We start from the raw sequence: 534,567 nt of genomic DNA, 5'->3' as shown, positions 1-534,567 counted from the left end.
CTCAGCCTTCATCGGAAAAAGAGAAACACACACCATGCATTCACACAAGCAAGCACATCTCATGCACACATGACCGCCAACTCCAACAGTTCCGGCCAGAATGCCATAAAATGTGAGTTTGTCATCAAGTTCAGAGACAAATCTGGTACATTAAACTCAGTTGTCACACTGCAAGCTTTTGTAAAAAAAAGCCAGTATTTTGGCTCCATTCGTTAACCATGTCCAGTCGATTTCATTTCTTCCCCTTATGAAGTTTCAGTGCCCCGTTGTAGAGCAACCAAAAACCAGAAGGGAACCATTGTTCAACATACAGTGTCTATCGCAAGAGCAAAGCACTTTGTGACTATGACGCACACTTACACCTTGAGGACTGTCACTACACAACTTCAACCAGAGTACACCAGTAGTTTTCAAACCATGAGGCTTCTTCAAAACCAACTCACTGGATGCTTTCATTCTGAAGGAACTTTTGACACTTTGTTTCTTTTCTTGGATCATTGTGAAGTCCCTGTCACAAGGTAGGAAACTAGTACCTGAACATAAAAACTTTTGATGTGTATCTGTAAAGTACTTGCAGTTGACCAGATTCACTCCTACAAAATGAAAAACAAACACAGTGACACAAGTGAATAAGACCTATCATACTTGCACTGTCCCCCCATGAACCATGGACCTTGCCGTTGGTGGGGAGGCTTGCGTGCCTCAGCGATACAGATGGCCGTACCGTAGGTGCAACCACAATGGAGGGGTATCTGTTGAGAGGCCAGACAAACATGTGGTTCCTGAAGAGGGGCAGCAGCCTTTTCAGTAGTTGCAGGGGCAACAGTCTGGATGATTGACTGATCTGGCCTTGTAACATTAACCAAAACAGCCTTGCTGTGCTGGTACTGCGAACGGCTGAAAGCAAGGGGAAACTACAGCCGTAATTTTTCCCGAGGACATGCAGCTTTACTGTATGATTAAATGATGATGGCGTCCTCTTGGGTAAAATATTCCGGAGTTAAAATAGTCCCCCATTCGGATCTCCGGGCGGGGACTACCCAAGAGGATGTCGTTATCAGGAGAAAGAAAACTGGCATTCTACGGATCGGAGCGTGGAATGTCAGATCCCTTAATCGGGCAGGTAGGTTAGAAAATTTAAAAAGGGAAATGGATAGGTTAAAGTTAGATATAGTGGGAATTAGTGAAGTTCGGTGGCAGGAGGAGCAAGACTTTTGGTCAGGTGAATACAGGGTTATAAATACAAAATCAAATAGGGGTAATGCAGGAGTAGGTTTAATAATGAATAAAAAATAGGAGTGCGGGTTAGCTACTACAAACAGCATAGTGAACACATTATTGTGGCCAAGATAGACACAAAGCCCATGCCTACTACAGTAGTACAAGTTTATATGCCAACTAGCTCTGCAGATGATGAAGAAATAGATGAAATGTATGACGAGATAAAAGAAATTATTCAGGTAGTGAAGGGAGACGAAAATTTAATAGTCATGGGTGACTGGAATTCGAGTGTAGGAAAAGGGAGAGAAGGAAACATAGTAGGTGAATATGGATTGGGGGGAAGAAATGAAAGAGGAAGCCGCCTTGTAGAATTTTGCACAGAGCATGACTTAATCATAGCTAACACTTGGTTCAAGAATCATGAAAGAAGGTTGTATACCTGGAAGAATCCTGGAGATACTAAAAGGCATCAGATAGATTACATAATGGTAAGACAGAGATTTAGGAACCAGGTTTTAAATTGTAAGACATTTCCAGGGGCAGATGTGGATTCTGACCACAATCTATTGATTATGAACTACAGATTGAAACTGAAGAAACTGCAAAAAGGCGGGAATTTAAGGAGATGGGACCTGGATAAACTGAAAGAACCAGAGGTGGTACAGAGTTTCAGGGAGAGCATAAAGGAACAATTGACAGGAATGGGGGAAAGAAATACAGTAGAAGAAGAATGGGTAGCTCTGAGGGATGAAGTAGTGAAGGCAGCAGAGGATCAAGTAGGTAAAAAGAAGAGGGCTAATAGAAATCCTTGGGTAACAGAAGGAATATTGAATTTAATTGATGAAAGGAGAAAATATAAAAATGCAGTAAATGAAGCAGGCAAAAAGGAATACAAACGTCTCAAAAATGAGATCGACAGGAAGTGCAAAATGGCTAAGCAGGGATGGCTAGACGACAAATGTAAGGATGTAGAGGCTTGTCTCACTAGGGGTAAGATAGATACTGCCTACAGGAAAATTAAAGAGACCTTTGGAGAGAAGAGAACCGCTTGTATGAATATCAAGAGCTCAGATGGCAACCCAGTTCTAAGCAAAGAAGGGAAGGCAGAAAGGTGGAAGGAGTATATAGAGGGTTTATACAAGGGCGATGTACTTGAGGACAATATTATGGAAATGGAAGAGGATGTAGATGAAGATGAAATGGGAGATAAGATACTGCGTGAAGAGTTTGACAGAGCATTGAAAGACCTGAGTCGAAACAAGGCCCTGGGAGTAGACAACATTCCATTAGAGCTACTGATGGCCTTGGGAGAGCCAGTCCTGACAAAACTCTACCATCTGGTGAGGAAGATGTATGAGACAGGCGAAATACCCTCAGACTTCAAGAAGAATATAATAATTCCAATCCCAAAGAAAGCAGGTGTTGACAGATGTGAAAATTACCGAACTATCAGTTTAATAAGTCACAGCTGCAAAATACCAACGCGAATTCTTTACAGACGAATGGAAAAACTGGTAGAAGTGGACCTCGGGGAAGATCAGTTTGGATTCCGTAGAAATGTTGGAACACGTGAGGCAATACTAACCTTACGACTTATCTTAGAAGAAAGATTAAGAAAAGGCAAACCTACGTTTCTAGCATTTGTAGACTTAGAGAAAGCTTTTGACAACGTTAACTGGAATACTCTCTTTCAAATTCTGAAGGTGGCAGGGGTAAAATACAGGGAGCGAAAGGCTATTTACAATTTGTACAGAAACCAGATGGCAGTTATAAGAGTTGAGGGGCATGAAATGGAAGCAGTGGTTGGGAAAGGAGTGAGACAGGGTTGTAGCCTCTCCCCGATGTTATTCAATCTGTATATTGAGCAAGCAGTAAAGGAAACAAAAGAAAAATTCGGAGTAGGTATTAAAATCCATGGAAAAGAAATAAAAACTTTGAGGTTCGCCGATGACATTGTAATTCTGTCAGAGACAGCAAAGGACTTGGAAGAGCAGTTGAACGGAATGGACAGTGTCTTGAAAGGAGGATATAAGATGAACATCAACAAAAGCAAAACGAGGATAATGGAATGTAGTCAAATTAAATCGGGTGATGCTGAGGGGATTAGATTAGGAAATGAGACACTTAAAGTAGTAAAGGAGTTTTGCTATTTAGGGAGTAAAATAACTGATGATGGTCGAAGTAGAGATGATATAAAATGTAGACTGGCAATGGCAAGGAAATCGTTTCTGAAGAAGAGAAATTTGTTAACATCGAGTATAGATTTAAGTGTCAGCAAGTCGTTTCTGAAAGTATTTGTATGGAGTGTAGCCATGTATGGAAGTGAAACATGGACGATAACCAGTTTGGACAAGAAGAGAATAGAAGCTTTCGAAATGTGGTGCTACAGAAGAATGCTGAAGATAAGGTGGGTAGATCACGTAACTAATGATGAGGTATTGAATAGGATTGGGGAGAAGAGAAGTTTGTGGCGCAACTTGACAAGAAGAAGGGATCGGTTGGTAGGACATGTTTTGAGGCATCAAGGGATCACAAATTTAGCATTGGAGGGCAGCGTGGAGGGTAAAAATCGTAGAGGGAGACCAAGAGATGAATACACTAAGCAGATTAAGAAGGATGTAGGTTGCAGTAGGTACTGGGAGATGAAGAAGCTTGCACAGGATAGAGTAGCATGGAGAGCTGCATGAAACCAGTCTCAGGACTGAAGACCACAACAACAACTTGCACTGTACACTATGAGAGGGTGGTGCATGCAATGAACAAATACGCAGCGCTGCATACACACCAGGAACCTCGTTATCGGCCGTGGATTGTTGCTAGCCGTGCAGCGGTTGGTCACTGCCAGAGCCAATGGCAGCCAGTTTGATGTGTCATACGGAGCTCCTTCGGTGTCTACAACATTGTTAGCATGCCGCGAAAGCGTGTACATGAACCATTTATGCAATTGGTGGAGTTTGAATGAGAGCATATGAGCGAGGGCATATAGTAAGAGGGAGGGCACATTGTGAGCCTACAGGAGGCCAAGTGGACATACAGCAGAATTGCGCAACATACGGGGGTGCGAGGTCTCCACAGTGCATCAGTGTTGTCACCAATCGTCAGTGGAAGGTGCACATGCCTGTCAATCTGGGTCTGGAGAGTGATGACACATAGATGCATGCCAAGACCGTCGCATCCTACAAAATGCCATTCTGGACCACACTGTGACTTCACAACTTAGGGACACTGTTGCTTCAGGGGTATCAGCAAGAACCATTCGCAACCATCTCCATGAATCAGGGCTAGGGTCTGTGTACCTTTAAAGCGTGTTCCTTTCATGCCGCAACTTCATTAACCCATCTCCAGTGGTGTCACGATAGGCGTTTATGGAACGAAGAATGGAGATGTGTTGTCTTCAGTGACGAGAGTCGTGTAGTGGTTAATAAAAAAAATGGGAGAAGAGAGACCGTGAAAAAAGGGAAAGAATGAAAGAAATGCAGATCGGACTTTGTATTACGGAAAAGCTATCGGACTTCGTTATTCGGAAAAGCTATTGTTGGGATGGTCCTTGTGGCGTTTTTGAGCAAAAGTTAAACAAATTTTCACTACAAAAGTTATTGAAAAGAAACAGAGAATAACAGAATGTAACTGACAGGGGGAAGTGGCGTAGACGAGAGATCATCCTTTACCAGATTAACTTATCTTCTTTCGGGCGGCGTCCACGTCTTCAAAAATCTCCTTCATTTCAGCGTGAAAAAATCTGCTCCGAAATCTTGTAATAGTCCAGGGAGCACTAATTTATACCAATTAAAATCATCTTGATACTGTATGCAATTTAATTCACTTTGCTACTTCCATCCACCGAATTTCTTAATAACTTCCACAATATCTACACATTACAATCAGATCAAGATTAGCCATCAAGTTTTTACGTCAGCATCCGATCACGCCTGCCTTAAGCTACCGCTGTCAAGAGACAAACAAAAAACGGATAGAAAACAAAAAAAGTGTTACCATTTTAGTATTTTCTCTGCCGTCGAGCGCTCATACCGCTGCGACGGGATATTTTTTATCTGAGGGAACGAGTGTAGCGCGGCGAAATTTAAAGCCCCGCTACATCGCCCCCTCGACTGTCACGCTAAAACATTTAGCGTGGCAGGCTAGCAAACAATAGAATAGATATACCTAAATGTCTATTATACATATTTTCCCAGGAAACGCCACGTGCATACTTAGAGGACTATCTTTGCCAATACTTGGTTTCTAAATCTATATACTACATACACTTGTTACAGTTTTGATCCTTTTTAGACAATATATATATGTTTACATAGTGTGTGTTTGAGCAAGCTGCTCACCAGAGCAGTTAATGTTGTGCGCTTCCAGCAATCGTTGGCTTCCCAATGCATCTCTGACAGCACGTAGTCTTTGCGCATGCGCAATAGCATCACTGAATTTCGCGTGCGGCAGTTTCAAAATCGCTGTGTTATGACAATCTTGCACAGTATTCACTTTCGCATAGTGTTCATTACAAGTTGTTATTCCAGCATAAATGGCGTGTTAAGTTCGGTGACACCATAAGATTGAGCGTGTGCGTGATCTGAAGCAACGTCCATGTCTTCTGTTACGACACAACACTCCAGGTCCTTGTGCGTTTTCATGACTATTGTCCCCGGGGCATATATGGTCGATGTAGTTTTTAGCCTCCACATCGCCTACGACAGGTGCTGAGTATATTGTCTCCAAGCATCTGAAGGCCGGCCAGGAACAACGGCGTCGATGTTCGCAAAGGTAGGTGTTTCACCACATTGTTTACACTTGCCAACAAACGTTCATTTGCAGTGTGAAAATCCTCATTATCGTCGAAGTAAATTGCAGTTTATATCGATTTACAAACAGTTATTTGGTTTATGCACCATCAGTTTCACAAATAACACAAAATTTGTCATTTATAACGTTCACAGTTTAACCAGTTTGCAACACCTTTTTTGCCATATTTACATTATAACAAAGTTCACTGTGTCCCAGCATGTTTACATAGTTAATTATGAAAGTTTACTTTTCGTGGTCACATTTCAAAATATGTTGACAATATGCAAAGTTTTAACACATATACAAATACATATAAATTTACAAGAATATGCATGTGAAATATTTACACTGAAAAAAATTATACTAAGTCCCATTGGCTTTCTTTTATTGGGGTATTAATTTTTTTTTTTTTTTTTTTTTTTTTAATTCAGGTTTGGGGATATCAGACTTAATATATAAAGCACGGGCTTTCCTTCATTTATTATTTCTTTCTTTCTTTTGATGCCTTATCTTGGCTAGTGGTTGACCAGGCTTGTAATGCCATCAATATTCATGTCTTTTTATTCATACCTGAAAGTTTACTGTCACACAATATATTCTTACATTCCATAAACAAACAATACCCAGCTGCAGTAGGTGGTAGGATAATGGAGAAAGAAAGAAAGATAGACTGGAAGAAACTATTCACTACCTAAAAACTGCCAAATCCTACAGCTAATACATAAAAAGAGTACACAATACGTTATAATGTTTGCATGACCTTCAAGGGGTGTGTGAAAGGGGGTGCTTACAATTTACCAAATCATGGGTAAATGTAAGTGTCCTTACGTCAAGTCTGTGTAGCGTAACATCATGACAGATTCTCTGTTTGTGTTGTGATTGTTCATATGACTTAGTGTATTATACCTTAACAAATCCTTGCATGAGTGAATCGCATATCTGCTCAGTACTTCCTCAATATCTCCACTTCTTGTGGATACCGTCCATACAAATGGAAAATGTATCTCAGAGATTGTCTCTCATAATGTGTATTATATGATAACATATCAAATTTCCTCTCATGAGTTCAACCATGAACTTTTTTCTACTTTAGTGAAGGTTAAACATCATGTATGTAGTATATATACGAGGGTTATTCCAAAAGTAAGGTCCGATTCGCCGTAACTATTGAAATTTGGCGCCAATGACAAAACACGCATGCGCGCCGACTCCCGGCAAGCCTTGCGCGTCAAACGCCGCCATTCGCTTTGTTACTGTTGCTGAGTGTAGTTCACAGTGTCACTTTACAATGTTTAAGACAATTGATCAGCCCGCCGATTGTGAAGTAAGGGCAGTGATACGGTTTTTGTCTGCAAGAAACAATTCAGCGGCGGAAATCCATCGGCAGATTACTGAAGTGTACGGTCCTAACATAATGAGCGACAGTAAAGTGCGCAAGTGGGTACGAGCTTTTAATGAAGGACGGGATAATGTGCACGATGAACCACGGTGTGGCCGACCATCAGTGATTTCAGACGATTTGGTCAATGCGGTTGACAAAAAAATTCGTGAAGATCGCCGATTCACTATTACAGACGTAGACATGCATTTTCCGAATGTGAGTAGAACAACTTTGTACAGAATTGTGTCTGAACATTTGAAGTTTCACAAATTGTGTGCCCGTTGGGTTCCCAGGCTGCTTACTGAGCCCCAACGAATGAAAAGAATGGCTTTTGCTCTTGATTTTTTGGAGCGATATCATAAGGAAGGTGACAGTCTTTTAGACAATGTTGTCACAGGGGATGAGACATGGGTTTCTCACATCACTCCAGAGTCTAAACGTCAGTCAATGCAATGGCGTCACACGTCATCGCCAGTCAAGGTCAAGGCAAAGCAGACAATCTCAACACGTAAGGTTATGGCGACTGTGTTCTGGGATAGACGTGGAGTATTGTTAGTCGACTTTATGGAGAGAGGAACAACGATTAATAAAGCCGACTACTGCGCTACCCTGACTAAACTTCGACGTGCAATCCAGAATAAGCGACGTGGTCTTTTGTCGTCTGGAATCTTGTTGTTGCATGACAATGCCAGACCCCACACTGCAAATGAAACGCAAGCTCTGATCAAGAAATTTGGATGGGAACAGATGGACCATCCTCCTTACAGTCCGGACCTGGCGCCAAGTGATTTCCACCTGTTCCGTTACTTAAAGGAGTTTCTCGGCGGCAAGCACTTCGACACAGATGATGAAGTGAAAGAAGCAGTTAAGGACTGGTTATCGTCACAGGCGGCCGATTTCTATAACATGGGCATTCAAAAGCTTGTTGAACGATGTGACAAATGTTTAAATAAGTATGGAAGTTATGTAGAAAAATAGATAAAGATGTAAGGAATGTAAATAAAACAATTGTTTTGAAAAAACATTTTAGTTTTGATTTTTTTTTTTATAACCGGACCTTACTTTTGGAATAACCCTCGTATATCATTTCTATCTATAAATCATAAATAAAGAACATATTATTATAATTGACAGTAAAATGTCTCTTTCTCACTGTCCGTTGCTCGACGTCGGCTGCACGGATGGTCACTGCTCCTTTGCACTTACCTTGCATAGTCTGAAAAGTCAAATGTCTTCAACGTAGATGTAATTTTGTCATTCTTCAACGTAGATGTAATTTTGTCATCTGTTCGCTTAAGTGGAGGTGTTGTACGAGTCGCAAAACGGACTTAATAACTCTCCTATCTTTTGCTTCCTCAGAGTTTTCTGTCATGTGTAAGAACTATATTTCAACTTAAGTTCCTTAAAATATCATTCTCCTGTCTGAACACGAACTATAAATGTTTTCTTCCAAACAATGGCTTAACAAAACTTAACGAAAGGTTACTAAGTTACACTTCTGAAATAAATTAAAGCTAATGTGTTTCCAAGTTATATTCTTATTACATTTCTTTCAACAGCTGTAATCACCATTATGTTCACTCTGCTTTTCTTGCATTCATTCATTTTCAAGGGCACTGTAAATAGATTCACTTTTAACGTCTTGTACTCACGTGTTCTAACTCATCACAAATGTTTTCTTTCAAACTGAAATTCTTGTATAATTTTACAGATGTAGACTGTTTACTCACTTCTCTATGTAGCACAATATTACCAAAACATTCTCACTCATTCCTTACTCACATATTCATCATAATATATATATATATATATATATATATATATATATATATATATATATATATATATATATATATATATATATATATATACATTAAACATATTCCTCATCAAACATTAATATATCACATACGTGGGGCCATTTGGCACGTCCTTTCTCATAAAACTCCAATAATATTTTCCTCAAATAATCTGTCTCCATCAACTACTTCACAGTAACTTACCTTCTTATATTAACTTAAATATTAACTCATTCATACTGATCATTCATTCTTACGTCCTCATTCATTCTGCTACATACCTATGTCATTACTGATCTCGGAAATACGGAAGCGTCCGATCCCGCCCGTCTGCTTTGACCCATGACGTCACAAATATGGCGGAAACAAAAACAAACACACACGCTTTCCACAAGAAGCCTAATGACACTAACGGGACAAGCGCGGGAAATGGGGTGTTTTGGGTGGGGGGCAAACTAAATATAAACAAATTTAGACGCCTTGTGTAGCTACAACGTGTAAGTGAAGACAGCCATGCATGAATACCCACCCACCTCCCCAGGGGTCGTAACCCCTGCAACCCATAGAATATAAAGATGCTTCAGTAGCTGATTAGTGTTTTTTGTCTTTAAAAAAAAATCTCACGGGATAGAACGAACAGATCAGAAAGATAAATATAATAAACTAAAACAGAAATTGGAGGAAACAGATAATTAAAATAAGTAATAAGTGTTTTTAAATTTTAAAAAAAATCTCACGAGATAGAACGAACAGATCAGAAAAGTAAATAAAATAAGATAAAACAGAACTGGAGACAGCCACACTCAAACCAAACTCCGCGCCGTCATGACGTCATATACGACAACACCCTTACGTCACGGGTCAAAGCCGACGACTGGGATCGGACGCTTCTGTCGACCCCTGATCCCAATAGCTATTATTTCCTCTCATTATAGTGCCTTGAAATAACTAACTAGTTGTTGATTCACCTTATAATTTACAATTAACAACAAAATATGTGACCTGCGTAGATCTCATTCCTATATGAATATACTTTCTCATTCAGTAAGTGTACTCACCTGAGTTTACATTCTCTTCATAATTATGTGTACAAGTGTAACTGCAGTATATAATTTCCATAAATTAACGTTTGTGTTCTTAGGCTGTATAACTTAATGTTCGTGTATTCAATACAAATATTTACGATCTCGTTTTCACAGCAGCTTGCTCATGTTCAAATTAGTTGTCATTATATTATGTTGTTTTAGTGCACAAAGGATTTCAAATGTCTGTGGGGATGCAGCCCCCTCGGCTTGTGAGATAACGGGTATTCTAGGGAGTAACAACCTGGGTGAGGTATGCTTGCTATTCTGAAAGGACCTGAATATAATAGCTGCCATTTTGTCGTCGTACCTGAGGAAACAAACCGTCTCAGCCGTTGCGCTCTTACAACACCTCACGACCGAAGCACGAGCGCTTAGCTCGGTCGTCGACTGTTTCCGTCGTCTGCTGTGTTTGGCCGGGTTCATTGACCAGCTCCACTATGTTTACATTCCGGCCGGTTGGCGCCCACGCGTCAGCTGATGGCGCGCCGCAATTGTTATTGCTACTTTGTGGTGGGGAGTGCATAACTGTATTGGGAAACGGCGGCGGTTTCCGTGGAGGGTTATGATTTGTCATGCGTGAATGTTGTGTGTTCCACATATTCTGTCGGTGATTGTTGGGATTGTTATTGTTTTGGTGGTAATTATGTCTGTTATATGTCATGTTCCTGTCAAAGTAGCCCGGGTTGTACCGGTTCTTCTCACGTCTCCTATTGCTGTTGTTGCTGTACTGTCTGTGATTTTCATTTTGCATGTAGTTACCATTTTGATATGGGTGATAATTATTGTTGTTATTATTATTCCACGAATTTCTGCGGTTGTTCCTACCGTCGTACACGTTTTCATTTGATATGTTTCGCGCGCAGGCATCGTATTGTGTCGCGGCGCGGACGGATGGTTCCACCAACCACCGTCACTACGGTTCCTTTGGGGTGGGTGCTGATTTTGTTTACTAATATGCGTAAAATTTGAATGGCGTGAATCGCCTCTGTAAACTACGTCCATTTAATCTAAGAAGTTTAAGAAAGTCTTAACGTCATTCTCCGGTACTCCTATTAATCTGTCTCGGTATGGAAAGGGTAAGTGGCTCTTTAAAGTGTCAATTATCGCTGGCAAGTCGGCTGGTTTGGACCAGTACAGTGTCCTGTCTAGGTACCTCTCAAAGTATTGTCTTAACGTCTCTTTTTTAGGGTCATAGGTCTCGGGGTTGCACACTTCTCTCCTTAGACTCTGTTGCTCATTCTCGGACCAGAATTCGTCCAAGAAGGCTTGTTCGAACTGTTCAAACGTAAGGCACCGCCGTTTCATAGCGGCACCCCACTTAGCTGCTCGTCCTCTCATGAGATTGGTGACGTATCTGATTTTATCGACTTCTGACCAACTACGTGGAAAAACACCGTCAAATTATCTAATAAACACAATAGGGTGGACTTTGTGCTTGTCCTCACTGGAAAATGTCTGGAAATGCCCATGTCTTACAAACGTGTCATCGGCCATGCCGGTTGGCATAACTGTATTGACGTAGTTTGTGTCACTTGCTACTCTAGGTGTCGTACCGTAATATTGCTCGTTTGGTGGAAAAGAAAGCTCCACATTGTAATTTTGATTGGAAATAGGTGATTTCACAGTAGGTGTTCTGTCTGTGTCATTAGCCATGGTTTTAGCTGTTTTGTCGTTTCCTAGCGATGCGTTTGCACCAATCGCCAAACACGGCACAACATTGTCTCGTAATTTTGTCACTTCGTCTTCTATGTGTTTTGTCTCGTCTTTAATATGTGTCTTTGTTTTTGAAAGTATGTCCTGTGTAATTGTTTCAAGTTTTTTGTCCAGATAGTCGTCACACAATTTACATTCATATACGATTCTTTCGGTCATGTTGGCGTCGTTGTTTAGTGACGTGAGGTCCGCTCTGTCTTCTAATTTTTCTATCTTTTCTTTGAGGTGGGTTTGTTCAAGAACTACCATTGTGACCTGTTGGGTAATATTTCCGACTTCTTCAGTTAGCTTTTCTTGGGTGGAGCTAGCTGAAGTGTGGGCCTGAGCTAACTCTTCCACACGGGTGTTCACTTCCTGCTGCACATTAACTATTTGAGTTAACTGATTCTCACATCGGTTGATATTGTTTTTTGTTTCATGTGTGAATGTAACCAAAGTTTCTTCCTGTTTAGTGACTCGGATGGACAAAGTCTCAAATCTCTGGCTGAGCTTTTGAGTGGTGTTATTTAATTCTGTCATCTGTTTTGTCGTCCGTTCAAAATTTTCAGTCATAGTACGGTTTAATACGTCAAATTTTTCGTCGCTTTTATCTAGCCTTTGTTTAAAGTCCTGACCAAGTGCGTCCAGTTTTGCGTCAATTTTCTGACTAACGTCTCGTTTCATGTCTGCAAATAACTCTAATAGTCGGTCCAGTTTGTCAGTTTCCTGTGTCCGATTTGTGTCACATTGCTGAATTTGTCTCATATTCGGTTCTGACATTGATGTTAACAATGGCGCTGACGGTCTAGTCTCGCGTCCATTACACATTTCGTCATTTAAAGTCGCCATCTGTGTATTATCACAAATGTTGCGAGTTTGAGGCAAAATCATTGCATTGATCTGTGAACTCGTCCATGGAGGGAAACGCGGACTTTCTTGTTGGTTGAAAGATGAATCTACTTCACTTAACTCATCTGCCGAAACTATCTCTACCTTACCGCGTTCCATTGTAATAGAATGTATAATCGTAAGTCAAAAAGGGAATAATATAAGTCTGATTAATAAAAATTTGACTCAAATTTAGGTTGAAATATTTTCTCGTCAGTGTAAATGACTGCTCTATTGCAAACAATGATTGAGAAAGCTGCAACAGGGCGGACAAAATTTTTCGTAACAAATGACTGTTTGGCGGTCAAATTCACGATCTTCATATGCTACAACAATACTATAATTACCACAAACTACAATAGAGATAGATAATTTTGGAAAAATCTAGACGAAAACTACAGGATGTGTGGAAAGGGAAAAATGGATTCTGCAGTTGGCTATTGAATGCTTGAATGAAACATAATTGTGCGACTTACCATTAAATTTTCTGTCTTGCAGCGGCTGGTCAAACACTTCTGCGTAAATCGTATTCGTGAAAATATGGATTTTCTTAATACATCTCCATCGGATAGTCACCAAAAGTCCTCAAAATAACAGTTTTGCATCAACATATGCCATGCAAAGAAAAACAGATTGAATTAGTTACAAAAATTCTTTACAATATTGTTGTATAATCATTTGCTTAGGTACAATAAAGTTGGTGTTTTCGTTACCCTTTAAACTTCAGGATTTTTGGTTATTCTCTGTTGGGAAAAAATACAAATTAAAGTTTCAAATTTGCTCAAAAACGACACATCCGAAAATTGCGTCCTGTCGCGGGAGCCAGTTGTAGTGTTTCAAAATCGTTAATGACCGTGAAAAAAGGGAAAGAAAGAAAGAAATGCAGATCGGACTTTGTATTACGGAAAAGCTATCGGACTTCGTTATTCGGAAAAGCTATTGTTGGGGTGGTCCTTGTGGCGTTTTTGCGCAAAAGTTAAACAAATTTTCACTACAAAAGTTATTGAAAAGAAACAGAGAATAACAGAATGTAACTGACAGGGGGAAGTGGCGTAGACGAGAGATCATCCTTTACCAGATTAACTTATCTTCTTTCGGGCGGCGTCCACGTCTTCAAAAATCTCCTTCATTTCAGCGTGAAAAAATCTGCTCCGAAATCTTGTAATAGTCCAGGGATCACTAATTTATACCAATTAAAATCATCTTGATACTGTATGCAATTTAATTCACTTTGCTACTTCCATCCACCGAATTTCTTAATAACTTCCACAATATCTACACATTACAATCAGATCAAGATTAGCCATCAAGTTTTTACGTCAGCATCCGATCACGCCTGCCTTAAGCTACCGCTGTCAAGAGACAAACAAAAAACGGATAAAAAACAAAAAAAGTGTTACCATTTTAGTATTTTCTCTGCCGTCGAGCGCTCATACCGCTGCGACGGGATATTTTTTATCTGAGGGAACGAGTGTAGCGCGGCGAAATTTAAAGCCCCGCTACAGTCGCTTCTGCCTTGGTGTCAGTGATGGTCGTACACGTGTCTGGCGTCATGCAGGTGAGTGCCAAAATCAGGAGTATATATGACAGAGGCTCAAAGGGCCAACGCCCAGCGTCACGATGTAGACAGCAATACCCCACACTGGCCGTACTCCTCTGGTGGTCATCAAGGGAACATTGAACAGTGCGTGGTACATTCAAACCATCATCCAACTCATCATGCTACCATTGTGCAAGGTGATTTGTTTTTCCAACAGGAAAATGCGTGTTCGCATGTATCCCGGCCACCCTCTGTACTCTTGAACATATATCTCAACTACCCTGACCAATGCAGTCTGTCTCCCATTCAGCATGTTTGGGACTGGATGAAATATCATCTTGCGTGGACTGCACGTCCAGCACGAACACTGGCCCAACAGAAGCACCAGGTGTAAATTGCATGGCAGGCCATTCTGTAAGACTACATTCAGCACCTTTACAATTGTCTACATGGGAGAATTTCAGCCTGCATTGCTACAAAAGAAGGGTATACACGGTACTAGCACTGACATTGTGTGCACTCTGTTGACTGTGAGTTACTCACATGCATATGGCTCTGTCTGTGTGATAGAGTGTTTTTTACATCCTAAAGAATGTGTCAATAAAATTTCCGCCTGCTGGGGTGATGAATTCGTGGTGTTCTTTTTCATTTTCCAGGAGAGTAGAAATAAAGCACTAAAACACTCCAGTTATTGTTCCGTTTGACACAGCCACCATCCAATGAGTTTGCATTCCATACCTTCTTCAAGTGTATTGTAATTGTTCATCACAAATTTAAAGAGACAGGAACTATCTCGGCTGAACTTCTCCTTTACTGTGATGTTTCCAGTACCAACGTCATGAGCCACAAAATTATACAGCAACAGCTGTCTGCAATAGAACGCTGTGGAATGTGTCAATGTACGACAAAGTAAAACCTGTTGTGGGTCAACACACATAACATGTGTATTGTTCCTTTTAGCCATTTCCATATTGTTTATCACTTTGTATGCTTGGTCTACTTTTGCATGATGCAACTGACTCAAGTTTGATATTGTGCAGTTCTGTTTTGTCTGAAGATGCAATCATTTTGTTAAACAACAAATTACACCATCTGCAAGTATCTGATCTAAGCCTTCTGAAACACGAATTACAATTGTTTGCTACGCACTTTGATAGTATGACTTGCTTATTGATTTATCAGGAAAGTTTTTGGTAAACTATTTGTACATTCTGCAGAGGTTGAGATCAGGGTATAGATATTCTTTTGACAATTTATTTCTGCTGTAAAGGCTCATCTGCGTTGGCAAACTCTAAATGTGTTCCTGAAACAGAGCCCTGTCCTCACTTGATATGGCATGTGGCGTATTGATATACTTTCCTCGGCCATCTGTAGGAGTTGTCATTTCACCTTTTAGTGTATGTTCAAGGGTCTGTATTCGTCTTTGGGTGATGCAGAATATGTCCAATGTTTTTGACACACTTCTTCTGACTGGACTTTGTGTTTGAAAGTAGCTTGTCTCCATGAAGTCTCGTCTGTCTTACCTTTCCTTCATTTGCATACATGATCCTGAATCATGTAAGCAGTCACTATTACTACCTAACCTTCAGTTGGATTATCAGTATTAGTACCTGTAATATTCCATTGGAATATCGTACTTCACATTCTCTTGATAATATAGCAGTGCTCAGGTTATGCATTGTATTTTTTCATCAGTGATAACTACATATCTGTAGTTAATTTTGTTCAAGTTTCGTATTTTTACTGTGGTGTTTTCAGAAGTTGTAGATAATTTACGTCATTAGAGCCACATACTGCAGAAGGCACATGTGCCACTGTACAGGACGTACACTGAAGCACCATAGAAACTGGTATAGCCATGCGTATTCAAATACAGAAATATGAAAACAGGCAGAATATGGTGCTATAGTCGGCAAAGCCTATATAAGACAGCAAGTGTCTGGCACAGATATAAGATCAGTTACTGCTGCTACAATGGCAGATTATCAAGATTTAAGTGAGTTTGAATGTGGTGTTATAGTTGGCACATGAGCGATGGGACACAGCATCTCTGAGGTAGCAATGAACTGGTGATTCTTCCATACGACCATTTCACGAATATACCGTGAATATCAGGAATCTGGTAAATCATCAAATCTCCTACATCGCTGCGGCTGGAGAAAGATCCTGTAAGAACAGTACCAACGGAAACTGAGGAGAATTGTTCAACATGACAGAAGTGCAACCCTTCTGCAAATTGTTGCAGATTTCAGGTCTCGACCATCAAGTGTCAGCGTTTGAACCATTCAATGGAACATCATTGATAAGGGCTTTCAGAGCCAAAGGCTCCCTTGTGTAGCCATGATTACTGCACAATACAAAGCCTTACACCTCACCTGGGCCCATCAACATCGACATTGGACTGTTGGTGACTGGAAACATGTCGCCTCGTTGGATGAGTCTCGTTTCAAATTGTATCGAGGGGATGGATGTGTACGGATATGGAGACAAGCTCATGAATCCATTGACCCTGCATGTCAGCAGGGGACCGTTCTAGCTGATGGAGGATCTGTAATGGCTGGGGGTGCGTGTACAGTTGGAGCGATATGGGACCCCTGATACGTCTAAATATGACTTTTGACAGGTGACACGTATGTAAGCATCCCGTCTGATCACCTGCATTTATTCATGTCCATTGTGCATTCCAACAGGCTGGGGCAATTCCAGCAGGACAGTGCAACACCCTACATGTCCAGAATTGCTACAGAGTGGCTCCAGGAATGCTCTTTTGAGTTTAAACACTTCCGCTGGCTTCCAGACTCCCCAGGTATGAACAGTATTGAGCTTATCTGCGGTGCCTTGCAACGTGCTATTGAGAAGAGATCTCCACCCCCTCATACTCTCACAGATTTATGGACCGCCTTGCAGGATTCATGGTGTCAATTCCCTTCCGCACTACTTCAAACATTAGTCGAGTCCCTGCCATGTCATGTTGCGGCACACTGCATGCTCTCGCGGGCCCTACACAATATTAGGCAGGTGGACCAGTTTCTTTGGCTCTTTTGTGTGTGTGCGCTACTCTATAGACTTATCCCTTTATACAAAACCCAAACAGCATTATTCTTCTCACCTGTGTTGTAGGCAGTTTTGTAGGAACTACATTACCTTTTTGTGGTTTGTATTCAAATCAAGCATCACAAAGTCTTTTCCCTTTAATATCCTGCCAATTACTGAAGTGAATTTTACTTTTCTATGCGTTATTTGTACATTTCAAACCACTTGCTGTAAGTGTCACCCTTCTATACGCCACCACCCTTGTAACATAGAGCATTGTTCACACAAGAAGTGTGAAAACTGCATTAATCTCCTCACTGTTTAATGCTGCCCTCAGACTGTAAACAGGTTAACTATTACAGCAGGTGATGCAGCCTGGCACATACAACATTATTCCATGTGATTCTACAAAATGTCAAAGTGTGCCATAAGCATTATTCATGTTCATGCTTCATTGTATGAAGTAATTTTGACTTCCAGCTTTCATTGATGCATCAGTTTATTTACTTCCTTTTTTTCACACAAAATGTTGAACACATGCACACTATACTTCACATTGTCGTTATACAACCTCTGTTTGCACAGCAACTCATGCCAAGGGGGAGCAAATACAGACATATAAAAAAAGAGAACAAACAGCTTCAAAAAGGAGGACAAATTCAAATTTAATAAATTAATTAATTAATAGACATAACAATCCTTAACCTTTATTGGTACTTCTCTGAAGATCCAATTTTCTGTAGAAGTTTGGGCTTGCTTAGCAGATAGTTGTAAAAAGAGACACAGGAAAGTTCTTTTAAATTATACTAGACCATCAACACACCTTTAACAGATTCAAGGGTCAACCTATTCCCATCTCCAGGCCACTGTGTAGTAATGAGCAAAAATACTCTTTTTGTATTTGCATCATGCCATGATGTACTGATAAAGTATTAGCGAATTTTAACATTTCTGAACGACAATCAGCGGACCAACTTTCACAAAAATACTTGCCCCATTTCTTTCTTTCTTTCTTCTTTTTCCACCACTACAAGTTAACCCATTAAATTAAGGATAATTACTATTCTTTTCAGAAATTGTGTAAAATTACAGAATTGGTCAAAATGTTTTACTTCTGTGATTCCAAAAGATTTACATTTTTCTTCAATGTCACTGTAGTTAACACCTTTTTAAGAAACATCTGATTGAAACAGAAAAAGTCATCAAACATACAGAGCCATCATTTTAAATATTCATGGCATGATTGATAAAGCAACCAGAAAAAGTTTAACTTATTTATCAAAGTCTTTTCTGTTACAATTTCCAGCTTCTGCTGAATGTTTAGGCAAATGAATTTTTCATTTAATTCGTCCTCAAACACTTTATGTACAGAATCCAAAATGTCAGTCACTTCAAGCACAGAGTTGTCCTTTTCTAGCTGTACAATATTTGAACTGAACACATATATCAATGAATGCAAATGCCATAAGTAGGTTTCACTTAATGTATTCTCAAAGAACTGAAATAAAACCTTTGGTGGCTTTCTTTCTGACAGAAAGTAATATTTCAGAGCAAGCTATATTCCCAGTACCGTTTCAGTGCCTGGGAAAATAGACAACCACCTAGTTTCCACATAAGCCAGGACTTGTTTGTAATTTACCTCGACAAATTCACACAAGGAGTGTAATTGTTCCATTCAAAAAGTGTAATTTTCACAATGACTCATGCCAAATCAACGGAAAGAGTGTCAGCACCATGCTGAATTGCATTATGCAAAATGTGAACGGGACATCTCACACTGATTAAATTCTTATTGTTCAAAGATGTCTTTTTAATCTGCTGTATGTATTCTTGCCTTCCTTATGATTTACACCTCCAAAGTTTGTGTTAGCACTATCAACGGTAAATGATACACACTTATTAGCAATAGGAAATGACGTAGTGTTTTTGTAATATTCTGTTCAACAGTCTCGGATGTTTCATTATGGGTAGATTTTAGGTCAATTGCTTTTGTTATTAAACCACCAAGATTGTAGTCAAAATACCGAAAAAGAATGGGGAACATTTTTATATTGCTGTGGTTACTTCCATCGGTTGTGACACCAAAACAGGATTCACCAGTCAAAGCTTCCATAGTTACTTTCAAGGCATGAGGACCAATTACATTGTCTCAGTGCTTTGAGGTTTTTCTGGCTGAGGAGATCTTTTTAGCAACATCTGAAGCAAATGACTTTATTAAATTTTAGCATTCAATCCATTGACCGAAGCTAAAATGTTTAACATTATGGAATGCTATTGCTCTTGCTCCAGCAAGAACTTGGTGACTTAAAGCAGAAGTAGATCACTGTTGCTGAAATAATGTGTGTGTCCTAGACATTGAACTGCAAGCCTGAAGATTTTTCTTACGCTTCTGAGTGGTAATATGATTCCAAAATGAAATGTGTGATGATCGAGATCTTGGCCACCAAGTACAAGAAATTTAAAATATTTCAGTGACACAGTGACATGCATTTTATTTTATAACATTAAATCATATTAAATGATGTTTATGTATTCTGTGCAGAACTGGAGAATTTTATCACCAGTTTTTCTCACAGAAGTAAATTGATTGACTAAGAAACCATGAAATAAAACTATGACAATAAAACAATCTGTTAAGCTGTTTCTTACATCTTTTGGCCACTAAGATGTAAGTTCGAGCTCCACATATTTTACATTCAGTTTCAAATTCATTTCTCCCATGCTTGAAGGCAGGATGTCTGTAAGAAAGAACATCTGAGAATGTACCCTTGTGTTTAGGCATTGCCAGATACTTTATAAAACTCACTTGATTACAATAAAGAGCAAATCGCACTCACACGTGAGTCCTGAGTACATGACATGAAACACATGTATAATGCCAAGCCAAGACAAGGTGGAACCAGAACTGAAAATGCGGAACGCACTTGCGGATCAATCGATGATCAGTTGTGGAAAATCAATAAAATTGATAATCCTGCTGCCATCTGTAGATAAGGTATTTGAGAAAAGCGCACTAGATCATGAATGACAGCCAATATAATTTTATTACGGTCAACTTTGTGAAAAAAGGAGGACAATGTAAAAATCCGCCCAGATGTGAACAAAGAGATAAAAAGGGGGACATAGCTGGATTTATCTGGACATCTGGTAACCTGTTCGTACCCGAAACTGTACACAGTCGATTCAGAGATATTACATACAGAAATTTGAGTTTAAAAAAATAATCTTTTTTGTTCTTGTGCCAGTAATTTGAAATTATAAAAATTAATTGTATAAAATAAAATAAGTAATTGAGACAGTTTAATTTTAAATTGTAATAAAAAAATTAAAAAAAAAACATTAATAATAGCTGAATTTGGGATATGACAGGGTAACATGCATAATTGTTATTTATAGAATATTTACTTAAATAGTAAATCAATAATGATTTGTCTGAATTTTATGTAGAAAAAAGATAAATCGAGCTTATTGATACCACACAACAACGTAGAATACGGAGACTGATACCCAATGAAACAAATTTCCATACCTTTATCATATTAGAACATCCAGTGTGGTTATGCACAATTTGTGGTGGTAGGAGGAAGGACAGGAAGAAGCGCTGTATAAGAGAAATATGTTAATAAATGTTACTATCAGTATATAGTGGGTGTCCACATTTACGTGGATTGCAACAAAAATAATAAGTATTTTAAAGTTAAAAAATGTGCCCTCCCCCTGCCCTTCACTTCTCAGAACAGGCATTTTATCACTAATATTTGTGCACCATGTGCAGCATGACATACATCTCGAATGTCATTTCCGTTTCCTCCAGCATGGTCATTCTTCTATTGGACTGACAGTGGTTAGCACACGGGACTCGCATTCAGGACAACACTGGTTCAAATCTGCGTCTGTGTAAACATGGTGCTTATTATCAGCTAATGGTGATGTAAACCACAGATATTGAAGTATTGGAATGAGACAATAAGAATTATTTTATTCATTTTTTTTTTCATGTTTTGATGTGTTCTCAAAATTATGTAGTTACAAATTCAAACTGAGATTAAATACTGGGTAATCAAAAAGTCAGTATAAATTTGAAAACTTAATAAACCATGGAATAATTTAGATAGAGAGGTACAAATTGACACACATGCTGGAAATGAAATGGGGTTTGGTGACGATCGTGTGCTCAGCCGCCACTTTCGTCATGCGTGGCCTCCCAGGTCCCCAGACCTCAGTCCGTGTGATTATTGGCTTTGGGGTTACCTGAAGTCGCAGGCGTATCGTGATCGACTGACATCTCTAGGGATGCTGAAAGACAACATCCGACGCCAATGCCTCACCATAACTCCGAACATGCTCTACAGTGCAGTTCACCGCATTATTCCTCGACTACAGCTATTGTTGAGGAATGATGGTGGACGTATTGAGCATTTCCTGTAAAGAACATCATCGTTGCTTTGTCTTACTTTGTTATGCTAATTATTGCTATTCTGATCAGATGAAGCGCCATCTGTCTTTTTTTTTCTTCTAATAAAACCCCATGTCTTTCCAAGCATGTGTGTCAACTTGTACCTCTCTATCTACATTATTCCATGATTTATTCAGTTTTCAAATGTATACAGACTTTTTGATCACCCGGTATATTGCAATTTGTGGATGATGAACTACATAGAAAAATTATATTATTTGTTTCTCAAGCTCGTAGATGCCTTTAGCTTGCAAAAAGTGAAACAGTTTCAGCATTGCGAATGTTGTTTGATTGGAGCATGCTTGAGAAGTTTCAGGTGATTTATATCAGTGAAGTAATAAAGAAACTGTTCAGTAAAACTTAGGTGTGCCCTCCATAGTAGAGAGATTTAGTTTTGTATGTGAGAGGCTGATTCTATGTCACTTACATAAGAGATGACTCCAATGGCTGTTAAACCTCGACTGCAGTTAATGCAGAGATACAAAAGTTCCACACTTTGAATATTTTTTCACTGCTTGGTGTTGAACTGTCAAAGTATGTGTCACTTGTAGATTTGGAAAAATTCTCGTGTAGGAGACCATTTTTTTACTTAATTTTCCATAGGAAATTTTTGAAATGATAGCAATTTTTAGACACTAAGGACTTTTTTTGAAAGTGTCAGTGAGATTTAAATATTCTGCAAGCCATTCTGAAGTTAGTTTGAAATGCACCTAAGATTAACTCCATTCCATTGATCCATAGTAGTCTTTCAGGACTAACTTACACAAAGGAAGACTGAAGACTCAGCAGAAAGTGTTAAATCACTTGAAAAATTAGGTTTAAGGATAGTGTTAGCAGCAGATGCATGCGCTGCAGGGTGTTATCCCACAGCAGCACAGTGCAGGCAGGCTTTTTGGCTGCTTGCTGGCCTGCCACACTGGCCCATCCCATGAGTCTGTGCAGTGCAACACACTGGGCTGGACCAGACAGGTTGATGTATCACAGCTCATGGGCTGCAACTAAGTCCAGGCCCAGGTTTGAACGTGCACTCCATATTAAGTCTACATTTGTATCTGCATTGCAGTGCTCCTCTCAGCTTTTAAGGTCATACAGTTTCTTGTAACATACACAAGTGTGTAGTCAAACCAAGAGTGTTGAGGTTTACTCAGTCACATGTACTTGGGCATTGGTGTACAGCAGATTTAATGAAAAATGTTCAGAAATGTACATTGATTATAGGCCTGACTAACATAAAATATTTCATTTATATCAGGGTGTTCCACCTGAAGAGCTCGGATCCAAGCTGAGTGCCCGGAAGCGAGAGATAGGCAAAAGGCTAATGTTTGTGCAGCCAGATCATAAATTACTTGACTGTATGCCTCGAGCAAGAAACCAAAGGCAGGGGTGTATAGAAGGCTTACACATGCAACAGAACAAGGTGGGAATGCACAGCAATAGAGCCATCAGAATGGTAGTGTTTGCTATCTGTGCATGAGCTGACAGGTGCTTGTGCCCTATGGGGCAGAGTTGGAACAGGCTGATCTACGTAAGTCTTATGCAGGAATGTAATCTTTCTTGTAAGCTCCCAGCGTGAAATCTATGTTAGTGAAAAAAATCTGGCGAAGTAATTGAGTGTAAGTAGAATGGCAGCCACTGGACAACTAAAATTGCATTCAGTCAAGACACTAGTAGCAAGAATGGCTGAAATCTAGCATGCCACCCTACAAAGGTTTAGAAATCAATGCTGCTGTAATTTCCACGAGAAAAGCATCTTATTTGGATATTTGCTGTCTAGCTTGGTTGTTGTAATTTAAAGTTTCATTGCATCCTCAAACGTTTACCATATTCTCTGATGCATCATCTACTGAAACCCAGTATCAAAATTTTCATCCTATGACATTGTTTCAATTTGTTCATTTAAAATAAGAACTAGTGATTAAATTTACAAGAAATAATGATCAAATGACAGCTGTAAAAATGAAAATGCTGAATTTTTTTCCAGCTGTACACACTACGGCTGACAAATTTCATAAACCTATTCAGCACTGATGATGTTGATGTGCTCTTAAGCTGGAAGTTGCTTATATTTCTATCAGTGGAATGTACCATACTTATTATTAGGGTAAGTAGTTAGAAAAAAGTAAAATGTCATGTGTAAATTTAAAATTCTCTTGTACATAGTGAAGCTAGTTCCTCCTCCTCCTTTTTGGCAAATTTTCTGATCACTGTGTTGTAAAACCTTAGTTAGTACCTGAGTTGCAACCGATCTTTTTCAGTTGACAATGGAACCATATTTGTAAGGTTTTAATGTGTGTGCACACACTTCGTACTTTTCAAGGCTGAAAAAGTTCTCTCTACTGAGGCGTTGGTCTTAGGAATGGACAAAATAAAATTTGAGTTTTCAATTTTACAGCATGCTGTTTTGGTGTTCATTTGATTTCATACACTTTTATGACATTTATCGTGCAATATCAGTAACCACTAGCCATGAGCTTAAACAGGAAAGCTGAAAACTGATTCGGTGAATGTAACGTAAGTTCAGGGGAAAACTGTTTATGGTGATCAAAATTGTGTGGATTGAAAAGTTCAAAAATAACAAGAAGTCCACGTTAATGAATCTGTCTCGTAACTGCCCCATCGCTGTGTCCAAAATAATACTGTAGACCGGCCATATAGAGAGAGGTGTGTGTGTGTTTTATGCAGCTCTGGAAAAACATTTGTCCGAAAACTAGCAATGTTCTCATTGTTGTGTGTGGTACCTTTCAAAATCTCCACTATTCGGTAAGTTGTTAGTTACACTCCTTGAATTATTTACTCTTTCCTGTGATATACCTATGCATCAACTATTTCATACAACATATAACACATAGCATACGTTGTTGATGTTTTCATACATGCTTGCAGTTTTGGGATGTCCTTCATGTGGAGCACCTTCAAGAGAAGTGCAGCCATATTTAAATTCTATTGTTCATTTCACAGTTGTTGAATATTAAACAACAGACAATGTTCAAGAACAGACACTATAAATATTGTAATCAACTTTTTTTATATGACTTTCTGATAGCAGTAAACCACCCAAAACAAAATCTCAATAACAGTACAGTTGTCCCATATATCCAGTTGAGTGAAACAAGTAAAAAGTGACTCTTTTAAGAATTCCTATATAGAAAACTATCCTGCTGATGAAGTTGTACAACATAGATCAATCACATTTTGACACATATGATCATACACCTACACAAGTTAGGTATGAACTGAATAATGAGATTGCTATGCTCATATGAAATCTTGACAGTCATTACAGTTATTACTAATGCTACAAACATTATACAGTTTGAAACTACTATACCAATGATACAATGTGAAAATACATTGCTATCTTATTGGATTAGAATTTGTATGAGGATGTATTTGTGCTAAATGGAGAAGAATTGTAAAATTAAAACTTCGACAATTTCTGAAGGGGCCAACCTCATTATATCTGTCCTTCCTGATTGTTCCTACATTATGAAAAATGCACCACATTGTAGAGCATCTCAAAGAACTTATTTATTTATCATCAATACATCTCTACATGTGAACCATTCGTAGCACGAAGAATATTGAGTCTATATTCAATTTCTTGCAAAGTTCTTTGTAAAATTTCCTCTATTATTGTTGCAATTGCATTAGTGATAAAATGTCACAATGTACGAATATCATCCACTTTGGTAACATACACGCGGTCCTTCCCGAATCCTCGCGTGAAGAAATCAAGCAGTGTATTGTTGGGTGAACATGGTGGCTAGGCAATAGGTCCTCTGCATCCAATCCAACAATTGGGAAATTTTGTATCCAGGAACTTGCAAACAGTCGTTGACCAATGTGGTGGAGCTCCATTTTGTTGAAAGATGATGTTGGGTTGCAAGCCTTGTATCTGAGGCTACACAAACTGATCCAATATGTCCAGACACACTGACGCATTCACTGTTTGTTCCGCAAAGAAGAACGGTCCAACAATCCTGTTGTGCATTATCCCGTACCAGACGTTTAGTTTAGGGCTATCACAAACATGTTCAATGACAACGTGTGGATTTTGTGAACCCCAAATCCGAACATTATGCCTATTAACCCATCCTGATAGATGAAACGTCGCCTCATCTGAGAATAAACATCTTTCCAGGAAGCTGGCATCCATATCAATACTCTGCAGGGTATCTGCAGCAAATTGTTGTCGGCATGGTTTGTTGTTTGGGGTCAGATGTGGCAGAATTTGCACTTTGTAAGCACACATACGAGGATGCTGGTGAACTACATGATGCAATGTTGATCGTTGTACATCAAGTTGTCTGGATGCTTGACAAATTAACCTACATGGATTTCTGAGAAACATTTGTCTGATGTCCTCCCCTGTCTCTTCTGAAACTCCGTAATGTGCACCACTAGAATGTTTCAGAACACTCCCTATTGCCAGAAACTTCCTATACCATTCCTTAATTGTTTTTACATCACGTGGATCACATTCATACACATGACAATTTCTTTGCACAGTAATTGGCGATTTTTTCTGCAAACCACACTACTGCTTGCACGCGCTGCTGTGGAGTCACTGTTTTCACGTTATGTGACCATGCTGCACTCCAATAATGATACTTGGCACTTCTGACACAGGAATATAAATTTTTTTGAAATGCTCTACAATGTGGCGCTTTTTTCATTGTCGCATCTACTGTGGTTTTTCTCTCCTGGGTCCTTGAAATCAGGGAGGTTTGAGTGGTACACCCTGCATTATTATAAGGCTAACAAATACTCATTTTACTAATTGTCAAACTTACTATACGAAATGAAAAATATCCACTTTAAAATAAAATACATTGATCTGCAAATGAAAATTAACACACTCATATGTATGAAAGATTCTCTGGAAGTTTTTCCCTCTTTAGCTCTCCCCCGCCCTTGCTAATTCCAGTGTGAACAAATGAAGGAAATATGAAACACTCTAAACTTAGATACAACTTTTATTACACTTGAGGAGAAATACCGTTATAATTATTGATCTATACTTTATGAGAGCAGCACTTAGATAAGTTCACTATGAGATGAAAATCATATGACAAGACCATACTTCAATAAGGTATAAAAGTTACAAACATTGAAAGTTATACACTGTTACTTATCTGATATGAAGTACCACCTTTGAAGAATATTTGAAGAACTAAACTTTTTACACTCAAATCTTTTCTGATGACAAAATAGTTATTATAATTTCAAATGTATGATTTTCCTGATGATGGCTTGTAAGTGGGAGGTATTAGCATCTCATCTACAAAAAATGGTTCAAATGGCTCTGAGCACTATGGGAGTTAACATCTGAGTCATTAGTCCCCTAAAACTTAGAACTACTTAAACCTAACTAATCTAAAGACATCACACACATTCAGGCAGGATTAAAACCTGCAACCGTAGCGGTCGCACGGTTCCAGACCGAAGTACCTACAACTGCTCGGTCACACCGGCCGGCATCTCATCTACAAACTAATTACATATCAAGATAGAACTTTAAACAGTGCATTGCTCATTTGTAACCCTATGAGCTTTCTGAAGTAGTGTTCTGTCTGGACTATTGCTGGTAGAGACAGTGTTTTTTCAGAGCAGAACAAAACATTTGAAGTGTGTCGAGAAGTGAAATGCATTCTGACGACTTGTTGAATAAGAGGTCCCATTGTGCTAATGATACTACCGAAAAGAGAAAGGACATGCAGGAAACAAATTTGTAAAATGAAGTAAGCTTTAATAATTTATATAATCTGCTTAGTTGATAGTACATACCAAGACATCAAAATTATTGTATAACATACCCCTCATCTGATAGATGCATACTACTGCTAACTCTCATATGAAGTGTCTCTCTCTCTCTCTCTCTCTCTCTCTCTCTCTCTCTCTCTCTCTCTGTGTGTGTGTGTGTGTGTGTGTGTGTGTGTGTGTGTGTGTGTGTGTGTGTGTGTGGGCGCGCGCGCGCGCATTATTTATGCGAAGCAGTACAAATACATGAGCATGCATTTTAACATTATAAATCCAATATATTGATATGATTAGAAGACCTAGAATGTAACTATGACAAAATATAATAAAAATGCAACAAAATATAGCCAGTATTTGAAAATATGTGTAATAAATGTAAACAAATGTTAAAACCAGTACTTAACAAAATTCCCACACAGAAACTTGATTGTAATTTTTGTTCAGCTAAGTGCAATGATGTAGGATTCATGTTAATATCAAAATAAAACATGTATTTAAAATGTTATTAAGATTTCTAAAGCAAACATTATTGTGGAAAGGTATTTCACGTAATTTGCTGACTATAATTGTAATATTTCAGCATGTCAATTATTCTGGAAAGATTGTAACAAATTGTAAATCTAAATTATGTAACTTATTTTAGTAAACCAATTAACTTTTAATTATAAACTTCAACATTACTGTTGAAAACAATGAATGCTTTCATATTTCAAGTGTTACAACATATAAGGACCAGTGTCAACAGCCATGATATGGCTAGTATTGCCTCAGATCTTGTAAGGTCAGTGATTAGGCATATTTGTGATGTGAATAAACAAGTTCTTAAGTACATTTCCATTTTGGCCACTTTATTTACTAGATTTGATTAAACTGATTAGTCGATCCTGATGTTAGGAAGAGCCCAAACTTCCTTTCATGTAGAGACACACTTCAATTATGAACTTCAAGAAACATTAACTTTGGTATCGAGTGCTAGAAGCCACAAAAGATGACTGTATTTTAAGCTGCACAAAATATTATATTGTATCACAGACTTTTTCCAAATTGAAGAATACACACACAAGGTTTGCTTATGTAAGAAAGCTCACTGAATTGCTGCTTATAGCAGGCTCAGGTTACTGAGTGTGTAGTGATACCTCGTCAATCCACACTGGGGCCAATTTAGAAGGTAGCTGGAAGTTCAGAGGCATTGTCTTCTTGGTGGCTTCTCCGTAGTCAGTGTTAAAGCATTGGTTATATCTGGTGTTATAGCTACCTGGGGTGCTGTATCCTTACTCTGTTTGCCTTGGCAGGTATAGGTGTGGGTGATAGGTACTGTTTAGCTGGGCATCACTTGTGTTGAAATTTCTACCCTGATGATAGGTTTTTTCATTAAGAGAACGTAGGAAGGGGCAAAAAATGGGCAGCTTTATTGCCTTATATTCTTTATCGAATATTGGGCAATCTCAACTCCAGACTACATGGCTCCCAGAGCAGTTGATGCATATTGCTGGAGATTGGCAGTAAGTGCCATATTCGCAAGTTGCCTTCCCACATTTCCTGCAAGTCGCTTAACATCTGACACTATGTTGTTAGGCCAAATTGCTAGAATTTTTATTACCTCACAGTGTTAGGTATGTAAAGTTCAACCTCCAAGTCTGCAGAACCCTGCCATGATGCACTCTGGTAGTCATGGCAAACTGAAGGTCATTATGAAACTGGCAGTCTCCTCTATCTCCCCATTATTACTACGCATTCTTTGTACCAACATTGACTACTCCCCGTGACAACCAAACTTGTTTCAATTCTGAGATATCCATGTTCATAATATCTCAGCGTGTGATCACACTCTCGCTGGAGTTAGAGCTGTGAATTTTAAAAACTATCCCTTATTCACTCAGTTGCTTAAGAGTTCCTTAAAAGCTCCATCTGCTTTGATTTGTTAGTTTCAACCAGCAAGCCCTTCCAAGCCTTTAATACAGAAAGGGGTCACATTTTCATAAATCCCTTCCTTCCTCACTAGAAACAGATTCGGATTTATGACCTCTTGAGCCCTGTTACTAAATACAATCAGATCATCAGGAGGATTAACCTCACTCAGTCTTTTGGAAGAGAAAGTGTGTGGACACTCCCAGGCAATACACCTATTGTGTTGGGGGTGATTTTGTATAATTTTTATGCTGTGGCATTCCTACAAGCAGCGAGGGATATGAAGGTCCATCCAGACAGAGCCCTGCTTGCCAGTCTTTTACAACTGAGTTGTAGCAGGTTCCCTAGAGGTTGCCTGATAATGACTACTGTGTCTCAACTGCCACTCATCTTATCACCACATAGCACATCTTGAGATTATTTTTAAAAACCACATAGGTTTGTATCATACTCTTGATACGAGTGGTTAAGCCACAATTCCCAAACCTCCTGACAAACAATGTTCCACCACTGCACTGCACGATGGTAGTTAAAGCATGCCCAGGGCATATGGTTACAGAGGACTGGCGGCACTCATCAGTCCCCATTTCAGGAAAACCGATATTGCCAAACTGGTAACGCGTATCCAGTAAATCAATAATGAGCTCCCCGAAGTGCCCGCATGCTACAGATGTGGCAAGTATTAGCAGGGGGGCTAGGTCAGAGAGAGGGAAATTGTAGCATACTTACCTAAGTTTCAAAACCTTATCCACATGAGCTGGTTAACACTGCTGCAGATTATATGAGAATTTCATGGAGTGTTTCCGTAAGTGTCACCCAACACTTTTAGATTTACTTTTCTAGTTACTGCTTGAAATTCAAATTTTACAAGATCTGGTATTCCTTTTCTTAAAGGAAATTACTAGGAAATCATGTCACTGGTAAATATGAACAGTACACTAAAGCATAATAAAATTACAAAAAATAATAATACACAAAGCATGTACAAAAACAGCACTTTATTTGAATAACAATTACAAAAATACATACACTCTCACAATATAATACACTTGCACTGTGAAACCAGGTACTCTGGCATGTTCAAAGCAAGTTTGTCTTGAAACTGCCATAAAAAACACTGCCTCAACTTCAAACAGCATAATTTTTTGTTCAATTTATAGACCAGCATTTACTATCAATCACAGACAAACTGCTTCCCAGGTAGAAAAGTTAGTATCACAGAATCTAATACACATTGTTTATTTTATAATGCACTTCTTACTTTTGATATACTATCTTTAGGTATTCAAATGCACACCGAGCTGCAGAAGATTTTGCCTTATTTTCAGATTTAGCGGATCCATAGCACACTATAGGGGGATCTTTACAGAGGTGGACCACACACTGGGCTAAAGCGTTGCTTGTACGATGCGGTAGAATTTCATATTTAACTTCAAAGTTCATTTTTGATGCGATTGACTGCACAAGCCATACATATTGTTTGTTACCTGTCGGTTTCAGAGAAAATTCTGGAAGTGGATAGCGTGAGCCTCTGTCAGACTCCTGCTGGAGCTGGTCTCTCTGGCAGTGCTCAAATCCTCCAAGATTCAAATTACTTCCCTGAAGATACGGTGCTTTATATTTGTTGGGTGTCCCATCCTGCAAACCTTTCTGATCCTCCTCCTTAACAACATTATATTGAAATGAATGTGCAATACCATAATCATATTCAGAGAGGGAATCATCATCTAGATGTAAATTTTTAAGCATTTTGATAGCTGCCTCTTCCCTTGCTTCATTCTGTGAATTACCATGCCCTGTTTCAACATAATCCAAGAATTCACAAACTGCAACAAAACCTTTTGGAGTTACTTTTCTTGAAACCAGAGAATATGATGGGGGCGGCAACTTATTGTGCTTGGATACTTCTTCCAGTTTGTTTACAGGACTGTCTGTCAGGGAGTGTGCACTTTGCTTTTTATTTTTCACAGAGTATGTGGAAGTTGAAGCAAGTGATCCTGCTTGTCTGTGACCTTTTGCAGTCATTGAAATGGAAAAATTATAAGGATCACTAAATGAAGGAAAAATCTCATCTGCAGCGTCATCACATGTGGAAACGGACATATTATCTGGGTCTGTAAGATAGCAACAAGTTCCGGACAGGATATCCATCACCTTTTTTGTCGCTTGAGCCTGCTGACAAGCCACATTTTCTTCGCCCTCAACTTCATCATCATTTTCATATTTGAAATGAGTATTTACTGGTGTATTTGAGCCACCAGTGCTGTCCTGGTAACGCCTCCAAGGCTCCATCGTAAGGCCAAAAGGATCTTTAATATCAGTATTCTGACACTGCAGATCTACTGCATGTTTATTATTCCTCCAACTTCTGCCCTGTAACAAAACATTTTATTTGTAGTACATAGTGCAGTTACTCCACTGTCTGATTTAAAATAATTTAAGTATAGTGGAACTTTTGTGCAACTGTTCATGAAATAAATACTTAAAATAACTGCAACAATCATCATCAGAGATGATAACTTTGACAGAATGTCTTTTTAAATGTGTTAGATTTACCCTCAATTTTAACAAGTATCTGTACGATATACATCTTTGCGTTCGAAACACTGCTGTTTTCTTTTTTTTTAATATAAATAAATATAAATGTGTTGTATTGCTTTATTATTATTATTATTATTTTGTTTATTATTAAAAATGAGTGTCATAAAAAGAGGTAGAAGTAGGTAACAGATTTGCTTGTGTTTACTTGGCTTCTTATCAGATTATACCTCCTTCAAAAGCAATAAGTGCTGGAGCTAAAACAGTTTCATTATTGTTCTACATGTTTCTTTCTTTCAGTTTTCATTCTGATATCATGCAAGACAGCTAGTACCATGCTGAAATTAAGTGATCCTTTATGCTGTAAACAAGAAAGACTTCTTTTTTACTGACAGTAAAATATTTCAGTGCAAAATATGTGTAGTTAGTGAACCAGAAAATACAACCAAATACAAAAACGCACTTTCGAAAGCCATTGGGAACAAGATTTCTTTGTTTCCAATGGCAGCTGCAACATTGAGTCGAAAAATCACAATTTGCGTTTGACTTGTGATGAAGCAATGAAAATCATTGAAGATGAATTTAAAAAAATCTGAATTTTAACTGACCAGTCACCTGAACCTACAGGTTGTTTTATTGTCAATGTCATTGGTAGACCATTAAATCCTTCAGAAAGTGAATCAAAAAGCACTCCTGCTTATTACAGTGTCTGGAGAAAAAAATCTTTGATGCTACTGTTGCACAGTTATTTGCAAATTCATTACAGTTGCTGTGGCTTGAAGAAATTCAAAACAACAATAGATTACTTTTCATCTTAGGCACTGCACCACATGCAAAATGGGGCTGCGAGAACTTCAACAGCACTATATCCAGATACTGTCTCACATGGCCTCCGAGTTTTTCATAGGGCTTCAAAAGAGAGAAGACTTGTTTCCGGATATCAACAAACTGATTTCCAATATTAAGGAGCTCATTGTGGAAGCCTCATTAAGTATTCAGGCATTTAAAGACATTGCAACAAATATACCTCAGCCCCCTCAGCCTGTTATAACTAGATGGGGGACATGGATTTCAGAAGTAGTTTACCATATTTCAAATTACCTGAGCATAACTAAGGCAGTCACCACTCTGGAGGATGAAGCATGTTCAAATGTAGCAGTAAAGAAATATTTTTAATATCTGGAAGTGAGAAATTACTTCACTTCCATGTGACAGAGTTTTTTTCTGTCATAAATGGTCTGCCAGCTTCAAGAAACAAGACATCATCCAATGAAGTCAGTGAAAATTGTGGATTATGCAGTGTAAATATTAGAGACTGTGCCAGGGAAATGGTGTCCTTTAGTTAGAGAAAAGTGTAGAACTATGTTTTCAAAAAATCCTGATCTTGATAACTAAGAACATTTCAAAAATTCAACGTGGTGACAAGTCTATTGCAGTAGAAATAGACGTTACAACAGTTCAGTGTTTCAGATTTGCTTCAATTATGTTGAGAGGTAAATTTCTCAGACGAAAAATTATTTGGTGGGAGACTCAACATTACTCCAGAAAATCTGAAAAATTATTTGGCTGTCAAGTACAACCAGTAAGCCGATGAGGCACTGTAATTTTTATTTTTCTGTCAAGTACAATTAGCATTTCGTTTGAAACTTCAACATTGCTTTAAAAATTTAATACAACTTGATGTCAACATAAATATGTTGATTGTATAATTGACTGAATAATGTTATCAAGTATATGAAAGGGCATAATGTAAGCTTTCACCTATTTCAGCTATTTATAGTGACTTTTGGCCTGCCTGTTTCAATGATTATAATGCTTGAACTTCCACACACTGGCCATTATGCTTCCAATTCCTTGAAAAAAATAGAGACTATTTCATTTATTAATTAAATATATGAATAATTCATGAAAGAAGTTAGCCAGTAAAATAAACAACTGAACCAAAAAAGTCATTGACAGGCATGCACACAAGACTGATGACTACGCTTTTGAACAGATGGACGTGGATGTGGGACACAGAGCTTGCAGCAATTGAGGCCAGCAGAATTACAAAGCACAGACCATCCACATCTGTGAAATTCAAAGAAGCTGGTGTTGAGGATGTTGGATCCAGATGGCATGGGCTAAGAAGCATCCACCCAGCACATCTTATTCTCCCAGCGGATGCAGGGCCAACTGTTAAAGCAGTCTTTTATACACCTGCTCTGCTGCAATTTCTGCGCAGTCTTTTTTATGTGGGCATGATCGCCAACTAGCTGTCCACCCTAATGAAGGGCCAATGCCAAACTGTGGCCAAGAACAGAATTGACCCACCAGTGCCATAACACACTGTTGAGTACAACAGCCTTGTTTTCAAAGGCTTCACAACTGGTACTTTATTCCGGATTCTACATAATATATCACCAAACTTAACATGTGTGTACGGCAAAAAACATTTCATTCAAGCACACATGAAACATATTTGTACATTGTGAAGCCTTAAGAAAAACTGTAATCTTTTCATCTGAAAAAAATTGTTTCTTCATTAGAAATGAATTTCTCTCTTTTGTGGCACTAGACACAAAATTACATGTAAGTACAGAATTATTCTGCAAAAAGTACATAATAAAACAGTTATGGGGAACCCGTGTAATTTTTTTTCTTTTCTTTTCTTTACTGTATGTAAAAATGTTTAGTTACAAGTATGTTTAAACCATAGATTTTTGATGGATGGATAACAATCTTTTAACAAGAGCTTGTGGAGAATATTAGCCACCTCATGTAGAAAATGTGCTTTGATGTGCTTCACAATTTCCATTGCTTTTACTGAAATATACTAACACAAAAGTGTTATCTTTGGTATACTAGCGTGGACCGTATTATGAGACCATTTTCTCAGATGAATTGCTATGGAAACCTAGATCCTAAAGGTAATTATATTAAAACTCGTGCATGTCCATGATATATTGTGTATTTTCATGCACCACAGCATGAGTTGCAATCTACATTTGGTCTTTACACAATTTTAACAGTAATTAAATTTCAATGTTGTAGGGAAGCAGCCTACTCACGCTGTAGTAAATTCACATCAGTTTCCATTGTGTGCCAGCCAGTCTGCTGTAACTAGCTCTGACGTCATAAATGTTGCGCAATACCTTAAAAATCAAGCAAATGACCTAAAACTTTTCTAGCATGTCAGACGTAATACTAAATTAATATGTGTTAAATATCAGTTCGATAACTTCAGCCATTTTCGAAATTTGGACGTTTTTCTAAAAAAATCATTGGCGCAACAGAAAAGAGCTAGAGACTTCAAAATTTATATTTAGATTCATCTTTCATAGTGATTTAATAAAAACAGTACTTTGGATTTCACAAATTAAGATTTTAGTGGAAATTCATGATTTTCTGGTTTTCATCTCAAAACTGAAGGAAGCAAGATAGCTTAAGTAGGCTAATAAATAAGGCTAGGATGTTTAGATTTAAATAGGTTGGAGGTCCGCTATGACTATGAAGATGTGAAAAGTTTCTTTTGAATACCTATAAAATTATAGCGATAGCGGATCTCAAAAGGGCCAGTTCAGAGCTCATCTACTGCTTGCAGTGTAATTAAATTAATTCTCTCGCCCAAAATATTTAACTTAGCCACGTCAAAAATTTTATTATCAATACTTACCTGCGTGCTGAATGCTCGTTTAAATTAAGAGCTTCATCGGCCATCAGCAAAAGAAGCTATAAATTATTATTTAACTTGAAGTGGTGCGTTACTAGCCCAGCGGCTAGTCGGGAGAGCCGATTTGATCAGGCGTTCCCTTAGCCGTCCGCACCACGGCTTTATATATAAGAACGCTGCGCGAGGAAGCAAGGCCCCAGTTCTCTCCAGATGCTGAATGACACGCCATCTGTGTCGGGAGTCGCGTCGCATCGGTATCACTGCTACAAACAGCCTCGGGTGCCGTATTAAGTTACTAGAGATACGCGGAACCATGAAAACATTTCAAGTGAAGTGTTAATTCTGGGATGATTTTCATTATCTAGCTTCAGTTCGCGTATTGTCGTATTTTCACGTGCCGTCGCGGGACAGACATTCTACCAAAAATTTAGCGTGGCGTTTGATGAAATATTTTCATCAAATTGTGGCGAGCATTCTTTTTAACATTTAATTCGGACATATATAGTTGCATCAGCGCATTAGACTCTGAACTGCTCTGTTAGTTAGGTTGTAGGGATACTTGTGTTTTTTATCAGTGAATTTCAGAATATACTCAACTATTTTGGAAAACCGTTTTTGATTAGAAATCCCGGACAATCTCCTAATTCCTCAGAGCTATAAGCTGCAGCTATAATGGTATTCTCAAATGAAGTGGGCACTAGGATCTCTAATTACTGGCTCCACGTTTTGTTAAATCACTTTCTGGGTGCTAAAAAGTAAATAGAGAGCCAGTGTTGAGAACGGCGAAAGACAGCATTAACAACATTCTAAAAGCCAGAAACTGATTCAACATGCACGCATTTATACAGCAATTTATTTTTACAAATTATTCGCCGCCCCACAATGTGTATCTACATGAATAAATGTATATTTGAGACTGTTTGGCAGTTATGATTGTCATGGATAACAATTTTGTAGGAAATCAGTGTTCGAGAGTTAATGGTACTGTACCATATATTGTGACTATCATATGGTTTTTGGGGATTGGCAGATGGGAAAAGTCAGTAAGGCAAGATGAGGTGTTTGTGGTTAGTGGCACCCCAAGGCAGAAATACCGGTAAGATGTCAATAAATTTGTTTGATGCGCTGTCTTGAGTGCTCTCCCTGGTGTCTGGGGGCAAGGGTTTAGGATAATAATACAAAAATGGTGATACTCCTAAATCTACATGAAACTTTTCTTTCGCACTATAATTACCATATTCTTAATACACGATGGATAAGTTGGTGTTACTCTTGTGAGTCACACTTAGACCATTTGTGGCTATCACATTCTTTAATAGCAAAGCAAATTTATCCTAAGCCCTTACATCTGTGTTGAAATCAGCACATATAACCATTACCTTATACAGTCTTTCTGTTTTTCATTTACGTAAAAATGTTTCAAATTTAGCTAGGAATGCAGAGCTAATATGGTACCCTAGGATGTGTTTTATGATGATTACTAACATGTTATATTCTAAATTCAATGCACCAACTTTCAAATGTGCGTTCTTCATTTGAATGGCTAAAATTCTGCCTGACATCACTGTTTATTGTGGAATACAGGATGAAAAGTTGGTAGCCAGTTTGTAACCTGTAAGTTTACTGAGAAGGTAAATATCTTCCATTTCAAGCCAATGTTCATTTAGTCATATTAACTTTACTGATTTTTTCATACTTTCTAATAGAATTTGCTTACGACAAAGTCTGCTGATCACTTCCTCAGACAGACCTCTGTTGTTCAAACATAATGAAATTACTACTGAGAAATTTATCAGGTACAGCATTTTTAAAACTAGTTTGATCACAAGGTAAAGGAACTTTAACTATATATTGGATCGGTAATATTCAACAAAATCTGGTTGTAATTTCTCTCTTTCACTAGTTTCCCCTGTTTATACTTGGTAACAGTCTCTTCCCAGCGGAGTGATTTAAGTGTTGTCCACACATTTGGAACTAGCTTTTCCATAATTATTGACATAAATAAGTCTTATAGTCTTATTTAAAATAGTTGGCACTTGACATTTAATGTCCAAAGTTGCAGTATTGGCACCTCAAGTACTGTTTACAGGCAGCCACCACAGCACATTGCTGTCAACGGCCTTAGAAAATCTCTGTAAAGCCTGTATCTCCCACAAAAAATCAAGTAAAAGATCTCAAATACATGTAATATAGATACCTATTGCATCTCTCTCTCAGCAAGTCAGAAATTTTTTCTTAATTTAAATTAGTGCAAGGACTACTTCAATTTTTTTTTTTTTAAACAGACTGAATTTTTCCTTTCATAAACAGCCTCAAACTTATCACATCATATGTCACAAACTACTGACTACTCAGCAATAATTTTTTTCTTCTTACCAAAATATCTGGCTCGGCAATGAATATTTTAAATTATCATACAGAGTTTTGTATCTGAAAGCGGTGATTTTATGCAATTGTGTCAATATTTAACTTGTAAAAGCTAAGTTGAATGTCTTATGCAAAGGAAAGTTGCTACGCATCATGGAGTGAAGATTGCTCTCAGTAGCATCTCTAAACCCATCAAGAATTTTTTCTTCATTTTAATTAGGGGATTGTGACAAAGCAAGCTTGGATCTTTTTACTTCCTCTCTTGTTTTGCCATCTGCCTCCTTAAATTCATTTTATTTTCATTTTTGCCTAATTACCAACATAAATAAGTATAATCTGCATTTCCATAAGAGAGAAAGGTTGGCCCTCAGTCTTTTAAGGAAAATATCACCATGTCTTAATTTTGTGCTTAGTTTTAAGTATGTAATTAATTTCATAATTTATTTTGACTATTCCAGTTAATACCTTTATTGTAGGGTGAAATCAGAAATTGTTTCGTGACTTAGATTTTATTGATGACTTATAAACAAATAAACATTTGGAAGAAGAACTACTACGGTTCTTCAAGTATTTATTTGGCTCTGTTCGAAAACATTAGCAAAGCCAGCCCTTAATTAATTCCAAAATAATTACCAGGTTTGTTAAAAGTGTTGTTTGTATAACTCTCTCTCTTAATTTCATTATTTAAACAAATACTTTGGCCTAGCCTTTGTGGTAGAAGAAACTATTAAACAGGAGGAATTTTTCGATGTATTCAGTTAATTGAACGAGTTACGTTTTAATTGTCCGCAGCTCGTGGTCTTGCGGTAGCGTTCTCGCTTCCCGCGCACAGGGTCCCGGGTTCGATTCCTGGTGGAGTCAGGAATTTTCTCTGCCTCGAGATGATTTGGTGTCATTATCATCATCGTCGTTCATCCCCATTACGGTCGGAGGAAGGCAATGGCAAACCACCTCTGCTAAGACCTTGTCTAGTACAGCGGTGCGGGTCTCCCGCATCGTCCCCTACGCTCTATCAAGGAGTATGGGACATCATCATCATCATCATCATCATCATCATCATGTTTTAATTGTAATTTCTGTAACTTAAACATCGAAAAATGCATAGTTTCAGTTCCTCTTATTGTGAGGATATATGAAAGATGGATTTTTGGTCCCTACTGTGTCAGTCCATGGATGATTTTCAGAGGGGAATTATGTACTGTTTCAAGTAACAACAGTGCATCACCTTAACAGTAGAATTAGTTTAACACAAATAGGCTGTGTGATAAAACAATGACAGTGTCTGTTTAGATTATTTTAGAAAGATTCACACGTACTGTATCCGCATTATTCTGCAAGAACTGTGAACTGTGTGGTTAGGTTTTTACTGCTCATAGATGTTCAATGACAAACTATACTGATGTTTGCCTGCAACCTATTAATGAGGCTTATCAACATTCACCAATAGTGAACTGGCCATATAACTGTAATATTGGGGGCTGTGAACAGTGAAAGTAAAGAACTGTGAAATGCAACTGTTCAACTGTTGGCTACATCATTTACAGTAGTCAGTGTTGAACTTTGAACCCCCATTTTTCAGGCAGTATAACAATGCACTATGTCGACACCAAGGACTATTAATGAAGAAATGAAGCAGGCGAACATCACAGGCGTTACACTGGGTATAGAAATAGGAGGAAATTTTGTATCCGGAAAAGTTTCCTTCTTATCACATGTCTTGAAAACTATTACACACATGAAATAATATCTTGGTGTCTACACAAAATGAAATACACTGAAGAGCCAAAGAAACTGGTACACCTGCATAACATCTAGTAGGGCTCCCGCAAGCATGCAGAAGTGCCACAACACGATGTGGCGTGGACTCAACTAATGTCTGAAGTAGTGCTGGAGGGAAGTGACACCATGAGTCCTGTAGGGCTGTCCATAAATCCGTAAGAGTACGAGGGGGTGCAGATCTCTCCTGAATGGCGTGTTGCTAGGCATCCCAGATAAGCTCAATAAAGTTCATGTCTGGGGAGTTTGGCGGCCAGTGAAAGTGTTTAAATGCAGAAGAGTGTTCCTGGAGCCACTCTGTAGCAATTCTGAACATGTTGGGTGTCACATTGTCCTGCTGGAATTGCCCAAGTCCATCAGAATGCACAATGGGCATGAACTGGTGCAGGCATAAGACAGGATGCTTACGTACATGGTATCTGTCAGTCGTATCTACATACATCAGGGGTCCCATATCAATCCAAATGCACGCACCCCTCATCATTCAGAGCCTCCACCAGCTCAAACAGTCCCCTGCTGGTGTGCAGGGTCCATCGATTCATGAAGTTGTCTCTATACCTGTACAGTCCATCTGCTCAATACGTTTGAAACGAGTCTTGTCTGAACAGGCAATATGTTTCCAGTCATCTACAGTCCAATTTTAGTGTTGAGGGCCCAAGTGAGGCGTAAAGCTTTGTGTCGTGCAGTCATCAAGAGTACACAAATGTGCCTCCTGTTTCGAAAGCTCATATCGATGATGTTTCATTGAATGGTTCACAAGCCGACACTTTTTGAGGCCCCAGCATTGAAATCTGCAGCTATTTGCGGAAGGGTTGCACTTCTATCATGTTGACTGATTCTCCTCAATCATTGTTGGTCCTGTTCTTGCAGGATCTTTTGCTGGACGCAGCGATGTCAGAGTGTTAATGTTTTACCGGATTCCTGACATTCACGGTACACTCTTGAAATGTTCATACGGGAAATTCCCCTCTTCACTGCTACCTTGGAGGTGCCGTGGCCCATCGCTCATGTGCCAACTCCCTTAAATCTTGATAACACACCATTGCAGCAGCAGTAACCAATCTAACAACTGAGCCAGACACTTGTTGTCTTATATCGGCATTGGCGACCACAGCACCATATTCACCTGTTTACATATATCTGTATTTGAATAAGCATGCCTACGCCAGTTTCTTTGGTGCTTCAGTGTATAATTAAAATGCAATCTAACTTACCATAAGGAAATGATGGGAGTTCATTGAACTGAATAAATGATCGAAATAAATTCACTAACTCAAGATTTTACGGAAGTAAGAGGTTCATTGAAGTACCTTATACACTAATCTGACAATGGGAAGACACCATGTAATTCAGAATCAGGATCAGTGGAACTATGTGTGTCGATGATTGTAATGACAGACATTATCTTGTCTGGATTTTCCATTGTTACGTATTATCAAGTCTTTAACACATTGTTGTAACAACCTTTATTATAACATACTTCCTGTGTCACTCATTTCACCTGATTCACTGCCTTTTGTCAGCTTTCTTGTGTCCCTTTTTCAATTGCCTCCTTCAAAAGGAGTTCTGCTTCAGTAAATGAATTTTGTTTATTTATTTTCTGTAGCAATATAATGTTTAACCTGAGTCCAAATCAGTTCTATTGTAATCAAATGGCAATGGTAGGGAGACAATCTGAGCATTTTATGTCTACATTTTGTTGCTATTTCACCCATAATGTCAACAGGGTTCTATGACTTTTACTGTGACAAGTTCTAACAATTCTGCTCTTGTAAATTGCTATCAAGCAGTATCTTATGTTTCTCTAGCCAGCAAACAATGTCTTTGTGGGCATCTAGTCTTGTACAACAGAATGATGTGGAGCATTATCTACATTAATTATGGGAGGATTTAGGTTTTGAAGCACATAATCTTCAAACCTTTTCACAGAAGCATTATTTTTTATCTATTCGTGGTAGTTGCATGTCTTGTTTGAACATAATACCAGCAGACAATAAGTTATGAAATCTTTTGAATTTTCAGCATGTGCTAAAATTATTCTTTTTCCTCTGTCAATCAGAGCTACCATACAACTGTTGATGGTATCATCTGTCCTCTCTTTTTTAACTGTGTCTTGCATTCCAGACAATATCACCAAACTTTATTCCTCCAATTTCCCTAAGAAAGCAGCATCACCAGGCTGCACTATCTTTGTGTTCCAGTAATAACTTGCAGCCAGAAATAGACTTATAACAGAAGCCTAACTTTGTCGTGACTCGTATCAAGGACAATTTATATCCTGAAACGGATGTTGCTAGAAAGGTAGCATGTAGGTTTTTGAGTGTCAGATGCTCCATCCTTGAACATCACATGTATATTTGACAATGCATCGCATCTTCCTGGAAAGACTATTTTGGTGACTCTCTTCTCGAGGTACCTCTTCTTCCCATGTGACACTAATTTAAATGACTCACCTGATTCTTCATTCGTGCATTTCTCCTTGCCGACTCTTGTCACTGATCATTCACTGTTTTATAGGGCAGCTGCAGTTCACTCCACCACTTCATCTAACAGAACAAGAGGTGCTTCTTTAACACCCCCCCCCCCCCCCCCTCTCAAAGTATTGCCTCAAACAATACATGAATTCACACAACTGACTGCCTATAATAATGTCATGTCCAGTACTTTCTAAAAGCCTCTTAGGAGTATGCAGCCTCCATTTGCCCCTATTTTGATTACTTTCATTAAACATCATAAGGCAACAAAGTCACCAAATCTCTCACTAAAATGGCTCAATGACGACTGGCTGGCACAATGTTTTAGGCAGCAAAGTGCAGTGGAAGTTGCAATGCAGTAGCTGACAGGGCTACACACTGATTGGTGTAGAGGTGGCGGGTGCTGTGCAACCTGCTACCTGTCAAGTTACAACCAGTTTAAATAAGACAATAAGTTTGTGCACTCCAAACAGAAATGTTTTAACTTTGATTTGTTAATCTAATTCACTATTCACACAGGACTGACCTCCAAATCAACACAGCCACTTTCAGTAGAATTGGCACATTCTTTTTCTATACTATTGATCACATTTCCAAACTGCATCCCACGCTTAACAACAATGGACACACTTTTCTCCTCTTTAGCAGATTTCGACACAAAGCTGTCTCCGAATATTTTCACTTTGTATATTTTGTGTTAGTTTTGAGAATTCATTTTTACATGTTATTTTTAACATGGTAGTGCTATCTTCTTCAATGTCAAACACAAACTTCTTACTGTTTACATTTTGGGTATGTACTAGCACTGATCTTCCATCTACAAAGAGCATTCAAAAAGTTTTGCACAGTCGTCTCTAACTTTTTATTTTTTGTAGGAGGAGAATGAAATTTTTTTTATGAACATACTTTGCATATTTAGCTATAAGTTGACGTATAAAAGTATTTTCTTTTATTTACAGGTGAACCATAATGGGCCGTGAAGTAGATGTCACATTGCAACAATGGTCGGTGATGGAGTTCCTCTTCAAGACCGGCAATGACTCTGCCACATTGATTCACAGGAAGTTGCTCCCTGTTTACGGGAAGGACACAGTGGATCGCAGCAGTATCGAGCGGTGGTTGCAGAGGTTTAAAGAAGGTGATTTCTCTCTACTGGACAAAGTCATTTTCATTGACTTTTTAGAAGCTGGCTCCACAATTAACCGGGACCGTTAATGTTTGTCATTGGACACGTCGGTGCCATCAAGACCCACAGTCCACAGCTTCAGGATCAGCTCATCAGACTACACCATGACAATTTCAAACCCCATACAGCCCTTATGACGCAGGAGAAAATGGGAAAATTGGTTGGAAAATAGTTCCTCATCCTCCCTCCAGTCCGGACTTGGCTCCATCTGATTTTTACCTCTTTGGTCATCTGAAGTCCCACCTGTGTGGTAAAACATTTCATAGTGAGCAAGACCTTATTTCCTGTGTCAAGCGATGGTGTAAAAGTAAATCCCCAAAATTTTACCAAACCGCATTTACATCATGAAAAGACGTGTCACAGCTGATGGAGGCAACATTGAATACGCTCAAGGTGTAGCTAAATGTTCCAAGTATGATCACAAAAAATTTCATTCTCCTCCTGCAAAAAAATAAAAATCAGAAACAACTGTGCAAAACGTTTTGAATGCCCTTTGTACAATACTTACACTTTTTTCTAAATTGATGTTTCCTATTTTTCCAGCTGGAGCTTCTTGTTTGGTTACATGTGAGCTAAATATTATGAAACACTTACCCATTAAATTTTTGAAGTATTTCTTTCTCCTAGAAGTTTTACAACATTTGCACTGGATTCCTTTCTTGACTTTTTCGTAATATAATTTACCATTATTACTAATCTAATCCATGCCATCTCGTAGATTGACTGTGTCTTTACAGACATAACAAATGCAATTGAGACTACATCAACCAATACATAGCATAATCCAAAAGTCACATTCCAAGGGAGTGGCTCTTATGGAAACAGTGTGTTGGCTTGCACACTCAAGTCAAGCGAGGGCAGCATAGTTTAGCATTTCTTCAAAATTTGGTCATTTCTCAAACGTATCACCCACAATGTTTCTTGAAACCAAGGACAAATTCTGTAAAAAGCTTCAACAGTATTTCATAATCACAAACACTACTTGAGCAGCAGAAAGTGATCTTTTAATACATTCTTTTTTTATATAAATCAATGAATTTTTTGTGTTCCTGTTTGAGTTTCATTAGCCTTTGAACTCTGAGTGATCCCTTGAAACGTGGGAATACTTCTCTTTAACTTATATTGAGTGTAGCTCTAAAAATATTAACAAGGAGAGGTCCCCAGCGATGCGATCGACTTTCTGAAATTATCTATATGGTGATGTAGGTTAAGATCCCAGTTATCGCACACTGCAGCCATTCATCCTGATGGGCCCTCATCTGCGAATAATTGAGGAAAAAAAATTCAAAATTTTGTGCGACTCAATAGCATTAAAAAAGTTGCTTTAGAAAGTATGGTTGTGTGGTATAATGAACAGAACAACAGCATCACATGCAGGATGTTACGTGTTGGTATCTTGTCAGGTGCACTGACTTTTTTTAAATTTTTAAATCTTTATCAAAATTACTCTGAGAATTATTTTTATTCAATTAATTAGTTTCAATGCATTTTTTATTTCTATTTCTTTGTCAACATTTTAATCATTGTATGAACTTTTTCAATGTTTCATTTTTCCTTCACATTTTTTTCCAACTGGAATTTTTGTTAATATGAATTTAATTATATTTATATGTTAAAATATTCAATTATTTGAAAATTCTGATCTATCAGTTAAAAAACAAAAGATGAAATAATCTATTTATATCTGTGCAGTGGTGTGAAAAATTTATTTTTATTACCAAATGTGCAATTTTTTCCATGGTAATCATCATACAATTATTTAAAATATAACAAATATCTACTGCACTATGGGCAAAAATAATTCAGATGAAAATGTAAATGAAAGATTGCTTTATAATTAAAACGAAACTCAAGTAAAATGAGAAATAGATATAATGAATACAATAATGTGGATGAAAATCGGGGTGATAAAACAAAAGAAATTAAATCTAAATTAATACATAATATTAATGAAAAACACATGACTAAAGATTTCAAGCAGATAAAGAATTGTAGGGAGAAAAATGAGAGCAAATCAAGTTAATATTATTATTAAAATTATATGACAAGGAATGGCATTAAAAATTACATTTAAGTTAGGGTGTCCATTTCATTTTCATTGAAAAAGGGGACATATAAATTAGAGAAAAACCTGGGATATTTGTTTGAAATTGTATCATAAAAGTCAGTACATGATACACCATTAAAGTGTGTTTTGACAATGAGCTAGGCCCTCACTCTTTCAATGTTAATTCTGTTTTTTTCATCTGACCACAAAGATTTCACTAACGAAAACACACGTTCCACAGTAGCATTTGACCCAGGAATTGCCAGACAAAACTCCACCAAATCAATCATATTATTCATGTTAATGTTTTTACTTTTGAAATAAGCAAATATTTTACACCATGTTGCACTAACACTTTCTTTCTCCTTTCATCAATTAAATTCAATATTTCTTCTGTTACCCAAGGATTTTTACTAGCCCTCGTCTTTTTACCTATTTGATCCTCTGCTGCCTTCACTACTTCATCCCTCAGAGCTACCCATTCTCCTTCTACTGTACTTCTTTCCCCCACTGCTGTCAGTTGTTCCCTTACGCTCTCCCTGAAACTCTGTACAACTTCTGGTTCTTTCAGTTTATCCAGGTCCCATCTCCCACCTTTTTGCAGTATCTTCAATTTTAATCTGCAGTTCATAACCAATAGATTGTCGTCAGAGTCCACATCTGCCCCTGGAAATGTCTTACAATTTAAAACCTGGTTCCTAAATCTCTGTCTTACCATTATATAGTCTATCTGATACTTTTTAGTATCACCACAATACTTTTAACAAAAACGCAGCAGTCCTGAATATCCTTCCACTGTACTCCTTTTCAGTATTAATCCAGTCAAACGCTTTAAAAGATTTGTGAAATGGTAAACATCATTCTTTAATATACTCAATGCAAGAGTCACAGAAGATGTCAGCATAAATATGAAATTGTTCTACAGTAATTTCACCCTCTTCTTCCAGCTTTCTTAGAGTCTCTTGTACAAAGGATGTGAGAAATCTTTCAGATTTTCTACATTATAATTTGCCCAATAATTTGTTTATTTCTTGATAAACTTCCACTATTGTGATTTCTTGTTTCTCAATACATTTAATTTTTGTGGAGAAATGTTTTGGCTGGCTCACAAGAAAATGTAGAAGAACAATAGACACAGGGTTATCAAAGAATCTGCAGGATAACACGACACTTATAAAGGTAAATGAAATATCATTTCAAAGCAGGAAATATCTCTACAATTCTTTCCAATGCTGGTAGCAGAGATAACCACCTTGTCTTTCTGTGCCCAAGTACAGTTTTGTATTCCGTTTCAGTTAACTTACAGAATGACTTCAGAGATTCAACCCTTACTGTGTATACGTGGAAATGCTGGTAGATTTTGTTTATAATTAATTGTGCATCACATGTGCTGGACAGCCAACACCTACTATATTTCACCGTGTTCTGTTGCATTCACAATGTCAGACCTTCCACCGTGAACAATATTTGATCTGCACAACGTACATTCTACAGTTTCTCCACTACCAGTGATAAAAGGAAACTCACTTTTTATATTGCTGTTAAAATTACACTTTCGTGTTGGCATAATGGAACAGTGATTGCACAGTGCAAAACAGTAACAGTGTGGTGACGAAAGCCAAAGAGCAAGTATCAGTGGTGTAGAGTATCTCTGGACCGAAAAGACGGATTAAGTGGATCGATTTAGAAGAGAAGAATCTTTGTTGTTATTCGTAACCTATAGTGCGTTTAAAATTACTTGCTATTTTTGACAGTTCGGTACATGTTTGGGGTATGCTGAAAGTCATCACATGCTTCCTAGCGTAAATAATTGCGCAGTTAATAGTAAGTCAAACAACCAGTAGCGTAAAATACTCTAGCCAAGTGGAATTATAAAAAAACGGGACATTTGAGCATCCTCAAAAACAACTTTCGGGACAGTAGGACATTTTGGTAAAAAACGGGACTGTCCGAGAAAAATGGGATGAATGGACACCCTAATTTAAGTCAATTAATCGAATAAAAATTCTGATAAAAGTAATTTCATTAAAGATTTGAAAATTAAAAAATACTTCTACTACTGCCAAGATTTGAGCCCACAACCTCCTCCATGTCAAGCTGTTATCCTATCCATCACACCACACAACCATACTAAGTGATGCAACTTTTTTAAGAGTATTGAGTGACACACACAATTCTGATTTTTTTTCATCAATTATTCACGTATGAGGACCCATCACGGTGAATGGCTGCAGTGTGCGATACCTGGGATCTTAACCTACCTTACTGTATAGATAAGTTTCAAGAAGTCTATCATGACATGCTTACAAATCTATAAAATCCAGACAAATCTGAAGACTATTTAGTGATACCCAATTATTATGTCATCAGCTATTCCAAATCTTATTCATCTGTTTTTCTTTGTCAAGAATATGCTTTCATTTTTATGAGTCACTCACTCTTACATTCCTCCCCATGGCCACTGGCTTGTCAAAGGCACCTTCCGTGAAGGGCAGGGGGGCTTGTTTTTCTGAGGGAGCTGGGGGCTACGCTGGCAGTAGGTAGCGACTGGCAGAGTCACTGAAGCCAGACTGGCTCCAGCAGTGGAGCCAGACAATGTGTCCCATACCACAGAGTAGGAGGATGCTCTATCTGTCATCAACTGCCCCTCACCCTAGAGGAGCTAGCCCAGAGATTTTGTTCACAGACTTCAACCTCTATATATGATGTGGCAAAATAAAATAAACTTTCTTTTGAAACATCCTGCATATGTACATTAGTGCAGTGTCTGTACAGTACAGATACTGCTAACGATTGATAGCTATAATAAATCACGAAATGTATTTGCGAACTGTGAATACAGTACCACAACAGGCTATACAATTTACTGGAAACATTGAAAACTTGTGCTGGACTGGGGCTCGAACATGGATTTTCTGCTTGGCATGAGCCTTAACCACTACAGTTATCCGAGCATGCTTCCAGGATCAACCCAAATTTCCTTACATCCCAGTGTCTGCCTCCCACAGTGCTAGTATCATTATGTGATCCATGTACAAGGCAGATTTATTTATTTCTTGTCAGACCAAACCCAGGGTTGGACCTTTGATTACCAGTGTTGAGTGATACCGATTTTTGTTTTATTATTATTTTGTATTTAATACTGCAAATAAATGCTCATACAATGTGGTTGGTTGATTTGTGGGATTAAAGGGACCCGACTGCGACGGTCATCGGTCCCTATCGCCAAATACTAAAAACACCCACAGAGAATAAAAACGATTAACAGAACAGATCACAGATGACACAGAACAAAAGAAACTTAGACAAAGACCAGACAAAACGAACTAAAATCATACAGAGTGTGACGGTGGTTGGCCGACCATAGAAATAAAAAAGGAAAAGCCAACCACTTAGAAACACATTAAAAATCAGTTTAAAATCTTAGGCCAAAGGCCACAATCAACACAAAACAATAAAATAAAACAGAAACACTCAGATTAAATGATAAAAACCCCCTGCCCGAATAAAACGTAATACGAAATCAGCCATAGCAGAGTCTTCTGTTAAAAAGGGCAGGGAGCGTGTCAGGCAGTGCGAACGACTGCCTGAGCACAGCTAAAAGTGGACAGTCCAATAAAATGTGGACCACTGTCAAAACGGAGCTGCAGCGACATAAAGGTGGGTCCCCACGTCGCAATAGGTGGCCGTGCGTCATCCACGTGTGCCCAATGCGCAACCGGCAGAGGACAACAGACTCCTTGCGAGAGACCCGCAAGGAGGAGCTCCACACACCGGTAGCCTCCTTGATGGCCCGAAGTTTGTTTCGTGAAGGCAGGGCGCGCCATTCAGTGTCCCAAAGGTCCAAAATTTTGCTGCGTAGAAACGCTCGCAAATCTGTCTCCGGGAGGCCAATGTCCAGAGATGGTGTACTGGTCGCCTCTTTCGCCAGGCGGTCAACATTCTCATTGCCGGGTATCCCAACATGGCCTGGGGTCCACACGAAGACCACAGAGCGGCCGCTACGCGCAAGAGTATGCAGGAACTCATGGATAGCCATCACCAGACGAGAATGAGGAAAACACTGGTCGAGAGCTCGTAAACCGCTCAGGGAATCGCTACAGATAACGAAGGACTCACCTGAGCAGGAGCGGATATACTCTAGGGCACGAAAGATGGCGACCAGCTCAGCAGTGTAAACGCTGCAGCCAGCCGGCAAGGAACGTTGTTCGGAATGTTCCCCTAGAGTTAGCGCATAACCGACACGACCAGCAACCATCGAGCCGTCAGTGTAAACAATGCCAGAGCCCTGATACGTTGCAAGGATTGAAAGAAAGCGGCGGCGGCGGAAGGCCTCTGTAGGAATTGAGTCCTTCGGGCCCTGTGCCAATTCGAGCCGAAGGCAAGGGCGAGGCACACACCACGGGGGTGTACGCAGAAGTGCCCGGAAAGGAGGTGGAACAGGAAAAAACCCAAGCCCGGAGAGAAGCTCTTTGACGCGTACGGCGATCGGAGAACCCGACCGGGGCCGACGTTCTGGCAGATGAACGACTGACTGCGGGAACAGGACACGATAATTTGGATGCCCGGGCAAGCTAAAAACATGGGCAGCATAAGCAGCCAGAAATCGTTGGCGTCGTAACCGCAGTGGCGGGACACCTGCCTCCACAAGTATGCTGTGCACAGGGCTGGTCCGGAAGGCACCAGTGGCAAGGCGTATCCCGCTGTGGAGGATTGGGTCCAGTACCCGCAACGCATATGGGGATGCTGAGCCATAAGTCAGGCTCCCATAATTCAGACGAGACTGGATTAACGCCTGGTAGAGGAGTAACAGGGTAGATCGGTCGGCGCCCCAGTGGGTGTGGCTCAAGCATCTCAGAGCATTTAGATGCTGCCAGCACGCCTGTTTAAGTTGCCGAATATGAGGCAGCCAAGTCAACCGGGCATCAAAAATGACACCCAAAAACCTGCGGGTCTCCGTCACAGCAAGAAGGTCGTTGTCAAGATAAAGCCGTGGCTCTGGATGGACCGTTCGGCGCTGGCAGAAATGCATAACGCGGGTCTTGGCAGCCGAAAACTGAAAACCATGCGCTACAGCCCAAGACTGCGGCTTACGGATTGTGCCCTGTAGCTGACGTTCAGCAGCTGCAACGCCAATAGAGCTGTAGTAAAGGCAGAAGTCGTCAGCATACAGGGAAGCAGAGACAGAATTGCCCACGGCCGCAGCAAGCCCGTTAATGGCTATTAAAAACAGGCAGACACTTAAAACACATCCCTGTGGCACACCATTCTCCTCGACGTGGGAGGAGCTATATGAGGCCGCGACTTGCATGCGGAAGGTACGATACGACAGAAAATTGCGGATAAAGATCGGCAGAGAGCCCCGAAGACCCCATCCATGAAGTGTAGAAAGGATGTGATGACGCCATGTTGTATCGTACGCCTTCCGCATGTCGAAAAAGACAGCAACCAGGTGCTGACGGCGGGCAAAGGCAGAACGGATGACCGACTCCAGGCTCACCAGATTGTCAGCGGCGGAGCGGCCTTTACGGAACCCAACCTGAGACGGAGCCAGAAGGCCCCGAGACTCCAGTACCCAATTCAAGCGCCGGCTCACCATCTGTTCGAGAAGCTTGCAAAGAACATTGGTGAGGCTAATGGGGCAGTAGCTGCCCACCTCCAAAGGGCTCTTGCCTGGTTTCAAAACGGGGATGACAATGCTTTCCCGCCATTGCGACGGAAACTCACCCTCGACCCAGAGACGGTTGTAAAGGTCGAGGAGGCGTCGCTTGCAGTCCACTGAAAGGTGTTTCAGCATCTGACAGTGGATACCATCTGGCCCAGGAGTGGTATCAGGGCAAGCGGCTAGGGCACTGCGAAATTCCCACTCACTGAATGGAACATTGTAAGATTCTGGATGGTGGGTGCGAAACGAAAGGCTCCGACGTTCCATCCGCTCTTTAATGGAGCGGAGGTCCAGTGGGTAATTCGCAGAAGCGAAACTCATAGCACAATGCTCTGCCAAGCAGTTTGCAATGACGCCGGAGTCTGTACAAACTGTTCCATTCAGTGAGAGTGCAGGGACGTTGACAGGGGTCCGATAGCCATAGAGACGTCGGATCTTGGCCCAGACCTGCGATGGAGACACATGGAGGCCAATGGCGGACACATACCGCTCCCAGCACTCCTGCTTGCTTTGGCAGATAAGGCGGCGGGCCCGCGCACGCAGCTGTTTGAAGGTGATGAGGTGTTCAATTCAGGAATGTCGATTGTGACGCTGGAGCGCCTGCCGGCAATCTTTAATCGCTGCAGCGATCTCAGGCGACCACCAAGGCACAGTACGCCGCCGAGGGGACCCAGAAGAACGGGGAATGGCAGATTCGGCGGCAGTAACGATGCCGGTGGTGACCGATTGAACCACCGCATCAATGTCATCACTAGAGAGAGGCTCAATAGCGGCAGTGGAGGAAAACAAGTCCCAGTCAGCCTTATTCATAGCCCACTTGCAAGGGCGCAGAGAAAACTGACGCTGTGGCAGTGACAGAAAGATCGGAAAGTGGTCACTACCACACAGGTCGTCATGCACTCTCCATTGGACAGACGGTAAGAGGCTAGGGCTGCAGATAGAAAGGTCGATGGTGGAGTACGTGCCATGCGCTACGCTAAAGTGTGTGGAGGAACCATCATTTAAAAGCGAAAGATCGAGCTGTGCTAATAAATGCTCAATGGTGGCGCCTCGACCTGTCGCCACTGACGCACCCCACAGAGGGTTATGGGCGTTGAAGTCGCCCAGTAACAAGAAAGGTGGCGGAATTGGGCTATCGAAGCAGCCAGGACATGCTGCACGACAGCACCATCCGGTGGAAGGTAAAGACTGCAGACGGTAACAGCCTGTGGCATCCACACCCGAACAGCGACAGCCTCTAAAGCTGTTTGTAGAGGTACAAACTCGCTGTGAAGAGAGTTAAGGACATATATGCAGACGCCACCAGACACCCTTTCATAAGCTGCCCGGTTCTTATAATAACCTCGATAGCCACGGTGGGCGGGGGTTCACATTGCTGGACACCAAGTTTGTGCAATGCAGAAGAAAGGGTGAAGGCTGATAAGTTGTCTGAGCTCAGCTAGATGGTGGAAGAAACCGCTGCAGTTCCACTGGAGGATGATATTGTCCATGGATGGGAATGGCGTGAAGGGACTGGGGAGGCAGATTACGCCTCCTGGGCCCCTGCTGCTACTGAGTCACCACCTGTACAACAGCCTTCCATTGCGTCCGAGGGACTGGCGAGATCCAGGTCCTCAGCGGACGCCAGAATCTCCACCTCATCTTTGGACGCAGAGTTAGAAGGTTGCAGTGGGACAGGTGCCACCGCAATGTCAGGATGTTTGGGAGCCTTTTTCTCGGACTGCTTTGCGCGCTGTGCCTTCGGTGGTTCTGGCTGGGAGGGCCTCACTGGGTCAGTCTCAGGGACTGAAGACGACCGTGACGCCTTACGACCAGCGACCGGTGGGTGTTTGAGATACTTGCGGGTGTCCGCCTTGGCACTGGGCAAAGCCTGGGATGGGAGGGCCCCAAGGGGCCCCCTCCGGGCGAGAGGAGCTGAAGAAGGCTCACGCTTCTCCGGCTGGGAAGGGGGAACAGATGTCCCCGATGGTTGGGGTGGTGTTGCTCCTGAAGTAGATGGAGCAGGAGCAACAGGGAGCGAAGTGCCCCCCACAACCAAGGGGGCCGGTGAATTCAGACAGAGCTGAGATCGAACTGTAGGCGATGACACGGTAGAGGTTCGAACCGGTGTTGCAGCAGCGGCATAGGTGGATGTCATGGGCACAGGATGTAGCCGCTCATATTTCCGCCTTGCCTCTGTGTAGGTCAGGTGGTCCAGGGTCTTATATTCCATTATCTTCCTTTCCTTCTGGAAGATTCGACAGTCCGGTGAGCAGGGGGAATGGTGTTCTCCGCAGTTTACACAGATGGGAGGCGGAGCACATGGAGTATTGGGATGCGAAGGACGTCCACAATCTCGACATGTGATGCCGGAAGTACAGCGAGATGACATGTGCCACTTCCAGTACTTAAAACACCGCATCGGAGGAGGGGAATATGGCTTCACATCACAACGGTAAACCATCACCTTAACCTTTTCGGGTAAGACATCACCCTCGAAGGCCAAGATGAAGGCACCGGTGGCTACCTGATTATCCCTCGGACCCCGATGGACGCGCCGGACGAAGTGAACACCTCGTCGTTCTAGGTTGGCACGTAGTTCATCGTCAGACTGCAGAAAAAGATCCCTGTGGAATATAATACCCTGGAACATGTTGAGACTCTTATGCGGCGTGATGCTAACTGAAACATCCCCCAACTTGTCACAATTGAGCAACATCCGTGACTGGGCAGAGGATGCTGTTTTGATGAGTACTGAACCAGAGCGCATTTTGGACAAGCCCTCCACCTCCCCGAACTTGTCCTCTAAACGCTCCACAAAAAACTGGGGCTTGGTCGACATAAACGATTCCCCATCAACTCGCATACACACGAGGTACCGGGGTGAATATTTTCCACTGCCTTCTTTAGCCAGACATTCTTCCCATGGAGTGGCCAGGGAGGGAAACTATCTCTGATCAAATTTCTTCCCGTTGAGGTTAGACCTCGATCGCTTAGAGACTGCTGGTGGAGGCCCACCAGCGAGAGATGATGTACCACGCTTCATTGCGGGTCATCCGCCCTGATGCCACCCATTCCGATCAGGGGCTCTCCCCACGGGCGCCACCCAGCCGCAGCAAAGACTACCTGGCAGGATGGCCTTTGCCGGGAGTCCCAATGCCCCAGAGGGATAGGCATCTACTCCTCAGCATGCATGGGGAGGTAGCAGCTCAGGCATCAGCAGTGCGATCCCTGTGTAGTCAGGGGGCTACCACCAAGAGTGTACATGACGACCCCACCACAACGGACTGGCTACCGTGCTGGATGTCGGGTGTCAAAATATCCATGTACATCATGAGGGCAAAGATGGAAGTGCACATTGGAGGGAATGTATGCTACCCATAACACACTGCAGTGGATGTGGCCGGAAGCTCGATGTAAGTCCAACTCCATGAAAAATCAGGTGCGCCAGATCTTAGGGCAAGATTGATTTAAGATGCACCACATAAGGTGTCCTTCCCCAAATGGTACGCACTAACGGAAAAATTTAGAAACGGAGTGGTCAAACCCCTTAGGGGACCAGCACATTAAAGGCCGAAACAGTTGAGACTCCTTTTAGTCGCCTCTTACGACAGGCAGGAATACCGCGGGACTATTCTAACCCCCGAACCCGCAGGGGGGGCTCATACAATGTGCCCCTTTGTTTAAGTTTTTGCATTGACTGAGAATCAAACCCTGGTGACTTTGCTGGCGAGCATTCTACTACAGAGTCACATGCCCATCGCAAAATCATTCTAGCTTCAGTGAATTAGACGCACTTCAAAAACTTTAAAGTCAATTTTCTCAAGAAAAAGCTTGATATTTCAAGTTCTGGACTTTACCTTCCATAAGTATTAAAAATTATAAAAACCCCACTGCTATGTTCTCTCCTTGCTACATATAGAATGAGAGGCAAAAACAAATGGTCTCTGTAGCAAACTGGTAACGACACAATAAATGTTTCTTTCACATGCAGCTAGAATCAAATTTTATTATCTTGAATTACTCCACTGATAGCAACGGCTAAATTTCTCAACAACGCAGCCACAAATACAACAAATTTTCGCTATTAATTATTTTTGGTTCACTGAAGACATAATAAAATTCACACCTTGCAAAAACTGCCAGTACACCGATAGATGCAGACTGTTTCAGTGTTTTTTGTCATTCACATTGCCACATAACCATGAATTATTTTGGTTCATATCAAAAACAAACCTCGCACGCATATGTTGATCGAAATATTGATACCAATTCTGCAGCCTCAGTATAGAAATGTGGAAACTTCGTACAATTCATGGACAGTTTTAATATAAGATAACGTTTATTTTAAATAGAGATTATGTTGCAGGTTGATCAGTTCCATCTGCAAACCAATAGTGGATCTTTCAAATGATGGGGCAGGAGTCTCAAAGACAGCTCAGCTCATAAACATAGGAAAGATAGGCAGTGCCCCGAAAGTGTTTTTTCTAAACTGTAATTCTTTCAACATTGTAATGAAATCTTCAAAATTCACATTTTCTTCAACACCAGAGAACTTAGGGAAATGGGCAGTGTTCCTTGTCAGATGTTGTCACTTCAACAATGATATTTTCTTTTTAAACGCTTTCAATTTTCCCATCAAATAATAAATAAGTTGCTTCTCAATTTCAATTTCTTACTGAGGTCATTCAAGATTGCAGTTATGTCACTAAAAATGTGAGGTTTGCAATCTAAACATGATCTTATGATTGCAATTCCTGCTTTCAATTCAACAATAGCGGGTCTTAAATTGAAAAATCATTCTAGGCACTTTCTTTGACTTAATCAATGATGTAATGCACAGCAATATATTTAACTTTCCATACTCTTCCTTCAATTCCACCAAAAATTGGTGAAATGGCAATGTAATAACCAATGCCGCTTCAGAAAATTTCCTGTTCCTACCACCTTTTTCATCATGTGCACCATGTCTGCAAATTTAGCACAATGTGTTTATTGATGCACACATAAATTACTCTCGTACAAATTGTCTGTTGATTGTTCACTACCAACTAAGTCTTTAAATTCTTCTTGGATGGTGTTGTAAGGTTCACAGGTAAATGGGTGAAGCTGCTACATAGCGAGCCTCTAAACTGACTCTTCACTTGGAGAATCGCGAACGCATTACAACAAGCATTCTGCACAAGACCTATGAGGCAGTTCAGGATAACAACAGTTTCTGGAGATCTAAAATGAATAATGAGATGAAACTCCTCACTCAAGGAGCTAACGCTGTAAGATAAAGAACAGGTAGGAGAACAGCCTGCTTGGTCATGTACTTAGGATCGATACTGGAAGAATAACTAAAAAGATTTTTGAAAGGAGGCCTACTGGAAGAAGACAGAAAGGAAAGCCATGAAAGCAGTGGATTGACAATATGTAAGAAGATATAAAATCTCTCAGAATCAGAGGACGGTGGAAAACTGTGCTGGAGGGGGGCAGACTGGAAGAAACTTGTTGAAGAGGCTAAGACCCATGCAGAGTTGTAATGCCATGAGAAGAAAAAAGAAAACCCATACTTATATTTTACCTTAAAATCCTTAACAGAGGCATAACAATGACAAAAAAAAAAAAACAATGTAAATTTTATTACTGCAAGTTTTATCATAAAAGTAGCTTCTCTTCTTCTTTACAAATACCAGGCTTAGAGTGTGGCTGTAGCACATTAAAGTGACACCTTCTGCATCTTATTGAAGGCTGAAATTCAACTCACCCTGCCTATGGATGAAACACCATATCCGGAGGCCATGCTTTTACCAATAATGACAGCAAATCTTTGAAAAGGATGTTCTTGTTGGATACCTCTTCAGGTTCTTGCAAAGATTTTCAACTGCTACATAGCTTCTAACTCTTCCAGCAACAGCTGAAAATTGGAAGAAAATGTCAAAAACTATACCACATTTTTGTAATACAATATCACATAGCAAAACAAAAATGACAGATTAGCTACTAGTGTTTTAAAAAATTTGTTTATTTTGAGCTGACTTTCCAGTAAGTGCTAGTAATAGGGTATTGAATGTATCTATTCAGACTAATTTTCAACTATACATCAACACGTTATTTCATTATTAAGATGTTTGTTTCCTTCTTCTTCTTCTTCTTCTTCTTCTTCTTCTTCCTGTCCTCAAACTGTACCTACTACTGCTCTTAGATACTTGCAATCATATCCAGCTTCTTGGGAAATGTACAATGCTCTCTTACTGGCACAAGGACAAATTGAAATCAACGAACTTTCATTTTCATTATGTTGGTATTTGCTGTGCAGTAAAATGTCAACCAGCACAATTGTTTTGCTTTACAGATTTTTAAGATAGTCATGTTTTACAAAATTAATTTTTGACAGTTTATTTCACCAGAAATTTATCTATAGTTAGACAACACACTGGGTTACTTTCAAAGAAAATGCTTATATCTACTATTATTTGCTTACTGCAAATAATACAAATGGCTTACATGAAAAGATAAACTGATTATATTTTTTAGGAATATAATTAACAGCAGAAAATTACAATTATGGTATAATTTGCCTTCCAGGGGTTGCTTTTGAATAAAAAAGTTCTGTCTCTTATAGCAGAGACATTAGGATTTTCAGAAAAACTGGATCATTTCTGCATTATACTATTTCATTAGCAGGATATACATTAAATTGACGCCACAACCAAATATTCACAAAACCCCAGCATTTCCTTAGTAACCAAGTGCTGGAGACACTGGCATATTTATCTTCAGTGATATATATCTTATTCTCCTTAACTCCATCATCTGATGTTAAATTTAGGTATAAGGAAGAAATTTCTAGAGGTTTCTTAGCTTTGCCTCTAATTAGTTATCCTTCTGGATACAAAACCATAGGCTCTCCTGCACCTAATACAAAATGACCCATATTATGTCTACCAAAATCTACATTTTTTCCCATCTACACCGTCACCCCTGGGGTAGAGCTTACTTGAGATTCATTACCATTGGATATGTTCTCATATATTCTATATGAAGCCTCTTAATCTACAGCCATTCTATTTACATTCCATCAATACATTTTTTGTAAATGTCAAACACTTTACCCATTCAGCAAGTGACACAAAGACTATCTGCATTTTTAACACTGGAATTGGTTTATTCTTCTTCACTTTTGATGGTTGTCCATACAATGTTCAAGCCTGTTTATTCAGGCTTTGTCTGTGACAGGAAAAGGTGCATAATTGCTAGAAACCTAAGACCTCTTGTCATAAACTGTTGTTCTGAACTCCTTGCCCTTATGTTAGCAAGATACCATCCTACCATAAAAATTTTGAAACTCTTGTTCATCCCTCCAAACTACCAGAATATTTTAAAAACTCTTTCACATCATTATTCAGTTTCTCTAGAGCAGCAAATGATGGATGATGCAATTTTCTCTGATTCCCTTGAGACTAAACAGACTCTGTAGTCTCTTCTGCTGCAACTGTTTTCAACAACAAGCAAGTTTTCTGAAATGTCACAGTAAGTTACAGTCTTGTGGAAAACTAAGCTGAAGAGGAGAGTTTCTGGAGAGGGTTCATTATATACATTTCTAAGGTTCTCTCTCATGATCTATGTCTTACCACCACATAAGAATTTTTTTGAAGTTTCTACTTGTCCATTTGCAATCTGCTTTTATCAATATAAAATTTATTGCATGTTTGAAAATAAGACAGACAGAATAAAATTTTAATTAAAATAATATCTGTACATCTACTTCTTAATGGGCTGCAATTTTCTCTCTGTTCAAAAGCCCCAAATATAGATCATCTCAATCTGAAGCTGTAGTTAACAGTTTAATAGTTTTAGAAATATTAGTTTAATACATTTAGGGCTACAGCTTTATTGGCATACCTGTACCTAGTATATAATACATATCATAGTGAGAAAGTATAGCTTAACATCATTGAATGTAAGTTAAAATATTTAGTTTTATGACAATATTGATAAATCTAGACACTTTTAGTTTTGTGGAATTTCAGTCATTTCACATATCTATTAGTTCAGTATAATTTAATCACATTATCATTTATTTTGATTGTGTAGGAGCTATGAACTAGCATAACTTCTGTTTCTGTGGCATTAAACAATTGCACTTAACACAAAATCTTGACCAATTAACATTCAGGAGGTATTTCAAAAACAAAATTATCTTGTATGAATAATTTTCATTTTCTTTCATAAGAAAAATAAACTACTTCAATGAAATTAAGGTTAAAAGATATGACACATTACAACTACACAACACAATTTTCACTTAATAAACAGAGTTTTTTGTCATTTCCTCTAAAAATTCATTTTAGAAGTCACTTTGTTGTTTTTATTTAAAGAATGAACTGAATAAGTTGACTGTCACCAGGGAACAACTCAGCAAATTGCAGCAGAAAGCAGGATCATCATCAGGAATGGCAGCATTATGTTGCATATCATTTCTGCAGATGAGTTTCTCACTACTGCTACTAAATAATAATAATAATAATAATAATAATAATAAAGCAACTGATCTTCAAATTCCAAGGTGATTTGGCAGTGACACAACAAAACATTGCAGTTTCTTGTGCTGCAGTCTTTAGTAGTAATATCAGATCTAGACCAGGAGACTGGATTACAGTCAAGCCTTCCAGACACATTGCAAATCAGACTGCTTCAGACTAGCTGTATGCAATACCTTTGATGCCATGGAGACAGAACAAAAGTATTCAGACATGTCAAGAACCATAGTAAGAAAAGTTTTAAGAATATCAAGAAAATGTTCTTGCTGGGTAATATTTAAGGGAGGGGAATGTCAACTGATTTAAAGCTCTTTTGACAGTGATTACCAGGTATTATTTTCAAGCCAAATGCACGGCTCAAAGATGTCACCTGCGATTAAAACTCTTTTGAGAAGGACTGCAGTAAAGAAGATCATGTAATAATAATAATAATAATAATAATAATAAGAAGAAGAAGAAGAACAATAATCCCCGTGGAGGCCCGGGAAAAGAATAGGCCTCCGGTATGTTCTGCCAGTCGTAAAAGGTGACGAAAAGAACAAACCCCTAATAGGGCTAACCCCCCTTTTAGTGTGATTAGTTGGTTCAGGACAGAACTAAAGAAGCCTCGGACAAGCGCCGTCATGGTCGGGGACGATGCTTGAACCCTATGCCCGCCCACAATGGTAACGACACTGCTAGCCAACTGGAAAATGATTTAAATCCAAATAGAGGTGTTTTGCAGGATATGCTTCCTGCAACCACCCTAGAAGGAAAACAAAGACAGAGGATGAGATGGTCAGATGAAGTTAATCGACACCTCATGTTCTGTTATTACCAAGCAACAAACCTAGGAACCAACACAACTGGATACAGATCACAAGTATACACAACATTTATTACCAGATACCCAGAATTAAAATTTTTAACAGAACAACGACTAGCTGATCAGATCCGTGTAATAATAAAAAATAACAGGATACCCCAGTCAGAATTAGAAAACATCAAACAACAAGTACAACAAATACTGGAACAAAATAATGTGCAATCAGAAGAAGAAGAAAATACAGTAATGGACTCAAACATCCCAGAGCAAACAGACAAAGAACAACACGCACCAATTAAAAAATCAGAGGAAAACGAAATCTTAAGACAGCCACCAGAACAAGCACAAATAGAACACGAAGTGACACACATTTTAGATATAGAAGAAAAATTTCAGCTAACATATATAGAATACAAAGACACAAATACAGACATTAGACCATTCTTGCATAGACCACCAAATAACCCACAAGTCGAAACAACAATAAAAACTATCAACACAATCATACACAACAAAATAAATGAAAACACAACTATGGAAGAGTTACAACTACTGGTTTATATAGGAGCACTCACTACACTAAATATACACACTAGGCAGAGATCAGAACCAACCAACACACAGAAGAAACCCACAAAACCAGCATGGCAACACAGGCTACAGATCAAAATAGAAAAACTGAGAAAAGACATCGGACAGCTAACACAATTTATAAGAAATGAAATCTCGGAAAAAAACGAAAAAGTTTAGGTAAAATCTCACAACAAGAAGTGACAGAGCAATTGGACGAAAAGAAGCAGAAATTACAAGCATTAGCCAAAAAAAGTGAAAATAGAAGGAAACAAAACCAAACATTCAACACAAACCAAAAGAAATTTTACCAGACAATAGATAACACACACATTAAAATAAACAATCCACCAAACATAACAGACATGGAACACTTCTGGAGCAACATATGGTCAAACCCCGTACAACAGAACAGGTATGCGCTGTGGATACAAGCAGAAACAGACTCATACAAGATGATACCACAAATGCCTGAAGTGATAATTTTGCAACATGAAGTCACCCAAGCAATTAATTCTACTCACAATTGGAAAGCCCCTGGAAATGATAAAATAGCAAATTTCTGGTTAAAGAAGTTCACCTCAACACATTCACATCTAACTAAATTATTTAACAGTTACATTGCAGACCCATACACATTCCTTGATACACTTACACACGGAATAACGTATCTGAAACCTAAAGATCAAGCAGACACAGCGCACCCAGCTAAATATCGCCCCATAACATGCCTACCAACAATCTACAAAATATTAACTTCAGTCATTACACGGAAATTAATGACACATACAACACAGAACAAAATTATAAATGAAGAACAAAAAGGCTGTTGCAAAGGAGCACGAGGATGTAAAGAGCAACTGATAATAGATGCAGAGGTGACATATGAAGCTAAAACTAAACAAAGGTCGCTACACTATGCATACATTGATTACCAAAAAGCTCTTGATAGTGTACCCCACTCATGGTTACTACAAATATTGGAAATATACAAAATAGATCCTAAATTGATACAGTTCCTAAACATAGTAATGAAAAATTGGAAAACCACACTTAATATCCAAACAAATTCAAATAATATCACATCACAGCCAATACAGATTAAGCATGGAATATACCAAGGAGATTCATTAAGTCCTTTCTGGTTCTGCCTTACTCTGAACCCACTATCCAACATGCTAAATAATACAAGTTATGGATATAATATTACTGAAACATACCCACACAAAATCACACATTTGCTATACATGGATGATCTAAAACTACTGGCAGCAACAAATCAACAACTCAACCAATTACTAAAGATAACAGAAGGATTCAGCAATGATATAAGTATGGCTTTTGGAACAGACAAATGTAAGAAAAATAGCATAGTCAAGGGAAAACACACTAAACAAGAAGATTACATATTGGATAACCACAGCGACTGCATAGAAGTGATGGAAAAAACGGATGCCTATAAATATCTAGGATACAGACAAAAAATAGGAATAGATAATACAAATATTAAAGAAGAACTAAAAGAAAAATATAGACAAAGACTAACAAAAATACTGAAAACAAAATTGACAGCAAGAAACAAGACAAAAGCTATAAATACTTATGCTATACCAATATTGACCTACTCATTTGGAGTAGTGAAATGGAGTAACACAGACCTAGAAGCACTCAATACACTTACACGATCACAATGCCACAAATATAGAATACATCACATACATTCAGCAACAGAAAGATTCACATTAAGCAGAAAGGAAGGAGGAAGGGGATTTATCGACATAAAAAACCTACATTATGGACAGGTAGACAATTTAAGAAAATTCTTTCTAGAACGAGCAGAAACTAGCAAAATACACAAGGCAATCACTCATATAAATACATCGGCTACACCACTGCAATTTCATAACCACTTCTACAACCCTTTAGATCACATAACATCAACAGATACGAAGAAAGTAAATTGGAAAAAGAAAACACTTCATGGCAAGCACCCGTATCATCTAACACAGCCACACATCGATCAAGACGCATCCAACACATGGCTAAGAAAAGGCAATATATACAGTGAGACAGAAGGATTCATGATTGCAATACAGGATCAAACAATAAACACCAGGTATTACAGCAAGCATATTATTAAAGATCCCAATACCACAATGGATAAATGCAGACTTTGTAAACAACAAATAGAAACAGTAGATCACATCACAAGCGGATGTACAATACTACCAAATACAGAATACCCCAGAAGACATGACAATGTCGCAAAAATAATACATCAACAGCTTGCCTTACAACATAAACTTTTAAAACAACACGTTCCTACATACAAGTATACACCACAAAATGTACTGGAGAATGATGAATACAAATTATACTGGAAGAGACCCATTATAACAGATAAAACAACGCCACATAACAAACCTGACATCATACTCACTAATAAAAAGAAGAAATTAACACAACTAATCGAAATATCCATACCCAATACAACAAATATACAAAAGAAAACAGGAGAAAAAATTGAAAAATACATCCAACTGGCTGAGGAAGTCAAAGACATGTGGCATCAGGATAAAGTTGACATCGTACCAATTATACTATCAACTACAGGAGTCATACCACACAATATCCACCAGTACATCAATGCAATACAGCTACATCCAACTACAGAAATCCGTAATTATTGATACATGTTCAATTACCCGAAAGTTCCTAAATGCAATATAACATATACCGTACAGTTAAAAGGAAGTCACGCTTGATCAAGGTCCGCGTCACTTTCCATTTTTGACCAGACATAATGTCTGAGAAAAGAAAGAAATAATAATAATAGGGGGGCAGGCAACAGTTTGGACCATAGCCTTAATTATACAACTGACAATGAAATATGGCACATAAATGAGTGTGCTGCTCACATTAGTGTAAATATTGTGTCATTCTTTGAGTGACGTGATAAACCCTAGACAAAGCTATCTGTGGAAAATGTTAATGCAGAGCTTTTCATACATGGGTGTGACTGATACATTGTTCCTCATTCTGTCACATCATACACAGCACACCTTGCATCTGAATACTTCTGGAACTTGGCCACTTGTGTGGCTGCAGTCCCAACAAAGCCAAAGGTATTAAACAAAACTTATTTAGAATCTTCAATCAAAATACAAAAGCCTAATACATAAAAAGATGAACTTTTCTTGCCACTTCAGGTAAATGAAAAGATAAAGGGAATTTCAGCAGACTTGTTCATACCACAACATAACACGAAAATCACTGAAATTCAAGAATGGAAAATCCAAGATGGAATGTAACAATATCATGAAAAGGATAGATCCTACTCCCCATATAGTGGAGATGCTGAGTTGCAGATAGGCAGAACAAAAAGACACTCACAGACTCATTCAGCTGCGAGAGACTGTGGTCATGCGTGTGCGAATTGCATTTTCATCATCTTGTGACAGTCTTTGTTGTGCCTATCTGCAACTCAGCTTCTCTGCTATATGGTGAGTAGCAACTACCCTTTTCATAATTTTGCTACTGAAACTGAAGACATTCATCACGGTCGATTCAAGCTAATACCCAACTGCAGAAAAAAAGAAGGAAAATAATGGGGAAAGTGGCTGTGTAAAAGCTGGAGTCAAGTCACCAACCCTTCAGATTAATGAATATTGTGTTGAACAGCTTTTTGATACCCACAGTAATTGATGAGGAAACACACTGGTCTGTAGTACTGACAGTTTACATACCACCAGCAGAAAGAATCAAAAGCTTCATAAAGCAGCCAGAAACAATTTTAATTTGGTTTCACAAATGTGACTGGAGTATCATTGTCTATGAAGATTTCAACACTGTTTTGTGATAAAGTACTGATTGAGCACACCTAGAGTAGTTATTGTCCACCTTTGGACTATTTTCCACAGAAAAATTCCCGGTGAGGATTGAAGTACATAATGTAACAGCAATGGACAATTTGTTTCTGGGCTCAAAAACCTGCAATGATTTTGCTGTTGAACTAACTGTGACTGCTTGTCTGATCATGGTGGTCAAATGTTTATAAAGTTTATTGACCAGTCACGTACAGATCATATAAAAATAAGTGTTATAGCACAGGATAATAAGCAATGATTCAGTCATCAGGTTCAGAGTGAAACTGCAAGCAGGGGAGTGGGGAAGAAATTCATAAAGAAGAAATTTTAACAGAAAATGTAGCTCTTTCTTAAGCATATATCTACATGACTCTGAACCTTGTTTTCCCACCAGACAAATAAGAGCAATATTGAACAAAATTCTATGTAATTCAGAGACCATGCGGTAGTCGAGGTTTTAAACTCTATTACCACGAGTACTGTCGAATCCTCCACTTTGTCACTAAAAAAAGTAAAACATGTAGTATAATCAAACAAACTCCAAGAATAAAGCAAGGGCTATCTGAAACATTACCAAAAACAAAAAACAAACGAGTCATTCAAACGAAACTTGGCCCCAGAAAATACATCTGACAGAAGCGGCGACTCAAATCACCAAGTTGAATTATTACTTTCTCTCAGTGACTACAAACACTGCACACAGTAATAAAGAACAGTTTGTATTTAATCACGCAGTCACTGCATGCACCACGAACAGACGGTTTTCAAAACACAACCGCTAAGGAGAAGCCATAAAGTCACTAAAAAGCAGTAACTCTGCTGGCTACGGTGGTGTTTCTAACAGAATATTAAAAATCTTGTGCTGCCTTGATAGGATTATCCCTAAACAATCTTTGTTCTGTTCGACGATCACGCAAGAGTGCCGTCAGACCCTGTGTTCACGCGAGCTGTCAAAGAAAACGCGCCGCCGCCCGCCGAAGGCGCTGGGTTTTTATGTTGTGTGTTTTTACAGCGTTCCCTTATGTTAACAGTTAAAGCAGAAGAAAGATTTTTTCTAGAGATTAGAGACAGTTCCTTTTTTACTTCAGGCTCTTCTATTGCTACAGCTTTTGGATTGCTATTCAAATATATTGTTACCTGTCATCAATTAAGTTACTCGATTACGTGAAACACCGGCATTTGTATTTGCACGATCTGGCTAAAGTAGAACACTCAATTGTATGTTCGGAGAGCAAGTAACTAGAAGCTCCGACATTGGTAACCCCGACCTGATTTAGTCTGCTCTACCACACAGTTTAACACGAAACTGGATAATTTATTTTTAATTCGTCCCTCTCAGTGTCATTAATGTACAATTTTTGCTGCAGTGGTTATCAGTTTCGAACTGACTCGCCCATTTCTCAAACCACACACCTAAAAGATGTGGTACAATAATGTTAACATACAGTATGGATATCTATATTAAAGGTAGTTGTATGCTTTAGGCATACCTTGTTATTAACCGTAATAACTAGCCATATAGTATGGTGCCAAAAGGCACGAGTAGCTTCTGTACAAAAAACTGAACAATTGGTAATAAATACTCTCACTGATATTAGCCCGTGTGTATACTGTTGAACCTGACTAACATACCCAAACTGCCAAATATTACTTTCAGTAGTCAACAGGGCACCCTGGTAGGTGTCGCCCTCGTAAATACGCGCATGCGCCTATTAGTTTTCTACGATGCTGCCGCACCCATCGCCATTTATTAATAACATTTTTAAAAAGTAAAATAACACCAATTTCCAGTGCAAAATAACGTAACATCCAAATGAAACATAAAAAATCCAGAAAGTGACAGCATACCGCGAACTCGTGTATACCGACCGCCCTGTATTTTTATTGCAGAGTAGAGTACCAAGAATTAATATTTTTTATACAGTGACTCACTGCTAAAATCTAAAATATGTTTTTTATCGTATGTTATGCACATATTGTCTAGAAATAAAATAAGGTGAATGGCATACAACAGTTAGATCGATTTCAAATTACATTATTAGTGTAGCATATGGTAACAAACCCACAGTTACGCAATAAATAAACATTACACAGTACCATATTGGGCATCATGTGACGTAATCATCATACATGGTGCGAAGGCCGCATTTTAATCCAAAACCTTATTTATACACTGATCGTACTTGCGTAAAATCATGGGTGAAAGTATGATGTAAAAATGCCGGTAATATATCTTTATGTAGGGCTACGTTACAGACGAGCTTGTTACAAATAATATGCGCCATCACGTGGCGCGCAATAACTATTTGCATACATTTCAAGTGTATCAAACGATTAAGAACCCACACAGTCTACGAGCGCTAATATCACAAGATATGCCTTTCGCTCTGAAAGGGAATAATAGTAAGTACTGCTGAAACAAACAGCACAGCACATATTAGCGACCAACGCATACTGTATCATACAATGCCTGGGTGGTGGAATCGAACCCTTTACCACCTTTCGTATCATGCGCTGAAAATTTTCTTCTTAAAACCAAATCTTCTGTTGCTTACAAGGTGTCATGAATAAAACATGAACGTGATATAAAAAATGTTGTGCATGTATATAAGCAATTATGCCAACAAATGTGTGTCACATTCCTAAATTTCAAAACAAAGTTATTGAATGTCAACTTATACAGACAGTACTTCTGACATGGCGCCACATATTACATCACCTTGAAATGCATCAGCCTTGTTATCCCTAGTATAACATAGTCTACTGTATAGTGGCCTTGTCCTGACACCCATCTCGGGTTGTGGACTCAAACTCACAACCTCTTTAAATTTATGGTGCTAGCTACTATACACCAATGCTGCGGAGACGAACGAAATAAAAATTATTATTATTATTATTATTATTATTATTATTATTATTATTATTATTATTATTATAAAAACATCGAATTTCCTCAGTACTGAACAGTTGCGGACCAACGATCCCGTGGTGGCATGCCTCGAATCAGCAAGAAGTAACTCAATTTACGAGTGAATCAAGATTTGTGAACTATGGCAGATATCTCAGACTCGACAGCACCGTCTGTTTCCAGACAGTTTTACGGGCCTGACCAACATCGACTCAAAGGAAGGCCTCGGCGCTTGTTGGTGACGTCACGTCAGCTAGGCACGGCGACCGCCAGGTCTGTTGCAGGCGGAAACGCCTGGGCGAGCTGATCACTATAAATCTCTTATTTTTGGACAAAATGTTTGGTATTGTTTAGGATTCTGCAGTTTTATTTAGATGAAAGATTTTCTTACTATCGTAAAGCTACAAATGAAGATCATAGTTCTGTATTACTGAATCCTTTCGAAACAAACGTAGATCAATATGAGAAGATGCTTTGTCCCATTGCAAGCTTCGGAAATTTTACATTCAAGTAACTATATTTACTTGATCCATTTCTTTATCGAAACTTACGCCAACCCCCTTACAACTCGTTTCTTTTATTTATTTTTTTATTTTCGTTTGACATCGTCACTGGAAATGTGAACTAATTTACATATGTATATGTCGAACTGTTGCCAGTCGTTAGATTACAGTCGTTTTCAACGAAAGGAATTCTAAACAGGAAACAAAATAGCGTCATACATCGAAAATACTGCTGAGCTTAAACTTTTTTAAACATGCACATTAGAAAAGATAAATATTCCCCTCTTGAAACTGAAAGGAGAAACTTTATAAGATAAGAAAATTTGATAAAACAAGTGTCTCTCTTTTGCCTGTTCTTCTGTCCCCAACACCCTCCCCCAACGTGTACAATCGCAAGATACTTCATTAACATTCAGTGCTCCTCACCCCACAGTCAACCAAGACACCTAAAGAAGAGCACCAATATGTTCACAGTTTCTTGTAAAAGCAACCCAGTACAAAAGTAACTTCCTCCGATTTACAAATAAGGTAAAGAAGCACGAATTCTGTTGCTGCTGGACCATGAAGTTGTTTTTGTATGTCAATCCTTAAAACATGTGGAAATTTAAATTCAGGAGTACATTATTTGTTAAGAAGTGTAATGAATTGCACAATTAATTGATTGCAGAAATCTCACAGACCTGGCGTTCGCCGTGCCTAGCTGATGTGACGTCACGAACAAGCGCCGAGGCCTTCCTTTGAGTCGGTGTTGGCCTGACAGCTTCAGGTTTCCGACGTAGTGCAGCTATGCACACGGCCAAGATTGTGCAAGAGGCCTGCGGCGACGGCGAGTACGCGGGCCTACATCAACACCGTACATCATGCAGGGTGTTTCAAAAATGACTGGTATATTTTAAACGGCAATAAAAACTAAACGAGCAGCGATAGAAATACACCGTTTGTTGCAATATGCTTGGGACAACAGTACATTTTCAGGCGGACAAACTTTCGAAATTACAGTAGTTACAATTTTCAACAACAGATGGCGCTGCAAGTGATGTGAAAGATATAGAAGACAACGCAGTCTGTGGGTGCGCCATTCTGTACGTCGTCTTTCTGCTGTAAGCGTGTGCTGTTCACAACGTGCGAGTGTGCTGTAGCCAACATGGTTTATTCCTTAGAACAGAGGATTTTTCTGGAGTTGGAATTCCACCGCCTAGAACACAGTGTTGTTGCAACAAGACGAAGTTTTCAACAGAGGTTTAATGTAACCAAAGGGCCGAAAAGCGATACAATAAAGGATCTGTTTGAAAAATTTCAACGGACTGGGAACGTGACGGATGAACGTGCTGGAAAGGTAGGGCGACCGCGTACGGCAACCACAGAGGGCAACGCGCAGCTAGTGCAGCAGGTGATCCAACAGCGGCCTCGGGTTTCCGTTCGCCGTGTTGCAGCTGCGGTCCAAATGACGCCAAAGTCCACGTATCGTCTCATGCGCCAGAGTTTACACCTCTATCCATACAAAATTCAAACGCGGCAACCCCTCAGCGCTGCTACCATTGCTGCACGAGAGACATTCGCTAATGATATAGTGCACAGGATTGATGACGGCGATATGCATGTGGGCAGCATTTGGTTTACTGTCGAAGCTTATTTTTACCTAGACGGCTTCGTCAATAAACAGAACTGGCGCATATGGGGAACCGAAAAGCCCCACGTTGCAGTCCCATCGTCCCTGCATCCCCAAAAAGTACTGGTCTGGGCCGCCATTTCTTCCAAAGGAATCATTGGCCCATTTTTCAGATCCGAAACGATTACTGCATCACGCTATCAGGACATTCTTCATGAATTTGTGGCGGTACAAACTGCCTTAGACGACACTGCGAACACCTCGTGGTTTATGCAAGATGGTGCCCGGCCACATCGCACGGCCGACGTCTTTAATTTCCTGAATGAATATTTCGATGATCGTGTGATTGCTTTGGGCTATCCGAAACATAGAGGAGGCGGCGTGGATTGGCCTCCCTATTCGCCAGACATGAACCCCTGTGACTTCTTTCTGTGGGGACACTTGAAAGACCAGGTGTACCGCCAGAATCCAGAAACAATTGAACAGCTGAAGCAGTACATCTCATCTGCATGTGAAGCCATTCCGCCAGACACGTTGTCAAAGGTTTCGGGTAATTTCATTCAGAGACTACGCCATATTATTGCTACGCATGGTGGATATGTGGAAAATATCGTACTATAGAGTTTCCCAGACCGCAGCGCCATCTGTTGTTGACAATTGTAACTACTGTAATTTCGAAAGTTTGTCTGCCTGAAAATGTACTGTTGTCCCAAGCATATTGCAACAAACGGTGTATTTCTATCGCTGCTCGTTTAGTTTTTATTGCCGTTTCAAATATACCGGTCATTTTTGAAATACCCTGTATTAAGACTATCGACGGCCCGCCTATCTCGAGTCGACCCAGACGTTTCGCTCCCAACCAAATAGCCATTTCGAAGGTAGAGTTTGATGCTAAGCTGAAGAAAGTGATTATGGTCCCTCTAGTAGCCCATTGTCTCTGTTACATCCCGAGTCAAGGAGGATGGTATATGGCGTCCATGCAGATATTCCGTTCACTTAACACACGAACAGTGCCAGACCGGTATTCAGTACCTTTGTTACACGATTATAATCACGCTGTATCCGGTGCAACCATGTTCAATGTATTTGATCGTGCTAAGGCGTTCACAAAAATTCCAGTGGTTGAGGAAGATATTCGAGGGCAGTTATCATCACTCCATTTGCATTGGTTGGAAGCCTTTTTATAACATTCAGCCTGAGGAATACTGCTGTGCAGTCATGGCAAAGATTTACCGCTTTGCCTACCTTGACGAATTTCTTGCTTTCTCATTCACCAATGAGCAACACAAATAGCATTTAATTTGAAGTTTTTAAGTGGTTAGAACAATATGCCGTGGTTCTCAACACCGCCAAGTACGTGTGTTTGGTCAGTCGCAGATCAACTTTGTAAGGACACCAGTTTCCATCTGCCGGCTTGCTACCATTACCGGAAGAGACCGAAGCCATCCTACTTATTGCTTGATGAAGCACTGCTAAAGAATTACGTTGCTTTCTGGATGGGCTAAACGTCTATCGTCGACATCTCCCAAGCTCGTCTTAGCTACAATAACAGTTAACTGCAGCATTCACTGGTCCGAAAATCAAGGGCAGCTCACCAATTCAGTGGAGCCTGAGCTCTTACGTCGAAGTGGCAAAACAAATTAGTAGTATGATGAGATTTCTGAACCAAAGAGCATCTCAGAGTCAAACTTAAAGTTCACAAACCTAGAATTCGATTTGGGGTTCCCGCAGTAAAAAAAATTCCAATTTGCCTATCTCAGAAAAAAAAAAAAAAAAAAAAAAAAACAGTTTTACATAAAAGAAAAATTAAATTTAAGTCAAAAGAAAAAAATCTAAAATTTTATTCGAAATTAATAACATGAACTGTTTTATCTTTATTTTGCTTTTTTACCTCGATAGATAAATTTACATTCAACAATTTTTTCTAATTTGTGTAATGATCGGGAGAGTAATTTTATATCTTTCATTCAAAAGTAATGTAACTATTTCTCCAAAATTCGCTGACAAAATTTCGGCTTTTGAAATAACATATGGTTTTAATTTCATAAAAACTTCTGAGCAATCTTTGTTGAATGTTGACCAGGGTCCTAGAAACGACGGAGACGCCCTATCCCCGCCACAGCTGCAGCAGTCCACACCATCACAACTACTACAGTCCACTTCACCCCTCCACCGCCCCACACCGAACCCAGGGTTATTGTGCAGTTCGGCCCCCGGTGAACCAGCCACCCCCCCCCCCCCCACCCCCACCCCCACCCACCCAGGGAATGTCTCACACCAGACGAGTGTAACCTCTATGTTTGCAAGTTGGAGTAATGGTGGTGAATGCGTACGTGGAGAACTACTTTGCGCAGCAATCGCCGACATAGTGTAGCTGAGGCGGAATAAGGGGAACCCGCCCACATTTGCCGAGGCAGATGGAAAACCGCCTAAAAACCATCCACAGGCTGGCCGGCTCACCGGACCTCGACCCAAGTCCGCCAGGCGGAATCGTGCCGGGGACCAGGCGCTCCTTACCGCTCCAGAAAGCCGTGCGTTAGACCGCTCGGCTAACTGGCTGGGCTCTGAGCAATCATTACTATAATTCTTAAGTTCAGCTAATAGATTTTCAGTGCTACCATTCGACACTTATTTATATAGAAAAAAATTTGAAAAATAAAAATTAAAAAAACGAATGTAAAAATTTAGAAAACGAAGAATGAAAAAAAAAAAAGTTCTCCAAATGCTTACCCTTGGAGGGCATTTTTTTAAGAACTCAAGTTTTCAGTTTAAAAATTTTCACCAAGTATCCTGTTGTGAATTAAAAGTCAATTTCTTTTTACTATACATAACATATGGAACTGCATCTTTCCGAATTTTTTCATTCAAACCAGCACACAATCAAATGTTTTTTGTGTAGTTACAACATTCAGTCTTCTACACAAATTAATTATAAAAAGAATAATTGTCAATAAAATTGAGTGCACCCATGTTAACATCACAATTCAATTGTGTGGCTGCCTCAAATTTTTTAAAAGTATCATAAGCTTTTAAGAAGTCATTTGGTGGGTCTAGATTCCATAATTCTTGTGGAAAAACTTCATTTCTTCAGTTTTCAACACATATATTTTGTAATTTAACATGGTCGAATAAATAAGAATCATTCACATGATTAATTTTTCGATTAGTTTGGAAAACAACAAAAATATGGAGAGGCATGTCAAATTCAGCAGAATTGTAATACTTAGTAATATCTAGTTCAAAATTTTGTTTTCCCTGTAAACCAGCAAATTCAATTGTTTGGAGTTCAAAGAAAGAAATAGGAATTTTTGGATTTTTAAGTCTTTCTTGTTCTAATTCGAGTGAATATTCTGCTTCATATCTAACAACAGGAACACGAATGTCCATGAATTCTACAACAATCTTTCCTTCTTTTGGAAATGTTGATACATCATCATTAAGCATCCCAACAAAGAACAGAATCTGCAGCACTTTAGGTCCAAGTACAAATTACAGTTAAATCACCCTCAAACATAATTTCTTTATAATCTTTGAAAAATCCACTGAATAATTCTAATGGATAAAGTACTTCATTTTTCTTATTAAGAATATATAAGTAATTCATTCAAAAGATAAGTTAGACGAATAACAGCTGATGAAGAAATAAATGGAAATTCAATTCTAGACAAAATATTGTTTCCTTTATTTATTGTGATAACATCAAACAGTTTTGCTACATAATTAACAAATAATGTTTTATTGGATTTTTCATCATTAAGTTGGATAATCTGTTCCATCAGTTCCAATAATACTGAAGTTCATATCTAACTGAACATGATTAGGATGAACCCAACCATAGCCAATATTAATATTAATTTCTGTATCCTTGTTAGGAAGATTCAAAATCCTTTTTGTCTTCACATTCACAAGAAACGAGTAATATTGATAAGTCTCGACTTTATTCATGATTTACGAGGGAAAAATTTTTTAATTCATTTTTAAAACAACAGTTATGCAAGCAACACTGAAGTCAATCAAATTATCATTTTCATCAGTAATAGTTATCTCTAGTATCGAAAAAATGGAATCTTTATATAATGATTTGGTGCATAAATTAATGATCAACCAAATTCAGAATTTAGCTTAAATGAAGCAATAATATTAGTTTCTCGATGAAAATGATCATTATGTTTTACAAACATTCCATCAGCCAAATTAAAATTTATGTTTATTAACACAAATGCAATAATTTTAAGAACATCTTTACGCAACAGTTTTTTTATTGGGCTCAATACTAATTGTTAAAGCCCAAAAATTGACTAGCACAATCTTCTGTATCCATGTATAACTTTTTATCACTTTCAGTAATGATCCTGCGTAAAATTTCATTTGCTGTAATGTGAATATTTGGATTTTTCAAATGAACAAATCATTCTAAATTTTTCAAACTGTATTGACCACAGGAATTTCTATCATTTTTCCATCAGAGTAAAGTTTATTATTTTTCAATGTGATGTTTGGGATTAAAAAAAACTGAGTAAAACCCAACTACTGACACAAATTTTAAATTTCTTATTGGAACAGTTAATTGTTTCTTCAGAGCAGAAGAATTATCACTCAATAGAAATAATCTACTCATTTATATTAGTAAAAATCATGTACATAAATGACAGATTGGGAGCCAAAAATAAGACTTCCAAAAAATAAATCAAAAAATAAACACACAACACTTTTACCAAATTCTATTCTATGTGCAATTATAGGACCAAGGGGTTGTGGAAAAGTTATCAACTCCAACATGATGGTTGGAGTGCTGACACTCAGATTATCTGCGAATGAAGTAATGCTGGCAACTGATGGATTATGTATGGGGATCGTACAACCTGTACCACATCGAAACAGCCTGAAGATGACGCAATGAAGGGTCAAAACTGGTAGGGACAAAATAAAACAAAATCTTAATTATGGCTGTAGGTGTTTTTATTTTTTTGTCAAGATTGTTAAATCAGTTCATGACAAACAAAAGAATGATGAAAAACTGGAAGAACAGAGAAGACAATTTGGTAATGGAAAAGAAAAACAAACAATTAAAAATTAAATTTTTTAGAGGCATTTTTATGACTGACGAATTACCCAATGAACCAAAACATTTAGAACGTGGAACAGTAAATTTAGATACATGTGATCATCCAGGTACTCATTGGATGTTGTTATAAAGCAAAAGATATAAAATTTGTTTTTGATTATTTGTTGGTAATACACCTAAACCACTAGATAACTATTTTGGAAAAAGTTATCTGTACTATAATACTGAGAGAATACAAAATTTTGATGAAGTAATATGTAGGTATTTATGTCTGTTTCAAAACTGTTATGGTGAATTACAAGTTTATGATATTTTGAAACTAATAAATGGACATTTTTGGAAATAAACTGCTGCCTAAGGGTGGATTAAACAATAACAAATTAAAGAACGGAGATCTAGAGAATAACAAAGGTAAAATTTATCACAAAATATATAGTTTAATTAAACAGTTTTATAAAGAATTATGCACCATTTTTAATGCAACTATAACTTCACTGATTTTAAAGACAGAAGATTAGTAAATATAAAAGATCCAGTAAATGGATATGATGCAATTAAAAACAGTAGATAGAACAAGCACATGTTACAAAACCAGAATACAGAAGTATCTTAACACAGTTCAGTAACGATGTCACTGCTACACAGTTTAATGAAAAAATTTGTCATTTCATCAAAATAACTATACTCCATCTTAAAAAAAAAAAAAATAAATAATTTACAAGCATGATAACAAACCTTGCATTTGCTTTGTATAGATGTAGCAGATTAAAATAGTGTACATGATAGACAAATAATTGAATTTACTTTCATGACGGGAGGCAAAAGAAAAGTACACAATTTTGAATATGATTTCAGAATTAAAAGAATTATCATCGTTGGTATGAATATAGAAAAAGATTTGAAATAATATGATTTTGATATCACAGTAAGGGTATCTGATAAGCTACATGAAGTAAATAGTAGTAATCAATCAATAATGGGCATAAATAAAATTTTTTAACTATAATATTAAAAGATTGTGTTAAAACTGTATCAAATTATGTGAAAATAATTTTATTTGATGAATTGAAATTATACGTTTTATTCTAAATAAATGGAGAATCATAATCACATTTATTGTTTGAAATGCAAAACGCTGACATACTTCGTCCTCTTAGATTGACTATGTAACATGGGAAACAAGGAACAGAAGGTTCAATTTGCAAAACGAAAAAGGGCAAATTCGTCTAAATGTTCGTAAACAAATTATAAATAAATTAAATAAGACAATGAGAAACAATTTTAAAAGAGAAAATGTAATTTCTTTTGGAATACCTGATCTCTGGCAAGCTGATTTAGTCGAAAGTTGATTTAGTTGAAAGTAATTTCGAAGATAAACCAAGGATATAAATATTGTCTGTTATCGATCTCTTTTCTAAATTTGCTTGGGCAACCCCAATTAAAGACAAAACAAGCACAAATGTAGTTGATATTTTCGAAAAAAATATTTATTGTTTCTAGAATGAAATTTTCACTCTACAGCGGAGTGTGCGCTGATATGAAACTTCCTGGCAGATTAAAACTGTGTGCTGGACCGAGACTCGAACTCGGGACCGTTGCCTTTCGCGGGCAAAGCCATGTTTCCACAATATCATTTCTTCCAGGAGTGCTAGTTCTGCAAAGTTCGCAGGAGAGCTTCTGTGAAGTTTGGAAGGTAGGAGATGAGGTACTGGCGGAATTAAAGCTGTGATGACGGGACGCGAGTCGTGCTTGGGTAGCTTAGTCGGTAGAGCACTTGCCCGCGAAAGGCAAAGGTCCCGAGTTTGAGTCTCGGTATGGCACACAGTTTTAATCTGCCAGGAAGTTTCAAAATATTTATTGCTCGATCACCCCAAAAAATTTACAAACAGATAATGGTAAATAATTCTAGAACAAAGATTTTAAAAAAATGATGAAAAATTTAACATTAATCATTATTCATCTTTTAGTGAATCAAAAGCATCTGTTGTTGAACGATTCAATAGAACATTGAAAGAAATTTGCTCTTCAAGGAGATAATAAATGGGTTGATTTAGTCTCTGAATTACGTGATGAATACAACAATACGAGACACTGAACTACAAAAATGGTTCCAAAAGACATAATTAAAATGCTGAAAAGATCTTATTGAAAATTGTTTATGTAACAAATTTGCTAGATGCTAAGCCCAAATTTAAAATTGGTGACAAAGTGAGAATAATTGAACGGAATGTTTGAGAAACGATATACTGCCAATTGGTCAACAGAAATTTTTGAACTCATGCTCTCCAATGTAATAACACACAAATTGAAAGATATTGAAGGAAATTTTTATGAACAAGAATTAATGAAAACAAGTTTTGCAAATGTTTATCTTGTTAAGAAAGTAATGAGAGAGAAAGTTTATGTTAAATGGTTGGGATTCAATAATTCACACAACAATTGGGTAAATAAAAAATAATTTTTTAATTCTATTACCTTTTTAATGTTATAAATGCAGAGTGCAAATAAACTGTGCAAACAAGAAAAATCCAGAAAGTAAATTAACAAAACGTAATTTGCCTTCACAATCAGGTTATAAGACTGTATAAGAAAGATTCAAAAAGAACATGTTCATATCTGGCATAATAAAACTTGTGAAAAACATGGAAAGGCAATTAAAAATGCTTCAAAGTATGTTCCTAAGTGTGATCATTCAAAAGACGAGAATTTAGCTTTAATTTATCAAAAACGAAAAGTAACAATATCAAAAAAGCTTAATGTTTTGTGAAAAATTTGTAAATATTATTTACAAACACATAACTAATTACCATACCATGGAAAAATATTAAAAACAAATTAATTTTTCCATTTTAATCTTCTGTACAGCTGTTCAATTCTTTTAAGAAATCATTTTCATCTTCTGTGCAACTGGTTAACTCTGAAGAAATCATTTACGACATCTTTAATTTTATTTTGGTTTAATTTATAATGTCCATATGGTAACGAATTAATTCCATCTTGTAATACAACTCGTTTATCACAGTCTGAACGTAATTTTATTGCCGTCAACAGTATACAGTTCATGTCTAAATGAGCTGATCAAATTCATTTTTCTGTATTGTTTTATTTTATCATCTAACCACTTTTTTTAATCGTCGAAAGTGATTTCATTCTTCACAACTGATTTCTTGAATCCTTTTGAGTTTCTCCTTTTCACAAACACTGTGAACATATATTTCTGATCTTTAACCCGCGTGTTCTAGCGTGATTTTTCCACTATTTTATCCTTTTTCCTAATACTTTCTTGTTTACTTGTGCAATTCCATAAATATTGTGTTTTGGATAATCACTTGTATCAAATTCGTCTAACGTTGTCTTCATATCTGTATAGAAGTCTTCAGTTCTTATATGATAAATGAAGGAATCACTATCCATATAAAACAAATCAATATTTTCTCCATATTCTGGTTACATAACATTATAATCCTACATTTTTATTTTCGAAATATCTAAAATGCTCATTCCAACTTAAATTGGTTTATCGAACAAGATTTTTATATCTTCATGTGAACTGCTATGAAATTTTCTTAGAATATTATGGTATGCTCATAATTTGATATTGAAACATGTTTTGTATGTTTTCCTGGATCTGTTATGATTATTGTATTGTATCTATTTCTTTTATTTTCCAATGTTTTTCCATAGACTGAATTCTTCATCAACTTGAACAAATCCTTTTCAAAATCGTTTGCTGCCTTTTTCTCATTTGTGTGTCAATATCAATGTATTTTTTTCAACCAGTCTGACTATTCAAATGACACGACTCTAAATTTTCTTAAATTTAAAGCAAGATTTAAATATTAAGATTTCTGTAGTAAAGCACATATTTCTGTGTGTCGTTCAGTGTTGTCAACAATTTATTTCCTCCTCCTGACGCCAAAAGTAAATCTTTATATAATCATGCAATTTTCTTGGACATTCCGGAATGACGTCGAAAATATGGCTGGAATTTTAAGTATTTTTTCTGCACTAAAACGTTTTGGTTCCATCCAACTGAAATCTTTAAATGGCAAAAATTGAGACATTGCTGAACTATACAAATTATCTGCATCCATGTGTGCAATACGGTATCAAGAAAATTTTTCATATATTTGTTTTCTTTTGCATGTCGGAATACTTTTAGAAATTCTACCTTGAATTCCTTTCTCTAGAAACAAGATCATGTCATAATCATGTAATAAATCTAGCCCAAATTTTGTCATTTTTAACATTGAATCCCGAGCCAATCCTGGAGGAACTGTGAAATACCACGATGGATCGCGTTTGTAGGATTTTATGGCTGCATATCTAAGATTTTCGAAGATGTCTGCTAAAATTAGAATGTCTGATTTGTTATACAGCGTGGTCCATTGATCGTGACCCAGCCAAATACATCACGAAATAGGCGTCAAATGAAAAAACTACAAAGAACGAAACATGGTTGACCCAATAGATGGCGCTGCCATAGGTCAAAGGGATATCAACTGCATTTTTTAAAACAGGAACCCCCATTTTTTTTAATGACATATTCCTGAAGTACGTAAAGAAATATGAATGTTTTAGTTGGACCACTTTTTTCGCTTTGTGAGAGATGGCGCTGTAATAGCCACAAACATATGGCTCACAATTTTAGACAAACAGTTGGTAACAGGTAGGCTAAAAATTAAAATACAGAACGTAAGAACGTTTGAACATTTTATTTCGGTTGTTCCAAAGTGATACATGTACCTTTGTGAACTTATCATTTCTGAGAACGCATGTTGTTACAGCGTGATTAACTGTGAATACCACATTAATGCAAAAAATGCTCAAAATGATGTCCATCAACCTCAATGCATTTGGCAATACGTGTAACGACATTCCTCTCAACAGCGAGTAGTTCGCTTTCCATAATGTTCGCACGTGCATTGACAACGCGCTAACGCGTGTTGTCAGGTGTTGCCTGTGGATCAAGATCACAAATATCCGTCAACTTTCCCCACAGAAAGAAATCCGGGGACGTCAGATCCGGTGAACATGCGGGCCATGGTATGGTGCTTCGATGACCAATCCACCTGTCATGAAATATACTATTCAATACCGCTTCGACTGCACGCGAGCTATGTGCCGGACATCCACCATGTTGGAAGTACATCACCATTCTGTCATGCAGTGAAACATCTTCTAGTAACATTGGTAAAATATTACGTAGGAAATCAGCACACATTGCACCATTTGGATTGCCACCGATAAAATGGGAGCCAATTATCCTTCCTCCCATAATGCCGCACCATACATTACCCCACCAAGGTCGCTGATGTTCCACTTGTCACAGCCATCGTAGATTTTCCATTGCCCGATTTATGTCACCGCTGTTGGTGAATGACGCTTCGTTGCTAAATAGAAAGCATGCAAAAAAATCTGTCATTGTCCCGTAATTTCTCTTGTGCCCACTGACAGAACTGTACATGACGTTCAAAGTCGTCGCCATGCAATTCCTGGTGCATAGAAATATGGTATGGGTGCAATCGGTGTTGATGTAGCATTCTCAACACCGACGTTTTTCAGATTCCCAATTCTCGCGCAATTTGTCTGCTACTGATATGCGAATTAGCCACGACAGCAGCTAAAACACCTACTTGAGCATCATCATTTGTTGCAGGTCGTGGTTGACATTTCACATGTGGCTGAACACTTCCTGTTTCCTTAAATAACGAAACTATCTGCTGAACGCTCTGGACACTTGGATGATGTCGTCCAGAATACCGAGCAGCATACATAGCACACGCCCGTTGGGCATTTTGATCACAATACCCATACATCAACACAATATTGACCTTTTCCGCAATTGGTAAACGGTCCATTTTAACACGAATAATTTATCACAAAGCAAATATCGTCTGCACTAGCGGAATGTTACGTGATACCACGTACTTATACGTATGTGACAATTACAGCGCCATCTATCACAAAGCGAAAAAATGGTGCAACTAAAACATTCATATTTCTTCACGTACTACACGAATATGTGATCAAAAATTGAGGTTCCTGTTTTAAAAAACGCAGCTGATATTCGTTTGACCTATGGCAGCGCCATTTAGTGGGCTAACCATAGTGCCACCAGGTTTCCCCCTTCAAGATACAGAGTTTCGTTCTTTGTAGTATTTTCGTTTGATGCTTATTTCGTGAGATATTTGGCCTGGTCACTATCAATGGACCACCCTGTGTAATATTGTATACTCATCCAAATTTTTTACATTGTACTTTCTCCTGGCCGTTATTGCTCTTTTGTAATCATCAGAAATATTATCTTTATTCAGTCTTGAATAAAAGCTTTATTTTTTGGGTAAATTCGTTTCTTGCAATATTTTTTCAGAATCCATATACTCTTAAGGATAAAATACTTTTTTAGTTATTAAATGGAGTTGTCCACGTTCAAAATATTTTTTTGTTTCTCTGAATACATCTTTTGTGCAGTTAGAAGACAACTGATCCATGCTTGAAGCTCCTAAATATTCTCCTGTTAAATAATTATGAACTCTCACTTTTTTCTCCAAATTCAAATTCTCATTCACAAATATGACAAAATTTCAATTTTTAAAATCAAGTCCATTTATAGTCAGTTTTATATGAACGTTTTGTTCATATATTCTAAAAATTATTCTCAATTGCACTTTTAACATTTCAACAAATTTATGTGCTGTATCTTCTCCACCATACGTAACTAGATTTTTATAATGACCATTCGAATATTTCAGATAACTAAATGAAATTTGTTATATTTGTTAATGTATGATTTTTTACCCCCATGAACCATGGACCTTGCCGTTGGTGGGGAGGCTTGGGTGCCTTAGCGATACAGATGGCCGTACCGTAGGTGCAACCACAACGGAGGGGTATCTGTTGACAGGCCAGACAAATATGTGGTTCCTGAAGAGGGGCAAGCAGCCTTTTCAATAGTTGCAGGGGCAAAAGTCTGGATGATTGACTGATCTGGCATTGTAACATTAACCAAAACGGCCTTGCTGTGCTGGTACTGCGAACGGCTGAAACCAAGGGGAAACTACAGTCGTAATTTTTCCCGAGGACATGCAGCTTTACTGTATGATTAAATGATGATGGTGTCCTCTTGGGTAAAATATTCCGGAGGTAAAATAGTCCCCCCATTCGGATCTCCGGGCAGGGACTACTCAGGAGGACATCGTTATCAGGAGAAAGAAAACTGGCGTTCTATGGATCGGAGCGTGGAATGTCAGATCCCTTAAACGGGCAGGTAGGTTAGAAAATTTAAAAAGGGAAATGGATAGGTTAAAGTTAGATATAGTGAGAATTAGTGAAGTTCGGTGGCAGGAGGAACAAGACTTTTGGTCAGGTGATTACAGGGTTATAAATACAAAATCAAAAAGGGGTAATGCAGGAGTAGGTTTAATAATGAATAAAAAATTAGGAGTAAAATAGTCCCCCATTCGGATCTCCGAGCGGGTACTACTCAGGAGGACGTCGTTATCAGGGTTAGCTACTACAAACAGCATAGTGAACGCATTATTGTGGCCAAGATAGACACGAAGCCCATGCCTACTACAGTAGTACAAGTTTATATGCCAACTAGCTCTGCAGATGATGATGAAATGTATGACGAGATAAAAGAAATTATTCAGGTAGTGAAGGGAGACGAAAATTTAAGTCATGGGTGACTGGAATTCGTCAGTAGGAAAAGGGAGAGAAGGAAACATAGTAGGTGAATATGGATTGGGGGGAAGAAATGAAAGAGGAAGCCGCCTTGTAGAATTTTGCACAGAGCATAACTTAATCATAGCTAACACTTGGTTCAAGAATCATAAAAGAAGGTTGTATACCTGGAAGAATCCTGGAGATACTAAAAAGTATCAGATAGATTATATAATGGTAAGACAGAGATTTAGGAACCAGGTTTTAAATTGTAAGACATTTCCTGGGGCAGATGTGGATTCTGACCACAATCTATTGGTTATGAACTGCAGATTGAAACTGAAGAAACTGCAAAAAGGTGGGAATTTAAGGAGATGGGACCTGGATAAACTGAAAGAACCAGAGGTTGTACAGAGTTTCAGGGAGAGCATAAGGGAACAATTGACAGGAATGGGGGAAAGAAATACAGTAGAAGAAGAATGGGTAGCTCTGAGGGATGAAGTAGTGAAGGCAGCAGACGATCAAGTAGGTAAAAAGACGAGGGCTAATAGAAATCCTTGGGTAACAGAAGAAATATTGAATTTAATTGATGAAAGGAGAAAATATAAAAATGAAGTAAATGAAGCAGGCAAAAAGGAATACAAACGTCTCAAAAATGATATCGACAGAAGTGCAAAATGGCTAAGCAGGGATGACTAGAGGACAAATGTAAGGATGTAGAGGCTTGTCTCACTAGGGCTAAGATAGATACTGCCTACAGGAAAATTAAAGAGACCTTTGGAGAGAAGAGAACCGCTTGTATGAATATCAAGAGCTCAGATGGCAACCCAGTTCTAAGCAAAGAAGGGAAGGCAGAAAGGTGGAAGGAGTATATAGAGGGTTTATACAAGGGCGATGTACTTGAGGACAATATTATGGAAATGGAAGAGGATGTAGATGAAGACGAAATGGGAGATAAGATACTGCGTGAAGAGTTTGACAGAGCACTGAAAGACCTGAGTCGAAACAAGGCCCCGGGAGTAGACAACATCCCATTAGAACTACTGATGGCCTCGGGAGAGCCAGTCATGACAAAACTCTACCATCTGGTGAGCACGATGTATGAGACAGGCGAAATACCCTCATACTTCAAGAAGAATATAATAATTCCAATCCCAAAGAAAGCAGGTGTTGACAGATGTGAAAATTACCGAACTATCAGTTTAATAAGTCACAGCTGCAAAATACTAACGCGAATTCTTTACAGACGAATGGAAAAACTGGTAGAAGCCGACCTCGGGGAAGATCAGTTTGGATTCCGTAGAAATGTTGGAACACATGAGGCAATACTGACCTTACGACTTATCTTAGAAGAAAGATTAAGGAAAGGCAAACCTACGTTTCTAGCATTTGTAGACTTAGAGAAAGCTTTTGACAATGTTAACTGGAATACTCTCTTTCAAATTCTGAAGGTGGCAGGGGTAAAATACAGGGAACAAAAGGCTATTTACAATTTGTACAGAAACCAGATGGCAGTTATAAGAGTCGAGGGGCATGAAAGGGAAGCAGTGGTTGGGAAGAGAGTGAGACAGGGTTGTAGCCTCTCCCCGATGTTATTCAATCTGTATATTGAGCAAGCAGTAAGGGAAACAAAAGAAAAATTCGGAGTAGGTATTAAAATTCATGGAGAAGTAGTAAAAACTTTGAGGTTCGCCGATGATATTGTAATTCTGTCAGAGACAGCAAAGGACTTGGAAGAGCAGTTGAACGGAATGGACAGTGTCTTGAAAGGAGGATATAAGATGAACATCAACAAAAGCAAAATGAGGATAATGGAATGTAGTCGAATTAAGTCAGGTGATGCTGAGGGAATTAGATTAGGAAATGAGACACTTAGAGTAGTAAAGGAGTTTTGCTATTTGGGGAGCAAAATAACTGATGATGGTTGAAGTAGAGAGGATATAAAATGTAGACTGGCAATGGCAAGGAAAGTGTTTCTGAAGAAGAGAAATTTGTTAACATCGAGTATAGATTTAAGTGTCACGAAGACGTTTATGAAAGTATTTGTATGGAGTGTAGCAATGTATGGAAGTGAAACATCGACAATAAATAGTTTGGACAAGAAGAGAATAGAAGCTTTCGAAATGTGGTGCTACAGAAGAATGCTGAAGATAAGGTGGGTAGATCACGTAACTAATGAGGAGGTATTGAATAGGATTGGGGAGAAGAGAAGTTTGTGGCACAACTTGACTAGAAGAAGGGATCGGTTGGTAGGACATGTTTTGAGGCATCAAGGGATCACAAATTTAGCATTGGAGGGCAGCGTGGAGGGTAAAAATCGTAGAGGGAGACCAAGAGATGAATACACTAAGCAGATTAAGAAGGATGTAGGTTGCAGTAGGTACTGGGAGATGATGAAGCTTGCACAGGATAGAGTAGCATGGAGAGCTGCATCAAACCACTCTCAGGACTGAAGACCACAACAACATGATTTTTCAGGATTTGGCTGACAAGTTTTAATATCTTTTCATAAACACTCGAAATCTGCATAAATTACAAAGGGAACACTTTATGAATGATTATATTTTTCAATTTAATTTTTTGTCCTTTAAATGGCATATGTATTTTTACTTCTTTGTGCTAATTTTTCTTGTGAATGAAAATACAGTAAACATCGATCACTATGATAAACTCTTCCATTGCGTTTGCTTGTTTGCATACTTACTAATCTAGATAGATTTTTTTCCCAACAATAATGAGAATTCCTTTCATCTTTAATTAAAAGGAGATTGGGAAGTTTTTCTTGTTATTTTGCGTATGGTAAAGGGGATACACAATATTTTCTCCTCCACCACTTCTTTCATATGCATAAATATTAATTGAAACAATTGACCTTTTCAAATTTTTTAATGTTTGTTATCTCAACTGGAAAATTAATTTTATCTATTTCAAAAATATCATCTCACATTAATTACTGATTTTTTTATCTTTAATATCTTTTGGTAAATCGATATATGAAGAAAGAACCCAAAATTGGGTTGTATCTTTTAACATTTATATTGCCTGTATAAAATAATGACCATCCAGATTTTTTTCTTTGCATTTCTACCATTTCAGTTATTAGTTTCTTCGTTGAGTTTTGGTAATAATCTTCTAAATCTGTTTTTCTTAATACAACTTGTTTTGATGTTTTAAAATTAAATTCTTGCAATTCTTCAGGTCTTTTAAAATTACAATAAAATTTCATGTCAACTTTAATTCATCTCCTTTGTACTGAAATATTATTTGATTTGGTGATTATTACTTCTTTAATCTGACTAAATTATTCTTCTGGTTCCATAATATTATCTATATTATCCAATCCACAAGCTATTATTCTTGATTCAAAAGCCGAGTGTTTACTATAAATTCATTTATGTGAGCTAAAATCTTGTCGTCTATAAAATTGAAACCTGGTAAATTTTCTGATAATTTTTTGTTTGTTTCTTGGTATTTGTCTACTAGACGTTTCTGAAAATTATTCTCATTGTCATTATTAATTTTACCCTCAGGTTTGTTGATGAGATGGATTAATTGCAAGAGCATTTAAAGTTTTTTTCTCAAATCATCATAATTATTAATTTGAGATTCGGCTTCTTTGATGAGAGCGATTAATTGGTTTTTTCTACGTTTAGAATGATTTTTTTATGTTTTTGTCTTTAAAGATTTGATGAAGTTCTTTTAAAGATTTTTACTCAAATCATTATCATTGTTTTTATTGTCATCAGGACTTACAGTAAGATCAGTCAAGTTTTGCTTTCTAAGCTTGAAATAATTCAGTTTTTCTGCTGTAGTGATCTTTTATAGTTTTAAATTTTAATTTTTCCTTTTTATTTTTCTTAATTTCTTTCATATTTAAATAGTCAACACACTCCCATAAATCGTTTCTAGATACATCTGAGTATATTTTACAAGTTTCTAAATCTTTTAAATCCAATCCTCGCTTTCCTTCCCAAAAATTTTGCAATGTGTCAAAACAGCTCAGCTTTGTTCGTCATTTCTTATCCTATTGTATTTAGAGACAAGGAAATTTGAGTTTTTAAATTTAGTTGTTCATCATTTAAATGTGTCTTTGAGCTTTGAAGTTTGTTGGTGTCCATTTAAAGAGAACAAAATTAATATTTTTTTTAAAAAAATTGATGTGTTAAAATTGACTTTTTCTTTTCAAGATTGCCGAAAGATTGTTTTTATTGGCGAACGGTGAAAATGGATTTGATCCCGAACTCTCATTTATATACTACTGATCTTACAGCAGACACAGTACCCATCACAGAAGATGACCTGACTAGTCGGAGACGCAAGTCAAGCATTACAGCAGTGCCACAACAGCGCATGGCAACCACTGGCTTTTATCTCGGATAATCTGTCTATCACAGCAAAAGTGGAGCCCATATGACAGGGAACTACTCGCGATTTATGAGTACTTTATCAAGTACTTTCAAGTACTTTCGCCCACGTATTCCGCTGAAACAGCAGCAATTGCTGGCCTCGCCAACATAATCAATTAGTCATTATCAGCTAGCTTAGCACAGACATCAGATACGTCTTTGGAATTAATATAGCAGCAGATTGTCTTTCCCATGTCAGCAGCATTTCAAACACTGTCAATTTCGTGCGGCTCCTCAAGGTAGAGAAGACCAACCAGAAACTCAAGAGTCTCCTCAAGGCCACATCATCATCTGGAAAACCTCGTCCATTCTTGCCAGCTAAATTCTACAGGTACCCCTCTGAAATCGTGCATAGCTTGTATAATTTCCGTGTCAGACCAACCCTGCGCCTTGTCTCACAACGATTTGTTTGGTGTAGCATTAAAAAAAAATACTGTTGAGACTAGATATGTACATGCAACAAAGCAAAGTTTCCCCTCCACATGCACACACCTAGAAGGGACTTCCTAGACTCAGCTATACCATATACCCACATACATGCACTGAGGTGACAGAAGTCATGGGACAGTGATATTCGTACACACATCAAAAAAGTTTTGCAGCACCTCAGTTCCAAAATTGCCAGAACCTGTACAGAAAATTGGAATAGAGATCAACATAAACATCATTTCCGCCCTTTTTATTGCTCATGAATACCACACATTGCATGTTGTACCACCATACAGAGAGATCTTCACCCACAGGTTCATCAAGGCACTGTTGGTCCACATTGTCCCACTCCTCAATGGCGATTTGGCATAGATCCCTCAGATTGGTTGGCGAGTCACACCATCCATAAACAGCCCTTTCCAATCTATCCCAGACACGTTCGGTGGGATTCATGTCTGGAGAATATGCTGGCCAGGTCACTCTAGTCAAACGATTTTGTTATCCTGAAGGAAGTCATTCACAAGGTGTGCAAGATAGGATGCCTCACCAATATGATGCCGATATGGTGGCAGTATCAGTCGGGGGATGGCATTCACGTATCATGAAGCCCTTACGGCGCCTTTCATGACGACCAGCGGTGTATGACAGTCCCACACAAAGCCACCCCAAAACATCAGGGAACCTCTGCACTTGCTGGACAGCATGTTTAAATAGTTCAGCCTGACCGGTTTGCTTCCAAACATGTCTCCGATGATTGGTTGAAGGCATATGCGACACTCATCGGTGAAGAGAATATAATGCCAATCCTGAGCAGTTCATGTGGCATGTTGTTGAGTGACTGTAGGAGGATACAAGATGACTTGGACAGGATTTGTGATTGGTGTAAAGAATGGCAGCTAACTCTAAATATAGATAAATGTAAATTAATGCAGATGAATAGGAAAAAGAATCCTGTAATATTTGAATACTCCATTAGTAGTCTACCGCTTGACACAGTCGCGTCAATTAAATATTTGGGCATAACATTGCAGAGCGATATGAAGTGGGACAAGCATGTAATGGCAGTTGTGGGGAAGGCGGATAGTCGTCTTCGGTTCATTGGTAGAATTTTGGGAAGATGTGGTTCATCTGTAAAGGAGACGACTTATAGAACACAGACACGACCTATTCTTGAGTACTGCTCGAGCGTTTGGGATCCCTATCAGGTCGGATTGAGGGAAGACAGAAGCAGTTCGGGCTGCTAGATTTGTTACTGGTGGGTTTGATCATCACGCGAGTGTCACGGAAATGCTTCAGGAACTCGGGTGGGAGTCTCTAGAGGAAAGGAGGCGTTCTTTTCGTGAATTGGTACTGAGGAAATGCAGATAACCAGCATTTGAGGCTGACTACAGTAAAATTTTACTGCCGCCAACTTACATTTCGCGGAAAGACCACAAAGATAAGAAATTAGGGCTCGTACAGAGGCATATAGCCTGTCATTTTTCCCTCGTTCTGTTTGGGAGTGGAACAGGGATAGCAGATGCTAGTTGTGGTACGAGGTACCCTCCGCCACGCACCGTATGGTGGATTGCGGAGTATGTATGTAGATGTATCTGTACCGCGCTCCATGGTGTCATGGTTGCAAAGATGGACCTCGCCATGGACGTCGGGAGCGAAGTTTTGCATCATGCAGCCTGTTGCACACAGTTTGAGTCTTAACACGACGTCCTGTAGCTGCACAGAAAGCATTATTCAACATGGTGGCGTTGCTGTCAGGGTTCCTTCGAGCCAAAATCTGTAGGTAGCGATCATCCACTGCAGTAGTAGCCCTTTGGCGGACTGAGTGAGGGATGTCATCGACGGTTCCTGTCTCTGTATCTGCTCCGTGTTCGAACAACATCACTTTGGTTCACTCCGCGATGCCTGGATACTTCCCTTGTTGAGAGCCCTTCCTGGCACAAAGAAACAATGCGGACGTGATCAAACCACGATATTCACCGTCTAGCCATGGTTGAACTACAAACAACACGGGCCGTGTACCTCCTTCCTGGTGAGATGACTGGAACTGATCGGCTGTCGGACCCACTCCGTCAAATAGGCGCTGCTCACTGAGTGGTTGTTTACATCTTTGGGCGGGCTTAGTGACATCTCTGAACAGTCAAAGCGACTGCGCCTGTGATACTGTATCTACAGTCAACGTCTGTCTTTAGGAGTTCTGGGAACCAGGCTAATGCAAAACTTTTTTGATGTGTGTATGTACAGATGGCGGTAGCATTTCATACACAAGGTATAAAAGGCCATTACATTGGCAGAACTGTCTTCTGTACAGAGGTGATTCATATGAAAAGGTTTCCGACATGATTATGCCTGCACGACGGGTATTAACAGACTTAGAAAGAGGAATGGTAGCTTCAGCTAGAACGCATGGTACATTCCATTTCAGAAATCGTTAGAGAATTTAATATTTCGAGATCCACAGTGTCAAAGAGTGTACAGAGAATACCAAATTTCAGGCAGTATCCCATACCACAGACAACGCACCCATACCACAGACAACGCACTTGTAAGCGGCATTTGCATGTGGCGTTCTCAACGCTAACAGACAAGCAACACTGCATGAAAAAAACACAGAAATCAATGTGGGACGTACGATGAACGTATCCATTAGAACAGTGCAGTGAAATTTGGCGTTAATGGGCTGTGGCAACAGAAGACTGACGCCAGTCCCTTGGCTAAAAACACGACATTCCCTGCAGTGCCTCTCCTGGACTCATGGCCATATCAGTTGAACCCTAGATGACTGGAAAACTATGGTTGGTTATACGAGTTCCGATTTCAGTCAGTAATAACTAACGGTAAGAGTTCGAGTGTGGCGCAGACCCCATGAAGACATGGACGCAAGTTGTCAATGAGGCACTGTGCAAACTGGTGGTGGCTCCAAAATGGTGTGAGCTATTTTGAATTTGTTTTATGACGCAAAAACAACGAGGGCCATACACGCCCATGCCAGAACCGTAGGACATGGGAAAAAATAGAGTTAAAAGTGATTACACTTTAAGCTTTGAAGGACACAGAGAGATTCAGAGCAGATGATGCAACTGAAAATCGTGTGTCTCCAGGTGTACTGTGTGGCCTGATACAGGCTAAAGAGCCCTGCTGTAGATACTGAGCAATGCTCCGGAAGCCGATACCGGAAAACGTGGGTGCAAATGACAATGGAATACCCGACACTATAGTTAGTCCGAAAGTCATCAGTGTACACTTAAGTACTATTGCGAAGTTATGTGCGCAGGTCGTGAAATTTACGATGATAGAGCAAGGATGGAGCAGTGTCCTTAGGAAGCGAATGAAGGCCAAGGTGAACACTGGCTACCGCATGCAGCCAAGCTGGTAAAGGGTTAACACCCATCAGGCAAGTGGCAGGTGGCGTGAAGCGAAGCTGTCAGAGCAAGAGTCAAAAGTTAACTCCAGGAGATAACAGAGAAGAGCAACGCGCCCCATACTGGCGATCAAAGGAGTAATTGAAGGAGGTGGCATAGGATTGATGGCCAAGCTTGATAAACAAAAAGCATGCATACCTGCTGAGGAGGAAGTCTTGGTGGTACAAAAGTGGTAGTTTGATAGCTTCCGTATACAGACATGTGAAAGCTGCCAGTGGCCACACGGATGCAATGATAGTGGACTGTATTGAAACGGCCTAACATGGACAGACGTGCGGATGCATAAACTAAACACCCATAGTATAGTTTCAAACGGAAAAAGGACTGGTACAAACTGAGGAGAGAGGTCCAATCCGCTCCCCAGGAAGTACCGCTGAGGACACGTAGGGCATTGACGGACCGTTTACAGTGAGTGGCCAGGTAAGATATGTGCGAGGACCAAGAAAGTTTCGTATTAAGTCGAGCCTCAGGAATTTCGTAATTTCAACGGAAGAGCAACAGGCCCAAGACATAATGATGGTGGAAGAAACCAATTGCACCGCCAGGAATTGATACAAACTGTTTTGTCAGTGGAAAAGTGAAAGCTATTGTCGATGCTCTATGAGTAAAGACTATCTAGACATTGCTGACGACGCCAGTCAATGAGACGTGTCCATGGAGAACTGCAGTAGATGGTAAAATCGTCAATGAAAAGGGAGCTGAAGATGCCCGACAGTAGACAGGTCATAATAGGATTAATGGTGATAGCAAAGATGATGACGCTCAGGAAGGAACCCTGAGGCATACTATTTTCCTGGGTAAAGGCGTCTGACAAGGCAGAACCCATACGTACCTTGAAAACTTGGTCTTTGAAAACCTCCTGAAGGAAATGGGACATGCAGCCACAGAAGCCTCACGTTAGAGAGGACAGATGATACCAGTTCTCCAGCCCATGTCATAGGCTTTCTCCAAATCGAAAAAAAGTGGCCAAAAGTCTGGGATTTCTGTAGAAAACCATTCATGACATGAGCTGACAAGGTGAAAAGATGGTCAAATGCACAATGGCGCGCTCGAAATCCACACTGTGCAAAGGCTGGTAAACTGCGAGATTCGAGCCACCATACTAGCTGGGCATGAATCATACATTCCATCACCTAGCAAACATAGCTGCTGAGAGAAATGGGGGCAATAACTACGAGGAAGGTGTTTGTTCTTACCGGGCTTAGGTATGGGTATGACAGTGACTTCATGCCAGCATCTGGGAAACGTGCCTTCTGCCCAGATGCAATTGTACTTATGCAGGCGATAGTGCTTGCCTGCGAGAGAGGGGTTCTGCAACATCTGAATGTTAACATCGTCCGGCCCTGGGGCGGAGGATTGGAATGATCTAGTTCCCTCATAGCAAGGGCGGCATTGTAGCACTCACAATACTGAGAAGAGAAGGGTAGCGCCCGAGCCTCCTCCACTCGTTTCTGATTGAGGAAGGCAGGGTGATAATGGGTGGAGATCAAATCTCCAGAAAATAGCGGCCCAAGGTGTTGGACTTAGCAATAGGATCCCCTAGTTTACCGTCTGCTACTGTCAGGATGGAAACTGGAGAATGGTCCTTGGTCCCAGAGAGCCATCGGAGGTTGGCCCACACAACTGAAGAGGGAGTTGAACTGCTGAAAGAATTAGTAAATGATATCCAGATAGCTTTTTTGCTATCCCGAAGAACACGGCACTGTGCATGCAACAGTCTACAACAAATGCAGTTTGCCATTTTAGGATGACAGTCAAAAACGCGAAGAGCACATCTGCACACGCAAATGGCATAGCGGCATGCCTCAAACCACCAAGGGACCAGGACACGGGGCAGTAAAGAGGAAGTGGAAGGAATGGAACATTCTGCAGTGCTAAGGATAATATTTGTAAGATATTCTACCAGGTCACCACAACTGGGAAAATGTGGTTCTTTGAAGGTCGCCAGGGAGGAGTAAAGCCTCCAGTTGGCCTTAGTAAGCTGCCATTTGGGTGTGCATGTAGGTGGGTAGGATGCAGCAAACCGATACCACACAGGAAATGATCACTCGAGCATGTGTCAGAGAGAATGGACCACTTGAGACGATGGGCAAGCTGGGCAATGCACAAGGACAGGTCAGCCAACAGGGGACCTGTGTGACAGGTTCTGGGAGAGCCCCAACAGGGATGGTGTGCATTAGTCACTCAGCAGCAGAAAGGGGTGAGGGAGTTGCCCAATAAGCTGGAGGGAGTCTGCCCTGGTGACAGCAAATGACAGAGGGATGTAAACGGTTCAAACAGAAAAGGTCAAGTGAGGAAGCAAAAGGCAACATCTAGAAGCCAGATAGTCAGGGAGATGGGCTGACTATGAACGTCATCTCAAATGAGCACCATGACTCTCCAGTGAGATGGAATGCCGTCCTTGGGCGAAAGATCAAAGCAGACTGGGAAGAACTGTGGGAGCACAAAACAGTCATGAGGATGCAATTCTGTTTCCTAGAGGCAGAGAACAATCGGATGCTGCAATTATAAGAGCAGCCTAAGTCCTCTTTGTTGGATCAAAGGCCGCAAACATTCCACTGAAGGAGAGTCTTGCTGAGGAAACAGGTGGGAGGAAAAAATGAAGGGTTTCACTTCAGTGGCTGCCAAGTGTGAATCTTCAAAGACTCACTGCTACAGGGCAGAGGCTGGAGGACCCTACTCTGTGAGATCTACACAGGCATCAGCATTCTCCTCCTCTTTGTCTGTGGAGTCTATGGCGGAAAAATGGTTGGTGGTGCACACCGGCGACATGGACACTGGCCGGGAGAGGGTATCACATGGTGACACTGTCAAAGAGGATCTCAGAGTCAGTGAAGAAGAAGACTACTTGCCTTTGTTTGACTTATCGGAGCTTTTCTGGTTGGCAGAGGGAGACTCAGATGTTGGCTGGCTGGAGGGATGTATAAAGTCTTCATGGGAGTACTCCTTGTGTCCTTTCCAGTCTGCTGGTTGTGTAGGTCACTTTGACCTGTGAGGCGAAAGTTTGGTGGCTTGTTGCACAGCTGGAGGAGGAGATGGTGCTGCTACCATGACTCTGGGCGATTTTACAACTGTAGTTATGAATCTGACGTCTCATGTCTGGGTGGCCCCATCCTCCTTGGAACAAGAACCAGCATGAACTGTACTGGGTGGCAGCACGCAGGTTGTCCAACTAGCCAGAAACTTGCGAATGACTGGGTAAGGCACTACTTCCTTCACCCGGATCTCCTGGACAGCCCACTCATCAAGATACACTGGACAATCTTGGGAGGAGGTGGCATGCAGTTGATACAGTGGGAAGGAGGAGGCAGACAATTAGCCTCGTGAGCATCCCTACAACAGGTTACACATTTGGCTGGGTGTCAACAGGATACTCAAGTGTGGTTGTAATGATGACACTGGTAGCAGCGCATCAGGTTCAGAATGCAAGGTCTGACTGTGATAACTTCATAACCTGCTTTGATCTTTGACCGAAGCACGGCTCTATCAAAAGTGAGTAAAAGAGTGCATGTGGGCACTAAGGAGGCATCTACCCTTTTCATCACCCGGTGCACTGCAGTGACACACTGATCAGAGAGGTACGTTTGGATTTCTGCCTCTGTCAGACCATCGAGCAGCCTAATGTAATTACCACCATGAGAAGAATTCAGTGTTCGACAGGCCTCGACATGAACAGGATAGCCTTGGAGGAGCAAAGCTGCAAGCAGTGGTTGTGGTTGAGGGTCAGAAGTAGTCTCCAAAAGCAAAGTGCCAGTGCGCAAACGAGAGCAGGATTTTACGGGGCCAGCAAATGCATCAACACCTTTCTGAATACTAATAGGATTTACTATAGCAAAGGATTGACCACCTTCAGTACATGAAACCATGAGGAACCATGGTGCAGCTGGGGGGTGGGGGAGGGTCTTTGAATAATTAGCCTCATTCCGTCAACGTTTCATAGACATTGACTCCGAAGAATAAAATTGGCTCATTGTGAGAAAAACCTCCAAGATTGCCAGCATCTCCGATGGCAAGCTCCTGCCAACTGAGGGCCTCCTTCAGAAGGGGGCGCACCCACAGATGGTTGTACATACCTCAGGAACACCTGACAGAGGGGCCAATTGGAAATTTAGAAAGGTAGCAGCTTAGGCAGTCACCCCTCCCTGTGCCTGGTTTGTACACGGGGGTACGTGCGAACCCAAAACTGTCAACTCAGGGCTGGGAATTGTCTGTTACCCAGTCACTTGTTACATGTCAGACACATGGGCTGGCCTTCAGGAGCGCACAAGGAGTAAGGAGAAGAAAAAGAGGAACCTCAAATGCAGAACCGGAGAAGGATAGAAGGGGAACAAAGAAAAAAGGGAATGAAAAACAGTGGAGAAACTGTTCTGGTATTGACTGCTGAAACTACAGTATACATTTCCAAAAACCTCCCAGACATGTTTCCCAAGGGAGGGGGACAAAGAACAGCAAGAGGATAGACATGCAGCGCAGAAGGGAAAAGATGCTGCAAAGGCTGAGGCCCTGTGATAGCCAAGCACGAACCCACCAAAGAGCAGTGAGCCCTGTGGGAAGGGGTGAGGGCTGTGTTCTCATGGAATGGACTGTGTCCTCTGGTCCTACTGAACTGATCATTGACTGGAAATGGTTAAGTTCGACTAGTTGGAGACCATTTGCAGCCATTCACAGACTTAATGTCCACAAACAATGATGTGCCATGTCACCAGCCCTCAGTTATTCATGACTGGTTTGACAAACATTCTGGACAATTCGAGTGAAAGGTTTCACCACTCAGATTGCCTGACATGAATCCCATTGAACATTTATGGAACATAATAGAGAGGTCAGTTCTTGCACAAAGTCCTGCACAGGCAATACTTTCACCATTACGGACAGCTATAGAGGCAGCATAGCTTAATATTTCTGCAGGTGGCTTCAATATGACTTGTTGATCCCTGCTGCACTATGCCAGGCAAATGAAGTTCAAGCACGATATTACGACCATCCCAGAACTTATGTCACTTCAGTCTGCTGACTAGATCCATTGCTCCGTCTAATGGCCAACATTACATTCTGACCATGACTGATTTACTCGTTGGCCACTAGAAGCACTAATACATTGGCATTTCTAATCACACATGATCTAGCTAAAGTAGAACACGCAACTGTATGTTCGAAGAGCTAACAACTAGGGGCCCCGACAAATCAATATCTTGGGCATATTTCATGACAAACTGGAAACGAGCAAACCACATCTAATTACATACCTATATCACTCCTCCTGGTCTTTTCAAAAGTATTTGAGAAAGTGCCTTATGATAAAACACTGAGCCATTCAATTGAGCAGAACTTGTTACAGAGTGGCTACTGGTTGTGTCATAAGAAGCTCCTGATTAATGGGGGAGGAGGGGGTGAGTATTTCACAATAATGACTTTTTTTTCCTCTATGCTGACATATACTAGCCATAAGCAGCAGTTTAACCATGGTTTTTAGACATTGGTAACACTAGTCAACAGCCTTGTTGCATCTGGGATGTCATACATCAATTAGTATGTAGTTTGGTCTGAATACACCTTTCAAAATGTTCTAGCACATACCATTTTTGAGTTTTTAAAGGCTTTGTATTCAGTATTTCACTTTTCGCTGTTCTTCTGTTTGATGTTTAATTGTTTGTTTTTGATTTGCAGAGGAGAGCTAGAAGATCTACAAATCGTCAGTAAATGGTTGGTGTGGTAATCCAGTGGTGTGAAAGAGATCCTCAGGGATTGTTTTGTGCGAAAGATAGTGTAAATGTTGTGTGTTTAAAACTCACACTAAGAAAAATGGCAACTAGTAAATGTTGTTGCTGTCCAAACCACCCCAAAAACTTTTGTTATGCATGTGGGAAATTCAGTCCAAAAGCTCAAAGAAAACCAATCACTGACTTGGTTAAGAAGGCACATAAATTGTATTTTGATTGTCCTATTGGTGAGCAAGATAAACATTTTGCACCTCACACTGCCTGCATAACCTGTACTACAACCTTAACCGAGTGGTTGAAAGGAAAACACCGAGCCATGCCAATCGGTTCCGATTGTGTGGTGTGAGCCAAATGACCATTATTCAGACTGTTGTGTATTGTTTATTTAAACCGGGGACCTAGAAACGACGGAGAGGCTTCGACCCGTAGTAGCCCTCAGTGGTTCACAACATCACAACAGGCCACAGCAGTCCACCCACCCCACCGCTGCCCCACACTGAACCCAGGGTTATCATGCAGTTTGGCCCCCAATGGAACCCCCCCCCCCCCCCCCCCCCCCCCAAGGGAACATCTCATACCAGACGAGTGTAACCCCCAATTTTTAAGTGATAGAGTAATTATACGGGGAACCAGAACGCATTTGCTGAGGTACATGGAAAACCACCTTAAAAAACCATCCACAGGTTGGCCTGCACACCGGACCACCGGGAGGATTTGTGCCGCGGACCAGCACGCCTTCCCACTCAGTAAGCAGCGCATTAGACCGATCCAAATGTACCTACAGTGCATCTGCCTGTGCCCCTTAATGAGGGGTTGCCTGTTCCTGTCTGTAACTTAAAAGCTATGGAACCAGAAACCATGTCAAGTGAATCAGAAAGCAATGAACATATGGAAGAGTACTGCCCTAAATATCATGACACTTCAGGTCAGCTCTTTAATCAAAAGGAAATGAACGATTTGGTTCGTGATCTAAAACTTTTGAAACAGCAAGCTGAACACTCGGGGTCGAGACTGCAATAACAGAACCTTCTAGCTCCAGTGACAAAAATTTCCTGTTTCAGATCAATAGGTGCTTCCTTCGCTCAATATTTTGATATGCAGAATTCAACGTGTGTATTTAGAGATGTCAATGGTCTGATGGTGCAGCTGAGTGTACCACATAATCCACAGAAGTGGCGACTATTTATTGACTCCAGTAAAATCAGCTTGAAAGCAGTACTACTGCATAACGGCAATTCATTTGCATTGGTACTTCTGGCTTACGCAGTAGACATGAAACAAACTTATGTAACCATGGCTTTGTTGCTAGAGGCAATCAAACGTAAGGATCATGAATGGCAGCTTTGCTGCGATTTAAAAGTTGTTGCAATCTTTACAGGTTTACAGGCTGGATTCACGAAATACTGCTGTTTTTTGTGCCTTTAGGACACCAAGAAACAAGATACAGTCACGGAATTGCAAATGTGAACAATACCCCATTGGTTGAGCCTGATAAAATAATTTTGCCTCCCCTTCATTTTAAGCTAGGCTTTATCAGGAACTTTGTAAAAGCTCTGGACAAAGAAGGTGAGGCCTTCAATCACTTAAAAGAAAAGTGTCCCAAATTAAGTGAGGCAAAGCTGAAAGAGGGTATATTTGTTGAACCACAAATAAGAAAATTGCTGAAAGATCCAACCTTTGATACCAAACTCACAGATATCCAATTAGTTGCTTGGCCGTCTTTTAATGCAATTGGGAAGCGCTTCTTGGGTAACAGAAAAGACAAAAACTATGTTACCATTGTGAATGGTCTGTTGGACAACTATAAGAACATGGGGTGTCGCTTAAAATTCACTTTTCACATTTTTTCAGGAAAATTGGGGAGCCGTAAACAACGAGCATGGTGAACGCTTTCACCATGACATTCTTACCATGGAACCCCATTACCAAGGCCACTAGAACCCTTCGATGATGGGGTCTTATTAGGGAGAGTGACGAAACGACAAACAGAAGAGCTTCATTGTTATATGTTTAAAAAAGATGATTAAAGGTGAAAATGTCTTCTGAACTAATTTGGACCTTTTATTGGCATCATGCCCATGTATACATACAAAATGGTATTGATTTCAATGTTCTGAATTTGTAGTTTTTTGACTTAATTGTGTCAATTTTCTCTATTACCATTTTTAATTCTGCTGTCTATCTAAGAAATGTGATGTCATAGAGAAAAACTGATTTTACCGGTGTATTCAGCACCCCAAAATTAGGCAAATCCACCCATTTAGAAACCAGAAGCAGAAAAAAAATTTAATTTGTTAATTAGTGTAATTTATATGGAACAATATACATATATTTAATACACTTATAAATATCAAGTATTTTAAATTTTGTGATTTACAAAGCTCAATAATTCCAATGCTACATTAAAAAAACACAGAATACCCTGAGATTTTATGGAATTCCCTGAGATTTTTCCAGGTAAATTTTAATTCCCTGAATATCCCAGGTTTTCCAGGAGAATCTCCATCCTGTGTTAACTGCCTCTCAGTACTGTTTTCAAGGATGGTTTTCCACAGAAAAAGCAGTAGAAGACTTAACAAAAGCTACCAGGGGTAAATACAAAAATTATTCTGTTGGCGTATTCTCTGACACTGGCAAAGCCTTTGATTGTGCAGGTTAGAAAAAGCCACTTGGGAAACTAAAGTGTCATGGCAGTAACAACATCCCTCTTGCAGGGATTAAATCTTACCTTCCATATTAGAAAGCAGATGCTCTCACTAACACACTGTGACACTGTTTCTGACATGAAACTAACCTCACTCTGAGGAATGTAACATGTGAGGTGCCACAGGGATCGCTACTGCACCCACTCATTTCTAAATAACACAAATGAGCGTTCAGTGACTGAAGAGCAGTTCAAAAACTGTAGTTCTTGCTGACAACACCAGCATACTGTTCTAGGGTCCAAACTCAATCTTAACAGACAAGGCTCAAATAATAATTTTGGACCACTTTTTGACCTAACAGCATAAACCTTAATTTCACAAAGACTAATATTATGCAGTTTCAAACAAGTAATTATGATCTCCTAGCACCAGAAGACATTAGTGTTCATACACTGAATGAAGCACAATGTTAATTTCGGGGTTCATCTGGATAACAAGTTAAAATGAAGTCAGCACATGGAAAAACTGATCAAGAAGCTTGTCGTCTTACTTCACATATTTCCACTTCCTGTTATCTGATGAAATTACCTTCTGGGCAGTGCATCTAATGTAAATACAGTGTTTATTCAGCAGACCTGAGCATTAAGAACATTAAGTAAGGCACTTCTTTCAGGTCCTTTTTAAAATTCTTGGAATCATTACACTCACTTCCCAATACACACTAGCAGAAGAAAGAATGATATTCATTATGCCACATTAAGGTTGTCTGTAGCACAAAAAGAGGTGCACAATGCTGCAACCAAAAACTTTGATCACTTACTCAGTGATATAATGTGTCTGACATATAGTAATGTAAAATTTGAAAATAAACTGAAAAAGTTTATCTTTGGCAACTTCTAGTCTATAGAAGAATTTCTATTTTTGTGTGTAAAAGATGGTGGGTAGGAATTACTCTTACATATCTATAGTCTTTAAAAATAAATAACTACAAATATAAAAAAAATAATAAAAAGTGACACTGTAAATGATCAGCCTTTAGATATATTTACAAATAATTTGTTACGTGAATATAAAACAAATTGTTCCACCCCCATTACGATTTATTGCGTGAATGATCCACAGAGCATGAAACTACCTACCTTCATTTACATTTAATCATTTCTGCCGCATATAATAAGAATCAGTTGTTCTGAACAATACAGGGTTCAATACTGAAGTTTCATATGCTGGCAGTAAGATATTTAACCAACAAAAACATATCTAATCAGCCGCGTTTTCTACAAATTATCTGGAATACATAGTTTCAGGGACTGAAAAGTTCTGTTAACTGCACAGCAAGCAATGGGGTTTGTTACAAAGCTGTAAGACAAGTAGTAATGTACCACGAATACGACTCAGTATTTACAAGTGTAGGCAAATATTTTCTTTGAACAATCAATTAAGTATATATTAATTTATGAATATCAGGTACACAGCAGCTATGTACCGAGACTAAGGAGGCAGCAATTTTTTTTCAATATAGCAGCTTTCTTACTAATTTATTTCATTAAATTTAGATGACAAGAACAAACAGCATTAAGCAGTATAGCTATTCTCCATTGTTAATGCAGTACATAGTTTAAGCTTCTATGCTGTCTTGGTCACATGTTAATGTATGATTTGACACATTACACATTCTTGAATGTTCTCTTCCTTCATGGCAATTATGGAATACGATGAATGAATGAATACTGAATAAAGCAGTTATGCTGAAATAACCCTTCCAGTATTAAATTTTAACTTAAAACTTGGAATATCCAAGTAAGTTATGTATTACTGTGTTTTGGACTACTTTTATCGTCTCCAGAATCATTATAAAGTTGAAACTTTAAATGACAGTGTGCTATGTTCAATACCACATAGACAATGCCCATTATATTACGAAACAAGGAGATGTTACTTCCTAAAAATACACAATATGATGGGGACATACATAACCCAGGCCATTGTTTTTTTCCTCTTACAGATATTTGCATTAGCTAAAATAAGTGATGCATTGCTCAAAAATGGAAAAATAGTACATGGGCGACTTTCTTATTCAAGTGTCAATTTGTGTGTGCGCACCTTACTGTACTGTAGTAGTGATCAGTGCATTTAACTTCTGTTAACGGAGTTTATTGTCAGAAGGAAAGCAAGGATCCTTGTTGTCTGTATTTTAGCAGTAGGGTGGATATGAAGTGTGTTCAGTGTGCGTGGCAATGCAGGAGAAGCTTGCCACAGAACTGAAAGTGCTGTTGGTCAGTCAACCAGCTCCAGGCAGCTGCTGTTGGGGGTAGTGACAGCAGAGCAACAGGTGTGCCACATGGGGCATCTTGGCTGTTAATGGTTCTACTAGTGAGCTCTGCTGTGGTACCTGATAAGGATGCAAGGTGAATGGCAGGTTGTGGCCACTTCTTGTTGTTCAGGCAGAGGACAAATGCGGAGACCCACCATCTACAAGTTACAAAAGAAATTGATATAAGTCAGTGGGTCACTAAATATAATTTTTGGGTGTGGTAAGGAGGAGGGGAGACAGAGGCGGACTCCCATGTGTTGTGATGTCAATTAGATATGCTAAACCTGACACCGTTAACCATTTGTACAAGGTGTATCAAAAAGAATCGTCTAATTTGGGATGTCTATATTTCTCAAACTAATAAACATATATAATGAATTTGGTTTTGTGATGAATGGGTACTCGAAAAGTTTTTTTTTTCACACCTTTTCATTGGTGTTCAATATGCCCTCCTTGACATGCATGGCATATGTCAATGCTGTATTTTCCCCACACTGCAATGAGCATGTCTTGAGTTACAGCTTCCACAGCTGCTGTTATGTGATGTCTCACTTCATTCATTGTTGTTGGTAACAGAGGCACATAAACCGAGTCTTTTGTAAACCCCCACAAGAATAATCACTTACATTTAGGTCTGGTGACCTTGGAGGCCAGTAATGTAAAGCTGAATCATTTGGTCCAGTGTAACCAATCCTATGCTCAGCAATCATTTGATTTCAAAAGTCCCACACTTCCATATGCCAATGTGGCAATGCCCCAACCTGTTGATAAATGAAGTTGTTCAAGTCAGTCTCCAACTGTGGGAACAGAGAATTCTCAAGCATACTGAGGTACGCGCTTCCTGTAACAAGTGTTCTCGGCAAAGAAAAATGGACCATGCACCTTTTCCCATGAAACTGCACGAAACATATAAATTTTGGAGAGTCCTCCTCATGTTGTACAACATCATGTGGTTGTTCTGTACCCAATATTCTCACCTTATGACAGTTCACTTTTAAATTTAAATGGAATGTTGCCTCATCACTAAACACTAAGTGTGGACAACAACTGTCCTCCTCAATCTTGCCAAGACCAAAATTAAAGAACTCCACATGTTGTTGTTTGTAACCTTTACAAAGAGCTTGCAGTAGCTGAATTCTGTATGGTTTCATGTGTAAACGTTGACACAATATACACCAGACACATCGGGAGCATGTTGAGCTGTCGTGAAACTATGGCAGATGTGTTCTGTGTCTGTGCCAGACACACTGGGACGGCCCAGCGATTTGCCTTTACACAAACAACTTGTTTCTCAATATTGTTGATGTGATTATTTAATGCTCTGTGCTGTAGGAGAATCCACACTATACCTAGTACAAAAGTCATGCTGCACAGTTATTACTGACCCTCACTGCGCAAAACAGAAAATTTCTGTTGTACCAACACCATTTTTACTATAACTGAAGTGAGCGTACACTGCTGCTACCTACTGGGAACAATGGAAAACTCTAGAGTTTGCTCTTTCCAACAGTGCGTTGTCCACGCACATATCTCAAATAACATAATAGTTATGGTTTTTTTTTTTAACCTGATAATTCTTTTTGATACACCCCGTATTTTATTTTTGCTCTTGGTGTTGGCCACAAAAAAGTATGTGGTGTTGATCTGTGTAAGAAGGCAAGACTTCAGTCTTTGCAAGTATAATCTTTGACAAAATAATCATACAATTTCGTACTCTCTGCTGGAAGTATCACTTTGCCACGAAGAAAAATGATACTAATCCTACTCCTAATGACCCGACTCCTCAAGACACCATCCAAATTGAACCCTGCCTGGAACAGTTCCGTCCTCCGTCACAGCGGGACCCACCTCCTCTTCCTCAAAATCACCCTCTCCAAACCTTCCAGGAATTTCTGACTTCCAGCCTTGCATCTCAATCCTTCTTAAAAACCCTTAATCCTACACCCAACATCACCACTGCTGAAGCCCAGGCTATCCGTGATCTGAAGGCTGACCGATCCATCGTCATTCTTCCGGCGGACAAGGGTTCCACGACCGTGGTACTTGATCGTCGGGAGTATGTGGCTGAGGGACTGCGTCAGCTTTCAGACAACACCACATACAAAGTTTGCCAAGGTAACCCCATTCCCGATGTCCAGGCGGAGCTTCAAGGAATCCTCAGAACCTTAGGCCCCCTGCAAAACCTTTCACCTGACTCCATCAACCTCCTGACCCCACCGACAGCCCGCACCCCTGCCTTCTACCTTCTTCCTAAAATCCACAAACCCAATCATCCCGGCCGCCCCATTGTAGCTGGTTACCAAACCCCCACAAAACGTATCTCTGCCTACGTAGATCAACACCTTCAACCCATTACATGCAGTCTCCCATCCTTCATCAAGGACACCAACCACTTCCTTGAACGCCTGGAATCCTTACCCAATCTGTTATCCCCGGAAACCATCCTTGTAACCATTGATGCCACATCCTTATACACAAATATTCCGCACGTCCAAGGCCTCGCTGCGATGGAGCATTTCCTTTCACGCCGATCACCTGCCACCCTACCTAAAACCTCTTTCCTCATCACCTTAGCCAGCTTCATCCTGACCCACAACTTCTTCACTTTTGAGGGCCAGACATACGAACAATTAAAGGGAACAGCCATGGGTACCAGGATGGCCCCCTCATACGCCAACCTATTCATGGGTCGCTTAGAGGAAGCCTTCTTGGTTACCAAAGTTTGGTACAGATTTATTGATGACATCTTCATGATCTGGACTCACAGTGAAGAAGAACTCCAGAATTTCCTCTCCAACCTCAACTCCTTTGGTTCCATCAGTTTCACCTGGTCCTACTCCAAATCCCATGCCACTTTCCTTGACGTTGACCTCCACCTGTCCAATGGCCAACTTCACACGTCCGTCCACATCAAACCCACCAACAAGCAACAGTACCTCCATTATGACAGCTGCCACCCATTCCACATCAAACGGTCCCTTCCCTACAGCCTAGGTCTTCGTGGCAAACGAATCTGCTCCAGTCCGGAATCCCTGAATCATTACACCAACATCCTGAAAACAGCTTTCGCATCCCGCAACTACCCTCCCGACCTGGTACAGAAGCAAATAACCAGAGTCACTTCCTCGTCCCCTCAAACCCAGAATCCCCCACAGAAGAACCACAAAAGTGCCCCACTTGTGACAGGATACTTTCCGGGACTGGACCAGACTGAATGTGGCTCTCCAGCAGGGATACGACTTCCTCAAATCCTGCCCTGAAATGAGATCCATCCTTCATGAAATCCTCCCCTCTCCGCCAAGAGTGTCTTTCCGCCGTCCACCTAACCTTCGTAACCTGTTAGTTCATCCCTATGAAATCCCCAAACCACCTTCCCTACCCTCTGGCTCCTATCCTTGTAACCGCCCCCGATGCAAAACCTGTCCCATGCACCCTCCCACCACCACCTACTCCAGTCCTGTAACCCGGAAGGTGTACACGATCAGAGGCAGAGCCACGTGTGAAAGCACCCACGTGATTTACCAACTGACCTGCCTACACTGTGATGCATTCTATGTGGGAATGACCAGCAACAAACTGTCCATTCGCATGAATGGACACAGGCAGACAGTGTTTGTTGGTAATGAGGTTCACCCTGTGGCTAAACATGCCTTGGTGCACAGCCAGCACATCTTGGCACAGTGTTACACCATCCGGGTTATCTGGATACTTCCCACCAACACCAACCTATCCGAACTCCGGAGATGGGAACTTGCCCTTCAGTATATCCTCTCTTCTCGTCATCCGCCAGGCCTCAATCTCCGCTAATTTCAAGTTGCCGCCACTCATACCTCACCTGTCTTTCAACAACTTCTTTGCCTCTACACTTCTGCCTCGACTGACATCTCTGCCCAAACTCTTTGTCTTTAAATATGTCTGCTTGTGTCTGTATGTGTGGATGGATATGTGCGTGTGTGCGAGTGTATACCTGTCCTTTTTTCCCCCTAAGGTAAGTCTTTCCGCTCCCGGGATTGGAATGACTCCTTACCCTCTCCCTTAAAACCCACTTCCTTTCGTCTTCCCCTCTCCTTCCCTCTTTCCTGATGAGGCAACAGTCTGTTGCGAAAGCTTGAATTTTGTGTGTATGTTTGTGTTTGTTTGTATGTCTATCGACCTGCCAGCGCTTTTGTTCGGTAAGTCACCTCATCTTTGTTTTTTATATATAATTTTTCCCACGTGGAATGTTTCCTTCCATTATATATATATATATATATATATATATATATATATATATATATATATATATATATATATAACAGTTATCATTTCCTTTGTTTTCATGAATCATAGTTGTTTGTAATCAGTGTTTAACTTGGGGTTCAGGGCAACGAAGTGCAAATTCCTCGAGTGTAAAGTCTACAGCTGTACCATCTGGGTAAATAGACACCGACCACACTAGCATTTGGTCCGAGTCAGATGGAAAGTGGATTTTGTTGAAGGGGATGCCACTTCCACTAATTCTGCTGTGCTGAGATCCACACTAATTCTGCTGTGCTGAGATCCATTGTCTCTGCCTTCATCACAAACTGACACCTTCAGTGTTACTCAAGGTGATAAGCTTGCACATAAAACCTACTTGCCATTTGTGGGCTTTGTTATTGCTTGGGGGAGGCGGGGGGCGCAATGTAACAAGCAACTCATGGCCTGAGTACAAGAGCTCATGAGCAAGGCACCTCGAATATATTTGTAGTGGAAGCGAAACAAGTGAAGAATGATAATGAATGACCTACTATGAAAACTATATGCAACAAAAATTCATCTTTAATTACTAAATCATTTCACCACAACAGCACTTTTAAGGTTTGCTTTTTCTTGACCTCTAGTTTTGAAACTTCATATCAGAAAATACCCATACTTTTCATTTGTCCAGTATGTGTCTAGAAGATAAATTTTTGTCCACTGCAAACATATTCAATTTTATGAAATCCCCTAAAGACTTCATTGAAAGAAAATATTCCTTGAAGAAGCATAAAATTAAAATAATATTTAAAATATAAAATGATTGGGATGCATAAAATAGAATCATTTATTTTCATTCTGTAGCTCCCCAATATTGGCAACATAGAATGACAGTTGAGTGTCAAAAATTTTTTTCAGTCTTAAGCATTCTGCAATTTGTGTGTTTTACAAAATATGTGTTTTGATTTTCTTGTAAAGCATCATCAAGGGTCATTCTGTAAATGTAGTAGATACGTTGCTATATTTTGCTAATTACAGATTAAAAACAGTTTTTCTTTATGAATTTGGTGTCAGTTTAATTACCTTTTTCATTGCCAGTTATGAAGCCAACAGCTTATTCTTTCATCATCGAAAACTTTGTTATTCTTTCAACATTCATGAATTTTCAGCTTTCAGAAACCACCATTTTCTTTTGCTGCATCTGCACTTTTTGCACTTCATTTTTGTAAAATTTTACTTAAGTTGTCTTCAGAGAAATTTTACTGTGATTCACCCGTTTGCCTTCGGCCCAATGTTTTTTTTTGTGTTTATTTGTTTTACTTGTGTACTGTGATTACTGCAAACCGTGTGAATACGCTGTTTCAAGCACACTTCCATATTCAAATGTGTCCGTAAATTGGAGCAGAAGTGAGTGGCAGGATGGGGACACAATGTGATCAGTAGTTACAGATTGGAGGGAACAGCAATTATAGGAACACAACTGAGGGGTGTGTGTGAGGGGAGTGAGTGGGGGGAAGGGGGACAGAAGGGTATGTGGGATCACATGTCTATATTACACTGTATGTTCTATTAATATGTTAATCTGTAATACAAACATTCACTCTCTACTCTACAAAGAACTGAAGTGCATGGTAGAGGGTATGTCCCCACTGCAAACATTTTAGGGTGTTTCCCTTTTTCAAGATGGAGTGAAGAATTAAAGACTGTTCAAGTACATCTATGTGCTCTATAATTAATCTAATCTTGTCTTTATGCAAATAGTCTTAATGGTCCCCATCAGAACAATCTGTGGGAGGCTGTGGTATATACATGCCTACATTCCTCACTTAATACTTTGTCTTTGTAGGTAGACTGTCTCAGGACATGTGGCATTTATCTTCAAGTGTCTGCCAGTTCAAGATTTTCAGGGTGTCAGTGATGCTCTTCTAAGCAAAACAAACCAGTAACGATTAATGCTGTCCTTCTTAGTGTGTGTTCAATTTCCTGGTTAGTTCTATGTCGTATGGGTCCAACACACTTAAGGAATACTCCAGGATGGTTTGCTTGCAGGAGTGTTTCATAGGCAATCACCTTTGAAGAATGACTGCAAGTTCCCACTCTAGCATTAATAGAAGAAGAAGAAGAAGAAGAAGAAGAAGAAGAAGAAGAAGAAGAAGAAGAAGAAGATGAAGATGAAGAAGAAGAAGAGGAAATAAGGATCTCAGTATGTCACCAATAAATCAAAGTCATTAAAGGTTAAAATTTCATCTAACTGTGATGCAGCAGTTAATTTTCCAAGCTGCTAAAATCAGTGGAGATTTCAAGTGTAATTGTAATTTCTTCCTTCCATGGAAGAACTATCTTTTCTATAAATGTGGCACTACAGAATGGCAAAAAATAAAATCATGAAGTATATTGACTTCATGAGATGTTTGATAGGGTTTTTCCAGACATGACATGATTGTCATCCATACATATACCAAAGTAGAAACTTCCACTTCACTTATAACTTCTGAGGGTATATGTTTAATGTTGGTAGTGTACTTTCTGCAGAAAAGCGTGAAAATTGTATCTTCCACAATTCTTGAGTAAGCACATTTGTAGAAAAATAACTAACAACTTTGAAATAAAAATTTACTCTGATGCTGTTTCTTCATAATATCACAATAAAACTTACATGGCTATCTATTCACGACTCCCATAGGGTCAGATGTTATAAATAACCGGCGATACAGAAGTGGATTTTTGCAATCGGCCAGGAACACAAGCATGTTTCATGGATATTTTTGAAGGGTCTGGCCTGCCTATCTCAGGCCTGTTGACTTCCAGTCACATGCAAGCCATGCTTGTCCCACGCTGTGTCTCAAATATGCCTGGAGGCCAGGTGACATGCTCCTCTGAGTTTGTTGCAAATTTATAAGTTCTTATAATAATTGGTCCCAACAAATCACATGCTAAATTATGATGTGTCATTCTGAGAACCTTTTTCAAGGGTGAATTCTGCTAATATTGCTGGAGAACTGATTGGTGTAAATTTTTCTTCTTTCAACATATTGAATGTTGACAGTATATTGCACATCACAGTTGCCAAATCTGCATAGTGAGACAAAAATGGATCAGTAAGTTCTGTGAAGCAAAGAAAGAAGTTTAGCTTCACAGATAAGCTTATTGTTTCCAGCTTTTTGTATCACAAATGGTTTAGTCACCTTACCCCTCTCAACACTGGACGTGTACTTTTTCATGTCATCCCAGATTTCTAAGGCTCTCTGTAAAGCTGGACCGCTGTTTAACCATTGATGCGCACAAAATTTTAACCCAAGTGTTTAGGTGTGTGAAGATTACAGACAATCTTCACACTCCATAAGTGAATCTTTGAACAAATGGTACAGACTATTGTCCACATTCCAATTTGAAGCTGCCCCACCACTCTTGAATACATTTGCATAAATGAAGGCTGCAAGTAACTAACTAAATTTACGATACAAGAATTTTAACAGCTTGTAAAATTTCCAGTTTACGACCTAACTATCATTGACATTTGCAAACTTTTTGAAATCTTAATTTCTGTACAACTTTTGAAATATTTTCATATGTCCTCAGAAGTTGTGTGCCCCATAATGGCAGTTGTTTATTAATAATAAACAACTTCATTCAGCTCTGGATGTCCAAATTGAAAATAAATATCCATTTACTCAGTTTGGATTGAATAATTAAGCGTCTTGTCAAACAATAAAACAATATGAACTACTTTCTTAACATGGTGAAGCAGAATCTGCTGAACACGAGAAGCTATCCCAAAACAGCATAAATATGCCATGGTTGCCACAAGTTTCACCTGATATTTCCTCGATTTCCGGACACATTTTAGCATTTTTCCCTGATAAATTTTGAGATCTTAAGGGTAAGTTAACACGTAAGTTGGCAATCTATCTATACAGTTACGGTACAAGAAACAATAGTGCAAACGAGGAAATATCTAAAAAGAACTTGCAAGCAGATGGCGTTTCCTGAAGTGAGCAGTGTGTCTGTGTTGGTGCTTAAAGGCACTCAACGCCGAGGTTATCAGTGCCCTTACACATTTAAAACAAAATTAGTAAAATGTGATCATTCAAGCAAAGACAGCTGGAAAAAACTAAAGATGCTATACAAGAGACTAAACATAAAAAAAACAAGAAAGGAGCTAAAAGGACGCCACAGGAAATTGTCACTGGCTGGCCACTTACATAAAATATGGATGGGCCAGTCACCCTGTGAATTAATTAAAACCTTCTCTCTAAAATTTTGGTAAAAAGGGTAGGATAATTCACAAAACTTTGAAACTAACAACTTCATTTGATTATTATTTAGAAGAGATTGCTGACCCATCAGCATCTACATCTACATCTACATACATACTCCGCAATCCACCATACGGTGCGTGGTGGAGGGTACCTCGTACCCCAACTAGCATCTTCTCTCCCTGTTCCACTCCAAAACAGAACGAGGGAAATCAGCCAAGGCCCGCTGGTTGGATAATAAAACACAGCTCAATAAAATTTGGCACACATTGATCTGTATGCCGCACGCACCACACACTGGAGGGCCCTCTCGCCGGAGCAAGAAGCCATGCACATAGGACTGTGGCCCATGCAAAGAGGAGTGAGGGGGATCTCGTCCCGTATATGTGGCAGGAAGGAAGTACACCACACCTGTGTTGTGGGCTTTACTAATTGGAGCTTATTGTCAGACACTCCCAGCCAGGCTCTTGAGCTCAATAGTGAGGTGATAGCAGGCAGGGGTATGGCACACTGAAATACCTGCGGATTGAGACATGCCTCCTTGGCTGCTAGTTCTGCCCTTTCATTCCTTCCCCAGTCATTGTAGTTGGAGGAGGGCATCCTGGATTGTCTGGACTATTTTAACTGCTGGGTACAAACCTTTCAACGAGTAAAAAGCACTTAGAGAATCAGAGTAGACAAGAAATTTAGCACTGGAAGAACATCTCATCTGCTCCAGTATCCGCAAGTTCGGAGACAATTCTGCATCAAAAGCAGTAAACGTTTGACACAGTCGAACCTTGAGGACATGATACAGGAAGACAACAGAGCAACCAACAGAATCTACCCTTTTTGATCGATCCGTAAAAACATAGTTGTGGTGCTCAGATAAAATATCAGAAAATATTGCATTAAAAATGAAAGCAGGAGTGCAACCCCTCTTGTACCACACAAAATTTAAAATCACCCGGGCCTCTCCAGTAAACAGGGCTACAGGCAGGTAAAACCAAGGATTCGGGGCCATACTGGCTTCACACTGAGGGACTCCAGCACACGTTGCACACAGATCCCAAACGGCATTGTGGCACATGGACGGTTGGAAAAAAGATGTTGTCCAGAGGCAGATGAGCGACAGTGTGGTGTGCAGGTGAAGTCGGAGATGCGAGGAATTTACATGCCTGACGCACCAGGAGGAGCTGCCGCCGGATGGTAAATGGCAGTTCCCCGGTCTCAGCACAGATGCTATGTATGGGAATGGTCTATCCGCAAATAAGAGGGCCTCGTTGACCCTTACACTGTGCAACCATAGTCCAGCTACAAAGCCCTATAAACTGGAGGAGACAAGCCTGCCTACTCCCTAAGATCGGTTGCTAAGGCAGTTTAAGATATTCAGTGCCTTCAGGGTTCTGGCTTTCAGGTCTCTCAGTTGTGACAACCACAACAATCTGGAGTCAAAAAAGGTGGCACCCAAGGCAGGAAAATTAAAAATACAATGAGAATGATTAAATTAAACACACAAGCCTTTATCCACAGAAAACTGAATACCCATCTTCACAACCCACTCCTTTAACTGTCCCACTGTAAGCTGCAACTGGCAGCTCACTGTTGCAACACTGGAGGAGGAACACAAAAAAGCAAAAACGTGCACATATAAGGAACACTGTGCAAGACACCTTGCCATAGATGTGATTCTGTTTATGGCTATGGCAAAGAGGGTAACACTTAAAACACTGCCCAGAGGGACACCATTCTCCTGCTCAGATCGATCTGACAGCGAGGTACCAACTCGGCTCCTAAAAAACTGGTGAGACAGAAATTAACGTATGAAGATGGGTACGTGACCACAAAAGCCCCATTGATGCAGTTGTCCATTCGCTTCATGGTCTTTCCTACACAGCTTGTTAAGGCAATACTCTTGTAACTACTGGGAGACATAAGGTCCTTTCCTGGTTCTAGGGGAAGTATCAGAACTGCCTCCCTACAAGAGTTCAGGAAGCTGGCTGACTGCCATGTAAGATTAATTCATTTGTGGAGGCTTTCCTTTGATGCTGCTGGCAAATGGCAACTGGTGCAGTATCAAGTCTCAGATAGTGCTGATTCGGGCTGCCACACAGATAAGAGAGAGTTGTAGGCTTCAGAACAGTTGGATCTGAAGTCCAACTTAGCCCTCTTGACATTAGCCTGGTAGTGATGAAACGCCAGATCCTGGCTGACATTGGCAGTAGTTTGTGCAAAATTCTCCGCTAGCATCTGAGCGATGTCTCCGGGTGCCATTTGGAGACACCCCCATGTCAGCACTGCTGCTACTGGTGAAGGACTGCGTTTTCCCAGAAATCTTTCTAACAGCTTCTCGTACTTTTGTAGAACAAGTGGAATGGTTGAGGTAGTCCATGAATGCTTGCTATGCCCTTTTCTTGCTCTCCTTAACCACACGCCGTGCTTTTGCTCTCACGATTCCAAAGGCTATAAGGTTTTCTGCCATAAGGTGGTCTTTAAATCATTGAAGATCTGTAAGCCTGTTCTGAATGGCTGAACGGCACTCATATGTTCATCCGTCCACAAGGCACAGGTTGTCAAAGATGAGCTGAGGATCCTTGAGGGATCACTTGTGTGATATGTTCCACATATTCCTGGATGCTGTTGCAATGATAAAACACAGCTAGCTGGCTGAAAAGTGTCCAGTTAGTCCTGATGACAATTCATGTCCGTGGCTTCTCTTCGTGTAGTGCTCCATCCAGTAGGTGAATATAGATTCAGAAGTGGTCACTGGAATGAAGATCAGCAATGACATCCCAGTGAACAGAGTCCGTGAGGGCTGGAGAGCAAAGAGATAGGTTGGTGGCCGAGAATGATGCAGTAGCAGCACAGAAATGAGTTGGAGTACCAGTGTTTAGGACGCACAGCTCTTGAGACATCAAGAGGCACTCCAAACTTCAACCCCGAGGGCAAGTAGAGGCTGAGCCCCATGGGAAATGATGGGCAGTGAAGCCACTCAGGATGAGTAATGGTCAGGGAAGTTGTTCCATATGATCCGCGAGTGTGTCAGCGTCTATTGCATCCATCACAGGTAAATAAAGGGAGCAAATTGTAATCCTCAACATGCACAAATTTCAACTTCAACTGCTAGCGGGCCAGTAGCCATGGGGAGAGCAGAGGAGTGGTGCGCATTATTGACAAAGACGGCAACCCCTCCTTTGGCCCTTTTCCCCCATCAGGTCATCCTTGCGATATAGTGTATAGCCCTGTAGTACAGGGGCATCAGAGGCTTTAAAACGTGTTTCCTGTAAACATAAGCACAGGGGGCGTTGCTGTGCTAGGAGTTTCAGTTCCTCCACAGCTGTCGTGAACCCATTAATGTTCCACTGTATAATGGGAACCATCTGTCAGCAGGGTAGTACTTTCATCCTGACTTTCTGCCAGGGAGGGTGCCCACAATGGGTGGAGGCACAGTCTTGGGATGAGATGATTGCTCCAGTCTGACATCAAGCTCCATCACCTCTGAAGAAGATGCAGGAGAGGTGTCAGATACGATGACAACATTTTCGGACGGTGTACGCCTTTCTCCTTCAGTGTGTGATTCTTCACCTTCAACTTCTATTTTTTGATCTGAGGTAGCTTTGGAGCCACAACCTTTGAAGTGCTGGGTGGTGCACAAGGCAGAAAGTTCCACTATGTCAGCAACCACAGCCTTTCCTGAAGTTCTGGGGAGAGGGGCAGGCTTCAAAGTAACTGCAGCAGTACTAGTCATTGACAAACGCAGTTGCTAGTGCCAACACTAGCAACCTCTGTTTGCATAGTGCATCAGTTTTCTGGACTGTCTGTTTCAGGATGGAAGAAAAGGGGGCAACGAACGTGGGTGGCTGCATGGACTTTTATAACTCCTTGGCTTCACCTCACGGGACAGGCTTTGTTATTTTGATCTCCTGAATCTTTCATTCCGTGAGGAAAACTCTGCAGTCCCTGCTCCACACTTTGGAAAATAGGAGCAACCGACTCTGTCATGAGTAGCTTTACCCAATTTCCCCAAAAGTGGCTTCTTCTTTCCAGCCAAAAGGAGAGTGCCTAAAGTAATGCCATTTAAAACACTGCTTGGAATTTGGGAAATAAGGTCGTAGACTTAGGCATAGGAAAACTGCCTTGACAGGCTCTGGTAGTTTGGTGCTCTTAAAGGTTATCTGATTTTACACGTACACCATCTACTCTTTTCATAACATTTTGTACATCAACAATACCATCCTGGGACCATACAGCTTTCAGTTCTTTTCGGGGAATGTTGACAAGATCCCTACAAGTCACAACACCTTTGCTGTAGTTCAAGGTGTTGTGCAATTTAGTTTCTAATACATATTCCCTGAGGCATGGAGCTTTCTGAATGAACTGTTTTTGTAACGAACTGTTCTTTGATTGAGAATGCAAGGCAAATGTTATATGTATTTCATTAAGACCAGTGATGTTATTTTATTGAAATAAAATGAAACATTTGGTGACAAAAATACGCATTTCCTTGGAGTTGCAAGACAGATTTAAAATACCTTCACTGATTTCAGAAATAAACTCAGAAAAAAGTAGGCGCCTTGAAAGAAGTGTATAAGATAGGGAAGAATTGTGTAAACCAATACCATAGGTGACCACCAATAAAATTTTGGTTCTACTATGTTTATTATTGTCAGCAATTACTCACTGTGTTATATCTACTACCTTACAGGTATTGCGCAAATTTTCTTTCGAGAAATATATGACTACATAATGTAAAAAACGCCAGTGACTGACAGTTTTCTTCTTCTTATTGTCCATACGTTCTAACATACAAATTACTTTTGGTGTGCCAAAACGTACTAGGACAAATAAAATGTCTATAAAATGCCACACTGTACAACATACTTGCGGCGAGACAGTTGAAATTCCTGAAATCCTTTGTCCCTGGCCTTGGGCCTGCTGATGAGCACTGCAGTCCTGGGTTCATAGATAAACCACAAAAATCCGCTGCATTACGCCATACACAAACAGACCTGGCCCCACGGGCAGGTTGGCGATGGTTGGTTTGTTTAAAGGAGGGGCTAAGGGACCAAACTGCAAGGTCATTGGCCCCTTGTTCCCAGTAAAATAATTACACAAGGGAAAGAAGAAAAAGGAGACGAACAGCACAATAACAGGAGAATGGAAGAACCAGCAGAAAGACCACACTACTATGGACAAAACAGGAAAAGAAAAGCACAGAGAGAAGCAAGATACAGGTAGATGTGATAAAAATAAGAGAGCAGATGACCGTGGCTGGCCAACCATGAGAATAAAAAGGAAAATTCAGCCACTCTGTGACACATTTAAACATCCAGCCTAAAAGCATTTGGGTGGAAAACACAAAGGCACAAAGGACAAGCTTAAAAACTTATATAAATGACAAAACCAACAGTCGCGTATAAAACATAAAACTAAATTAGCCGATGAGGCGTTGTCAGCTAAAATTAATGGCAACGAGTCCGGTAACTGAACAGTTTTTTTTTTTTTAGGGCGCAAAACTTCTATGGTCATTAGCGCCCGGTCCGTGACTTAGGAAACAGTAAAAAACCGAAATTGAAAACCAGCAGCAATGGGAACGAAAGTCATAAAATTGGAGAAACTAAAAGCAGAAGGAAAGCTTAAAAATCCACTACAGAAAGGGGTGGGTTGCCCCAAAAAGAGCTTCAAATGACTGACGTCATCTCACTGGCACTAATAAACTTGAGAACGCGGTCGGCTGAGCGCGTGTCATCTGCTAAAATCGACGACATATCAGGCGACAGCTGTAGACGGGCGCGTAACAGAGTAAAATAGGGGCACTCAATTAAAAGGGGTCTTACCGTCCACAGCTGAGAGCAGTGGGGACAGAGTGGGGGAGGATCGCCGCTTAAAAGATGTCGATGGCTAAAAAGACAGTGCCCTATCCGGAGTCTAGTTAAAATTACCTCCTCCCGACGACACGTTCGGGAGGAAGAGGTCCAAGCACAAGGAAGAGCTTCCATCTCCCGCAATTTATTATGGGTAAGTGTCGACCAATGCGTGTGCCATAAATGAACAACACGTCGACATAGAACGCTCCGTAGATCGGCGAAGGGAATCGATTGAATACCTGGCCGAGGAAGAGAGACTGCAGCCTTGGCTGCAATATCGGCCGCCTCATTTCCACATATACCAACGTGTCCCGGGAGCCAGAGGAACGCCACCGAGACGCCCCCCAGGTGGAGCAAGCGCAGACAGTCCTGAATCCGGTGGACCAGAGGGTGCACAGGATAAAGAGCTTGGAGACTGAGGAGAGAGCTGAGAGAATCTGAGCAGATAACGTACTGTATCCGCTGATGGCGGCGGATGTAGTGGACAGCCTGGAGAACAGCGTAAAGCTCCGCAGTATAAACCGAACACTGGTCGGGAAGCCGAAAGTGATTTGGGGCGTTGCCAACAATATAGGCACTCCCTACACCTAACGATGTTTTCGAGCTGTCTGTGTAAATAAATGTGGCGTCCGTCATTTGTGCACAGAGAGCAGCAAATGCCCGACGATAAACAAGTGAAGGGGTACCATCCTTGGGAAATCGACAAAGGTCACGGAGCAGGCAGATCCGGGGACGGAGCCAAGGCGGTGCTGTACCCCAAGTTGTCAAGAAGGTTTTAGGAAAGCGGAAGGAAAGAGAATGGATCAGTTGACGGAAGCGGACTCCCGGTGGTAGTAGGGAGGAGGGGCAGCCTGCATACCCTACATCAAAGGAGGCGTCGAAAAAAATGTCATGGGCTGGATTAGCAGGCATGGAAGACAGATGGCTAGCATAACGACTCAGGACTGCTCGCCGATTGGACAGCGGAGGTTCAGCAGTCTCAGCATAAAGGCTTTCCACAGGGCTGCTGTAAAAAGCTCCAGACACTAAACGTAATCCACGGTGGTGGATAGAGTCGAGACGCCGAAGAATAGACAGCCGAGCAGAGGAGTAGACTATGCTTCCATAATCCAATTTCGAGCGCACTAAGGCGCGATAGAGGCGGAGAAGGACCACTCGGTCCGCTCCCCAGGAGGTACCATTCAGGACACGGAGGGTGTTGAGGGATCGCAGACAGCGAGCCGAAAGATAGGAAACGTGGGAGGACCAGCACAGTTTTCTGTCAAACATAAGACCCAAGAATTTAGCGACGTTTGAAAACGGAAGGTTGACAGGACCTAGATGTAAGGAGGGCGGAAGAAACTCCTTACGTCGCCAAAAATTAACACAAACGGTCTTACTGGGAAAAAAATGGAAGCCGGTTTCGATGCTCCAAGAGTAGAGGCGATCGAGAGATCCTTGAAGACGTCGTTCAAGAAGGCTGGTCCGTTGAGAGTTTTAGTAGATCGCAAAATCGTCCACAAAGAGGGAGCCCGAGACATCAGGAAGGAGACAATCCATAATTGGATTGATGGCAATGGCAAACAGTACAACACTCAGCACGGAGCCCTGGGGTACCCCGTTTTCTTGGGAGAAAGTACGGGAGAGAGTAGTGTTCACCCGCACCCTAAATGTGCGCTCTGCCATAAATTCGCGAAGAAAAAGGGGCAGCCGACCTCGAAAGCCCCAAGAGAACAGTGTGCGGAGGATGCCTGTCCTCCAACAGGTATCGTATGCTCTCTCCAGATCAAAAAATTATGCTACTGTTTGGCGTTTCCGGAGAAAATTGTTCATGATACAAGTGGAGAGAGCAACAAGATGGTCAACTGCAGAACGATGCTTTCGATATCCGCATTGGGCAGGTGTTAAAAGACTGCAGGACTCCAGCCACCACGCTAAACGGTAATTCACCATACGCTCCAAAACCTTACAGACACTACTCGTGAGAGAAATGGGGCGATAGCTAGAGGGGAGATGTTTGTCCTTTCCAGGTTTCGGAACAGGGACGATGATAGCTTCCCGCCATCGTCTGGGAAAAGTACTGTCGGTCCAAATTCGATTATAAAGGCGAAGGAGGTAACGCAGACTATGGGTTGATAAATGCAGCAACATTTGGACGTGGCTACCATCCGGTCCTGGGGCGGAGGACAAGAAGAAGAGAGTGCATGTTGGAGCTCCCGCATGGAGAAAACAGTATTATAGCTTTCGCGATTTTGAGAGGAGAAAGCAAGAGGTCGAACTTCCGCTGCACATTTCTTCGGGAGAAACGCTGGCGGGTAATTTGAAGAGCTCGAAATCTCAGCAAAGTGCTGATGCAACGAGTTAGAAATTGCGACGGGGTCCACTAATGTGTCATGCGCGACAGTGAGCCCAGAGACCGGGGAGAAACTAGGCGCGCCTGAGAACCGTCGAAGCCGACTCCAAACTTCCGAGGAGGGAGTGAAGGTGTTAAATGAGCTAATAAAGAATTTCCAGCTTGCCTTCTTGCTATCGCGGATGACACGACGGCATCGCGCTCGGAACTGCTTATAGCGGATACAGTTGGCCAAAGTAGGATGGTGGCGGAAAACGCGGAGAGCATGTCGCTGCTCACATATTGCATCACGGCATGCCTCGTTCCACCAAGGAACTGGGGGGGCGCGGGGCAATTCGGAGGTGCGTGGTATTGAATGTTCCGCAGTTGAAAGAATAACGTCGGTAATATGTGTGACCTCATCGTCGACGCTGGGAAAGTGACGGTCATCGAAAGTCGCTAGAGACGAAAAAAGTGTCCAATCGGCTTGGGCAAACTTCCAGCGTCGCGGGCGCATGTAGGGCAGTTGAGGCTGCAGTCTAAGGACACATGGAAAGTGGTCACTCGAGTGTGTATCATCAAGGGCGAACCATTCGAAGCGCCGAGCTAGCGGAACAGTACCGACTGCAAGGTCCAAATGAGAAATTTGTCGTGGAAGCAGACAAAAATGTAGGAACCCCAGTGTTGAGGCAAACTAGATCCGCTTGGTGGAAGACGTCTAGCAATAGTGAGCCACGTGGACAAGGATGTGGAGATCCCCAAAGCGGGTGGTGGGCATTGAAGTCCCCAACCAACAAATATGGGGGTGGAAGCTGACCAAGAAGATGAAGGAGATCAGCTCGTGCCATTGGTGTGGACGATGGAATGTATACAGTACAAAGAGAGAACGTGTATCCGGAAAGGGAAAGACGGACGGTGACAGCTTGGAAGGAAGTGTTTAAATGGATTGGGTGATAATGGAGAGTTTCATGGAGAAGAATCATGAGTCCTCCATGTGCTGGAGTGCCTTCAACAGAGGGGAGATCAAATTGGACGGACTGAAAATGGGGGAGAACAAAGTGGTCATGGGGACGCAGCTTTGTTTCCTGAAGACAGAAGATGACCGGCGAGTAGGATCGTAAGAGGATAGACAATTCATCCCGATTGGCTCGAATACCGCGGATATTCCAGTGGATAATGGACATAGGGTGAACTGAAAATGGAGGAATGTGACCAAGGTCGCTGTCAACTCAACGACTGCTCTGAGCTTGCGACCGACAGCATGGAATGGCATTCAGCCGAAGGCAGAAGATCCTGATCCATAGGTTGTTCAGGAGCAGCCAGCAATCGGCCGGTTGATCAGCCGCCAGCAGTGCGCCTCGGCGACACAGAAGACGGCCGAGGGCGATTTCCGCCAGGTGGTGCTGTAGATGGGACACGCCTTGGCGGAGAAGGAGAGGAACTGGGTTTCTTTGTAGCCTTCTTGGAAGTATGATGTTTAGAGGAAGGAGGAACCGATGGTTGGGAAGTTGCCGTACGTAAAAACTCTTCACGAGTATGCTCTTTTTTCGAAGTCTTGGTGTCTGACTTTTGGGCTCGAGATTTAGCAGAACTCGACGAAGGGTGAGCCAGAGAGTGGGCAGGCGAAAGTGGTGAGGTTGAACGGGCGATCTTTGCGCTGGCTGATCTGACGACCGTGGCACTAAAGGTGAGGTCGCAAGTCTGCGTGGCTGCCTCCTTTGTTGGCCGAGGAGAAGCAAGGACAGTGCTGCATTTTCCTTTCTGAGGCACAGTGGGCTGTCGACTGGCGAATAATTTTCGAGCAGCAGAGGTTGACACCTTTTCCTTTACTCTAATTTCCTGGATGAGCTTTTCGTCCTTAAAAACGGGACAAACTCGAGAGGAAGCAGCGTGGTCACCCATACAGTTGATGCAGCGAGGGGATGGAGGTGGACAAGCACCCTCATGGGCATCCTTGCCAAACGTAACACATTTGGCCGGATTGGAACAGGACTGGCTGGTGTGATTGAACCACTGACACCGATAGCAACGCGTAGGGTTTGGGACGTAAGGGCGAACGGAAATTATCTCATAGCCTGCTTTGATTTTCGATGGGAGTTGAACTTTGTCAAATGTCAAGAAGACAGTGCGGGTTGGAATGATGTTCGTGTCAACCCTTTTCATAACCCTATGAACCACCGTTACGCCCTGGTCAGACAGGTAGTGCTGAATTTCTTCGTCAGACTCTCCATCGAGGGAGCGTGTATAAACGACTCCACGCGAGGAATTTAAAGTACGGTGCGGTCCCACCTGGACTGGGAAGGTGGTAGTAGTGAGGTACGCAGCAATTTTTGTGCCTGGAGGGCACTGACTGTTTCTAACAACAGGGTGCCATTCCGTAATCTGGAACAAGACTTTACAGGACCTGCAATTGCGTCGACACCTTTCTGAATAATGAAAGGGTTGACCGTGGAGAAGTCGTGACCTTTGTCAGACCGATAAACAACAAGGAACTGTGGCAACGATGGAAGAACTGACTGTGGCTGAGACTCAGTGAACTTACGTTTGTGAGCAGACATAGTGGAAGGTGAGGAAACCATTGCGGAAGAATCTCCCATGATTACCGGCGTCTCCGATGGCGCGCTCCTCCCTTGTGGGGGCCCTCTCTGAGGGCACTCCCGCCTTAGGTGATTGTTCACACCTCAGGTCACACCTCCCGACAAACGGACAGAGGGACCAATAGGCACTTTCGGAAGGTATCAGCTCGGATAATCACCCCTCCCTGGGCCTGGCCGTTACCAGGGGGAACGTACGTGTCCTACCTCTCTACCCGGGGCGGGGAATTACGCGTTACCCCGTCACCGGCTATGCGTGGAAGTGCGCGGGTCGGCCTTCAGACACGCACAGGGAGGAAGAAAGAGAAAGGGGAAGGAAAGAAGAGAGGTCTCAAACGCCGCAGCGGAGAAAAGGGTAAAGAGAAGAGGTAAGGAAAAGAGAAGGACAACGGAAGGATGAAGACATACAAGCAAGGAAGGCGAAGAATGCGGTACATTTACAAGCGTCCGTCTCCGGACGTAGGCACAAACCATACTCCCAGAGAGGGAGAGGGGGAGAAAGGGAAGGAAAGAGCCAGAGGTGAGGGGGGGCGAAGATGGGGGATGGGGAAGGATGCGGAAAGGGAAGGTATACAGCCCGGAAAGGAAGGAAGGCCACATTAGCTCGGGGTCCCGTGCTCGCTACGCACGTATCCACAAAAGAGTTGTGGATCCCCTGGGGGGAACTGAACAGTCTGTCGCAGAGCAGCCAATGGAGGACAGCTCACCACGATACGGGCCACTGTCAGCCAGGCACCGCACCGACACAGAAGCAGGTCATCACGGCGCAGGAGGTAGCTGTGTGTCACCCAAGTGTGGCCAATGCGGAGCCAAGAGAGAACCACAGAGTCCCTGCAATAGGCCCGCGTGGAGGTCTTCCACACATTCGTAGTCTCCCTAATAGCACGCAGTTTGTTGTGCCTACTGAGGTTATGCTATTCCTACTCCCAAAGCCACAAAATCTTGTGGCGTAGTACTGAATGCAGGTCAGTTACAGAGAAGCCGACCTTCATAAGCAGTTTCTGTGTAGCCTGTTTGACCAGCCTGTCGGCAATTTTGTTGCCTGGGATTCCAATGTGACCTGGAGTCCAGACAAACACCACTGAAAGACTGGACTGTTCCAGGGCATAGATGGACTCCTGGATGGTCGCTACCACAGGATGACGAGGATAGCACTGGTTGATAGCTTGTAGGATGCTCAAGGAGTCAGTACACAGTAGAAACGACCCCCCAGGGCATGAACGGATGTGCTCAAGAGCACACGATATAGCCACCAGCTCGGCAGTGAAAAAACTGCAGCCAACGGGCAAGGAGTGCTGTTCAATATGTCCTCCATGAACATACGCGAAGCCAATGCGACCATCAGCCATCAAGCTATCGGTGTAAACCACTTCATGGTCCTGGTACATGTCAAGACTCGAGAGGCAATGGCAGCAGAGAGCAGCAGGGTTAACTGAGTCCTTAGGGACATGTGAAAGGTCTGGTCCAAGCCACGGCCTAGGTGAACACCATGGAAGAGTACGTGAATGGACCTCAAGTACAGGTGGTAAAGGCAAGAACCCCAGTTTGGAAGGAAGGGATCGGACACGAACTGCAAATGGAAGCCCTGACCTGGTCCGCCAAAGCAGGAGATAAACTGCCATGGGTGGGAAGAGGAGACGAAGATTCAGATGTGCAGGAGAACTACGAACGTGTGCAACTTAAGTGGTGAGCAGATGTTCACACCTAACCTCCAATGGAGGGACTCTGGCCTCCACCAGGGCACTGGTCACTGGACTCATCCTTAAAGCTCCTATCATTAGGCAAATGCCACAGTGGTGCACCGAGTTGAGTAAACTCAATGCTGAGGGCGCTGCCGAACCCTAAACCAGACTCCCATAGTCAAGGCGGGATTGAACAAGGGCTCTAGAGCTGCAGCAGCGTAGAGCGATCTGCACGCCAGTTGATGTTGCTCAGGCAGTGGAGGGCATTGAGGTGCTGCCAAGACTTCCACTTAAGCTGACGAAGGTGAGGAAGCTAAGTCAACCGGGCTTCAAAAACCATGCCTAAGAATCGGTATGTCTCCACTACACTGAGTGGATCGTCATTGAGGTAAAGTTCTGGTTCTGGATGAACGATACGATGCAGACAGAAGTTCATGACACATGGCCGCAAACTGGCTAGAGCCCATGATTGCGCCTTGTGGATGGCTCCCTGTAGGCGTCACTCAGCAACACCAGTACTGGTGGAGCAGTACAAAATGCAGAAGTTGTCTGTATACAGAAAAGGTAAGACAGATGGCCCTACAGCTGCTGCTATACCATTAAAGGTCACCAAAAATAGAGATACACTCAATACTGAGCCCTGCTGGACCCCATTCTCCTCGATATGGGGGGGAACTATGGGAGGCACCAACTTGGACACGGAAAGTACTAAGTGCCAAGAAATTTTGGATAAAAATTGGGAGCTGGTCCCAGAGACCCCACTCGTATAATGTGGCATGGGTATGATGTCGCCAGGTCGTGTCATACGCTTTTCGTAAACTAGATTATCAATGGCAGAGTGACCCTGGCGGAAGCCTCCCTTACGTGGAGGCAGTATGCCACGTGACTCCAGGCCCAAACACGACCACCAACACACCATATGTTCCAGCAGCTTACAAAGAACATTGGTGAGGCTGATGGACCGTTAGCTATCCACATCAAGCTGGTTTTTACCGGGTTTGAGCATCAGAACAATGCTCATTGTGATGGAAAGATGCCATCGCACCAGATCCAGTTGAAGATGACGAGATGTCGCTTATAGTCAGATGAGAGATGTTTAATCATCTGACTGTGGGTCCGATCCAACCCAGGAGCTGTGTCGGGTCAAAGTGCTAGGGCACTGAAAAGTTCCCGCTCTGTAAGTGGGGAGTTATCAGATTCACTGTGGTGTGCAGTGAATGAGTGGCCTTGCCCTTCCATCCACCGTTTGAGAGTGCGAAAGGCTGGAGGGTAGTTCTCCGTTGCAGAGGCTCGAACCTAATGCTCAGCAAAGTGCTGGCAAACGCGATTTTGTCGGTAGACATTTTAACACTGGGAACACCTGTTTGGATCTGGTACCCGGAAACACGTTTCATCCTTGCCCAGACTTGGAAAGGTGATGTATGGCACCCAATGGTCAAGACGTGTCTTTCCCAACACTGCTCCTTCCGCTGTTTGATAAGTTGTCGAACGCGGGCATGGAGCCAATTAACGGCTATGAGGTGCTCCAGGGAAGGGTGCTACATATGCTGCTGTAGAGCTCGCTGACGGTCCTTAATGGCTTCATTGACTTCCGCCGACCAGTGACTTCCGGCTACCACCAAGGGACTGCCTTTTGCCAGGGGCACAATAAAGAGCGAGAGATCATGTTTTCTGCCGCAGAAAGGATTGTTGTAGTCACCTGCTCAACCATCACATCGATGTTCATGTGTAGGGGAGATTCCAATGATGATAGTAGAGGTGAAAGTTTCTCAGTGCACCTTGTTTAAAGTCCATCTGGGCAGCGTCCATGGGCCTGACGCTGGTGGGAGGAACAGGAATGTGGGGAAGTGGTTACTAACACACAGGTCATCATGTGCTCTCCTGTGGATAGATAGGAGAAGTCATGGGCTGCAAATTGATACATCAATGGCCAAGTAACTACCATGAGCCACACTGAAATGTGTGGCCCCAGTATTTAAGAGGCAGAGGTCGAACTGAAACAGTAAAATTTCGACATCTCTCAGCCAGTAAGCACTGTGCCACCCCACAAGGGGTTATGGGCGTTAAAATTACCCAAAAGTAGGAATGGTTTAGGGAGTTGATCAATCAGTGCAGCTAATACATTCAGGGGTACTGCACAATATGGAGAAAGAAATACACTGCAGACAGTTATTTCCTGCATCATCCTCATTCTGACAGCCACAGCTTCAAGAGTGGTTTCAAGGGGCACAGTTTCACTACAGACTGAGTTTAGGACATAAACAAAAAACTTCAACTGACACTCGATTATAGTCACTACGGTTCCTGTAATATCCCTTATAGCCACGGAGGGCATGGTCCGCATTGCCGGGAACCAGATTTCCTGGAGGGCTATGCAGAAAGCACGTATAAAGCTTAAGAGTTGCCATAGCTCAGCCAGGTAGTGGAAAGAACCGCTGCAATTTCACTGGAGAATGACTACATTGTGGAACTGGGAAGGCATGGAACATTCAATGAGGCACTTTGCGCCGCAGGGTCACCTGCTGCCATCGACTTATTGGCTGAGTAGTCTATATCCATTGTGTCTGAGGATCCGGCGAAATCTAGGTCCTCAGCAGATGCCAGAATTTCCACCTCATCCACACATGCAGAGCTGGTAGGTAACGGTGGTGTGGGTGCCACCGCAACTCCCTTGGTCTGGGGATCTTCTTTGTGGATTTATCTCGCTGCTCCTGGGGTTTCCTGGTGGGAGGACTTCACTGGCTCAGTCTCCAGGGCTGAGGATGAGTGTGAAGCCCTATGACCAGCTGCTTTTGGGCTCTTCAGTCACTGACGGGTGTCATTTTGCCCACTAGCAAAAACCTGGGAAGGGAGTGACCCAAGGGACCCATCCCTACATCCCCAGCGAGATGAGCCGAAGAAGACTTATGTTTCTCCGGCACAGAAGTGGGGACTAATTTTCCCGATGGTGGGGGGTTTGCTCCCGAAGTAGGTGGTGCAGGAGCAACAGGGAGGGAAGTGACCCCCCCCCCCCATCAAGGGGACAGGTGTAGTCTTCCAGCTCTCAGAGGTGACTGGGGTTGGCGGAGCTGATGGTGCCAGAACTGTTTTAGCGGCGGCATAAGACGATGTTGTACATACAGGATGTAGGCATTCAAATTTCCTCTTAGCCTCAGTGTAGGTCATTGGGTCCACAGTTTTGTACTCGATTTTTCCTTTCCCTCTGGAGAATCCTGCAGTCAGGCGAGCAATGTGAATGGTGCTCGCCACATATGACAGGCGGGGCAAATGGAGTATTGGAATGTGATGGACGTCCGCAATCTCGATATGTGAGGCTGGAGGTACAGTGGAAAGACATATGGCAAACTTCCAGCATTTAAAGCACCACACTGGGGGAGGGATATAGGGTTTTACATCACAGCGATAAACCATCACCTTGACCTTCTCAGGTAATGCATCACCCTTGAAGACCAAGATGAAGGCACCGGAGGAAACCTGATTATCTGTCCGACCCCAGTGGACATGCTGATCGAATTATGGACCTCGCCGCTCTAAACTGGCACGCAGCTCATCGTGCCTTCTTCATCATCAAAGATTTCTCATTAGCTCTCGAACATACAAGGTACCCGGACGAATAAGATCTGCTGCCATTCTTAACCTGACGTTCCTCCCATGTTGTGGCCAGGGAGGGGAACGATTTGAGGTCATACTTCTGTACGCTGAATTGAGCCCGTGAACGCTTAGAGACTGCTGGTGTTTGAACACCAGCAAGAGATGATGTACTATGCTTCATCGCATGTCATCCGCCCTGATGCCACCCACTCCAACCAGAGGGCCTCCCTACAGGCACCACCCAGCTGCAGTAAAGGCCACCTGGCAGGATGACCATTGTCGGGAGTCCCGATGCCCCAGGGTGACTGGCATCTACTCCTTGGCATACGTGGGGAGGTAATGGCGCAGGCATCAGCAGAACAATCCCTGAGTAGTCAGGAGGCTACAACCAACAGGTTACATGGCGGCCCCACCACAATGTACTGGCTATCATGCTGGATAACAGGTGCAACCAAGAAAACAAGTCCATTATCATCAGTGTAGAGAACGATACTGCACAGTTGATGGAAAAATACACATCCAAGAGGGTGACCTCTCCCAACAGTGAGCAGAAATGCAGATCCACGTCGACGAAGGATGGGATAGGTCTCAGCGCATGATGGACACGATGCACCATGTAAGGCGCCCTTCCCCAACTGGCTCGCTCTTCAGAAAAATTTGGAAGAATGGAAATCAAACCCTACAGGGGATCATCACATAAAGGCCGAAACATGTGAGACTCCTAGTCGCCTCTTATGACAGGCAGGAATACCTAGGGCCTATTCTAACCCCGGGACTCGCAGGGGGGCCAGGACGGTGAGACTAGATCTGATGGAGAGGGCCTGCACATTAGTGGGAACCGAATGGCTTCAGATGGGCAGATCCAATTCATTACTGAAACATGCAGAGATGGCCTTTGGTTTTGGTCTATCATGGAAATCCACTTGTGTGGCCAGCTATTCACAGCAACAGAGAGCATGTTGATGAAATGCTACCATGGCGATCAATCTTGTGACAGATAACTTGTTCAAATACTCTGAGCATCAATAATAGTGAGGATAGGTACCAACTCATCATAAAGACGGTTGCTGAGCTGCAGACAGGCACGTGGAAAAGACAATCTCACACTCACACCTAAGCTTTCAGCCATAGCTTTTGCGCACACACACACACACACACACACACACACACACACACACACACACACACTTACTCAGAAAACTCGTGCACACATGACCACCATCCCTGCCTACTGTCTCCAAAACTCAGATCCAAATATACCACTCCGTATGCCTCCCTGCCTCTTGTAGCACTGACTGCAACTTGTGGTGGGTGGGGTGGGGGGGGGGGTGTAGGAAGGGGAGAAGCAGTAGTAATGAGGGAGTAGGGAAGCAACACACGTATTCAGCTGCACCCAGCCAGCAATGATGCACGATACCTAAGTAAACCAACCATTTCATCTACTGAGGCAAAAACAAGGTTTTCTCAGTGTTTTTATCAAATTTCCCTGATGTGTTTCATATTAACTGATTTCCAGAACTTGTGGCAACCCTGTCTGCCAACACTTTTTCTCCCAGCATGAAAAGTTTCTCATAATCTGGCTATCATGAAAAATAGTAACAAAAAGTTTATTAATATTAGTGCAACTACTATGGGAATTATTTGAATTGGCGCACTTCACAGACAACAGTATTTCTGTCTTAATATTATCACTTGCAGGGAAAACCCTTCAGAAGATCATCACATAAAGGCTTTTTTCACAAACAAGCTTTCCACGGAACACTCGGGCAAGTTTTCTAATGTTGTCACTAGTCCACTCCTTTACTATAATTGTAGCAGCTAAAACCACAGGAAAACTCTAGACTTTCTGAATGTGGCCAGTTCCTGGAATTCCAGACAACGGTCTGCAGGTCGTGCCTCCACTAACACACAGATAGGACCTGCGGGTATTTCAAATCTGTGGTCCGTCACTGAAGCCTGTCTTTTTGTGACCAACTACTTATGAATATCTCAATATGTTTGTGCACAAATATTACATAGTTGAACAACTGTTTCAATATACAAACAAGGACTATTGAGAAACTAGTCATAACGGTGTACAAGGTTTCCTATTTAGTCAGCAGTAATATCTGCCACCTCTCTGAACTCTATTGAAACAAGTGATTCCAATTTGAATCAATTACCAAGTTGGTGAGCAGACACCTGATGGCTACACACCTTTCTGATTATTCTAAATTGATCGGAGGAGCATTAAGGAGATGAAGTGGTTCAGTAAACAATGTGAAACAGATAGAAGGGACACTTTTTGCAGACGAGATAGGAATGCCAGTATAGTTGTAACAAATGGCTCAATTATCATGATTACATTGAAAAGTAGTCAATAAACACATGTAATACCTGTATATAAGCCATTTTTTATACATTTGTTTTTATTTCTTATCCTAGTGAAGAATAGGTAAAGAATCCTAGTATTAGCACCATCACCAATGAAAATATAAAAAATAATTTGTGCCACTTTTAACAACAAACTTTTATTCAAAAATAATCTGCTGCTTCAGAATATAAGTTTGTTTATGCACACAATAATGGGAAAAAAACGCACATTTGTTTGCTTTAGGAGAGAAAGTGTAAAAGCCAGTTGTCAAAAGTTCAAAGTAACTATGAAACTTCTCATACAAATTTAATTATCTAGCGCCTGTATAAAATACCGGAAAGAGGAGGGGGGGGAGTAAGATTCATTCATCAAAAATCATATTTTCTGAGTCCCTGATAATCTGCACTTAGAGTCAATAATGGACATTACTTATACATAACTTAGTATGTTAGTAGAAAAACAGCTATACAGAAATGGAAAAACACACTCTCTCTTGTCATCCTGTTGCTGTTTTTAACAACTGCTTCATATTAAGAATTCATGTCACTTTACCAATTTTAGTAAATACTATCAACTGTCTATACATTGGAAAATTCAAAATATGTGTAATATGATCATTAGGTTTAATAAGAAATTGCAGGACTGAGTATACATTTTCTGATAAATCACAAGATATTTTTTCATCTATTTTTTCAGTATCTTGGAATTTCTAACTTTCTACCTGATGTCTGTCCTTGAGCTGTTAAAGATTCTTGTTTTAGAATACAAAACATGTTATGAATCCTAAAGAGGGACATAAAGCAGACATGTAAATAATCTTCACTTCAAATATTGTCAGAGAGAATTTCACAGTTAATTATATTTCCCTCCTACAACTAAGGACTAAAAGTACTGGTATGTAAGTAAGAATCCCAATGTATCCGAAGAGGCTACTAAAAGATATTTGGTCATCAACTCCACATACTACTACTCTAACTGCACACTTTTGCTGAACAATTAACACTTTCCCCCCTCCCCCCATCTTAAAAAACTAGATGTGTTGTGTCAAGAGATTATGCTGTAGAACCTGAGTCCGAGTTTAGGGCCAATAACAATCAAACAGTAGTCAGTAGTTTGCAAAACAGTTTTAGGAACAAATATACAACAAATATTTTCAAGAATAAGATTAAATATTTGAAATGTTGTCTCACAAAAAAGACCTGATTGCTGATAACAAATGATTCCATTTTTAGAATAGGTCTACACACTATTTCACGAGTTTTTCTTTTTTCTCTTTCATTTCTATAATTTTGGACTCCGACTCCCTTTAACCTCTGGTAGGTAGATCAAGCAGATCACCCTTCACCACACACCATTATGGTGTAATTGTAGGATCTCTCAAACCATAATAATGAAGACTATTTTAAAGCTATTCTGAAGTGGAGTACATCAATTATTTATACAATGCTGGCATCTAGGCAAATGGAAGACATAGTGAGAATGGCTACTCAGAGAATATGTGTATTAACAGGGACCATTACATACACAAACTAACCAATAAGCTGTGCATATGCTGTAGTTTGGCAAGTGAGATGTAACAGGATAACTGAAATAGCAGCTGTACAGTAATTAAAACTTCTAACCAGTCTGCACATATGATAGTCACATGAAATACATATTTTTAAAGGGTTATAGCTCGAGTAACCAATTTTGTTTGAATTTGCAGTTAAAGACAGCCGTCAAGCAGTTTAGAAGGACCAGTAGTGACTTGGTTCAAAGAACTTTTACATCTGGAAAATTACTCTGCAATTCACACTTAAGTGTCTGTTACAAGTCACACTAAAGTGCCTGGCAGAGGGTTCATTGAATCACTTCACCTGTAGCTGTTTTCTCTCTTGATGTATGAGGAATCAGTACTGTAGATTAGCAAGCGATGTGTTGTGGCTGCTTCTGCATTTCATGTACAACTTCGCATATTTCACTTCCCTGAAGGGTCTCTAGCATGAAGAATGGTTACTGTATGTTTGCTACCTGCCTGCTACGAAATCGGTATAAACAAGTTACTTAAACCATACATTAGTATTTCGGTAGTACAATCAGTATGGCAGAACATTCTTAGCAAATTAAAACATGGTAGGAAGCCCAGGGTTTAACTTCCTGTCGACAACGAGGTCATCAGGGACGGAGCACAGACACGGTTTCTCGGATGAGGAACGAAATCGGCCATGCCGTTTCAAAGGAATCATGTCGGCATTTCCCTCGAGTGATTTAGGGAAATCATGCATAACCTAAATCTGGGTGATTGGACGCGGGTCTAAACCTCACACCACAGAGAGACCAGTGTGCTAACCACTGAGCCACCTCCAAGTTAAAAATTTCAGTCGATTGGTAATTCACTCATGCCTAGTTAAATTAACGTCAGATTCAGCTCCAATGTCAAAATTGAAATCGTGAAAAATTCGTAGACTGCTTCATATTTCTACTAGTGCGGCATTATTTTACTTTCTGGAAAGTCCAGCATTTTACCACGACGAAGATTTTGTATTTCGGTGTCTTTCCTTTCGATCTACGTTGAAATCCATGCCATGGTCCAACCTAGAACCTACTTAATTGTTAACGTCACTTGACAAAGAAGAACTACACAGGATAGAGGTAAGTAATTTAATTTCGCACATGAATGCTACTCAATTTGAATCAAATAGTTAACATTTCACAACTGATACATCGTAATACAGTTTAGAAAATGTACTTACTATATTGCAACGATCTCGAACTACAAGGTCAACAGATAACAGTCAGTCACTAAATATTGCAAATACAGCCAGTTACACATTATCTATCACTAAGCACTCTGTTATCACTGCGTCAGCTCAAACGTCAACAATATTTAATCTACACCAAGCGTTCCATAGTAGATGGGTTTGCACTACGAGTGTGCAAGAAATCGCGCGTCTGTTACAAGTCACACACACACTGATTTAAACGTCACAGATACCACAATAACAACTTTACAGAATCTGATGTTAGACAGTGATCTAGACTTTCCACGCTACTCGAGTGGCGTCACCAAAGTTGCGTGGAAACACACATATTCCCATGGTGCCACTTTCATCCATTCCAGAAAAATTAAGTCATTATAACTTACTTCCCACACCACTAATTAAAGTCTTTCCGACTGCCATCTACGAATTTCGAAGCACCATCGCAATGTTTTTATTTTTATGTCAGTGTGTGTGTGTGTGTGTGTAAGTCACTTTACAGCAAAGCCATCCGATTAAGATCTGCTTGGTATAATACTTGAGTGTCCTACATAGCTCTAACCCTTCATTGTCCTTAAGGGGAGTTAGAACGAAAAAAATTGACATTTTCAGATTTTTATCTCATTATAAAATTTACAATTTTCCGAATAAAATGATATATGAATCACTTATAAACTCAAATGGGAAGTATTTTATTTTATTTTTGAAATATAATCTACACCGTTTGAAAATGTTACAATTTTTATGTGCATTACTTCAAGAGCTAATGAAATCGGTAATTTTTTATACAGAAGGCTGTGGATTGCTGTGTTATAAGGGTTAAAGTACCTTTTTTATTGGTAGCACTGTCAAAAATAGTATGGTATCGTTTCATTCTATATTCTGATGGTAAAACCATAAGAGGCAGGCTGACAGACAAAATTATCTATGAACTTCAGCAATATTATGGAATGGCCGTTAGAAACGATACTGAGGATTGGTTGAAAATGAAGCAGGCAGTATGGGCTACCTTCTTCTGCAGACTGTCAACAGATGAAAAACCAGTTCAGCAACTTTGCCCCCCTGGACCTGATTCATGGTGCAATTACCATAATGCCCAGTACTCAAACAGTACGTACAGCCATAAACATTCAATCCCAGAAGAAGTTATGGATTTCATAAAACCTATTTGCAGAGACCTGGCAAATCCTGAATTAATGAAGAAGTGTCTGCATGGTCAGACTCAAAATCCCTATGAGTCGTGCAATAATCTTATATGTACTCGCTTGCCAAAAAATGTTTTTGTTGGAATGAAGACACTAAAGTGGGGATCAGTGATGCTGTTTATTGCTTATTATGATGACAACTTTGGTAGGGTGAAAGTACTACAGCATATGGGAATTAATCCTGGAGCAAACTGCATCAGAAACTTGAATGGATGGACAAGGTTCACATTGATAAAGCAGAGTATGCAGCATAGTTGGCCACTAAGGAGTACAGAAAGACGAAAAAAACTTGGAAACAGATCAAGAGGATGATGTACAGCATGGTTCTGGGTCTTTCTGAGTGACTAAAAATAAAAAAATAATTAATATTATGTGAGTTACAGTCTTTTGAAACTTTAGAAGCCATTCCCGAAAATTTACGTTTTCTGTTGCATTTTTCCCTAAATCTCAGAAACCACCTCGAGTGGAGTACTCAATTTTTTCAAGGGGCAATAACATACATACCCTGAGTCTACTGAACTAAAAGAAGGACATAATGTTATGTACAGTTAAAATTATTTAAAATAAAATACAAGAATTACACAAAATTTTAACCATATAATTACAAAATTTATTTCCGAAAGCATTGGCTAAAATGAAATTATTGTAATCCAGTAGACTCTGAACATGCAGTTTAATGTCACGTAAAAGTTTCATGTTAATGGCTACAGTGGTTCCTGAAATACAGGGAAGCCAAGTCACTAAATTTAACATTTTCGGGATGGGGCGTTCCAACACCCCTTAATATTTGCATTCGCGAATTTCTTAGACTGTATGATGCTAATACGTGTTCCCACACTTTCGTATACGGTACTTTAAAATTTCGTGAGTCTGCACATTGTGCCGACACAGGATGTCCTCATGCAGGCTACCTAGTGAAGCGTTTCATGTGCACCCAGTGCGAAAATAAATAATTTTGTGAGTACAAAGTGACCGTATGGTTTGAGTACAAGAATGAACACATAAACACTTCCGACATTTCAGCAATTACAGAATATAGGTCTTGTCCAGTCTCTTAACCATAAAAATTGCGTTTGAAAAAATCCTGCCTTTCAAGCACTCGCTTCGCCATATTGCGCTTCCGAAATCTGTAAAACGTATGCATGCGTCATAGATATAAATAGTGTGTGTACTACGGAAAACTTACAAATAAGTGTGTACTACAAAACTGATTTACGCAGAATTACATAAACAGTACCAGTATTCAAGATATGCCTGTTCTAATGAAAATTTCTCTGGAGCTGAGGCAAAAAAAAAAATACTTCGTACTCGTTAAGTGGTCAGTGCAAAGATAACTATAGCAACATCACGTTTTGAAACCTTGCCACTCATGTATTAATGAAAAATCCTGGACTTACAACTAAACAAATAAACGATAAAACTATACAAGCAGACATTCAGGACGAAATTTCCCGACAACTAATAAAAGACGAAATTTTGTGAGAAGATGCTCTAACTGCACGTCTTAATGACAGCATGAGGCCTCTAAAGGAACAGTTAAATGATGTGAGTACGACAAAGAGTGCATCGATTTGTACTGATATCCAAAAAAAGTAAGCTAAATTTGCAAGAACAGAAACCAAAAGAGTGACACTGCAGAATGTTATAAAAAATATGGTACATTGGATGCCCCAGCAAATGTAAATATAGCACAAACAAGAATTGAATTTGCAAGGAACGATACCAGGCATCATTGTACGCTGCAGCTGTACAAGAAGCTATGTTAACTAAGGAAAATGGCAGAAACTGTGCATACATTTAAAGTGAGTTCGTGCAATCTCTCTGCAACGTCCTTTGTTAAACTAGGTTCTCTGTTTGACGAAGTTTTACAGACATTCATAACAAAATCGAACACCTGAAAAAGAGTAGTATAAGGTGGTTACTCTGTGTTGTTGTCCGGATGATGATTACACGAATATTTTGTCAGAATTTGTAAGTGGTGGGTCCTTGAGGTACGGCAATACGCGAACACGAGAAGTAAGTTTAAACAGTTTTATTATCAAATGCGGATTATAAAACACGCACGCTACACGCACCCATCATCATTGCGTCTGACATCCTAACACCAGCTAATTGCGGTCGTATCGAAAGGCTCCATGGTGAGCTAAGAAAAGGGACATTTTCGCGCTCGAGGCCGCGCTAATTAATACTGCCCGCTGCGGACGGCGGCCAGTCGCGTACTCTCCGTCGCAGTGCGGCCGGACGCACGTCTACTGACCAAGCAAATTGTCAGCATTCCAGACAGGTCGGCTGGCGAGCGAGTGTTAACGTACCGCACAGCTGGGTGTGACCCGTAGACCTTTACATCATTCTCCCAAGAGAAAAAGAGCAACCATAGCTGGCTCAAAATGACCTCCTGGGCGTTATGAATCTGTTTCGCCATTTGTGGCATCAGAAGGCATTGCAGCATGTATTTCATTTGCAGACACAGTAACGTTCGGTACAGAGAAGTGTGCCTTCAAGATGACAATTTCATACATGACAAATGCTGTTAACAAAAGACAAATTAATAAAAGCAATAAAAACACGATACTGACAATCAAGTAAGCATTAACATTACTGGAGGAATCAAAGGACTTAATTCTACATGCTGCTTCAATGAACTTTAACTCATTATTTGAAGAGATTACATTTTCATAGCTGTTCTTAATCAAATTATTGTCTTCAGAAAAACTTGATAAGGAATGCTTTCCATATGTTAATATGTAAGAATCATTGTAATAAACATATAACATTCTAGTTAATGGCAAATGTCCAGTTGCATGAAATATAGTTGGCAACACACTAGGCATATCAAATAGTTCACATGATAAATCACAATGTGTGGCATTCAAGGTTAATCCACTATTGTTCAATTTTAGTGTAAAGGGTAGCTCAGGTGTATAATAGTTATTACATGTAAATGTGACATCAAGGGTGGAGTTCAATGAGAAAGTTATACCTTCAGAACATCGTTTAAGAAATGGACAATAAAGATTCATTAAAATTCTAGGGCAATCATCTCTTGGGGGATGATTCATAAACGATTCTTTCTCACAGCTGTACACTCTACTTTCTAAGAATACTGCCAATTCAAGGCGAATTAACTTATGACTACATTTACACATATGCAAATCATTTTCATTTGTAAATAATAGATTTCAGCTATCAGTCGTCCTTCAGAATTTTTATTGGCAGATCTAGATTCCAGCTAGCAACTAGCCATTATCAATGCACTATCCTTTCTTGGTCAATGCATGTAATGCCTGTTGGTCTGGCTTTGTACACAGTTCATGGAGTTCATGAGTATTCCATGAACTGTATACAAAGCCAGACCAACAGAAATTACATGCGTTGACAAAAAAAGGCTAGTGCATTGAGAATGGCTAGTTGCTAGCCGAAATCTAGATCTGCCAATAAAAATTCTAAAGGACTACTGATAGCTGAAATCTGTTATTTACAAATCAAAATAACGGTCGCTGCGTGCAACAGCCTCTGAACGGAGGGTAACCTGATGAAATCATTTTCATTTAGGTGCAAAAAATATCTTCGATCCTTGCTTATCAGTAGATTATCATTCAGTACATACTTTACATGAATACCTAACTGTCTACATTTCACAGGGTAAGTATAAATCTTATACATTTCAAAATATGGTTTGATCTAGCAATGGGAATAGAAACAAAAACAGTTAATTCACCTTCAATCATTAAGGAGTGTGTGGTGGTTAACTTATAGTAAGCATATAAATTGTAAGAGTTAACAGGGTAAATCATAGTATATGTTGCATCTAGCTTTCGTTCAATTGATAGTAGGACCTGTAAAAATTGTTCTGGATGTAGTAGTACGCTGCTCAGATAATCATTTGAACGACTTTCTAACGCTGTTCTTAAGTTAAGGGCATCAGTTCCAGCTTTTGATAAACTATCAGTAATCCTTAACAAAAGAGTGTTTAAATCTAATTGTGCACTCACAGCATTTAATCCTTGGAATAGTTCTTGGATATTTGCGTTCGTTTCATTGCGAAATACGTGGAAATGTTAGATAAATTGCTTTACAATCTGTTCAATGAAAACTGTGTGGTTAGTAATGGTTCTTTGCATATTCTTTAATACGATAATTTCATCAGAGAGGTTAGTGGAATCTGTACTGGACGGTTGTTCAAGAGCTAATATTTTGCCTTTAACTTCCAGTAGATATCTCGACTAGATAAAGTACCAAATACAGTACGAAGGATACTCCCTCCAAAATCAAACCAGGCTCGTTTATGCCGAATTAAAGTTTTATGTGGCAAAAGCTTTAAAAAACAGTAAATCTCTTGTTCACAATTAGCAAATGTAGACTCTACCTGCATTTTGGCTGTGATCCAGTTATTATACCAAGATGTACCCATTTTCAAAATTGTATCATTACCCTTAACAGAACGAATTAGGTCAATTTGCTTCTTTACGGAACTGTACTGTTGCTGGATTTCACTCAGATTGTACTTGAGGACAAGTTTTGTATTACTTGCTGAAACTACCATGTCTGATCGTGGTTCATACAGAACACCTGTGCTCTGTGGTACTATTACTACAGTATTAATAGAATACATTATCATAGCAAGCATTAGAATAAAAATGAACATGGTCAATTAGTTCTAAATACTAGAGTTAACAATGAACATAAAATAAATGAGTTTCTTGGGGTAACCTGTGGAATAAAAGGTTTAGTTTCAAAATGTGCACTCATGCAACAGCTTCAACACTAATTTTCACAACACATTCACATAAGCACATGGCTGAAATAAACACATGCACTGCACCCTCACACACTACAAACATTTACGCAAATTGTGGGGGTGTCTGGAACAGAATCGCTCTGAACGTGACGATGCCTCGGCCTCGAAGTTTGAACTGGGTCCTCGCGATTCTCGCTTCCTGGGTTTGAGAACAGCAGGTCTGCCTCTCGGTCGGTCCTCGTCGTCTTGCAATACTACAGGAAATCTACCCAGAAATGGCTTTACACGATTGACATGAACGACAATCGAACGAAAGGGCAGTTGAAGTTTAAGAGTGACTGGCGACAACCCCTCCAAGATTGGATATGGTCCTTTCCAAAACTTCTTAAACTTTTTGACTTGACTCTTCTGTAACACCACGTTGCTCAGATACATAAGATCTCCAACTCGATACTGTGCCACTGCTGCTTGGCGGTCGTGTTGTCTTGCTTGCTGAAGGAAGGATTGATGATTCCGCTGTTTCACTCCCCTCCATGCTTCCTTGAGCTTGTGTGCTAGATCCTTTACGTGCTCACTGCTGATTCTGGCAGTCGATCGTGCAAAGTCCAAGGGTGAATGCATTTTTCTTCTGTAGACGATCTCATTTGGACTCAGGCCAGTTGAGCTGTGCATTTTGGCATTATAGCAACTTACCAAGTACGTTAAACAGACATCCCAATTGTCGTGTTTGCTGCTCACATAATGGCTAAACATTTTAATACTTGTTCTGTGGACTCGCTCGACTCTTCCATTTCCTTCAGGGTATACTGGTATAGTCCTTACCTGAGTTATTTGCATGAACTTACAAGTCTGTTTAAGTAATTCACTCATAAAATTCGTTCCTTGATCACTAATTATACTTAATGGAAATCCGAACTGAAGAATCAATTCTTTTACAAAAACTTTAACTACAGTTTCAGCGCTATGATCAGGTATTGGTATCATGAGAAGGTGTCTAGAGAAATGATCTAACATTGTCAATATGTATTTGTTTCTACCTTTAGTCTTAGGCAACTGTCCTATGACATCTAGTCCTACTCGTTCAAACAGCTCGCTTGCTTCTGGCAGTTCTTGCAATGGCGCTCTACTTTTGACTACATTGTTCCGTCTGTTACAGGAATCACATTGTGAAACAAACTCGAAAACGTCAGCTTTGCAATTCGGCCACCAAAACATGTGAACTATTTTAATGTTTGTTGCTTTTTTACAGCAATGTCCCGATAATAAAGAATCAATTTGCTCTATCATGATTTGCTCTTTCATGCTTTCTGGAATAACTAGGCGGTTTCCTTTACTAGTGATTTTGCACAATAATCCATCTATTTCGACAATACATTAATCATTATTCTATTATTTGCATTGTGGATCTTCTTCTTGAGCTACCTTTAACTCTTCTTCTCGACTTATTGTAACACAAACATTGACTTTTCGACTCATTGCATCAGCATTTACATGTTGCTTACCAGGTCAGTGAATAACCTTAAATTGGTACTCACTCAGTTTTAATACCCATCTTGTTAATCTGAAACTTGGATCCTTTAAGTTCAATTACCATTTAAGTGCGGCATGATCTGTAATAACTGTAAATTCTCTTCCTGTTAAGAAACATCTGTCATGTGTTATACCAAAAACCAAAGCACAAAGCTCCTTATCAGTAGTGGTATAATTACATTCTGCTTCGTTTAATTATCTGGAAGCAAATGAGATTGGATGTTCATGACCATCAACTTCTTGAGACAAGATTGCATCTATTTCAAAATTGGATGCATCTGTTGAAAGAATAAAAGGTTTACTGAAATCCGGATAGACTAATACTGGGGCTGTGGTTAGAGCAGTTTTAAGTTCTTCCATTGCCTTTTTGAATTCTGTTGACCAATTAAATGTGAGTCCTTTCTTCAGTAGCTGTGTCATTGAATGTGCTATATTTGCACAAATGGCTACGAATCGTCTGCAGAAATTTGACAATCACAAGAATGATTGTAGTTCTTTCAAATTATTTACATCTTCAGTTAATTTTGGATCAGGATTGACCACCTACACTGGTTATAACATGACCAAGACAGTTAACTTTAGTTTGTGCAAAATGACATTTATCTATTGATAAAGACAGGTTTGCACTCCTTACACGCTCAAAAACAGCTTGTAGTCTCTCAGTATGCTGCTGCATGTTTTCTCCAAAAATTGTTACATCATCAAGATAAACAAGTGCTTGTGTTGGGGTGAGCCTTTGTAAAACTGAATCCATCAGGCGTTGAAATGTAGCTGGAGCATTATGAAGTCCGAACGGCATATGAAGATACTTGTATATTCCTGTTGCTGTTACAAATGAAGTTTCTGCTTGATCATTTGGACGCACTGCTAACTGGTGATAACCACTTGTTAAATCATATACTGAAAAAATTCGACATCTGCCCAAGTAATCCAAGGTTTTCACTAAATCCGGTAAGGGGTAAATGTTGGGTGTGGTCACAGCATTCAAAGATCAGTAATCAACACAAAAACGGAACTGTGGTTCTCCAGAAATTGATTTCTTCTTTACAATTACAACAGGCGAACACCTCGGTGATTGTGAAGGATCTCTTGGTTTTATAATTCCGGCTTCTAATTGTTCTTTAACCATGTCTTCTACCAACTCTCTTTGACTAAATGGTTTTCGGTAAGGTTTCTGTGTGATTGGGGCAGCATTCCCTGTATGAATACGATGCTGAACTAAATGAGTGACAGGTAAATTTTCACATTCTCGGAATAAATCTGCATACTCCAGCAAAACAGGCGCTAAAATCTTCTGTTCATCAATTGTCAAATGTTCTATCTTTTCCCAAATCTTGCGCTTCAGTTTATTATTAACTTTGTCTCCTCGTTGCAATTTTGCGGTACTGTTACAAAAATCTGTGTTTGTTACCTCATCTGGAATGTGTATTACGTCATTTTTCTTATGCTCGACACTTCAGCAACTTTCATTCCTCGTGGCAAAACAATATCCTCATTGCTCATATTCGTTATTGGAACCGAGACTTTTGCGACATTCTGGCTCATCATTGTAGCGACACCTACACTTCTATTAACATAACAATGAATTGTATCCAGTAACTCACTTTTCTCGGATCGCTCAGTTAATTAACAAAGTTAAAAAAACTACAAACCCGCCTCGATTGCGAAAAAAGCACCTAGTGTTAAGTGTTAACCCAGGTTTCGACGTAGATAACTACACCTTTTTCAGAACAACAATAAAACCCACAAATGCGTAAGAAGACCTTTGTCAATGATTAAAAGAACACCATAGCTATACATTTATAAACGAAAAAGAAAAGGAAAACACAAACAGTACATATGTACAAAATCGAAACCACTACTTAAGTTAATGGTGTACGCTCCACCTCACACCAGCCTATGTTCGATGGGCCATGACCCGCCATAAACTGCAGCTACAAATGGTCGCTCACTTACAAGCCTGACCCACTACCTATGCACATGTGCAAGACAAGGGAAGTCATTTGAATGTGCTTACGCATACGAGTACGAGAAAGTTTATAAATGGGTCGGGGCTAAATAGCCCATATATTCCCAACTGTGGATCAACGTATATAAAAAAATGGAATGGATAGAATAAGTGACGAGCTAAATAGTACATGAAACCTAAAAATAACCGCACACGGTTGCTTCTGCTAGGAAAGAAACTTATATATGAAGCTACCTATGACAACAGGAGGAAGTCTTAAAAACTATACCTAAAGCCAATAGTTACCCTGGGGGGGGGGGGGGGGGGGCTGAGGGGATGTAATCTAAAGACGTCGTGGTAATAAAGATATAGGGATGAAACGTGAAGTGTTCAACAGGCTAAAATCGTACCTTCCAAAGAGAAGAGGGACATGATAAATTATAATGAATACGATGTGGTCACGTGTCAATCTCCAACTACCAAAGATTTTTAACAACTAAACCATCAAAAGAAAAATAAGATTAAAATCTGTCACCAAAACATTCAACAACTAGGCAACAAAAAACTAAGGTTAGGAGTTTCCTGAGTGAGGTACTATCAGGTGTATTGTGTTCGGTATCACTGGGATTTTCGAGTCCTGTTCAGATGGAGTTTAGTTTAATGTAGTATTATGCCTTAGCAAGTATGGGCTAAATGAAACAAAATTTTGCAGTCTGATAATATGAAACTATGACGCAATTAATTACATCTGCAGATCAAAATCTTAAGGTGGAACTGTTATTATATGCAACAAGCAAATCGATAATCTGCAAGATACAGGATACTGTAAATGTATAAAGCTACCAGCATGCATTGAAAAAGATTTTGATATTATGGGCATAATGTGTGAAGAACTAACAATTTTCTTCATATAGAGTCCTCTGAGTGGTAATATTGCAACTTTTTTGAAAAAAAAACTAATCAGAATTATCACTTAAGTTTAAAATGAAAAACGTTGTAATATGTGGAGACTACAACTTAGATGTGGGTAAGGTATCAAAACTACAACAAGAATTAAAAATAGCGCTACTACACACACAAATGTGACTGATCAGAGTCAGACCATCATTGACAACATTACTGCTAATATTGAAAATATAGAATATGAAGCAAAAGTTCTGCAAACAGCAATCTGTGTTCATCATGAATTAATGTTTCATACTGACAAAATAGGATCTAAAAATATAAACAAAGCAAGATGAGAGAAGTCAGGATTATAAACCTACAAAACATGAACATTTTAAAGATAACTATGGGGTAAGAAGATTGGACTGAAAAAGATGCATGCACAAAGCACAAATAAGGAGGATGATGCCCTTCTTAACACACTTATGCATCATTTCCATGTAGTCTTCACCAAAAGACCTGCCAGGCAAAGAAAGGCGATGAATTACCAAATAAGTAAATTAATAACTGAAATCAGTTCTGTAGTGACGGAAATCAGACAAACAGAGAACATGGAGACATATAAACAGTATCAGAACAATACAGTTAGTCAATAAGAGAAGCAAAAGCCGAATCAGTAAACAGAGCCATAGCAAATTCAAATCGTAAAAGTGTAACAGCATGGGACCTAATGAACACTGAAACTTGTGGTCAAAAGGGTGTAATTTGATTCAGTTACAGATGGAACAAAAACTGATAATATACTAAACAACACTTTCATAGATGCCATGGACTATCTGAAGTGGGAAAGATATCATTAGGGGCTAAATCATACTAGAATATATGGGCAACCATCATACTCAATGTTCCTGGAACCAGTAACAAAATTAGAACTCAAAAAGAAATTCAGAATAAAAATCCAGGAAGTCTGCAGGAGATGTTTTAATATCAAAGCTTATAATAAACCATGTGAATGAAGAACTGATTGCACCACTTTTGGATGTAGCAAACTGCCCAGTCAAAAGGGAGTATTTTCAGAAAAATTAAAAATACAGAAAGTAGTACCAATATATGAGAAATGAGACAAAGAATAACTATGATGCAATATACGCCAGACAGACATTGGGAGCATGTTGAACTGTTGAGCTGCAAAGTGAATGTATTTCTGCGGATTCCTTGTGAAACTATGGCAGATGTATTCAACATCTGTGCTAGACATATGGGGAGAGTCTGGCAATTTGCCTTTACACAAACAACCTGTTTCTCGAAATCATTCATGCCATCATTTAATGGTCTGTGCTGTAGGAGGATCCACACCATACCTAGTACAGGAGTCACACTGAACAGTTATTATTGACCTGTGCTGCACAAAACGTAGAACACAATACACTTTTTGCTGTCCCAATAACATTTTTACTAGACTGAAGTGGGTACGCACTGCTGCTACCTACTAACAGTTATATACGACTCGAGAGTTTGCTCTTTCCAAAAGTACGCTGTTCATGCACATTTCGCAAACAACATAACAGTTATGATTTTTAAAATCGAATGATTTATTTTGATACACCCTATTGATCAAAGTAGTTTCCTGTTTCTACATTATTATTTGTTAAGGACACAAATAAGACACTGAACATGACAGGTACAGCTTCAGAAATCAGTAAAGATGATGTGATTCATGACACTGTAAAATTGCGTTTTATTCATTTTAAAAACATCGATTTATACATTTTTGAGCTCTATGTTCCATTCATGGTCAGCTTTAAATCTATTTGTCATGCCAGGGCCCTGAAATGCTTCATCATGAAATGGCCTCTGATTATTTTTTAATTTTTTAAAGTCTCCTGACTGTTTTCGTGGAATACCTGGTACTAGCATAAGATATGTATCTATGGAAGTTACATTTCTCGAAGAACCTACAATTACCACCCTTGAACTAACGTCCAGGGCCGTTTCTACCATTAGGTTAGAGTAGAGAGCCATCTAGGCCGTCAAAATTTTAGGTATGACAAAGAATTCGAAAAAACTAGAATTACGTAGAGAGTGACAGTTTCAGAGACTTTTTATTTAAAAATAGTTCAGAACTTGATCTTCAAAGTATTATTACAGTAAACAAGGTTATTTCATCAGTTAAGATATTGCTTAGAGTTAGTTTTAGAAATAATGTTCTAACAGAAACTCAAACATTGTACTGTTTACGCATGCATATTGCATGAACTACTGGACAACTGTTACTACTGCACATATTTTATTTTCAGAAAAAATCAAGTGTTTTTTGTTTTTGTGAAGAATGTCTGCTCTTAGCAGCATAGTTCCGCCATCTTTGTGGAATTATAACATCAAGCTGGTGTCACACCATCCTTGCTCTATCAAAACAGAGCTAATACCAATGTCGCTGTTCCATCACTATTACACCTTTTTTTGGCACCAACAGCGTCGTCATGCTCTTCATCATTAGAATGTCTCTTTTCTTTCTCTGTCTCTTTCCTTTCCATTTCGACAACACTGTCAGTTACTTCTTACTTGTCGTCTTGATTCAGCCATATTTGCACTTCTTTGTCATCTACATTTTCATATCCAGAAATATGTCGAAAAGAAATATAATAACACTTCATTTTCGTTTACTTCTGATAGAGCATAATTGTTACTTTCATTGTTTTTTTTATTATGTTTCTACAAGAGTGTTCCTGATTTTAGTGTTCCTGATTTTAGTGTTCCTGATTTTAAATGGTTCCAAGCTTCTGCTACCAGGCAGACAACATCCTTCAATATAAACATAGTTTTTCATGGCCATTGTCACACTCAATAAAATTTTTCTTGCTTTGTGACTGCATTGTCAACATGTAAAACTACCGACGTTTCGGTCTCTGTTACAAGTGACCTTCTTCAGGGTGTTTTTGTTTACTGCTGAATGAGAAAAAAAATTTTCTTGTATACCTTTGTGGCTGCTATCTGATTCTGACAGGATGTTAAGCAGGAAGGGGAGAGATGTTAGAAGTTCTTTATTGGTGAAGGGGAGGGATGTTAGAAGTTCTTTATTGGTGTTTTAAAAACACAAAGAAAGAACATCTAACATCCCTCCGCTTCATGCTGAACAGCCACCAGAATCAGATAACAGCCACATCTGTAGGTATATAAGAAACAAAGTTTTCTCATTCAGCAGTAAACAAAAACACCCTAAAGAAGGTCACTTGCGACAGTGATAGAAACGTTGGTAGTTTTACATAGTGACAAAGTGGCCACAAACCCAGGAAAAATCTATTGAATGGAACATCCTTAAAATTAATGTTTTTCAGCACAGCTTCTATTGGTTGGGACTCATTGATCACATCCACTCTCTGAGTATTTTAGATTTTATCTATGATAGTCTCTTAACATTTTTAATGTAGTAATCCCATGAACCATGGACCTTGCCGTTGGTGGGGACGCTTGCGTGCCTCAGTGATACAGATGGCCGTACCGTAGGTGCTACCACAACGGAGGGGTATCTGTTGAGAGGCCAGACAAACATGTGGTTCCTGAAGAGGGGCAGCAGCCTTTTCAGTAGTTGCAGGGGCAACAATCTGGATGATTGACTGATCTGGCCTTGTAACATTAACCAAAATGGCCTTGCTGTGCTGGTATTGCGAACGGCTGAAAGCAAGGGGAAACTACAGCCATAATTTTTCCCGAGGACATGCAGCTTTACTGTATGATTAAATGATGATGGCGTCCTCTTGGGTAAAATATTCTGGAGGTAAAATAGTCCCCCATTCGGATCTCCGGGTGGGGACTACTCAAGAGGACGTCGTTATCAGGAGAAAGAAAACTGGCGTTCTACGGATCGGAGCGTGGAATGTCAGATCCCTTAATCGGGCAGGTAGGTTAGAAAATTTAAACAGGGAAATGGATAGGTTAAAGTTAGATATAGTGGGAATTAGTGAAGCTCGCTGGCAGGAAGAACAAGACTTATGGTCAGGTGATTACAGGGTTATAAATACAAAATCAAATAGAGGTAATGCAGGAGTAGGTTTAATAATGAATAAAAAAATAGGAGTGCGGGTTAGCTACTACAAACAGCATAGTGAACGCATTATTGTGGCCAAGATAGACACAAAGCCCATGCCTACTACAGTAGTACAAGTTTATATGCCAACTAGCTCTGCAGATGATGAAGAAATTGATGAAATGTATGACGAGATAAAAGAAATTATTCAGGTAGTGAAGGGAGACGAAAATTTAATAGTCATGGGTGACTGGAATTCGTCGGTAGGAAAAGGGAGAGAAGGAAACATAGTAGGTGAATATGGATTAGGGGAAGAAATGAAAGAGGAAGCCGCCTTGTAGAATTTTGCACAGAGCATAACTTAATCATAGCTAACACTTGGCTCAAGAATCATAAAAGAAGGTTGTATACCTGGAAGAATCCTGGAGATACTAAAAGGTATCAGATAGATTATATAATGGTAAGACAGAGATTTAGGAACCAGGTTTTAAATTGTGAGACATTTCTGGGGCAGATATGGATTCTGACCACAATATCTTGGTTATGAACTGCAGATTGAAACTGAAGAAACTGCAAAAATGTGGGATTTAAGGAGATGGGACCTGGATAAACTGAAAGAACGAGAGGTTGTAGAGAGTTTCATGGAGAGCATAAGGGAACAATTGACAGGAATGGGGGAAAGAAATACAGTAGAAGAAGAATCGGTAGCTCTGAGGGATGAAGTAGTGAAAGCAGCAGACGATCAAGTAGGTAAAAAGACGAGGGCTAATAGAAATCCTTGCGTAACAGAAGAAATATTGAATTTAATTGATGAAAGGAGAAAATATAAAAATGCAGTAAATGAAGCAGGCAAAAAGGAATACAAATGTCTCAAAAATGAGATCAACAGGAAGTGCAAAATAGCTAAGCAGGGATGGCTAGAGGACAAATGTAAGGATGTAGAGGCTTGTCTCACTAGGGGTAAGATAGATACTGCCTACAGGAAAATTAAAGAGACCTTTGGAGAGAAGAGAACCACTTGTATGAATATCAAGAGCTCAGATGGCAACCCAGTTCTAAGCAAAGATGGGAAGGCAGAAAGGAGGAAGGAGTATGGAAGAGGATGTAGATGAAGATGAAATGGGAGATATGATACTGCGTGAAGAGTTTGACAGAGCACTGAAAGACCTGAGTCGAAACAAGGTCCCGGGGGTAGACAACATTCCATTAGAACTACTGACGGCCTTGGGAGAGCCAGTCTTGACAAAACTCTACCATCTGGTGAGCAAGATGTATGAGACACGTGAAATACCCTCAGACTTCAAGAAGAATATAATAATTCCAATCCCAAAGAAAGCAGTTGTTGACAGATGTAAAAATTACCGAACTATCAGTTTAATAAGTCACAGCTGCAAAATACTAACGCGAATTCTTTACAGACGAATGGAAAAACTGGTGGAAGCGGACCTCGGGGAAGATCCGTTTGGATTCCGTAGAAATGTTGGAACACGTGAGGCAATACTAACCTTACGACTTATCTTAGAAGAAAAATTAAGAAAAGGCAAACCTACGTTACTAGCATTTGTAGACCTAGAGAAAGCTTTTGACAATGTTGACTGGAATACTCTCTTTCACATTCTAAAGGTGGCAGGGGTAAAATACAGGGAGCGAGAGGCTATATAAAATTTGTATGGAAACCAGATGACAGTTATAAGAGTCGAGGGAAATGAAAGGGAAGCAGTGGTTGGGAAGGGAGTGAGACAGGGTTGTAGCCTCTCCCCGATGTTATTCAATCTGTATATTGAGCAAGCAGTAAAGGGAACAAAAGAAAAATTCGGAGTAGGTTTTAAAATTCATGGAGAAGAAGTAAAAACTTTGAGGTTCGCCGATGACATTGTAATTCTGTCAGAGACAGCAAAGGACTTGGAAGAGCAGTTGAACGGAATGGACAGTGTCTTGAAAGGAAGATATTAGATGAACATCAACAAAAGCAAAACGAGGATAATGGAATGTAGTCAAATTAAATCGGGTGATGCTGAGGGAATTAGATTAGGAAATGAGACACTTAAAGTAGTAAAGGAGTTTTGCTATTTAGGGAGTAAAATAACTGATGATGGTCGAAATAGAGAGGATATAAAATGTAGACTGGCTATGGCAAGGAAATCGTTCCTGAAGAAGAGAAATTTGTTAACATCGAGTATAGATTTAAGTGTCAGGTAGTCGTTTCTGAAAGTATTTGTATGGTGTGTAGCCATGTATGGAAGTGAAACATGGACGATAACTAGTATGGACAAGAAGAGAATAGAAGCTTTCGAAATGTGGTGCTACAGAAGAATGCTGAAGATAAGGTGGGAAGATCACGTAGCTAATGAGGAGGTATTGAATGGGATTGGGGAGAAGAGAAATTTGTAGCACAACTTGACTAGAAGAAGGGATCGGTTGGTAGGATATGTTTTGAGGCATGAAGGGATCACAAATGTAGCATTGGAGGGCAGTGTGGAGGGTAAAAATCGTAGATGAAGATCAAGAGATGAATACACTAAGCAGATTCAGAAGGATGTAGGTTGCAGTAGGTACTGGGAGATGAAGAAGGTTGCACAGGACAGAGTAGCATGGAGAGCTGCATCAAACCAGTCTCAGGACTGAAGACCACAACAAATAATCGTTTGTCATTCAGCTCAGATTAAACAGAGGTTTTGCTTGTAAGGGCTTGAATTTCTGATGTTTTACTGTAAATAAATATGGCCATTGGAACAATGCTGGAATGCTCTTTGGAATTAAAATAGCTCAGGACCACGAGTAGCTCCAATATGATCCAAAAAATACCTTTCATTTTGTGGACACCCACAATTTTCTCCTAGTTATTTCTTTCCCACAGAAGTGGGTGTTGTGCCGGTTATATATTGAAAATATATTGAAAATGTCATCTTAATACATAATAAAACACTTATGTACATAATAAACACATTATTATTGACTGGAACCTTTTCAGGAGCTTAAAAACAACTAAATTTACTTCCCTATTAAAAAAAGACATTGAAACTCGAAAGAAATATCGTCTAGTATTCCAGCTCTGTGTTTTTTTCAAAATATTAGCAAAAATTTCTATAATAGGCTTTAATGCTACAGTGAAAAAATTCCTTGGTATCACCACACCAGCATGGATTTAACAAACCTAAGCTTACATTAACAGCTATGCGTGAGTAGTTAGGAGCTCTCTTTAAAGCACAGTGAACATGCTGGTGGCATTTTTATAGAATTGTCAAAAGCATTTGACACAACTGGCCATACATTTCTTATTCACAAATTACTCTGAAAAGCATCAGAGGTATTTGAAATCAATCAGTAATATCTTACCCAGTAGGCAGGTCATTCCAGGGAAGATCAAATGACAGATCACTCAAGGCCTAAGTTAATGTTACCACACACACCTCAAGGATAACTGTGTGTAACAATTTGAGATCACTATGTTACCTGTCATGTGTCCTCCCACAACTCTCAGGTGATTGTGTGTAGTGTATTCAAAGTCCAAATGTAATGTGACACCCCGCTCAGGGCTCTTGGCCAATTGGGTGACAAAAATTGGTGGGACAATAAGGGACAATCTCCCCCTTCTCAACCCCACTACCCATCTCTGTTTAAACTAATGGGAATCAAGCCCCCTACACTGTCCCTACATTCCCCCTTACAACCCCCCATTTTTAGTTCTAGAGCAATTGTGTGAGCCTCATCATTTGTGCTCTGTTCATCATAGTGAGATGGTCATCAGCAGCAGAGTTATCCTGCTTAAAAAATGATGCTTAATATTACCATAATTTATGAGATAAGACATTTTGACCCTACAGACTGGGATGTGGATAAATTACTATAATTTAATGATAACATGACATTTTCTGTAGGCCAATAATGTATGAGCACCTCCCACTACTATTTACATTTGTTACATTTTTGACCGATATTAACTCTCCATTCCACAAATACGCAAATTTCCGTTCTAAGATATATGTAAATTCACGATTTTAAATGTCCACCAACTATTGTAGCACATTATTTTAACAAAATACAGCGATATCCCATGTTAAACATTTTCCACAATAAATTATTTAACAATAAATATACTCCTGCTAGGTAACCTCTGCAAGCACAGTAACGTATGCCGCATTGCCATATCCTTCCAATTTTGTCGATTTCTCCCACTGTTCAAGAAGACACATGCAGAAACATGAGACTGAGCAATTACCACAGTGTGATATTTTAAACACATACACCATATCCCACATTAAATAAATAGTACTCTGCAACAAATATGCCCCAAGTCTATGAGGAACTATGCCCTGCATTTTTAGTGTGTTAAAAGAATGATGTCATAGAGGAGTATTACACTGTAGGGCTACAGTCGACTTGTAAATAATGTCAGAAAAATCAAGTATGTACACATATACACAAGACATCTCTAAATCTGCACGGTAAATAGTTTTGCTATACTGGCATGGAATGGATGGAAAATGCACTTTATTTAAAAACAAACAAAGTAAAGAAAGAATGTGTGTAACCCTCTTGGTGCTCATGTACAGCCTACCAGATAGCTGGCTGAGGATCGACTGTTGCCACTGCCCAAGGTTGTGATAAAAGTCAGCAGGTCCCAACTAGCAACTCAAGGCTACCAAGGGCCACAGCATTTTACAAGCCGAGAATTTATTATTTATTTATCTTATTGTGAGTTCCATTGATCATGATAGCAATGGAGTTGCAAGGATATGGACTGAGTCAGTATTTTTACAGTGTTATCAATACAGCAGCACGCAACATGGTAAATTCCTGACAAGACTCATGATAACAACATCAAACACTAGAAGAAACAAAAACATATTACATACATCAGAATTATTATTTATGTGTACACAGTCAAATTAACAATATCAAGGTAATTGAGCAGGAATATAACACTAGAGCAACAAGTAGTTTACATTTATGCTTACATTGAATGGCTAACTCAGCTGTATAATAAAAACTTGCTTCTACACACTAAAAAATTCACTAATTGAATAGAACAACTTTTATATTAGGTATTCCTTCAGTTTGTTCTTGAACTTCGGTGTTTTAGGAGCAAGACTTTTAATGACACTGCGTAGAGAATTGTAAATTTTGATACCTGTATTATTTACTCGTTTCTGTATAAGGGTATAGTTTGATTGGTTGCTATGAAAGTTATCTTTTGACCTTTTGCTGTGACCATGATACTCACTATTGGTTTTGAAGAAAGAGTGGTTTTTATTAATGAAACATACAAGGGAGTATATGTACTGAGATATCATTCTAAATACCTGTAGTTTCCTCAACAGATTCCTGCATGAGTGCCTTGGTTGTACACCACTCATGATGCATATAGCTCTCTTCTGAGCACTAAAAATTTTTTTTGCCAAGGGCTCGTTGTCCCAAAAGATGATTCTGTAAGACAAAAATGCATGGAAATATCCGAAATAAGCTGCTCTTATGGCATCCTTACGTGTGGTTGATGCAATTATGTGTAAGGCAAATTTTGCGGAATGTAGCCTTTCTTCTAGATCTAGGATATGGTTGGAGCAATTTAGCTTTCAGTCTATGTACACACCTAGGAACTTAGCTTTATTTGTTGTACATTACATTCCATATTTATATCTCCAGGTGCTTTATGTGCCTTATGAAACTGTACATGATGAGTTTTTTTATATCCAGAGAGAGCGCATTACAGTTAAACAATTTCAGAATGTCGTCAAATGCATTGTTTGCAGATGTTTCCCAGTCGTTTCCTGTTACCTTAAGGCCATCGAAATTCGCATCAATGACGACCTCATAAACCGTGACTGTGGCTATAATCTTAGCAAGGCTTGGGAACCAGCGGTTGGGTTAATCAAGAGTAAATCGAGCAAACGTATAGTTGTGACGACCACGGCGGACAGAGCCATCACACCGACGTCATCTCAGACGTCGTCGCAATCTGTTCCACCGCGCGACCGTGGCGCGGGGCGCGGACGGCGGAGGGAGCGCGCCGCGGACGGAGGGTATTTAAATCGGTCGCCGCCGCGACCGAACCCAGTTCCCTCTGAGCAGCCATAGCGTACGGATCTCCGTGCCGGCACTTTCACAGGAGCTGAGTCCGTCAGTTAACCTGATGATGGCAACATGTATGATCGCCGAAATATTGTGCCCGTTGGACACTATAATTCAAGGCTTTACTATCGATTGAATGTTTTCTGTGTAGTACTTTTGACCTACCGCAAGAAAAGGCAATACACGATGATTTTACCAGAAAAAACGCATTTTCTCTAGTCTGTAGCTTTCGCTGTTGTCCTTTTAATTATTTCAGTTAACCATCAACTGAAGTCCTGCTAGAAGAACAGACTTTCGGTGCCAGCCACCATTGGGATTGCAGCCGCTTTCAGGGAACAGAGAATTCGTCTGCTCCATTAATCAAGTTAACTAAAGTTCCTTAATTATCATACCATCATGTCTAGCAGACCGCTTACGATTGCAGACCTGGCGACCATGACAGGATAGTTATGTTCAGAAATGAACACTTTCGAGGCAGCTGAGCTGACATGAAATTCTCTATGTGCCCCTTTGTCCCTTCGTCAGTTTGGAAAAATAAAAATAGGTTCTGTGAGTTCTCAGTGTCAGAAACATTACCTGTTTTTGGCCAGTTCTACTGCAGGTGGTGACCGTAGGGCGCATACTTAGTGCGAGCGAAAAAGAGAGGAATGTTCGAAGCGACCACATAACAGGAATGAGAACAGGGTTATGGATATGGACATGTGACTCAGCCACAACAGACGAAGAAGGTGCGCAGGGCGATATCCCTCGCCTTGCACTGAGAGAAATATAATTGTTCCCTTTGCTGCTGCAGATGACTTGGATACCTGCAGGAACAGCGTATTGCCAGCCGTGCCGGGAACCTCGACTGTGGGAAGCGCATCGCACTGATCTTGAGGCAGCTGCCAGCACATTGACAGAAGGAGGGGCGACCTCACGTGACGCCGCAAACGCTCTGGCGCCACCACCATAGCCTCAACTGTCTCCACCGACTCCTGCGACATCGCCGTCGTCGCCGCCGATCCCGACACCGCCTCCGACGCCGTCACCTCCGCCGACAAAGTTTTCAATGTGTTGCTGGTGTGGGAAAAGGTACACAGCCTTCGACGCCGCCGATCACAGAAATGAATACAGACGCCTCACTGCAGGCAACTGTTGATGGGGATGATATGTTGTGTAAGATGATGCAGATGGTAGGGGCTTAAGCTAAGCATATTGTAGAGCAAATTAAATTATTGAATGGGTTTGAAAAATTATCAGGAGAGATGTAAGCGATTAGCAATGCTTTCACTGTTGCTTTGCAAAGAGGTAGTAGCACAATTGGGCTCTCAGGCACAAGAAATTAAAACACAAGGTGAGCTAATAGACAGTGTGAGATAGGAAAATCAGGAATCACTGAGCTACGTTCACAAATAACTGCTGAAATAGAGGCTACATTTAACGACGTTAAGAAACAAGTTGTAACGATGGTAGGACAATTAGATGTCCCGCAGGATTCTTTTGACAGGTAGGATTACAGAAATCAGTGAAGTAGTATCAGGTCAAATGGAACTTTTGAGCAATGTAGAATCAAGGGTGAACGCCGCAGAGGAGCAGTTTGAGGAGATTAGGGTGGGTTTTACTACAAGGTTTAATGCACAATGCCAGCCGGTTGGCCTTGTGGTTCTAGGTGCTTCAGTCTGGAACCGCGTGACTGCTACGGTCGCAGGTTCGAATCCTGCCTCAGGCATGGATGTGTGTAATGTCCTTAGGTTATTTAGGTTTAAGTAGTTCTAAGTTCTAGGGGACTGATGACCACAGATGTTAAGTCCCATAGTGCTCAGAGCCATTTGAACCCATTTAATGCACAATGCATAGCCTTAAGACGAGAGATTGAGAAAGAACTAGTTGATAAACTAAGTTGCAATTTGGCCAGCTGGCCACTTTCTGAAATGGGTGTGGCTGTGTCAACACTGAAATTGGTTCATCCACCACTGTCTGGGAGCGAAGCTATGACTGAAAGCAGGTGAGGTGGGGAAGCGAACCAATTGAGAAAACTGCTCTCCTCCCCTTTCCCCAGCCGGGTGTAGTGGCCCCTCCTGACCTTGGGCAACAGACCAGTTTCTCCAGTGCCGGTGGTATGGTCGGTGCTGTACCAGTTGCAGCACTGGAAGAAGCCAATGGGACAATTTCATCCACCACAATAGAAGAGCAACTACTGTGCTGGCAAGCCCAAACACCCACACTGCAGAGAGCAGAGAACCCTCTTTTGCTACTGCTCTATGTGTCCCCCTAACTAGTACTCTCTTCTCCCAATAGCACAGTCTAATAGGGAAAAGTTCAGTGGAATGATATGCCAATTACACCCTGTCGACTATGTACAGAACTTCCAGAACTGGGCAGATGTTAATGAAAGACAACTAATGAGTGCAGTTGGCCAGGACCTGATTTCTGAAGCAAACTTGTGGTGGCAAATTACGGGGCGCCACTGTACGAGTTTCCTGGAATTGAGTCGCGAGTTTCCCTCGCAGTACTGAGGCTGGGCCCGGCAGCAGTGGGTTCATCGCTCTTTAATAATCAGATCCCACAAAAGTCCAAGTTGGGGGACTCTTCGTGAGTTCGTTTTGTGCGAAATAGCTGCGAAGCGTCACTTGGATCCACCTATGGATACTGAGAAAGCCATTCGTCTAATTTATCAATGCAAGCCGAAGTGGGCCGCGTGACAATTATTGACAGTTCTGTAACCAGTATTGAGAGGTCATTAAATATGTTAGCTGCCCTGGATGAGTTTCTGGAAGAGAGAAGACGCGAGGTATATGGCATATACAAGAATTGTCCTGCACCAAGCTGAAGAAATGCATGTACTCCCGCAATTCGGCGTATTTCTCCCTCCATTTATACGTATTTTCTGTCAATTTCTTGGTAATTTTATGTCACTTATGCCGACGCCATCATGACAATACTTCACGGCACGTATTGTAAAATTGCTTGTAAATGTTATAGTACAGTTGTCAACATCTAGCGCAAATGCACTATTTTTATGGTTGAACGGAACATTACAGCACTGTACTCAAACACAGTTGCAGTGTATTTGCTCTGTTTTCTGTATGCCTACGTATCACAGAAGGTTCAGGGAGGAAGGCAGATGGGCTTCAGGTCTGCTGCTGGCTTCACATGATCACAAAGAAGGAATGCTAAAGTATTTCTCGAGACAGGAAGTGTGCCTAGGATTAGCGCCTGCCCGCGCAAGCACCCTGACTGGTGTGGCAAGGCCCGTGAAAAGACGTGTGTCACAAGCTGGCAGATGGCGAGACGCTGTCTGTCCTTAGCTAAAGAGCATTGTGTTACAAGCTTGGCTGACTGCAATATACAGCTACAGAATGGATCGCGTGTTTGACCCTGAGCAGGACTGATTAGGTGTTTTAATCCACAACGAACAGTATTTACAACGTGGTTCTCTGGACTCTCTGCCAATCACAACCTTGCGGTGTCAGCTAACAAACAGTTGGTGTATAGCAACATTCCACTGTGTTTCTGTTGAGGTTAATGGTGATACACGCGAGTTGACTGCTGTCTTTGATGCTTTCCTGGACAAAAGAGAACTATCTACCTCTAAACTTATTTGTGTCTTCATTGAAGGATGACAGCAAGTGGATGGAGTGATCGGTTGAGATGGGGTTGTTATGAGGTATGATTTAATGGTAGACTGGTGATGTATTCTAGAGAGAGAGGGAGATGTTGCTGCTGGTCATTTAACCATTTTTTCCGTTGTTCTGTTCGGGTGCATCAGTTGTGCGGCATAACCTGCATTTGACTCATATAAAACTGCATGTTCTATGTGTGTTTTGGAGCACTATCTACTTGCAATTGTTAACAGCAAACTTCTCGACCACAGTCATCAGGGGATTTCCAACTCATATGATGAAATGTGTCCATCCTGTTTTGGCACCATCATCTAGACAAATGAGGAATTATGTGATGTACTCCGTTCCCCGCCGCGTCCTGGGCATAAAATCCAATCTTCAGTTTCATAACTATTAGCGACAGGTATTTGTGAGGTAGTGTAATCCCCTTGTATACATCTGCTTGACAGATGTCCTGTTTATGGAGTTAGTGGCAGCATGATGTGTAATTTCACATGTCAAACACCACTGATATGAATTTGTCTCTTTCCTTCTAAGAGACATTCTCCATTACCAGCGATCATTTAAAGGATTGATGCGAGCATAGTACAATTAATTTATGACCTGTGACTGGATGTAAATAGTGGGTGCTATACAACTGTGGAAAGTTCTGTTATGCATGCACCCTCAATCAATGTTTTTAAGGGAGTAGTTTTTTCATTTAACAGTTTATCACCATAGTTTATCATAGAGAAACTTGCATACAGAATGTATGTCATGCGCTAGGGATATATTCCTTACATTGGAATATTGAAAGCGTTGCATTCCATATGACTAACAGGTCAGAAAACCACCACTATAATACTATAGTATGTTTTAAGTGCAGAACAATGAAGCCTTAGGAGTACATTTATTTATGTTCTCTCTTACCAATACTTTCTTGCAACTCACCCTAGATACCAGAATAATATTTTAGGATTGATAGCACTGTTGATTTAGGTAAAATGCTTCAAACTCCATCTATCTGGATTTCCATCATGTATAAAAAAAAACGTTTTTTCTTCTTCTTAACGGTCTGCTGTTACATCACAACACTTTCATATCTACTAGACACCGATAAGGGGTGCTAACCTCCTCGACATACGCACATCTGGAGATATTTTGTGCTCTTCGATGGGTGCTATGAGTAAGATTGGTGCGGAACAGCAATTACAGACTTGGCTCGCTCTGCTCCTTCACGACACGTGGAATGTAGAGGTTTACTTCTGGTCAGCTGCAGATTTAAACGGTGACTGTGCTGCAAGGATGGTTGGTCAAAGACAGTACAAGGAGTTCTCCCCATCTCTAACTTCACCCTAAGAATGTGAGCTTACTTTGTGGCCTCCATCGCATAGGGAAAGATCGTAAATTACGCACTATGATCGAAATGCTAGAAAAATGTAGATCGCTGTCTGGTATTCTTTGGTGTATATATTCGAGAATTAACGATGAATGGACATACGGCACAGTCAGCACAGTCATCTATCTATATTCGCAATCTAATATATGGTACTCGCCAAGTAGTAGAGGGGTGGTTTAGCAGTTATATAGAATTTGGGAAGCATGTTATGCATTATTGGTTGGTGCTAAAATCATGGAAACACTGCTAAAATTGCTAAAATTGATCACATTATCAATTGTCACGCTTATTCTTTACAGTTCATCGACGGTGTCTTTTCCAAGCCATCCATCCAGTGGTATGCTCTTGATTACCACATAATGGTTGACTGACATAACTTTTTTGAGATGGAGAAAGAGTCTTGGTGTAGGGGCAACACCTTCTGGGTATGGCTAGCACTGAAACAGTGATTGCATGATTGACTGTAATATGAGGAATCAATTGAAACGGAACACCAACGATCTGCTACCCCATTACTGTGAAAGATGAGTTTACGAGAAAAAGTAGAGACCTTCAGTCACCTTCGAACAGCTGATTGGAAACCCTCCACAACACCACAAAACTCTTCCAGTTTCCATATATTGTTACTATTTTTTACTTAAAATCATCCTGTGTGTGTTTGTTTCTGTGTTTGTGTGTGTGTGTGTGTGTGTGTGCATCATAATTTACATGTGATGTCCAGTTTTCAGTCAGAGCCAATGGATCGAAAAATGTTGATGTCAGTTTAGGTCCTGACATAGACCTCGAAGTTGTAGTGGAGATACCAAAATGTATGGTGGTCTACAAAGCTGTGTCATACACTGCTTGGATGTGTTACAGCAGAAAAAAAAACAATGTATTAAACAACAACACAGGGACCCTCTCTTGTGACTAATAGTTTGCGGGATATGGTCCTCCTACAGTACAGGCGATGATACTTTACACTGGTCTGTGCACGCGACTTCGATCACTGAGTGGATCAATACCTGTATATTTAACGGGGATCAGAACATATGCTCGACGCCAGCACACAGACGGTATTTTTTATTCCATTCACGCAAATCAAAAAAAGTTTTGCATCACCTCGGTTCCGATAGTTCCGGAAGCCGGACAGAAAATTGGAATAGAGATAACATAAACATCATTTCCGCCCTTTTTATTTCTCATGAAAACCACACATTGCATGTTGTACCACCATACAGCGAGACCTGCACAGGTGGTGGTCCAGGTTGCTGTACACACCGGTACATCTAATATCCAGTAGCACATCCTCTTGCATCATTGATGCATGCCAGCATTCGTAATGGCATACTATCCATAAGTTCATTAAGGCACTGTTGATCCAGATTGTCCCACTCCTCAACAGCAATTCGGTGTGGATCCATCAGAGTGGTTGGTGGGTCACGTCATCTATAAATAGCCCTTTTCAATCTATCCCAGGCATGTTCAATAGGGTTCACGTCTGGAGAGCATTCTGGCTACACTAGTCGAGTGATGTCGTTATCCTGAAGCAAGTCATTCACAAGATGTGCACGATGGGGGCGCGAATTGTTGTCCATGAAGACGAATGCCTTGCCAGTATGCTGCCTATGTGGTTGCACTGTCGGAGGATGGCATTCACGTATTGTACAGCCGTTATGGCGCCTTCCATGACCACCAGCGGTGTACATAGGCCCCACATAATGCCACCCCTAAACAGCAGGGAACCTCCACCTTGCTGCACACTCTGGACAGTGTGTCTAAGGCGTTCAGCCTGACCGGATTGCCTCCAAACACGTTTCTGACGATTGTCTGGTTGAAGGCATATGCAACACTCATTGGTGAAAAGAACGTGACGCCAATCCTGAGCGGTCCATTCTGCATGTTCTTGGGCCCATGTGTACCGTGCTGCATGGTGTCGTGGTTGCAAGGATGAACCTAGCCATGGATGTTGGGTGTGAAGCTGCGCATCATGCAGCCTATTGTACACAGTTTGAATTATAACACGACGTCCTGTGGCTGCACGAAAAGCATTATTCAGCATGGTGGCGTTGCTGTCAGGATTCCTCCTAGCCATAATCCGTAGGTAGTGGTCATCCACTACAGTAGTAGCCCTTGGGCGGCCTGAGCGAGGCATGTCATCAACAGTTCCTGTCTCTCTCTATCTCCTGTGTCTGGACAACATGCTTTGGTTCATTCCGAGATGCCTGGACACTTCCCTTGTTGAGAGCCCTTCCTGGCACAAAGTAACAATGTGGACGCGATCGATCCGCGGTTTTGATCGTCTAGGCATGGTTGAACTACATGTAACATGAGCCGTGTACCTCCTTCCTGGTGGAACGACTGGAACTGATCGGCTGACGGACCCCTTCTGTCTATTAGGCGCTGCTCATGCATGGTTGTTTACATCTTTGGGCGGGTTTAGTGACACCGCTGAACAGTCAAAGGGACTGTAACAGTGACACAACATCCACAGTCAACGTCTGTCTTCAGGAGTTCTGGGAACCGGGGTGATGCAAAACTATTTTGATGTGTGTATATATTGGAAGATAGGGCCATGATAAAATCTTATCGAGTTCTCTACTGGATGACGTTAGGGGAGTTTTTATATTTCTTAGTTTTTTATTCTCTGTTGATGGTAGAAAATAACGATGATAGAGAGAATGTTTGGGTGGCAGACGAGTATGCACCCAGAGGGACACAGATCTTCAAACTGCAGTGAAAGATCTGCGCTCCACATTGCGGTAACAAAATCCTCGACCTTCCAGTTCCCATACTGTTGTCTTATTTTCTACTACTGCCTCATGTTGCAAGAGAAAGCTTTATTTGGCGTTGGCCTTACACATTGTACACTATTTTTGGAACTACGACAACAAATTCCCATTTCCATCGAATGGTCAAAACACTATCCTGTCGCACTAACTCAGCTCACTCTGTTTCCACACGGATTGCAGAAGGTGGTAGATACAGTGCTTCCGTGTTCTGCTCAGTTCCGACTTAAATTGGAACGATCATATGTACAAAGCAGCAGGGAGGATGGGGCAGAGACTGAGGAACAGTTACAAGATGCAAAGAGGCTGCATAAAAAACAAAGTTGGAGTTTTACTATAGCAGATAGATTTGGAAAAGGTGACTCGTTTCGAAATATGAGAGTGCCATGAATATGATTCACTAGTGGTTGTAATCATTAAAAGACATCTCCATAGGATCCATCGCAGGTATGTGGTCGAATGGAAAGACTTGATTCCAAGTTGCAGACAGCATTTCTAACATTATAGATCTGAAAATCCGGTGTATTGGTCATAGGATTTTGTACATTTCTTACGATCACAATCTAGTGCTGCATTTTTAAGTGATTCATCACACTGCACACCGTCTACTATATCTGATCATTCTCAATAAACCATCGCCTATAGCCCAGTGGAAATATCACAGATCCTGTTACATGTCATGGAGATTGAATGTGTTACAGAGACTGGAGAAATATCTAGCTGTGTCATAAGGAAGTTGCAAATACTGGTTTTATACAGAGTTCCTTAACCAAATCACTTTCTTAATTCGGTGATTTTATTACGCGCTTACACTGCCTGCGACGTGCATCTCGTGACTTTGGACTGTTAATACACACCTCAACGACCACCACCTATAATCAATGTGGCGGCATTTATGTGGAAACCACTTCCTTCGGAAGGAATACTGTCCCGTGACTTGTAAAGCCTGTATAGTTTTTAACATGGATATCGTTAGCAATACTTGTCTGCGCCGATAAAACCAAGACCGCTTATGATTTTAGTAACATGGCCGTTGCAATCAACTTTTCTTAATAGCTAGTCGCTTATATGACGATTATGTCTCTGTTAATCAGACATATTGGTACCACTCACAAGGAAAAAAAATGAAACATATCCATCCATCATCGGTTTTCACTCAATAATGTTTGGTATCATATGCACTGAGTTATTGGCGAAGCTGGGGGTGTGTGATAGACTCGTTATGTTCAGTGGGCTTGGGCTTATGAAGTATGTGTGTGTCCCGACACGTACAAAGAAAACGACAGTCCTATCGTAAAGAAGGTACGGATTTGACTTCGAAACCTGTGGTAGCCGTAAGGGGAATGAAAGACATTTTTACGTGAAAATTTATGTCCAGTCATAAGAATACTATGGATTTTGATATTTCCAGAGCCACCGTTGTCAGGAGGGGGTATTTCCGATACTTCGCTCATTATCGAATGTCGTCCGACTGAGATTTCAATTGTAATACTTAATTGGAAGTACAGTGATAACATATATGTGGCTGGTTTCCTGGAACGATTCTACCTGGCTTGCGAGGAACGCGTGTTGGCGGTGGCCTCAGGTCAGAACGATCGACACTTCTGGCTTACTGTGGGAGCCATCTGGACTGTAGAAGCCGGCTAGGATACAGGAATGTAGCTGGCCTAATCCTGTCGCCCTCTAGGCGGGTGAGTAGCGAACTAATGCTCAGTATGTGTTGGGCAGCCTTCGTGATCGCGTGTGTTCTCTGTGGAAATTTGAGAAGATTCAGTTAGGTGTGTGTTTGCGCAGGACAGTTATTCCCAAGTAAATTGTCTAGTTCTATACTTTTCCTGTCATTACTGAGACATCGATTGTGATGCATGTTGTGTGTGCATCTAGATGGTGAAAGACGGGTAGAAGACACGAGAAACAACTTTGTTGACCTTATAAAGTACAATGTTGATTTGGAGTCTTTTATATCACTGACATCGGTGTTCATTAGTGGAACTGCCAGTTTCTTCTATTTTTTCGAGTTTCCACGTAATGATCTTCGCAGACGAGGTGTCTAGTTACTCACTGGTTTGCAGCACGTTCCACCTCATTGCACTTCGCTAAAGTTTCGGGTTTCTAGATAAATAATTTCCATTCTTTATCTTCGGAAGCATAGTGTGGAAGCGATCGGTAGCATATTGCTATGTGACTCATGCCGAAAACCATCGCGTAAATGGTATGATATTCTGCCAAACCATGTGAAAATACATATTTCCTTGTAATCCTAGAGTATGTAGAAAGCATGGCAGCAAACAAGCAAGCAGGTCAGGGCCAGAAACTGTAAGGCCTTTGTGCCAAGGGGAACCAGTCCAGCCTCTGCACAACAGTTTAGACTTTAGAGAGTGACTGTGGTCCACTGAGGGCGCTCTGATAGCGTATCGGGCCAGCGTGTGGGCAGGGGCATTTCACTCGTGACCGTTGGCTGCGATGGATGACCAGCCAACCTCATGGGAAATGCCTACCGCTGTGAGGACTGTATACGGTGCATGCACTTATGTTTTTTGGGACCTGCCTGACTTCATAATATACACTACTGGGCATTAAAATCGCTACACCAAGAAGAAATGCAGATGATCATCGGGTATTCATTGGACAAATATATTATACTAGAACTGACATGTGATTACATTTTCTCACAATTTGGGTGCATAGATCCTGAGAAATCAGCACCCAGAACAACCACCTCTGGCGATAATAACGGCCTTGATACGCCTGGGCATTGAGTCAAACAGAGCTTGGATGGCGTGTACAGCTTCAACACGATACCACAGTTCATCAAGAGTAGTGACTGGCGTATTGTGACGAGCCAGTTAGTCGGCTACCATTGACCAGACGTTTTCAATTGGTGAGAGATCTGGAGAATGTGCTGGCCAGGGCAGCAGTCGAACATTTTCATATCCAGAAAGGCCCGTACAGGACCTGCAACATGCGGTCGTGCATTAACCTGCTTAAATGTAGGGTTTCGCAGGGATCGAATGGAGGGTAGATCCACGGGTCGTAACACATCTGAAATGTAACGTCCACTGTTCAAAGTGCCGTCAGTGTGAACAAAAGGTGACCGAGACGTGTAACTAATGGCAGCCCATACCATCACACCGGGTGATACGCCAGAATGGTGATGACAAATACACGCTTCCAATGTGTGTTCACCGCAATGTCGCCAAACATGGATGCGACCATCATGAAGCTGTAAACAGAACCTGGATTCATCCGAAAAAATGACGTTTTGCCATTCGTGCATCCAGGTTCGCCGTTGAGTATACCATCGCAGGTGCTCCAGTCTGTGATGCAGCGTCAAGGGTAACCGCAGCCATGGTCTCCGAGCTGATAGTCCATGCTGCTGCAAACGTCATCCAACTGTTCGAGCAGATGGTTGTTGTCTTGCAAACGTCCCCATCTGTTGACTGAGGGATCGAGACGTGGCTGCACGATCCGTTACAGCCATGTGGATAAGATACCTGTCACGTCGACTGCTAGTGATACGAGGCCGTTGGGATCCAGCTCGGCGTTCCGCATTACCCTCCTGAACCCACCGATTCCATATTCTGCTAAAAGTCATTGGATCTCGACCAACTCGAGCAGCAATGTCGCAATACGATAAACAGCAATCGCGATAGGCTACAATTCGACCTTTATGAAAGTCGGAAACGTGATGGTACGCATTTCTCCTCCTTACACGAGGCATCACAACAACGTTTCACCAGGCAACGCCGGTCAACTGCTGTTTGTGTATGAGAAATCGGTTGGAAACTTTCCTCGTGTCAGCAAGTTGTAGGTGTCGCCACCGGCGCCAGCCTTGTGTGAATGCTCTGAAAAGCTAATCATTTGCATATCACAACATCTTCTTCCTGTCGGTTAAATTTCGCGTCTGTAGCACGTCATCTTCGTGGTGCAGCAATTTTAATGGCCAGTAGTGTATGTAGTGTCCTGTGGTCAATGGCTATATGCAGGATGCAGAAGTAACGATTTTGTGTGGTGCAGGATATGACTTGTATTTACTACACTGATATGGGATGTGGTGATATAGAGCGGCTGGAGTTGCTTTCACACTGAAATAATCAAGCTTTCCTCGACAGTAGCAGAGCAGTGTAACTGAGGAAGTGTCTTTGGCCATAGTTTCCATTTTTCATAATCTGTAGGCCACTTTTGCAGGGTTTAACTATCGGTGCAATATGACTACTATGTGTTTTTTTATCGATCTGTATAAAACAGTTTTCCTACTGAAAGTCTCATCAGCAGAAAATGTTGGACAGTGCTCCCACACTGGCAGCAGCAGTAGTTTGGTGGGTAAATTGAGAAAGAACCAATCAGAATGGTCTAGTCAGAAGACATACCTTGTGTGGGGCATTGGAGGCCCTACAGACTAATTCAAACAAGACAGGGGAAAGGTATCTATGGAAAGTTGTGTGACATGTGAGAGTAACATGATGTCTTATTTGTTCAAGTGTTAAGAGACAAGGCGAAGCAAGCCATCCACCTCTTGTGGGATGCTGTCCCTCATTCGCTATTGAGACTTTAGAGCATCTCCAGATCAGCAGTTGTAGGGCATCGAAAATTCCAGCCATTTTTCTTGTCTGCAGGACAGAGCTTCGAATTCTGTTTGTGTAATTGTTCTGATTTCCCCGTCTGTGCGTAGACACCAGTGTGTGCTTCGAGAAGTGAGGAAAATAACGTCCCTGACTCCAGCAGCATATATAAACTAATCTCACTCAGCTTTTCAGAAAAGTGGTGAACAGTACAGCTGCTGTGGGACTCAGAAATTTCTCTCTCCCCCAAGCAGCTAAAACTCGAAAAGTGTTGTCGTCCTGTTTAGAGTTACAGAGATATTTATTTCGACTTCCAAATATCGTCGCTTTGGCGTGTAAAATCAGATATTGCAGCTGATATCAGTTTCAGGATCTCTTTTTCACAAAAGTGTGTGAAGTGACTGAGGAAGGTTTCACAATTATGCAGTGATGTTTTTTAGAGTCCGTGTTCGAGTGTGGCGGTACACATCACAAAATTGACGCAAACAACTGAGCAGCCACCTGTTTTGAAAGTGTATTTAGAGACATCTTCAGTTGGATTTAATAACTCCTGAAGCAGCTCGTGTTCAAAGACAATGGCATTTTTCACAAAACCGTGCCAAGTGTCTCATGGACGGTTTCACAAGTGCGTCGCGATCTCTTTATAGAGTCCATATCCAAGTGTAGCGATGGTGGTATTCTTTGGAATAAAACGTGTAATTGCTTAAATATTCCCATGTCATCTGCAAAGCTGCTCCTCTCTCTCTCTCTCTCTTTGTGTTGTAAATTTAGTTGCTGTGACATCTTCAAGTTACGTACGTGACAATATCCCGCAACATCAAACGTAATAACACCTGAAGCAGTTCATATTCAACAATTGGGAATGGGAAAGAGGAAGGCCGCGAGTATTTCCAAAGTGAGAGGAAGCGCTTAGTACACGGCCCTGCTCTTGAAGCAAGATGTGGAGACTCTGGGGGGAACGTCTTGCCTCTTGTGCTTCGGAAGATCGACAGACTGGACTTTTATTGTATGATCTACACTTACAGTACACACATTTATCAGTATGCGTTGCAAAGTGTACCTTAGACTATCTTCATTATTTCATGAAGCGTATTCATCTTCGTCAGATATCATTGTTATCGACACAGTCCTCAGATGCATGGCTACAGCTGTTATACTCCTCCTTGTCAAGCACAGTCATCCCATCTATTGAACGAAGTGAATAATTACTTCCATCCTCCCATTCCAGCAGCTAGAGATACACACTGAGTCCTTTTCCCACCATTTGTCCCCAGATCGTCATCTTGGATGGGTCGGGAGAGGGGGCGGGGGGGGGGGGGAAGTCAGTGCCCTCTGTTGGCGGCGTTATGAACTAGGTCAATTGGAACCCGGATCTCATGGTGAACACATTGGATGGAGCTATTGTCTATGAGACCTCAAATTCTTTAAATAAAAAATGCATAACTGCAAAAATGTGGGAATTTAAGGAGAAGGAACCTGGATAAACTGGAAGAACCAGAGGTTGTACAGAGTTTCAGGGAGAGCATAAGGGAACAATTGACAGGAATGGGGGAAAGAAATACAGTAGAAGAAGAATGGGTAGCTCTGAGGGATGAAGTAATGAAGGCAGCAGAAGATCAAGTAGTTAAAAGACAAGGACTAGTAGAAATCCTTGGGTAACAGAAGAAATTTTGAATTTAATTGATGAAAGGAGAAAATATAAAAACGCAGTAAATGAAGCAGGCAAAAAGGAATACAAACGTCTCAAAAATGAGATCAACAGGAAGTGCAAAATGGCTAAGCAGGGATGGCTAGAGGACAAATGTAAGAATGTAGAGGCTTATCTCACTAGGGGTAAGATAGATACTGCCTACAGGAAAATTAGAGAGACCTTTGGAGAAAAGAGAACCACTTGTACGAATATCAAGAGCTCAGATGGAAACCCAGTTCTCAGCAAAGAAGGGAAAGCAGAAAGGTGGAAGGAGTATATAGAGGGTCTATACAAGGGCGATGTACTTGAGGACAAAATTACGGAAATGGAAGAGGATGTAGATGAAGATGAAATTGGAGATATGATATTTCGTGAAGAGTTTGACAGAGCACTGAAAGACCTGAGTCGAAACAAGGCCCCAGGAGTAGACAACATTCCATTAGAACTACTGACGGCCTTGGGAGAGCCAGTCTTGACAAAACTCTACCATCTGGTGAGCAAGATGTATGAGACAGGCGAAATACCCTCAGACTTCAAGAAGAATATAATAATTCCAATCCCAAAGAAAGCAGGTGTTGACAGATGTGAAAATTACAGAACTATCAGCTTAATAAGTCACAGCTGCAAAATACTAACGCGAATTCTTTACAGACGAATGGAAAAACTAATAAAAGCCGACCTCGGGGAAGATCAGTTTGGATTCCACAGAAATATTGGAACACGTGAGGCAATACTGACCCGACGACTTATCTTAGAAAATAGATTAAGGAAAGGTAAACCTACGTTTCTAGCATTTGTAGACTTAGAGAAAGCTTTTGACAAAGCTTTTGACAATGTTGACTGGAATACTCTCTTTCAAATTCTAAAGATGGCAGGGGTAAAATACAGGGAGCGAAAGGTTATTTACAATTTGTACAGAAACCAGATGGCTGTTATAAGAGTCGAGGGGCATGAAAGGGAAGCAGCGGTTGGGAAGGGAGTGAGACAGGGTTGTAGCCTGTCCCTGATGTTATTCAATCTGTATATTGAGCAAGCAGAAAAGAAAACAAAAGAAAAGTTTGGAGTAGGTATTAAAATCCATGGAGAAGAAATAAAAACTTTGAGGTTCGCCGATGACATTGTAATTCTGTCAGAGACAGTAAAGGACTTGGAAGAGCAGTTGAACGGAATGAACAGTGTCTTGAAAGGAGGATATAAGATGAACATCAACAAAAGCAAAACAAGGATAATGGAATGTAGTCGAATTAAGTCGGGTGATGCTGAGGGAATTAGATTAGGAAATGAGACACTTAAAGTAGTAAAGGAGTTTTGGTATTTGGGGAGCAAAATAACTGATGATGGTCGAAGTAGAGAGGATATAAAATGTAGACTGGCAATGGCAGGGAAAGCATTTCTGACGAATAGAGATTTGTTAACATCGAGTATTAAGTGTCAGGAAGTCATTTCTGAAAGTATTTGTATGGAGTGTAGCCATGTATGGAAGTGAAACATGGACGATAAATAGTTTGGACAAGAAGAGAATAGAAGCTTTTGAAATGTGGTGCTACAGAAGAATGTTGAAGATTAGATGGGTAGATCACATAACTAATGAGGAGGTATTGAATAGGATTGGGGAGAAGAGAAATTTATGGCACAACTTGACAAAAAGAAGCGATCGGTTGGTAGGACATGTTCTGAGGCATGAAGGGATCACAAATTTAGTATTGGAGGGCTGCGTGGAGGGTAAAAATCATTGAAGGAGACCAAGAGATGAATACACTAAGCAGATTCAGAAGGATGTAGGTTGCAGTAAGTACTGGGACATGAAGAAGCTTGCACAGGATAGAGTAGCATGGAAAGCTGCATAAAACCAGTCTCAGGACTGAAGACAACAACAACAACAACAACAATGCATATTGATGTCTGTTCTATCTGGTAGACCAGCACAGACTGAATCCTTTTCCTGCTAGGGAGAGGAGAGAATGGGGAAAGGGTAGGGGAGGGGGAGTGGAGGGGGTTTAGGTTAGTGGAGGCAGCCGAACTGACCTATTTTTCCCACGAAAATTTGAATGTCCTGCCATGATGTCATTGCGAGATTGCCAAGTCGATGGCCGCCATCTTGGATCCGCCAACTTGAATAAATTTGCCAACAATGCAGAGTGGAGCTGTATGAACTTTTTCCCACTATTCACAGGTGCGGGACAGGGTGTAATCATAGATGGACTTAAGAAATTGCGAAGTGTGACATCTGTTCAGATAACTATAACAAGAAAAAATAATCACTGGCAGCACATTGCTGCACCAATAAGAGAAAGCCAAATGCAAGACAATGCAGCAGTAGGTACCCAGCTCATCTCGGTAAACTAAAGCCTATCACCCAGTTGCTCCCACTAGGTGTGTGTGGGGATTAGGATTGGGAGTTTGACTGGCCTCAAAACCTATTAGTGACCTACTCAGAGGAATTCCGCTTATCATAGCAAGCTTATCAAAGCTTGAGAGTCATGCTAATATATTTTGATCAATCCCAGAATTTACTTCTGGATATTAGTGCTGCTATTCCGGTAATTTCAGAAACTGTTTAACATCCTTAAAGATCATGTCAGGTTAGAGATTATGCCTGTTACCACAATGAGAATTCAGGGCTACAGAAGGTCCAAGTCCAAAGCAATGAATAAACAAGTGTTACTGGAGCTGTCTGCCTGGAGTATGATGATGTATCGACCAGCCTTAGTGGTAAAACTACTGGAAATTACTGTGATCATAGGCAGATTGGTTAAGTCACACCAAGATGGTGGTAAACTGTAAGAGAGAAGAGTTGCATGTCACTATGGGGGGAACTCAAATGTGTTTAATGTTTTGCGAACCACTCACCATTCATTCTAGAGCTGAGTGCGGAGCTATAACAAGGAGGAGGAGGAGAAACTCGTTATCGTTTCTGCACGTAACCATAGCGGCTTTCAGGAGTGCCCATGCCCCACCCCTTGCCGCCATGAGGAGGAGCTCGCCAACATCATTAGGGAAGGATCCTGCTTGACTCCAGAACAGCAAACCACACATATTGATGACTTGCGCCAGCATGCCATAGTGACCAGAGCAGACCTGGGAGACTAGCCTCTTACGTTTGAACATTTCTTTACATCACAGTATAAGATTCGTTTAGTATAGCACGAAGCTGTTGTCGATGCAACTGAGCAAATGTTACAATGGGATGTAATCAGAAGATCCAATAGTTCAGTGAATAAACCAGAAGAAGGTTTCTGCCTAGTGTTGGACGCTAGTCATCTTAATTATGTTTTTGTTATAGAACGTGATCACGCAGAAGTGGTAGAAGAACTTCTGATCCAATTCGAAGGAACAAAGTATTTCATTGCCCTCGATATGGCCACGTCGTACTGGCAAATACCCCTTTCAGAGGAGTCCCAAAAACATACAGTCAACAGCAAGAGTTACAAGAATAACATTCTGCTGTTTGGTCTTAATCTAGGTGTCGCTACGTTTATTCGCGCTCTAGATTCGGTCTTTGGTTCAAAACTTTGCAGACGGACCACATTGTTTGTTGGCGACATAGCTATCGCCTCTAAGACTTTCGAGGGACACTGTGAAACTCTTAAGGATGTACTGCGCACTGCAGCGCGTGCTAGCGTGTTCCTACGAATGGAGAAGTGTAGGTTTGCCTGCCAGAAGGTTAAATTGTTAGGTCATATTCTGAGTAGTAAAGGTACACGTGCGGGAGTGGTGAAGCTAGAAGCCATCCAACCGTTTCCCACAACCAAAAACCAGCAGCAGTTGAGGGTGTACTTAGGCTTGACTTTTTTTTCCCGCAAGTACGTACACTATTATGCGGGAAATAGTGTCCACCAGATTCACTGCTATGCAGGAAATAGTGTCCACCTTACTGGACTACTTAAGAAGAACGTTCCTTTCCGCTGGACTGACGATCAAAAAAGCGAATTCGTATATAAAGGAATCACTTAACAAGAACATTTCGCTCCACCATCCCGATTTCAGTCAGTTTTTCCTCGCCACTGACAGTTCGTCGTAGTACGCCATTGGTGCGGAATTGTACACTACTGGCCATTAAAATTGTTACACCACGAAGATGACGTGCTAAAGACACGAAATTTAACCGACAGGAAAAAGATGCTGTGATATGCAAATGATTAGCTTTTCAGAGCATTCACACAAGGTGGGCGCCGGTGGCGACACCTACAACTTGCTGACATGAGGAAAGTTTCCTACCGATTTCTCATACGCAAACAGCAGTTGATCGGTGTTGCCTGGTGAAACGCTGTTGTGATGCCTCGTGTAAGGAGGAGAAATGCGTACCATCGCGTTTCCGACTTTGATAAAGGTCGGATTGTAGCCTATCGCGATTGCAGTCTATCGTATCGCGACATTACTGCTCGCGTTGGTCGAGGTCCAATGACTGTTAGCAGAATATGGAATCGGTGGGTTCAGGAGGGTAATACGGAACGCCGAGCTGGATCCCAACGGCCTCGTATCACTAGCAGTAGAGATAACAGGCATCTTCTCCCCTTGGCTCTAACGGATCGTGCAGCCACGTCTCGATCCCTCAGTCAACAGATGGGAACGTTTGCAAGACAACAACCATCTGCACGAACGGTTCGACGACGTTTGCAGCAGCATGGACTATCAGCTCAGAGACCATGGCTGTGGTTGCCCTTGAAGCTGCATCACAGACAGAAGCGCCTGCGATGGTGTGCTCAACGACAAACCTGGGCGCACGAATGGCAAAACGTCATTTTTTCGGATGAATCCAGGTTCTGTTTACAGCTTCATGATGCTCGCATCCGTGTTTGGTGACATCGCGGTGAACGCACATTGGAAGCGTGTATTCGTCATCCCCATACTGGCGTATCATCCAGCGTGAATCTATGGGGTGCCATTGGTTACATGTCTCGGTCACCTCTTGTTCGCATTGACGGCACTTTGAACAGTGGACGTTACATTTCAGATGTGTTACAACCCGTGGCTCTACCCTTCATTCGATCCCTGCTAAACCCCACATTTCAGCAGGATAATTCCACGACCGCATGTTGCAGGTCCTGTATGGGCCTTTCTGCTGCCCTGGCCAGCACATTCTCCAGATCTCTGACCAATTGAAAACGTCTGGTCAATGGTGGCCGAGCAACTTGCTCGTCAGAATACGCCAGTCACTACTCTTGATGAACTGTGGCATCATGTTGAAGCTGCATGTGCAGCTGTACTTGAACACGCCATCCAAGCTCTGTCTGACTCAATACCCAGGCGCATCAAGGCAGTTATTATCGCCAGAGGTGGTTGTTCTGGGTACTGATTTCTCAGGATCTACACTCCTGGAAATGGAAAAAAGAACACATTGACACCGGTGTGTCAGACCCACCATACTTGTTCCGGACACTGCGAGAGAGCTGTACAAGCAATGATCACATGCATGGCACAGCGGACACACCAGGAACCGCGGTGTTGGCCGTCGAATGGCGCTAGCTGCGCAGCATTTGTGCACCGCCGCCGTCAGTGTCAGCCAGTTTACCGTGGCATACGGAGCTCCATCGCAGTCTTTAACACTGGTAGCATGCCGCGACAGCGTGGACGTGAACCGTATGTGCAGCTGACGGACTTTGAGCGAGGGCGTATAGTGGGCATGCGGGAGGCCGGGTGGACGTACCGTCGAATTGCTCAACACGTGGGGCGTGAGGTCTCCACAGTACATCGATGTTGTCGCCAGTGGTCGGCGGAAGGTGCACGTGCCCGTTGACCTGGGACCGGACCGCAGCGACGCACGGATGCATGCCAAGACCGTAGGATCCTACGCAGTGCCGTAGGGGACCGCACCGCCACTTCCCAGCAAATTAGGGACACTGTTGCTCCTGGGGTATCGGCGAGGACCATTCGCAACCGTCTCCATGAAGCTGGGCTACGGTCCCGCACACCGTTAGGCCGTCTTCCGCTCACGCCCCAACATCGTGCAGCCCGCCTCCAGTGGTGTCGCGACAGGCGTGAATGGAGGGACGAATGGAGACGTGTCGTCTTCAGCGATGAGAGTCGCTTCTGCCTTGGTGCCAATGATGGTCGTATGCGTGTTTGGCGCCGTGCAGGTGAGCGCCACAATCAGGACTGCATACGACCGAGGCATACAGGGCCAACACCCGGCATCATGGTGTGGGGAGCGATCTCCTACACTGGCCGTACACCACTGGTGATCGTCGAGGGGACACTGAATAGTGCACGGTACATCCAAACCGTCATCGAACCCATCGTTCTACCATTCCTACACTGGCAAGGGAACTTGCTGTTCCAACAGGACAATGCACGTCCGCATGTATCCCATGCCACCCAACGTGCTCTAGAAGGTGTAAGTCAACTACCCTGGCCAGCAAGATCTCCGGATCTGTCCCCCATTGAGCATGTTTGGGACTGGATGAAGCGTCGTCTCACGCGGTCTGCACGTCAGCACGAACGCTGGTCCAACTGAGGCGCCAGGTGGAAATGGCATGGCAAGCCATTCCACAGGACTACATCCAGCATCTCTACGATCGTCTCCATGGGAGAATAGCAGCCTGCATTGCTGCGAAAGGTGGATATACACTGTACTAGTGCCGACATTGTGCATGCTCTGTTGCCTGTGTCTATGTGCCTGTGGTTCTGTCAGTGTGATCATGTGATGTATCTGACCCCAGGAATGTGTCAATAAAGTTTCCCCTTGCTGGGACAATGAATTCACGGTGTTCTTATTTCAATTTCCAGGAGTGTATGCACCCAAATTGCGTGAAAATGTAATCACATGTCGGTTCTAGTATAATATATTTGTCCAATGGATACCTGTTTATCAGCTGCATTTCTCCTTGGTGTAGCAATTTTAATGGCCAGTGGTGTAACTGGGATATGACAAGGGAGAGCTCTAAGAAAATCGGGTCATTTGCTTCGCCAGCAGAATGTTGAGCGATTCTGGGAGGAGATACGGGGAAACTGAGGAGTTATTCGCTGTTGTCTGGAGTATGCACACGTTTCAGCAGCACCTACTGTATCATCGAGTAAATGGCAGTGATAGATCACCAAGAGCTAACGTTCCTGAACACCTGCGGACACATGAACACTAACCACTTACGCTGGGCGTTAGCCCTTAAGGAATTTCTGTACACTGTCCAATATGTGTCTGGCAAAGACAACGTTTTAGCAAACGCCTTGTCACCTCTGCTACTCGGGATACCTGATGGCGATCTTGACCACCTTCAAAGTAAGGAGAGAGACGTTAATCCAACTAAACATGAAAGCGAGATGTAGAGATGTGACAACTCCAGCACATGACCCTCCACCAGCCCTTGACGCAAAATTGCAGAAGATTTAAAACGAAATACTAGAAGGTCGAGTAAACGACTCTATGGTCACGTTTCATAGAGCACTGGACGAAATGATATATGGAAACTGCGCATAACACAGCGGATGGTGGCTAACTTAACAATGTGAACCCACCTGCTATTTGGACACTACAACGCAGTAGTGGGACAAGGTTCATTCTGCCCCACTTTCCATTGTTGCCAAATTTACTCAAGATGGTGGTGATGACATCATTCAAGATGGCGGTATGTAGACTTGGCAACAGTGCATGGCGTCATCCAAGATGACGTATTTTGGCGGGAAAATAGGCCAATTATGCTATGTCCACTAATCTAATCGCCGGAGAAAAAGTATGAATTTTGGCGGGAAAATAGGCCAATTGTGCTATGTCCACTAACCTAAGCCTCCAGAAGAAAAAATGGCGGGAATTTTGAATTGCAACAGGATAATGGCGGGCTTCTCATTATTATTTATTATCATTTATTATTATTTATGTTCATTTAATATTATTTATTATTATTTTTGTTCATTTATTATCATTTATTATTATTTATGTACGTTTATTATCATTTATTGTTATTTATGTTCATTTATTATCATTTATTATTATTTATTATTATTATTGGCCTACCTCCATTAACATAGAAAATCGCCCCAAGTTCAATCAGTTATTATTATTTATTCAATACGCCTGATTCTGGCGGGGAGAAAGCCAATTCCGTTACAACCATAACAAAAAATCGGTCAGAAGTTCAAATTTCAACACGATAATCGGTCACACATACGAAATAGTCCACCTCATCCTACCAAGTTTTAATTTTTTTGGAGTCACTTTTGTTTCAGTCGTAAGCTATGAAAATCGCATCATATAATAGACTGCACTTCCACTAATCTAAGTCATCTCCTGTGAATTCATGGGAAAAGGACTGAAGTCTTTATTTCAAACAGTACGGTGATCACTTGTTCTCCAACATACTTAGCACACATCTTCGAGATCGCAGCAGCATCCACCGTGCTCACTATGATGTCCGGAGTCCAACTGTGTGTTAGTTCGTATCTCAGCCACCCAAGGACGTCGCTGTGACGTCATTTAAGATGGCGGCAAGAAAGCCAATTGGGCCACGTCCCCCAAGTTCGAATTTTCGTGGTCACTTATGCTTCCGCCACTACATTATTAAAATCTCGTCACTTGTACTATGCTAAGTCACCAGGTGGGGAAATGACTCTTTATTTCAGGCATTACGGTCATGCAGGTGTGTCCCCTACTGACTTCGCGATGCTCACACGACGAACTCCAGAGCTCAGCTGACGTACGCGCGACTGGCTGAGCCCGCTGAGCCCGCCTGCACAGCCCCTGACGTGATACGTTCCACCCCAATTTTTTTTTTTCTGAACAGGTTCGAACCTGCCGATACCTACCTCACACAACCGCCCGAAATGTTTGGAAAGTTCTATCATGTGACACGCTAAAAGCTATATCGGTCCTAAAGTTCGGAAATTCCCAGCACCGACGGACAGGAACCGACACGCTTGCTTTGTCCAAACCACTCTCACGCCACATACCGCGCCACCAGCAAGTGTGATGGAGCACAAAGGACGCTCTCATCCCCATAAACTTTGGAATTCCATACCGATGGACAGGAACCGACACGCTCGAACTGGAATGTTCGCTACCGAGTTGGAAACTTCCTTGACGTCACAACGCGCGATCGACCACGTGGCTGTATTGGACAAAGAATGCTCTCACTAAGTTAACTGATCACCTGATTCTCATTATTCACCCTACATGCTTCGATTACCTAATCCAAGATCTTCGCAAAAACACACACGTTCGCGTGAACCATCGCTCCCGCCAAGATACGTACCTCTGCAAGTCAATTTAAACTCTCAACTCGAATCAAAACAAAAAAAAAAAATAACAAGTCAATATCACGTGCACATGGGGGAGCCGTCACACGCTCCTAGCAAACTTCTCAACTCACATACCTATCAATTCACTCAAATTCTATATTGTCCCACAAATACTTAACCTTACCTTTATTCATTCAAAATACATTCGCTCCCTACCATAAACTCCTTGCCAATAAAACTAGCTAACAATATTCATCTCCAAAAACATTTCCTTCACCAACATTCATAATACCATAAACCTCTAATTACGTCTTTATAACATACTTTTAAATAATACTAATAATAATAAATCATTCATCCTAACATGCACATGATTATCTCACTGTCATCCTGTCTCTATTCTAAATAATATCTTCACTCATACTATGAATTATTTCTCTATAATTTTATGAATTATAAAATGCTCAGCCCTCCACTATGTCCACTATGTTTTGTTAAAATGAAGCGAGCTAACAACACCCAGGAGTCTGCTGCTAAGTATATAATTTTTATTTTTCATTATCATTTTTCCTTCATCTCTTATATATTCTTCTTATTAATTATATATCTCATTGTTATAGCAGAACTCGCGGACTTTATCGTCGAGTCTGAGGAGTGGGCTGGAGTCCAACAGGCCCCTGTGCTCCAGCCACAGCCGGAATTGCCTTGTGAGTATAATATTTAATACGCTACTCATTTATATTAACCATCTAAATAAATTATTTTATTATTTCATTACTCTTATTTGTTTTTCTTTCTGGATCACTTAAGGCAATTCCAGCTCGAGTTCGAAGCAGAGCTCGGGACTGTCCCATGTAGCCCCATACATAATTGCGTTCAGCCCCCAGCTCCAAAACACCGCCACTCACGTGAGTATACTGAAAAATAAATCGTCTTTCACTCTGTCTATCCTTTTTCTTTTTTCAAAATAGCTGAAATTTTCATCTTGTACTGTTACAGCAAGCGCGATTGATGATCTTATGGCCGTTGATCGTGAGATCGAGGCCATTTAACGGCAAATAGAACAACAACAACAACAGTTCACTCGTAAGTTTTATTTTTAAAAAAAATACCTATCTCTAATAATAATAATAATAATAATATACTTATTTCTTTTTCTCTAACAATACTATTTATAAAGTATCTTGTTTGTTTGTTCTAGATAATTATACACAATTAATAGACGATGGGTTCAATGAGTTTTTTGAGGGGGCAGTAGACTGCCCCGATGAATTGTTCACGCCTTGAAATCAGTGCCAAAAAGGTAATTAGTCCCTCTCCTTATAACCATGTTCGTGATCGTTAGAAACCATGTTCGTGATCGTTAGAATCCATGTACGTATACAATGTACTTAATTACTTTATCTCTACAGAGATCGACTCACAGCACGCTGTTGCTCGCGTGCCTGTCACGGCGGCTAAACCGGCAGCTCAGCAGCGCCCCCGGAGACGTGCATCACCGGTCAAACGCCCCTGGTCGCCGCACGCGAAGCAGCCGCCTCTGTCAAGGCCACCGAAGCCGTGCCCGACCGATCCCGCGCTGGGACTCCCCCCCAGGCTACCACGTGCGTCAGCCGCCGTCACGGACCCCGCCCATGGCTGCTCACACTGGGGCACGCGCACTGCCCCCTCACCATCGTACGAGGTACACCACGCCTCGCCTAGTTACAGCAATAGTATTAGTGATCATGCTGTGGCTAGTGGCAGTTCTCTAAGCCGCCCTTTTAGCCAAGTAGATCGGGCCGGTGACACCATACCCCAGTTACAGTACTCGACGATTGCTGACGCCTTTGAGGAGCGAATCTCCGTCACTAGGATCGAAAACCCGGCAGGGGGGTACCGCGATCCTGTTGGATTCTTAAATGCGTGCCTCCCTGTCCTGGAAACCGAACTCCTCAAGGTAATCGATAATCCGCGTTATCCCGCCGTTAAGTGCAGTGCTGTGCTCTGCATTGAGTTATCGCAACCCCCCCCCTCCCCCAGATCAGTCTGGTGACGGAGAGAACAGCATTCATTATCTTTGGGGGGATAATTGCGTGCCGGCCGTTGTGGCTGAGCGGTTCTAGGCTCTGCAGTCTGGCAGTCTGGAACCGCGCTACGGTCACAGGTTCGAATCCTGCCTCGGGCATGGATGTGTGTGATGTCCTTAGGTTAGTTAGGTTTAAGTAGTTCTAAGTTCTAGGGGACTGATGACCTCAGATGTTAAGTCCCATAGTGCTCAGAGCCATTTTGATAATCGCGTGATAACGCGGAGCACGTCAATCGCCGAGTGGTTTCGTAATTCCGCCTTGAGTGTCATATTGGGCCAGTTTTCCGAGATGGAAGTCAACGGCTCTGCTAAGGCACTCAGCCGAATTCTACACCTGGATGTCCATATTCATGTCCACGATCCATTAAATGGAGGGTCCAGCTACATCAAGCTCCCTAAAGATATAGCTAATAAGCATGCATGCTTTAATGTCCAAAATACAAAAGATCAGGCTTGTTTTGCATGGTCAATCCTGGCTTGTGGGAGGAATTACGATAGAAGAGATCTTCCTGAACGTCCGAGTACATACCATGTAGGCGATAATATTCATTCCTGTTATAACTTCAATGGTATTGAGTTCCCCGTCAAGATCCAGGACATACCTAAATTCGAGGCACAAAATACCGGAATATCGGTACACGTTTATGGCCCGGAGAAGAAAAGCAAGTCAGACGAGCAAGACAAGCATATCGTAGTCGGCCGCCTCCATTTCTCAAAATTTGCCGGCAAACGTGAGCTGCATGTAAATATGCTTCTCTTTTCTGAAGGTGACAATTATCACTATGTCTGGATCAAGGACATGTCCCGACTCCTTTCCTCCCAACTATTAGCTAAACGTAATGTAAAACATATTTGTTTAAGGAGCCTCAGTTATTTCTCATTTAAACAGTTCTTAGCTACGCATCTAGTAGACTGTAGCTCCAAGGATGCAGTACGTCTTATTATGCCTACCCAGGAAAACAGATTCATAAAGTTTAGGAATGCTCACCACCAGGAGCAATGTCCGTTTGTTATGTACGCCGACTTTGAGTGCCTCTTCGCTCCTGTGACCCGATGTGAGGGTGACCCTACGACCTCCCACACCACCTTTACAGAAAAACACGTACCATATGCGGCAGCGTACCAACTTGTATCGTCATATGACACCAACCTTAACCGATACAAATCTTACATCGGGGATAATCCCTCAATTTAGTTGCTCTCTGAGCTTGAAAAATTTTCACTGGAAGTTGACAAGCTGTACAGCGGCAACTTTCCAATGACCAAACCGAAGGAGAATGAAGATTTGTATAATAACGCCACTGAGTGTCATATTTGTGGGCTGCCGTTGGACATGAAACTTCCCCTTTGAACAATTTATACAAGACTGTGCTTAAACTGACACACAATGTTTTTAGCGCAACGCAATCTGACTTTCAAAAATCCCTACAAAAGAATGGCCCTGACTAACATTAACGTATACGTTTCACAAATCACTTAACTCACAAAAATCTTGGTTACTCGAGCTACTGCAATACAGCTACCACCACTACTGCCAGCTAAATAAAAGATTCAAACTACGGAAGGCACTAACTACTGATAGGGATAGTTAGCAAATGAAAGATATTAATAGAGAACAAACAATGTATTTACCTTAATAGTCATAATATATGTAGCAGTTCATGAGAAATTACAAAACTCCGCCATCTCTCTCCCCACATCCACCACTGCTGGCAGCTCACCTCCCACTGCACAATGCTACGCGCTGTTCACCACCAGCTGCCTAACACTACAATGGCGAGTATTACAACAATGCAAAGCAGACACAGACTGCACACAGCACAGCCAGTGATTTTCATACAGAGGTGGCGTTACCAATAAAAAAACCTAAACAGCCTACTTACATAGCCCCCATGCTCCCCACAAAAAATTTTTACAAATTGGTTTGGGCAGTGGCCAATACAGATTTGAAAAAATTTTTCATAATTACAATAACAAAGATATCAAATGCACACACTTATTGATACAATGTTGGTCAAAAGCTCAAATTTTCTCACAGTCCATAAAGACAGTCCTGATCATTCATCACGGTAAAATAGTAGTGTTTTCCTCAAAGTCTGAGCAGTAGAAGAAAATGCACACGGAAGTAGTGGATTTCCATGCAATCTTGAAGAAGTAGTGTTGTCCTTCCAACGGAAAGACAGTGCTGACTCTTGACATGCAGACAGGTAATGGGCCACAACAGAGCAAACCCACAGCAGAGTCAGTCGAAATTTTGAAGAGTATTGGTAGGTAGGTCATCACAGAGCAGACCCACTGTAGTCCTGGTAGAGATTACGGTATTGGTGGGCCACCAGAGGTGCAGATCCACTGCAGTCCTTGTAGAAATAATGGTATTGATGGATCATCAAAGATGTAGACCCACTGTAGTCCTTGTAGAGATAATGGTACTGGTGGGTCATCAAAGATGCAGACCCACTGTAGTCCTTGTAGAGATAGCCAGCAGCCATCTGTTGTGACTGTGCAGGTGCACAATCACCATTGAAGAGTCTTGCGGATAATATAGCAAGTCCATAACCACCACTTGTGCACTCACAAAGTTTTTGGAATTGTCCTTAGAACCAGCAATGCTGTTATCCACTCCCTTGCTGAATTATTAGCACACGTGCAAACACTAACAGTCCCAACTTCCCACATACTGTGCATACATTATGGCCAACAGAAACGTGTGCAGTGAAATGGAACTTACAAGTTACTTAATTTGATTAACTGGTGTCAATTACAATATTATAACACGAAAATATAATTACAAAGGTACAAAATACATCATTAAAAACATAACAATACAGATAACATTTGTAGTACAGGCTTTACAAAAGAATAGAAATAAACATATACATCAGTGTTACAGGAATTATGACATGAGTACAAAAATAAAAGATCAGAATCACTTTCAAAACATCAACTTCACACATGAACATTGAAACAGAACAGAATTGTAAACAACTTTACAAAGAAAATAACATATTATTAATGCAACTTATATTTGAGGATAACAGTATTCCTCCTCATAGTGAATATAGCTTAGTACTAGAAAAATTCTACAACATAAATCGTATTAGCTAAACACATAAAGACAGGAAAAACACAAATACACAAGAGTACACACACATATAGCGGAATAATACAAAAGGAAAGGACAGGGTTTGTTTTACTGCAGTATTTTGCATGGAGATCTCCCTTTGTTCATCATTATTCCCAAAAGTACTATCTATACCTGCTTTCTGTACTTTTTTCGTTTAACTTCTCAATGCATTTCTTCCAATTCATCGCAACTCATTCTCTTATATAGTCTACCCCCTCTTAAGCTAACTTAAATCTACTGAGCTCAGATGCTAAACTAAGGGACGAGGCAATGCAGCATCACATAAAACAATTAATATAAACAGCAATGAAAAAAAACGCAGATTTGCGAAGCAAGCAGCATTAAGAAATTAGCAAAGCAATTCTAATATTACAACTAATCTAAGGCAATGTGCAGCAAACAATAAAAATAAATCATTAGTAAAACTGGTTTAACAGAATAATGTAAAGTCAAATTCAATAACACTATGCCTGGCAAACAGCAGCAACTTATACCTAAACATGACATAGCTCAAGCAGAAAAAATATTACAGTAAAAACAACAATGCAGATAAGGGAAATGTATATTCACATCTTAATGTCTATGTAATTAAAGTGGTGCACCACAACAACTTATTGTAAAAAAAATATTACCATGTACTTGAAAAGAAAATTATGTATCCAGTTACTGTTACTAGTCCCTTGTTATTGTTCTTTCCTTTCCAAGTGCTCCTTTTTTTTTAAAGAATGTGGATTACAAAATTATCATTTAATAGATCTGTTGACAGAAAGTGTTCACATTAGCAAATGCATCTAAGTTTATTTTATAAAACTAATGCTGTAACACAGCTGGAAAACAGGTATCAAATGAAATAAGCAATTACGCAAACCAAAGCATAAAAATATAATTCAATAGTCATGTGACATTTCATAAGTTAGTAGAAATTCTCTCAACTCTCGCAGAAAGACGCTTGTCGTGATCAGGTGTGCAGATGTAAAAATATTTCTCGTCATTTCATTAGGCATTTCAGTAAATATCATAAATTACGAGCTCCACAGTATGCTTTCAACAAGGAAATGTCAATAGCGAGGATAATGGCATCCCCCTTTTTTTTTCTACCTGTGCTTCCGGAAAGGCACACCCTAATGGCTTGTTCTCCAGGTGTCTGACACAGCGGTGTGCCGACAACGCACGTGCAGGTGATCACTTAACTTTCTTACGGAAATATTTACGACAGCAGTTTCCGCTACAGTGACAGGCTCATATAAAAATTTCACAGGTCGAGAATTTACGTTGCAAATGTGTAGAAACAAAATCCTATGAATATAACAGTGTCCAAAAAAATTTTCGCCGGCATTGTGATACATTCACGCATTTACACACATTTCATAACTCTTAAAGTACGATTCTTGGTTTCCAACATCCTGTTTCACAAGTCAAGAGTCCCTAATTTCTATTCATTATTCATATACATATAAACACGTAATCACATTCCTCATATAAGGTAGCATCATCTTATTGACATAAACATACCTCACCAGCATAATACACATCGTCGTCGTAAAAATAACATCATAACACCTCAGTCAAATCTCAAAAAGGTCGTAGCTTTCTGCAATAATTTCAAAACCTAAAAAAATTCTCTGCTCATGTGAAAAGTGTCATCTGCCTCAAACGCACTTTAAAAATCATGATCCCATACCAAATACATCATTCAAAGCTCTCATAGTATCACAATGGTTCCGAAAAAATATGAAGAGTTCACACAGTACAGACAAAATACAATTTCGTACGTGTGAAGTTATCCAACGGTGTAATTACATAAACATGTGTCACTGACGTAGTAAAAAACATGTTTATCTCTCAGTTAAATGATCAGATAGCTGTGTAATTTATGTTTTAGAGAAATATGGTACCGATGTGTAAAGTTGTATAAGCAAATACCATATTAGCTAGGGTTCCTTGTGCTTGCCAAACACATGGTACACAAAGTAAGCATGTACCCCCCTGAGGATTAATGTAATTATACCCTCAGGTGTTACAGATTACAGCAATGGAATGAAATGTATCACGGAAAACTTTCTTTGTAATTCAAAAATCTTGAAAAATAAATGGTTTAAGTACAAAATTAATCACTGAAATGCGTGTCCTGTAGCGCTAAATGTGCATCTTGTTGTAAGATAATCTCTGTGGAAGTGTCGTAGTTATTTTCCTCCGAAAGCTAAGTTCTGCAGAAGCCAATGTACTTACCTCATGATAAACAAAAGTGAAATGCTTTGCGTAGAGATATCTTAGTTATTACGCTTATTGTTGTGATGATGAAAGTACTGTGCTGTAAAGTATTGTTGTGCTATGGAAAAGGCTGTCTCCTTGTAGCTATACCACAAAAGTTACTAATAAAACATGTTTTGCTTTCCAGAAGAATTCAGAAAAACTGTGCAGATATAAAACAAATACACCGCAAAAGCAACAATGTAAATTATGTCACACATTAGTAGTGTCGTAATATAACTGTGTAGCTGTCAAAGAAACCAAATACTAAGTCATCTTTAATCTCACAGAAAGTACTTTAAATCCCAAATGTATTTTCAAGTAAACCAAAATGTTGCATTAAAATCTCATTAGCAGTACTGGTATATGTTCTAAGTATGTGAGCCTTATAGTCGTTACGTAATCGTGCAACTAACAAGCAAGAATGTACAAATACAACACTGTGTCGTCTGTTCACTATAGCAATGCAATCGTAATTTCTGTTTAAAAATGTTCACTAGGTTCTAGACTGGATATTTAACTTCAAACATTGTTGCATATTAACAGTTTCTTAAGTCTGACAAAGCATACTAGAAATGTGAAGTGAAAAGTTATATGGCAAAGACAAAGTTAAAAAGCAGATTATCTTTCAATAAACGGTTTTACATGTGAAATCTGGTGTAAACCTTTACTCTTCATAGTACTCAGAGTTTGAACTTGAATGCAATTGTCATGCGATATACGTCGGTAAAGAATACTGGAATTTTTCTCAAGGTTAGCGTCTATGTTATTTTTCTCTGAGCCAGCCGGCGCACGTGGGTGCCTGCGGCGCGAGTCATTGTCCGTCTCTTTGTTGGTGCGCGTTGTTATTGGGATTAGGAGACCTAACTTCTACAAATTCACGTTGTCGAAAGTGCCCTGTTCTGTTTGAATCCCGCCAGTTCTGATGCAATTCAGGTCTGTCGTTACGAATATATCGTCTGTCGTCATGTCGGTAGATTCCGTAGTTTCTTCCTTGTCCGTCACGTGGTGCAGAGTTTCTCACTGAATCGTAACTGTGCGCCGAACTGTTGCGTCTGAAGTTATTCTGCCTCCCTTGATAATAATTGTTTTGGTTCCCATATTGTCTGTTTCTCTGATTGTCTCTGTGATAGTCATTACTACGGAAATGCGATCTTTCTCTGTAACTATTATTACTCTGCCAGCGGTTGTCATATGGGTGGTGTCTGTTTTGGTCACGATTTGCGTTGTAAGAATAGCCTTTTCGTGTCCAGTTATTGTTTCTGTCATCACGGAATTGTGACGTATGTGACCTGTAGTGATTGTTTTCCTGTTTTCGCATCCGGCGACTGTCTGTGTCAATTTCTAATTCTTGTAGGAGTCCCTGAAAAGCTTCAATGTCGTCTTTGCAACGTCCTGCCAAAATAATATGTCGTAAATGTTCAGGCAATTTGATTAAGCAAATGCGGATGAGTTCTGAGGGGCTGTATGGGTTTGTCAGGTACTGATTCTTGTGCAACATGTCTTCAAAATATTTGACAAGACTGGAAAATTCAGATTGTTCAAAGTGTTTCATCATCATGATGCTATGTTTTACTCGGTCTTGTGACCAATATGCTGAGAGGAACGCATGGTAAAATTCTCCTTCACTGTGACAATCGTGAATGACCGATCGCATTCTTACAGCTGGTTCATTCTCCAAGTAGCCACACATAAATTCTAACCTGTGCTCCAATGACCAGTTGGGAGGAAAACAATGAGAGAATTGATGGAGCCATGCTTGTGGATGAATGTCGTTGCCAGAATTTTTAAATGTTTTGAATTTACGTGTAGTCATGAACAGCTTATAGTCAAAATCATCATGTCGGCGAGTCGCATATCGGTCATTGTTAGGTCGTGTCGGCCGTTCCATCTCAAAATTCGGTGCACATTGCCAATTTCTTTCATAACTTCCGAAATGCCCTGTGTTATTATTTTGTGGCTGTTCCGTATTTCTGTGTCCCTCTTCCCGTATTGGGGTGCGAGTATCCTCTGAAATACGTAATTCTTGTATTACCTGTGTCAGCTGATCTTGTACTTCCCGGATTTCTCTTTTGTACTGTGTATTGATTTGATTTTGATTCTGTTTGAATTTTATAATTTGTTCATACTCTTCTGTGTCAGTGAAGGCTACAGGTCTTGTGTCATTCAGATCATCATCTACCTTTGTAGATAAGTTAGTGACCTGATCCGAAAGTTCGGCTACTTTCTCCGATAGTGAACACATTTCCTCAGTGTGTTTTTCTGAACCAAGTTTCAGAGTGTCCATTTGTGTTGAAATCGAATCTACTGTGTCCTTTAAGTTTTCCTGAGTTTTTGCGAGTTGCGTAACCGAATCGGTAGATGCAACTGAGTCAATTTTAGCCCACAAGGTCTCATGATTTTCATGAACAATGGTTTGCAGTTCTTTTATGGCTGCTTCGTGATTCTGTAATGCATTTTCATGCCGCGAAAAAATAGGTTGGAAATGCTCACAAATTTGTGTTTTTACGTCATTACAGATTTTTTGACATTTCGATTCAATGTTATGTAGCTCAGTAGTTAAATCTTCACGTGTTTGTTCAAGCGTGGTGTGAAGATTTTGTTCCATTGCGTCTAACTGTTGCTGTGTTTGTCTCTGGTGTTGTTCCATTGTGTCTAACTTTTGAAGCTTTTGCTGTGTTTGTCTCTGATTTTGTTCCATTGTGTCTAACTTTAGAAGATTCTGTTCTATTGTGTCTAACTTTTGTAGCCTTTGTCCCATTTGTTGCATTAACTGTAATAACAGTGCACTGGTGTCTGAAACATGTTCCTCAGCGCTATTCGGCAACACATTTGAACCGGCAATATTCGCAGTTTGAATAGCAGAAAATGTGTCTTGACTTATTTGAGAAAAGGGTGAGGACGCAAAACCTGAATCTACAGTATTTGCAAGATTGTGTCCTGTCATTTCGGATTCCTGAGGCGAGCTGTTGCCGACCGATCGATCGATAATGCTTCCCTGTTCACTAATTGTTTCACTGTCTACACCATTGTTTGCAGCCCGCTCCATTTCCCTATGTACAATTACCAAATTACTACTTTGAACATTAGTTAATTCATTACTCGGTGGCGCTAACACACTGCTTTCTTCACTGTCATTTCTCAGTTTACTTTGGAGCCTAGTATTACGTATTTCACACGCCATTATTGTCACAATATTTCACACGACAACACAGAAAAGCACAATTTTAAGAGCAAAAATAAGAGAACACATTAACATAGAACTGAAAATAATATCTAGTTAATTGCAGCTGCGAAATACTTGGTGCAAATCTACATGCATGCCACAACTGTTTTACTGTGCAACAATGAAAAACCACAACTACCAAGGAGATTCTCTCTACAATTACGCAATAGCAATAAACAAAATCTACACTAATTACACAAACTACAAGAAAAAATCAGAAGATTCCAGTGAGGTATCCTAGGCTAAGGGTCGACATATGAAACTTCCCCTTTGAACAATTTATACAAGACTGTGCTTAAACTGACACACAATGTTTTTAGCGCAACGCAATCTGACTTTCAAAAATCCCTACAAAAGAATGGCCCTGACTAACATTAACGTATACGTTTCACAAATCACTTACCTCACAAAAATCTTGGTTACTCGAGCTACTGCAATACAGCTACCACCACTACTGCCAGCTAAATAAAAGATTCAAACTACGGAAGGCACTAACTACTGATAGGGATAGTTAGCAAATGAAAGATATTAATAGAGAACAAACAATGTATTTACCTTAATAGTCATAATATATGTAGCAGTTCATGAGAAATTACAAAACTCCGCCATCTCTCTCCCCACGTCCACCACTGCTGGCGGCTCACCTCCCACTGCACAACGCTACGCGCTGTTCACCACCAGCTGCCTAACACTACAATGGCGAGTATTACAACAATGCAAAGCAGACACAGACTGCACACAGCACAGCCAGTGATTTTCATACAGAGGTGGCGTTACCAATAAAAAAACCTAAACAGCCTACTTACAGACAGAAAAGCGGAAACTCCTCGTAGGGACCACTGTCACCTTACAGGGAAATTCCGTGGCGCTGCTCACAATGCGTGCAATTTGAAGTACCAATTACCTAGGCACATACCAGTTTTCTTTCAAAATTTAAGTGGGCATGATGCTGATTTTCTAGTTGAGCACTTGGCAGATTTCGGTTTGGAGAAGGAGCAGGTGAGTGTTCTACCTGAGAGTGTCGAGAAGTATATATCATTCTCCAAACAAATGACGCCAAGAATTACGCTGCGCTTCCTCGATACCTTACGTTTTATGCAGGCACCACTACGGAAACTTGTTGAAACTCTACCTCCGGCGGATATGCATATCACTCAAACTGCATTTCCCGACGAGGAAAAGTTTCAACTTGTGACTAGGAAAGGGGTTTTCCCATACAAGTATGTGAATAGTATGGCCAAACTCGACGAAACCAGGCTACCCGACAGCCGGCCGGAGTGGCCATGCGGTTCTAGCACTACAGTCTGGAACCGCGCGACCGCTACGGTGGCAGGTTCGAATCCTGCCTCGGGCATGGATGTGTGTGATGTCCTTAGGTTAGTCAGGTTTAAGTAGTTCTAAGTTCTAGGGGACTGATGGCCTAAGAAGTTAAGTCCCATAGTGCTCAGAGCCATTTGAATCATTTTTAGCTACCTAACATAACTGCATTCTCCAGCAACCTCACAGACGACACCATAACAAATGCAGAGTATGAGCATGCCGTGAATGTCTGGTGGGAATTCAATATTTCTAATAGGCGAGTACGCAGGTCTTTACATGGACACAGACGTGCGCTTGCTTGCGGACGTTTTCGAGAACTTCCGGAGTCTATGTATGACCACATATTGTCTGGACCCTGCCTTTTATTACACGGCACCTGGGTTGTCTTGGGACGCGATGCTCAAGAAAACGAAGTGCAGTATTATTGACCGATCCTGACATGCTTCTTTCCTTTGAGCGAGGGATCCGCGGGGGGCTCTGCCAATGTATTCATAGACACGCGAAAGCAAATAATCCACGGATGGGCGACAGGTTTAACGCATCCCTTGATTCAAGTTATATATTGTATGTCGATGTGAATAACTTATACGGGCACGCTATGATGCAATGGCTGCCGATTGGCGAGTTTACGTGGCTGTCCGAAGATGAATGCAAGGGATTAGGTGGGAAAATCAGGGGGGGGGGGGGGGAGGGGGTATGCCCGCCGATTCTGATGTAGAGTATGTTGTGGAGGCAGAACTCACAAACCCTATTAGTTTGCATGACGCGCATGCCGATTTGCCGCTGTGTCCAGAGCAACTAGTTCTGCGAGGAGGTTCCACACCGAAACTGATGACAACGCTGGGGAACAAACAGAGGTACATAATTCACTATTTTAATCTCCAGCAATGCCTCAGCTTGGGTATGGAGCTGGTTAAAATCATCCGGGCCATCTCCTTCAAGCAGTCCCCCTGCTTGAAGGAGTATTTTGATCTGAATACGAGACAGAGAACTTCTGCGTCGTGTGACTTTGAGAAAGATTTTTATAAATTAATGAATAATTAAATTTTCGGTAAAACTATGTAGAATTTGAGGGAACGATGTGAAATTTTTATTGGAACGGAATGGGATGGGCGTTATGGCGTAAGAAAATGCATTGCCGGACCAAATTTTAAACGGGTCACCATTTTCAATAAGAACTTTGTTGCTGTGGAGATGGTTAAAACTGAAGTAGAGTTTACTAAACCTATCTATGTGGGGATGTGCATAATAGACCTCTCTAAACTCCACATGTACCGCTCTCATTCTATTGGAATGTTTAGACCAAGTTACTTGAATGAAATTGTATTTTCAATTGGTTTTTGTAGTGGAAAATGTTTTAGAGCCACTAACTTGAAGTAAAAATACGTTTGCCATTACTTTAAAAAAAAGTCTCTGCCGTGGAACTTCACTAGCTATACTATTATTTACCGTGTAAGATACTGTAATTAGCTTGTGATACCTCTGCTTTTGTTGTAATAAATATATATAGTTATCTCAGCACACTGCTTATGAATAATGTAAAACACGTATCTTCAAAAAAGCAGAAATTTCATTTTTTACGTGAACAGAAATAATGTATCTATAAACTCATATAATGTGAAAAAACTCTATGATTGTACTGATGTTTTGCAAACACTGTAAAAAAATTCTGAATTCGAAAATAAACCAACTTGTTTTATTGTAAAACAAAATTTGTGATGTTCTTATTATTTCACCCTCAATCATCATCATTCTTTTTTATTAAAAAAAGATAAATACATACAAAACGCTGATAGTGTCACAGTACACTACAGAGAGAGAGGTATAATGTTTTTACTGCTTTAAAGACAGAAATAAATGCTGAATAACGAGTCCTGGACTTCGTCTGTCGGTCGCAAACAGACCGCAGCACTTTCTTTGTGGTCCTGTCACTTTAAACGGCAGACGTCAGACGAAGTGAACCCTATCACTTTCCCTCTTTCAGGTCCTGTCACTTTCATCGCCGAGCAGGCGAAGTAGAAGCAGGTAAACTGGCTCAGACAGCTCCAGTGGAATGCGCTTCAAGCACAGTATCACCAATAAACTTACTTCTATGGATGTAGGTGTCACAGAAACAAAACAACAAGAATTATTATTGACAATATTATTTATTTATTTGTGAGTCATTTTAAAAGTAATTTTACATTTTCACATGCAGACACAAAACTATTTTTTTCTTCTTCACACGTTCGCTGTCTAAATTGATGGATAAGTGGACAATCGTAGTACTCCAGGTTCTGTATAGCCGCATATTTGAAGATTCGACGCAGCCAGCTAATCATCTCATCGCCTTTAACGTAGACTATTGTCTCCTTGTGATCAAATTCTCTCAACACTTGAAGCAAATGTTTATAAGAGATGCCTGGGTCATCCCAATTAATCCTGTGATAGAATCTTGTTAGCCACATCGCGCTTCTGACTGTCTTATTGCTCTTGATGTCTTGCAATGGTTTCAGCGATTCAACTCTTGATGCAAATGTTCCTATTACTCCATCACTTTGCGTGAATGCTATTAATGCACAGTCATTAATTATGAATCGCCTGCACTCATCATAGTAAAATCCTAGAACGTCAGCTACGATCCTCACACCTTCAGGTAACATCGTGATCTAGCAGAGTGCGTATTAATTTATACAACTCGTTGCACTACACCAGTGAGCAGACAGTAGTTAACGAGACGATCATGCAGAACGAGAGCATATGCCGAAGTCTGATCAGGGAAGTTTGCTGAAGATTCAAATTCAATCTGTACATCTATAGGTCCTGATTTAATTATCTCATTCTGTTTTGAACAGTCAATCACGATTATTGGCGCTAGCTTCTTGAAACTCTGTGGGCTGAGTAGGCATTCTTCATTTTCAACACCTTCGTAGTAAGATGCTCGGAATCTCGCATACATGTCAAATGCAGACTGTATACATTGCTGTCCCACTGTAGATGTAGATTCTCATATGGGTAGTATTCTGAATTCAAGTAGACTCTGGCGTTAGTTAACTTGCAGTGGTCAAATTCAGTTGAGTCCTTTGATACATTAGCAGGACTTTGAGTTTGAAATGCGAGTATGATGAATCGAGGTGCTTCCAACTGAACTAATGTTTTAATAGCGCAAGTATGTGTCGACGCTGTAGGTAGGACTGGGTATTTAAAAAGCTTCCAAGATCGGAAAGTTAGTGGTAGGTGGGTGCCAGCATTCAGAACTTTTAAGAGCTTCAAGCGCTCCTCGTCGGCAACGGTGATGTGAGGCATTTTCCATGATATGCTATTAATCTTGATTTGGACATTCTCTGCAGCTGTTTGAGAGAATGAATTCGCGTCACTTGCACTTCTCACCAAAATAAGTTCATGTTTAGCGTTGATAATTATTCGCTGCATATCCTCAAAATAACCCATAAGCATTTTTAGTAGCACGCACGCGGTAAATCGGCTTTGTCCACCCTCCCCATCCGCTGCATCTATGAAGCACCCAGCATTTTCCAAACTGTTTGAATCAGAGGGTGAGGCTGAAACGTACCTCTTTAAGGGCTGGTGTAATACCTACATTACGTGTGCGGTCGATTTCATTTCCGTTGAGTTCATAGCGTATCTCTTGAAACAGGAATGCTACAGCATTTAGAGTAAGCTTCGAGAGCGCTACGGCAGCCCCATCAGCTTTCTTAAATGTGTAGTCCAGATAGAGGAAGCTCTTGCTAGGCAGTGTTACCGCGTCCTGATGCTGGATAACAATCCTAATTCCATCATTTTTGTTAAATATTCTTGAAGTTTAGGGTTTGTGTAAGTGGTATTCATGACGAATAATTCGGTCGTCATACTCTACAGACTGAGTTACGTTGAGCGGCGTCATTCTGCGGTTTTAAACGTGCTGAAATGAGGAATTAAGGCGCGTTATCACCTCCTCCTTCCGCGTTGCACTGACGGGTTGTGAGCCCGGTGTGCTAGCTTTATACCTTATTCCCATCTCGCCTTAGATGCAGGCGTACAATGATCTCTTCTCCTCTAAAGTTAACAAGCTGATTATTCTGGTCCACAATACGCAGTTCAAGGTAGTCCAGTGTCTGAACAGTCACCGGGAGATATGTAGCGTTTGGGAGGGCTTGAACTATTTTATACCCTGTGCCCAATGTAGGAAAGAATCCGTAAATTGAGTGAATCAATTTATCGTTCAGGTATGAGTTTGTGGCAATATTACACTCAATGTAGATTTTACTCACTGGGAGCATATCTACAACATGATGTGATGCGTAAAATTTACTTGTGTCCTTCACCAAAACATGATCCTTCGCAAAACCTAGCAGTGGACAAGTTGAATGTCTCTGTGTAAAGTCGATCGTAGCACTCTCTATCCGTATTTCAGATTTAAGGGTATTAATGTTTGCCCGTAGTTCAATACATTTCCTGACTGTTCTAAGAGTTCGTTTAAATCATCAATATCCTAGGCACCAGGTTGTATTTGCAGAATCTCCTTCCGGCCGTCAATTTCAAGATGTAGTTTGCTGTTGCTCTGTGTGATATTTGGAATGCTGTTATACGTCCCTAGATCAATCTGTTCAATACTCCAGTCCTCTGCACTTACATCAATCGGCGGAAAGTAATTTGCGCGTAATACTGATCCTCGCTCTTTTAAAGTCAGAGTGTACGACATTGCATCTAAACATCAAATGATGGTCATGTGTTCAATGACAGCTCTTTTATACATCGCGCACATGATCTGACGATGACGCATTCTAGGGGGGGTTTCGCCGTCGCTGTGATGAGGAACATAACACAGAGATGACCACACAGATATGCGTTAAAGTCCTGATATCGCCGGAAATTGTAGAAGACGCGTCTTTCGCTGGTGAAGTAGCGTTGTAATTCTTCAGGTGGCTGTAAATCGCCGAATGAATCGAAATACTGAACTGTATTTGGACTTTTCTTAACATACGCAACCCAGTGGGTCCCTGGACAGCCAGCAACATCTAAATTTACAATTCCGCACTCATTAGTCCGCCACATGGTCTTCGGTAATGTATTCTGCATAAAGACGCCGCGGAATCCTCGAATGTGAAGTTTTTCTTTAAGAATTTTAACTAGATTTTTATTCGTGAGCGCTCGGTCGGGTAGGATAACTAACGGACTTTTTTTTATTTATTTATGAAGAGACCTAGTCCTTTCCTGTATTGTTTCAAGTAGAGGCCTTTTCCGATAGCTGCTGCCTCCATAGCGCGATTATATCTTCTGTCTTCCTCTAGTTGGGCTCGTGCATTCTGTGCGTTTTTGACCGTTTTGGCGACAGCTGCGGCCCCGCCTGTGAGTGAACCTACAGCGGACAGGGCTGCAAGGGCTGGAACGAGGAACGAGATAATTCCGCCCAAAGTCTTTGGTAGTGGTAGGACCCTAGGTGGTTTAATTGAAGTCTTGTTTTTCTTCTTGTTCCCACCATTCAACACACGTTTAGCTGCAGACATCGAAGTGAGAATACAGTTTTTCAAACAACCGCATTTGTTGTTCTTTTTCTTCCTGTTCTTCTTCGCTCACAAAGCTGTTCGCGCTGCTTTCATAATTCGTTTACAATTCATCACACCCAAGCCCAACTTAATTTTTCCACGCATGGTTTTATCAACCACAAATGCAGCAACGCGTTGGCCTATTCCGAGCTCTTTTCTTCGCTTTATCTGCTTGGCTTTATCTGCTTCGCATTCGGGAGGACGACGGTTCAATCCCGCGTCCGGCCATCCTGATTTAGGTTTTCCGTGATTTCCCTAAATCACTCCAGGCAAATGCCGGGATGGTTCCTCTGAAAGGGCACGGCTGACTTCCTTCCCCCTCCTTCCCTAATCCGATGAGACCGATGACCACGCTGTCTGGTCTCCTTCCCCAACCAACCAACCAACCAACCAATTTTATCTGCTAATATCCGGTCGGCGACGTGGCGTGCTGAGAGATCGTTATTTGCTGCGTATGCGAGGTCGTGCTTAAGTCAGGTTTTGTCTAGTAGGTTAATACCTTTATCACCTCGTGCCAGGCACTTCTGAAGCTTTGTTCCAGGCCCACAGAAGTTATATCCGGGAATGTGCAATTCAACAGGCAACTTGTCAAGAACACTACCTCCACCTCTTATGATGTGCCTCCTATCGAGCATGGTACGCTACTGAGAAGATAGAGGTCTACTCTCCCTGTTATATACTAACTTGGCAGCTTCGATCCAACTGTTTTCTGATGATCTAAATCCTAGCCATTTAACCAGGGCTCTATTCCCACGTCGTCTTATCACGCGCTCGATGAGAAATACATCTGGTTCAGAGGGCCATAGACACGGGTTCACAGGTAGATGCCGTGTTTCTTGACTTCTGCAAGGCGTTCGATACAGTTCCCCACAGTCGTTTAATGAACAAAGTAAGAGCATATGGACTATCAGACCAATTGTGTGTTTGGATTGAGGAGTTCCTAGATAACAGGACGCAGCATGTTATTCTCAATGGAGAGAAGTCTTCCGAAGTAAGAATGATTTCAGGTGTGCCGCAGGGGAGTGTCATAGGACCGTTGCTATTCACAATATACATAAATGACCTGGTGGATGACATCGGAAGTTCACTGAGGCTTTTTGCAGATGATGCTGTGGTGTATCGAGAGGTTGTAACAATGGAAAATTGTACTGAAATGCAGGAGGATCTGCAGCGAATTGACGCATGGTGCAGGGAATGGCAATTGAATCTCAATGTAGACAAGTGTAATGTGCTGCGAATACACAGAAAGATAGATCATTTATCATTTAGCTACAAAATAGCAGGTCAGCAACTGGAAGCAGTTAATACCATAAATTATCTGGGAGTACGCATTAGGAGTGATTGAAAATGGAATGATCATATAATGTTGATCGTCGGTAAAGCAGATGCCAGACTGAGATTCATTGGAAGAATCCTAAGGAAATGCAATCCGAAAACAAAGGAAGTAGGGTACAGTACGCTTGTTCGCCCACTGCTTGAATACTGCTCAGCAGTGTGGGATCCGTACCAGATAGGGTTGATACAAGACATAGAGAAGATCCAAAGGAGAGCAGCGCGCTTCGTCACAGTGCCGTAGACACTGGCGAGCAGATTGATGCCGTATTCCTGGACTTCAGGAAGGCATTTGATACGGTTCCGTACTTACGTTTAGTGAAAAAAATACGAGCTTACGGAATATCGGACCAGGTTTGTGATTGGATTCAGGATTTCCTAGAAGAAAGAACACAACATGTCATTCTTAACGGTTCAAAATCTGCAGATGTAGAGGTAATTTCGGGAGTACCGCAGGGAAGCGTGATAGGACCTTCATTGTTTACAATATACATAAATGACTTAGTTGACAACATCGGTAGCTCCGTGAGGCTATTTGCAGATGACACGGTTGTCTACAAGAAAGTAGCAACATCAGAAGACTCGTACGTACTCCAGGAGGACCTGCAGAGGATTAATGCATGGTGCGACAGCTGGCAGCTTTCCCTAAACGTAGATAAATGTAATATAATGCGCATACATAGGGGCAGAAATCCATTCCAGTACGATTATGCCATAGGTGGTAAATCATTGGAAGCGGTAACGACCGTAAAATACTTAGGAGTTACTATCCGGAGCGATCTGAAGTGGAATGATCACATAAAACAAATAGTGGGAAAAGCAGGAGCCAGGTTGAGATTCATAGGAAGAATTCTAAGAAAATGTGACTCATCGACGAAAGAAGTAGCTTACAAAACGCTTGTTCGTCCGATTCTTGAGTATTGCTCATCAGTATGGGACCCTTACCAGGTTGGATTAATAGAAGAGATAGACATGATCCAGCGAAAAGCAGCGCGATTCGTCATGGGGACATTTAGTCAGCGCGAGAGCGTTACGGAGATGCTGAACAAGCTCCAGTGGCGGACACTTCAAGAAAGGCGTTACGCAATACGGAGAGGTTTATTATCGAAATTACGAGAGAGCACATTCCGGGAAGAGATGGGCAACATATTACTACCGCCCACATATATCTCGCGTAATGATCACAACGAAAAGATCCGAGAAATTAGAGCAAATACGGAGACTTACAAGCAGTCGTTCTTCCCACGCACAATTCGTGAATGGAACAGGGAAGGGGGGATCAGATAGTGGTACAATAAGTACCCTCCGCCACACACCGTAAGGTGGCTCGCGGAGTATAGATGTAGATGTAGATCATTTAGTAATCGCGAAGGCGTTACGGAGATGATAGATAAACTCCAGTGGAAGACTCTGCAGGAAGACGCTCAGTAGCTCGGTACGGGCTTTTGTCAAAGTTTCGAGAACATACCTTCACCGAAGAGTCAAGCAGTATATTGCTCCATCCTACGTATATCTCGCGAAGAGACCATGAGGATAAAATCAGAGAGATTAGAGCCCACACAGAGGCATACCGACAATCCTTCTTTCCACGAACAATACGAGACTGGAATAGAAGGGAGAACCGATAGAGGTACTGAAGGTACCCTCCGCCACACACCGTCAGGTGGCTTGCGGAGTATGGATGTAGATGTAGATGTAGAACTCTTCTGCAATTCCTCTGTGTAAAGCATCCTGCAATTTCTTCGCCCTTGCCGTCCTTTAAGATATATGACCTAGGGTTGGTTCGCTGCACTTTGGATACTGTGAATATCTCAGCCGACCAATTTGGTAAGTATGATTTCTCTTGTGTTTTGAAATACATACTAAGTCGCCTATATTGAACCTCTGTTTGCGGGGGTCGAGCATTTTAATCCGGAAATATACTGTGTCCATGATTGAATTATCGCGAACATCGATCGGTCTTATTTTTATTGTACTATATTTGGTTCGATTATACTTTGCAATTATCTGTGGGAGGATATCTACTCACTTGTACGAACCGCGAAGATTAAACTGCATCCACATTTGAGCTTTGACTGTTCTGTTCAACCGCTCGTCGATACTAGCTTTACGGTGGGTAAACGTGGAGTAGTGGTGTATGCCATACCGCTCCATCACAGTCTTGAAATGTTCATTGTAAAACTCGCCACCGTGATCGGTTTGAAGATTGGCTGGCATCGATTCGTTCCTGTATGCAGCAAACGCTCAAACACCACAGCAACATCTCTACTGGTTTTCGTTTTCACAGGTAATACCCATGCGAATTTAGAGCATGTATCAATAACCATTAAAATGTATTTCAATCCATTATTATGAGGTGAATATCGATTCATATCTACAAGATCAGCTTGCCACAGGTCATCCAGCCCTTTAATCATGACATGCCTACGAGGGTATGTTTTGCGTGCTGGCTTGTGCAGTTCTCGAACCACGGTCTCCTGTCTCTTGAAGCTCGGAGATTATGGATACAATCTCATTCTAATGAGCTGTATTGCCCGCAGCAGCCGAAGCTGTCAACAGTCTAAGTTCAAAAATGGTTCAAATGGCTCAGAGCACTATGGGACTTAACATCTATGGTCATCAGTCCCCTAGAACTTAGAACTACTTAAACCTAACTAACGTAAGGCCATCACACAACACCCAGTCATTACGAGGCAAAGAAAATCCCTGACCCCGCAAGGAATCGAACCCGTGAACTCTGGCGCGAGAACCGAGAACGCTACCGCACGACCACGAGCTGCGGACAGCAGTCTAAGTCCGTCTATTACTTTATCTGGGTCATCGTAATATATATACTGATGGGGTTGATTGCTCACTCCTTTATGCTGAATGTCTACACCCTCACCGACGCTTTTAGCTTGCTCATTGAGTAAAGGTTGTATAATGGTAGTATATTTAGAGTTTTGGGGCTTTTTCAGTGTTCCGTCAGGATTTTTATACAGATCAGTCAAGTTAAGTATTTCCTGATAGACTTTGCGATCATCGGCAGAGTATTTTAAGTTTTTTGATGGCCTTAGGAAGATTAGGTTCATTAAACCAGGTGTTCTTTTAAACTCTGTATCCCCGACGCGTATTGTGCTATCGGATAAAGTTATAGTTCGAGAGCCTAGCATGTACGGTCTCGCCCTGCTGACACCAAATGTTCTATATTAACGGTCGGATACTGGTTGGTGAATTCTGCGATTGGATCATTATTATGCAAAGTTATCTTGGTGATAGATTCGGTAACAGGTTTAAAAGTTTCGTTTAGTGTTTGCTCACGATCTATATGCCCCAACTTCAGCAAACGTAATTTCTCCCGAGCCGCTTTGCGCGCTTGAATAACTTTATACTTTGTCGACACCTCGAAGGATACTAATCAGAGCTCTGAATATCACGTGGTTCTATACATGCTTTGTTGTACTTTTTTCCTTCACCACCTTCTTCAATAACAACGGCCTCGGCTTCTATCTTGCTCTCAATTGCGCTAATTCTGTTCTCTATCCGGTTTTGGTTAATGGCAAGAATTTTCTGGGTGTCATTTAATTCCCTCGCAACTTTAACTAGTCTGGACTCAAGATTTTTAAATTTGATATCAGTGTTCATTCGCGCATTCTGTCTTTGCTCACCTAATCTCTCAGACTGAGCGTCCGCCATTCGTGCGAATTTGTCCATGGTGAAATGTTAACTGATGGGATAAGCTATTTTCGTACGTTTATATATAAATGTAAGAAAGTCTTGAAAGTTCCGGCTATACTTACCGTCATTCAGTTTACGGGTTTTATCAATAACGAGGAAGCCATATTGTGAGTGGTTCCAACAATTAGAACATATCTTTACAAATTCATTGTATGACATGTCAGTCCCCACGTGAGCATGGTAGATGTGCTTTAAATTGAGATTGTCTTGTTTGAAGGCTATAATGAGGTTGGCGTTATCCCTCACCAACTCTTTTGGGATCCTGGAATATGTCTGACTCAGATAAAATACATCAACACACATATGACGGCCAAAGCAGAAATATTTACGGATTTGATCCTGCTTTTCAATGGCCACAGCGTCAAATATGAAAACGGGGTTAGGCTTCACCTGTTCTGGTGGGGGGATGTCGTCGCTTTCACTGAAGGCTCTGTACGTTACACCATCTACTCCATCTAATATTTTCTTTAGTAACTGGTACTTGGGTTGAAAGAGTGTTTTGGAGAAGACGAAAAGGTGCTCGAAGCGGACTCTGTCTATGTGCGTTAACAGAGCCATGAGGACATTTGTCTTACCACAGTTGGATGGACCTACAATTATAGCTCGTATGCTGTCTGGAAGGAGTGCTCGATTCTTGTTGGTCTTCTGGTCTTGGTCATCATCACAGGACCAGTCACCTACAACAAAGTCCTTGCGGCGAGGGTGTTTCACCCAGCCCACCATGATACCTACTGTGCTAGGTCCAGGCATTCAATATGCTTTTATATGTATATGGTGAACAACATGTATGTGTGTAGCCCTTATAGCGCAGTCATCTTACCAGCTGAGCTACAACGGCTACACAATACAGGGCGTTTCAAAAAGAAAGAGCAGATTTCAAACATTTATTTCTCAAAAACTACAAATGATAGAAACACAATTCAAACGTTTCTTGTCAGAGAAAGGTTCAAAGTTTTTCAATGGTCCGCGCAGAAGTTCCATGCAAATCCGCAGTGGCGCTGGCGTTTGTTTGTAGGAAAATGGCGACGACACCACAGGAACGATCATTTTGTGTGCTGCAATTTGCAAAGTTAGAGTCCATTGTTGGTGTGCAACGTGCATTCCGCCGTCAATTCAACAAACAGCCGCCTCGTCATAAGCAAATTTATGAGTGGCATCACAGATTCGTAGAAGATGGTTGCATCTGCAAGCGAAAAAGCACGGGTCGTCCACGCACATCGGATGAAAATGTCGAGCGTGTCCGTGCAGCTTACGAAAGGAGCCCTAGAAAATCCACGACACGGGCAAGTCACGAACTAAACATGTCTAAAACAACGGTATGGCGCGTTCTGAGTAAGCGTCTGCACATGAAGCCGTACAAACTGCAGTTATTGCAAGCATTGCGTCCTGACGACCACAACAAAAGGTTCGAATTTTCAACTGCAATTCTACAGGACATGGAAGAGGACAATTTTGCCGAACGATTAATTTTTTCAGATGAATCAACGTTTCACATTTCTGGTAAAGTTAATCGGCATAACGTACGAATTTGGGCGAGTGAAACTCCGAGGGACGTTATTCAACATGAAAGAGACTCACCAAAGGTTAACGTCTTTTGTGCAATTTCGGTAAACAAAGTTTATGGACCTTTCTTTTTCATGGAGAAAACTATCACAGGAACCATTTACCTGGACATGTTAGAAAACTGGCTATTTCCTCAACTTCAGGAAGATTCAAATCACTTCATCTTCATGCAAGATGGCGCCCCACCACACTTCTCTGAACCTGTACGACGGTACCTAAATAACACCATTCCAGGACGGTGGATTGGAAGAGCAGGAGCACAAGATCAATGTCATCGTCTGTGGCCTCCCAGGTCACCAGACCTTACTCCCTGCGATTTTTATTTGTGGGGGTACATAAAGGACTGTGTTTATGTCCCACCTATGCCCGCTACTCTTCAAGAGGTACGACATCGAATTGTTGCGGCCGTGAATTCGGTAACTAAAGACCAGTTGCGTCGTGTGTGGCAAGAAATGAGATACCGGTTTGATATTTGTCGTGTAACAAATGGTGCTCATATTGAGGTACAGTTTTGATATTTGTTGTGTAACATTTGGTACTCATATTGAGTGAAGGACCGTTGGAATTGTGTTTCTATCATTTGTAGTTTTTGAGAAATAAATGTTTGAAATCTGCTCTTTCTTTTTGAAACGCCCTGTATAATGAACTAAAAGCGATGTATTTGAAGGTTGTCGTGTAAATTAATGTAGGTGACATTTTCTCTTGATAAATAAAAACACAAACACTATTTTAAGATTATAAATATATTTATTTATAAAAAAGATTTACAAATAAGATCAGAATGAGAAAAAATGAGTAGATTCTTTTTTAAGCGGTGCAGCAGAAGTACAGTATTTGGAAAATAGCTGCTTCTTGTATGCTTGAAATTCAGCACGTATATCTCGTAATGTTAGCGGTGAATTACAATAGTCTTGTATTCCATCAGTAAATTTGAGTTTGACATTTTCAACACTTATTCAAGGAATAACACAAGACTTGGGCACTGGTGTTATACACATACCGAAACAATGTACTATATCATCTATGTGGATGGTAGACGTGTGAAGCCAGTTAATGATGTCGGTGTATACTGCCTTAACATATGGGCACCATCTATTTAGTCCCCCTATCATACTAGTTAGAACCTAGAGTTACCAACAGTGGCGTGATGCATGAAAATACTATAACCATCAGCACTTTTAATTTTTAGTGTAGCATCATCATACATTGATAGAATACTCACAGTTAGACTGCCACAGTACATGTCCTGGTAGGAGTGGGATGGATAATATTCGGTAGTCATATGATTCTTGATGTGTGGTTTTCATCGACACAGTTCATCCCACTCATAGTCAGAAAATTTGACTTTAATATTTTTGAGCACATTTTCCAGCACTAACATAGTTGAGAGGCTACTGTATTGTGAAACTTCAGGTCCTACATGGATACCTTTTAAACCACTAACTGTTAACACATAACTAGAGGTTAATAGTAAAGGTTGAGGTGAAGCGGAGATCGGTATCTTCTCACCCACGACATCTATACCACTACGTTAGCCTGCTGTTCTTGCACTGATGGTGGGATGTCCCTTTTGAGATTATAATCAGTGGGCGTTGCGTACGAAAGAGCCTAGTACTGTGAAGCCCAGTCAAGTGCATCCTCTGTCACTGACATTAACACCTGGCTATCCTGCTCCAGCATGCTGAGAAGCTGAGCTACAGGATCCTACTTGGACGAGTCTGAGGCCTTCACATGCATGGATTGGGACATGCTGGAGCCTGCTGATGCTGGTGTCACAGGTGGAGCTGCTGGAGGACCAAGACGAATATTCATAAGAAATGATGTGATGTTGGTAGAGAAATAATAATAATGTTGTTGTTGTGGTCTTCAGTCCAGAGACTGGTTTGATGCAGCTCTCCATGCTACTCTATCCTGTGCAAGCTTCATCTCCCAGTACCTACTCCAACCTACATCCTTCTGAATCTGCTTAATGTATTCATCTCTTGGTCTCCCTCTACGATTTTTAACCTCCACGCTGCCCTCCAATACTAAACTGGTGATCCCTTGATGTCCTACCAACCGATCCCTTCTTCTAGTCAAGTTGTGCCACAAACTTCTCCCCAATTCTATTCAATACTTCCTCATTGGTTATGTGAGCTACAAATCTAGTCTTCAGCATTCTTCTGTAGCACCACATTTCGAAAGATTCTATTCTCTTCTTGTCTAAACTATTTATCATCCATGTTTCACTTCCATACATGGCTACACTCCATACAAATACTTTCAGAAACGACTTTCTGACACTTAATACTCGATTTTAACAAATTTCTCTTCTTCAGAAATGCTTTCCTTGCCATTGCCAGTCTACATTTTATATCCTCTCTACATCGACCATCATCAGTTATTTTGCTCCCCAAATAGCAAAACTCCTTTACTACTTTAAGTGTCTCATTTCCTAATCTAATTCTCTCAGCATCACCAGACTTAATTCGACTACATTCCATTATCCTCGTTTTGCTTTTGTTGATGTTCATCTTATATCCTCCTTTCAAGACACTATCCATTCCGTTCAACTGCTCTTCCAAGTCCTTTGCTGTTTGACAGAATTACAATGTCATCGGCGAACCTCAAAGTTTTCAATTCTTCTCCATGGATTTTAATATCTACTCCGAATTTTTCTTTTGTTTCCTTCACTGCTTGCCCAATATAGAGATTGAATGACATCGGGGAGAGGCTACAACCCTGTCTCACTCACTTCCCAACCACTGCTTCCCTTTCACGCCCCTCAACTCTTATAACTGCCATTTGGTTTCTATACAAATTGTAAATAGCCTTTCGCTCACTATATTTTACACCTGCCACCTTCAGAATTTGAAAGAGATTATTCCAGTCAACATTGTCAAAAGCTTTCTCTAAGCCTATAAATGCTAGAAACGTAGGTTTGCCTTTCCTTAATCTAGCTTCTAAGATAAGCCGTAGGGTCAGTATTGCCTCACGTGTTATGATATTTGTACGGAATCCAAACTGATCTTCCCCGAGGTCGGCTTCTACTAGTTTTTCTATTCGTCTGTAAGGAATTCGCGTTAGTATTTTGCAGCCGTGACTTATTAAACTGATAGTTCGATAATAATAATAATACCCCGTGGAGGCCCGGGAAAAGAATAGGCCTTCGGTATGTTCTGCCAGTCGTAAAAGGCGACGAAAAGAACAAACCACTAATAGGGCTAACCCCCTATTTAGTGTGATTAGTTGGTTCAGGACAGAACTAATGAAGCCTCGGACAAGCACTGTCATGGTCGGGGACGACGCTTGAACCCTATGCCCGTCCACAATGGTAACGACACTGCTAGCCACACAGAAAATGATTTAAATCCAAATAGAGGTGTTTCCAGGATGTACTTCCCGCCACCACTCTAGAAGGAAAACAAAGACTGAGGATAAGATGGTCAGATGAAGTTAACTGACACCTCATTTTCTGTTATTACCAAGCAACAAACTTAGGAACCAACACACCTGCATACAGATCACAAGTATACACAAAATTTATTACCAGATACCCAGAATTAAAATTTTTAACAGAACAGCGACTAGCTGATCAGATCCGTGTAATAATCAAAAATAACCGGATACCCCAGTCAGAGTTAGAAAACATCAATCAACAAGTACAGCAAATACTGGAACAAAATAATGTGCAATCAGAAGAAGAAGAAAATACAGTAATGGACTCAAACATCCCAGAGCAAACAAACAAAGAACAACACGCATCAATTAAACAATCATAGGAAAACGAAATCTTGAGACAGCCGCCAGAACAAGCACAAATAGAACATGAAGTGACACACATGTTAGATATAGAAGAAAAATTTCAGCTAACATATATAGAGTAGAAAGACACAAATACAGACATTAGACCATTCTTGCATAGACCACAAAATAACCCACAAGTCGAAACAACAATAACAACTATCAACACAATTATACACAACAAAATAAATGAAAATACAACTATGGAAGAGTTACAACTACTGGTTTATATAGGAGCACTCACTACACTAAATATACAGACTAGGCAGAGATCATAAACCAACACACAGAAGAAACCCACAAAACCAGCATGGCAACACAGGCTACAGATCAGAATAGAATAACTGAGAAAAGACATCGGACAGCTAACAATTTATAAGAAATGAAATATCAGACAAAAAACGAAAAAGGTTAGGTAAAATCTCACAACAAGAAGCGATAGAGCAATTAGATGAGAAGCAGCAGAAATTACAAGCATTGGCCAAACGACTTAGAAGATACAAAAAAAGTGAAAATAGAAGGAAACAAAACCAAACATTCAACACAAACCAAAAGAAATTTTACCAGACAATAGATAACACACACATTAAAAAAGACAGTCCACCAAACACAACAGACATGGAACACTTCTGGAGCAACATATGGTCAACCAGGTACAACATGACAGGCATGCACAGTGAACACAAGCAGAAATAGACACATACAAGATGATACCACAAATGCCTGAAGTGATAATTTTGCAACATGAAGTCACTCGAGCAATTAATTCTACGCACTATTGGAAAGCCCCTGGAAAAGATAAAATAGCAAATTTCTGGCTAAAGAAGTTCATCTCAACACATTCACATCTAACTAAATTATTTAACAGTTACTTTGCAGACCCATACGCATTCCCTGATACACTTACACATGGAATAACTTATCTGAAACCTAAAGATCAAGCAGACACAGCAAACCCAGCAAAATATCGGCCCATAACATGTCTACCAACAATATACAAACTATTAACTTCAGTCATTACACAGAAATTAATGACACATACAACACAGAACAAAATTAGAAATGAAGAACAAAAAGGCTATTGCAAAGGAGTACGGGGATGTAAAGAACAACTGATAATAGATGCAGAGGTGACATATCACGCTAAAACTAAACAAAGGTCGCTACGCTACGCATACATTGATTACCAAAAAGCTTTTGATGGTGTACCCCACTCATGGTTACTACAAATATTGGAAATATACAAAGTAGATCCTAAATTGATACAGTTCCTAAACATAGTAATGAAAAACTAGAAAACCACACTTAATATCCAAACAAATTCAAATAATATCACATCACAGCCAATACAGATTAAGCGTGGTATATACCAAGGAGTCTCATTAAGTCCTTTCTGGTTCTGCCTTGCGTTGAACCCAATATCCAACATGCTAAGTAATACAAATTATGGATATAATATTACCAATACAACATCACACATTTGCTATACATGGATGATCTAAAACTACTGGCAGCAACAAATCACCAACTCAACCAATTACTAAAGATAACAGAAGTATTCAGCAATGATATAAATATGGCTTTTGGAACAGACAAATGTAAGAAAAATAGCATAGTCAAGGGAAAACACACTAAACAAGAAGATTACATATTGGATAACCACAGCGACTGCATAGAAGTGATGGAAAAAACAGATGCCTATAAATATCTAGGATACAGACAAAAAATAGGAATAGATAATACAAATATTAAAGAAGAACTAAAAGAAAAATATAGACAAAGACTACCAAAAATACTGAAAACAGAATTGACAGCAAGAAACAAGACAAAAGCTATAAATACTTAAGCTATACCAATATTGACCTACTCATTTGGAGTAGTGAAATGGAGTAACACAGACCTAGAAGCACTCAATACACTTACACGATCACAATGCCACAAATATAGAATACATCACACACATTCAGTAACAGAAAGATTCACATTAAGCAGAAAGTAAGGAGGAAGGGGATTTATCGACATAAAAAACCTACATTATGGACAGGTAGACCATTTAAGAAAATTCTTCGTAGAACGAGCTGAAACTAGCAAAATACACAAAGCAATCACTCATATACATTGGCTACACCATTGCAATTTCATAATCACTTCTATAACCCTTTAGATCACATAACATCAACAGGTATGAAGAAAGTAAATTGGAAAAAGAAAACACTACATGGCAAGCACCCGTATCATCTAACACAGCCACACATCGATCAAGACGCATCCAACACGTGGCTAAGAAAAGGCAATATATACAGTAAGATTGAAGGATTCATGATTGCAATACAGGATCAAACAATAAACACCAGATATTACAGCAAGCATATTATTAAAGATCCCAATACCACAACAGATAAATGCAGACTTTGCAAACAACAAATAGAAACAGTAGATCACATCACAAGCGGATGTACAATACTACCAAATACAGAATACCCCAGAAGACATGGCAATGTAGCAAAAATAATACATCAACAACTTGCCATACAACATAAACTAATAAAACAACACGTTCCCACATACAAGTATGCACCACAAAATGTACTGGAGAATGATGAATACAAATTATACTGGAACAGAAACATTATAACAGATAAAAGAACACCACATAACAAACCTGCCATCATACTCACCAATAAAAAGAAGAAATTAACACAACTAATCGAAATATTCATACCCAATACAACAAATATACAGAAGAAAACAGGAGAAAAAATTGAAAAATACATCCAACTGGCTGAGGAAGTCAAAGACATGTGGCATCAGGATGAAGTTGACATCATAACGATTATACTATCAACTACAGGAGTCATACCACACAATATCCACCAGTATATCAACGCAATACAGCTACATCCAGACGTATATATACAACTACAGAAATCTGTAATTATTGATACATGTTTAATTACCCGAAAGTTCCTAAATGCAATATAACATATACCATACAGTTAAAAGGAACTCACGCTTGATCAAGGTCCGTGTCACTTTCCATTTTTAACCAGACATAACGTCTGAGACAGGAAATAACAATAATAATTTGGGAACTTACTTTTCTGATGCTGCTTGCTCCTCCTCCTATTCTGCTGTGGTGGTGACTGAAGCTTCATCTTGACTGACTGGAACAGAGATGGAGTAGCTGGTGAGTGCTCCTTATTCAGAAGCCAACTATGTCATCATGATTCTGTGCTGCTATTGGTTGAGTGAGGTGAACACATGACCTATCGAACTGCCCTCTAATGGAGAACTCGTGAACTAGATCAGTTCGTCACTATGCTGGATCGGAGGCAGTCGTCTCTTGTGGGCTGGGAGCTTATATGTGGGTTTTAGAAAAGGTAGACAGTTCCAACAGTAGCAGATGTTTCCATGAGATGGGTAATTCATTTTTAAAGCATTTCGTTGGAGGGAATTTATTTGCAGGACTGTGTTCTTGTTCTTATTCATATGTTCCAGGATTAATGCACGTTTCCATTCAGCATTTAGGAGGCTATGGGGGCAGTCCTCGGCTGTATGCTTGCAAACTACACTGATGTTAAACTCATCATGGTAAAACACCAATAACTTATCGATTGAACACATTCTGCAGGATGGTCTTCAATGGTATATATATAATATATGAATATGCTTACGCTGAAAAGAATTAGTGTCAACTGAACGTCTCTTGCGTTTTGGAAGAGTGAATGCTTGATGGTAAATAAGCCCTCAGTTTGCGCATGCGCATGTGGATGTGCTGGTTACGGGATGCATCCTGGTTCCATCCCTCTGCATTGCCGAAATCTGCTGAACAGAATTCTTCTACTTATTCCTCCGACACTCCTCCATTATCATACGCTTCCACACCTCATATAGTGAACTGTGGCTACAGTCCTCCCTCGAATGTCTACATGAAATGCAGTTATTGAAAGCTGCTCTATCACCCACAATCATCTCTATGATCGAACACATGGTGATAGTTTGACGACAGCTCAGCAAAGACTGAATGTGCAGGAGAACGGTAATGGTAGTTCAGTGGAGGTAGCACAATTGGCTTTCTTCCCCCCAAAATCAACCATCTTGAATGACGTCACGGTGGCACTCTCTGGTGACAGGGGTATGAACTAACACAGTTGGACTGTATACACACGTGCATGATATAAATAATAATAATAAATGATAATGAATGTTAATAAATGATAGTCAATAATAATGAATAATAATAAAGACAAGTACGGTTTTGCATGCATTATCCTGTTGGAATTCAAACTTCCCACCATTTTTTCTTCTGGATGGTTAGGTTAGTGGACATAGCACAATTGCCTTATTTTCCCGCCAAAATCCGTCAGTGTTCCACAACGTTCACCATCTGGATCTCATACTCCCTTTATGTCCTTTCACATTGTGCAGTTGTCCTCATCTCTTCATTCGTATTTCGGCTCTCCGTCCGTCCATTACTCCATCATTTCCTGGTCTTCCTTCGCCATTCGCATCAATCTCTATTGCAGCATACACAGGTCTCTCTGTAACATACATCTAAGACATCTCCACATTATTCAATTCTACTCACCTTTATTTACCACTGTTTCATCACGTCGAATCTCTATTTATTAATCACACTGCTTCACGTCGCTTCTTCCCTTACCTATCACCTTTATCCACTACTATTTATCACGTCGCTTCTCTATCTACCATCTTTATTCCCTCATAAATCATCACGTAGTTTCTGCTTGATCCTTATTCATACGACAAAAAATACGTACATACACCACTCTGTCGACTCCTGTTCATGACTCATTTGACCAGTCTATTCCGTCATACTTCCTGACATCCCGCCTGAAAATTCTTATGTTCGATTTGACCCTGCACAACGTTACACACCACAAATAAATACACTGACTATCTACCATAAATTGCCTACTTTAGATCTATCCTTAACTTTTCCATAATTTGATGTTAGAAATGTGATGAAGCCCACGAGACTGTTTTCCCTTGATCGTCTCAATCAGTACGGCATTTTCATGGACAATCCGCCTCACTCTGAATGGTCCACTATACACAGTAAAGAATTTGCTAGTTAGGAATCTGTGCTTCTTTGATAATCGATGAGTTTTAATTAGAACCTTGTCTCCTACTGTCAATTCGATCTTACGGATCTTTCCTTTCTGCTTCTCCTGCCTATCCTTAGCTGCTTTCTTAATACGCTCTATCGCAACCTTGACAATTTCTGTGTGCCTCTGCTTTCCTGATCGCGGAAAATCTACCAGCTCCCTGACTCGATCTGGTGGTGGTTCATTCTTTAGTACCGTAATTGGTGATAATCCAGTTGCTCCATGTGGTAGCTCATTGAGGATGTCCTGAAAATCTTTGAGAAAAATACTCCAACTTCTGTGTTGCCTATGGCAATAGATCTTACACAATTTTCCCAGTTCTTTTACTTTACAGTTCGAAATAAAAATTTGCAAATTTTGCTCTGAGAGACCAGCCTAACAGATTCCATTACTGGTGTTTTATTCTCTGATCAGAAGTATGGTATTTGCATTCCTACATATTAGTAGAGTATGTCTGCTACATAGACAATTTTCAGTGCCAGCTGCATGTGTTTTAAGGCAAGATGCTAAGGGCCGATATGTTGGATTTGTTTCTCCTATCCATCAATCTATTACGCCAAGAAAGAAATACCAGGATTCCATGCTCTCCTGTCATTCTGATAGTTTCTGCCGTTCCTATCCTCGACACTATGTGACCTATGAGTCATGTCGCCGTTCACAATGTTGCTCTCGTTACCCAGTTCCTGTAAGAAGTGCTGAAATGACGCAGAATCGTTCAAGCCTCTGCCTGCTATCACTATATCTCTGCGCAATCTCACTGGCAACTTCGTTATACAGATCCTAATGAGCTCCCCAGTTTCGTATGGCACATCCAAATACCTGTTTCGTCTCAGCATTTCCTGATAACACGACACTGGATCTCTTATACCACCTTCGTTACAATTTGGCATCATCAATATGCTTTGCTTAACCTGGTCCTGCTTACTTTTCGACCAGAATTCATTTAAAAATTTGTCACAAAACATCTTGTAGCTACTACAGTCTTTAATAACTTCCTGCATTTTCGCTCTAGCCTCGTCCCTCAAATGGTTACACACAAACTTCATTTTTAGGAGCGGTCCCCACGATGAAGGTAATGAATCTTGAAATTGAGACAGCCACAGGCATGGATGTTGGTAATTATCAGGATCCGGAAAACAAGTGTACGTTTGTACCGACACGAAGTGTCTCCTACATTCTTCTTCCGCATTTATGTTTTCCGACCTTGGGCTATACCCTGTTGGGTTTGCCACCTGTTTTATCCGACACAACCGTTCTTCTAACTCTCTGAGTTCGTCATCCTCTTTCTGCCTATTTTCGATTTTTGAATTTATCTCACTCTCCCTCCGCAGTCTACCTGGTGGTGTTTCACCTTCGCTTCTGCACGCTAATTGCAACTGTGCTAGTTCTTCCCTATGTTTCCTATTTGTTTCTAATTGTGCCTCTTTAAACTGTAATAGTGATTGTATCTCCTCCTGGTCGGCATAAACCTCTCGCTGCGTACTGTCAGAGCCTGTTTCGCCTCTTATACTGATCTTTTCTACATCTGCGCTAATCGTATTCATTCTGACCACTACCTCCGCAACTTCATCCCTGTGTTTATTTAGCGCCATTTCCTGCCGTGTGACTTGAGCTTCCACGCTGTCTAATGCCCCTTGTTTATCTACAAGTAAGTCCCCCACTATCTCTTTGATTCGCTCATCCGGCCACACGCCCCTATGTTCTGTAATATCGCTTTCTATTGCACTTATTCGTACCTCCAAATTATTGGCTTTTTCTTTCACAGCATCACATTCTTGCTGCACCGCATCCAGATTCTTCTCCCCCTCATCTAACCGATTATTAACTGCGGACAGACGCTCATTGATAACTGTGTGTAGCTTCCTCATTGCCTCTTTATTTCCCTTATCAATTGCCTCCAATCTTTCCTTATTTGCTTCCAATCTCTCTTTAGTCTCCCTATCCATTGCTTCCAATCTCTCCTTAGCCTCCCTATCTCTCTCCTTATTATCTCTATTGATTGCTTCTAATCTTTCGTTAGTTGCTTCAAATCTTTCCTTAGTCTCCCTACTCATCGCTTGTAAAAACTGCAGTATCACATCGTTATTTCCTACTTTCGACGCGCTCACCTCGTTCGCCTGAGAAACCGTAGCTTCGCTAAGGGTAGCTGCACTTTCACCGCACACCTGGCCTAGTCTCGGCTCGCCCGCGTCGTCGGGAAAAGCCCGCGTTTGTGGACAAAGCCCGCCGCATAAAGGTTCCCCTTGCAGCGGTCCACTGAACAATACAGCCCCTTCGGAGCGTTTGTCTTTCTCGCTCATTAACCCATGGTCAACAGCTACTTCCTGCTGCACTGCTACGTCCACCCCAGAATCGCTATTCTCCATGGTGGCTACACTTTTCGACTGCGACCTAGTTACTACGGACATTACGCAAAAAAAATTATGAAACGATCTTCCAGCCTTGTGCGATATAGCAATTAATTACATAAAATAAAATAAAAGATCCTCACCAATCCAGAAAGAATTTGCAAACAGAAAAAATTTTACTTCTTAGCGCTATCACAATACATTCCATAAAAAAAATCTTAACAGCAAACCCTAACAACAAAATATCCTAACAAAAACGATCCTGGCAAAGGAATCCTGGCAACAAATTAAATATCCTGGTAACAAAATTATCGTGGCAAAAAAAACGGAATCCTGGCAGGGTCGAAATTATGAGAGGCACCCACTTGCCTTTCTCATACTGTGGCATCAAGCAGTCAGGCCTGCAAGATGAGTGGTTTGCCAAGCGAGTGGAATCTTCCTTAATTTATCGAGCAACATGAATTCTCGTATCTTACTATTTAGTTACAAATTATCCTCCTGTATGAATAATACGCAACGGAAACACGCATCTGACTATCAGTGATTTATAGAACTCTGACTGTACACTACGCACTGGCAATACCACATTTACCTTTTGTCTTTGATTTAACGGCTTTTATATAAATTCGGGACATTACGATAACATACAATTTAATGAAAAAGACCACCAATCTCTTTCTTTTCACTATTTGATTTATTCCTAAACACACAAATTCTACAACCTACAACAAAATCACATGAGAAACTCCGCCCAGTGGGCATGGCTTTACGTTAGTGAATCTCTATACTATGGTCTCGTAATCTATTTACCGCAACAGTGCACTCCCTGGATCGGATGGTGGATCTTTTATTATACCTCACACTTCGCCTCTCACAATAATCCTCACGAAACTTTCCTCCAGATCGAGCGATACAGAAGGAACAGGCATACCCACAAATCTTTCGAAACTACCTTGCTACTCCCATGCAAAACACACATACCCAAATTACAAGACATACACAACACAACAATATGAAATATTACACAAAGAACGGTTACAACTTCATCACTTTCCGCTTTCCCACTTCAATCAATATTTATCCCAGTTTCACACGACACTGCCCCACTTTGTAATTCTACTTTCCTACTGTGAACTCTGGAGATAAACGCACGTCTTCCTGTGCAATGCAAGCCAAGTGGCGTTGCTGGAAAAACGGCCGACTCACCTTGATTCTCTCTCAGAGTTTAAATTCAGCGTCACACGGAATGATATTTCTTAAATACTTCAACTTATGATACACACGCTATTTCTTAAATATTTCAGCTTATTGTACACACGCTATTAATTCTATTTCAGCTTATTGTACACACGCTATTAATTCTTAAATATTTCAGCTTAAGCTCACGGAAGTATCTCAACTTATAACTACACGTGGGCTCTTTGTGACCGTTGGTTTACTACAATCCCCTTAAAATTACCTGCCTCACTTTGTAATTTTCCCCACAAAAGGTCCTGTGAAAGAGAAATTATTAATTCTAACTACTCTTAAATATTCCACATCCATACCACGCCTCCACTCTTTCATTACGGAGCACAACAAAAAAACAGGTCTTTACAGCAGAAGGTTCAGCGGCAGAGTACCTGAAACATGGCCGTATTCCGATTCTCTCGCACCTCTCTCGAAGTGGGAGAAGCACCCTGCTACCTTATTGGTCAGCCACATTTCAGACGCTCAAAGCTCTGGTAACTTCCATCTCTTTGGTCTCACCAAAGGTAGCCAAAGGATCGACTCAAAGATGATCATATATTCCGATTCACTATCTGTGGTTAGCAGACGACCATACATTCATTCCTTTCACAGATCTCACCAAACTGGATGTAGGGATTTATTTTTAGGGAGTGCACATGTGATCAATTAAATAAATAAATTGTCATTCTTTCCCACACTGGTATCCGGCTTCGCTGTATTAATTGAAATTGAGTTACTTTTACACAAAAAATGTGTTGTTCTGACAAGAATTTCGTACCTATTTTCAATGTTGGGCGGTACTGTACCCTTTCAATTTACCTCAAGTTCATTAACCAAAGAGGTATTTTGCTGTGTATTAGATTAAGCAAAGTACTTTAAGTGAATGTATAAATTGTGTGCTTATCTGTATATACAAAATGTATCAACCAAACCAACGGGCCTAGGAGATCCTCGCTTGCAGAACCGCTACGACGAAATGTCGTTAATTAGTACCGTCAAGAGACGGAGCTGTAGAAATAAGTACTCACACAATAGAGGCAGACGTCCGAAACCCTGTCAAGCTAAGGGGCATGACATAACAGCGGGCTGCATTGTGGTCCCCTCTCCAGAACCCAACCCTTCGCTGAAGTGCAGTCTTAGGCGCTTAGGAACCTGTAACCTGTTTCAGGAGGATCGGTAGCGAAATCAGGTCCCGGGACCGGTGCCCCCAGCCCTCCCCCTTCCCACCCTCCCCCTCCTGACCAGTGAGCCAACCATGCCACAGCGCCGATCATCGGCATTGCTGCGACGACTGTAAGTGAATGTGTTTGGAGTGTGGTGTGGTGTGCGTTGGCCAAAGGCCTTGTTGCGGTGGTAACACTGGTTCCCTTCAGATCACCAAAGTTGAGTGCTGTCGGGCTGAGCTAGCACTTGGATGCGTGACCATGCGGTCTGCTGAGTGCTGTTGGCAAGTGGGATGCACTCAGCCCTTGTGAAGCAAACTGAGAAGCTACTTGATTGAGAAGTGAAGCCTTCAGTCTCGTAAACAGATATACGGCCCAGAGAGCCATATGTTGACCGCTTACCCCCCCCCCCCCACCCCCAGCCCATATCCGAATCAGTGATTCCTGTGGGCTGAGGATGACACGGTGGCCAGTCGGTGCCGTTGGGTCTTATGGTCTATTCGCGCAGAGTTTTTTATTGTTTTTTAGTGCATTGGGGAAAGAGCCAGTACCATCCACATAAAATTACACTACTGGCCATGAACATTGCTACACCACGAAGATGACGTGCTACAGAGCGAAATTTAACCGCCAGGAAGAAGATGCTGTGATATGGAAATGATTAGCTTTTCAGAGCATTCACACTAGGTTGGCGGCAGTGGCGACCCCTACAACGTACTGACATGAGGAAAGTTTCCAACCGATTTCTCATACACAAACAGCAGTTGACCGGCGTTGCCTGGTGAAACGTTGTTGTGATGCCTCGTGTAAGGAGGAGAAATGCGTACCATCACGTTTTCGGTTTTCATAAAGGTCGAATTGTAGCATATCGCGATTGCGGTTTATCATATCGCGACATTGCTGCTCGCGTTGGTCGAGATCCAATGACTGTTAGCAGAATATGGAATCGGTGGATTCAGGAGGGTAATACGGAACGCCGTGCTGGATCCCAACAGCCTCGTATCACTAGCAGTCGAGATGACAGGCATCTTATCCTCATGGCTGTAAAGGATCGTGTAGCGACTTCTCGATCCCTCAGTCAACAGATGGGGACGTTTGCAAGACAACAACCATCTGCACAAGCAGTTCGACGACATTTGCAGCATCATGGACTGTCAGCTCCGAGACCATGGCTGTGGTTACCCTAGACGCTGCATCACAGACAAGAGCGCCTGCGATGGTGTACTCAACGACGAATGGCAAAACGTCATTTTTTCCGATGAATCCAGGTTCCGTTTACAGCATCATGATGGTCGCATCCGTGTTTGGCGACATCGCGGTGAACGCACGTTGGAAGTGTGTATTCGTCATCGCCATACTGGCGTATCACCCGGAGGTCACCTCTTGTTGGCATTGACGGCACTTTGAACAGTGGACGTTACATTTCAGATGTGTTACGACCCGTGGCTCTGCCCTCCATTCGATCCCTGCGAAACCCTACATTTCAGCAGGATAATGCACGACCGCATGTTGCAGGTCCTGTAAGTGCCTTTCTGGATACAGAAAATGTTCGACTGCTGCCCTGGCCAGCACATTCTCCAGATCTCTCACCAATTCAAAACGTGTGGTCAATGGTGGCCGAGCAACTGGCTCGTCACAATAGGCCAGTCATTACTCTTGATGAACTGTGGTGTTGAAGGTTCATGGGCAGCTGTACCTGTACACGCCATCCAAGCTTTGTTTGACTCAATGCTCAGGCGTATCAAGGCCGTTATTACGGCCAGAGGTGGTTGTTCTGGGTACTGATTTCTCAAGATCTATGCACCCAAATTGCGTGAAAATGTAATCACATGTCAGTTCTTGTATAATATATCTGTCCAATAAATACCCGTTAATCATCTGCATTTCTTCTTGGAGTAGCAATTTAGTGGCCAGTACTGTAAATAGCGTGCATGGTATGGGGTGTGCGACGAACAAAAGGGCTCCACTCTAATTGTGAGGCAGGTTTCACCCAATAGTATATTGTCAGTTTGTTATCTCAGCTGTTCACTGGGACAAGACTGATTACATTAGGATCTGCGATTTAATAGAAAGACAGAATATGTAAGAAGGCTATATGAAATTCAAACAGTGCAAAATTCCATTTTGAAGGGACTTCGGACCGAGAGTGTGTATTGTCGGTTAAGGATATTAATGATTTATAAAACTGATACTCCAGAAGCGATCTGTGTATTTAGGTGAATGTATATCTTGAGTATGAATTATGTTATTTTATTTTGTTGCAGCTAACATAGGTTTGCCCTGAGTGCAGGAACGTTTGTATGTTTCGATCTTGTCCTTTACTTAAATACCAATTAAGTTGTGTTCACACTAACTGCACTGTGGAAGCGTGGCGGCCTAAAGGACGCCAGATTGCCCTCCGAACACTTGGTGGAGGTGGTTTGTCTGTATTCGTTAGTGGTCTGCCTGCGACGATGGCATGAACTTTAGTTGAGGTGATCACTTGTGCAGACGAATTCTCAATTCCCTGAAAGCGGCGAGATCTGTCATCCACTTACCTGTCGGCTGCTGCCACGACCTTAGCCGGCGCCGAAAGACTTTTCTTCTAGCAGCTACAGACCAGAGCATGCAAGAGTGCAAGGAGAGAAACTATGGAGGGCGTTGATTATCGGCAAGGAGGATAATGACAGCCCGGACAAGTCACTTCATACAATTACTCAGTAATCGTCTTAAATAGCGCCCAGCCTATGGCGTGCCGAACAATAACCATTATAATCCCGAACGCCTCTGAATGTAGGTACTCGTGGAAATTACTCACTGTCGTCTCGCGAGTGGGATGACCGCGGCGAAAAGCTGTGTACTAAACTTGATCACCGATGCCAAGGCGGCGGTTGACTCCGAACTGGCAACCGTCGTAGATGTTCACATCCGTTCCATTCAGTCCACTCGTAACCACTTCCTTTTATTGGTCTCACGTCACTTTTGTTGACTGAGGAGCCCTCAGCACAGTATGCTTCCGCCGACGAGAAGAGGGGCGTAAATCCACCCTAACCAGAGTGGTTGTTACCTAATCACCCCTGTGTACCGAGCGAGGTGGCGCAGTGGTTAGCACACTGGACTCGCATTCGTGAGAACGACGGTTCAATCCCGCGTCCGTCCATCCTGATTTAGGTTTTCCGTGATTTCCGTAAGTCGCTCCAGACAAATGCCAGAATGGTTCCTTTGAAAGAGCACGGCCGACTTCCTTCCCCATCCTTCCCTAAACCGATGAGACCGATGACCTTGCTGTTTGGTCTCCTCCCCCAAACAACCCCAACCCTCACGCCTGTGTAGTGGTCAGAGCCCCGGCTCTGAGGTCTTACTATGGTGGGAATTCCACAGAAACGGCGTGCTCTCGTGTGTCCTTCCAAGGTGAGTAGCCATGGCCTGGATTTGAACCTAAAGGCTAATCTCTGCCAATATTCACCATCTTGCAGTATTGTGGAATTAACTGAATTTGCTCCCTGAAAATTCGTCTGTCCCCTGAACCCCTAGTCGGCATTTTATGGCAAGTCGATGGTAGTCTCAAATCGTCGGGGAAATTAATCTGAAATCGAGTAATTAAAGATTAATTACAACGATTTTTGGAATAATTACTTTATCAGCTCAAGCGGCATACCAAATGAAATGTAATTTAACGAGCAACCCGAATCTGAAGTCGAAATTACTGATTTAATTTGACCTGTGCACTCTCGCTTTGTCACAGAGCTGACAGGTCTTGTAGCGAGTCCACGAAAAGTCTGCATTCTACATTCTCTTTGTTGCACCTCAGGCAGCCAATGGTCCAGCTAAAGGACAACGCCTGTTATCTCGTACGGAATACAAGGCACCTTGCTTCTAGATAGGCACCAACACACGGGTCACACGTGTTTGCAAACCACTCGCTCGAGGAGCTCTGTGGGCGGCTGTGTATATGTTCGATTTAATGTAATTCCTGTCTAAGCATCAAATATATAACAGGAAAGTGACTCCAATAATACTTCAATAATAATTCAGCAATAGTCGTTCAGAATATTTCCAGAAATAGGCCATTATTAATATCCCACATACTAGGAAACTCCTCTGGTACAGTAAAACATTGTTTTTAAATCGACTGTAGTAAAGAACTTTGTGGGACACTAGCAATGACAATTTTACAATCACTTGTTTCATGGTGACAGCCTGACCATGGCTAACAACTGTGATGGCATCATTGAATTTGAGTTTTATTTATGTACACAGCACTAAATTGTGATTGTATACCACATGTCATTGTGGAAGATGTGTCCTTGGGAATGTTGGTTCTTACAGTGTATTGCCAACTCTTGTTACCTACGAAGAAAAACCGAAAGTCAAAATGAAAACCAAAATTTTTATGGTCTCTGAATAATATTGTGACTTCTTCTGTAACTTTTTGCCATCTCTCTTTTCCTACACATGTGAATTGGAGGGCCTGTTGTGAAACTCTTTCAGTACAGACGACTCTCATCAAGTTCAGAGCTTGTTCCAAACTGGGCTCCATGTTTGTAACTGGTAAGCTTACAGCTTCAGCTGAGTGAAATTATTTACTAATCATATTGAGTGCACTTACTTTCTGATAATGTCTCATAACCTGCTGTATTCATACATAACCATACAAATTAAGTCTCACCCAAACAATCGAGCAGTACTCAAGAATGAATGCTTCTTTTTCTAAATGCACCTAGAAAAAGGTGTAATATTACAAAGGACTCTGACATATAGGTGAAAGCAGCATCCATCACACATCAAAAACATCACGAAACAATCAATCACGTAATTTTATCACTAGTATCAGCTAGATTTGTTACCGATCAACACGCGATTAGTTATGTGTTACTCAGTGTGTTGACATTAGGCTTTTTCCTGGGTGGACATTTGGAAGAGGAAGAGGAACAAGTGACCTTGCACGCACTTTGTAGATTCTCTCTTGTTTGGTGAAGGAATCAAAATCACTGTTTAATGCTGAAGGAAAGTGATAGTAAGCAATAAGAGCACAAATATTCTTGTATAGTTACACATAAAACATGGGAAAATATGGAAAATGTGAAAAATATGGATAGATGGAAAATATGGTTTATGAGTGGTCAATGAAACGTGATGTTGATAACCGCGATGCAGTCTCTTTCCTCTTTGATCACTACCACCAGTGGAGAGGTAAACCACATCCATAAGGGCTGAAAAGAACTGTGGAGTCGTGGCTCAGCTGTGAAGTTATAAAGCAAAAAAATAGATTACCTCCATTACACGATCACAACTAACACTAATAGATTCAAATTAATACATACAAAAAAAGTTTGCAATCCCCTTAACCAGCTGGATTGTAATGATTCGTCTCCATGACTTCGATGAGCAACTCTTATTATGGTTGGGCGATTTCCTAACTTTATGTTATTTACCATAATTTAGCCATTTTTCAGTTTTACTTTATGCACATCAATATACTAGATATTCGTATTTCGGATATTGGGCTTTTGCCTAACCTTAAGTTATTTACCATAATTTTAGCCATTTTTTCGGTTTTACTATATGTACATTAATATACTTGAAATTTCGGATATAGGGACCATTGAAGATAAGTTGGTGTTTTTTATATTCTATGTAGTTTACATTACATTAGAGGAGGGTTTCACAACCTGTGTTCCATGGATCATCGGTGTTCTGCCGGAAGTAAGTGCTTCATACAAAACTATTAATAACATGCCGGTTTTTTCGATATTTTAACGATACTAATTATTTTTAAAATTTGTTACTATTTCTCGTGTTATTAGTTAGGATTTAAAGTTTAAGTAATATCTGAATAAAATACCTTTTTCTCATTTTCTTAAATTTTATTAACCTTCAAATTAAACAAGGCGTTGCACCAAAGTACAAGGATCCTCGGAGTGTTCCCTCAGAAAAAAAACCCTGAAATAGAAATATAAATTCTCGATTCATCCAAAACGGTCATAGCACATCTCTCATTACTGCACCTGCCACGTTCCTGTGAGAAAGGTCAGAGCTGTTGTCGCAGCGATCATCCAGGCCACACCAGAATGGCAGACATCTGACAGCCAGCAAGGGCTTTCCAGAGACACATCTTTTAACAACTAACGCAGTACTTTGTGTAAACAAACATATACATTGGCTGACGTTAATCAAAAGAATTTCTTAATGAGCAGACAGCGCTACTGTTATTCTGAAATAGTACGAACACATGAAAGCTGGCTGTGTAGAAGTACAGGATGCGGCAAAAAGAAAGCCCCTGTATGAGATACCAACAAATATTTTTTATTGAAATAGAGGACACAAATTGTCTTTCACAGTAAAGTTGACGTTAATAGGTATGGATTTCAAAGCCTCTGTCACTCAGTTCTTGATTCATCACACCCTCATAAGGATACATCTTCAGATGTCAGCGAAGACTGGGAAAGAACTTTGGTGCGATAAGTATAGGGCCATTGCGTGTTTCCGTGCTGAGCACCCTGGGATCTGCTGAATTAAATGCCTCTGCTGCTCTGTTGCAGTGAGAGAGTAGCTATGAGATTTCCTTTTCAAAGCAGACGCTTTTTCTCCGAAATTACGAGCTCACGTGTAAATCGTTTTCTTACATAGAATGGGATCGTGCTGAACAAGCACAAAGTGGACGCATAAAGATCGCTTTGTAGCTACTGGTGATCCGCCATTTTTAATAAACTCGTCAATTGCGTACGCACGAGGCTCACCAAACCAAGCCACGACTGACACCGACAATGACACACACAAAATGGTTCAAATGGCTCTGAGCACTATGGGACTTAACAGCTATGGTCATCAGTACCCTAGAACTTAGAATTACTTAAACCTAACTAACCTAAGGACATCACACAACACCCAGTCATCACGAGGCAGGAAAATCCCTGACCCCGCCGGGAATCTTTTCTTTTTTTTTTTTTTGTAACCATATATATTTATTTAAATATATTAAGAACGATATATTAAAAAAAGACATTTTACTCTATTAACCTATTATATTCCTAGTGTTGGTTAATATTACTGTCATTTTATATGTTTTCGTTTTTATATTTTCCTTTTTAGTTTTTCTCTTATTGTTGTTCCTTAAACCCTTTTACATGGCCACTTGTCGTCTTTTTTTTTTTTTTTTTTTTTTGAGGGGTAGACATTGCAGGACAGGCATAACAGTTTATATTTGGCATCGATGCATTGATTTTGAGTTTATGTTTCTGTATGTGATGCACTTGTGATGCCACAGGCGCATTGTGTATTCTGGTTTGATCTCTTCCTCTAGTTACACTGTTAAGTGGGACAGTATGAGGGAAACGTCACCATGATAGGTGGAGCAGAAGTGGAAGAAACTTTTTTACATATACTACAGAGTATACCTAAATTGAAGAAGAGAGAAAATTTGATCATATTACATAAGAGAAGCAGAAAGGAGAGTGTGAGTAATCAATAGAATTTTATTGGCACAAAGTAAAGGAAATCATTTAAAAAATACATAATAATAATAGAAATTTCCCTGCACACAAATTCAGCAACAAAAACGGCACCAGACTGATCGAACTCTGCCAGCTAAACAACCTCAAAATCATGTCAACCTCCCTGATGAAAAAGCCCAAGAAACAAAAGACGTGGCGATCACCAGTCCACTCACTAGGCGAATTCCAGATAGATCACGTGGCAATCTCCTATGAATACCAGAAAGAAATCCACGACGTCCAAGTGAGAAAAGGCGCCAACATAGATTCGGACCACTACCTAACAAGAATCAAAATCAAACTCACACCAAGAAGACAACACAAAAAGAAATTGACCTCACCGAAATTTGATACAAGAAAGATCAGAGAATCGAACATCACAGAACACTGGGAAAAACAAGAGGCGAAAGATTGGACCAGCTTTAAGAAAAAATAAATTGTGAACACAGCCAAAGAACTGATCCCGCTGACTAGAAAACCCAGGCACCCTTGGTGGAACACTACCTGCGAAATCGCCCTACAAAATCGAAGAACAGCTTTCACAAACTACAACAGCAACAAAACACAAGAAACACAGGACAACTTCTATGAAATTCGAAGACAAACATCGAAAACAATAAGACAAGAGAAACGCAAATACATAAACGATCAGCTAAACTCCATCGAAGAAGACTTCAGAAATTTCAACACACGGGATTTCTACAGGACGTTCGCCAACCAAGTCAAAGGATACTCACCACAGAACCTCTGCTTCAGAAAAGAAGACGGAAAACTGGCACTTACCAACAAAGAAAACTGTGAAGAGCTCGCGAAGTACTTTTCAAAATAACTAAATTGCCCGGAACCTAACACAACCTTCGAACCCCGAGAACCGGCCAACGCACCGGAAGACTCACCATCACCAACAAAAGAAGAAATCCTCCACTGCATAAAGAAACTGAAAAACAACAAGGCAGCCGGTGAAGACGGAATAACGGCAGAACTGCTGAAGAACCTAGGACCAAACTCGCTAAACGAAATCACACAAATCATACAGAACACCTGGACAACCGAAATCATACCTGACGACTGGAAGACCGCACTCATTCACCCGCTACACAAGAAAGGTGACAGGACAGACACAAACAATTATAGAGGAATTTCCCTGCTACCGGTCATCTACAAAATTCTATCAACCTGCCTTCTCACCAGAACGCAAGGACAACTGGAACCCGCCATCTCGGAATACCAAGCGGGTTTCAGACCCAACAGAGCCTGCCCCGAACAAATCTTCAACCTGAAATCAATCATAAAATCCCACATGACAAGCCCCAAAAAAATTATCTGCACTTTCGTCGACTTCAAAAAGGCTTACGACTCGATCGACAGAAAGTCCCTCATCCAAATCCTCAGAGAAAAAGGCCTAGACCAAAAGACCCGAAGACTAATCGAACAGACACTAACCAATACAAAATCCAAAGTCAAATTCATGGGCGAAATCTCGGACCCCTTTGAAATCCACACTGGCCTAAGACAAGGAGATGGACTATCCCCGCTATTGTTCAACATCGTCCTGGACAAAGTAATGAGCGAATGGGAAGCTGAAGTCAGGAGACAAAACACCTGGAGACCAGTCACATTAGGAAGGAAAAGACTGGAAATCCCTTACCTAGCATTCGCTGACGACCTAGTGATACTGACCTATGACCCAACTTCAGCAAAAACACAGATCGAAATCCTGAAAGAATGCGCCGAGAAAGTCGGCCTACAAATCTCTTTTGAAAAAACGCAAGTCCTAACAAGAGAAGGCGACGACATCACAACCAAGTACGGCAAAATTAAAGGGGTCACACACTTCAGATACCTAGGCGAAATCATCGAACCGACCGGAACAGAGAAACTGGCTTACGAAGACAGACAACAGAAGACACGGAAATCACTAGGCATAGTACGAAACGTCTACAACAAACAATGCATTTCCAGAAACACCAAGATCAGACACTATAACACAGTGATCAAACACGCCGTACTGTATGCCAGCGAAACACTAGCACTCAACAGGAAAATCAAAATTGAAGAAATCAAAAAATAAGAACGCAAAATCATGAGGAAAATTTTAGGAGGAAGACCCACACCAGATGGCTACAGACTACAGAAGAACTCAACAGTAGAAGCATATTCGAACATCGAGAACGATATGAGAAAAAGGCACCTTAAATTCTACGGACATTTAGATAGACTCCCTGAAACAAGACTCACCAAGAAAATTCTAGAACACATCAAGACACTTAAAGTCTCGACACCCTGGATGGAAGGAGTCCGAAAAGACCTACAAGCAATTGGCACCACAAACACCACAGACAGAAGCATCTTCCGAAAACACATAAACAATTGGGAAGTAAAGTCAGAAGCGCTAAAACAGCGGACCAAACAAGAATGGTCTGAGGAGAGAAAAGAGGCCCTCTCCAAGAGAATGAAGGAGTACTGGAAGGACAAGAAGAGCAAGCCTTCAAAGTCATAAGCTTAACGATTTCCTTTTAGGGAAAATTCGCCAACAATAATAATAATAATAATGAATAGTTGGCACTTTCCACTAAGTAATGCTTGTTTCCTAGTCAGTATAGTACAAATAATGGAATAAAAGTTAATTAAAAAAAATTGGTAGTACTACTGTGCATACTTTTGACACTGTTTTGCCTGCGAGCATGACAGATGTTTGGTGAGAAGCACTTTGTATCACTGATTTCACTAAGAAGAAACACTTTATACTACTATACTTCACTATTTGATGCGAGAGGAGAAAGCACTTTATCTTTTGTGTTGCACTTGTTCACTATCACTGCACACGTTCTTCTTGTGGTGAGCGTGGTGAGATGAGGTGGCTGGTGGCGGTGCTGAGGGTCACAGGCTGGGGAGGACTCTGGCAGTGGAATCTGCAGCAAGTTTTTGAAGTTCTCGTGGTATCGCCTGTGCTGCTGGGCTGTCTTGTTCTCCTCCCAGAGGTCCATCAGGAAGGCCAGCTGGTCGGTCTGCCCCCGCGCTACGATGGCGTGTGCCGTCGAACCCGGGAACCCGGGCGCGGGAAGCGAGATCGCTACCGCACGACCACGAGCTGCGGACCTGACACACACACAACAGTTGAATGACACCTTTCCCTCGCATAGCTGTGTGGTTTCAAGATCGCGGAATTGGTTTTACCGCACCCTGTACACTCCTTCCAGACAATCATGACAGAGGAAAGGCTATAAACTATGCTCTGTCGGCCTGTAGTTGTAATTATATCTACCTATCAACAGGGAGGTGATTGTGAATATAAACGAGATATAGTGTAAATATGTGCTATATTAAACCTTGTTAAAGTGACATAGCACACATCGAAATTCTATGTCGAGACAGGAATAACCAAAACTGAGTTTTAAGAACGCCTTTTCAAAAGGCGCAACACCCTCTGTGGACCACGCAAAACATTTTTGGAGGTGTAAACATGAAATATGCGGTTGAGTGATTTGCTGTTACGAGTATTCAGTACACATATGTTTTGGCAGTAGAAGTATCAAATAAGTGATGGAATCTACGAGTAAATCCCAACTGAAATTAATGTGCGATTTTATGACATCTCTAACAGCTTCTCTGTCACCTACGCTGTAATAATTAAAGTAAAAGGTCTCAGACGTCAAAAATGAAGAAAATAAAAAATACAGGTAGAGGGTACTGGAAATTAAATAGTAGCATTTTACAAATAGTATGTGTAAAGTTAGAGTTCAGTTACCGTTACCAATCGTGAGTAAACTGGCTACATTTCTTTCATGACGGAGTTGAGTGGTGCGAAAACCTCGTGAAACCCGCCATCCATAAACTTTGTAAAAAATGGTTTCTTCAGTCTACATGATGACAAGAGAAAGAGCATCGATTATTACTACCTTGTAGTTCGTGGACTGCAAGCGAAAACAGATAATGGGGAGGGCAAGCAAGTGACTTGAAATAATTCAAAACGAAAATCTTGGAGCACCCGGAGAGTGAACTAGAATAGAAAATCATCACAGGCACCTACCAGATGAGTGAAGCATTTACCGCCTTAGAGGAGAACGAAATAGATGCAAACATAAATATATAGGTGACATCTTATCTGCAATCAGGAACGAATGCGCTAGCCTAAAGAGATGAACCATTGTTTCCAAAGGCTGTATGGGGCACAACATTCTGACGATACAAAAACGTCACAGCTGTTACAATATTGTATGTATATTTATGACATGAAAGTATTGATACTTTGTCAGAAGGAATATCTGAAGAAGAACTAGAAGACGTAATAAAAATTTTGCCAAAAACGGATCAGGAGTACCCAGTGTCCCCCGTTCGGCCGCATGAAGATGGAATAGGTAAATGTAAAATTAAAAAAAAATTAAGGTCTTCCCCGGCCAGCGCCCAGCCGCGGCAAGGCATGCTCGACTGCAGTGTGACAATCGGAATGGCCAACAGGCAAGGGAACTGTTTCAGTTATATCGTGACATGCAGCAGAGGCCATTGCCATATGTCGTTTGAGTGAGAGGTATGAACCACTAGTTCAGCAAGATGACTTCACTGTGGAAGGAAGATAACGTCATTTTGACAGCGGTGCGAGGTGCTGTAACTACACATCAGTCTTACAAGGGGAGGCCGCCAATTGTGAAATTCAGATCCGATTCATACTGCGCATAATAAAAGCTCATGGCCAGAGGTGTAATGTGGCAAAGTACCAAGATGCACTTCTCAGCCGTTATCGAGAAAATCGAGTTACAAGAAACCGTTGCGGTGAAATACTCTCTACGATTAATACTTTTATACAGCGTCGTAGCGCAGCGGTAAACGCTCGGGTTCGTAATCCGAAGGTCGCCGGATCGAGTCTCGCGCCACGCAACATTTTTTTTATTATTAGTTTTTTGTAATTCAAATATATATATAAACTATTAATGAATTGCTTATGCATGTTGGTGAAGGCGGATCGCTCTCCAATTGTACCGCCTCCATTTCTCCGTTTGTTTAACATGGTGTACCAAAGCTCTCACGTCCGCACTGATTTTCGACTATGTTATAAGTTGCGCTAGGGACCGCATCTACCTTCTTTCGAAGTTGGCAGGCAACTACGCTGTTAGGCGGCGGCTCGTTTCGGCCCATTCAACATCTGTCCTTCAAGTGTAACGAGCGAGTAACGGAGTTTATATTTCATACCTGCCACAGCAAATTTTTGTTCGTGGGATTTCTATTCTAATTCGAACGTTTGACTTACGCTATACGTATTCGTTTCGGAATATCGTTTCTACGTCTTCCGTTAACTATATGTGGTTAACATTATGAAGACAATTAATAACATTTGTGAAATACAACTTTGTTTGCGGAAAACATAATGATGTTCGAAGTCGCCAGTTTTTCCACGACAAACGACTTTCAACAACTTACTATATGCATAATTGTTGCAACAGATTGCCGGGAATTTTATATATACATTATATATATATATATATATATATATATATATATATATATATATATATATGTGTGTGTGTGTGTGTGTGTGTGTGTGTGTACACACATTTGAATTACAAAAAGCAAATACTAAAAAAAAAAAAAAAAAAGTTGCATGGCGCGAGATTCGATCCGGCGACCTTCGGATTACGAACCCGTGCGCTTACCGCTGCGCCACGACGCTGTAGATAACTGGTAATCGTCGAGAGTATTTCACCGCAACGGTTTCTTTTAACTGTCGATTTTCTCGACAACGGTAATATCCTCCAAGACCCTAGTCACAGCTTTTTGGACCTCTTGTGTTTTTTGAAAATGGTGTCCCTTGACCGCCGTTTTGACTCTTGGAAATAGAAAAAAGTCGCACTGATCGATATCTGGCGAATAATGGCTGTGGTAGTACTGAAATTTGTTTTGAGGTTAAAAATTGCAGTACTGCAGAGCAGTATGGGATGGCGCATTATCGTGGTGCAGAATCCAATTATCTGCAATGTTGGCACGGACACTAAGAACTCTTTTACAAAGTATTTTTAAAATTTCTGTGCATCTTGGTGCTTTGCACATTACACGTCTGGCCATGAGCTTTTATTATGCGCAGTATGAATTGAATCTGAGTTTCACAATTGGCGGCCTCCCCTTGTTAGAGAAGATTGCTGATATTGCACAAAAGCACCAAGCTGAAGAGCCACAATTGAGACATCAAGATACAGTGAAGACCATTGATATAAAACGAGGCCATATTCAGATATCCTTGCCAAGACACAACGTCATTGCCTTGACAGAGAATTATAGCTACTTGAGCTCCTGAGACCCTCTATCATCCAGTTGCAGTGAGCCAGCATCCAGGCAGACCTGTGATGTATTGTCTACCATTCGCCAGATGACTACTAGATTCGGGACTGCAGCCAGACTGGTTAGTTGGACTTAGCCACTGTGAGCTGCCAAGCTCTCATCTGCTGATTTGAAGAACTGGAGCTTATTGGCACTGGCTCTCCAGGGCCGACTGATGGTGCTTCACACACTATCACACTGTCGCTCTACCGAGGAGAAGCGCTATCTGTCATGGCCACCAAATCGTGTCTGTGATCTGGCATTGGCATCCATGGCATTTCTGTGGTGGAAAGCAGCATCGTTGCTTGATCATGAAGAGCTTCCTGAAGCTAACTGGGGCTCTCCCTATGAAGTTCTCAAGATTCATCATCTAGACATTCAGCAACGAGACAGCTCAAGAAATGCGCCCAGCCAGCTGGGTGGCCACCTTGCATGGCGCTGCTCTGACAAGTGAGCTACCATGACCTCACCGACGGCCTCGAGGGAATGCTGAGTGTGCACGTCAGCCGATTCCACTCCACAAGCTGCATTGTGGAGAAGACAATTCAGTTATAAAGATAATAAATGCATAATTCGCTAATGGTGTCTCATCAGCAATGTCGGCACCTGACAGGCCATCACCACTGTACTTCACTCTTCGCCATCCTGCATGCGCAAGGGTCACGCAACCCACCAGCTGTTTATATCCCTATTAATTTTTTGAAGCTTTCTGGCCAGTAATCAAGAAAGATTTGACGGAAGTAGTGAGGGAGAAATAATGCTGCGGACACTTATACCCCGAAAAAGAATGCAGAATAATCATAGTCATTTCTTCAAGAAGAAGGAACCATGATGAATAACGGATTTCAAATCGATACAATTGCTAGGCACAGACCCATATCACGTGCTATAGCGCCTAGAATAAAAAAAACCTTCCAGACATTCTTGAGCCGTAACAGATATGTAACAAACCCAACAAAAGCATCACAGATGGAATTCCCGCCTGAAGAAACATGCCTTTGTTCACTGCTACAGCACACTCCCAACATCCAAACACAATTCTGCAAGCCACTGTAGATGGTAACAGCAATGTTGATTTTCCTCCAATTTCACTCTCATAGCTGATCGATCAAAAATGATTGTCTGTACGCCTTTGTATGTGACACAATGTTTTTTATGATAGACATGTCAGATATAGCCTTTTATCTTGATTGAATTCTAGGTGATATTTTACATTGCACTTGCGTACCTAAGAAAATTATTTGAGGAATCGCTTAAAAATACGAGGTGCGACAATAAAGTAATGAGAAAGATGCGAAAAAAAATGTTGCTTACCGTTTTAGTCAAGTTTAGTGTTGTCTCCTTCAAAGTAGTTCCCTTCTGATTGCACACGCTTTTTCCAGCGCTTGTACCATTGATAGCAACATTTCTGGAACACATCTTCTGTAATATCCTCCAAGACCCTAGTCACAGCTTTTTGGACCTCTTGTGTTTTTTGAAAATGGTGTCCCTTGACCGCCGTTTTGACTCTTGGAAATAGAAAAAAGTCGCACTGATCGATATCTGGCGAATAATGGCTGTGGTAGTACTGAAATTTGTTTTGAGGTTAAAAATTGCAGTACTGCAGAGCAGTATGGGATGGCGCATTATCGTGGTGCAGAATCCAATTATCTGCAATGTTGGCACGGACACTAAGAACTCTTTTACAAAGTATTTTTAAAATTTCTGTATAGTAATATTGGTTAACTGTTTGTCCAGGGGGCACCCACTCTGTACGAATCAAAGAAGCACACAAGCATGCATTTCACTTTTGACTTTGACATGCTAGCTTTTTTTGGTATGGGTGATCCATCTGAGCAACATTGCGAGCTTTTGCGTTTGGTCTCTGGATCGTACTGAAAAAACCAACTTTCAGCACCAGTGATAACACGGCTACACAATTCTGGATTGGTTTCCGTTTGCTCTAACAGATCGGCTGCCACATTTTTCCGTGTTTCTCGCTGTTGTGGTGTGAGATTATTAGACGAACCGTTTCTCGATTGATGTTCAGTTCTTCTGCAATCATTTTCACGGATAATCTTCGATCAGATCGTACGAGTTCACGCACCCTGGCCAAGTTGACACATATGAAACGTCCCCTTTAAACAATTATACACGAGACTGTGCTTAACCTGACACACAATACTTTGTTAGCGCAACGCAATCTGACTTTCAAAATTCCCTACAAAAGAATGGCCCTGACTAACATTAAACTATACCTTTCACAAATCACTTACCTCACAAAAATCTTCGCTGCTCAAGCTACTGCAATACAGCGAGCGCCACTACTGCCAGCTAAATAAAAGATTCAAACTACTAAAGGCACTAACTACTGATAGGGATAGTTAGCAAATGAAAGATATTAATAGAGAACAAACAATGTATTTACCTTAATATCATCACAAGTCATAATATATATATCAGTTCATGACAAATTGCAAAGTTCCGCCATCTCTCTCCCCACATCCACCACTGCTGGCGGCTCACCTCCAACTGCGCAACGCTACGCGCTGTTCACAGCCAGCTGCCTAACACTACAATGGCGAGTATTACAACAATGCAAAGCAGACACAGACTGCCCACAGCACAGCCAGTGATTGTCATACAGAGGTGGCGTTACCAATAAAAAACCTAAACAGCCTACTTACATAGAGAAAACATAAACAGCCTACTTACATAGAGAAAACATAAACAGCCTACTTACATAGCGAAAACATAAACAGCCTACTTACAACATCTGTCCGTGAGGTTGATGGTCGTCCACTGCGGTCTTCATCTTCAACATTCGTTCTGCCTCCTCTAAACATTTTATGTCAACGAAAAACTTGAGCTCTTGACATAACCTCCTCTCCAAAAGCCTTCTGAAGCTTACTGTAAGTTGTCGCTGCGTTTTCACCCAATTTAAGACAAAAAGAAATGGCATACCATTGCACAATATTATGAGGTTCCATTTCCGTGATGAGAGATAGAAACATGTGTTAACGTATTGCAGCACAATTCACGACTGAGCAGTTGCATCGATGTGCCACTTGGACTAGAAGCAGCTTATGGACCAAGGTCAAAGATATTGTGTTTTAGCAAGCCTGCAGGGTTGCCACATCTTGCAAAGAAAATCAGTCTCATTACTTTATTGTCGCACCTCGTATAATGCTGCTCTGAGAACTAGGTCGTTTTATGCTTGTTAGTTGGCTGCGTCATTGTGCTGTCAGTAGGAGAATGAAGCCAATACTCAGACAGTCTAAATTGTTGCCAAATATATTTGAGATGGCAGGCCTTCCCCCACCTCCTCTCCCTGGGGGGTAGGTGTGGCAAAGCCACAGTGATGATGTCACCTCTGATGTTACCCCCTCCCTCAATTCCACCTCCCATCCCCCATTTCCCACTTTCCCTCCCATACCCCTCTCCTCTCCCATTCGGAAAATCATGGGAAAAGTGGTTGTGTCCTCTGCAGCAATTCCACACCGAGTGACTAGTTCACGAAATCACCGCCAGAGGGCACTCAAAATAATGTTGTCACAGTTGAAAAAAAGATAGTGGGAGCTAAAAGAATGTTGTATTCTCCTGGGAATTGGTGGGGGTGCTGCATCCAGCCATGTGATCACAACTTGAGGGGATACAAGGAGGATACAGTAGCTCCTTGCTGTCACTTGTCAGTCAGTGGAAGAAGAAGAAGAAGAAGAACCATGAAGTGTCAGCAGCAGCAGCCAAGGTCTGTAGTTACTGTTACTATTGTTATTATTAGCATTATTATTAATTGTCGGGTCTTGGTCCTGCATGTGACGGTTTTTCCGCATTGTTCAACACCCTTCAACTTGTCGAGATCTGAAGGTGACTGCCAACTTACCAGGATCAGCATCAACCTCCAATGAGACGGCACCTGCAGTGGTCTCCACCATGTGCATACCTGCAGTGACCACAAGGGATCCTGCAGGACACCTGGCCAGCATGCTGAAGCAGGACAAAGAGCTGCTAATGTCCATTCTGGTAATCGATCTGTGTGATGAAGATACCTAGTCTACCTCCAATTCGCAGAAGTGTGCTGATGGCTGTTCTAAACAGAAAGATTCTGGTCAGTGCTGCACTCTGAGACGTGTTCTGTCCATCAGTTTATGTGATGAAGACACCCAGCCCTACCCCCAAGTCGCAGAAGTGTGCTGGGAGCCCCAGACAGCAAGGTGGGGGTTGATACTGGGCTCCAACATTGTGCCATCCCAGAACATTCCAGTGGTAATGCAGAGACAGAGTGCAGATCTGTGGATAAAAAGGTGCCAGTTACTTCTAAATACTGGTAGAGAAGCATCAGCAGACAGTGACTGGTGTATTGCGCTGGAGATCGAAAATGTGCCAAAGAGTGTTAAAGTGCAGTTTATTGAGTTGGGATGGGTTGAACTATGTTGTACTATACCTTACATCAATGCCCTGAACGTTTACTGTATTGATCTGACGCTATCCATTACAACAATGTATGAAAACGTTTCATTCAGGATGAAATCAGAGGACTTGTCCATTTGTCTACAGCACACCACTGTTATGAACTTAACAGACTGAGTATGAGATGATTTGTTTTGGAGAGACTGAACCACTGGTTGCCAAGTATTCAAGCTGTGTACAATGATGTTGTAAACTATTTTCATGTACGTTGTTTACATGTGGATGATTTGGTTTAAAATGGTTCAAATGGTTCTGAGCACTATGGGACTTAACTTCTAAGGTCATCAGTCCCTATAACTTAGAACTACTTAAACCTAACTAACCTAAGGACATCACACACATCCATTCCCAATGCAGGATTCGATCCTGCGACCGTAGCGGTCGCGCGGTTCCAGACTGTAACGCCTAGAGCCGCTCAGCCACCCCGGCCGGCTGGATGATTTAGAACAGTGCTTCAGTTCATGTATCAATGCAGAAGTCGACCTCAATAGACATAGATGCCAATCGTGCGAAATTTACATATGGAAATACCTGAGTTTTTTATCCAGCCATCGGTTTGAGGGAAATACACGCTTAATTTTGTGGATATAAGAAATCTTTATTTGCTAAATATTGTAAGGTGTGAAGAAGACGAAGTACCAGAGGATTTTTTGATGTGGTGCATCCAATGCAAGATTGCTCAATAAAAAGAATGTATGTGATCGGAGGCTTTCCGGCGTATGTCTTGTTTCCAGGGCTCTCGGGTGTCCAGCCGAACGCGATCGTTGAAGTCCCACGATATTTCGGCGAGTGACCTTTCCGCCATCATCATATGGTTCTGATGGAATGGTCTGTCTGACGCTGACGCTGAAAAGACGAGCCTGTCCTTGGCTCGAGATGGTGCAGTCTAGACAAAGTTGTCATTCCTGCGGTTCCTAGGGGGGAGAGAATAGATATTACCATTCTTGTTGATTTGTCCTTGCTGGTGGACCCTGAAAAGAGGTAAACACACTCTGATGGGGAATTAGTAAAACTTAATCCCTCAGCACGTCAGGCCAACGCGTGGTTGCCTGTGGTGAGGTTGTTGGCCCAGTCCTCGGATGAGCCGGTTGCGGGAGTGTCTCGCTTTCTCGTAGAACTTCTTGGCGATGGCGTGAATCCTACCTCGGAGAGGCAGGATTCCGGTGTCTTTGTGGAGTTGGCGCGTCGAGTAGCGCCTCGGAAAATGCATGGCAGTCTTCACGGCGCGAGTCTGTATCCGCTGCAGAGTCACAATGTCAACATCTGCGGCTTTCCCCCAGACTAAGACCGCGTACTCTAAAGCCCTCGGCACACGGACCGTGCTGTCGAACATTAACGTTGAGGGTGGGAAGTTCAACGTGCTGCTGAACGCTCAGGAACGATGCGACTTGTGCATACGGTACGTGGGCCGCAACGTGGTATCCGCGATCGCAACGCGCTCCATCGGCAGTTGAGGGATGTTTCTAGTTCGTAAATCACACATCGTCCACGAAAAGGAAAGTACTATGTCCAATCAATAAGGACACAGGCTTGTAAAAGTTCCGTTACAAGCAGTGCGGTACAAATTTGGAATGCTTCTCCGCATAAGATAGACATTATTTCATCATTCCCACATTTTAGTAAAACCCCAAGGTCAGTCTTACTTGATCACTGTTCCTACCCAGTAGCAGAATCTTTGCAGAATGTGAATTACGAAGCGTAAAAGAGAAATGAGCAGAATATCTTTATACAAGTAGTTGTCCTGTAGATTAAGCCAATCGAAGAAAGCCATCCCTCAAAAAAAAAAAAAAAAAAAAAAAAAAAAAAAAAAAAAAGAGTGAACTTATATTTATATAACATCAAATATAATAGTATATACTTATATTAAACTAATAATAAAGTACCAGAACCCAAAAGAAACACTAATGTTAGGAAAAAAAACTTGGAAGTGGCAAGCCGGGAACCACCGCCCGAACAAACAAATCAAGAGGGGACAGTAACATTGATCATTACGCTACTGCGACAACGTACCTCTCCCCCCCTAATCATACTATCTTACGCATTGCTGAAAACCTTAATCGTACATATGTTACTAATTGAAATTTAATAATAACAAATTGTACCAAGAACAATGCGTTTTGGGTGGATCTTCAGTGTGTCGCTGCCTTCAAATAGCCTACTCTCATAATATGCAAGTTTCAATAATTCTTTTGCCACGAATATGACGTTTCTCATTATTTTATTGGAACGGATCACACAGTTAACAACGGGTTTTCCAGTGATTCTCAATTTGTTAGTGGTCAGAAACGGCATATATACATATAGGCTTGAAATTAATGCCAATATGGCGCCTCACAACTCTATACTGAAGGGAGACGGCGTGCGTGTGACGTAGGCGGCGTTGTGCCATCTCATTGGTCAACGCTCAGATGCACGCTCAGAATATCTGACATGCTAGATATTCCTCTGCACGTTCGGAAAGACTCCCGAACGTGCTATTCCACGCTATGACGTCAGAAACTCGCCACGCTCAACGCTCAAGGTCCGTGTGCCGACGGCTTAAGACTGGACGAACCAACGTTAGGTATAGCGTGATGCTGTGTTGCGGTGGCAATGACGACTGCGCGTTTAGTAGCGGATACAGGGCGCGCAGTCGTCCTATTGCTCTCCCTCTGACATCACGGATGTGACGCTTCCAGGTGAGCCCGCGGTCTAGAGTGACCCCTAAGTATTTCGCCGTCCCACTCCATGGGATAGGTTCTCCCAGGATTTCGACTGGCCTAAGCCCTGGCGGCAGAAGTCTTCTGGTGAAGACAATTGCCTGACTCGGCGTCGCGTTGAATTTCAGCAGCCATTTTGTTGCCCATTAGCCCAAGGCGCCACACCCGCGTTGGAGGCGGTATCTCAGCACTTGCTGAAAGTGAACAGGGCTGTATCATCCTCGTACAGCGCCAGTTCAACTCCTGCCACTTTCGGGGCATCGGCAGTGTACAGGGAGTACAGCGAGGGGTCGAGTACCGACCCCTGCGGCACTCCTGCACGTATCTACCGGTCTGTGGACGTACCGTCGTCGGCCCTCACTTGGAAGGTTCGTTCAGACAGGTACGACCGCAGTAGCGTCATGTGGGACGTCGGTACCGCTTGTTCAAAGAGTTTGAACTCGAGACCGTCGTGTCACACCGGGTCAAACGCTCGGGAGACGTAAGGAGCACTGCCCCAAGGTATTCCCTTGTTTCCAGAGCCCTCATCGCCGGTTCTACCATCTGCAGGAGCTGGTGGGAAGTGGCATGTTCTTCTCGTAACTCGAACTGCTCATCTGGGATTATGCCCTCCTGGGTGACGTGCCACATCAGTCTTCTCGTGTACAGCCTCTCGAAAACCTTCGAGGGACGGGAGCAGGCTGAAGGGTCGGTAGCTGGATGCCTGGCGTGGGTGCTTTTTTTTGTTAAAAAATTCTTTATTCAGCTCATTACTTTATACATATTAACCCACTAACTAACTACATTAGTGGGTTCTATTATCATACAGAGAAATGCAGCTCTCTATTCAACACTACAGGTAATCTTAATTATGTTCTTACCGCTATGTGGTTCCTTATTCTACTTAATCTACGAAGAAACTTATGCTACCTGCAGCGTTACAGGTGTGCCAGTGCTCTATAAACCTGATGGATGTTGGCCTGGCCCTCTGAGCTAATCCCAGTGGGCATGCCCCTGGCACTGGGCTGGCCAGTAACTTGGTATCGCTGCAGTCTATCCTAAAAGCCTTATCCTATCTTCTACAACTAACCTAATTTTACATCTAGTGTCATAATTGGTGCGTTGGTCTTATCCGGTTATTGTACACCCTCCCCACTTAGTCCAGAGCAAGGCGGATTCCAGCCGTGAATCGGCTGGCCAAGTCCCGGCCTGGCGGAACAGGAAACTTGCACGGAGTCTGAGTTGGTGTAATTTCTTACTGATTAATGGTTGTCCCTTAGAAAGTTCTTAAGGACTTTTTCCGAGATTTCATCTGTCAGCTTGTTCAAGACATTGAAGGTGTTGTCATGCCTTAGTAGATGGTACGTGTCGTTATTCGGAAGTTGTCGTCGTAGGTCGTTGGCTACGTCATCGAAGAGGTGGCACTCATACACCACATGTTCTGGGGTGCCTTGCACAGCACCACAGTCACATGCGGGTGTAGCCTGCTTCCCAAACCGACATAGATAAGTCGGATAGGGTCCGTGCCCAGTAAGAAAGTGCAGCATTCCTCTCGTAGGCATGAAGTACGTAAGTTTTACACGTTCCTCTATGTCCGGTAACAGCTCATAGGTTCTGCGCCCTGTATCCTCGTTGTTCCATTGTTCCTGCCATAGTTCGATTCCTCTCTTTTTAATCGCATTTTTAACCCCAAGTATCTCCCTAATCTTATCCCTTTTCTCCTTCTTCGCCCAGTACCAGCCGGCCTGCTCACGGATTTTAATGTCCAGTGGACAGATCCCCATTAGCACAAGAAGCACCCCTCCAGGTGTTGTCCTGTATGCCCCTGCTGAACGTAGGAGCATGTTACGCTGCACTCTTCTTACGGTGATGGCAGGCATGACCCTCGTGAGTCTGTGCGCCCAGACCCCTGATCCGTATCCTGCTTTTGATATTCGAATACTATTGTGAAACAGTTTGATTAAATTGGGTGGAAGATGAAAGCGTTTGTGGCCTATTCCAACGAGGTTGTTTATGGCCACAATTTCCGCGTGTTTCCACGCAGAGGAGTAGACACCTGATCGGAAGATCTCGTTGAAAACGTCGGCGAGTTGCCGGTGTAATCCTGGCGGAAGTTTTTTGAGTAGGAGGTTTGTGACGTCATCGCTGCCTCCAGCCTTCTTGGGGTTCAGCGAGTGAAGCTGCACAGCAACTTCTTCCTCCGTTATCGGCTCGATAACGTCGCTTTCCTCCATTGCGGCGCGGAAGGTTAGTAGTTGTTCGTGGACTCGCCGTATTTGCTCCACGTCGATGACGTCGGCCACCGGTGTGAAGTTCGCTACGAATGACGTTGTGGATGACATCGGAAGTTCACTGAGGCTTTTTGCGGATGATGCTGTGGTATATCTAGAGGTTGTAACAATGGAAAATTGTACTGAAATGCAGGAGGATCTGCAGCGAATTGACGCATGGTGCAGGGAATGGCAATTGAATCTCAATGTAGACAAGTGTAATGTGCTGCGAATACATAGAAAGAAAGATCCCTTATCATTTAGCTACAATACAGCAGGTGAGCAACTGGAAGCAGTTAATTCCATAAATTATCTGGGAGTACGCATTAGGAGTGATTTAAAATGGAATGATCATATAAAGTTGATCGTCAGTAAAGCAGATGCCAGACTGAGATTCATTGGAAGAATCCTAAGGAAATGCAATCCGAAAACAAAGGAAGTAGGTTACAGTACGCTTGTTCGCCCACTGCTTGAATACTGCTCAGCAGTGTTGGATCCTTACCAGATAGGATTGATAGAAGAGATAGAGAAGACCCAACGGAGAGCAGCGCGCTTCGTTACAGGATCATTTAGTAATCGCAAAAGCGTTACGGAGATGATAGATAAACTCCAGTGGAAGACTCTGCAGGAAGACGCTCAGTAGCTCGGTACGGGCTTTTGTTGAAGTTTCGAGAACATACCTTCACCGAGGAGTCAAGCAGTATATTGCTCCCTCCTACGTTTAACTCGCGAAGAGACCATGAGGATAAAATCAGAGAGATTAGAGCCCACACAGAGGCATACCGACAATCCTTCTTTCCACGAACAATACGAGACTGGAATAGAAGGGAGAACCGATAGACGTACTCAAAGTACCCTCCGCCACACACCGTCAGGTGGCTTGCGGAGTATGGATGTAGATGTAGAATGCGTCAGCCAGAGCGCTGGCTTTCGCGTCCGGGTCGCTGGCGAATTCGTTTCCGACCTGTAAGGGCGATATTCGCTGTCACTGGTGCAGGAAGGATTTTACCACCTTCCATGCACTGGCCTCCTCAGGATTGAGGGTAGACACAAGGCCGGCTCATTCCTGGTTCCGGTTTTGCCCGACTGTTGCCTTAATTTCCCGTCATGCGGTTCAAGCAGGGCCTCGTGTCTGGTTGGCGAGTGAGCTGCCATTCACGAAACAGTCGGTTCTTCTCGGTGATCGCGTCCAGTATAGGGCGCGGTAGTTGTCGTGGCCCTTGGCGATGTCTCGGCGTGGCTTCATCTGCTGGTCAGAGTATTCTTCAGGTGAAGAATGCTAGGGCGGCGTCTGCCCCTACCTCTGTGGGGTTTGGCGCGTCCTCGAGCAGTTCGAGGGGTTTCTTCCGAAAGCGCTCGGCGTCCAGCCTGAGATAGCTCGGACGGCTCTCTGGAACAGAAGCTCCGACCACGTTATGACACTTCTGTCCGCTACTGCTATACCGTAACCTTAAAGTTGGAGGCAGTTTGTATGATGAAATTATTTTTATTTAAGCAATTATAGTATAAAGAAGCAGAGCAGTGTTACCCTCTGAGAAGAATTTTGTTATGTTGACCGAGTTGTACCTAACGGAAGTGGCTTATCGGAAGTGAAAGTCAAAATTACGTTGAAACAGAACTTGTTGTACCGTTCCAATGTTTTATTAAATTGCTAGTACGCAGAAATTATTAGCAAGAGTTTCTTCTCTTGCAGGTAATACCTCAGTTGGTGTCCAAAAGGAGAGAATGGACTAAACATGGTTATTTATTGAATTTTTTTATGTTGTGTACTACGTTTCCCATTTTCCTTTCCTTTGTGCGCCCTGGACGGTATAAATGAGTGAATGTGTGAACTAGCAAAAAGCTTTAGGCACAGATTGTAACACTGCATGAATGGTCGTTCTGGCGTAGGGTAGTACCAACCCCCCAAGCGTGAACAAGTTTAGCAGAGACCAAGTTTGCAGGTCAGGGCAAAGATGACACGTAGGCGCGCGTATTGGCTCTGTCAGGTTGGCGCGCCACCCCCACCACGTTTGTAAGCGGAACGTTTAGGCGAATTCGGAGGGAAGAGCACTTGTTCCTGGGTCGTGGTGCTGGACAGACATGGAGACGCAGCTCTCGTTTTGGTAATGTTAACATAGGTATTAGATTGTCTGAGATTTGCGCTGTAATGAAGTTCAGATGTTGAAATCAGGTGCGAAATTACCACTGAACCCCATAAGGGAATTGATTTTCATAATTTACTCGAATTTCAGTAGACCTTGCGATAGTGCCTTGTTCAGGCAACGCACCATGTGCCTTAAGCTCACGGTCACGTTATTGCTCTATGCTTAACGGAAATTCACTCATTCAATGTATTTTAATCTGCTCTTCCATTTACAGTAATATTTTGGGAATTTTTATTTATTTTCCATATGTTTTCTTTGTGAACTGGCTTTCGCGCCATGTGGTCGGTTGGAGCAACCGCCGAATTGATAAATTGTAGTTTCGGTCTGAAAATATATTGTACACGATGAATAATCATACGATAGTGAGCGAGTGTAAAATAGGGAAGGAATAATCGTGTGTCTCCATATTTTTCTGGGTTTCTGTTGGCTACTGAAACTTGGCCATGTGGGTTGAACAGCATTGAAGTGATGTTTCTTATGCACCCCCATAACGATTTGATTTGTTGGCGATGTGGTGCGTTAAGTAAAATACTCGTGCCACTAGGAAAAGTATCGGATTTTAATGCCCACTGATTTGATAAAGATTTGCGAAACACTCTTCCACCCTGACCTAGTTTTGTTTGTAGTGTCTTTGCGGAACTTGTTCTAAGTAATCTATAGCAACTGAATGTAATAACCGAGGGTTTAGGTATAATTGTGCGGTTGTATAAAATTACATGGAAGCCAGGTCTGCGCTCCTCTATCCCATTCCATAATTACGTGGCGAAACTGAACCATGTTAGCTAGAGACCGGTTTTGATGATGTACATTGACAAGAGAAACACGACTAGTTGTTGAAATACCATCGGTATTGAATAAATATCAATTAATCTCTACCCTCGACTGATTATTTACTCCGTCCATCATAAAGAATAGGTGGCAGTCAGTACCACAGTCGAATTCTGGGTCATGAAAGCAAATAAAAGCTATACACTGCCTATTAAGCCCTGTATAGGTGCCTTCTGTAGTGATTCAAAAAAAAAAAAAAAAATGCGTTATCCATTGCGTTCAAATTTTTACCGGTTCGTTAAAACCTTCCGCTAGAAATTATTAGTACCCAGCAATAACTCGCAGGGGCCAGTAATTTCGTGGACCACACGAATTTAAGAAACCATTTACTACAGACGGTAGCTTGCAGGAGCGGTAGGACAGGTCAAAGCGACGGTAACCTACCTACTTAGATAGACCTTTACCACCACCAGTACTGGAAGGTTACATTGCAACGTAAATACTTAAACAGTAACAAACAATGTTTTACCTATCTACATTGTTCAAAGAATAAAGAAAACGGTCGCCAGCCTCATTAGGCAAGAGAATGAGTAACATACTTATTCAAGAACTGAAAATAAGGAACTTCAATGGGCAAACACAGCCTATACTTTTGTCACTCGCGAGTGCAATGAACTCTGACACCTGCATATGTTCACGGTAAGGTTGGGTCTCACAGAGCAGAACAAACTATTTGCATAAATATAACAGATAACCATACACACTATTACTTTCAGGGCTTATTCAAACTGAATGGTCTTTATAACATTACTATTAATATTCACTGTAGAATCATGAATTGGACATAGGTTCAGTATTACTTTTCAAACATTTTCCTGGTGGTTCAGATGGCTCTGAGCACTATGGGACTTAACTTCTGAGGTCATCAGTCCCCTAGAACTTAGAACTACTTAAACCTACTAAACTAAGGACATCACACACATCCATGCCGAGGCAGGATTCGGACCTGCGACCGTAGCGGTCGCGCGGTTCCAGACTGTAGCGCCTAGAAACGCTCAGCTACAAACATTTTTCTATCTGACAAAAAATTGTAAATGTAGTTCACTGCAAAACTATGAACTGGTCATAGGTTAAGTCCCTCTCAGCTAAATAACTTTCTATGTAAAATCAAAGTTAAATGTATTTCACTAACGAACAATTTCTCACTGAATTTTGAATAAAAAAATTATTGTTTTCATAGATAGTGGTCTTTCTATTAATTGTTATTTATCATGAGCATAAACGATAAACTATGGATCCTATTACACTATTAACATGCACTTTCAATGCACAAGAGGAACCCAATACTGTACAGAATTTGACTTGAATAGCAAGAGTAATTAAAACTTTCTATAATTAAGTAACTTTGTGCATTTGAACTACTTTCAATGGAGGGGGGCCCTTAATCTTGACCACTGTAGCAGAGCAAACTAAACACACTTTCATTGCACCAGTGAAACAATTAGCAAGCATGAACATATAACTCTCAACAGTTGCAGTTCTAAACTTTTACAGTGGTGAAACACAAAATTGAGATATTTGTTAGATCCTTTCAACACACATTATTATTCTTAGCACACTCTATTGCCATATTAATTTTAATATGCTTTCAATAAAGGACGCTCGGTAATCATAGTTCAAACGGAGAGGAACCTGAGAGGTGTTGTGATAAGAAAAAAAAATCAAGGTAGTTACATAAATTCAGTTATAAATTACCTTATATTTGAGCACATTAACACAGCCACTGAGCTGCTCCTTTACTGTACATTACTATAGTTCATCTGTTCTGTTACAGTGTCTGCGCAATGTGGTGGTGATTGCATGGTGGTAGATGGATTTGCGGATAGAATTGCTGGACTCTGTCATTTCTTGGTGGCGATGACAGATATCAATTCCAGAATAGTTCTAGCTCTTTATCCATCCATCCGAAGCACTGGAAAATGGCACGGAAAGCCTCTCTCGGCACCAGCACAATATTCAACTTTTACATGAGCAGTTGACAGTTTGGTAGCTCGTCCCCGACTGACTCTTGGTTCCACCTTTTCTACCTAGGCCAACCACAATTTGCGCGAGCTACGCAGTTCCGTTCCCGAGGGGAACCACAACACCTTTTACATCCAAAATAACTAAGAACCCTAAGTGAAGGTCAGCAGTTTACATAACAGCAACCAAACATTTTAAATAAAACAGAACATTTGCACATATTGATGGTTCTACACAAAATTATTTAAATAAAATTATTCAACCTCAAAGATAACCAAAGAGATTATATGAGAAAGACAAAACATCATTTTCTCATATTGTGCATATTAGAGATTACACTTCATTGTTGTTATTGGTGTTGTTGTTGTGGTCTTCAGTCCTAAGACTGGTTTGATGCAACTCTCCATGCTCCTCTATCCTGTGCAAGCTTCTTCATCTCCAAGTACCTACTGCAGCCTACATCCTTCTGAATCTGGTTAGTGTATTCATCTCTTGGTCTCCCTCTACGATTTTTACCCTCCACACTGCCATCCAATACTATATTGGTGATCCCTCGATGTCTCAGAACATGTCCTACCAACCGATCCCTTCTTCTAGTCAAGTTGTGCCACAAGCTCCTCATCTCCCCAATTCTATTCAATACCTCCTCATTAGTTATGTGATCTACCCATCTAATCTTAAGCATTCTTCTGTAGCACCACACTTCGAAAGCTTCTATTCTCTTCTTGTCTAAACTATTTATCGTCCACGTTTCACTTCCATACATGGCTACACTCCATTCAAATACTTTCAGAAACGACTTCCTGACATTTAAATCTATACTCGATGTTAACAAATTTTTCATCTTCAGAAACGCTTTCCTTCCCATTGCCATTCTACATTTTATATCCTCTCTATTTCGACCATCATCAGTTATTTTCTTCTTCAGAAACGCTTTCCTTGTCATTGCCATTCTACATTTTATATCCTCTCTACTTCGACCATCACCAGTTATTTTGCTAACCAAATAGCAAAGCTCCTTTACCACTTTAAGTGTCTCATTTCCTAATCTAATTCCCTCAGCATCGCCTGACTTAATTCGACTACATTCCATTATCCTCGTGTTGCTTTTCTTGATGTTCATCTTATATCCTCCTTTCAAGACACTGTCCATTCCGTTCAACTGCTCTTCCAAGTCCTTTGCTGTCTCTGACAGAATTACAATGTCATCGGCGAACATAAAAGTTTTTATTTCTTCTCCATGGATTTTAATACCTACTCCGAATTTTTCTTTTGTTTCCTTCACTGCTTGCTCAATATACAGATTGAATAACATTGGGGAGAGGCTACAGCCCTGTCTCACTCCCTTCCCAACCACTGCTTCTCTTTCATGCCCCTCGACTCTTATAACTGCCATCTGGTTTCTGTACAAATTGTAAATAGCCTTTCGCTCTCTGTATTTTACCCCTGCCACCTTCAGAATTTGAAAGAGAGTATTCCAGTCAACATTATCAAAAGTTTTCTCCAAGTCTACAAATGCTAGAAACGTAGGTTTGTCTTTTCTTAATCTAGCTTCTAAGATTTGCTCATATTGTGCATATTAGAGATTACACTTCATTACAGTATTGAATTAATCATACACTAATTACAGAAGGTAAACGATGGGAAGTTGAACAAAACAGAAAGCTAAATGAATCAACAAAATGTACTTAGTGTCTAAGCTATGGTGTTATAACTTCTAGGCCAAAAATTACCGGTACTTGGTAGGAGGACAGGACGTTTTCCGTCCCGGCTGTCACGAATTGGCCCGATGCCCTTGAGAAGAGCAATATCGAGCACTTCCGGTTGTCCCCGAACAGGGAAGTTCGAGGGGTCAAACCGCCTCACGGTGATCGCCCCGCTACGGCAAACAGCGCGGGATAGGCGGCGCCCGCTGCGGTTGACAGTTTGCGAGTTCCATTCGGTGTGTTTCGCATAGAAATCACCGGCAGTGAAAACTCGCCTCTCCAACGACAGCAAGGCGTCGAAGTCAGCTTCATCTAACGGTCTGCCAGGCTGCCGGTACACCGACACGAAAAGAATCTCTCCGGCGGTGGTGTTGACGGCCACTACCCTGGCCTCCAGCGCATTAAGCGCCGCCAGTCGAACCCGGTGGTGGCGCAGTGACTTCTTCACGTAAATGGCAGTGCCGCCCCCGCGGGTGGCTCTGTCATCTCGGTAGCAGCAAAAATTTGCTGCTCACACGTCGACCCCGGGTTTGAGGAAGGTCTGCGCAAGGCAGATGTCGGCCGCCTCGTCCCGTAGGAATTGACGAAATTCGCCCTGCTGGGGGTGGAGGCCCTTAGCGTTGAACGTGCAAATGGTTATCCCATAAATATATTTCAGAATTTGAAACACGAACAGCTGCTAGCATGAGTTTCTTAGAAGTAGATATCTTAGGGGTTGCGAAGCAACTCAAATCGCTTGATACGGGCAAGTCTTCAGGTCCAGATTGTATACCGATTAGATTCCTTTCAGATTACGCTGATACAATAGCTCCCTACTTAGAAATCATATACAACCGCTCGCTCACCGATAAATCTGTACCTACAGATTGGAAAATTGCGCAGGTCGCACCAGAGTTTAAGAAGGGTAGTAGGAGTAATCCATCGAACTACAGACCTATATCATTGACGTCGGTTGCAGTAGAGTTTTGGAGCATATACTGTATTCAAACATTATGAATCACCTAGAAGGGAACGATCTATTGATACGTAATCAGCATGGTTTCAGAAAACATCGTTCTTGTGCAACGCAGCTAGCTCTTTATTCGCACGAAGTAATGGCCGCTATCGACAGGGGATCTCAAGTTGATTCCCTATTTCTAGATTTCCGGAAAGCTTTTGACACCGTTCCTCACAAGCGACTTCTAATCAAGCTGCGGGCCTATGGGGTATCGTCTTAGTTGTGCGACTGGATTCGTGCATTACTGTCAGGAAGGTCGCAATTCGTAGTAATAGACGGCAAATCATCGAGTGAAACTGAAGTGATATCAGGTGTTCCCCAGGGAAGCGTCCTGGCACCTCTGCTGTTCCTGATCTATATAAATGACCTGGTTGACAATCTGAGCAGTTCTCTTAGGTTATTCGCAGATGATGCTGTAATTTACCGTCTAGTAAGGTCATCCGAAGATCAGTATCAGTTGCAAAGCGATTTAGAAAAGATTGCTGTATGGTGTTGCAGGTGGCAGCTGACGCTAAATAACGAAAAGTGTGAGGTGATCCACATGAGTTCCAAAAGAAACCCGTTGGAATTCGATTACTCGATAAATAGTACAATTATCAAGGCTGTCAATTCAACTAAGTACCTGGGTGTTAAAATTACGAACAACTTCAATTGGAAAGACCACATAGATAATATTGTGGGGAAGGTGAGCCAAAGGTTGCCTTTCATTGGCAGCACACTTCGAAGATGCAAAAAGTCCACTAAAGAGACAGCTTACACTACACTCGTTCGTCCTCTGTTAGAATATTGCTGCGCGGTGTGGGATCCTTACCAGGTGGGATTGACGGAGGACATCGAAAGGGTGCAAAAAAGGGCAGCTCGTTTTGTATTATCACGTAATAGGGGAGAGAGTGTGGCAAATATGACACGCGAGTTGGGATGGAAGTCATTAAAGCAAAGACTTTTTCGTCGCGGCGAGATCTATTTACGAAATTTCAGTCAGCAACTTTCTCTTCCGAATGCGAAAATATTTTGTTGAGCCCAACCTACATAGGTAGGAATGATCATCAAAATAAAATAAGAGAAATCAGAGCTCGAACAGAAAGGTTTAGGTGTTCGTTTTTCCCGCGCACTGTTCGGGAGTATGATTGTGGTTCGATGAACCCTCTGCCAAGCACTTAAATGTGAATTGCAGAGTAATCATGTAGATGTAAATGTTATCCTTTTTAAGGCTGGCTTCTCCCGAAGGTGGCCTGGAGGGCCGCCGTCACCGTTCCCAAGAGCACCGGTAGCTGAGTCATCAGCTGGTTGAGCGACCGCAGAAGCGCGGCCAGTTCGGTGGTGTCTTCCTTCGCCGTTTCGGGAAGGTTAGACTCCATCGCGATGTTTCCCGTTGTCGGCAGCGGAGCGGCGTGTTGGGAACTCCCTGCGAGATCGGCAACCCTCCTCGCAGCTGCGGGCGGCGGCAAGCCGGCTCCCCCGACTGCAGGCGGCGCCGCCGGCGAAGGCAGCTGCGACGGCTGTGATGGGGGTGCGGCCTCCCTTACGAGCGGCCCTGGCCTCTCGGGAGGAGCGGCCGGCTTCCCCTTAGCGACGTCTGCAAAGCTGCGACTCGGGTTTACGCAGCTGTCGCGCTTCCCGCGCTCGAATGCGGTGCATCCTCGATAGCAGGCGACGTGGTCCCCGTCGCAGTTGCAGCACTTCGGCCGGTCGTCTTTCTTCTTCGCGCAGTCCCGCGACTGGTGCTCCTCGGCGCTCTTCAGCAGCGCTCAGGCATCCTGAAATACACTCCTGGAAATGGAAAAAAGAACACATTGACACCGGTGTGTCAGACCCACCATACTTGCTCCGGACACTGCGAGAGGGCTGTACAAGCAATGATCACACGCACGGCACAGCGGACACACCAGGAACCGCGGTGCTGGCCGTCGAATGGCGCTAGCTGCGCAGCATTTGTGCACCGCCGCCGTCAGTGTCAGCCAGTTTGCCGTGGCATATGGAGCTCCATCGCAGTCTTTAACACTGGGAGCATGCCGCGACAGCGTGGACGTGAACCGTATGTGCAGTTGACGGACTTTGAGCGAGGGCGTATAGTGGGCATGCGGGAGGCCGGGTGGACGTACCGCCGAATTGCTCAACACGTGGGGCGTGAGGTCTCCACAGTACATCGATGTTGTCGCCAGTGGTCGGCGGAAGGTGCACGTGCCCGTCGACCTGGGACCGGACCGCAGCGACGCACGGATGCACGCCAAGACCGTAGGATCCTACGCAGTGCCGTAGGGGACCGCACCGCCACTTCCCAGCAAATTAGGGACACTGTTGCTCCTGGGGTATCGGCGAGGACCATTCGCAACCGTCTCCATGAAGCTGGGCTACGGTCCCGCACACCGTTAGGCCGTCTTCCGCTCACGCCCCAACATCGTGCAGCCCGCCTCCAGTGGTGTCGCGACAGGCGTGAATGGAGGGACGAATGGAGACGTGTCGTCTTCAGCGATGAGAGTCGCTTCTGCCTTGGTGCCAATGATGGTCGTATGCGTGTTTGGCGCCGTGCAGGTGAGCGCCACAATCAGGACTGCATACGACCGAGGCACACAGGGCCAACACCCGGCATCATGGTGTGGGGAGCGATCTCCTACACTGGCCGTACACCACTGGTGATCGTCGAGGGGACACTGAATAGTGCACGGTACATCCAAACCGTCATCGAACCCATCGTTCTACCATTCCTAGACCGGCAAGGGAACTTGCTGTTCCAACAGGACAATGCACGTCCGCATGTATCCAGTGCCACCCAACGTGCTCTAGAAGGTGTACGTCAACTACCCTGGCCAGCAAGATCTCCGGATCTGTCCCCCATTGAGCATGTTTGGGACTGGATGAAGCGTCGTCTCACGCGGTCTGCACGTCCAGCACGAACGCTGGTCCAGCTGAGGCGCCAGGTGGAAATGGCATGGCAAGCCGTTCCACAGGACTACATCCAGCATCTCTACGATCGTCTCCATGTGAGAATAGCAGCCTGCATTGCTGCGAAAGGTGGATATACACTGTACTAGTGCCGACATTGTGCATGCTCTGTTGCCTGTGTCTATGTGCCTGTGGTTCTGTCAGTGTGATCATGTGATGTATCTGACCCCAGGAATGTGTCAATAAAGTTTCCCCTTCCTGGGACAATGAATTCACGGTGTTCTTATTTCAATTTCCAGGAGTGTATTTTGCCACGTGATCCATGCCCTCGCTGACGTCCTACAGTACTGCCCATTAAAATTGCTACACCAACAAGAAATGCGGATGAGAAACCGGTATTCATTGGACAAATATATTATACTGGAACTGACATGTGATTACATTTTCACGCAGTTTGGGTGCATAGATCCTGAGAAATCAGTACCCAGAACAACCGCCTCTGGCCGTAATAACAGCCTTGATACGCCTGGTCATAGAGTCAAACAGAGCTTGGATGGCGTGTACAGGTACAGCTGCCCATGCACCTTCAACACGATACCACAGTTCATCAAGAGTAGTGACTGCCGTATTGTGATGAGCCAGTTGCTCGGCCACCATTGTCCAGACGTTTTCAGTTGGTGAGACATCTGGAGAATGTGCTGGCCGAGGCAGCAGTCGTACATTTTCTGTGTCCAGAAAGGCCCGTACAGGACCTGCAACATGCGGTCGTGCATTATCCTGCTGAAATGTAGGGTTTCGCAAGGATCGAATGAAGGATAGAGCCACGGGTCGTAACACATCTGAAATGCAACGTCCACTGTTCAAGGTGCCGTCAATGCGAACAAAAGGTTACCGAGACGTGTAGCCAGTGGCACCCTATACCGCCACGCCGGGTGATACGCCAGTATGGCGATGACGAACACACGCTTCCAATGTGTGTTCACCGCGATGTTGCCAAACACGGATGCGATCATCGTGATGCTGTGAACAGAACCTGGATTCATCCGAAAAAATGACGTTTTGCCATTCGTGCACCCAGGTTCGTCGTTGAGTACACCATCGCAGGCGCTCCTTGTCTGTGATGCACCGTCAAGGGTAACCGCAGCCATGGCCTCCGAGCTGATAGTCCATGCTGCTGCAAACGTCGTCGAAGTGTTCGTGCAGATGGTTGTTGTCTTGCAAACGTCCCCATCTGTTGACTGAGGGATCGAGACGTGGCTGCACGATCCGTTACAACCATGCAGATAAGATGCCTGTCATCTCGACTGCTAGTGATACGAAGCCGTTGGGATCCAGCACGGCATTCCGTTTTACCCTCCTGAACCCACCGATTCCATATTCTGCTAACAGTCATTGGATCTCGACCAACGCGAGCAGCAATGACGCGATACGATAAACCGCAATCGCGATAGGCTACAATCCGACCTTTATCAAAGTCGGAAACGTGATGGTACTCATTACTCCTCCTTGCACAAGGCATCACAACAACGTTTCACCAGGCAACGCCGGTCAACTGCTGTTTGTGTATGAGAAATCGGTTGGAAATTTTCGTCATGTCAGCACGTCGTAGATGTCGCCACCGGCGCCAACCTTTCGTGAATGCTCTGAAAAGCTAATCATTTGCATATCACAGCATCTTCTTCCTGTCGGTTAAATTTCGCGTGTGTAGCACGTCATCTTCGTGGTGTAGCAATTTTAATGGCCAGTAGAGTACAAACTTACAGACTGGGAGCGATACCGATATACTGTCGCCTCCGATATGGCTCGCGCTCCGCCACCTACTGCGGAAACAGCAGAACAAGCGCTACAAGACCTAACAGGATCCATGTTGCAGGCAGCGGAAGATGCCACTCCCCCACAAACGGATGGCCCGCCCCTGCATGTACAACTCCCGGAACATCTACTAGCCCAAACCCGTCATAAGAACAGAGTGGAAGATCACCAGAAATCAAGCCACCAGGAGACTGCTCAATCGTCTACAGAGAGAGCTGAAGGTAGCGCTCAATGAGCACAGAAACCAGCAATGGTAAAACCGCCTCACAGCCCTCAAAGTAGACGATCACACACTATGGCAATTAGCCAAACAATTTACCTAGAGACGCACCAGGCTGCCGCCACTGCACGGTGAGAGGGGTCTGGTTTAGAGCCATGCTGAAAAGGCCAACGCCCTGGCCGATACCTTCGAGGAGCAGTTTCAAGCGGCAGAACCCCAGGATGACGAACATGAAGAGGTAGTCCCACGTCAACTGGCTGTCTTCGTCAATGCTGAGCCGGACCCAGAGGACGTGACAAAAGTAATTAGGTCTCGCCCTACAAAAAAGGCGCCAGGACAAGACAGTGTCACCAACCAGCTAGTTAAATGCCTCCCGCCCTCGGCTATCGAACACCTCGCGAACGTCTTCAACGAGATTACTCGTACCTGCGGGTTCGCAGCATACTGGGAACACACAGAAGTGGTCGCGATACACAAACCAGGAAAAGACCCTTTATTCAGGTAGGAGATAAACTTGCTATCAAAAGAGGGGGAGAGGAGTTGTGGCAAACATCATGGGAAAACGAAGAAACTGGTAGAAGGGTCTTTCAACTGCTACCTAACATCAAAGAGCGACTTGAGATGACCTGTTTCGAGCCAAGTAAGGGATTACTGCACTTTCTCACGGGACATGGGCAATACCCGACATACCTATGTCGGTTTGGGAAAAGAGCTACACCAGCGTGTGACTGTGGCGCTCAAGACGGTACACCTGAGCACATCATCTATGACTGTTTGTTATATAATGATGTGGCGCATGATCTAAGAGCACAATCACCCAAAAACGACACCTATGCCCTAATACGACGTGCCGATACCTTCAGCATCCTTAACATTCTGGCAAACGAGGTATCACAAAAGATCTTGAGAGACTTCATAAGAAACCAAGATGGATAACATCGAACCCGTATTAGACTGGGATGTACCCGCCATACCGCCGAGTGCGGAGCAGGCCAGTCACTTGATGACTGGAATCCGCCGCACTACTGGACCAGGCCAGCGGGTGCATCACCTCCCAGGCAACGAAAATTGCACTCCTACTTTAGGTATAGAACTAAATAGTTAGTAGTAGTAGTAGTAGTAGATTAGAACACTAACAAACACTAACAAGTAGGGACTGCAGCGACAATACAGACTTGGCCAGCCCAGTGCCAGGGGCACGCTCACATGGGTTTAGCTCAGTGAGCAGGCCTTTAGTAGCAAGTTTATACATCAACTGGCACACTTGTAATCGCTGCAGAATAAACTAGTAGATGTAGGATAGCCTAACAGATTAACCTTGCTCATAGTTATGCCAGTCATTGAAGAATGAAATTAACAATGCTGTAAATTGTAGTATAATATGTAGACCCACTAATTACTGAGGTGGTGGGTTGTTTTGTATCTTCATATTGTTTTGATTGTATTGTGTTAATAAAGAATTTAAAAAAAGACCCTTTATTCCCGCAGCACGACAGGCAGATTAGCCTCTTGCCAACTCTCAGCGAGATCTACGAGCGCCTCCTGCTTATTCCCATACGAGACCACATCAATTCAGATTCTGACAGAAGCACTCTGCCCCACAACAGATAATGAGACTGGTGGAAGCAGCCACAGAGGGCTTCAACCACAGAGGCTAAATCGGGATAGTGCTACTTGATGCAGCCAAAGCCTTCGACTCAGTATGGAATAAAGGGCTATTAAACAAATTATACACACAAGGGTTCCCCGGCAGCATAGTCACGTTAATCCAAAGCTATCTCACGAATAGAACCTTCTCTGTCAAGGTAGAAACAGCCACCTCCACCAAAAGGCGTATCTGTGCAGGGGTGCCACAGGGATCGGTCCTGGGGGCCCGTTTTGTACAGACTGTACACTGTGGACACTCCCATGCCCCCCTTCGTGCACACTGCACGGTACGCTGACGAACCGCCTTTTACACTCGTAATGCAAATAAGGACCTGGTCATTTGTAGGCTACAAAGGGTTTTAGATAACACAGAACCTGGGCCCGTCGCTGGCGCATCACCATCAATTCTGAAAAGACACAGGCTATGCTGATCACCCAGAGACTCAGGACATGTGGACCCTCTCAACGCCCTCCCCCTTTACCTGCACCTGCATGGATCCCAACTCCCTTGGCGCAGATCCGCCTAGTATCTCGTCGAGACCTTGGACTTGAGACTAACGTGGAAACCCCACATAGACGAGATCCACAGGAAGGTCTGCGCCAGAATGTCCATCCTATACCCCGTCCTCAACACAGCCAGCTCCCTTCCCTGCTCTGTAGGGCTAAATGTCTATCAGGCCCTTATACGGCCAGTAATGGAGTGCGTGTGCCCTGTCTGGGGATACGTGGCAAAGCAGCACCTGGACAAACTCCAGAGGCTGCAGAACCGCATTCTCAGGAGGGCACTGCACCTGCCCATGGGATTCCCCATCGACGATCTGGACGCTGCTGCCGAAATCCCACTCCTCAAAGAAAGATTCTAAGATCTGGCAAGGGCTTTCTATGAGAGCTCTTCCAGATCTGGAAATAACCTCCTCCACCCTTTAGGTCGATATGACATGTCCTGTGATCAGCACAAACACCCCATGACGATCGACGACGACTAAGTCGAAGAGAAAAATCCCCTAATATTTCCAAGTCCTAATCCCAATCCTTAGTCCTTAAAATACCCAACCTCAGGCAAGTACGATGGTCACTCCAAAAGAAATGCACACTATTTTTGTAAAAATACTGTTTTCATTCCGCATGTGTGATAGTTTTACAGTGTGTAGATACATCCTTCCCGCTTGTTTTCAAAGTTAGTTCAACCTGCTCCCGTGAGTGGCGCCGTCACTGCATGTCTTCAAGATGGCTGTTACACTTGACGTTCGTCAGAAGCAACGTGCTGTCATAGAATTCTTGTGCTGTGAAAACGAGGCAGTGGGAAACATTCACAAGAGGTCGAAAACGGTGTATAGAGATGCTGCTGTCGATCGCAGTACAATTAATCGATGGGCAAGCAGATTACGTGATGAAAGCGGACACGGAAATATCGAGGATTGTCCTCGCAGCGGCAGGCCTCGTACTGCACACACTCCAGAGTGACCAGCCAATGTGCAGAGAGTTAAGGAATTGGTGACTGCTGACAGACGCATCACAGTGAACGAATTGTCACGTTACGTCGGGATAAGGGAAGGAAGTGTTTGCAGAATACTGAAAGTGTTGGCGTTAAAAAAGGTTTGTGGCAGATGGGTTCCCAGAATGTTGACAGTGGCTCACAAAGAAACAAGAAAAACGGTATGCAGCGAACTTTTGGAACAGTACAAGAATGGTGGAGATGAATTTCTTGGAAGAATTGTGACAGGTGATGAAACATGGCTCCATCATTTTTCACCAGAGACGAAGAGGCAATCAGTGGAGTGGCATCATGCAAATTCAGCCAAGAAAAAAAAAATTCAAAACCACACCTTCTGCTGGAAAAGTTATGGCTACGGTGTTTTTCGATTCCGATACCATTTTGGAAACGCGGCATCCTAGCCCGCAGGCGGTACTCCATAAGACTGTGACGCACACGGTACTAAGGGATAACCTTGAATGCACAAAAAATTTTTTAGACAGCTAAAGCGACTGTGTGGTGAATTCGAAAATGCGCTTTCTTTACATGATGTTGGAAATCTTATTAAAACATTTCCCCAACAAATGTACACGGAGAAAACTGTGAAACGTCGTTATAGTTTGGTTTGACAACAACATTCAACGATAGGACACTGCAGATTCCATCACAAGGTGATTTTGCGCGAGAAACAAATACACAGAAAATATTTTGCATTCAAGTGTAAACGCGACATATAACATTTCTATTTGTATATAGTTCTCCTGGAAGAATCCTGAAACTGAAAAAATGAAATGACATGAAAGATGCTCGGAAGAAAAGAGGTACCAATAACCTTCTTCTTTTGCTCCTCTGTAGAATAGCCAACTTAAATGGGAATTCTCATGTCATTCGATGTGGCATGATTTCTTGGTGAAAGAGGACTGAGCTTCAGAAATTCAGCTCAGAAAATTGGATATCCAAATAACGAAACCTTCCTTGGTATATTAGAGCTCTTGTCACCATGATTCAGTTCTTGAAAAGTACGTTAGCTAGAATAGAGGGCGACAAGATCTAGAAAGCGTTTACAAGTGCATTATCTGTCAAGTGATACTTAGAATGAATTTATTTCTAGATGTGCCCATTATGTCAGGTTGCCATCTTGGAACGGAGAGAAAATGAGAAGTATTATTCAATTATTGTTGATGCACCTACTGACTCAAATCATATTGAATGATTAGCGTTCAACCTATGTTATATTTACTCCAAGGAGGAAGTTGATAAATATGAAATTAATGAACTGTTTTTTGAATCTGAGGATTGTAATCAGAAAGCGAGAGTTACTATTGCACTTTTAATTGGATTCACGGTTGTGAAAAACTTGGTTCCACACAGTGAATACCACAGACAAGATTATGATAACCGTAGGAACATTAAACGCTCTTATAAAGGAGCTCAGACACATTCTCTTCAGTCAAATCCGCTCGCAAAATTTTCTCTGTGGTCTTGTTATAGCGTAATGTGAGTACATGCAGCCGAGAGTTGTCATGAAGCACCTACTTTTTTCGGAATGATTCAACTTCTTTATAACCTGGTCAGTAGAAATCCATCTGTTCTGAAACAGTGTTAGAAGTTCTTTACATCCCATTTCTGATAGCAAATGGAATGCTCGGGTTGATGCTGCAGTAACAATAGCAATTCATTTGGATAAGATTATCATTGCTGCTCAAACTCTCAGTAAGTTAAATTTGTGTGCTGTAACACGTTCTCTGGTATCGGGTGTTTTGGGTTATGGGATATCATTCAAGTATTTAATCATGGCATCAGTTTAGATAAAGTTGTCAATACCAATTGACCACAGAAGCATATTACTGTAATCTCGAAATACCACCATTGATGTTGAGATAAGACAATTTGAGAACTTATTAAACGGCTTAAAATATCTTCGCGGAAATTGGGACGCCATTGTCCCTGATCTTAAGCTGTTGCCAGTTTAACTAATATCGATCCTGAATTTCCAGAAGTGCGCTCTAAGAAGAAGAAATCATTTCATGTTGAAGCCAAGAATGAAGTGGCAGATGTAAATTCAGAAGATTTATTCAAGACACATGCATTTTATGTCATTATTGACAATCTAGTGTCTAATTTGAAAACCCGATTAGAAAACACACTATTTAACCTAACTTAAACTAACTTACGCTAAGGACGACACACACACCCATGCCCGAGGGAGGACTCGAACCTCCGACGGGGGAAGCCGCGCGGACCGTGACAAGACGTCTGAGATCGCGCGCGGCGATGACTGACGATGGGGACGCTGATGCATGCAAGTTATTTATTAGTGAGTACCAATATGATGTCACAAGAGATTTAGAAGAAGAAATTAAATAATAAAACTCTGAATGCATTACTTTGGAATCATTAGGACTTTTGAATAAGATTCTCGAGCTAAAAATTTTGAGCTTGTTTCTGAACGTGTGTGTTTGTATGTGCACGTTTTACACTCTTCCAGTGACTGTAGCTGAAACTGAAAGGTCTTTCAGCACTCTGGCTCGTGTTATCTCAGATCAACTATGCATTAACAACATCCCACAGATTTGGGAACCTTGGAAACTGAGTACAATTTGGCAAGATAATTGGAGTTCCGTGCAACGATTCAAACGTTTCGTGAACGGAAGGCTCGCAAAGCGGCGTTGACAGCGTTATAGGCAAGTAGGTTATAATACGCTCCCCACTGCACGACTGATAGCGGTTTATATGCGAGTGTGCTGATGTCTATGTACAGAACTGTGTGAGCACGCCATGGAACGAGTAGGGACGGAACACTCCATATCGCTGTGTTACTGGCTCCAGACCTCTGGTCAATGTACAATGCAGTACAATACGTAACCTTTTGGTTCAAATGGTTCAAATGGCTCTGAACACTATGGGACTTAACAGCTGAGGTCATCAGTCCCCTAGAACTTAGAACTACTTAAACCTAACTAACCTAAGGACATCACACACATCCATGCCCGAGGCTGGATTCGAACCTGCGACCGTAGCGGTCTCGCGGTTCCAGACTGTAGCGCCTAGAAACGCTCGGCCACTTCGGCCGGCCGTAAGCTTTTGTTTTAGAGTGAAAGTAAATCAAACCAATTTAAATATAATATTAAATGGAACATGCATACATTTTACGGAAATTCATTATCGAGAAGCCCCTGAAGGCAAACATCTGAGTTTGTAAGTCATATCACTTTTCTGTCTTGCCACTGCCACCATCTCATCTCTTACTTAGGCTGTCTCTTTTTGTCTTCCTTTGACACTGTCACTGTCTCCACCATACCTTCGAAGCACAAAAATTCTGAGGGGCGGGGGCAGAGGGTCGAACTTATCTTTTTCCCTTGTACCCACGTGCTTACAATTTCGGTCCAAAATGCACCCGCCCTTATACCTACATGTTAAAGTCCGCCGGTCTGGAAGGGTCCAGACCCCCTCCTTCCCCCCCCCCCCCCCCCCTCCAGCCTATGTATGGTGTCCACCCATCTCTCTTTTTCATTTCCACTATCTCCTCCCTCTTTTCCTCCCACTCCTCCCGTCTCCAAGCACTTCTCTTTATCTTTTACTGTCACTGTCTCTCACTAACCATTAATGTCTCCTCTCTCTTTGGCTCCCACTGTTATTGTCTTCATCTGTCTCTGTTTCTATTTCACCGACACTTTTTCTCTGCTATTCTCTTTCAGCACAAAAAAGCACGAATGTGTTTGCATGCCGAAACATTTGGTGCACAGGGTGGAATGAGGATTTAGGCAGCTGTTTCCCTAGTTATCTGTCAGATTCTCTTCGTCAGGAATATATTGTGCTTGAGCAGGAGCATTTTTCCGCTGCTTCCCCTCTTTTCCCTGCTATTGCAGCGTATGAAGCTTATATGAAAAGAATTCTATAGATCAATAAACTCTTTGACAGTCGATCTATATACTTCAAGACATTTATATACGTTGATACACACTTTAAACAACAAATAAGTGCGCATAATATAAGGCTAATACAAAATCGATTGCCTTATGTCTTTCGCAATACTTTGTTCATCGATGGCAATTCATTGAAAACGCCCGGCTTATTACTTGTATCATAAAGCAGTGAAAAAGTTATAGGAAAGATTTTATTGAATTTGCAGTCCTTCCAGCTTTACATAAATTTTGACAGTCATTTCAACCCCAGAGCGGGCGCGCCTGTGTATAAAGTGCGCCAACCGCAAATAACATTGTCATGCACAGTTCCATTGTTGTTTTACAATAGCAAGCCGCTACGAATTCCATGTTTCAGCTAGCACAGTGACAAGTTGTGTTGATATAGGTTCACGTGAGTTACAGTAATTTAAAATAAACTGCGAGTGTGTCATCTTAGTGTATAAAGTACGCCACGCGCCCGGTCATGTAAGTAATTTTTCCTTCACTTTTATTTCGTTCCTTTTTAATCTAATCAAGAGATTACATATCACAAGCGGGTTTATCACTGTGTAGGGTGAGAATAAAGCTGACAGACAACGAGCTTGATTGGTTACTAACGAGTATCCAGAGTTCAACTCTGTACCAGACAACAAAAACGATGACGACTCTGAAGAAGAAGAGGAATTTATCACACAAAGCGACCATGATTCAGATTCTTATCAAGTCCATGATTCAGATGATGGCTGTGAAGAGCCACTCTCCATTGGTGGTATTAGTATTGGGTAAATAGAAATAAATATGTCCTAATGTGACTTCGAAAACAAAAAGGAAGAATATTGTGAAAATATTCACTGGGTCTACACGTGTTGCCAGAGGACTCACAAGTGAAACAGAGGCTTTATGGACAATACTTAGCTTGGAAATGATTGATAAAATTATAAAATACACGAACATATACATTCAATCTAAGAAAGAATGTGTACAATATTCCAGAGAAAGGGACGCTAAGGAAACTACAAGGGGGGGGGGGGGGGGGGGAATAATGGCATTGTTGGAATTGCTGTATCTCATCAGGACTAAGAAAGCAAACCACACGTGTGCCATTGAATTGTGGACAGCAGATGGTACTGGTTGGAGATTATGAGAGCTGTGATGAGCTGCAGAACATTACGGTTCTTTTTACGATGTATCCGTTTTGACGACAAGAGTACAAGGCAAGAAGGAAGAGTAACTGAGAAACCTGCTATAATAAGGCAAATATTGGATGCCTTCGTGGTGAACGGCTAGAACGCTTTTAGTGTAGGACAATTTGTGACAAAAGACGAAAAGTTGCAAGCTCTCTGGGGTCGCTGTTCTGCTCAGTATATCCCGAACAAACCAGCGAAGTCCAGGATAAAGATTTTTGTTTTAGCAGATGCTTAATCATTCTTCACTAGTAATATTGAAGTATATTGTGGAAAACAACCTAAAGGGCTATACAATGTTTCTAATTCTCCCTGTGATATTGTAGAAAGGCTAGTTACTCACACTGAAGGCTCAGGAATAAGCATTACAATGGATTGCTATTCCTTAGCAAACTCCCTTTTGAAAAAGCGCCTAACATGCGCTTTTTCAAAAGGGAGTTGGCTAAGGAATAGCAATCCATTGTACTTTGATAAAAAACAAACGTCAGATCCCACAAGAACTTTTACCTGGAAAATATAGGGCTATCCACTCCTTTTTATTTGGTTTTCAGAATGATATGACGCTAATTTCGTATGTGCCGAAACAAAACATAGCAATTATATTACTTTCAACTATGCACGATTTTGGAACCATTGACTAAGTTACAAATAAACCAGAGATAGTTTTGGATTACAATATAACAAAGGGAGGAGTCGACACAGTCGATCAACTGGGAGGTTCGTATTCTAAGAAGATAGCCATTGTCTGTATTCTATGGTCTAATAGATATAGCAGGAATCAATGATCAAATAATCTTTCATACAAATGAGGCAAAACCAAGGAAGAAGACCAGAATTTTCTTGAAAGATTTCGCTCTGTCTTTTATGAAGCCTCAACTAGTGGAAAGAACTAATATTCTTTCATTTCCTGCCGAGTCGGGCCTGCTGGTCTAGCGGTACAATATGTGCCCCACAGCCGAGAGGTCAGCGGATCGAATCTCGGCCGAAGTATGAATACTTCCTGCCGACTTTGCAAGTTTCCTCGCGAAATACCAAGATCAAAGTGTTGAAAGAACTGAAGAGTCTACCACCAAGGAAAGAGGTCAGTGTGTAACATGTGAATGAGCAAGAAACACATCTACTACCATAAGGTGTAACTCACGTCATACCTTTGTTTCCAAAGGACATGTAAAAACAGTGCATACAAGTGAGAACTGTAAAGCATTTCCCGAAAATGTGCAAGACAATTAACTGTGTAGACCGAAGGAACTGCGTAATAACTGATACTTCTTCAATACGTAAAGCCTTTGTCCTTTTATATTGCAATGAAAGAGTGTTTTTGTTCAGTATGTGATTTAAAAAATGATGAAATAGATTGTTATGTCAGCTGCGGCAATAGAATGATATGAAACTTTGTTATTTGTTTAATCAAATAGTAAATTAGCGATGTAATATAAGTTTCTTGTACTGTTGTTTAAATAAACTTAAATTAAACCCATCCATGTTTCTCTTGGTAACATAATGACAGCTTTTGCCGACTAGTGTACGAAGTATGCCGCGTGCCCGCTTGTGTTACGAAAATCGGCGCGCCTGCTGGAGGGTTAAAGTTCTTTTTAGGCATGCTCAGGCACTTTGTAGTCTTTTTTCTTTTTGTTACTGCAATGCCACTCTGCGCACATTTGTATAGAGAGACAGCGCGTCATGAAGTATTATTGGTGAAAACTGCTGACGAAAAACGTAGTTTGGTGACCTCAGAATCCTTGCGATGACCTTAGAACTCTTGCCACGTGACAATAATGTCTGTTAAAACGCCTCAGACCGGATATTACGTGCATATTTTATTCCACAAGTACGACAAATTCGAACCTCTGGATCTTGCTAAAGGATAATGACATCAAAAAAAGTTTCGAAGTCTCCCGAGAATTTCATCTTCAGAATATATGGCAAAATTTTCGACGACCTGCCGTGAACAGAAATTATGGAAGTGACGATTCCCACAACTGGTACTTTTTGTACCTAAAAATCGTGGCTTTTCGGCGTTTTCTCAAGAATTGTCCATTAACAAATGGTGATTTTGTAAGCCAGCTGAGGACCATCCTAGACACACCTCATGAAAACAGCCGAGCCATTACTCAATTTGCCTGCGATGGAGGAAGTGTGTACTGATAAAATATTGATTCTGTACTGTAGGATAGCTTCAGTATGCCAGTTCTTCCGATGGGTATACAAATGGTTTCTGTGCCGAAGACTATCCAAAACAGTTGATCCCTTATATTTGCCATCAATAGACTTATATGACCCCCTGAAAAATAGAATTTTTTCGCGTGGCTTTTTGGAACATATTGGTACTGTGCACTGTTGTCCATGGACCGATTGCGTCTGTGAAGATATGCTTAATGTTTAATAAGAAATTATATTTATTCTATATTTCATCCCAGTGAGCATTTTTTATGTATCTCCAATATTCCCCTCTGCCCGAGGACTGGGTGTTTGTGTTGTCATCATCATTTCATCATCATAATCTTTCGTGATAGTGGCTAGATTGGACTGTGTAAAAAACTGGACTGTGTAAAAATTGGGACTTTGTATGTACACTGATGACCGCACAGCTGAGTACTCCACAAACCAAAAATCACAAACCAAACATCCAACATTCCCCGAAGTTCCTTATTTTAAATCATGTCAAACCTTCTTTAAAATTACAATAAAACTGGGTTGCTATATGTGGAGATGGGGCTCAATCGCTCGTCTTGCCCTGGCCCAGTCCTGGCTCTCAGCGGCCTGTGCACGACAGCACTACTCAAGGCACAATTTGTTCGTTGGAGTGGTGTAAGTATCGGCTGTCGGGTGGTCCTACCCGCCCGATATCACGGCAAGGAATATTCTTCTTTCGGTGGGTCGCAACGTCTACACACATCCAGTTTCTCGGTAGTTTGGTCGGTCAGTTGGAACGTGCGTTGGGACATTAACTGACAATATCCGATTTGTCGCCGTTTCTCCCCAGTGACGTCACAGCAGGTGTCCCTGACTGCGTGAGTTCATAACGGGAAGCCAGAATACGCCCCTCTGAACGTCTCACTCTGACGTGAGTGAAACGCGGGGACCAGAAAGTACAGTGGCGAGGAATCGACGGGGAAGCCGCGGAACAAGGTTAGTTTCCGGCAGCACCGCTGCGCGGCTCTGTGTGGCGGCTTGAGCACATGTAGCATCAGCAACAGGTGTTGGTAGTTCAGTGCAGCAGCCGGCACGGGTTCAAGCAGCACATACATCTCTGCACCTCGAGCAGCATGCGGTTTCCGGACGACTCGGTCTGGTAAGTTTCGCTGCAGCCAATAAGTAAACACCGCGGCCTATAGCAAACGATGCAAAAACAGTTTCGTCTAATTTCACTTGCTTGCTGTTCACTCATTCCAGATGCAATATCTGGTTGTCTGTTGCGTTACTGCTTAGTTTTTCGAATTAGTGTGACGTTTTGCAAATTCGTTATGTGTGTATCTAAGTCTCGAATGGCAACGTTGAATTTTGTTTCTTAAAGCTTACGGTTAATGTGTCAATGTACTTGTTTCGTGGTTTTTCACATTCAGTTTCTGCGAGTCACGTCAAACATCAAAAGAAAATTCCACAATTCCCACTATGCTGATAGTACCGATAGTACTTTCTGCTACGTCACGGCCATTCATTCATGAGTCAATGTTATGACTGGTTGTAGATTGTGTCCCTCGTTTGGTGACAGAAAATTAAACCACTATCTTCCATCGCTGTTCTATAAAGAAATAAGATTGTTGTTAAGCGTATCATATCCTCACTAAGAAATGTTCGTTCACAGTGCTGTCCATCAACAGAATTAGCATTTCCGATAATCAAGGAAAAACTACTACATTTGTATAAGACAATAGCAAAATCTGAACAAATTTAATTTAACCTAAACCTCAAAGGCCAGAAGAAGAAAATGCAAAACTGTAAGACTCACGAAGTAAACAACAAACTGGAAACTTTGTCAGCGCAGTAGATTTGCTAACCGAAGGGGCCCAGGTTCGATTACCGGCCGAGTCGGAGATTTTATCCGCTCGGGGAGTGGCTGTTATGTTGTTCTTAAATTCGTATCGTCATTACTGGCACGAAAGTCTCATCAAACACAGTCGTATCGTCTTTCAACTGATCATATGGCTACATGGATCCGAACCGAAAGCCAATAAATTGAAACTGAACTCGAAACTTAGTTTGCTGAAATTGGAAGCGGACACTTGTAACTTAACTCCAAGCAGTATGTTTATTCTGTACATTATGTTGAAAGCGTTAATAGTTCGATAATTTTATTAGAGTATTCACAGTTTCAGCTGACATGGAAATTGTAATCAGTGCAACTGTGGGGGGTAGCTAGTGTAGCGCTGAAAACAATTAGACAATTAAGAACACGGATCTGATTTATTTACATCCAATCTGCCGACATTGTAAGAACGTTCTGTGTGACGTCCTCTCTTCAAATATTGAAACAAACTATACCGCACTGACGAAGGTAGCACTTCATTGACAAATACCTAAGAATGTAGGAACATAAACGGGTACTAACTGGCTCCACCTATGGCGATTTCGGTCTGCTTCTGTTGATGACGGGAATTCCCCTTCTTTAAACATTTCTATTCGCTCTCAATGACTAGATCTATGGTCTCTGCCCATCAACCACCCCCTTCCCCTCCCCATCATCTCTACAACTCTTCCATATCCTCAAATGCTGCTCGCCTCAGAGCAATTACTTTACATACAAGAGCGCAGCCATGGATATGGAATAAAAATAATTAAACCTCTTATTATTTGTGTGTGTGTGTGTGTGTGTGTGTGTGTGTGTGTGTGTGTGTGTGTGTGTGTGTGTGTGTGTGAAAGAGAGAGAGAGAGAGAGAGAGAGAGAGAGAGAGAGAGAGAGAGAGAGAGATTATACTGTTCACTCTTCCACGAAGTAGTACAAGGAAGTGGGACATATAATGTGAATTTAATGTCGCTCGGTGACCTTCTGGCAGCAAACATTGATGATTGTACCATCATGATAGCAACTCCTACTGCATCAAACGTTTAGAATAGAAGTTACATAAGCGCACAGGACCCTAAATTGAGTTTTTTGAGATGAGAAACCAATGTTCGTAAATACATTTTTTCATTTATATGTGCCCTTACGATGTGATCGTGTTTCTAACTGCCGAAATAACCGCGTCTTCAGTGAAGGAAACAGTCACCATTTAGCCTGTGTTCGCTAACAACTATCGATTCTCCGTCAACTCATGGGCCGTAGTTCCATATGGTCACCTAACAGTGGCCTGTGTCACGCAGTTCATCCGAGATCTGCTCCCACAGCTGCTAGGCACTGAAGCTCTTGTTACTCGCGAGGGGACGTCCTTTGGCAACGGTGCCACAGCACACTTCGATATTGTGCGTGATTTCCTTGATGAGACCCTAATCGTTTTGTTTGGTCGCATATGTCGTGAACCATTGTGAGCGCGATTGCTGGAGATCAGTCGTTTACTTTTAATTTTTGTAATTGTGGTGCATGAAACCACTGTCTCAGCTGATGATACCTATCTCCGTACGCAACGCATCTTAAGGATATTTTGATGAGTGCGATGCAACGATATGCGCCAATGTACACATCGGTGAGGTCTTTACGTGTTTCCTGTCATTTATTTAGTGAATTAAAATATGCTGCCTGCTGTTCAGACTCCTGTACCATCTGTAACCTGTTTGTTGATGCGGCCATTTTCCGCAGAAAATTTATAAGTGATCTTGACCATTTTGTGCTTCCACAGCTGATTGATTGAAAAAGTTAATAAGTCACCGCAGCTGTATTTCAGCAACGTTTATGACTCCAAGTGGTTACTTTCGAAACGAACATCTTCAGGTGACACGAAAATTCACCAACAGTCTTCCTACGTTAACGGTCAGAAAGTGGCAGGAATCGTGAGTCATGACAACTCATTTCTGCCGCTTTGTGAGAATCTGTTACGAAGATTGGTGGTGAATTTTCGGTGTCACTTTTAAATTTTCTTTTAGACGAAACCGATTGCGGCATAATAAACGTGCCTGAAATAAATCTGCGCTGATTTTATTAACATTTATGTAAATATTCGTTTTATAAATTGAGACACCTTTTTCTTGCTGCAGTTTATATTTATTTGTGCTCTAAATGCGCTTTTCCCTTTACGTTAAGACATCCACAGTGGGTTTAATCTGGAATAATAGAATTGTTTTTATATGCGTTACTTATGGATTAGAAAGCAATTCATGCAACAATTTTTAAATGTAGATGTTGCTACCCACAGTTATTCGTCTGTCCGACCGAAATCTGCGTTTCCCCTCACCTGAATTTCCACTTCGATTTATAAAATATCGACACATTTTCACGTCGCGACCTTTTTGTTTCTTAGTTTTCATATTCCGTTACCCAACTACTGTGGAAAGCCGCTACTGACCTGACAAGAACTACGGATTTCTCACAAGGAAGCTACAGTGTTGCGACGGCAATAGCTTACAGTTCTCCTAAGACAAATCTACAGTTGTCGCCACATACGCAGTGGGGCTCCACACCAGTTAACCAACGAAATATGAAAAATACAAAATCAAAAGTTTGTAAGGTGGAAATCTGTCGACGTTTTCATGTTTCAAGTGACAATGCGACCTCTAATCTATTTCTAAATAAGAGGAAACGCTTATTTCGGCCTGACAGTCCATTAGAAAATGAACATTTGCGCTGTTCTGAAATCAAAAGTTTGAGACATCTTGTGTATTTGAACCGTGATAATCAGCCATTGCGGGATACAAGCTCTCAATACTTCTTCATGAATGATTTTCGACTAGACTCTTCCATGCTGCTCTATTATATTTCCTGTGTTGTGTAACGTCTACTACGCCATCGCCTAGATATTTTCGTATCTCTTGAACCCAACCAAGAATTTCCGCCCTTTATCTACTAGCCATTTTCCTAACAACAGTAGCAGTACGGCCATAACTGTATCTTGTTCTACACCGGAAGAGCCAAAGAAACTGTACACCGGACTAATATCGTGTAGTGCGCAGGCGAGCACGCAAAAGTGCCGCAACACGACGTGGCATGGACTCGACTAATGTCTGAGGCAGTGCTGGAGGGAGCTGACGCCATGAATCCTGTAGGGCTGTTGAGCATATCCCAGATATGCTCAATAATGTTCACCTCTGGGATGTTTGATGGCCAGCGGAAGTGTTTAAACACAGAAGAGAGTTCCTGGAGCCACTCTGTAGCAATTCTGGACGTCTAGGATGTCGCATTGTCCTGCTGTAATTACCCAAGTCCGTCGGAATACAAATGGTTCAAATGGCTCTGAGCACTATGGGACTTAACTTCTGAGGTCATCAGTCCCCTAGAACTTAGAACTACTTAAACCTAACTAACCTAAGGACATCACACACATCCATGTCCGAGGCAGGATTCGGACCTGCGACCGTAGCGGTCGCGCGGTTCCAGACTGTAGCGCCTAGAACCGTCGGCCACTCCGGCCGGCCGTCGGAATACACAATTGACATGTATGGATGCAGGTGATCAGACAGAATGCTTAGGTACGTGTCACCTGTCAGTCGTATCTAGACGTATGAGGGGTCTCACCTCACTCCAACTGCACACGCCCCACACCATTACAGAGCCTCCACCAGCTTGAACAGTACCCTTCTGACATACAGGGTTCACGGATTGATGAGGTAGACTCCATACCCGTACACGTCCATCCGCTCGATAGAATTTGAAACGAGACTCGTCCGACCAGGCAACAAGTTTCCAGTCATAAACAGTCAATATCGGTGTTGGGGAGGCGTAAAGTTTTGTCGTGCAGTCATCAAGGATATATGAGTGGCCCTTCGGGTCCGAAAGTCCATATCGACGATGTTTCGTTGAATGGTTAACAAGCTGACACTTGTTGATGGCCCAGCGCTGAAATCTGGAGCAGTTTGCGGAAGGGTTGCACTTCTGTCACATTGAACGATTCTCTTCAGTCGTCGCTGGTTCCGTTCATGCGGGATCTTTTTCCGGTCGCAGCGACGTCGGATATTTGATGTTTTTGCGGATTCCTGATATTCACGGTACACTTGTGAAATGGTCGTATGGGAAAATCCCCACTTCATCGCTACCTCAGAGATGCTGTGTCCCATCGCTCGTGCGCAGACTATAACACCATTTTCAAACACACTTAAATCTTGATAACTTGCCATTTTAGCAGCAGTAACCGATCTAACAAATGCGCCAGACACTTGTTGTCTTATGTTGGCGCTGTCGAACGCCTGTTTACGTCGTATCTCTGTATTTGAATACGCATGCCTATACCAGTTTCTTTGGCGCTTCAGTGTATAACAACCCGCCCCCCCCCCCCCCCCCCACCTCCCCACAAACAATGCCTATCATGCATGACATTTCTTCATTGCTTGTTGAACAATCTCTAGTTTTTGTATGAATTGCGCACTGAAAGTACATGGTTGACTGTCGTAAATCAAAACTAGTAGTACACTCTGATCATGAACTTCCTAGTGTCAAATACGGTGCGAGCTTAATTTTGAAAACAAGGGTTTACCAAAGTTGTTGTAATTAAAATGAATAGGCTCACTGTTTCCAGCTGAGGCACTAAACCGCAGCATTGGATAATAGTGACACACAGATCGGAAACGGAGCGAGTGCTAATCTAATGTTGTGGGATGCATACTTCACAAATCAAGGCGCTGCTGTAAGTCATCGTTACACCGCCTTCCTTGCTTCGTTCCATCTGTTATTCCGCGGATGTGCCCTGTCTGAGACCGGTGGCGATGTGGTCGCTAGATGCTCATCTATTCGGTCCTTCTGAAGCGTGCAAAAGTGTAAGGCTATAGTCCGTTTAAAATTACTTGATTGTTGACGTCTGTCACTTGGCGCTGCAATGTTGCCACATCGACTACCACTCGCTCAAAGGAGATACGCAAACACTGCGGATCACTTCAAAAGTGCTGAAATGCTGTTCATGTAACACGGATCGAGGTTAGAAGCTCCTGTCACCAGGTATGCATGAACACGAGATGCTCTGTCCACTGCTGATTTTAAATGGCCAATGACTGAACTACGGCAGACAACGCGTTTTGTATCCCTGAATTTACACAAAAATACATTGAAACCTGTTAGAACCAGTTGGAACGATCATTTGCTGGTTTCAAAAAGTGCGTGTTCACGCCATGTATGAAGTTCACCTACTGTAATCCGATCTCTGTGATAATAACTGAATATGGTGGCCGAATCACGTCTTGTGCGAAAAAACCCATAACCAGACAAGGAACTGGATGTGAACTTGACCGTCTGATGTGGCAGTTTGTCAATGGCAAACAATTCTGTCGTGACGTTGAGCGCTCTGATTAGAGGAAGCCAACACCAACACGTGAAGAAGTGTCAACTATCAGGTAATTTTAATCAGACTATAGTCTTGCTGTTGTAAAGTAGCTTTGAAAAGGCCGAATAACCGATTGTCTAGATCACATGGCCAATGACGAAGTTGTTTTTTGCGAGATGAGTGAGGATATAAGACGAAAATTAAGTGATGCGTTGTATACAATGGTAATTGTGGTGTCTGGAATAAGTTCTACGCTATAGACCTCGATTCAGATGAAAAACTTACGAATTTCGTCCTACGCAGACAAAGTCATTGTATTCTTTGTAGTTCCACGTCCACCATGACTAAACGCGTGTGCTGCGCCATACGAAAGTGGGCATATAGAAGTCACTGTTGTATCCCTGCGACCAAAAAACACGCTGTTTCTACATTGTTTTCGTTATGGCAACTTTTATTAATGGATCAACTAGTCGTGTGGCTTACCATTCGTTTCTACAACTTCTTCGAAGGTTGTTGTAAATTTATTTCAATAATTAATCAACATTTAGAGAATGCAGTTCATCCTTATGCCATGTTATCTTGTACAGTCCTCAGGCTCGGTGACGCCTCGAAAGTGTGTGTATGTCACTGTAATTGTTAGAAATTCTCTATATATAACAATATTTACTGATAACCGATCATTGTGTTTGTTGATGTACAGGTTTGTTTTAAAATTTAAGACAACTAAATATCTTGAAAACAACACATGCCAAGTGAAAAGTTAATATTAGTAAAGGGAAATCTGTCTGCGCTATAACCGGCCACCTCTCGACCACCCCTCGTGCGTATTTTCACAAGCTGCGACGTTGTCGCGAGTTTAACATTGACCCGAAAATAGAATAAATTTCCATTTTTTTCTCGTCTATGGTCACAAAATTTTAAGTCCTCAGACTACCAGTTTCGGTCAGCAATGACTATCTTCAGATCTGTTTTATAAAAACATGTCCTAATACTCTATGACTTCAGTGTATTAGGGCATGTTTTTATAAAACAGATCTGAAGACGGTCATTGCTAACGGAAACTGGTAGTCTGAGGACTTAAAATTTTGTGACCACAGACGTGAAAAACAGGAAATTTATTTGTATTTTCAAATGAGAACCCCAATTTTTATTGCAGGTGCGGAATCTACTCTAAAAAGTACGAACGGTTTACTCAAACCGTTGTTTCCCATTCGTAGTAGATGGTGCTGTAATCAGCAAATATCGAGTGTGTCTGTTTTTCGAATCGAGAACCAACGCACTAGATTTCATATAAGATGTAAATGTAAACCTTTGTGCTGACGGATGATATTAATGTTCAAACTTTACTAGAGTATTTTAAACGTAATCGTACAGTACAAGTAATATGGCTATGCACGGACATTTGTGGCGCATAAACTACTTATATGGTAACGTACTTTTCTGTTCCCTGTGGTTTTGATTGTGGTGAGTACCCAAACCATCGGAATACTAGATTTCGGTGGCAGCCCTCGAACAGAGCCAACAAGTAGATAGATTGCAGTGTGTGTTTCCATCCAGCAGCCATAACTCTCGCAGTGGCTGATACCGGCGGAATGCAAACCACAACATTGTAATAAGGTAAAATACCCATGAAAGTAATAGCGACAGGCGCACCTTTCATGGATACTGACCGAAGTAAGCACTGCAATGGTGGGAGGCAAGGGGTCTCTCAGAAATCAAACACACCGGTGGTGGGATGCAAGGGAACTCTCTGATTTCAACCATACCAATGGAAACAAAACTATTTATAGACATAGTTGTTCCTGTATCATGCTAAACGTAGTTTCTATCCCGACACTGAAATGGCTAATCATATTGTACTGTACAATCAAATTTACAGCACTAAAGTAAATGTAGCATCAAATCTACATGGTTACTCTGCAATTCACACTTAAGTGCCTGACAGAGGGTTCATCGAACCATTTTCATACTCGTTCTCTACCATTCCACTCTCGAATGGCGCGTGGATAAAAGGAACACCTAAATCTTTCCGTTCGAGCTCTGATTTCTCTTATTTTATTATGATTATTTCTCCGCACGTAGGTAGGTGTCAACAAAATATTTTCACGTTCGGAAGAGAAATTTGATGTTGAAATTTCGTAAATAGATCTCGCCGCAAAGAAAACCGCCTTTGTTTCAGTGACTGCCACGCCAACTCGCGTATCATATCAGTGACAGTATCACCCCTATTGCGCGATAACACGAAACGAGCAGTCCTCCTTTGCACTTTATCGATGTCCTCCGTCAGTCCTACCTGGTAAGGATCCCACACCGCGCAGCAATAGTCCAGCAGAGGACGGACAAGCGTAATGTAGGCTGTCTCTTTAGTGGATTTGTCGCATCTTCTAAGTGTTCTGTCAACAAAGCGCAGTCTTTGTTTCGCCTTCCCCGAACTATTAGCCACGTGGTCTTTCCAATTTAAGTTGCTCGTAGTTGCAATTCCTAGGTATTTAGTCGAATTGAGAGCCCTTAGATTTGTGCGATTTATCGTATACCCAAAATTTATCGGATTTCTTTTAGTACCCATGTGGATGAGCACGCACTTATCTTTGTTTAGTGCCAATGGCCACTTTTCACACCATACAGAAATTCTCTCTAGATCATTTTGCAATTGGAATTGACCGTCTGATGATTTACTAGACGGTAAATTACAGCGTCATCTGCAAACAATCTAAGGGGGCTGCTCAGATCATCACCTAGATCATTTATGTAAATCAGGAACAGCAGAGGGTCTATGACACTACCTTGCGAAACGCCAGATATCACTTCTGTTCTACTCGATGATTTACAGTCTATCACTACGAACTGTGATCTCTGAGAGGAAATCACGAATCCAGTCACACAGCTGAGACGATACTCCTTATGCACGCAATTTGATTAATAGTTGCTTGTGAGGAACGGTATCAAAAGCCTTCTGGAAATCTAGGAATATGGATCCCTTGTCGACAGCACTCGTTACTGAATGGGAATAAAGAGCTAGCTGTGTTGCCCAAGAACGATATTTTCTGAATCCGTGTTGATTATGTATCAATGTCATTTTCTTCAAGGTGATTCATAATGTTAGAGTACAGTATATGCTCCAAAATCCAACTGCAAATTGAGGTCAGTGATATGGGTCTGTAATTCAGTGGGTTACTTCTATTTCCTCTCTTGAATATTGGTATGACGTGTCCTACTTTCCAGTCTTTAGGAACAGACCTTTCGTCAAGTGAGTGATTGTATATGATTGCTAAGAAAGGCGCTATTGTGTCTGCATTCTCTGAAAGGAACCTGACTGGTGTACCATCTGGACCGGAATCCTTGCCTTTCTAAAGTGAATCGGTTCTAGCAAAAACAGGTGCAGTTGATACTTGTCGATTACAGCGCCATCTACAACGAATGGAAAACAATGGTTTTTGGCATGGAATCCTAATATTCATTAAAAATGGCGGGTTCCCATTTGAAAACACAGCATAGACTCCACCCATACAGGAGGGGTTGGTAGGAGGTAGCTAGTTGTACTAGATGTCCCCTTTACTAATACTAACTTTTCATCTAGAATATAGTTTACGTACCAGCGTCGTTTCCGAGATATTTAGCTATCTGAAGTTTAAAAAAAATAAAAAATAAAAACCACTATATATCAGTCGCCATGACCAACGGTCGCATATCTACTGGCAATTCCGTGAGTCCGTGGTTATGCATGTGAACCTGTGTACTCGCTCTTCTGTCTACACGGTTTACAAATGGCAAGCGGCAGATACTCACGGGTCGACTCGTCCGAGCACATGGAGACGGCGATTTTGGTGACGTCGTAGGAATCGCTCGTTAGTTCAAAGCGAGTATACGGAGCTCATTTCCGATCTGACACCAGCTACCTCGCGAAGACTCGCGTCAGCTGCAACACACTGATGTTTAAAAGCCTACATTCGCACATGCACCGGCGCTGTATTTTGAACACCTGCTTGCTGTAGCCACGTCTGGATTAAGCTGCCTTATGGGAGAGTAGAAGTGCTATGCAGTGGCTGGTACGACGATACGAGGGTACCGGCTCTTAACACCAGCAAACAATTCCAGTAGATGTGACGACGGGCAGACCTGACATCCGTTTGACAATGCATCTTCTCCTACGAGCTCTACGGGAAGAAGATGAGGCACTGAATGTTTTCGGCCGTGCGCCCAGAGAAGACAGCAACGGTTTTCAGAATCGCCGATAAACTGACTTCACTCTGCTCGTAATAGTGTGTTGAATTATTACACCTTATATTTAAAATGGCGGTAACAATGTAAAAACCGTCGACGGCAAGTGATAGTACCGTTTAGTCAGGTCTAGAACACCTTGCAGGAAGATACTGACGTCGGTAGGATGGCGATGTCACATGGCTGTATGATCCAGCGAAAGCTGGTAGTCTGGCAAGATCTGAATTCAATCTGTTATTGCCAGCAGGAAGTTGATATCACCCGATGTGAATCCAGCTTAAAGCAGTAGATGATCCTTAGCAATAGCAGACTCACAGGTTCTCACTAATCTCCTCCCACGGTCTAAACCGAAAATTCCAGGCCCACACTGATTCATCTACATACGCTGCACATGTTGAATCTAACGCTTGTGTTGTCTGGCCGCTCTTCGTGACACCACTTCTTTGATGGACGGGAAAGTCGCAATTCTTCGAGTAACTATAAATGCATTAAGGAGGGTATTTTTGTGTCGCGTAGGATGTTTTTCTTTTCTGTGTTAAATACCAAACAATCGTGGCAAGGCCGTTTGGTTAGTATACGTACACCGTAACTTTGTCTTCACATGGGGGACTACTGGAAGCAAATGTCTGAAGTTCCTTTTATTCTGCAACTTGTAGCATCTCCCGTTCTAAGGTGTCCTGGGCTTCCCAAAAGTGGGACCAGCAAAGGAAGTCGCAACAGTGGGGCAGGCTTTGCCGACCATTTAGTAACAAGACGATCGCTTCCCCTTTTATCTAGGCTTAGGGCTATCTATGCACATAGCACATTGGCAAGCTTAACTTTTTTACATTTGCCTTTCAGTTTTTTTTACTTCTTATTTCTAAACATTATTGCAGCAAATGATCAAATTAGTCTACGTGTATGAATTTTAGTTCGTTAATACATTATTGCAGCAAATGATCAAACTAGTCTGTGTATACGAATTTTAATTCGTTACTCAGAGATTTTAAACGTATTCTTAAATCCCCCAAGTCATTATACAGGGTGATTTTTTTTCCATTATGTACAAATGCTAGGGACTGATCGACGAGAGGATATGGAACAAAAAAGATCTAATGAACTTATGTCTGGAAATGCATGGTTTCCACGCTAGAGACCATTTATTCAGTCACACTTTATCACAGAGACTGTGGTCTAATACGCACTGAAGCATGCAGCCACAGTTGCAGTATGCATGGTTTCCTCCTAGAGGGTAGTACGGTTCCTCATACATCATGTCCTAGTGCCCTCTCCTGCATAGTAATTGATGATATTATGTCCGATTCACTTCTGTTGTTCACTCACCTGGTATTGGATGTGATACAGCATTGTACACAATAGTTCTGAATTCGAATCGAGAGCTTGCCGACATTGTTTACTTATGGAAAGGCAAATGGCTGTGGGCGGCAGGTAGAAAGGTCTTATCAGGAGACCTATCGCCGTCGACAACCACCACAGCATTCAGTGTCGGCAAAGACATTTCGCCATTTGTCTGAGACAGTGTTGTTTCAGGGAGTAGGAAATCATAAAGGATTCACCCGAAATGTTTGGACGCCGGACTTGTAGGAAAATGTGACTAACGCTGTAGAAGACAATCGCCGTGTCAGTACCAGGCAGTTGACCCAGCAGTACATGGTAAGCCAGACGACTATGTGGAACATTCTCCACAGTTGTTACTACCATTATTAAGTACAGCATGTGCAGGGTTTAATAGTTACAGACTGTCCACATCGGGAGCAGTTTTGTCATTGGTTTCTTCACCAGGCAACCACGATTTTGGGATTTGTGTCACCCATCCTATTCACAGATGAAGCCACTGTTACATGGAGTGGTATCTTCAACTTTCATAAGTCATTTGTGGGATAGTGTGCAGAATCTCATGGCATGGTGACAGCGAATCATCAACATCGGTGCAGCTAGGACGTAGGAGTCGATATGATTGGCGACCGTATTTTGGGACCAGTCTTCCTTTCTCATCGCCTAACAGGCGTTTCTAGTGGGTGACTTTGCCTCCCCTCCTGGAAGAAACACCATTGATGATTCAAATGGTTATGTGCCTACTGCATGATGATGTTCCAGCCACTTTGCTATTAACATCTGGAGGCATCTCAGTCGTGTCTTCCCTGGTCGATGGCTTGGATGATAAGACTTGCTCATTCACTGGATCTCAACCAATGCGATTACTGGTTATGGTGCCATCTGAAAAGTATTGTGCATGCAGAGCCCATTCCAGGGTGGAGACACTGCAGCAGCGTTTTCATGCAGCCCTTGACACTGTTTGGATGCTGCCTGGCCAATGTGAATGTGTGAGAGAGAAGATGCTACATTCATATGGAAACCATTTTCCACACATACTATAATTGTGGCTGTAAGGTACAGCGCATGTTAGACCATTGTCTCTGTAACAATGTATGATTTAATAAATGGAAACCCAGGAGAGGCACTGCAGTCTATGTCGTACATTTAGCAAAGCCAGTCGCTTCATTCGTCTGCTGCCATAGCCCATAACGCCAAATTTCGCCGCACTGACCTAACGGCTACGTTCGTCGTACGCCCCACATTAATGTCTGCGGTTATTTCACGCAGCGTTGCTTGACTGTTAGCACTGACAACTCTATGCAAACGCCGCTGCTCTCGGTCGTTAAGTGGATGCTGTTGGCCACTGCTTTGGCCGTGGTGATAGGTAACAGCAAAAAGTTGGTATTTTCGCCGCTTCCCTGACACTTTGGATCTCGGAATATTGAATTCCATATCGATTTCCGAAATGGAAAATCCCATGCGTCTAGCTCCAAATACCATTCCGTATTCAGTCTGTTAATTACCGTAGTGCGACTGCAATCACGTCGGAAACTTTTTCACGTGAATCACCTGAGTACAAAAGACAGCTCCGCCAATGCACTGCCCCAGTGTACACGATGCTACCGACACCTGTATATTTGCATGACTCTATCCCATGGTTTTTGACACGTCAGTATAAGATGACTTCTGCTCTCTTAGGTCATGTTACTGAGTCTACAGGTGAAGTTGTCGCTCACGCGATGTGAGGCAATCTGTTTCGGTTTCGTTCCGTTTTCCGCAGTATTTGCTTTGTGCCTTCTTACCGCTTTTGATTGCGACAGGGGGCGCAGGCTTGGCTTTGTGCTCGTTGGAGAGGACTTTAGGAAATTTTACATTTTTCTGTAGCACATTCCTTCTGTGTAATACTTCACTTTTGACTAAGACATTAGCCTTGACTGGAGTTTTCAGTTCGACCTTTACTATGTTTTTTTTTCCCCCACACAAGAGATATGTCACAGCATTCTTATGTTCTGGTAAGGAAAGACCCAAGACTTTCTCAAGAGCCATAGGATGCAAACGTCCTACGTTTTTATCCAAATTTTCCATATAAACAACGTATTGCCCACTATCTCTACGTTTGTAGACGACCGCTGAGTAGTTACTGTTGCCACGGGAAGAGTGTTGGTAACAGTTTTTGCGTTGGAGCGGAACCAGCAGCTATTGTTGCAAGAGGATCAGGTACATTTGAAACGCTATAGTAGCGGACGAGACTAGGTGGTCTTCTGCAATGAAGGTTTTTGAATTCCTGAAATCCAGACTCCACTCACTTTTGTCGCTTATTTCTCGCGGTGCAGAGATCCTGTTCTGACAACTCTACATCCGCTTGGATACTCTGCAAATGACATTTAAGTGCCTGGCAGAGGGTTCATCGAACCACCTTCACAATTTTCTATTATTCCAATTTCGTACAGCGCACGGAAAAAACTAACACCTATATCTTTCCGTACGAGCTCTGATATCCCTTATTTTATCGTGGTGATCGTTTCTCCCTCTGTAGGTCGGTGCGAACAAAATATTTTCGCATTCAGAGGGGAAAGTTGGTGATTGGAATTTCGTGAGAAGATTCCGTCGCAACGAAAAACGCCTTTCTTTTAATGATGTCCAGCTCAAATCCTGTATCATTTCTGTGACACTCTCTCCCATATTTCGCGATAATACAAAAAAAAATACGGAAAAAACTAACACCTATATCTTTCCGTACGAGCTCTGATATCCCTTATTTTATCGTGGTGATCGTTTCTCCCTCTGTAGGTCGGTGCGAACAAAATATTTTCGCATTCAGAGGGGAAAGTTGGTGATTGGAATTTCGTGAGAAGATTCCGTCGCAACGAAAAACGCCTTTCTTTTAATGATGTCCAGCTCAAATCCTGTATCATTTCTGTGACACTCTCTCCCATATTTCGCGATAATACAAAACGTGCTACCTTTCTTTGAACCTTTTCGATGTACTCCGTCAATCCTATCTGGTAAGGAAACCACACAGCGCAGCAGTAATCTAAAATAGGACGGACAAGCGTAGTGTAGGCAGTCTCCTTAGTAGATCTGTTACATTTTCTAAGTGTCCTGCCAATAAAACGCAGTCTTTGGTTAGCCTGCCCCACAACATTTTCTGTGTTCCTTCCAGTTCAAGTTGTTTGTAATTGTAATATCTAGGTATTTACTTGAATTTACGGCTTTTAGATTAGACTGATTTATCGTGTAACCGAAGTTTAACGAATTGCTTTTAGCACTCATGTGGATGACCTCATACTTTTCGTTATTTAGGGTCAACTGACAATTTTCGCACCATTCAGATATCTTTTCTAAATCGTTTTGCAGTTTGTTTTGATCTTCTGATGACTTCATTAATCGATAAACGACGGTGTCATCTGCAAACAACCTAAGACGGCTGCTCAGATTGTCTCCCAAATCGTTAATATAGATAAGGAACAGCAAAGGGCCTGTAACACTACCTTGGGGAACGCCAGAAATCACTTCTGTTTTACTAGTTGACTCTGTGTCAATTACTACGGACTGTGACCTCTCTGACAGGAAATCACAAATCCAGTCACATAACTGAGACGATATTCCATAAGCAAGCAATTTCACTAAAAGCCGCTTGTGTGGTACAGTGTCAAAAGCCTTCTGGAAATCCAGAAATACGGAATCGATCTGAAATCCCTTGTCATTAATTAGCACTCAACACTTCTTGTGAATAAAGAGCTAGTTGTGTTTCACAGGAACGATGTTTTCTAAGCTCATGTTGGCTGTGTGTCAATAGACAGTTTTCTTAGAGGTAATTCATAATGTTTGAAAAAACACATTTCGTGAATATTGGTGTGGCCTGTGCATCTTTCCAGTCTTTGGGTACGGATCTTTCGTCGAGCGAACGGTTGTACACGATTTTTAAGTATGGAGCTAACGCATCAGCATACTCCGAAAGGAACCTTATTGATATACAGTCTGGACCAGAAGACTTGCTTTCATTAGGTGATTTAAGTTGCTTCACTCCTCCGATGATATTTACTTCTACGTTATTCGTGTTGGCAGCTGTTCTCGATTCGAATTCTGAAATATTTTCTTCGTCTTCCTTTGTGAAGGCATTTCGGAAGGTTGTATTTAGTAACTCTGCTTCGACAGCACTGTACTCTTCGTCAGGGGCTCTTTGACTTCCATCCCAAATGACCACTAACCTCCATCGTGGAGTACAATGTAGTTCCTAGAGGAGATGGAAAGTGTACTGCATCTTGATGCAGACGTTGGGCAGCCGGTTGTTGTCGACGTTGTTCATAGGTGGCATCGATGTCACCATATATCTCACCATACATGGCGCGGCTAGTCGCAGCCGAGAGGAAAATCAAAAATTAAAGTGCTACAGATAACCGTCCCAAACGCAAAACCAATATACACTCATTCTAAGGAAGGCCCTCACTTGTGCATTAGACGTAAAACATCTCAAACTACAGCTTCGCGGAAGTAAAGACAGCTCCGTTCGCTGTCGCGCCACAAGCGAAAATGGGACCACTGTATTAAGTAGGGATAGCATACGATTCTCACTTTATTCAACCACACATTCATCAGTTCGCGAAACGCATTTCGATCGTCATGTTTATTTTCCACTGTGCAGTGTGTTTAAACAATTCGTTACGCTTGCTCACACTGCACTCATTGCATAGACAATGGACCAGTGGCGGATACAGAAAAACCTCAATGAGGGGGCGCTAAAGATATCTTGAGCTACCTTTACTTTTACCGTAATAAAAAATAATCAAGTCACATGCAAAGTCTAAGGAAGGTTTTATTTAAACTGATTATACACATATACAAAACAATGCCATCTTACGATATTAAGAAGTTACATTTATATGAAATGATGGATTCTATGCGCCTACTCTTCCTGGCAAATTGTTTAATTACATCGTCAATAGGACAATCAATGTCAAGGTGACTGTTCAACAGAGCTAGTTCATTAAGTCGATCCTCCTTCATTGTCGACGTCAGCCATGTCTTTGTACGCCACAATGTTGAAAACCTTCTTTCTTCTGTAGCAATAAATACAGGAAGACAAGCAAATATTTTGTACAGCGTGTGCAAAGTAGAATAGGCAGATCTAGGACAACGATTGCGCCCCCCCCCCCCCATATGTATTTGCCACTGCAATGGACACATCACACGTACGCAACGTAACAATAAGAACTACTCTACTTAACGTCCATGCAAACCCAAACGCCATCACATACTTCGGAACGCCGCAATGGAACTTAAATATTAGTTGTAGCCTCACCACATGCATCCAGCCGAAATAGCGATCATCGCCAGACTGTTATTATGGACAGACATGGCGGTAATTCGCAAGCGAAAATGTGCAGCAGAGAGCCACAGCTAACGTTTTAGGCTAAGTAATTTGTGGACAAAAACTTATTCATTAATTTCCCACAACTACTTTATCTTTTTGACCTTCAGTGAAACACCTAGTCCTATAGGGAGTGAAAAGCAGTACTCGAATATAGTGGCTCTTCATCTGCTCCCAGAACAAAGATCTGTGTTTCATATCGACTGAGCAGCCACGCGTGCTGTCTCTAAATTACTTCAACACGTTTACCTTACTGACGCTTGGCGGAACATAGGTTGGCCCATACCAGGCCCTACAAAAAAAATCATAGCTACACAACAAGTGTAATCACCCGAGTGACAGTAGTGCACATTATTATTTAAATCCTTTACAGTGCACGTTAGTGGTTTCATTATAAACAGTTTAACGCTCACTTATTTCAACAACTTTTACGGAGTAGGCTTGTATGTGTGCGTCATCCACACAGACGACCGTGTAGTGCTAAAGCTGTGACCAGCTGCTGGGAGGCAAGTTGGCCGGAATATGCCAAGCACGACAGTTGTGGTCTAACGGCGCGCGGTAGTCAGTACGAACCCCATGGTCGCACGTTGGATACGAATGTAGAACCTTCCATTTATCATTAAAATTTTTGTGTTTTTTAGGAAATGAATGCGAGACTCTGTCTGAGAGGCGTAGCACATCTACTTGGATAAAAACAGCCTAACAAAGTAAAGACTCCATACATAAAAACTTTTATGTAAAAAAGAATGACGGTGACATTCTATTTCTGTTGAATTATACACACCCAAATTATGTAACTGAGGAAATGCAGAATATAATTATTTTTTAGCTGAACAGATGTTAGTGAGACACAGTTGCTCCAAATGTACATAATCATTCTAGCTGTAGGACCTATACAGTTCAGCTCCTAACATGACAGCTATGGTTATATAACGAGCTTAAAATTTCAAACATTCTTCGGAAAACAACTGACAGGCACCTGATCAACATTAAAAACTAAGACTTATGTGCGAAAACGTATGGGAATTACAGAACCTGCCAGACAAGTAGTGTAAGGATTCTGAAGAGCGCAGCACTAGACAAGGTTCTAGACATATGTTTCACCATGAAAACAATCTCTACCGAGAGATGTTCTGAAGTAGTCCAGTCAGTGTTTTTAGGCGGGGAGTACTATGCACATGGCAGTTACGTCGACCGTGAGAGATTAGTCTCGACACAACTTGGAAGAATATATGGGCAAGGTAAACGATAGCAACAAATTAACGTTAAATGTACCTTTCCGGTTTACAACAACAACAGGGACGATCGGAATGAATTGGAGCGACACCATTCTTGCTCTGAAATGAGTTGTTGCTACAGTGATAATAGCAAAATCCAATGGAACACCTATGAAGACAAGTATCTAATGATGAGTAAAGACGTGCCCCCTACATCTTCTTCAGTTGCTAACGATCCATCACACGTCGAAGATGTACTTGTCTCTGAGTTCATTTGCGTATATTCTGCTGTCTCACAGCTGACGTCACTAACCGCGTCATCTGACAGTTACAAACAGGTCGTCCGACGTGTCGTCACCGAAAAACTTTCTCTTGATGTCCTGCAGTGCTATTCATTCTGCCCCTTCAGCGCTGAACAGATAACATGACCTGGGCGTGCTCTGATATGTAATATACGTAGAGGAAACTGTCACAGGTGTGAATTGCAATGTATAGAGTGTCTGCACTCTAACAACGGCAAACCAGTACAACTTCTCTCCATAAATCTTATTTAAAGGTACTGTGACGCTTTCTCGCTAGTACGTGCATACTCAATATCCTATGCTGCCATCCAGGTTCTCCTCAGTCATTACTAGAAAAGAAAGAATTCACTTGTAAAATGAGTTACATTCTCAGACCAAGAATTCCTGTAAAATGCATTTGCTCACGATGAATACATTTATGTCGCACAGCTAATCAAGCGCACTCTCTACATTCACTAGCGTAACGTTCGAACCTCCCACACGTCGAACAAAACACCAGGGATGCCTTGTGCATGGAGCACTGTGTCCAGAGAACTTGCATTGAGTACACATAAGTAAATGCAATGCACTGTCCATCTGTTTAGTGTCTCCTCTGAACGCGCTTACAAGTAAATCAGTGACAGAACCCTTTTTCATAATTGAATCTCACGATGAGACACCGCAAATATTTCACCAACCAAAATTTCTGAAAAAAATGTCAAGTATATATTAATTGATATTACTGACAAACATCGTGCAAACTTAATTTTTTGTTCGACACGTATAAATATCTACTCAGGCTACTATTATTTGGATAGTCTGCTACAAATTTGGAGCACTGCATGTTTCTGATGTGAGTTCTCGTTCCATATAAAGGTACCGCGATCTACAGGGGGTCAATAAAGTCCATTTACAACTTCAAAATTTTATTACAACGGCAGTTGTAGAAATATTTTAACATCATTTCTTTTATTGTAATCAGTGTTTATAAAAGTTTTTTTGACAGCGTTTATAGACCTCTATATGGGCGCCTTTAGTTGCACGGAGCACATCAAGACGGTACTCAATTTCGTGCCATGCTCGCTGTAGCATAGCGTCATCAACGGTGGCAATGACATAACGAATCCTTTGCTTCAAGTGAGCAATGTCCCGTATCTGTGATTGATACACAATATCTTTTACATTGTTGTTGTTGTTGTTGTTGTTGTTGTTGTTGTTGTGGTCTTCAGTCTTGAGACTGGTTTGATGCAGCTCCCCATTCTACTCTATCCTCTGCAAGGTTCTTCATCTCCCATGACCTGCTGCAACCTACATCCTTCTGAATCTGCTTAGTGTATTCATCTCTTGGCCTCCCTCTACAATTTTTACCCTCCACGCTGCCCTCCAATACTAAATTGGTGATCCCTTGATGCCTCAGAACATGTCCTACCAACCGATCCCTTCTTCTGGTCAAGTTGTGCCACAAACTTCTCTTCTCCCCAATCCTATTCAATACCTCCTCATTAGTTACGTGATCTGCCAACCTAATCTTCAGCATTCTTCTGTAGCACCACATTTCGAAAGCTTCTATTCTCTTCTTGTCCAAACTATTTATCATTCATGTTTCACTTCCATACATGGCTACACTCCATACAAATACTTTCAGAAACGACTACCTGACATTTAAATCTATACTCGATGTTAACAAATTTTTCTTCTTGAGAAACGCTTTCCTTGCCATTGCCAATCTACATTTTATATCCTCTCTACTTCGATCATCATCACTTATTTTACTCCCCAAATAGCAAAACTCCTTTACTACTTCAAGTGTCTCATATCCTAATCTAATTCCCTCAGCATCACCCGACTTAATTCGACTACATTCCATTATCCTCGTTTTGCTTTTGTTGATGTTCATCTTATATACTCCTCTCAAGACACTGTCCATTCCATTCAACTGCTCTTCCAAGTCCTTTGCTGTCTCTGACAGAATTACAATGTCATCGACGAACCTCAAAGTTTTTATTTCTTCTCCATGGATTTTAATACCTACTCCGAATTTTTCTTTTGTTTCCTTAACTGCTTGCTCAATATATAGATTGAATAACATCGGGGAGAGGCTACAACCCTGTCTTACTCCCTTCCCAACCACTGCTTCCCTTTCATGCCCCTCGACTCTTATAACTGCTATCTGGTTTCTGTACAAATTGTAAATAGCCTTTCGCTCCCTGTATTTTACCCCTGCCACCTTTAGAATTTGAAAGAGATTATTCCAGTCAACATTGTCAAAAGCTTTCTCTAAGTCTACAAATGCTAGAAACGTAGGTTTGCCTTTCCTTAATCTTTCTTCTATGATAAGTCGTAAGGTCAGTATTGCCTCACGTGTTCCAGTATTTCTACGAAATCCAAACTGATCTTCCCCGAGGTCGGCTTCTACTAGTTTTTCCATTCGTCTGTAAAGAATTCGTGTTAGTATTTTGCAGCTGTGGCTTATTAAACTGATTGTTCGGTAATTTTCACATCTGTCAACACTTGCTTTCTTTGGGATTGGAATTATTATATTCTTCTTGAAGTCTGAGGGTATTTCGCCTGTTTCATACATCTTGCTCACCAGATGGTAGAGTTTTGTCAGGACTGGCTCTCCCAAGGCCGTCAGTAGTTCCAATGGAATGTTGTCTACTCCGGGGGCCTTGTTTCGACTCAGGTCTTTCAGTGCTCTGTCAAACTCTTCACGCAGTATCGTATCTCCCATTTCATCTTCATCTACATCCTCTTCCATTTCCATAATATTGTCCTCAAGTACATCGCCCTTGTATAGATCCTCTATATACTCCTTCCACCTTTCTGCTTTCCCTTCTTTGCTTACCCCCATAAAAAAAGTCCAAGGGAGTAATATCTGGCGAACGCGGTGGCCAAGGGATTGGCCCGTCCCTCCCAATCCATCTGCCTGGAAATATTTCATTGAGGACCCGACGAACGTGCAGTCCCCAATATGGTGGTGCACCATCTTGCTGGAAAATGATAGTTCGTTGTAAGTCAGTCAATTGTGGTGCTACATATTCGGTCAGAAGGCCGAAGTAAATATCTGTGGTAATTGTTAACTCGTTGAAGAAAAATGGACCAATTATTCGGTTGCACATGATTCCACACCACACATTCACTTTTGGACTATCCCGGTGAAGCTTCCCAGTCACATGAGAATGTTCAAATCCCCATATTCTCACATTGTGTCTGTTTAATGTCCCAGACATATGAAAAGTTGCCTCGTCACGGAAACAAACTCGATTGAGGAATGCTTCATCCTCCGAAAGGCGTTCCAGCATGTTGAGTGCAAACTATCTCCGTTTTGGCTTGTCATTTGGCTCAAGTGTCTGTAACAGTTGAACTTTGTAAGCGTACCACCGTAAGTTCTTGTGGACAGCTGAACGTGTTAGTTGCAACTGTCTGGCAGCAGTGCGGATGGACTTCGTAGGTGAACGAGCGAAGACGTTTGAAACGCGATCGATGTTTTCCTCGGATGTTCTTGGTCGCCCACTCCTCCCTTTATCCAACATTGTCCCTGTCTCCACAAATTTTTTGTGCCATGCACAGATTGAAGGGCGCGATGGTGGATCTCTTCCATACATCATTCTGAAGTTTCGTTGAGTCTGAACATCCAATTTTGTCTCAATAAACCAGGACTCACATTGTGCCTTCTCTTGAGGAGTTGTAATTTTATAGAGGTTCACTCCCTTCCATCAACAAAGCATCTGAAACACTAAATTTTAGTATATATAAAAACTTCAGTAAACAGTGATTACAATAAAATAAATGTTGTTAAAATATTTCTACGACAGCCGTTGTAATAAAATTTTGAAGTTTTAAAGGGACTTTATGAACACCCTGTATTTCAAGAAATCACTTTTTCGAAGGACCCCTGGAAGTGGTAGTGGCGTCACGATTATTTAGTCTTGCGGGAAACTCTATGAGGCTGTCAAATATAAACGAGACACAGGGATAAAAGTAAGTAAACTGTTGATTGTTTCAAAGGTAACTGTCAATACACTCATCCCACTGTCCAGCAAGACGGTCAGTACCTGTACGGAAAAATGTATGCTGTTCCCTGCGGAGCCATAACTGTACCCATCCCTTCGTCTGAATCAGATCGACGGCCACGAAAAGTATTCTTCAGGGCTTCAAAAATATGGAAGTCGCAAGGAGAGACTGCCTAGAACAGCGGTCGGCAAATGGCGGACCGCGGAAGGTCAAAAGCTGGCCCGCCAAAAATACACTACTGGCCATTAAAATTGCTACACGAAGAAGAAATGCAGATGATAAACGGGTATTCATTCGACAACTGACATGTGATTACATTTTCACACAATTTGAGTGCATAGATCCTGAGAAATCAGTTCCCAGAACAACCACCTCTGTCCGTAATAACGGCCTTGATACGCCTGGTCATAGAGTCAAACAGAGCTTGGATGGCGTGTACAGGTACAGCTGCCCATCCAGCTTCAACACGATACCACAATTCATCAAGAGTAGTGACTGGCGTATTTTGACGAGCCAGTTGCTCGGCCACCATTGACCAGACGTTTTAAATTGGTGGGAGATCTGGAGAATGTGCTGGCCAGGGCAGCAGTCGAACATTTTCTGCATCCAGAAAGGCCCGTACAGGACCTGCAACATGCGGTCGTGCATTATCCTGCTGAAATGTAGGGTTACGCAAGGATCGAATGAAGAGTAGAGCCACGGGTCGTAACACATCTGAAATGTTACGTCCACTGTTCAAAGTGCCGTCAATGCGAACAAGAGGTGAGCGAGACGTATAACCAATGGCACGCCATACCATCCCGCCGGGTGATACGCCAGTATGTATGACGATGACGAATACACTCTTCCAATAGTGCGTTCGCCGCGATGTCGCCAAACACGGATGCGACCATCACGATGCTGTAAACAGAACCTGGATTCATCCGAAAAAATTACGTTTTGCCATTCGTGCACCCAGATTCGTCGTCGAGTACACCATCGCAGGCGCTCCTGTCTGTGATGCACCGTCAAGGGTAACCGCAGCCAAGGTCTCAGAGCTGATAGTCCATGCTGCTGCAAACGCCGTCGAACTGTTGGTGCAGATGGTTGTCGTCTTGTAAACGTCCCCACCTGTTAACTCAGTAATCGAGACGTTTCTGCACGATTCGTTACAGCCACGCGGATAAGATGCCTGTCATCTCGACTGCCAGTGATACGAGGCCGTTGGGATCCAGCACAGCGTTCCGTATTACCCTCCTGAACCCACCCATTCCATATTCTGCTAACAGTCATTGGATCTCGACCAACGCGAGCAGCAATGTCGCGATACGATAAACCGCAATCGCGATAGGCAACAATGCGACCTTTATCAATGTCGGAAACGTGATGGTACGCATTTCTCTTCCTTACACGAGGCATCACAACAACGTTTCACCAGGCAACGCCGGTCAACTGCTGTTTGTGTATGAGAAATCGGCTGGAAACTTTCCTCCTGTCAGCACGTTGTAGGTGTCGCCACCGGCGCCAACCTAGTGTTAATGCTCTGAAAAGCTAATGATTTGCATATCACAGCATCGTCTTCCTCTCGGTTAAATTTCGCGTCTGTAGCATGTCATTTTCGTGGTGTAGCAATTTAATGGCTAGTAGTGTAATTGCTAAATATGGAGCTATTTTATCAGCATACTCTGAGAGGAACCTGACTGGTATACAATCTGGACCGGAGGCCTTGCCTTTATTAAGTGATTTAAGCTGCTTCGTTACTCCGAGGATATTTAATCCTATGTTTCTCATCTTGGCAGTTGTTCTTGATTAGAATTCAGGAATATTTACTTCGTTTTCTTTGGTGAAGGAGTTCCGGAAAACCGTGTTTAATAACTCTGCTTTAGTGGCACTGTCATCAGGGACTTCACCGTTGTCATCGCGCAGTGAAGGTATTGATTGTGTCTTGCCACTGGCGTGCTTTATGTATGACCAGAATCGCTTTGGGTTTTCTGCCAGATTTAGAGATAGCATCACTTGCATTCTGTGGAAGATTCGGTTGTTGAACATCTAGAGGACGTTTCTCTGGCCAGGTTGACTGCAGTGTACATCCAGCATAAGGGAGCCCATTCACATTTTGCCAGACGTATGTTGGAATATTTCAAACTCGTTTGTCCCAATCGTTGGACTGGTTGTGGTAGTAAGATTGACTGGCCACCAAGATAAACTGACCTTCCGCCATTAGAGTTCGATGTAGTGTGAAGACCGAGTGTAGTGTGAAGAATGGGAAGACCGAGTAAGGAATGAAGAAGTATTAAGAAGAGTTGGAGAAGAAAGAAACACGCTGAAAGTTATCAGAAAGAGAAAACTGAACTGGATTGGACATTGTTTGAGGAGGGATTGTTTGTTGAAGGAAGGAATAGAGGGAATAGTGAAGAGTGAAAGGGGAAGACGAAAAAGAAGATATCAAATGCTGGGCAATATAAAAGGAGACAAATATTCAGAAATGAAAAGACTGGCTATGGACAGACAAAAAGTGGAAGAGGCTTCACCCATGACAAGACCTGCCGTAAGGCAGAATACCATACTACTACTACTACTACTACTACTACTACTACTATGTAGTGTGAGATGTACAAACAAAAGGTGGAATGAACTCTTTGGTCGCAGCACGGACGCTGCTAAACTCATTAGGGAAAGAGCAGAGGGACTCAGACAAGCAACACACGTTCTCCAAGAGTGCGTAAATGCACTGAAGATGACGATGGGATATTATATCATTTATTGTGAACTGTACAACGGCTGTAATGTGACGTGCTCAATAGTGCTTAGACGTGAATGTGTGAGAAATGCGTATCTTTGAAGTGATCCTTTGTAAACTGCATGTTGTAATTTATACTCACTGTTGTACATTTGTAAACCTGATAATGTACATTACATGTGTTTTTCTCTCAGGACCCATTCGGAATGTGGCATATGTCTATTTGAAGTTTCCCGCTACAAATAATCCTTTCTTTCGCATCCTTGAATATTTACAATACCTTCTGGGAAGCCTTGTATGATAAATGGACTCTGAGAGATGTACATCTTCGATGAATGATGAATCGTTGCTAACCGAAAAAGATACTGGCAACACATCTTTATTCATCATTAGATACGAGCCTTTATTGGCGTTCCATTGGGTTTTACTGTAGCAGCAAGTCATTTCAAAACAAGAACCGCATCATCTTAATTCAGTCTGATCGTTCAGCTTGCTGCTGTAAACAGAAAGGGTATATTTAAAGATAATTTATTCCAGCGTTATTTCATTAGTGTTATTTGGTGCTATCGCTTATCTTTCCCAAGTATTCTTCCATGTAGTGTCAAGACTAATCTGTAATGGTTGGCATAATGACCATTTGAATAGCATTTCCCGCAACAAAGCACTGACTGTACTACGTCAGAACACGGCTTCGTAGTGACGGTTTTCATGATGAAACGTGTGTCTAGGTTCTTATTGTGAATGCGCTTATCCAGTGATTTTGCGTTCTGTCGAGACCCTCCACCACCTGTCGGATAGCTCTGTTTTGCTATGTTTTCGCACTAAAGTCTGAGATTTTTTAAGGTTAACCAGGTCTTGGTTAGTCTTTCTCGTAGGAAACTTTCAGAATGTGATGTGGTCATAGCTGTCATGTAAACAGTTGAAATATAAAGGTATTGTCACTAGAATGTTGTTGCGAATTTGGGGCAGCTGTGTCTCACTTTAACGTCTGTTTAACTGAAATATGTGAACTGCAAATTCCTCAGCTACATAGTTCAGGTGAATGAAACTATACAGTGCGTAGAATGTCATTGTCATCCTTTTTTTTTTACGTAAAAGTTTTTATGTAGGGACTCATTACTTATATGTAGTCATTACTTCGGTAGGCTGTTTTTATTCAGATAGGTATGCTATGTCTTTCAGATACATAGTTTCGCTTCGTTTCCTAAAAACACAAGATCATTTTCATTGTAAGTGGGAGGTTCTATATATGTATCCAACTTGAGTTCATGAGGTTCCTACCGGCTAGCTCCCGCGCGCCGTTAGACCTCGGCTACCGCGTTTGCCACATTCCGGCCAACTTTCTCAGCTGCCGTCAAACCTTTAGCAGTACACGGACATCTGCGTAGACGAGACGCACACACAGGGTGGGAATTATTGAACTGTATGAAATAAAATCGTCATAGCTTCTGAACGGTGTGCGTTAGGACGTTGAAACTGCACGGTTGGCCGCGGGGCATGATGGGAATTAGTATGGTTTGGTTTAGCGGTGAAGACCACGTTTATTTAGATGGGTTCGTCAATAAGCAAAATTGACGCATTTGGGGGACTGAGATTCCGCATTTCGCGATCAAGAAATCGCTTCACCCTCAATAGGTGACTGTGTGGAGTGCAATGTCCAGTCACGGAATAACCGGTGCGATATTGCTTTGCTGGCACGGTGACTACCTAACGGTACGTGAAGGTTTTGGAAGATCATTTCATCCGCAGCATACAAAGTGACCCTGATATCGAAAATATGTGGTTCATACAAGACGGGGCTCGACCCCATCGAAGCAGGAGAATGTTTGATCTCCTGGAGGAGCACTTTTGGGACCGCATTGTGGCTCTGGGGTACCCAGAGGCCCCTGGCATGGGTCTCGATTGGCCGCCATATTCTCCGAATCCGAACGCATGCGACGTCTTTTTGTGGGGCTGTATTCAAGACAAGGTGTGCAGCAAAAAGCCTAAAACCACTGTTGTGCTGAAAACAGCCATTCAGGAGGTGATCGACAGCACTGATGTTTCGACACTTCAGCGGGTCATACGGGAAGTCTTCTGCTGCCATTGGTAATGATTTTTATTCAAAATTTAAGCAGCGGCTAGCACGTTTTGATTTCTAGTCAAAGACGCTACCCCTCTTCCCGTTTTTTTCGTTTCATTTTGTCGGGGCAGACGTCACATGACAGCCGTTAAAGTTCATCGTAGATCGTTTCACTTAGTTTTTTTTTTTTTTTTTTGTCACAGAGGGCAGCCAGACCTCTGACCAAACACGCTGAGGTGCCGTGCAGGCGACCTCTAGTCCACGAGTGTCCTAGAGATAATATCTTCGCGCTTTGTATACGTCTAAAATCAATCGTTAGCGACTGGCGAAATTACTTTCTACTACAGAGAGCTTATAAGAAATTTCGAAAGCCTCCTTTTTTTTGTGTGTGTGTGTGTGTGTGTGTGTGTGTGTGTGTGTGTGTGTGTGTGTGTGTGTGTGTGTGTGTGTAGGGGGGGGGGGTGGAGAGAGGGGAGGCAGATCAACTTCTTTTTTCTGAATTCTGCAGACAAGTGTTGCAGCTCGAGACATTTGCGTAAGTTATTAACAGAGAGAATGTGGTGTTGACGGGAGAGTTGGACTTGATTTAGTTACTGTTAATAAATTCTACTTTTCTCGTAGAAATTTGAAAAGCTTTTATTGTGTTATGACTCTTTACCTTCGTTCAAAGCCTTGACTTTGTAGACATACCTACAGAAGTCGCAAGGAACAAGTAAGACGTCCTGCGTTGACTACAAGCTGCGTACATTTTCGATACCAGTGGTAGAGCCCTTGTTCCTGAGTAGAGTTAAGAAGGTGTACTGAAAAGTGATGCTTCTGAATTTTTTGTGTGAAAACTCTTAAAGCTTTTTAAAAGAAACATACCTCATTAACATTGCACACCTACACTCTTGAGGTCTTCACATTTATTTCTCAATATCGTCCCCCCACCTCCCACCCCACGGTAGCTGAGTGATCAGCGCTACAGAATGTCAATCCTAAGGTCCCGGGTTCGATTCCCGGCTGAGTCGGAGATTTTATCCGCTCAGGGACTGGGTGTTGAGTTGTCATAATCATCATCAACATTTCATCCCCATCGACGCGCAAGTCGCCGAAGTGGCGTCAACTCGAAAGACTTGCACCCGGCGAACGGTCTGCCCGACGTCAGGCCCTAGTCAGGCGACATTTTTCAGTTTCGTCACCTGGCGACGAACACGAGAACCCATTTTATTGATACCGTCACTTTAGGGCGTTTGATTTCGTTGATGGAGCCACAAACTCAGCCCAGCTTGCAACGCTTCATCACTGTCAAAGTGAAATCCTCGAAAGTATTCTTTAACTTTTGGAAACAGATGAAAATCGGATGGGCATGTCGGGACTGAGAGGAAAATGGTCGATACCAGTAAACCCAAGTGGATGAACCTTCGAATTCGAAATTCGATTATAGCATGCTGTTGCTGACGTTGTTTCACAGGTAAGTTACACATCACCATGTTACACGCTAAAAGTCGGAGCCGTCTAGCGGCAGCGGGTTGCAACTTGCATCAGAGAAACGGGGCAGTCGCCCGAGTAATATACATGACGTGTAATACCGCAGTCGATATCGAGAGCAGAATAAAATATTCGAAGCTATTATATTTCAGTACGCCCTCATACAAACATGTGCCGTAGATTGTAGAGGGTCAGAACGAGACTGTTCGCAAAAAGAGAGCTGCCAATTGCACCCAAGTTTAATGATGTGGTGGTACTGACCTCCAAACGAACGACGTAGGTACTGCTTTGAAAGCATATCATACGCTCATTAACACGATCGTTTGGTTTCATAGACGTTATATCTGACATGGGTCGTTTAGAGGTATTAAATGACCACCTGTACAGATTTTCGTATATAAAGTAGTAATTTGAGATATGGCGAAAAGAAGACAGTGTCGCTTGGAAGCGCTTTGTTGCCAGTCCTGCTCCTTATGCAGAAAGTTAGTCCTGAATCACAGTTCTCAGCAGTGGCGTTTTCATACAGAACATATTCAGTTGATTTATAGATAAGCAAACAAAACAACGCTACAGCGTTAGGAAGTTTCGCCTGCATATCCTCATATGGTGATTCTGATTTAGATTCTTGTAAGCAATTTTCTGCTAGCGATATTCTGGAAGTTACTTGAGTGGTGATGAAGGTTCTACATTATGCATCTGTTAACTACCAAAATTTCCCCTAAACACGAGATTTGCAACCAATAACAAATAAAATGATTTGGTGCACTATATATAAGGATATGCCCCCATGAACCACGGACCTTAGCGTTGGTGGGGAGAGACTTGCGTGCCTCAACGATACGGATAGCCGTACCGTAGGTGCAACCACAACGGAGGGGTATCTGTTGAGAGGCCAGACAAACGTATGGTTACTGAAGAGGGGCAGCAGCCTTTTCAGTAGTTGCAGGGGCAACAGTCTGGATGATTGACTGATCTGGCCTTGTAACACTAACCAAAACGGCCTTGCTGTTGTGGTACTGCAAACGGCTGAAAGCAATGGGAAACTACAGCCGTCATTTTTCCCGAGGGCATACAGCTTTATTGTATGGATAAATGATGATGGCGTCCTCTTGGGTAAAATATTCCGGAGGTAAAATAGTCCCCCATTCGGATCTCCGAGTGGGTACTACTCAGGAGGACGTCGTTATCAGGAGAAAGAAAACTGGCGTTCTACGGATCGGAGCGTGGAATGTCAGGTCCCTTAATCGGGCAGGTAGGTTAGAAAATTTAGAAATGGAAATGGATAGGTTAAAGTTAGATATAGTGGGAATTAGTGAAGTTCGTTGGCAGGAGGAACAAGACTTCTGGTCAGGTGAATGCAGGGTTATAAATACAAAATCAAATAGGGGTAATGCAGGAGTAGGTTTAATAATCAATAAAAAAATTGGAAAGCGGGTAAGCTCCTACAAACAGCATAGTGAACGCATTATTGTGGCCATCATAGACACGAAGGACACTCCTACTACAGTAGTACAAGTTTATATGCCAACTATCTCTGCAAATGATGAAGAAATTGATGAAATGTATGATGAGATAAAAGAAATTATTCAGGTAGTGAAGGGAGACTAAAATTTAATAGTGATGGGTGACTGGAATTAGAGAGTAGGAAAAGGGAGAGAACGAAATGTAGTAGGTGAATATGGATTGGGGCTAAGAAATGAAAGAGGAAGCCGCCTGGTAGAATTTTGCACAGAGCATAACTTAATCATAGCTAACACTTGGTTCAAGAATCATGAAAGAAGGTTGTATACATGGAAGAATCCTGGAGATACTAGAAGGTTTCAGATAGATTATATAATGGTAAGACAGAGATTTAGGAACCAGGTATTAAATTGTAAGACATTTCCAGGGGCAGATGTGTACTCTGACCATAATCTATTGGTTATGAACTGTAGGTTAAAACTGAAGAAACTGCAAAAAGTTGGGAATTTAAGGAGAAGCGACCTGGATAAACTGAAAGAACCAGAGGTTGTACATAGTTTCAGAGAGAGCATCAGGGAACAATTGACAGGAATGGGGGAAAGAAATACAGTAGAAGAAGAATGGGTAGCTTTGAGGGAAGAAATAGTGAAGGCAGCAGAGGATCTAGTAGGTAAAAAGACGAGGGCTAGTATAAATCCATGGGTAACAGAAGAGATACTGAATTTAATTGATGAAAGCAGAAAATACAAAAATGCAGTAAAAGAAGTAGGCAAAAAGGAATACAAACGTTTCAAAAATGAGATCGACAGGAAGTGCAAAATGGCTAAGAAGGGATGGCTAGAGGACAAATGTAAGGATGTAGAGGCTTACTTCACTAGGGGTAAGATAGATACCGCCTACAGGAAAATTAATGAGACCTTTGGAGAAAAGGCAACCACTTGCATGAATATCAAGAGCTCAGATGGAAACCCAGTTCTAAGCAAAGAAGGGAAAGCAGAGAGGTGGAAGGAGTGTGTAGAGGGTCTATACAAAGGCTATGTACTTGAGGACAATATTATGGAAAAGGAAGAGGATGTAGATGAAGATGAAATGGGAGATACGATACTGCGTGAAGAGTTCGACAGAGCACTGAAAGACCTAAGTCGAAACAATGCCCCGGGAGTAGGCAACATTCCATTAGAACCCCCCCAGGGGGTCCACAACTCTTTTGTGGATACGTGCATAGTGAGCACGGGACCCCGAGCTAATGTGGCCCTCCTTCCTTTCCGGGCTGCATACCTTCCCTTTCTGCATCCTTCCCCATCCCCCATCTTCGCCCCCCCCCCCTCACCGCTGGCTCTTTCCTTCCCTTTCTCCCCCTCTGGGAGTATGGTTTGTGCCTACGCCCGGAGACGGATGCTCGAAACTGTAACAAATTTTTTGCTTTCTCTGCTTGCAAGTCTTCGTCCTTCCGTTGTCCTTCTCTTTTCCTTACCTCTTCTCTTTGCCCTTTTCTCTGCAGCGGCGTTTGAGACCCCTCTTCTTTCCTTTCCCTTTCTTTCTTCCTCCCTGTGTGTGTCTGAAGGCCGACCCCTGCATTTCCATGCATAGCCGGTGACGGGGTAACGCATAATTCCCCACCCCGGGTAGACAGGTAGGACACCTACGTACCCCCTGGTAATGGCCAGGCCCAGGGAGGGGTGATTACCCGAGCTGATACCTTCCGAAAGTGCCGACTGCTCCCTCTGTCCATTTGTCGGGAGGTGTGACCTGAGGTGTGAACAATCACCTAAGGCGGGAGTGCCCTCAGAGAGGGCCCCCACAAGGGAGGAGCGCGCCATCAGAGACGCCAGTAATCATGGGGGATTCTTCTGCAATGGTTTCCTCACCTTCCACTATGTCTGCTCATAAGCGTAAGTTCACTGAGTCTCAGCCACAGACAGTTCTTCCATTGTAGCCACAGTTCCTTGTTGTTTCTCGGTCTGACGAAGGTCACGACTTCTCCACGGTCAACCCTTTCATTATTCAGAAAGGTGTCGACGCAATTGCAGGTCCTGTAAAGTCTTGTTCCAGATTACGGAATGGCACCTTTTTGTTAGAAACAGTCAATGCCCTCCAGGCACAAAAATTGCTGGGTACTTCACTTCTCCACACTTTCCCTGTCTGGGTGGAACCACACCGTACTTCAAATTCCTCGCGTGGAGTCGTTTATACACGCTCCCTGAATGGATTGTCTGACGACGAAATTCAGCACTACCTGTCTGACCAGGGCGTAATGGCTGTTCATAGGGTTATGAAAAGGGTTGACACGAACATCATTCCAATCCGCACTGTCTTCTTGACATTTGACAAAGTTCAACTCCCATCCAAAATCAAAGCAGGCTATGAGATAATTTCCGTTTGCCCTTATGTCCCAAACCCTACACGTTGCTATCGGTGACAGCGGTTCAATCACACCAGCCAGTCCTGTTCCAATCCGGCCAAATGTGTTAGGTGTGGCAAGGATGCCCATGAGGGTGCTTGTCCACCTCCATCCCCACGCTGCTTCCTCTCGAGATTGCCCCATTTTTAAAGACGAAAAGCTCATCCAGGAAATCAGAGTGACGGAAAAGGTGTCGACCTTTGCTGCTCGAAAATTATTCGCCAGTCGACAGCCCACCGTGCCTCAGAAAGGAAAATACAGCACTGTCCTTGCTTCTCCTCGGCCAACAAAGGAGGCGGCCACGCAGACTTGTGATCTCACCTTTAGTACCACGGTCGTCAGATCGGCCAGCGCCCGTTCAACCTCACCATTTTCGCCTGCCCACTCTATGGCTCACCCTTCATCGGGTTCCGCTAAATCTCGAGCCCAAAAGTCAGACACCAAGACTTCGAAAAAAGAGCATACTCGTGAAGATTTTTTACATACCCCAACTTCACAACCATCAGTTCCTCCTTCATCTAAACATCATATTTCCAAGAAGGCTAATAAGAAACCCAATTCATCTTCTTCTCCGCCAAGGCGTGTCCCATCTACAGCACCACCTGGCGGAAGTCGCCCTCGGCCATCTTCTGTGTCGCCGAGGCGCACTGCTAGCGGCCGATCAACCGGCCGATCGCTGGTGGCAGGAGCTATTCCTGGACAACCTATGGATCAGGATCTTCTGCCTTCGGCTGAATGCCATTCCATGCTGTTGGTCGCAAGCTCTGAGCAGTCGTTGAGTTGACGGCAACCTTGGTCACATTCCTCCATTTTCTGTTCACCCTATGTCCATTATCCACTGGAATATTCGCAGCATTCGAGCCAATTGGGATAAATTGTCGATTCTCTTACGATCCTACTCGCTAGTCATCTTTTATCTTCAGGAAACAAAGCTGCGTCCCCATGACCGCTTTGTTCTCCCTAATTTTCAGTCCGTCCAATTTGATCTCCCCTCCCCTTTCTGGATATACCTTTTCTCTTTGTACTGTATACATTCCATCATCCACACCAATGGGACGAGCTGATCTCCTTCATCTTCTTGGCCAGCTTCCACCCCCTATTTGCTGGTTGGGGACTTCAATGCCCACCACCCGCTTTGCGGATCTCCACATTCTTGTCCATGTGGCTCACTATTGCTAGACATCTTCCACCAATCGGATCTAGTTTGCCTCAACACTGGGGTCCCTACATTTTTGTCTGCCTCCACGACAAATTTCTCTCATTTGGACCTTCCGGTCGGTACTGTTCCGCTGGCTTGGCGCTTCGAATGGTTCGCCCTTGATGATACACACTCGAATGACCACTTTCCATGTGTCCTTAGACTGCTGCCTCAACTGCCATATATACGCTCGCGACGCTGGAAGTTTGCCCAAGCCGATTGGATACTTTTTTCGTCTCTTCCGACATTCGATGACCGTCACTTTCCTAGCGTCAACGATGAGGTCACACATCTTACCGACGTTATTCTTACAGCTACGGAACGTTCAATACCATGCACCTGCGAATTGCCCCGGCGCCCCCCAGTTCCTTGGTGGAATGAGGCATGCCGTGACGCAATATGTGCGAAGCGACGTGCTCTTCGCGTTTTCCGCCACCATCGTACTTTGGCCAACTGTATCCGCTATAAGAAATTCCGTGCGCGATGCCGTCGCTTCATCCGCGATAACAAGAAGGCAAGTTAGAAATTCTTTATTAGCTCATTTAACACCTTCACTCCCTCCTCGGAAGTTTGGAGTCGGATCCGACGGTTATCAGGCGCGCCTAGTTTCTCCCCGGTCTCTGGGCTCACTGTCGCGCGTGATACGTTAGTGGACCCCGTCGCAATTTCTAACTCCTTGGGTAAACACTTTGCTGAGATTTCGAGCTCTTCAAATTACCCGCCAGCTTTTCTCCCGAAGAAACGTGCAGCGGGAGTGCAACCTCTTGCTTTCTTCTCTCAAAATCGCGAAAGCTATAATACTGTTTTCTCCATGCGGGAACTCCAACATGCACTCTATTCTTCTCGCTCCTCCGCCCCAGGACCGGATGGTATCCACATCCAAATGTCGCTGCATTTATCAACCCATAGTCTGTGTTACCTCCTTCGCATTTATAATCGAATTTGGACCGACAGTACTTTTCCCAGACGATGGCGGGAAGCTATCGTCGTTCCTGTTCCGAAACCTGGAAAGGACAAACATCTCCCCTCTAGCCATCGCCCATTTCTCTCACGAGTAGTGTATGTAAGGTTTTGGAGCGTATGGTGAGTTGCCGTTTAGCTTGGTGGCTGGAGTCCCGCAAACACCTGCCCAATGCGGTTTCCGAAAGCATCGTTCTGCATTTGACCATCTTGTTTCTCTCTCCACTTATATCATGAACAATTTTCTCCGGAAACGCCAAACAGTAACAATATTTTTTGATCTGGAGAGAGCATACGATACCTGTTGGAGGACAGGCATCCTCCGCACACTGTTCTCTTGGGGCTTTCGAGGTCGGCTGCCCCTTTTTCTTCGCGAATTTATGGCAGAGCGCTCATTTAGGGTGCGGGTGAACGCTACTCTCTCCCGTACTTTCTCGCAAGAAAACGGGGTACCCCAGGGCTCCGTGCTGAGTGTTGTACTGTTTGCCATTGCCATAAATCCAATTATGGATTGTCTCCTTCCTGATGTCTCGGGCTCCCTCTTTGTGGACGATTTTGCGATCTACTACAGCTCTCAACGGACCAGCCTTCTTGAACGACGTCTTCAAGGATCTCTCGATCGCCTCTACTCTTGAAGCATCGAAAACGGCTTCCGTTTTTCTTCCAGTAAGGCCGTTTGTGTTAATTTTTGGTGACGTAAGGAGTTTCTTACATCTAGGACCTGTGAACCTTCCGTTTTCGGTCGTCGCTAAATTCTTGGGTCTTATGTTTGACAGAAAACCGTGCTGGTCCTCCCACGTTTCCTATCTTTCCGCTCGCTGTCTGCGATCCCTCAACACCCTCCGTGTCCTGAATGGTACCTCCTGGGGAGCGGACCGAGTGGTCCTTCTCCGCCTCTATCGCGCCTTAGTGCGCTCGAAATTGGACTATTGAAGCATAGTTTATTCCTCTGCTCAGCCGTCTATTCTTCGTCGTCTCGACTCTATCCACCACCGTGGATTACGTTTAGAGTCTGGAGCTTTTTACACCAGCCCTGTGGAAAGCCTTTATGCTGAGACTGCTGAACCTCCGCTGTCCAATCGGCGGGCAGTCCTTCTGAGTCGTTATGCTAGCCATCTGTCTTCCATGCCTGCTAATCCAGCCCATGACATTTTTTTCGACGCCTCCTTTGATGTAGGGTATGCAGGCCGCCCCTCCTCCCTACTACCACTGGGAGTTCGCTTCCGTCAATTGCTCCATTCTCTTTCCTTCCGCTTTCCTAAAACTTTCTTGACAACTTGGGGTACAGCACCGCCTTGGCTCCATCCCCGGATCTGCCTGCTCCGTGACCTTTGTCAATTTCCCTAGGATGGTACCCCCTTCACTTGTTTATCGTCGGGCATTTGCTGCTCTATGTGCACAAATGAAGGAAGCCACATTTATTTACACTGATGGCTCGAAAACATCGTTAGGTGTAGGGAGTGCCTATATTGTTGGCGACACCCCAAATCAATTTCGGCTTCGTGACCAGTGTTCGGTTTATACTGCGGAGCTTTACGCTGTTCTCCAGGCTGTCCACTACATCCGCCGCCATCAGCGGATACAGTATGTTATCTGCTCAGATTCTCTCAGCTCTCTCCTCAGTCTCCAAGCTCTTCACCCTGTGCACCCTCTGGTCCACCGGTTTCAGGACTGTCTGCGCTTGCTCCACCTGGGGGGCGTCTCGGTGGCGTTCCTCTGGCTCCCGGGACACGTTGGTATCTGTGGAAATGAGGCGGCCGATATTGCGGCCAAGGCTGCAGTCTCTCTTCTTCAGCCAGCTATTCAATCGATTCCCTTCACCGATCTACGGAGCGTTTTATGTCTTCGAGTTGTTCTTTTATGGCACGCACGTTGGTCGACACTTGCCCATAATAAATTGCGGGACGTGAAAGCTCTTCCTTGTGCTTGGACCTCTTCCTCCCGAACGCGTCGTCGGGAGGAGGTAATTTTAACTAGACTCCGGATAGGGCACTGTCTTTTTAGCCATCGACATCTTTTAAGCGGCGATCCTCCCCCACTCTGTCCCCACTGCTCTCAGCTGTGGACGGTAAGACACCTTTTAATTGAGTGCCCCTATTTTACTCCGCTACGCTCCCGTCTATAGCTGTCGCCTGATATATCGTCCATTTTAGCAGATGACACGCGCTCGGCCGATCGCGTTCTCGAGTTTATTAGTGCCAGTGAAATGACGTCAGTCTTTTGAAGCTTTTTTTGGGGACAAGAAACCCGTTTCTCTAGTGGATTTTTAAGCCTTTCTTCTGCTTTTAGTTTCTCCAATTTTTTGAGTTTCGTTCCCATTGCTGCTGGTTTCCATTTTCGGTTTTTACTGTTTCCTAAGTCACTGACCGGGCGCTAATGACCATAGCAGTTTTGCGCCCTAAAATCAAAACAAACAAAAAAAACCTCCATGGGCAATCAAACACCTCAATGACAGTGTCACCAGCAGAGGTAAAGCCATTATAAAGGCGAATGGTAGACACATCCAAGATTAATGTAGACTAAGGTGTTCACATACTTTTGATCAGATAATGTATCTCGCCTTCATATAAATGTATAAACTGGAGCTTATCGTTACCAATTAGATTTACAGTGCCACTAAATGTTTCTAGAGACGTTGTTGTTGACATTGTTGTTTCGAAGATCGTGCTGTTTGAAAAACGGCTCTGTGCACTATGCGACTTAACTTCTGAGGTCATCAGTCGCCTAGAACTTAGAACTACTTAAACCTAACTAACCTAAGGACATCACACACATCCATGCCCGAGGCAGGATTCGAACCTGCGACCGCAGCGGTCGCTCGGCTCCAGACCGTAGCGCCTAGAACCGCACGGCCACTCCGGCCGGCTGCTGTTTGAGGCCTTTGCGGAGAGTCACCTCATCGGTCAATAAGCAAATTCTACATCTACATCTACATCTATACTCCGCGAGCCACCTTACGGTGTGTGGCGGAGGGTACTTATTGTACCACTATCTGATCCCCCCTTCCCTGTTCCATTCACGAATTGTGCGTGGGAAGAACGACTGCTTGTAAGTCTCCGTATTTGCTCTAATTTCTCGGATCTTTTCGTTGTGATCATTACGCGAGATATATGTGGGCGGTAGTAATATGTTGCCCATCTCTTCCCGGAATGTGCTCTCTCGTAATTTCGATAATAAACCTCTCCGTATTGCGTAACGCCTTTCTTGAAGTGTCCGCCACTGGAGCTTGTTCAGCATCTCCGTAACGCTCTCGCGCTGACTAAATGTCCCCATGACGAATCGCGCTGCTTTTCGCTGGATCATGTCTATCTCTTCTATTAATCCAACCTGGTAAGGGTCCCATACTGATGAGCAATACTCAAGAATCGGACGAACAAGCGTTTTGTAAGCTACTTCTTTCGTCGATGAGTCACATTTTCTTAGAATTCTTCCTATGAATCTCAACCTGGCGCCTGCTTTTCCCACTATTTGTTTTATGTGATCATTCCACTTCAGATCGCTCCGGATAGTAACTCCTAAGTATTTTACGGTCGTTACCGCTTCCAATGATTTACCACCTATGGCATAATCGTACTGGAATGGATTTCTGCCCCTATGTATGCGCATTATATTACATTTATCTACGTTTAGGGAAAGCTGCCAGCTGTCGCACCACGCATTAATCCTCTGCAGGTCGTTGGGGTTGGTGGCTCTGTTGTTAAGAGCCACACTATAGTTCCAGAGTACTCTGGTTTTATCTGCCACTTTTCACTTCTTTCTGTTGTGTACTACTTCATACACAGCAGTAAGGAAAGGTGTGTTACGCAATAGCGCAGCAGCTGGACAAGAGTAGAAATGATTAGCTAACACTTAAATACAATAAAAAGTTTCGCTTAAATTATAGATTTCTCCAATCATTGCGAAGAAACTTTACAACAGAACAAACAGCAGTAAAGTCCAGCTATTATGAGAAGCAAACTAAGAATCATTGTGCAGTGCGAGTCTCCTGCTACTAATGCACAAGAAAGCTGTCGATTGCTGACTAAGATTGAAGACTCTCGAAGACTGCAGCTGAGACTGGGCTGTGTAACTGCCGTTGGCCATCCTATATTACGGTGGCAGAGGATGTTCGTAGTCGGAGCCACTGAAGGCGTGGATCAGCGGCGCGCGTCATTGGATCCACAAGATCCCTGGGCTACTTCTATCGGTAACTGTCGGAAACGTGCGTTTCCATTGTTAACTAGTATCGACCTATGATACCACACTTTCGCCTCTGGCGACGTTAGTTAATGTGAAAAATGCTCAGTTGCGCCCTGTGTTGGAACACATGTTTAAGTGGAGGCCCCCTATAACAGTCTAGGTAAGTCAGTTCAAAGGTCCGAGGAATGAAACGATAAATAACCTCGAATGGGCCTAGAAACCTGACTTCAGGTTGACGTCAGCTTTGCCCTACCACACTCCAATAAGTGATTCACGAGCCACTTGAAGTCACCAACCACGAATTCTTCCAAAGCGTCTTGAGGCAATGACGGTATGAAAGTAGTTTGGTACTTTAATGGTTTTTTTTATACCAGTACTTAAACGATGGACTAACTGTCCTGTTATAACTTCACTTCCATTGCAATATGAGTGACTGGTCGACATGCATCTTCAGGACAGATATCACAGACAGTGTTCCAAAGTTCGTCAGTATGTCTACATGTGAATCTTGCGTAAAGGGAACAACCGTAAGTTGTACCGCAAGAATTTCTTGGTTGGTTGGTTGGTTGGTTGATTGGGGGGAGGGGACCAAACAGCGTGGTCGTAAGTTCAATCGGATTAGGGAAGCACAGGAAGCAGGTCGGCCGTGTCCTTTCAAAGGAACCATCCCGGCATTTGCCTGAAGCGATTTAGGGAAATCACGGAAAACATAAATTAGGATGGCCGGACGCGGGTTGGAGCCGTCGTCCTCGCGAATGCGAGCGCACCTAACCACTGTAGCACCTCGCTCGGTAAGAATTTCTTGTTACGAAGCGAGCGGAAACATGTCTCTCTACAGTCATGGAATAGGTGAAACTAAGAAAACATTAAATGTTGTCGAAATATCTTGTGGGGCCAAGCCATCCTGTTCCTCCCGATTAGCGGAAGTACCGTAAATGTCTTGTGAACTGAAGTCTCCTTGAGTTGAGTAAATAACGAAGATTACGTATCTAACGGCCATAACTTGTGCAGGAAATTGTGAGCCTGGAAAAGCAGGAAAGAAATGCGAGCTTACGATTGTTCTGCCGGAGTATCTCGCACACTAACGAGCTTCTGAGTGCCCTGTTGTGCGATATTGACGAACCCAGAAAATGACTGCTGCCAAGTCCACTGCGCTGAGTTTCCTCAAAACAGATGAACAGTTAGCTTTTAACGTTTCGCCGACATCCATCTCTGTGGCGACTGAGTACAAAGTCTGTAGCACATAGAATGGAATGGATTCAGCCGTGGTCAATACGACCGAACTTTTCATGTAATAGTTGAAAATAACTTAGGAAAACAACGAAAAATCAAACCAGAGCTCCCAAACTGGCTTTTTTAAGTGCCGCTCTTCTCGAATGCGGTTTCATTAACGTAACCATTACATCGCACCTACCGACACGTTACCCTTAATATTGTAAAAGGGGATAAATTATACACACACAAAATTAATCTGCAAACACTTTGTGGAATTACAAAGGGGCGCGTGTAAAGAATGGGAATTTTGTGTTAAGGGGCTCCGGAAAGGCTCAAAATCATGAAAAGTTCAATTTTTACTTTTTGCGTTTTCTGAATCTGCAGACTATTACCTTTTAATAGATATATAATTTATTCAATTCCGAAGACTACAACTATTTTTAATTTTTTTTTTTTTTGAAATGTGTTCTACATGGGCGTGACCCACTGTGGCGCTGTTAAACTGCTGTCAAATGGTGTTATTATTAACGTCCGTGTGCATCAGGTACATTTTAGTGAGGTGAGATAAAGTATGTGTTGTGGCTAACCTGTGATGGTTCAATATATATCGCTGGTGTGATTGTCGATTTTTTCATGTTTATTTACTCTGTCGTTATCTCGAAAATATTCGTAATTAATTCTGTTTCTTGAGTTTCTGTTTTGTTGAAGTATAATAATGAGTAAAAGTAAAGTTATTAGAAATCCTCTGAAGGCTTTTAAGAAAAGCAGAAATGTTTGAAAGCCAAAGGTATGTGTTATTACTGTAAACAATAAAGACGATAACAAAGTGAGTGAACCTAACCCCTCAAGTACACCTGCCCATAGCAGTCAAAGTGGGAAAGATAATACTTCACAGAAGAAGCTTGGTTCAATGAGTGAAAACTATGAATGTTTAATGGGTGAATCGGATGTGAATGAAATATTTGATATGTCGGTTCTCAAAGGAATTTTTTCAAACTGTGTAAGATGTATTCATTGTAGTGAAGTTGGTCTGGAACTCTCCATAATAAAGCACGTAGGACGTGCTAGTGAAATACAACTGAAATGTGATAAGTGTTCATACATGACCACCTTTTGGTACAGTGTTGCAGTAACTGCAACTGAAGAAAATGGTAGCAAAATCTACGAACACAACAACGAGCGATGCTTTCTTTAGACAAGGAACGCCTTCGGGCTGCAGACAGGGCTGTAAAGAGTCTAGAAATACAAGCAAGAGTAAACAGGAGCAGGAACAAGAGGAAGCTGGAGGAGGAGTTTGCAGAGGATGAAGATAATCCATCCTGTGGACCTGGAATGCACTAAAAAGTTAATCCAATCTTTGTCGCTCGATTCCCAAAACTTTTATTTTCTCATACTAATTACATGTTTTCTAAGGATCTTCCGAACATATTTGTTTCAAACTTTCAGTAAATGTTACACAGTACCTTCTGCATAATTTAACACAGCCTTTTTCCAAAAAACTGTATATTTTTGAATATATAAATAAAAAATTGCAAAAAAATGTTGTGTATTTTTCATTACAATTGAAAAAAAATCATCTTTAATAAGTGAACTAAAATTTTGTAAAATCCCTGTGTTAAGTTGTAGCCCATATTCCAATAAATAATCTGTAAAAAGTTCAACTTCCTACCTCAAATACTTTGTGAGGAAAGATGTAATTTATAAGCGTTATTTTAACATTGCAAGTATAGGGCGTTCCGGAGCCCCTTAAGAAGGGTCAAGACAGTGTAGCAGGTTAATGCCGCCGGCCGGAGTGGCCGAGCGGTTCTAGACGCTTCCTTCTGGAACCGCGCGACCGCTACGGTCGCAGGCTCGAATCCTGCCTCGGACATGGATGTGTGTGATGTCCTTAGGTTAGTTAGGTCTAAGTAGTTCTAAGTTCTGGGGGACTGATGACCTTACATGTTAAGTCCCATAGTGCTCAGAGTCATTTGAACCATTTGAGGTTAATGCCACCATAAAATGTAAGGCGTGTTGTAGAAGCAGTGAGGATACGAGAAAAACAATAAATGTGCAAGGTAAACAGATACGGACTTGCAGACGAGATATCCTTCTGATAAGAGCACAGCATTGTACGGAAGTGAAATGTGGATCGTGAGCTACTGTTGATTGGGGACAGAAACTGGAGCATTTCAAATATGATGCTGAACAAAATATAAAGTGGGCTGATGAAGTAGAAAGTGAAGTAAAAGTAGGCAGACAGATCCAGGTGGAAAAAATTGCCGGAATTAGAAACCGATTAAGGAGATAGGGTTTTTGGTGTAGTAGCTGTATAAGGTCTTAGACTATTACGGGTAGTAGGGGCAAGTACCCGAAAATGAAATAGCAAATAATCCAAATAAACATTGATACGACTTATTACAACTGAGTACATGAACACCTTATTGCAGTACACTAGGATCCAAACTGCAGACATCCAGTTGAGAACAAACACATTAAAAGTTGTCCACATGGCCACCGCTCACGTGAAAGCAAGTTCCAGCACGTCTCATCGATGCCAGTACGCGTTTACAAAACCCAGTTGTAGTCGAATGCATTGATAACCATCCGCAATGCGTTCCGGGAATTCATCAGCGTTATCGTCAGGACTGGACTCGAGCAGAGCTCTTTAAATATCTCCTCAAACAAAAATTCACCGAACGAGGTGGCGCAATGGCTAGCACACTGGATTCACATTCGGGAGAAGGATGGTTCAAACCCGCGTCCGACCGTCCTGATTTAGATTTCCGTGATTCCCTTGATTTCCCTAAATCACTTCAGGTAAATGCCGGGATGGTTCCTCTGAAAGAGCACGTCAGACTTCCTTCCACACCCTTCCCTAATCCAATGCGACTGGTGACCTCGACTTTCGGTCCCCTCGCCCGAATCAACCATACAAAAAAAATTCAAAGGCGTCAATTCGGGAGACTTGGGAGGCTATGGTAGTGGCGAGCGAACGACCGATGATACACTTTTTGTCGATACGCCGTTTCCCACTACTTATGTATGCAGGATGACGATAAAATGATGCAAGGGCAGTTTTGTAATTTATGCGTCTGTTACAATGTTTCGAAATAGAGGTAGCCTTAGACACTAACAGTGTCGACTGCAATTATACATACGTCGGTTCTGGACCTTTGAGTACGTTTGTTGGGATTATATGTTCGTTGCGTTGTCTCCTATTCGCCCCTTTCATTTGTACATATGAGGGTCAAACACCTTTTATATAGAGATAAGTTTAGTTCAAGGTAAAAAGAACTGCGAGATGGCAACGAATCATTCGAAATACTGCTGATCAGAGAAAGGGAAATAGTGGTAATCTTATCCATTATCATAATGAGAGATTACAATATAAAATCTTTTTATTTGACATTCAGTCTAGGTTGTAGTCACTTTACTTATCAGTACAGATGATTGTCATCTGCACCAGTAATTGAACTGTACTAGAATGAAAGAAATGGTGCTGAAGACGGCAGGTTAATTACTTCAGGTTGCAAAGAACGCACTGTTAGACAAATTATAACATAAAAACGTCTACCCATTGTCAGTGCGTCCCGCAGTGTCATTTATAGCTGGAAAAATAACGAAATAACATTTTTGTAATGTTTGTATCTGATATTGCATTATAAATGATGGGTCGAGAACTATTAAATTCTGGAACCCGGTTTTAATAGATACTACTATATTTTGGCTAGCTATAAGTACTAAAAGTTCATTCCTTATTTATGTGAAACTACTGAAAAGCGATGCTCTTGAGTTTAGCAAAAAATATGCAATATGTCTGGTAACCATGTGGTTTTTTTTACGTAGTTTTTTTTACAGCATATTCGCATTACATACAGACGAAACTCCATAGAGTGTGTGAAAGCTATGATAGGCCATATTCTATTTCAAAAGTAAGTCACACATGCCGTCCAACGCTAGGACCATTACACAACAAGGGGGCTCATTTTCAAAAGTGTGTGCATGTTCTGGCTTTCCTGCACACGCATTTCTGCTGTGTGTTAGGTGCATAGCGGTGTCTCAGTAAAGTGGCCTGGTAACTTAACTAAAAATGAACTCCTAAGGTGGGGTACGCGGGACATTTAAGTTTCCGTCAGGCAGAAGGTACAAAGTGCACACGTATTTACCGTGAATTCTGGCGGTATGTGGAACATGTGCGACGTCGCATCCAGCCGTAGTGAAACGGTGCCACAGATGTGGACGACGTTGATCTTGCACCATGCGATTTCCATATTTTCGGCAAGCTGAAAGAGAGCTTGGTGGGGAAGGGATTTTCAGCGATAACGATATTCACACAGGTGTTCTCGAATAGCTCCGTGACCAAGGAGCGCATTTCTATCGCCGAGGAATTGAACGGTTGGGGGAACGATCCGACCGTTGTTTCCAGATAATTGGTGTATACGACGTCTGATCAAAAAATTCCGTAACATTCGGAATTTCGCGCCAATGGTGTGTTGGAGCGAAATGCGGTTGGCATCGCTGCACACGACTGTTTAATGTGTAACTGCAGGAAGTTTCATTGTTGTACGTCTGTTAGTTATTGTACAGTGCTGTATTGAGAAGAAAATTGTGTCGCACGGTTGGCGAATTTCTAGATGGCAGAGTTAGAGGAGCAACGTGACTGCATGAAATTTTGCGTGAAACTCGAGAAAACCTTGTCCGAAGCCTGCGGTGATTAGTGCCCATACTCGATGTTACAAATGGTTCACACGGTTTGAAAGTGGCCGGACAGAAGTTATAGATGACCCTCGTACAGGACGCCCTTCGACGTCTGCCGACGATGCTCATGTCACGAACGACAGCAAAATTATGCGTGCCAGTCAAATACTGACTGAGAGACTGCAGAAGAATCTAAAATTCCAGTTGGATCGTGTCATGAAATCCTGACACAGCATCTTCAAATACACAACTACGTTGTGTTGCCGCCTAGTTCGTCCCACGGCTCATGAGTCAAGACCAGAAAAATCGTTGCCTCGCAACCTTTGACGACCTGTTGGGCCGCTCAGATAACGAGATTTTCTTTAAGGGAATCGTAACAGCTGATGAGACGTTGGTCTATGGTTTTGATGTTGAGACCAAGGTTCCATCTTAACAATGGGCCGGGAAAGGTTGTGCAAGACCAAAAAAATCTCGTAAAGTCACTTCAAATGTCAAAGCCATGCTGGTAGTTTTCTTCGACTTTGAAGGATTAGTTCAACATGGATTCGTGCCACAGGGACTGTTAATAGATGGTACTATCGGAACGTGTTGTGACGCCTGCGAGAAGTTGTGAGAAAGAAACGATCTGAAACGTGGAGAGACAATTCATGGTTCTTGCATCACGATAAAGCACCCGCACATTCGTCCTTGTTGGTTCGTGACTGTTGCACAAAAAACGATATCACTGTGCTGCCTCATCCAGACCTGGCCCCCTTGCGGACATTTTTTTATTTCCCGTTGAAAGGACGAAGATTTGCAACGATAGTCAAGAGACAAGAAAATTCGCGGACGGCGCTTCCTGTGATCCATCAGCAGGCGTACCAAGACTGCTTCCGGCAGTGGAAACCGCGTTGGGAGCGATGTATCAATTGTGGAGGAAACTATTTTGAAGAAGACAATGCACAGTAAGCAAAATGTAAGCCTAGAAAAATTTTGTGGACAAAGTTAAGGAATTTTCTGACCATACCTCGTACGTTGAAAAATTTTGTCTACGCTTTGGTGTTGTGCAACGTTCAATAAAAGCTAGAAGGTCTTTCGTAATAATATGTAACTTCCGTAAAACCTCGTACATCCAAAATTATATAAGATATCAAGGTGCGGTTTTCGGTAAACTTTCGCGGTCGATGTGGCGAATTTTCTGGCGTACACAAGTAATTTTTAACTTCTAAGCTGTCAGATAATGGCACGGACTTTTATTCCTGTGGCACTGGAGAGAGATTTCGATGAGGATTTCAACGCCAAACCAAATGTGGAACTTGATAAAACGATAACGAGAACAGCAACGCAAACCACTGTTCTGCCTGCCGTACCAAACAGAGGGTAGTTGCAATGAAACTAACGGGCAATTTGGGAATTGCCATTGGGGGAGACCGACGGCCACACAAATTGTTGAAGTTGCTGTTGCCGTGGCTAAGAATGTTGGACACAATGTGCGATCTTCAAGCGATTGCACGAGCCGTGTCACGGCAGCTGAACAGTCCGTGGTCTACCGATCGAAAAGTGCTGCGAACAATTATTGTGAAATTGTATCCGTGCTGTCGTAGATGCAGATGATCGTCACACTGAAAAACATTTGTAACGTGGACTCGTGTGGAAATTAAAATGTTTCTCTCAATGGTTTATTCGTTATTTCTCTTCTGAATTGCCTTACAAATGTTTCCACAAACTTTGATGTTCCTACGATCACTCGTTTTTATGGGGGAGGGGGCCTCTCAAGTAGCGAATGTCCAACTATAACTACCCTGTATGAACGAACTCAAAACTCTGGTACGATTCATGTATTTACCTCGGTGTTTGAAACCTTTGAGCCTGTGCCCTGTCATCATAACCATTACAGAACTCATTCGTGAAGTTGTTTCACGAGGCATACGACTCTTGGAATCAGTTGGTGTGGTTTTTACTTACGGCTGATGTCGCCAACCTGTTAGCGTCGGGCCGGCCGGAGTGGCCGAGCGGTTCTAGGCGCTACAGTCTGGAACCGCGCGACCGCTACGGTCGCAGGTTCGAATCCTGCCTCGGGCATGGATGTGTGTGATGTCCGTAGGTTAGTTAGGTTTAAGTAGTTCTAAGTTCTAGGGGACTCATGACCTCAGAAGTTAAGTCCAATAGTGCTCAGAGCCATTTGTTAGCGTCGGTGTGATTGTTGCTGAAAGGTATTCTGACGATGCCAAGCTCTCGCGATCTGTCTCGACAACATTATAAATAACATCAATAAACAGGAAATGTGAAGAATAAAATAGGTCGGGGGCTCCCAAACTTTTGCTCTGACGGAATTCTTTGAGAATCTGACGGAATTCTTTGAGAATCTGATAGAACACCTTTTTTACCTGGAAGGTTATTCAAACTCTACAAAACAAGAAACTTGCTTTATTCAGCGATTACTTCAATTTCAAATTATAACTCACAACACATACATCACAATAAAAGTAAAAAATATTATCGTAAAAACGTCGAAAAACTCCATGTTACTAATAGTTATTCACGTTGCAAGGAAAACTAGTGTTCTGTGGAACACAGTTTTGGGAATGCCTGCAATAGGTCAACGAAACGAAACATCAGCTGCCGACAGAAATGCGAACGTTTTGTAACCTCGATGCAGCAGAATGCACTGGTGGGATAAACCAAAGGAGTGATCTACTAATACTACATTTCAATCTGTGTCATCCTTTCCAGAATTCCCACCATCAGCAGCTTGAAGTCAGTGACTTCCAAAATCAATACAGTTCTCGGAATGGTGTCCACGAAAACTGCGAACTTTCGTGACATTTCTGTTGTGTCGGTAGCTGGGCCGACACCGTGAAGTTGAGATGGCTGAAAAGGCAAGCTAGACTAACGCAGACGGGCGTGAAGTACTGGAACAGGATACGTAATTAATGTTAGGAAGAAAAGTACGGAGCAGGTTTAATACTTAACTTTACTCAATCATGGTGGTACATCGATCTTGACGATACACAGGAGACTTTAAGTACAATCACTGTATGGCTAATGGCGCCTTGCTAGTTCGTAGCCATTAACTTAGCTGATGGCTATTCTGTCTCTCGGCTAATGAGAGAGAAAGGCTTCGTACATCTGGTCGGTAGCTAGGTTCTCGTACAACTGGGGCGAGTGCTCTCTCGTATCACGAGACCTGCCTTGGTGGTGGCGCTAGGTCTGCGATTACACAGTGGCGACACGCGGGTCCGACATGGACATGTACTAAATGGACCGCGGCCGATTTAAGCTACCACCTAGCAAGTGTGGTGTCTGGCGGTGACACCACATTCCTCCCCCGCAAATCGGCGAACGGTCGTGTGATAAGGCTTCCGCCCGCCGTGGGGAGGACCACATGTTGACATATGCGATGAGGTGGGGAGCCTAACAACAGGCGAGGCTGTGCCACCCGCACCCGGCCATTCGGTCCGAGGGGAGCTAGGAAACGCCTGAAAAACTAGTCCAGGGTGCACGTCAACATGCGGTGTAGGCGCCCGTAAAGAGACAGGAGGGACCGAAGGATCAACCTCCATTGCGTCGGGGTAGCCGACGCGCGATGACGTTATGTGGTCCGGAGCGGGCGGGAGTTCCATGGCGGAGGACAGCTGGTCACGGGAAGCGATCGGCGGCGCGTGACCCTGGGAGGCGCTTGGCGGCTGCAACGAAGCGTCGAATGCGGGCGGCGCCGGCGGGAGAACAAGCGGCGGCGGCGGCTGCTGCTGCTGCTGCGGCGGCGGCGGCGCGTCGCCATGGGGCAAAATGGAAGGCATCGACGGTAACACCTGGGGATGAGGCGAGCCAGTAGATGGGTCCCCAGGGCGCTGACCGGACGGCACCGTCGCTGAAAGCAGACGGGGAGCGGCAGAACCCGAGCGACGACAGAGGCGCAGCTGATTGAGATGCCGACGCACCTCACCAGAGGCCCCCAAAACCAAATACATCGCGCGGCCGAGGCTGCGAAGAATGCGCCCTGCGAGCCAACGCCGTGAACCTCGATAGTTGCGATAAAATACAACGTCGCCTGGAGCAAAAGCAGGAGTCTGCCGCTGCACAGGAACCTGATGCGGCGGATGCAGCAAAGACATCAAGGTGCGATGAGGACGACCGTGGAGCAACTCAGCCGGCGAGCGACCATCTCGGGGCTGAGAGCGATACGAAGACAAAAAGAGCAACAATGCGTCCTCCCGAGAATGCGACTCTTTCAATTTCAACATCTGTGACTTGAAAGTCCGGACCAATCGTTCAGCGGCACCGTTGGACTGAGGCGAAAACGGCGCGGATGTCAGATGTTGAATACCATTGGCCTGGCAGAATGACTGAAATTCTGCGGACATGAATTGTGGGCCATTGTCGGAAACAATAGTCTGCGGAAGACCTTCAATGCAAAAGACAGCAGACAACGCTTGGATGGTGGCGGAGGACGTCGTGGAAGACATCCGGACAACAAAAGGAAAATTACTGAAGGCGTCGACCAGAACCAACCATCGAGCATTCCAGAATGGACCAGCAAAATCAATGTGCAAGCGTTGCCAAGGGGAAGTGGCATTTGGCCACGCAAAGACTTTCCGCGGCGGTGCGAACTGTTGTTCGGCACACGCCGGGCACGAAGAACACATATTCGTAATCGCAGCATCGATTCCGAACCAAGTACAGTGCTGACGAGCAAGTTGTTTCGTTCGCACTATACCCCAATGTCCTTGGTGAAGAAGCCGTAAAACAGAGGACTGTAACGATCGTGGGACCACGACTCTGGACTGATCATTATCAGAACGCAACAACAAAACACCACGTCGAACAAAAAGTCTCTCCTTGTGAGCAAAAAATCGGCGAACCAACGGATCCTCGATCCGAGACTTTGACAAAGGCCATGGCGTAGCAACAAAACGTAAAACAGTAGCAAGGACAGGGTCAGCAGCTGTGGCTGTAGCGACACGACGAAAATCAATCGGAAACGATTCGACCACTTCATCGGTTTCCGAATCAATGAACATGCAAGCAAGTTCGGAAGAATCGAATGCTTTATCCTCAGCAACAGGCAAACGGGACAACGCATCGGCGTTTCCGTGCTTAGCAGTGGACCGATACAAGATATCGTAGCGGTACTGCGAGAGGAAAATAGACCAGTGAATGAATTTCTGCGCTGTACGTGGAGGTACAGGCTTGGTCGGATGAAAAAGCGATGTCAAAGGTTTGTGGTCTGTGATGATGGTAAAGTGACGACCATACAAGAAATCATGGAACTTAGTAACACCAAACACGAGAGCCAAAGCTTCTTTCTCTATCTGTGAATAATTTCTTTGCGCAGACGAGAGCAATTTGGACGCAAAGGCAATAGGGCGATCATGGGAGCCAACTTTGTGCGCAAGCACAGCACCGATCCCGAAATCCGATGCATCTACCATCAACAAAAGGGGTTTCTGGGGATCGAATGGCGTAAGGCAAGTATTAGAAAGCAACGCCGATTTCAACTGGCGAAAGGCGCGTTCGCATTCCGTCGTCCAGACGAACGGAACACCTTTACGGCGTAAGCGATGAAGCGGAGCTGAAATGGAAGAGGCATTGTGCACATATTTATTGTAATAATTAATTTTACCCAACACACTCTGTAGCTGTTTCACATTTTGAGGGGAAGGCAATTCTTGTATGGCACGGAGGTGCTCTGGACTCGGATGTATGCCTTGGGCATTAATGACATGTCCCAGGTATGGTAAGTCACGAGCAAAAAACACACATTTGTCCTTCCTCAAGCGAAGACCATTTTGCCGCAAGACCTGAAATAATGTTCGTAAGTTCGCAAGATGATCTTCTTCTGTCTGTCCGGAGATCACTATATCGTCCAGATAGTTTGCTGCAGTAGGGACCGACGCACAAATAGTTTGTAAATATTGCTGAAACAAGGCAGGGGCGGATGCACACCCGAATGGCAGTCTTTTGAAGCGGTACAATCCAAGATGCGTGTTAACCACCAATACGCGCTGGGATTCGTCGTCCACCGGTATTTGCAAGTACGCATTGGCTAGGTCCAACTTTGAAAAATATTTTCCCGGGCACAGTTTATCAAAAAGATCTTCCGGGCGGGGCAAAGGAAAAGTAGCAGTCACTAGCTGGGGATTCACTGTGGCCTTGAAGTCCACGCAAAGTCTCAATTTTCCAGAAGGTTTTGGCAAAATTACTAAAGGTGAGGCCCAGAGAGAAGCTTGCACACGTTCAATTACACCCTGTGATTCGAGATCGTGTAACGTTCTTGCGACCTCATCACGCAATGCGTGGGGAACATTGCGCGCCCTGAAAAATTTCGGTTGCGCGTTTACCTTCAGTTCTAAATGTGCTTCATAGTTTTTAGCGCAACCTAAGCCCGGTGCAAAAATGTCTGCAAATTCGTCACACAGCCGAGAAACACTGTCTGTAGGCACAGTCTGATTCACTGATAGCACCTGATTTACAATAGGCATGTTAAACAACTGAAATAAATCTAGACCAAACAAGTTCACTGCAGAAGAAGAACGAAGAACATAAAATGACACAAGTTTTGTTTGTCCCTTGTATGTTGCAAGAAGGCTGCACTGTCCTAACACAGGAATTTTCTGTCCGGAATATGTAGTTAGCTTAACATTTGCGGAACGCAACGGAGGTTTGCCCAGTTGTTTGTACGTGTCGTGATTGAGCAATGAAACTGCAGCTCCGGTATCGAGCTGGAATGGTATCACTTTGCCTTCAAAGTCTAAGTCCACAAAAAGTTTATTGTTCTGCTGACGACAAAAGCGACTGTTTTGTGCAATTGGAACAGACACTGGTACAGAATCACTTGCTAATTGACGTGATTTCCGGCGACGTCGACGCACAGTTTTTGTGGGACGAACACAGTTACTGTTAGAGAAAGTGTCACTGGACGAAGTGGAATTAACGACATGAATGTCCATAGGCGAAGGTCCACGAGCCTGAGTGTCCTTGGTTCGATTCCGGCGCGAAGCAAAGGGCCTGGAATGATTGTGATTGTCTGATCTGAGCTTTTTCTGGCAAACACTTTGAACATGTCCTTTCTTATTGCAGAAAAAGCAAATAGCTTGGCGTGACGGGCAATGTTCACGCGAATGTCTAGTAGCACACCGCGGGCACGATTTCACTACATTTGTGGGCTGGCGCGGCACACGTGGCTTAGCGCGCGGCGGCAGCTGTGCGGACGTGCGCGAGGCCCGGTTACCGGGCCGCGCATCGCGTCCAGCGGGCCGGTTAATGTTACACACGGCTGGCGAAGTTTCAAAAGATTCCTGAGCACAGTCAAGTGTGTCCTGTCTATCCAATATGTCTATCACTTGTTGAAGGGAGGGATTAACTAGTTTCAAAATTTGCTCCCGTATGCGAACATCAGAAACGTTCTGTGCAATTGCATCACGCACCATTGTATCTGAATAAGAAAGACCACAGTCACATTCAAAGGCACAGTCCCTAGTAAGTCCTTGCAATGTTGCTACCCACTCCCTATTAGTTTGACCGGCCGTACGTTTTGTACGAAAGAACGTATACCGTTTTGCAACCACATTAACTGTTTCTTTGAAATAGGCATCTAATGCAGACAAAATTTCCTCGTAGGACAGAGTTGCTACGTCGCGTCGGGGAAACAATTTCACTATCACACGGTATGTGGACACACCGACACAAGAAAGCAAAAACGGCTGCCGCTCTTTACCTTGAATTCTGTAGGCTGCTAGATGAAAGTTGAACTGGCGAGACCACTCGTGCCAGGTCTCATCAGGTGCCACGTATGGTCGAAAGGGAGGTGCAACAGCGTTTAGTGGCAGCGGTAGCGAAGAAGCGGCGGCGGCCGCATCGGTTTGAATGGTACGTTGACCCTGGACGAGCTGTCCAAGGGCATCCAGTAACGCCTGCGTCTGCTGATTCTGCAAGCGATAAAATTCGGACAGTACATCTGGAGAATGTGGCGAAGCCATGACACAATTAAATGTAAGCAATCAGAAAGAACTCTTTTTCCCTCGTCGCCAATGTTGTGTCGGTAGCTGGGCCGACACCGTGAAGTTGAGATGGCTGAAAAGGCAAGCTAGACTAACGCAGACGGGCGTGAAGTACTGGAACAGGATACGTAATTAATGTTAGGAAGAAAAGTACGGAGCAGGTTTAATACTTAACTTTACTCAATCATGGTGGTACATCGATCTTGACGATACACAGGAGACTTTAAGTACAATCACTGTATGGCTAATGGCGCCTTGCTAGTTCGTAGCCATTAACTTAGCTGATGGCTATTCTGTCTCTCGGCTAATGAGAGAGAAAGGCTTCGTACATCTGGTCGGTAGCTAGGTTCTCGTACAACTGGGGCGAGTGCTCTCTCGTATCACGAGACCTGCCTTGGTGGTGGCGCTAGGTCTGCGATTACACAGTGGCGACACGCGGGTCCGACATGTACTAAATGGACCGCGGCCGATTTAAGCTACCACCTAGCAAGTGTGGTGTCTGGCGGTGACACCACAATTTCTATGCAAAATTGTGTTTACTTATTATGCATTGTTTACGATTCAAGGGCAAATAAGTCTTCGCAATCTGCAGCACGGGTCGGTTGGAAATCCACTCTGGCTAAATGAGTAAACAACGGGCATGGTTCAAAATGGTTCAAATGGCTCTGAGCACTATGGGACTCAATATCTCTGGTCATCAGTCCCCTAGAACTTAGAACTACTTAAACCTAACTAACCTAAGGACATCACACACATCCATGCCCGAGGCAGGATTCGAACCTGCGACCGTAGCGGTCACGCGGTTCCAGACAGACGCACCTAGAACCGCACGGCCACACCGGCCGGCCAACGGGCATGGTCTGGCAACGTGTTGTGCTTCTTAAGAACATCATTGTTCCCTGTTTTATTCATGGGTCTCATAAATAGGTGCAAGAGCGTATATTTGCTAGAAGATCGCTGATGGAATACATACCAGTGGACATACGTCAATCCATGTGGTACCGGCAAGCCTGATGCCTCGCAGATTTTGCACTGATAATTACAATCACGTTAACATTATTTGGAGAACGTTGGATTGGTCGTTCATGAAACGCAAAGTGGCCTGCACGCTTGTAGCCTGTGGGCGGCTATTCAGGGTAGTAGACGAAGTCGCACTTCACCAATATTTTTATCTTGCCACCTTCTAAAAAGTCTATTTTACCACGTCTGCTGGTTTTTACTCCATTCATATGTCCCTCTTGCGTGTTGCACGGAGCTATCTCGTTGCAGCAAGCGTGCTATTCTGGTCGAAGTACAGTAGCTGTCCTTTCTCGCAGCTCATGGACGGAGCCACGGGCCAAGCGTAACTGTGCTGCTACAACATCCGTGACGTTCTAGACACAGAGTCCCACAGTCTAATTAAAGATACAGATGATTAATTGTGACAATCTGAATTTAACTACATTTCTGTCTAAAGAAATAGAAACGACTTGTTCACTTTGCGGTACGTAGTAGAGAAGTTAAATTATACACGTCTTAATTCTATTGATGTCGAAACAATTGCAATTCCTCATTGTCCCGTGACAAGACGGGATACGATCTCCCTAGGCCAGCCTTTCACATTCAAAAACAAAATTCATCTTTCTTCATGGAATCGATGCTTTGGCGTAATTCATTCATCAAATAATTAGGTCTATAATGAAGAACTGTTTAGTTTCGACATACGTGTTTCAAGCATCTGACAAAATACAGTATGAGTGCTGTTACTTCTTGTACAATACCGCAACTCTATGAATGCATTTTAGTTGCGTGCAATGGAGACAAATTACAATCTTGCCTCCTCTCGTCTGTCCACCATTAAGACTGTTTACAGTCTTCTTCATAACTCAGCTATCACATTCGACTCCTTATCTGTATGTAAACATAAAAAAAGTAAAGGCTAAGATGTAACATTTCAACAGATCAGACTTTCATTAATATCGATATAGTTCAAATGGAATGACATTTACAGTAACATTTATCTCATCTGCATATTTTGTAAAATATCATGTATTTGGAAATTTTTAACTATAGTTTTTTATTAGGCATTTTTAATAATTTATGTTTGCTGAGAATAAGTACAGTTGCTAATGCGACAATAGAAAGCAAGCTAGTCTATATGAGATAATCAGTTTTCAGAGAAAAGGCGAAAATACGAAAAAATAGACAATCAAAAAACTGTAAAAAGAAATTTCAAATCAAAATGGAGCCGCAAAAACAGCAAATATGCCACCTTTGAACTTTTGCTTGTGGAGAAAATTAAGAGATCTACAAGGGAACGCTGACTGCTCCCGATGGCATGAAATGCCGCATAAGTAATTCCTTAAGTCCAGCTGAAATTAAACGTACAGAGTTGTCTGACCGGAGTCGCGTTTTAGTGTCTCAGTGCTCAAGAACAGCATTATGAGAGTCACGAAACACAGACGAAGCCTACCGACATAAGCGATTTCCTTCATTCGGTTTGGTGAGACAGCGGTTTGCGGCGGTGTTATCTTCTTACTGTTTGTACAGTTTCATATATTACGCTGTGGAAGTCCTCGTCGACGCCCCTTTCCAGTGCCATAGAAACACTATACGGTTCCAAAAAAAAAAAAAAAAAAAAATTCGCAGTTCGCTTGCTATAAATGATCAAAATTTGGTATGGTCTGTCAAAACCCGACCTTGGATATAACGAGAGTGACTCAAAAAGAAAGAATAGATTTCAACTGTTTATTACAGGCAAACTATGAACGATAGAAACACATTGCGCGTGTCAGTGGATAGAGGAAGGTTCAAAGTTTTATGTTCATGCAGACACTATACCATACACTCAACGTGAGCACCGTGCGTTCATCGAGAAACATAGATTAGATTAGTACTTTTTCCATAGATCATGAATACGATACTTCGTACTGATGTGGAACGTGTCAGGTTAATAAAATGTGTCCATACAAGATATTATATGACACTCAATATTTTTAATTTTTTTTCTTTGGTGGGGGGTGGGGAAATTACCCACTTACTATACCCAAAAATTCATCTAATGAGTAGAAGAAGTTGCCATTCAGAAATTCTTTTAATTTCCTTTTAAATGCTATATGGCTATCTGTCAGACTTTTGATGCTATTAGGTAAGTGACCAAGGATTTTGTGGCAGCATGATTTACCCCCTTCTGAGCCAAAGTTAGATTTAACCTTGATTAGGGAAGATCATCCTTTCTCCTAGTGTTGTAGTCATGTACACTGCTATTAATTTTGAATTCGTTCGGATTGTTAATAACAAATTTCATAAGTGAATATATATATTGCGAGGCTACAGTTAAGATCCTTAGCTCTTTAAATAAGTTTCTGCAGGATGATCTTGGATGAGCTCCAGCAATTATTCTGATTACACACTTTTGTGCAATGAACACTCTTTTACTCAGTGATGAGTTACCTCAGAATATGATGCCATACGAGAGCAGAGAATGAAAATAGGCGTAGTAAGCTAATTTACTGAGATGTATATCGCCAAAATTTGCAATGACCCTAATAGCATAAGTAGCTGAATTCAAACGTTTCAGCAGATCTTCAGTATGTTTTTTCCAGTTCAACTCATCAATGCATACACCTAGAAATTTTGAATATTCTACCTCAGCTACCGATTTCTTATCGAAGTCTCTATTTATTAATGGTGTCAATCCATTTACTGTGTGGAACTGCATATACTGTGTTTTGTCAAAGTTTAATGAGGCCGCCGGCCGCGGTGGTCTCGCGGTTCTAGGCGCGCAGTCCGGAACCGTGAGACTGCTACGGTCGCAGGTTCGAATCCTGCCTCGGGCATGGATGTGTGTGATGTCCTTAGGTTAGTTAGGTTTAAGTAGTTCTAAGTTCTAGGGGACTGATAACCACAGCAGTTGAGTCCCATAGTGCTCAGAGCCATTTGAACCATTTTAATGAGAGGCCATTTGCAGAGAACCACTTACTGATTTTCTGAAAAACATCGTTTACAATTTCATCAGTTAATTCTTGTCTGTTGGGTGGGATAGCTATACTTGTATCATTGGCAAAAAGTATCAGCTTTGCATCTTCGTGAATATAGAATGGCAAGTCATTAATATATATTTAGGAAAAGCAGAGGACCCAAGACCGAACCTTGCGGCACCCCATTCTTGATTGTTCCCCAGTTTGAGAAATCACCAGTTTTGTGCATATTATGTGAACTGCTTATTACAAATTTCTGCACTCTTCCAGTTAGGTATGATTCAAACCATCTTCATACCATAGTACTTGAGCTTATCTAGAAGTATTCCATGGTTTACACAATCAAAAGTCTGAGACATCACAAAAAATCCCAACAGTCGACTTCCGGTTACTCAGAGCATTTAATATTTCATTAGTGAAAGTATCTTTTTCCGTTGAAAAACTTTTCTGGAAACCAAATTGACATTTTGTTAAAACTATTTTTTACAAATGTGTGAAGCTACTGTACAATACATTACTTTCTCAAGAATTTTGGATAAGGCAGTCAGAAGAGAGTTTGGGTGGTAGTTGTTGACAGCAGACGTATCCCTTTTTTATGCAGTGTTTAACAATGGCATACTTCTGTCTATCTGGGAAAATACCCTGCTTCAGAGAGCTATTACATATGTGGCTAAGAATCCCACTTACCTCTTGGGGACAAGCTTTTATTACCCTGCTGGAAATGCCATCAGTTCCATGTGAGATTTTATTCTTGAGAGAATTTATTATCTTCCTGATTTCAGAAGGAGAGGTGGCTGGAATTTCAATTGTATCAAATTATGTGGGTAAGGCCTCTTCCATTAACTGCCTTGCTTCTTCTAATGAAGATTTAGATCCTATTTTCTCTATAACATTTAAGAAATTATTTGTAGTGTTGGCAGAAGAGCCAACACTGTGTTTCTAGAGGAGGCCGAAATGCACGCGTTTAATTACACGCTGACTGGCGTGAGGTCTGGAACAGGACAATATCTTGAGAATTGCAAATAAAGTACGTAGATGATGTAATACTTAACTTTAATCCACAATTGTAGAACATCTCTCTTTATGATACATGCTTCATATAATAAATATCAATTGAATACGGCACCTTGCTAGGTCGTAGCAAATTACGTAGCTGAAGGCTATGCTAACTATCGTCTCGGCAAATGAGAGCGTAGTTGTCAGTGAACCTTTCCTTGCAAAGTCGGCTGTACAACTGGGGCGAGTGCTAGTACGTCTCTCTAGACCTGCCGTGTGGTGGCACTCGGTCTGCTATCACTGACAGTGGCGACACGCGGGTCCGACGTATACTAATGGACCGCGGCCGATTTAAAGGCTACCACCTAGCAAGTGTGGTGTCTGGCGGTGACACCACATTATTATTCAAAATGTTTTCGACTTCCGGCTTGTAGTTTGTCAAGTTTCCATTCGCTTTGATGGTAAAAATGGTTCAAGTGGCTCTGAGCACTATGGGACTTACTGCTGTGGTCATCAGTCCCCTAGAACTTAGAACTACTTAAACCTAACTAACCTAAGGACATCACACACATCCATGCCCGAGGCAGGATTCGAACCTGCGACCGTAGCGGTCGCGCGTTTCCAGACTGTAGAGCCTAGAACCGCTCGGCCACTCTGGCCGGCGCGTTCCAGACTGTAGCGCCTAGAACCGCTCGGCCACTATGGCCGGCGCTTTGATGGTAATGCCGTCATCCTGTACTCTTGGTTGCCCTGTCTCCCTTGTAATAATATTCCAAATTCCAGAATGAGATTTTCACTCTGCAGCGGAGTGTGTGCTGATATGAAACTTCCTGGCAGATTAAAACTGTGTGCCGGACTGAGACTCGAACTTGGAACCTTTGCCTTTTGCGGGCAAGTGCTCTACCAACTGAGCCACCCGAGCTCGACTCACGCCGCTTTACTTCTGCCAGTACCTCGTCTCCTACCTTCCAAACTTTACAGAAGCTCTCCTGCGAACCTAGCAGAACTACCACTCCTGAAAGAAAGGATATTGCGAAGACATGACTTAGCCACAGCCTGGGGGATGTTTCCAGAATGAGATATTCACTCTGCAGCGGAGTGTACGCTGATATGAAACTTCGCAGTATCCTTTCTTTCAGGAGTGCTAGTTCTGCTAGGTTCGCAGGAGAGCTTCTGTAAAGTTTGGAAGGTAGGAGACGAGGTACTGGCAGAAGTAAAGCTGTGAGGACGGGGCATGAGTCGTGCTTGGGTAGCTAGTTGGTAGAGCACTTGCCCGCGAAAGGCAAAGGTCCGAAGTTCGAGTCTCGGTCCGGCACACAGTTTTAATCTGCCAGGAAGTTTAATATTCCAGATTATTCAGATTTTGTTATCAGAGGTATTAATCTCACACATGATGCACATGCTTCTGGATTTTGTAATACTTAATTAATGTAGCACAGTAGTTTTTATAGTATTTGGCTGTTCCTGGGTCATTACTCTTTCTTGTTGTTAGATACAGAGTCCATTTCATTTCACACACGAACCAACAGGTCCGTGTTTGTTGAATCGACAGCTTCAACAATTCGATTTCTCAGCTCTCGAAAAGTAGTTGCCATACAATGGATAAAGACTGTCTTTTATGTACCACCACAGGAAAAAATCACAAGATGTGAGGTCTTGTGACCTGGGAGACCAAAAGCAATAAACTAGATTTTGTTGCCCACCACTTTCAATCTTACGTTGTGGGGTGTTGTTAAGATAACACCGCACTTCAAGATGAAAGTTAGGCGGGGCGTCGTTATGCATAAAAATGAAATCATCGGACTATTCGTGAAGTTGAGGAAACGACTAGTTTTTCAGCATGTCAAGCAATGCAGGTTTCTTCTGCAGAAACTCATAAACTTCGTGAACAGAAACTGCACAAATACATTCAATTCCGCTGAGTCTCTGTCATGTTCCACGACGACAACAGGATTTTGTAACCCCCAAATTCTTACATTATGGCGCTTTACTTTATCCGACAGATGAAACGTCGATTCGTCCGAAAAGATGACTCGTTCGAAAAATGTGTCCGCTATTACATCGTAGTGAAATGAAATGCAAAATTCGTACCTTCTACTATGGTCGCAGGGGCGCAATTGCTGCAGTATCTACAACTTGTAAGGATTCAAATGCCGGCGCCGTTTCAGAACACGACACACCGTTGTATGCCTGTCCGTCTTGTGGACTTAGAGGGCTCCGTGTTATCGTATCTCGGATATGTTCGGCATTTTCATCAGACCTTCGTAGCCGACCAGTGCTCTTCCCCTTGCATATACACTACGTGATCAGAAGTATCCGGACACCCCCAAAAACATACTTTTTCATATTAGGTGCATTGTACTGCCACCTACTGCCATGTACTCCATATCAGTGGCCGCAGTAGTCATTAGACATCATGAAAGAATGGGGCGCTCCGCGGAACCTAAGGACTTCGAACGTGGTCAGGTGATAGGGTATCACAAGTGTCATACGTCTGTACACGAGATTTTCACACTGCTAAACATCCCTAGATCTACTGTTTCCGATGTGATAGTGAAGTTGTTGACTGACAGAGACCGCTGACAGTTGAAGAGGGTCGTAATGTGTAATAGGCATACATCTATCCAGACCATCACACAGGAATTCCAAACTGCATCAGGATCCACTGCAAGTACTACGAAAGTTAGGCGGGATGTGAGGAAACTTCGATTTCATGGTCGAGTGGCTGTTCATAAGCCACACATCACGCCGGTAAATGCCAAATGAAAGGTGTAAGGAGCGTAAACACTGGACGATTGGACCAATGGAAAAGCGTTGTGTGGGGTGACGAATCACAGTAAAGAATGTGACGATTCGATGGCAGGGTATGGGTATGACGAATGTCCAGTGAACGTCATCTGGCGGCTTGTGTAGTGCCAACAGTAAAATTCGGAGGCGGTGGTGTTATGGTGTTGTCATGGTTTTCATCGAGGGGGCTCGCACTCCTTATTGTTTTGCGTGGCACTATCACAGCACAGGCCTACAGTGATGTTTTAAGCACCTTCTTGCTTCCCATTGTTGAAGAGCAATTCAGGGATGGCGATTGCATCTTTCAGCACGATCCAGCACCTGTTCATAACGCACGGCCTGTGGCGGAGTGGTTGCACGACATTAAGATCCCTGTAATGGACTGGCCAGCACAGAGTCCTGACCTGAATCGTATAGAACAGCTTTGGGATGTTTTGGAACGCAGACTTCGTGCCAGGCCTCACCGACCGACATCGATACCTCCCCTCAGGGCAGCACTCCGTGAAGAACGGGCTACCATTCCCCAAGAAACCTTCCAGCACCTGGTTGAACCTTTACCTGCTAGAGTGGAAGCTGTCATCAAGGCTAAGGGTGGACCAATATTGAATTCCAGAATTCGTGATGGAGGGCTCCACGAACTTCTAAGTCAATTTCAGCCAGGTGTCCGGATGCTTTTGATCACATAGTGTATAACTAACTTCCAATATTTTTGTATGCCAGTCATAGATCTGCTTGTGCAGAGGCCGCTTCTTGCTGAATAGACGGTGCAATGCACGTCGCACTTGAACAATGGATTGATTTTGCGTAAATTCCAACGCACAATATGGTTTCCCTTGTAGTGTAGTTTCCATGTAGCTACAAACAGCCTGCGCAACTGTGTCAAAACGTGGAACCTTTCCCTATCCAATGACATGCACAATGTGCTTCTATCTTTCATAGTTCGTCTGTAATAAACAACTGAAATCTGTTTTCTTTTTGAATCACCCGGTATTTTTTCTCTTGAATGTTTTCAGCTACTCTATGTATAGTTCTCATTGCACAATGAAGGAAGATAAGAACTTAACGTTTCGCTGGCGACGAGGTAATTTTTTTTTACTTTTTTCTGTTTTCAAAGCAACGATTTTCTTTGAACGATGAGTCTACAGGAAGCCCCAATCTGGATGACAGATGGGAGTTTGAAGCGCTATCCTCCCACATTCGAGGCGAATGCCTTAAAACTGAGCCAGCTCGCACTGTGATAAATACAAGCGTTCTACATGCACATACATTTCAGGCAAAAGCATGACAAGCGGAATAAAGTTGAGACAAGATAAAGAACATTGGTCTGGGATTCCTGCCACACCTCAATAACTTTCGCCCAAGCGTACGAAATGTTAATCAGAAGGAACTGGGCTGAGCCTTCTACAGCTTGACATTCGATCAACAACAAGGCCATTAGGGACGGTCATTAGGACCAGATGCGAACAGCAGCATGTCAAACTAGACCTTCGTTCTCAAAAGTTCCTTCCTACCCTTCCGTTACTTGCCCATCAGTAGGTTTTTAATTGACGAGCTACAAACCTGTGCAGGTATGACAAGAATTCGGGTAGCGCCAACGCAAATCCGCAATAGTCAGATGATAAAAGAAAACAAATGAGCAAATAGCGAGTGAAGTTGTAAAGTTCCTATAGTGGCTTTTCTTGGCTGCTTGAGATAGTGGAATAAGTGAAATATTAAAAGACAAACTTTTAAAAATGTTTTTTATTAATCACTAATGTATTTTCTGGATTTGCATTCAGTGCTAGAGTGTGGCTGGATGTCGTTCCTGTCGCCATCCGTCTCCGCCTCTCCCTCCCCCTCTTCTCCGGACGAAACTTTCATACCCAATCTGTCTGCGTCGAGTGCTATTCCATGTGAAAGTGTGAGAGCGATTTCGAAATGTTCGTGAACCGTGTAACTGAGGCAGTACCAGCCCAATGTTCATCTAGTCGGCTGTGGGAAACCGCCTAAGAACCACATCCAGGCTAGCCGACACTAGCCGTCGTCGTGAACCCGCCAGGCGAATTCTCCCCAAATCCCGGAAGTGGAGTTCTAAGGCGCTCGAATAATCGGGCTGGACTAGTAATCAGTAACGTACATTTGGAAGTATACAGGGTGATTATAATTAAAATTAAACTTTCAAAATGCTATAGAAATAACATCACTGGTCAGAATGACGTCAAATTGCAACGGAATATTATCGGAGAAGGGGGAAACTGTATGGCAGAAGAAAAAAATAGTGTGAAAGTTGATCAATAGATGGCGCTGTATGTGTCAGAATACGTAAATGAAAACACCTGTCATGCGCATGACCCATTAATGTTGGTATAAACACGCCGGGTACACGGCTTTTCCTCCTTTCGCGTCTGCGACGTTCGCCATGACTGCCTCAATTCAAGATCGCGCTCTGCTTGTAAAGCTGCATTAAAAGAATGTTGACTGTGCACACGTCACTCTGCGAAGTTCCGGACACTGAAGGGTTTTGAAAAAAGGCGTTGGTCCGATGACAGCCGTGGGTCTAGACAAAATGATTCGGAAATTCGAAAAGACGGGCTCTTTTGGTGTGCAACCTGGTAGAGGGAGGAAACTAATTGATTCGATGTCAGTAGAAGCAGTGGCCAAGGCACTACAGGAGGAGACGAGTGGTGGTGTGCAAACGTGTTGTGCACGGAGAATTGCCCGAACATTGGACATACCCGTGAGCACGGTGCGTAAAATCCTACAAACCACCCTTCTTTGCCATCCATGCAAAATTACAGATGTGCACGAGTTGCTTCCCGTTGACCTGCCAGCAAGAGAGACCTTTACTTTAGAATTTCTTTGCTTGCATGATAGTGGACAGTGATTGGCTGTGGAAGATTTTGTGAACAAACGAAGCCCACTTCCACCTGACAGGATATGTCAAGACACAGAATTGTCGAATATGGTCAACGGAAAATCGACACGCAAATCAACCAGCACCACTTCATCCTCAAAAGATTACTGTGGGGTGCGGGTTTACGGCATCATTTATAATAGCGTCATATTTTTCCGAAGAGACAGGTGCTTCCGGTCCTGTTACCTGTACCGTCAAATGATTCAAATGGCTCTGAGCACTATGCGACTTAACTTCTGAGGTCATCAGTCACCTAGACCTTAGAACTAATTAAACCTAACTAACCTAAGGACATCGCACACATCCATGCCCGAGACAGGATTCGAACCTGCGACCGTAGCGGTCGCTCGGCTCCAGACTGCAGCGCCTAGAATCGCACGGCCACTCCGGCCGGCTGTACCGTCACTGGTAAGCGCTATGGTATCTTTTGCGCAGCCACGTCATTCGAGATCTCTAAGCGTGGATGTGTGGATGGGATCATTTTTATGCAAGATGGCGCACCTTCGCACATTGCAAATCCAGTTAAGCAGCTGCTGAAGCACCATTTCGGAATGCTGGAATTATCAACCGCCATTCCCGTACAGCCTGACGGTCCCGATCACCTGATCTTATTCCGTGTGACTCTTCTGGCTGTGAGGCTATCTGAAGGATGTTGTGTCCAGTGTTCCGATTGCAAACTTAGCTGCACTGAAGGCAAGTATTGCGCAACACATTCTGAACGAAACCCCAGAAACACTTTGAGTTGTGGAACATGCTGTTTCTCGATTTCAACTTGTTGCAGAAAACGGTGGGCAGCATATTGAACATGTTTTGCGCCAGTCATACGGAAATTAATAATCCGATTTGATTTTGATTGATGGTTTTTATGCGGTTTTTGGCCTTAGGACAATTAAAAACCGATTTTTCCCATCCGATGTGATATGACCTTGCCTTGGTGGATGGGCTTACGTAACTAACAGTATCACACCTGTACGTCCATGCACACTGAGTAGTACAGTTTGTTTAATGTCAGACGTACATCTCAGGCATTGTTGTATGATTCATTTGTCATTTGTAGTCTACCACTATAAAATTATGACGCTTACAGCGCCATCTATTGCTACATTTTGTAACTATTTATTTTTCTTCTGCCATACGTGTTCCCCTTCCTCCTATAATGTTCTGTTGCAATTTGACGTCATTCGGACCAGTGGTGTTATTTCTACAGCTGCTTGAAAGTTTAACTTTAATTACACTACTGGCCATTAAAATTGCTGCACCGAGAAGAAATGCAAATGATAAACGGGTATTCATTGGACAAATATATTATACTAGAACTGACATGTGATTACATTTCCACGCAATTTGGGTGCATAGATCCTGAAAAATCAGTACCCAGAACAACCACCTCTGCCCGTAATAACGGCCTTGATACTCCTGGGCATTGAGTCAAACACAGCGTGGATGGCGTGTACAGGTACAGCTGCCCATGCAGCTTCAACACGATACCACAGTTCATCAAAAGTTGTGACTGGCGTATTGTGAAGAGCCACCATTGACCATACGTTTTCAATTGGTGTGAGATCTGGAGAATGTGTTGGCCAGGGCAGCAGTCGAATATTTTGTGTAATCAGAAAGGTCCGTACGGGACCTGCAACATGCGCTCGTGCATTATCCTGCTGAAATGTAGGGTTTCACAGGGATCGAATGAAAGGTAGAGCCACGGGTCGTAACACATCTGAAATGTAACGTCCAGTGTTCAAAATGCCGCCAATGCGAACAAGAGGTGACCGAGACGTGTAACCAGTGGCACCACATACCATCACACCGGGTGATACGCCAGTATGACGATGACGAATACACGCTTCCAATGTGTGTTCACCGCGATGTCGCCAAACACGGATGCGACCATCATGATGCTGTGAACAGAACCTGGATTCATCCGAAAAAATGACGTTTTGCCATTCGTGCAGTCAGGTTCGCCGTTGAGTACACCATAGCAGGCGCTCCTGTCTGTGATGCAGCGTCAAGGGTAACTGCAGCCATGGTCTCCGAGCTTATAGTCCATGCTGCTGCAAACGTCGTCGAACTGTTCGTGCAGATGGTTGTTGTCTTGCAAACGTCCCCATCTGTTGACTCGGGGGGCGGGACGTGGCTGCACGTTCCGTTACATCCATGCGGATAAGATGCCTGTCATCTCGACTGCTAGTGATACGAGGGCCGTTGGGATCCAGCACGGCTTTCCGTATTACCCTCCTGAACCCACCGATTCCATATTCTGCTAACAGTCATTGGATCTCGACCAACGCGAGCAGCAATGTCGCGATACGATAAACGGCAATCGCGATAGTCTACAATCCGACCTTTATCAAAGTCGGAAACGTGATGGTACGCATTTCTCCTCCTTATACGAGGCATCACAACAACGTTTCACCAGGCAACGCCGGTCAACCGCTGTGTATGAGAAATCGGTTGGAAACTTTCCTCATGTTAGCACGTTGTAGGTGTCGCCACCGGCGCCAGCCTTGTGTGAATGCTCTGAAAAGCTAATCATTTGCATATCACAGCATCTCCTTCCTGTCGGTTAAATTTCGCGTCTGTAGCACGTCATCTTCGTGGTGTAGCAATTTTAGTGCCCAGTAGTGTATAAGCGCCCTTTAGTTTAATATCGGAGCTTCAACTGACTACTCAGGGATCTTCATTCGATGTAAATGAATACTGGTGTGTGGCTATCGTGAATTCAAAGTGACAAATGTGTTCGAAAAACGTTAAAACTGTCAGACAGTCTAACTTCTTATTTGACACAGCAGAATAAACGTTTCGTATGTTACTTAAATTGCTCAACACTATTACAAGATCGCTTTATCAAAACTCTGTAGTTGTTGCCCACTGCGATGCAGAAGTCTGAAATTCGTCTTAAAGGTGTCGATAAACTTACTCTGTAATGACGCAAAAGTGCAGCGCCTTGCTGTGTCACGCTCGAGTTCGGCGACGCCTCAAACAGCAGGATGTCAACATTTGTGTTAAAAAGGCCACAGCTCAGAAGATCATGTGAGGTATAAAGTGGGTTAATGATGTCACATTGGCACGAAATTTCACCATAATTGTACGCAGCGAAACCGTGGACTTGTCACACGATGGGAAGTACGTCGCACTTCCCCTTATCCGTATTTCATCCCTTCTTTTGACGCTTCCGAGATGTAAGGCACGACCACGACGCCCAACATTGAAATCACGTAGTTCTCTTAACCCTCCGTCGCTCGCGCGTATGACACTCGTCATCCACATGACTTTCTAGCTCAATTTTGTCTGACAGGGCAGGATTGAGATCGCGCCATTTTCAGAACCTTTCTGCTTAAGCCGGGTTCACACACGCAACGAAAATATCGCCACAAGTCGTCATTCTGGAGTGGCGCTGTGAGCTACCGTTCACACAGGACGCCACAAATTCTTCGTAATTGCGCAGTTTGCAAAATGGCGTCACCTGTCCCAGCTGAAATGATTTCCTATACAGATTAAACGGCTGTACATTTTACTAAATAAGATGTTTTGGAAACATAATAAATGTAAAATATTACTTACCAAAGTTTTTCTCGTCTCTCTTGTTTCGACTACATGTTTTAAGAACCGGTCTGCAGCTTCAAACCAAGCAAGGCTGGGTTTATAAATACCGTCTGTAGACGCACCACTCTTACGTGATTTCAGTACTTTTTTATGTTCACGTAAGCATTTCGAATGCTTCGAATTTTTAATTTTGTTGTAGCTACATCAATTCCAGGTACATATTCACGCATACTGTTGACTATCTCAATTAAAGTAGCATCTCTCAAATTTCTCTCTTGGTATGATGCGCTTTTGTGGTTTCAAAGGCATTCTCATAATTGTCACTGTTGACCACTTTTTCGACATATTAATAGCAAACGCACAAACAAAACGAATACGCACTAGAAAGGTTTGAATCCAGCCGCGAGGTAGCAATCGAATGACGTTATTGGATTGTGGAGAAGGCAAAATGGCGCAACAGAGTAGAACAAAGTTCAACTTTTTGTGGTGTGACAAAAGTTGCGCTTCTTAAATGGCGCCACCGAAAACTAGGAGTTCACACATGCAACTACAAAGCAACTGCAGTTCGCCATTAGCAGTGGCGATACTTTTGTTGCCTGTGTGAACCCGGCTTTAGTCTCTAGCACTTAGCTCCAATCATTGTTGGCTTTCAGTTACGAAAGAAACATTGTTTATCAAACATTATTATAGTCTGGAGGACACCAGTCATCCACGGAGCTCTGCTGCCGCAATCTGAAACATAGTAAGTCTGTATTACTTTATTGCTTTCCTAGATTCAATCGATCTTTCATGTGCATAAATTTGGACTTACTGAAACTGACTGCAGTTACCTTCCATGTTACTCAGTATTCTCTTTATTTTTAGATTGTGGAAGAAACGTCAAAGCAAAAAACCACGGGCAGAGTTTACTAGAGATCCTAATGTATGGTTGGAATGGTTCAATGAGCTGAGTGATGAAGATGCTCACAGTGATAGCGCTGACTCAGAGACTGAGGACTGTGTTTGTGAAAGCGGTCATGATTCGGGAACCGAACAAGAAGTGGCAATGAATGATGAATATGAGTCACAGGAAGAAGTAAATCAAGAGGATGCATTTCTTTTAGGGAAAGATGGAATAACTAAACGGAGGAAAAATAAATATCCTACCGTTGTTAGAAGCGGAGCTTGTAATATTATTACGCATTTGCCTGGACCAAAAAATCAAGCTCGTATAAAAAAGACAGAAAAAGAAATTCTGAATTTATTCTTAGATGAAAACATAATAAGCATTATCGCAACATGTACTAATATGTCCATCAGTGAACGTCGTGGTAACTTCTCTAGGGAAAGGGATGCTAAAGAAACAGATGCGATAGAGATCAGAGCTTTCATTGGTTTATGTCCGTGTGGATCTTTGAGATGTTCTAGGAAGAGTATATCAAAATTGTGGGATAACTCAAAGGGAAATGGACTTGAATCACATTATTTATGCATATGTGAAAACCGATTCAGGTTTCTGTTGAGATGTCTTAGGTTTGATAATATCCGTGATAGAGGTATTCGCAGAGCGACTGACAAGTTGGCTCTTATCAGAGAGGTGCTTGAACTATTCACGAACAATTGCCAAAAATATTTTTCACCTAGTGAGTATCTTACTGTTGACGAACAGCTTTTGCCATTTAGGGGAAACTGCCCATTCCATTCAGGCAATATATCCCTAGCAAACCAGCAAGGTTTGGGTTAAAAGTGTTTGCTTTGGTTGATGTAAAACAACTTACGCTTTGAATTTAGAACCGTACGTCGGTAAGCAACCAGAGGGACCATGTAATACGAATAATTAAGCTGAAAATATTGTTCTTAGAGTGCTCGAACTGTTTCAGACGTTAGAATATATTATACTGTGAACGAATATTAAATGTATTATATTTAGATTTAATAAACTATAAAATCAGTCATAAAGACCGTTAAAAGTATACAAATACCGCTTACTTTGTGGATGACACCTGTCATCTGCGCGAGTGACCATGTCACGAATTTTTGCACGAGTAACAGAGGGTTAAGGGTGGCCGACGAAAATCTTCAGGCACACCACCGCGCCGTTCAGAATCGACACGAAAAGGCTTCAGGAGGTGGCATAAAGGGCGTCAGTGAAACCACTCTTTCCCTTGGGCCTTGATTCGCACACATTTCACAGTGGAAAACCATAGTTCGCAGTGGCAGTGTAGTGGGCAACAGGCCGACATTTTGATGGCCCTTTGACACTATTGACACGCTCCCCCCCTCACCCCGACGATTCAGTCCTTCTCTAAAAACATCGTGAACCAACAACCTGTCGAACTTGATCACACATCTTAGGAGTGCAGCGTTTCCGCAGTTCCTGCTATAGTGCACAGGGTGGAACTATTGGGAGCCGTTCAGAAACATTAAACTAAATTCGAACGTGATCCAGAGCAGCAAACGGTGATTACTCTTCTTGAGCCCTGATGTGACGATCACGCACAAAAGCGTGAGAAACGGCAAAGGGACTGCCTAAGACCAATCAGTTCCACAACATAATACATTCGGTGCCACACCCCTGCCTTGGTTGGGTATTTTAAAAATGTACGTGTACAGAGACAATCCTTGACTGTCCTAGGCACCTGCAGGCAGGCTACGCTATTGCTCTAGCGCCAGTTGGTGGCATGCCAAAATGGGGGCGAGATGTAAAGGGGTTGGCTGTCTCCAAGCGCCTAGGATTCCATTATGAATCGTCTCTATCCATGTACATTTCTAAGTGCTCAACAAAGGCAGGCAGTTGGCACCGGGGCTATTATAAGAATAGGAGAGGGACCATTTTCCCTTTGATTCACCCACATGTCAATGTTGCGCATCCCTGTGATGACGCAACCATTGAGGCCTTCTTGTGTCGATTCTGGGCGATGGTGTGTCTAAATGTTTTCCTTGGCCACCCATAAGAGAACACCATGACTTCAATGCTGGGGGTTGCGGTTCTGACCTCCATCGCAGGGGCAGCAAAAGAAGGGATGAAATGTAAGTAAGAGGGTCTATGACAATTTTCCCATTGTGTGACTCGTCCATGGTGGCGTTGGGCAGATTTATGGTGAAATTTGGTGCCAATGTGACCTCATTAACCCTCCTTACAACACACATTAACGTAGCAGCTGTGTGGTGGTGGTGGTGGTGGTGGTGGTGGTGGTGGTGGTGGTGGTGGTCAGACGAAGCTTTTGGAGACATATGAGCCAAATTTCGAACTTCTACTTAGTATTATGTACGTACTGAATGCAATCTAACATCACAAGTTGGAAGACTATATTTCTGCAAAAACTGTTGTGTAGCCACAAGACTGCTGTAAAACTTATGCATTGCTACTGGGCTAAAATACAGTTAAAGGATAAAGCAACACCAAAAAATAATTAATGTAGAACAATGAAATTTTGGAAATACTTTTGCCTAGGTAACATATTTAAGTGATAAACATCGCAAGATCACAGGCCAATGTTAATTGTGAGGTGAAATGCTGTTACATTAATAACCGATGTGACCACCATAATATCATGCAAACATCCATGCGTTGTGCTATAAAAGTGCTGGATTCAGTTTGTGGGATGGAATTCCATGCCTATTGCACTTGGTTGGTCAATATAGGAATGGTTAATGCTAGTTGTGGCTAGCTCTGGAGTCCCCATCCTATTATGTCCCATATGTGCTTGATTGGAGAAAGATCTGGTGACAGAGCAGGCTAAATCAGCATGTTGGGTTACAACACCGGTATGTGGGCGTGGGTTATCCTTTTTCGAAAATATCCCATGGAATTCTGCTCATGAATTCAATTCAATTCAATTTATTAGTGTCCTTCAAGATGGCGTCGAAGGTAAAAGTTCGAAATGACTCTCCACAAAAACGTAAAGTTTGCGACAAAAAAGAAATCGTGTGAAAACTGCAAGGGCGAAATTACGAAGCTAAATAAACGAATTAGTAGCCTACAGTTCGTAATAAATGCCCTGAAAATGGATATTACTAACATTCAAGAAAGAAAAACCGAAGTGAACACGCCACGTTTTCTGCAAGATAGTTAGACACGTTTCCGAAAAGTGGACAAAGGTGAAGTGCAGCGGCCGCAAACAAAAAGTACAAGATCAAGAGAATTGTGAAATAAATGTAAGCTTCGTGCACGACAACTTATTCCAAGTATTTTCCACAACAGATTGTGGAAGTGCAGTGTTTAGTGATAGTGGTCATGAACCATGTGAAAATCAAAAGGATTTTGTAGATAAGCCAGAACAAAAGAATTCGTTGACGCAGAAAAATAAGAAATCCGACGTAAATTTAGTAAACAAACATCTGCCGACCTTATGTAGTTCCGATGGATTATCGGCTTGTGTGAAAAAGAAAGAGGAAATAAACAGCTCACTTAGGCCTACATTTTGTAGCTCCAAAACAATTACAAAAATCGAAATATATTCAGACAGCCAAGGGCGAAACATAGCTACTGACTTTCGTAATAAAAGCAATGTGGACTTAACTTCCATGGTGAAACCAGGTGTGAAATTCTGCACAGCAGCTGCAATAAGCCACGAAAAAATTCCCACATTAAGCAACAAAGACTTTGCCATTTTCCTGGCGGGAACAAACGACGTCGCAAGAAACGAAAAACAAGATCTGTTGCTTTCACTAAAAAGGCGACTGTATGAACAAAGATGTACTAACGTCATTGTATTTTCAGTACCACATCGTCATGACCTAGCGGAATGGTCCTGCGTTAACAAAGAAGTGGAAAGTGCAAATAGTGAGATGAAACAGATATGCAAACGATTCGAAAATGTGACTTTCATTGATATAAGCAAACTAGGAAGGAGATTCCCTACTAGCCATGGTTTCCACTTAAATAAATTAGGAAAAAATCTCGTAATCGCAAAAATAATAGAAATAGTAAATGCCAAAACGAAAGTAAGTTATGACACTTCAAACGTAATTCCCCTCAAGGACAAGACCCAGAAACTACTTGGTGAATCTGAAAATGAAGCATCACCACTACAAGACAAGTGTGATGTTCTGACATTGCAAGAAAACACCCAAAGTGCTAGCAGTTCACAAGGAAGCATATCAATAACAACAGAACCAACACCTGAAGTATCAGAAACAGATACACCATCACCAACAGCAACAACAACAACAGAAATGACAGCATCAATGACACCGGGAGCTACACCAGCAGCAGCAGCAGCAGCAGCAGCAAGCAACTCACCATATCCTAGTGAACGACCTACAAGGTGCAGAAAACCTGTCCTTCTGGAGGATTTTTGGTACCTTGCCAAGGCAAGGAACGGAGTATGACACCACAAAATGTAAATACAAATGTAACCAGTTCTCATCCTCATCACCTGCAGGTTCTAAGCTTAAACACTCAGTGTCTTAGAAATAAATCATTAGAACTTGAGGTAGCTATGAACAGTGCAAATATTGACTGCATGTGCATTGTGGAGCATTGGTGCAGAAGTTTTGAACTAAGTAGCATTAATATTCATCCGTTTAAGTTGGCAAGCCAATATTGTAGAAAAAATACCAAAAATGGAGGTGTATGTATATTTACCAAACCAAGTATCAGCTATAAAAGAAGGTGTGAAGCTGAATCATTGAGTGTGGAAAATCATTTTGAAGCTGCAGCTGTGCAGTTGAATGAAATACAGGGAAAAGTCATAGTCATAGCAATATACACACCACCTACAGGTGATGCAGACATATTGCTTAACACTCTGTTCACCGATAGAGCCACTGTAGCTGTGTGTGGGGACTTCAATATTAATCTTATGAGTGAAAGTAGGCTAAAAGATCAGTTCCTAAATCTGTTATGTAGTTTCAACCTGCTTACACACACACACACACACACACACACACACACACACACACACACACACACACACACAAGAATAACAAATAATACAGTCAGTCTTATTGATAATATATTTTCAAATGTAGGACGCACAGAAGTTGAAGTGACAAATACTGATTTGGGATTATCAGACCACAATGCTCTTGTCCTCAAAATCCCTTAAAGGCCACTGAAAGAGAAAAAATACACACCATGTATAAAAGAAATTTTTCTACAGAGAACTGTATAGAATTCATAAATATGCTAACTAATGAGGCTTGGGCAGAAGTACTATCCCTAACAAATACAAATGATGCATATAACACATTTTCTTCCATTTTCATGGGATAATTTGAAATGTGTTTTCCAAAAAAGCTGTCAAAAATCGGGTCACATGGCAATACAAAGCCAAGTTCTTGGATCACAGCTGGCATCAAAACTTCCTGTGGAACTCTAAAGAGACTAATTTCCAAAATGAAAACATCCACAGACCCACAGTTCATAGAATATGTCAGGAATTACAAGAGGGTATATAGAAAAGTAATTGCTGAAGCAAAATTCATGAGTAATGATAGTTTTATAAGACAGTCTGAAAACAAATCAAAAGCCATATGGGGTATTGTGAAGACTGAAACGGGGAAGAGTTGTGAAAACCAGGACATTAGCCTCAAAAATTTAAAAAATGTCAATATTAATAAACAAGATTTGCCAAATTATATTAACAATTATTTCATACATGCAACAATTTCATTAAGCTTAAAATTTACAAACGAAGAAAAACCTGAATATCCAAAAACAGCTTGTAGGTTGAGGGTAGAGCCAACAAATGAGGATGAAGTGTTGAAAGTGATACAAAGCTTGAAATGTCGGCTGGCATAGATGAGGTGCCTGTGTCAATCATAACAAGGACAGCACCACAAATCGCAAAGCCCTTGGCACACATAGCCAATTTATCATTCAGTGAAGGAGCTTTTACAGAAAGGCTGAAAATTTCAAAAGTGAAGCCATTATTTAAAAACGGCGACAAGTATAAGGTAGAAAACTATCACCCAATATCTCTCCTCCCAGCATTTTCAAAAATATTAGAAAAACTGAAGCACCGAATCAACACATATCTAAATGACCATAATTTACTTAACAGAAATCAGCATGGCTTTCAAGCACGTAAAAATACGGAAACAGCAGTAATGTGCTACACTGAAGAAATAATTAAAAATCGAGAAAAAGATTACAGTGTAGTAGGAGTAAATTTAGACTTCTCCAAAGCTTTTGACACAGTGAACCAGGACATTCTCTTAGAAAAATTGGAATCGTTGGGTATACATGGGATAGGAAAAGAATGGTTTGAATCATACCTAAAAAAACAGAACACAGGTTGTAGGACTGACATCAACTTAGTCCAACCACAAAATAAATTCAGTATCAGAGGCAAAAATGTAAAAATAGGAGTACCACAAGGCAGCATCTTAGGGCTCATATTGTTTCTTACCTATATAAATGATTTTTGCACCTCAGATGATGCAGCCAAAGCAATAGTATTTGCAGATGATACTAGTGAGATAAGTGCACCAAAGCAGTTGCTACCAACAACTGCTGATAAAGTACTAAATTACATCCACTCTTGGCTCAATGCAAATAGGTTGACATTGAATGTAAATAAAACAAATTATATGCAGTTTGGAAAAAGATGTCAAAATGTAAATCTTGATCTGGTGTGGGGTGACAAAGTCTTAGACAGTGACATCCACAAAATTGCTGGGGATTCATGTGGATGAAAACTTAAATTTTAATGACCACATAATAAAACCTGCACAGAAACTTAATTCAGCCTGTTTTGCTCTCAGAATTATTGCAAATGTATGTACCTCAGAGGGTGCCAGAATGGCATATTTTGGCTATTTTCAATCTCTTGCCACCCCCCCCCCCCCAGGGGGTCCACAACTCTTTTGTGGACACGTGCGTAGCGAGCACGGGACCCCGAGCTAATGTGGCCCTCCTTCCTTTCCGGGCTGCATACCTTCCCTTCCCTTTCCGCATCCCTCCCCGTCCCCCATCTTCGCCCCCCCCCTCACCTCTGGCTCTTTCCTTCCCTTTCTCCCCCTCTGGGAGTATGGTTTGTGCCTACGTCCGGAGACGGACGCTCGAAACTGTTCCAAATTCCTTGCTTTTACACTTGCCAGTCCTCGTCCTTCCTCTGTCCTTCTCTTTTCCTTCCCTCTCCTCCTTGCCCTTTTCTCCGCTGCGGCGTTTGAGACCCCCTCTTCTTTCCTTTCCCTTTCTCTTTTTTCCTCCCTGTGCGTGTCTGAAGGCCGACCCACGCACTTCCATGCGTAGCCGGTGACGGGGTAACGCGTAATTCCCCGCCCCGGGTAGACAGGTAGGACACGTACGTACCCCCTGGTAACGGCCAGGCCCAGGGAGGGGTGATTACCCGAGCTGATACCTTCCGAAAGTGCCGATTGGTCCCTCCATCCGTTTGTCGGGAGGTGTGACCTGAGGTGTGAACAATCACCTAAGGCGGGTGTGCCCTCGGTGAGGGCCCCCACAAGGGAGGAGCGCGCCATCGGAGACGCCGGTAATCATGGGGGATTCTTCCGCAATGGTTTCCTCACCTTCCACTATGTCTGCTCACAAACGTAAGTTCACTGAGTCTCAGCCACAGACGGTTCTTCCATCGTTGCCACAGTTCCTTGTTGTTTCTCGGTCTGACGAAGGTCACGACTTTTCCACGGTCAACCCTTTCCTTATTCAGAAAGGTGTCGACGCAATTGCGGGTCCTGTAAAGTCTTGTTCCAGATTACGGAATGGCACCCTGTTGTTAGAAACACACAGTGCCCTCCAGGCCCAAAAATTGCTGCATACTTCTCTGCTCCACACCTTCCCTGTCCGGGTGGAACCGCACCGTACCTTAAATTCCTCGCGTGGAGTCGTTTATACGCGCTCCCTCGATGTATTGTCTGACGAAGAAATTCAGCACTATCTGTCTGACCAAGGCGTCACGGCTGTTCATCGGGTTATGAAAAGGGTTGACTCGAACATCATTCCAACCCGCACTGTCTTCTTGACATTTGACAAAGTTCAACTCCCATCAAAAATCAAAGCAGGCTATGAGATAATTTCCGTTCGCCCTTATGTCCCAAACCCTACGCGTTGCTATCGATGTCAGCGGTTCAATCACACCAGCCAGTCCTGTTCCAATCCGGCCAAATGTGTTACGTGTGGCAGGGATGCCCATGAGGGTGCTTGTCCACCTCCATCCCCTCGCTGCATCAACTGTATGGGTGACCACGCTGCTTCCTCTCGAGATTGCCCTGTTTTTAAGGACGAAAAGCTGATCCAGGAAATAAGAGTGAAGGAAAAGGTGTCGACCTTTGCTGCTCGAAAGTTACTCGCCAGTCGACAGCCCACCGTGCCTCAGAAAGGAAAATACAGCACTGTCCTTGCTTCTCCTCGGCCAACAAAGGAGGCGGCCACGCAGACTTGCGACCTCACATTTAGTACCACGGTCGTCAGATCGGCCAGCGCAAAGATCGCCCGTTCAACCTCACCTCTTTCGCCTGCCCACTCTATGGCTCACCCTTCGTCGGGTTCTGCTAAATCTCGAGCCCAAAAGTCAGACGCCAAGTCTTCAAAAAAAGAGCATTCTCGTGAAGAGTTTTTACGTACTGCAACTTCACAACCATCGGTTCCTCCTTCATCTAAACATACCTCCAAGAAGGCTACGAAGAAACACAGTTCCTCTCCTTCTCCGCCAAGGCGTGTCCCATCTACAGCACCACCTGGCGGAAATCGCCCTCGGCCATCTTCTGTGTCGCCGAGGCGCACTGTTGGTGGCCGGTCAACTGGCCGATCGTTGGTGGCAGGAGCTGCTCCTGACCAACCTATGGATCAGGATCTTCTGCCTTCGACTGAATGCCATTCCATGCTGTCGGTCGCAAGCTCTGAGCAGTCGTTGAGTTGACAGCACCCTTGGTGACGTTCCTCCATTTTCTGTTGACCCTATGTCCATTATCCACTGGAATATCCGCGGCATTCGCGCCAATCGGGAGGAATTGTCGATCCTCTTACGATCGTACTCGCCGGTCATCTTCTGTCTTCAGGAAACAAAGCTGCGTCCCCATGACCGCTTTGTTCTCCCTCATTTTCAGTCCGTCCGATATGACCTCCCCTCTGTTGAAGACACTCCAGCCCATGGAGGACTCATGATTCTGCTCCATGATACTCTCCATTATCACCCAATCCCCTTAAACACTTCCTTCCAAGCTGTCGCCGTCCGTCTTTCCCTTTCTGGATACACGTTCTCTCTTTGTACGGTATACATTCCATCGTCTACACCAATGGCACGAGCTGATCTCCTTCATCTTCTTGATCAGCTTCCACCCCCCTATTTGCTGGTTGGGGACTTCAATGCCCACCACCCGCTTTGGGGATCTCCACATCCTTGTCCACGTGGCTCACTATTGCTAGACGTCTTCCACCAAGCGGATCTAGTCTGCCTCAACACTGGGGTCCCCACATTTTTGTCTGCCTCCACGGCAAATTTATCCCATTTGGACCTTGCGGTCGGTACTGTTCCGCTAGCTCGGCGCTTCGAATGGTTCGCCCTTGATGATACACACTCGAGTGACCACTTTCCATGTGTTCTTCGACTGCAGCCTCAACTGGCATATATGCGCTCGCGACGCTGGAAGCTTGCCCAAGCCGATTGGACACTTTTTTCGTCTCTAGCGACATTCGATGATCGTCGCTTTCCCAGCGTCGACGATCAGGTCACACATTTTACCGACGTTATTCTCACAGCTGCGGAACGTTCAATACCACGCACCTGCGAATTGCCCCGGCACCCTCCAGTTCCTTGGTGGAACGAGGCATGCCGTGACGCAATACGTGAGCGGCGACGTGCTCTTCGCATTTTCCGTCACCATCCAACTTTGTCCAACTGTATCCGATATAAGCAGCTCCGTGCGCGATGCCGTCGCGTCATCCGCGATAGCAAGAAGGCAAGCTGGAAATTCTTTACTAGCTCATTTAACAACTTCACTCCCTCCTCGGAAGTTTGGAGTCGGCTTCGACGGTTCTCAGGCGCGCCTAGTTTCTCCCCGGTCTCTGGGCTCACTGTCGCGCATGATACCTTAGTGGACCCCGTCGCAATTTCTAACTCATTGGGTCAGCACTTTGCTGAGATTTAGAGCTCTTCAAATTACCCGCCAGCGTTTCTCCCGAAGAAACGTGCAGCGGAAGTGCGACATCTTGCTTTCTCCTCTCAAAATCGCGAAAGCTACAATACTGTTTTCTCCATGCGCGAACTCCAACATGCACTCTCTTCTTCTCGCTCCTCCGCCCCAGGACCGGACGGTATCCATGTCCAAATGTTGCTGCATTTATCAACCCATAGCCTGCGTTACCTCCTTCGCCTTTATAATCGAATTTGGACCGACAGTACCTTTCCCAGGCGATGGCGGGAAGCTATTGTCGTTCCCGTTCCGAAACCTGGAAAGGACAAACATCTCCCCTCTAGCTATCGCCCCATTTCTCTCACGAGTAGTGTCTGTAAGGTTTTGGAGCGTATGGTGAATTACCGTTTAGCTTGGTGGCTGGAGTCCCGCAGTCTTTTAACACCAGCCCAATGCGGATTCCGAAAGCATCGTTCTGCTGTTGACTATCTTGTTGCTCTCTCCACTTATATCATGAACAATTTTCTCCGGAAACGCCAAACGGTAGCAATATTTTTTGATCTGGAGAGAGCGTACGATACCTGTTGGAGGACAGGCATCCTCCGCACACTGTTCTCTTGGGGCTTTAGAGGCCGGCTGCCCCTTTTTCTTCGCGAATTTATGGCAGAGCGCACATTTAGGGTGCGGGTGAACACTACTCTCTCCCGTACTTTCTCCCAAGAAAACGGGGTACCCCAGGGCTCCGTGCTGAGTGTTGTACTGTTTGCCATCGCCATTAATCCAATTATGGATTGTCTCCTTCCTGATGTCTCGGGCTCCCTCTTTGTGGACGATTTTGCGATCTACTACAGCTCTCAACGGACCAGCCTTCTTGAAAGACGTCTTCAAGGATGTCTCGATCGCCTCCACTCGTGGAGCATCGAAACCGGCTTCCGTTTCTCACCCAGTAAGACCGTTTGTGTTAATTTTTGGCGACGTAAGGAGTTTCTTCCGCCCTCCTTACATCTAGGTCCTGTCAACCTTCCGTTTTCCGACGTCGCTAAATTCTTGGGTCTTATGTTTGACAGAAAACTGTGCTGGTCCTCCCACGTTTCCTATCCTTCGGCTCGCTGTCTGCGTTCCCTTAACACCCTCCGTGTCCTGAATGGTACCTCTTGGGGAGCGGACCGAGTGGTCCTTCTCCGCCTCTATCGCGCCTTAGTGCGCTCGAAATTGGATTATGGAAGCATAGTCTACTCCTCTGCTCGGCCGTCTATTCTTCGGCGTCTCGACTCTATCCACCACCGTGGATTACGTTTAGTGTCTGGAGCTTTTTACACCAGCCCTGTGGAAAGCCTTTATGCTGAGACTGCTGAACCTCCGCTGTCCAATCGGCGGGCAGTCCTTCTGAGTCGTTATGCTAGCCACCTGTCTTCCATGCCTGCTAATCCAGCCCATAACCTTTTTTTCGACGCCTCCTTTGATGTCGGGTATGCAGGCCGCTCCTCCTCCCTACTACCCCGGGAGTCCGCTTCCGTCAACTGCTCCATTCTCTTTCCTTCCGCTTTCCTAAAACCTTCTTGACAACTTGGGGTACAGCACCGCCTTGGCTCCGTCCCCGGATCGACTTGCTCAGAGACCTATGTCAATTTCCCAAGGATGGTACCCCTACACTTGTTTACCGTCGGGCATTTGCTGCTCTATGTGCACAAATGACGGAAGCCACATTTATTTACACCGATGGCTCGAAAACATCGTTAGGTGTAGGGAGTGCCTATATTGTTGGCGACACCCCAAATCACTTTCGGCTTCCCGACCAGTGTTCGGTTTATACTGCGGAGCTTTACGCTGTTCTCCAGGCTGTCCACTACATCCGCCGCCATCAGCGGATACAGTACGTAATCTGCTCAGATTCTCTCAGCTCTCTCCTAAGTCTCCAAGCTCTTTACCCTGTGCACCCTCTGGTCCACCGGATTCAGGACTGTCTGCGCTTGCTCCACCTGGGGGGCGTCTCAGTGGCGTTCCTCTGGCTCCCGGGACACGCTGGTATCTGTGGAAATGAGGCGGCCGATATTGCGGCCAAGGCTGCAGTCTCTCTTCCTCGGCCAGCTCTTCAGTCTCTTCCGTTTACCGATCTACGGAGCGGTTTGTCGCCAAGTTACTCATTTATGGCATGCGCATTGGTCAACACTTCCCCACAATAAATTGCGGGAAGTGAAAGCCCTTCCTTGCGCTTGGACCTCTTCCTCCCGAACGCGTCGTCGGGAGGAGGTAATTTTAGCTCGACTCCGGATAGGGCACTGTCTTTTTAGTCATCGACATCTTTTAAGCGGTGATCCTCCCCCACTCTGTCCCCACTGCTCTCAGCTGTGGACGGTCAGACACCTTTTAATTGAATGCCCCTATTTTAATCCGTTACGCTCCCGTCTACAGCTATCGCCTGATCTATCGTCGATTTTAGCAGATGACACGCGCTCAGCTGACCGCGTTCTACAGTTTATTAGTGACAGTGAAATGACGTCAGTCATTTGAAGCTTTTTTTTTGGGGGACAACCAACCCCTTTCCATAGTGGACTTTTAAGCATTCCTTCTGCCTTTAGTTTCTCAAATTTTCTGACTTTGTTTCCATTGCTGCTGATTTTAAATTTAGTTTTTTTCCTGTTTTCTACGTCACGGGCTGGGCGCTAATGACCATAGAAGTTTTGCGCCCTAAAACCACAAAAATAAAAAAAAAAAATCTCTTGCCACATACGGAATAATATTTTGGGGTTCCACAACAGGGCGCCTAAAACAACTTTTTGTTGCAGAAGAGGGCCATCCGAATAATAACTCTGTCATCCACAGACACACTGCAAACCCATATTCAAAAAGCTTAGAATACTTACTATACCATCATTATACATATACAAATGTGTATTGTATGTCAGGACCCACATTGCAGATTTTCAGACAAATGCCGACTTTCATAACTACAATACCCGTAATAGCACAGCACTCCATACTCAGCGAACAAAAAGAACGAATACACAAATGCATGTGAGCCAAATCGGTGCAAAACTGTAAAACGCACTGCCAGTCAACATCAGGCAGTTAGAAGATGATGACAAATTTAAAACAGAATTTAAAAAATTTCTAGTAGAACAATGTTTTTATTGTGTAAATGACTATGTAGCTCAATAATTTTTGTCTGATGATATTTATAAAGGCAAAATGGAAAATACTCAATATATAGGCCCTACCTAATCATTCATTACCTAATCATTCATTATATTACATACTTAAAGGACAATTGTTATGTGATGTATTCAATTCAATTGAATTTTTATTATCACATAACATGCCTTATACAATCAAAGATTGTGACATAGATGACTTGTCAGTTTTTACACTATACATAACAATACTAAAAATAGACAATAAACTAATAATATACATGGTGTAACATCTTCAAAGAGGTATTTTAATTCCAATTATAATGCATTGTTACCATTCATCAAATCTTCTACACTATAGTAACATTTATCTTTCAGATATTTTTCCAGGTCTCTTTTGGTGCCTTTTATATTTGGTTCATCCATATCTTTCCATATTTTATTTACAAATTTCATGCCCATATACACTCCTGGAAATTGAAATAAGAACACCGTGAATTCATTGTCCCAGGAAGGGGAAACTTTATTGACACATTCCTGGGGTCAGATACATCACATGATCACACTGACAGAACCACAGGCACATAGACACAGGCAACAGAGCATGCACAATGTCGGCACTAGTACAGTGTATATCCACCTTTCGCAGCAATGCAGGCTGCTATTCTCCCATGGAGACGATCATAAAGATGCGGATGTTGTCCTGTGGAACGGCTTGCCATGCCGTTTCCACCTGGCGCCTCAGTTGGACCAGCGTTCGTGCTGGACGTGCAGACCGCGTGAGACGACGCTTCATCCAGTCCCAAACATGCTCAATGGGGGACAGATCCGGAGATCTTGCTGGCCAGGGTAGTTGACTTACACCTTCTAGAGCACGTTGGGTGGCACGGGATACATGCGGATGTGCATTGTCCTGTTGGAACAGCAAGTTCCCTTGCCGGTCTAGGAATGGTAGAACGATGGGTTCGATGACGGTTTGGATGTACCGTGCACTATTCAGTGTCCCCTCGACGATCACCAGGGGTGTACGGCCAGTGTAGGAGATCGCTCCCCACACCATGATGCCGGGTGTTGGCCCTGTGTGCCTCGGTCGTATGCAGTCCTGATTGTGGCGCTCACCTGCACGGCGCCAAACACGCATACGACCATCATTGGCACCAAGGCAGAAGCGACTCTCATCGCTGAAGACGACACGTCTCCATCGTCCCTCCATTCACGCCTGTCGCGACACCACTATAGGTGGGCTGCACGATGTTGGGGCGTGAGCGGAAGACGGCCTAACGGTGTGCGGGACTGTAGCCCAGCTTCATGGAGACGGTTGCAAATGGTCCTCGCCGATACCCCAGGAGCAACAGTGTCCCTAATTTGCTGGGAAGTGGCGGTGCGGTCCCCTACGGCACTGCGTAGGATCCTACGGTCTTGGCGTGCATCCGTGCATCGCTGCGGTCCGGTCCCAGGTCGACGGGCACGTGCACTTTCCGCCGACCACTGGCGACAACATCGTGTACTGTGGAGACCTCACGCCCCACGTGTTGAGCAATTCGGCGGTACGTCCACCCGGCCTCCCGCATGCCCACTATACGCCCTCGCTCAAAGTCCGTCAACTGCACATACGGTTCACGTCCACGCTGTCGCGGCATGCTACCAGTGTTAAAGACTGCGATGGAGCTCCGTATGCCATGGCAAACTGGCTGACACTGACGACGGCGGTGCACAAATGCTGCGCAGCTAGCGCCATTCGACGGCCAACACCGCGGTTCCTGGTGTGTCCGCTGTGCCGTGCGTGTGATCATTGCTTGTACAGGCCTCTCGCAGTGTTCGGAGCAAGTATGGTGGGTCTGACACACCGGTGTCAATGTGTTCTTTTTTCCATTTCCAGGAGTGTAGTATGGGTTTTTTTCATATGATTTTAAATGGTGGGTAGGTAACATGTAGCTCGTTCTATGTCTTGTATCATATTGATCCAAGAAGAAGTTGCCCTCAAAAAGTTGTGGGTTTCTTTTCGTGAAAGTGAGAGTTTCATAGATGTATATGCTTGGAATGCTCATTAGATCCAGTTTTACAAATAAAGGTTTGCAGTGTTGCTTTGGTTTGCTCCCTCCATTGCTCGGATTATTCTTTTTTGTAGTCTAAAAGCTCTAAGTAAATTTGTTTTTTCAGACCCCCAGAAAATTATACTATACCTAATGACTGAAACAAAATATGCATTATATACAGTTTTTCTTACAGCTAAATCAGTAATACTATACAAGATATTCATAATATATACAAGGCTATTCAGTCGACCCAGTATGTTGTCCACATGACGACCCCATAACAGGTTTTTATTGACTAACACGCCAAGGAATTTGACACAGTCTGCAGTCTCTAATTTTTTGTCCATATACCTTATTTCACTTATAGACTGTGCAGATTATTTTGTGTTAAAATGAACAATTTCTGTTTTCGTAAAATTTAATGTCAAGTTATTGTTTTTGACCCATGCCTCCACTTCCCCAAGTGTTTGTTCAATATGACGAATTAGGTCTACCTCATTTTTACAACAGACTACAGCTGTTGAGTCATCTGCTTAGAGGATAGTATCAGACTGGACCTGACATGGCATATCATTAATACAATATAGAAAAAGCAGTGGCCCTAATATTGAGCCTTGTGGAACACCTAATTGAGTGTTTTTCCAGCCAGAGAGAAATTTCTTGCCGTTGATGTTAATAAGTACTCTTTGTTTTCTGTTTGCCAAGTATGATGACATCCAGCTAAGAGATTTGCCTTGAAAACCATAGCGTGCCAATTTTTGGAGAAGCAGGTCATGATTTACTGTGTCGAAGGCTTTGGACAGGTCACAAAAGATGCCTGACACACACATTCTATCATCAAGACATCTGCTGACTTTTGTGACTAATTCATTTATTGCATGGATTGTGCTGTGGCCTTTTCTGAAACCATATTGATTGCCTAAGATAATGCTGTTAGATGAATTGTGATTTTCTATCTGATCACATGCAGCTCTTTCAAATATTTTTGAGAAAATTGGTAACAATGAGATTGGCCTATAGTTGCCCAATTCATCTTGTTTGCCTTTTTTGTGTATGGGCTGAACTTCTGCATATTTTAATCGATCTGGGAAACATCCCTCATCAAATGATTGGTTGATTATGAAAGAGAGTGGATATGCAATACTGTGACGGACTATTTTTATTATTTCAGTGGGGACCTCATCCCACCCCGCAGATTTTGAATTTTTTAGGGACATTATGATTTTGATGACATCTGAGATGGAAACATGAGAAAGCAACTGCACATGTTTTAAGTTATGTCATATTGGGCTTTGTATTTGGTGGTGAACAGTCACCAAATTTGTTACAATTTATGAAAAAGTCATTGAATGATTCACAAATGGCACTGGGTTCTGTAACAACTCTACCATTTATCACTATTTTAGAAGGGCATTTTCTCTCTGCCTCACTGCCAACTTCACTTCTTATAACAGACCAAACAGCTTTTGATTTGTTTTTTGCATTTGAAATGAAGTCGTTATTTGCAGTACGTTTTGCTAGTTTAATTATTTTGTCAAATGTTTTTTTGTATGTGCTTACATACTTAAGAAATTGAGGGCTTCGATTTACTTTTGCCTCCATATGCAGTTTCCTCTTAGTAGCACTAGACACTCTAATTCCTTTTGTTACCCAGGATCTACTTTTTTGGGACCTGGTCCTCACTGTTACAAAAGGGAAGCATTCATTGAATATACCCAAGAATTCAGTTAAAAAGTTATTGTAATTGTCACTTGTGGAAGTGTGTTTGTTGACTGTGCACTTGGTTTGGCTTAGTTTTTTGCAAAATACTTCCACATTTTCTTGACTGAAATTCCTACATCTTTTTGTTGTGCAGACTGAATTTTGCTTCGGTAGTGATACAAATAGTACTTTATGGTCTGATACTCCTAAATCTAGAAGAAATTTTTCTTTTACATAATAATTATAACTACTTACAATATTGTCAATACATGTGGCAGAGCTTGCTGTAATTCTTGTATACTGATCGAAATTGAGATTTAGCCCATTTGTGGCTACCAGGTTCTTTAAGTGTGAAGAAAATTTGTCATCAGTCCTTACATCTATGTTGAAGTCAGCACATATAAACACTTTCTTGTACAGTTTCTCACATTTTAATTTATGTAGCAATGTATCAAACTTATCTAAAAATACAGAGCTTATATGGTACCCAGGGGTGCGATATATGCTGATAATTAGTGTGTTATACTCTTTAAGTTCTATACAACAACTTTCAAATGTGCCTTCTTTATTCAGATGGCTAAAATTCTGTCTGATATCATAGTCTACCGTGGAATGAACTAATATGCAAGAGCCTCCATACCCATTGGTCCTACAAAAGCTGGTAGCCAGTTTATAACCTGTAAGTTTATTTAGGAGACTGATATTTTCAGATTTTAGCCAATGTTCATTAAGGCATATTACTTTCACAGATTGTTTCACACTTTCTAGCAAAATTTCTATATTATAAAGCTTCCTGATCATTCCTTCAGACAGACCTCTTATGTTCAAGTGCATAACGAAATTACTACTGCATATATTATTATGTAGAGGGTCTTTAAAACTAATTTGACTATAAAGTAACGTAACGTCCACCTGAGTGTTGACTACTTGTTCTGGATTCGTTGCATTGGGCCAAATTCGGATAGAACTGGCCTCCTTCATCAGTTTCCCTGTGTGTGAGCATCTGGATGATGAGTAGGTACAGTTTTCTTGACGATAATTTCAGTCTTTGCTGTATGTTCTGAGGCTGGTTCCTGGCACCTTCTCATTTTCTGGACGTGATGTTCCTGTTTGAGCTGGCGCTGTGGCTGCGATTTTGAAATTGTTTTCTCGTTTATCCATTTCCTTGGTCGAAACTGGTTGCACAGCAATTGGTTTTCTTGCAACGTCGTCGTCTTTTTGTATTAATTTCGCTAGCATTTTGCCAACGTATGACTTGCCATCGTTATTATAATGTAGTCCATGTTTCGTAAACAAATCTCTTGCATCTGGAAGATCAAGAAATGTTACATTTTGTTGGGACTTGCATATTTTGTAGAATTGTCTGTTTACTTTTGCAAGCTCCAGATTTACGATGGAATTGTCTTGCAGGTCGTATCTGTAAGGCAAACTAGTAACTATGATGTTCGGAACTTTCAGATCAAGTAATGCAGTTTTTAAACACTGGGTCGCATGTTTACTCTCATTTCTGTATACATCATTACTTCCACCCATGATTATGACGGCATCATTCTTAGATAGCTCATTAAGTGAGTTGCTGCTCTTAATTATCTCAGTCAAAGGTGCACTGGGTTTCGTCATACCTGTTGCCGTGAATAACGTACTGTACTCATTTATTTTTTCGGCAATTTTCTTGGCGTGGCTATCACCAAGTACAACAACTCGTCGTTTGATGTTTACTGGTTTATTTTTCGTATTAGATGTTTTCTTGGCTGCGCACTCGATTGGAAGTTTCGTCACTGATTTTTGGTAGTCATTGTTCTTTGTCTTATCACAGTCTTTGTCTAGTGTTGTGAATTTATTTGCTAGCGGTATCGCCGGAACTGTACTCACTGTCTGTCTGTTTGTTTTTTTCGGCAAACGCCACGTTTTTTGCGCAGAACGACGGTTAACAACACTGTCTTGTGCTAGACGATGATCTCGCTCTATCTCTTTGTATTTCGTTTCCAGTTCTTGATATTTCTGCCGAAGTTCTTCATATTTCGTATTTATAGTCATTAAATCCTCTGTAAGCACACTTATTATTTTTTCTTTTGATTTTATCGTGTCCATTACCTCGTTTTTCGTGACACAACGCACTGACGGCATGTCCAGTCATGTTCGTTTTTTATATATTTTAGATTCACTTTAAAACATTTGTCGTGATACCACGACCTGCACTGGATGCATAGGATACCTCTCTTTACCTTTTCTACGCAGATTTTACACACGTCACTATCACTTTTTAAGGAAACTGAGACATCGTTACAGAACAAAGTTTCATTCGGCGCCATCTTGACCACTTGACTTAAGCAGTGTGGTGTATATAAGGACTTGCCATTTAGGGAGGACAAAACTAAACCCTTATGAAAAACAGACTATGCATTTAAAATAACAAGCAGGAATGTATGTAGGCTATATTACTTACATTGTATTATTATTAACCTCATTGTATTATTTTGTTTTGTACTTTTTTACGTATGTTGTTTGTGTCCATTTCTTTGAAATGGCTTGACAACATCCATACAATATTTATTGTCAATGGATGGATAAATAAAATAAAATAAATAAAATAAAATAGTACATCATCAAAATGACATAGGACTTGTCCATAAACATTACAATTTAAAATACATATACATGAAAATTTATAATTGAATTTACTTGTCACTTAGACATTATAATTTTAATAGAACTATAAGAACATTAACATAAAAATATACAAGATAACAACATACAAAAAAAGCTAGTGATTCTCACATCAAAGATTATTTCGATTCTTACATTAACACTGTTTCACACTTTCATGGAAACAGCAAGTATTTAAATGTGAGCAATTACACACATTTATTATGTCAGGGAAATATTAACTGCACTTGTATTGTCAATGATTCATAAACTCTACTGTAAAAACTATTGCTCAATAACATGTTTTTATGATTCTGTTTTAAATATGTTCAGTTTTCGTATTATTTTTAGTTCTTTGGGGAGAGCACTGTAGAGGATTTTGGGTTGGTATAGTACACATTTGTGATACACAGCTGTTTTATGAATTTCTCTGTGGAAATCATTCCTATTCCTCGTTTCGTGTCGTAGTTGTGAAATGCTCTGTTTAATGTAGAAAATTCCTTATGTTCTTTCAAGAAACATATGCTTTCATATACGTATAAGGATGGTAGTGTCATGATTTTTAATTCTTTGAAAGCATGCCTAAAAGAGTCTCTGTATCCTATACCTTTTATTATTCTGAGTGTCTTCTTTTGTAGTCTAAATGAATATTTTGTTAGACTGTTGTTACCCCAAAACTGTACACCCTATCTTAATAAACTGTGCATGATTGAGAAATAAACACATAACACTGTTTTAATATTACATGAGCTTTTAAGCATTCTAAGTGTATAACATACATCTAAAAACAAACATGATGCGACTCACCAAACGAAAGCGCTGGCGGGCCGATAGACACACAACACACACACAAAATTCAAGCCCTCGCAACCAACGGCCGCTTCATCAGGAAAGAGGGAAGGAGAGAGAAAGAAATAGGGATGTGGGTTTTAAGGGTCCCTTTTTTCCCCCCTAAGGTAAGTCTTTCCGCTCCCGGGATTGGAATGACTCCTTACCCTCTCCCTTAAAACCCACATCCTTTCGTCTTTCCCTCTCCTTCCCTCTTTCCTGATGAAGCGGTCATTGGTTGCGAGGGCTTGAATTTTGTGTGTGTGTTTGTGTTTGTTTGTGTGTCTATCGACCTGCCAGTGCTTTCGTTTGGTGAGTCGCATCATCTTTGTTTTTAGATGTATTTTTCCTGCGTGGAATGTTTCCCTCTATTAAATAAGTATACAACATGTTTGACTTAATTTTTTGTTCAACGATATTACATGCTTTTCTACATCTACATCTACATGACTACTCTGCAATTCACATTTAAGTGCTTGGCAGAGGATTCATCGAATCACAATCATACTATCTCTCTACCATTCCACTCCCAAACAGCGCGCGGGAAAAACGAACACCTAAACCTTTCTGTTTGAGCTCTGATTTCTCTTATTTTATTTTGGTGATCATTCCTACCTATGTAGGTTGGGCTCAACAAAATATTTTCACATTCGGAAGAGAAAGTTGGTGACTGAAATTTCGTAAATATATCTCGCCGCAACGAAAAACGTCTTTCCTTTAATGACTTCCATCCCGGCTCGTGTGTCATATTTGCCACACTCTCTCCCCTATTACGTGATAATACAAAACGAGCTGCCCTTTTTTTGCACCCTTTCGATGTCCTCCGTCAATCCCACCTGGTAAGGATCCCACACCGTGCAGCAATATTCTAACAGAGGACGAACGAGTGTAGTGTAAGCTGTCTCTTTAGTGGACTTGGTGCATCTTCTAAGTGTCCTGCCAATGAAATGCAACCTTTGGCTCACCTTCCCCACAATATTATGTGATCTGTACAGCTGAAGTTACTCGTAATTTTAACACCCAGGTACTTAGTTGAATTGACAGCCTTGAGAATTGTACTATTTATCGAGTAATCGAATTCCAACAGATTTCTTTTGGAACTCACGTGGATCACCTCACACTTTTCGTTATTTAGCGTCAACTGCCACCTGCCACACCATATAGCAATCTTTTTCCAAATCGCTTTGCATCTGATACTGGTCTTCGGATGACCTTACTAGACAGTAAATTACAGCATCATCTGCGAACAACCTAAGAAAACTGCTCAGATTGTCACCCAGGTCATTTATATAGATCAGGAACAGCAGAGGTCCCAGGACGCTTCCCTGGGGAACACCTGATATCACTTCAGTTTTACTCGATGATTTGCCGTCTATTACTACGAACTGCGACCTTCCTGACAGGAAATCACGAATCCAGTTGCACAACTGAGACGATACCCCATAGGCCCGCAGCTTGATTAGAAGTCGCTTTTCCCATCTTAAGTGTTCATCAAACCATACTCCCAAGAATTTAGTGTATGATGCTTGTTCAATCTTACACTTACCCAGTTCTACTGTTGGGTTAGTTTTTATTTTATTTGTGATATGTCTGAAGTTGATCCACGTTGTTTTTTTTTTTTTGGCATTCACAATAAGTCTGTTTTCATTAAACCATCTGTCTGCTTCGTCCATTGTTAATGTGACTTTTTCCTGTAAGTCAGCTTCACTATTTGCTTTAACAAACAAACTTGTATCGTCAGCAAACAGTACTGCCTCTGCTTCAGATAGTTGACTTGGTAGGTCATTGATAAATATTAAAAACAGTAATGGCCCTAATACAGATCCCTGGGGTACTCCGTACAAAACTCTCTCGAATCTTGATGAATATGTCCTATCTGCATGGCTTATCTCCACCTTCTGATACCTGTCCGACAGATATGATTCAAACCATTTGTGGGCAACTCCACGTATCACATAGGCATATAACTTCCTAAGCAGTAACTTATGGTCGATGACATCAAAGGCCTTTGATAAGTCTAAAAACAATCCACAATTTAATTCCTTTCTATTTATGGAATTTAGAAGAAGTTGCAAAAAATTGAAGATAACTATTTCCGTTGATTTATTTTTACGGAAACCATTTTGCACATTAACCAATATTCTATTCTTAATAAGAAATTTGTATAGTCTATGATACATTATCCTTTCTATTATTTTTGAGAAACCTGACAACATTGATAAAGGCTTAAAGTTACTAACATCTTATTTATCACTGGTCTTGTATAGTGGCTTTATAGTTGACATTTTAAGTTTTGATGGAAACATGCTTGTCTTAAAAGATTCATTTATAACTTCAGTGAGATGTGAGGCTATGTTTCTTGCACTTTGCTTAATGACTTTGTCAGGAATCCCATCACACCCACATGACATCTTATTTTTTAACTTATTTATAACATTTAGTACCTCTGATTCAGTTGCTGGATAAAGGAACATTTTTGTCACTCATGGGGATTTTTACCTTGCTATTGGAATTGCATTTACTTTTAATTAAATTTACGGCTGTATTTGTGAAATGTTTGTTAAATATGTTGGCAATCTGAAGTGGCTCCTTAACAGTTTTACCCCCACTTTAAATGACAAAGCTGTTATCTTTTCTTTTGTGTGGCAGCAGAACAGGTTGAATCACCAGAATGATGTACAAATTGGCAGTCAGGTGCATGGGATAACCACGACAGTGTTCCTGCTGTCATAAAAAATCGCATCCAAGACCATAACTACAGGTCTACATCCAGTGTGTGTAGCACGCAAACAGGTTGGTTGCAGGTCCTCAGCTGGCCTCCTCCTAATATAGACTCAGCTATCGCGGACATCGAGGCAAATCCAGATTTCATAAAAAAAAACAGAATAGACCTCCACCCTGTTCTCCAATCAGCTCTCACTAGACACCACTGAAGTCGCAAATGGCGGTGGTTTGGAGACAGTAGAATGCACGCTACAGGACATCTGTCTCGAAGCGGTCCTGGACGTAACAGATTTGTAACAATTCATTCTGTCACTGTGGTACCAACTGCTGCTGAGATTGTTGCTGCAGATGCAGTACGATGCGCCAGAGCAACACATCGAACACGATGGTCTTCTCTGTTGGTAGTGCCATGTGGCCATCTGGAGGCTGGACTTCTTGTGACCGTACATTCCCGTGACCGCCACTGCCAGCAATCTTGTGCAGTGACTACATTCCTGCCAAGTCTTTCTGGAATATTGCAGAATGAACATCCAGCTTCTCGCAGTCAGATTACACAACCTCTTTCAAACTCTGTGAGTTGTCAATAATGGCGTCTTTGTCACCTTTAAGGCATTCTTGACTAACGTCAACTCATCGTGTCTGGTCTCAAGTGTAACTAACACACACGACCGTTACCGTACGTATTTAAAGCAAACCTGATTTGCATCCTCATAGTGGCGCTACTAACGCCACTCTTATGCCACTGGCGCGAAGTTTCGATAGGCATCATCTTTCAGATGTAGAAACACGGCTGCCAACTTCCGTTTGCGTCGCACAACTCCTTCTTGGTGTTGCGATTTTTTTTCCGTCAGTGTTTTTTGACGAAATGTAAAATTGTTTTGCAAACAAGTATTAATGTTATTTTTCATGTGACACCTAAGCAGTGATATACCTTATTAATTCCTCATGGGAGCTCAAATCTCTTCAGAGTGTGAGCTTGGCCAGCGTATGTCCCAACCCTTGCAGTGCTTCTTCCTTTCCTCTTCCAAATTTTACTGAACTGCAGATCATGTGGGGAAGGTCGCCAAATACGGAGCACATTCCAACATTTGTGCCTCTCTGTCTTCACGCACTTCCTTTCTGGCAAAAGTAATACACCCAAAACTGAACACAGTAGCTGTCCCATTGTGGGCGGTTGGGTCCTAAATAGCTGCATCATGGTAGCCCCCTGACAATACAGCTAGAAACTCCCCACATATGCTGCGATGGGTGGGGCTCGGACACTCTGGCCGATTGTTAACTGGCCGAGTTACTGTCGCCATTCCTGTGACTGGATGGTGCCCGTGGAAAGAGCTTCAATTGAGAATAAGTGGTGCCAATGTGAATGACTCGCAGATCAAGCGGGTCAGAATTTCTTCCACTAGTTGCTGTGTGGCTCTAGCAGTCTTTTCTGAAGGAAGGGACTCCTGCAATGAGAAGAGGTGGCCTGCAATGTTTTCTTCCCTGGGTATGCTGTGGGAGGAACATAGGTCTAATAGACAAGAGGAGAAATACCTCTCACAATACATAGTTTGCTCTAGGATTGACAGAGATTCCTTTTCGGCCACAAAGCATTTGTCCTTTGTTAATTCACCTGTAGGTGTGGTTTCAGCAGCGATTTCGAAAACCAAAAGCGGTTCAGTTCCGATTAAAAACAGAACCCCAGCTCAGTTGAGGGCAGTGCTCACCTGTGACAATCTGAGCGATATTCCTGTAACTATCGCCCCACATTAGAGTCTCAGTATGGTACAAGGTATCAATCATCTTGCACTGTGACCTCCATTTACAGACCAGTGAAGAGTTACATTCCAATTTGGAGTGAGAGGGTATGCATTTCACCTGTCATGTCCAGTGGAGACTAGACACTAGGGCTGAGACTAGGGTTGCTGGTGTATTGATGCAATATGAAATCGTATGCTGATCCTCCCATGCAGTGCTTCAGATGCAGAGAGTCGGGCACAAGTCCTTGCGTCTGTACTGCAGGGAGCACCATTCCCCTTGTTCACCAGATCGCACTATTTTCCAAAGAGAGAAGAAAATGCAAGAATACGAGACTCTTTGACTCTGGTATCAGGAGACCAAGAAGAAATGTGATCACTTGTATCCTGTATATATAGCAATGACGTTTGCTATGGCTATGACATCATCCTCTCAAGCAATGGTATCCTCACTCAGCTGATGTTTGGGGGTCCCCCCTCTTATTGTTTTACCCACACCCACTTTGGTACTTTAAGAGCATAGACTTTCCATCCACCAGAGACGTTTATTTATTTACGTCCTGAATCTTTGTGGTACATATACCATACCTTAGATGTTGGACAAAATGATATTACATTAATATACTGTTACATTGGTGTATACATTACATTTATAAATTGTTACATTTTTATATTGCTATATTGTTACATTACATTTTTATATTGTTACAACCAACTTATTTTTCAAGATACTGTGTTACTGAGTAAAAACAGTTTTCCAAGAGATATGATGTTACAGATTTTTTAAAGCTATGGATTTTGTTTATGGCCTTTAGGTTACTTGGCAGCTTATTAAACAAATGTGAACCTGAGTGATATACACCTTTCTTGCACAGTGTGGTATAACAATGATGTCTGTGTATGTCACTATTTGCCCCTGTATGGTGTTCATGTACAGATTTATTTTGAATAAATACATTTCCATTTTTTAGCATGCTTTTTTTAGGAACATTACAACTTCTAGTATATAGATACATGGTAGGGGTAGAATCCCCAGTTCTTTAAAGAATGGTTTGCATGATTTTCGGCTGTTGGCATTTTTCATTACCCTCACAATCTTTTTTTGTTTCCGGAATGTGGTTATGCAATGAGGAGAATTTCCCCAGAATATGATGCCATATCTTAATAGGGAGTGTATGTAAGCGTAATACACTGCTCTAACTGTTTCAGGACTTGTGTTGTTCCATATAATCCTCATCGCATAAGTCATTTTGGGTAGTTTAGAATTTAATGAAGTGATGTGGGAATTCCATTTAAGATTGTCTTGTAAGTAGATGCCAAGAAATTTTGCTTCAGTGACACTGTTAATTCTTTGGTTTTCCATTGACATGTTTGGTTTTAATGGGTTTTTATTTTGTTGTGTATGGAAGTGTAAGACAACTGTTTTTTGAGGGTTTATCAGTAATTTATTCCTTATAAACCACTCTGAGACATTTTCACTTGTGACTTTAGCATTTAAACTTAGAGCCATTTCATTTTCACCTTCAATTAATATGCATGTGTCATCTGCAAATAGCACTGGTTCGGAGTGTTGAACGTGAAGGGGGAAGTCGTTTATGAAAATTAGGAAGAGAAAGGGACCTAAAATTGAGCCTTGTGGTACACCGTGTGTTAATGTGGAAGGTTTCGATTGATAAGCTTGGAGTTCGTTTTTTCCCATGTGTTTTACCTCTGTTATCTGAGAGCGATTTTCTAGGTAGGATTTCAGCCACTCGTGTGGCATGCCTCTTACACCATACCACTCTAACTTTCTTAGGAGAATTTCATGGTCTATTAGATCAAATGCTTTTGTTAAATCCAGGAAAATCCCCGAAACATTTTTGTGATTATCCACTGAATTTAAAATACGATTTATGAGGCTAAAAGTGGCTGTTTCAGTACTGCACTGAGGCCTGAAGCCACGCTGACATCCTGAAATCATATTTTTTTTGTTAAAGAAATCAGTTAGTTGTAGCAGAACTAGTTTTTCAATGATTTTTGTAAAACTATATAGGAGTGACACAGGCCTATAGTTGACCATCTGCTGCCGATCGCCCTTTTTGTAAAGGGGTACAACTTTTGCAGTTTTTAACTGTTGTGGGAAAATACCACTTGATAGTGAAGAATTGCATATATCTAGCAGTGGTGCAAGTATCTGTTCAGCTGATACTTTTATAATATAGTCTGGCACATCGTCGACTCCGGCTGAATATTTATTTTTTAATGACTTTATACTGTTTAACTGTTCTTCCCTACTTATTGGACGGAGGAACATGGATGTATTTGTTACACTATTTCCAGAAATTTCCTGTAATATTTTGTTTGATATTTTTCCCATTTGTTCCTTCGCTAACTCACGAGCAATATTGGTGTAGTAAGAATTGAAGTGGTTAGCAATTAATTTTGGATCAGTGATCTTGCTGCCCGCCTGTGACAATACAATATTTTTGTGTGTTTCCACCTTTCCAGTAAGTCTCTGTACCGTATTCCACATTGTCTTAGCTTTGTTTGATGATTCCATAAGTTTGTCATTTTCCCTTAATTTTGCTTCCCTTATTACACGACTCAGAGTTAACTTGTTTTTTTTGAAGTGGTGAGCAAATTCAGGGCTGCTATCTGTTTTTGATAGTGCAAAAAGTTCCCTTTTTCTTGTACATGATACTTTGATCCCTGATGTAATCCAAGTTTTGGGTTTGCTGGGGCCTTTACAAATTTTCTTTTTTGGAAATGCAATTTCGAAACAATTTCTGTAAATTTCCATGAAATTATCCAGCTTTTCATCTGTGTTGTAACTGTTGTAGATTTTATTCCACGAGTGGGTACTTAGCATATGTTTGAAGTGCTCAATATTTTGCATGCTGAATTTTCTCTTGTAGATAACACTTCCATTTCTAGACAAATCAACACTTCCGCATATGGCAAGTAGCTGTGCATTGTGGTCACTGCAGCCGGTATTAAAGTTTTCTGAGGTGTGCATGTCAGTGTTTACAAAGATCGGATCAATATGTGTAGCACTAGTTTTTGTTACGTGTGTAGGGGAGTTTTAGTGCACAGGTTATATTCTTGAATAATATTAAGGAATTTTTCTCTTTGGTGGCTGTGTGTTAAGAGGTCAATATTAAAATCGCCACAGAGAACTATAGTTTTGCAAGTATATTTAAGTTTCCCTAGTGCAAGGTCAAGTTTTTTAAAGAAAATGTTTACATTGCTGTTGGGTGATCTGTAAACACACATTATTAAAGTTTTTCCTGATGTTATTTCAATAGCTGAGGCTTCAAAGTGTTTTTCGCTTCCTAAGTGATGTGCACAGTCTATTATCTTATAGTCTATGTTTTCTATTACATAAATGCAGCTTCCTCCAAGCTTTGATATTGATCTGCAAAAGTAGTTTGCCAGAGTGAAACCGGTTATGTTTGAATACTGTAAATGGTCCTTCTCTAGCCAGTGCTCACAAAAACATAAAACTGATACCTCCTTCCACTCATTCCTAAGAAGTACATTTATTTCATCAAGTTTGTTTGGTAGAGTGTGTACATTTTGGTGAACGACTTTTAAAGTGTATGTATAAGTTTGTTCTGTAACACATTCCCCTGTGGCACCCTCAGCTACTCTAAAAAAGCTCTACCTGTCCCTTGGAGTGTGTTTCTTCCCAACCATTTATCTAATGTGTTTTGGCCCATTTTTGTGCTATTCGTTCTTTCCTTGGGTTTCATCCTCCCTTATGAGTCAATTTGTACCCCATTAACATGTTCTGCTTTGTTTTTTGAGCTTTCATTGCCTGTTATGAGCCAATTATCCAACGTACTGGTAAGTTTTCTAGTGTAATGCTTTACAAAATTATATATTTTCTCTGTTAGGTATTGTTTACCAGCATAATTTAGATGAAGTCCGTGTCTGGTGTGCATGGATGTTTCAAGAGTGCTTACATCTATTACATTTGCATGCTCAAATTTTCCACAAACATCCTTTATGTCAGAGTTTATCTTAATCACTAATTGATTCACACATGACCAGGAAGGTAGGTCATGCCTCTGTGGTTGGTTGATAACTAACACATTCGTGTGGATTGTCTGCTTCACTACACATTTAAGAGCTATTTTTATTTCGTTGGCTTGATCCCTTGCAACATCGTTCGCACCTCCAAAAATTACCACGTAGTCTGATGGTCCAAAGTTTTTACAAGAGTTTTCAATTGGTTTTGTTACTTCCGAAAAACAAGCTCCTGGTTTCACGAAACCCATGACATTGTAGCCTGGTAAAAGGCTAGACACTCTTTCTGCAATTTGACGACCATGACTGTCGGCGAGTATAAGGACCTGTCGATCTTTTTTGCACAGTCTCAGCTTGTCGATATTGTTTTGTTCTGCGTTGTTTATCAGAGCGGTACGCGAAATGCATGTTTCTGTATATTTTTTATTGTTTGAAACAGATGGGCCGTTTTGGGTGATGCTATTTATTGGCATACCGCGATCTGGAGAGTTTTCACTAAACAACACTGACTGTTCTTTACTGCTTGAACAAAGTGAACGTTTTTTAGTTATAATATTTGCGGTCTTAGCTTGGGAAATGTAGTTTTGTGCAAGACTTACGTGCAGGTTAGATTTTGAACTCGTTTTCCGTATGTGGTCTCTGTTCTTCTGATCGTTGTTTACGTTGCAGTTGGCAGGTTGTTTGAGGTTATGGTCTTCACATGTCCCATGGATGACTTCTTTCTCTCGCATTTGACTTCTTAAGGCGGCGACTAACTTTTGTAGTTCGTTGATTTCACTGTTTTTCACCGTTAACATGCGGTGATAATCGACACATTGGTCGCAAGGATGAAATACTCGCTTGTTTGCATCTGTGACTGTTTTGCTTTTCGATTTAGACCTAGTTACGATTTCGTTGGCGTTTTAACTTTCAAATAACAACGGCGGCACATTCCAGGATTCTCTAAACTAACTGTTACACATTCTTCTCACGGAACATTTTCGTTATTTACAGAGCGAAAATTTCGCGAACCTTTTATTTCCGCCATATTAGCTGTTGATCCGTAATCTCACCAAGAGGAGCAACACCCTCTCACTCATAGGATTCTGCTGATCTGAAAGCAGATATCAGCCCAATGCCACAGCATCTGACATGTTCCATCTCATGTACTGGTGCAGTGCTCCCGATGGACCGTGATCCAGAATTAATGCAAACTGATGTTGTCTCCTCAGAAACGGTGGTGGCGGGTTCCTCCTTGGTAACATCACGCCCTCACAGGATGTCAGTAGCATGATACTCCAGTGAAACTGCATCTGTTTTTCCAACACTTGGGTGAACTACAACGTCCCTAACGCGTTTCTGCTGCTTTGTGCACTGCCCTCCAGGAAACTTGATTCCTGCCACTGCAGCTGTCAGGGCTATTTTACGAATTAAGCTGACTAGGACAGAGCATTGGACGGAGTTTTCACGTATGTTCTGAACTATGGCTGCAGTGAACATGTAACACTCAATACGACTTTGATGGATGTGGATTTTCGTGTGAGAATGTGTCAGGATTTTGTCATTTCTAATGTGTATCTCCCTCCTAACAGTAAAGTGTCTCAAACCACAATGTCTCGGCTCGACCTGCCTGTTCTCATTCTAGATGACTTTAATGCCCACAACCTTTCGTGAGGTGAAAGTATGACCACTAGCTGCAATAAAGCTATGGAATCTTTGCTCGCAGAGCTTCATCTCTGTCTCTTAAATACTGATGCCCTCACACACTTCATTGTTGCATATGGATCTTATTCGGTCATTGATCTTTCTATTTGTACCCTCCCCTCCATTGGCGAGTCCATGGTCTATGTAACAATGATCACTTTCTGATCATCCTGTCCCTCCCTCAGCATCACTTGCCCAATGTTCCACACGGACAGGCTCTCAACAATGCTGTTGGGATGCAATCGCTCGCTGCACCTTGCCACATGGAAGTCTCGATGCAGCTGTCAAAAGCACAATAGCAGCCATTCTGTTGACAGCAGACTGAGTGATCCTCTTTCCCTCGAAATTCCTCCACCCCCCCTCCCTCACCCTCCCTCAAATGGCAATATTTTGGTGGATTTAAGAGGTCGCAAATGGGCTTTCCAAAGCCATAGGTAGCATCCATCGATGGACCAGCTCACTGCCTTTAAATGGCTCAGTGCCAGGGTCCATCACCTAATCAAATGCCAAAATTCACTTACCTTTCACTGCACATCACCTGGAGCCATATATTCATTTCAGTGAATGGGAAATGCTCTTTGCCGTAACATGGCTCCAGGGCCACACTACATTCATAGCCAAGTGGTCAAACACCTTATCAGTGGATTGCAAATGTTATATCCTTGCCATTTTCAACAGTATCTGAAGTGAAGGTGAGTGCCCATCTCATAGGTGAGAAAGCTTGATTGTCACAATACTGAAATTGGATAAAGACCTTTTATGGTGGACAGCTACTGCCCAGTTAGTCTCACCAGTGTTCTCTGCAAGTTGTGCAAATATATGGTGAGCCAATGGCAGTGTTGGTACCTTGAAACTCGGGGCTTTTGGCTCTGTCCCAGGCTGGATTTCGCGAAGACCATTCTACTGCTGACAGTTAGGCCTATATATACCCTCCCCAGGGGGTCCACAACTCTTTTGTGGACACGTGCGTAGCGAGCACGGGACCCCGAGCTAATGTGGCCCTCCTTCCTTTCCGGGCTGCATACCTTCCCTTCCCTTTCCGCATCCCTCATCTTCGCCCCCCCCCCCCTCACCTCTGGCTCTTTCCTTCCCTTTCTCCCCCTCTGGGAGTATGGTTTGTGCCTACATCCGGAGACGGACGCTCGAAACTGTTCCAAATTCCTTGCTTTTACACTTGCCAGTCCTCGTCCTTCCTCTGTCCTTCTCTTTTCCTTCCCCTTCTCCTTGCCCTTTTCTCCGCTGCGGCGTTTGAGACCCCCTTTTCTTTCCTTTCCCTTTCTCTTTTTTCCTCCCTGTGCGTGTCTGAAGGCCGATCCACGCACTTCCATGCGTAGCCGGTGACGGGGTAACGCGTAATTCCCCGCCCCGGGTAGACAGGTAGGACACGTACGTACCCCCTGGTAACGGCCAGGCCCAGGGAGGGGTGATTACCCGAGCTGATACCTTCCGAAAGTGCCGATTGGTCCCTCCGTCCGTTTGTCGGGAGGTGTGACCTGAGGTGTGAACAATCACCTAAGGCGGGTGTGCCCTCGGTGAGGGCCCCCACAAGGGAGGAGCGCGCCATCGGAGACGCCGGTAATCATGGGGGATTCTTCCGCAATGGTTTCCTCACCTTCCACTATGTCTGCTCACAAACGTAAGTTCACTGAGTCTCAGCCACAGACGGTTCTTCCATCGTTGCCACAGTTCCTTGTTGTTTCTCGGTCTGACGAAGGTCACGACTTTTCCACGGTCAACCCTTTCATTATTCAGAAAGGTGTCGACGCAATTGCGGGTCCTGTAAAGTCTTGTTCCAGACTACGGAATGGCACCCTGTTGTTAGAAACACACAGTGCCCTCCAGGCTCAAAAATTGCTGCGTACTTCTCTGCTCCATACCTTCCCTGTCCGGGTGGAACCGCACCGTACCTTAAATTCCTCGCGTGGAGTCGTTTATACACGCTCCCTCGATGTATTGTCTGACGAAGAAATTCAGCACTATCTGTCTGACCAAGGCGTCACGGCTGTTCATCGGGTTACGAAAAGGGTTGACTCGAACATCATTCCAACCCGCACTGTCTTCTTGACATTTGACAAAGTTCAACTCCCATCAAAAATCAAAGCAGGCTATGAGATAATTTCCGTTCGCCCTTATGTCCCAAACCCTACGCGTTGCTATCGATGTCAGCGGTTCAATCACACCAGCCAGTCCTGTTCCAATCCGGCCAAATGTGTTACGTGTGGCAGGGATGCCCATGAGGGTGCTTGTCCACCTCCATCCCCTCGCTGCATCAACTGTATGGGTGACCACGCTGCTTCCTCTCGAGATTGCCCTGTTTTTAAGGACGAAAAGCTGATCCAGGAAATAAGAGTGAAGGAAAAGGTGTCGACCTTTGCTGCTCGAAAGTTACTCGCCAGTCGACAGCCCACCGTGCCTCAGAAAGGAAAATACAGCACTGTCCTTGCTTCTCCTCGGCCAACAAAGGAGGCGGCCACGCAGACTTGCGACCTCACATTTAGTACCACGGTCGTCAGATCGGCCAGCGCAAAGATCGCCCGTTCAACCTCACCTCTTTCGTCTGCCCACTCTATGGCTCACCCTTCGTCGGGTTCTGCTAAATCTCGAGCCCAAAAGTCAGACGCCAAGTCTTCAAAAAAAGAGCATTCTCGTGAAGAGTTTTTACGTACTGCAACTTCACAACCATCGGTTCCTCCTTCATCTAAACATACCTCCAAGAAGGCTACGAAGAAACACAGTTCCTCTCCTTCTCCGCCAAGGCGTGTCCCATCTACAGCACCACCTGGCGGAAATCGCCCTCGGCCATCTTCTGTGTCGCCGAGGCGCACTGTTGGTGGCCGGTCAACTGGCCGATCGTTGGTGGCAGGAGCTGCTCCTGACCAACCTATGGATCAGGATCTTCTGCCTTCGACTGAATGCCATTCCATGCTGTCGGTCGCAAGCTCTGAGCAGTCGTTGAGTTGACAGCACCCTTGGTGACGTTCCTCCATTTTCTGTTGACCCTATGTCCATTATCCACTGGAATATCCGCGGCATTCGCGCCAATCGGGAGGAATTGTCGATCCTCTTACGATCGTACTCGCCGGTCATCTTCTGTCTTCAGGAAACAAAGCTGCGTCCCCATGACCGCTTAGTTCTCCCTCATTTTCAGTCCATCCGATATGACCTCCCCTCTGTTGAAGGCACTCCAGCCCATGGAGGACTTATGATTCTTCTCCATGATACTCTCCATTATCACCCAATCCCCTTAAACACTTCCTTCCAAGCTGTCGCCATCCGTCTTTCCCTTTCTGGATACACGTTCTCTCTTTGTACGGTATACATTCCATCGTCTACACCAATGGCACGAGCTGATCTCCTTCATCTTCTTGATCAGCTTCCACCCCCCTATTTGCTGGTTGGGGACTTCAATGCCCACCACCCGCTTTGGGGATCTCCACATCCTTGTCCACGTGGCTCACTATTGCTAGACGTCTTCCACCAAGCGGATCTAGTCTGCCTCAACACTGGGGTCCCCACATTTTTGTCTGCCTCCACGGCAAATTTATCCCATTTGGACCTTGCGGTCGGTACTGTTCCGCTAGCTCGGCGCTTCGAATGGTTCGCCCTTGATGATACACACTCGAGTGACCACTTTCCATGTGTTCTTCGACTGCAGCCTCAACTGCCATATATGCGCTCGCGACGCTGGAAGTTTGCCCAAGCCGATTGGACACTTTTTTCGCCTCTAGCGACATTCGATGACCGTCGCTTTCCCAGCGTCGACGATGAGGTCACACATTTTACCGACGTTATTCTCACAGCTGCGGAACGTTCAATACCACGCACCTGCGAATTGCCCCGGCGCCCTCCAGTTCCTTGGTGGAACGAGGCATGCCGTGACGCAATACGTGAGCGGCGACGTGCTCTTCGCATTTTCCGTCACCATCCAACTTTGTCCAACTGTATCCGATATAAGCAGCTCCGTGCGCGATGCCGTCGCGTCATCCGCGATAGCAAGAAGGCAAGCTGGAAATTCTTTACTAGCTCATTTAACAACTTCACTCCCTCCTCGGAAGTTTGGAGTCGGCTTCGACGGTTTTCAGGCGCGCCTAGTTTCTCCCCGGTCTCTGGGCTCACTGTCGCGCATGATACCTTAGTGGACCCCGTCGCAATTTCTAACTCATTGGGTCAGCACTTTGCTGAGATTTCGAGCTCTTCAAATTACCCGCCAGCGTTTCTCCCGAAGAAACGTGCAGTGGAAGTGCGACATCTTGCTTTCTCCTCTCAAAATCGCGAAAGCTACAATACTGTTTTCTTCATGCGCGAACTCCGACATGCACTCTCTTCTTCTCGCTCCTCCGCCCCAGGACCGGATGGTATCCATGTCCAAATGTTGCTGCATTTATCAACCCATAGCCTGCGTTACCTCCTTCGCCTTTATAATCGAATTTGGACCGACAGTACCTTTCCCAGGCGATGGCGGGAAGCTATTGTCGTTCCCGTTCCGAAACCTGGAAAGGACAAACATCTCCCCTCTAGCTATCGCCCCATTTCTCTCACGAGTAGTGTCTGTAAGGTTTTGGAGCGTATGGTGAATTACCGTTTAGCTTGGTGGCTGGAGTCCCGCAGTCTTTTAACACCAGCCCAATGCGGATTCCGAAAGCATCGTTCTGCTGTTGACCATCTTGTTGCTCTCTCCACTTATATCATGAACAATTTTCTCCGGAAACGCCAAACAGTAGCAATATTTTTTGATCTGGAGAGAGTGTACGATACCTGTTGGAGGACAGGCATCCTCCGCACACTGTTCTCTTGGGGCTTTAGAGGCCGGCTGCCCCTTTTTCTTCGCGAATTTATGGCAGAGCGCACATTTAGGGTGCGGGTGAACACTACTCTCTCCCGTACTTTCTCCCAAGACAACGGGGTACCCCAGGGCTCCGTGCTGAGTGTTGTACTGTTTGCCATCGCCATTAATCCAATTATGGATTGTCTCCTTCCTGATGTCTCGGGCTCCCTCTTTGTGGACGATTTTGCGATCTACTACAGCTCTCAACGGACCAGCCTTCTTGAAAGACGTCTTCAAGGATGTCTCGATCGCCTCCACTCGTGGAGCATCGAAACCGGCTTCCGTTTCTCACCCAGTAAGACCGTTTGTGTTAATTTTTGGCGACGTAAGGAGTTTCTTCCGCCCTCCTTAGATCTAGGTCCTGTCAACCTTCCGTTTTCCGACGTCGCTAAATTCTTGGGTCTTATGTTTGACAGAAAACTGTGCTGGTCCTCCCACGTTTCCTATCTTTCGGCTCGCTGTCTGCGTTCCCTTAACACCCTCCGTGTCCTGAATGGTACCTCTTGGGGAGCGGACCGGGTGGTCCTTCTCCGCCTCTATCGCGCCTTAGTGCGCTCGAAATTGGATTATGGAAGCATAGTCTACTCCTCTGCTCGGCCGTCTATTCTTCAGCGTCTCGACTCTATCCACCAGCGTGGATTTCGTTTAGTGTCTGGAGCTTTTTACACCAGCCCTGTGGAAAGCCTTTATGCTGAGACTGCTGAACCTCCGCTGTCCAATCGGCGGGCAGTCCTTCTGAGTCGTTATGCTAGCCATCTGTCTTCCATGCCTGCTAATCCAGCCCATAACCTTTTTTTCGACGCCTCCTTTGATGTCGGGTATGCAGGCCGCTCCTCCTCCCTACTACCCCCGGGAGTCCGCTTCCATCAACTGCTCCATTCTCTTTCCTTCCGCTTTCCTAAAACCTTCTTGACAACTTGGGGTACAGCACCGCCTTGGCACCGTCCCCGGATCGACTTACTCAGAGACCTATGTCAATTTCCCAAGGATGGTACCCCTGCACTTGTTTACCGTCGGGCATTTGCTGCTCTATGTGCACAAATGACGGAAGCCACATTTATTTACACCGATGGCTCGAAAACATCGTTAGGTGTAGGGAGTGCCTATATTGTTGGCGACACCCCAAATCACTTTCGGCTTCCCGACCAGTGTTCGGTTTACACTGCGGAGCTTTACGCTGTTCTCCAGGCTGTCCACTACATCCGCCGCCATCAGCGGATACAGTACGTAATCTGCTCAGATTCTCTCAGCTCTCTCCTAAGTCTCCAAGCTCTTTACCCTGTGCACCCTCTGGTCCACCGGATTCAGGACTGTCTGCGCTTGCTCCACCTGGGGGGCGTCTCAGTGGCGTTCCTCTGGCTCCCGGGACACGCTGGTATCTGTGGAAATGAGGCGGCCGATATAGCGGCCAAGGCTGCAGTCTCTCTTCCTCGGCCAGCTCTTCAGTCTCTTCCGTTTACCGATCTACGGAGCGGTTTATGTCGCCAAGTTACTCATTTATGGCATGCGCATTGGTCAACACTTCCCCACAATAAATTGCGGGAAGTGAAAGCCGTTCCTTGCGCTTGGACCTCTTCCTCCCGAACGCGTCGTCGGGAGGAGGTAATTTTAGCTCAACTCCGGATAGGGCACTGTCTTTTTAGTCATCGACATCTTTTAAGCGGTGATCCTCCCCCACTCTGTCCCCACTGCTCTCAGCTGTGGACGGTCAGACACCTTTTAATTGAATGCCCCTATTTTAATCCGTTACGCTCCCATCTACAGCTATCGCCTGATCTATCGTCGATTTTAGCAGATGACACGCGCTCAGCTGACCGCGTTCTACAGTTTATTAGTGACAGTGAAATGACGTCAGTCATTTGAAGCTTTTTTTTGGGGGACAACCAACCCTTTTCTATAGTGGACTTTTAAGCATTCCTTCTGCCTTTAGTTTCTCAAATTTTCTGACTTTGTTTCCATTGCTGCTGATTTTAAATTTCGTTTTTTTCCTGTTTTCTACGTCACGGGCTGGGCGCTAATGACCATAGAAGTTTTGCGCCCTAAAACCACAAACAAAAAAAAAAAAAGTTAGGCCTATCTCAAGTCTGCCATCCAATCAGCTTGTACCTAGTGAAAATATTTTATCACTGTCTTCTTCAACCTGCAAAAAGCTTATGAAAGTACATGGCATTTTCACATCTTCATTACCAAACATGAGTGTGCTCTTTGGGCCCACTTCTGATTTTTGTCTGGTACTTTCTTGTCACACTATACCATAGAGGTTCAAATTGGTACTTCCTGCAGTACCCACTATATACAATTGTGTGGCCCTGCATGACTATGTATTGAGTGTCCACCTTTTTCTGTTGGCTGTCAATTGACTGGCCACAGCTGTTGGATCTAATATGTCACCCTCCTTGGGTGCTGACGATTTTTGCTTATGCTCCTCCACTGTGAATCTTGGTGAGCACCGACTGCAGGGTGCCGTAGGAAAGATAGTCCTGGGCTCTCAACCATGACTTCCAGCTTCCAGCCACCAAGACATGTCTCACACACTTCTGTCATCAATGCAGTGCCCATCCCCAAACAAAACTCTACTTCAACAAGCAGTTGCTCGATGTGATAGAATCTTATCATTCTTTGGGACTGGTCTTTGATGCCCAGTTGAAATGGCTTCCCCATCTTTGCCAACTGCAGCGAATGTGTTGGTGACATCTCAACATCAGCTGGGTTGCAGACCAACATACATTTTTGCGACTTTACAAAGCTCTGATCTGGTCCTGTCATTGTTATGGGAGTCTGGTATATGGCTCAGCATCACCTTCAGCATTGCAGATGCTGGACCAAATATGTCGTTTTGGGGTACAACCTGCAACAAGTGCCTTTTGGACCAGCCTTGTAAACAGCCTACTCATGGAGGCTGGGATCCCTCCAGTAAAGATAAGGTGTCAACAACAGCTGCTTAACTATACGATACAAATTTGCTGCTCAGGGGAGCACTTGCACAATAGAGGCCCAGGAATGGAGTCATGATGTTAGTTTACTTACAATGACTCAGCTCTGAAGCCCATCTCCCCCCCGCCCCCCCCCCCACCCCACCCCCCCACTATCGCCTCATATCTGTACATCCCCAAGATGTGCACCCCATCCTTGGTTTTGTCTCAATCTATCCTTTGGACTGAAAGAGTCTGTTGATCCCATGGTTTTTCACTGCCTTTTCCTGGTCATTCTTGATGCATTTCTAGGTTTACAAATTGGATTCACTGACGAGGCTGTACTGTCAATGGATGAACTGGTTTTACCTAAACACATGCAAGGTGCAGTGAACACTGCTTCTGCCAAGAGGTGCAGTGCATTCACTGCAGAATTGGTGGCACTCAAGCCTTCAGTCACATTTGTTCTTGCGCTGGTGAGTCATTCCTAATTGGTAGGAACTCCTTCTCCCTGAGTAGGCTTCAGCACTACTCTTGACTTTGCAAGATCTCCTTTCTGACCTCCATCGAGTTGAATGATGGATCATTTTTGTCTGGATACCAGGTCACATTAGGATCTCAGGAGGCACACACACTCACCGACTGCTCAAATTGGCTACCAGGGTGTTGACTTAGATGGAAGTACCTGAACCATACCATCAGTTGGCTCTATGCAGTCAGTTGTTGGACACCTGGAGCAACATTATGCTTCCCAACATCATAACACCTGCAATTGATGATATTTGGTGATAGTGGATGTAGCTTCATATTGCAAGAGGTGGGAACACTTAATCCATCCAGGACTATTTCGAACATGATTGCTTTCATAGTCAAAGTGTTATGACGTGATGAGGCATAATGTTGCAGGATATTACCGACCTCCAAACCTTTGAACATAGTACACTCACTGATCAAAATTATTATGACACTATACTCCTTCTCCAAGTGCATCTTTTCAGGGGTACATTTGGTCATGATTTCATTTTTATGAATGACAATGCATGAACACATCGAACTGCATAGGTAGAGGTACTCTTGGTCTCGGAGGATGTTTGGTGAATGAATGCACTGGCCTACCCGTTCCCTGACTTAACTAACATTAAACATTTGTGGGATGAGTTGGGGAGATGTTCACATGCACCGACAACCATCCAGTAGTTGTCAACAGCACTGATGGAGAAATAGAATGCCATATCGCAAGAACTATTTACCAACCTATTTGGGAGCACATTACAGAGCATTCATTGCTATCCATGGTGATGACACACCTTATGAAGAACCATGTCCCATCTTTTGTAATGTGCAGGGAATCATCATAAATCATGATGACTTCAGTGAAGTATTGTCTCTGAATATAAGTGTCATTTCCATTTGTCCCACTGCGTGTTTCTTTGTTACCTTCTGTACTGTATTATACTGTAGCAGTTCTTTCTATGTATGGTCAAAATTATGTCAAGCTGTGCTACTTGTCAGCGACACGTCATATGTAAGTTACTTCCATTTGTAAGTTTTAGGCACCAGTGTATATATTTTGGGACTTTGTTGTTTAATGATCTGTCTTAAAACTTAGCTGTGCAACTATCTCTAGCTGTTGATTTACAATACTTCATTGCACTGCTGAAAGGATGGGATTGTCAAAATGTGATGGTGTATGAAATATGCCATTCTGTACTATGACCTGTCATAATGACTGTTGCTCATGTTGCCAGGCTGTGTATGCTGGGCTTGTTCGTGATGGCAGTGACTTTGGAGGTGCCCGACTCTCCGTGCCCAGATGTGTTCCGTTATGAGCAGGGTGTAGCCGGCTACTGGACAGCACTATTACAGTTGCCAGCCCCCGATAAGCCACCCGTGAAGGTTGTCGCTGAGCTCTACCTCAAGGCAGAACTGCCCACTGTATGTACAAATACCAATCTACTGCTTTCATTGTGCCTTCACACAACAAGGACCAGCAGTAGTTACCTTATAGCATGAAAGAGTCACAGTAGGGAACAACTGTTATTTAGGTCATAGAGGAACTTGGTTTTTGAGGCAGCATCTTTCTAGAAATATGCTGTAGTCCAGTGATGAGGTTCTCTTTCTGACTGGCAATTCTTTAGCACCTAAAGTACAGGGTGTGATGGGTATAAGTACAGATATTTCTATTGATGACTGAGGAATGTACTGAACAATATTACATAAGTACTTACATTACTTGCAGACTAATAATTACAGCCATTACAAGTCATATATTTTTAGGTTTGTTAGTTCTTCCAAGTACTTGGGGCAAGAGCAAATCATTAACGTTTATTTTCTTCTGGACAGCAGGTCAGATGCTGAAGTGTGGACATGTGGATGCAAAACAGTGGATCTGTTTTGACAGGTATAGTCCACATAATGGTGGACTACAATCATGCAGAAAACATCAGGTCATTAAATTTGTTGTTTTTTTCTCTGTGTCAAATAGTTTTCCCACAAACACACAGATGTGGGTATATATTAAGGTACCACATATAAAAATATCTGCACTTACACCTGTCTACAGCTGAAATAATCAGTTCATTAGACTCAAAACATTTTCCATCATCATATTTTTGAACCTGTGGAAATTTTGAAACTGGTGTATCAAATGTTATGGTCTACCAAATGTTATGACAATGGTGGCTGTTTCAAGAATTTGTACTTTAAAACCCTTAATTCCCCACATCCAAATCACTATGAGGCCAGGTGCATTAAAGATTTATCTAAATTTACAAACCAGTTTCTCTATTTGCTTCAGAATACTGCTACAGTATATTTAATTTGCAGGCTAATAACAACAACCCCTTTTGGAAACCAGAAAATGCTGTTCCTAAACTTCCTGCTGAGTGAAATATATGTCCAACTCTTTGGGGCTGTGCCACTTGCCTCCACAAACTGCTTTGATTGCTGTTTTTGTTTTTGTCTTAAAGCGAAGGACCAATGTCTTATCAGTGGTATCAAATTGGTAAACAAAGTGTGATAGAACACTATTCCTGTGTATCCACTTGAACAAAAGAAACATAAGTAAAGCTTTCAAATACACTTATTTTGTGTTCTGTAGGCCCATATTGTGAATAGATCTAGGGATATGGATATTTATTACTTTCAGTCTTCTTGAGGTTATTAAAATACAACACACTGTTCAATTAATTAAATAGTGTTGACCTATTGAATACTTAAATATGTATCTGTTTGGCAGATTCTCTTACAGAAGAATATAGTATTTAAGTATTAATGCACTTACTATGAAAAATACACTTGCATACAGGGGATGAATCTAAATTTTAAGTGCATAAACATTATAATATGCTTTGGGAACTTTTCTGCAATGTAGAATTATGTGTACAATAGGAAATATCCAAGTTTTTTATGTTTGTAACAAGGCTTATCATCAAATAGACCTTGAATTTCCAAAAGAGAGGGCATAAACTATTTTGCAGCCACTGAGTTGATAACCTTCAAAACCATTCTCAGGTTTCTACCAGTTTGTGTTAATTCTTGAACTGCTGTGAAACATATGCTACAATACAGAAAGCAGTATTTCAATGTTTCTAGAATGAAATTTCCACTCTGTAGTGGAGTTGTTGTCAATGTTGTTATAGCCATCTCTGTGCCAGTTTGAAAACTTTTTGTTTGTGTAATACACCAATAACTACTGCTATATCTATATCCATCCTCCCCAAACCACTGTGAGATGCACAGCAGAGGGTACATTGTGTTGTAACAGTTATGAAGGTTTCTTCTCATTCCATTCATGTATGGAACATAAGAAGAATGATTGTTTGAATGCCTCTGTGCATGCAGTAATTATTCTCATCTTATCCTCACAATCCCCACATGAGCAACAAATAGAGAATTGTCACATATACCTAGAGTCGTCATTTAAAGCCCGTTCTTGAAACTTTGTTAATAAACTTTCTTGGAATAGTTTGTCTATCTTCAAGAGCCTTCCACTTCAGTTCCTTCAGTAACTCTGTGCCACTCTCCCACAAATCAAACAAACCTGTGACCATTCATGCTGCCCTTCTCTGTGTACATTCAGTACCCCCTGTTAGATCTATTTGGTACCGGTCCCACACACTTGAGGAATATTCTAGAACCAATCACATGAGTGATTTGCAAGTAATATTCTTTGTAGACTAATTGCACTTACCCAGTGTGTGTGTGTGTGTGTGTGTGTGTGTGTGTGTGTGTGTGTGTGTGTGTGTGTAAGTATAATCTAACTTCTGCACCATTTCAGTGCAGTAATGTGTTCATTGTAAATAAGTATTATAGTAGTTGTATTACACGTTTATTACCTTCTAAATAAATAAATAAATAAATAAACTTTTTTATTTTAAATTCAGTGCATTAGTATTTGTAAAATGAGTCTTTCATACAGTGTTCATTAAAAAATGATCATCATTCCACTTGGGAGTTGTGGAATGGTACATTAGCTTATTTGTTTGAGTTGTAAATATTTGTCATATATTGTTGTTTTTCTGACATGTTCTACATGCTGGAGGACCTCTTCACTACAGATCAATTGGAATGAAAGTAAATCTAATCTAATCCAGTATTTTATTAATAAACCAAAGTCTACCACATGCTTTACCCACAATTGGGCATATCTGATCATTCCATTTCATATCCCTACAAACTGTTACACCCAGGTATATGTGCAAGTTGGCTGATTCCAACAGTTATTCATTGGTATTACAGTCTTAGGATAGTACTTTTTTTTTTCATTTTGTGAAGTGCACAATTTTACATTTCTTGTCATCTAATGCAAGTTGCCAATCTTTGCACCACTTTGAAATCTTTCCAATATCTAACTGAATATTTATGCACCTTCTTTCAGATTCATTATAGGTAACTGCCAGAAGTTTGAGGTTACTGTTAATATTGTTTGCAAGGTCATTAACATACAACAGTAACAGCAAAGGTCCCAACAGACTTTCTTGGGGCACACCTGGAGTTACTTGTACATCTGATGATGACCCTCCAACCAAGATAACATGCTTCATCCTTCCTACCTAAAAGTCCTCAGTCTGGTCACAAATTGCACTTGATACCCCATATGAACATACATTTGACAATAAGTGTAGATGTGGTACTGAGTCAAATGCTTTTCGGAAATCAAGAAATACTGCATCTACCTGACTCCCTTGATCCAAAGCTTTCAGTATGTCGTGTGAGAAAAGTGCTAGTTGGGTTTAACTTGATCTATGTTTTCGGAATCCACCCTGGTTGACAGTGAGGTGGTCCTTCTGTTAAAGATACCTCATTATGTTTGAGCATAGAATATGTTCTAAGATTCTACAACAAATCAATGTCCAGAGTATTGGATGGTAGTTTTGTGGATTACTTCTGCTACTCTTCTTGCAGAGAGATGTGACCTGTGCTTTATCCAAAAGCTGTGCACTGTTTTTGTTATAGGGTTCTATGACAGATTATAGTTAAAAGAGGGGGTAACTCGGGTGCTGGATTATGTTAGAAAACGGGCTAACTCGGCCACAAATCCAGTATAGAATCTGACAGGGATTCCATTGGGCTCTGGAGCTTTGTTCAGTTTTAATGATTTCATAGATCTTATAATTATATTTTTTCCCTGAGGCATTTAAGTTTCTTCTTTATATATGATAATGATTGAAGCAGAAGAAATGAATTAAAATTTGTGCTGTGGCTGGGACTTGAACCCGGGTTCGAGCCTGGCCGCAGCGCAAATTTTAATTCATTTCTTCTGCTTCAAACATTATAGTTTTTATGATTTCAGTTGTTTCTCAACACCACTGACACTAATAGTTACTTCATTCATCTTTTCAGTGGTAAACTGGGGCATTTCTTCCATGTTTTCCTTTGTAAAGGAACATTTGAAAACAGAGTTAAGCATTTCAGCTTTTGCTTTGCTACCCTCAATTTCAGTTCTTGTCTCATTCACTAGGGGCTGGACACTAACTTCAGTGCCACTAACAGCCTTTACATATTATCATGAATTTCTTTGGGTTTTGTAAAATATTATTTGATATTCTCCTGCAGTTGTCATTGAAGGCATCACGCATTGCTCTCTTGACAGCCAAACACATTCCATTCAGCATCTCTCTATTTATAACCCTAACCTTTGTTTTATACCTGTTATGCAGTAATCTCTATTTCTTTAGAAGTTGCTTTACAGTGCCAGTATACCATGGGTGTTCTTAACAGGAGTGTATAAGCTATTGTATATGACCCCAATGTAAAGAACTATATGCCCAAATGAAAGAAATAATCATTAATGGAATGTGAAACAGTTACTAGTTCACTAAAAACTTTCTTCAAGGTTTTTTTTTTAGTGTTCTGACAGGTTTGAGACTGCCTCCCATGAATTCAGTGCCAAACTCTTCATCTCAGAATACCACTTGCATCTTATGTCTTCAATAGTATCACCAAGACTCATGATGATTGCAACATCTTCTTTCAAACCTCTTCCTCATTTCAGTGATTCGTGCTTTTCAATTTTTTCTTGGCCATCCATGCTTCCTGCTTCCGAGCAGGAACCATTCCAGATTCCTTTTGGCCATCATCCTTGCTTCATACACACCACCCCACACCACATCATTGTACTATTGAAGAGCTCTTTTCTCAATTCCTTGCATTACTGATTGACTTATATCTACTATCTCCCTAATTTCCTCATTTTTTCTTTTTCTTCAATAATTTGTTGGCTATATTCCAATCTCTGTCTTATCCTATAGTTTCTTCCATCCACAGCTTCCCCTGAGGGGTCACAACTCTTTCACGAGTGTGTTCATCATGAGTCATTCCAGTATTTCTAGCTTGCCTGTACTGCATTTTTATTCAGACTGTACCTTCTCTCCAACTAACTCTCTGAGCAATTCCCTGTGGACAACCCATCTGGCCTGTAAGACATCTATCATGGTGCTTTCCCCTCTTTTTCGTCATCTTAAACCACATATTTTGGTTAATTTATAGTCGGTCTCCACATCTGGGCTTGACCTCCACATTTTTCAGAGTTTTCACAGATTGTGCAGGCCATGTGGTGAATGTTGCCCACTTGCATGGTAGCCAGTCCATGTTGGGTATCACCAGATACCAATATGGTGGCAGCCATCCAACCACACAGAGATCTTACTATTGATGTCTGAGCTGTCACTGCCAGCCCATATTGAGGAATATAGGCACATGTCAGTCTGGGGACAGCACGGCTGTGGGCTCTGGCCATCATGCCAGATGGCCTTTGCTCTGGTTGGATGACACCATTTCAAAATAGACAGCATCATGGTGAATATTTGTCATAAAATGATGAAAGTTATCAGCCAGTGGTTGTGAGGCCTCAGCAGTCTGTTCAGACAGATCACAATTTAGTGCTGATCATTACGATCTGAGGAACTTCAGCCACTCTGGGAAGAAAGCAAACCCAACTGACTTGAAGAAAATTGTTCCTCTCAGTTCCAGGTTTGCACCTGAACAGGTGGGTGGGCAAGGGCAGGGGGGGGGGGGGGGTCCTTGTGGAGAATAATGAATATGTATTCAGCAAACTCTCTTTCATTAGCAAGCTTTAGAGTGATTGTGTCTTAATTAAGAGAGCAAATGCTACCAATTTCCCAGTGTTACTCTCTTGTAACTTGTAAACAATTTGATGTGCCTGTTATCGTCATATACTGCCATCCCCCCACCCCTTGCCCATAAGACCCTCAACATGTACTAGGGATAAATTTTTCACTGGAACCTCACGCTACAGACAAATGAAGAACGTCATGAACTGTTGGAGAGATGAGGGATCCACTTTGTATGTCATGCATATTGAGGCCCACTTGCCAACAAGATAGGTGAACTGAAGGTCACAGATTGTCTCTCATATTTTGAAGCTTGAGAAACATAATTATGATGGTTCATATCCAGTCTCAATTATATCAATCTTCACCACAACTACAAAGTATGACCAGTTCCTCAGCAGTACCTAATGTATTTATTCCTCCAACGTTTTCTTGAAGCAAAAGAAGAAACATTTATTCTAAGTACAAAGTTTTTTGATTTATCGAAAGCGTTTGACACTGTGTGCCACAACACTCTGCTGCTGAAATTAAAACTGTAAGTTTCTCAGTCTCTGCTGTTAAAATTATTCAGTCATACTTATCTAATAGATCTCAAACTATTTACTTCAAAATCAATATTCTAGTTTCTTAACCATTAACCATGGTGTTCCTCAAGGGTCAATCTTGGGCCCTCTCTTGTTCATATTATATATGAATGACCTACCTAGCAATGTAACAACTACAAACTGTTACTTGTGTGCAGATGATATCAGTTTAAGTGTTACAGGGCCTATGAACAATAACATGAGTAAATCCACCTCACTCACGGTAGATATACTTTCTGACTGGTGCAATGCCAATAGCCTGTCTATGAACGTAAATAAAACACAGGAATTAAACATTTCTTATAACAATAGAATCACCTTAGAGACTGTTCCTGTAAAGTTTCTTGGCATTGTTTTGCAAAATAATTTAGGCTGGCAGGCACATGTGAATTACTTAACACCAAAAATTTCTAAAGGAATATTTATGCTCAGCAAATTACAAGCAACAGTAGATGAGAAAAATTTGCTTTCTGTCTATTATAATTACATTCACTCTCATTTGACGTATGGGACAATCTTGTGGGGAAATAATTGCTACTCAAAATGCTTATTTACAGCCCAGGAAAAAGCTGTCAGATTGATATGTAAAGTACCACCTAGAACTCACTGTAGAGAATTATTTATTAAACCTAGTATTATGACCTTGCCATGTATATACATATTTCAATGTCTCTTGTACATTAAAAAGAACTTGTCTAGTTTTGAACTGAATTCTGATGTACATAGTTATAACACACGACACTGTAATGATGTAAGAAAAGACTACTGCTCATATACCAAAACACTAAACAGCTTCAAACAGACATCTGTAAAGCTATTTAATAAACTACCAGAATCAGTTAAGAGTCTGTAGCTGAAAAAATTTAAGAACTTTATTAATTCAAAATTGTTTTTATACAATGGAAGATTTCTGTGAGCATAATTTCTATCATATATTAATTACTTGTGTATATATTGTCATTGTTGTTTGTATATTTATTGACGTTGCTTATACAAGCTTTACATCCCTGTACATGTTTTGTTTTTGGGCAATAAAAAATCAATCAATCAATCTGATAGTTGTGCCTGTTACCTCAATCATGACAGTACGACCTCCTATCTCATGGTCCTGCAGAACCACTTGCCACAGCCAGCTGGAGAAGCAACTCCTCCTCCAGTCTCTACTGCTGACAGGGCTCGCTTTTGGGAGTTCCTCTCCCTGGAAATCCACAAGTCAGGATCCCTGCAGCAGCCAGTGGGTGAAGGAGCCACAGACTGTGGGCCACAGGGCTTCCTGTTTTTCATCCATTCCTACACCACAACAGACAAGCCTTCTCTAGAACCTCAATCCACAAAAGTGAAAGAGAAGAAAAAGAAATCTCAGGAGAAGGCTACTCAGGTGATGCCAGAGGCACCTAATCACCTTGATAGTGCCACTTTCTGAGCCAATGTTCATTGCCGTGGGTTGCGTCCACATTGCTGACGGGCAGTGACCCTGGTGTGTGACCAGTTCTGTTGGCCCTTTCATGCCTAACAAGGGCAAAATGAATGTGATGATCCAAATGATCTCTAATATATATTACTGTCATCTGCCAGAACTACAACTTATTCCCTCTTGTTCTGCAGTCTGTATTGCTCTCCAAGAAACATGCTTCACTGATGACCAGCTTGCCAATGCTTCAAGGTTACTGCATGTTTTGTTGGAACTGTACTGGTCCCAGGAAGGCATTTGGAAGCAGCTGGGTATTGGTTCACACAGATACAGTATATGGATTCCTCTTCCTACCGCACTGGAAGCAATAGTGGTGCACATGCAAATAACCCCCAGTGATTACCATTTGCAACATTTATTTATCTCCAGGAAGGCCACTTATTTACCTTGAGATGACCACCTTAATCCAACCATCTTTCGCATCTTGATCTGTGTCTCCTCAATGATGGTACTTCTACCCCACTTCAGTGCTGCCTATAGCATATTTTTGGCTATCAACCATATGATCTTTTTACTTATATGGATATGGTGTCTGTTCTATCGGACATGTCCGAAAGAACAGACACCATTGATAACCTGCAGCCATCTAGAATGGAATTGTGTTAATACCTTCAATTGCTAATGGGTGTTGATATACATCAATGGAGACAGGTGAGAATGTGTGCCCCAACTGGGACTCGAACCGGGATCTCCTGCTTACATGGCAGATGCTCTTTCCATCTGAGCCACTGAGGGCACAGAGGATAGCGTGACTGCAGGGACTATCTTGTGCATGCCTCCCGCAGCAGTTGAAGAGATAGGGAAAGTATATGAGGATACTGGAAAGGTAGTTCAATGTGTAAAGTGAAATGAAAATCTAGCAGTGAAATGAAAATTTAGTAGTCCTGAGGGTTTGGAACATGGTTGGGTTAGAATAGAAGAAACAGTTATGGGAGAATGTGGGCTTGGCAGTAGGCACAAAAGTGGAAAAAGACTAATTGAGTTTTGCAGCGATTTCAAATAGTATAGCAAATATTCTGTTCAAATTTCACAAGAGGAGGAGCTATACTTGGGGAAACACTGGGGGAATAGGGGAAATTTCCATGTGGATTACATCATGGTCAAACAGAGATTGGATTGTAAGGCATACCCAAGTGCAGACATACGCTAATATCACAATTTATTAATGATGAAGAGTAGAATGAAGTTTAAGAGAATTGTCTAAAAGAATTGATGTGGAGGGAAGTGGGATACCAAAGCATCATGGAATTATAGACACATTTTAAGTTTGCTAAGGATGTGGATACTATGATAAGGAATGCCAGAGTTGGCAGCTCAGTTGAAGAGGAGTGAACATATCCAAAAAGAGCAATGACAGATGATCAACAGCCAAACATAGGTTCAAAGAAGGTAACTGTGACGAAACATTGAGTAACCAATGAAATACTTAGATTGATCGCTGAATGAAGGAAGTCGTAAAATGTTCAGGGAAAGGCATGAATACCAGGGAAAGACATGAATACAGCAATATGAATCCTTTTGGAATGAAGTAAAGAGCAAATTCAAGGCAGTAAAGGTGAAATGGTGGCAGGAATCATGTGAGAAAAAAAAAAAAAAAAAAAGGGAGAGAGAAAGATTGTTGGGAGAACTTATCACCATTTAGAAAAATCAAAACTACGTACAGTGAAATTAAAAGCAAAGGTGGTGACATTAAGAGAGCAATGAGAATGCCATTGTTAAATGCAGAGGAGATAGCGGATAGGCAGAAAGAGTACATTGAAGGCCTCTGTGAGGGGGAGGACTTGTCTGTTGACATGATAGGAGGAGGACATAAGGGATCCACTATTAGTCAGAATTTAAAAGGGTCTGGAAGGCTTGCAAACAAATAAAGCAGAAGGAATGGATAACATTCTGTTCAGATTTCTAATATCAAGGGGGAAAGTAGCAACCAGGCAACTATAAAAGGTGATGTGCAGAATCTATGAGACAGGCAACATAAAATCAGACTTTTGGAAAATATCATCCAAACAGCTATGAAGCTAAAGAGCAGATTAGTGTGAAAACTATTTCATATAAACATAAAAGCTGAAACATGTAAGCTGCTGAAAAGAATAATATACAGAAGAATGGAAAATTGGTAATTTAAGCAAGGTTGAAGAATATTAAAGACATACTCATAGCATTTGTTGACTAGAAAAAATTTTCAACAATGTAAAATGATGCAAGATGTTCGAAATTCTGGAAAGAATAGGAGTAAGCCATAGGGAAGATAGGTAATATACAGGGTGAGTCACCTAACGTTACCGCTGGATATATTTCGTAAACCACATCAAATACTGACAAACCGATTCCGCAGATCGAACGTGAGGAGAGGGGCTAGTGTAATCGTTTAATACAAACCATACAAAAATGCACAGAAGTATGTTCTTCAACACAAACCTACGTTTTTTTTAAATGGAACCACATTAGTTTTGTTAGCACATCTGAACATATAAACAAATACGTAATCAGTGCCGTTTCTTGCATCGTAAAATGTTAATTACATCCGGAGATACTGTAACCTAAAGTTGACGCTTGAAACCTCTGATGTTCAGTTGTGTGTTGTAACAAACACGGGCCACGGTCGGCGAGCAGTGTCATGCCCATACTACATCGTCACCGCTTTCACCCGTTTCATGTGTCGCTACATCAGCAATTACATGGTGACGACTTTAATCATCGAGTGCAATTCTGTCAATGGGCATTAAGAGAGAATGCGTTGCAGTTTTACGTGTTTACTGATGAGGCGGGTTTCACAAACCACGGGGCAGTGAATCTACGGAACATGCATTACTGGTCCGTGGACAATCCTCGCTGGCTCAGACAGGTAGAGCTACAGCGACCGTGGACTATAAATGCATGGCGCGGAATCATTGGCGACCACCTCATTGGTCCTCACTTCATTGCAGGGGCCCAAACAGCTGCAACATACATCGCGTTTCTACAGAATGATCTGCCAACGTTGCTCGAAAATGTCCCACTGGAAACGCGTCGACGTATGTGGTATCAGCATGATGGTGCACCTGCACATTCCACAATTAACACTAGGCTGACCCTTGACAGGATGTTCGACGGGCGTTTCATAGGACGTGGAGGACGCATAAATTGGCCAGCCCGTTCTCCCAATCTTACACCTCTGGACTTCTTTCTGTGGGGTACGTTAAAGGAGAATGTCTACGGTGATGTGCCTACAACCCCAGAGGATATGAAACAACGTACTGTGGCAGCCTGCGGCGACATTACACCAGATGTACTGCGGCGTGTACGACATTCAGTACGCCAGAGATTGCAATTGTGTGCAGCAAATGATGGCCACCACATTGAACGTCTATTGGCCTGACATATTGGGACACACTCTATTCCACTCCGTAATTGAAAATGGAAACCATGTGTGTACGTGTACCTCACCTCTCATGGTAATGTACATGTGCGTCAGTGAAAAAGACCAGTAAAAAGGTGTTAGCATGTGGACGTAATGTACTGTTCCAGTCTCTTCTGTACCAAAGGTCCATCACAGTTCCCTTTGGATCCCTACGTAATTCGGTGCTCTCCGATACACACGATCGAACAGCGGACGAGTGGTACTCAAGCGTCAACTTTAGGTTGCAATATCTCCGGATGTTAGTAACATTTTACAATGCAACAAATGGCACTGATTACGTATTTGTTTATATGTTCAGATGTGCTAACAAAACTAATGGGGTTCCATTTAAAAAAACGTAGGTTTGTGTTAAAAAACATACTTCCGTGCATTTTTTTATGGTTTGTATTAACCAATTACACTAGCCCCTCTCCTCATGTTCGGTCTGTGGAATCGATTAGTCAGTATTTGATGTGGTTTACGAAATATATCCAGCGGTAAAGTTAGGTGACTCACCCTGTATAATACGTACAATAACCAAGAGGGGACAATAAGACTGGAAAACTAAAAATGTAATGCACACATTGAAAAGGTCTTTCACCCCCATTGTTCAACCTACACATCGAAGAAGCATTGATGGAAATAAAAGAAAAATTCAGGAGTGGAATTAAAGTTCAAAGTGAAAGGATATCAATGATAAGATTCACTTATGATGTTGCTATCCTTAGTGAATGTGAAGAATTACACGATATTTTGGATGGAATGAACAGTCTAATAAGTACAGAATCTGGATTGGTGGTAAACTGGGAAAAAACATTCATAATGAGGTGTAGCAGAAATGAGAATAGTGAGAAACTTAACATCAGAATTGGGGATCACAAACGAAGATATTCTGCTATCTTGTAAGCAAAGTTCCACATGACAGACAGAGCAAGGAGGACATAAAAAAACCATACTAGGTCAGGCAAATCGTGCATTCCTGGCCTATAGAAGTCTACGGGTATCAAAAATTGGCCTCATTTTTGAGGATGTACATTTGGTGCAGGTGCACAGGGTTGTGTGGTAGTGAATCGTGGACAGTAGGAAAATTGGAACAGAAGGAATCAAAGCATTTGAGATATGGTATTACAGAACGCTGAACATCAGGTGTACTGATAAGATAAGGAATGAAGAGTTTCTCTGCAGAATTGGGAAATGAAGGTAAATATGGAAAACACATCAAGAAGAAGAGATAGGATGGTAGGACATGTGTTAACACACTAGGTAATAACCTCCATTGTACTAGAGGCAATTATAGAGGGTATAAACAATAGGGGAAGGTAGCAATTTGAATACTTCAGCAAATAGCGGAGGACATGGTGTGCAAGTGTTACTCTGACATGAAAATCTGCAGTTGTTTGCTGATGCTGTGGTGTGTGGTAAGATGTTGAAGCTGAGTGACTATAGGAAGACTTATACAAACTTTCCAGTTGGTGTGATGAATGGCAGCTAGCCCTAAATGTGGAAAAATGTAAGTTAATGTGGAGAAGTAGGATGATCAAACCTGTAATATTCATATGTAGTATTACTATTGCCCTGATTGACACAATCAAGTCACTGAAATATCTGGACATAATGTTGCAAAGTGATAAGAGGTGGAATGCTCATGTGAGAACTGTGGTAGGGAAGACAAATGGTCAACTTCAGTTTATTGGGAGAATTTTAGGAGAGAGTGGTTCACCTGTAAAAGAGACCACACATAGGATGCTAGTGCAACCTATTCTTGAGTACTGCTCAAGTTTTGGGATCCTTGCCAGCTTGGATTCAAAGACAACATCAAAGCAAAGAGGTGGGCTGCTAGATTCATTACTGGTACTAAAATGGAAATCCTCAGAGGTAGGCTGCAAGATTTGTTACTGTTACTCAAATTGAAAGCCCTGGAGGGAAGGCAACATTCTTTTTGAGAAACATTATTGAGAAAATGTATAGAACTGACATTTGAAGCTGACTGCCAAATTATTCTGCTGCTGCCAACATACACTGTTCGTAAAGACCATGAAAATAGGGTACAAGATATTAGGGCTCTATTTTTCCCTCAATCTGTTTGTGAGTGGAACAGGAAAGGAAATGATCAGTAATGGTACAAGGTACCCTCTGCCATACACTGTATGGTGACTTGCGAAGTATCTATGTAAGTGTAGAAAAGGCTAGCACAGAGGGAATTCATGGTGGGTGGCATTACTTACTCCCCCCTCCCGACTGTGGCTTTCAAGGTTTCCTAGCAGTTTTAATTAGTCAGCTTTTATTCCACCAGATCTTTGAGGCTAGAGCTGGTACATCAGTCTTACCCTCACATGTCCAAGAGAATGATGTTCTACAGAGCTGAATGTCACTCTCTTCCTCTTAGCCATCAATGGACTAGTGACGTCTGCTGGGCCACTGGTTACCCACGTACTGTATGTTGGTGACTCAAAGGTGTCATGTGAAGGCTCTCTGCTTTGACCGTTTCTCATGGACCCCAGGTCTCTCATGTAAAAAGTGAGGTCATGCATTTGTACCTTCTTATCATGGTTCTTCATGACCCAGAATTCTACTTGGTTGCCCAGCACTTGCATGTTGTTGCACTAAAAAGAGAAAATAAGTACTGCTTAGGCTGCCCATTTCATCAACTAAAGACTAGCTCCATGCAAAAGCTTAATGATGTCTCAATTCCTCTTGATGTGCAGGTCATGCTACCTTCCACCACATTTACCAAGCCCTGGTCTTGTCCCAGTTGGGCTATCATTGTCTGTTTTATGGCACAACAGCACCTTCAGCTTGAAATTTAGACAGACTCAATCATTGTGGAGCATCATCAGCCAATAACTAATCTCCTTGGTAAAGTAGGAATCTTCCCTCATCAGTTCCAACAGTACCAACTGCTGCTCAGTTGTACCATCACCACCTGACAATTTCCTATTCATTCAACTTGCCATACTTTTTTGCATATGAGAGGCATCTACTCCCTGACACCCACCATCAGGTGTGATTACCATTTGGAATGCACCTCAAGGCTCAATGCCAGGATATCCATCTAATCTGTTTAGAATGTATTCCCCTGTTTTACAGTGCAGCCCCTGCCTGCTAGGTTAATACCCAGGTCACAAATTAGGATATATCTATCTTTCAGGGTCTTAAAGTTTGTTGCCCCCATGACCTTTTGGCATCTGATCCTTTGCTGAGAGCTTTAAAACCATGCATAGGATGGGATATGTTTTTACCTCTCCCACTGCATAGGAATAATATTTGTTGGTGGAAATGTTTAGTGTTTCTATAATGGAACTGAGAGCCATTAATAAAGCCCTACCTCTTATCAATCAGACCTGTCTAGGATACATCTCTGCAGGAGACTTGAAGCTCCCTTGTGGGTTCATGCATAGCACACTTGAGGCCCTGAGCTATTGTGGCCCATTCTTCCTTTCTGGGCTGCATTTCCTTCCCCATGCCCCCTTCTTCCTGTCCTCACAACTTCTCCCTTGTCCCCTACTTTCCCTGTCTCGGTATTCTTATTTATATCAATCTGGCTATCCACCTGATGTCTTGTATTTCTTCCACTTTTTCCCTCCTTGTCTTTTCTTTTCCACTTTTCCTTTTTGGGACTTTTGGTCCCCCTTTGGGGTTTGACCACTGCTTCTAAATTTGCTCTCTGCAGTATGAGCCATTTGGGGATGAACACCCTCCCTAGCATCTATGGCATTGATTCCTTTCCCCCACTCCTTCCCCTATTTCTCCTCCACATTATGCCCCCCCTCCCCCCCCCCCCCGCCCACCCCCCCGATGCCCTGCCCCCTCCCCCAATCCCTGCTCCGCTAGGTTACCAGCAAGTGTAGCTATATCCATCTGGCTGAGCCTCGTGACAAAACTGGTATCACACTTCTGATACCTCAGCTGTTGCTTGCTCATGCATGCATAGTAGTAGTTGCCTGTTATACTGGAGCATCAGAGCTTCCAGCAATGGCCACCATGCCACATGGCTTTTGATGTGGCTGGGTGGTGCCCACAGGGGGAGCACCTAATCAGAGTGGGTGGTATCAGGGAGGATGTTTTGCATACAAAATGTATTAAACTTTAAAAAAACTGGCCATGCTTCTCTGGCTGTCTCTTCAGTTGGGAATGGATAATTTAATCTTGCTTCTTGTAACCCTTCAATGCCCTCTTCCTTCGCTAGCTACGCACTGGGAGGAGGGCCACACTCACTGGCTTGGTGTGAAACACTTTCCCCATGTGTGTGGGCTACACTCCACACACTCAAAGGTTGTCAGCAGCAGTCTTCCATTCAGGGCCTTGCCCTTTCAGGTGGCCTTTGTACAGATCAATCTGTTGCCGCAGAACACCTCATGATGAATTTTACAATGGCATCAGCATCAGCCTTGTATCCTGCCACCTTCCTCCTCTTGAAACAGTGGGCTGTTTTACTGCTTGTCAGGTGCAATTCTACAATGTACCTTTTACTAAATAAGAACTTCTTCTGGCCCTCTCCTCTTCCCATGATTCAGTCATGGTCCTAATTCAGTCCATAACCAACTGAATGAGATTTTCACTCTGCAGTGGAGTGTGCGCTGATATGAAACTTCCTGACAGATTGAAACTGTGTGCCAGACCAAGACTCTAACTCGATCCAGAGTTCTAGTCTCGGTCTGGCACACAGTTTTAATCTGTCAGGAAGTTTCATAACCAACTGCTTCAATACATCAGTCCTCCACTATGACAATATCTCCTCCAGGTGTTTAATCATGTCTGGCTCCAAGACATTTTCCCCTGTCAATGGAGAGACAGTATTGTGATTCCTGTCCTTAAGCCCAGCAAGGATCTGTCATCCTTTGGTAGTTACCAGCCAATCAGTTTGATCAGTCCCCTTATTCTCCTCAGGGGCAGTGTGCCATTTGGGAGGCACAGTTTCCGAATGATCATCTGGTTTGATTGGGAACTCCAATTTGCCGAGCCTGATCTCAGCAGCACCATCTTGTAGCGGTTTTCATAAATCTTCATAAGGACTAAGTCACAGCTTGGTGTCATCACATCCCTGAGTGGGATAGTCAGGGTCCCATCCTAATTATTATTCTCTGGTTCCTGTCCCACTGGTTGTTCAGAGTTTACGTTGGCATCATTCTCAGCACTCCACAGACCCAGGAGAATGGTGTTCCAAAGGGCTCCAAGTATCCTTTTTTTTCATAGCTATTAATGGATTTGTGGCCTCCACTGGACCATTGGTCACCCCTGCTCTGTACATGGTCTGTTTCTTTATTTGGGCTGCCTCTGACTCAGTGTTCTTCTTTTCCTGAGGCTATTAATGGAGGATTTATATATTTGGCCTAGCTCCCAGTCAATAGCCTCTGCAGAGTGACACAAGAGTGCCATCCGGCATGCTTCTGCATTGGCATTCTAGCACGGTTTCCAGTTCTCTCCCCTCAAGTTGATGGTGGTGTATTTCTGTTGCCATACTATGTTCCATTGTGATCCAGAGTGCTACTTTGATGCCCACTGCCTGACTGCCACACCTCTTGGGGCACAGGTCATTCGATTCTTCTCCACCCTTATTGGGCATTAGTTCTGTATCATCTGTTATGTGGTTGTCAGGCTAATAGATCAGCTGCCCCTTCCATGCTACTCCTCTTGGACCCGGTTCGCTATCCTGGTATCTGTTCAGCCGCTGGTGCCTTTCACACTAACCCTATTAATAGTCTTCTGGTTCACACTTGAATCCCTCTCCTTTCAGTTCAGCAATGTCAGCTCCTGTTTTCCAAAGCCGTCACTATCCACTCTTCTCCTGCTCACACCTACTATTATATACTTTTTGCAGGTTTGGGATGTCCCCCACCTGCTGCCCACCCTTGGGTGGTTTTACCATTTGGGCTCCGCCTTACTGCTCTCCACCACAGTTTCCATCTCCCCTCCCTGTCCCCTTCCCTATGTTGTGGTCTGACCACCCTCCCCCCTCCCCCATGGTTAGTTCCACAGCCCTGCGTTAGGATGGACTTGTTCCTGGGTCTGAAGCCCCTGTCCCTCCAATGGTGTTCTGTTGTATATTCCACCCACTTTTACGGGAGTTTCAGACAGCTATTGTTTCTTACACCAGTGGCTCTAAATCTGCGAATTACATGGGATATGCTTTCACAATTGAGAGGAAGGAGTATATAGAAGGTCTATACAAGGGAAATGCAGTTGAGGACAATATTATGGAAATGGAAGAGGATGTAGATGAAGATGAAATGGGAGATATAATACTGCGCGAAGAGTTTGACAGAGCACTGAAAGACCTGAGTCGAAACAAGGTCCCGGGAGTAGACAACATTGCATTGGAGCCACTGGCGGCCTTGGGAGAGCCAGTCCTGACAAAACTCTACCAACTGGTGAGCAAGATGTATGAGACAAGCGAAATACCCTCAGACTTCAAGAAGAATATAATAATTCCAATCCCAAAGAAAGCAGGTGTTGACAGATGTGAAAATTATTGAACTATCAGTTTAATAAGTCACAGCTGCAAAATGCTAACACACATTCTTTACAGACAAATGGAAAAACAGGTATAAGCCAACCTCGGGGAAGATCAGTTTGGATTCCATAGAAATATTGGAATACGTGAGACAATACTGACCTTACGACTTATCTTAGAAGAAAGATTAGGGAAAGGCAAACCTATGTTTTTAGCATTTGTAGACGTAGAGAAAGCTTTTGACAATGTTGACTGGAATACTCTCTTTCAAATTCTAAAGGTTGCAGGGATAAAATACAGGGAGTGAAAGGCTATTTACAACTTGTACAGAAACCAGATGGCAGTTTTAAGAGTCGAGGGGCATGAAAGGGAAGCAGTGGTTGGGAAGGGAGTGAGACAGGTTTGTAGCCTCTCCCCATTGTTTTTCAATCTGTATATTGAGCGAGCAGAAAAGGAAACAAAAGAAAAATTCAGAGTAGGTATTAAAATCCATGGAGAAGAAATAAAAACTTTGAGGTTCGCCGATGACATTGTAATTCTGTCAGAGACAGCAAAGGACTTGGAAGAACAGTTGAATGGAATGGACAGTGTCTTGAAAGGTGGATATGAGATGAACATCAACAAAAGCAAAACGAGGATAATGGAATGTAGTCGAATTAATTCAGGTGATGCTGAGGGAATTAGATTAGGAAATGAGACACTTAAAGTAGTAAGGGAGTTTTGCTATTTTGGGAGCAAAATAACTGATGATGGTCGAAGTAGAGAAGATATAAAATGTAAACTGGCAGTGGCAAGGAAAGCGTTTCTGAAGAAGAAAAATTTGTTAACATCGAGTATTTGCATGGAGTGTAGCCATGTATGGAAGTGAAACATGGAAGATAAATAGTTTGGACAAGAAGAGAATAGAAGCTTTCTAAATGTGGTGCTACAGAAGAATTCTGAAGATTAGATGGGTAGATCACATAACTAATTAGGAGGTATTGAATAGAATTGGGGAGATGAGTTTGAGGCACAACTTGACAAGAAGGGATCGGTTGGTAGGACGTGTCCTGAGCCATCAAGGGATCACAAGTTTAGCATTGGACGGCAGCGTGGAGGGTAAAAATCGTAGAGGGAGACCAAGAGATGAATACACTAAGCAGATTCAGAAGGATGTAGGTTGCAGTAGGTACTGGGAGATGAAGAAGCTTGCACAGGATAGGGTAGCACGGAGAGCTGCATCAAACCAGTCTCAGGACTGAAGACCACAACAACAACAATGCTTTCACATCTCCTGTTGGAATGGAACAACATATTTTCCCTGCCACATGCGGGGTGTTTATCATGGAATTGATGGCCACCTGTCAGGCCCTGTGCTTTATTAAACTGTCCTCTCTCACCCAAGTTTTGTTACGTACAGACTCAATGAGTGGCCTTCCAGCTATTACTCAGTGTTTTACCACCATCCCTTGGTCTCTGCCATTCAAGACCTTCTATCCAATCTTGGCACTGCTGCTTGTTCAGTTGATTTCCTTTGTGTTTCCAGCCATGTGGGTATACCAAGTAAAGAATTTGCTGATAGTCTGTACTCATAACAGTGTGCCAGTTCCTACACTGTTAAAACCTGTATAATACTGACTTCTAAATCATGTTCTGTAGAAAAACATCTGACTACAGTATATTTTTTCCTTTGCCTGAGAGCTGTGGTGGAGGGAGGGAGGGAGGGGGGGGGGGGAGGGGGAGGACGGTTGCAGCCCACCGCCTTTGCACCTGGGTATGGATCTGACCTGTCCTCATGCTGTCATGATTATTTCTCTCACCTTATTTCGTTACCGTCATTTCAGCTGATGTCCACTATGTGTTTACCTTTCTCATTTTTGCTGTTGTGAATTTCCTGGCTGTGTAGCATTCGTTACCCTGTAGCTGACTTTGCACTTAATGGGGTTGATAAGGGTGGGTTTTCTCTCACCACAAATGTTCCATGGGATATCCCCGTCTGCTTTGATCTACTTACTGGTCTGACCCTTTTACTTCTTAAATTACACTGCCCAACAAAATATTTTTTTGAATGTAATCTTCAATTCATGAGTCAAATCCTACTGATTTTTGGTTGAGAAAAATGAATATGACAAAGAATTTTTTTTTATTAGCCATGGTTTCTCTGATGTACAATAGGTGGAAGTATTTTATTTTAATGGGTTGAGAGAAAAGATACATTTTAATTACACATGCAAACAACACTGAAAGTCCATTTGACATTTTTAATGAGAGTTATGTTTTAATAGTTCTAAATTGATGGAGGAATACCTGGCAACTAGTTGGGTTTGAAGAGACTTGTGTGGTGGCTTTGAGATCTTTGTATTTTGGATTGCCTCTTGTGAGTCCCAGAGCAACCCCTACACATAGGTGAGCAGTGATCTGTGAGCAATGTTTCAATCCAATGACCCTGATATCATTGTCCCATTACAGAAATATTGCAATGAAATCTTTCTCCCCATAAATTACTGAAAACTCCACATCTAAGAGAAAAAAAGTGGAAAAAATGGATTTTACAGGACAAATTGCAACAGATTGCAACAGAGTTGGTGTTTTTGCATAGGCACTGTCACCAACTGAATGGGGTTGTCATCTCTTTTGTTGCCTAAACTATGTGAATCACTCACTTTAAGGCTTGCCAAGCTTCTTTTTCTTTCCCCTCCAAAATCTGATCAAATGCAGGATCATTTACAAGTTGTTTGATTTGTGGCCCACTAAAAATACCTTTCTTAACTTTTTATGCAAAGGACAGTAGCTGTCTACCATGTAACGAAGATGCTGAGCCGCAGACAGGCACAGTGAAAAGACTGTCAGAAAGTGAGCCTTTGGCCAACAAGGCCTTTGTTGAAAATAGACCACACACACACACACACACACACACACACACACACACACACACACACACACACACACTCTAATGCTGCAACTCTCACACACATGAACACAGTCCCTGGCAGTTGAAGCCAGTCTGCCAGTCTGGCTTCAGCTGGCAGAGACTGTCTTCGTGTGTGTGTGTGTGTGTGTGTGTGTGTGTGTGTGTGTGTGTGTGTGTGTGTGTGTGTTTTGTCTTAAATGTGCGATTTTCTACCCTTACTGTTCTACATAATGTATGTAAAGAGCGACAGTAGTTATCATCCTCCAGTTGCCTCCCTGAAAGTACATTGATGACTTCTAGACTTGAAGCTATGAATAGCCTCCAGTCAATTGAATCATTATTCATATTCGAATATTTCATCAAAGCAACAACAAGACTGTTCAAACAGTTACAGTTTTTTCTTGACACTGGGATTAGTAGAACTGAGAAGGACCCTACTGCAAAATCTCAAAATAAAAAAAATTAGGATATTTATTCAAAATTATACTTTCCTACTAGCAAGCTGGGAAAAAGTTATGAACCCTGCTGCCCCTAAATTAGGGGCAGGACCTAAGATACACAAGGAAAACATTCCTATATGCCCAATTATAAACTACATTGATAGCCCAGGATGCCTTTTGAGCCAAAAATTAAATTCAGTTGTAATGGATAAATATTGTCGCAGTAGAAGTTGAGTAGCACTGTGGTGTGGTGGTTATGATACTAAACTGTTGCATGGAGAGTCATGAGTTCAAAACTCACCTGGTTCTGTAATTTCTATATTCAGTTTGAGTACATTCTAGAAGTATCCACAAATGTCAAGAATCATTGTACTGGAATGTTCTGTAGCGGTATATATGCTGTATGTGTTTTGGCTGGAGGAAGTTCGCTCCGCACTCTTGTGTGTGCAAGTGCTGAATAAACCTTCGTTAAGTGAAGTTAGTGTTTGTCATTCATCTAATTACACCTTCTTCTATGTGACATTATTCTGGTGGAGACGCTGTGATACCGCACATTATCGACAGCACAGTGGCTCCCATTAGGCCACGACAGAGCCGCCGTTTACGTGGTGAGAAACCCAAGTTCAAGCCATATTCAACAGATCGAAATCTATCAGAGACAGAAGAAGATGAGGACATTACGATGACAGCAACTGTGTGCCACCACATGAGACATCCTTGCAGGTTCTCTGGTGACGATGGTAAAGATCCAAACAAGTGGCTGAAGGTATATGAGTGTATTGCCAAATTTAACAAATAGGATTGCACCATGTGTTTGGCTAATGTATTTTTCTACTTTGAGGGCATTGCCAAGCAGTGGTATGAGAACAATGAGGAGAAGTTCACAAGCTGGGAAGTATTCCAGGTGGAACTGCACAAGTATTTTGGCAACACGCGACAACAGAAGTGCAAGGCTGAAGATAAATTAAAGTGCAGGGCACAGTGTCCAGGAGAAACTACAGTATCCTACATTCAAGACATCTTGGAGCTGTGTAAAATAGTGAATAGAATGAAGGAGGAAGATAAGGTTGCACATCTCATGAAGGGTGTTGCTGAGGACATGTATCAAGCCCTACTCCTGAAGGAGGTTTCAGCAGCAGACAACTTCATAAAATGGTGCCAGTATTTCGAGACAATGCATCAAAAAAGAATTACATGCAAGAAGTTTGAATGACTTCCAAATGTTGTATCTATGTCTGTGATGGACTAAGCAACTGATTTCATAAGTGTTCTTCGTCTGATTGGGAGAGGAAGTTCAGAAGGCACTTGGATTGCACGGGGAGCAAAAACCGAGACACTTCAAGAGGTCATAAGGGAGGAAGTGGAACAGACATTGAACCCACCTGAGGGCCTGTATGAGTTTAAGGTAATGCCGTTTGGTTTGTGTAATGCACCAGCAACTTTTGAACAGATAATGGATAATCGTCTAAGGCATCTAAAGTGGATGATGTGTCTTTGTTATTTAGATGACATTATAGTGTTCTCAGAGACATTTGATGAACATATAAAAAGACTGAGGGCCATTCTTAAGTGTCTCCAACAAGGCGGGCTGATACTTAATCCAAGAAATTGTCTCTTTGGAGCAAAAGAAACCAAAATACTTGGACACCTTTTGTCAAACAAAAGTGTGCGGCCAGACCTAGAAAAGGTGAGATCTGTAAAGGAATTCCCTATTCCTAAAAGTATTAGAGATGTGAGAAGCTTCCTCGGATTATGTTCTTATTACTGTCATTTTATCAAAGACTTGTGTATCAAACCCAGGCCATTCCAAGAGTTGTTAAAAACTGATGCTAAATTTATTTTGAGTGGTGCTCAATGAGATTCTTTCAATGTGCTGCAAAAAGCTCTGACGACTGACCCTGTACTTGGTCTGTATGATGAGAGAGCACCTACAGAACTACACACAGATGCTAGTGGGTATGGGATCAGTGCTGTTCTGGTGCAAATTTCAGGTGGAAAAGAGAAGGTTATAGCCTATGTTTGTAAGACACTTACAAAATCCCAGAGAAATTACTCAACTACAGAAAGAGAATGTCTTGCTGTGATCCGGGCCATGTACAAAATTCGACAGTATCTCTTTGGAAAGCCATTCACAGTTGTTACAGACCATCATTAACTTTGTTGGTTGACAGGTCTTAAGGATCCAACAGAATGACACACCAAGTGGGCACTACATCTTCAAGAGTATGACATTACCACAGTGTACAAAAGTGGAAGAAAACACCAAGATGCTGACTGTCTCTCAAGAAACCCTGTGCAAGACCATAAAGACTTTGATGGAGATAGCGAATGTCTCGCTGCACTCCAGGATCTCTGTTGAGCAGAAGAAAGACGCCAAGATATCACAAATTATGCTTGCCTTAAATCGGTCAGAGGATGTGAAAATACAATTTAAGGTAGTTAATGGATTACTTTGCAAGAAAAACTTTGATCCATTTGGAAAGAGGTGGTTACCAGTGATTCCTAACACATGCACTTAGATGTTCTACAGAAATTCCATGACACACCTGAGGCTGGACATTTAGGATTTATTAAGACATACAATAGAATCCACAAGAGATTTTTCTGGACATGTTTATTTAGGAGTGTCCGTCACTATGTGTTGCACTGTCGAGAGTGCCAGAGGAGAAAGGCAGTTCCTCAGAAACCACCTGGCCAACTCATACCAATTCCACCAGCCGAAACGCCTTTCCAGCATGTTGGGAATGACCTCCTTGGATGATTTCCAACATCTGCTAGTGGCAATAGATGGGTTATTGTTTGCACTGATTATCTGCCATGCTATGCCATTACAAAAGCTGTGAAAACAGCCGAAGCATCAGAGGTAGCCAAATTCATTGTGGAAGACATTGTATTAAAACACGGTGCCCCAAGGTCATTAGTTACGGATCGAGGGAAAGTTTTTCAATCGAATCTTGTGACAGAGGTAAACCATCGGTGCAACATCACTCATCACATGATGACTGCGTACCATCCGCAAACTAACGGGCTCACTGAACACCTTAATAAGACTTTGGCCGACATGCTATCAATGTTGAGCAGAGCAACTGGGATGAGGTGCTACCTTTTTATGACGTTTGCCTACAACACCGCCAAACAAGACTCCACAGGATTTATGCCATTTTTCTTGGTGCATGGGTGTGAGGCGACTACGATGATTGACACTGTGTTTCCGTTACATTCTGATGACGTGTACACATACTTCATTCTCGACTCTGCACACTGCAGGCTCAAGAAAACAATTGCCGAAGGTATGACACAAGCCACTGCCCTGTTGTCTCATCTAGATCTTCACTCCTGTTTGGAAGGTTGGGCTCTTTGAGAAGCTCCCCAGGCACTATGTTGGACCTTATAAAGTTGTAAGCCAGTTGTCTGATGTTACTTATGAAGTTGAAGATTTCGACCCTGACACAAGACGACAAAAGGAGATACGATCCACATCCTTTGAATGAAGCCCTATAAGGATCCTGCAACCCAGGGTAAATTTGAAGCTCCAGCGATAGGCAACAAGCAGAAAGGTGATGAAGAGCATAGCAGCAAAAGAAGTTCTAAGAAGATCACCGCCAGGGTGAGAATCAGTCATCAGGAGTCGGAGCACGCAGGACCGATGACTTGTTCCCGGACAAGGAGGACGTAACACTGAGACACTGTTCTCTTAAGGATGGAGCAATGTCACAGAAGAAGCTGAGTAGCACCGTGGTGTAGTGGTTATGATACTAAACTGTTTCATGGAGAGTCGTGAGTTCAAAACTCACCTGGACTGTACAATTTTAATTTCTGTATTCGGTTTGAGTACATTCTGGAAGTATCCCAAATGTCAAGAATCATTGTACTGGAATGTTCTATAGCTGTATATATACTGTATGTGTTCTGGCCGGAGGCAGTTCACTCCATGCTCTTGTATGTGCAAGTGCTGAATAAATCTTTGTTAAGTGAAGCTAGTGTTCATCATTCATCTAATTACACCTTATTCTACGTGACAATATGTCTTCTCCAAAAAATACATCCTAAAAAGTACTGCAGGTCTCCTAGAATCTGTTAAAGAATTACAGATACCTAATGGTACACTCCTTTTTTCATTAGCTGTTACTAACTTATACACCACTGTCCCAGTAGATGAAACCATTGAACTGATCAGAAAGAATTTAATTACACACTGTACTCTACCTATTCCCGTAATTGTGGAGGTAATAGATGGACTAAAACTTGTCTTGTAGCACAATTACTAAACTTTTAATGATTGTTTCTATAAACAACCTCAATGAGTAGCAATGGAGTGTTGCGTGGTTGGAACCCTAGCCAATATATTCATGGATAACGTTGAGAACAAGATCCTAAACAATGAATCAGATCCCACAGACAGGAATATTATCCATAAAAGATATGTAGATGACACCATAATACTAGTCAATGGTGATGACAAAGTAGCCAACAAAATCTACAATCTGTTTAATAATACCCATCCCAATTTGAAATTCACTATAGAAAAAGATAATAAAATTAACTTCCTGGGCCAAGAGATTTCGAAAGCAGATAAGACTAGCCTTTAACATATACAGGAAGGAAACTACCACAGATGTTATTATTCATGAAACATCCTGCCACCCCAAAAGATATAAGCATGCATACTTCCATAGTATGATTGACAGGTTGCTAAGAATCCTCGTCTACTGTAAACTTTAACAGTGGAAATGAAAATGAGCATTTGGTGTCATTGGCCGGGAGGCCCCTTATGGGACAGGTCCAGCCACCTTGGTGCAGGTCGTATTACATTCGATGCCACATTGGGTGGAAGAACTGCTACTTGATAATTCTTACAGAAAAAGAAAAAAGCTAAAACATAATGAGTGAGCCAAAAAAAGTACACTACCTAAAGACAAAAGTATTTAAAAAATCAGATACGTAAGTTTTCCATATGCAGATAATATCTCAGACAAAATAAACAATGTCTTTATGAAAAGTAATGTAACGTTGGCTTTTCAAACTGATAATAGTACTTCAACAATACTACAAAAGAACTTAGGTGCAAAGCTTGTAACCACACAATAGGTACCATTGATGATAATATGAAAATGCTACATCAAGCAAAAAGAGGGGTTAAGTATGAACCTCCTGGAGGAAATTGAAATCTTTTGTAACTGTAAAAAACATCCAACTGATGTTCTCAATGAACAAAAAGATTTAAAAAATAATGCTTTCTTTGAGATTTCAGTGTGGTCTTTCACTTACTTGATTCTAATTCATAACCTGTCTTTTTGAATTATACCATTACTTGTCCCTCTTACCCACCATCCCCTCAGGCTTGTCATCATGATAAACCTTATAGCTTAGTTTAATAATATGAAGAGACTGCCTGACATACGTGTGATAAGTTTTATCTATCATTTCAACGTTAGCACCTGATAGTAATGACACTTGTATTGCACACAGTTTTCTTATTCCCCCTTTTAGGTTTCCTCATTACACAGTTGCAGTACAGATAAATTATATTACAGTTTGTTATCGACATCCTGTGTATTTCCGTTCTTCTTTATAAACATTTATAAAATTTTTGTAATTTATCTCCAGATGTTTTACGCTGAGTATGCTAAACACTCGGAAATTCTATTTTTAGCTTTTATTATATTTGACATGGACTTTTGGTCAATAAGCTGCCTTCACCTAAAGTATGTTTCTAGTCCCAAGATGTAGTTCTCGTTTTAATGAACGACAGTTCATATATTTATTTTTTTATTTAAAACTGTTTATTTTCAAATGCTATTCTGTACATAACCATCATGTATTGATATACAGGGTGTTACAAAAAGGTACGGCCAAACTTTCAGGAAACACTCCTCACACACAAATAACGAAAAGATGTTATGTGGACATGTGTCTGGAAATGCTTACTTTCCATGTTAGAGCTCATTTTATTACTTCTCTTCAAATCACATTAATCATGAATTTACCAGTGTGACTTCAAACACTTTGTTACAGGAAATGTTCAAAATGTCCTCTGTTAGCGAGGATACATGCATCCACCCTCCGTCGCATGGAATCCCTGATGTGCTGATGCAGCCCTGGAGAATGGCGTATTGTATCACAGCCGTCCACAATACGAGCACGAAGAGTCTCTACATTTGGTACCGGGGTTGCGTAGACAAGACCTTTCAAATACCCCCATAAATGAAAGTCAATAGGTTTGAGGTTAGGAGAGCATGGAGGCCATGGAATTGGTCCGCCTCTACCAATCCATTGGTCACTGAATCTGTTGTTGAGAAGCGTACGAACACTTCGAGCTCCATCGTGCTTGAACCGCATGTTGTGTCGTACTTGTAAAGGCACATGTTCTAGCAGCACAGGTAGAGTAACCCATATGAAATCATGATAACGTGCTCCATTGAGTGTAGGTAGAAGAACATGGGGCCCAATCAAGACATCACCAACAATTCCTGCCCAAACGTTCACAGAAAATCTGTGTTGATGACGTGATTGCACAATTTCGTGCGGATTCTCGTCAGCTCACACATGTTGATTATGAAAAATTTACAATTTGATCACATTGGAATGAAGCCTCATCCATAAAGAGAACATTTGCACTGAAATGAGGATTGACACATTGTTGGATGAACCATTCGCAGAAGTGTACCCGCGGAGGCCAATCAGCTGCTGATAGTGCCTGCACACGCTGTACATGGTACGGAAACAACTGGTTCTCCCGTAGCACTCTCCATACAGTGACATGATCAACGTTACCTTGTACAGCAGCAACTTCTCTGGTGCTGACATTAGGGTTATCGTCAACTGCACGAAGAATTGCCTCGTCCATTGCAGGTGTCCTCGTCGTTCTAGGTCTTCCCCAGTCATGAGTCATAGGCTGGAATGTTCCGTGCTCCCTAAGACGCCGATCAATTGCTTCGAACGTCTTCCTGTCGGGACACCTTCGTTCTGGAAATCTGTCTCGATACAAACATACCGTGCCATGGCTATTGCCCCATGCTAATCCATACATCAAATGGGCATCTGCCAACTCCGCATTTGTAAACATTGCACTGACTGCAAAACCATGTTCGTGATGAACACTAACCTGTTGATGATACGTACTGATGTGCTTGATGCTAGTACTGTAGAGCAATGAGCCGCATGTCAACACAAGCACCGAAGTCCACATTACCTTCCTTCAATTGGGCCAACTGGTGGTGAATCGAGGAAGTACAGTACATACTGACGAAATTAAATGAGCTCTAACATGGAAATTAAGCGTTTCCAGACACATGTCCACATAACATCTTTTCTTTATTTGTGTGTGAGGAATGTTTCCTGAAAGTTTGGCCGTACCTTTTTGTAACACCCTGTATTAGATAAGTCATCTGTAGCCTGATGTCTACACTCCATCTAATGTGTTTAAGTCTGTGTATATGCAAGTACATATTTTGTTTCACAGTCACCTGCTTTGATTATGTAAAGAATTTTTTCTATATGCCTCTCAAAATGCATACTCAATGGCTGAGCCTCTAATGCCTTTAGCTGAAGTTTTACACTGTTTAAGGAATGTTACTCACCACTACCACTACTAATATACATGTGTTGTCAATATTCCTTAAAGTCTAATTTGAGTACATGGTTGGCTATGCTGTTTATTCCCCTCCCCTTCTTTATGATACTAGCATTATTGACATACTAAGCTTCCAATTAAGCACTATAATGAGACTTTATTTACATATGAAGGTTTCCTTTAAATATAGTCAATGTGTGACAGTAATTGTTTCACTACTATAACTATTTCCATTACGTCTATGATGTAAATGATGTCTGTTTATACAGGGTGGTCCATTGATCATGACTGGCCCAAATATCTCACGAAATATGAGTCAAACAAAAAAACTACAAAGAATGAAACTTCTCTAGCTTGAAAGGGGGCACCAGATGGCGCTATGGCTGGCTCACTAGATGGCACTGCCATAGGTCAAATGGATATCAACTGCATTTTTTAAAAATAGGAACCCCAATTTTTTATTACATATTCATGTAGTACGTAAAGAAATATGAATGTTTTAGTTGGACCACTTTTTTCGCTTTGTGATAGATGGCACTGTAGTAATCACAAACATATGGCTCACAATTTTAAATGAACTGTTGGTAACAGTAGGGTTTTTTAAATTAAAATACAGAACGTAGGTACACTTGAACATTTTATTTCGGTTGTTCCAATGTGATACATGTACCTTTGTGAACTTATTTCTGAGAACGCATGCTGTTACAGCGTGATTACCTGTAAATACCACATGAATGCAATAAATGCTCAAAATGATGTCCGTCAACCTCAATGCATTTGGCAGTATGTGTAACGACATTCCTCTCAACAGCGAGTAGTTCGCCTTCCGTAATGTTCGCACATGCATTGACAATGCGCTAACGCATGTTGTCAGGTGTTGTTGGTGGATCATGATAGCAAATATCCTTCAGCTTTCCCCACAGAAAGAAATCCAGGGACATCAGATCCGGTGAACATGCAGGTCATGGTATGGTACTTCGACGACCAATCCACCTGTCATGAAATACGCTATGCAATATCACTTCAACCACATGCGAGCTATGTGCCGGACATCCATCATGTTGGAAGTACATCGCCATTCTGTCATGCAGTGAAACATCTTCTAGTAACATTGGTAGAACATTACGTAGGAAATCAGCACACATTGCACCATTTAGATTGCCATTGATAAAATGGGGGCCAATTATCCTTCCTCCCATAATGCCACACCATACATTAAACTGCCAAGGTCACTGATGTTCCACTTGTCACAGCCATCGTGGATTTTCCATTGACCAATAGTGCATATTATGCCAGTTTACGTTACCACAGTTGGTGAATGACGCTTCGTCGCTAAATAAAACACGTGCAAAAAATCTGTCATCATCCTGTAATTTCTCTTGTGCCAGTGGCAAAACTGTACATGACGTTCAAAGTTATCGCCATGCAATTCCTGGTGCTGAGAAATATGGTACGGGTGCAGTCAATGTTGATATAGCATTTTCAACACCGACGTTTTTGAGATTCCCGATTCTCGCGCAGTTTATCTGCTACTGATGTGCAGATTAGCTGCGACAGCACCTAAAACACCTGCTTGTGAATCATTTGTTGCAGATCATGGTTGACATTTCACATGTGGCTGAACACTTCCTGTTTCCTTAAATAATGTAACTATCCAGCGAACGGTCCGGACACTTGGATGATGATGTCATCCAGGATACTGAGCAGCATACATAGCACATGCCTGTTGTGCATTTTGATCACAATAACCATACATCAACATGATATCGACCTTTTCCACAATTGGTAAATGGTCCATTTCAACATGGTTAATGTATCACGAAGCAAATACCGTCCACACTGGTGGAATGTTACGTGATACCACGTATTTATATGTTTGTGACTATTACAGCACCATCTGTCGCAAAGCGAAAAAAGTGGTCCAACTAAAACATTCATATTTCTTTATGTACTACATGAATATGTAATAAAAAATGGGGGTTCCTATTTTAAAAAACACAGTTGATATCCATTTGACCTATGACAGCACCATCTAGCGGGCCAACCATAGCACCATCTGATTTCCTCCTTCAAGCTAGATGAGTTTTGTTCTTTCTAGTGTTTTTGTTTGATGCTTATTTCATGAGATATTTGGTCCAGTCACTATCGATGGATCACCCTGTATACATGTCATCAGGTATATGCAATGAATATGATACTGTATAACATTAGGATTTTATAATGTTTTCTACCTTGTATTGTAACACCTGTGTTTTCTTATGCTTAGAGATAGCAACTTTATTTTCTGTTTACATATCAAACTGTACCAAAGATGTTAATGAAATCTAGTGTAGTCCTCTACAGTGCCAAGTAAATAATCATAGAGATATTTGTGTAGCATTTGACGAAAATATTCTTTTAAAGATCTTTGACCAACTTCTCAATATGTCTAATACTTAACAGTCCTTATCTTCTCTTCAGTACTGCTGTGTACATATTTAGTATTTATGTGTTTGCTTCTGAAGTCCTGTGTCATATATTTACATTCATGGCATGTACTACACATTTTATGTAAACACAAATATAATATGGTGGCTTAAACCATTTTAACCCAGTAAGTATTCATGTTAGTTTGCACATCTTTGTAAAGATTAAAATTTCCTGTAAGCCACATACAACTATTTTTATCTTTGGATAGTATCCGTGAAGATGATACAAGACTAAAATCAGTAGATATTTGGGTTTAAAATAAAAACAGCTGATGGTTGAAATATGCATTGTATGCATTTTACACACAATCCATTGGAAATTCAAATGGGCTGCCTCAGCCAATTGTCAACCATGGAAGTCATTGTCAAGAGAACTGATTTTTGAAACTCTGAAATGGCCTGGAGCATTATCATTTTTAAGTTAATGGGGCTCTCGCCTTCAAAGATCTCTTCAAGCAGGAGGAGCAATATACCTTGTAGAAAGTAAATATCATCTTGCCTGTAATGTATCATGGGAGACTGATTTCGCAAGGTTATTACCAATAATCACCACCCATATTTTGAAGTTCTGGTACTGATGGTTCATGACCAATGAGCAACAAAAACTGCACTCTACAGATGGGTAGGTAACACTGTTGCAATGTCTACTGAAAAGTTCTGTACAGCACAATGTGTGGTATAAAAACAATGACCACTAGCATGAAAACAAAGCTTTCCTCAATTTACATTAATTAGACCTTACTTCTTATCAGCCCACTGATCATCTACAGTAGTTTGTCGTGCAACCACATGGATTTCAAGATAATAGCGTGCTTTATCAAGCTAGTCCCAGTTTGTACCAATCCAGTTACACATGATATTGGTCAGTGCACGATGGTGCATGTTACCACCAAGTTCTAAAATGTAAAGTGTGAAAATACAATTTTTCAGGGGATCATATCGTGTGTTTTATTTTTATCACAGAGATAAGGTGTTAAGTGTTGGTGTAGCAACTATCCATATATCTCTTGAAGGAATGGACATACTGTAACTATGTTACAGTGCAGGGTCAAAATTTGAACATTACTTACTTCCTTCAGCCCAGGCAAATTGAGCAAATCAGTTGGTTCTTTTGCTTTAGGTGTGGGCTAGGATGGACATTAGGTAGCTTATAAAAGTACAATTTTTTCATGGGTGGTTCCTGAGAAAACACTGAAAAACCACAATTTTTTGGTCATGAAAAGTACCAATTATGGAAATGGCAATTTCTGTAATTTCTATGCATGGCAGATTATTGAAAGTTTCACCATATGTTCTTAATATGATATTCTCAGGGATCTTACTAACTTTTTCCATTACCATTATCCATTACTGAGATCCAGAGGTCCAAAGTTCCCATACATACCCACATAATATCCAGTCTGAGGCATAAATGTAGCTCTATCTCACATAGTGAAACAAGAGTTCTAGGATCATCAGAAGGTTTTTGAAGTCGCTGAAGTATGTTTATCAGCATTTTTTCACCTGTAAAATGTTGACATGCTGTCTCTGTGTAAAGGGTACTTCATGCTCACACAAATATGCACAAAGTGTCACTGCAATGACAAAAATGAACTAAAAGGGTCTCAACATGCCTAAAAATAACTTAAAATTACTGCCAAATATTATGTAAAACTGAAAGGGCTGAAAATTCAGTAATATTTTAATAACTTTTTACTGTTTTAAGATACAAATAATAAGCAAGGTATTTTTGCTTGATTGCAGTTGATGTGTGAAGTATCTATAAAAAAGTAAAGCGAACAATTTTCTGTTAACCTAATGTTATGCATACTTACTTGTTGTTTATAAGTGTCAATGTACATAAATGTGTCAAAGTATAGAAATAAACTGTCAAAAGTTTATTGAACTATGGAATTCATTTTATAGTAGCAGCACACCCAACAGTAGCAGGAAAAAGGACCCAGAAAAGTGCATTTAAAGAGGAACATATTCATAGAAAAGGTGAATATGTTCATCTTTAAAAGATTCTGGCAGAGAAGTGGGGAACCAGCTGCCTCAATCCACATTTCATCTTCCTCACCAAAAATTTTTACATGTCATCATGTTAGCACTTTTTTGGGCTGATAGAGAATAGCAGAGGGCCAGCGACAGTAGAAGAGAGAAGAGACACTACCAGAGAGAGAGAGAGAGAGAGAGAGAGAGCAGACAATGGAAATAAAAAAAAATACAGATGAGTGGAGGCTACACATAGGCTTTGGGGAATCTGGACCCTCCCAGACCAGTGAGCTTTAACACTTAGTTATAGGGGAGGATGCATTTTGGACCAAAAATTTAATGACGTGTGTAAAGGGGGAAAAAAGTTAGACCCCTATAATTCTTGAGCTGCTGAGATATGGTGGAGATAGTGGCAGTGCAAAAGAAAGACAAAAGGAGAGAATAGAGAATGTAAGCGAAAGAGGTGACAATGGCTGTGTTAATATACTCTGAATTAATGGGAGAAAAAGGAAACAGTGGGAGAGACCAATGTAGCCAATGGCAGTGAGAGAGAGATGCTGTGTATGAAGGATTTACTACAAAGATAGACTGAATGGAAGAATTTAGAATGTTCTGTGTTAAAAGAGCACAAATATGTTAGCAAGCCAAAAGTTGTGGTAAGGAATGAGGATTACAGTGGGTTCCCCACTTCCCTGTCAGTCTTTTAATGAGGAATATATTTGCCTTTTCAGTGCTCTGACAGGAGCTTTTCCCACTGGTTAATCTATGCTCAAACCACAGTGCTGTGTGTGTGTGTTAGGAGTAAGGAAAGCTGTTGCTGCAGTTATTGACTAATCAGATGTTAACCCTCCTACAGAAGTACCATGGAAGCCTGCTGCTCGACCTGGGAAAGGAAGAGGTGCTGCGCCAGATGCAGATAGGTGTGCTCCGAGAGATTGGCTACACATTGTTATTCCCAGTGCGCAGCCCACTACCAGAGGTTAAACGCATAACTGTCAACGATGTTACTGTCTGTCAGGGACCACCTGGTATGTGTTGCTCTATGGCACTGTAACCTAATTATTGGTAACCAAGCCTACCTTTCTTCTTTCCAAAAAAGCAGGATGTTCATCATAACATAAATGTACACCTCTGCAAATTTTCTTCCTTCCTTCATTTCTTTCATTTCCAAACCATTATAGAACATCACATTAATGTACGACAAGAAAGAGAGATTTTGGAGCTAAAAAAGGCATATGTTCAGGGGTAACATAATAAGGGGGTGAAGCAGCCAACACTGAAACAGTTTTAGGTCAGAAATGCATATTTTTGTTCCTGTCCTGTATCTGACATGTATCCAGGGAGGACACTCCATACCTGTAGCTCAAAGGTCTCTCACATACTTATCCACAGCTGTCACCACCTACTTCTTTTCTTGGTGAAACAGCTGGAAGTATGAGGGGGGAGGGAGGAAAAAAGTATTCTCCATTGACCACGACACGCATCTTTAAATGATCCTTCCATTGTTCAAAACAGTTTTTAAATTCACTTATCAAGATGACCGTTATTCCTTCCAGCAATTTTTGTTTTACCTCCTCCACAGTGGCAAAATGCTTTCCTTCCATGCTCCTTTTGAGTTTGGCGAACAAAAAGAAATCACAGGGGCTATGTCCAGTTATTAGGGGGGTTGACAATCAGTGTCATGCCTCTTTTGGTCAAAAACTGGTTTACGGAGAGGGCGGTGTGGGCCAGCGCATTGTCATGGTGAAACGACAAGTCACCTGTGCACCAAAGGTCTGCCGTTTTCTTTTGGATACCCTCCCTCAATCTTTTCAAAACCTCCAAGTAGAACACCTGGTTGACAGTTTGACCCAGGGGAACAAGCTCTGTGTGCACAACACCTCTGCAATCGAAGAAACAAATTAGCATTGTCTTGATGTTTGGCCTGACTTAGTGAACTTTTTTGAGACAAGGAGAGCCACTTGTCTTCCACTGGCTTGATTGCTTCTTTGTTTCAGGGTCATATCCATAGCACCACAATTCATCACCAGTAGTCACCTTGGAAAAATTCTGGGTCCTCTTTGAGTTGATTTTGAAGCTCAAAACATGCCTGAGGTCAACGCTCCCTTTGTTCGTCTGTGAGAAGGTGGAGGGACAAATTGGCTGCAACCCTTCTCATGTGCAAATTTTTGGATAAAATCCTCTGAATTGAACTCCATAATACTACAGACATCCGACAGTGGTGATCAATGGTTAAGTGACAGTTTTCACGAATGAGGGAATTGATTTTTGTCAATGTTTTCGTCACTTCTTGATGTTGGGGGCATCCTGAACGGGGTTGGTCTTCAATTGACATTTCTCCATTTTTTAAATGTGAACACTACTTGTAGACTCTGCTTTTACTTAGGGCAGCATCCCCATAAGCAGTCTTAGCATTACAGTAGTTTCCACGGCTGATTTCCCCAACAGGAAATAAAATTTTGCAGCTGCATGTTGCTCTCTACAATCTGCCATCACATTTTCACTGAAATGGAAAAAGTTGTATTGCTAAAAACCTCTCACGGGCGAACCAATGCACTCACAGTGACACAACTTCGCACGCTGACTCAGGAAGCGTGACTTTAATGGACACTTGGTCAAACAATGGGTTTCCCCATTCTCTCTTCCCACCACAGCTGAATTCCTGTTACTTTCGGGTCCCCCCCTCATACTGATGAAAAATGTGGTGTATGGAGTTGATGTTCCAATAAGTTGTATTAATGCTTGAAAAACTGGTATAGTTTCACGACCAAGACATTTTCCTGGTCAAGTGCATTATCTCAATGGAAAGTTCCCTCTCTTTTGCAGTCCAGGCCTCTTCTCAAGCACTCTTTTCATCTAACTAGTCTAGAGTATTTTCGAGGAATTGTTTTGCCATTTCTAAGATATTGAATAAAAATAAAAAAACTAGCCACAGCATTTGCAACAAACATTGAATTTCTATACAGGGCCATTAAGTTGTTTTGATTGTTGCTTGAAATCTGGCACAAAGCTCTGGACATGTTAAAAAAGAATAAGGCAAAGTGTGAGTGTATTTCTTAGCATTTCAAAATGAATCTCTGAACTACTTAGGAACATTCACTAAATTTGTATGACTTAGTGACAGCTTGTTCAAAACAGAATTTCATGACTGCTTTGTATTCTAGTTAAGCCATCTAAATGAAACATTTTCCAAAAAGTCACAGAGTTTAACTCTTTCACAAATAATATAGACATTTATCTTAATTTGTTGTGCAATATGTGCCAACGTAACAAAAAAATTCCCCAATATGTGTCACAAAATTTTCTCTGTGCAATAATTTTAACATATACACTGTTTCCATAAGACTACATCAATACTTTTTGTGTAAATGTAACAATTCCTAAATTGGTTTATTCACCATCATCCCTTTTGCTTCTTACTAAGCAGTGGTTGACAGACCAAGAATAACAATAATACATTTTTTTTAAAATGGATATGATGCCACTAAACAACACAGTGCCATATTTAGAGTCTCTGCAGAACTCAGACTATCAGAATGATGCACAGTTAGGGATTTTAAAAGTTAAACAATATACATAACATTGTGTCAAAATGGTGGTTTTGGATAACACATCATGAAATATGGCATTTTACCTGTTTTGAGTAAATACACAATGAGTCAGAATGGAATAGAGTAGCCACATAGCTTTTATGCTTTGCTTCATATGATAATTACAGTTTCTCATTTGTCACATTATGTTGAATTTAGTTAATATCTGTTGTCAACATAGAAAAGTTGACCTTCATAGGAAAGATAAAACAAAATCAATTTTTGTGTGTGACAAAATTGTTAAAACACTAAGAAAACTTATTAGTTTAGAGTTGTGGACCAAAATGTGGTGTTATAATAAAAAAGAAGGCTCTTTGGTAAATGCTTGTACTCACCTGAAAGCTAGCTTCAATCACCATTCATGAATTGGTGGACAAGTAATCAACTTCATATCAAACATCATTTTTACAATGAGATTAGATGTCAGCATAATAAAAATAGAAAAAGTAACATAAACATTATTTATTACAAATCATTTGACATGGACATAACTGTAGCACATAGTGTACTTTACTAGTACCTGATACTACAAAAAGTAACGTTACATTACTTGCTCAGATCTCATTAGTCACAGCATGTGCTATACCGTGTTGTGGCTATGACATCAGTTGTAAGTGGTTGTGTTTAGTTCACATTATATTACATGTACTTCGACATTTATCTGCATGTTGAAGCCTGAAAGGTCAAAGGAGATTAGTGTTATGCATGACAGGTGTTGGGTGTAACATTTGTGAGGGAGCAACATCTGTTCACATTGCTTGCTGTATTACAAAAGTAAGAGAATTTTCTTCATTCTTCTTGGATCAGTTTTAATTGTCAGAGAGGGAAGGAGAGACAGATGATTACTTCTTTTAGTTAGTTCAGAAGTCTGTACAATGACAAATATAACTTAATGTCTGAATCAACTGAAGACTGTACTTTTGGCACTTACTAATTTAATTCCTTTGCAAAACAGACATTATGTATGTATGAAATATTTAGAAGGGAAAACCAAAACTTTAGAAAATGTTGGAAAACACTGGTCAGCCACTAACTCACTTAGGCATCATCAGTTATTTGAGAAATAAAATGAATATTTAACAATTATACACAATATGGTAGACATAAATACTGAATAAGTATGTACACTGAGTAACTGAATCAATTGTTGGAAAAAGCACCAGTTGCTACAGAGCCGAGGGAATTGTCTTTACCTAAAGATTGTACAGGCAGAACAAAGAGGGAAAGGGAACTGGCAACTGGTGAAAGTAATACCTCATGAAGATTCAGATGTGATAGCCAAAACTTAGAATGCACTCTGGAGCTGGATGCAGGAGAGTAAGTGTGTTGTGATTCAGAAACCATTCTGATATAATACCTACGACTGCTTCTAGGTATGTCAGAACAGGGGAACACCAAGGGCTGGTTTCTTGTACTGTATCAACATGAAATTACACCAGCAAAATTTATGTTTTGAGCCCTATGCGAGACTAGTGAGAAATCTGAGCTAAGTGAGTGAAATGAGTGACATGAGAGTGAATCAAATAAGATTCATACTTTTCATTCCTCAGTCCTGAAGGAGAAATGTAAGCAGGTGACAACACAACTGAATAGGAGATGACACCTTTGTTTCTTTCTACAGGGTTTGCAAACATGAATCATCCTGGTGAAGTTCGGAGACACAGAAAGTAAACTGAGCAACCCTGGAGGTTCAAACAGAAATCCAGCAGGAGATCTCTCTGTACGACAGTAGTTTTGGTGTGTTCTGGCATGCTCAAGTAGAGCAAGGTTTTAAAATGATGTCTCCACTGTTATAATTAATCTCTTAAATGTGTGAAATTAAGATAACTGTACAGAAAAACCAAAACTAGTGCTCCATTTTCTTAGGAGCATACTGATACTGCTCGTTGAATTTTAATCCTTACAATTGCCACAAGATTAGGTGATCAATTGATATGAATTATTAATTAAACAGTCTGCAGCTCGTGGTCTTGCGGTAACGTTCTCGCTTCCCGCACAGGGGGTCCCGGGTTCAATTCCCAGCGGGGTCAGGGATCTTCCCTGCCTCGTGATGACTGGGTGTTGTGTGTTCTTCATCATCAGTTCATAATCATTGACTTGCAAGTCGCCAAAGTGGCGTCAACTGAAAAGGACTTGCAATACGGCGGCCGAACTTCCCCGCATGGGGCCTCATGGCCAACAATGCCATACAATCATTTCATTAATTAAACACTTAACCAAAATTATGAAAAAATGATCTCTTTCACTGTCATTCCTCAATCACTCCTTACAATTGTTAATTTTCATTCATGCATTGTCCTCTAGATTTATCAGAGAAGTGCAGTTTCACACACTGGCCAATAAAAAGGCCTAAACCTGTCAGTTTGCTGGCTAGAACTGTTAGTGCAATATTACTGTTTCTACATAATTTATTGGTAGTTGTATTCAGAGTGAATTTAGACCCTAACTCCCAAAAATTAGTCTTAGAGTAAATCGTAATAATCTTTTAAGGTATTATTGTAATTTTTAACTTTGGTTCATAGTTAACTGGACATAAACAAGAAGTATAGCAACACACAAATATTCTCTCTTGTGATTTAAATGTTGGCACTCACAATCTTAGCCAAGGAATAGGAATATCAATCTACAGCACATTAAATATTGAAGGACAGAATATTTTGATAGTGACGTTGCCATATGACAGTTTGTTGGTCAAGTGATCCTCCCACAGAAGTTCTCAACCATGTTTCCTTGACTTAAGTTTGCTCTTGTTGCTGCTAGGCCACAATTTAATTTGCAAAGAATCTGTATAAATGGAGTGTTTGTCCTTAGCATTATTCCTTGTCTGAGAAAGGAATGAAAAGTGGAATTCCAACTCAGTTGGCACTGAGATGATTAGACATAAACGTAATTATCAAGACTGAACAATTGCCAGCTGATCATGTGAAATTACAGGCTGTCTAGCAGGCAGAACAGAAAAACTTACTAAGGATCAGGGAAGAATTAGAATTATACCAGAACAATTTGAATTTGCATGAAAGCAAAATAAATAGCATAGCTATATAATACACACATTAAAAAAGTTTTGCATCACCTCAGTTCCCAGAACTCCTGAAGACAGTCATTCACTGTGGATATTGTATCACAGACACAGTGCCTTTGACTGTTCAGAGACGTTACTAAACGCACCCCAAGATGTAAACAACCATGCATGAGCAGCACCTATTAGTCGGAGGGGGTTCGACAGTCGATCAGTTCCAGTCATTCCACCAGGAAGGAGGTATATGACTCGTGTTGTCTGTAGTTCAGCCATGCCTAGATGGTCAATACCACAGTTTGATCATGTCTACATTGTTACTTTGTGCCAGGAAAAGCTCTCAACAAGGGAAATGTACAAGCATCTCAGAGTGAACCAAAGTGATGTTCGGACATGGAGGAGATACAGAGAGACAGGAACTGTCAATGACACGCCTCGCTCAGGCCCAAGGGCTGCTACTGCAGTGCATGAGCACTAGCTAAGGATTATGGCTTGGAGGAACCCTGACAGCAACACCACCATGTTGAATAATGCTTTTTGTGCAGCCACAGGACTTGTGTTACGACTCTAAACTGTGCGCAATAGGCTGCATGATACGCAACTTCACTCCCAACATCCATAGTGAGGTCCATCTTTGCAACCATGACACCATGCAGTGTGGTACAGATGGGCCCAACAACATGCCGAATGGACCACTTGGGATTCTCCTCACCATTGAGTGTCGCATATGCCTTCAACCAGACAATCGTTTGAGACGTGTTTGGAGGCAACTCAGTCAGGCTGAACACCTTAGATACACTGTCCAGTGAGTGCAGCAGGGTGGAGATTCTGTGCTGTTTTGGGGTGGCATTATGTGGGGCTGATGCATGCCGCTGATGGTCGTGGAAGACATCGGAACAGCTTTACGATACATGAATGCCATCCTCTGACTGGTAGTGCAGCCATATCAGAAGGATATTGGTGAGGCATTTGTCTTCATGGATTACAATTCACACGCCCATCATGCACATCTTGTGAATGACTTTCTTCAGGATAACGACATCGCTCGACTAGATTGGTCAGCATGTTCTCCAGATGCAAACCCTATCAAACATTCCTGGGGTAGATTGAAAAGGGTGTTTATAGATTAGGTGGCCCACTAATCACTCTGAGGGATCTATGCCTAATTGCCATTGAGGAGTGGGACAATCTGGACCAACAGTGCCTTGACAAACTTGTGGATAGTATACCACAGCAAATGCAGGCATGCATCAATGTATTAGAGGTACAGGTGTATACAGGAGTCTGGACCACCACCTCTGAAGGTCTTGCTGTATGGTGGTACAAAATGCAAAGTGTGGTTTTCATGAGCAACAAAATGGGTGGAAATGATGTTTATGTTGATCTCTATTCCAATATTCTGTACAGGTTCCGGAACTCTCAGAACCGAGGTGATGCATAACTTTTTTTGATGTGTGTATTAATAAGAATGAATAATGGTATTTGAGTAAATGAATAAAAATGACAGTAGTAATGAAAACTTGCACCTGTAACTGTTTATTCATGAGATCTTTGATTAGCAACAATCCAGTGATAATTAAAATATTTGTGCACTAATTATTTCATCTCTTGCAGTTGCTTAAGGTCATGTCTGTGTGGGATCCCACTTTACAGATGCTTCTTTCATCATTAAGACTTAAACATACAAAAATAGTTAGTAACAGTGATTGAACTGAGGTATTCTACTATGAATGCTTGATGCAGTTAAATTTTACCTTGTGTAATCAATCTTATAAAGGATCATAGTGATACATGAATGACTCATTCCTGAGTCAATGTTGTTGTTGTGGTCTTCAGTCCTGATACTGGTTTGATGCAGCTCTCCATGCTACTCTATCCTGTGCAAGCTTCTTCATCTCCCAGTACCTACTGCAACCTACATCCTTCTTAATCTGCTTAGTGTATTCATCTCTTGGTCTCCCTCTACGATTTTTACCCTCCACGCTGCCCTCCAATGCTAAATTTGTGATCCCTTGATGCCTCAAAACATGTCCTACCAACTGATCCCTTCTTCTAGTCAATTTGTGCCACAAACTTCTCTTCCCCCCAATCCTATTCAATACCTCCTCATTAGTTACGTGATCTACCCACCTTATCTTCAGCATTCTTCTGTAGCACCACATTTCGAAAGCTTCTATTCTCTTCTTGTCCAAACTGGTTATTGTCCATGTTTCACTTCCATACATGGCTACACTCCATACAAATACTTTCAGAAACGACTTCCTGACACTTAAATCTATACTCGATGTTAACAAATTTCTCTTCTTCAGAAACGATTTCCTTGCCATTGCCAGTCTACATTTTATATCCTCTCTACTTCGACCATCATCAGTTATTTTACTCCCTAAATAGCAAAACTCCTTTACTACTTTAAGTGTCTCATTTCCTAATCTAATCCCCTCAGCATCACCCGATTTAATTTGACTACATTCCATTATCCTTGTTTTGCTTTTGTTGATGTTCATCTTATATCCTCCTTTCAAGACACTGTCCATTCCGTTCAACTGCTCTTCCAAGTCCTTTGCTGTCTCTGACAGAATTACAATGTCATCGGCGAACCTCAAAGTTTTTACTTCTTCTCCATGAATTTTAACACCTACTCCGAATTTTTCTTTTGTTTCCTTTAACGCTTGCTCAATATACAGATTGAATAACATCGGGGAGAGGCTACAACCCTGTCTCACTCCTTTCCCAACCACTGCTTCTCTTTCATGCCCCTCGACTCTTATAACTGCCGTCTGGTTTCTGTACAAATTGTAAATAGCCTTTCGCTCCCTGTATTTTACCCCTGCCACCTTTAGAATTTGAAAGAGTATTCCAGTCAACATTGTCAAAAGCTTTCTCTAAGTCTACAAATGCTAGAAATGTAGGTTTGCCTTTTCTTAATCTTTCTTCTAAGATAAGTCGTAAGGTTAGTATTGCCTCACGTGTTCCAACATTTCTATGGAATCCAAACTGATCTTCCCCGAGGTCCGCTTCTACCAGTTTTTCCATTCGTCTGTAAAGAATTCGAGTTAGTATTTTGCAGCTGTGACTTATTAAACTGATAGTTCGGTAATTTTCACATCTGTCAACACCTGCTTTCTTTGGGATTGGAATTATTATATTCTTCTTGTAGTCTGTGGGTATTTCGCCTGTGTCATACATCTTGCTCACCAGATGGTAGAGTTTTGTCATGACTGGCTCTCCCAAGGCCATCAGTAGTTCTAATGGAATGTTGTCTACTCCCGGGGCCTTGTTTCGACTCAGGTCTTTCAGTGCTCTGTCAAACTCTTCACGCAGTATCTTATCTCCCATTTCATCTTCATCTACATCCTCTTCCATTTCCATAATATTGTCCTCAAGTACATGGCCCTTGTATAAACCCTCTATATACTCCTTCCACCTTTCTGCCTTCCCTTCTTTGCTTAGAACTGGGTTGCCATCTGAGCTCTTGATATTCATACAAGTGGTTCTCTTCTCTCCAAAGGTCTCTTTAATTTTCCTGTAGGCAGTATCTATCTTACCCCTAGTGAGACAAGCCTCTACATCCTTACATTTGTCCTCTAGCCATCCCTGCTTAGCCATTTTGCACTTCCTGTCGATCTCATTTTTGAGACGTTTGTATTCCTTTTTGCCTGCTTCATTTACTGCATTTTTATATTTTCTCCTTTCATCAATTAAATTCAATATTTCTTCTGTTACCCAAGGATTTCTATTAGCCCTCGTCTTTTTACCTACTTGATCCTCTGCTGCCTTCACTACTTCATCCCTCAGAGCTACCCATTCTTCTTCTACTGTATTTCTTTCCCCCATTCCTGTCAATTGTTCCCTTATGCTCTCCCTGAAACTCTCTACAACGTCTGGTTCTTTCAGTTTATCCAGGTCCCATCTCCTTAAATTCCTGCCTTTTTGCAGTTTCTTCAGTTTCAATCTGCAGTTCATAACCAATAGATTGTGGTCAGAATCCACATCTGCCCGTGGAAATGTCTTACAATTTAAAACCTGGTTCCTAAATCTCTGTCTTACCATTATGTAATCTATCTGATACCTTTTAGTATCTCCAGGATTCTTCCAGGTATACAACCTTCTTTCATGATTCTTGAACCAAGTGAGTCAATATCTCAGCACAATATCTTTCTGTTTGTAATATGAAATCTGTTATTATGGGAGCAGTTGAATTTTGCATCCATCTTGTATGAAAACTCAGACCAGAAGATGAATACTGAATGTGAAAAATTCTTGCGACACTAGAGACCAATTCTAGACATTGGACTTGCATGAGCAATATAATACACTGACAGAAGAAAAATCGCAGCACCAAGGAGGAGTTGTGTGACATAAACAAAAGTTGGTAGGCATGTTTCTACATCTGAAAGCGGATGTTTATTCCAGTTTTACACCAGTTGCAAAAGAGTGGCACTGTCAATTTCACCATGAGGATGCAAATTGTGTTTCCTTTAAATACACGCTGTTGTGATCATGAGTCTTAGTTACCTTTAAGATTGGACTTGGTTAGTTGATGTAGTGAAGAATGCTTTTAAGGTGACAAAGATACCATTAACAACCTCTCATTGAGTTTGAACAATGTCATTTAATAGGGCTACGAGAAGATAGATGTTTCTTTTGTGATACTACAGAAAGAACTGACAGGAATGTAGCTATTGTACATGATTGCTGGCATGGTCACAAGAATGTGCAATTTCAAGAAGACCAGGCTCTGTACAACCATGTGACAGTATCAAGAGGGTAATCTATATCGTTTAGCATATAGCACTGGTGCATTGTACTGAATATGCAGAAGCGATCTGAACAGTAGTTGGTGCCACAGTGACACAACAAACTATTACACATCAGTTACTTCAAGGACAGCTCTGAGTGTGAAGTCCTGTAGCATGCACTCCACTGACCCCAAACCACTGCCTTTTGCAAATTCAGTTGTGTCAAGTGAGAGCCCATTGAAGGTCAAGGTAGGGTTCTGTTCTTTCTTATGAAAAATGGTTCTGTCTTGGTGCCAGTGATGCTATGTGTTGGTAAGCAGCAGACCAGTTGAGGGCCTGGAACCAATCTGTCTGCAGGCTACACACATTGTACTTAAAACTGGAGCTATGCTCTAGGTTGTGATTTTGTTTGTCAGAGGGAGCACTTTTGTGGTTATCTGACAAACCCTAACTGCAAGTTTGCATATCAGTTTGATGATTCAACCTGTTGGGTTGCCATTCATGAACAGCATTCCATTTTGTGCTTTCCAACAGGATAATGCTCACCTACATATTGCTGTTGTAACCCAGCATGCTCTAAAAAATGTCACCATGTTGGTTTGGCCTAATCAGCAGATCTGTCTTCAGTGAAGCACATATGAGACACCATCTCCAGTATCATCCACAAACGGCTTTAACTGTCCCACGTTTGACCAACCAAATGCTACAGATGTGGAACTCCATCCCACAAAGTGACATCCAGCACTTGTACAACACAATGCATGCACATTTGAATGCTTGCATTCAACATTCTGGCAGTTACACCCTTATTAATGTACCAGCATTTCACATTTGCAATGGCTTATCTTGTGCATATATTAACCTGTGAAAAGTAAATGGGACAAAACAGCAAATCCTTGATGATTCACTCAATTACTCTAAATTAATTATTTTTTGGTGTTGCAATTTTTTTCCATCAGTGTAACAGCAGTAGTTGCTTCTGATAGCCAGCTAGTAATTTACTGAGCAAAAATTATATATATTCACATTAAAAATCGAAATTGATATTACACAGTGTTATAATGATAGCAAAATTTCAGTCCATTGACATGTCCAAGAGCTGAGCTTGTATCACCATCAACACCAGGATGTGCAATGGCTTTTATCATCAACATGATGCCAGAATTTTGTGGAAAGTTTATTGCTAATGACAAAATGATTTTACATATTCATTTAATTATTGAAGTGGAACAGTCCTTGGAATTAGGTTTGAGAGCATTCAGCTTGCAGTACTCAGTATGTACTTTCCACATCAGCTGATTCCATGTAAGGCCACTGGCAGTGAATGGAAGCTGTCCATTTGAAAACAACACTGTCAATTGTCAGTAGTTGTCTGCTGTGCTAATGTCTCCTCCATCAGCATATGAGTTGGGTTTGTCAGTAGGCCTTAACTGCATGCATGCATGCATGTATGCATGCATCATGGTAAGAAACAGTGTTGCACAATGAACTGAACTATGACTATTAGTATCACTCACCTATCACTGTTCATGAACTCACAAACCACCACCCTCATCCTGAAATACTGGTTGTCAGATGTGGGACTGTGTGTGTTCCTTTACCTCTCAGTATTCCTGAGAAGGGAAGAAATCTCAAAGTCGTGCATGGAGTGTAGCAATGATCAATAATATTCACGAAGTTTGTATGTTGTATCTGAATATGTAACTAGTCCATTGTAATGTAAACAACATTCTACTATTAAAGGATTTTTCTTTGGCAGAGTGATGGAGCAAACCCAAGCACTGAAAGTAAGGCTACTGCAGATACCAGCTTAACTTGATGTGCATGTTAATGGCAACGATAATTTTTTATTAATTTTTGGGTGAATTTGGTAACCAGTCATGATAGGCACACAACAAGATTAAGATTTACAGACCAAAAGAGATAAATATTTTTTTCTTTTTTTTAAAAAAAAGATCAGATGAGGGTCTCAGCAGATTTAGGATCCTGGAGTACCTCTCACAAAGTAAATGGGGCAAAACTGCAAATCCTTGATGATTCATTCAACTTTGTCAAGTCAAGCATGACCTAAGATGCAATTGTGCAACTGCCTACAATGAATTTAAAAAGTCATTTGCACAATAGTACAAGAAAAAAAGCACAGTAATATTTTACAGGGGCAGCTCCATGGCATTCACATTTTTCATGGAAAATCCATAGAGTACTTTGTAGGTCACATTAGGATATAGTGCCAATTAAGGAAAGAAGAAAGTTGTCTCCTAGCCAAGCTCTACAATTATAGGATTAGATAGCAACCCAGTGCAAAATTATGGAGGAGTTGTGATTGTCTTTGTGGTAGGCCAAGGTGAATCTGTAGCAGAAGTGCAAATGATAAGGAGCAAAGAAAAACGCTACAATGGTACACTGAGGTTAGCTTTCCTGTTAGCTAACAACACTCTGATCAATGTAGCTGAAAGAGAAATGATATTTGTCATAATAATCATGTCTGCATTGGGACCTCTAAATGTCAGACCCAATGGAATGTTAGTGCTGCTGATATAATGCACAAAACCAAGTAGCAACTTGGTTATGTTGATCTGAGTGATTTACATTTGCCTGAATGTGAGCACATCTCACTAACAGGAAAAAAAAACTGTACATATGGACATGAAGATACATAAGTACAGGGGAAGTAATTTGTTGCTAACAGGGCTGTGAGAAAAGAGTGACCTGTTAGACCAGAGACATTGCTGTGTAGCAAGAACTGTCAGTGTCATTAAAAAAAGAGCCAGATTGCTAATGTGAAGAATGTAAAAGCAGGCCAAAGACATTGCTATGTGGCAAGAACTGTCAGTGTCATTAAAAAGAGCCAGATTGCTAATGTGAGGAATGTAGAAGCAAAATAACTGTGAGAAACTATTGTTGCAATGGCTCCATGAGACATGATTGAAGTACCTACCAAGGATCAAGTTGGGGAGCTGGTAAATTATTGTCCACATAATGACAGCCTGAAAAAATCAACTGACGAAGCACTGGAACTAATCAAACTCCTGGCCATTAATACCATATGATCATTTCATTTCAATGTTCTATTTGTAATGTGCTGTGCAATACACAATATAGATAAACTTAATAAACTTAACCGTTACTAGATCTCTGTGCAATATTTGACCATCGGTTTGTCTCATTTGTGTAGTTATAGCTATACATATGACAATTCTTAATCTTCATTTAAAACAAAAGTATAATATGGTCCTGCAAAAAGGTATTTGTGAGTTTTTCCATCACTACACATAAAATGCTAAATCTTTTAAATAACAGATTTGTTAGGAAACATGGCTTATTGAATCAATGTTTTTCTCTTTTTAATCAGACTGTTCTTAAAATCACCATTGCACTGCTAACTGTGTACATAACACACCTCAGTATAAAACTAATTATTGTTCACTGAATCAGATCCAATCCAGTCCATACTACAGTGCCCTGCCTCCTTGTTGCTCAGTATTGATATGAAAAGAGCCTTTCTAGTGCATTCGCATTAAGCCAACTGCACTGTACTGCAAGAATGTGTTTGCCGTTTTGCCAGCCCAGCTCCCTAGTTCCACACAGCAATTGGAAACAGAAACCAGACTGAGTAATTACACTATTAATTGCATGGTGACCAATGGTTAATATATTGCCAACTTTCCCTTGCTCACCACGTAGTACACAGTCAAGACATTTCAAAGAAATCCAGAAAAGACAATAAGATTGCAATGCATCAGACAAAAAATTACACACAGAATTTTCTTTTAACTACAATGTACCTATGACCGCTAGTTCAAGGACCTAAGCCCATTCGCTTGTTTGTACTACAGCAATCAGTGCTCTGAAACAGCTGTCACATGACATATATGCAAGTGGCTGGCCAAGCCAACACACAGTTAATTTCCAACTTTGTTCAGTCACTGATAAACATCACCTTGACAGCTAATTTACAATCAAACAGTGGCATTGCCATCTCCTCACACCAAACTGTTGGTACACTCCTGAAAAAAAATCACTATTTACAAATGGCAATGGGATTTCAAAAATTTCTCCATCGTCCATACATGTTCACTAATTTGGAAGAGCGTGATTAAAATAAATTTCCCCCAAGGAAAAGAAAGGTAAAGGTAAAAAGGTAAAGTTCCATGTTCTGGACCTAGGTGGATGAGTTGGACCTGACTGATTGCCGTGTCATCCTCTGCCAATGGCATCGTCAGATACGGTATGGAGCGGCGTGGACCAGTACACCGTTCTACCAGTCATCATTGCGTTTCTTGACCTTGGAACCTCTACTATTTGGGCAAGTAGATTCTCTGTTAGCTTCACTAAGCTTAGTACATCCTGTAACAATCCTGCCACCAAGGATAAATTCCTGACAAGGTGGGGAATCAAACCTAGGTTCTCCACAACGATAATTGGCCACACTGACTATGCGACTATGGAGGCAGACAGTTAAAAAAGAAAAAAATATTATCCCTGCATACAACAGTAGAAATATACATAAATGATAAACATAAGGCCCCCCAAAAAGCAAACACTCAACCCCCCCCCCCCCCCCCCCCCCCCCACACACACACACACACACACACACACACACACACACACACACACACACACACACACACACACACACACACACAGAGAGAGAGAGAGAGAGAGCCTAATATACTGACCGACCACCATGTCATCCTCAGCGTATAGGGGGAGGGCCATGTGGTCAGCACACTGCTCTCCCGGCCGCTGTCAGTTTTCATGACCAGAGCCACTACTTCTCAGTCAAGTAGTTCCTCAATTGGCCTCACAAGGACTGAGTGTACACAGCTTGCCAACAGTGCTTGGCAGACTGGAGAGTGACTCATCAAAGTGCTAGCAAAGCCTGACAGCCCTTAACTTGAGTGATCTGACTGGAACTGGTGTTACCACTGTGGCAAGGTCATTGGACTTAGACACTATCACTAATTTTATATCTAATGTTGTTCATTGTATGTGCTCTGCATCATCTGTCATCTTTATTTCACACAGACTAGACATTTTATTATCAGCAATCAACAAATTCTTAAATTGCACCCTCTTCCTTTTCAACCCAAAGATGAATTAAACAACTTTTTCATAAAGTAAGAGTCAGACCTGTTTTGGTCAGGAAGTCCATCTTAAGCACTATGTTTACTCTTAAACTTGGTAACACTAGGAACTTCTCTTCATATGACACCCTATCTATGAAAAATTCTAGCACAACTTCCCTTTTGATAGCTTACTGAACTGACCCATAACATTATTAATTTTTCACTTTTTACAGTAATTCCCACTAGTTTCTTATCATGTAATCTCTTAATTTGTCCACAGAACTTGTCATTTAATCCACAAACATTTCTTTCACTATCAACTAACACTCAGTCTCACTCACTCACTCACTCACACACACACACACACACACACACACACACACACACACACACACACACACAGTACATGTGCACATTACACATGCACATAAATAATTGACTGCACTTTCTCCACATATTTTCTCACTCATTCCATTTCACCCACATTCACTCTGCATAGTGTTAATATAAAGGTTTTATACCCCTTTCAGCCTGTAAAGTTTTCATAAAGGCCGCATTACATTTCCTTAGTGTGATTAATAGGTAATAGATCCTAGACAAACCTAAATTCTCCATTTCTTCCCACTATGTATCACTACACAATTTTAAAATTTTACTTTATCCATCCAATCTTTCACACCATATTGGCATTCATCCTTTCCCATTTGGTCATTATACAAATCACTGCACTTACAAAGTGGCTTTCACCTTCCATAAACGAATGTCAGCAATTCTCTCTCCTCACACCGGTCACTAACAACAACAGTGAGTGAATCGTCACCTATATTGGGTTCCACAGATTCCATGATACCACTCTATGCTTTCTCTGGTGCCTTTGAACTATTAACATTGGAAGTAGCTGTGACACTTCACACATCCCCGTAATAATTATCACAGATCTCCAAACCACACCCATCATAATGACTACCCACAGAGACAGCCTTGCTTGTTTCTGCATCTACATCATTAATCTTGTTGCTACTAATCCTAGCATCATTATTATTACAGCACATGTTATTATTGCTACAAGTTTCCTCCACACCACACCACACCACACATGCACGCGCACGTGCACAGAGAAGCCACGTACTGCTTCTACTAGTTGCAGATTGTGGATGCTTCCCTACACATGACTGACTGATTATTATACCACAGAACAAGCAACACTTCAGTGCGTGAAATGGTAATCAATATGTTAACAATTTTGGCCTGCATTAGGACAAGTGGCTCACAGATTTATATTTTCAAAACCAGCAATGCTAATACTGTCATTTTCATTGCAATTCTTCTTAGACTCAACCTGTTCAAATAATCTTTCAATTTAAAAATTATTATTCATAGCAATGTTAATACTTCTCTTACCTTCGCCCATATTTCATCTGCTATTTTATTTGTTTACACAATCTCATAACTCTGTATTACTGAGAATGCTGTTCACGGAGCATATACTAAATTCTGTTTTCTCCCTTTAATCATCAAACTCATTATTTTTATCTCTGGTGCATTCCTTCACCAATATTCTGATGCCCCAACTTGACTTTAGTGGGGACCAAGTCTACTTTTTAACTTGATTACTATCGGTCTCTCCTTGTTGTGGAACATCACATATTTCCACACTCTGCCCCTCCATTATTCACTCACTCAAACTGCATTCTCCTGAAATAGATATTCTCTGTCATTATTCTGGTTTTGGTGGCCACTCCAGTTACTGTCCTTTAACTCATACTGTATTTCCTTCCTTCACATGTGAATTGTTATCCCCACCATTATTATTGTCATTTCTTTTTGTTGCCAGTTGTGGCCTATAACACAAGGCATGATCCAATTTTTCCATGGAATCCAAGAATGATTCAGGTGTATCTATTGGGTAGTTTGTGCAGTTCACTATGACAGAAAAAAATGCGTTATTTCATTGCCACTTTTGCAGGCAGACCCACTCAGAAATTCATTCACAATGTAATCTGCTTGGTCTCACTCCAGTCTTTATTAGACACACTTCTCTCAAAAACACCATAATTTAATAATTTTTTTTATAGTTCTGATTTTCCAAGTTTATGGAGAGCATTTTAATTAATGCTTCACAAATTTAATTTTCACTTTGTCTGACATTCCTTAAACAAAATTCTCACTATACGAAGACAAAACATCAACTGTGTGACACCTGTTGTCGAGTGAAGATGGTTGACACGTGGCCCTGCAAAACAGGCTCCACAAAATGCTTCAAAAACTTACTAGTTTCTCTCTCTCTCTCTCTCTCTCTCTCTCTCTCTCTCTCTCTCTATCTATCTATCTATCTATCTATCTCTATCTATCTATCTATCTCCCTCCAACCCAAGTGTTCTGCATGCAGCATTGTGATGTCTTGTACACTAACCAATGTCCACAGCCTATCACTAAACTCTTTTTTATCATCATCATAGCTCTCAGAGCTATTATTTATGGGTCTTCGTACTGAATTTCAACAAATCCTGAGTCAGAGTCCCCAGTTATGAACTATGACTTCCTGATATGAATTGTATCACGCCCTCTGAAGTGTGATGTAAATATATGATTGGATTTTACCTACATTTTGGCTCATCTGATTTTGTCTAGTGGCTATTTGCATGTTGCTGCAAAGTAATTCCCTCTAAGACAATTAAAAGTTTATAGAATAGAATAATTTTATTGTTGTTAGGCCATTAAGGCAATAGACAGTCATACCTATAATACAATATAATTCATGTTGCAATAGAACAATAGGTTTGTTATTACAGTGTAATATTACAATTGATGAAATCCTACAAAGTCATGCTTATAACACAATATAATTTCTGTTGCAAAAGAGCAATAGATTTGTTATTACAATGTAATATTACAATTGACAAGGTCATACATATAATACAATATAATTCATGCTGCAAAAGAATATCCTAGCAGACTTATTATGTATGTTTTAATTAAGTGTGTAGCTGGAATTGTATTTTGTAAATTAGCTATATGCCTCAATGCATATGTTGAAATTGTTGTTTGTTATTTACTAACATCAGTCTATTATTGGAACTAATTATTTCAGTTACTGTACTAGGGGCCAGTTTACAAAACAAACTGAAGGTACCACTTGAAATTTATAAAATATTGTTCAAACTGTGTAGACTTCACAGTCCAGGATATACAGATTCCACCAAATGACATGCCTCGATTCTAAGTGCCTAAGCAAAATCCTCTAATACGAGTGACACCATTCCCATTAGAACAATAATGTCTTGACTCTTCTGCGTCAACAATATAAGTCCTCAATTGAGGAAACACAGCCCTTTCTAAAAAAAAAAAAAAAAAAAAAAAAAAAAAAAAAAAAAAGGTAATGTCTTGATTCTTGAAGTGTGCAATCTGATTGGCTGGTGTCACCTTTAGATTTTTCACGGGAATTCCATCCTTCTTGGTAGCATGGGAAAGACTGGATCCTTGTTTGACTGAGCCAGAAAGAGAAAGATCAGCAGCATTCAATGTTGCACTATCTCAGTGCCTCGATACGAGATGTCAGTTGTGCCAGTCGGGATAAAGGATCACATATGTCCTGGCTGATTGATGAGTCCAAGTGTCCCATCCACCAGTGTAGGCCAGCAGTGCCTCCTTTGGTTAGTCAGTTACTGTTGTCTCCTTTCAAGGGACGAATTAGTGTGGGCTGTGTAGTGCCACTCTAGCCAATGGACACACAATTGTTGATTGATGGTCGACACAATGCACATTGGAAGGGACTGGCCATGATAGCCATAGTGTAAAGTTGGTGAAAAGAGTCTGTGTGCTATCAGGTAGGTTAGACAGAGAAGCCAGGTACTGCTTCTACTAGTTGCAGATTGTGGATGCTTCCCTACACATGACTGACTGATTATTATACGAGGGCAGTTCAATAAGTAATGCAACACATTTTTTTTCTCGACCAATTTTGGTTGAAAAAACCGGAAATTTCTTGTGGAATATTTTCAAACATTCCCGCTTTGTCTCGTATAGTTTCATCGACTTCCGACAGGTGGCAGCGCTGTACAGAGCTGTTAAAATGGCATCTGTAACGGATGTGCATTGCAAACAACGGGCAGTGATCGAGTTTCTTTTGGCAGAAAACCAGGGCATCTCAGATATTCATAGGCGCTTGCAGAATGTCTACGGTGATCTGGCAGTGGACAAAAGCACGGTGAGTCGTTGGGCAAAGCGTGTGTCATCGCCGCAAGGTCAAGCAAGACTGTCTGATCTCCCGCGTGCGGGCCAGCCGTGCACAGCTGTGACTCCTGCAATGGCGGAGCGTGCGAACACACTCGTTCGAGATGATCGACGGATCACCATCAAACAACTCAGTGCTCAACTTGACATCTCTGTTGGTAGTGCTGTCACAATTGTTCACCAGTTGGGATATTCAAAGGTTTGTTCCCGCTGGGTCCCTCGTTGTCTAACCGAACACCATAAAGAGCAAAGGAGAACCATCTGTGCGGAATTGCTTGCTCGTCATGTGGCTGAGGGTGACAATTTCTTGTCAAAGATTTGTTACAGGCGATGAAACATGGGTTCATCACTTCGAACCTGAAACAAAAAGGCAATCAATGGAGTGGCGCCACACCCACTCCCCTACCAAGAAAAAGTTTAAAGCCATACCCTCAGCCGGTAAAGTCATGGTTATAGTCTTCTGGGACGCTGAAGGGGTTATTCTGTTCGATGTCCTTCCCCATGGTCAAACAATCAACTCTGAAGTGTATTGTGCTACTCTTCAGAAATTGAAGAAATGACTTCAGGCACAAAAATCTGAACGAACTTCTCCTTCTTCATGACAACGCAAGACCTCACACAAGTCCTCGCACCCGAGAGGAGCTCACAAAACTTCAATGGATTGTTCTTCCTCATGCACTCTACAGCCCCGATCTCGCACCGTCGGATTTCCATATGTTTGGCCCAATGAAGGACGCAATCCGTGGGAGGCACTACGTGGATGATGAAGAAGTTATTGATGCAGTACGACGTTGGCTCCGACATCGACCAGTGGAATGGTACCGTGCAGGCATACAGGCCCTCATTTCAAGGTGGCGTAAGGCCGTAGCATTGAATGGAGATTACGTTGAAAAATAGTGTTGTGTAGCTAAAAGATTGGGGAATAACCTGGTGTATTTCAATGAGGGATAAAACAACCCCTGTTTCAGAAAAAAAATGTGTTGCATTACTTATTGAACTGCCCTCGTACCACAGAACAAGCAACATTTCAGTGCGTGAAATGGTAATCAATATGTTAACAATTTTGGCCTGCATTAGGACAAGTGGCTCACTTATTTGTTTGATGTTGCGGTGCATGACTTTGCCTTCAAGTTTCATATATTCAGTGGGCACAGGGTTCCAGCAAGCTTAGGAATTTTGTCAATGGTAGAATAGCTTTTAAATTGTTCATTTTCTGGCATACTTATTCTAGTAGTGGTAATTTTCCTGTAACAGCCACTCAGGGTTGTGTTTTGAAGTGAGTTTTACTGAAGCGTTCTAGGTTAGCTGTAAATCGTGGTTTGTTTAGATCAGCTGATTTAGAGTTGAGAATAAGAGCTTATTGCTCCTTAATTTGTTTAAAAAAATGTTCAAATGTGTGAAACCTTATGGGACTTAACTGCTAAGGTCATCAGTCCCTAAGCTTACACACTATTTAACCTAAATTATCCTAAGGACAAACACACACACCCATGCCTGAAGGACGACTCGTACCTCCGTTGGGACCAGCCTAATTTGTTTAACCTCAGTGTTTTATGATCTGTTTTAAAGAAAGCTTTCTTAGGATTTTCATGTTTAAATACTTTTAATTTTCTGTTAGAAGCCACAATACTTTTTCCTGTACTTCTTTTAATAAGGATTGTGTGGCTCATTTGAAGATTGCTAAGTTTAATTAACTGTAGTTTCTTACTACAGCAAGATTGGTAGAGAAAGTTTTGATTTTAAAGCAGTTTTCTCAGTTTTGAATTGCTGTGTTATTGACCAATCCATATGTTATAGTTCTGTATTGATTTTATGTATGTGTGTGTATTAGATTTCTTCTTGGCCTAGTATTTGTTAATGTACATGGTGACCTAGAAGTCTGTTAACATTTGATACTTCAATACTTCACAGAGTAATGTAGGTAGAGAGGTAAAAATTGATACTCATGCTTGAAATGACATGGGATTTCATCGAAACCAAAACATTGCACAAAATGACCAGCGGATGGCACCTCATATGATACAAAAGCAATAATTAGCATAACAATTGATTTTTAGCAAGCCAATGTTCTTTATAACAAATTCTCTTCATTTCAGCTGTCATTCATCTACAGTACCTGTAGTCATGGGACAATGTTGTGAACAGCACTGTACAGTATATCAGTAGTATAGTGAGAAATTGCTGTTGGATGTAGTCTTCCAGTGTCCCTAATGAGGACAGATGATCATGTTAACTTGTGACTTCAGTTAACCCCGCAATCAATAATCACATGGATTGAGATCTGGGAACCTGTGAAGTCGAGTATGATGGAAGTAGTGACTCAGCACACGATCTTCACCAAACAATGTGCACAAGATATTTTTCAAGCATGTAGCAGTGTGAGGTAGAATGTCATCTCACTTAAAGGTTGTACCTTGCAGCAGGTGTTTATCAGCCAGGCTCTCCTCTAAAGACTTGTAAAGGGGCATCTGAATGTCTGTGGAGGAATTGCAGCCCATTCTTCCTCAAAAGCTGAAATCACAGAAGGTAGTCATGTTGAATGCTGAGATCCATAGTGAAGTTGATGTTCTAGATCATCTCAAAGATGTTCAGGACTCTATGCAGGCTCATCTATTTCAGTATATTAGTGTCGACAAACCATTGCCTCAAAGATGTTGCTTTATCACAAGATACATGCTCATGCTGATACAGTCAGTTATTATTTCCAAAGCGTTCATCTGCTTTACAGTGTACACAGTGCAGTAAAATGTGTTCATATCCTTCTACAGTTAGCATTTTATTAAGCTCAATAAGGAAAACGTGCTCTAAACATCAAATACATCCCCACACCATAACACCATCACCACCACCACTTTCTCATCCTCCTCCTCCTCCTCCTCCATACTTCACAATGGGAGGTAGCATTCATCACTCCAAATCACTTGTTTCCAGTCACCCCCTGTCCAGTGGCATCACTCTTTACACCACCTCAAGCATCACTTAGCATTCACTACAGTAATGTGTGGTATATGAGGAGCTGCTCAACCATTGCACCCTGTACAATGTAGGTCCATACTCACATTGTGCTAATTGGATTGCCGGCAGCACTTTGTACCCAGCAAACAATTCCTGCTGCTGATTTCACTTGATTCCTTACAACCAGCCCCTGCAATGCCCAAGGTTCCTTGTCCATCAGAACGTGATGGCTGCCTAATCCTGGTTTAACTGTGGTTGTGGTTATTTCTTCTCATTTCCACTTCACAACACCAACAGTGGATTTGGGAAACTTTAGAATGGTTGAAATATCCCCATGACAGAGGTTATATCCAATGACTAGTCCACATTCAAAGTCACTGAACTCTCACGACAGAGCTATTCTCTGATTACTGCGTCTCTACTGGTAACATACTATTAAGCTCACCTCCTCATTATACCAGTGAGTGCACCACAAAATTCCATTCACACAAACCGTTAAACATGTTTGCATTATGTATCAATTCCCACTGACAGTCAAAAAGTCTTGCATTATGTGTTTTCACACAAGATGCTAAAGTTTCTTGGGAAAATACTTTCGCATTAACATACTCTTGCTGTACTCAATCTTTTTGAGGTAAGTTGGTGCACCCCCAAAATGAAAGAGTAGCACTTTAACTATATTCATAACTGTTTAATTTATTGATTTGAAAAATATAATAATGTTTGCATGCTCTTCGAATTATCTTGAATAATATTATATGAATATTGTCAACATATGTGTTGCTGATAAAATTTTCTGTAATTTTTAAAGCCTGGCCATCATTCTAAATGCTCTTTCTGCACCCCCCCCCCCCCCCACACACACACAACACACACACACATATAGAGGAGCAAGTGAACCTTTGTGTGCTTTGGCATACAATATCCATATGAGATGTGAAAGGGCAAGAGTGTCTTAATAAAACCTTTCTTTGCTGTATTGGTTTTTTGAGTTGACACAAATTCATGGATAATGCAAGAGGGGTGTACTTTTTTATTAACAAACTACTAATGTACATTTTATAAGAATCTTTGTTTAACTTATAGTGATTCAACCTGAGAAGGTAAGTTAACAATATTTCTTAAAGCATTTATTTACAGATATGTCAACAGTTGCAGCACTTATATTTCGCAACTAATTTCAAACCTTACAGGTTCATTTTCAAGCGTGCCCTACTGAGGCTGCATTGAAAGTGTCTGATTTTGACAATGAACATCAGAGTGGCAACACATGCTTTATGAAATTTGTTTGTAGAATGAATGTTGCAATCCATACATGCCTTTTAACAAGTCAAATTAAACTGCAGGGGGAAGTGTTTTGCCAGAAGCACTACAAGCCATCAACACTGTCGTATTTCCTCATCCTGGTCAATTTACTATCCTTGTGGATGGTTTGCCAATTTTTCCTCCTAGTTTTGTTTTTAAACAATGTAACAAAGCAGGATTCATTTGTATTGAATACCTGGTCTGCTTTATCAAGAAGTTCTATATTGTTAAGAGTAGATACAAAAAGGGTGAAATAATCATGAACTATGAAGGGTCCAATCCCTTCTTCTGAGCCACCTCTACACTTCGAGGCTTCTTAATAGCGACTGTGGCACTTTCTGAAATTTATAAACCAATATTTTCCTGAGCAGCCATGCTGAAATTGGGTTTTTATTTCACTTGTCATAACTCTTTCCCACAAGTCTGGCACTGGCTGGCCAATGCTGCCGCCATGGCGACATCAAAAGGCCTGGAGCAGAAGTGCCTGGAACCCTCTGCCTCACATCGCCTTGATGCTTCAAGACATTACGACGCCACGGCTATATGAAGCCCACCCTGCTGTTGCAGCCATTCAGTGTGGATAGTTTCATTCAGTCCATGCTGCAGACATGATTAGTGTTCTGACTTTAGTGTCTAGTGGACTATTTTATATGACTATATTTTATTCATTTACTTTAGTCTCCTAGTGTATTGTGAATTAAGTTTGCAATGGATAAATTTGGTACCAAAAAGGTGAGCTTGGAAGTAGATGATACTGCAAGTTAACGTCCAACAACTATTGTGTCATTAATTGCTGTCATCTTCAGGTGAGAGCCATTCGCAGCCGAAACCTGGACAATCCAGTAAGGGAAGATCATTTCAGAAGTCTTGGTTGATCAAATATACATGGCTAGAATATGAAGCATCTACCAAAAAGTTTTTTGCAAAACCTGTAAAGAGGCAGATGCTAAAAATCTATTACAATTTTCTTAAAAAGATAGATAGGGAGAGAGAGAGAGAGAGAGAAAGAGAGAGAGAGAGAGAGAGAGAGAGAGAGAGAGAGAGAGAGAGAGAGAGAGAGAGAGAGAGAGAGAGAAGATGCATTATTTCCATAGGGTTTTCTAACTGTAAAAAGGCTTTGGAAAAATTCCGTCTTCATATAAATATGTTTATGCATAAAGAAGGTGTTCTGAAACTAAAGTCTAAACAAAGTGTGGCCTCTCAATTGAATGAGCCGTTAGATAGTGATATGAAGAAAGGCTGTTTCGCTCTTGAGACAATTTTTACTACTGTGCAATTTCTATGCCAACAAGGACTGGAAGATGTAAACTCAATTTTTTTTCAGTTGTTGGAACTCCGGAAGAATGACATACCTGAGTTTAAAGATTGGTTAGGGCATTCAGGGTATAAGTGGACATCCCACTATATTCAAAACGCGATCATTGATCTACTAGGAAAGTCTGTGTTAAGGTATTGGCTTCAACCAAGAAGACTCAACATTTTTTCTATTATGGTTGAGGAAACAAGTGATTCTTCGATTCACAAACATGTCACTTTGTATTCATACTGTCAATGATTCCTTAATCATCAACGAAGACCTTATTGGCTTATATGAGACCCCCAACACTGAATCACAAACTCTGTTTAGTATTTTAAAAGACTTTTTGCTCATCTTGATTTGTCAGTGAATAACTTAAGAAGACAGTGCTATGATGGTGCCTCAAATATGAGAGGTAAGTTCAAAGGACTAAAAAAACTTAGTTTTGGATACACAACAAGAAGCATGTTATGTGCACTACGTCCCTCACAGTTTAGACTTGGCAGTTGTAGACAGTCTCTGCCATCTTACATCTATGGGGTATATTATGGCTTTAGCCAAGGACTTAATAAACACCGTAAGGGAGTCCAACAAAAGGTTGGGACTTTTCTGAAGCATACACTGTGAGAGCACCAACAACCAAGCCAGTCTACGACCCATTTGCCCGATTCGGTGGACTATGCAAGCTTCTAGTATCTTGAGAATATTGAAAAACTTTGAAGAACTTCTAGAGTTTTTAGAAACATTTTCTGCAGAGGACAATACAGAGGTAGGTTACAAATGTGCAGGCTACCTTGAGTCAATGTTACAATTCAAGACTTATTTCTTTTTACATCTTTATTGCCATGCAATGAACCCAGTAGAGGATGTCAATGAAAAAATTCAGTGCCCTCATCTAAGTGTTGCTGATCAGGAAAAAATATATAAATGTAAATGCCTTATGCTAGGTTCTCCCGTCAGCTAGACTGTTCACCTTGTGGAAGCCTTTCGAGTTGATGCCACTTTGGCGACTTTCGAGTTGATGGGGATGAAATTATGATAATAAGGACAATACAACACCCAGTCCCTGGGTGGAGAAAATCTCCGACCCAGCCAGGTATCGAACCTGGGCCATTAGGCATGGCATTCCATCATGCTGCCCACTCAGTCATCAGGGGCAGACAGGAAAAAATATATGAAGGCTTGATTTATATGTTGGATGGAAGGCGTTATAGTTCTGAACACTTTTGGGAATTCTGTTTAAAAGAAAAACCTTCACAAGTTGATGATACTTCCCTTCCTTGGAATCGAAGTATACCAAAGAAGTATGAAAACAATGCCAGCTCACCACACACTTCCAAAATCCCAAAGAATACTACAAAGCTATTTACATTGAAGTTTGTGAAACAGTACAATCTTGCATTGCTGAGCGGTTTGCTTCAACTGGACTTGCAGAGGTCATCATGGTTGAACAACAGTGCTTGCTTTTACTAAACAGAGGTGAAACAAATTTAGAAAAATCAATTGAGTTTTTCAATAATGACCTAGACATTGAGAGACTGCACTTACACTTGAAAATGTTAGCCAATATTGCTAATAAAAAAAAACATGTGGTGTAAGAAAGTGCATTACACAAGAGCCTGCAGTTGTATAAATGTTATGTGAAGTAGTGAAGTGCATTATGCTTCTCCAAATAGTTACAATCACAACAGCAACAGAAGGATGGTCATGTATCACCCTTAGATGTCTGAATTCCTATCTCCAATCAACAATGGGACAGAAGCGATTGAACAACTTCGCTGTTCTTCATACCCACCAAGATGTTTTGGTTGAATTGGATATCCGATCAGTCGTCAACAACTTTATATTTAGTAATCCGGTCAGACGGTTGACATTTGCGCCTTTCTAAAGACTAAGGTGTATACGTGGACAAGGAAAAAAAATTCCCGGATTTATCCCGGATTTCCCGGTTAAAAATACACTTTCTCCCGGGTGGAAACATAGTTTTTCCCTGTTAATTGACAGTATATTTTCTCTCGGAACTGTATAACTTATCAATCCTTTGGATGGTTATGGTTTTATACATGTGCATAGAATTTCCCGGCGCTTTAGAAAACGAAACACCTTTTGGAAAGATGTTTGATGTGCAGTAACATGTACACTGCACATTTCCGTATTACAAAAGTATAAATTCGAATTCCACCAAGCACCCCATGTTACTTTCCGAAGCATTGATATCGAAATTGCGATGCGAATTAGTAAGCCAGTCATAGTTCATGTCACGTGATCTCGCCAGCCGATGACAGCATATATTCAGAGCTTTGGACACGTGGTGTAGTCAGCCAATAGCAACATCACTGTAGCGCGAACACACGAACAGGAAAAGTTAATGGTTTAAATTAATATATATAATGTTGCTACAAGAAAAACAAAGCTTTCACATAAAATATTGATCTCTAAGGCCTATACGCTGCAAGAGAAGCTAAGCTTTCACATATAATATTGGGCTTTTATGCACGTATTACATTTTAAGATATATCACACAAATGTACCAGTAAATTTTTTAATAACTACGTAAAAGTGTGATCTTCTGGGCTATAAATTCTTCTAAGTAGCTCGTCATCAAAGAGCTGATTTTTAAATGAGTCCCAGATTCCCAGTGAAGTAGGCATCGACCTTATATTAAGCTTTTCAATGTTGTTTCAGGATGTAAATTTCCTTGGGTACCAGTACTTTATCTCATGTCTGGTTCTTTGTTATGGCATAATGCCATACGTTCTAAGAGATGAAAACGTACACTTGTAATGCTCTGAACAGTTGAAACTAGCCAATAGTTTGAAATTAAACCCTTTGTTTCAAATATATTTACTGCCTCAGCGGAAAAGATTAATGAAAGAAAATTTTTTCAGCAAACCGATAAAAATAACTTCATTGTTCTGCATGGCAATTAATGCTTGACTATCAGAAAGGTGGAAATAAAATAAAATCTGAAACTAATAACGTATTTTAGCCATCCGTAATTATGTGAATGTATTTTAATTCACATGACAGCTCCTGGCCAAAGACGTGAGTGCAGTAGACGAAGAGGAAACAGCAAAATCACTAAATGTAAACATGGGTCACATAGAGACTACCCGCTTCCCTATTATAACTCGGACTGCTCTGCACATCAGACCTGTATCTACAATATTTCCGAACTGGGGCAATAGTAGATAGTGGCATCCCTCGAGCGTTTGAGATAGGACGTCGAAAATTTAAAAAAATAGAATTTTGAAAAATACGTTCATTTTGTAGCGCACATCTTTCTGAAGACTCTGATACATAAAACATACGTGTCCGAGGAATTGTAAGACATGTTATCTGACCTTAAGTGTGCCAAAGTGCAGCACCACACCTCTTCACACAGCATTCTTCTATCGCATGTCACCGTATTTCGATCTGTGGAATTGAAACGTGTATATTTTGTACTGGATTCCATCAAACTATATTCAGGACAGTGGAAATTAAAATGTCCTATGGTGCCTCTCCTGCTTCCAGTCTGCCGGTTTGACATCCTTTTTTTTTTTTTTTTTTTTTTTTTTTTTTTTTTTTTTTTTTTTTTTTTTTTTTTTTTTTTTTGAGAATAAAAACTCTTCAGAAAATTTGCACTCTTTATTCCCTATTAGCTAACAACTTGCTGCTTTGTGTGACATAAAATTAAGTATAGGATACATAAAGCCATTAAAGAGAAGGGACAAGCAAGACAGTACACATTTCTTCAATCCTTAGCTCCTAGATTTTTTTTTCTGCCTAATCTTGTTACAGCTTTACATGGCGTGCTTTCCTTTCTGCGAAAGGATCTCTTACCTCATCAAAGTTCGTCAATCGTTTTGCTACATGAAAAATCGAAATGTTGTCTAATACTGAAAAAGCTGTAATTACAAATAGGCCCAAGACTGGTGTGGTTTCTCGACCTGATTACTTATATTTTGTCACTGTCTGCAAGATAAAACAAAATAGGGCTTTATAATACTGCAGCAATTGTAACACACGCCAAATAAAAGAGACCGTTTTGGCAGAAATGGTCGTTTTTATAACACGGCAGATTATAATTCACAAAGTACCAATATCAAATGCCTATTAGGCCTACTACAAGTAAAAATCTTTACGTTAGGAAATAGTTTTACACTTCATTCATGCGCTCCAGAGTCTCAAGCTTGAGATCGATAAGTAGTAGTGCGAAATTTTTATAGAAATTTGAAATCGTCTTATTCTTCCATAATTTGTGTGATGTGCCCGTTCCTTCTCCTTCCTCGTTCTAACAAACAATGTTGTCATCACTAATTCCGTATCTATTCCTGCCAATGTCAAATCTTATTCGCCGGTTAACTTCACTAACTCTGCCAGAATCACCAGTTTAGTTAGCCCGCGATTATTCTTTGGTTAGGCATTGTTATGTGTTCATACAATGCGTTTTCCGTGCTACTTCCAGAATAGACCTTAAAGCGGCTGCTAGCCGGAGACTGTAGAACTGGCCCTTGCTAGTATTGCGATCTGGCCAAAAATTTTCTGTCAAAATTTCATTTTCATGGATACATTGAGAAGATAATACGTAATCTTTCTTACCTGTTATTTCTGTTAGTCGTTTATTCGCACTCTGGTAGTCTGAATCTATGGATTTCGCTGGAAATCATAACAATGCTCATCATTTGCAAACCCTATCAACCACATAGTCAGACAGTGGTTGGCTTTCTTTCATTCGGCTATACTCTGCTCAGCTCGTATAGCTGACGAGGATTCCACTGACAGACACATCACGTACACTATGCACGCATTCACAAATCAACTTATGATTCATTCAGAAATCAACCCAGAATGTGTTCAACAATGTTCACAAACCGACAGGGACACGTTTCAAAGTCATACGGATAATCGATAGACCAACATGCAGTGGATGCTAGGCACTTTGTGAAACAAGTTTTATATGAATTTGCCCCCCCTCCTAGATCCAGGGCTGCTGCGCAATCTGGCAGCTTGGGCGTGCCAGTAAACTTTTTCCCGATAGCACCTAGCTGCTTCCTCTTTTTTTTTTTTTTTTTAGCCAGAAGCGGAAGAAGGTACTACTCAACTGTGCATGTGCATTATCCCACTTGTAACTGCTAAAACAAATCTAATATTAACAGTTGTGACGTCATGCTCATCGGAGGCAATTTGTTGTTATGAAGCATTGCAAAGTCTTACTAAAGCCTTCGACACATTTTGCTGTTGGCAAGCGCTTGTATGAGCACTGTGTTCTGTTGCTGTATATGGCGCATTTCCTTTGCAATTTAAGTTTTATTTTAGTTTTTTCTCTCGTTCATGTTTTATGGCTGCAGTATTATTCTGCAGTAGCAGGATACAGTAATATCCTTTGTTAGAGTATTGGTTCTTACCAGTCAAAGTAACAAAAATTTAACTGAGAACAAACACAATGAAAAAATTCCCGGATTTTAAAAAAATTCCCGGGTTTTTCCCGGATCTCCCGGTTGTCCCAGGTCGTAGACAGCCTGAAGACGCTGTAGCCTTAATAATGGCATTTAGAGCAATATTAAAAATCTTTATAAAATAGAGAATTAAATACATACATAATGTTAAATTTTCAGTTTTGAAATATTATAGTTTAGTACTGTGTTACTATATTACTGTATTAGTTATTTTCAAATACTTAAATATTTTTAGAGCATAAGACCCAATTAAAACCAACTACTTACATACTTTTTGACTGAAAGTATTAGGCATACTGTATTAACTTTATTAACTGTATTAAAGCATTAACTTTGAGATATTGTTTTTATTTAATGAATCCTGAGCCTTATTCAAAGTAAGCTTAAATTTGCTATTTCACTTATTAATCAAAGAGGTATTACTGTGTGAGAGCAATATTTTATGTTTAATTCTTTTAATGATAGTTTAGTATTTATATAATTATAATTTCAGTCTTTTCAGAGCTATATATTCACTGCTCTGTAATAGTCCATAAGCATGATGACTACTGTATTTTAAATTAGCTTTGTATGGAAATACCGTGCATGTTTATGTTTTGTTTCTTTTTTTCAAAGCCAAAAAATGTGTCAGGCTTGTCAAGTTTCCCAGAGTGTCGAGTTATTGAGAGTCCAGTTTTCAGGTTTATAATGTTGATCATACGACTCTAAAATGCTTAAAAAACTTTGAAACTGACTATTTTTCATGTAAAATTTAGAAAATTTCCTGGGGCAAGACCCACAGTATGCCCCCCCCCCCCCCAATAATTTTTAAAAGGCAGCACCCCTGTTTATAGTCACTAACGGTGATGCCCATTGATTGGCTGCTACAGGAGAAAACACACAATTTTCCTGCCACAGAAAAAGATCTTCCGTCACGCGATCTCTGATAGCATGAGGAATGGGCCATGCACAGCAAAACTGTGGTTGTGCATTGTCTTTCATGGTAATGTTAGCCTCAAAATTAGAAGCTTGTCTGGGCCATCTTGAAAAGTCATTGAATTCATCACACAGTTCTGCTACACTCAGGAATTCAGAGAGAACATAGTCTTGAATGTACAAACCAAACAGATCAAGAGAATCCATGCCAAAAATTATTTCACTGTCATGCAAGCACAAAGCTGTTGAACAAACCTGTCTCAGTAATGTTACAAAAAGTGGAACATAGGCAGCAAATGCCTAACACAAGGATGTCATGTCGACCGTAACCAGTTGCCTGGGACTTATGAAGCTTGGACTTGCCTAACAGTTTGTAAGTGCTTCTATTCAACAAGGTCACTGATGCACCAGTGTCTGACTGCCTGCATATTTTGCTATTACCAATCTGCAAAGTGACAAACATCAACCTGACCCAATACTGAATGGGAGAAGTGTGTGACTTCTTTGCTGTTGCACAAAATTTGCAGTGTGTAGCACTAGAATGACTACCAGGCTTTGAAAAAATTGCATTAACATTCATGAACTGATACTTTTGGGAATGTGCTACGTGCATGTTGGACTTCCATTTCTGGAAACTAACAGCTTGAACAAGATCATGCTTGCCACAGTGGTAACACTTACCATCATGACAGGGGCACACCTGGCACTTGTGTGCAGTGAAACACAGAGGGCAAGATTTAACACCACTTGACTGCTGCCTAGCATATTGTTTTCATTTATGTTATTGCTTTGGTGGAGACTTTGTGTGCCACAGTACACAAACTATGGGCACAATCTGTTTTCCACTACTTTGTACTGCACAAATAGGATTGGAATCAGTTGACTATTGCACTGTCATACAAATCCTGATGCTCCACTAATTCCAAAACCTGTTGCAAACTAGTATCAGGATATTTTAAAATCTGTTTGTGCATGTGAGGATGTAACACATTATGAGTAATAGAATACCTGATCATGGCAGCACTGTAATGATGTCCACATTCACACTTAAATTTGCAGTTGTGTGTAAGCCCTTGTAAGTCTGCTGCCCACTACTCATGAATCTATGTTGCCACCACAAATGAAAGAATTTGTAATGCCCAGCTGCCACATTAATCTGTTCATCAAAGTATTTGTCTAGTGCAACAATTAATTCTTCATAAGGGACACTTTCAGGGCAGGCAATGGGGAAAAGTTTGCAGGTGAGTCTGTGCACTGACACACTGACTGTTGCAAGAAAGTGAGATAGGGGCAGGCTATCTTAAGTGCGATGCACCATGAAGAACAAGTTAAGCTGTGGTCAATCTCAAATCATTCCTCATGTGTTGAATCAAAAGCATGGAATGATGTTATGTAAAGAGGCACAGCTTGCTGTGGCAGTGTTACAGTTCGTGGGGGCCGTGGTGACATGTTTTCTTGTGCAGGGAGCAATCTTGTTACAATTTCCATGAGCTTCTGCATCTGCTGCAGCTAAAACTGAACAATATGTGTCACTGACAGATCTTGCAGAGGTCTGGCCATGATCAGTACACACAACCAAAAAGCACAGTTGTTAGCATGCTCGCACAAGTGCACCTCCCCCCCCCCTTCACACACACACACACACACACACACACACACACACACACACACACACACACACACACACACAATTGTTTTTAAGTTCATACAGGGATGGATGCTGAGGAATAGGTAGGTGCTGAGATGGGGAGGAAAATAATGAAGCACAAGTAATGTGTATGTCACTATGGTTTATGTAACTTCAGTTCAGCAAGTCTGTTCCTTGAAGAGGCAGCTTCATCATAGATAATAACAGAGAAGAGAGGTTAACCAGTAGGCTCTGAATGCACCACATGAACTCCTCTATCTGACTGGTCTGGCATTGGTGTGGTGTCTTCTTATATTGGCTCAGTGGTGGTGCCACTCATGCATGCAGCAAAGTGTTTGAACCAGATGCAAAATCGTGGGATCAATCACATGAGTTACTGCCAGCCTCTTGTTTTGACTGCCTGACAGTGTCAATAGTGTATGACACCACAGTTTCCTTACTCACTACCTATGTATTGTGTAACACATTAGAGAATGGGGATCAAACAGTGAGCTAGTCAAGCATAGTACAAGCTATTAGTATTGATCACCTGCTCATCCCTCATGACCCAACATCCAACACTGCTCATCCTGACTGAGCAGGGTAGAACATTGGTTAGCACATTGAACTCGCATTTGGGAGGATGATGGATCAAACCCTTGTCTGGCCACCTTGGTTTTCTGTGATTTCCCTAAACTGCTGGGATTAGTCCTTCAAAAGAGTCTGGCTGCTTTCATTCTCCATCCTTCCCTAATCTGAACATGTACTCTGCCTCTGAATATCTTGTTGTCAATGTGTCATTAAATACTAATCTCCTCCTCCTCCTCCTTGCTCATCCTGAACTAAATACATTACTGAAAACCTTTTATCCCAAACAAAATTCATGAAATTTGCAACTTACAAAATTGATTTAGTGATAAGTCCTAATAGAATGGTTAATAGCAGTTTAAACCACATAATTTAAAGATAAGTTATGGAATAAAATACATAGCCTTGACAAAAATTAGTTTTATTTGACCTAGTCTTTTGTCATTCATATTTACAGTTTTCTTGATCACTGAATACCTAATCCATGTACTATCCAATGGATCTACCATGTTCATCCAGTGCAGCTTTGTTGGGCAGTAGATGCATGTGATCAAATTTGATGCATTGTTCTTGTACAGTGCATGTTGAATACCCTGTATAATTTTTACCCAATGCAAAGAGCCAAAGCATACAAGAAAATTACTTTTGTTTTGTATTGTGGTTGGGCAAAGTGCTATTACTATTAAATTGTTTTTAATGGTAGAAAAACAAATATAATTAAATAGTAAAGGTAATGGGAAGTGAGTGTAAGAACTGAGGTCTGTGAGGACGCCTCCGTATGTTGTTCGGTTAACTACTACGAGTGTATGCATGCACCTTACTTGTCATGATAATTATATTGTACTTTTACTACATTGTGTACCATGGAATTAGAATTGTTGGCATGTTATCCTCCATGCCCTAGCCAGCTGGCTGTGGCAGCACTGCTCTTCTGCTAGTATTTGGCAACAGGGTGCAGTTGGTGGTATTTGAGGTTCAACTGGTGCCATGCCAAGGTGTGCTGGGGCAGCATGAGATAAAGGAATGCATCACCTGCTCTACTATGAACAAGAAACATAGCCTGAGAACAGCGCTGTGGTCACAGTGAAGCAGCCATGAACCCTGCAGTGTGGCACCAGCTCCCAACACTGGGGGTGGTGAGCCTGGCATGATGACAAAGGCTGATGGTGGAAGCAGGCCTGGCCTGGAGATATGAGCAAGAGCTGTGAGATACAGCACTGACAAGTTGGTACTCCACTGGAGGCCATAGTGGCCAGTGGCAAATGAGTCTGGGGAGCGGCGCCAGGCCTGGTATGGGGCAGTGGCCTGACTCGTTTGGATGGCGCATAGGAGGAATAAGTTGTCACAGAGAGCTCCAGCTGGAACTGGCAGCCAGTCAGAGATATGGTAGTCAACAGCAAAGGGCTCTCAGCTGGTGGGTCGTGGAGCCGGGATATTGGACTGACTGATGCTCGGCATGGGGCATGGCTAAGCAGCATAAACACAGCAAATTGAGAGGACAGTCAGTCTTTACTGGTACCAAGAGAGGACAGCAACATCAGTAAGGTATGCCAACAAGACCTTCAGTTGCTACAAGAGAAAGGAGCACAAGGAGTGGACTTTAGTGGCCTGTAATGATTTTTTTTTTTTGTCTTCTGATGAAAGCCAGAGCTGTGAGAGTTGAGTACAATGTACACTCAGCAGAGATAGGATTGTGCCTTGAGTGTAACAGTTCATGGTTGTTACATATCACATGACAGGGCTGTGAGACTGTATCATGCATTGAAATTGTATTTTTTCATATGCTGTGGATGTGTGAGAGATTGCCGAGATGAGAGCTCTGTGGAATTTTGTATTATTATGCTATGAGCTGAGATTTGTGTGCCTTTGTGTTATTCTAGCAAAGGAAAAATTCTAGCTCTTTGCCAGTGATTCCAGTAGTAGCAAGTAGATGATAGAGGGTCGGTTAGTAGAGAGAGATTTTATTGTATGTAAATGACTGCCATATTGTGGAGGTTGGCAGCCCTGCAGCCAAGCGACTAGCGCGAGGTTTGGTGTTCTCGTAAAGATAAGTTATTTTAGATTATAAAACACATAGATTAGTACTGATTACGTGGTAAATAAGTGTATTAGTGTGCCGTTTAAGTGTACCATTAAAGGTTTCATTTCTCATTACGTAATATAGCAGAAAACGCGAAAAGACCGTACAGTCGTATTTTCTGTTTACGTTCTGCTGCAGCAAATCTATAGAATTTCGTTTAGTTGTTCCTTGCTCTCTCCAGCAATTTAACTTAGCGTACCTCTTCATTATTTAACTAGCATTTCCGGAAAGTAGCGTAAAGTTTAACTTGTTGTTTCGGAAACTTTGCACTTTTGTTTTTGTTTACACACAGTTGCGTATAGGCCAAATTTGTGTAACCATATTTTCGTGTTTATCTGTAATTTAACTGACTTATTCTTAATAAATTATTACGTTTATCATGAGTGAAAAGTGCTTGACTTGCCGTAGAATTGTTAGGTCGGGGCTTTGGTGTGATGGGTGCTGTAGTTTTTTCCATGTGGGTGACTGTAGTGGCGTGGGAATAGGGGAAGTAAATGAGACTCATCAGTGGTTTTGTAGGATTTGTAGTAGAGATAGGAAGATACTGGAACAGGAGGGGAAAATTGCTGCCCTTCAGGCTGAGTTAGACAAGGCCAGGGGAGATCTTGACAGGTTAAGGAGGGAGAAGGGTAAAGAGAGGTGGGAAGTGGCAACAGGCAACAGGAGGAACAGGCCTAGAACTTTGTCTGACAGCTTTATGGTGAATGTGGAAAATAGATTTGACCTGTTGCTTCAGTTAGAAGCTGGTGAGCCTCAAGCAGTTACAGGTGTAGACAGGGCACAACAAACTTTCAGCAGCAAATTGAAAAGTAAGAATGTAGGGAAATCAGTAAAGAGAAAGAAAGTGTTGTTGTTAGGTAGTTCCCATGGAAGAGGTGTTGGCCAACTCTTGCAGGATGAACTAGGATCAGAATACCAGGTCACCAATTTTTTTAAACCTAGTGCTGGTCTGGAGCAGGTGACAGAGGATTTAGGATCACTTTGCAAAGATTTCACTAAGGAAGACACCGTGGTTATAGTGGGTGGGGCAGGTAACAGTATTGACAGAGATCCTGGGTACAGCATAGAGTGTGACCTGGCGAAGATTGCATCAGCATCGAGGCATACCAGTGTTGAGTTTGTATCTGTTCTTGGGCGCCATGACCGACCTCATTTGAACTCTTCTGTCAAGAGAGTTAATTTGGAGCTGGAACGGCTGCTCATGTCGGGTGCGGGGTCACACATTGGTGTGGTTCATGTTGATTCTGTCAGTAGGTGGGATTATACTAGGCATGGCCTTCACCTCAACAGGAAGGGGAAGGGTAAATTGGCTGGGGAAATAGCAGGAAAGTTAAAGGGGGGAGGCACTGTCATGAGTGGTAAAATACCAGTGGTTATAGGATTCAGAAAAGACCCTTTTTTAGGGTAGGGAGGACAGAAAGAAAACAAATTTTAAGAGAGGTTAGAACTGAGACAAACCTTCAGTTTGAGAAAGAAATCAAAAAACATAATTCCAGCTTATTACATCAACATAAACAGCCATTGGTTAAGAATTTTCAACTGTCAGCAGATATTTTAACTCCATCCAATTTTAAGTCAGTCAATGTGAAATGTCAGCTATCTTTATTGCATCAAAATATTCGAGGACTGAGAAATAAAATTAATGAATTAACTATCTGCATAGATGAATTAGAGTCTTCAAACCCAGCTGACATAATCTGCCTCTCTGAACATCATGTGACCACTGGTATAGAACTTTTAAGTGTTACAGGGTTTAGGTTAGCATCTCACTATTGTAGATCAGAAATGGAGAAAGGAGGAGTTGCCACATTCATCAGGAACTGTCATAAATTTAAGAACATAGACATTCATAAATTTTGCCTAGAACAGCATATGGAAGCATGTGCAACAGAATTAGATTTTCACAAAAAATCTTTCATAATATTAAGTGTATATCGAGTACCTGCAGGTAACTTTAATCTGTTTGTAAACCACCTTGAAGCTGTACTGGCCCATTTAACAACCAAAAACAAAGAAATAGTGGTTGCTGGTGATTTCAATGTAGATTTCCTTAAAGACTCTCCCAATAAGAACCTATTTGAGTTAGTAACACTATCATTCAACTTAATTCCCACAGTAAAGTTCCCCACTAGGATAACCACTTGCTCACAAACAGCCATTGATAATATCTTTATAGAAAAGTCAAATGAACAAAATTATATTACAAAACCAATAGTCAATGGCCTCTCAGACCATGACATGCAGTTCCTTCTGTTAAATGTTAATACTGAACAGGATATAAAATCTGTTAAATCTGAGCTCAAGAGGGTAATCAGTAAGCCAAAAATTGATTATTTTAGGACACTCCTCAGAGACATTCACTGGACTGATGTTTACAGTGCTCATGGCATGAATGAAAAATATAACATTTTTGCTAATAGTGTGCTTACCTTATTTGAACACTGCTTTCCCCCAAAACTTACCAAGGTTAGAGCAAAGTCTACAAAGAAGCCATGGATTACTCGAGGAATAGGGGTATCTTGTAAAACAAAAAGAAAACTGTATCTGTCAATCCGAAACATTTCCAATGTTGATGCTATAGCACATTATAAGAAATACTGCAAAATATTAAAGACTGTAATACGGATGTCAAAGCAAATATATTACAAGGAAAAGATAGTCATATCAGATAACAAAATAAAGACAATATGGGATATAGTGAAGGAGGAGACCGGTAGAACCAGACATGAAGAGGAACAAATAGCATTAAGAGTAAATGATGCATTGGTGACAGATGTGTATAGTGTTGCAGAACTTTTTAACAAACATTTTATAACTGTTACTGAAAAGATGGGGTTGTCAGGTTCGGTAGATGCTGCTATGGATTACCTTAGACCAGACATTTCAAGTAACTTCCATAATATGAATTTGACCCTCACTACCCCAACAGAAATAATGTCCATCATAAAATCTTTAAAATCAAAAACATCTAGTGGGTATGATGAAATATCAACAAAGTTACTTAAAGAATGTGATTCTGAGCTAAGTAACATATTAAGCTATCTGTGTAACCAGTCGTTTATCAGTGGAATATTTCCCGAATGGCTGAAATATGCTGAAGTTAAGCCACTGTTTAAGAAGGGAGATAAAGAAATAGCATCAAATTTCCGTCCAATTTCACTGTTGCCAGCATTCTCAAAAATTTTCGAAAAAGTAATGTACAGTCGTCTTTATAACCATCTTATCTCAAATAACATACTGTCAAAGTCACAGTTTGGATTTCTAAAAGGTTCTGATATTGAGAAGGCTATCTACACTTACAGTGAAAATGTACTTAATTCATTAGACAAAAAATTGCAGGCAACTGGTATATTTTGTGATCTGTCAAAGGCATTTGACTGTGTAAATCACAATATCCTTTTAAGTAAACTAGAATATTATAGTGTAACAGGAAATGCTGCAAAATGGTTCAAATCTTATATCTCTGGCAGGAAACAAAGGGTGTTATTAGGAAAGAGACATGTATCAAGCTATCAGGCATCATCCAACTGGGAACTAATTACATGTGGGGTCCCACAAGGTTCCATTTTGGGGCCCTTACTTTTTCTTGTGTATATCAATGACCTTTCATCAGTAACATTACCAGATGCCAAGTTTGTTTTGTTTGCTGATGATACAAACATTGCAATAAATAGCAAATCAAGTGTAGTCTTAGAAAGATCAGCCAATAAAATATTTGTAGACATTAATCACTGGTTCCTAGCCAATTCTTTGTCACTAAACTTTGAAAAAACACACTACATGCAGTTCAGAACTTGTAAGGGGTGTCCCAAGAGTATATGTCTAACATATGATGACAAGAAGATAGAAGAAGTGGACAGTGTTAAATTCTTGGGATTACAGCTTGATAATAAATTCAACTGGGAGGAGCACACCACAGAACTGCTGAAGCGTCTTAACAAATCTCTGTTTGCAATGCGAATTTTGTCAGACATAGGGGATATAAAAATGAAAAAGCTGGCATACTATGCTTACTTTCATTCCATAATGTCATATGGGATTATTTTCTGGGGTAATTCATCAAGCCAAGCTAAAGTTTTCCGGGCACAAAAACGTGCAGTAAGAATTATATGTGGTGTGAACTCAAGAACATCCTGCAGAAGCCTGTTTAGGGAACTAGGGATACTAACTACAGCTTCCCAATATATTTATTCCTTAATGAAATTTGTCATTAAAAATATATCACTTTTTCAAACCAACAGCTCAATTCATGGAATCAATACTAGAAATAAGAATAATCTTCACAAGGATTTAAAGTCACTTAGTCTTGTACAAAAAGGTGTGCATTATTCAGGAACACACATTTTCAATAACTTGCCAGCAGCCATAAAAAGCTTAACAACCAATGAAATTCAGTTTAAGAGAAGCCTAAAGGATTTATTGGTGGCCAACTCCTTCTACTCCATTGATGAATTTCTGAGGAAAACCAACTGATTTGTATATAAGTACAACATAACTTCTGCACAATTTCAGTGCAGTAATGTGTTCACTGAAAATTTGTGTGTGTGTGTGTGTGTGTGTGTGTGTGTGTGTGTGTGTGTAAGTATAATCTAACTTCTGCACCATTTCAGTGCAGTAATGTGTTCATTGTAAATAAGTATTACAGTAGTTGTATTACATGTTTCTTACCTTATAAATAAATATAAAACTTTTTTATTTTAAATTCAGTGCAATAGTATTTGTAAAATGACTCTTAGTGTTCATTAAAAAATGACGATCATTCCACTTGGGACCTGTGGAATGGTACATTAGCTTATTTGTTTTAGTTTAAATATTTGTCATGTATTGTTGTTTTTCTGACATGTTCCACATCCTGGAGGACCTCCTCACTACGGATCAATTGGAATGAAAGTAAATCTAATCTAATCTAAGTTAGGGTATAAGGCTATTTCTACTGTTTGGGAGATAATTGTGGGCCAAGAGGCTGAGTATTATTATTTACTAATTGTTCTTGCTACTCCCCCTTATGGTGTCATTTGGGGAGACATTCAATGTTGATTTGTTTCATGATTGTGCTGGAAGGGATTATATTTGTGTTACTCTAGTGCCCAATTCCTCAAGAACTATAGTTGGGCAAAAACTTAAAAGTTTATTTTGGTTACTTTCTATTCTTGTAATTTATTAAAGAAATTGTTGTTTAGTAAATGTTATTTTTGTTAAAATAAGTTGACATCTCCACAATGCCTTGTCCAAACCCTGCTCCATCGACACCCTATGCTACAGTTGCACAGAAGGATATTCTATAAAACACATGTGAAAGTGTGCAAAGTGTAAGATACTGATGTAGTCTCCAAACTGACAAATTTGACATGCTTATGAAGGTGAAGATTTTTTTTAATGATTTGGAAAGAATAGAGGTAGCACAGGTTGTGAAGAATGGCCTTTGAAACTGGATGTATTGCCCTCATCAGTGTGTTTTACCACTAGGTGGTCAACTCTGTTCTTTTTCACAATTTGGTGGTGCCCATAATTTCAGCAGACAGATGGTTGGAGGTCATGCCCATGCAAAATGTGCAGAAGTTTGCAGCAGGGTGTGTATATAACTGCATTCACAGGTGACTAAGCATCTGGATATGTTTGGCATTGGTTTGGTAGGTTTTTGTGCCCTTGATTATTAAGATTTACCATCAACATACATTAGTTGTCAAATAGTCTAGTTACAAGTAATTTAAAAAATTACATCAAGTCCAGCTTGTCATGTTACTGCATTCCAGTGGTGAGGTCCACATGGATTTCATTTTAAATTTTTAGCCCCCTGCAGCAACTTCTAACATAAAACTTTGCTCACCACAATGTGAACTCTTTGAATGAAAAGAACTGCTCAGCTGTTACATTCACTCTTAAAGTGGTAATCGATAGCAAAAGCAGCACTGAAAACAAATTTTAAAGCTCTGATTAGCAGTTACAAATTAAGGCAAATAAAATTACAATCTGGTTGCTTCTGGAGACATATTGGCTTCATAATTTGTTACATGCAAGATACTGATTTATCTTTATGACAATGCTCCATATTTAAAATTTAATAAAAGCTACTATGCAAGTTTTCTTTGTTGTTACTTTGGAATTATTCAGTTAATTGACTCTGAGGCTAGCTTGAGCTAAGACTGATGCTATTTCATCTTTTGTTGTTTCTTTTGATGATACTTGGTTATAAATGATAATATAAAAAATCATCAGTAACTTAATGTTCATAGCATGGCATCCTTTAAATTAAGTTACTACGAACCCTGTTTGCCCCATTGTAGCACATTTTAAACATCTTCAGCTATCGGAACCCTTAAGACATGCAAATGTTACTGCGTACAGTAATCAGTAGGCAAACGAATGACAACAGGTAGACTGTTAATGTCATTATGCCTAATATTAGTACTAACTGCATTTTCTTTTTAGTTACGGCAAACACTGTGACAACCATAAGGGTGGAGCACACTCTATCTGCAGATGTAGAACCCTTATCACCTGGCAAGGACTCTGGGAACAGGCCATCTCCAGAAGTGATGACACAATCTTCTTTACTCATCAAAAATCCACCTACAGCCTCTACTGTGCCATCTCGTGACATAGGTGAGAATGTAAACCAGTTGCTTGAGCAACACAAATTGCTATTTACTGTGGCTCAAAAAATCTTTTAATAATGTGTCAACAAACAGATGAAAAAATAGGTAACTATAAAATTTCAAGCACTGGTTGTACAATTCTAATATTTAGTTCATGTGCACAGTTTATCAATGGAGCACTTTATCATGCCTGTGCTTTCATCCTTAATATCCATAATGCTGCTGTGCATACACACTATAATTATTATTTCATTTGTAAGTGATTCATGGACAACAAACAATTCAGACAAAAAGAGAATGAGTTTCCAAAACATGCTGCTACATAAGATTAGATGGATAGATTGGATACCATAACTAATGAAGAGGTACTGAATTGAACTGGGGAGCAAAATTCATCACAATGTCACTAAAAGAAGGGTTCAGCTGGTAAGACACATTCTGAGACATCAAGGAATTTAGAGGGAGACAAAGTTCAGAGAAATGAAAAGATTCACGTTGGACAGATGAGTCCAAAGAGTGGAACAACAACGTAAATAACATCTGGTGAAAGAGCAAAACTGTATACTTACAGTGAGCTATTCAAGGTGTGCATAAAAAAACCAGATGGGTTGCAAGAATTTTAAAACTGCAGTTGTCACAAGTGGAAGAAGGAGATGATTTTTTTTAAATTCAAAATTAGTGATTAGTTCCTTAATAAAGTTTCCTAACTGATTAAAGCCCCGTACTACACTGGGACTGGGTCTCCTGCTGATTTGATGGTCTTCCTTAGTAACATGGACATGTATGATTCATTACCACCTCACAGCTTCCATCTGCCAGTACCTCTCATCTGTTTTAAATTTGTCAGACGATGCCGTACAAGCCTTTCTGGAATAGCAGTCCTGGACGACAGGATGGTGTGGAGAATGGCTTAGCTACTTCATAAAGTGAGTATGGCTTCTGTCAAGAATGGAAGATAAGAAAGAGGTACTAGCAGTCGGCATATCTGAGGTAGTTCATGAGTTGTCTGATTGATTGTCTCATCATTGCCTAAAAAATCAAGGGTACATGTTTGAGGGTATCTTCCATCATTTCACAATGGTGTATGTACTGCTGCAGGATAAAATATTAATTCTAGAGCTGTATAGTGGTTCTCACTGCAGCTGCATAGTAGTTGTTGCTGCCAAGAGTTGCTCTGCTTTACTGTATAAATGTCCTGCCAGTTCACTTTAGATTATTCAGTTTTACTGATTCTAAGAAGATGACTTTAAGCTTAAATTTTTAGATTCATCCCCACTTTTCATTTATATTTTTATTTTATATCAGCAATAAAATACCAGTGAAATTAATTAAATGCAAGTTTCCCTGTTGCCAGATAATACTTGGAGCATAAAATAAAGAATTTTTCTTAATTTGATGTTGCCACAAGATACAATAATTTTAACCAAATAAAACTTAAAATTGTAATGCCTGCAGGATCAGTGAGTTGTGGAAGGGCCATAGTTCCTGTTGAACTTGTTCTGCATGGAGAATATACTCCAAGAGGAGAATGGCCATGGATTGCAGCATTATTCAGAGTGACGAACATTGGACAAGACTTTACTTGCAGCGGAAGCCTCCTGAACAGAAGGACAGTCATCACAGGTACACAGTGGAAGCAAAGATGTCGGGATCAACGGGTATCCCAAATAGCAAATTGCTTAGGCCATCTGGTCCCCCCCCTTCCATCACCCCCCCCCCCCCCCCCACCTTTTGTTCTTCTTTCTTCTCCTCCATTTAACCAAGTGGAATTAACATTTTAATATTACTCTATTTATTATAAAGTGTACAATATATCGTGATCATCTATCTTTATTTTTCACTGTTCTTGTGTGCTGTACGTTCCTGCTTCCCTTTCAGAGGTATATTCATTTTCTAAATTATTTGGTAAATCTATGGTTTGAGGCGGCAATGAAGTTCTTCAATTGGGGGGGGTCTTTATTATTACACTGAATCTATATTGAAACACTTTTGCTTTTATGTTTGGCTGTGATAGGGAACTATAATGCTGAACATATAAACTGATATGCTGCATTTGCACTTCAATAACATTTTCTTCTTTCTTGCTCTTATGAATGCATTTTCAAAAAATGTGCTTTCCCATTATGATACCAATTTGTTATTCACTACTATGTAATAAAATACTTACCAATTGCATACCTAAAATTCAAATGCCTGCTTTGTCAAGGTTTCATTGACAATATGTACATTAACTGTGGACATTTCTAAATATATGATAAATTTTTTCAGGAACTCTGTATTTGTAAAGCATGTTTGCTGACAAATGCTGGCAGATTGTTCAGTAACATGTTTTCTGAATTAAGAGACATTATTAGAAAAGATAACCTTCTTATTTCTGAAGGTTTCTTTTTGCATCCAAAACTTTGTTGTAAACTAACAAACTAACTACTATTGTTTGTCATGTCTAATTAAGAAACAACTTCTCATAAGTATTTTGTCTTTGTTCATTTTTGGAACATTTTCTCTTTATTGAAAACCAGCAGCATTTGTGTTGTTATTTTGTGTGAGAGACTTGGTTAAATTATTTGCTTTTTGTTTTTATTAACTATGAATTAATCAAAGACGAACTTGTCATACATAATAATAATAATAATAATAATAATAATAATAATAATAATAATGGTTTATTTGTCCATAATAACTTTTACAGTGGTGGACATAGTCATTCAGTACATAAATGAACAATAATAATAGTTTAGTAGTAGAAATAAAGTACATACAACATTAAAAATCCTTGATGGAGTACAAACATTTAGCAATTAACAGCTGCTTTAATTTTATTTTAAATATGTTTCCTTTTAACATTTTTATGGTATTTGGCAGTCTGTTGTAAAAAAAATCTTCCAGCAGAAAATGGATTATGATCGGTTGGTTTTTTATTTCTGTATTTTATGTGGTAATCCTCTTTCTTCCTTGTATTATAACTATGGATATCACTATTTATTATACTGTGCTCCATATTTTCTTTTACAAACAGTATAGTCCTTAGAACATATAATGAATACACTGTTAGTATATTATACTTAATGAAGTACTCTCTACAGGATTGACGTTTACTAATATTAGCTATTATCCTAATTGCTCTCTTCTGGGCTCTTAAAGCCCTATCCATGTATACCATTGGTGCCCCGCCCCAAATCTCAATACCGTATTGTAGGTGGGAGTGTATAATACAAAAATAGATTTGTCTTAAGACTGGTGGCGGTATTATGCTAGAAAGGCATTTTAGCAGGTAGGTATTACGAGATTTTTTTACACATGTAGCTGATGTGTTCCTTCCATGTAAGATGTTCATCAACTATAATACCCAGGAATTTATGTTTATCAATTGTTACAATTGTCTTTTCCTTATTTAATGCCAATTTATTTTTAGTCATATATTCTGTGATGAGGCTAGTGTTCTTCATATTATTTTACACTGCTAGCTGTTTTGTAGGGCCCCAGCTTATGAAGGAGGTGTCATCGGCATAATTCACAAGGTCTGCATTTTTTGGAATTATTATATCATTGATGTACACAATGATCAGAAAAGGCTCAATAATACTTCCTTAAGGGACTCCACAGTTAAGAATTTTATAAGATGATTTTACTGTTTGTATAAGTCCCCCGGTTGTATGATACAACTTAACACATTTTCTCCTGTCAGCAAGGTACGATCTTAACAAATCTAATGCCACTCCTCTGACCCCATAAGTTTCTAACTTATGTAGAAGAATGGAATGATTTACAGCATCAAAAGCCTTAGATAGGTCTAGAAAGGTGCCAGTAACTTTGTTTCCATCATCAAGTTTATTCAATACTGCTTGAATAAATGTGGCTGTGGTTGTTATTGTAGACTTGCCTTTCCTGAAACCGTGTTGAGAACTTTTTAAGGAAAAAATGATTCCATTTGATCAAGAAATAGCCTTTCCAACAACTTACTAAGTTCTGATGTCAATGAAATAGGCCTATAATTTTGTACATCAGTAGTTTTCCCTTTTTATGCACTGGTCTTATTTCAGTGACTTTCAACAAGTCAGGAAATGACCCCTGTCTGAAAGAGCTGTTTATTAAATGTTGCAGTGACTTTATTAAACTCATTACTGCATTCTTTCAGAAATTTGGCTGAGATGTCATCCCAGCCACTGGATGTACTTGCTTTTAAGTTGGAAATGGTTCTCAGGATTTCCTGTTCTGTAACACACCTCAGGAAGAACGAATTACTGGGATTTAGCACCTGCGGTGGATTGATCACATCCTCCTTACTCATCTTACTAAATTGATCTATGAATCTCTCGCATACTTCTTTTGGGTCACTAACCAATTTTTCATTGCCCCTTATTATTATGTTGTTGCACAATGCCTTGTCATTCCCCCCACTTTCCTTCTTTACTATATTCCGCGCTGTTTTGCTAACATTACAGGATTGATTCATCTGTTCTGCATGCTTCTGTACCTTTAATGCCTTAAGTGCTTCCCTATAGGTTTTCCTACAGGCTTTGTATTTAGACTGAAAGTACTGCAGTTTGGTGTCTTTAAAAAGAATATATAGATCATTCATGTCATTCTTTAATTTCATCACATTAGGGCGGAGTTTTAAGATTCCTGGAACTGTCAGTTTTCTTTAGTATTTTGACCCTTGGGCAACTTGATTTAGACAATGGGTTAATGTTGTATAAAATATTTCCCACTTTTCATTAATGTCTTCTGTTGCATATAGGCCTACCTGATACCAGTTTATGTGTGCCAGCTTTTCCTTTAATGCATGATAGTCAAGCTTTCTTTTATAAGTAAATTATTCCTTATGAGATACTATTTCTTTGCCAGTGTGAAGATCTAGGACTAATGCACTATGATCTGAAATGTGGTTCTCAACAGTTCCAGCTACAAGGTCCTCCTTACTTAAGTTTGTAATAACATGGTCAATACATGTCTGAGAGTCACCTGTAATTCTTGTTGGTGTTGAATTCACGTGGTTGTAATTATAGGACTGTAATATATCAATATATCTAAGGTAACTTACACTATTAGTTAAGGAGTCAATGTTCACATCCCCTACTACCATAGTCTGTTTTTTAAGAGGTGAGAGTTTATCAACAAGTTCCTTTAAATGGCAAAAGAATTCTTCTATGTTACTGTTAGGGGTTTTGTACAGGCTAGCTATTATTAAACTGCTATATCTGAGCTTTATTCTTGTGGCAGCTATTTCAAAGACCCTCTCACATGCAAGTTTATCTAACCAATCAATTTTTTTGCACTGGACATAATTTTTGACATAAATACCAGCACCAGCACCTACAATAGACACTGACAATTTTATAATTACTTAAATTAATGCTGCATAATTCTTCAGTTTTGCACCCTAGTTCATTCATAGGATAAATATGAGGGCCACTAACATTTAATATTCGTCAATTTGTTCAATTTTATTGGTAATATATTGGACATTTTGTGATATTATTTTGATTTTACTGTGATTTGTGATGTTGTCAAGTACTTTGCCTTTACGTATGTATGGTGAAGGCTGAGTTAGTCTAAAAAAAGTTTGTCGGATTTCTTTCAGTTGTGAACAAACTGTTTTTACATATTAAGTTTTTCAGTTCAATTCTTTCTTTTATGATTAAATTTAATTTTTCACACAAATAGCATTTACCTGTATAATTTAAGTGCAATCCATGGGATGTGTGTTGACCTCTATCCAACTTTCCTATATCTAGAATAGAACAATTTCCATAGTTTGAGCATAGTGCCTTAATTCTAATATTCATTTTTCGTATTTCCTTGTTTACGCAGGAGTTGTAGATCAGATCGTTCCGATGCGGAACAGTAGCGACAATTGTATTTTTCTGCTTATTTTCTTCAAGGAAGGTCTTCAGGGCTTCAATGCAGATATCAGCTTCATTTCTTCCCATGTCATTTGCACCACTTACACAAAATATAAAGTTGTTGCTACGCAGAATTTTTTCTTTTAGGTCAGCGTCTTCTATAACGTTTTTTGTTTTCGTGCCAGGTTTTGACAACACTACTCGCTTGAAGATGATTGCTCATGTCATTTAGGATTTCCGCGAGATTTCTTCCATGACTATCTGAGAGTAAAAGCGCATTGCACTTCAGAGTTTGTATCATACTACAAGAATTATACAGTTCGTGGCAGGAGTCACTAACTTCATTGCAATGATTATATTCACACTGTGAACTGTATCAGTTTTCATTATTAATTGACATTATTCCGTTTGTTTTTGGGAGTTCATCACACTTCGTTTCGGCAATTTTCGAAGGTTCCTTACAATTTTTAACTGAGGATCTCATATTGTATCTTACTTTCGTACTTTTCACAGTGTTTCTTTCAAGTGTGCATTTACTATGTCCTTCACCAAGTTCTGTAAATTTACTGTGAGCACTTGTTGAGAGTACACTATACCTATTTTTATCAACAATATTTTGTTCACTTGCTACAATTGATACCCATCTTGCTTTTTGAGCACTTATTTATTTCCATACTTGCAATTTAGGTTTACTTGTCTGAGATACAGGAACATGTGTTGTCTGTGGCTTTTGCAGCACAGAATTTTCATTTGTTAGGTGGGAAAATTCACATCTTAATGCATCCATTGTGAACTGTAGACTTAATATGCATTGTTTCAACTTCGTAATTACGCTGTTGCAATCACTACAAGGTCGCTTTTTCACCAGTTCACTGTAACTTTTGTTCACTTTATCATCACATACGACTTCACTTGATGCCATCTTCTGAAATCCAAAACAATAGGAATATGAATGCAAACACAATCATCACTGGATAACAGTTCATTCAGTGGAATTATTTTCTATGTGCTTCCTTTTCATTATGCTATAGCCCAGTTCACATTCACCTTTAACAAGCATCTGGAAACAAATATAAAATATAATTAAAATTGGGACATGATATTATGAACAAACATTTTGAATGATTTTAAGCAGCAAGTGTTATGCGCCATCATAATAGTACGCTAACTGTTCAAAAGTATCCAGACACCTATTACTTGTCATTAATATGAGTTGTGTTTACCCTTTACCTCTACAATGGGTTGAGCACTGGTGGGGACAATTTCAATTAGATGTCTGGATATCTGTGGAAGTATGGCAGTCCTTTCTTCCTCAAGAGCCAATGGAGAGGAGCACAGAAGGGGAAAGACAGGTGTGCCTTGTCAGAGGGTGGTATACAATGAGGTTGAGGGTACATGAACAGGAGGAGGTGATGGGACAGAGGGGGTGGAAACTGTTGAGTGGAGGGTGTGGGGACAGTAGGTTACTGCAGGGTGAGGCCAAGATAATTTTGAAAGCAGTGAATGTGTTACAAGGATAACTCCCACTTGCACAGTTCAGAAAAGCTGGTGGTGGAATGGAGTATCCAGATGTCCTGGGTTGTGAAGCATCCATTGAAATCAAGCATGCTGTGTTCAGCTGCATGTTGTGCTGCAGGGTGGTCTACTTTGCTCTTGGCCACAGTTTGCCAGTGACCATTCATCATATTGGACAGCTTTGGTGGTCATACCAATATAAAAAGCTGTGCAATGATTGCAGCAGAGCTGGTATATGACATGGCTGCTTTCACAGGTTGCTCAGCCTCTGATGAGGTAGGATAAGTGTGTGACAGGTCTGGAATAGGAAGTGCTGAGTGGATGAATTGGGCAGGTCTTGCACATGGATCTTCCACAGGAATAAGATACCTGTAACAAGGGATTTGAATAGGGAGTGGTGTAGCGATGTATAGAATGTTGTGGAAATTGGGTACAAGACAAATCACTGCTTTAGGATGGGTAGGAAGAATCTCAGGTAGGACATCCCTCATTTCAGGGTATGAAGATAGATAATCAAAGCCCTGATGAAGGATGTGGTTCACTTGTGTCAGTCAGGGGTTCTACTAGGTAACAAAAGCAACACTCCTTTGTAGCTAGTTCTTGGGGATGGTCAGAGGATTGAGGGTGTGCAAGGAAATGGTATGGGAGATCTGTTTGTGGTCTAAGTCTGGGGAATAGTGTCTGTCTGTGGAGGCCTTGGTGAGACTCTCAGCATAATGGGTAGGGGAGTTATCACAACTGCAGTTACATCATCCCTCGGTAGCCAGGCTGTATGGAAGGGATTTTTAAGTTGTGGGAAGATTGACAGCTGTTGTTGGGTTTAATGTGGACAGAAGTGTGGATGGAGCCATCAGAGATGAAGAAGTCAATGTCCACAAAGGTGGCATGCTGGGTTGAGGAGGACCATGTCAAGTGGGTGAGATGGAAGGTGTTGAGATTATGAAGCAATGAAGATATGGTGTCTTGGCAATGAGTCCAGATCATGAAGATATCATCAATCAACTTGAACCAGACTTCAGGTTTGGCATTTTACGAGGCTAGGAAGTTCGTTCCTAGTAGCACAGGAGGGTGCTATGGGGGTGCCCATGGCTGTGACACAGATTTGTGTGTACCTTCCCTTCGAAGGAGAAATAGTTTTGAGTTAGGACAAAGTTAGTAAGATTTATGAGGAATGAGGTGGTGAATTTGGAGTCTGAAGGACATTGGGAAAGGTAGTGTTCAATAACAGCAAGACCATGGGCATGAGGAATGTTGGTGTGTAGAGAAGTGGTGTCAACAGCGATGAGTAGGGATGCAGGATGTAGATGGATTGGGATGTTGCTTGTATCAGATTGTGTGGCCAGGAGGGGGGGGGGGGAGGAGGGGGGGGGGGTGCAGATATATAATTAAGTCATTCCATATTTCCTCGCAATGACATGCAAATTTTGCAGGTAATGTTTATTATATGATTTAGAATTCAAGCAGAAAAAAAAATATTGTTTTGATTTACAGTCCTGCATCCTGCATCTTAACTCTACAGTATTACTTAACACTCAAATCAACACTTGATTTTTATTGGCATATGTTACAAGGGAAGCATAATATTGCAAAAACTAGTTTTAGTAGTAATAGTGGGTGCACTATCGTATATTTTATCATTTATGGACATACTCACAGTAAATGTTATGATGTGGGAGTGTTGACTGAAAAAATTAGACACACATAAAATGTATGTTACATGCTGGTCATTTGAAGGTCTGTAGCTCGCTACATCTTTCCGTTTGAGTATTGGCCTGCTATAGAGAGCAACTGAGAAAAAAGAACTTTAGTCTACATTCCAAAAACCTCCAGTGTCAGTAACATTCCTGTGGGCAGATCAGTTTAACAGCCATGAATTGCATGTCTTTCTGTGTCATAGTTAATTTTCACTAGTGGGAATAGCAGATGATTTTTCTCCCTTCTGTGTTTTTAACTCTTACTCATAGACAATGGCTTGTTAAATATGAATGTCACCAATGAATTAGTTGACTGATGTGCTGTGGTTAATCTATCCATTTGTTTAAACAGATGTCCACAAGTCTTAAAACTTCCTGGTATGTTAAATCTCTGTGCCGGACCAGGTCTCAAACCTGAAACATTTGCCTTTCATGGGCAATTGCTCAACCAGCTTAGCTATCCAAGCATGACAAGTGTCCTACCTTCACAGCTTTACTTCCATCAGTATCTCATCTTGTGCTTTCTAAATCTCAGAGAAGTTCAAATCAGTGCACTGCAGAGTGAAAATTCATTCTGCATGTGAGCTGCATTACTTGCATGTGGACCTCTCATGTAACTCTAATTATTTCTTTTGTGCAGTCATTACTTCTTACCTACGTGATAAGTTACTTCAGAATAGTATCCCATAGAAAAGCAGTGAATAAAAGTGCCTTACTGATTTTTATAAGCACCAAATCGCTATTTCTTCTTATTGCAGAGGTAGCAGAACCTACTTTTTTAGAAGATACACAATATAGTTTTTCCAGTTTTTCATTATTATAAACTCCAAAGAGTTTAGAATTTTTTACCATGTTTATATTTTCTGTTGATATACTATGTTAATAGTTCGTGCTATATTTTTGATAAAATGCAACTGGGGGAACTGTTTTTTTTTCTCCAGTTTATAACTAGTCCATTTATGCAAAACCAGTTTCTAACTTTAAAAGAGTCATTTGCTTTCCCTGTGGATACCTCTTTACTCAGCTTGACAAAATTTTTAACACCTGAAACGTGATTTATTCTGCTCTTGGTACAAATAAAATTGTATGCAATTCACATAAAATGAGCACAGATATGAGGGCATGATTGAATCCTGCAGAAGGTCCACCGTGACTTTTGCTCATGAAGAACATGCAGTTTCCCTATATGTATAGCTTGAACATCTGAGTATAACTTTCTGCACGCTAATTTTTAATGGCACTAACTAAGCATTATCCCATTATGTCACCTACCATTTGAGAATTTGTGAAATAACAAAGTTCTTAACACTGCAAATAACAAACTTTCAAAATTACAGGTGATTTTATTGGAACAGTTGCTAATGTTGATCACCAAGAAACAGAAGTTTGAACAAAAATGCAATAATAAATAATAATAATAATTAATGTTAATGATGATGATGATGATGATGATGAAAATATACTAAACTTCAAATAGTGTTAACTCAGTAAATTTCCTGGATATGTGGTAATTGCAATGATGGAGCTAACATTTTTTTTAATGCCTCTTTATTGCACTATTTAAAAACAGATTACTATATGTATTTCTGGCAACAGCTAACAGACTAGCAATAAAACACACACTAAAATCACAACTGGTGATTTTATATCATTATAAAAAAAATTTCTTAGTGAAGGTACAAACAGCTCCCTCAATAACATAGCAATTTCAAACTGCAAAATGTTGTTACATACCCCATTAATAAACAAGTGAGTGACAACTCTTTGATTATATTCTCTTTTCAAAGTTCAGAAAATGTGAGAAGCAAGTCTGCTGGTAGTGTATTAACAGCTGTGGAGTCATATATCTTCAACAGCAACCTAACAACAGCATTTTTATCTGTCTGAGGAATTACCAAGTTAAATATGTATTAAATATTTCATTGAAAACAGTACATGTTATAGAGCCATGGTTTATTAACATCTTATTACAAAGAATTCAGGTCATATTTAAAGGCTGTTAGTGACACCAAAATTAGTGCCCAGCCCTAGCAAATGAGACAGGAACCAAAACGAAGGGTAGCAAAGCAAGTGCTGAAATGCTTAACTACATTTCCAATGTTCCTTTACAAAGGAAAACCCAGAATAACTGCCCCAATTTAATCCTCATACCACTGAAAAGATGACTGAAATAAGTATTAGTGTCAGTGATGTTGAGAAATAGCTGAAATCATTAAAATTGAACAATGCTTGAGGCTCAAATGGAATACCTGTCAGATTCTATACTGAATTTGCAGCTGAGTTAGCCTGTCTTGTCACTATAATCTATCATAAATCCCTCAACAAAAAACCATGATCCGTTCTTGGAAAAAGGTGCAAGTCACACCCATCTACAAGAAGAGTAGTAGAAGTGATCCACAAAACTACTGGCCTGTATTCTTGACATCGATTTTTTGTAGAATCATAGAATGTATTCTGAGCTCAAACATAATGAGGTATCTTGAACAGAATGATCTCTTAAATGCCAACCAGTATGGTTTTCGAAAATGTTGATCATGTCAAACCCAACTCACACTTTTCTCACATGACGTACTGACAGCTTTAGATCAAGGCAACCAGGTAAATTTCTGAAAATCATTTGACTCGGTACTGCATCTACACTTATTGTCAAAAGTATGGTCATTTGCTGGCCAGAGGCCAAGCGGTTCTAGGTGCTACAGTCTGGAACCGCGCGACCGCTAAGGTCGCAGGTTCGAATCCTGCCTCGGGTATGGATGTGCGTGATGTCCTTAGGTTATATATCTAAAAACAAAGATGATGTGACTTACCAAATGAAAGTGCTGGCAGGTCGACAGACACACAAACGAACACAAACATACACACAAAATTCAAGCTTTCGCAACAAACTGTTGCCTCATCAGGAAAGAGGGAAGGAGAGGGAAAGACGAAAGGATGTGGGTTTTAAGGGAGAGGGTAAGGAGTCATTCCAATCCCGGGAGCGGAAAGACTTACCTTAGGGGGAAAAAAGGACGGGTATACACTCGCACACACACACATATCCATCCACACATATACAGACACAAGCAGACATATTTCTGCTTGTGTCTGTATATGTGTGGATGGATATGTGTGTGTGTGCGAGTGTATACCCGTCCTTTTTTCCCCCTAAGGTAAGTCTTTCCGCTCCCGGGATTGGAATGACTCCTTACCCTCTCCCTTAAAACCCACATCCTTTCGTCTTTCCCTCTCCTTCCCTCTTTCCTGATGAGGCAACAGTTTGTTGCGAAAGCTTGAATTTTGTGTGTATGTTTGTGTTCGTTTGTGTGTCTGTCGACCTGCCAGCACTTTCATTTGGTAAGTCACATCATCTTTGTTTTTAGATATATATTTCCCACGTGGAATGTTTCCCTCTATTATAACCATGTCCTTAGGTTAGTTAGGTTTAAGTAGTTCTAAGTTCTAGGGGACTGATGACCTCAGAAGTTAGGTCTCATAGTGTTCAGAGCCATTTGAACCATTTGAAGTATAGTCATTTGGGATATCAAGTGAAATTTGTAACTGGATTAAGGACTTTTTGCTAGGGAGGACACAGCATGTTATCTTGGATGGAGAGTCATCATCAGATGCACAGGTAACTTCGAGTGTGTCCCAGGGACATGGGTGGGATCCTGTATGTTAATGACATTGCAGACAATATCAATAGCAAAATCAGGTTTTTTGCAGATGATACAGTTATCTATAATGAAATACTACCTGAGAGAAGCTGCATGAATATTCTGTCAAATCTTGATAAGATTTCAACATGGTGCAGAGCTTGGCAACTTTCTGTAAATGCTCAGAAATGTAAAGTTTTGCACTTCACAAAATGAAAAAATGTAGTACCCTATGACTAAAATATCAATGAGTCATTGTTGAAATTGGCCAACTCATACAAATACCTGGGTGTAACACTTTGTAGGGGTATGAAATTGAATGATCGCATAGGTTCAGTCATGGATGAAGCAGATGGTTTATGTGTAGAATACTGGGGAAGTGCAATCGGTCTACAAAAGAGATTGTTTAAAAATCACCAGTGCGACCCGTCTTAGAATATTGCACAATTGTCTTGAAACCATACCAAATAGGACTAACAGGGGATACTGAACATATACAGGGAAGGACAGCACGTGGGGAAATGTTACAGAGATACCGAAGGAAGTGAAATGGCAGACTCTTGAAGACAGACATAAACTATTCTACGAAAGTTATGACAGTTCTAGAATCATTCAAAGGGAGTCTACATTCTGTATCACAGAAGTACCCGGATCATGCTATATTAGTCAGAGGCGACTTCAACCTACGTAGTATAGGCTAGGATGTCTATGGATTCATTACAGGTGGTACAGGCAGGCTGTCGTGTGAATTACTTTTGGACACATTATCCGAAAACTGTCTTGAGCAGCTAAATCGACAGCCAACGCTCAATGGAAATATTTTAGATCTGGTAGCCACGAACAGACCAGACCTCATCGACAGTGTCAGTGTTGAGACAGGGATTAGTGATCATGATGTCATTATGACTATGGTTATGAAAGTTAAAAAGTTAGTCAAGAGGGCTAGGAGAGTATTCTTACTAGAAAGAGCAGATAAGCAGTTGTTAGCATCCCACTTAGTAAATGAATCGACTTCATTTACTTCCGGTACGATGGATGTGGAAGAATTATAGCCAAATTTTAAACACATTGTAAATCACGCATTGGACAAGTATGTTCCGAAAAAGTGGGTTACGGATGGAATAGACCACCATGGTTTAACAGCGCAATTCAGAGAATGCTCAGGAAGCGAAGGCAGTTGCACTCCGTGGTACAAGAAATATCAGGAGAATGAGGACAGGCAAAAGTTAGTAGAGATTCATGCTGCTGTAAAAAGAGCAATGCGTGAAGCATTCAACCACTACCACCATCATACCTTAGCAAAAGATCTTGCTGAAAACCGAAGGAAATTCTGGTCTTACATAAAATTGGTAAGCGGGTCAAAGGCTTCCATCCAGTCACTCACTGATCAGTCTGGCCTGGCAACAGAAGACAGCAAAATGAAAGCTGAAATTTTAAATTTAGCATTTGAGAAATCTTTCACGCAGGAGGATCGTACAAACATACCACTGTTTGAGTCTCGTACAGATTCCCGTATGGATGACACAGTGATAGACATCCCTGGGGTTGTGAAGCAGCTGAATGGGTTGAAAATAAGTAAATTGCCAGGTCCTGATGGGATTCCAATTCAGTTTTACAGAGAGTACTCTGCTGCATTGGCTCCTTACTTAGCTTGCATTTATGGTGAATCTCTTGCCCAATGTAAAGTCCCGAGTGACTGGAAAAAAGTGCAGGTGATGCCTGTATATAAGAAGGGTAGAAGGAGGGATCCTCAAAATTACAGACCAATATCCTTAAAATAAGTTTGCTGCAGGATTCTTGAACATATTCTCAGTTCGAATATAATGAATTTCCTTGAGACAGAGAAGTTGCTGTCCATGCATCAGCATGGCTTTAGAAAGCATCGCTCCTGCGAAATGCAACCCGCCCTTTTTTCACATGATATCTTGCGAACCATGGATGAAGGGTATCAGACGGATGCCATATTCCTTGACTTCAGGAAAGCGTTTGACTTGGTGCCCCACTGCAGACTCCTAACTAATGTACGACCATATGGGATTGGTTCCCAAGTATGAGAGTGGCTCAAAGACTTCTTAAGTAATAGAACCCAGTACGTTGTCCTCGATGGTGAGTGTTCATCGGAGGTGAGGGTATCATCTGGAGTGCCCCAGGGAAGTGTGGTAGGTCCGCTGTTGTTTTCTGTCTACATAAATGATCTTTTGGATAACGTGGATAGCAATGTGCGGCTGTTTGCTGATGATGCTGTGGTGTACGGGAAGGTGCCATTGTTGAGTGACTGTAGGAGGGTACAAGATGACTTGGACAAGATTTGTGATTGGTGTAAAGAATGGCAGCTAACTGTAAATATAGATAAATGTAAATTAATGCAGATGAGTAGGAAAAAGAATCCTGTAATGTCTGAATACTCCATTAGTAGTCTAGCACCTGACACAGTCACGTCGATTAAATATCTGGGCGTAACATTGGAGAGCAATATGAAGTGGGACAAGCATGTAATGGCAGTTGTGGGGAAGACGGATAGTCATCTTCGGTTCATTGGTAGAATTTTGGGAAGATGTGGTTCATCTGTAAAGGAGACGACTTATAAAACACTAATACGACCTATTCTTGAGTACTGCTTGAGCATTTGGGATCCCTATCAGGTCGGATTGAGGGAGGACATAGAAGCAATTCAGAGGCGGGCTGCTAGATTTGTTACTGGTAGGTTTTATCATCACGCGAGTGTTATGGAGTTATGGAAATGCTTCAGGAACTCGGGTGGGAGTCTCTAGAGGAAAGGAGGTGTTCTTTTTGTGTATTGCTACTGAGGAAAGTTAGAGAACCAGCATTTCAGGATGACTGCAGTAAAATTTTACTGCCGCCAACTTACATTTCACAGAAAGACCACAAAGATAAGGTAAGAGAGATTAGGGCTTGTACAGAGGCATATAGGCAGTCATTTTTCCCTCGTTCTGTTTGGGAGTGGAACAGGGAGAGAAGATGCTAGTTGTGGTACGAGGTTCCCTCCGCCACACACCGTATGGTGGATTGCGGGAGAGCCAGATTTAAATGATTACTCTAGAGATTTACTAAAATCCCATATGTATCGCTCACTGCATGCACAAAGGCCTTCAATCAATCATTCTTCCCATGCTCCATACATAATAGAACAGAAATAAACCCTAATAACTGGTAAAATGGGATGTACCCTCTGCCATGCACCTCACAATGGTTTGCAGAGTATAGATGTAAATGTCAATTTTTCTGCACAACTTTACTTTTGAAGTCGTGATCTTCCTTATTTCTTATGGGAATGTGTGAGATTTTCTTTCACCTAAATTGCCTCTGTACTGCTTCTTCAGAATAGTATTGCTTTCACTTTTGAACTTCTTCAGTAAATTTTTTACCTGATTTTTAAACTGATTATTAAAAAGATTTTCTATGCATCAAACATTCTTTTGTAATGCTTCCATTTCCTTTAAGAAACATTGACATTTGTGGGCCTAAGACTTCTTTTTCTATCTCTGTTTTAACACAATTGCATACTGATTTTACTGACTCATCCCTCAAATTCCGTCAAAGTCTGTACTCTTGGGTATTCTTGCAACCTGTTCTAAAACGTTACAGTAATGTTTTCATGTAAAATACTTTGAGATCCTTTTTTGTTACAGTAGTTTTATAGGTATCCCTATTCTGAAGATACTACACTTACAATGGCCCAAGGTTTGTTTGAGGACTTAATCAATTATTTTTTGTCTCCAAAACCTTAACAAACTTAATAGGATATGGGTTCAGTTCAGAGTTGCATACAAATGAGTACTAACAAAAATTTCACTATTCCAATTAAACTTTATAATATCCCCAGGTGGCTCCCCATTCTTTTGGTGAGTTTGTGCTTGGTTGCCATAGGGTTCCAGCCTTTTCAGCACCTCTTTCCTTTCTGTGCTGCATGTCTATCTCCCTGTTATTCTTTTTCCTTTTTCCCTCCTTTTGGGAAAATGTCTGGATATTTTCTTGAATGTGTTCTGATGTTTTGGTAGCCCGGCTTTGGAACAGTCCATTGTCTGTCCTTTTTTTCCCTTCTTTCTTCAGTTTCCATCTCCTCCCCTTCCTCTGCTTCATCGTTTGGCGTCTCTGTTCATTTCTTCTTCCTCCCTGTGCATTCTTGAAGGCCAGCCTACACATTTGGTCCTTAACAGGTGACTGGGTAATGCATAATGCACAGCACTGTACCAGCAGTATGGGCCAATCATCACCACCATCTATGTCTACTAAATGTAAATAAAGTGAGGCTAAAGATTCAATGACTCTCCCAGCTGCACTTGGGTTCCTTGTGGTGTCATGTGCTGAAGGAGGTCAGTCTTTTGCTACAGTTAATCCAGTTACTATTCAGACAGGTGTTGACACAATTTCAGGCCTTGTGAAATCTTGCTCTCACTTAAGTAATGGGACATTGCTGCTGAAGACTAAGTGTGATTTTCAAGCTCAACAACTTTTTACAGCTACACTCCTCCACAGCTATTGTCTTCACTTCGAGGCCCATCATATGCTGAATTTCTTCAAGTGATGTTATTTACACTCGGTTGCTTGATGGTCTGAGTGAGGGAGAAATCGAACATTATCTCTCTGATCAGGGCATCACTGCAGTCCTTTGGGTAATGGAAAAGGTTTATGCAAACTTAATGCTGCACACAATCTTTTTCTCACATTTGATTGAATGGTGCTTCCATGAAAGATAAATGCAGGTTATAAAGTTATCACGGTCTGATCATACATTCCAAACCCGATGCATTGCTGCCTATGTCAGCATTATAACTGCTCTTGTGTATGCTGTCAAAACATGGCCAAATGTGTCACTTGTGGTAGAGGTGCTCATCAGGGTGATTGCCCACTTCCTTCTCCCAGCTCTATCAGTCATATTGGTGACCATGCTGCCACAACCCCTTGGGTGTCCCATGTGTCTCAGTGACTGGGCCATCCAGGAGATCCAAGTGAAGGAAAAAGTGCCCTTCCCTCCCTATTGCTCACAAGTTGTTGGCTAGCTGAAAGCCCTGTGTTTCACCACCTGGCACTTATAGTACCATTCTTGCTATATCTCACTCCAAGAAGGACATTGGCATGCAGACTTGCAATCTCCTTTTTCAGTACTGCAGTTATGAAATCACCCACTGTCATGGTAGCATCCCTGTCTCCTTCTCCTACAGCTGCACAACAAGTCACCAAATCTTCAATCCTGGCAGCAAAAATCACCTGCTACTCAACCAGCAGACCAGAAAGGACAAAAGGGACATTCCCATGAAAACGTTTTACATCTCTTCAACCAAAAAACATCTGAGTCTTCATCTGCCAACCATAAGGGCTCCCAGAAATCAAACAAAGGCAAACAGTCTTCTCCTCCCTCACTTGAAGATTGTCTTCAACAGTATCGCCACATGATACTCTCATCTGGCCAACTTATATTTCACCAGTATGCACCGCCTACCATTTTTCTGACCAGGAGTGCACAGACTGACCCACAGAGAATGCTGACACCTCCATAGATTTCAATGGAACAGAATTCTCCAGCCTCTGCACCCTGTAGCAGTGAGTCTTCAAAGGCTGGCACTCAGCAACCAACAAGGTGACTGCCCTTTGTTTGTACCCTCCTCCCCATTCACTGTTATGACCCTTCTCCAATGGGACATTTGTGGCATTAGATCCAACAAGAAAGAATTACAGCTGCTCTTGGAATCACACCATCCGGTTGTTTTCTGTCTCCAGGAAATGAAACTGGATCCTCATGATCACTTTGACCTTTAGTGTTACTTTCCAGTTTGCATTGATATTCCCCCCTGAAGACAGCATTCTGTCTCATGTGGGAATCATGGTGCTCATTTGGGATGACATTCATAGCCAAAACATCTCATTGAAGACACAGTTGCAAGCTGCTGCAGTCTGCATTTTCCATCCTCATTTCACCTTTTCTCTTTGTAATTTCTGCATCCCCTGATGAAATCTTCTCAAGTTGTCAGCTGAGTAAAGGCTCAGAATGACACCTTGACTTAGCTGATAATCTGAGAAGACATTATGATTCCAGCTATCACCCAGTTTCTTGTAACAGTTGTGTTTGCAAGATGATGGAATGTATGATTCATGGCCAGCTTGTATGGTGGCTCGAGTCTTGCAATCTACTAACCACTGCACAATGTTGATTTCATGCACACTGTTCTGCAGTTGAGCATCTCATCACTTTGTCAATCCATGTCATGAATGGTTCTATGTGGAAATACCAGACTGTGATCATGATTTTGATTTGCTGAAAGCCTAAGACGCGTGCTGGAGACCTGATATCTTCCACTCTCTATGCAAATGGGACTTCATAGGCCATCTGCCCCTTTTCCTTCGGGAATTTTTAAAAGACTGAGTTTCCAAGGTACTTGTGGATTCAGACTTGTCAGACATCTTTGTCCAGGAGAATGGGGTGCCTCAAGGCTCTGTCCTGACTGTCATCCTCTATGCTGTAGCCATTAACCCTATTACAGACTGTCTCTGGGTCCCTTTTCATTGATGACTTTGTTATCTATTGCAGTTCTCCACAAACTTGTGTCGTGCGGTAGCGTTCTCGCTTCCCACGCCCGGGTTCCCGGGTTCAATTCCCGGCGGGGTCGGGGATTTTCTCTGCCTCGTGATGGCTGGGTGTTGTGTGATGTCCTTAGGTTAGTTAGGTTTAAGTAGTTCTAAGTTCTAGGGGACTGATGACCATAGATGTTAAGTCCCATAGTGTTCAGAGCCATTTGAACCATTTGAACCACAAGCTTGTGTCCTTGAGTGGCATCTTCAGCATTGTCTTGATCATCTTTATTTGTGGAGCCTCGACAAGGACTTTAGCTTTTTGACTGACAAAACAGTATGTATGAATTTCTGGTGGCACAATGGGTTTCTTCCACTGTGTTTACATCTTGGGACTGTCACTCTTCCATTTGCTGAAACTACAAAATTCCTGTGGCTCATACTTGACAGGAAACTTTCTTGGCCCTCCCACATGTCTTATGTGACTTAAGTGGTACTTCCTGGGGAGTGGATTGGACCACCCTCCTCCATTTATACCAATCCCTTGTCCATTCAAACTAAACTATTGGTGTTTTGTTTATTCAACTGCATGGCCGTCAATCTTTCACCATCTTAATGCGGTCCACCATTGCGGAATACATTTGGCCATTGACACTTTTTGCACCAATTTGGTTGAGAGTCTCTATGCAGAAGGTGCCAAACTGCAACTATAATACTTGCATAATGTCCTCCTCAGTAGATACACTTGCCATATGCCCCCTTTTCAAATGATTCCCTTGACTGCCAGTACGGGATGCATCCTTCTTCTGTTACCTCCTGGAGTCCGCATTTAGCTATTGCTCTGGCAGCTTAACTTCAAACGGAGCTGCCACATCCCCGATGGGTGTGAACACTTCACTGCCTTGACTATGTTAGGTGGCCTGTGTTCATCTTGAGCTTCATTTGCTTCCCAAGGAGACTACGCTTGATTCAGTCTGTCACTGTAAGTTGACCTCTTCCTCCTAGATGTTGACCTCCTCCTCTCTGATTGCTCCATCCACACCTCTGTCCACACTGAACCCACAACCACCAACAGTACTTGCATTTTACCAGTTGTCATCCCTTTCACACCAAAAAATCCCTCCCATATAGCCTGGCTACCTTGGGACAAGATGTCCGCAGTGAGAAAACCTCCCTTGCTCAGTATGCTGAGGGTCTCACCAAGGCCTTCACAGGCAGACACTATCCCCCAGACATAGTCCACAAACAAATCTCCCATGTCATTTCCCCCCACAACCCCAGTCCTGCCACTGCCCCCAAACACTAGCCACAAAGGAGTGTCCCCTTCATCACCCAGTACCACCCTGGACTGGAACAACTGAACCACATCCTTTGTCAGGACTTTATTACCTATCATCATGCCCTGAAATGAAGGACATCCTACTCAAGATACTTTCCATCCCACCCAAAGTGGAGTTCCGTCACGTACCCAACCTCCACAACATCCTAGTCGATCCCTGTGCCACGCCCAATCTCAACCCCTTGCCTCAATGATCATATCCCTGTGGAAGGCTCAAGTGCAAAATTTGCCCAATCCACGTACCTAGCACTTCCTATTCCACTCCTGTCACAGGTTTATCCTACTCCATCAGGGGCCAGGCCACCTGTCAAACCAGCCATGTCATTTAATTGCAGTTATGATAACTCCCCTACCCATTATGCTGAGAGTCTCACCAAGGCCTCCACAGACACTATCCCCCGGACTTAGACCACAAACAGATCTCCCATACCATTTCCCTGCACACCCTCAATCCTCTGACCGTCCCCAAGAACTAACTACAAAGGAGTGTTGCTTTTGTTACCTAGAAGAACCCCTGACTGACACAAGTGAACCACATCCTTCATCAGGGCTTTGATTATCTATCTTAAACCCTGAAATGAGGGATGTCCTACCTGCGATTCTTCCCACCCATCCTAAAGCAGTGTTTTGTCTTGTACCCAATTTCCACAACATTCTATACATCGCTACAGATCCCTTGTTACAGGTATCTTATTCCTGTGGAAGATTCATGTGCAAGACCTGCCCAATTCATCCACTCAGCACTTCCTACTCCAGATCTGTCACACACTTATCCTACCTCATCAGAGGCTGAGCAACCTGTGAAAGCAGCCGTGTCATATACCAGCTCTGCTGCAATCATTGCACAGCTTTTTATATTGGTATGACCACCAACAACTAGCTGTCCAATATGATGAATGGTCACTGGCAAACTGTGGCCAAGAGCAAAGTAGACCACCCTGCAGCACAACATGCAGCTGAACATAGCATGCTTGATTTCAATGGATGCTTCACAACCCAGGACATCTGGATGCTCCATTCCACCAGCTTTTCTGAACTGAGCAAGTGGGAGTTATCCTTACAACACATTCTCCACTCCCATAATCATCCTGGCCTCAACCTACAGTAAAATACTGTCCCCACAGCCTCCACCCAACACTTTCCTCCCTCTTGTCCTATCATCTCCTCCCCATTCTCATTTCCCACCTTGTTTATTTGCAGCCCTCTGCCAACGCATTTTCCCCCATTGCTCTCTTTTTTTGTTCCTTTTATCCCCACTTTCCTGCCCCATAACCTCCTAACACTGCACTTGTTGCAGTCTAGTCCCTGCACACTCCACCAGATAGTGTTCATCTATCTTTTCCTACACTGTTGACAGTCCTTTTATAAGTTAGCTTGACACACTGTTTCCTGTCCTTCAAATAGGAGGTAAGTTGTTGTAAGGCTAGCCCTCGCATTCCATATGCTTGTAATTTATGTAATAGAATTGTATGATTCACAGTATCAAAATCTTTACTCATATCCAGGAAGGTGCCTGTTACCTTGTGTGCCAATGGCTTGCCTAACCTCATCTCAGCCCTTTTGTCACTAGATCATTTTAGCTGCATATTGGGCACTGTCATTTTAGCCTCCATCATTCGTTACATGGCGATCCCCCACTTTGTGCTCACTGTCATCAACCTTTGACAGTTCACCATTTCCTGGTCCAATGCCCCTTTTTTAACCTATACATTCCGTTGTATGTTTGTCATCTGAGTTATGAGCCATTTTAGCGAATGACACATGGGCTGTCAATCACCTTTTACTTTTTATCCATCGTAGCAACAAGGCAAAGGACATTTAATTTTTAGGTTGGGACCTCTGCTGTCTTTACATCCTATTTTGTGGACCTCCCTCCAATGAGAAGTTCTCTTTCCTTCTTTCAATTGGGCTTAAGGTATAGTCACTTTTAAGCTATTTTTCTCATTGGTGTTCTAAGATGACATGGGCACCTATGATCACAGTTGTTCTTGTGACCTAAAACAAAATAGAAATAAGTAAATAAATAAATAAATAAATTTTATAGTCTCCATTGTGACAGCTCTTTTTATTCCAGTTTCACTTGAGAGCACAAAAATTTTATCATTGTGCATCCAAATTAACTTTGGTAGCTACCTCCAAAAATATTGTTGTTAGATACTGAACATCTGAATTGTATGGTGGAAGTGCTAAAGTGAAATCTGACTTTCTTCATGTCAAAATTCAGTATTGTTGAATGCTTAGAATTCTCTCTCTGATGTAACAAAAACAACTTGAGACTTCAGTTTATGATGACCTCACAGAATGAGAGATGCTATTGCCAAGTAATGCCAGTAGTGAACTGGTTTATCCTACCACAGCACCAGTGCACTCACTTTCTTTGTGAATCTTACAAAAAATATTATGTCTGTTTTTTAAACCAATGAACCGCTCATCAGTAGCAGTCAAGCCTTTGATGCTCAAAATTAGAAGCATATTTAGAAGCAAATAACCTATGTTTTGTCCTCTAAGCTGAGAAAAAAAGGATGCCCCCAATCAGGCCCTGCAGACCATACAATTGACAGTTGACAGTACCACATGATAATAAATGTCAGTAGCTTTTGTCTGGCACCCACTGTGTGGATTGGAAACAATTTTGCTTTTAAATTGTTCTGTACTGAGCTGTCAAGTCACAAGTTATTTTGCTCCCATTGAAGAAAACTGAGAAATAAGTCATAATGGAGTAACATAAGAATTGAATTTCAAATTTGTGGAACTTTGCACTAAGTTACGTGAGACACAATGTGTATCAATTTGACCAAGAAGTGTTAGAAGGAGAAGGGGCTACAGTGTTATGAGAAACAGGTTATACAGTCATTGTTTAAGAAACTGAACACCACTTTGTACATAAAAATCTATATTTGTTGAGAACACTGTACACAACATGCCATCATATCATGACTCAAGTGCCAAAGTAAAACTGAAGAACAAAACAGCAATGGCAGCTCTAGTCTGAATAGTCAAAGATTTTGGTAGTTCATGGATAGCACATTACATCGACACTCGATTCAGGTGGTACATTACTAACACAGAGCTGCCCCCCCCCCCCCCCCCCAATCCCTTCCTAGTGCAGAGCACTCAGGGTCACATCGGTGGCATCAGCAAGTGTGGTGGTGATAGCAGGCAGATCAGAAGTGTTGGAATGCGGATTGGAAGGGACCACACCAGTTTTAAGCAGTTAACAGAAACTGTTTGAGGTCATCCATTGAGATGTATTACAAAAATATTCACTCAATGATTTAAGACATGGTACAGGCGTGAATAAGGTGGTTGCAAGGCCACACACATGGAGTCATCACGCAGCATCATGAAGTCACATGATGCCAGGTCTTTGTGGACAAACAATGACGGCTTGGTATGAGGGTGGGGCAGGGGTGGTCGTAGGTGAGCGAAGTGTGCACGCACTCCTTCTACAAAGGCCGGTACGTCAATGTCATCAGCCAGCGGTGTGTCCACCACAAATTCTGCTGGCAGGAGGAGGGGTTCTCCATATAGAATCTCTGCCAGCGAAGCATTCAGGTCCTCATTGTGGGTGGAATGGATGCCGAGTAAGACCCAAGGGAGTGCCTTGGACCATAGCACACTGTGGCACATGAGTGCAGCTTTGAGTTCGATGCCATCACTCAACCAGGCCATTCACTGGTGGGTGATAGGCCATATTGTGGAATTTCGCTACACCACACAGCTTGCAAGTCGAGCAAAAAGCATAGACTCAAATTGTCATCCCTGATCAGTGGTGAGTGAAAGAGGGCAGCCTCATGATCCACGTGGATAAGAAGCTATGGTCTCTGCTGTTATGTTGACAAGGGGGACCGCCTCAACCCAATGGGTTATGTGAACGATCATAGATAATATGTATTTGAACCCCTCGGTAGGGGGAGAGGACCAACCACATCAACGTGCCCAAGGTGATCCATTGGAACGTCAAAATTGCCTAAAGGAGGCTGTGTGTGTCTGACTACCTTACTACATTGGCAGGGGACATAGCGTGGGTTCAGGTGCAGCAATCACGTCGCACGCCGGTCCAGACAAAATGTTCAGCGACTAGTCTCGTCGTTGCCCACATTTTGGGGTGGGCCAAGTTGTGTAAAGCATTGAAGATCCCATGCCAAAGAGCAGATGGCACAAAGGGGTGGGGGAGCCCGTACAAACATTGCAAAGGACAGGGGTCTTTGACCCATGCAGGACAAGAGGTTGGATAGTGAACAAATAATCATTGTCTGAAAGTAATATCTGTATATAAATCTTCAGTCTGGAGTTGATTGAGGTCATCTAAGTTCAAGGGTGCAGTAAGTACTGAGACACGAGATAGTCAGCTACAACATTTTCTGCACCATGGATGTAACAAGCATTCAAGGAATGTTGGCAAATATAGTCCATGTGCCAGAAGTGTCACAACGGAAGGTTCTTCGCTGGGTTGTGTATAACGTCTAGGAGAGGTATGTGGTCCAAGTAGATAATGAAATGGTGTCCCTCCACATCGCTCTGGAAATATTTGATTGCCTCATAAACCGCGAGTAGCTCACAGTGGAAAGCCAACCAGTTACATTGACTCCTGGCTAGTTTTTTTGAAAAGAAGCGGAGCGGCTGGGTGGAGCTGGCAGTGTGCTGTTGTAAAATAGCGCACACAGCTGACTCTCTTGCATCAGTTGTAATAGAAACAAGGGCCTAAGAATCAGGGTAGGTGAGAGTGATGGCTTTTGCGATGGCAGTTTTCAGATTATCAAATGCATCAAGCATGTGTTTAGTCCAGGCCAACTTTTGTTTCCCCATGGTATTTTTACTGGAGAGGACATCGGTAAGGGTCAATTGGACAGAGGCAGCCTGAGGGATATGGTGTCAATAAAACTTTACCATGCCCATAAAACAATGGAGTTGAGCATAATCTTGAGGAAGAGGCAGTGTGAGAATGGCTTCGACACGAGAATCCATTGGTCGGAGGCCATCAGCCGAGACAGTGTGGCCTAGGAATGTAACTGACGTAGAACGGAGTTGAAATTTATCATGGATGATCACCACACTTTTGGCCGTGACAGCCAAACAAACTGCATCAAGGTGAGACTGGTGCTCCTCGGCAGATGAGGAAAAAATTACAGTGTCATCCAAACAAGCAAAAGTGAAAGGCAGAGGCAGTGAAAGGGAAGCAATGAACCATTGCCACGTCTGCGCAGCATTTTTCAATTCAAAAGGCATGTAACAGTATTCAAATAGACCACGAGCAGCACATGATGTGGAGTGGCTGGTGCAACCAACAGCATGATGTCTGATTACACTAGGGAGTGCTAGGATGAAGGGAATAACTAGGGGCACCTGCAACCTGTAAGTACTGAGGTACATGAGAGTATTCTGACTATCCAGACTTGATGCGGTCAGCCCACATCAGAACACTGCTTCGCGTCAAGTGTGTCTTGCACTGATAAAGTACTGTGGAAGTAATATAAATTTGTGAACACATATTACAAAAATGTTCCTATTCAGATGTGGTATTCATTAGTAGAAAGGAACACGACACTACACAACAGCATTACAATTAGCTTCATCATGAAAGTAAGGTGCTACAACTGATAAATTCCCGGCAAAATAGAGGACAGTTGATGCAAAGTGGTCTGTAAGGAACTGGTAATGAGAAAACTGAACTACAGTCCCATCGGAGAACTAATCTTGCACGAACTATAGGTTTGTATTGAAACATTGTATTTTTCTCAACTTCATATCATCTATATTTGAGTTATGATTGATAATGCCTCTGTGCAAATTGCGCCATTCCCAAATATTTCATTTCATTAAAAGGCACTGACAGATTTATGTAGCCACACGTGGGAGTGCCTCATGGTGCCCCTGCATACTTAGCACCTGTGTGCACTGCACACATTGCACATGAGGGCAGTGCACCCATGGGAGAAGGTCACTGAAGCTGTGAAATGTCACCCGTGCTGTTGGCAGTTCTGAAGCAGAAAGATCATATTGCTGAAAATATGTTGTATAGAGGGAGAAAATGGACATGTTGCAGAGAGTTTTTGAGACTTAAAGAATGCTTGCTGAATAGGTTTAGTGCAAGGTAGAGGGTCCACCACCACAGCTGAGTGGTCAGTGTGACAGAATCCCATACAGGAGCCCAGGTTCAATTCCTAGTACTCACAGGAATTTTTCTTGATAGGAGGACTGGATTGTGGTGCACTCAGCCTCACAATGCCAATTGAGGAGCTACTTGATTGATAGGTTGTGGTTCCAATCTCTAAATGTTGACAATGGATGGGAGTGGAGTGTGGTGACTCCAGGTCCCTCCACATCCCACCTGATGATGAGTGGCTGAGGATGATATAATGGCTGATGGACAGCTGTGTGGCCTTAAGGGCTTGATTGTGGGATATCCTTTTTTTTCCAAGCATAGAGGACAAAAAGTACCTATAGGTTATTTGTTTCTAGAAATGCCTGTAATTTTGAACATCAAATGGTTGACTGCTAGTAATTTTAAAAATCAACATAACATTGTTTTTAACATTTGTAAAGAAAATGAGTGCATCGGTAAGTTTCTGCTATGGAAAAATGAACTATGAAGTGAGTTAGGGTATTGGTCCACACATGTTAATTATTAATGAAAAACACTGTTTTTTTCTTTATTTTTACTTTTTAAGTGTGTTCCTGATTTAATATGGACTTCCAAAGATGGAAAATTGTGGGATGAAAACATAGCAAAGAATGCTGCAGTGAACATGGATGGATCTCTGAAACCAAAACCTCTTTTGATAGCAAAATCTGCTAATCCTAGATGTTTCAAGGGTATAACATACCATTTCCTGTCTCACTACCCTGACAAAAAGGCATAGGTGAAAACAAAATTGTTAAATTAGTTCCTGTTTAGACTGAATGAAAACATGGGTAAAGCAAAGCAAAAAGTCGTGCATTCTTAATACAGTTGCACAGTTCACAATAACACACCACCTGTGCCTACTGTAAAACTTCATTCCCTTCTTCCATGTGAACACATTTGAAATTACAACCTTTTGGCTGGGGAAATATTCAGAATTTTGAAACTTTGTACCACAAAGAAGTTGGGACAATGGTTTTCATTAGTGTTGAAGGTGACCAGGAGCCAAACATAAGTTTTGGCTTTGAAGACCCAAGCTGATAATGATTTTGAACTTATCAAAGAAGTGCCTGTTCATCAAGCAGTTGCAGAATCAATTTCAACACCAGGGTAGCAAATAAAGGGATTCTTGGTTGTGTGATGCTTGGTGCCTTTTTCCTAACTTAGGAGAGAATGTGACATTTAATTATTTTTGTACATTTTTACAGCCTTGTGAAAGTCTTCGCTGCCCTGACTTACATTAAAATTTTGGCTGTTCTGGGTGATATAAGAGCTGGTTCCATCCATGAACCAAAGAGGAAGCATCATTGCTGGAGACAATATGCATTGCATATTCTTAAAATTGAAGTAGGCAATGGAAGTATTTTCAGCTTTGGTAAAAATAAAAAAATAATAAACTTGACAATGCATGTCATTGAAACACAAAAAACTTTTAAATTCACTGGAAAATAAAAACTGAAGTTTTCTTATTTATCTTTGGCTATGTGTTTGCCTTTTATCCAAAATATTAAATAAAAATAATTAAAATCAAACAGTGGGAAGTCCAGGATGGAATAACAACAATATCATGAAAAGGATGGATTGGTATTCTCGATATAGATAAGACCAGGGCCGGCCAGAAATTCTGCACGTGTGCGGTGCTCCTGCACATGTGCAACTTCCGGGTCACAGCGTGCATGCCACAGCTGTCAGCGTTCATGTAGTGCATGTTTCTACACACAGATGTCGCTTTATCCACTTGCTGGGATACTCTGTACCGGCGCATGCTAGTGCTCTTTCCACAGCTTGCAAGCCAACCATGGGAAGGTATTTCGCATATTAAACATTTAAAATACTGTCACAGTCTACTCATCGAGACATCTACTTTTATGTTAACAGTTTAACCCAGTAAGAAAAGTAATACAGTTAACAACCATGGGTTTTTATTAAGGCAGCTTGACTGATGGCACTAAATATGTGTAACATTTTTGATCTAGTATTTAAGAAAGAGAGCACTTGGCGACTTCCAATGAACCTTATTCATGATTTCAAATAACATTAAACTAATGCAAGGTTTGCTATAACTAATTCTCGGTGCCCTCAGCTACACGCACATAATTTCTGTCTCGCTGACCTCTGAACAGAATGATAACCGCAGACCTCTCGATGGTCACCTGTTATTTCAATACCATTATTGCTATATCTTTCATCAGTTCCGTCTGAAATCTGCATAATAACTGACAATTGTTTTATCAACTTCAGCTGAGCATAGCCCTTCACCCATTAAAAAAAACCCTAAATGTAAGTATATATTGGAACAATCGGTTTAATGACCAATTTCCCTGATGATAATGTAACATGGAGCAGAATGAGGCAATAATGCACAGTTAGTAAACAATAATTTTTAATTATGAAAGGAATAAATCCAAACATGTTTATCACTGGTCATGAGAAATGATATAGTTAATACCGTGCACAAAAGCACGGCTCATTGACAAATGCAAGCAGTTGCAAAGATTTTCATCACTTATGCTTGATCGAAACCTTGATTTATTCATTTTCATCATTGAGAAAAATCTTTCAGAAACATATGTCGACCTGAACGTGGACATAACTCTTGCGGCTTCTCGGTGCAGGTGTGGAAATTCTTGTTGCGAAAAATTTTCGTAGAATTCTTTTGTACTTCGCACTGCAAAGAACTTGTCCTTCAGTCTTGTATTGCACTGTAGGTCCATAAGTTCCATCTGTAGATCATTTGGAGCATCTTCAATGGATGACGAGAACGGTCGAGCAAAGAGGCGAGTGACAGGAGACAAACTCTAACATCTGCAAATCGTGCTCGAATTTGTTCCTTAATTTTTACAATTATTGACATGTATTCTTGAAATCTAGCACTTGCATGGACCAGTCCAAGAATCGGGAAATGTGCAGTGTTTTCTGTCACTAGCTGGCTCTCCCAAAGTGCAAGCTTCCTTTCAAAAGCATTTACTTTTTCCGACATGTCGGAAATTAAATTATTTTCACTTTGCAAACTGATGTTCAGGCTGTTCATGTGAGACATAATGTCCATGAGAAATGCAAGGTCTGATATCCAACAAGGGTCTTCCAATATAGGTTCACTTTTTGCCTTCTCGTGTAAGAACGTTATTATGACCAAAAGTAAGTCAAAAAATATTTTCAGCATTTTACCTCGACTGAACCAGTGTACTTCGGTATAGTAAGGTATGTCACCATACTCCGCTCCTAATTCCTCCAAGAACCGCTGAAACTGGCGATGCGTAAGCCCATGTGTCTTCAGATAGTTTACAGTATGCACAACAATGTGCATGACGTTTGCTAATGTTACTGATTTTGCACAAAGCACCTCTCAATGCAGAATGCAGTGAATTCCATACAACATCTCGTCTGTGCATCCTAGCTTTTTGCGCATCCATGCTATGAGTCCTCTCTGATGGCCTTGCATTGATGATGCTCCATCTGTGGTCACTGAGACTAACCGATTCCAGTCCATACAGACACCATCAATCGCTTGCTCGACAGCTTGGAGTAAGTCCGCACCTGTAGTAGTCCCTTTCATAGGTAATAAGTACAAAACGTCCTCTGTTACACAAAGTGTGTTATCAACACATTGTATTTATATCACAACCTGGGCTGTACCTGTAAGATCTATTGCTTCATCGAGCGCAACAGAGAAAGCAACAAGGTCTTTAGCGTTATTCATTAGCTGCCTGTGCACATCAGCGGCCATAGCACTGATACATCTTGTCACTGTTTCTTTGGATAGACTGATTTCTTGAAACCTGCTAACGTTTGTAGGACACACAAGTTCTGCAGCATCAATCAGACAACCTTTCACGAACTCCCCTTTGGGAAAAGGTTTCCCAGATTGTGCAATTCTTAATGTGATTTTAAAACTTGCTCGCACTGAAGGTTTAGTGTGGTTGTCATTCTGGAAAATTGAAAACAGTACATTGTACAGCGTACAGTAAAATAGACATAAATGTAACACAAGAAACTAAGAGTTCAAGAAGTATCAGTTACTTTGACGTACAGTAAAATCGAGCTGATGTGTCTCATACATTTTCTTAAGGACATTTAATTTTGCTTGCCGTTCTTCACTGTTGAGTACACTACACTCGTCTTTGTGATATGTACTGCAGTGTCTTTCAATTGAAAACTTATGCTGGCTGCCTATTATTGGGCGGCACAGCAAACACTGAGTTTTCGCCAATGGCAAAAAAAAAGAATTGCAGTTCCCAGTCATTTTTAAACGACTGAGAACATAGATCTCCTGTCCTTTGCTTTTTCACAGTACCTGCCATTTCTCAATACTTCTCTGTTAAGCTTACGGTCACCAGGGGTAAATGAGACTGGGTATGTTGCACTCTTGGTTCATTTAGGACACATGTCCAATAACAGATGTCGCTGTCACACACGTGCGCACATGTGCGCACTTCTGCACACTGTACAGCATTTGGCTGGCCCTGGATAAGACAGTGAGTCACAGATAGTCACAATGAAAGGACTGCTACATTTTATGCTTTTGGCCAAAAGGCCTTCTGCCGGAGCACACACGCACACACGCACACACGCACACACGCACACACGCACACACGCACACACGCACACACGCACACACGCACACACGCACACACGCACACACGCACACACGCACACACGCACACACGCACACACGCACACACGCACACACGCACACACGCACACACGCACACACGCACACACACACACACACACACACACACACACACACACACACACACACAAATGACCTGCTCCTCTCCTCGCTCACAAAACTCTCACCCAAATGACAATTTTCTTGCGTCGTTGTGGCCAGAATGTGGACTGCAATTGTGCCTGATGGAGGAAGAAATCTGGCATGAGTGGACAGGGTAATGAGGATACTGGAGCAGGAAGGGGACGGGGACATTAGGGGGAGGGGAGGAGAGACAACAGAAAAGGGTGGGTGAAGGCGTAGTGCTGCTTGTTGGAATGTGCAGGGACTTAGTGGGAACAGGGTAGGGCTGCTGGATGCAGTTGGTAGACTTTTTTTGGGAAGTGGAGAAGGAGGGAGGGGAAGGAATACAGGAAAATACAGAAGTAAAGAAGGGGAAAAAGCCTAGTGGGTGCATTGGTGGAATAGAAGGTTTTGTAATGCTGAAGTGGGAGCAGAGAATGGGATAAGTAGGTGAATGGCAGGGGCTAGTGAAACTTGAGGCTGGGGGAGTTCCAGGAAGTTACTTAGTTTCACGTTCCATGGGTCATTTGCATTATAAATCATAATTATATGAAAGAAATCATTTGACATTCTCATCACAAATTAATTTTTAAATATGGCTACATGCTGAACATTTATAAGGTATTTAAAAAAAAAAACAATATACAGGTGTTAGTTAGTAATTCCTACTCACCACTTTTTACATGTTACAATAATATAAATTCTTCTACAGAATAGATGCTTTTCTGTTTGTTTTCAAATTTTACTTTACTGTTTGTTAGACATTTCATATCAAGTTACCAAAAATATTAGTTGCAGCATTGTGCACCTTTTTTTAGTTTAAGGACAACAATCGTAATGAGAAGTAATGAATGTTATTTTTCCTTCTAGTATCATAACTATATACAGCATTGTTCCTTTTCAACTGTAGTGGATTATATACAACAAACTTCATGAGTGAATAAAGATACTGTGAAGCAGTTGCCAGAATGCCCACTCCTTAAACAGATGCCCACATGATGATCATGGGTGAGCCCAACATATTCTACGGCACGTTTTTGAGTAATGAAGACTTTCTCTATTAAAGATGAGTTATCCCAGACTGTTATTTCATATTACATTATTCAAAGGAAATATGCAAATTTACTGGTTTGCAATGGTTCTAAGTGCAGATGTGGCTGAACTAAGTTATTTTATGAGTTCCAAAATTTGGTTCTTCCAGTTTCAATTCTCATCAATATGGACACACAAGAATTTTGAAGTTTCCTTCCTATCTATTATTTCCTCACCATGTGTTACACTTTCCATTGGTACAGTAACCATAGATGTGCATAACTGTCTCTTTAAAACTGATGGTGAGACAATTTGCAGAAAACCAGCCAATGATACTTTCAAGAACATTTGATTTGATTTTTTATTGGTTCAGTTTTATCATACAGCACAAATTGTACAATTGATATTGGACAGGTGAAAGATAAGTTACAATAATACATAGTATTAGCAAAATTGTTGGCAAATTAAAAATATAATTAATTTTGTTACGTATTCAGAAATTCTCTGACAGTATAGAAAAAGTGCTTTATTAGAAATGCCTTTAGGTTAGCTTTAAATATTGGATGAGTAACAGTTGTTTTTTCCTTTGGTATCTTATTGTGTAGTATTACACCAATGTTAATTATGCTCCTCTGATAGGTGGTTGTCCTGTGATATTTCTGATGTATATTTTATTTCCCTCTGGTACTACAGTTGTGTACATTTTTGTTCTGTAGCAGTTTGCCCGTTTTCAGGAGGTAGTCCCTAGTGAACGAGATAGTTTCATAGGTGAATAAACTTGGAACATTTAGAATACCAAGCTCAGTAAAATGGGACTTACAGGACTCAATCTTTTTAAGGCCATAAATTATTCTTAGAGCTCTTTTTTGCATTCTAAAATCCTTTACATTGTGAGCTGAGTATCCCCAGAAAACGATTCCATATCAGACCAGTGAGTGGAACTGTGCATAGTATGCTTGCAGTACTGTTGTTTTGCTTGTTGTAGCCTTCAAAATTCTTAGGCCATAGCACACAGATGGTAGTTTTCTAGACAAGTTATTTATATGTGTGTCCCACTTTAAGTCTTGCTGAACCCATAGACCCAAAAATTTTGTGACACTTACATTTTCAAGGAGATCATTTTTTAATTGTGCTTGAATAGACATTTGATTAGTTTGAGGAATTAAATGAAAATCGACACACAGTTTTTTCAGTATCTATAATGAGTTTGTTTTTTGTGAACCACTCAGAAAGACTTTTCATAAAACTTTCTGCTGTGGACTGCAAAGTTTCTGGACTGGATCCAGTGAGCAATATGCTGGTGTCATCGGCAAAGAGGATAGTTTTTGTGGGACTCATATATTCAACTAAGTCGTCCACATAAATCAAGAACCTAAGATTGAACCCTGTGGTACACCATATTTTATTGGTAATTCGCTAGAAAGAAAGGAGTTGCTCCTTATTTTACTCATTTTGTTGAATTCGTACTGAAGTGATACTTTCTGCCTGCAGTTTTTTAGGTATGAAAACAACCAGCTATGTGCTACACCTCTTACTCCTTGTCTTTCTAATTTTTCAAGCAGAATGTTATGGTCCAGGACATCAAAGGCTTTTGATAGATCTATAAAAATACCTGCAGCTAATTTATGTTGATCAAGGGATTTTAAAATGCAGTCTAAGACTTCGAAAATTGCTGTCTGTGTAGATTTAGACTTTCTGAAACCATGTTGTTGTACTGTAAGAGGAGCATATTTATTTATGAAACTTAAAAGCCTGTCATAGAAGAGTTTTTGTAGAATTTTTGAGAAGGAACTTAACTGTGATGCAGGTGAGTAGTTTGGTACTTTCAGAAGAACCCCCCCCCCCCTTTTTTTTTTTTTTTTTTTTACCGGTGGTGGAACTTTTGCCATTTTAAAAATATCTGGAAATACACCAGTTTTTAAAGAGAGGTTGAAAATTTTTGCCAAGGGGTTTGCTATGTGGTGAGCACATGCTTCTAATATGAAATCAGGTACTTCATCAAGACCACTTGACATTTTATTGCTTAATGATTTAATTTTACTTAGAATTTCATTGGCGTTTGTTTCGTAAACATGTATAGAAGCAGTCGAGATCACTGACTTGCTAGAGAAACTTGGGACTGGTCCTTGACAGTGTACTTGATCGAGGTCTTCATCTAGTGAAATGAAGTATTCATTGAATCTTTCCACAACTGAATTTGGGTCTGTGACTTTTGAGTCTTCTAGTGTTAATGATACATTCTTTTTCTTTGGCGCTGAACTACGAGTTTCTTTCTTTATAACTCTCCATGTGGATCTCATTTCGTTCGATGAGTTTCTTATCAAATTGTCATTCCACATAATTTTTGCCTCTTTGACTACTCTACCATAGATTCTTTTGTAGGCTTTTGAATAACCTGCAAATTTTTGGGTTACTCTATATTTCTTACAACAGTACTGCAAAAATCTGTTTCTCTCACTGGAAATTTTTATGCCTTTGGTTACCCTTTGTTTATTATTGTTAGGTTTTACTGTTTTTACTACTTTTGGGAATGCTATATTAAAATACTGAAGAAAGATGCTCTGAAAACTCATGTACATGCTATCAACATTGTTCTGAGTGGCGATCCTTTCCCAGTTTTCCTTCGTGAGTAAAAGACTAAAAATTCTAATGCTATCTTCAGAAAAGGTTCTTTTTTCAACTGCTTTTTTGGAACTGCTACTACTTGTTGACATTTCTATACACAGCAGCTGTGCCTCATCATCACTATAACCCATGCTCAGTACTCTGTTTGTGAATCTGTAATTTGTTTCTGAGATGAATATTTGGTCAATAATAGAATTTGTGCATTCTGTTAATCTTTTTTGGGGAGTGTATTGTGGGGATCATATTGAATGTGTTGGTCATATTTCTGGTCATCTCTGGTGCTGCTGTCTTTTGAAAAATCAATATTGAAATCCCCACAAAGCACGATCTTCATATTTAGTGTACTGATCCTGTTCAGCAGAACCTCTAGTTTATTCATGAAGACTGGCAGGTTTCCGCTTGGTGCTCTATATATGTTAATAACTATGAAATTAAGCTCTGGCAGTTTAGCAATTGAAAGTTCAAAGTCTTTTTCAATTGAGTCAATATAACTTTTACTGACATCACAGAACTTTATTTGCTCTTTCACAAAGATAGCAGAGCCACCATGTTTGGAAAACTCTTGGCTAAAATGACATGCTAATCTATATCCTGAGATTGAGGTTAATTTTACTTCATCATTTCATAGCCAATGTTCAGTAATGCAAATTATGTCTACATTTAGTTCATACTGGAGTAGTGCTTCTAACATGGAAATTTTATTTGTGAGTGACTGAACGTTACGGTGTAGTATAGCAAAATCTGGGTATTTAGTAACTGTAGTTGAAATGGTTTCTGATTCTTTATCTAATGGCATTTATAATACAGCACTTGCCTAAAAAATTTTCTGTATCTTTCTTGTGTGTGGCTTCTGTATGCTGGTGGCAATCAGCAGGTGAGTTAACTTCTGGAGATTGTGTAAGTTTTGCTTCATCCACATCTGTCCTCTTTGGTTTAAACCATTTCATAATTTTTGTTTGACTCATGACTTGATTGTTTGTTTCTCACCTAATCGGTTTAAACCACTTGGTAATTTGCGTTTGGCCGATGGCACAGATTGTAACTCATTTAAAGCACTTCTTAATCTCCGTTTGCTTGTCACTTATACTTTTTTCTTCACTCTTCTTTGAAATGTGAGAACATATTTTTTCAACTAGTAATTTCTTTCCTGGCATATTTAAATGAAGTCCATGGACTGTATGGAACCTTTGCTGCAATCTGTTTATATCTACAATATCGGCATTCTTAAAGTTAGTGCATATTTCAGTGATACACTCATTTGCAACATTAATTTCGCAGTTCACACATGACCAGGGTGGTAAATCATGACAATGTGGGATGTTCACAATTAGTACTTTTGTGTGGTTTAAATTATTTAAACATTTCCACATATCTGTAATAACCTTGTATGTCTCATTTCTATAGACGTCGTTTGATCCTCCTATTAATACGGTGAAATCATCGTTACTCATACTGGCATTGTTTACCATTTCTTCTGTTTATGAATGTATACTTAAGATTGATTACAATACTGGTGTTATCCGCAAAATTAACTAATTCTGCTTGTTTATTAGACAGAATATCATTTACATATATGAGAAACAATAGTGGACCTAAAATTGAGCCCTGGGGAACCCAATTGGTGATTATTTCTCAGCAGCCATAATGTCCTCAGGCTACATTGGTTGAATGTTGAATTACTAAGTATAACTTTGTTTTCTTTTTATATCTAAAAACAAAGATGATGTAACTTACCAAACGAAAGCATTGGTATGTTGATAGACACACAAACAAACACAAACACACACGCAAAATTCAAGCTTTCGCAACCAATGGTTGCTTCATCAGGAAAGAGGGAACAAGAGGGAAAGACGAAAGGATGTGGGTTTTAAGGGAGAGGGTAAGGAGTCATTCCAATCCCGGGAGCGGAAAGACTTGCCTTTCCCCCTAAGGTAAGTCATATCACTGAATTTTATGAGAGTTTCTTTTCCAATGTATTGTTGTGATTTTTCTCTGAAAATGTTTGCCCCTATACTTTCTTCTGTCTTTTAGAAATGATTATTAGATACATTTGTCACTCATTTACAGCCCTTCCACTCAGTTCAATAGTGATACCCTGTTCAGTGGCTGGTATCCTGTCTCTCGTTTCAATACATTCCATATAGCCTTAATTCTGTTGTTGGAATTGCTAATTTCTGGCATTGTGTGTGCATTCCTTAATTTTTTTAATAACTTTCTTTAGTGATTTTGAGTACTTTATGTAGTGCCAAAAGATACATTCCCCTTCACAAGATACTTTTGTCTCTCTAGTGATCTATGGTTGCTTAATGGCTGTTAAATACACTTCCTGAATCTTATGCAGAGAGCTCTTTTCAAGTAATGATATGAATCTATTATGGAATAGATTGAATTTTATGTTAGAATTTTATTCATTTTATAGTTCATCCAGAGTCACCTCTTGTAAAATATTCTTAAAAACATTTGTTCTGAAGTCATTAATTACTCTAACTGATTTGCACTGAGATATATCGATAGTGTAAGGCACTGTTATTTATTCTAACTGTGCATCACAATCACAGAGATAATTTGTTACTGGGTAAACAGTTATACTCTGGCTTTAAGCTTCACCGAAGAAAAAATTATCAATTAGGTACCTACTGTCTTGATCCCTATAGGATATATTGCAGGGAGAGTTTCCAGTAGCACAGTTCAGGAAAGTTAGTACTGGTAGGAAGGCTCCAGATGTCACATGCAATGAAGAAGTCACTGAAGTGAAGCAACTTTGCAGTCCAACTGTCTTTTGGCCACAGTTTGTGAGAGGCCATTCATGTGGACCGACAGCTTGTTAACTGTCATGCCCATATAGGAAGTGGCATAGTGGTCGCAGCTTAGCTTGTAGGTCATATTACTGGTTTTGCAGTTCACATGGGATAGGAGATGCCTACGACTGGAATGGAGTAGGTGGTGGTGGAAGGATGTATGGGACAGATAAATAAATAAATAGATCTTTCATTTATGTCTATTGCATGGACAGCCATGAGGCAAGGGGTTGGGAACAAGAGTGGTATAGGGATGGACAAGCATATTGCATTGCTTTGGTGGGCTGTGGAGTACCACTGTGGGAAGGATAAGATATTTCTCATTTCAGGACATGACCAAGACAAATGTATTACCATTTAGTTTGTGGTAATTGTAATTCATAGTTTGTAATATTTTTAACTGCATTTACAAGATATGAGTAACACTCACAATTGTCTCAAGCTGGCAAATAATACAATATAAACAAGGGAAGTAAAAGTTCAATTATACCAAGCTCTTATCACTAAGCTCCCAAGTTAATTGCAATTAAGTTCAAAAGCTGTAGTCATTGTCTACCACCACAAGCTAGTAGGATACCATGTTTGAGACCATGCCTGTATGTGTGTGCAGCTGGGCATTGCATCAAGTACCGTGAAAATCCAGCACTCACACCACAGGATCTTGTTGTCTACCTGGGAAAGTACGAGGTGCGGCGCTTTGCAGAGCGTTACAGCCAGGTTAGAGAGGTAAGTGTCAGTGTACTTTATATACATGAAGAACTTTGTCCACTGCAACCTTTGTCCAAAGAACAGCTTCTCATGTTGGCAATATTCCATATTTTTAACAGCTTACTGAACTTATATGAAGTAGGTTTGTTTCATTCATTAGTAATAAAGAGACCTTAAAGAGTTAAGCATCAGATGAAATCTGGTAAGTGGTACACATTAAACAGAATCTGTTTTCTTTGGTGTCTGTAACTGTCATCCCTTCTTCAAAATTTGGGGGAGAATGAACAAAATCAGTGTGACATGATGCGTGGAATGAGGATCATGGTAAACAAACTATCATCCATTAAAGCAATAACTTCATGTATAGAAGGAACCAGTCAGTGCATGATCTGTGGCCATCTTGGCATATATGAAGAGACTGTTTCCTTTTCTTAAACATTAAATGAACCAAACAGTCTGTTCAGTGTTTTGTCCATCTTGTTTAAACTAACAATGTGCTTATATGCAATTCTTATGTAATACAATGAGCTATATGTAATATTTTATATCATTTCTTATATATTGAGATTTGATAAATAATACTCACTATGATATTAATTTTCTGCCAAGCATGACAGTAATTAAAGTTTTAAAAGTACCCTGTCCAAACATTTGTTAAATCTTAGATATATGTTGAACTGTGCATATCGTTCAAATGAAATACTAGAACACGGTCGATGTGTTGGATTTCTTCACAATAGAAATATGACAAAGAAATGATGATTTATGTCTATGAGATAGAAACCTACACACAGATTTCCACTGGTGCTAGCATTAGTTGCTAAAACAAACTGGAAAGCCTGACAACTTTTCCCAACTATGTAAATGATACCAACAGCTATTTATTTCTTCAGTGACACATGAATCACTTCCTATCAGTCTGCATTTTGTCTGAGAAAGTAAGACTAAATTTATAAAATCATTATTTGAAAGTTCTGAAATGACTACTTGATGGAACCTAAAGCAGCTCAAAGTTTTGGAGGGAACAACTGCGGTGACTGCAGTTTTTAACTGTATAACAAGATGTATTGTCAAGCTCAAAAAGTCCACAGACACACTACAGGGTGGTTATAATGAAAAGTGCAGCTATTCCAGTGTGGGTTGTAATTATTGTGTGGCAGTGGAACCTGGTAGATATGCTAATACATTAATACAGAACTGATTTATACAGGAAAAAATTAGTTCCAATTTTGGCCATTAGGCACAAGAGTTCTCCATCCCAAGGTTGACAATAGATTTTCCTTTGTGGTATCTGTACAAGATCCAGATGTGCAGCAACTGAAATCTCTTCATCCACAGCAACATTCTGATTTTTTTCTTTGGTTTTTAGTATGGACTGAAATTGACGACACTTGGCTGGGTAATATCCTATGGAGTGACGTGGCACATTTTACATTACAGGATGCAGTGAATACAAAGAACTGCTGAATTCATGGTACTGTTAAAAAGCATGTTGCATATGAAGAGCCAATCCACTCACCCAATGTGACAGTGTAGTGTGGATTTACAAGCACTTTTATTGTTGGCCCATTCTTCTTTGATGAGAGTATATCCAGAGGGCCTGCCAGGTGTACTGCAATGTCTGTGTGTTATCAAGATCTCCTTGTATAGCATGTGGTTGCTGCCTTGGAAGAGAACACTGTTTCCATGCAAGATGGTACACCACCTTATGTCACTCACCCAGTGAAAGATCTGCTCAATGCAACCTTCTACAAACGAGTTATCTCAGAGGTTTTCCAGAGGTATGGCCCGCAAGATCATCTGACCTGAATTCATGTGTCATTTGCTTCTGGGAGGGGGGGTGGGGGTATGTAAAAGAACGCTTACCAGGGATTTGTTTGGTCTCTGCATGACCTAAAGGCCAGCGTACAGGAACATGTTGCTCAGATTCCACTGGAACTGCAGCAAGCAACTGTTGATGACATCATTTTATGGATGCAGCATCTCTTCAATATCTCCAGTGCTCATATTGAACAAATGGTTTATGAACTGGTTAATAATAAAGTCAACATTATGCCTTTCTCGCTTGTTTGACATTTTCTGCTCACGTTCCATTCCTAATTCATCACAAACGGAACATTTCTATATGCCTTTCTTGCATTTCCAGTACCATATTTGCACCTAGTATGCAAAATTGGAACTAATTTTTCCCAGTGTTAATGAGTTCTGCATTAATGCATTAGCATATCTACCAAGTTTTTTTGCGATACAATAATTACAGCCCATAGTGGACCTCTGTGAGTACCTACTTTTTAATTGTAGCCATCCAGTACCAGCATATGATGATGACAGTTCCTCACCATCAGACTTACTCCCCCAATTATCCAAAACCTACAGCCACATAAGAAGAAGAGCAATTAGATATCACCAAAATCAGGAAACACAATGTGATAATTTTGTAGGTGACATTCCAAAATGTTTTATTGAAAATACCACAAATGGGAAGAATGTTTGCTAAAACACAGCTAATGCTGCCACTTTGAAGTTGAATTGATAATGTTGAGGCTGCTTAGCGGATTATTACAGAGTCCTCATGTTGCATATAGGCATCATTTGGAACTCAAAAGAAGTAAAAATAAAACTAAGTAGCTTTTGTGTTTTCTTCTTTGTGCTGAACACAATAAAGTGATGGTGACAACAAGCATTAAATAAGAACTTATAAAGTGGATTTCACTTGTTTTCCCCTAGTTACTTAAGCTCTAAATTCCACTGCACATTTTTTCTGCCAGTATTGTTATCAAAAGTAATATTTTCTGACTTGTGCATTTTTGCTATGTAATAAAATCTTTTCTGACTTTGTTTTTGTCTTTTTCATTACATAGCCATCAAAAATATATCTCCATCCAGAGTACAAGAGTAACACCTTAAATGCTGACATTGCCATAATAATACTGAGAGATCCTGTTGAGTACACCCGGTACGTTGTTCCCATTTGCCTGTGGAATCGAGATTCATCACTAAGCAGTGTAGTTGGTCAAGTTGGAGTGGTAAGCATTTCTTTACAGATTTATTTTTGCTATGTTTCTGCAACTCTTAGCATTCCTGGCAGCTGAGTTGTTCAAAATACATTATTGACACAGAAACATATGTTCCCTCATAACATGTAACATTTAAATAATTCATAATTTTTTTTCTTTGTGTTATTTCCTGTCAGAAGGATGTAGTGGCTAACACTGTTAAAGGTTCATCTATTCATTCATTCATCTATTTATTGGTCCATTTAATTCATTACATAGTTAGAGGGATGGTCAGCTTCTAAGAGATAATAGAGAAGAAGACCTAACAAATCCAAATGAAAAACTGATATTGAAGCTATGAAGCCAGAACTGAATTGAAAAAAACTAAAGTAAAGAAGTATCTACATTTCTACTCTGAAAACCTTTCTGAAGTGCATTGGCAAAGGTACTTTCCATTGTTCTACGTATTAATTTCTCCCTGTTCTTTTTGCATATAGAGTCTGGTAAGAATGACAGTTTAAATTGCCTCTGTACATGCTGTAATTTCATTTATGATACCTACTATATTGATATATAGGCAATTGTAGTGTATTCATAGATTCTGCACTTAACTTTGATTCTGGAAATTCTTATCTTAAAGTGTCTGACAGTTTGAGTTTACCATCATTTCTGTCACTCTCTCCAATGGGTCAAACAAATGTTTGACCATTTGTGCCACCCTTCTTGGTTTATGTTTAATATCCCCTGTCAGTCTTTTGCCATGGATCTGGAACACTTCAGAAATATTCAAATATGGACTACATGACTGTTTGGTAAGTAATCTCCTTTGTAGATTCATTTTCCCACTATCCTAACAATGACCTTATGTCTGCCAACTGCATTACCTACATGATCATTCCATTTCATTTCCCTATCAAATTGTTGCACCCAGATATTTGTGTAAGATGACTCATTGATAAGTTGTCACAGGATACTAAATTTTTGTGTTCCTTGATGTTGCACAGTTTTATATTTCTGGACATTTACAGCAAGTTACATATCCACAAATTATTACCAAGATCTGATGAATACTTGTGCAACTTTTTCAGACTGTACTTCTTTACAGACAACTGCAAAAAAATGTAAGGTCACTAGTAATATTGTTTGCAAGTTCATATACAGAGAGAAAAGTAATGTATTTCTCTGGGTCACATCTGAAGTTACTTGTACATCTGCCAGTGACTTTCCTTTCTAAATTACATGCTGCATTACAGCTATCAATAAACCCTCAGTTCAATCACAAACACCCTTGGATACCATGTGTGATCAAATTTTCATTAGTAAGTGGTGGTGTGATACTGAGGCAAATGCTATTCAGGAGAAATGAAATCTGTCTTATTGCCTAGATTCGTAGGATTCAAAATGCATAAATGTATGAAGCCCAAATTGTGTTTTTCATGACTGATGTTTTCAGTATCCATCCTGGTTGTCCATAAAAATCATTCCATTCAAGATAAATCATAACGTTAAACTCAGAATATGTTCTAATATTCTAATACTGGGTACATCTACATCTACATCTATACTCTGCGAGCCACCTTACGGTGTGTGGCGGAGGGTACTTATTGTACCACTATCTGATCCCCCCTTCCCTGTTCCATTCACGAATTGTGCGTGGAAAGAACGACTGCTTGTAAGTCTCCGTATTTGCTCTAATTTCTCGGATCTTTTCGTTGTGATCATTACGCGAGATATATGTGGGCGGTAGTAATATGTTGCCCATCTCTTCCCGGAATGTGCTCTCTCGTAATTTCGATAATAAACCTCTCCGTATTGCGTAACGCCTTTCTTGAAGTGTCCGCCACTGGAGCTTGTTCAGCATCTCCGTAACGCTCTCGCGCTGACTAAATGTCCCCATGACGAATCGCGCTGCTTTTCGCTGGATCATGTCTATCTCTTCTATTAATCCAACCTGGTAAGGGTCCCATACTGATGAGCAATACTCAAGAATCGGACGAACAAGCGTTTTGTAAGCTACTTCTTTCGTCGATGAGTCACATTTTCTTAGAATTCTTCCTATGAATCTCAACCTGGCGCCTGCTTTTCCCACTATTTGTTTTATGTGATCATTCCACTTCAGATCGCTCCGGATAGTAACTCCTAAGTATTTTACGGTCGTTACCGCGTCCAATGATTTACCACCTATGGCATAATCGTACTGGAATGGATTTCTGCCCCTATGTATGTGCATTATATTACATTTATCTACGTTTAGGGAAAGCTGCCAGCTGTCGCACCATGCATTAATCCTCTGCAGGTCCTCCTGGAGTACGTACGAGTCTTCTGATGTTGCTACTTTCTTGTAGACAACCGTGTCATCTGCAAATAGCCTCACGGAGCTACCGATGTTGTCAACTAAGTCATTTATGTATATTGTAAACAATAAAGGTCCTATCACGCTTCCCTGCGGTACTCCCGAAATTACCTCTACATCTGCAGATTTTGAACCGTTAAGAATGACATGTTGTGTTCTTTCTTCTAGGAAATCCTGAATCCAATCACAAACCTGGTCCGATATTCCGTAAGCTCGTATTTTTTTCACTAAACGTAAGTGCGGAACCGTATCAAATGCCTTCCTGAAGTCCAGGAATACGGCATCAATCTGCTCGCCAGTGTCTACGGCACTGTGAATTTCTTTTTCTTCAACGTAAAATCTGACAGTGATTCCATTGGGTCCTGGAGATTTGTTTAATTTTGGGATTTCAGTTGTTTCTCAATGGCAAAGAGACTAACATATGCACCACTCATCTTTGCAGTAGTTCAAGAATTAAACTGAGGCAATACCCCAAGATTCACCTTGATAAAGCAACATTTGAAAGCAGAGGTCAGCCTTTTGGCTTGTTTTTCTACCTTCAGTTTCAGTTCTTATGTCACCCATGAGTATCTGGACACTTAACTTTGGTGCTGCTGACAGCTTTTACATGTGAACAGAAACACATTTCATTTAGAATCTCTCCATTTATACCCCTGTGCTTCATTTTACATTTTTCCAGTACTTGGTCAAATATTGTTCGAAACTAGAGTCACATTTCATCTACATTCATTGATCAGAGCTAAATCTTTCTAGTTTATGTGTCAAATATGAAACTACTACCTGTTATCCAGTTTAATGAAAATGTAAGTATGTCTGCCTGTTTCAGTTTTCCTTCATATGTCGGTAATCATTGTTGCTGCAAGTGCCCTGTGACCACTGGTACCAGTTTTTAATGTGTAAATACTCAGTGGTCAGTTCTATTTATTGCCATTGAACCTAATATATTTTAATCATGAGTGGGCTTCTGAACTTTTTGTTCTAAATATTTTTCTGTTCTAAATATTTTTCAGAGGAGGAAGGCATTTAGTATTGTTTCTCAGGATTTTTTGACACAGTGATCACTTGCAAAAGTTTGTTTATGCCAATCAATTTTTATGACTAAATCTACTCCAGTAATGGCAGTATGGTTTGGGAAAATCTTACATATTACTGAGCTGAAATTTTCTCTTAACTTTTTGGTTACATTTGGGGGTGTCTGGTGGTCAATAGGAGGACCCAAGTAGCCAACACTTGATAATCGCTCTTCCTCAAATAAAATTACATGCACCTTCAGTGTCTGTCTCACAGAATTTGAACTTCTTTTCTACTGCTGCGGATATACCACATCCATTTTGCATTAGTATGTCCCTTCAATGTAAAGTAATGTCAGCAGGCTGTTTGCATGATTTTGTTGTGTACAGAGAAATGTACTGAAATACAGTGAAACCTGCTGGGGATTGGTGCTTAGTGCAGGGATTGGCAGGTAACCTTCAGTATAAACAAATGTAATGTATTGTGCATAAATAAGTTGAAACATCTGTTGTTATAAGCTTATAAATTGTGGAATAGTCACTAGAAGCAGTGCAATTCATTAAATATCTGGGAGTATCCATACAGAGTTATCTGGTGTGGAAAAACCACATAAAACTAAGTGAAGGAAAGTAGATGCAAATCTGAGACTCAGTAAAAGAATCTACACAAAGTGTCATCACTCACATAGGTGATAGCCTAAAAAACTTTTGTTCAACCACTTTTAGAATAAATTTGTTTTATTTGTATAAATGATCAAAATGTTTGGTCCTTAGGTTACCAGTTTTGGTCAGCAATGGCCATCTTCAGATCTGCAGCAAAACATGGGAAATTAAATACAATGCTCCTTAAACCTTACATTAAGAGAGTGGCTAGTTTGGCTGATATTATACTTATCACAGTTGTTACCGTCAAACCTATATACACCACTGTCGATAAATTTGCCATTTTCACTTCTAAAATTATGTTTTACATGATAAACTCGAAAACTGCATCTGACTTTAGATTTAATCAAGCATTTCTCTATTTTCTGGGAAATATTGCTGTGAAATTGCATTGTGATTGTTTTCATTCTTTCTTTATTAGAACAGTTTACTGACTGAGAATGTGTTTGTGTACTATTTGTTTTTGTTTCTTTAGCCTATTGTATGGGTGCATAATATTGGCTATTACAATATGCTTTATGTGCTCTTTTAATATCATGGAGAATGGCATTAGCCGGCATTATTGATAATATCTGTGCATATGGGTTTTCTGAAAACTGAAATTGGTTCAAATGGCTCTGAGCACTATGGGACTTAACATCTGAGGTCATCAGTCCCATAGAACTTAGAACTACTTAAACCTAACTAACCTAAGGATATCACACACATCCATGCCCGAGGCAGGATTTGAACCTGCGACCGTAGCAGCGGCGCAGTTCCAGACTGAAGCGCCTAGAACCGCTCAGCCACACCAGTCGGCAAAACTGAAATTTATGTAATTTTTTAGAACATGTATCTCTGGAGTACAGCAGTTTATTTATTATTTAAATTGAGTATAAACAGTTACAACGGCTATAAATTTTTCTTTTACTATAAAAGTTTACCAGTTTTGGTTTGTTTTAGAACATCTTCAGACCACACCATGATGTAGATGGTGACTGTAAATGAAGCAGACACTACACTACTCATTAGGGTCTGTGGAGGTGTAGTGCCTGCTCCGTTCACGGCCACTGTCTACAGCATGGTGTGTGTCTAAAGATAGTCTAAGGCAGATCTAAACTTGTAACCTTACATAATAAAAAGAAATTTTATTGTGGTTGTGACTGTTTACATTCTATTTTAAGGAAAATTTATGTTTCTTGTCATCTTCCTTAATAGTAAGGTCTACATAGTTAATGAAATTCTCTACTTCTGTAGTAAAAATTATTTTTAGCTGAATGCTGCTTGTTGCTTGGAAAAATGTGTTAACCTGATTGATGTCACCCTCTAACAGTAATAAAATATAATGGATGGAATGTTCATAGTAAATAATTTGTTCTTTCTAGCTGTGGAAATTTGACAAAAAATTATTCAAAATCATTTGCAAAACATGTGCTAAGATGCCAGCCAGACTGTTTCTCATCTCAAGACCATCTTTTTCCTAATATATTTTGCCATTGAAGGTGAAAAAATTGCTAACTAAAACAAACTCTAAAAATTCAATCAGTTCTGTACTTTCTGCAGTGCTAATCTTATTATGGGTTAGCAGATTATATCTGATAATGTCAATAGTTTTGGCTACTGGTCATTGCTGACCAAAACTGGTACTTTAAGGACCAAACGTTTTGTGATCATTGACTAAATTAAAAGAAATTTCTTCTACACTTGCTGGATCACTGTTTTAATCCACAATCACACTGCAGCTTGTGAAACAATATTTGAACATTGCTTGTCACTCCAGAACTAGTACCAGATTGGACTGATAGAGAAAACAGAAAAGATCAAAAGAAGAGCATTGCATTTCATAACAGGTTTGTTTACTAAGTGTGAAAGTATTATGTGTATGCCAAAAACACTCCAGCAACAGGTGACACAAGAGGGGTGTTACATGTCAAGGTGCTGATTACTGTTAAAATTCAGAGACCATTCATGCCTAGAAATTCAACCAATATGATCCTCCTATGTAGATAAGAATAACATGAAGGCAAAATTTGAGAGCTCTGAGCTCACACAGAGGCTTACCAATAATCATTCTTCCTGTGCAACGGGAACGGCAAGGAGACAATGACATTGGCACACAAAGTACCCTCTGTCACACACAATGAGATGGCTTTTGGAGTATAGATGTATGTTTATCCCTAAAATCTCACTGCTGTCAGTTAGGGGATTTAGGTAGCATCCTGTACCGAGTTTTCTATGGGTTTCAATGCTTTGTAGGATTGCATCAAAGTCTGGAACTATGTTTTTAATGCTTCAGCAGTAGCATTTTTCAGAATGTTCCACAAATACTTTCAATTCTCCTTCAGTTATCATTATTTAGATTGGACAGAGTCAAATAATCTAAAAAGAATCTTCTATACACTTCCACACAGGTCAGCTACCTATGCAGCAGACTGTGATTTACAGTGTGTCTTGAAGCTGTTTAGGTAGACCCTACAGTTCTTAACTCTATGGGACAAGTGCAGGAAGTTGCGGCGAACTTGTCAAACATTCAGAGGCTCTGGTTCAAGCCGCCCACTTGACTCAGAATCAGAGGGCTACAATCAGTTCTGAGGATAGTAGTGCAGATTGTGAAATTCATTGACATTCCATGAACAAGGCTTGTCTTTTCAACTTTCTCGGCTGGTCACTGGTATGATTTAGACATGATGTAAGAGCCCACATGACAGACATCATTTTGTCCAATGTGCACCACAATCCTAGCTGATGGCAGCTTGTTCCTCCACAGCCTGCAAGAAATTCTTCTTCTACAAGAAAGTGGCCTCAAGGCATACATGCAGAATGAACAAGCTGATCCTTTCCATCCCTTGCTGCAATTTGCCTCAGGGGTACCACTGTTCACCATATGCTTGAACTGCCAACTCTTGTGTATTTGCCTCCCTCTGAAATGGGACACAGCAGACTTCCCAAAAAGTGAAGCATGTGTTGTTGACTCAGTTTATGTTTCAGTTGAAGTTGGCACCAAAAGCTTGATGATTAGAGGGATGGGTGTAATACCTTCAGTTGTTCAGAGTACCTGTCTCCTCTGTACAGGGTGCTTGACCGTACCATTGACACACCACTCACTGTCAAGTGGATGAGTGGTGATACATCCGACACTTCCTGTTAAGGTGACAAGATCCACAGGAGAGGATAGCACTAGAGGTACCTTTGGAATCCATGGTAACTCTCTCTCAGTAGTCCTCTAGGCACAGACATTCAGAGCAGCTTACAATCACATGACAGCCTTCATGTCAAGTTCCAGCTGCTTGATCAGATAGGTGACCCTTTGGTCTAGAGCTAGAGTCTTAAGGTAGTAGCTGAAACTTTCTGAGTCCAGATTCAAACCCAACTACTGCTTAAATTTTGACTGAAAAGAATCAGCAGCAGTGGCAACCCTTGTTCTGCCAATGACCCTGTAAATAGAGGGCGAAGGACTGGACAGTTTCAGGGCAACATCTTGCCCTTGGGGTTGGAAGTTACCATGAAAGGTGGATTTTTTTGTCTTAACCCCCAGTGACTGATTTAACATGAATTGGAAGTTTTTGTATACTTTTATGCTTGTATATGGCACACATTTCATACCATGCCAAGTTTTCTTTATGTTCTTGTGAAGATCATGTTTACTAATTGTACCATGATCACAATACTCATTGTTTGTTCTGTAAATTGTATAATTGTTCACAAAGTAAATTAGTGAAAAAAGAAATGGCTTGGCATGGTGTTGATCTCCAGTTGTTTGGATAAATTTCTGCTAAGCTTCAAGGGTGTACTCTACCCATAATTATGAAGACACTCTTCTGTGTAATAAAGAATTTATTTGCTCATGACTGGTTTCCCCAGAACATAACATCATAAGTGAGTGGAGACATCAAAAGTATGCAGCTTTGATTGTTTCCAAGCCACAGACTGATGAAATTGACTGAATGGAAAATACTGCAGTCTTTTACATAGGTCAATGATGTGAAGTGACCAGTTTATAGTGGTCTTAATGTGTAATCCCAGGAATCTGGAAGACGTGACTCTCAATACTTCTTTGTCACACAATTTATTTCAGTATTTTCCAGGTTTTTTTTCCCCTGTGTGAAACTCAATGAATTGAGTTGTTAACATTGTGGGACAGACTATTTGAACTGAACCAATCTAGAACTTCTTTGAATACAGTGCTCACAGTGTTTTTTAGACTGCAGGGTGGTACTTTGTCTGTCATAATGATGGTGTCAATTGCAAATAGGGCGAAGTGTACTTTTTGTGTCATGTTGTTTTGTTGCTGTTGTTGCTGTTGCTGTCTTCAGTCCTGAGACTGGTTTGATGCAGCTCTCCATGCTACTCTGTCCTGTGCAAGCTTCTTCATCTCCCAGTACTTACTGCAACCTACATCCTTCTGAATCTGCTCAGTGTATTGGTCTCCCTCTACGGTTTTTACCCTCCATGCTGCCCTCCAATGCTAAATTTGTGATCCCTTGATGCCTCAGAACATGTCCTACCAACCGGTCCCTTCTTCTTGTCAAGTTGTGCCACAAACTCGTCTTCTCCCCAATTCTATTCAATACCTCCTCATTAGTTATGTGATCTACCCATCTAATCTTCAGCATTCTTGCGTAGCACCACATTTCGAAAGCTTCTATTCTCCTCTCGTCCAAACTATGTATCGTCCACGTTTCACTTCCATACATCGCTACACTCCATACAAATACTTTCAGAAATGACTTCCTGAAACTTGAATCTATACTTGATGTTAACAAATTTCTCTTCTTCAGAAACGCTTTCCTTGCCATTGCCAGTCTACATTTTATATCCTCTCTACTTCAACCATCATCACTTATTTTGCTCCCCAAATAGCAAAACTCCTTTACTACTTTAAGTGTCTCATTTCCTAATCTAATTCCCTCAGCATCAGCCGACTTAATTCGACTACATTCCATTATCCTTGTTTTGCTTTTGTTGATGTTCATCTTATATCCTCCTTTCAAGACACTGTACATTCCGTTCAACTGCTCTTCCAAGTCCTTTGCTGTCTCTGACAGAATTACAATGTCATCGGCAAACCTCAACGTTTTATTACTTCTCCCTGGACTTTAATTCCTACTCCGAATTTTTCTTTTGTTTCCTTTACTGCTTGCTCAATATACAGGTCGAATAACATCGGGGAGAGGCTACAACCCTGTCTCACTCCCTCCCCAACCACTGCTTCCCTTTCACGCCCCTCGACTCTTATAACTGCCATCTGGTTTCTATACAAATTGTAAATAGCCTTTCGCTCCCTGTATTTTACCCCTGCCACCTTCAGAATTTGAAAGAGAGTATTCCAGTCAACAGTGTCAAAAGTTTTCTCTAAGCTACAAATGCTAGAAATGTAGGTTTGCGTTTCCTTAATCTATTTTCTAAGGTAAGTTGTAGGGTCAGTATTGCCTCACGTGTTCCAATATTTCTACGGAATCCAAACTGATCTTCCCCAAGGTCGGCTTCTACCAGATTTTCCATTCGTCTGTAAAGAATTCGCGTTAGTATTTTTGCAGCTGTGACTTATTAAACTGATAGTTCAGTAATTTTCACATCTGTCAACACCTGCTTTCTTTGGGATTGGAATTATTATATTCTTCTTGAAGTATGAGGGTATTTCGCCTGTCTCATACATCTTGCTCACCAGATGGTAGAGTTTTGTCAGGACTGGCTCTCCCAAGACTGTCAGTAGTTCTAATGGAATGTTGTCTACTCCCGGGGCCTTGTTTCGACTCAGGTCTTTCAGTGCTCTGTCAAATTCTTCACGCAGTATCATATCTCCCATTTCATCTTCATCTACATCCTCTTCCATTTCTATAGTATTGTCCTCAAGTACATTGCCCTTGTATAGACCCTCTACATACTCCTTCCACCTCTCTGCTTTCCCTTCTTTACTTGGAACTGGGTTTCCATCTGAGCTCTTGATATTCATACAAGTGGCTCTCTTTTCTCCAAAGGTCTCTTTAATTTTCCTGTAGGCAGTATCTATCTTACCCCTAGGGAGATAAGCCTCTACATCCTTACATTTGTCCTCTAGCTGCTTAGCCATTTTGCACTTCCTGTCGATCTCATTTTTGAGACGTTTGTATTCCCTTTTGTCTGCTTCATTTACTGCATTTTTATATTTTCTCCTTTCATCAGTTAAATTCAATAGTTCTTCTGTTACCCAAGGATTTCCACTAGCCCTCGTATTTTTACCTACTTGATCCTCTGCTGCCTTCACTACTTCATCCCTCAGAGCTACCCATTCTTCCTCTACTGTATTTCTTTCCCCCATTCCTGTCAATTGTTCCCTTACGCTGTTGTTGAAACTCTGTACAACCTCTGGTTTAGTCAGTTTATCCAGGTCCCATCTCCTTAAATTCCCACCTTTTCGCAGTTTCTTCAGTTTTAATCTACAGTTCATAACCAATAGATTGTGGTCAGAGCCCACATCTGCCCCTGGAAATGTCTTACAATTTAAAATCTGGTTCCTAAATGTCTGTCTTACCATTATATAATCTATCTGATACCTTCTAGTATCTCCAGGATTCTTCCATGTATACAACCTTCTTTTATGATTCTTGAACCAAGTGTTAGCTATGATTAAGTTATGCTCTGTGTAAAATTCTACCAGACGGCTTCCTCTTTCATTTCTCTCCCCCAATCCATATTCACCCACTATGTTTGCTTCTCTCCCTTTTCCTACTTTCGAATTCCAGTCACCCATGACTATTAAATTTTTGTCTCCCTTCACTACCTGGATAATTTCTTTTACCTCATCATACATTTCATCAATTTCTTCATCATCTGCAGAGCTAGTTGGCATTTTTGTGTCATATACCATGGCAAATCATTGATAAAGGTTAAGAAAAGTAAGGGTCAAAGATCTGAGCCCTGTGGTACTCCACATTTCAACGTGCCCCAGTAAGGGCAATCAGGTGCCATTGCATACTTATTCAATACTACCTTCTGACTTCTGTCATCTAGATATGGTTCAAGGCACACCCATACTTTACCATATAAGCCATAGTGCTCAGACTTCACAAGTAGTGTTTTGTGATCTACACAGTCAAATGCTTTAGACAGAACACTAAAGATCACATCTGGTGATGTTTTACTGTTTATGATTTGAAAAAGTTGGCTGACAAAAAAGAAAATGGTGTGTTCAGTGAAATACCCAGTTTGAATCAAAACTTATGTTTATTAAGAGTGTTATGTTTATTAAGATAGTCCATGATTCTCTTGAACATAAGTTTCTCTAGGGGTTTAGAAACACTTGTTAGCAATCAAATTGACCAGTCGTTAGAAACCTCAGCTGTGGCTTAACAGTTGGATATTTGAGTCTATCAGGGACAGTATCTTGATTTATAGACTCTATTTATGCACTGCTGTGTGCAAGTGCAGTGCTGAATGGAAAAAAAATATTGAGTATATTACAGCTTATTTCATGAACCATGGACCTTACCATAGATGGGGAGGCTTGCGTGCCTCAGCGATACAGATTGCACCAGAGGTGCAACCACAATGGAGGGGTATCTGTTGTGAGGCCAGACAGTCGTGTGATTCCTAAACAGCAGCAGCAGCCTTTCAAGTAGTTGCAGAGGCAACAGTCTGGATGATTGACTGATCTGACCTTGTACATCAATCAAAGCAGTATTGCTATGCTGGTACAGCAAATGGGTGAAAGCAAGGGGAAACTACAGGCATAATTTTTCCCGAGGGCATGCAGCTCTACTGTATGGTCAGATGATGATGGTGATTTGGATAAAATGTTCCGGAGGTAAGATAGGCCTCCATTTGGATCTCCAGGCAGGGTCTACTCAGGAAGATGTCATTATAGGGAGAAACAAAACTGGCGTTCTACAGATCTGGGTGTGGAATGTCAGATCCCTCAATCAGGCAGGTAGGTTAGGAAATTTAAAAAGAGAAATGGATAGGTTGAAGCTAAATATGGTGGGAATTAGTGAAGTTGGGCGACAGGAGGAACAGGACTTTTGGTCAGGTGAATACAGGGTTACAAATACAAAATCAAATATGGGTAAAGCAGGAGTAGGTTTAATAATGAATAACAGATAGGAACCTGGGTAAGCTACTATGAACAGCGCAGTGAACACATTATTGTAGCCAAGATAGACATGAAGCCCACACCCATCACAGTAATACAAGTTTATATGCCAACTAGCTCCACAGTTGAGGAGGAGATTGAGGAATATGATGAGATAAAAGAAATTATTCAGATAATTAAGGGAGACGAAAATTTAATAGTCATGGGGGACTGGAATTCAATAGTAGGAAAAGGAAGAAAAGGAAAAGTAGTAGGAGAATATGGACTGGGGAAATAAAATGAAAGAGGAAACCATCAGGTAGAATTTTGCACAGAGCATAATTTAATCATAGCTAACACTTTAAGAATCATGAAAGAAGAGGTTGTACATGTGAAATGGCTTGGAGACTCCAAAAGGTTTCAAATTGATTATATAATGGTAAGACAGAGACTTCGGAATCAGGTTTTAAATTCAGAGACATTTCCAGGACCAGATGTGGACTCTGACAGCAATTTATTAGTTATAAACTGCAAATTTTAATTGAAGAAACTGCAAAAAGGCAGGAATTTAAGGAGATGGGGCCTGGATAAACTGAAAGAACCAGAGGTTGTAGTGAGTTTCAGAGGGAGTATTAGGGAATGACTGACAAGAACAGTGGAAAGGAATACAGTAGAAGAAGAATGGGTAGCTTTGAGAGATGAAATAGTGAAGGCAGCAGAGGATCAAGTAAGTAAAAAGATGAGGGCTTGCAGAAAGCCGTGTCTAACAGAAGAGAGATTGAATTTGATTGATAAAAGGAGAAAATATAAAAATACAATAAGCAAGGCAGATGAAAGGGAATACAAATGTGTAAATAATGAGATCGACTGGAAGTGCAAAAGCAGGAATTGCTAGAGGACAAATGTAAGGATGTAGAAGGATATATCACTAGGGGTAAGACTAATGCTACATATAAGAAAATTAAAGGGACCTTTAGATAAAAGAGAACCGCCTGTACAAATATTAAGAGCTCAAGTGGAAAATCATTTCCAAGCAAAGAAGGGAAAGTAGAAAGGTGGAAGGAGTATATAGAGAATCTACAAAGGGAGCTGTACTTGAGGGCAATATTATGGAAATGGAAAAGAACGTTGATGAAGATGAGAAGGGAGATATGATACTGTGTGAAAAATCTGACAAAGCACTGAAAGACTTAAGTTGCAATAAGATCCTGGGAGTAGACAACATTCTGTTAGAGTTCGTTATAGCCTAGGGAGAGCCAGCCATGACAAAATATTCCACCTGGTGAACAAGATGTATGAGACAGGTGAAATACCCACAGACTTCAAGAAGAATATAGTAATTCCAATTCCAAGGAAAGTAGGTGCTGATAGGTGTGAAAATCACCAAACTATCAGTTTAATAAGATGCGGTTGCAAAACACTAACATGACTCCTTTACAGAAGAATAGAAAAACTGGTAGAAACCGACCTCAGGGAAGATCAGTTTGGATTCTGGAGAAACTTAGGAACATGCAAGGCAATACTGACCCTAAGACTTCTCACAGAAGATAGGTTAAGTAAAGATAAACCTCCATTTATAGCATTTTAGACTTAAAGAAAGATTTTTTCAATGTCAACTGGAATTCTCTCTTTCAAATTCTAGAAGTGGCAAGGGTTAAATACAGGGAGTGAAAGGCTATTTACAATTTGTACAGAAACCAGATGGCAGTTATAAGAATCAAGGGACATGAAAGGGAAGCAGTAGTTAAGAAGAGAGTGAGATAGGATTGTAGCCTATCAGCGATGTCATTCACACTGTATATTGAACAAGCAGTAAAGGAAACAAAAGAAAAATTTGGAGTAGGAATTAAAGTCCAGGGAGAAGTAATAAAAACTTTGAGGTATGCCGATGACATTGTAATGCTGTCAGAGACAGCAAAGGACTTGGAAGACCAGTTGAACGGAATGGACAGTGTCTTGAAAGGAGGGTATAAGATGAACATCAACAAAAGCAAAACCAGGATAATGGAATGTAGTCGAATTAAGTCAGGTGATGCTGAGGGAATTAGATTAGGAAATGAGACACTTAAAGTAGTAAAGGAGTTTTGCTATTTGGGGAGCAAAATAACAGAGGATGGTCGAAGTAGAGAGGATATAAAACGTAGACTGGCAATGGCAAGGAAAGCATTTCTGAAGAAGAGAAATTTGTTAACATCGAGTGTAGATTTAAGTGTTAGGAAGTCGTTTCTAAAAGTATTTGTATGGAGTGTAGCGATGTATGGAAGTGAAACGTGGACGATAAATAGTTTAGACAAGAAGAGAATAGAAGCTTTCGAAATGTGGTGCTACAGAAGAATTTTGAAGATTTGGTGGGTAGATCACGTAACTAATGAGGAGGTACTGAATAGAATTGGAGAGAGGAGAAATTTGTGACACAACCTGAATAAAAGAAGGGATAAGTTGGTATGACACATTCTGAGGCATCAAAGGATCACAAATTTAGCACTAGAGGGAAGCTTGGGGGGTAAAAATCGTAGAGGGAGACAAAGAGATGAATACACTAAGCAGATTCAAAAGGATGTAGGTTGCAGTAGTTGTTTGGAGATGAAGAGGTCTGCACATGACAGCATAGCTTGGAAAGCTGCATCAAACCAGTCTTTTGACTGAAGGCCACAACAACAACAACAACAACAACAACAATCCAAACTCAATCTAGTTCAACTGTACTAAAAATGAACAGAAGTTACCTTTATTTCTCAAAAACCTACTAACACTGCTATAAAGAGCTTTCTTTAAACATATGCCAGACCCTCTTGGGAGCTTGCAGGATAGAAAACAAGTGATTTACCAAAAGAACATAGTGTAAAGTACATTCTGCAGTCAGGTACAGCAAGTTTAGTTAATTGCCTGAGCTAGAAGAAAAAATAAGTTGGATATAGCAGACTTCATGAGCTGCTCAACAGTCCAGGTGCTAGGACATTGTTTGCACTTCGTAAGGTGGGGGTTCTTATCCACAGTACCCCCTGCAGGTCCAAGGATTAGAATAGGCCCGAGGTATTCCTGCCTGTCGTAAGAGGCGCCTAAAAGGAGTCTCACACATTTCAGCTATTATGTGATGGTGTCCTGCAGGGTTTGACCTCAATTTTTCAAAATTTTCCCAAAGAGCGAGCCAATTGGGGAAGTGTGTCATACATGGTGCATCGTGTCCATCGTGCGCTGAGAGCTCTTGCATCATTTGTCAACGTGAATCTGCACTTCTGTTCATTCTCCAACTGTTCGGTGAGGTAACCCTCCTGGGTGTGTATTTTTCCATCAACTGTGCAGTATTTTTTCTACACTGGCAATGATAATGGACTTGTTTGCTTGGTTGCACCTGATATTCAGCATGGTAGCCAGTCTGTTCTGGTGTACCCTGTTGGTTGTAGCCCCCTGACCACACAGAGATTGCTCTGCTGAAGCCTGCGCCGTTAACTCCCCACATATGTGAGAAGTAGACGCCCCTCACTCTGGGGCGTTGGGACTCCCAGCAAAGGCCATCCTATCAGGTAGCCTTTGCTACAGCTGAGTGGCACCTGCGGGGAGGGCCCCTGGTCAGAGTGGGTGGCATCAGGGCAGATGACATGCGATGAAGCGTTGCACATCATCTCTTGCTGCTGGTCGAACACCAGCAATCTCTAAGTGTTCATGGGTTCAATACAACACAGAAGTATGACCAGAAATCATTCCCCTCCCCCCCCTGCCCCCCCTTCCCCGGGCCACACCATGGGAAGAACATCAGGCTAAAAGATGGCATCAGCACTTATTCATCCCGTTACCTTGTATGTTTGAGAGCTGATGGGCAACCTTTCATGACGATGGACCCTCAGGTTTTTGTTGAACATTTAGAGGACAAGCCTGGGGAGGTTGAGGGCTTGTAAAAAATGAGGTCTGGGTCAATCTTGATCAAAACAGCATCCTCTGCCCAGTCATGGGTGTTACTCACTTGTGGTAAGCTGAGAGATGTTTCTGTACCCATCACGCCACATATGAGCTTAAATATGGTCCAGGGGTATCCTATTTCACATGGACCTTCTTTTGCTGTCCGACGATGAGCTGCACACCAATTTAGACCAGCGAGGTGTACATTTCATACAGTGTGTCCACCAGGGTCTGAGGGACAATCAGGTTGCCACCGGTGCCTTCATCTTGGCCTTTGAGGGTGATATATTACCCAAGAACAAGGTGATGGTCTACCACTGTGATGTAAAGCCCTATATCCCTTCCCCAATGCAGTTCTTTAAATGCTGGAAGTTCGGCCATAAGTCCTGCTGCTGTACTTCCAGCATCACATGTCAAGATTGTAGACACCCATCACATCCCAATACTCCATGTGTCCCACCTCCCATCTGTGTCAACTGCGGAGAGCACCATTCGCCTTGCTCGCCTGACTGCAGGATTCTCCAGATAGAAAGGAAAATCATGGAGTAAAGTACCCTGGACCCACTGACCTACGCTGAGGCTAATAGGAAATTTGAACGCCTACATCCTGTACGTATGACATCGTGCTACGCCGCTGCTACAACAGTTCTAGCCCCATCAGCTCTGCCAACCTCAGTCACCTCTCAGAGCTGGAAGACACCTGCCCCCTTGATGGTGGGGGCACTTCCCTCCCTGTTGCTCCTGCACCACCTACCTTGGAAGCACTGCCCCCCCCCCCCCCCCCCCCCAACAACAGTCCTCACTTCTCAGCCGGAGAAGCATAAGTCTTCTTCGGTTCCTCTCGCTAGGAAGGGGTCCCTTGGGGTCACTCCCTTCCCAAGTTTCTGATAGTGAGAAAGATGACATCTGCCAGTGGCTGAAGAGCTCAAAAAGCAGCTGGTTGTAAGGCTTTACACTCATCCTCAGTCCTGGGGACTGGATCAGTGAAGTCCTACCAGCCAGGGAAACCCAAGGAGCAGCAAGAGAAATCCAAAAAGAAGATTCCGAAGATCAAGGGAATTGCAGTGGCACCCACACCACCTCTACCTACAAGCTCTTTGTCTGCAGATGAGGTAGAGATTCCGGCATCTGCTGAGGATCTAGATCTCGCCGGACTGTCAGACACAATGGATATAGACTGCTCAGGCAATAAGTCAGTGGCAGCAGGTGACCCTGAGGCATAAACTGCCTCATTGAATGTTCTATGCCTTCCCAGTCTCACGGTGACGTCATCCTCCAGTGGAATTACTTCATTCTTTCTCCACCACCTGGCTGAGCTACAGCAACTGTTAAACTTTGCACCTGCTTTCTGCATCGCCCTCCAGGAAACATGGTTCCCGGCAATTCAGACCCCTGCCTGGCATGACTATGGGGATATTACAGGAACCATAGTGACTATAATCGAGTGTCAGGTGTTGTTTGCATTTATGTCCTAAACTCGGCATGTAATGAACCTGTGCTCCTTCAAACCCCTCTTAAAGCTGTGGCTGTCAGAATATGGATGACACAGGAAATAACTGTCTGCAATGTATATCTTCCTCCAGATGGTGCAGAACCCCTGAATGTATTAGCTGCACTGATTGATCAACTCCCTAAACCCTTCCTCCTCTTGAGAGATTTTAATGCCCATAACCCCTTGTGGGGTGGCACTGTGCTTACTGACCAAGGTAGAGATGATGAAACTTTACTGTCTCAGTTTGACCTCTGCCTCTTAAATACTGGGGCCACCACACATTTCGGTGTGGCTCATGGTAGTTACTCGGCCAGTGATTTATCAATTTGCAGCCCAGGACTTCCCCCATCTAACCACTGGAGAGCACATGACAACCTGTGTGGTACTGACCACTTCCCCGTCTTCCTGTCAGTGCCACAGCATCAGGCCCATGGACATGTGCCCAAATGGGCTTGAAACAAGATGGACTGGGAAACTTTCAGCTCTGCTGTCACCACTGAATCTCCCTCAAACAGTAACATCGATGTAATGGTTGAGCAGGTGACTACAACAATCCTTTCTGCAGCAGAAAACATGATCTCTCTATCTTTAGGGCACCCCCGGTGAAAGGCAGTCCTTTGATGATCGCTGGAAGTCACTGAAGCAATTAAGCAGCATCGGCAAGCTGTACAGTGACATCAGCAGCACCCTTCCCTGGAGCAACTCATAGCCATTAAACAGATCTGTGCCCACATTCGCCAGCTTATCAAACAATGGAAGCAGGTGTGTTGGGAGAGATACTTCTTGACCATTGAGTGCCATACATCACTTTCCCAAGTCTGGCAAGGATCAAACTTGTTTTCGGGTACCATCCCCAACTGGTGCTCCTGGTGTTAACATAAATGGCATGTTATCTACTGACGCAACTGCAATTTCCGAGCACTTTTCTGAGCACTATGCTCGAGCCTCTGCTTCAGAAAATTACCTCCCAGCCTTTCCCACTCTAAAACGGCGGCAGGAAGGGAAAGTCTTCGCGTTCACTAATGCCACATAGAACCTTATAACGCCCCATTTACAGAGTGGGAGCTCTTCAGTGCCCTTGCACATTGCCCCAACATTGCTCCTGGGCTGGATCAGATCCAGTAAGAGCTCTCATCTGACTACAAGCAACATCTTCTCGTCATCTTCAACCGGGTCTGGTGCGATGGTGTCTTTCCATTGCAATGGCGGGAGAGCACCATCTTTCTGGTGCTCAAACCTGGTAAAAACCCACTTGATGTGGATAGCTATTGGCCCATCAGCCTCACCAACATTCTTTGTAAGCTGCTGGACTGTATGGTGTGCTGGCAGCTGGGTTGGGTCCTGGAGGCATGTGGCCTACTGGCTCCATGTCAGGGTGGCTTCTGCCGGTGTTGCCCTACCACTGATAATCTTTGTCCCTTGAGTCTGCCATCCGAACAGCCTTTTCCAGATGCCAACACCTGGTTACCATCTTTTTCGATCTATGAAAAGCATATGACATGACCTGGCAATATTATATCCTTGCCACATTATACGAGTGGGGTCTCAGAGGCCCGCTCCCAATTTTTATCCAAAATTTCCTGTCACTTCATGTCAAAGTTGGTGCCTCCCATAGTCCCCCCTCCTCTCCCCCCCCCCCCCCCCCCCCATATCTAGGATAATGGGGTCCCGCAGGGCTCTGTATTGAGTGTATCTCTATTTTTAGTGCCCATTAATGGTCTGGCAGCAGTTGTAGGGCTGCTCGTCTCACGTTCTCTGTATGTAGACGACTTCTGCATTTTGTACTGCTCCTCCAATACTGGTGTTGCTGAGCAGCACCTACAGGGATCCATACACAAGGCGCAGTCATGGGCTTTAGCCCACAGTTTCCAGTTTTTGGCCACAAAGTCGTGTGTTATGCACTTCTGTTGGCGTCGTGTTGTTCATCTGTAACCAGAACTTTACCTTAATGACAATCCACTCACGGTAGTTGAGACATATCAATTCTTAGGATGGTTTTCGTTACCTGATTGACTTGACTTCCTCACCTTTGTCAGCTTAAGCAGAAGTGCTAGCAGCACCTCAGTGCCCTTTGCTGCCTGAGCAACACCAACTGGGGTGCAGATCACTCTATGCTGCTGCAGCTCTACAGAGCCCTTGTTCAACCCTGCCTTGACTATGGGAGTCTGGTTTATGGTTCAGCGGCGCCCTCAGTGTTGCATTTACTCGACCCACTGCACCACTATGGGTTATATCATTCTACGTAAGTTTTCATGCATGTCCTTTGATCTTTGTGTTATCCACTCTAATGCTTTTAGGCTGGATGTTTTAATGTGGCACAGAGTGGTTGCTTTTCCTTTGTATTCACATGGTCAGCCAGCCATGATCATCTGCTCTCTTGTGATTCTTGAGTTTCTCCCGGCGTATTTGATAATCAAAATATCCACGGATATGCTGCCGGTCTGTAGTGTCCAACGGGCACAATATTTCGGCGATCAAACATGTCGCCATCATCAGGTGAACTGATGGACTGAGCTCCTGTGAACGTGCCGGCACGGAGATCCGTACGCTATGGCTGCTCAGAGGGAACTGGGTTCGGTCGCGGCGGCGGCCGATTTAAATACCCTCCGCCCGCGGCGCGCTCCCTCCGCCGTCCGCGCCCAGCGCCACGGTCGCGCGGTGGAACAGATTGCGACGGCGTCTGGGATGACGTCGGTGTGATGGCTCTGTCCGCCGTGGTCGTCACAACTATACGTCTGCTCGATTTACTCTTGATTAACCCGATCGCTGGTTCCCAAGCCTTGCTAAGATTATAGCCACAGTCACGGTTTATGAGGTCGTCATTGGTGCGAATTTCGATGGCCTCTCTAACAACGCTGTCCCAGTATCTCGACGTCTGTACCAGAATCCTCGTGCGGTCATACTCCATGGCGTGATTTTCCGACAAACAATGTTCAGTGACCGCCGACTTGCTCGGATACATCAGTCGAGTGTGCCTCTGGTGTTCACGGCATCGATCCTCGACGGTACGCATCGTCTGACCAATATACGACTTGCCACATTGACACGGAATCTGGTACACGCCGGCCTTCCTCAAACCGAGGTCATCTTTGGCGCTCCCCACCAGTGCACGAGTTTTATTTGGAGGACAAAACACAGTTCCGACCCGGTGTTTCTTCAGAATGCGGGCGATTTTCCCCGAGAGTGCGCCTGTGTATGGAATAAATGCAGTGCCTACCTCCTCCCTCGTGACTTCATCCATCTCAACAGGTTGTGCTGCAGTGGTTGGGCGGAGAGCACGTTGAATCTGCCACTCTGAGTACCCATTTTTTCGAAATACAGTTCTCAGATGCTCCAATTCCTGGGGTAGACTCTCTGCGTCAGAGATAGTGCGCGCCCTATGTACTAGAGTTTTAAGTACCCCATTCCTCTGTGAAGGGTGGTGGCAGCTGTCTGCATGCAAATACAGATCAGTGTGCGTAGCCTTCCGATACACCCCATGACCTAGGGTACCGTCAGCCCTTCTCTTGACCAAGACGTCAAGGAAAGGTAATTTACCCTCCGTTTCAGTCTCCATAGTGAATTTGATGTTGGGGTGTATGGAGTTTAGATGTGTAAGGAAGTCAAGGAGTTTATCCATACCATGTGGCCAGATGACGAACGTGTCGTCCACGTAACGGAAAAAGCAAGTAGGTTTCCATACGGTTGACGATAGGGCTTCCTCCTCGAAGTTCTCCATGTACAAATTCGCTACCACCGGTGAGAGTGGGCTACCCATGGCGACTCCCTTCGTTTGTTCGTAGTATTCTCCATTAAAAAGAAAATACGTGGAAGTCAAGACATGCCTAAAAAGTTCAGTGGTCTTCTCGTCAAACTTCTGACTAATCAATTCGTTTCCTTGTTTACGAGGGTACCCCTGCGAGAGTCACTAGAATTGATTAGTCAGAAGTTTGACGAGAAGACCACTGAACTTTTTAGGCATGTCTTGACTTCCACGTATTTTCTTTTTAATGGAGAATACTACGAACAAACGGAGGGAGTCGCCATGGGTAGCCACTCTCACCGGTGGTAGCGAATTTGTACATGGAGAACTTCGAGGAGGAAGCCCTATCGTCATCCGTATGGAAACCTACTTGCTTTTTCCGTTACGTGGACGACACGTTCGTCATCTGGCCACATGGTATGGATAAACTCCTTGACTTCCTTACACATCTAAACTCCATACACCCCAACATCAAATTCACTATGGAGACTGAAACGGAGGGTAAATTACCTTTCCTTGACGTCTTGGTCAAGAGAAGGGCTGACGGTACCCTAGGTCATGGGGTGTATCGGAAGGCTACGCACACTGATCTGTATTTGCATGCAGACAGCGGCCACCACCCTTCACAGAGGAATGGGGTACTTAAAACTCTAGTACATAGGGCGCGCACTATCTCTGACGCAGAGAGTCTACCCCAGGAATTGGAGCATCTGAGAACTGTATTTCGAAAAAATGGGTACTCAGAGTGGTAGATTCAACGTGCTCTCCGCGCAACCACTGCAGCACAACCTGTTGAGATGGATGAAGTCACGAGGGAGGAGGTAGGCACTGCATTTATTCCATACACAGGCGCACTCTCGGGGAAAATCGCCCGCATTCTGAAGAAACACCGGGTCGGAACTGTTTTGTCCTCCAAATAAAACTCGTGCACTGGTGGGGAGCGCCAAAGATGACCTCGGTTTGAGGAAGGCCGGCGTGTACCAGATTCCGTGTCAATGTGGCAAGTCGTATATTGGTCAGACGATGCGTACCGTCGAGGATCGATGCCGTGAACACCAGAGGCACACTCGACTGATGTATCCGAGCAAGTCGGCGGTCGCTGAACATTGTTTGTCGGAAAATCACGCCATGGAGTATGACCGCACGAGGATTCTGGTACAGACGTCGAGATACTGGGACAGCGTTGTTAGAGAGGCCATCGAAATTCGCACCAATGACGACCTCATAAACCGTGACTGTGGCTATAATCTTAGCAAGGCTTGGGAACCAGCGATCGGGTTAATCAAGAGTAAATCGAGCAGACGTATAGTTGTGACGACCACGGCGGACAGAGCCATCACACCGACGTCATCCCAGACGCCGTCGCAATCTGTTCCACCGCGCGACCGTGGCGCTGGGCGCGGACGGCGGAGGGAGCGCGCCGCGGGCGGAGGGTATTTAAATCGGCCGCCGCCGCGACCGAACCCAGTTCCCTCTGAGCAGCCATAGCGTACGGATCTCCGTGCCGGCACGTTCACAGGAGCTCAGTCCGTCAGTTCACCTGATGATGGCGACATGTTTGATCGCCGAAATATTGTGCCCGCTGGACACTACAGACCGGCAGCATACCCGTGGATATTTTGATTATCTGCTCTCTTGTTTTTATCCCTTCTACCTATTTCTTGCTTCTCTCTGTGGTTTTCTTTTCATGTTTTTTCCATAGTAGTGTTGGTTTTCCTCCTGTTGTTCTTCTGGTTCTTCCACTCTCCTGTTATTGTGCTGTATGTCTCCTTTCTTTTCTTCTCTCCCTTGTGTAATTATTTTCTGGGAACAAGGGACCTGTGACCTCACAGTTTGGTCCCTTCCCGCCTTCCTTTTAACCAATCTTATCCACAGTAGCAAAACACTGGTTCATCTGATAAACCCCATCTATTCATATTGCTTCTGGTTTTTCCAGTTCAGTCAGTTTAAAAATTTCCATTCTTTGGGGAGGGGGCAAGTTTTCCTTCCCATGGTGTATACCAGTTTGAGATATGGACTTTTTTTCATGGCATTTTTCTACTCTGATTTGTTGCATTATATTAGTGAGCTCTCTTATTGCATGCAGAAAATACCTCCTTGATTTAATTCACCAGCAGGCTTCATTGTATCCAAAAAGGAGGTGGATTGTAGATGTAAATGATTTAGTTTTTTTTTCCTTCTTCTCTGCAACTTTGTGTTGACACTAAGAGTAGTGATACTGGCTAGGCAGTATAACCTGTGAGTATGTGTTGATCTCAAACAACCTGTGATAATACAGCATGATTCATTAATGGTATGTTTACCTTTTTCTTGTGACTGGAGCTATACCACACAGAACATGCATACCCTGTGTGTGAGTAGCACAAGGTTAAAAAAGGAAGAAGTAGGAAGATCAGGGTTTGACTTCCCATTGACATCAAGGTCTTTAGAGATGGAACACAAGCTCAGAATGTTTCAAGGATGGGGAAGACAATTGGCCTTGTCCTTTGAAAGGAATCACTCCAGAAATTGCCTGTAGCAATTTAGGGAAATGACAGAAAACTTAAATCTGGATGGCTGGACATGGTTTTGAACCATTGTCCTCCAAAATGAGAGTGCAGTGTGCTACTCACTGTACCACCATGCTTGGTCAAAAGGCTAAATGTGTAGTCTTTACTGTTCTGGGTTGTGCACACTATGTAGTACCTGCTAGTTTGTCAACAGTATTGTTTCTAGCAGCTATTTTAGGCAACATGTTTCTACATTGTTTCCTGTGAGTGAGTGCTCTATCTGATGTGACATCCAGGCATTTTGGGGTTGTGTAATGCTCTAGCTGCATTCACTCCAATGCTGCTTGTGGCATCTTTGACATCTGTCTATTCTTCAGGTGAAAAACAGAAAGAAAAAAAACCAGGTATTTACATCTTCAAGGGGATAGGTTTGAATTGGTTTTCCTTGTAATGTCAGCCATTGTTCAAGAGCTACTGATAGAGCTTTTTTGATGGTCTCATATTTATTTTCTTGGGCTATAAGGGCACAGTCATCTGCAAACCTTGAGTGCATTCTTGGAGTGAATGGTCACTGTTGTAGATATTGAAAACCAATGAAGCTAGCACACTAAACCACTCTTCTGTATTCTTGACCAACTTCTTTTCCATTGAAAACTGACAAAGAATCTTATAACATTACTGTTCTGCAAATGGTACTGCAACATATTGTAAAAAATTATCTCTTGACCATCTGAACCAGGAGGAGGCTACAGTAACTGTGATCAAAATATAAGTTTCATCAGTGACAGTTTTTTGACAGTATAATGCAGTAACATACCCAGAAAAGCTTTGTGTTACATGAGTCTGGCCATGGTAGTCTACACAAAGAATACTCTGTTTTGGAGGAGAAAGCCAATCATTTGTGTTGTGCCATAGCTTTTATTTAGTGCATATATTTTCCATAATAACAGTTGCTGGTTGACTGTGCTGTAAGCAGCTGCTAAGTTTAAGAACAGAGCCCCAGTGATTTGACTTTCCTCAAGTCCATCCTTAATGTTTTTTGTTAGTTTCAGTACCAATAATGTCCAACTTTGCCTGTTCTGAAGCCTGCTTGTTGTGGCATCAGAAGAGGCTCCAGTACATCTGCAAGTCTATTGAGTATAATATGCCATACTAATGACATTGGCCTGTATTTATTAGGGTCATCTGGTTCACTGCTAGGTTTTAGAGTGGCTTTCATTTTTGATATGTTGCAGAGTGCCATGCAGTTCCAGATAGCGCAGTGGTTAGCACACTGGACTCGCATTCGGGAGGACGACGGTTCAGTCCCGTCTCCGACCATCCTGATTTAGGTTTTCTGTGATTTCCCTAAATCGTTTCAGGCGAATGCCGAGATGGTTCCTTTGAAAGGGCAATGCCGATTTCCTGCCCAATCCTTCCCTAACCCGAGCTTGCGCTCCGTCTCTAATGACCTCGTTGTTGACGGGACATTAAACACTAACCACCACAACCAGTTCCAGATAAGAGTGACCACAGGTCCAAATTTTTTTTATCTGTTCCATGGATGTCGTCAAGGCTGGCTGCCTTGTGTCTTTTGCAGTTATCAGTTGCTTCATTGAATTCTGTTGTAGTCAATGGCTTAGAGGTTTCATTTCTCTCTTGTGTATGGTCTCATTCTGTTTTGCTATTTTTAGCTTCATATTGTATTTATCTAGGGGCCTCCCCACAGAACATTGTACTACTATGTTCGGGCATCCCTGGGCAATAGCTACAGCTGGCTAATTATCTAAACCAGAAGCATCACCGTCGATGGTCATTTGATATTTAATAATCATTGGGGGTTGTAAAGCAGTAGTATGGAGAAGAGCAGAAGAGTTATGGACAATATATGCTTGGTTATAGGAATCAGCCAGGAGGAAGACTACTTGAGTTCCGCAATAAATCTCGCCTGTTAATAGCAAATACATTATTCAAAAATCACAAGAGGAGAAGGTATACTTGGAAAGGTCTGGAGATATGGGAAGATTCATGCTGGATGTATCATGGTCAAACAGATTTCAAAAGCAGGTATTGGATTGTAAGGTGTACCCAAGAGGAAATATAGTAGAGTCAGATCACAATTTAGTAGTTATGATGAATAGGCCCAAAAGAATCAATACACAAAGAAATGGGATACTGAAGTAGAATACTACAGTAGGCAGTTCAGTTTAAGAGTAATGGATTTGTCTAATAAGGGTAATTACCGAAGTTTGACAGACACATACAGGTAACTATGAAGAAACCTTCAGTAATAGAAGAAATTCCTCAGTTGACTGATGAAAGAAGGAAGTACACAAATGCTCAGGAAAAGACAGGAATACAGAAATATAAATCACTCAGGAATGGTATAAACAGAAAGTTCAAGACAGCCAGAGTGAAATGGAAGCAGGAGAAGTGTGAACAAATTGAAAAATAAATGACCATCAGAAGGACTGACTCAGCTAATAGAAAATTCAAAACAACCTTTGATGAAATTAAAGGCAAGTGTGGTAACATTAAGGGGCAATGAGAATTCCACTGCTAAATGCAGAATCAGAATTTAAAAGAGCTTTGGACAATTTGCACTCCAATAAGATTGAAAGGGCAGATAAAGTTATATCAGATATTCTTAAATCAATGGGGGAAGTGGCAACCAACCAACCAACCATTGAAGATGGTGTGTAGAATATATGAGACTTGCAATGTACCATTAGACTTTCATAAATATATCATCTATGCAGTTCTGAAGACAGCAAGAGCAGATAATTGGGAAACCTGTCACACAATGAGCTTACCATGAGCTGGTAAGGATAACATTCAGAAGAACAGAAAACGTAGTTGAGGCTCTATTAAATGATCACCATTCTGGTTTTCAGAAAGGTAAGGGCACCAGACAGGCACTTTTGACATTGCAGTTGATAACAGAAGCAAGGCTTAAAGATTTGCTAATGGCACTGTATCCTTGGTAAAAGTTAGGAAGTTTCCAATGAATATTGGAAGCAAAATAACACATGGTGGATAAAGCAAGGATGTAAACAGCAGATTGGGACAGTCAAAGAGGGCATTCATGGCCAAGAGAAGTCTGCTAGTATCAAAACATTGGCCTTTATCTAAGAAAGAAATTTCTGAGTAAGTGTGTTTGGAGCTCAGCAGTGTATGTCAGTGAATCATGGACTGTGGGAAAAACAGAAAAAGAGGATAATCACAGCATTTGAGATGTGGTGCTATAGAAGGATATAGAAAATCAAGTGAACTGATTAGGAAGAGGAGGTTCTCTAAAGAAACAGTGGAGAAAAAAGCATAAGGAAAATGCTGACAAAGATAAAGGACAATGTGAGAGTGCATGTGAAAATGCACCAGACAATAATGTCCATGTTGCTAGGGGGAACTGTAAAGGGTAAAAACTGTAGGAGAAGACAGAAACTGGAATGCATCCAACAAGTAACTGAAGACGTAGGGTGCAAGCGCTACTTTGAGGTGAAGAGGTTGGCACAAGAGATGAATTCGCAATGGGTCACATCAGTCAGCTGGAAGACTGACAACTCAAATGAAAACAACGTGCTCACGCTGTGCGTGACAACAGCATTCACAGTGAGCTGCATTGTAGCCAGTGCAGTGTTGTTTTAGAACAGTAAACTAATTACTTTAACCTAAGCTTTCTCATCCTCTTTCAATTTTGAGGTCTGCTATGCTATGAGAACTGAAGTGATTAACACCCAACAAAGTAACCTGTTACATGCTCACCAACAACCTCTTGTGACAAACTTGCAGAAATTTGTGGAAAATGTAGACAGTATAGATTCCTTTTGAAAGGGGAACTAAATGTAACAAAAAATGGCTGTTATAATATGTATGTGTAGAATACATTGTTAAGCTACAATAATTGACTTTTAACAGCAATGTCCCCAAGAACCATGGACTTCGTTGTGATGGTTTGGCTTGTGTGACTCAATGATACACACAGCCATACCACACGTGCAACCACAACGGAGGGGTATTTGTAGAGTGCCAAATTAACCTGTGGTTCCTGAAGAGGGTCCGCAGCCTTTTCAGTAGTTATAGACACAACAGTCTTGATGATTGACTGATCTGGCCTTGTAACACTAGCCAACATGGCCTTGCTGTGCTGGTACTCGTAACAGCTGAAAGCAAAATGAAACTACAGTTGCTATTTTCCCTGAAAGCTTTCACCTCTACTGTATGGCTTAATGATGATGACATTCCCTTAATGATGATGACATCCCCTTGGGTAAAATAATCCAGAGGTAAAACCAGACCCCCATTTAGATCTCTGGGGAGGAACTACTCTGGAGGATGCTGTCATCAGGAAAAACAAAACTGGATTTTCTATGGGTAAGAGCATGAAATGTTAGTTCCCTTAGTTGCATAGGTATGTTAGACAATTTAAAAAGGGAAACTGATAGCTTGAAGTTCAAAACAGTGGGAAGTGGTGAACTGCAGCAGCAGGAAAACAGGATATCTGGTCAAGTCAGTACATTGTCATCAACAGAAAATCAAATAGGGGATCTGCATGGCTAGGCCCAATAACAAATAAGAAAACTGGTATGCAGGTAAGCTATTCTAGAGAACTGACAGAAAACTGGAACACTTAAGTGGAAATAAGCCCCCTGGGTTACACAATACTACTACAGAATTACTAAGATTCATGGGAGAGCAAGCCACAACAAAATTATTCTATGGGGTGTGAAAGATATCTGATAAAAGTTGTTTCAAAAAGTACTTCACAACTTCGAAAATTCATATAAATTAATTCATAGTACCTACAGAGGTGATTTTAGTGTCCATTTGTAGGGAAATACATAGTTTGTTAGTGCCAAATCTCACTGTAAGGAGTGCTAGCAGCATTTGCGTTAAAGATGGTTGCCTTCACTGGACCCAAGCGTGCTAGCTGTGTGTTTTGGTTTGAAGAATCGAAGTCGGTGACAACAGTTCAGCATAATTTCCATACCAAGTACGATGAAGATCCTCCTAGTAGGCCTACAGTTCATGAGTGGCATGACTTTGAGTCTACCCTTTTTTCCATGAGAGATCCATCAATGGGATAGTGTACCTGGAAATGTTAGAACTATTTTTGATACCACAGGTCGATGAGTATGACCAAGAATGAAATGTTTAGTTCACGCGAGATGGTGCACCACCCCACTACCTGGTTGACATCACAGATTTTCTCAGTGACCTCTTTCTAGGGCAATGGAATGGCCGTGATGTGCCAATTGCACGGCCCCCACATTTCTCAGACCTGACACCACTTTTTTCTTTTTTTATGGAGATTCATCAAGGATCTCATGTATGTACCTCCTGTCCTGGCTTCTCTACCTGAACTTGGAGCAAGAATTTATGGTGCCACTGAGCAAGCTACAACTGTAATGCTACAGCAAGTTTGGGAAGAAATTGACTTCCGATGGGATGTGTGCAGGATAACCAATGCATGGCACAGACATCACCTTTAGTTTAAGGTAAAAATCTTGATGTCTTTCCCTACAAAATAACACTAAGCCCAGCTCTACATCTCCTTTCAATAAATTTACATAAATTTTTAAAGGTGTAAAGTCCATTTTGAAATACTCTCTATAAGCAAAAAAATCTGAAAACTCATGAAGAATACAGTAATTCCAATTTCAGAGAGGACAGATGCTGACATACAAAAACTACTGAACCACCAGTTAAATAAGTCATGATGGAAAAATGCTGTTACGAATTCTTTACAGAAGAATGGAAAAGCCGGTAGAAGCTGACCTTGGGGAAAATCATCATGGGTTACAGAGAAAAGTAGGAAAACACAAAGCAATACTAAACCCCACAGTGTGTCCTAGAAGAAAGGTTGGAGAAAGGCAACCTACATTTATAGCATTTGTACATTTAGAGAAGTCTTTTAACAATACTTACTGGACTACACTCTGTAATTTTGAAGATCAAAAGAATATAATAAAGGAAGAAAAGCGTTGTTCGCAACTTATACACAAACCAGACTGCAGTTATGAGAGTTGAAGGACATGAAACGGAAACAGTGGTTGATAGGGGAGTGAGGTAGGTCTGCAGCCTATCCCCGATGTTGTTCATTTCATATACTGAGTAAACTATGTACAAAACTATGGAGAAATTTAGAAATAGAGTTGAAATTCAGTGGATTTGGAAGAGCAGTTGAATGGAATAAATAGCATCTTGAGAAGAGATTATAAGATAAACAGTAATGGAATGTAGATGAATATATTATTTTAGAAGTCAGGCAACCACAACCAAAATCACACATGGTAAATAAAATCTTCTGCACTGGTTGTTAAGATACTTTCATCAGAAAGTCATCACCAGTTTTGCATCAGTGAAGATGTATCTTCAGGTGATAAGTTTCTTTATTTTTTAAAAAGGTCATGGGGCTCATCCCTCTTCTCTGTTACCTCTTGGAGTTTGCTTTCACAACTTGCTATGGTGGCTTAACTTCACACTACCTGAAACTTACCCAGTGGGTGTGAACCCTTCACTACCTTCGCTTTGTGAAGTGGCCCATGTTAACCTTGGCCTTCATTTCCTTCCTAAGGATACTAGTCCAGCCTTGGTCTATCGCCTCCAGTTTCATGACCCTCATATGGAACTTCGCAATAGTACCTTTGTCTACACTGATGGCTCTCGGACTGACCATGGGGTCGGGTGTGCCTTTATCATTGGCACCCTTGTCTTTCGATACTGGTTTCTGGCACACTCCTCAGTATTTACAGCCGAGCTCTTCGCCTTGTATCAGGCCATGGAGTAGATCCGGTGACACAACCTTTCCAATTGTGCCATCTGCTCAGTCACTCAATGCCCTCCATACTCTATGTGCACTGTACACTGCTCATCCCTTAGTGCAGCAGGTCCAGGAAAACTGTCACTTGCTCACTCTTCATGGAGTCAGTGTCATGTTTCTGTGGGTCCCCGGTCATGTCAGTCTGCCACGAAACAAGGCCGCTGACGCAGCTGCCAAGGCTGCATTCCTCGTACCTCAGCTTGCAGGTACCTATCTTCCTTCTGATGATCTCTGCATTCACATCTGTCAGGAGGTGGTGTCCCTTTGGCATTGCCAATGGTCCTCCCTTCATGGGAATAAGCTTTGGCTCATAAAACCTCTTCCAGCACCTTGGACAACCTCCTCTCGGTCCTCCCACTGGGAGGAGATTATTTTAACTTGGCTGCATAGTGGGCACTGCCTTTTTAGCCATCGTCATTTGCTAAGTAGTGCCACCACACCACTTTGTAGTCATTGCGCCCAAATTTTAACTGTCCATCACTTCCTGCTGGAATGTCTTTTTTTTTTTTTAACACTCTACATTCCAGCTTGGGCTTTCTATCTGATCTATCAGCCGTTTTAGCGAATGATGCATGGGCTGTCGAGCGCGTTTTACTTTTTATCTAACAAAGCCATATGGTAAAGGCCATTTAATTTTTAGTTTTGGACCTCCATTTCTGCATGGTGTTCTTTTTAGCCCTTTTTCCATGTGCCTGTTTTTAGCTGTCTCCTATGCTGTCCATTGGGACTGACATGTAGTCGTTTAACTCCTCGGTGTGTTCATGTTCTGTAGTTTTGACTTGGGAGCGTATGACCCTAGTTGTTCTTTGCGCCCTAAAGCACAGATTTAGCACTATTTGGTTTCATGACAGCTTATACACTAGTGTGCCAAAGATGAACACAATACATATGTACAAAGAAGAAAGGAGAGGGAACCCTGATGTTCCTTCCACAGAGCCAAAGTCAAATGGTAATTCTTAAACACATTTGCATTTAAGAGGTAATAATAAACTCGTCACACTCACGTCAATTTATATGCACTGATGTGCACAATATGAGTGTTGGCTATTTCAGCATGCATCATCAAAAAGAAAGCAGTTTACTGTATTTACTGTGCAGTTGTCACATAGTACAGAACACCTTTTTTTTTTTCTTCTGAAAAATTGTTGAAAATGTATTCCTGAAAAATTGACGCCATTATGGACCAAAGCAAATTACTTAATATCTTCAACAAAGCAATGATCATATGTGGAAATTTTATTGTTGATTTTCAGGAAATCTCTAAAGACCAGCAAAGCTTAATGGCCCTACTGGAAACATATAACATAAAAGCCATCATAGATTCTCCTACAAGAGTTATACCAACAACAAACTCAACAATTGATCAGATATTAATAAACACAAATGTAGATCACAAATTCTGTGCTAGAAATCTTAATACTGGCTTCAGTGACCACTATGCACAGTTCATTGTTTTTCACACAAGTTCGAGCAAAACAAATGAGAAAGAGGAACTTGTAAAAGAAACCAGAAAATTCATAACAAGCAAACAAACGTTTTTATACAGGAATTAAAGGAAGAAACCTGGTATGAAGTGTATACGTGTGAAAATACCAACAAAAAGTTTGAAAAATTCATGGAAATCTTCATGTCCTACTTTGAAGCTGCATTTCCATTAAAAAACTAAAAACATCAACTTCAGAAAGGATTATGACAGGTATTAGAATATCTAGTGCAGAGAAGAGAAGGTAACACAATATAGCAAAGACTCAGAACATCCCTCACAAATTTCATTTATAACTGTAGAATTACAAGAGGATCCTCAAAAATGTCATAAGGAAAGCTAAAACAATGGCAAATGACAAAATAGGTTGAAAATTCAAAAAACAAATCTATAGCTATATGAGAAGTTATCAAAAATCAAATAGCAAATGATACCAAACAACATAAAAATATAAGCTTATTTTATGAAGGACAAATGATTTCTTGCCCAACAAAAATACTTTCAACAAATATTTTGCAAACATAAGTGAACAGTTAGTGAGTGGACTGGAAGAACACAACAAAATACCACTTCCATCATCCAACAGCATAAGAAATGTGTGTACATCATTGTTCCTTTCACCCACAAATACAGAAGAAATCTCAGCTATAAAAACCTTGAAAACAGGGTACTCATGTGGAACTGATGGAATACCAGATGTGATTATTAAAAAATGCTGTCTTGCCTTAGCTGACCCTTGACACACTTGTGCAACAACTCACTGGCATCAGAAACCTTTACTTTATGCTTGAAAATAGCAAAACTCAAACCACTGCTAAAAAAAGGAAATCTAGAAAATGTTTCAAATTAAGGGCCAATAGCCCTACTGCCTGTATTTTCAAAAATTAAATAAAAAATTTGTATAAGAGACTGTCTGATTTCCTAAATGAACAGAAAATTCTCTGTCCCACACAGCATGGTGTTTCAGGAAAGGTTATTCAACAGAGTGCAATATTTGATATTCTTAATGAAATCCATGCTAACTGGATGAGAGTGAGTTTGTGACAGGCATATGTTTTGATTTATTCAAAGCATTCGACGTTATTGACCATAATGCCTTACTGCAGAAGCTTGACCAATTAGAAATTAGAGGTGTATCCAATTAGTGGCTCAGGACATACCTATGTGGACACCGATAGGTGGTTGAAGTGCAATGTACTGACCATAAAAAAAAAAACAGCTACTACTATTCAGGATACGAAAATTTGAAATATGGTGTCCCTCAAGGATCAGTATTAGGACACATTTGGTTTCTCCTCTCTGTCAATGACCTTATATACAATAAGTATTGCCAAACTACCCTCCAATTTGCATATGATACAAGTTCCTTATTAGAAGAAAAACTAAAATTATAAACAAAGAAAAGACAGTAGCACTGAATTTCTACAATTTACAAGGAAGGCACCACCCAAATATGCAAATAGAACTAAGAGACGGAGTTCTTGAAAGTGCTGACAGCACAAAATTTCTGGAACAACACGAAATGGGAGGTACACATTGAATATCTTCAAAGCAAAATCTGCTACATGATGAGGATCTTAAAAAGTTGTTGCAGCAAAGCCAGTCTGTTAAATGTATACTACTCCTATGTGCATCCTGTAATTAAATATGGCATAATCTTCTGGGGCAATGCAACAACAAATATTAAATTTTTCAGGGTGCAAAAGAGAATATTAAGAATTATGGAAGGGGTAAACAATTGGAAATCATACAGTCCCATATTTAAAAAAATGTCAATTCTTCCTCTTCCTTGTATTTTTATCTATGAAACATCAGTTTTCATAAAACAATGTATTGATAGACACCCAGATTAAAAAATGAAGACATACATTCATACAATACAAGACAAAAATCTCATCTTCATTTGAAGCAAGTGGGAGCATCAGTGTGGCAAAAAGGCACTCTACATATTGGGATAAAAATTTACAATAATCTGCCTAATCACATTAAACCAGTGAGTAAGCTCAGTAGTTTCAAGGCTAAACTAAAGGCATATTTAATTGATAATTGCTTTTACAGTCTGACAGAGTAGCTAGAAACCAATCAACAAAAATAAATATGCATTATGAATATTCTACTTTGTATTTTGTCTCTAATGTTTATTGTGTATATGGTTCTTTGCTAAATTACTTTAATATCTTCTGAGTAATAAAACCTTCTTTTGCCAAGGGCTGGGTGCCCCAAAACATGATTATGTAAGACAAAAGTGCATGGAAATATTTGAAGTAAGCAGCTCTTATGGCCTCCTTATGTGTGGTTGATGCAATTATGCATAAGGCAAATGTTGCAGAATGTAGTCTTTTTTCTAGATCTAGGGTATGGTTGGACCAATTTAGTTTGCAATCTATGTACACACCCAGGAACTTAGCTGAGTCAACTTGCTTTATTTGTTGTTCATTATATTCTGTATATGTATCATCTGGTTCTCTATGTGCCATATGAAACTGTACATACTGAGTTTTTTTTATATTCAGAGAGAGTCAATTACAGTTAAACCATTTCAGAATGTCATCAAATGCATTGTTCACAGATGTTTCCCGGTTGTTCTCTATTGCTTTATCAACTATAAGAAAAGAATCGTCAGCAAATAGGGTGAACTTGCTCAGTGAGGTGGTGCAGTGTGGCAGGTCATTTATAAATATAAGAAATAGTAAGGGTCACAATACCAAGCCTTGAGGCACTCCAGTGTTGACTGTGCCCCACTTGCCTAAAGCTGGGATTCCATTACTGTCAGTAATTATAACCCTTTGTTTCCGATCTGTATGGTAGGATTTAATCCATGTCTCCACTATTACACTTAACCCATAGTAGTCTGCTTTATTTAGCAGAATTTCGTGGCTGACACAATCAAAAGCTTTGGATAGGTCACATAGGATTCCAATTGGTGCAAATTTTCTGTTAAGAGATTCAAGAATTTAATCAGTGAAAGAGAAAATGGCATCATCAATTGATAGGCAAGGCCTGACATTGACTGGGAATGTTACGGCTGATCAGGTGATTAACAATTCTCCTCTATACCAGTTTCTCAAGGAGTTTTGAAAAACTTGTTAGCACGGATATTGGGTGGTAGTTTGTTACATCAGTTTTTTCACCTTTCTTGAAAAGTGGTTTCACATGGGCATATTTTAATCTAAGTAGAACAATACCTTGTTTTAGGGATTCATTAAAACTGTGACATAAGACTGCATTTATATAGCAATGTCAGTGCTTAAGTATCTTAGTTGAAATATTATCAACCCGACAAGAGTTTTTTGACTTCATCTCTCTGATTGTCTTATTGATCTCACTAATTGTTATCGGGACTATCTGCATCTGGCAAACTCTGGCATTTTTAGCTTTGTGCAGAAGGGCTGTCACATCACCCACTGAGCCTTCACAGCCATTTTTTTTTCAGCAGCTGTTAAAAAATGTTTATTGAAGATATTAGCAACTTCCTCAGTATGTTTTACAATATTTCCCTCCTGAATTAATTCTGTGTCAGTCATGTACTCTACTTTTTTACCACTCTCCCTTTTTATAACTTGCCAGATGGTTTTTGATTTGTTACTTCAGTTATCAATTTCAGATGTTACGTACATAGTTTCGGATTTGTTTATTACCCTTTTTAAAATATTACAGTGCAATCTAGAGTCCTCCTTTTTGATGGGATCATTAGGTAGCCTTAGGAATTCATATAAATTACTTTTGTTCTACAGGAAATTCTGATCCCTTTAGTAGTCCAGGGTTTCCGTTTTGCGGCCTGAGGATTGTTTCTCAAGATTATTTTTGGGAATACAGCTTCAAACAATGACACAAACTCATTAGAGAACAGATTAAATTCTTCATTAATATTCCTTTTCATAAATACAGGGGTCCAGTCAATTTGCAGTAAGAGAAGGTTGAAGATTACTAAGTTATCATTATTGACTGGCCTGTCAGTTTTAATGGAGTGTTTCAGTTTATCACGCAGTTTGATATCGTTTACTGTAAGCTGACAGATCATTGAGAATTTGTCTTACAATAATATTGCTGCTTCTGTATCTGTCCAGGAATACACTGTCAATTATGCTCTTACAAGTACTAGTTACTCCAGTGGAAAATATAACTACTGAAATTAGGTTAAATTATTCCATTAGGTGCTCTATTTCTGTTCTGCCATTAATTGTAGTTAAGAAGTTAATACTAAAATCACTCATGATAATTAAATCATTGTGTTTTTTATGACGACGACGACTAAAATCACTCATGATAATTAAATCATTGTGTTTTTATATATTTGTTCAAAACTTGTTCCAAAGGGTTTAGAAACATACATATTTTCTCTGCAGGAGCCCTGTAAACTGCCAAAATTATAACTGACTTATTATTTGTGGTAATTTCCGTTCCACAGACTTCAAAGTGAGAATCTACACTGTAAGTACTTATGTCTAGGAATTTATATTTTACATTAGTTTTAACATATATTTCAGTCCTTCCTTTCTTCTTTATAGTACTACAATAGCTAGCTCCTAATGACTATCCATCAGTTTGAGGCATTTCAGTTCCGCTTGTCACATGGTGTTCTGTCGGACATATTACTTGTGCATCGTCATTAACGTTGAGATTTAGAAGTTCCAGTTTGCTTCTGAGACCACTGATGTTTTGGTGGAACACACAGAGTTTACTGCTAATGGTATTTCTTGGTTCGTTGCTATGTTTCGATAGCTTAGCATCTCCCCATAAACTCGGACTGTTTGGCAAATTATTACACCTCTTAAGGCTTATTTCCTACTTCACTGAGCACTTTATTCACCACAACTCATTTTTCCAGGCCATTTAGATGCAGTCCATGAATCATGAGAAATTGGCAGCCAATATTGTTTATATTCACTATAGTAACACTTCTGAAGTATTTAGCAAATGATTCATATTGTTCATCAGCTACGCTTATTTCATGATTCATGCATGACCATTGTGGTAGATCATGACGATGTAGGATGTTGATAACAACAACATTAGTATGAGTTAAGTGACTCAAACATTCCTTTAGTTCCTGACAAGAATTTGATATTTCGTTTTTAAAGATATCATTCAATCCTCCAATTAGCACAATCTAATCATTAGTGGATAACTTGCTGACCTCTGCCGAGTTGGCATGTTTCCTCACTTCAGTTAAACCTGCACCTGACTTGATGAATCCCATAGCACCAATCATTGTAGATGCCTCATTTAGTATATGAGAGGTGATTCTGTCCCTGTGGCTGTCGACAATAAGCATCAGTTTTCTTCTTGATTTTTCTTCCTTGGAGCTTAGAGATTGTGGATGATGGTGTTCGGGAGTAGCTGCATGTTGATCAGACTGATTACCTTCAGAGCTGTTATTCACCTTAGCACTACTTATTTGAGTGTCTGTCGTATGCCAATTGAGTGTACCTTTGGTGATACATCATGATGAAAGGGTTTTGTCACTGTAAATACTGTGATCCTTAGAACTTTTTTTCACTTGTATGACTGGCAAGCACTTATTTGTGATGTATATATCAGAAATCTCAGAGAGATCTGGGCTGTTGTTCTTATTGAGTCTGCATAATTCACTCTTCCACACTTGTACATAATGTACATTATTCTTTAGTGAGGGGACTGGTTTGCCACATTGATAATGAAATGTGCTTTTGTGTATATATGTAGGATTAGAAGGACTAAATAAATAAAAAAAATCTTTATGTGGATCATTCTGATATCTAGTATTGGTGCCATTAGCTGAGCTGAACTAAGGTTGAGCTGTTCATTTGAAGAGAAGGTGTGTTAGTACTGGAGGAAAACAAAGGCATACCACATCCAGTGCCATGTCTAATGAAGCAAACCAACTTTTGGGTTGAGAACAGCTTTTTGTTATCTTGATCTGCTTAATGCTTGGATTTTCACTCTAATATTTAGTTATTAAAATATTATTTTATTGTTAAAATGTTACGTGTGTAATACGACATTTTAATGTTACATTAGGTTGTTGGATGGGGCCGGGATGAACTGGGCAACAGAGTCACTGATTTACCACGCAAGGCAAATGTTCCTATTGTGTCCAGAGAAGACTGCATAAACAGCCGGAAGGATTTTATTTTCCTCGCCAATGAACGGACATTCTGTGGAGGCTTTCGGAATGGTTAGTGCCACTAGTAGTTTCATCAGATCAATATAAATTGAGGTAAAGACATATATAGGAACTGAGTCATGCAAACAGTGGTAACATGTAAATTGGCTCACTAATGATTAAGCAAATAACAAACATTAAATGAGGTACTATGTAAACTTCAGATGGATTAACTGCAAGCAACAGTTGATTACACTTTGTGACATAGTATGGTGGATTCTTCCCTCTGTTAAGTTTTTCTATTCCCATAAATAGAGAAGGTTTTTTTCCTAAGTCTCTATTTTGTTTTCAATATGTTTATCTATTGGCATGTAACAGTCACATGAAAGTCACAACACATTATTTAGATTTAATTTCACTTGAATTTATTGTTCAGGTTATAACTTTGGTTGTTCTGTTTACCTAGATGTAATTGATTCCCATTAGGACACTCATAATTTTAAAATATATAATTAAAAGATGCTAGTACTACAGTTCACAGCATGCAAAACCCTATGAGCTAATCAGTCTATTTGAGAAAGGTAACCCCTGGCAACAGAAAGCTAAGCATTGTTACTTACCAGTAACATATTTGAAATGACCTAACACTGATCATCCTCTGAAATAATTATACATAAAATTCTGAGCCACTTGCAGTTTTTGCTTCAGATTTTGCCCTAACCACAGTTAGATTCTGACTTCTGAGTACCTACTTTTGTTACCTTAATTTTTCTGTATGATATGATGTACAGCACAACTAATTAATTAATTTCATGTAATTTACCTTAATTTGCAATATGGCACCCCATACATGTAAACAAGGGGATCCACATTGCACAAGAATAATAATGTACATCTATTTTTTCTAAATTTCTAACCAGCAACATTTTCTGTATGTCAAAGTCCCATTACTTCTTGTAGTTCATCCAAAACAGTAAAATCTGCCTCACCCAATTTTCAAAGCATAATGTAGTTTACAAAATAACAGTTTACTCTTACATCCATCTTCAGGTAATTGGACATCACCCAAAATTGGCTCTTAATGGTTAGAAATCCCACAAGAATGACCTATGTTGGTAGAGATGTGGTGACCTTTGCAAGTTACCTTAGAAGACAAACCAAAGAAAGGCAAACCTATGCTTATAGTGTTTTTATATCTAGAAAAAGCTTTTAAAACTGTTACTAGAATATGCTCTTTGAAAGCCCCAATGTGGCAGGGAAGGGCACTCATACCCAGGGACACAAAGGGTGCCATCCTGTCCCCTCCCATCCCCTAGTTCTCAGGACAAGGGAAAAAATTTAATGTAGTCAGACATTTTTCTTTCGAGAAAATGATTTAAAAGTAGGCATTATGTAGGTTTTTAACAGGGTCAGACCTGAAATTTTTTTTGTCTACTTAAAAGCTGCCATTCATCTTTAGAGTATAAAAAAATAATCGATACACCCAGGTCGTGGCCTCCCCTACAAGCTATGATATGGGTGCTGTTGGTAACAGGGATAACGTATAGGGACCAAAACATTTGTGACAAGTACCATTTGATACTTGTGAAAATAATAAACATTGTAATCATTGCAAACAATTTTTTAAAGAAAAAACTATATGTGATTTTATTGGAGCGATCACCAATGTACATAACTGAGAGGTGGAAGTTTGAATGGTAAATGCAGAACTAAGAAGAATTTTGAAAATATACTCAACTAGAGGAAGTGTAGTTCAATGATTTCCCTGGATATGTTGTAGTTACATTAATTAACCCAACACTGTTACAAATTACTCTCCATTTATTGCATCTAGTTTCAACAGTCGAACTTTACTTTTTCATGTCCAGAAACCAATTGTAGTGTTCCATTCAAGTATTAGGCCATGTTCAGGGCTTCTTTCTTGTCCAAATCATTGAGGTTGCATCTGCAGGGGCAGTTTGGACAGGACAGGATGTGTTCCATGTCTTGCACAGCACCAAAATCACTTATCATTCAAATTACCATGACCCCACATGATCGTAGTATTTTTCACTGGTGCCATGCATGTTCTTATGCAGTTAAAGGTCCTCCATGTTTACCTTTTACAGCATCTTAGCTGTTTAGGGTCACACTCAGTACCAAAAAGAGCATGTTGATCGTTGATGATTTGTCTGAGCTTTTCTGTGAATTTGTGAGATGTTCTTCAGGACCTGGGACTCATAAAATGAGCAGCTCTGTAAAGATTTGGTAGAGGCATAGGTTCCATACACCCTGTTGTGAGTCAACATGTTTTATTAATGCTTGTGTAGAACTATTCACGTGGGTGGATCTGGTCCATACTGGGCAGGTGTATTCAGCTGTAGAGAAGCATGGTGCTTTGGTGGTGGGCCTCAGGATAGTAGTTTTTGTTCCCCAAAGGATGACATGGAAGGAGTCTCTAAGAGAGCTTTCTCGAAATGGGAAAGCATAAAATTGATCAGAGAATGCAAGTGTCCCCAGCAAATGTTACCCACAAAGATAACAGCCAATCCTTCCACCACCGGAAATCTGTCTTCAACAGTCAAATAAGTACATTATTTTACACATGTATGGCAACAACTAACACAGACTATTGACTTGAACTGAACTACACACACACACACACACACACACACACACACACACACACAAAAACTGTACTGCACTGGCATGTGCTGACAGCACAGTATAAATCACATGTAACAGTTACCGTATTACATAGTATTACTTAAATGAGTACATATTTTGAATTACAATAAACACTTATAAAACCCTGGCAATTTGAATACCAGATTCATTACTGTAAAATATGGTGACAAGTCTAATTCGAATCAATTCAATTTATTAGCGTCCTTGTAGTACATCATCAAAATGACATAGGACTTGTCAATAAACATTACAATTTAAAATACATGTACATGAAAATTTATAATTGAATTTACTTGCCACTTAGACATTACAATTTTAATAGAACTATAAGAGCATTAACATAAAAATATACAAGTAGGATAACATCATACAAAAAAAAAATCTATTGATTCTCACATCAAAGATTATTTCCATTCTTACATTAACACTGTTTCACACTTTCATAGAAACAGCAAGTATTTAAATGTGAGCAATTACACATATTTATTATGTCAGGGAAATATTAACTGTACTTTTATTGTCAATGATTCATAAACTCTTCAATACTGTAAAAACTATTGCTCAATAACATGTTTTTTAATTCTCTTTTAAATATGTGCAGTTTTGGTATTATTTTTAGTTCTTTGGGGAGAGCACTGTAGGGGATTTTGGGTTGGTTAGTACACTTTTGTGATACATAGCTGTTTTATGAATTTCTCTGTGGAAATCATTCCTATTCCTCGTTTCGTAGTTGTGAAATTCTCTGTTTAATGTAGAAAATTCCTCGTGTTCTTTTAAGAAACATATGCTTTCATATATGTATAAGGATGATAGTGTCATGATTTTTAATTCTTTGAAAGCATGCCTACAAGAATCTCTATATCCTATACCTTTTATTATTCTGACTGCCTTCTTTTGTAGTCTAAATGAATGTTTTGTTAGACTGTTGTTCCCCCAAAACTGTACACTGTATCTTAATAAACTGTGCAGCTTTTAAGCAATCTAAGTATATAATATAAACATAATTTCAATACCAACACATCTTTAGACTGAAAAATAGATAAATACCATTTGTAAACAATTAGTACAGAAAAAAGTTACTTTACATTTTAATTATGCAGTATTTTTGTAAGTAACATCCTCCCAAGTTTCAACACAATATCAGCAAATTTCTACAGTCATGTGTTTGACAGAAGTTTCCTAATTTTCTTTCAAGTTAATTCTAAATTGTTATGATGCCTTCTAGAACTTTTCAAAACCAGTTTTTAAAGAAAAGAAGAAGAAGAATTTTGGTATCTTCTGGAGTAATGTTTAATATACTTCATTTACACCCTAAACATACATCAAAATTGGTAGACAACCACAGTTTACAGTAAATACAAAAGTTTAAATAATTTCGATATTTGTACTGAGTTCTTCATTAAATTAAGGGGATCAGATTCTACACCAGTCTGTACTATTACATGGTTTGTACAAGAAGGGAACAGAATAACTACCGAAGAGGTGATGAGCCAAATTGGGGTGAAAAGCAATTTACGGTACAAGTTAACTAGAAGAAAGAATTGGTTTTAAGGATACATTCTGAAACATCCGAGAATAGTCATTTGTTTGTGAAGGTAAGTGTGAGAGGTAGAAATTGTACAGTGAGACCAAGGGTTCATTCAGTACAGTAAGCTGTTTCAGATGACTGTAGGATGCAGTACTTCACTGTAAATGATGCATGGTCAGACTAACGTGGAGGACTACATCAAAGAAGTCTCCAGATGGTAGACTGTGCAATAAATACAAAAAATTTGTTAATGAGAATAATAGAAAGAAGTCAACTGTTTTCATACCTAAACTCTGATATTAATGTTGTGCAGTAGTTGCAGAGCTTAAATGTTTAAGATAGTCTGCAACATGTGACTTTCATTTCAATTATTATCAATATAAACATCTAAGAATTTAGATATTCTGTTTCAATTTCTCTCATTCACTAATTCTAATGAATGAGAATTGCCTGTATTGTGTTTTGTCAGTTTAGTGGTAGTCTATTCACAGAATTAGTACATAATCAATTAATTATTAATTATCAAGAATAAGTATTTACATTTTCAAGTGTTGGAATTTTTCAGTAGGTTGCATTGCCAGCAAAGAAAATTATTTCTGCTTCTTGTACATTGACAGCTGAGCTATAAGTAGCGAGAAGGGCAGACCAAATATTGACTCCTTTGGGACACATTTAGTGATTGTTTCCTTTTCTGAAGATATCTGTTTCATTCTGTATGCCTCTGAGATTTTTAATGTGACACTCCAGTTTTCGTGCAACATAATTAAAAATATCAAACAATAGAAAATCCAGGATGGAATGTAACAATACCAGAGAAGGAAAGTTGCTACTCACCATATAGCGGAGATGCTGAGTCGCTGACACACACACACACACACACACACACACACACACACACACACACACACACACACATAAATGCAAATTGCACACATGTCTGCAGTCTCAGAGAGCTGAAACCACACTGTGAACTGAGACTGCTGACAAGTGTGTATGTATGTGTGTGTGTGTGTGTGTGTGTGTGTGTGTGTGTGTGTGTGTGTCTACTACTGACAAAGGCCTTAATGGCTGAAAGCTTTAATTGTGTGAATCTTTTTGTTGTGCCTATCGCGACTCATCTATACTCGCTCTAGTGGGTACACCAAACCACAGGGGGGGGGAAAAAAAAAAAAAAAAAAAAAAAAACCACATGTTCCTGTAAGTTCGCAGTAGGCTGAGCTCATGAAGTGAATGAAGCACTAAAAAGTTCAGTGACGTAGCGAAGTCAGCACAGCAATAAAACAGTTCCAGATCGAGACCAGAAACAAACTAAGTCAACTTGGGTGTGCAGTGGTGTCATATAAACAGCTACAGTGTACGGCAGGAAATGAACCATGCAGCAGACTCAGCAGCAAATATTTTCCACCAGGTGCCACCATATGATGTGCATATCTTGGTGGTGGCTCTGCTTACAACAGCAACCACTGTTGGATATAAAAAATACAGTACACTGAAAGGAACATGTAAGATGGTTGGCATGAACTCATGGGCCTAGAAATGAAAGTTAGATTGGTTTTATTGAGAGCAATCACAACTTTATTTCAGAGATGTAGCTACTACAACAAAAGAAAAAGTTTAGAAGAGTAATGAATTCAAGTTACAGAATTACTGAGTCTTGGCTCTTGGTGGTGTAGTTCGGAAACAAGGTAAACATTAGTGACAACTTGCAATGTTTGTCATGACAACGTCTGACACTTGGGATCTTGCGCTATGCCAACATCAATAGATGCTGAATAAAACCATCATAAAAGATGTTGATGGAACATGATTAATATTTTGTAGTTCTAAAAATTAAAGTTAACATATATTAAATTGAAATCACTGTATAGGAAGCCTACTACATGAAGGTGGAATGGATCATCAACAGCGTGCTAAAAAGTTTGGACAATAAAAAGATGCCATATTTAATTTATGATGTAAAACAGACGTGTCTGTCAGTAAAGGAAGCCAGCACAGCTGGAAAGCTATTTGTTTCAGGGCACACTTGGTGATTAAGAGGTGCCAAAAATAATTGGGCATGAAATGGGTAAAATAGTTACCTGGTACTTCTGGCACATACTTGCAACTACACTGGACTGGTGTGCACTGCACTCACTTATTAATCCAGTGTTGATATCAGAGTGGAAAAACTGGGCATCCAGCTTCAGTCTTTACTGAGATCTACTTGAGACTGGGCCATGGAACACATAGTAGAGTACCTTTTGCATACAGGACAGTGAGAATCTATGGTAAAATGGTTCTGGATATGAAACTTCATAGATAAATCAAACTCTGGTGAGATGTAGTAGCTAAAGTCACAAGCTACATGGCATTGTGAGAACTGAACTGCCAAGAATATGGTTGGGAGAAGTTGACTCGTTTAAGCAGAAGCAAAGATTCCTTCTCATGATAGTTAAGAATACAAAGTTTTTGGAAAGCAAGGGGATCAAAGGTGTACTTGCAGCAGATGTTACCAGCGTGGGCAGTGGAGTAATGTGATGATATGCTAGCTGACAAGAGCTTCGCTGGCCACTGATATTTGATGAGCATGGTACGTTGACTCCTGCTGTCACTGAAAGTGAACAAAGTAAATCACCACAACTCAAATCCCTAGTCAGTACCTCAATATCCTCTATTACCTGACTGAGGGTAGCACTATCTTTTACAGTACTTATGATGTGATACCTCGATCATAGTTTTTCTTACTGCTGTTTGCCTAAATCCCACTCATGGCAGCTACTTTATGGCATGACCTCCCTTTTTCCACACAGCTCAGCTTGTGACACATCTCTTAAATTCTTATTAAATGTCTACGATGCCATACTTCAATGTACAGCTGAATGTGGCTTCTCCTCTTCAACAAGTTAGAAGCTAGATCTGTTCTGGAGCTCCCATTTCGCCTTATTCTGTTACCTTTTCCCACATCCCTCCCTCCTCCCCCCCTTCCCAACAATTTAACAATTTCTGTAATTCAGTTTAAATGTCCTCAGTTTATGGCTGATGGACACAAAACTTAATTTTCTGTTCTTTAATCTTCATATCTTTTAAATATACTATGCATATTGATGAGGGAGCCTCAGTTAGAATCCTGTTTTCTGTTCCACTCAAGTTAAACTGCAGTTCACAATCCGTGCACATCAGCGTCAACCTATTAACTAACCTTCTGCAACATGCACATTTGTTGCACATGCTCATACTGTTACATAAGGGGCAATTGAAAAGGTTGTATTCGCAAGTGTTGCTGCAGCATACATGCAACCCAGCATGACTCTGATGCTGGTATGTAAGAACTGATATGTAGGCAAGGGCTAAGTGTGGCCTTAGAATGGAAACTTCCTGATCACCCGTTATAAATAATTACAAATCTCTATGCATTTCCAGATATTAGTGGCCTGTTACACTTAAGTTTATACTAACAGGTAAGCATAAATAAATTAGGTCCACCAACTTCATAAACTGAATGTCCACACATAAGCTTAATCAAAATCAATCCTGGAGTAACTCGTGTGGGTTAACACAAAATTCTTGACAACTTAGCCTTTTAAATGAAATACAAATGCAAACAATTAAAGCCACATGGAGTTTATCCTGTTTCATCATAAGCAAATTTAAATCTGAGTGTATGACTTTCTTTCTCAAAAACTTTTCACTTGCAATAATTAATATGACTGGAAAAGTGAAACTTTCATTATTTGAACTAGAATATGCACTAATACACTTATTTACTATGTAATACAGAACAAAGTAACTAACAATAATTAACTAATAACTTAACATTATGGTAGCAAATAACAGGGTCTCATATGGCACAGGCATTAACATATACAATATGTCCTGGGTGGAATGGTCAGTTTCACAAATGCAGTCATTTAAAGCAAACAAGTTTCAAAAGGACATATGCCCTATTTCAAATGGTTTCTAAGATAGAACACATTTACTGTCATTGTGTCAACATATTTCAATAATGTAGAAGAAGTCAGGATGAACAATTTGATATATTACCACTTGTGGTCTATCAAGTTGAGAAACTACCTAAGCTATAGCAAATGTATGTCATATATTTTCAGTATTTTCTTGTTCTCTTCATGCAGACGATTAGTCCTAGAGAAAATATGAATAGGACCTTTTGTGCTGGAAATGTAATGTAGCTCAATTTCGTACTGAGACACATTTTTGCTACAGGTCACAGTTTTTGATTTACGCAAGAAAAGCATGCCAAAGTGACATAAAATGTGTTACATCTCGGAAACCATTTGTATTAGAGTATATGTCCATAAGTAGTCTTTTGTTACAAATGAGTGTTCTTGTCATATTGATCATTTCTCCTGGGTCACCCTGTGTAGAAAGATATCTTTCCCTTTCTTTCCAGTGTATGTGAAGCATGGCTCTGAGCACTATGCAACTTAACTTCTGAGGTCATCAGTCATGTGAAGCATGTTACAAATTTCTTTGCCATCACTGATGCAGCTTAGCCATTTAAGAATATTTTCTGACATGTACGACTTTTGCTTTCTATTGTCAACAGAGACAGGGCCCTGTTCAGGTGACAGTGGAGGTGGTCTCTTCCTTCCCTCTGATGGAGAAAGTGGAAGACAATGGTTTCTGCGTGGAATTGTAAGCCTCTCTCTGCGTGATCCTGAAACGGGAAGCTGTGACTTGAGGCAATACATTGTCTTCACAGATGTTGCACAGTTTCGGAACTGGATTTTGAAAATAATGCAGAAACAGGTATACTGACCATAACAGAAGTGTGATTTACTTCTTATGTTCAGGTGATTCTGAAAACTAAGAGACAATAGTGACTGTTGATCAAAACTTCAATGCACTTACAATATTATGAAGAAGACAAAAACCATGATAGTGGTTACATGCTGTGCTGTGACGTGACAACTGATAAAATATATTAGTAACTGTGGGTGATGTGTTTAGTACTGTCTATGTTGCAGGAAGAATCTGATGGCAGTAGCAGTTTCAAAGAAAGTACATGTACCATACAAAGTACAAAAGTTGATGGAACCTATGGATAGTGCTTTACCATACATGTTAATAAACTGAAACCTACCCATAATTCTATAATAATTACTTAGTGTGCACATCTGCATTTGATTTACTATAGAAAAAAAACCTTTTTTGTGGTCATCTAGTTACTAAACCTTACTACAGAATATAAAGACGTTGCAGAAGATTGAATTCAGGATGTATTCTGCAAATTTTTAAAACATTAAAACCTCATAATAATTACATTACTTAAATTTCACTGTTGGCTGGCTGCAGGTGATAATTTTAATGGACAAAAATTTGACAATTTCACTACAAGCAAATATATTTTTGTAAACTATTTTTTACTGAGATTCATTTTCTACTTGCTACCAGAAATCAAATAAAAATACTGGTATTTGTGCGCAGAGATGCAGAAAATAGAATGAAAAGACTGTAGTGAATCCAGTCATGATATCATAAAGCAGAACATTTTTCATATGTCATAGCATAACTGCTAAACCTGATTAATTTTGTTTTAGAATCTATAATTAGTTACAAATATGACAACACAAACTGTAATTAAGTGGTTTTCTAAAAAACTTGATATTATTTCAAGATTGTGGTACTGTTATATGAGTAGCCATTCTTGTTTAAACAGAAAACAAAGGTCATGTAGCTACAGTAAAATCAATAAAAAATTTCACTACATTCTCCAGTACATCCATTCATACCACTGTCCTGTTAATAGTATTAAAAAGACAGTTGATAGAAGAAAAATGGTTGGTTGATCACAATACTAATGGGGTGCACCAGCCACCCAAAAAACACATTAAAATCTTTGTCAAGTGGAATTGGGCCTTGCTACCACACAAACTGTCATCAGTTTTCTTTCTATGTGGACATGGGAGTGGCCAGGATATGGAGAAATAAAGCATAGGAAGACAAACTGAATGAGAGACAACAACATGTAGGAAACAAGTGCAAAGAGGGCTTGGAATTGGAGAAAAGCAATAATAGTGATAGGCATGGGACAAAAGGTAGATACAGATGAAAGAATGATGCATGTGAAGACTGAAGCTCAAAAAGCTGTGGAGCAGACAGATATGTTTGAGAGCCTATGCCAGGTTACATAATTCTGAGAGGTGCAGAGGCAGTGATCCACACAGCATTAGCTACAAAGTCAACATTAAAAATGAATACTTTGTGCGTAACAATAATATCCTCAGCAATTGGGTATAAGCAGATTCACCTTTGGCCACAGCTTGACAGTAACAGTTGGCATGGGCAGATGGTCAGTTCATGTACAGAGGTGTGAAAATTATTAGATTCGAGGTTGTTTTTTTTAAAAAAAAGTACATATTTTAGAGTTCAGAAGCATTTATTCACCAAATGGGAATGCATTAGTGTTTGTGTGTATGCTTTTATTCTTAATGAGCA

The 534,567-nt window shown here is 41.3% G+C and overlaps 2 protein-coding genes across 4 annotated transcripts; one reads left to right on the top strand and one right to left on the bottom strand.

The window, feature by feature from the left end:
- Positions 1-30,535: 30,535 nt before the first annotated feature.
- LOC126419075 (RISC-loading complex subunit tarbp2-like) lies at positions 30,536-131,747 on the bottom strand. Of its 3 annotated transcripts, none has more exons than XM_050086162.1 (3): positions 131,666-131,747; positions 56,991-57,140; positions 30,536-31,927 (listed from the first exon to the last, which is right to left on the bottom strand). In XM_050086162.1, the coding sequence occupies exons 2-3, from the start codon at positions 57,024-57,026 to the stop codon at positions 30,812-30,814; spliced, it is 1,152 nt and encodes a 383-aa protein (XP_049942119.1). In that variant the 5' UTR covers positions 57,027-57,140; positions 131,666-131,747; the 3' UTR covers positions 30,536-30,811. The 3 variants fall into 3 exon arrangements, with proteins under 3 accessions (XP_049942119.1, XP_049942117.1, XP_049942118.1); XM_050086160.1 differs by lacking the exon at positions 131,666-131,747 and adding an exon at positions 131,274-131,648; XM_050086161.1 differs by lacking the exon at positions 131,666-131,747 and adding an exon at positions 59,631-59,740.
- Positions 131,748-259,791: 128,044 nt separating this feature from the next.
- On the top strand, positions 259,792-533,649 carry LOC126419145 (serine protease gd-like). Its single transcript, XM_050086255.1, has 9 exons — positions 259,792-259,856; positions 367,823-368,009; positions 401,735-401,906; positions 444,163-444,336; positions 445,785-445,952; positions 482,805-482,920; positions 485,764-485,928; positions 523,853-524,009; positions 532,676-533,649. The coding sequence occupies exons 1-9, from the start codon at positions 259,831-259,833 to the stop codon at positions 532,885-532,887; spliced, it is 1,377 nt and encodes a 458-aa protein (XP_049942212.1). The 5' UTR covers positions 259,792-259,830; the 3' UTR covers positions 532,888-533,649.
- Positions 533,650-534,567: the final 918 nt, after the last annotated feature.

This window comes from Schistocerca serialis, chromosome 9, assembly GCF_023864345.2.
Source record: "Schistocerca serialis cubense isolate TAMUIC-IGC-003099 chromosome 9, iqSchSeri2.2, whole genome shotgun sequence".
Classification (NCBI taxonomy): domain Eukaryota; kingdom Metazoa; phylum Arthropoda; class Insecta; order Orthoptera; family Acrididae; genus Schistocerca; species Schistocerca serialis.
Note: the sequence above shows the minus strand (reverse complement) of the source record. Positions and strands in the feature narration are given on the sequence as shown.

Bases quoted from the DNA above. Each gene is read 5' to 3' on its own strand.
- LOC126419075 (XM_050086162.1), bottom strand. From the start codon at position 57,026: ATGGCCTCCGGATATGGTGTTTCATCCATAGGCAGG. The intron at 31,928-56,990 runs GTGAGTTGAATT...GTTTTGTTACAG, and splicing joins GTGTTTCATCCATAGGCAGG to GGCAGAAGTTGGAGGAATAA.
- LOC126419145 (XM_050086255.1), top strand. From the start codon at position 259,831: ATGCGGTTTCCGGACGACTCGGTCTG. The intron at 482,921-485,763 runs GTAAGTGTCAGT...TTCATTACATAG, and splicing joins GTTACAGCCAGGTTAGAGAG to CCATCAAAAATATATCTCCA. The intron at 524,010-532,675 runs GTTAGTGCCACT...TATTGTCAACAG, and splicing joins CTGTGGAGGCTTTCGGAATG to AGACAGGGCCCTGTTCAGGT.